The sequence below is a fragment of the Sus scrofa genome, chromosome 9, assembly GCF_000003025.6.
Source record: "Sus scrofa isolate TJ Tabasco breed Duroc chromosome 9, Sscrofa11.1, whole genome shotgun sequence".
In the NCBI taxonomy this organism is placed as follows: domain Eukaryota; kingdom Metazoa; phylum Chordata; class Mammalia; order Artiodactyla; family Suidae; genus Sus; species Sus scrofa.
Genome location: NC_010451.4, coordinates 97,037,114 through 97,524,700, shown reverse-complemented (window position 1 = coordinate 97,524,700; position 487,587 = coordinate 97,037,114). Strand labels below are relative to the sequence as shown.

Sequence of the window (487,587 nt, the reverse complement as noted above, 5' to 3'; positions counted from 1 at the left end):
CTTCGTTCTTTACAACCCAGGAAAATCTTGCTGCAATAACCTGGAAGTATCTTTCCAAATCTAACCATTGGGGAATATAGCACCTCATCTCCCAGACTCTGTAGAAGGGTAGGAGCCTAACTTCCATGGGCACCAATGATGCAGATGGCCTAAAAACAAAGAAAAATATTTGCAAACTCAGGAATAACTCAGAGTGCTAGACATAACACAGGGATCGACCCCTGCTCCTGAACTCCCTCAGCCCCTTTTCATTAGCTCACCCCATAGCTTGAAAACTTCTGGCCCCATGTTTCCATGTAGTTGATATCAGACTGAGTTCTGGTCTCTCTCTTCTGTTAGCCTTAAATAAATTCTTCTTATGTACTTTTTGTTTTAACAACATCCTTGAGAATGATAGCTCCTCAGATCCCTCTGACCCTGGGGTCCTGCAGAGGGGGTAGGCCATCTCTTCTAAGTAAGACCCAACATTTCTCCCAGGCAGAGAAGAGGCTGCAAGGCAACAGGTGTCCTTCTCAAAAGGTGCCTCTTCCCCCCATCCTGGCTCCTAGGCTGATGGCTATGATTAAATTCTAGCATCATCTAATGAGAGACCTGGTGCGCCTGACAAGGGAGGAAAGGAGTTATACACCGAAGAAGGTATAAGCAGTAGCCAAAGGACTACTCCTGGGATTAGGTTTTTAGGGTGCTTGATCAAAGGGGCCAGAATTAAAAACTGAACAAGAGCACTCTTGTTCCATTTTCTTGGAACATTTGATTTTCTACCATGGTAAGGACCCCCAGAAAATGGAACATTCACTGCTAAGAGTGGTTCCTAGAAGCCAAGGATAAGACGGCTCACACTGAGCAAAGTGCAAATGCTTTTGTTGCCTGCCAGACTGTAGAGGAAGGAGAAAAAGACTCGGGAATGTGGGCCTGGAGGAAGTAACATTATATGTGACCAGAAGACCCATGGGAGGATCATGCTTCATGGAGGGCCTGGGGACTCCAGCATTCAGCAGAGTAGTCAGGAATGCACTGGGAGGGGGGTCCCGCCATCCATAAGAGGTTCAGTGTCAGCTCATGTCAGAGTGGTAAAGCAGTCATTAGGAGAAGTGCTCACAGAGCTGGTCTCATCAGCATCCATGAGGATGACAAGTCCTGGAATAACTGAGTCTAGGTGGCAGTGCTTAACTGCCAGAAACAAGGGACCCATAGGATTGGAGTAGTAGCCAAAGGGGACTTGACCTTCAGGGGGTTCTAGAGATTGTTGATAGAACATGACATCACCACACACAAAACAGACAGGTAGCCAATGAATGTGCTGTTTAACAGCTACAATCCAAAGCAGGCAGAATGGAAGACCAAGAAGCTGAAGGCTACCGTCTCAAAAAAATCTCACGACTCTTTGCTCAGATCTCGAAACTAAAACCATCCTGAGATCCAGAATTTGTTGACTGAAGAGATGACCTTGTATCCCAGAGGAAGAAGTCTGTAACACCACACAGCAAGTGTGTACTATACTGATTCCCAGAGCCCTTCCCCAAAGAGACTCGCAGCCTCTTTGGGGAAAGGGAAACCCCCAGAGGACTATTTGACACAGAGTCTGAGTTGACATTTATACGCATGCGATTATATCCTGGGGAAAGGGAAACACCCAGAGGACTATTCGACACAGAGTCTGAGTTGACATTGATACTCAGAGGCTCAGTATATCATCATGGCCCCCTAGTTATGGTGGGGATTACAGGAGTCATGAAATAAATGGAATCCTGCTAAAGTCTGATTCAGAGTGGATGCACTGCATTGACAGACATACATGATGGTCCTTTTTTGGAGGTTGGAGTATTCCCCAGGCTGAGTCCTTGAGTTTATTGGAAAGGCCACATAGAAGACTCCGAAATTATTTCCTCCCCCCTCCTCCCAGCCAAGATAGTAAATCACAGCATCCCTGAGGACCAGGAAGAGAGAGTAGAAATCAGCACCACTATTAGATATCTAAAGGATTCAGGAGTGTGGCCCTAACATTCACTATTCTTGCCTTCTGAGAAAATGAATGGATTGCAGAGAATGACCATAGACTACTATAAGCTCAGGCCTATAAAGGTTCTGGTCCTAGTTGCTATGCCGTATGTGGTATTTGTTGCTAAAGCATGGTATACAGACATGGGTTTTGCGAATGCACTTAAAAAAAATCATGATGAGAAAAGATCAGGAAAAATTTGCCCTTATGCGAAATGGACAGCAATGTTTACCTACAGTTTACCCCCAGGATTATATTAACTCTCCCATTCCTCTGTCAAAAGATACTCAGAAGAAATCTAGATCATCCGACATGTCACAGATTGTCACATTATTATGTTGATGACATAGTATTGATGCTAATTCAGGCATTTTGAAAAACTGGTGGCTAGTACATTGGAGGCCTTGCTAAGACGCACATCAGAGAACTGCTATTTCAGTCAAGTTTATAGGGGTCCTGTGGTTAGGAACATTTGTGATATCCCCTGAAGGTAAGGGACAAATCAATTTGTCTTACAATTCCTGTAATAGAAAAGAAACCACCATACCTGGTAGAAATTCTGGGGTTCTGGCTGGAACACAGTGTACACATAGAAATGCTATTATAACCCTTAAGTCCAATGATAAGGAAGTCTTTGAATAAGTCCCAGAGTAGAATAGGGTTCTGAGTTGGTTCAGGGTATGGTAAAAATGCTCCTACTACATGGTCCATATAATCTGTCAGGTTCTCCATTGTTGGAAATGTCAGTGGTAGGAAAAGATGAAACCTAAGTTTATGGCAAAGCTTAGTGGGAGAATGCTAATGCATGCTCCTGGGATTGTGGAATAAGGCCATGCCACCTGGAGGGGAAAATTATACCTCATTACAAAATCATCTGCTAGCATGATACCTGACCAATGGGCACCAAGTGACTATGTATCTAGAACTCCCCATAATGAGTTGAGTTCTCTTAGAGTCACAATGTCATAAGGTAGAAGGTTGAGCAGCTGTCCATCATAAGTTAAACATGACAGCAGAGGGCACAGCCAAGCTGTATAAGCACGTGGCCCAGACCCAGTGTCATTCACAATCATTGTACCTCATGCTCCTCGGCAGGTAAATTCCTTATGACCAGCTGAAGAAAGAAGAAAAGTCCCAAGCTTGATTTATGGATAGATAAGCTCAGTATCAGGCTGCAAACTGAAACTGGGTCACAGTGGAGAGCATCATTGCTTGCTAATAGTGAAGAGAGAAAATCTTTCCAATGGGTAGAGGTGCAAATGGAGAATCTGGTCATCAACTTTTTGTGGAAGGAGAGGTGACCTGAGGGAACAACACATATTTATTTTTGGACATTTGCTAATGACCTAGTAGACTGGTCAGGGGCATGGAAGGAAAAGACTGGAAAATCAAAGACAAGAAGTTCTGTGAATGCTGTGGATGGATACATCAGAGTTACAGTGTGTGATTACAATTGTGAATCACATGTTAATCCCTAACAGGAAGCATCTACCAAAGAAGAGGCACTGAACAAATAGTAAATGAAATGATTTGGCCAGTTGACATTAGCCACCTAATGTGTTACTCTGATACTCTAGTGTTTTTCCACTAAATCATATAGTCATTAGACTTAGAATATAGTCATTAGACTTAGAATAATATTATTTGAAAATACTGTGGTTATCTACAACAAATCCATATTCCTTGAAATAACTGATTCCTTATTTTGTCTTCATGATTGCCCTGCATAAATCCTGCATTTTCTTTGCTCAAAAGAAGAATTAAAAATGCAACTTGAGAAAACTGATAATGCTGAAAAGTATGAAAAGTAAAAGTGATAATGGTGAAAATTTTTCCAAATTATGAATTTGTCTTGGCTATTTTCTCACATATTTAATAGTGAATATTTTTTAGAAAATCTTAATTAACCTATTCTACCATGGGAACTCTTCTTTGATTACTACGTACCTTCTGGAGATGAGGTTGCATATTTTCCATCTTTAAGATTTCATTTACAATTTTAATTTGCCTTTGGTTGGTTAACAATAACTCACTTTCAGGGTTATTTTCACTTCCAGTTCTAAACTTCAGATTATTTCTGGGGCACTAGCTAATCAGCATTTCACACTGAATTTCTTGATACCTTTTTTTTTTCTTTCTCAGATTACTCATCAATGCAAGTATTCTTATCACTGAGGTGGTGATTTTGAGATTATTAGGTGAGAAAAATTTTATCTGAGAATAATTTTCTCCTCCTCTCTATATTTCACTAATTCAACACTTTTATTGTGAAATAATTTTATTATGTAATATGTATTTTATTTAAGAATGATCACTTTATATTATATTCATTGACAAAAATATTTAATTACAAGAAATGTTCTATTAGAATTTGTAAGAAAAAAAATCCATCTGTCTAAGATTTGACTGAAGACTAGAATCAGAAAGGCAAACTTCCATAAGGCCAGGAAAGTTTTGGAGATTTTTCCCCTCTCCTATTCTCTAAAATACAGAAGATTTTACAGTCTTTTACTGTTACACCAACATCATTCTGGCCTCCAAGTCCTTACTCACCTTCTTTCTTTCCAAACCACAGTTTCTGATAAGTGATCCCCTCACTTCTAACCCTCCTCCTTATAAAGTCTAAGAGGGACATAGGGAGTTCCCTCATGGCTCAGCAGGTTAAGGATCTGGTGTTGTCACTGTTGTGTCTTGGGTCCCTGCGGCAGTGCGGGCTCCATGTCTGGCCAGGAACTTCCACCTGCCGTGGGCATGGCCAAAAAAAAAAGGAAAAAAGAAAAAAGAAAAAGAAAAGAGGCATGTAGTTCTCTGTTCTCTTGGTGTTTCTCCTGACTTTTATTCTACCTGGTTTATGTCCTTTTACCTTCCAGATAAAAGTAAAATGTATGTGTGTGTTGGAGATGGAGGGTGAGTGAGAAGTAAGCAGGTGATCAAGAGGGCCTTAAATATTTCATTTAGCTTAGCCATACTTTAGCCAAGCTTCTTTCTGCCTCTAGGCCCCATGACCTCCCTTTCCTTAGAGCTTACTTTATTTTAAATCTTAACTTCTTAATATAATTTGGATATATCAAAAAACTACATATTTAATGGATAAGAGTCAATGAGTCTGCACATGTGGAAATGCGGAAACCATCATCACAATCAAGGTAATAAACATTTTCATCACTTCCAAAAGTTTCCTCATGTCCCCCCCCCCCTTTTAGTGTTAAGTACATGTAACATGAGCTTTACATTTTGAAGTCCGCAATTCAGCATTGTCAACCCTAGGCACTCCATGCAACAGATCTCTAGAATTAATCATCTTGCTTAACTGAAACTTTATACCAATGGAAAACCAACTTGCTGTGCAAGTAGGGGAGCTCGACAAGAAACATTTGCAATGGTTCAACTGTGAGTGAGAATTAGAAAGCTAAAAGGATGAGGTTTTTTGAGGACTTGAATTTGAGAGAAAGAGTCAAAGAGAAGATGGTGTCAAGGACAGTGTCCAGTTTCTTGGTGTGCTTGGAAAGGAGGAAACACTGCAAACTTTCAAGAAGGGACCTGTTATGGTCAGATACAAATTTTAGATAGGCCACAGGTGGCAGTGTAGGGAATGCATTTGAAGGGGAAGAGGTAGCAAGGCCATATCAAAGGGGATAGGTTGGTGGGATGAACTGGGGGTTTGGGATTGGCATATGCAAACTGAGATATATGGACTGGTTGGCCAACGGGGACCTGCTGTATAGCACAGGAAACTCTACTCAATATTCTGTGATAACCTACATGGGAAAAGAATATGAAAGAGAATGGATGTGTGTACACATATAACTGAATCACTTTGTTGTGCAGCAGAAATTACCACACCCTTGTAAATCCACTACACTTCAGTATAACTTTATAAAATGGGGGGAAAAAAGAGGCTACTATGGAAATCCAAGTAAGAGTTCACAAGGTTTGAATGTAGCATATCTAAATTAAATATTCTAGGCAGCTATAATTCTTTTAGTCTGTAAGTATAACTACTATTAAAAGGAAGTAATCCAGTAGTGTAAAACTTTCTTTTAAATGTGTACAGCCAACTGCTGAATAGCATTGAGAACTATGTCTAGATACTCATGTTGCAACAGAAGAAAGGGTGGGGGAAAAACTGTAATTGCAATGTATATATGTAAGGATAACCTGACCCCCTTGCTGTACAGTGGGAAAATAAAATAAAAAAAAAATAAAAAAAAATAAATGTGTACAGCCAGTTTGAGTTGTCCCTTTTAAGGGAATATTGGAGCAATTCTAAAGCTCTAATCAATTGACAATTATAATTTCTGGGATTTCACAGATAGAACAGAAAATTAAATTCTCCAGCTCAATAGAATCAAGTTGGCCCTCGCATTATAAACTTTTTTCATTTGAAAGCAGAAATGTCATTTGAACTTCACGAAGTCAGCTTGAGCTTGGTAAGTTACTACACAATGAATGCAGGAAAATTGGTCAATTTTGCTAAAAATCAGATATTGTCTATGTTTCAGCTATCTTTTTTCAAACTTTTAGATGAAATTCTGTATATTCTGCAGAAAATGGCCATACCTCATTTTTTAAGATTCTTTGATGTATAGAGACTGAAATATGTCTAGAAATATATTATTTGTAAATCGTTCAATTGATAAATTGATAGAATGAGATACTGTCCTTCTGGAATCTGAACACTTATTTTATAGAAATATAATTATTACCAAAATCAGAATTTATGGCAGTTTATGCAATCTGATCTTGATACCTTATAAGCCTCTCTTTTCAGCTCTTCTTTATTGTTGTAAACTATGGTTGGGAAATACAGTTTCTTAGTATTTTTAAAATAAGCAAATGTGTTTCTACAACCCTTATTTACCGTATTCCCTTAGCCTTAACTCTTATTCTCTTGGTTCAGCTGGTAAATTCTAGTCCCCTTCCAAGACTGCACTCATAGTCCCCTATAATTTCCCTGATTTACGCAGGAAGAAGTAGTTACTCCATCCTTTTGTTTAGTTTCTTACATATTTCCCCCCCCCCAGTCCGACTGTCTTTAACTTTCTTCCCCCCCAGTCTGACTGTCTTTAACTTTCCCTCCTTAACAAGGACACATTCTATGTTCTGGCAATTTAAAATCAACTTATCCTGAGACCTGAATTCCCTTGCACATCTACCTTTTTGTCTAATTCATCTAGTAAACCTAATCTAATTAAAATGTACTGTGTCTGTTCTCTGCTCTTAAAAATAAACCAAGTGGAAGCTGGGAAAATCTATATGACAAGGAATATAAATGCTATTACGTGTTGTCACTAAGCTCAAAAGGACCCTCACTGTGGCCCTTCCTGTCTACTTGCTTTCCCACTCATTTCCAGGACTTTTTTTTTTTTCTTTTTTCTTTTAAGGGCCACACCTGAGGCACATGGAAGTTCCCAGGCTAGGGATTGAATCGGAGCTGCAGCTGACGGCCTACACCCCAGCCACGGCAACACCAGATCTGAGCTGCATCTGTGACCTATACCACAGTTCACGGGAACACCGGGTACTTAACCCACTGAGTGGGGCCAGGGAACCTGTGGCCTCATGGATACTAGTCAGGTTTGTTACTATTCAGCCACAACAGGAACTCCTGAAGGACAATTTTAAACCCCCTTTACTCTTCAAATATCTAACTTCTATCAATTTCCTCTTCACTCTAAGCAGATGACCTCATAATTTATCTCACTGAGAAAAACAAAGCCATCAGAAGGAAACTCTCTTAACCTCTTCATATTAAAATTAGCATCTGTGTACTTCTGTTCTAATGATCTCCTTTTCTTTTCTTGTTTCATTAGGGTAGTAGTTTTAAACCTTGGCTAACATTGATAGCATCTAGGAAGTTTTCAAAAAAATACTGGGCTGGGCTCAAAAACCAGAGATGATGATTTAAATAGTCTGGGTTGTAGTTTGGGTATCTGTACTTTCGAAAGCTCTGCAGATGATTCGAATGTGGTTGTGTAGTCAGGGCTGGGAACCAACCCTTAGAGTTTTTTTTCTCCTCTTAAAGAGGTGTTGAACAAGTATTTAGATTCCTTCTTCTCATATCATAAACTAAAATCTATTTGTTCCTTCTCAATATGTAGGAGTGCAGAGAATCACTCTCAAATTTGTTTTTCGCATTATCTTTGCAATTCATTCAGTCCTCTCTCTCACCTTAAAAACCACACCAAACCAATCACTGAATAAACCCACAAACCAAACAACCAACAAAAACTTTAGATTTCTCCGTCCTACCTGTGATGATCAGTTTTATGTATCAGCTTGGCTAGGCTGTGGCACCCAGGTACTCGAACATGACTTGAGGCTTGTTGTGAAGACATTTTCTAGAGGGAACACTTCTAAACAGCTGACTTTAAGTAAGGATATTATCCTCAATAATCTGGGTGGGTGTGGCTGATCTCATCAGCCAAAAGTCCTAAACACCTTTTAAAACCTTAGGTTCCATAGTGAAGAAATTCCACCAGTGAACTGCACTGTTAGCCTCTGTTAGAGAGGACATATTTATGTGCATATTATGTCTCACTGTAGTTTAAACTGGAATTACCCTGAGAACAATGAGGTTGAGTATCTATTTATATTTATCAGGCATTTGGATTTCCTCTCATCTCTTAAAAGAATTTTGCCTGCATTTGCAATGTGGTGAAATGGATTAAGGAACCGGCATTGCAGCAGCTGTGGCATAGGTGGCAGATGCAGCTCAGATTCCTCCCTGGCTCAAGAACTTTCATTTGGCATAGATGCAGCCAAAAAAGAAAAAGAAAAAAAAAAAAAGAAAGATTTTTTTCTGTATTTTTATTATATTGCTTTTCTTTTCCTTTTGATGTGTGTTATTTACGAACTTTTGATGATAGTCTTTTTTATGTATCAAATATATCTTCTTATTCCTTGCATTTCTTGTCAATTCCTTTATGGTATCTGAAGAACAGAGCTTTTTTTTTTTTTTTTTTTTTTTTACTAGTTGGATTTATCAAATTTCCTTTTTGGTTAGTATGTCTTGTTTAAGAAATTTTTTCTTCCCTCAAGTTCATGAAGTTATTTTCCTATATCATCCTTTAGATGTTTCATAAATTTGTCCTTCACATTTAGGTCTTTATATTTTATGGAATTCATCTTTGCAAATTGTGAGAGATAGCTCCATGACTTTTTTCAAGTGGCTACCTGATTGATCCATGCTTAGAAAATTCACACTTTTTGACAGATCAGCTTTATTTTCTCTGTTAGGTATAAAGTGTCCATTCCCGTGTGAGTCTGCTGGTCTCACTATTGTGTTGCATTGTTCACTTCATCTATCCTGCTCTTTTAACTTCTGTACATTTGTAATACATCTTCATATCTGTTAGAAATTATTCTTATATCTTGTTCTTTCTTTTCAAATATGCTTTTTCTTTGCCATTTGCATTTCAACATAAATTTTATAATCAGCTTACCAAATCACACACATTTAAAATTTTAATGCATTGAATCATTGGACTTGTGATTTGAGAAGTATTGAATATCACTACAATATTCAATTAAATACAACAAACATTGTACTTAGTTTTATTTAATATCTCAATACATTTTTACTTTCTTTGTGTAGGTCTTGAACATCTTTGTCAGTTTACTTCTAGGCATTTGATACTTTTGATGCTGGTAAAAATTATGTCTTGAAAAATTTGTTTTTTAACTATTTCTGGTTCACCCAAGAGAAGGAATTTATTTCTGTGTAGTTTTTTTACTTAGTAAATGACAAATTTTTGATTGTTTTGGATTCCCTACACATAAAGACATATATCCTACAAATAATTAGTTTTTTCCTCTCTTTCTACTTTTTATTCCTTTATTTTGTTTTATTTTATTTTATTTCTCTTGCCTTGACACATGGCTAGACACTCTAGTAAAGGTATTGAATAGAATGGTTGTAATTCTTTTACCAGCAAGGTTTTTTTGATAGATAACATTCATTATATTTAAAAAGTACACTTCCATTCCAAGTGTGCTATAAAGTTTTTGTTAGAAATAGATGTTGGGGAGTTCCCTGCATGGCTCAGCAGTTAACCAACCTGACTACTATCCGTGAAGATGAGGGTTCGATCCCTGGACTTGTTCAGTGGGTTAAGGATCCAGCGTTGCCTTGAGCGGTGGTTTTTGGATCCCACATTGCTGTGTCTGGGGTATAGGGCGGCAGCTGTAGCTTTGATTCAACCCCTAGCCTGAGAACTTCATATGCCACAGGTGCAGCCTTAAAAAGAAAAGAAAAAAAAAAGTAAGTGTTGGCTTTTTACCAAATGTTTTCCACCATCTTATGATTTTTATAATTTAATATATTAATGCAATAGATTTCATGAATTCACTTTCCAATATTGAAATAATCTTATGTAACTATGATAATGCAACATGGTTATGAGTCTACCACATTTATACATTGTTAGATTGCATTTGTGAAGTTCTGGCTTTTGATATTGGTGCCTATGTTAACTTCTCATACCTGATAATGGTAACTTGATCTTACTTCTCTTTTGATTGCCACATCTTGTTAATATTACTGATCTTGTCAAAGAATCAGATTGATGAGTATCATTTTTTTACTAAATAATTAATGGACACATTCCTTAATTTTTACAAGCAATGAAACAACATATTACATACAATTTAAAAATAAATAACATTTCAAAAATAATTTTTTATTTGGAGAGGGTTGAACAGAGAGAAAAAAATGTCAACATTTTTCAATAATCATTCTATTGTTACTTTTAATAGAGAACTATTTTGGCTCAATTTCCTACAAAATCTTTATACTGTAGATGTGAGGCATATTCAGCTCTTAAGTGCTAGATAATAAATAGTCAAAAACCCATTAATCATTTATCTAATTATAACCTTTTAGATCTGGAATTATTTTCATAAAGTGTCCCAGGAATGTTTTTAAAATTTTACCATAGAGAGTTCCCTGGTGGCACAGTGGATTAAGGATCTGGCATTGTCACTTCAGTGACTCAGGTTGCTGCTGTGGTGCAGGTTCAATCCCTGGCCCCAGAAATTCCACATGCTGCTCTGGGTGTATGGAAAAAACAGTTTACCATAAACATATTAGATATTACCCTTAATCTTAGCAAAATGTTAAGAAAGGATAGCATATTAAAGTTGATCAATCAGCATCAATGCATTCCTAAATTTAATTATTTTATAGAGATAAATAAGAAGAAAAATAAAAGCAAAAATTCAAGTTAAGTAGATTTCCTATACTGTTTTAAGGTTAAAGAAATGATGTATTATATCCTTGCCATAAAAAGTTATCAAATAAAATAAGATATACGTAAAGCCACTCAAAGAGGTACCCACTGGCCAAAAAAAGGTAAATTAGAAGATTAATAAGAGAAAAACTTGAATGAATTAAAACATATAAAATGTGTTAAAATTCAACATTTTGATCTGGATGGTAGTTATAAGAGTGTCTGACACAATAATTTTTTTCAGCTATGCATTTGTTTAATTCTGTTTTCTGTATCCATGTTGTTTTTTAAACTTTGTGAGTGAATGTATTCATGACATAATTTTCAGAGAAAATGTTTCAGAAAGTTCTATTTCTAGGTTAAGTACCAAGTTGATAGACACAAAAAGTCAAAGTTTGACATTTTCAATATTTATTAGTAAGGCTGAGGCCACAGCCTTTATACAGCACAATTTGCATAAGTTATTGAGATACATATTGTATACAATCACAAAACCAAGACATTTTTACATGGAGTAAAACTCGAGACAGGTTTACAAGCATTTTTTAAATACAATTTTGATGTATACAACCTTTAGCCCAACAATTTGTATTTGTTCATTAGATTTTTCCATATAGATTTGGGTAGAACAGGAAAAAAAAAGAACACATTAGCAAATCACCAACACAGCATGCAACATATAGTTAGAAACAAGACATATTTCCAAGTACTCTATCTTTTCATTTTGAAATCAATTTTATTAGGTTTTTATTTTTTCAAAGAAATGTATTTCCTTTAATATCAGATGTGTTTTTGTAGGATATCAACACACATTAATTGGTAGTGGGAGCACCTGAGCACATCACCAACAAATATACAGACACAGTCAAACAAGAATCATATTCACATGCTGAATGCCACAGGAAATTAATATTTCAACTTTGTCTAGGTTACCAAATGTATAGTTATGTACAGGGTAACGAATTAAGAAAATGCTCTCAGCCTACCTATCAGATAAGGAATCATTTGGTTAAATGGTTTTGATTTAAAGGGTATCTTTAATAATAACGACATGGAACATAGAGAACACATCAATGTGTCGTAGTCAATGAGAATATCCGTTTCACTCATTCATTCTTGTATTACATCAAAGGCAAGTTATTATTAAAGAGACAGCTCATAATTATTCACTGAGCTTTCTTTTACTTCCATTTCAGTCTCAAAAAGAGGGAAAGTCACTCTGTCACACAAAGAGTTATAAACACATATATAGCTGTAGTCGGCTGCTTTTGGAATATTAGACATTGTAGCAATGAAAATAAGTTTTTAAAAATATTGTTAGTTATGATTTAAATAAAGTAAAAAAATACTATAAACATCTTTATGATATCTTAATGAAATGAAACATTGATCAAATAATTTCTAATAAATTGGGCACAATATAATAAGTATATTATTTCATTTTACTTCACATTACCACCAACCTATTTCACTACTTCTATCACCACGATCATCACAACCGTTCCTATAATAAGAATCAGTATCAGCTGGTTACCAGCTATAATAGTCCCACAGTATGACTATTTTAATGTGTGTGAGTCACAAAATTAAATCCACTGATATGCTGAAAATACGTATTTATTAGTGTGATTAATTACAGTATGGGCAACATTAAGGAGCAAAAAAAAAATCACTCCCCTTAGTCTTAGATACTCTTAAACTGAAATCATAAATAAAGAGTTCAGAGTCACCAAAATCTCCTTAACCTTATGTAAAAACAGGGAAACACCAACTTCTTTCTCCTAGTGTTATCTATGTATCTATTATCTACAGACATAGATAATCTGTAATGACCATTCTAGAGATCCCTGTCTTTTGCAAAAATTCAGTCTGTGCTTTTGCTTCTATACTGAAATTTTCTTGAGGACAGAAATTTAAACCAGGAAACAACTCCACTGTCCGATGACTCAGTAAAATTGTGGGAAAAATTAAGATGCTTTTCAAGGTATAAGTGCTGTAATTGGACTAATCACGTGTTATTGAGAGATTACAAACTTTATCTCTATTAGAATAAAAAAAAGCTAATTTCGATTAAATAAGTAAAATAAAAAGTGGAAAATCATGTGCTGTGATATATACAAAAAAGTAAAAAATACCAAGAGCCCTATTTGCAATTAAAAAAAAAATAGTTTTGTTGTAAGAAGGGTAATCAACATCAGTCAGAAGAAATGCATTCTGATAAGGATCAGTGTTGCATAGAATAATTCCAGTACAACCTAGGTGTTTGGTCAGCTGCACACTTGACACACTTGGCAGGATCTTATGCTCTCTGAAAGGGGATGCTGGTGCACAAGAAGAAGCCCTGTCATTAACTCTCTTGACTAGCCTGGCCCCATCACCAGTTCTAGGAATAGAGAGGCACCTATAATGGAAAGAGGCCTACTCTCTCAGGTCAAATAGCTACCAAGGTATGATCTTTGTGTTGGTGGCACCTCCTTTTGTGTATTCTAAAAGAAATTGCGACTGGAATGAAGTCAGCTAACTGGTCACAAACCTCTCATGTACACCTCCGGATGTAAGTGGCTGCCTAAGAGGAACCATGGTGAGCCAGAGTCTCCTTTTAAGCACAAACAGCAGAGCTTGTTTATGTCAGAAGAAGTTCTTCCTGAACCCTCTTCTTCCCCAATTAAGAGTGATGATTAAAAGCTTCCTAAAGTGCTAAATTCTGCTGGAAATATCTATGGCAACCATCAGCAGATCTGGTTGTCTCTAAAAATAAAATCCTAGCAATATTAAATACGTAGTGATCCCTTCACCACATGCTCATTTAACAGCAATATCAATGATAAATGATGCTACGTCGTTGGGGAGAGAGGATTCAAAAATAGAGGGAAGAAAGTATCTGCTACCTTTCTTAGAGCAGAAAGGAGGGTGTTTGTATTCCTTTATGAATATAATAAAGATATAGAACCTGGGATTTATTAGAAATTATTTTTAATGTCTTAGATTTGATAAATTCCTCTCAGATTTAAAGTAGGTTTTGCTTTAAAAATGAGAAAATTCAATATCTGACCAATATGTTTGGATAATTTCCTCAATCCTATGAAAACCTAACCTTTGAATAAAGAAGGAGCTTTTAAACTCAGAATCCTCTGAGAAGCAATTTATTTAATTTATTTTCGGTAGGATATAGGAATAGGCTAAGATTGGGATAATTTATTTAATTTATGATAACCCAATTTGGAAGTAATTTTCATTGAATTTTTTTAGCTTTTTCAGGTTAAATGAATGTTTATATATTAAAGAAAAAAAATAGTTCGGAGCTAATATACTTCTTTTATCCATGTTGGGGCTTGCCATTTGTTGGGAAGAGGCTGTTTCACATATAAAATTTAGGAACTTAAAAACTGCGTAATACTTATTCCAAACACGTATAAAACTACATTTGGAAATGTGCTTTCAAAGTCTCTCACAGATCACTGAGTTTGATCATTCTAACATCCCACTAGGAAGGCTAGAAATATGTAAGTATTTTTTCCTACAAATAAGAAAACTGAGGGAATTTGAGTTTAAGTGACATGTGCAAGGTGACATAGTTAGTCATTGGCAGAACCAAGACTGGAAGCCAGGCTTTTATTCCCAGCTGAATGCATCTACCTGTAATTCCATGTTACTTCCTTTGTTTATGTTGTTGGTTGAGGGGGAAGAGGATGCTTCATTTTCATGACTCAGGCATTGGTCCTTTTATTCTATATTATCAAAACAGCTCAAAGTATATTTTTGCCTCAATATATTGTTGACTGTCACATATTTTCCCAACATTGATGAATCTGATCACTGTGATATTGTCACTAAAGTAGGAAAATAGAACTTGAATTTGGAGTCAGGGTTTTCATCTTATGATCAGTTACTATATTAAAGAAAAAAAATTGTAGAAGAGCAGGAAACAATAACAATTTAATTAATCAATGTCATAGATTAATATGATTTGTTTGCCAGAGGAAGAACTTTCCCTCTGGCAATATATCGTTCAAGAGAAAGAAAATAATGCGGAATAATACATTTATTCGCAATTCCACAAAGCACAAGTTATCATGCTTCCTAGAACATACCAATTTAACCTATGTCCTTTGGTATGTAGATTGAAAATGTCTTGGCTTAAGGGTAAATTATGGAGATTTTGAGGTTTTCAACCAAGATTCCAATATTTTGTGGGGCAATAATCTTTTTTTATTAGCCAGTCATGGCTTGATTTCTAGAGAAATGTAATTCCACTTCTACTTTGTATTATCTTCACTATACATTATTTCGAATTATACAAATGTGCTTTTACAACATGAATTCCAAAATTGGTGTTGTTCACCCTTAGAACATTTAGACATAGAGAAAACCTGTACAATAGGGTCTAAATGCTATAATTTCTGCATCTCTGGTTCCCTTTTCCCTATAAACACAACCTCCTTACTTCTAGCCTTAGCAATGTATTGTAATTGGATCCTATATCAGAATCTCAAAAAAGTTAGTTGTCTGAGAAGATAAGATGAAGAAGAGACACTTTTGTACTTTGGAAAACAGACCTGTTACATCAGTTCTTTCCTTTCGGCCAAGAACTTCTGCATAAAGGATTACTTTTGTCTGCACGAGAAACCATATTAATCTTTGAACCTCGGCCTTTGGTTGGCTATAGCTCAACTCTACCCAAAAATGTTTGCATTAGGTAATCACGATTTCTCTGTCTGTTTTTCTTAACAGCCACAAGAAATCCAAGGTTTCAGAACTCCTTTTTCATTTTGCCTACAATATATGAACTTTTTCATTTGAATTGTTCTGTGTTCCACAACAATACATTTACAAGGCTTTGAGTATTGTTTTTGCTTTTTGTTCCCCCTCTCATGGTTACCCATGAAAACATAGCTTAGAACAACAGTATCCAAGTACAGTCTTGATTTCAGATTATTTAAAGCACTTTCTATACCCTGAGTAGATACATTTCTTCAATGGGTTTGAGTAGGACTGACCAAAAGTTTGTGCCAGTTGACTATTCTTTTTCTGAGATCCACTTTGTCAAGCCAGATACAGGCTTCGCCAATCAAGGTCTTTTTCATAAACTTCCCTCCATTGGAAAAAAGTAAAATCTAGAAAAAATAGCCAAAATTATATACATGTATATATTCATGTGTGTGTGTGCATGTGTGTGTGTTTCAAACTCTTTTTATGGACATTTGCTCATCAAAGAAATAACACAAACAAGAAAGGGTAAGAGTGAGAGGAAGTAGCAGGCATACTCCTAAGAACTAAGAACTAAGATATCCTCAACAGGTTTGCATAATATTAATTAATTCACATCAACATTTCCCAAAGGCAAAGACAGGAGAATTCTAGATAAGACATGTATACCCAGCTAATTCTAAGTAGATTTATACTTAAACTGATGGAAAGTTTCACAAAGAACTTTGCTATGTATGTGTCTTACTGATTTATGAAATATTAACTCAAATACAGAATTGGGTAATGAGTAAATAAGAGTTTACAAGGCAGATAGAACATAACAGTGATTTTAAATAGCATTTAACCTACTGGTGATTTTACTACTGTATGCACTTCCAACGTTTGGTTTCTTGTTATATGTAGAACTTACATTAGTTGAAATTTCATTGGATTTGACTCAAGCAATGTTTTTCTTTTAGGAATTAGTTGAGAGAAAGGTAGAGAATATGAGGTGGGGCTTCTATTAATCCTTGGAAATTTTTCTCTCTTTCTTTTCAGAATCTCCTTCAAATAATTCGTCTTTGTTCCTGGCTAAAATTTACTTTTATTTTTCTCACTTCAAAATCTAACTAATCTCTTCTAGCCTCATGTTTTGGTATTTCAAATTGTATATTTAATTTTGATCCTGCCTTCTTATCAAATTGATCACATTTCGGACAAAGTTGTAATCCCTCTCTCTCTCCATCCCTACTCAATCTCTGTTTTCTGACACACTTGTTCACACAGACTTCACAGCACCCTGTAATTTTTTTATTGCCTTCAACTCTAATGTCAGTTAATCCTCTCAATGCTGTTTCTGATTTGCAGTATCTCTTATATTGGTTTCTAGTCCAGGCCTTTATTCAAGTGCCAGTTCCATAGTCTTCTCTTTCCACATTTTTTCATCTCTTCTCTCCCTCCTCATTTTTCCTCTCTCATTTCCTGTCTCTATATTTACTATGAGAGATAGATATGTTATGAGAGATAGATATACTATGTACAAGCTTTGTGCTAGGTTGCAGAACAAAAAGCAATGAAAATAAAGCCTTGCCCTAGAGAAGCTGAAAGTGCGGGAAGCAGGAACAAGTAAAGATATAAACTGTTGTATAAGACTGGGATTAATGGCCTAATAGGATAAGCAAAACATAATGGGAATAAGGTGTGATGAATTACACCCACGGTCATCGTAAAGAGCTGAGTTTAATTGAAAGATGTGGATATTGTGATAGATGAAGAGAGGAGAAGAGAGTATTGAAGGGAAGGAAAATATGAACAAAGAATCAGAGGTTTAAACTGATTTGAAGATTCTGGTGTGGCTGGAGTAAAGAGTAAGTGGAAAAGTATACAGAGAGATGTGAGTAAATCAATACAATTCAAACTTACCTTCGGGGACTCTGAATGGGTTGGAATAATGGTGAATGATTAGAGGGTTTCACTATAACACCTCACCAGTATTTTGAAAAGAAACTCCTGATGACAGTGTGATAAAATGAATTAAAAGGTTAAGAGGCATTCCTGTTGTGGCTCGGCAGTAAAGAATCCTACTAGTATTCATGAGGATGCAGGTTCAATCCCTGTCCTCACTCAGTGAAGAATCCCATATTGCTGTGGCTGTGTAGGTTAGCAACTGCAGATCTGATTAGACCCCTAGCCTGGGAACTTCCACATGCCATGGGTGTGGGCCTAAAAAGAAAAAAGAAAAGAAGAAAATAAAAGGGTAAGATATTGACGGCAAGGAGGCCAGGTATACCACTGAAATGACTGCATCACAAAGATGAGGACCCAAAGAGGAGTATTAGCACTGAGTATGGAAAAAAAAAATCCATGTAAAAGAAAATAAGCAGGCAGAATAGAGGGGACTCAGTAGCCACTTGGATGGGGTGAGTGGGCTGTGGAATTTTAACAGGTCCCTGGGAAGATATCTTTTCAAAATTAACTTGTGAAATGTCACAGAGTATATGATTGGAATGTAAATACTGAGTAACTAAATGGGAAATAAATACAGTATAAACGAAAATTTTAAAATAGGAACTGTATGAGCTACCTGAAGAGAGTGTCCAGCAGGACTTAGGCTGAATCTGAAAGTTTCATTGAATGAAGGCTCTCGATCATGTCTACATACTCTTGTTTTTTTCTTGATCACCTTTTTTTGGGTAGAGATGTTCATCACATATATTTTCACATATAAATCTGAAAGTAAGAATTCAGCTTGTTCAGTGTTGATTAATAATACAATTTTCTCTTGAAAGAATTAGATGTAGAGCCCTCTTCTACCTTTTATAATAAGCCAGGAGACCATGAACAATTCATTTCAGACAACATTGACTAATTAAAATACACATCAATTTTCTTAGCAAGTTAAATATTTTCTTGTTTATAACAAATACATTGCTCTACGTGTGTGTTGAAAAATCTAATTTTTAACTAGTAAAATATCAACTTGTCCTATATAAATTCATTATTTCATATTTTTTCAGATATATATTTAGTATTCAGTTCCAGATTTAGCTAGCATTCTCTAGAATATTTAGAACACACTCCTAAGGAGTTCCTAGATATATTATATTTGTAATTATCATAAAATTAGATACCTGGCAGGTGGTCAGGAGATTTAAATTTATAGGTGATATTTCTGCATTGGAGTATTTCAACTATTAGTTGTTCACCATCTGTCTTCATTTCTTTCTTCAATGCAATCTTGATTTCTCCCATTACCTGAGTTTTAACTGGAACAATATAATAAAAAGTTAAGGAATATGTACTGCCACTTTTAAGTGGTTAATTACATAATTAATTCATGAATTCAATTATTGTTTATCAAGTGTTAAAAATCTTATTGCATCCTGAAGATACACAAGTGAATAAAATACAGTCCAACTCATTAAGGAGTGAAAGGTCTCATGGGGAGATCAATAAATTATATACTTACAATGAGATATGTGAAATACAATGATAAGATAGTAACAATAGAGGTATGGAGGAAATGCAAATAGATAAGCATTACTCAACTGTAGATTTTTAGGCCAAAAGAGGTAAGAGATGAGAGATTATAGGAGACTATAGGAAGACAGTCATACATTAAAATAATAGAATTTTAATATATAGGAAATACTAAGTCAAGGGAGATATAAGAAGTTGTTTGCCAACAACTGGTCATTGCCCACTAGGCTTGCTTGAAAACACTTGTGAACACAACTAAATGTCCTCATATATATATCTACTTCTATTCTATTTTCTTTGTAAAAGAGGTAGCCAATAAGAATACAGAGCAATAAAATTGCACAAGGGAAAATATGAGTGATTTAAATGAATTCCATGTATTTTTTCCTAGTGTTTATCTTGGATCTTTATGTTACTGAAGAAGCTATTGATACCAGATCAAATTCTCTACTGATTTACTCTTTTCTCTATTGAGAAAAGATATTTTTTCATTCACCAAAAATTATTTAATTTCACATCCGACTCTGATAAGCACTCTATTAGGAATAATGGATACAATGTTAAGTGTATGCATACCTATTGGTTTTATGGGTTTTCTGTTTATGGAGAAGAAATACATCAATGAAATAGTTTCATCACTAAATGTATAATTAGAAAGAGAGTAAAGATTCTGGAGTATAAGAGCGTGGTTACAAGAAAGCCTAGGAAAGGGCTGCTTGAGCTGAAACCAGAAGGATAAAAAAAACTAACTTGGTGAAATAAATGGAGAAGAACATTCTCAAGAAAGGGAAAAGCGTGTTCACAAAAAAGACTGAGGAACTAAATAAATATCTATGTGATTATAACATACTGCTAATTGGCACAAGGTTAAAAAATTGTCTTTTGCCTTTAGAACAATGGGAATCTATTGGAGGTCTTTAACATGGATATAGATAATTTGTTCTCAAATGTTTTGGTCTCAAGATTTCTTTATATTCTTAAAAAAATGTTGGCCCTCAAAGAACATTACGCTTATCAATATTAGTGATTTAAATTTTCTAATTGAAAAGTAAAATTAGATATTTAAAATACTTATTGATTGATTCAGTTAAAAAGTTAATAATATACCTATAAGTATTTTAATAAAAAATAACCATATTTTCCAAAACAAAAAAAATAGTGGGGATGCTACTTGATATTTTTTCAAATTTCATGAAAGCTTGGCTTCATGGACGACACCTGGATTCTCATACTGTTTCTGCATTAAATCCAGTTCAAGATGTTTAGTTGAAATGTATGAGAGTCTCACACAGATGTATATAGGTAGAAAATAAAGGAGAATTTTATTATCCTTTTCAGATAGTTTTAGACAGTCTTTGATACTACATTAAAACTTGTGGGAGATTTTTGTTTTTGTTTTTGTTTTTTAGGGCTGCACCTGCAGCATATGAAAGTTGCTATGCTAGAGGTTGAATCAGAGCTGTAGCTGCTGGCCTACACCCAGCCACAGCAATGCAGGATCTCAGCCACATCTGCGACCTACACTGCAGCTCTCGACAATGCCTGATCTTTAACCCACTGAGTGGGCCAGGGACTGTACCCACATCCTTGTGGATACGAGTCAGGTTCTCAGCCCTCTTAGCCACAATGGGAACTCTGAGAAAAGTGGGAGTTTCTTTAAGATTAGTGGAAATGGAGAATCTGAAACCATATCAGTGAACTTTTTGTAGTTACTTTAAAATAAAATAGTCCATCTTGCACCTTGAATGGACCATTTAATTCTAGCTGAAATGGTAGTATCATATATTGTTTATTTTAGAAAATACTGGTTTACTGAGTTTTATAGGTCTTCGAAATGTTGACACAATTCATGCATCTTATATGCACATTCATATTTATCACTACTATCAAAAAAGTCTAAATATTAAAATGCTGTCCAACTCAGGGATATACGTTTTCTAAAATTTTATTTTTACTTGGAAGCTGAATTTTATCACTGACAACAACTGTCTATTGTTTTCTTAAAGTGACAAGCTCACTTTAATTTTTGAGAAAATAGCTGAATATATTAACCCACTGTGTCCATGGGTTCTGCATCCATGGAGTCAACCAATCAAGGATCAAACATATTTAAGAAACTTTTTTTCCAGACAATTCCAAAAAGCAAAACTTGAATTTGCCACATGCAGGCATGTATTTATAGCATTAACATTGTATTGGGTATTATAAGTAATGTAGAGGTGATTTAAAGTACATGGGAGGATGTGCATAGGTTGTATGTAAATAATACATCATTTTAAATAAGGGATTTTAGTATAAGCAGATTTTAGTATTTATGGAGGAGGTAGGAAGATCTTGGCACCAATTTCCCATGGACACCAAGGGATAACTCTACCCAAGTCTTAATAAGAGAGTTCGTTTATCAGTTATCTATCAAGTAAAAATAATATCTCTTGTAAAAAAAGGCTAGCTCAGTTTGCAACTCAAAAAAATTGCACAAGTAAGTCCTCAAGTCAACCTTCATACTTTGGTATGACAGAAGTGCTTAATGTGCGTCCTCCCACATAAAAACTAGAAAGATATGTACTTAAGGCTCTAGGTTTAAAAGAAGAATTTTAACTTTTTTTTTCCTTTGTCTTTTTGGGGCCACACTCATGACAAAAGGAGGTTCCCAGGCTAGGGGTCATATCAGAGCTATATCTGATGGCCTACATAACAGCCACAGCAACTCAGGATCCGAGCTGTGTCTGTGACCTACACCACAGCTCACGGCAATGCTAAATCCTTAACCCACTGAGTGAGGCCTGGGATTGAACCTGTGTCCTCATGGATACTATGGTCAGGTTTGTTAATCACTGAGCCACGATGGGAACTCCAACAAAATTTTTTCAAAATACAATTGATTTAAACTTCCAACTCCAAAAGCTAGAAGAACAACAAAGCAGTAAAAAAAAGTACCAAGAATAAATAACAAAGATACACACTAAAATTGATGAGCAAAAAAGAATTAGATAAAATCAATAAATCAAAATTCTGATACTTAAAATAACGTCAAAAAATAGAAAAGTCAGTAATGAATTCAGTCAATGACATGTGTCCTTAATATTATTATTTAGAAATGGCATGTGGCCTTTTAACTATGACACTACTCTCGAAGATTTGGTATAAACATTTCAGTACATGAATATACTCTAATACTAATCAGCTCATATTCTGCTTACGTATTCTTGACAGAAACTACAAATATGATCTAACATATTTCTTTGGACTTGTGAGTGCTCATCCAGTTTTAGTTACTGAATCATTTTAAATAAGTATAAACCAGCCCATTCAAATCAATGTATTATTTTAAAGAATTTGACAGCAAGAACTTGACAGCGAAGATTCCTCACTATAAAAATGAGAAAACAGGACAGATCTTAGAACCTCCTTTAATACCTAGAGAAACTAGGGAAAAAAGTAAAATTTAAGAAAGCCAGTAGTAACCAACCAAATAGTCTCCTGAGAGTAATTTATAGGAATGGGAGGCAGATTCTGGGAGGGCTCATCTTAGGAGCATTTTCAACCACACACACATTACAAAATCTTGCCAAGAAAGGAAAAGAAAGATGAGTTGCCAAAGTCCTGAGAATAATCACCAAATGCTCATCACAGAGAAGTGGATGATCAACAATGGTAGGCAGCTCCAGGAACTCAAACTAAACCCTCGAGGATGGCAGCTTTGACTCAGTACTAGGAAGATCTGAGGGTTTCCAGTGAGAACAGGAAAATCAAACCAGTGATTCCCATTTCCTGGAGCTCCAAGGTGGGAGGTGTCAAGATCCAAAGCCGAGAGATTTTTTTTCATTGGTATAAGACATACTTGGGCTTGGTTTAGTGGATGCTGGAAAAAAAAATTAGTCAAAACTCACAAGAGAGAGCAAAACCTAGTCAACTGGGGCAATAAATCTACCTACAAATCAGCTCTGTTTCTTTCCTCCAAAGCTATAGGAAATCAGATAGAACTACTACTGCTCCATATCTCAAATTGTAACTGGGATGGAGGGGAAAAAAACAGGATTCTAAGAGTTAAAGTAAAGGAAAACACTCCCACTCTTTGGAGCCAACAGGAGTTGTGGACAGACTTGATCACACTAAAGAGTGTGAGGAAATGAAATTGCAAGACAAATTTTTCTGGGAAAAATTCGCTTTTATAGGTCATGGTCCTCTTTTACAGGATCTAAAACTTCAGCTTGCCAAGCCTATAAAATTTGTTGTTGATTTCCATTTTCTCACTTGGGAAGAAAGGTGAAATTAAAAAACATGCTAACTAAAGTTCTCAAGGCATCTCATTGCCTGTTTTTTTTTTTTTTTTTTTTTTCTTGGAAAGTTAAATTCACATGCTTCACAGTAGGATACTTGTGACATTCTTCTTAAGTGTTTCCTATTCAAAGATTGTTCCAGTTTGTTCTCTATGTTTCTATGAAAGGAAGACAGGATGATGCCTACTGAGGTGGTTTCAAAGGCCCTTGCATTAATTGTGAGTTGTCACCTATCAATCATGCTTGTCCTTTCATAGTTTCAGAACACCTTTATCATTTGAAACAGATGCATTTGGAGTTCCCATTATGGCTCAGTGGGTTATGAACTGACTAGTATTCATAAGCATGCGGGTTTGATTCCTGGCCTCGCTCAGTGGGTTAAGGATCCAGCATTACCACAAGCTGCGGAGTAGGTCCCAGATGTGGCAAATGCAGCTCCAATCTGGCATTGCTGTGGCTGCAGTGTAGGCCGGCATCTGCAGCTCTGATTCAACCCCTAGCCTGGGAACTTCCATATGCTAAAAAGAAAAAGAAAAGAAAGAAAGAAACAGCTACATTTATGGTGGCAAAACCCTCTATAAGCATTGTCTCCACAGGGTGGGAGGAGGAGGGGTGGGTGGGAAGGTAGGAAACTCTAAAGAAAACAATACACATATAGAGAACAGGCGAGGATGTTTTGTAATTTTGTTTGGAATAGAGAGTAAATAGGCAGTAAAAAATAAATTGCTTTGACCAGCCTCCACATCTTTTAGGGTACTGAAGTTTATGATTAGTTGCATTAAAAGAATAAAAATTAAGTCTATTCTTGAGAAGATATTACTCCTACAACATGACACTTAGCTACAATTAAGAATAGAAAGAAGATGGAGTTCCCACAGTGACCCAGTGGGTTAAGAATCCAAATGCAGTGGCTCCAGTCTCTGAAGAGGCGCAGGTTCAATCCCTGGCCCGGCACAGTGGGTTAAACGCTATGAAGCTTGGATTCAATCACTGGCCCGGGAACTTCCATATGCTGCAAGTGTGGCCATTAAAAAAAAATAATAATAAAATAAGGGGAAGAGTTGAGGGATGTAGGGGGCATAGTTCAAAAATGTGATGAAAAAGTAATAGGTGAGGTGAAAATAAGGATTATAGAGCTAAAACACAATCCCATTAAAAACTGTTAATGAATTAGAAACTTCCTGTGAATAAATTTAAATAAGACAGAAATCAGTATCACTGACCTAGAAATCAATATCATTGACTTAGAGGAAAGAAAGTCATAGGATGGTTCAGAGAATAAGGAAGGTATAGAACAATGATAGATGATAGATGAGAGAATAGAAAATAATTCTATGGAAAATATAAAGGTATTTCTCAGAAATAGTAGAAGGGTGAATCTGTGGATCAAAACATCAGCATATATTTCTGCCTCTTTCTTTTCTTTTCTTTTTTTAGGGCCACACCCACGGCGTGTGGAGTTTCCCAGGCTAGGGGTCTAATGGGAGCTGTAGCTGCCAGCCTATACCACAGCCACAGCAACACGATCCAAGCTACATCTGTGACCTACACCACAGCTCATGGCAACACCAGATCCTTAACCCACTGAGCCAGGCCAGGGATTGAACCTGCAACCTCATGGTTCCTAGTCAGATTCACTTCCGCTGTGCCACAATGGGAACTCCAGCCTTTATTTCTGGAAATGAGTTGATACACTGAAAGTATCTCACTTAAGCTACTTCAAGGATATAGAAAACATTGTTCAAAAATCCGGGGGGAAATGTAACTCTCCTGAAAGAGTACTTTGGTGTAGAAAAGAAACAGAGAGCCTTCCTGAATTATTTAAAAGACTATGTCACTTTTAAGTAGAGTTTTGTCCGGATAGATGCCCAAGAGTGGGATTGCGGGGTTACTTAAAAGAGACATATGCACCCGTATGTTCATTGCAGCACTATTCACAATAGCCGGGACATGGAAACAACCCAAATGTCCATCGACAGATGATTGGATTCGGAAGATGTGGTATATATACACAATGGAATACTACTCAGCCATAAAAAAGAATGACATAATGCCATTTGCAGCAACATGGATGGAACAAGAGAATCTCATACTGAGTGAAATGAGCCAGAAAGACAAAGACAAATACCATATGATATCACTTATAACTGGAATCTAATATCCAGCACAAATGAACATCTCCTCAGAAAAGAAAATCATGGACTTGGAGAAGAGACTTGTGGTTGCCTGATGGGAGGGGGAGGAAGTGGGAGGGATCGGGAGTTTGGGCTTATCAGACACAACTTAGAATAGATTTATAAGGAGATCCTGCTGAATAGCATTGAGAACTATGTCTAGATACTCATGTTGCAACAGAAGAAAGGGTGGGGGAAAAACTGTAATTGTAATGTATACATGTAAGGATAACCTGACCCCCTTGCTGTACAGTGGGGAAAAAAAAAAAAAGACTATGTCAAAGATACAGAGGCCGTAATAATGAGTAAACAAAAGGAAAAGAAAGGAGAGAGAGAGAAGGAAGGAGGGAGGGAGGAAAGAATGAAGGGAAATTTTGAAGATGAAATCTAGGTAACCAATAAAATAAGGGAAGAGGAAAGTAGAAGAAAGTAGAAGAGTGCTGATTTCCTTTAAGTGGAAAGTTACCAAAAAATTTAAAATTGAAATATAGCATTAAAAACATAATTAATCTCAATATTTTCAATTTTGTTTCTTAAACTTAGATCTTTTACAAACTATAGCTAAAATATTTCTTAAAATTATTTATTGAAATATTTGCATGGGGCATTCCCATCATGGCTCAGCAGTTAACAAACCCAACTAGTATCCATGTGGATGCAGGTTCAAACTCTGGCATCACTCATTGGGTTAAGGATCTGGCATTGCCATGAGCTGAGGGTAGGTCACAGACATGGCTCGGATCCCATGTTGCTGTGGCTGTAGTGTAGGCTGGCATCTGCAGCTCCGATTTGACCCCTAGCCTGGGAATTTCCATATGCCATGAGTTGGCCCTAAAAAGACAAAAAAAAAACCAAACAAACAAAAAAAAAAAAAAAACAAAAAAAAAGAAATGAATATTTACATGACTAAAATACTTATTTATATTAAGCTATTTCTTTGTTTTCACCGTGTTTATATTAAAAAACAATACAATCTTTTTTGACAAAGAACATGAATAATTTAATTCCATTTTTACAAAATTGTGAGTCCCTCTATCTATTTAGCTAGCTGAAGAGCTCCAACTAAGTGTAATTGTAAAATTAGCTTATTTTTATATTCCATGGCTTTCTTTTTTCCTGGTATTTTATTCTCCTTTGAGATATATAATGTTCTTTCCACATTTCTGTGTTCCTAAAAAAGTAGTTTACATAAATTTTATCTTTGAAAAAAATGCATATCATATTTGCACATACATATTTATATACGTATCCATGCCTACATCTCCAATAATTTAGGTATTAGAGAGGTATATTTTAAGAAAGCATTGCAATTAATAAAACATGATTATTATTTCATAATAAGAAATAAGGCTGATATAAGACCCATTTTATAGATGAGAAAACAGTGGCTTGTGTGTTTTATGTAACTTGGCAAATTGTTAACTGTCCTAAGCAGATCTTCTGATTTTAAGTGCAGGGCTCTATTCTGTCACAAACACCTTATCTTTTCTAATGAATAAGATTTTTAAAACCCTGACCCATTTGTGGGAATATTCATTTTAAAATATTTTAAAAATATTATCAGGGGGAAAAAACTGTAACTGCAATGTATATATTATCAGAACAAAAGGATTTTCAAAGGTTATCTTGTTCTTTCATTTTGACCATACACAGAACTTTAGAAGCAGAAAAGGCAGAGTTAGCAATTATTTTTGGTGTTTAAACAATAGCTAGAACTTAACTCTCTACATTTGCTCATTATATCAATTGTGCAGGTTATTTATATTAAATAAAAAGACAGCAACACATACTTCCTGCAACAGTCATAATCATATGGAATTCTATATGGAATTTACTTAAACATAGGATGTAATTTAAAAGAAGTGAGTAATGAAAAAATGGTCAACATTGCTAATTACTAGAGAAATCCAAATCAAAACTACAATGAGGTACCATCTCACACCAGTCAGAAGGGCCATCATTAAAAAGTCTACAAATAACAAGTGCTGGAGAGGGTGTGAAGGAAAAGGAACCCACCTACACCGGAAACCAGTATAGAAGCTCCTCGGAAAACTAAGGGTAGAATTACCATATGATCCAGCAGTCCCAGTCCTGGGCACATATCTGGACAAAATGACAATTCACTTGTATGTTCATAGCAGCAGTATTCACAATAGCCAAGACATGGAAATAACCTAGATGTCCATCAACAGATGAATGGATAAAGAAGATGTAGTACACATATGCAATGGAATATAACTACAGGTTTGCATCTGCCATAAAAAAGAATGAAATAATGCCATTTGCAGCAACATGGATGAAACAAGAGATTACCTAAGTGAAGTAAGTCATAAAGAGAAAGAAAATACTGTATGATATCACTTATATGTGGAATCTAAAATATGGCAAAAATGAACCCATCTACAAAAGAGAAACAGACTCACGGACATAGAGAACAGACTTGTGGTTGCCAAGGGAGAGGGGAATGAGGGAGGGATGGACTGGGAAGGTGGGGTTAGAAGATGTAACCCATGATACATGGAGGGGATAAACAACAAGGTCTTACTGTATCGCACAGAGACCTATATGCAACGTCCTATGATAAACTGTAATGGAAAATAATATTTTTAAAAGGAGTATGTATATATGTATAACTGAATCACTTTTCTCTATAGCAGAAACCAATACATTGTAAATCAAGTATACTTTAATAAAAAATAAAAGTGACTACTGATTAAGAAAAATTTTTTAATTTACATTATTGGTACTTTTAACACTTAACTGGATGGAGTGCAAATTGAGGTTTACTTTTTCCCAGAATGATAAGAATTATGTTGCAACCTGGGCAGATTTTGTCAATCCAAGATCATTTCTGGCAAAAATTTAGAGGCAATGTTTAATAAACTGGAAGTAAATAAAATGTGGAAAAGTAAAGAAAACGATACTTTATAAAAGAAAAGTAAGGGAAAAACAGAGTGAATAAAATACTCAACAATTAGATTTCTTTGAGTTTGCAAGTTTTCATTAATAAATGCTATGTATTGGAGTTCCCCTCGTGGCTTAGTGGTTAGTGAACCTGACTAGGATCCAGGAGGATGGTCAGGATTCGATCCTGACCTCTCTCAGTGGGTTAAGGATCCAGTGTTGTGGTGAGCTATGGTTTAGGCTGCTGATGTGGCTCGGATCCTGCATTGCTGTGGCTGTGGCGTAGGCCTGTGGCTACAGTTCTAATTGGACCCCTAGCTTGGGAACCTCCATATGCCGGGGGTGTGGCCCTAAAAGACAAAAAGACTAAAATCAATCAATCAATAAAAAATAAATAAATAAATAAATGCTATGTATCAATGCTGCAGGTCACTGATGATAGCTAATACAGTCTGAACCAAGTGTTAGGTAAGATGCATATTTAGCTCTAACAGTCTATCACCTTGTAATTTGTTACCTAGCGCTGATCATTTATTTTACATCTAAGGAAAGTATAATACGGAATTAAGATAGATTTTGAAAACCAGGAATTCTGGCTTCTAGTCCTATTAGATGACAGGCCAGTCAAGAAATATCTGCTTTGTATTTACTCATATTGTGAGTAAATACAAAGATTACTTATAGATTATTTACAATATCTACTTATAGATTATTTACAATATCTTTCAGTGTTATGGAATAAAAAATTTTAGACATTTTCTGATGTTATCTAAATACTATTTAGTCCTGGTCCTCTACTAAACATGCTCTGTTCTAAATAATTTTGTCTGTTTACTCAGTGATTCTAAACCTACTCATTACTCAAAGTCTTAATATCCTAATAGCAATCAATAGCCAAAGTAGTGATGTATAGTCCCTTATGTATGATTGATACATGATGAGTGATTTTCCTTCACTTCAGTTATTTCTATTCTATCAGTGCAAGTCTAAGCGATAATCTTCTAAAAGATACCAGCATAACAATAGGTAAATTGTTAGCACAATGCTTGAAATGGTAAATATTCAATAAGCAATTTCTTATTTTTCAACATTTTATACATGGAAGATCAGTTCTAGAAGTAAGTGACAGTTCACACCTATCAAGCGTATCTATACCATTAGGTCAACTGATCAATTTACTCAGAATTAACAAAACAAAACAAAATAAAATGTCTTGACATATTCACATAAGGTGATTACCTTAAAAAAAAAAAAGAGGTATTTTTTCTACTTCACTGAGCCTGTTAGAGAGAGGAAGAAAGCTAACTATAATTTGTTCTATTCAACAGTATTTCTCTATAATTTCCCACCAAGTATATCAACCCTACCCTAGAGCCTATAAAAATTTTTACCTTCCATGCTGAAATTATATTTCTCTCTTCCAAAAGTTCAAAGTGGTACTTACTGATTTGATGGTGGTACTCAATAATTATCTAAAATTGGGACTTCCCTTTTCTTTACCTCATGTCCTTGAGTAGCAGGAAAAGCTACTAGAGATTTAATAAGTCTGGTAATTTTATTTGTATTGAATTTCATCTCCTGGTATATTGCTGTTTTCTAGAATTTGTATTGAAGCCATTGGTATGTTTTAAACTTAATTCTCAGAAACATGTTTTCTGGACAAATATTCTTTTCTTTTTTTGACTAAAAAAAATTTTTTTTGTCTTTTTGCTTTTTTCTAGGGCTGCTCCTGCAGCATATGGAGGTTCCCAGGCTAGGAGTCTAATCAGAGCTGTAGCCACCAGCCTATGCCAGAGCCACAGCAACGCAGAATCCGAGCCATGTCTGCAACCTACACCACAACTCATGGCAATGCCAGATCCTGAACCCACTGAGCAAGTCCAGGGATTGAACCCATAACCTTATGGTTCCTAGTCAGATTTGTTAACCACTTAGCCATGACGGGAACTCCTGGACAAATATTCTTTATAGAACACTTTATATGTAGAACTAAATAGAATGAGTGAACTATAGTTTTAAAGAATTTATCCTAGTAACTTAATTTTTGAAAGAGAGAAGCAAAATTAGAACTAATTTCTTCACTCTATACTCTATTAAACTCTATTCCAAGTACCCTCACTACAAGATCTCATGAAGCCGACTCTTGATAACTCAGCTTGTCCATACAATGAAAATGACACCATGCAGCTAGCTCCATTATCTGACTCTTCCTGCCTTTGTATATAATAGATGACTTTAAATGCTTGGATCCAACACTTTTTACTAAAACATACCATTAACAAAATTTTAGAGAATTCCAAATAAAGGATTTATAAAATTCTTTGTGATTATATATAAATAATTTCTTTATAGTTTATTTCATTTGTTTTTTTCCAAAAAATCCTCATCCCAAATATCTTTCAAGAAATATGATTCTCCACTCTCTAAGTTTAAGTATATAGTCATCTGTAACCAAGTGAATAAATAGTATTATACTATTATAAACAATACAAATTAAATAAATTGTAAAATAACACATGTAAACTCCAGTCTTATTATCTCATTTTTCCCCCAAACTATTTGAAATAGAGGTATTACTAATTTCACTTTAAAGAAAGGAGATTGTAAAGTTTAGATTGATTAATTTGCCAAAAGTCACATAGCTTAATTAGATATTTCCACCAAGTTATCCCAAGGTTATTGCAGAATTCTACTTATCTATTATGTGACAGTAATTATGTGCCATATTCATGGGTATGTGTGTGAGCGTGCATATAATGGGAGAAGGAACCTTGGGACATTTTGAGAGGTGTGAACTCAGGATCTGTGGGGAAGTTTGTTGGAAAGACCAGGTACAGATAGTGAAAAGATGCTTACCCATTTCCTTTTCAAGTTATTAATTTGTGATCATATACTTCTTGAATTGTACTATGGAGAGAATTACAATTTACTTGAATGATATCAACAACATATTCAATTTATTAAGCAACTCTCCTGTTCTAGGCACTTTATGTATACAGACGACTACAGCCTTTAAGGTATAAAAGTGTATCTCATTTACCCTTGTGTTTTTAGCCCATAGAAAAGACACCTAGAATGTATAAGATGTTTAATGAATGAACCTGTAAAATTTCTCTCATTTTTACAGCAAAATTCCAAAGTAGGTATCGTTTCAATCTAGCTCTGTAATGCCATTTGCAGCAACATGATAGACCTAAAGATTATCATACTGAGGACAGCGAGAACATGACAAATATCATATGATATCACTTACATGTGAAATCTAAAAAAAAAAAAATGATAGAAATGAACCTATATACAAAACCAAAATAGACCCACAGTCACAGAAAACACATTTATGGTTCCAAAGACAAAAGTTGGGGGAGGGATAAATTAGGAGTTTGGGATTAACATACACACACCACTATGTATAAAACAGTTAACAAACAAGGACCTACTGTATAGCACAGGGAATTACACTCAGTATTTTATAATAACCCATAGGGAAAATAATCTGAAAAAAATACAGATGTATATGTATGCATAACTAAATCACTTTGCTGTTCACCTGAAACTAACACACCATTGTAAATCAACTATACTTGAATTAAAAATAACAAAAGTACCTCGGCTGGAGGGGTACGTGTGGAGGGAAGTAATTTATCAGGCTTGACTTAAAATCCCATGCTCATCCCACTAAACTAAGCTGAAGCCATAGATTTGGAGATATTTTGGAATATTTTTCAAACCTATGGTTTCACCTCAAAGCAATGCTTTTTGTCAATATATTAACTGTATTCTCTGTTTATGTGTATATGCCTCAAAGCCGCAGAGTGACATTCTAGTACATGCTCATGTACCAGGGTTGATGGGGGCTGAAAGAGGAGGCATTTGGTTATGTTTTCATTAAAAATAATTTTCCAACGGAGAAGAGTTCTTTAAGCTTTCATTAAGGCCTTTATTTGAAATAACCCAGATTCAAGCAGATATTTTATACAGTAAGGCAGACATTTGGGCCTAATATGATTTAAGAGTTTTGTGAAAGTAGGACAGGCCCGCACATTCTCTTTTTGTTCTTGTATATAAGGAAAGCCTTTCTTTCTGAGACAAAGCCAGAGAACATCATTTGAGAAGGAAAAAATAGATTTTTCTGATTGATCTTCAATGTTTTTGTCATTTTTTTTTTGTCCTTTGGTACATGCTTCTTAACATTCATTTTGCTCTGACTGAAAATAACCAGCGCTCTTTCAAATATAACTTTTAATTAAAGCCTCTCATCCATTATCTTGCATGAGACCAAGAAAACAACAAAAACCAAAAACCAAAACAAACCCAAACTCCAAAACCCACAAAAACAAAAAAAACTCACTATGAGAGAATAAAAGCTGAAAACTTAAAAGAACGTTACATGGTAAATATTTGCAGTTATGAAATACCTCTAAAAAGTGTCAGAAAGCAAATCCAAAAAAAAGAATGAAATAGGAGGGCAGTAGCATTCTTTCCCAGAGGAACATCAAGTTTAAGAAGAGAAGGCTAGCTTTCTGAGTTCACAAGGCCTTGATAAGACCTCCCATCTACACATCTTATGACCTTTGATCTAAGACCAGGAAGGTTACCTACCCAGGAGAAGCAGTGGGTCCGCATATATTCTCTATTTACAGAGAAACACTAGCATCCTTATGTAACGATTTTAGAAAATAACATCAGATAATAGTATAATATTAGGGAAACTCCTAGTTTGATCTTATGAGAAAAAAATTATTTGTACGAGGGAAGCTGCCAATCCACTGTGGAGTAAGCCCCAGCTACTCACAGAGCGGGTGGTGATCAGGCAATCAGGTAACCTCTGAATAAACCTGAGAAAACCACTTGAATGAGGGTGAAATCAATTACGAGAGTCAAATGTTTCCATTGGCCCACCAGGTTATTCATGTCAATCGCTCACCCACATATTAACCAAGACCAATGCTATGTTAAATGTTAGTAGCAGACATCTTTATCAAGCCTTGTCTTAAACAGCATGTGCCAAAACTTCACCTACAAGTGAAATAATTTTTTAAATATAATCTTTACAAAATTAAGAAAGGTCCCTTTCCTAATTTGCTAGGAGTTATCTTCAAAAATAGGTGTTTAACATAACAAATGATTTTTCTTCATTCAGAGCTTCATTTATTATAATATTAGTGAATGTATAAAAATTATGTATCTATCAATTTGTCAAAAATAGAATTTTCCAATTCTACACTATTATAAACAAAGCTGAAATAGTCTCTCTTTTTTTTTTTTTTCTTTTTTCGGCTGCACCTGCACCATACAGAAGTTCCCAGGCCAGGGGTTAAATCGGAGCTGAATTAGACCTATGCCACAGCCACAGCAACCCACTGAGTGAGGCTAGGGATCGAACCTTCATCCTCACATACAACATTGGGTTCTTAACCTGCTGAGCCACAATGGGAACTCCTTAAACAAACTTTTTTTATGCAACTTTTACCAAGAATACAAGAATTTAGCTAGGACATAGAATATTTAGGATATTTTGGAATCTTTTTTTCTAGTATGGGAGTTATTAGGAAAAAACTAAACAGCAGAAAAAGGGAAAGAAAGAAGTTGTACACATACCCGTGTGTGTGTGTGTGGGGGGTTGCTGCTTAATCGAACCTTCATGGTATTTCCATATTAACTTGGAAACAATCACAATCTCTATAATAATTTTTACAACGTGCTCTATATTCCTATTCATTCATGTCTTCTTGGTGAATTTCAATAGAGTTTTGTAATGTTTTCATAAAAGCGTGAGTATTTGTTAGATTTATTTCCTGGAATCTTAGATTTTATCCACTACTGTAAAAAGGTTCTCTTTTTTTAATCCTGTTTTTGAAGTGGTCATTATAGATGACATAAGAAGGCCATTAATTTCTTCCTTGATTTTTCTACTTTTGTCTTAACTCTGATACTATTTACGTAGCTTTGAGTAATAATTTTATGATGTGTATATTTCCATCTCTTTTTTTAACTTTGTGAGATTTTACTTTAAGTATATTTTCTGCAAATAGCATGTAGCTAGATGTGTTTAATCTACTTTCATGAAACACCTTTATCAGGTGATTATAATTCATCAAAAGAAAAGTGGTTTGTAATTAATTCTACTTTCTGTTTAATTCCCCTTTTTAAGTGCAATTTTTTCTATTCTCCTTCTGCCCCCTTAAGAAATGCTTTCATCTGTAAGTAACAGGAAAACTTAGAATGATTAAACAAATAGGGATTTATTTTTCTAATATAACAAGAAATCCAGAGGTAGCATAGGTTTGCCATTTCAGTAAAGAGATTAGAAGGTAAAGTGGAGAAGGAGGACCTTGCTAGAGTCAGCTGTTGTATTAGAACCTAGCTAGAGTCAGCTGATGGGGACCATGCAAATGTTTTATGCTGGAGAGTGACAAAGCCAGATTAGACAATGCTACAAAAGATGATTTTGAAGATGATGATGGAGGTTAAGAGAACAGTTAGGAGACTAGGAAGTTTTCTGAGTGAGACACAGTGAAAACCTAAAACTGGGCAGTCACTGGGATGGAAAAGAGAAAGACATTTAAAAAATACTTAATAGGGAAATCTTCAAGAGTTAGGCAATTGCCCAAGTGTGAAAAAGAGAGCAATTGGAGGAATAATTCAACCAACCTAAAAATATAAAATATAGGAGGAGGAAGAGTTTATAGGTTAAGAGCTATTGTCTTCCATTCTAACCTCTAGCAAAACAAAACAAAAGTAAAATCTGAAATATCTGATAAGGCTGCACTTAAATTTTAATTTTTCTTCAAAGTTTTACATTGAAATTCGCAAGGAATTATTCTTGATGAATTGAAAAAATTGAATTTAAGTAACATAATATTGTGTATTCCATAATATACCTTAATATTATCAGGTATGCCATGATAATTGTTCAACCTAGATTGAATTCCAGACAATATTCTGGCAGGAAAAATAGCCTTTCATTAATTACTGAAGATATTGTTTTTAGAAGCAGGTTATTAAATAACTCATTCCATACCCTCTCACACCATTCTCTTAATTTTTTTTTTTTGGTCTTTATAGGGCTGCACCCATGGCACATGGAAGTTCCCAGGCTAGGGGCTGAATCAGAACTGTAGCCACTGGTTTATGCCACAGCCACAGCAACGCCTGATCCAAGCCCAATCTGCAACTTACACCACAGCTCATGGCAACGCTAGATCCTTAACTCACTGAGCGAGGCCAGGGATCCAACCCACATCCTCAGGAATACTAGTCGGGTTCATTACTGCTGAGCCACAATGGGAACGCCATCTCTTAACTTCTAATACAATTATTTTCAGGAATTTTTTTGTAAAATATCTTATTTTTAATATATCTACATACTTCACTAAGGAAAAAATTTATGAACAACGAAATGATTAATTAAACTTAGTGACATGAGCATTTAATCCAAACACTAGAAAAATCTCCATCTGATATTGCTAATCCATATTCCTAAAGTCACAAGAAAAGCACATTGTGAAATCAGATCCTATTTCAGAGTTCTAAAACATCCAAAATGTAAATTGGCTGAGAAATATCACAGCAGCCTTGAAATCAAACTGAGTTGCACAACTTGACCTAAATTTTGACCCAGTCAATTCGTCATTAACTAAAAGCAAATGAACTCAAACTATCAAACTATCAAAAGTAATGAACTCTGAATAAAATACTATCGGGGGTCCTGTTCTTGTTTCTTGAAATATATGAAATAATTATAAACCACTTTTGCATCAATTAAAACAGTTAGAAGCCAAACTGAGCATGCCCCCTACCTGACCCAAAACAGAACCATAGAATGTGAAAGAGACTCATGTTTCAGTACTAAAGGCTGCTTATTGATGTAAAGTGCTCAACCAATAATCCTGTTTCCCTGCTTTAGTGAAATATTAGTAAATGAATAAAAAAGATTAAAAGGGGCAAAATAATAACTCAGGTAACTCATTTTTGGAGCTGCAGAATATTTTAACAAATTCAATTTCTTCTGGTACCTTAACATTCCCAGAGAACCTTCTAAAATGTGTATATCAATAGTTAGTCCCTTTCAAATGCAGGAGTATAGTTTCTTTGATTAAATCTGCATTTAATACCCTATGGTAGCATTCCAAATTTTTTATCTCTTTGCATAATTCTTAATTTTATAAAATAAGATAATATTGATCCCATTCCCTCACTGTCTTCAGGATACAGCCTAGAAGTTTTTATTTTTTCAAAACTGAATCCCTCATCTGCACTTGTTTGTCCTTTCCTCCTTCACTCACAGTGCCCTGCACACATACTCACACATTCATCATTGTATGTGCAAGGATCTGATTCGTCAAGCTTTCCACATTTGGAAGAAGAGATCAATGTCGCTAGAGATATAGACAAAGTTCAGAGAGCAAATTTTGTGTTCTCTCTCATTCAAACTCCATTTTACTCTTTTAATTTTACTCTTTTAAAATGTGCTCTGAAGTGCATACCAGATGGCTTTTTAAAGCACAGCCAACTTCCCTTTTTAAAATTCTGTGAAACATAGGTTTTCATTTTATCATTTTCCCCACAGTTCCCTTTACCACTTTTACACTAACCTCTGTTAACATTTGCAGTTTCTTTATTTTAAATCACAGTTGTGTTTAACTACAGATCACTTACAGTGACCATAACTGTATCATTTTATCTCTAAGATGCTAGCAGTCAATGCTATTTCCATTTTGATCCCTAATGATTTTTAGAACAAAGGTATCCATTCCTTTTTGTCTTTCTAGAGAGATCTCAGAGCTCTCTATTCCCTTTTCTCCTACTGCTTCTTCTGCCTGCATTCCAGTCTTTATCCTTTCTCACTCAGAGGAGTGCATTGCCTCCTAACTGCTCCCCTGACTGTAGATGTGATTTCTCTCTCTCTCTCTCTTTCTATTTTCGGCCACATGCCTGGCATATGGAAGTTCCCTGACCAGAGATCAAACCTGAGCCATATCTAAGCCTTCGCCACATCTGTGGTAACACTGGATCCTTAACCCACTGTGCCAGGCTGGGGATAGAACTGGTAACAACACAGAGACAAGTCGAATCATTAAACCACTGTGCTACAATAGGAATGTGTGCAGATGTGATCTCTTATAATCAATCCTATTCATAGCATCATAATCTGATCATGGAATTTTCCTTTGCTTCCAATTGCCTGTCTCCTGCATAGAGTCTAAATTCCTCCTGACAGCATCTGACACTTCGTAAATTATCTGAACTGTGATTACCTTTCAAGTCCTGTCTCCCTCCAGCACAGAAGCCTGCAACAATCACACAGAAGTGGCCAAAGGTTCACCAATAATACATATTCTCACATTCCTACAGCGTTGAACATCAAGTTTCCCTTATTAAAAACCTTATCAGCCCTCCTCCGGTTAGACCACTTGTTACTTTTATTTCAATAACTATCTAAAAAGTATTCCCTGCCAGGAAGGCTTTCCTTATCCAACGTAAAGCAGAATGACTTAATATTTTAACATATATTCACCTCTATCATAACTCTTATCCACTGTACATGAACATAGCTGTCTGCCCAGGGCTCTGGCTCTTTCTAAAGGAGACTCAGCATTAGCCATCTGCTGTAGATCCATCCAGGCTTTGTGAAAAAAGCAGCACAACTAAGAAAATGCAGAGACACTATACTTTTCAGTAGATTATGTAGTTTTCAACTGAAGCGATGTCATCTCTCCGAGTTCAGTTTTGGGTAGTAAACACCTTAAAAATTGTCCATCAACATAAACAATTAACATCACTTTTTAAGACATTTTAGGTATGGCAGGTATATTCAAAGAGTCTTAAATTTCAAGACTCTAAATATTTTTGTGTAAATATTAACTTTAATTTCATAGGTCTATTACTAGGCTTGATTTATCCTTTAGTCTCTCTGAGTCTTAATGTCCTGATTCAAAAAAAATTTATAGTGTACTTTGTACAAGTCTGTGCTAGACAATGAGAATATAATAAACTTATATGAGAATATAATAAACATTATGTTCTCTATTTTAGAGGGTTATTGTAAGAATTGGAGCCACCAAATTTTTAGAGATCCCAGCAGAGTATTTACCAAGTTAAGTTTCAGTTGTAATGTTGTCATTGATATTGCTCTTAAGGAAGATGTGTTGGGTTTTTTGAGAGGATGAGTCAAGTAGAATAGACATATGTATGTATACATATACATATATACATATATATTTATTTATTCAATAGAACAATGTCATAATAAAATGTGTAAGGTAAAGCCCTGTTATTGCTCCTTAGTATTTCATACACTAATGTCCGAGGTCCGGGCTTTAGAGGGCAATGTAAATTACAGAAACCACAATGGTGTGTTATTTAGTGGCTAAGAAACCATCTGCTTTGGATGAGATGATAACAGTCTAAAACTGCATTTGCTTGGTCCAGGATGATACTCAAATGCAAAGGATGACTTAAGTAGATAGCAAAGCATTTTTTTAAATAAAAGACTTCAACAGGCAAATGCTTCTTTCCTACAATTGTGTTGTTGCAAAGCAAATAATAGAATATACTGTTTTTTTAGAGACTAATGGTCAAATACTTAATAAAGAAGCAGTGTACACTTTCCTCAGAGTATATTATCTCATGTCTGTGTTTACTTATCTGTAAAATTGGTTACTTCAGAAATGTCACTTGATTGAGTAAAGGCTTCGTTTGTGAAATGTGCTAGTCTTTTCCACTTTCTTACTTAATTTGTTTTTCCTATAGAAACTTACGGAAATTTCCAAATGGCTTTCTGGATAAAATAAGTAGAAATGTTTCAACTAGAAAAAAGTAACTCATAATCTAAATGGTTGAAAAATGAATTATTTTTGATGAATTTTTCTTTCATTTTCCAAAATTCTGAAAATTGTTTCTTGCTGGGCATTTAGAACATTCATTTCAATTTTAGAGTGAAATGAAAAAAAAATGTTAAAATTACTTGGGAGTTTGAATTCTATAACTTTCTTTTCCTCAGAGATTTTGTATTTTCTTTTCATTAGTTCAAGTTAGTTTTCTTAAAAGTGAAAAAGCTCTTGCTGAATAGCACAAGTGCTATCAGAGTATCTTTTTTTTTTTTTTTTTTGTCTTTTCTAGGGCCGCACCAGCGGCATACTGAGGTTCCTAGGCTAGGGGTCTAATCGGAGCTGTAGCCGCCTGCCTACACCACAGCCGCAGCAATGCCAGATCCGAGCAGAATCTGCGAACTACACCACAGCTCACGGCAACGCTGAATCCTTAACCCACTGAGCAAGGCCAGGGATCGAACCCGCAACCTCATGGTTCCCAGTCGGATTCGTTAACCACTGAGCCACAGCGGGCACTCCGAGAATATCCTTACTAAGTATGAGAAAGAGAGCACTTAGCTGCAATCACTATTACTGAAAAGTTTTAAGAGAATGGATATTAATCATCATTTCAGGAAGCAGAAATTATTTCTTTACTGAAAACAATGCCACTTTTTTCATGTACTGTTAATACTGTTTCATCACTAGCCTTAGTTTTTTTAATTTCCTCAAATATCAAAAGGCTGAATCATTTTACATAATTTTATGGCTTTTTTTTTAAAAAAGTCAATCCTCCCACTACCCAATTCTTCATGTCTCCTAACTCTTAATAAAATTGCCAAGAAAGATCTATCGACTATTTTTTAATCTGTTTCTTTGGTTCTTATGTTCATTCAAAATAATTTTGTGTGGCCTTTATAATTTACTAGTATTTAAATTTTGGTAGATAAAAACTTAGCCTTCCTCTTCCTTGAAATATAGTTACATTACAATCTTAAACTAATATTTGACATTTACATTAATGTGACTAATATTGTTCATTTCTGAATACCATTAGGTATTACATGGAATTCTTAAAGTTTTTTTTTCTGATTTTTCTTCAATTGATTACTTTGTTTTAAAATTTCTTTAGCTTTCTAAGTACCTATTCCTAATTGTCCCCAAATTTCCAGGAGTATTACAACCCCTCTAAATATGATTTTTCACTTGGTCAGTTACATCACAACTTCTGTCAATTTCTCTTCTCCCCTCTGGCACTAAGATCTCACTCATTGCCCCCTTGCAGCTGGAGAACTCTCCATATTTGATCAGATCTTTCTGTTTATTCTCCCTGCCTGCTGCACAGCTACTGTCTTTAGAGTCTCCTCATGTCATCATTGGTGTCTCCACTCTTATCTACTCTTTTTGTCTCTTGGTTCCCAAGTTGTTTGGGAGTCAGTGTGTGTTTGAGTGCTGTTTATTCTCTATGCTAGTGGAACTTGCAGACTGGTAGCATGGAGACCTAAAAGTTATCACAGCATTGTAAATCAACTATACTTCAATAAAATTTTAATAAATGAAAAAATGGTAGAGGCGAATAATAATAATGATAGCTAAATTTATTAAATTTTACGGTGTGCCTACCACAACTTCAAGTGCTACACATAAAAAAAGATTTTCCTTGTTTTTTTAAGGCTGCATAGTATTCCATTTGTGTATATACTACATTTTGTCTATTCATTCATCTGCCAATGAACACTTGGATTGCTTCTATCTTGTGGCTGTTGCAAATAATACTGCTATAAACATGGATGTATGAAATTAGTACTTTTAATTACAACAGTAAATGGCTTATATTCCATTTAAAAAAATAATTAAAGGAGAGGAAAAATAATATAGTAGAAGACTTGTTTCCGGAACTGGCAGATTCTTGGTTAATCAAAAAGGTCATTTAAAGTGAAAATAGGAAAATAATTACATATATTACATAATTATAAAATGTAAATATATGATGTCATATGTAAAATATGATATATGTATATTTAAAAAATAAAAGTTGTTGAGACCTAGATTTCCCAAAATAATTTTATTTAGCCCTTACACTTAATGGATAGTTTGCAAATAGAAGTTTAGTTTATACTCTCCTACTTGGAATTTCAAGGGCATTACCCATTACCTCCTTTTCTTTTAAGTATCTATTACTGCTGTTGAGATACCATATGGATCCTTATCCTTCCTCCTTGTCATGTATTTTAATGAGTTAATTATTTCCAGAAATATTTGGAATCTTCTTTATACTAGCTACTTTGAGTATAGTAACTTCATGGAAATTTTTAATATCTGATAGAACAAGATTTATATTTTTTTATAAGCTACATAGTACCTATAATGTAATTGATATTAATCTTAGTTAACTGGCCATAATTATCAACCATGTTGATTATTTTTCTTTCCAATCATTGCAGATAGTTTTATAAATGTAAAATATTTTTTTCATGAAATAGCACTGTAACCATTAATATTAAAAATGTTGGAAAGTACAATGGTTAAGAGGCAGGCAATATTAGTGTATATATCTGTAGATTTTAACCTACACTGTTTAATTAGTTGCCATATGACTCTGGTTTCACTGCTCTGGGTCTCTGTTTCCATAACTTTAAAGTGGAAACCATTATTCTATCCCCTACTGTTTTATGAAAATGAACGATGTAAAGGCACTTAGAACAAAGTAAATTATTTATCTGTAATATTTATATGTCTTTTTCATTAATTTTCTAATCTATGCTAATAGAATATTCTTGACTTATATTCACTCAGTATCCCTTGCTATTTTTAATGTCCTTATATCGATTCAAAAGCCTTTCTCTCATAAATAAATCAGAGCACCAAATACCAATATAAGCATTTCAGGAACTTTGAGGCAAAGAGGACATTTTCAAAAAATATTAAAAACTGCCATTAGATATAGTAATCTCTGAAAGTCCAAAATATTCTGGGCTTAAATTTAGCAATTTCTAATTCTTTCATGTGTGCTAAGGCTAAGAAATATTCAAGATATACTCCAGAAACCGAATTAATTTAAATCATCTTTAGTGATCAATTAATAACCTCCAGCAATGAATCTGGCTCAGAGTAAAGACACAGGATTATTTTTTTATTTCAGTAATAGACTATTTTTAGGGTAAGCTTTCAATTTTAAATTTTCAGTGAGTAATTTAGGACTAGAAATCAGTAGCAATGACTTTTTTTTGGCTTTACCTGTGTCATGCAGACATTCTGGGGGGAGGGACTGAACCTGTGCCACAGGACTAACCCAAACTATAACAGTGACAACACTGGATCATTAACATGCTGCACCATCAGGGAACTCCAATAACACTGAATTTTAAACTGAGGCCATTTAGGAAAGTATAATAAGGTCTAGGGAAGCCATCCTTCATAGAGAGGAGGCATTACTATACAAGAGGTCACATCAGAATTACTCCGGGAAGAAGAGCAGTTTGAAATACTGTAACAGATATGTGTGTCATCTTTTCAAAACAAACTGGAAACTATAGGGCCCTAAAAACATCTTTTCTGATGGCATGCCAAAAGCAGAAAAAGAAATCATTTTTAGAAAACATACGTTCAAAATGAGAAAAATTAGGCCAGGAGTAATCACTTATATGATTTAAGTGATGATTGGGACAATGATAACTAGCATTTATTGACTATGTGCCAGTCACAGTGCGAAGCACCTTACACTCATTATTTCCATCAATCCTTGCAACACAGTGATAAGGCAGGTACTATTATTATTCTTACTTTTGTAGATTAGGGACCAGAGATATAGAAAATTTGAGAGAACTTCTCTAATATCATACATATAATAACTGATGTGTCCAAACTGGAGTAGAAAAATATACCATGTCCACAGGTAAGAAAAGATAGGAAAAGATGACAATTCTCTCAAAATTGCATTAGGTTTTCATAGAATTTCAACAAATATTCATATAGAACTTCCTCTGCTTCTCAACAAAGAGAGATTTTGAGTTTCTTTTAAAATATTAAAAAAAGTAAATGGGTAAAAAGAGGCTAAAAAACCGAAAATAAAATGAGAATAGCTGGGAGTTCCCATTGTGGCTCAGTGGTAATGAACCTGACTAGAATCCATGAAAACATGCATTTGATCCGTGGCCCCATTCAGTGGGTTAAGGATCCAGCATTGCTGTGTGCTCTGGTGCAGTTTGTAGATGTGGCTTGGATCTGGCATTGCTGTGACTGTGGTGTAGGCTGGCAGCTGCAGCTCCATTTCAACCCCTAGCCTGGGAATTTCTATATGCCACAGATGAGGCCCTAAAAAGAAAAAATGAGAATAGCTGAATGATAGTGGCACTGATAGATACAAATAAACCAAAATGTCAATGTGAAATATTCCATAAAGCCCATTACCAGACATGAGTATTCTTGAAAATTTTGAGTATGATTTATATGGTATTTCATATTAGTGAGGAAAGGAAAGTTTATTCAACAAATGTTTCCAGAAAATTTTCTTAACTATTAACTCATCACATGGAATAAACACATATTATTTAAATAATTAAATATTACCTTTTACACTACAAAAGAACTAGAGGAAAATAGAAATCATTATGTATCTGATATCCTCTGTGTGGGTAAAGAATATCGAAACAAATGATTAAAGAAGAAATGATACATAAAATTATTTATAAATTTGACCTTACATAAATTTGTATTTAAGTTTAGGGAAAAAATTCACCGATTTAAATGGCCATTCGTTCACATATTATGTTATTCACACCTATGGAGTGAAGAATCGCCCTCTGTACTGTTCATTCTTTTCAATAGCCTCAATAACTCCTAATGCCTGTCGATGCAGCATTGTGTTAGTAAAGAGTGTGGGCTTTAGTATCAGACAAAACTGGGTTTATGTCTTGAATTGGCCCATAATGGCACTAAAGTCCTCTGACTTTCAATCTGCTTATACAAACTTGGAGCACAGAAAAAATTCTATTACATGTTACTGAAATTTTTCTTATTTTGGTGATTGGAGCTTGAAAGAAATAATGCTCCCTTCTGTTCTGGGTTCCTGCTAAGTGCTCCGCACATGTTACTACATCATGACTCTGAATTTAGATCCAACTCAAGACCTTATATCATGAACTCTAGATTCACAGGCTAACTGGATAATATGCATTGTTTCTACTTGGATATCCCGTATCACCTGTAATCCCAAATAGTCTTTAAAAGGGGATTTGAATAAAATAAAGAAGTATATTCTTATTCTTCCATAGAGGGATGGATGGAATATTATTAAGTGTTGATACCATCTAATTCCTCACTAACATGTAACAGCTTCCCATTTTCATAGAAGCACTGAATTCTCATATCTGACCTAACTGTACAAATTTCCTATTTCTCTACTCTCTCCTTGCACCCTTTGCTCTAGGTGCACTGAATTACCTTTCCCCTACCTACCTCTAGTCCTTTCTTCCATTTATATCTTTCCTCTTATTCCTCAGTCTGGAATTTGCCTCTCCCACTGCCACATGTTTAGAGTTTGTCCATTTTTCTAAATAGTCAAAACCCATAATCTCTTTCACAAAACCATGCTCTCTGACTCCTACAGATTTAGCAATGCTTTCCAATACTGATATCCCAAAGCACATAATTTACTTTCTCACTTATGGATCTTTATCATAACTCTTCCTTGCATTACTGTTATTAAAGGTAATAAAATATTTAATAATAGGTATGGCACAGTCTCCAACCAATGCCATTGTTCAGCAACTGGACACACTGGTTGAGCATACACAACTACTGATTGATAAGGAGATAGGATCGTACAAGATCATAAGCTCCCTCAGATCAGCATAGTATTGAATCGATCTCTGTAACATCCAAATTTTTAATACAATATCTTGCACGTAATAGACAAAATCATATTGATCACTAATCAACTTTTAGAACAAGACAGTGTATGTATCGGTCAAATTAGGGCAACAGGCTCACAAAAACTTATTCATAGATGGAAAACAATTTTATAATATAATGTGCACATGGTTGTTTTTAAGGCCAATATATGTTGGAAAACTAATCAAATGAAACAAAAGAATCCACTAACCACATTGCCTTTGATAATATCCTGTCCTCACATTACACTCTTTTTTAATTTTTTTTTCTTTTTACAGGTGCACCTGTGGCATGGAAGTTTCTGGGCTAGTGGTTGAATTGGAGCTGCAGCTGTGGCCTACACTGCAGCCACGGCAACAATGGATCTGAGCCACATCTGCGACCTACAATGCAGCTTGTGGCAATGCCAGATCCTTAACCCACTGAGCAAGGTCAGAGATGGAACCTGCATTCTTACAGCATCAACAGTGGGTCCTTCAGCCATTGAGCCACAGTGGGAACTCCTACATTTCTTTGTTAATTTTAACAACAAATCTAGAAGTTAAATATGTTGTCAATAAATTTTATCTATTGTTAGATTAATAAAACAGAACTTAAATGCAGATACTTTTTAATTTAAAATTCCCATTGTGGCTCAGTAGTAACAAACACTAGCATCCATGAGGATGCAGGTTTGATCCCTTGCCTCTTGCAGTGGGTTAAGGATGAGGAATTGCTATGCACTATAGTGTAGGTCACAGACACGGCTTGGATCTGGCATTGTTGGGGCTGTAGTGTAGGCCACAGACACGGTTTGGATCTGGCATTGCTGGGGCTGTAGTGTAGTCTGGCAGCTAAAGCTCAGATTGGACCCCTCACCTGGGAACTTCCATATGCTTCAGGTGCGGCCCAAAAAAAAAAAAAAAAAAAAAAAAAAAAAAAAAAGAAAGAAAAAATAAACTCCCTGAAAGATCATTCTTAGCTTTGGTAAAATGAAAAGACTTAGGAGAGTACCGAAAGAATAAAAGGAGAATGATATATAGAAGACACACAAATAGGCACTACATATTTGATTTGAAAGTTCCTTGTTTAAATAGAAACAACGTTTAAGTTTAAATAGAAACAAAGTCTGAAGAAATGGGAAGGTCATGAATTTTTCCTCAGAAACAAGAGTGTAACTATTATTTGAGTTGTGGGACTCTTGTCAGGATTGTGTCACATTCGGAATTGCATCCCCAGAGCTTATCCCAGTGCTATGGACAGCAGGTGTTCAGCAGGTTTTTGCTGAGAGACTCACTAGATGCCCTCACAACAATCAATATGCTGTCCCAGTTGGGTTTTCCAGAATGCTTCTATATTTTTGTCTCTAGAGACTAACTGGGCAGTGAAATGAGGAAATTAAATATTTTACATAGTGTACTTAGATCTTCCAGTCAACAACAACAAAATCCTAGAGCGATACCTATCATTTCCCATTTAAAAAGAGAAAGTACTTGGAGAAAATAATTTAAAAAACCTTTTGTGTGTGTGTGTTTATCGAAACAAGATAACAGGATAGAGGACTATCCTGGAAATATGTTTCATTTGGATATGTGGATTCTTTTGTTTCATTTGATTAGTTTTCCAGGAAATATGTTTCACAGACTTTGCAAAATATGTACATTTACCTAACAAGGACTCATTCTAATCACTGTTAGAGCTATGTATGGAATACACACCTATATAAAATAGACCTGAGATGCCAATTAAAATAAAATTTTTGTGGTCATTACAAATTTCTATTATTTCTACACAAATTATTATGCTTTTTCTTAAAAAAAAAAACACTTCCAGTAAGATATTAAATCAAAGCTGTTTTCTGCCCTAAACCCCTCCTTTACCACATCCTTAGGTTGATACCTTTAAGTGATGTGCTTTCACACACTCAGTTATCTGAAAACATATACAAGTAGAGCTTAGCATAGTTCCACACTAGTACACGTTTATTTGTTCTGGCCCATTGAAAATGGAAATTGAGTGATTAAATTCAGGCTCTCAAAGATACTTAAGAAAATAAATTATTTATTAGGGCTATTTGTTCTTTAAATGCATGCAGCCATACAAAGTTGTGATCCTAATTCCTTCAGCTAAAGCTTGTGATCAGCTGGTTTGGAAGAGTAAATGGATCAAGTCGGTCACTATATGTAATGTATGTGGATGCCCACCAGCAAAGGGTAACACTATGAAATAGACCTAATAAAAAAAATGTGGGAAAGGATAAGATCATCTATCTGAGGGTATGAGAAGTTTTAAGGTAAACTGGGAAAACACTTGTCAGTACAAATGGAAAGTCTAATCGATTTGATCTATATCTTTAAATGAAGTGGTCTTGTATAGCTCTCCCAAGAAGTGCATATTTTATCTTGACTGATATCACATCTCTGGATGGGATCCAAATGGTCTCTCTTATATTCATTTATAATTTAATAGTAGCTATGATTTAAAGAACGTTTATCACATGCCACCCACAGTGCTTATTCACACTTTACATTGTGAACTTACTTAAACTACAGAAGTGCAACCATTCATTAGTGAAGAGAGGTCGCAAGACTATTACCTATTTTCCACTATGACTTAGGTAAGAATTCCAGAAACTTTGATTGATCTTACACTCTGACCCACTAAATAAATCTCACACTAAAATTAAAATTTATGAGTCACTGCTGTAGAAAAGACAAAACATTATTAGAGGAAGCGAACAAGTGGAAAATAGATTTTTTTTTTAAAATCAGAAATCAGAATAAGTAGACTTGCTCAGTAGGTGGAATAAAGACATAGCTATTTAGCATTAGAAAAATCTTAATAATGTGCTCAACATAAAATTTCAATTCCACAAAACATTACTTTTTGTATTCCCTACACCGTAATTTCGAAGAAAGAATAAAAACTTTACGAAAACAAAGTGTCTTAAAATCTATGATATACTTCTGATTTAAAGTGTGCCATCCTAGGGCATATAGTTGTAGATCAATTTTGCTTAGAGTGGACCAAGGTGACCACTAAAACAAAGTGCTCAAATGAATAATATGAAAGGCTCAAGATGAAGTGGAACTTTGCCAAATCTATAATTTCAAGTCAACTGTACTAACCTACAGACAGATGCTATTTTTCGATGCCATGGAGAAGAATTAAAAGGAGGGAGATTCTGGTCAGGAAACTATATGTCATGTTTAAACACAAACTGAAAGAACTATTTTGTCTTTTTCGTTTTCCTATGAGTTGGCTGTTTATGTTGACTGACAACAAAAGGAAGTGAAAGCAATCCTCAGGGTCACTCAAGACAGAGGAAATTTACATCATACATATACCTCAAGCCACACAGAGTTAAGCCCATGTTTCTATGGGGACAAAAAAAAAATCTTGCATTTTAAATTGGTGTCTTCTTATCTGCTTAGAATAAATTCCTGTCTATTCAATAATTTTCCCCAATTTCTGTCTCTATAATCTTCTCAATTTAAAACTGTAAAGTATCAACATTTATTGCAGTTTTCCATATTATATCCCTTACATATCTCTTATAGAACTACACCTAACTTCACATAGATACGCTAATGGTAAATTTGCTTACGGTCAAAATGTCATTAAGTAACTGAGTCAAAAATGATTTGTCCAAAATATTGCTGCCAAAAGGGCACAGCTCACATTATATAACATGTTCCCTACTGTTTCCATCCTCCACCTCCACTCCTCTGCTCAATAACTAACCTGAGATTAACTGTTGAATGAATGGGTCTATTCACTAAAATGTAAACATATTGACTCGCAAGTGTAAATAAAATATAAAGTAGCCTACACTTGACTTCTTGGAAAACAAGTATGTTTTGTGTGGGACTGATAAGAAAGAAGAAAGCTGTATAAGGATAAATGACATATTCCTTGACAGCTGTTAATACCTATTCTAAAATAATTTTATTTATTAACTTTAAAAGAGAAAGATTAAGTTAAGGAGCTAAAACTTTTGAGGAAAACTGCACAAGAATTACTTCTCTGTATACCTGAATTCTAGAATCAAATAACAATCAATGACCAATATTTTTACATAAGATTATATTGTCCAGTCATTCATTTAACAAACATTCGTGAAGCAACTTTATGGGCAAGCTTCTGCTAAGTGCTAGGACACCAAAAGTAATAAACCACAGCTCTGGTGTGAGGGTTGTTCAGCCTCATCAAAGAGTCAGGCATAGGCATAGGTAAATTTTATGTCAAAGAAGAGTGATAACACAATATGCAAATTATAGTATAAACAGGCACAGATTTTGTGAGTGGTAAGAGTACAGGAGGAGGAGGAGCAGAAAAAAACAGGGAAGAGGATGACCAGAGGTCAGGGCATATGTAGTTTGATGTATCTATGGAATCTCAAGGCGAAACACTGTGCCAGCCCTCTGCTTATGTGCCCGCAGATGCATCTTCAGTCTTTCTCCACCTTCCTCTCAGAAAGCCGCTCCCTAGTCTATTTTCCAGGTTTCCCTGGTAGTTGGCTTCCACCTGATTTGATCAGGCACTGGCAAAAACACTGGACAATGGGAAGGAGGGAGAAATCGGGGTATTTCTCCCCATCTTTGTCTGTCTCAGGATATAGTTCAAGCTTTTTTTGTGTCTCTTCCTTGTCCCCGATCCTAGAAGACAGGCTTATCTTGGTCTCAGCTCTCACTGGCCTCCAGCCTTTAGGGACAGTAGCTTCTTTCTGCTACCTCCTTTTTGGGTTTCTCAGCTCTTTCATGAGTATATAATAATTTCCAGCTATAAAAATCCTCTATTTTAAATATGCACATTTAAAAATTTTTAAATTTTAACTTTTTTTTTCTTTTTGTCACACCTGCAACATGTGGAAGTTCCTAGGTCAGAGATTGAACCTGCACCACAGCAGCAACCCAAGCCACTGCAGTGACAATGCTGGATTCTTAACCTCCTATACCACAAGAGAACTCCAAATTCAAATTTTTAAATTAAGGTATTTTTGATTTATAATAGTGTGTTAGTGTGAGGTGTTCAGCACAGTGTTTCAGTTATACAAAATATGCATATTTTTAATATGGTTTCTATTTTCTTGGTTAGATACAAGTGACTGGCAGACATCTGAGTCTAAATTCCAGGCAGCTTGAATGGTAGATTTGAGACAAATTAACATAGAAACAAGAATTGATGAGTTAATGAAGAGAGAAGGCAGGTAAAAGCAAAGGTGGATTGAGGATGGAACCCTAGGAACATGGCAATAAGTAGAGGAAACACAGTCTTTGAATGAGTTCAAAGAAAAAATTTTCGTGGAACCAGAAATATGTGATAACTATATAAGTCCACTAGGAACCTTAAGCATCACTTAGACCCAGCATTTGTCAGATGAGGTTTCTGAAGAAAGAAAGATCAGGCCAACAGTCAAGATTTGAAAGATTTCAAGATTTGAAAGCCAAATCTGGGGTACCTATTTTCCCATCAAATGTCCTTGTGATACCCTGCCATTAGGCATCTCTTTTAACACCACGGGATTTGCCATCAGGTTCCTGGATTCAGGTCACTTGCTCTTTCCTTGTATGATGTGTTTCTTTTCATATAAAACCAAGTACTTTTATTGATAAGTGTAAGAATTAAATGAGATAATATATGAAAAGTACTCAGAATAGAGTTAAGTACTCAGAATAGTTAAAATTATTGAGAAGTTGGTGTAAGTCATGATGAATACCACTGCTATCAGATCTTATTACAATATTATGAAAGATAAGCTAGTCATCCTGCAACTTAGAGATACTGATTAAGTTAGACGAAGATAGGATTTTTTTTTTTGCGTTTTGTAATACTATGATTTGTTTAATAAAACAAAGTTTAATTTCAAATTAAGTTTTCACTTTAGAGGTTAAAGTAATTTTTTCTATAAAATAATTTTTGCAGCATTAGTTTCTTAGCTCCACATTTTTAAGGCTTTCCATTGACTTAAATGAGGTTTCACGAATTTCTATTTCTACAGAATTTTAAACATTTTTTTTTTAATTTAGGAAGATTTCTTTTTTCTCCCTGAGAAAGACTTTTTATAACCCTCATTCTTCTTTTCCTTTAAAAATTTTAGTACCCCTAAAGTACTTAAATGTTAAGTATGGAAAATTGTTAAATGAGGTGACAAAGTCATTCTAATTTAATAGATAATATGGATAATGGTAACTTCCTCGTGCTTTTGATATTAGTACTTAGAAATTGACGTTTATGTTAAAAGAAAAACAAAGCAAACAGTATAGCATATATATTCAACCAAAATACAGTTTTATAAATTTTAACTTACCTTCCGTGTCTGCAAGTCCTGCTCCTACTCCTGGCTGTTTTATAGGCTCTTGCCCATTCTGCCCCATTTTTCCTCTGTTTAAACAAAAAATAAAGGTTTATATATTCAATTATGATCAAAAATGCAGAAGAGGAGTCCAAATTTGTAAAAATAGAATGACATTATATATTCAGACCTGCAACAAATAACTTACATGGCAAATATTAAATATAACAAATTGCTCCATTTATGTACAGTGTTAATTTTAAAGTGGAAACTTGTTCATTATTTCTGTTCAGTCCAAACAGAGTACCTCAAGACCCAGTGTTCTGTTCCCAGATTCATTTATCAAAGACCAGACTATCATGGAATTTTCAAATTTTGTTTTAGAATTGGGGGCTTATTATATTATTATTATTTATTAATTAATTTTGTTGGCTGCACTTATAGCTTGTGAAGTTCCTGGACCAGGAATTAAACCTGCACTGAAGCGACAACCCCTGCCAGATCTGTGCCACAGGAGAACACTTCTTTTTTTTTTTCTTTTTTGCCATTTTTAGCTCAAGAAGGAGAGTTTTTTTTTTTTTTTAAATAGCTTTACACGTTGTTATGTTGAATTTTATAGACCCTTTAGTGAGAAGGGAAATTTTGACTTGAATAACTTATAAAAATTATATTGTAATAACAGATTTTTATTTCACTCAGTGACTTTCAGATCCTTCCTGTATTTTCAGCTCTGTGTAGCATATTGGCTTTTGAACCCATATGGCTTGGTCTCTGCTTCTGGCTTTGTTACTTTATGCTATGCATCATCTAAGGCAAATCTACTTAATCTGGTGAAGACTACTCTTTTGTAATTTAAGGATAATAACATGAGCTACGTTTGGTGATGAGAGAATCACACAGAAATGTACAAAAGTGATTAGCACAGTGCCTGAAACATCATCGTAGTGAATAAATACAAAGTGTAAATACGTATTAGGGGCATTTCTAATACCCCTAATAGATATGCACACAATGCCTTTAGAATTCAGTCAAAGGCTGCAAACTATTTTTAGTTTCAGGCTTAAGCTTCTTGCAAGTCACAATCAATGAAGAACTCATGACACTTTGAGCATTGTGGGTTCAAAATATTGATAATATAACAGCCAAAAGACTACAGGCCACTTCTTATTTCTTTAGGAAAAAGCTACATGGCATACAAAAGATTTTGAAGTAGCTTTTGTATGTAGTTATAAAAAATGTTCAAAGAAGAGGGAATAAAAAAGCTTAAGTGTTAAAAAAGGTACTTAAATAAAAGAATGTTTTGATACTGTACTTTCTAAACAATAATTTAACATAACAGGATTTACTAATAATTCATTCTTTCACAAAAATATTTGGTTTGCTGAACCTGCTAAAAATGTAGCCATACTTATTTTCTAAGAAATATCTTATTTGAAAACTGCTCTAAAGATCCTCTTATCATGCTACTAAAATCCTTCTGCACATAATGAAAGAGAAACTGATGCAAGTTCAAAAATTATTTTCTCTCAAAAGCTGTCACATTGTTCCAATGTGACAATTCTAGGTCAAGTTTTAAATACAAAATTTTATTAAATGATTATGTGAAGGATAAAGTGTATATAAATTGGTAGAAATTATATATATATATACACACATATATAATCTACATCTGAATATTTACAAAAACGTCTCATTTAAACAATGCACAAAACTTCAGTTTTTAAATTGCTTCAATAATATTCAAGACAAATAGTTGATAAATTAAAAAAATTAACTTTGCTCTGTTTGTTAAAATTAGACAGGGAGAAAGCTCAATAGCTTAGTAGTAGCCTCGCCTTCAGCAGTACACTATACTAGCAGAGCAAGACAAAACACATCTTGTTACTGAGCCAAAAGCAAGGATCATTTCAGTAGTGCTATTTGAGTGGATGAGAGTACTGAAAAATTATTATCCTATACTATGCCAAAACTTAACAGAAATAATTATAATTATTAATAATTGCAATACAAATTTTTTGGATAATTTTTTATTTAATCTTGAGGGCCAGATTTCATATTTTAATGGTGATATTCAGCTGCAATATTTTCTTCTAATAAAAGCTGACTTTTAACATTTTGGTACTTAACCAAAATATGTATTAGGGGCATTTCTAAGATCATACAGTAAACTTGTGAAGCTAAATGAAGTGCAAAGGAAATGTAACAGTGGGTCGTGAGAAGAATGCACTTTTCCTGAATTCCCAATAGAAAATCTTCAACTCATAACATTTTGAATGCACAGGGCATAATTTACATTTGTTCAACTATCACCAAATAATTATTGAACACTTACGCTAACCCAAGCAATAATTATGTTTGACATAAAGAGATATGTAAAAGAACTACCAAATACCGCTTCTTACATATATCCTATAATGCTCTAGAAAAGAGAATTTCCTTTGTGGTTATATGGCAAAATAATAGCTTCCTAGGCAGTTTTGAGAGCTTTTGATTTTTAAGAGAAACAGGAAAAAACAAAATTGAAACATGGTTTGTATATTAAAAAAAAAAATCATTTCCACTTCAGACACTTGAATACTGAAGAAATAATGTAGTTTACACTCTAGAAGTTATAACTTTATCATCATTGCTAAATTATATATTTTGAAAGGTACAGATAAATTGGAAGCATTTTAAGTGATGTGAGCTGCAAAACTTTACAAATTTATATGATAGTCACAGGCTGGAGAGAGGAATGTAATGGATTTGCTGAAATTCAGTTAAATTGGATCATCAGAGGCTATGGATGAATGAGATGAGACTCCTTGTAGAATTAATTGCCAATAAAAAAGAACTGATTAAATACAAATAACTCTATTGAATCCACAGTTCAGTTTTCAAAAAAAAAAAAAAGATGGAATGATAATCCAATAATTAGTCAATTTAAGTAGGAAAAATATAACCTGAAAATCACCAATACATTTTTCACTGTAAAACTCTATTTTACCTATTATTTTGCTTTTATAAACTTGAACCATTATCTAAATATTAGAACTATTCTAGGGATTAAAAAAAAAGATGTATCAAAAATCTTAACAGTAAAATAAAGAGAAATAGAAGTTTCACTCTCAGAGAAAGTTTCACTCTACAGAGAAAAGGACAAAGACCTTTTAATAAGGGTCAAGATCAGCCATCTGCAAAGTCATTCTGCAAAGGGCCAGACAGTGTATGATTTGAATGGTCTCTAATGTGATTATTCAAGTCTGCCCATAAAACACAGAAAACACTAGGCAAAACATAAGCAAACCAATATGGCTGAGGTCCAATAAAATTTAATTTGTGGATATTGAAATTTCCTATAATTATCATGTGTCATGAAATGCTATATTCTTCTAGGGTTTGCGGGAAACACTTAAAAATGCAAAGGCCATTTTTAGTTCTTCACAGACCTTACAAAGCCAAGTAGAAGGTTGGATTTACCCTGGCCCACATCCTGGAGCTGGGTGGCCAGTGGTGTTTTTAAAAACTCAGAACACTGGTTATTGGAGAAAGCTGTGATGTTTAGATTTTGATATTGGAACATACATAACCTACATATTTATCTCGGATGCTACTAAAGTTTGCCAGAATATGACTAAACCCATTCTAACACATTCTAAACACAATCTGCTTTAGTTTTGAATTTTATTTGCAATATGATTTTCTAAAGGCTTAACATATTATAAATCAATTTTATCAACTTCCATAAGTATCTACTCCAGGACCCATGAACTGCTTGTTATCTGTTCTAGAAAATATGGAATCACTTCAAAATCTTCCATTTAATTGTAGGGGGATTGATAGTTGAAAAGCCTACATGAGTAGCCCAATGTGTTATCTATTTCAAATAGTATATATGAATTATTTAAATATGTTTAAATATCTGCTAATTCAAAGTAAATTAATTGATGCATTATGTGATTAAAGCATCCATGTACTACTCTCAGTGAATTTGATTCAGGCATGGCTAAGTTATTATTTTAGCAGTTTTAATACTGATCGCACTGATTGAGTAGTCCTGGTAGTGACCAGCATTTACCCTTCATTTCACTAAATTAATCCAAACTTTCATGAACAGTCTATATTTTATGTAGGCATACACAGTTGAAGTGCTTCAGGGACCGCTGACTCAGACTTCGATAATTATCTAGTAATTTCCTGTTCAGTGTTAAGAAAAGCTTAGTCATGATGCTGTTAACTTTGTAGCGGGGGAGAAAAAAAAAAAAAAAAAAAAGAACCACTTACATCCGTGGAATGGGAAATACATTAGTCTCCCCTGCAGTGCTGCTGCTTCCTTCACTGTCCACGCTATACCCACTGCCAAAGCTGCTGCCCGAGGAGCCAGTGGACACGGAGCTTTCTGCAGGCCGGTGATTGGTGGGCTTGGCTGCATGGTTTGGGAAGAGTCAACACCACAATCAATCAATGAACCTTCCATTATTTCCAAATGCATACTTGTATGTCTGCTTTATTTACATGTATAAAGAACAGCTCTAGCAAGAACTCCACGTTTCTTAACCTGCCTTTCATTTTCTCTTCCTTAACCCAGAAACGCTCAGCGGCAACACTAAAGCACTTGATTGCTTTTGTTGGACATAAAAGCAAAAAACAAACAAACAAAAAAACCACTTCTAGGGATTAAACCATCAACTTTTTACATTGAGTTAAATAGTATAATTATTATTTGTGGTTTATCTGTCCAGCATTGCAATAATGATATGGTAAACAAACAAGAATTGTAGTGAATTCATGGAGAAAGGACTTTAGGAAGACTTGGGAAATAGAAATGCCAGACTATGTGCATATTGCTTAATTATTTTCCATATTAGTAACCAATAATTTATTTTGTCTCCTGAGAAGTGAAGATGCAAAGCACAACAGATATTTTCAGAAAATGATAGAAAATTCTAGACTTGTTTGTAGGTGGCTCTACCAATTTCCCCCAGCAGCTATATAAAATTGGAAGGTATTTGTTTCCCCTTAAGCATTTCCTAGTTTATGACTAGGACTTGTTTTAAATATTCCATGAGTTTGAGTTATGAATTCGTGTTATAAATTATATGGTAGGAGTATGGTAATCTTGTTATTGGAGGTCTCCATTAGAGAAGACTGGGGAGGAAATTTTATGCAAAAGGAATGAAGAAAAGGCAAGGGTCTCCTTTTGTTGGGGGGGAACTTTTCTAGGCAAATTTTTGAAATTATTGTTTGTTTCTGCCATGTGTCAGAGCTTGAGCATGAGCTTTGATCATAAAGATCTGATTCTGAATCTCAACTCTTGCTGAAGTAACTCCAGAAGTCTCAGTTTCCTCATTTGAAAATAATCACATCAGTAATGCCTCCCTCATAAGATTGTGATTATGAGGAATAAGATAAAACAGGAACCCAGTAGCTCACGCTTGTCTAGTGATTTTATTTGCCGCACCCCACACCCCCAACCTCTTCCCGAGGGTTTTATTGTCAGTGTCTCTTCCCCAGTGTCTCTGAGCATTCCTCCTCCCTGACAGTGCATTTGCCTTGATTCTTTTCTAATTTTAGATGTATTCTGGGCTGCAAAACTACTCTCTCCTCCATAAACACATCTCTTCAATAAGGAGTTTCTTAGGGTGTTGGATAGATCCTCACTAGTGAGTAAAGAGTTGATAACCATTTAATAACCCTCAATTATCAACATTTTTCTTAAGGAAATATATAAGAATACAATGGCTCAATCTCCTGGAGTTTTAGCCAATATACCCAATTGAAGTGAAAAATATGGATAGTGGGAGGGAAATCATTTGGGGGGCAGGAAACTCTCCGTCAGGTTAGCCAGGATCAAGACTTGGAAATATTTAGCTTTTTCTCAACTCTTCCCTTCCATTTCAGAACTGGCAGTTTCTCTAAAGCTGCTGGAAATGTTCATAATATCTATCCAGTGATGATAGGATTCCCTCCCCAGAATAGGGAAGTAAGGAAGAAATGTTTGATAATTAATCAGTTATATATAAGGTGTCTATAAATTGGGAATAGCTAGTTAGAAAAAGGCATGAATCATGTTAAATAGCCAGACACCATAAATTACAAGTAATTAATAGGAATAGATTTCCAGAAATAGAGTAAAAGTCAAATATTTAATATTTTCTAGGACTTATACAGAAGAGACCCAGATGATATCTTGAGGTTAAAGACCTGTTAAAAGGATAAGTTAAAAAATGTAAAGGTAATATGACATAAAATTATGAATATGTATTAAGTAGCTTAAACTATATAACCACCCATACAATGAGTCAGAGTCAAACTGTATAAACAACTACATAATAAATCAACTGATTATAAGCAAATAAAAACTGTCATACTTTTTGATGGTCATTATATAATCCAACCAACTATATTGTTAATAGTTTTAGTATATATAAAATTGAATTCTATCAACTGGAAAATCTCAATATACTATTTTCAAAGATAAAGCTTGAGACATTAGTTCTAAAATTAATTTATCTAAACTAATTTAAAACATTTTTATCCCAGAGCAATATCACAATATATCAAAGTAGCTACATTATAGAAATGTCTTATTTCAAAATATCCAGTCCCTTATTTTGCAAACTTTGATTTTTTACCTGATGCAATTTCTAGTTCTACTCCTCTTCTAGGAAATTTGAAAAATGTGAACAGAATGTAAAGCAATATGATAACAGAAAAGTAACAAAGCTAGATAAGGAAAGAGTTTTTTTGTATTTTGTCTAGGTGAACAGAAATCTCATTTGGCAAGCCTGAGCAAGTGTCAGTATTTTAAATGCAAACAAATAGTACTTTATAAGAAATATTAAAAGAAAGAAAACTAAATAGAGGGAACATATGCATATTTTGGAGTAGGTCTAAGTTTACCTTAACATCCTTGCAAAACAAAGTGACATGTAAGGTTGAGTCTAAAGATATTTTGTGTGGCTAGGTGAATAACTCAAATGAATCTAGATGTTTGTCATTATCTTAATAAAACATCTGGCACACGACTGAATTGTTTATTCTTAACGTGGTATTAGGGCAGAGATAGCCTGATATTTGGTTAGTTTCTGAAAATGAATTCAATTAAAATGCAAAAAAGACCTTCCCTCTAGAGGGCTATATCTACATGGCATAAGATCCCGAAATGAAAAATACAAAGATGAAGAGGTTTTGATAGGCTGATTCTAAGAATTCAAATATTTTAATATTTCTTTTTTTTCAAATACTTGAAACAACATGCATATTTATAAATTTCCTTTCATCAAATCAGCCTTCACATAAAAAACCAATTCTATTAAACTGAACTAAACCTGTATTTGTGAAAACTTTTTAACAAATAGTGCTTTTAGAACATTATTAGAGACTAGATTGCACATAATTTCAAGACATCTCATGATTTCAGTCAAATTCTTCAGTTTGCTTCTCAAAGTCCTTTAATGTCTGCTCCTTTCCACACGTACCTTCCATAATTTTCCTTTGTATAAACGTCACTGAAGCCCATTCAGACCATTCCCTCTGGATCCCTGTGGCTTGGCTGTTTTTCCCCTGAGCTCTAGCCAAGCCCATTCTTTCCAATTTTGTTATACCCTCCTCCGACTCTGTCACTTTCTCATATTATACTCATCTGGAAAGGCTTAGTTTAGATAGTACCTGCTTCATATATTTTCCTCGTCTTCACAACCAGAAGTGGATTCTCCTACATCTATACTCTCATTACATATTATTTTTATATCTTTTATGGAAATTGCTATTTTTGTCCTTTAATTGTAATTGTTATATTCATGTGGTTGTAGGAAGTAGAACCTGTGTTTGCTCTATGGTAGCCTTCTCAAAAGCTTAATCCTGGAACTACACTGAAGCATTATTAAATGAATTGATAGTAAAAGTGATAATAATGATAATTTATAATATATTAATAATTCTTTCATTTAACCAAACAACTTAAAATGGCTGAGTGATTTAGTAGGTTTTTCACTATTTTATCCAGTTCTGTGTTTTATGCAAATCATAAATATCTCACCCAAAACACCACAGTATAGGATTATTTTACCTAATGTTCTTTGTCAATAAAACTATGGGTAATTCATTTTTTAGTAGGTTTTAAAATCAGAGATTCAACTTAAAACTGTATAGAAAAATGTGATCACTCAGCCAGATGTTTTGTTATCCCAATTCCCCTCAAACAGGTTTGATTGGAAGAAATACTTAATGATAATACAAGAAATATGGAAGAACAAAGTGAAATTAAAAACATTTATGATAGACCAAAAATATTACATATATATTTAATTTAAAGTGACAACATAATATGTATGGTTACTTTCCATGGTAGCCACTAGAGGGTGCTAATACAGATACCAGTACTTGGTCACTGCATCTCTTTGTGTTCAGACAGGAAGTGAGCTCTGATTTATATTTCAGTATAAAGTCTCTCTATATTCCTGTAGAAAATAACATTTTAAAACATTAAAACTAATATGACATATAATCTTATGATTTCAAAATTAACAATTTAAAAATATTCTACCTCTGCTTTATTCTCCCAATTCTTTAAAATCAGAATTTTAGAAATCATGAATTATGCACTTGTGTATTACATATGAAAATATTTATTTTACATTGGAATTTAAATTTAATATTGAAAAACACTTTTGGAGCTATTTTATTAATGAGTTACATTTGGGGACCTACTTTCTTTTTGAATTTTTATTTGTACCGTCCAGTACCAACTAAAAAAAAAATAATAATGTATCACATAAATATATGATGGAATAATTCATTCCTATAAAGAGGGTCCCTCTACACTAGAAGAATAAATGCTAGAGTTTTGAATCATTTTGTGACTCAATTATTGAGGAGGACATTTCAGGTAAATGAATTTTATCTTCTGTGAGGCAACTCAATCTGTTTTAAATTATTCTTTGACCTCTTCATTTTCTGCGGCTGCTAGATGGTTAGACATCATTTTGTTTTATTACTCCACTGTGGCTAACCTTAATTAAACCTGGTAGTGTCTCTTTGGCTGCACATCTGTCTTCAATTAGTTTGCTCTGTTGGTTTTTCCCCTCTTCTATACATAACATACTTAAAAATGCAGAACTATCACCTTACTTACCACATGATGGCAGCACTATGCTCAAAATCTCATCAGAACTGCGAGGATTTGTAATTGTGCAATCATGTTAAGAGCTGGTAAAGATGCTAAAGATAACCTATTCCAGAACCATGTTTTGCCTATAGAAAAACTAAGCCCTGGTAAGATTAAGTGACTTGTTCGAGGTTACACACTAACTAATGAAAGAGAATCAAAACTAAGAAGCACTAATCCTCTTTTCTGTTCTATTGAACTGTCTCAAATGAATATTGAGAGGTCTCTGTCTACTTTAGAATTCAATGCTTGGAATGGAGGAAGCCTCACTGCCCATGGAATTCTACCATTGGTTTTATATCCCTGATCTAGCTCAAAGCCATTTTCAAATATTTCAGGAATAATTTATTAGGTAGGGAGCCTGCAATTTTCCAACATACTTGGCTGATGCAGTATTAATATTGTCTTCATAGACATAAATGAATAGAATTTTAGGATCAACTGTTTGGAATTAAGAGAAATCAATCAATAATTCTGAGTTTATTCCAATAGTATAATTGTAGAATTGAAATAAATACCTGGCTATTTCAGAACTTAGGTATTTATAGCATGCGCTTTTTGTTCTTTAGTTGGCTTTAACTTTAATTTAGCTGGTATTTAATTTAGCGACCTTTTCTACTTTCTCTCCTCTGCCTTTCACTCTATGTGCCAATGTATCTGATATTATTGCTGTTGTTTTTGTTGTTATTTTTACTAAAGAGATTTCTGCAGTTTTATCTCACTTGTTGATTGGATTTGAATGTAGACCTGAAAATGTCATATTTTAATTTCCACTGTTACATTAGTGGTAGGCTTTCTCTTAAATTATGTCCAATAACATTTTTATGTTTTTTATTACATGGTATTAATTTAAGAAGAGATATTTCTTCTTAGGTGGACTTTTAGACTTTTAATATTTTTTTTTCTGAATTTGTCTCAGTATATTCATTATCCAATTTAGAAAAAAATTAAAAAATGAGTCACTAGAAATATGTCATAGATGTCTTCAATACATCTATTTACAGGAGTGTTCATACGTCCCTAATTTATAAGTTTTCACAAATAAAAGTATTGAAAATAGATAACTCTGACTTCTAAATCAGTCATTTGAAAACTTTGGGAGGGGCAGTGGAAAGAAGGATGTCACTGATATATTACTTAAATGACAAATTATTGGTGATTATATTAACTTTCAGGGTCACTGAGGATGAAATTAACACTGGATTTGCTCACTCAGCAAATATATATAACAGGAAGTTATAAAAAACCATGAGAAATGGAATATCGTGCTGTCCTTTTTCCTTATAAAATGCAAAATGTTCCCTTAAGATATTCCATATTATTCATGTAGTAGCTTCTTTCAGAGATGGAGATGAAGCTGTGATGCTAATATTTTCTATGTCCCAGGAAAGACAGTGAAGCTTTGAATCACACCCTTCCTTCTCTATCCACACTGACCTTATGAATGATTTTTTTAAAAGATATTTTACTGATTAATTTAATCTGTTTTTGTCTAATGCTGTCACTATTATGCAGGTGTTTCACATACTCACTAATCATTCATTCTAGCTTTAGAGATAATAAGATCAATGGTCACTTTAAGGAGCAAGAATAATGGTATATAACCTTCAGTACAATAGGTATTTAGAAATGAGAGTAAAGTTAGTTTAATAACATGGTAGAGAGGATTTTTTTTCTTACATAAATATAATATGTGATGGCTCAGTGTACCGTATTGTCCTTGCATTTATGCTGTAATATTGCTTTTTAAGTGTATCTCCCTTTCTCTAAAGATGTTTTTGGTTCAGGACTTGTTTTGGAAGTAGTCACTTAAACACAGTTTAAGTGGAAACCATAATTTCATTGTAAATAATGGAAAAAAGTTTGAGACATTATCCTAAGTTAAAGAAAGTAAATTCATTTTCTACTTAATAAATTTAGGTTATAATTCCAGCTATATCCAGATGCATAGAATGAAAAAAGAATTTTTCAAGCAGCAAGTTTTTGTTTTGTGTTAAAAAATGCAAATGCAGTTTAATTAATTAATTAATTAAGTGGTGCTGGGAAAACTGGACAGCTACATGTAAAGGAATGAAATTAGAACATTCTCTAACACCATGCACAAAACGAACTCAAAATGGATTAAAAATTAAAGGCCAGATACTATAAAACTCTTTAGAGGAAAAATAGGCAGAACACCCCTTGACATAAATTGCAGCAATGTCTTTTTTGAGTCACCTCCTAGGATAATGAAAATAAAAACGAAAATAGACAAATGGGACCTAATTAAACTTAAAAGCTATTTCACGAAAAGGAAACCATAAACAAAATGAAAAGACAACTCACAGAATAGGAGAAAATCTTTGCAAATGAAGCAACTAACAAGGGATTACTCTCCAAAATATACAGAAAACTCAATGACAAAAAAACAACCCAATCGAAAAATGGGCCGAATACCTAAGTAGACATTTCTCAAAAGAAGACATACAGATGGTCAGTAGGCATATGAAAAGATGCTCAAGATCACTAATTATTAGAGAAATGCAAATCAAAACTACAGTGAGGTACCACTTCACACCAGCCAGAATGGCCATCATTAATAAGTCCACAAATAACAAATGCTGGAGAGGGTATGGAAAAAGGGAACCCTCCAACAGTGTTCGTGGGAATGTAAATTGGTTCAACCACTATGGAAAACAGTAAGAAGGTACCTCAGATAACTAAATATAGAACTACCATATGATCTAGCAATACCACTCCTAGACATATATCCAGGTGAAATGATAATTCAAAAAGACACATGCACCCATATGTTCATAACAGCACTATTCACAATAGCCCAGACATGGAAACAACCTAAATGTCCATCAACAAATGAATGGATTAAGGAGATGTGGTAGATATACACAATGGAATACTACTCAGCCATATAAAGTGAAATAATCACATTTGCGGCAACATGGTTGGACCTAGAGATTACCATATTAGGTGAAGCAATTAAGACAGAGAAAGACAAATTCCACATATATCATCGCATATGTGGAATCTAATTAAAAATGACACAAATGAACTTACAAATTTCAGTAACAAACTTATGATTACCAAGGGGGAAAAGTGGGTGGGGAAAAGAGATAAATTACAAGTTTGGAATTAACACATACACACTACTATATAAAATAGATAACCAACAAGGACCTACTGTATAGCACAGGGAACTCTACTCAATATTCTGTAATAAGCTATATGGAAAAAGAATCTGAGAAAGAATGGACATATGTATATGTATAACTGAATCATTTTGTTATATACCTGAAACTAACAGAACATTATAAATAAAACTATACTCCAACAAAATTTAAAAAATACACATAATCTGATACATAGAAAAAAAGAATTTATCAAGCAGCAGGCTTTGGTTTTGTGATAAAAATGCTAACACAATTAAGATATTTATCTTTAAATAACATAAATAAAATCTTTATCTTTAAAAGATTGATATAAGGAGAATCATATTTTTTGGAGGAAAAATTCATAATCAACATCAATTTTTTAAGGGGAATCCTTAATTTTTCAATATTTATTTCATTCTCCTTTGAACAAATATTTTCTCACTTGCTGTTTGCTTGCAAAACAGGCAGGATTGTTTGAGTGGAAAGTAATTACACAAAGAGTCAGTTTTGAAAAATGTTCTTACATAATCCTGAACTGATAACCTACTTTATGAATACTTATATAACTAGGATGTTGTTCTTTAAATGGAATCCAAATAGTTTGATTTATATAAAAATGCTGCCCAAAGGAAATACATTTCCAATGTAAACAAATACAAATTAAAAATAGCATACGGATTTATATGGCTAATGCTGCAACAAACACTGAGTATTATCTTTCATATCATTCAAATGTAGTCAATAGCCATAAAGTAAAGAGGAGTTTGCATAATTATTTGATAAACACATATTCAGTCCCATGGAAACTAACTTCTCGAGCTTATTTCATTAATATTTCTATCTTATCCAAATCATAATCAATACTTTCCAAATAATGTTCAAATATTTTCTCTTCTCTTACAGTTGGTTTTAACCTGGTGGATTGTAAATATTCTGAGAGAGAATCAGACCAGAATGAATAAAATATAATTAATTCTATTTTTAGGTATTTCTGAACATGTTGATATTTGGTTGCATATAAACTTAAGTCAATGACTAACTGCAATTTTTCAATTTCAGTTGAAGGCAGACAAAACTCATGCTTCTGTCATTCTTCATTATTTTTTCCACATATCCCCCTTTTTTTTTTCTTTTTTAGGGCCACACCTGCAGCATATGGAGGTTCCCAGGCTAGGGGTCGCATCACCAGCCATAGCAATGCAGGATCTGAGCCACGTCTGTGACCTACACCACAACCTATGGCACTGCTGGATCCTTAACCCACTAAGAAAGACCAGGTACTGAACCTTCATCTTCATGGATGCTAGTCAGATTTGTTAACAGCTGAGCCACAGCGGGAGCTCCCCACATATTTTTTTTTTCCCTTTTCTTTTTAGGACCACACCTGAGGCATATGGAAATTCCAGGCTAGGGGTCGAATGGGCTGCTGGCCACAGCCACAGCAATGCCAGATCCAAGAGCCTCATCTGCGACCTACACTGTAGCTTGTGGCAATACCAGATCCTTAACCCACTAAGCAGGGCCAGGGATTGAACCCGCATCCTCATGGATATTAGTCAGGTTCATTATTGCTGAGCCATAAGGGTAACTCCTCTTCCCACATATCTTTAACTGGTTACTCAGTAAATATTACTTGGATGAGAGGTTCATGGGAACAATGATTTTTGTCTATTGTGTTCACTGCAGTATTATAGACACTTTGAAGAGTTTCTAGAACATAACAATCACTCAAAAAAGCAAACAATAAGTATATAAATGTGACTAAATGATGAGCAACTAATATGGGTAATTCAGATAATACTTTCTATAAGCAATAAATATTTTCAGAATTCCATTTTCAGCTTTAATTATTTAAAAATATAATTAATTATACACTTAAAAATTAAGGCTCAAGGATTAGGTAAGCGGTAAGAAACTTTTCATTAATTTTGAATCAAAGTGATGATCTCCGGTGTTTCTATTGTTGTTTATGCCAACCACTGATTTGCCATGTATAGGACCAGTAATATAGATAAAAGAAGTAAAAGAAACAATTTATAAATAGTTGTTTCTCCAATATATTTTATCATCAAAAAAGGACACAAATGCATTCTATCTTTATAATACTCCCTCCCACCTTAGGCTAGGAATAGCTTGATTAAAATTGATAGTCAACTTTCCAGTCAAACTTGAGAGTCAATAATGAGAAATGAATAAGGACATATAATTGTAATTTAATCTATATCATGCCAATAAAATATTTAAAATAAGAATATAAAATGAAAAATTGTCATTTTTCAGTCCTAAATTATACATTAACATTAGATGAGAAAGGAAAGGAGTTCTGAAATGCAATATAAGAGATATCAGGCATAGAAAATTTAGAGGCAAATATAATTATATCTTGGAATAAAGCTCTCATTATCCAGGGTCCTTGGCCTTTGGAAAAAATATGATTGTGCCTAAGTATAGATCAGTGGCTCTTAAATATTTTGGTCTGAAGATCTTTTTAATATGCTTAAAAATTATTGAATTCCTCATATAAATAACTTTGTTTTATGTCAGTTACAGCTATCAATATTTGCCATATTCAAAAAAAGGAAAATTTAACATAAACAGTTGACAAATACGTATTCCTTTAGCCATCAAAGCAATGATGTTATGACACCTCATGGAAAGGCAGGAAAAGTTCACTGCATACTTAAGAATGAGAATGAAAAAGAAAAATAACATCTTAATATTCTTAAGAATTATTCAGCCTTGCAGAGCCCTAAAAGGGTCTCTGGGACCCCCAGGGATCAATGGACACACGTTGAAAATTACTGTTCTAGATCTACAGTGACGCAAATGAAGTACTAACTGTGAAAAGGAGGAAAAAAAATTAGCACCAGATTTTTTTTTTTTGACAATCACCTTAAGCCAGTATGACAGTCATTCTATGGCGCCTTTTATTTTTTTATGCAAAAACCCCAAGTTATTTTAATACCTTACTTGAAAAGATTGACTAATACTGGTGTGATCATCCTTTTAATTTCTTTAATCTTCTGCAGAACGTGTTTCACCTAGAACTTTACAACTCTAGAAATATAAGGTATGAGTTAAATTTATCTATCATAAAAATTTGCCTTGTTTTATTTTTGCTTAAAAAAGCCTACTTTATATTACACAGAACCCAGACTAAATAATGAAATTTGGCAGGCATAAAATAATGCAAATTCTTCTTCAAAATGGGTTTTTTCAACATAAAGTCTTTTCAATTTTCTTGTAGGTTAATAGTTGGTAGAGCCAAAATGGTTATTTACTTTAAGAAATGTTAGTAGCAATGCCTTACAACAAACCAAAACTATATAAGTCTACATAGAAATTTGAATTGTGTAGAATAAAAAAAGTTCATTTGCTATCTTTCTATATAGAGATTCCAATCTCATTCACGTAGAGTCAGATAAAAATATATGACCTATATGTATAACTGACTGACTTTTCTGCACACCAGAAACTAACATTGTAAATTAACTATACTTCAATAAAGACCTTTTAAATAAAAATAAGAGCTCTGAAAAAAATATAATGTGACTCATAGCACTTAAAATAAAAGTAGATTTTGCTTGTGTGTGTATGTGTGTGTGTGTGTGTGTTTAATAATGATCATACCCAGGGCATGTGAAAGTTCCAGGGCCAGGGATTGAATCCAAACTGAAGCTGCAGCAATGCTGGATTCTTTAACCCATTGCACTGGATGAGGATAGAAACATCTCTGCAGCAAACTGAGCTGCTGCAGTCAGGTTCTTAGCTCCACTGCACCACAGTGGGAACTCCTCTGTGTTCTTATAAGGACAAGTGTAACAGAAATTTTATTTCATTGGCTTTCTTATGTTTAAAAATAGAGACTTATCCTCCTGATTTACATCAAGTGTTTTCTTCTTAAAAATTTATCTGTTCTTAAAAAAATAAAAAGTCTATTCTTCTTTGATTTATAATACTATTTTGATTAGTTTCTGTTCAAGTCATCAATTAGTTTTTATCTTTCAGTATTTTAAAACACACTGAGGTATAAAGCTATGGTTATATTTACATTGTTCCTATATATGCATCTAAAAAAATAACCCAATTAAAATATTTCTGATATGTTTTCATTTAAAATGAAAAAGTGTTTTTCTGTTTGGCACCTCAATGATTAAAATATACATTTACACACTCTACAAAGTGATAAAATATAAAAGGCTATTTTTCACAGTCAGGCTCATTACACATAAAGATTCTTTTCATCCTATCCCATCCCCATATGTTCCCCTCCCCCACACAGAGTTTATCTTGCACAACAGAGAATGGATGGGACACCATGATTTTACATAATGTAACACGTTTGGATGAAATGTAGTTAAAAATCAAGTAATTCCTGAATAGCTGTCAGGATTTAGGCAATACTGCTAAGTAGCTCACAGTTCCTTTGGCATCCCCCCACCTCTCCTCAGGCAGCATCCCCCCGCTCCCGCCCCGCCCCCCGGTTCCAGGATTCCTCCTACCCAGGTGATAATCCTCCCAGCTCCAAGCTCAGATTGTACCCTCTGTCCCTGGTCCCGCACTGTATCCTCATCAGCCTTCTCATGTGCCATGCTTTTCATTTCTTTCCTCCATCAGCATTTACTTGCCTGTCACATTTCCTCAGGGTCCTGCTCTCTGCTGGCAATTTGGTAAATTAACTTTCTGAAAATACAGTTGCTCAAACCCAAAGAAAAATAATTTGCATTTTAAAAAGTTTCACTTTGTTAAAGACATGTCATAAATAGCATTTAAGGGATGTGGCATGGTAAAAATTTGGGCTTTCTCTTCTCAGATCACATATTAATAGTCCCACTCAATCATAGGTGCACAGTTAAATCATATGACTAAGGTAGACCAATACCCAAGCCAAGTTTCCTACTGAGATGGGCCAGTTGCTATTTATGTCAGATGAAATGAACATGTAAGCTGCCAGAATGAACCAGAAATACTTTATGTGGATGGTTTGGTATCCCCGTGGCTTCTACTAAAAAAGAACAAAAGTACCCAGTGATGGTGGATCAGTGAATTCACCTTTGAGAATGAAGTTCCCATAAAAATAGACTGTGTCACAGGGTCAGAGCTATCTATTTACTGTCTGTGAATGTGTACAGGAAGCAGAGGTGTTTCTGGCAATGAATGTTGAATGACTACAGAAAGATTTGAAAAGGCATAGTCAACCATTCTAAGAAAAACCAAGACATTAGAAGAGCATTTTGATTTTTACAGACAACAAGGAAAGAAAACCCTTGCCATCAGAGAAAAAGGCATAAAATTTTGAAAGCTGAAATCCAATTTGATTCTCTTAGATTTTTGTTGGAAAGTCACTGTGTTCACATTATTATAATTTCAGTTTTCTTTTTAATTTAAACTATCCAAAATTTAATGTTTTAGGATTTTCCTCCCCCACTTTTTTTTTTTTTTTTTTTTTTTGCACACACACACTGGAATGAGGGATGTAAAATCCGTTTTTATTAACCTCCTGCATACATTACCCAAGACTTCAACTCCAGATGAACTCATTCTGATTTCTCCTTTACTGCTCTTGGGAACTCTCTCCTTTCCAGAAACAGAGAATGCTAAACTCCTTCTGCCCCAAAGTGACCCATTTACTTCCAGTTAGAAGAGAATGGGATTATTCTGATCTGCTTCCGCCTTTGTAACCAACAGTTCCCTCCACTCCCAGCGCCCCCGCCCCACCTTCCCAACCCAGCCACCCACTACCACTTGCTCAAGAGAGCAGCTTACACAGAGAGATGCTTTAGTAAGAGTTCACCTCGGCAACATGGACATCAAAATCTTCTTTGACAGGTGTGGGCTGCATATGAGCCTTATTGAAAATGGAGTTTCCAGCAGTGGTCTATGGGAGTAGCTTCAGGCTTTTCTCCTACAATTCGGCCACAATATGGGGCCCTCGATCATAGTTTGCTCACGAACCTTGGTCACCGATTCATCTTCTCAGCTAACTCTCCAAGCTGTCCCAACAGATCTTATTACCCACAATGGAGGGATATTTCTGCCCATCCTGTAAGAGTGTTTCTAAACTTCAAACTCACCTAAAGTCTTAGCATCAAACAAAAATAGCTCAGGCATTTCAAAATGCCCCTAAAATGTAAATCTTCAATATCAACTAAATTAATTTTCAAGGTTTTAAGAATAGATGAATTTGTTTCAATTTTGGTATGGTCTTTAAAAACAATCTATTTTTAAAGTTCTCTTCCCTGGCTGTGTTGCCTTCTAAAATGGGCAGGCTTGTTTTCAACCAAACTAAATGGCTAGGAAAACAACATTTCCAGGAATTTCTAGATAGAAGCAGAGAGTTTAGTTATCAGGATGATCTGGCACAATCTGTCTAATCCTTCCCTTCAGGTTTCCTAGCATTCAACTAAACCCCGGAGGGAGAGGAAAAGTTCCTTCTGGCTCACTCCATAATTCTTGCTTGACCCATATTTTATGCTATTGCAAGCAGAAATCTGCTGAGACGCTCACAAAGAAATATACAAAAAGCTCTTTAGGGACAGCTTCCTCCCCCTTGATAGAAATGACTACAGATGTACACATAGGCTCCTCTGCAGAGCCTGCCCACTGCCACACTGGGCTTGTGCAGTGAGAAGGTTTTGCTTCCTTGGTTTGTGGCAGCTTAATTATCAACCTTCAGAAAAGAGGATGAAGTAGGTAAGGCATGTCTAAATTGTACCCCACCATCATTTCTAGCAACCTCTACTCATTTATAAGGACTTGCATGTAAATAGCAAATAAACAAATGACGATTGTTTTTCTGAAATCTGGAGGGTTTGATTTCAAAGGAGCCAATGTTTTTAAAAAGCAAAGGCTCAGGCACAGTAAGACAAGGGTTATACTATCGATTCTAACAATTTCTAGTATGTGTCCTTAATCAGCCTGCTAGTCCTCTAACCCTGATAGCTCACTCAGAAAATGGAATATCTGCAATGAATTCCTCATGCATTAGGTGTGATAAAATGAGAAAATGGGTGATGAAACACTTTTCACAATGTGAAGAACTATTCTAAATGTATGAGCATATCCACTAGAGTAGTATTCAAAGAAAAGCATATCCACTAGAGTAGTATTCAAAGAAAGGGAATTAAAAAACATTTTGCTGCAAATTTTAAGACCCACACCTAGAAAAAAACTCAAAGTATCATATAGTAATACTTACACCATGATAATTAAAAAATGGAGTGAAATAGGGGAGCATTTGACTGCTGTGACATTTGCAATTATGGAACATTTAAAGTAAGAAAATGAATAACATTAAGAAATCAACTGAACTTATTTGATGGATGAAAAGGTGAGAGGCAGAATACCAAGTATCCTTGGAAAGTACTAGTAAGGCTAACTAGAAAAGGGTACCTGTGCTTTGGTGACAATCTATATACTGGGCTGAGTCAATACATATTCCAAATTATCTTCATATTGAAGTTGTTTCCTTAATTACCTGTTTGTTTCAGAAATATCACAGTGGTATGCCCTCGGTACAGCCACATACATCTTCCATTGCTCCTAAATATCTCATTAGTTGGGGCAAGAACACATTAAATTTTTAAACTTTCTGAGAATAGAGAGATATGCAACAGAAAAGCACAAGGCTTAATTTTAGTTGTGTGGAAAGTACAGAATCATAAAATCAAGTGTTTTAAGGCTGAGAGGGACTTCAGGGGGCAAATACTGCTATCTCACTTTTTAAACCTTTCCTTGATAAATGTTTCTGAATTAGAACAAAATGATTTTATAACCACTCTGGTTTGATACCTTTCTCTGGCAAGGAGTGGCACACTTTCTTGGGGAAAACTCTACAAATGTTGAGGTCAGGTCATAGGGACAGATAGTAACTTGCTTTCCTTTCTGAACAAAGCTACAGAAGCAAGTCTTGTCCAGAGCAAGGCTTGTAGGATTCATCTTCCTCTATCCAGGAACCTGAGAAGATTGTGAAATATACTAGATGTGAGAGAAAGGGAGAATGGAAGCATCGCCTGGCGTAGCCCAAACCCCATTATTTATTCACATGTTTATGCAAGCTCTGGTGCTTTCATCTGGTAATGATTTCCCACCTATCTCATGATGTTTCCAACACTAAACTCTGTCCTGCAACCCAATGTTCTATCATTACAGCTCTCCCTAGCAATGAAGCAGTAACTCTACATTCTCTATTGCAAGGAATCAAATGAGAAAGCAAAAACTGACACACTCATTTTAAGCTGCGTCATATAACAATGGCTCAGAACCCGGTAGTTTATGAATGAAATAAAGATACTTTATTTATTACACAGGCACTTTGATATTCACATGCCCAACACATCTGATACACTTGACAACTACGGAAACATGAGTGGAAAATGTGTTTGTAGGATCAAGAGAGAACTTTCACCATGTAAAGGTGAATGAGTGCATTAACAATTTTTTTCCTTTACTTTCCTCTAAGAATTTCCAAAATCCACTGAATTTTTAAAAAGTTACACTTGAAGTAATATTCGACAAAAAACTGATCTACATTCCAACTGGTATGCTAACTTGATTGTGAGCAGTTTAAACTTTTATCACAATGCAACATATTTATAGTCATGCTTGAACAGATTAGGTTAGTAGCATGCATTCCATTCTGCAATATGAATACTGTTAATCTATTTCCCAACAAAAGTCAAAAGATGCCCAGTGCATAGAAAAATACAAATCACTGTAGTCGATAGATTATGAGACCGATCTTGGGACTTACATGGTGATGATGAAATCCTGAAATGCCATGCTCACAAAAGCACATTAAAAAGTGGATAAACATACTTTATCAGACAATCTGAAAATTAAAGGATGAGGACTTTAAATTGGGGGGAATGTTCTTGCTGTGTGCTTTCAATAGTGCCTTTCTGCTCACCTCCTTCTGGCTTGACTGGTCCATCGGACATCACCTTCCTGAGGGCTAGCTGGCTTTGGTCTTGGTTGCCATTGGCTGGTGGAGGCAGATTATCAGACTGAGTTCTTTGAATAGGGAGGACTCCTGCTATGCTGTGTCTGTGCTGCTTCCTGGCATGATTAGACTGACCGCTTTTATGTGCTGCTGTGGCAGTGTGGGTGAAATGGAAACCCAGAGTATGTATCCTCAGATGGAATCAGCTTGAATGTTATTCATGCAAACAGAAGTGATCTTTTGCTCTACTGAAAGAAGTTGTGTTTTCAAATGCCAAAATGACACCACATGCACAGCACTAAAGGGGGTTAAAACTGGCTGTTTCTTTGGAATGAATGACTTTGGGAGATGGGGAGAAAATTCATATATCTCCATCGTTTGATTAATGCTTCTTGGGAGGAAGAGTGCCCCTACAATTTTAGTTTCTGTACTTACTAAGTTCTTAGCTAATTCTATAAATTGAAATTACAGCAATTAAGATGGGTGAATGGTTATATTTTAATTGCTATCTTAACTCTTAAAGGACTTCCAATGGCTCTAAAACAAAATAACCCTATAAATTCTCTGGTATCATACACAAAATATGATCCAACAGAATGGACCCATCTGTGCTCCTTAATGAGGTTACATTGTCTTATCACATATGCTTTGACATGTATTACTACTATGTGCTTTTTTTAGGACATCATAAACATGATTTTCTTCACAGATTTTTTTTTCAAACTAGAAAGTTTCTTCATCATTTCACATGCATAATATATTAAAATTTTTAAGCTTGAAATGGTCTTTCCATTTCCCCTAAGTTCTAGAACTTGACTGTTTATCATAGTACTCTTCTGCCAAAAATTTCTGAGAGTTTTCAGAGGCGAAATCTTATCACTAATCTGCTCTACATGCTTGTGTGTCTGCTTTTTTTTTCTTTTCTTTCTTTCTTTTTTTTTTTTTTTTTTTGGTGTAATGCCTGGAAAATTGGCAGCCACTTGTGCTTACAATTCCTGTATTCTAAAGGATATTTAAGTGCACACAAAAAGGACACACAACATTGCTTTGCCTGCAAACATCACAGACACAGCTACCAAATACTATGAGCCAGGTTGGATGGATGGTAGAGACAAAGGAGAAACAGCCAGTTTTATATTGGTCTATGTAAAGTAAAAAAAAAAAAAAGAAAAAAAAAAGAAAAAATCTAAATAAGAAAGAGCATATTTATGTACTGATACTGTTCTTACACAGACAAAAGGACAGAGAAGAGGGTGAGCAGAGTATGCCAAAAATAAAGCAAATGGGGAAGGACAGCAGGAAAGAAAGGCAACAGATGAACATTAAGCTGCCATGCTGAGGAATTTATTTGCGTCTTTTACTTGGTTGAAGGCGGAGTTGTTGCACAGCGGCTTCCGCAGCGGCTATAGCAGCCCCCGCATCTTCCAGGTGGGTCTGAGTGACGCTGGTTTTGCTTTGACTGCGAGATGGTCCGTGAGAGCGGAGATGGCCTTCGGATGAGGATTTCGAGCTTCCGGGACTACTATGGGATTTCTCAATGGTGGGAACCTGCATGTCTGGTCACAAAAGGGTAAAATGTGAGTTAAAGTTGCTCTGGTATTCCGGAGGCTTGGTCTTACATAATTTGAAACTAAAATTTATGTTAATGCTCTTTCTTTTCTGGCTCATTTATGCAACTGCTTACCATACGGCAATGTGATTAAACATTTGGGAGACAATTTTGGGGAGGAAAGGGAAGAGGATGATAATATTGAGAAGAAGGATACATTCTAAGGAGCCTCATGTGAATAAATATACTATAGTTTCACCAAGCAATTCTGCAAATTCTAGTAGGGACCAGGTAAGAAACAAGAGGCTCCTACCGCTGCAGGAGGAGTTTTTATTATCATCTCAGGTGATTTTAGAGAATGTATATATAAGATCACACATTTACCATGGTAGGGATAGAGAGAGAGGCCTTTATACCAAAGATATTCCAGAATGTTCATCAGGGCAGGGTTGACCTGGCTAAGTTGAACCTGTAATTGATTTATAAAACTCATAAGTAATCTACAGCACTTATTGTAGTCAGTGATTTATCATATCCACTCAGTGGCCTACTGGCTCAATTTTTCATCTCCTAGAACACTTGCATTTCTGATCCAAATTGCAAAGAACCACTTTTTAATTTGATGTACTTCCTAAGAAGAGGCGAAAAGGAAGCAATACTCAGGTCCAATCTAAAAATTTATATTTGATACTTATTTATAGCTCAGTATATCCTGGAAAGACACTACTGCATGGTTATCTCGTACAGGCAGTAACTCAGTTTATGATGAAGATTAATGTAGTGTGGTACGATAATTGGTTAATGAACCTCTCAAAGGAAAAGCTCATTTAAGAGGGAATGCTGTGCATATTGCCAAACTCAATGTATGACATGGCAATTAAAATAACAACAATAATTAAAAAATCATAGAACTAGTTCAAATCCAATATTTAGAAATGGTTTAAGTAATTTTCAGCGTACTACTTGTTTTGATGATATGGGGAAAATGTTTTTGATACAAATAAAAAGCAGGATGCAAAACTGTGTATGTCCATATGTTGTTACTTGTACAATTTATGAGTAAGAACATACCTATGGAAACAATAGGGGTTGAAGCAATCAGAGGAAATATGCATAATTGGTAATGATGATGATGCCTAATCAATGAAATATTGAGGATTTTTATGTTTTCTTTATGAAGTATCCCAATGCATTTTATAAAAACATATTATCATTTTGAGAGCTGAAAAGGACCCACTAGCTCACATAACCCAACCTCTTCCATTTTACCGGTTGACAAACAGAGAGCCAGAGATAGAGATCACAATGTCATGAAGTAATTACATAACCACTAGTCTTTGCATGATACTGTACTACATATTTCTCAAGAGAATTCAACCTTTCAAAAGATATTCAATATATAGGCATTCATATTCAAGAATATATTTAGTGAACCAAGAGACATGTTTTCTACTTGAAATGTCTCCTACCCTTGGATGGGTCAGGGAAGATACCATGGCTTCTGCTTTTGATGACAGATGGCTTTGGGGACTGCTGGCTGCTTTGACTGGAATGGGACTTGCCATGATCAATGCTTTCAGTCTGTTCTTTGAGAGGATACCACCTAGGAGTGTTATCGAGGTGAGAGGTGCTAGATAGATCAATCAATACCTGAAAAAAAAGGTGTAATAAGTCAAATAAATTTAAGGATTAAGCTATAATTCATTCATTACCTTTTTCTATGATCTGAACTTTATTCAAGAACATAAGTCAAAAGATACAGTATAACCTTTCAGATAATAAGGCTGTCTTCCTCATTTTTCTTTACCCATGATATTGGGGAACACGTCTTGTGCATACTAAATGCTTTATAAATGTTTAGGCTGAACTATATAACATCTCTGACTATTTAAGTTATTTGGAGATGATGCAAAAAGGTAGAATCACAAGTCAATTTCTTTGTGAAATACAGCTTTCTTTTGTTAAATGGACACATTCTTCTTACACTTGGGTAGCAATGTTTTTGATTATTTGTTACAAGAAGGACAAAATGAAAAAGGATTACTAACTTATTCCCTCTATTTTAAAACATACTTTAATTCACATTTGAAACAGGGTTATGACCAGCAATTTATTATAACAAATCAGTGTCATGGTTTAATTGGCAGCACTTTTACTCTCTTAGTAGTACATAAATAATAGGGAATTTTAACAGTAGCTGGCATCTTAAATTTGATCAGATTAAAAAAAAATGAAAACCAGCATAATGGAAATATGCTTTAGGTTTTTGTGGACAATTAATATATAAGGAGTTTAATAATTCAGTTTTTTAAAATAGAACATTAAGTCATAAATAATAGTACCTTCTAGAGTAGTCTTGTCTAAGACCAAGATTAGTCCAAGATGCTATACCACATGGAGCCTGCAGGTGAAGGTGTCACCTTGATTGTCACCTAGTTTTCTACTGTTTCTATCACAAGGACATCAGATTTTCTAGGTGTTACACATTTTTGGAGAATATTTATTTTTAGTATTAATTCAATACTTCTGCTCTAAGCAAAATATGTATTTTGGGAATATGATAGATGAAAAAAAACCCCACAGGCTCCAACCATCCTGCTAGACTTCATAATTAGGTTAGATTCCTTGCAGTTTTATAAAAATTATTTTTATTGTTTTCTCCTACTTCTAGTTTTGCTTCTTAAAATATTTTGAGATTTTTCATGGGACATTTAAATAAGAATGTAAAATGTCTCATCACATCATTCATGCATGCAGGGAGCAATAGCAATTAAATAACCTGAAAATGCATTTGAAAAAAATCCAGCTCATTTTATAATACATTTATCTCAGATGATTAACATAAGAATTTGGATTCACAGAATGATTATATAACTTTCCATCAAAACAATTAATATTTCATCTTGCAAACTAACTATAAAGTACATCAAGTAGTAAAGTGAAAACTATTTTTTGAGTTGTTATGCATCTATTCAAAGAGTCAATTGGGAAATAAGTTATATCCACCAAATAAATTTATTCAGAAATGGTTATTTTACAAACTTAAGAAATAGGTTTTGCATCAAGCTTTAAGTGGTAGTTTATAATGAAGCAAAAAAGAAAAGGAAATCATAGGCTCACCTCACCAAGAAAGTCATTGGAAGAAAATCTATCATAATCCCAGACTGTCACCTCCAGTGTTTTCTTCTTGAGCTACAGTTCAGATAAAAATGTCATTAACCTCATTTTTCTTCATAAATTTTCATTACAATCATATAATAGACTCATTTATTTTTATTCTTGAATCTTTCCATGTAATGTAAAAATACTTTAAATTTTACCTAAAATTATAGATGAATAATGTATAAACTGTCAACTGTTTTGTAGATAACCCAACTATTTTGTAAAAAAAGAGGTGACTTTTAGTTATTTCATGTTATTTGACCTCTGCCCATTTTAAAAAATAGAAAGAAGAATCTATATATACTCTAGATATACACAATTAGTAAGTTACAAAAATGAATAGGTTATTTATATAAAGTATTTGGATTATAATTTTTTGTTTCAATCACTTGCCAAAAAATATTAGCAGCATCATCTTATTTCTGTAGGTGAATTTAACTTATTTAAACTACAAGAACTGAGATTATAATTTACATCCAATTTTGACCTGATGGTCAAATTAGAAATCTTCTAGAGGATAAATGAGAATCTCATTCTGAAAGACAAGATATTTGAAAGTTGTTTTTATGGCTGTCTTCTTCCTATTCTATTTGTGTTATTTTTATTCTTTTCTCTCTGAATTCATCCTTATAAGCCATAAGTTATTTTCCGGTCTTTATGCAAAGTTATGACATGAAGATTTTCAGAAACACATTGATACAATTTTGCCTAGAGTTATTTACTTGTGTTGATAATCCTTTACACCAGTCTTTATGCATTCTTCTGTACAACTTAGTTCCACAATGCCAGATCCTTAGAAAGCTTAATTTAGAGAAGAGATGATCCCTAAAATATTGCCTGGTAGGGTAATTCATTTCAGTGCATATGAATCTTTTTTTCTTTGTATCATTTATTAAAGTCATAATATAGCCAGTTAGAAAATATTTTTTCTCAAAATATGAGAGTGAAGCCCAGACTACTGAAATGTTTATTTCTAAAATAATCAAAGAAAAGTGTTGCACTAGTCTTATTTCATTCAGTTATTTTATTTACTTTAGCTGTGTTGTCAAAATGTGCCCATTTTCTTTCACCATATCTTTGAACAGCACCCACTTCCCTTTACTGGTTACATTTCTTGAATCTATTTACTTATTTTTTTTGTTTGTAGGGCAAAATTGATATGGATCACAATCTTTCCATAATTCTGTCACCACTACTTTTATATTAGCCTAAATCTCTCATATAGAAAATAATCATTGCATACCTGTTCCATGGAGATACTTTTATAAATTACTGTTTGATTCCACTCAGGATTAAGACTTTTCTGAACATATTTAGTCCTTCTCTTGTATTCGGCACTGAATTGGAAGAAAAGAAAGAGTTACCTTGATTGTTCACCTTGACTAATGACTTCATAGTCAGCCTGAGGACATACAGACTTTTAAAGATATTTTGTTGTGAATCACTGTGTAATCATCTCATCATCCTCATGTCTTAAACATTATTTTAAGCTAAACGCACAATGGCAATTTAAAAATATCTTGGATGCTTTTTGTGTTATTTGCTCTATTTTTTTTTAAGAAAAGCTTTTAGGTGTTCTGACTATACTCTTTCCTGAATGTGTGAGATAATATCTTCTTTTCCCATAAATAATAATTTGGTATTTAACTTTCCAATACATTTACAATTGTGTCAGCCAAGCCAAGTGGTCTTTCAGTTCATTTGTCTTCTGTAAAAACCTGTAATAACTGTATTAAATGAGGAAAGGCTGCACAATGGCTGGCTGGTGCTATTGCTAAAATTCCAAGATCATTTGTTACCCTATATTTAGAGTATATTCTGACATCCTTAGTAGAGTAGAATATTTAATCTAGTTATGAAATAATCTTAATTAAACAAGCATTTTGGCTTATGGCATTCATGTTACAAATGATGAAATAAATCAAAATTCTCCTTATATATTATAACTTGAGGTATGTGAGTTTATCCTTGACTTTTCCATTTCCTCCCTGATTACCAGTTAGGAGCTTATATATCCTACATATTTAAGCATATCTTATTTTCAAAACTTATTCTAATTAAGTTTGACAGAACACCTATAGCTGGCATCAACTAACTGATGGGGTTGGAATTACTGCTATCTGCTATTAGCCAACAGTACCCACGTGGACCAGGCTTTTCTCTACCCTCACTGGCTTTTCCTGAATTTTTTGCCTAGAAAACAGATCCACTTGTCTGGGGTCCTTTCATGTGCCTGGAGTTCAAAAGTTGCCTTTCCCTAGAGGAACTAGACCCTGACCCTGGATCTGTGGTTCGATTTCCATCTATGGGCAGACAAACTCTTGCTACATTCCTGGTTTCAAGCATTGCCAAATTCTGGAATACCTACTAGTGTTCCTCAGGCACTAACTTATTTGTTCATTATAGATAAAACTTCTGAGAATCAAGTTCTACCCACTTTTAGAGATGGGTCTATAGCCTAAGTATATTTCTTCTCCCTCTGACTTTATTCTTTTTCTTATTAGCCATTTTCAAGGGCAATGGTTTCCAACATTGACTGTATCTTAGGATCCCTTTGGTATCTGAGTTCCAAGGGTGGGAGGTGAGGCAACCAGCACAACACCAACATCTCCCTGCCATTCATCCCTAAGGATAGACTTTCTTACAGGTCTGCGGTGAGGCTTAAGCATCAGAATTTTTAAAATGACCTGAGTAAATCTAATGTGTTGCTAAGATTGAGAACCACTGAGCTCTTAAGACCTCACATTGCAGCCACTGCAAACTGAATCCAATTTAAGAAATAAAGCGGAACTGTTCTCATTTCTAACCCACCTATTTAAATGGATAAAAATAAGAGCAGGATTTGATAATTTTGTTGCTCAGAATAAAGAGGAATTAATTCTGGAGAAATGTATGGGTGATTATTCAAAGACACAGGGACTTCCATAGACTGTGGACTAAAGTTTGTATCTGTACATATACTTTTTAGATAAATTTGTCTGTCTAGTGAAATTTATGTACTCAAGTACCTATAAAATTCCACTTCAACTTAATTCCATTGCCATGCTAGAGAAATTCTCCCACATGTAAATAAGGAATTTATTTAAGAATATACAGTGCAATATTGTTTCTATATAAGTACTTTTTGGCCACTTCATGCTGCAGCTTGATGTGGGAGTTCCCAGACCAGGGATAAAACCCAGGCAGCAGCTGTGACAGGGAGTGCAATATTGTTTCTAACGGTATGCAATAACATAAGAAAAAAATATATTATGATATAGTCACTCAATGAAATTTAAGCAGCAGTTAAAATGAATGGTATTCACGTTCATATATTAAGACAGATAAGTCTTTAAAAAAATCTTGGGCAAATCATTTGCAGAAGGAAAACTATAGCAAGTTATCATGATATAAAGGTAAAATCACATGAAATAATACTGAAAATTACTTATGCCTACGCTAACACACACACATATATATGTGACATATATATTAATATCATAAGACAGGTTGAGAATTATAGATGTTAAACTAATATTTAGTAGTTATTTCAGGCAGACAGAAGAATGGTTTCTCAGGGCTCCAGGGGTACCTATAATATATATATTTATTGAAAGAATCTGAAGCCAATATAGCAAAGTGTTAAGACTTCGTAAAATTGGATAACAAGACCATGGGTATTTATTACAGTATTTTCTAAAATTTTCAGTAATTTTGAAATATTTTATAATTGAAAATTAAAAATTATTTTGGCAAATTATGTCTCTTTATATTTTATGCTTTTTTTTTTTAATGATGACAGAAGAACAAATATGACCAATTCTAACTTCATAGCAAACTTTGGTTGTTCTTTGGAATTTATGGCTCTTCCTGTTGTAGGTACACTGAGAAAAAAAAATGCATTGTTGTATGAGTTTTAAAGTTTCTATTTGTTTTGGCCTTCATTATCAAGGTTGTGGATCATGGGAAAAATATTTTATGGATAAGATCTATAATACAGTGAACATTGGTAAAATTGTTATTTTTTCAAATTCTGAAAAAATGAATGCATAAAAATTTGTGAATAAGACTGAAGATGGAAATTAATGTCAAATGCAAATTCATGTACTTTTACTAAAATTTCAGATATGACAATATATCTAAATGCATAAATATATAAAATGTCCAGAACTATTGAAATGTCTTCAAAAGGATGCATTAGTCACATCTTTTCTCAATTTATAAATATTAATAATTTTTACAATATTTCACATGCATCTTTTAGACATTTTTTTTCACATATATTTAAGCAGAATTATTGAATACCAACCACTCTGTACCTGGAACTATGTTCTATCAAAATGTACAACTACAAAAGTCTTAATTGTACTAACATATTACTATATATATTTGATATTTGCATGAGAAGCACTTTATAAAGTAAGCATATTAAAATAATAACAGCGAACATTTACTAAATGCTTACTTTTTCCCAGGCAGAGTTCTAAATTCTTTTCACGCGTTAAATTATTTAATGCTCACTGCAACTCTGAGACAGGGATTATTTATTATTCTATTTTATAGCTGATAAAAACTGAAGCTCAGAGGAATTAAGGCATGTTGGCAAGCCTTCATAGTTATTAATTCATAGGGCCAGGTTTCAAACACAGGAAAACTGATTCCTTGCTCTTAAACATGTGCTATGTGAACTCAACTGATTAGGCCCATCATAAAATGTGACTAATCCAATTTTCTTAACTTCCTTAGCTGAAGTGTCTAGTTTGTCTTATTTTACAATCAAAGTTGTACGCTTCAATTAAAGTATATATTTAACATATATAACAAATTATTCATAGCATGTTATATATACATAGCATGTTATAGCATCAAAAATTGACAGCTTTAGAATTGCTCAGGGAAATACTTAGGGGTATATCCTAAGAGAGTATTGTGGAACAACTAACTATAATCATTATCAATACTTACTTTTGCCCAGATACACTCAGATATAACCCAAATTGGCTGGGAAAAAATTGAGATGTTTGCTTCACTATTAATAAGTTTGATTTCTCTAATTCTCTCAAGACTCAAGGTATATATGCTTTGCCTTTAGGGTAAACCAAGGTAAACACCTCTTACTCCTGATCCTGCCTCCACCAGCCCTGGTTGACCTGGGGAAGTGGCAATGAAATCCTTTACTATCTTTTCACACTTGAATTTTCTGACATGCAGAGATGGCCACACAAAGCTCTTCCTTCAATAACCCTTGTTGTATAGCTGCCATGTACTGACCATTTTGAGTATGATCCCAAGGGGCTGTGTTCCCACTTTATACAATTGAAAACTCTACAATTCTCCTTACCATATGAAAATCTGTGTATTTACAAGTTGAAGATGGCCAGGTAAGCAGAGGGATTCTTGACATGAGTAGAAATTCAGGTTGAGAAAAAGTGGAGCTTGGGGTTCCCCTGAGGCTCAGCAGCTTAAGGATCCAACATTGTCACTGCAGCTGTGTGGTTGCTGCTGTGGTGCACAAAGGACTCCTGGCCTGGGAAATTCCACATGCTCTGGGCGTGGCGAAAAACCCCATGGAGCTCATTTTCCTTTCCCTTCATTGTCCGGTAAACATACTATATTCCCTCATGGGAAAACTACAAAAATGACACTATTTTAGAACAATTAAACCATATCTAAAAATCAAAGTTTTTTTTGTTTCTTTGGTTGGTTGTTTTTTTGGGGCTAGTCCCACAGCATGTGGAAGTTCACAGGCCAGGGATCAAATCAACACCACAGCAATGGCAATGCCAGATACTGAACCTACTGTACCGCAAGAGAACTCCAGGGAAGTTTTTTAATAAGGGAAAATAAAAAGTCAGTTAATCAAGAGGGGATTTTTTTTTATACTATAAAGAAAACTTTATTTCCTTGACATTTTGGCTGATTTTGTTTTTCTTTCATTTTTTATTATGGGACAGTCATTTTCCCGTAAGTAGATGTGATTTTAAGGCTAGCAGAAAAAGATACTTAAAATTCAATTATTCTATCTTAAACCAGTGTGTGTGGGGGGGGACACTGTTCTGAGTTTCTCTTTAATTAAAAAAAATTTGAGAAAGAAGAATGGAATATGATGCTTATTTGTATTGAACTTCCATAGAATTATCTAAAACACTGAAGGTCTTCATTTCTTTTATTTGGTTTTTCTATACTGGAAAAAATATGTATGTATTTTGTATTGAAAAAATATGTAATGAGTCCAATAAAGATTTTTTTTTCCTAAAAACTTCTCTGAGTGTGTTTCCTTTAATTTAGAAAAAAGCACAGTATATATCCCATTTCATAAGCACGGTTTCTCTGTGTGTAGTAATGTGTTTATGGCCTGTCACTTGCTTGTCTTCTGTGCTCCCTGAGATCTGAGACCATGGCTGTGTTTTCAACTCTAACCCAGCACAGTGTCTGCAGCAGTCTGTGTTAATAAATGTTGATTGAATGGATCCCTCAAACATGCCTGTACTTCTTTTTTTTCCCTTTAAAATCTAGTGAAGTAAAACAAATTTTGGACTTCAAATTGTAAATACATACAACACCAGCATCTGCTTTACATTCTTTCTGAAGAAAATAGTTTGAGATGCTAACAGGAATATTTACAGAAAGTCCAACTAGGAATTGGACTTCCAGGTATCATGATAGTGAATTTCAGCTTCAATCATAGCAATATCTCGTTAGTGGGGGAAAAAAAAAAATCTGTACTTTGCCCAATAGTGTTAAGGAGAGAAAACCAGAATGAAATCCTTCAGATATGCTCATTTCCATTTCTTAATTATCTGGGGACAAGTATTGAGTTCATGGACTCTTCAGCCTATTTCCTTGTCTTTCTTTAAACTCATCTAAGCTGACATTTGGGCTGTCAGAGCGTATGAGTGTCTTGATCAAAGGGTGGGAAGAGTAAATGAAAGGAGACCAGAAAACTGGACCAATGAAATTCTTATTAGTTAACAGGACTTTTTTTTTTTTTTTTAGTTTTAAGCTTGAAGGATGTATTACACTTATTAATGATAAAAAGTTGGCAGATTTTCTATATAGTATTGTTAAATAATTTGGTATAAGTCAGATAAGTCAGTAGCCCAAGCATTCTTTAGCTCTTTTTTTTTTCTTTTTTGTGTAGATAACTGATCATTGGCTACATGAAGTTTCTAGTAATTACAGCAACTTCCATTTACTGAGACCTTATTATATGTCAGGCACCATGCTTATCATTTTTAGTACATTTCTTTCAGAAAAACCCTGGGAAGAGCTTTTATTATTCCAGTGTAGCATAAGAGAAAACAGTTTTAAAGAAACCTCATAATTTATACGTGGCAGGGCTGAAATTCAAACCGAAGTGTATTCATTTACTGGCCTCCTCAGCCTAACTTACAATGTCAGGACCTTATCAGTATAGCTGCTTTTTACATTGACAGTTCTTGAAAAGATGATGAAAGATATGATGAGAAAGTCACTTTTAGATCTTCTAAATTGTAATCCAATACATCCCAGGCCATTTCAACTATTATTGACATTTATAAAACATGTTCTCTTCTAAGTTAAATATAGACAGACAGTCATTGTCATTCTGACAATTCCCCCCTAGTTTTCTGGATCAAAGACAGGAATGTTCTAAATAGAGTTATTGATGTCTGTTCTAAAATGTGTCACTATCTCTTTGAAACAAAACTCATTTCACGTATCAGTCGGGAAGATCTCAATGGTGTCCTGAGATTAGGAGGCCAGTCATAACAAGCAACCTTTCTCAGTATTAGATTTTACTGGTGGCCATAATTATGCGGCTACAAGGAAACAAAAAGTTTCAGGGCACCAAAGTTGTAGTGACTAATTCTCTTCTTTGAAATGTTTAAATATTTAAGCCTTTAAAAATCAGAAACTGCCTCTTTTGGGCAACAGCTTATCAGGCTTAGTAAAGATGTCAGATTTTAATGTCACAGACAAAAACTAATTCTGTACCATTAATATTCTAGGTGGGATTAAGATTCCCATCACCCTATTGCTACAGATGGTACAAGATTCACCTCTCCAACTAAATAACACGTTTACTTTATATGATAGTGAGATGTGCAAAAAAAATGCTTTTGGGCTGTGTATTAAGAAATATCCTTAGGTGACAATGTAATGATGTGACATGATGCTTCAGCAGAAAACAGTTTCCCATTACTGGCAACCAAAGGAGGTTGCTTGTGTGCTACTGTTAATATTCTTTGTGGTACAGAAGGTATAAAGGCATGGAAATATTTCTATATCAGGTCCAAGGGAGGGTAAAAGACCAGACAATGATCATCTTTAAGATGAGATCTATACCTAGTACTGGGCCTCCAGGAGATCAGTTAATTTCTTTTGAAAAATGACTCTAACATTTTTGTTTGTCTTGGAAGACTCAGAAGAACATATGTCACAATTATTGTTGGAGAAGCTAAATGAATTTTAGCGGACAAAGTATAAATGAACACTAGCTATATCTAATTTCAGATTGATATTTCCTTATTTGTACTTTCCTGTGTCATTACTATTTTTTACTTTTGTGTGCTCCATTTCACCTATCTGCTAAACATGTTTAGTAATGTGGTCAGAACAATTTGCTGATAGCCTAATTCAATAGATACCAACATGTTGAAAAATAAAAATTGTAGCCCAAGTTGATTGCAGGTGAATGTACACAAAAGGCAAAAAAAATAAAGCTCTAGACATTTCAGCAAAGTGTCACACTGAAAGAGAAGCAACTCTACCTTGCATTCTGGACAACCATCACTTGACTGCATTGATCCCAAGAGTGAGAAGGAAGGATACAGCAGGAAAGTAGCAAAGACAGGAAGGAAAAAAAAAAAAAAGTTAGGAACAAAAATAAGGAGGAAAATGTGAATAATAGAGGACCTATACCATAACATATAAACAACATGAGGCAGAAAATAACCTTTGAACTAAAGTGAAAATAATACCTCACAAGTGTAATAAATCCCAAGTCCGTGACTTCTGTAGTAATTAGGAGTAATTTAATGAAAGTGTTAGAAATGAATAGGAATAGCAAATTTGGCTTTTAGGCCAAATCTCACCCAGAAGGCATGTTTTGTTTGACAAATTGTCTGAGCATAGCTTTAGGTGGGGAACTCACTCTTCATTTCACTATAGTTCCCACCCTTCTTTCTCTGTTACCTATTCCAGAGTAGAGTGACACATTCACGCTCCCTGCCTGACCTTTCCAGTTATTCAAGTTCACCATAGTCTAACTGAAATATATACGGTAATAAATAAAAGACAGTCACTTTCCTATAATGTAAATACCCCAGGATATAAGACGTAAGTTCCCCAGGACAGAAGAGAAGATAGGAAATAAAAGACAGTGCTTTATTCTCATTCATTAATTAGCAAATGCTGATTAGAGATTTAGCCTGGCAGTGATTTCCTTTTGTCTCATAATACTGTCATTAAATGACACTCAAGGTCTAATGACCCAAATCAAAGGCAGAATGAAGTTATCAGTTTGTTGTTATATTCACATTAAAAAAAAAAAAAAGAGTTCCTGTTGTGGCACAGCGGTTTGAGAACCCAATGTAGTCTTTGTGGGGATGTCAGTTCGATCCCTGCCATCAGTGGATTCAGGATCTAGTGTTGCTGCAAGCTGCAACGTAGGTCACAGATATGGCTTGGATCCAGGGTGTGGGCTGTCAGGTGCAGCTCTAGTTCCACCCCCGGCCCAGGAACTTCCATTGCCATAGGAATTAGAAAAAAAAAGAAGAAGAAAAAAAGTGGGAGGAGGGATAAATTAGGAGTTTACGATTAGCAGAAACAAACTACTATATATAAAATAGAAAAACAAAAAGGACCTACTGCAGAGCACAGGGAATTGTACTCAATATCTTGTAATAAACTATAATGGAAAAGAATATGAAAAGGAACATATGTGTGTATATGTATATAAATGAATCACTCTGCTGTATGCCAGAAACGAACACAACATTGCAATTCAACTATACTTGAAAGAAAGTAGCCCAATTACAGTTATAACATAAAGGCATAAACTAAACTAAAAACTCCCCTTTCTTCTTCTATATGGCTAGTTGGTAATCTCTATAAATTAAATCCAACGAAATAAAACTAGAGCAACAATACAAGCAATTCTAAGTTTCTAAATAAAATTACTGGGTAGGATGAAATTAAATATACTGAATTTGATACAGCACTTGGCAATTTTCAAATTATTTTCTGAGTACTATCTAATTTGATTCTCCTGACAAACTAAAAATTATGGCCCTACCTACCTTGGTTCTCTCAATATTGACAAGGAAACTGAATCTCAAAGAATTGATGATTTGCTCTTGGTGATATAATTAGTAAACAGCATTCAAATGTAATGTATACCTCTAAATTAGATCCTGTTCAACCTGCTTTCTATGACCTCAGTATTTTAAATTATGCTGAGGTTTGTTTTATGGCCCAGAAGTTTATCTTGATGGATGTTTCATGTGTACTTGAAAAGTAAAAGTATTCTGCTAGTAATGGATAGAATATTCTATAAATATCAATTAGGTCATCAAACTGACTAAGAAAATATTATGAGGCAACTGAGGAAATTAAAGAATTATTTAAAAATTTATAATTATTATGGTTATGTATAGTATTGTGATTAAAGTGTTATTTTTAAAGAAATATATACAAAAATATTTGCAGAAAAAAATTACAAGAGCTGAGATCTACTTTAAAATAATCTGGATGGAGGGAGTGTATAAAGGTAAAAATCAAACATGATGGCTAGGAAGGAATAATTATTGAAGTTAAGTAATGGGTACATGATGGATCATTATACTATTTATTTTCTTTATGCTTCCAACATTTGAAAATGTCCAAGTAAAAAGTTATATTCAAATGTCACTCATCAAGTTAAATGAAAATGGAGCAAAAATAAAACCAGGGTTTTCAAATTACCAGCACCAAATTCTTTTTATTATAATTCCAATTGTTGATTACTTATGGTTCCGTCATACTAATTTGGCTAGTAGAAATTGTTCAGATAATGGATAATCAGCTGTTGGGTCCAAATTACAGTTTTGAAGCCAACTTGAATACTAATTTATATGCCAGACCATAGCAATTTGCATTTATTATGTGAAAATTAAACATCTCTAAAGAGCACTTGCTTTATATGAATAGTTTATATATCACACAAGAGATTCGAAGAGATATTTTTCATCTATCTACCAAAGTGGACACTTCAAATATTACTCTTTTCCTTATTTAAAATTTCAAAACACTGATTTGGAAACATGCATATAAACAATAATATAGCAAGTCACCTAATAAACACTTAAGGTATGAATAATAAACCTGTCCTATAAAATAAAAGAGTAACCAATGAGTCCTTGAGCATTGGTTTCACAAATGTATTTGGGAAAGTAAACTAATTCTTTAAATCTGCCACAAATAACTTACATGATTTCACAGTCTATCTGAGTGGTTTTTGGAATTAAAATACTGACCTGCTGTCATCCAGGCAAGTTTTGTTATGATTTTAGGTCTCAAAACCTGTTAAGGCTTAACTACAAATTTTTAATTCCACCGATATTATCCAATAGTCAGAAACAAATAAATATGACATGTGGATAAAAATAAGGAAAAGATACTAAAACTCTTTGAAATTAGAGACCATAAGACATTATGAATATTTTTTAAACCATGGGACCACATGTACAATACTTAGAAAACACTGCTTCTTTACTTACCCTCGCCCTGGAAGAAGGTACACTTTAACAAAGGGATCTGAATAGCCATTGTTGTCTCGAGGGACAAGGTTTCTTGCTTGCAGAATATGTATTATGAGATTTCCCAGATCATAGTTGATTTGAAGCTTAAAGGGATCAGAAAATATTCCATGAACATTATTGATTGTGGTTTTAAAAACCATAAAATACATTATCATTCAACATGTTCCCAATATATTTTAAAAATTCTAAGAATCATCAACCATCACTTCCATTTTATTTGAGGCTGAACAGACCAGCTGATGTCTAATTTAATTGGGAGCTCCCAGACTTATGTTAATTACTAGTAAATATGCTGTTCATTCTTTCCATGGTGAAAGTTCTGACCTGTCTAAAATTCATTTAGAAAGAAAATCATACAGTGAATACTATTTGCATTTTTTAAACAAAATTTCCACTTTTAGGAAACTAGGAAATGTTAATTTTCATAAATACAATTGCCAGAATTTTGAAAATAAACTGATAAATTTTTTAGAAAATATATTTTGCATTTCATTAAATAATTAGCAGTGAGTGGATTTTTTAAGATGTCAGTGCTAAATTGTAAGACTGTTTAAGAATGTGTAGATTTTCTCTCTTCCTATATTACATTAGCTAATACTAAACTTATACCTTTTCTTTCCCTGCCTGCTTTCCTAATAGAGTGAAAGATTTAAGATAATGGAATATTGCTCTTTTTAATTTTTTTTTTTTTTTTTGTATTTTGCCATTTCTTGGGCCGCTCCCGCGGCATACGGAGGTTCCCAGGCTAGGGGTCAAATCGGAGCTGTAGCCACCGGCCTACGCCAGAGCCACAGCAACGCGGAATCCCAGCCGCGTCTGCAACCTTTGCCACAGGTCACGGCAATGCCGGGTCGTTAACCCACTGAGCAAGGGCAGGGATCGAGCCGCAACCTCATGGTTCCTAGTCGGATTCGTTAACCACTGCACCACGACGGGAACCCCTCTTTTTAATTTTAAAAGCTGAAGAGAAGAGACATAGCTGTTGTAAAACTGAACAGTAAGACATGATTCAGGAGTTCCCTTCGCGGCACAGTGGTTAATGAATCTGACTAGGAACCATGAAGTTGCAGGTTTGATCCCTGTCCCTGCTCAGTGGGTTAAGGATTTGGCATTGTTGTGAGCTGTGGTGTAGGTCACAGATGTGGCTCAGATCTGGCGTTTCTGTGGCTCTGGTGTAGGCCAGCAGCAACAGCTCCGATTGGACCCCTAGCTCAGGAACCTCCATATGCTGCGAGTGCGGCTTTGGAAAAGACAAAAAAAAAAAAAAAAAAAAAAAAAAAAAGACTTAGATTCAAATTAATATTTGAGAAGCCTGCATGATGCAAAACAATTAACTAATTTTCTCATTCAAAAGTAAAAGATTCTTTTGGCATCAGTTATTTTTTAATTCAATGAATTTTATTATATTTAGTTGTATAAACATCATCACCACAACTTAATTATAGAACATTTACATCCCAAATCCCCATTCCATCCCTTCTTCCTAAGCCTGTCTCCTTTGATAACCATAAGTTTTTCAAAGTATGTGAGTCTGTTTCAGGGCCACACTTGCGGCATATGGAGGTTTCCAGGCTACAGGTCAAATTGGAGCTGTAGCCGCCGGCCTACGCCACAGCCACAGGATCACGGGATTCGAGTTGAGTCTATGAAGTACACCATAGCTCATGGCAATGCTGGATCCTTAACCCACTGAGCAAGGCCACGGATTGAACCCACAACCTCATGGTTGCTAGTCAGATTCATTTCCACTGCACCACAATGGGTACTTCTGTAACCATTTTTTAGATTCCACATATAAATGATAGTATGTGATATTTGTGTCTGTCTGACTTTACTTAGCATGATAATTTTCAGGTCCATCCATGTTGCTGCAAATCCCTTATTTCATTCTTTACTATGGTGGAGTAATATTCCATTGTATATATGTACCACAACTTCCTTATCCACTCCTCTGTTGATGGACATTTAGGTACTTCCATGTCTTGGCTATTGTATATAGTGTTGCAGTGAACATTGGGATACATATCTTTTCAAGTCATGGTTTTCCTTGGATAGATGCCCAGGAGTGGGATTGTTGGATCATATGATAGTTCTATTTGTAGTTTTTTGAGGAATTTCCATACTGTTTTCCATAGGGGTTGCACCAATTTACATTCCCATCAACAGTATAAGAGGGTTCCTTTTTCAACATACCCTCTCCAGCATTTATTATTTATAGACATTTTGATGATGGCCATTCTGGCTAGTCTCAGATATAGTAGTTTTGATTTGCATTTCTCTAATTATTAGTGAGGTCGAACATCTTTTCATGTTTTTTTTGGCCATTTGTATGTTTTCTTTTGGAGAACTGTCTGTTGACATCTTCTGCTCATTTTTTGATGGGGTTGTTTTATTGATATTGATCTACAGGAGGTATTTATATATTTTGGAGATTAATCCCTTATCACTCACTTCATTTTCAAATATTTTATCCCATTCTGTGGGTTGTCTTTTCTTTTTGTTAAGGGTTTCCTTTGCTATGCAAAAGCTTTTAATTGGGTTCCACTTGTTTATTTTTGTTTTTATTGTTATTACTCTAGCAGGCAGATCTGAATTTTTACAATATTTCTGTGGTTTATGTCAGAAAGTGTTTAGCCTATGTTTTCCTCTAAGAGTCTTATGGTATCTGGACTTATATTTAGGTATTTAAATGGACTGTCTTTCATACATTGTATATTCTTGCCTCCTTTGTCATAGATAGTTGACCATAGGTGCATGGCTTCAATTCTGGGCTTTCTATCATTTTCCATTGATCTATATTTCTGTTTTTGTGCTAATACCATACTGTTTTGATGACTTAACTTTGTAGTAGAGTCTGAAGTCAGGGAGCCTAAATCCTCCAGCTCCATTTTTCTTTCTCAGGATAGCTTTGGCTTTTCTGGGTCTTTTGTGTTATCAAACAAAATATTTTATTCTTGTTCTGGGTCTTTTGTGTTACCAAACAAACTTTAAAATATTTTATTCTTGTTCTTTTTCCAAAAGAAAACATACAAATGGCCAAAAAACACATGAAAATATGTTCAACCTCACTAATAATTAGAGAAATGCAAATCAAAACTACTACATCTGAGACTAGCCAAAATGGCCATCATCAAAATGTCTATAAATAATAAATGCTGGAGAGGGTATGTTGAAAAAGGAACCCACTTATACTATTGGTAATTTGATAGGGATTGCACTGAATCTGTAGATTGCCTTGGAGAGAGAGTATAGTTATTTTGACAATATCATCATTTCAAATAATATAATTCTGTTTGATGCTATTTCTGCTTATAACAGAAAGGAAAGGATCTGTATTTTCTTTTTCTTTCTTTTTTTATTTTTATTTTTGTCTTTTTAGGGCCAAAACTGAGGCATACGGAGGTTCACAGGCCAGGGGTCTAATCTGAGCTGTTGCTGCCGGCCTACGCCAGAGCCACAGCAACGCCAGATCCGAGCAGCGTCTGTGACCTACACCACAGCTTGTGGCAATGCCAGATCCTTAACCCACTGAGCGAGGCCAGGAATCAAACTGGCAACCTCATGGTTCCTGGTCGGATTCGTTAACCACTGCGCCACTACAGGAACTCCGGGATCTGTATTTTCAAAAAGTAAATCCATAAATAAAAAATGGACATATTTTTTATAATCATACAAAACAGATATGCTATGTTTAATGCTGAAAATGGGATAAATGGAATAATTTAGATGAATCAGTCTTCATTTAAAATTTAATAATTAAAATAATTTCCTAATTTCAGTATTATTTTAATCTGGTTATGTTCTATGGCAGAAAAGGAATCTTTGATCTCTTTTCTTGGTACAGAAAGGCCCAGAGTCTCTCTGACTATCATGAAAGCAATATGAAACACGAAACAAAGGTCCATGAAGGAAGAGGAGAGAAGTGGGAGTTTCAGAACTGCAGTAAATGTGCTATAATGGAGTATCAAAATATAGGAATTATCTGCAATTAATTTCACTGAGGTTTATAACAGCTTCCAAATCTTTTTTCTTTTTTCTTTTCTTTTTCTTTTCTTTTCTTTCTTTCTTTCCTTCCTTTCTTTTTCTTTCTTTCTTTCTCTTTCCTTCCTTCCTTCCCTCTCTTTCTTTCCTTCCTTCCTCTTTCCTTCCTTCCTTCTCTCTCTCTTTCCTTCCTTCCTTCTTTACTTCCTTCCTTCCTTCCTTCCTTCCTTCCTTCCTTCTCTCTCTCTTTTTTTGTTATTTTTACCACCTCATGACATAATGGAGCTCCTGGGCCAGGGATCAGACCCAAACCACAGTTGTGATATATGCTACAACTGCAACAATGTCGCATTCTTAACCCACTCTGCCAGGATGGGGACTGAACCTGCATCCCAGTGCTGCCAATCCTGGTGCACCACAGCAGGAACTTCCAGCTTCCAAATCTTTAAGGAGAAATTCTTTCCCCTTTTCTCCTTTCTCTGCCAATCTAAAAACCCACTTTTAACTGATGAGGCAGCAAAATGATTTCTTATTGTAATTTACGGGGGACTCTAAGAGAGTGCTTTCCAAATTTACTTTGTAAATCTGGTGCCTTAGAGCACACTTAGAGTTGCTCAGAGTTTACATCTGAGAGAGAATGGGATGCCCCTAGTAACCCTCAAGCAGAGCTATTTGGTGCTGGTAATTCATTGTCTGGGAGTCTATGTAAGGTTTCACTTGGAACAAGGTTTTGCTAAAAGACAAAAGATGAAAGATTTAAAAAAATTGAAATCACTGTTATAAGAAAATATCCAAAAAGAAAAGATCCCAAGAGTTATGAAGGAGTATTGCTAGAGTCAGTTTCCACTGTAGAATTAAACTCAAGGGAAAGGAAAATAAAATAAGAATAAATAACAACAAAAAGCCAAAAAGAAACAGTAAATATTGGTCTATGAGCAAGAAGTTTAAAAAAAAATGAAAAAGAGAGAAAGAAAGCAATATTATGAATCAAAACATCTAGTATTTTCTTTATTGCATGTGAAATGAAGAAAGATCAGGTCTGGCTCTCTAGAAGTGGGAAATAGCAGAGAGATAGCAAGGTGGAGAGCATACAGATGACCAGGCTCCATCTTGCACTCTTTATCTATTTCTACCCTCCCACTGCACATCTGCTTTAATCAGTGTGTGCCTACGTAATTCTTAACTGATTTCTGTGCCTCTGTGTCCTCCCTGTTATAATATTTTCTATAGGCCATTACCCTATGAATTTTTATTACATATTCCTTTCAATTAGCCTCACTCTCATTCCAAAATATTGACTGATCACTTTATTATGTTGTGGCTCACATCCCTCGGCTCTTGTTCAAGGTTCTTTTAATTTAGTCTCAGCTTATCTCTACAGAAACATTTCCCGGCAGCAAAGGGATCTGTTCTTTTCATTACTCTCTGGCAGCAGAATTTTCCCTTGCACCATTTATTCTTCCAGGAAAACACTTCCCCCTTTTCCTATGCATATCCTCAAATTAGTTCAAATCTTTTACCCTGTGTGAAGTCTTTCATGAAAATTTCCTCTAGCATGTACTGTGATGCAACTAAGACTCACTGTTCTCTTTGCCTTAGCTGAAATGTACTATCTTCAAAAAGTTACTATTTTATGCTGTGTTAATTCTTTCCATATGACATCTCTTACCTACCTTAAATTACTTTTTGGTATCATCTAAAATACAGCTTAGAAAAGCATTTTTTATTCAATCCCATACATGACACAATATATAAACACAAACATACAGAACTGAAACAGATAATGATTTACACTATTTTTCCTCTACTTTCCTGGTCAAAATCCTCTGCATTGATTTTATAAACTATAGATTGGTTATGACCACCAGTATGAGTCAGATTGCTCTAGAACTATTCAGTGATTATTTAACAACTGTTGATCAGAAGAAGAAAAGAGAATAGCCGGAGAGTCATGAAACCTTAAAGAAGGAAGCTTCAAATTTCCAGGAGAATCAGTCAAGTTTGAAACATATTCAACAAATCTCAAGTAACAGAGGCATAAAACATTGAAAGTGTTCAAGTATCAGCAAGATTTCAAAATACATAATTCCACAGATAAGATTCGATTTTATAAACATGTATTTGTATTAAAAATACTACTCTATAAAATTTTATTTTTCCTTTATATATCTGTATGTATTATGAAATAGGAAATGTTCCAAAAATGGTTACAATTTCAATAGACCAGTGGGGGGGGGAAGAGCCATAAAACTTTGTATAATAAAAATCTTTTAAAAACTTCCATACCTGAATTTCCCCCGTAATTGGATGAGAGACAACCTTTGCTGCATCAGTAGGCTGCAATATTAAAATATATATTAGATTAATGGATAAAGCTTTCATAGAATTTACCATTTCAACTTCTTTCTGAATTAATTTCTGTTTGGTCAGAGCACACTGTCTGGGTAACACATTTTATCCGTTTGGCTGCTTCAGATTATAGTATCTACTTACGCCTCTCAATACACATCTAATTTTATAGCTGCATAAATCTCTTTTTCATTTTGTGAAGCCTGTTTTGAAGCTATAATTTTGTACCTTCAGTAATGTATGTTCAACTACTTAAGAAGAGGAAGACTTTTGATTCAAAGTACTCAATTTAAATATTAAACAGATTTTAAACACCTATAAGAGAATGAAAAAGATATTGTTTTTTATATAATTTGCCACTGAGCCCACAAGTTATGAAAGTGCATCTTTGCATTCCTTTGTTAGGTGCTCAGCTCCACCCCGCTTCCTTCTAGAGTAAAGCACCCAGGCAATCACTCCCTAGTATTAAAAGTCCAACCCATTCTAGATAAGTTCTCATTTCCTTAATAAGTTCCTTATGTCAATAAAGCCTTAAAAATAGTGAAGAATGTGATCTGATTCATTCTACTGAGTAAATGACTGACTGCTGATTTGTTACATTTCAAGAGAATGTATACAAATTTCTATAAAAGGATGATGTGCCTACCCCAGAATTACAATAGCACTTCAGGCAATGAGGCATCAATATAGGAAAATGTTTGCTAAAATGGTAATAAGCTTGCTACCCTACAAATAAGGGCCTGTCTCCATATGTGTACATAATATTGGCCTTACTTTAATAATGAATCAGAAAAGGAAAAAAATTCATATGTATTTAGGTATATATACTTGTTCTGCTACCTTTTTTTTTATAAATGTATGCTAGAAATGAGAGCAACCAAAGAACACAGCTATAGCCTAGGTTTTGTTCTATGAAATAAGAAAGAAAATAATGTAATCACTGGTAAAGTATGGGTAGGGGCTACATTTTCTAAACCATAGATTCTATTTTTCTTTTTTTTTGGGGGGGGGCCTTTTTAGGTCCTAGGCTAGGGGTTGAATTGGAGCTGCAGCTGCCATCCTACACCACAGCCACAGCATGCCAGATCTGAGCCATGTCTGTGACCTATACCACAGCTCATGGCAATGCCAGATCCTTAACCCAACCCAGCGAGTGAGACCAGAAATTGAACTCGTGTCCTCATGGATACTTGTTGGATTCATTTCTGCTGAGCCACAATAGGAACTCCTAAGCCATAGATTCTTTATTAGTTAAGCTAATTTATAAGAATGGCCAATCATTAATATTGAAACTATGCTTTGGCTACAAAGGATAGGCTGCTACTTACTGAACAATGGTATTTACTTAATGATTACTTTACTGTTTAAATTTTAAGAAAAGAAAACTCAATCTATAAGAATAAGGACCACACAAGTTCCTCAAATTATTTACATCTCAGTTCAAGATGGGGATTTCCTAAAACCAGATATCCTTGCATCTCAATGAGGAAGACTGAGGAATATCTAGAGATTAAAAATTAAAAAATAAGGCCCCACCAAAGAAACCCAGAGTAATGATTGATAATATATTTTGTTTTTATTTTCCTTTTGACAGTTTTAGTACATCTGACATATGATGATGCAAACATAACCAGATGCAACACAGAGAATAAACCTCTGGACCATTTTTAATTGTTTGGGGTGCGTATTTTATTATTGGACAGTGGACAAACCACCAGCTCCAGGGTGGACAAAACACCAGTTACAGTTTATGATTAGAGACAAGTATTTCTTTTCAGTGATGTCATACCTTTGCAAGGCTGTTTTTTGATCATGTGGTGATAAAAAAATATACTTCAAAAAAATCAGTGAGGTCAGTGTAGAACAGGAAGTGAGAGTGCCAGGGTCCAAACCAATTCCACAGTTTGAGTAGCTGTGCAGTGCCCATCAGGAGCATATACTCTACTGATATGTAATTTTAGTTATTAACAATGAAATATATATTATTTTTATCTCATTTGATATATATTATTTTTGTCCAATGGTTACTAGGATGTTAGGACATGAATACTAGTTAAATTGTTTGGACTCAACCGCAATAGAAATCAAATTGTTTGAGTTATTTCTTTGAGCATGACAGCATCATGAAAAAATTACTGAGATGTTATGTGCCATGATCAGAAAAGTTTGGGAAAGCAAGGACCTATTTAATTACAAACTTACATTTAAGTTTAATTACATATTTAAAACTAATAAGCACTTTCATTGACCTATTTATTTATACCATGACTTAGAAGAAATTATTCAGATTTTAGAGATATAATACATTTTGAAATTTCAGAAATAAAACAGCTTGAAGCAGTAAAATAAAAATTTTGAGGACAAAAATTTATACTGAATTAGTAAGCTAATACTTTTTAGTATCTTACATTAACTCAAAAGCAATCACTTTAGAGTGTTATTAATAGATTAATAATTACTTATGAATAATTATTTAAATGTTTATTTGATGGTTTTCTAATATCTAAATTGTAATTATGCTATGATTTAAATATTTTAGTCTTAATACATTCCATTACACTAATATTTTATAATTTAACATAGTTAGTCTCACACCTAACAAAAGGATGTTAAAACTACAATTTTCTAAATTAACTGAAGAACATATGCTATATTTGGACACATTATATTACCTGACTCAGGAACATTTAAGCTTCAAACCATCACTCTGTATTTCTCTAATCTTTCAATATAAATTTTTTAACACTGTAGGTTTTAGAGAATAAGTAAAAGTAAGTACTGTCTTTTGTGCATACTAGATGTTGATGGGTCAAGAAATATCATTAAATTTATTTATTTATTCAGCAAAAGCATTCTGAGAAAATCAATACCAGCTAAATGTTGACAATAATCCTCTACTCCCAAAAGATGAATAGGTAATAGTCCCCTTCTTTAGAGTGTTAGCATCTAATGATTATAGATTTCTCTCTATATATATTATCTAACCAGATTTGATTACTGTTACTACTATTAATAATAGTTAAAATGTAATCTCTATACCATTACTATCCAGTAGAATATAATGTGAGCCACATAGGTTATTTAAAATATTTTAGTAGTCACATTAAAAATATAAAAATAAACTGATGAAATTGATTTTACTGGCATATTTTTAAAATTAAATTTACTAGAATATTACTATTTCACCATGAAATCAAGATAAAAATTATAATGAGCTATTTTACATTTTTTCATACTAAGTCTTTGAAATTTGCTGTGTAATCACATATACAGCATATCTCAATTAGCACCAGCCACTAGCCACATTTCAAGTGCTCAACTGTCACATAGGCCACATTGTTGGCATAGAAAAAAATGACCACATCTCATAAAACATGTCAATATCATATCCTCAGTGTTGGTCTTATACTCTTTTTCATCTTCTAATCATCCCCCCTCCGAAAAAAATCATTACCATAATATATTACAAAAAAATCAAATTTTGTACCCCTTATAATATTACAGAGACTCAAAGATGCCACTGATGGTTTAACTGACATTTATTTATTCTGCCACTCTTCTATGCAAGCCACTCTTAAGCGCTTAAGGGAGCTATAAAGTAAATAAGGAATGGTTCTTGATTCTTAATGAGCTTGCAGCCCATTTGGGAGGATAAAAATAAGTGAACAAGTAACTATAATCAAGAAACAAATTGTCTTAAGAGATACATAAAGCATCTGGCACTTTGGAGGGAGGGAAGGAGGAAGGAAGGGTAACTTCTGATTTGAAGGATTAGAATATGGAAAGACTTGGTTGAGGAAGGCTTCTGTTATTCTTATTTCATTTTTGCTTTCCTCCTTTTCCATTGCCCTAAAATTTCCTCATTTCTGTGTACTTTTTACTTAAGTTACAAGATATAATGTAATGTATATCTTCTGTTTCCAAAAAAAAAAAAAACCCACAAAGATACATCTGATGCAAAGGGGCTTAGATGTTTGCAACAAAAAAGAAAAAGAACATGAAGCATCAGACAGATTTTTCAAGTTCACTGAAATAACAAGTGCTAAAATCTTTTGAGATGTATATATACATCACTTTGCTACATCTTGATCAGTTACATACACAGAAATGTAAAAATGTTTTGTTTGTTTGTTTGTTTGTTTCAAGAGATCATTAGGAAAGGAGAAATCACTTGAAAAACATCTTAGGAGATGATACTGTATTTCTTATCTCCTAGTCTGAATAAGGAGCTAGAAAATAAGTAATTGGAGGTCGCTTTGGACACTTCTCACCTTGCTGCTGCTGTGTTTCTTTTTGCTCACTGAGGGTGAGCCTGGCTGCCCAGGGCTGGGAACAGAACTGGATCCTGCTGATGTAGGACCTGAATGAACGTGAGATCCTTTTTCAACGACTGACGAAAGAACCAGTGGTGATTGCTGTAGTGAGACCTTCTGAAGCTCTGCTGCCAACTGCTTGGGATCAACCCCTGGGGATTTTGCTTTATCCACTACAACAAAATGAAACAGCTTCACATATTCTCAGTTTCATAGGTAATTAATATCATGGAACTTATTTGAGCTCTAGATGACAAAGTCAAAATGTTGCTTATAAAACAAGCTAAGTTAAAAAAAAATACATGCAACTGTATCTTTATGTATCTATTTCTAAAGAAGTCTTGAAAGTTCTGAGAAGAATGAAAGACTTCAGATGACAGGATTGTTTTTAATTAAAAATTTTGCTTGTTTATTTTTAATGGCTGCACATGTGGCATATTGAAGGTCCCAGGACACATCCTTTAACCCACTGTGCTGGCCTGAGATCCACCCTTGCCTCCACAATGACCCCAGCCACTCCAATCAGATTCTTAACCCATTGTGCCACAGTGGGAACTCTGACAAAGGAAATTTGAAGTTCCTATTTTATCTTCATAAAATGTTTTTTAAATATTTTATATTGAGAAATGTATATATGATAAAATTTTTGATTTTATTCACTGAAATTTAATTTGTATGATTGGCTGTTTTTCTTTCCTGAGATCTTACATATCTATTTTGCTAAATGGGAAAATTTCAAAGAATATATTTACATTTACAGATTATGAAAATTTCTCCAGGCCTTGCTCTGTTCTGTTTGGTACAGTAACTCAGACTCTTAGAAATGCTCAGTATAGCATAGGAAATGCTCAACAAATATTTGTTGAACAAAGGAATAGTGATATTTTTAATCTTATAAGAGATCTAAATTTATAGGCAATATTTGCTATCTAAGAAAGAGTTAAATCTAATTCATCATGTACTTATGGAATCATATGTTAATTTTATTATAAATGGCAATCTGTAATATATCTATGAGTAAGTGTTCCAAAATCTATTTATGCTAAAATGAATGCAGCATTACCTAAAAATGATATAGAACCATAAATAAATGGCTCAATGGATTACTTTCATACAATGAATTTATTTTTAAAGAATTAAAAATGTGAACTTAGCAAGAATCTCACATGAACTTCTTTAATGGGTCTAACATGTTAATATGTGTTTCCCTAGAATACGAAAAATGTAGCTACAATGCTTTTGATTTTCTTTATGATGACATAAATATATTTCCATAAATTGACTTATGCCTATATCCATGTTTATGTCCTTATCTTCATCTATAGCAACATCTGCCTCTACAATTACTTCTCCATCACTCCCCACAGTTGGAAGCAGACTGCTTTCACCTACCAGCTTTCGGTGGTTCATGAAGTTCTAGGTGCTGGGGATTTTCAGAATCTGATAGCATATTGAGGTCCCTAAAAATTAAAACAAAAAAAAATTAAGAAAGCAATTGAGGAAATCTGAGACAAAAGGCCCCTTTCCCCCAACTGCACTGAATATTTTTTTTTTCAGTAGGTAAATGAGAAGTGGTTAATGATATAAAGCAATTTCAAAGCATGCTCACCCCTCTAACCAAATATATATTTGCAATGCTGTTAAAAGTCAGCTGATAAAAATGATTATTTAAGGTGAAATCTTTATGGATTAAATGTAAGTTCATTCTGAAATACTTTACACATCCATGAAATCTGAATGGCTTTAGGTTTTCATTTAAATGGTTCATATTTCAGTAAAAGCATGAAAGGGGATATAATCAGAAACAAAAGTAGGTGAATTCTTTCTATGCTTTAGACATTGATTCTGAACACAAGAAATCTATAAACCTTGTATTCACTTTATTTTCTAATTACAGAAAATCTTGCTAACTGGCAAAGGTTCCACCTTAACAATTTTAAATTAAAAGAGCCATGAATAGCCAAAAAATGGAAACAAAAAGATGGGGAAAAACTCACAGTCTTACACATATTTCTGCTTCCCCACTTTGCTGACTAATGATACTCTGGACTTCTTCATACGTTTTAGAAGTTAAAGGAATTCCATTCCATTCCAATACTTGCATGCCTAAAACGACAAATTCAAGTATGAAATTAAAAAAACATGTTATGGCTCATCTGGATTCATATGGCATAGAAGACACTGCTTTGCATTTAAAAGCCAACTCAGCACACCATTTCAGAGAACATCAGTTCAAAGTTCTCTGGAACATTAATACCCAAAGCATACATAGTTTGATTTCATAAACTTACCAGAAACATATAAAATGTATCTAATACAACATGCAAAATGCTGTTTTGGAAAATCTATTAAATATTATCAAACACATGCATTGTGTTCACACTACTATAAAGAAAACACTGCTTCAACCAATATCGTGTGGGGAAAAAAATAACTGCAACCACCATTATAATTATTCCATGGGCAAAAAGCAACTAGAAGAGGGTAAACTTCCATTCTATTATGGAATACAAGTGGTAGAAAATAGTCATTAGGATTTTATTGTAAAGCTCTTTTTAAGAAATTGTTAGAGTTTCAACTGTGCTTAGGTAAAACTGTTCTGATAAAAATAAATTTCCATGGTGTGTCTTTTTCTTCACTGCCTTCATGATATTCCTGAGGAGAAGCAGCAGAAATGTTCTATAGAGGGCAGTGTCATGGGTATGTGTGTGGCCTGGGCAGTAGTATGCTCTGTGATCAGGAGAATCCCGTGTTTGGTTTGATGCTTTGCTGCTGCCATCTTGAAATTCTTAATGCTTTTGAACAAAGAGCCCTCTGTGTTCATTTTGCACTGGGTCCCATAAATTATGTTGCTGGACAGGTAATAGGGCATTTTATGTTTTCTCTCTTCCTAGAAAGATAATTTTCATTCAAAAAAAGTAGTAACATAATTAGTATTTCAGCATTTTACATTTAGTTTCTTTGGTCCATTGTACACGAGATGTCAAATAATTTAAGGTGCATATTTGGCACAAATCCCATGGTCTTAATACGTGGCTATGTGAACTAGATATACATTGGATGAAACCACTCAAAGTTATAATGCCCAGATATTTGTGAATCTACCAGCTTTACCTGAGGGGAAAAAAAAATCTGAATGTGATGACTAAGTTATAATTTAAATAAAAAGAAATACTTGTTGAACAATTAGGTTTTCAATGAGCTTCACAGATGCCTATGTGAAATTCCCTACTGCCCACTGTTGGCTTTCATGGGAAATTCTAAATACGGCATGACTGAGTCTTTAAAAGCTTTAGTGATTTTGATACACATTAGAAAGCATATTACCACTTGCAAATAAGTAAGGGAAATTCTTTTACTACTGTGAAATGGCAAAATAAGTCCATAAAGATACCCACAATAACACAAACAAGAATGACTTTTCTATAACTTACTCCAAGAAAACTTTATCTTCAGATGGGCCTTAGGTTTATTTCAACAATCCCAGGCTGTTGTACACATAAAATGAGAAAATTACATAAAAGACAGTGATAATGCCACTAAAGAAAAATTTAGCACTCAAGGAGGAAAAGCACACTGAAAAGCATACGGAAAGCACGTGTTTATTTATTTATTTTGTCACAGGAAGGAGCGCATTTATGAATAGATGATTTTGAATTGAAACAAATTAATGGCGCTATAATCCAGAAATTGCATTGTCACTTTTCTGCAGAATTTTTGATGAAAAAAAAAAAATCTGCACCATTCTCATGCTTCTGTTCAATTTGCCTGTTTATTTTTCATCATCTTAAAATAAAGAGGCAAATTTCTGAAATATAATTATCCAGTGAGATGAAAAATGCTTCTAATCATAAAAAGAAAGTTTTAAAAATCAAAAATAAAACTGATAAAAAATATAACTAGGGTTTTACCTAGATATTTAGCTGAGATCATAATTATGTGATTTGCTGTGTTCCAAGATACACCAGCTGAACTTCTTTCCCCCTTATTCATTTTCCCACTAACATCTGTGCAGTACTGAAGTTAGAAAGATTTTGCCAACTCTTTTATCCTTTTATTTATTTCAATGGTGAGTATTAGATACTATAGGGCATGTGGCTACTTGAACATCATCATTTAATAACAACTCCCCCTTCCACTGCCTCTCCAACTTCCTACAAGTCCCACAAGAACCATACTCAAGTAACCAAGTGAATATATAAATCACTCCTTATTAATTCATAAGATGCTTTTAGTTGTTGTGAGAATTAAGTGTGATTAAGTAGGTTTTTTTCAAATACGATATTTTTGAAAAAACATTAACTACAAAATCCTATAAACTGGAGTTCCCATCGTGGCTTAGTGGTAATGAACCCAACTAGTATCCATGAGGATGTGGGTTTGATCCCTAGCTTTGCTCAGTGGTTTAAGGATCCGGCGTTGCCATGAGCTGTGGTGTAGGTCACAGATGCGGCTTGGATCCTGTGTTGCTGTGCTTATGGCGTGGGTCACAGACACATCCTGCATTGCTGTGGCTGTGGTGTAAGCCGGCAGTTGTAGCTCTGATTTGACTCCTAGCCTGGGAACTTCCATATTCTGCAGGTGCGGTCCTAAAATCTAAATAAATAAATATCCTATAAACTATTTTGAAATGCAAGCAAATATCATTAGATCATACTATGGAGGAGTTCACTAAAGCAGTATTTTATCAATTTAGTTGATATGAATATAAGTATATTCAATCTTAAGGAAATTTTTACTCTGATATATTTTTTTTTATTTAGAAATAATTCCTGGAAGAGAGTGAACACATGAGCGGTGTTATCTATTGTTTGACATTCTGAGCAAAAATATTTTCTTTATATTTAAATTTTATCAATGTAGATGTTAACCAATGGTTCAAGTTTGAGATTGTACAAATGATACCTCAACTGTATCCCTAGAAAATGCCTATTTTAATAACTTCTAACAGAAAAACTAAGATAATCTTAACTTTTTGAATGTGCAGCAGTAATAATAAGAGTTAATGGCTCAAAATCTTGCACTTAATAGGTTATTAAAAACCAAAAAAGGAGTTCCCACTGTGGTGAAGCGGAAAGGAACCTGACTAGGCTCCATGAGGATGCTGGTTCGATTCCTGGCCTCGCTCAGTGGGTTAAGGATCCAGCATTGCTGTGAACTGTGGTGTAGGTCACAGATGTGGTTTGGATCTGGCATATCTGTGGCTGTAGCGTAGGCCAGCAGCTATAGCTCCAATTTGACCCCTAGCCTGGGAACTTCCATATGCTGCGGGTACAGCCCTAAAAAAGCAAACAAAACGAAACAAAACCCAAAAAAGACAATAATTGGGTAATTTTTTTTATTAAAAAAATCAATCACCAGAGTTCCCATCGTGGCACAGCAGAAGTGAATCTGACTAGGAACCATGAGGTTTCGGGTTAGATCCCTGGCCTTGCTCAGTGGGTTAAGGCATTGCCATGAGCTGTGGTGTAGGTCCTAGTCACAGCTTGGATCCCATGGTGCTCTGGCTCTAGTGTAGGTCGGCGACTACAGCTCTGATTAGACCCCTAGCCTGGGAAACTCCATGTGCCATGGGTGTGGCCCCAGAAAAGACAAAAAGACAAAAAAAAAAAAAAAATCAGTCACAAATAAAACCTTCTCAGATAGATGTTTTTATAACTTCTGGGATTGCTTAATTTTGTATGTTCCCCAAACTGGCAAAATTTATTCTTATCTTTATAATACACAATTTCATGTAAGTTATTTCTTCGTCTATATTTAATATGTACTATTATTTCAAAAATGTCTTCTGGATTAAAATTATTGCATTAACAATCAAAATATTATATGTATATCCAAACATATATCATACAAAAGCTCATGACTTTTATTTATTTACTCCACAAATATTTATATGGCAGCCACTACCCAATTCATTACCTTTGTGATGATCACCACTTTGTGTCTACTATTTTATGCTCTTATAAACATTAATAAAAATCTATACTAGAAAAATACAAATATCTTGGCAGTTAGTAAAACAAAGATGATTAATAGAAAAGGAAATTCAAAAGTGTTTTAAGTATTTAAAGAAAAGCCCAGACTCATTAGAGATTAGGAAGTGCAAATTAAAGCAATAATGATGGAATATTTAACTCTTGCCCTACTGAAAAAGGTTTGAAAGCCAGAAAATAGAGTGTATTGACCAGAATATGACATTAGGGGACCTTAACTTCAAGTAGATTATCCTTGCTAGGAGGTTGTTATGTCAGGATGAAAAACAACTCCTTGTTGACAATTTATAAACATGTAGTTATTTTATGGGAATGCAGATAAATGCAGCCACTCTGGAGGGCAATGTGGCAGATTGTTCTAAAATTGAGCACATGTACACCCTGTCACCCAGAAATTTTCTTGAGTTCTATTTGTGGGGAGGTAGTAGCATCAGGAAAATCAGACAGCGAGAAGAGACTAAATACTCATGATGGAAATACTTAACAGAGTTTTAGGAGAGAGACCACATCAGGTGTTGACGCCAAAGGGTGGATCAACCTTAAAATCATTTGCCAAGTTAAATAAAGCAGAAAGAGGATCTGAGCTATTGCGCAATGAAATTTATGTCCATTAAAATGATATTCACACTGATATTATATCTTTTACAAATAAACAACAGACATTACATAAATCATAATGGTTGCACATGGAGGGAAGAATAGAATAGGAAGAGAAAATGAGAAAAAAGAAAATGAATGTGTTAATAAATGAATGAATAAATAGAGCAAAAACCATACACACACACACACACACACACACACACACGCACTCATGGAGACCTTACATGAACTGGCTGGGCTGGGGTGCTATGAAATGAGAATCTGATACAACTGGAGTAAAAAACAAAAAAACAAACAAAAAAAACAATCAAACAATTAAAAATATGTATATAATAAATTATTTGTAATTTATTATCCTATACCTTTCCTCCATTGATATTATTAACTATGACTATACATTTAACTTCCAAAATTTGGACATCTGTTCTCAAGAGTCCTCCATTAACTAGCAGCAGCAGGAAAAACTCAGGTGACCTGGTCATCTACCCTGACTTTCTAAAAGCGAACAAACCCTGCAAGACAGGTGCCAGATTTGTCCATATCAGTTATACTAATTATTCATTCATTTTCCAGTTAGATAGTGTTAATATAAATGAAATGCATAGATAGATGGATTTTATTTCTCAAAACTGCATTTTAAAATATTTTGCAATTTTAGCCTATTTTTTCCTTTAACAAAAAAGGAAGAAAGAAAAGAAAGAAGGGTGGAAGAAAGGGAAAAAAAGGAAAGAAAGAATGGAGGAAGGTAAAGGTTACTTTAAAAACAAAACAAAACAAAAAATGCAGTATTTGAATGGTAACCTGCTTACTTACAGGTCAAAGCTCCATTTTGATAAGATGTTCAAAACCCATAAAAATTTTCTCAAGGAAACTCATCTACAAGTATAAAATTGTAAGGTTGAAAAGTATCTTGTTGAAGAATGAATGTCATAATAATACTGCCATTTTTATCATCATTATTACTGCTATTATTTTTGTTTTGTAATCTGTAGCTCAAACAAAACTTAAAATAGAGCCTCAGTACACAAACTTTATAAAAATTGAGCTACTTCCACTGAGGCAGACTTCATCTGCCTGCTTTCCCCCTTATCAAATTCCAGTTCCCACTCCATAAGCCCCTTAGACAACTGTAGGGAACCCTAAACTTCCCTGATATATGTGAATAAATTAAGAGTTTAAAATGACCTCACAACTCGAGTAAGGACATATGAACAATTTCCATTAATGAGGACACTGTCTCTAGAGATATACTGGAAGGAGGATAGTCTGAATTTTATTTTACTGAAAATGGGATCTGAATTGCTAAAAAAGACCATCATAAAATATATATAGTTTACTGATTTTACCCAATAATTATTTTTTTATTATTATTTATTTTTAGGGGTGCACTTGCAGTAATGGAAGTTCCTGGGCCAGGGGTCTAATTGGAGCCGCAGCTTCAGGCCTATGTCACAGCTGTAGCAATGCTAGATCCAAGCCAACTCACATCCTCACATACACTATTTGGGTTCTTAATCCACTGAGGCACAGTGGGAACTCTTAACCAATAATTCTAATAGTTCTTTCATGAATGAGAAATGGAAAGGTTGGGGTGGGGGAAAGAGAGAGAGGGAGAGGGAAAGAGATATTTAGTATTAGAAAATTAAAATCTGTCCATTTCTCAATAAAGAGTATATGTACCACAGAAATGTCTTTTATGAACCAAAGCACTGCTGATACTTGACTGTTGATACTTCCTCTTCTTCATAATCAAAGTGTATTCACATTTAGTTTGGTTGTTTACTGGCTGATGTGACTTCCAGCAAGTTGGTTAATTCACCATCTGTGTCTTGGTCAAGCGAGAATCTCCTTGAAGACGACTGTTTTAGTTTATTTCCACTCTATGATATGGAGGATACTCAGACTGTGACAGAATGAAAAACCAAACAACTGCTTATCTGCAATTTATGAAAATGAAATTTTTAAGCTATAGGAGGATATGAGGGAATTAACAAGTATTTTAGAATCTTGAAATTTCCACATTATTTTAAATTATTTTCCTCTCCTACAGATCTTCTTTCCGTATATAAAGTCCTAAAACTTTCAAACACAGGAATCATGCCATCTGATTTTTCTCTTTTGCCTCCCTCACATTTCCCTCCTCTGCTCTCAGTAGCAGTTGTTCAGGTCTTTCTGGCTGGGCTTGGCTTCCCAGGGCTCCCATGGCATTACCCTACCTAGTGCATCCTCTCCAGGCACTGCTCCATTTGTTCCCAGATTGGACAGCTCAGGAGTTGGAATACCTCATCTGCTCTTTGAATCTAAATTTGGCTTAAATTTATTTGCTCAGCAGACAAATTACCTAGTGCTAAAACCGTTTAAACCTTTAAAGTTGCTTTCACTCTAAAACACCAAACTTCATTAAAATATACATTTTAAAAGTATGTGATATGTCACCACTTCCTCTCTTCAAAAGATAAAAGAATTCAATAGAATCGTAAATGCAAATTTTATAGATGCATATTCTTTCAAATTTCAGTAGTATTAAACATTCATATATAGGAGGTTTGGGGTAATCTTCTACTTTTTGGCTTGTGTTTTGTACTGAGCAGACACAAACCTAAGATAAATGGAAAAAATGTCAAATTATACGCTGTGGTAATATGCTCTATTTCCATCCTTGGGCAGGACTATAGACAACAGTTCCGTAGAGAAATGTTATATGGCTTGGATATACTTTTAAATAGCTCAAAGTTAGAGAAATTAAATTCTATATTTGAAATCATCACTAATTTGGGTTGTGATCTTGAGCAGTTCACTTTCCATGCTGCTTCTGTCACTTACACTTTTATAAAGAACAAGCAATTTAAATCAGCAAAGAATAGTAAACTGGTGCATCCACTATGGAAAACAGCATGGGGATTCCTCAAAAAATTAAGCACAGAGGTACTGTATGATCTAGCAATTCCACTTCCAGGTATTTAAAAATATTAATTCAAAAAGATATATGTACCCCTATGTTCACTGCAGCATTATTTATGAGAGCCAAGATATGGAAACATCCTGTTTCCATCAATGAATGAAGAGATAAAGAAGGTGCAGTGTGTATATATCTATATCTACAATAGAAGAGTGTTAAGCCATTGAAGACCCGCCATTTGCAACAATATGAATGGACACTGAGGGTATGATGCTAAGGGAAACAGAAAGAGAATGATAATTACTATATGGTTTCACTCATATGTGCAAGTAAAAAAAAGAACAAGCAAAATAAAACCACAGAAGAAACAAAACACACTCATAGATACTGAACACAGATTAGTGGTTATCACAAAGGAAGGGGGTTGGGTGGCAGGTGGGTGAAAAGGGTGGAGGGAGTCAACCGTGTGGTGATGGACAGTAACTAGACTTGTGGCAGTGATCACACTGCAGTGTACAAAGATGCTGAACTATCATATTATGCACCTGAAACATTTTAAAAATCAGCAAAGTATGGCTGGCAACTATAAATTCTCACATGAAATTAATTTACATATTATAAAATTATCACAACATTTTGAATCTAAAATCTTAGGAAATATCAAAGACTTCTGTTGAACTGTCTAAGCTTACCCACACTTTTTTTTTTCTAGGTCTGAATATACTGAAAGTATTTAGAATTAAGGACTTCTACATATACAGGTGTAAAGAAGATTTAGCTCCATTCGTAAAAAAAAATTTGTAAAGAAAAGAGATTATCACATATTTTGAAGCATTAATAGTCAATAATAAAAAAGTCATTGAAGGAATATTACATGAATGAAATGTCTTATAAAAAGCATATCATAACTATTTCAGAGACTCATTTTGGAAGAGGCAGGGTCTTTGTAGATATGCTAGTTGTGATTCTTTGTGAAAGATATTAGAGAAGAGAAACATGAGGTGGCTTGGCTCTGAACATCACGCAGTTAGTTAATGGTAATTCAGAAATACAAACTCCATTTAAATGTCTCTCAGGCCAATGTTAGCATCAGTAAATAGGATAACTCATTCAACTTATGCCAACTAAACCTACATTGTAGCCCATCTGAATATAAACAATATTTAAACACATAAAACCCAGCACAAAGAACACATATATTAACGGCACTTTAATTATTACAATAAAGATAATTTAGAAACTGTATTATCTATAGGACAATATTACTTGAGGATTTGAGCCTGTAAAAATCAAAGATCTTACTGAACAAAGAGAAAGTTGTGGGATATATAATTTTATGGGAGTAAACAATGACCATTAGGAATGAAAAAAAGCTGATTTTCTCATCTCTTTTCTCCACTCCACTCCCAGAAAAGAAACCAGTATCACACTTCTATAGGCCCACTGATGGGAAATTTTGCTGAGCACTGCTGGAAGGGAAAATAATGTAGGAAGCATTCCTTGCTCAATGTCACTAATCATCGGGGTGACACAAATAAAAAGCACACTGAGATGGCATCTCACACCATAACATAAGTTCTCATCATTAGAAATATTATAACATGGTCAATTTCTGTGATAAAAATATTTTTATATTTTGTTTATCTTGAGCCAAAGACACTATATAATTATTACGAATGAAATCTATATGATAATGAATGAAATGATTATATAATGAAATCTAAATGAGTAAACTTTTAATACCTACATCTTCCATTATTTGAAGAAGCAAAGGATATCAATAAAAGAGAAGCCATTTCAAACAATAAAATATCAATAGCCACTTAATCACCCTGAGTGAATCCTAAAAAAAAAATGGTTTATGTGTTAGGTTATTTCACAAGAAGTGCCAATATTCTTTTATTTAATCACAAAGAAGAATTACTAAATAATATATTTTGGCTTGATAGATGTTCAGTACATAACAAATGTCATTTGATGGTGGAATTCTATTCAAAAAGTTTTCAATCGCTTTTAGTAAACAATGTAATTTCTCTGTTATAAAGTGTATATAACATACTGTAATAATTTTTTCCATTAATTAACTGGAATTGTCTAAGAAGACAATAGTTTAACAGCAATATCTGCTGTGTGATAGAGAATAAAACTCAACTATTTTTTTCTCCAGTTCTCTAAAATTCACAAATAAAATTTCCCCCAATTCAAAATTAAACACAATTGCAACCACAAAATTTATGACCATTTATTCTACATGAATTATGAAAAACTTTCATATGTATATAATCTGAATATTTCAAGTCTTTTAGGTAAAAGGGAATAAAATTAGACCTATTTCACTTGTATTACTGGCACCAATATGGACACTTTTTTTTTTTACAAAGTTATTTTCACCACTTTTTCATTTTATCTTTACAATAATTCAGTAAAACAGGTAGGGTAAATGTAACTACTACTATTTTTATGGATCTGAAATCTAAGTTTTAGAAATCATTCTCAGTGGCTGTTCAAAAAGCCAGGTCTCCAGATTCCTCATCTAAGTTTAAGAATATTGGTATTCTAAGTTTCATCTCTAAAACACAAACAATATAGAATTATAAAATTCTGTCTATTTTTGTAGCTAACATCTGAGATAGATCTGTATAATCAATATAAAAAATTCACCTAATTATGATAAAACCAACCACATCAAGTCCACAAATATTTAGTGAGTGTGTGCCAAAGGGAGGACTAGATTCTGGGTCACAGCCATCCATCAGTTACAACTTCTGCCATGATTTCTCCTACAAAAAAGTAGGCATATCATGGACAGATGCTCACAGAAGGTAAATCAGACTGTGACTCCAATCTTTAGCTATGCAATGGGAGTGGGGCTAGGTGAAGATGAGTTTGAACAGGATGGCATTAAGTTATAAAAGGCCCGGTAGGTCATGGTGAATTCAAGATTAATTCATTAGATAATATATAATGAGAGGGAAGGTTTACTATAATCGGTCATTTTAATATTATTCTGCAGGTTGAAGGTTAATATCAACTCTTTCCCATCTTCTCTTGTACATACTTCTATTGTTACACTCACCACGCTGTATTTTAATTATTTATTTATTTATTTTCTTTTTTTAGGGCCGCAGATGCAGCCCATGGAGGTTCCCAGGCCATGGGTCAAATCGTAGCTGCAGCTGCCAGCCTACGCCACAGCCACAGCAACACCAGATCCAAGGCGTGTCTGCAACATACACCATAGCTCACGGCAATGGTGGTTCCTTAACCCACTGAGCAAGGCCAGGGATCAAACCCTCATCCTCATGGATACTAGTTGGGTTCATTTCCACTGAGCCACAATGGAACTCCAACACATTATATTTTAAATTATTCACAGGTGTAACTGTCTCTATGGCTGGCAGTCCTGTGAATTTCTATATCCATAGTACATATGTTTGTTGAATGAATGAATGAAGGCAGAGAACTGGAAACCAGGAGATTAAGAAGATAGGAATTCAAAAAGCAACTGATCAAAAAGACAACTTACAGAATGGGAGAAAATAGTTTCAAATGATGCAACGGACAACAGACAAGGGCTTAATCTCTAGAATATATAAGCAATTTATACAACTCAACAGCAAAAAATCCAATCAATCAATGGAAAAACAGGCAAAAGACCTGAATAGGCTGTTCTCCAAGGAAGATATACAGATGGCCAGAAAACACATGAAAAAATGCTCAACATCGCTGATTATAAGAGAAATGCAAATCAAAACAACCATGATACCACCTCACACCAGTCAGAATGGCCATCATTAATAAGTCCGCAAATAACAAGTGCTGGAGGGGGTGTGGGGAAAAGGGAACCCTCCTGCACTGTTGGTGGGAATGAAAACTGGTAGAGCCACTATGGAGAACAGTTTGGAGAGACCTTAGAAATCTATACATAGAACTTCCATATGACCCTGCAATCCCACTCTTGGGCATATATCCAGACAAAACTCTAATTAAAAGAGACACATGCACCCACATGTTCACTGCAGCACGATTCACAATAGCCAGGACATGGAAACAACCCAAAGGTCCATCGACAGATGATTGGATTCAGAAGAGGTGGTATATATACACAATGGAATACTACTCAGCCACAAAAAAGAATGACATAATGCCATTTGCAGCAACATGGATGGAACTAGAGACTCTCATACTGAGTGAAATGAGCCAGAAAGACAAAGACAAATACCATATGATACCACTTATAACTGGAATCTAATATCCAGCACAAATGAACATCTCCTCAGAAAAGAAAATCATGGACTTAGAGAATAGACTTGTGGCTGCCGGACGGGAGAGGGAGGGAGTGGGAGAGATCGGGAGCTTACGGTTATCAGATACAACTTGGAATAGATTTACAAGGAGATTCTGCTGAGTAGCATTGAAAACTATGTCTAGATACTCATATTGCAACAGAACAAAGGGTGGGGGAAAATAATGTATACATGTAAGAATAACTTGATCCCCATGCTGTACAGAGGGGAAAAAAAATAGGAAAAAAACAAAACAAAACAAAAAAAACCAAAAAAACAAAAAGCAATTGTGCATTTTTACACTTAACATGATTTTTAGAAAATACTATCATGAGGAAAAAATGGGACTGCTGAGAGTCAGTTATTCACATCAATGTAATATTTACATCCATTGTTTCACAATTCAATAATGCAAACTGTCTAAGCACTATAAAATATTGAAATTTTATTCATTTTTGTGCCTCCCAAATACTTAAGATGATACTAACAAGACACATAATTTTTCTATATAAAGAGGTATGACAGAGTGATTTTTCATCATAAAAAGTAAAAATGGTAGCTCTTGGTGAGATGCAAATTGCAAATGATAGGTATAAAAGATATTTATAGTTCAGTGTGTTAAGAACCCAACGTAGTGTCTGTGAGGATGTGGGTTTAACCCCTGAATTCCCTCAGTGGGTTAAGGATCCAGCATTGCTGCAAGCCATGGCTTAGGTCATAGATGTGGCTCAGATCCAGTGTTGCTGTGGCTGTGGCATAAGACTCCCTAGGCTGGAAACCTCCATGTGCTGCAGGTGCAGCTGGAAAAAAATAGGTTTGTTATATCATGAAGGGAATTTCAGTTTTTTTAAAAAATGGTGGGGTGCCTTTTGTTTTGTTCTACTAAATTTGAATACTACATATGGGAACAAATGAATAAACATATTGAGGCCATGTTCATTGAGCTGAAACTTAATATGCACGTTGTATTAGTATTTATAGACACATGATATAACATCATTTATCTCCATATACCCTATTCCCACTTTGATCTGAGCAGCCACATCTCAGGCCTGAATTATTTCTAGAGCTGCCTAACTGCTCTCCTTCTTTTGACCTTTTTACTTCTTCAAACTGTTCCCCTTAGAGCCATCAGAATGATGATTTTATTTAAATATCATTCAGCTTGTGTCAGCTCTGGTGACCTCTCATCTCACCTAAACAGAAGCTGAATGCTGTAAAGTGACCTACAAGATTCTACCTCTGTTAAATTTTTTACTCTGTTGCCTCCATAACTTCTCTGACTGAAAGTCCTGCTCTCCTCTCTCTTACACGCTCACTCAGATCCAGACACGCTGGTCTCCTAGCACACATCAGACAGGGTCTTGCTCTGGCCTTACCCCTTTTCATTCTTCTTCCTCTAATACCAATAACTCCTGGCTCATTCCTTCTTCTTGGGGGCTTTACTCAATTTTTGCCTTCCTGGTGAGGTCTTCCCTAACTATCCCATCTAAAATTACAACCCCGCCCCTTTATATGGCATATCTACCCTCCTTGTTACATTTTTCCCCTTAGCACTTATTACCACTTATTTTGTGATATTTATAAATAGGCTTATTACTTCCTATTAAAATGTATGGTCCATTTTTTTTTTCATTTATATCCCGCAGGACCAAGAGGGATTACCCTATAGAGCATGTATTAATATATTGATGTATATACACACTACACTACACTACAAACACACACACACACACACATATACATGCTAGCAATCAGAAAACTCAAGCACAATATCTGACAGAGATGGGGATCTACAGCAAAGGAAAAGAAAAGCAGCATAAAAGAAAATAAAAGCAATTTTATTTTCTTCTACCACTCTCAGTGTAACTTAGAATATCTACATGACAAAACTTTGGTCTGAATTTGTTGAAGGCTGATGTGAAAATCTGCATTCCCACAGAATATTCTGCTTCAGCACTCATCACTATATCTGGAATACAGTAGTAATTCATCGCTATAAATAAATAAAATATGAACTACTTAAAAACTAATGAATGAAATAGATAAAAGCCTAAAAAGATCTATTTCAGTTCCTGGAAAGTTCTTTGCCCTCAGAAGCTTACAATCTGTTCTTAGAAATTACCTGAAAGCTACTTGGAATTCTTTGGGATAGAAGGAGGCCTGTCCGTAAGCCCTGCTTAGTGCTGGTTTTAACAGAAGCATGCAGAATCAACCAGTGTATTCTGCACTTCTCTATTTCTCTTATTGAAACTAGAAGAACATACACATTGCCAAAAAAAAAGTCGTTAAATAAATAAATGGGTTTTATTTCCTTAAAGAAACCTTTCTCCTAGTTCTTCAGATTTATTTTATATTTTTCTTCATTCAAACCCTGGTCATACTTTTCTTCTGCAATGAATATCCTCTGTCCACTGTTTTTTTAGGCTGTAGGCACCTTGAAACCAGTGCAGAATTATGTCATTCCACATTATTCTAGCACATACCTGCAGTTACTGAATGTGTTCTCATCTATTTGCATACTTCAATATTTCCAATATTCCTAATATTCTCAGCTCTACTCCTTCACAACCTTCTCTCTGAACTCCCTTCTTATCACCTCAATCAATGTTGTCTATGTATTACAACTGCATACCCATACTACTACACACAATTCTGCAGAAAGTAGCTCAGTGTTCTCCCCCAGTAAGAAACAACATCTCATGCAGGGATGCATTCAAGTATTGCAAGGCCTAATGCTTTTGCAATCTTATGAAAAAAAGAGAAAATTATGGATACAAAATTAATACAAGTGAACGTTTGTTAAAAGGGCAAAAGAAATCACAACAAATCACAAATGTTAAAAAGATGACAAATGCCACAAACATCATACATGTTTCTAACTTCCTGGAGCCTTGTAAGGGGCATGTACAAGTGAGGAAGGAGTCCTGAGACTCAGGTGTCATGATTTATCCATTCGGCTCAAATTCCTTATTTCGTCCCATGTAATTATTCTCACATTCTTAACTCTGTTGCTTGCAATTCTATCTTAAGTAACATATCCAACTCCTCTGGCACACATTTTGCTTCCTCTATTTTATTTTTTATTTTTTCAGGGCTGCACCTGAGGCATGTAGAAGTTCCCAGGCTAGGGTCGCATGGGAGCTGAAACTGCAGTCCTATGCCACAGCTTCAGCGACATGGGATCCGAGCCATGTCTGTGACCTACACTGCAACTCACAGCAATGCCAGATTCTTTAACTCACTGAGCGAAGTCAGAGATCGAACCCACATCCTCATGGATACTAGTTGGGTTCTTAACCCACTGAGCCACAATGGGAACTCTTGCTTCCTCTTTTTAAACCTTTGACTATGTGATTCTTTTCAGGCTTCAATCTCTCTCCCACATCTCTTCCACAGAAAAAGCATCTCATAAGTATGCTTTATAGAAGGGTCTTATGGAAGAGACTTTACACTGAATGCTAAAGACTCAGAGAGTTTCTGTGATTTGTGAATAGTCACACAAAAGTAGTTAATGAGAAAGAATTGTCTACACACTGGGAACCAGAGACCTAACATCTAACACCTACACCACAATTCTGTCCATTAACAAGATATGCTTTCAGTGACTAACAGACCATGAAAATTACATAAACAGATATTCACTGTATGTATGTCCATAGACTTTAATCAGGTGAGATTAACATATTGCTGAAAAGAAGAAAAACTAAGATGTCTTAATGTTTTTAAAAAATATTAGCCAAAACTATGTTTTTAAACTTAGGAGGGGATTTATTACATAAGGCTTGGCTTAATCACTTTGGACATTAAATTAAAAAAATTATTCAGGCCTGATACCTAAAATGATATTCCATGACAGCAAATAACTAGCAGATTAAGACTTCCTTACAGGAAGCCTAAACTTGGTAGGATTAACTGTCATCTATGAAAATAATTTGGTCTATCCTTAACAAAATAGCTTCTATAGCTAGTCTAGTTCTTTACAGCTGACTAAGCATGAAAAATACATCAGCTCATTTCATACTCACAGTTAACCCCATGAGATAGATCTTGCAAATTCTTAATTGAAATCTCAACTTGTGCAGATGCGATAAAAGGAGACTCAGAGAACATAAACAACTTGCCTAAAGTCATGAAGATGGCTTCTGACTTCAAGTCTATGCTTTTTCCATTAGAAGTATTCTAAATCCCTGCAGTTCAGAGCTGAGATGTGACTGTGGTCAATTATCTACACATGTACAGATAGAGGGGCCACGGAGTTCAAGCTTAAATAGCTAACACTTTCTCACCATGAAAGATCTCCAAATTAAGTGTCATACTTTCACCACTGTGCAATACACTATGCTGAACACTATAATAAATATTTCTGATATATTTCTAAATCTGATAAACAATTTTGCAGCCACTATTATCATTCCAATTTCCCAACTGAGAATACCAAGGTACTAAAAATTAAACTACTTATCCAGGCAGTAAGTACCATAGCTCAGTCTAAATCCTGATGTATTTGACTCTGAAAAACATTCTTTACAGATTAAAGGTGTTAAAGCACTGGCTGTTGGAAGATTTGGTATAGTTATTAAAGAAAGCTCAGCCTCTTTATTTCCAAAACAACCACTCCAAGTTCATACAAAAACAAAATGTAGCCTATTATGACATAATGATTAGACAAACCCAAAAATTCACGAACAGAAACAATTGTTTACCATAAAGCAGTATCATTCGAACATACATATATATTTCAAGGTATACCACTCTTGTTGATAACGGCAATCAAAGTAGGATATGGAGTATTATACATACTAAAAAAAGTGTAAAACGGCAATTATTTCGTTTTTCTGATGGCCCCATCAGAAATATTAAGACTCAAACATCTCCTCTGATGAATTTTAAAATAAATTGATAAAAAAGAGAAATAGCTTTCTTTGTCCTTGCAATACAGCTAATCATTAAGGTCCAGACAAGGTGTACAATATCACTGCATCTTAAAAATAATACACTACAACCTACCAATCCAGGTACACACAATTTACATTTTTTTCTTCCCAGAAGACAGGTTCCTAAATATTTATAAGAAAATCTTTGTATCAGCAGGAAATGTGACCGGGTGCCATGTGTACCTGATATACTCTCCAGTAGGAATTTTGGGAAATCTCATGCTAATGACCAATCCGTACCTGGTAATCTCCCTGGAACAAGAACAAGGAAGCTCACTCATCTGTGTGGTGTGTTTCTTGGTCTCCAACCTTGATGACTGCCATGCCATCTGTAACATATGCCAAAAGAGCATAAGCAGAAATAGAGACTTGTTTGCCTAGGAACATTCTCCTTTAAGTAACACAGGAGCGTGTTCTCTAGTAATGCTATTGGAATTAGTTCTTCTACCACAGACTTCCTCATAACAGAGAATCCAGAGGCCAACTTCTAAAATCAAAACTACCACACCAAAAACAGCTAACCTCACCTCCACTTCAATCACTGGTTCTCAATCATAAATCTAACAGCATTTTCTTGCCAGAAATGCTGTCAGTTCATCTTTAGGAAGAGCTAGCTAGCAGGATTAATATCCCCTATAATGAAAAAACTAGAAATTAAGATTTTGGAAATACCCATGAATTAGAATTTATGCCACAGAATAGCTTATGGATGAACTAAGAGAAACTCATTTCCTAGGAAAAGCTAATTTTCCGTATAGCTCTGGTTAAATCCACAAGCAAACATTGGATATCACTGGTTTCAGCTTTTGCTCTCCTAGTCTCTGTCCTAATGATCATGAAGAAGTTTCTTAAAACTACATTCAGATATTAACCCTATACACGTTAGTTCTAAACGACTTTCCCAAAATTCTCCAAAAATTTGATTTTATTTTCAATAATAAAGATACAAGTTATCTTCAAAATACTTTAATTAATTTTCAGTTGGAAAACCTATCATCAATATAAACAAATAATTGTTTTGGGTTCAATGGCTAAAAGGGGTTTAGTTCTTACAGACTCACTGTTCTCTTTGGAAAAACTTATTATTATTGTTATTATTGTCTTTAGGGCCACACCTGTGGCATATGGAGGTTCCTAGGCTAGGGGTCCAATCAGAACTGTAGCAGCGGGCCTATGCCACAGCCACAACTCTGGATCCGAGCTGCGTCTGCAACCTACACCACAGCTTGTGGCAATGCTGGATCCTTAACCCACTGAGCAAGGCCAGGGATCCAACCCGCATCCTCATGGATGCTAGGTGGGTTTGTTAACCACTGAGCCATGACAGAAACTCCCGGAAGTTTGTTGAAATTTGAAAATCATCATGCAGATAATGTATTTCACAATTATAATCTTATGATACAAAATACCAGAGGAAAAATAACAAGTTGAGGAATAAGTTCAAGAAATCCAGTGGTAAGCTTAGAAGCAATGATGTGCACATAAAGGATCAGATTTGGCCAATTGTATTTCTCAAACTTTTACTTTATTTACATTTATTTACATACTATTTAAGAGTAGTTTATTTTCTATTCTTTCTTTTCTGTAGCTATAATATTTTGATAAGTTGATATAAAATGACACAAACTTGTTAAGTTTAATAATTGCTATGTAAGTTTTTTTAATGTCCTAACTTACTTTTTATATTGATTCAGAATATAATGATTAAAGCAGAACAAAGATCTAGCACTACAACAAATAGATAAGACTCAATTTAAAAATATACATATTTTTCCAAGTTAATCTATACTTTCAATATAATCATGATGAAATTTTAACAGAGATTTTCCTTAAAATTGACAAGTTGGTTCTAGAATGTCTATACAAGATCAAAGGTCAAGAATTGTCCCAACAAGTTTTTGAAGAACAGCAATCCAGTAGATTACCTACCATATGTCAGGACTTAAAAATAAAGATATAATTAAAACAATGTGTCATTTATGTAGGGATAGATAAACAGACTAGTAGATTCAACAAAGATCTTATGAAAGATCCACACATGTATAAAAAGAAAATCAATATATGACAGATGGGGCAGTGTAGATCAGTGGGAGTAATGAACAGTGCACAGGCAAGTGATTATCCATACTGATAGGGGAAAGATACTAAAAGTTCTACTCTGACCACAGATAGATTAAACAATTCTATACCTATAAGGATATTACATAAAGAGTACTACTTTACAATTTTTAGAAGAAAATATAGGCTAATATTTTAAATTTTCAGGGAAGGAGAATGTCCTAAACAATACAGAACATTTGTAAAACTTAATAGAACCAAAATAAGCTATGTTAAAATTTCAACTTTTGAAAAAAAAAAAAGATGCTAAATAAAGCTAAATTCTGGGAGAAGTGGTGTAAGGTATTTACAGCCTACATACTTGACAAATGATTATATCCAGAATATATAAAGATTCTCTAAAATTCAATTTAAAATACACAAACAATCCAATTAAAGGATAAGCAAAAGAACAGGCAAGTCACAGATGAGAAAAACCCAAGAACTAACAAGATTAATGAAATATTATCATATTTAACATTATTGAAAAGTAAGGCAAACAAAGAAAACAGTGGGATATCATGTCATACTATATTTGAAAAAGAAAATGTAGAGAAAGAGGAACAAGGTTATAAAGGAACATGAACATTAATTTACTACTGATGAATGTAAAAATTGTATGATACTTTGGACAGAAATTTGGGAAAATCAACTATTGTTGAAGAAACCACACACTTTGCTACATTATTTAACAAGATAGTCATTATAGCACAGAAATTTAACTTGTATTATAGAGGAATAGAGGAAACTCATGCACAAGGAGACTACTCCAAAAAATTCATTATAGCATTCTTTGAAACAGTAAAAACAACTCATAAATAACCTAAATAAAAAATAAACCTCAAAAGACAAGGTTTAAACTGTAGTAGAAAAATGCAATAATAGAATTCTGCCCTACAGTTAAAATAAATAATGGGAACTACATGTACCACTTTAGACAAATCTCATAAACTCTGGGATTAAATAAAGTGGCAAAAATACACGTACAGTAAGATATAATTTATGTAAAATTTCATAAACAAGCAATATGAATTTTTATATAGTTTGTGAATACATACATAAAACTATAAAGAAAAGTAAGTAAAAACATAACCTCAAATTAAGTCTGGTGGTTTAATCTGGGCTAGTAAGAGGTTTGGGAGAGGAGAGGTAACTAGGAAGCTTTAACTGATTAATAGGTGCCTGTCTTTCCTAAAATAAATAAAACAAATAAGCAAAAATGTGAAGACTCAAAATAGCACAGTGAGTACATGGCCGCTGGCCTTATTATTCTCAACATTTTTCCTCCCACCACTCAAATGTTTGTAATGAAGCTTACAGGTCAGTGCCCATTTAAGTGATAAATTGCACATATCAAACCATGAGCGCTGAGAAGCATCCCTGTTCCCCTGCTCCATTCCCAACGGGGGAGGCAGAACAGGAGATGTGGGTTGTGAACTGGGCATCCCAACAGATGAGAAACTTTATAATGCAAATCTTTGAAGGCAATTTTCTGGATTGTGGAGGGGGCTCAGACGAAGGAAAAATCACTTTCACTTTCTTTTAAAAAAATTACAGTTAATTTACAATGTGTCAATTTCTGCTGTACAGCAAAATGAGTCATACATTTATATATACATTCATTACATTCATGTATACATATACATATACACACACATTCTTTTTCTGATATTATCTGTTATTAACCATTATTGATTACACTTACTTAAGTGTTCCTCTTTTGAGAGTTATTCAAGTTGTTTACAGGTTATCATTATTATAAAGAATTTGTAATGGATGTCTTTGTATACACTGTTTTGGGAAAAAAATCACATTCACTTCCAAGGAATTAGTAGACATCAAACCCTGACTTTCTGTGGTTACCATGTAACAGAGAAATTCAACCACTGAGTTACTCCAGTAAAATTTTCAGACTGAGAACAAACCCCACTCACTGTTTTAAGTGCAAATGAATCAGATGTATCAGGCAGCAAACACTCCCATGCAGTACCTGTTATTCTGAGTTCAGATTTTAGCTTCTAATTTAAAACTCAATCGTTTTGTGCCCTTTACCCCTTCTCAACTACAGAGCCAATACAATGATTGGGAGATTCTGGGTTGGAGAAGACTCCACAGAGAAAAATCCCCTCTCTTACGTCACTACACAGGGAGAGAGTGCTGCATTTTCCAGATTGGAGAGGTTCCTCTTGGATCACAAAAAATTCAATCCCCAACCCGGACCCCAGAGATCTGAATTTAAATTCAAACAAAGAAAATCTAAGAGAAAATAAAGGGTAAATTTATATAAATTGATGAGCACAAAAGCTCAGAGTTGTAAGAACATGTCTGCAGGGGGGAAAATTTCTATTTTGCATCTTTTCCAAAGAGAGAATCAAAAATCATATTACCGAATATCACTGCTGCTTTAGGTGTACATTTTCCCCCTTACAAACCGTAGAGTATGACTACATGTAATATTTTATTTGCTTCACACAACACTGTATGGAGTAATATCTTTTGAAAAAAAATTTTTTGAGGACCGCACCTGCTGCATATGGAAGTTCCCAGGCTAGGGGTCGAATTGGAGCTGTAGGTTCCAGGCTATGCCACAGCCACTGCAATGTGGGAACCAAGCCGTGTCTGTGTCCTACACCACAGCTCACAGCAACGCTGGATCGTTTACCCACTGAGCGAGGCCAGGGATTGAACCTGCATCCTCATGGATTCTAGTCGGGTTTGTTATTGCTGAGATACAACAGGACTCCAGGACAAATATTTTAATAAGTACCAACTTTTGTAACTAAAAAGGAGCTCTTTTGTTTTTCTGGCTGTGCCTGAGGCATGCGGAAGTTCTCTGGCCAGGGATCGGATCTGTGCCACAGCAGTGACCCAAGCTGCTGCAGTGACAACACCAGATCCTTTCAAGAACTGCCATAAGGGAATTCTTAAAAATTAATTCTTTTGATCATTCATTTTTAAAGATGTTGCTTGAATGTTGTTTTATTTGGCACTTGTGTTGAGTGCTGAGTACTCAGAAGAAAGAAAACTCAGAGTTAAGGGACATGAGAGATACAGACACAAATTGTACGGAACACAAAGAACAGGAACTGGTCTTTATAGGAGATATTGACAACTGTATTACTGACTCCCCAAATTTGGAGATGGTTAGAACCCTGAGCTGAGAAGAATATGTAAAGAGTTATTTTGAAAGAGAGTGTTACTTTTAAAACATGCTCTGAGTTCGAAACTTCTTAAAAGTATTATGACATGGAAGTAAAATAGCCTAGAGAAAAGAAAGTTTATTACAGAGGAAGCATCTAGTTTTTTTGAGGCTATTAAGACATTAATTATATGGAACTTTGTATTGATATTTAATAAATAAGATTTATAGCATCTAAGGATAGAGTTTTTGCGTGTTTTTTTTTTTTTTTTTTTTTTGCTGTGCCCAGTGCATGTGAAGTTCCTGGGCCAGGGATCAAACCCATACCACAAGAATAACCACAGCCACAGCAATGACAACACCAGGTCCTTAACCCACCAAGCCACCAGGGAACTCCTAATGATAGCAATTTAAAAGGGAATTGGCAAGTTAAATATATATTCAAAATCCATATATTTGAGTGTACTTTTAGATGCTCAAATCAGTTCAAACAAAAATAACAACATTAAAGACCAAAATGAGAAAATTTTATACACTATTTCAAACCCTCATATTGCTCAGGATTTCACAGCTCTGATACTGTTGGTCTAAAACTGTTAACATTTTAATCTTGAAGCAAATAGCAAGAACTGGCACTCAAGAAACTTCATTAGATTTGTAATTTAATCCCCCAGATTTTTTGTCTTCTTTTTCTCAACAGAACAAAGACTGCCCTTAGGCATTAAAAAGAAGATTAATAGGTAGTAAAAGATCATCTTCTGTCCAGTACCTGTTTAAGAATGTTTACTAAATATCCCTGCCAAATGAATTTTAAGATTTTGAAAGATGAAAACCCTCAAGAACCTGATTGCCAGAGTTCTTTCACAAAACTATTAGAGAATGTTGTAAAACTGAAAGATTGATTCAGGAAATTTTAGTTAATATAACTCTCTCTAAATGCATTTTTTATTTTAGTGATGACACACAAGCTAATATTAGGAGAGTTTTAAAGTTAATTTATTGAATACAGCCTAATGATTTTTCAATGAAAATTACAGCTATTTCTCAGTATTCTGAAACATAAAACTCTCTCACATTATTTAACAAGGTAAATGACCTTGTTCAGAAAGATTTTTCAAAAAGATGTTCAATCAAAATCTTCCAATAAATAAGCAGAGTAGTGATTCAGGAAGTATACTGGTGACATTTTTTTCTCCTCCATTTAATGATAGCTATGTAAGTGAGTACTTTCAGAATACCACTTGGCTTATGAGCATCAAAAGACCTACATCATTGACAAATACGCTTTAAATGCATAAGTTTTGAGAATAAAACTGGAGGAAATTAGAAAATTCTCTTGCTCTCCCCAAAATCAACACAGAGTTCATGTCTTTGAGTACAATAAAAGTGTTAACATGTCAGACCATGAGTCTGAAAAGGTTATTGTAGGAAAAATGACCAAATTTAGAAAAAATACTAGACACAGTCAAACTGTTAATGAACAATCACGCTGTAATGTGGAGTGGTAAAAAGCACAATCTAAGAATTCTATTGTCAATCGTCATTCATGTTTTAAATCAGCTAGAAGATAATTTTGAACCATAAAGGCTCAGTCTGTATACCTTTACATTTAGAAATGCACAAAGATAATACCTACAAGAGAGCAAATCAATTCCTATGCCTACCTGGAATTCACAGCACAAATGATGAAATTAAATAATATAAACACAAATATACTTTATCTACTTATCTATCTATTTATATATATATGTATAATTTTTCCTTAGGAGAGAATTAACTTCAAACTGTGGGAGGTTAACTTTATTCCCTTCAATAAACAAATTCTTAATAACCCACATTCATGAATATAATTTTTAAAATTAAAAAAGCCACCACACTCCAGGGATTAAGCAACTGGTATTATTCTAGTGTACTTCACATCTCAGGCATAAAAATCAGAGTTGTGTTTCAATCAATCCAGTGCTTTGAAACTTTCTGATCATCTATTACAGCTTGAGGCTGTGTTCCCTAAGCATATCATGTATGAATGAAACACATAACTATAGACAAAAACCCATACACACACACACACACACACACACACACACACACACAATAAAACCAGAAAATATACTGTTATATACTGGTCTGAACAAAATGAGTCCTTGTGGATATTCATTTGGACTGATAACTTTCCAGTCAGTTCTTTGGACATAAAAAAGAATGAACATTTATCATTCTAGCCTGGTGGCATAGAACATAGCTATAGCCTTATGGATAGGAGAAACTAAATGATTATGTAAAAATTACTCCTTAGAATATCTAATGTTTCAAAAACAGGATCTAAATATTGACAATCAAGATAGCATCATGAATCTGAGATAAATATTACCACGAGTTTGATTAAAGGTTCATACTGTAAGAGAAAATCAAGCAAAGCTAGAAATCATAAATAACAAACTATGGGTTATACAAAAACTGGACTAATCAGAGGATCTGTACACATAGAAGAGCCTGGATTGACACCTTGGCAAATCTTTGGGAGAATCAGTGAGTAATGCTATTAATAAAAGTAAAATCTTAAGTTACATGCACATAGTTTTAAATGATTTCCCATTTAAACCAAGTAAACAAACTGTAAAACTATTAGTTCAAAAAAGGTGAGGATATTAGTGGCATTCTCTGAATTTATAAAATCACAAATATAACTTTAGATTCATTTGATTCATTTCAATTTTCTTTTGTCAGTTTGTATTATATCTCTTTTTAAATTTAAAAAAATTTCTTTAGGGCTGCTTCTGCAGCAAATGGAAGTTCCCAGGCTAGGTGTTGAATTAGAGCTACAGCTGCCCGCCACAGCCACAGCAGTACCAGATCCCAGCTGCATCTATGACCTATGCTGCAACTTGTGGCAATGCCAATCTTTCACCAACTGAACCAAGTGAGCAAGGCCAAGGATTGAATCCACATCCTCACAGAGCTATGTCGGGTTTTTAACCCACTGAGCCACAACAGGTATGTGAACTTAAAAATGGCCATGAAAGCTACCAAATGCAAAAAGCATCACTTCACCACAGAGTGCTTCACTGGAAGTCATCCGGATTTGTAGCATTTACCAATTATCATGGTGTAAAGACAAAGAAGTGTATGAACTTTTATCTTTAAATTTTCAAGTATCTTTATCAAACTATATCACATACAGGAACCACTAAATTTTATCTTTAAATAAAAATAGAATATTCATTTCTGTCTGAAGTACACTATCTGAAAACAAGCATATCACTCCCATCCTTACATATGGGGCTCACTTTCCTTATCTTAACTAGACTGCAGTACCAAAAGAGTACATTAGGCATGAGAGGATTAGAAAATCATTTATGTAGAAAATTCATATAGACCCAGTGTTCACTTATTATTGTTAAATCTTGATACATATAGTCTTCTTCATTTAGCTATATGGCTAGCTCTCCCAATTTTCACTATTATCTGACTACCATTATAATATTTTAATAATACACTTTCAGTTATCTATTTGGTGATTTCCATTCTGAAAATCAACAAGCAAATCAATGAACAAAAAAGGGCCTGTTTTATAGCATTTGCCTATTTTTACATTGTAAATACTGTCACCACGGCCAATTCAAACTATCAAAGTGATGGTACTGAACGTGAACTTGGGACAAGATGTACAAAGCATCTCTAGGTGAACTGGTCAAGCTGATTCCAGCAAACATGGTGATGAACAAATATTGCCTTAAGATGTGTTTATTCTAATAGTCTATCAAAATATTCAGAGATTTTTTTTGGTAGATTCAAATATATTTAAGACAATGGCAGTGAGTAATTTTAACATAAGTTTAAAACAATAAGAGGCAACATTTTATTATGAAATGACAGAAAAACTCTTTCTAAATAAACATTTAATTTAGGATAAAAAATGAAAGGATAGGTTGAGGCTGCTTTGTGATAAAATTATTTGTGATAAACAGTATGACTGAAAACTTACAAACTATATCTATGTTAGGTTTTGGAAAACTCAAATGACCACATCATCTAATTAACAGGTGAAAATTATCACTGTGTATCTTAAGCTATAACATTTTACTGAAACATAATTTTATGGCCCACTAGATACATCTGTAATGTTCATTATTTTAAAATGCTTAGATGTAATGAGGTGAACAGAATAATACCTAGCAAAGGAGTTGGAAATTTTTTTCCTATATAGTTAAAGAGTATATATTTTAGGATTTGCAGACCATACATTTCCATTGGGAATGCAGTGCTGCTATTATAGTGTTCAATATGTAAATTAATAATCTTGGCTGTGTTCCAATAGCACAATGTTTACAAAAACAAGCTGCAGCAGGTGGATTTGACCCATGGATCATCTGCAGTGTGCTGACCTGACGTTAGCATGTACTGAATCATCTGATGTTTCTCTGGCTCTGATTGCAATATAACCTTTCTTGGTGTTTATGAAATACTGATCCTTTTAATCAAAGTGTTTTTTAAATATAACATTGCCCTATTCATTGAAAAAATCTTGACTAATTACGGTTTCTTAAACAAGGTATTCCCATAGCAAACCAACTGCCAAAAGGACAATGCAATTGAAAATAAAATGAATATAGTTGTGGGCAAAATTTTTTTTATACTTCTATACCAAAAAGTCATAATTAACCATAAGAAGAGATTTCCCTAGACAGTAAAAGAAGAGAAAAATTTCATATTAAGGTATACGTAATATGAGCACATTCATTTTAATTGATTCTGAAATCCTTATTCTTACCTTCCGCAAGTTTCCCTGTCTGTTCGGCACTTCCCCCAGGTAGAATCTTGGCGATATAGGCTCCAATTTCTCCACTGTGTCCAGGGATTTCTTTACCACCCACAATTCTAATTCCTAATCCATTACCTGCATTGAAAAATTAGCAAATTATTAAGAGTAATTTACGAAAGGACAAGTTATCACAAGTTATAAGGTGCACAAAAAATGGGTTCTGGTATCTAGAAGTTAAATACAGCATGAATATTGGAATTGGATGCTGATAATAAAAGAACAATATTCTGGTTTCAATAATAGTTAATATAAAAGAGAACTTTCTGAGATCTTGGTAGAATCTATAATGATTAACAAATTATTTTTTATTTCAGCCATATTCATGAATGTATTAAGGCCTTATTCATCTATTTATGTTGACAAAATATTTGTCCATTTTGATCAGATATTTTGTAAAAATTTTATATGAGGACATACCCAGTATAAGAAATTCCAGAGAATACAACTCATTTGTGGAACTGAGGAGTATTTAACTTACAAAAAGGTAGTAATGGTTATAAATTGAGAAGACATAATCCAAACATAAAAATTATTGCAACTGATAAAGTGAAACATGAATGCAACTTAAGAATTATTGTTCACTTTTCAGCTGTAACTCATCAACTATTTTTTTTGTATATTAACATGGTACTTACAACAGTTACAATAAAAGCATTCTTAATTGATAAACAACTGAGTAAACAGTTCCTTATTCCACAAAACAGATTTTTTTTGTAATTAGCCACATGGAAATTAGATGGAGAATGATTATTATGAGAAATTTAATTGAGATGCACAACTAAAGACTGAGCACACTTCACCAAAATGGACCGGAAACCTTGAAAAAGATACCCTACTCCAGAAGAAAAAGAGGAGGCCACATCAAGAGGTAGGAGGGGCAATTTCACCATATAAACAACCCCATACTTCCTGGGTGGGAAGCTCCACAGACTGGAAACTAACTGGTTCACAGACACTCACCTACAGGAGGGAGAGTTCTGAGCCACACATCAAACTCTCACGTGTGGGGATCTGCCACAGGGAGAAAGAGCCCCGGAGCATCTGGCATTGAAGGCCACTGGGGCTTGTGCATAAGAGCTCCATGGGACTGGGGGAAACGGAGACCCCATTCTTAAAAGGCGCACACAGACTTTCACGTGCACTGGGTACCAGGGCAAAGCAAAGTCTCCAAGGGAATCTGGGTCAAACCTGGCTGCAGTTCTTGGAGGACATCCTGGGAAAACAGGGGTGAATGTGGCTTGTTGTGAGGGAAGGACATTGGAAGCAAAGCTCTAGGGAATATTCAGCAGCCGTGCCTTTCTCTGAAGGTGGCCATTTTGGGAAAATCTGGCCCCACCCGTCAGCCAGCCACTGAGAAACCCCAGGGCAAACGACAACCCAGGTGGGATCACAGCCCCACCCCTCAGGAAACAGGCTACCTAAAGACCCCTCAGGCATACAGCTGCCTCTAATCCCATCCAGAGACTTAGCCCCACCCACCACAGGGATTAGAATCGTCTCCTCCTACCAGGGGGCAGGCATTAGCCCCTCCCATCAGGAAGCCTACACCAAGCCCCCATACTGACCTCAGCCACAGGGGGGCAGACATCAGAAGTAAGAGAGGCTACAACTCTATTACCTGTAAGAAGGTCATCACACCAAAAACCTATAAAAATAAAAAGACAGAGAACTATAACTCAGATGAGGGAGAAAGAAAAAACCCCAGAAAAACAGTTAAGCCATGAGGAGATTCTCAGCCTCCAGGAAAAAGACTTTAGACTATTGATGCTGAAGAAGATGCAAGACATTGGAAATAAACTGGAGGCAAAGATGGATAATCAACAGGAAACACTGAGCAAAGAAATATAAGATATAAAACTTAAACAAGAAGAGATGCAAAATACAATAACTGAAATAAAAATTAACTAGAAGCAGCTAACAGCAGAATACAGGAGGCAGAAGAACGAATAAGCGAGGTGGAGGACAGATTAGTGGAAATTACGGATGCAGAACAGAAAAGAGAAAAAAGATTGAAAACAAATGAAGAGAGTCTCAGAGAACTCTGGGACAACGTGAAACGCACCAACATCTGTATTACAGGGGTGCCAGAAGGAGAAGAGAGAGAGAAGGAGACAAAAAATATTCCAAGAGATAATAGCTGAAAACTTCCCTAACATGGGGAAGGAATCACTCACTCAAATCCAGGAAGCACAACGAGTACCATACAAAATAAACCCAAGGAGGAACACCCCGAGACACATACTAGTCAAACTGACCAAAATTAAAGACAAACAGAAAATCTTGAAAGCAGCTAGGGAAAAGAAACAAATAACATACATGGGTACCCCAATAAGGCTACTGGCAGATTTTTCAGCAGAAACTCTGCAGGCCAGAAGGGAGTGGCATGATATACTCAACATGATGAAAGGAAAAAACCTCCAACCAAGATTACTCTACCCAGCAAGGCTCTTGTTCAGATTTGAAGGAGAAATCAAAACTTTCACAGATAAGCAAAAGCTGAGAGAATTCAGCAACACTAAACCAGCCTTACAACAAATACTAAAGGAACTTCTCTAGGCAGAAAAGAACAAGAGAAAAAGGAAAGGAAAAAAAGCAGCAAAAACAAATCCAAAGTAATTGATAAAAATGGCAATAAGAACATACATATCAATAATTACCTTAAATGTGAATGGACTAAACGCCCCAACCAAAAGACATAGACTGGCTGAATGGATACAAAAACAAGACACATATATATGCTGTCTTCAAGAGACCCACTTCACTTCTAGGGATACATACAAATTGAAAGTGAGAGGTTGGAAGAAAATATTCCATGCAAACAGGGAAAAAAAGAAAGCTGGAGTAGCAATACTCATATCAGATAAAATAGACTTTAAAATGAAGAATATTTTCAGGGACAAAGAAGGACATTACATAATGATCAAAGGATCAATCCAAGAAGAAGATATAATAATTTTAAATATCTACGCACCCAACACAGGTTCACCACAATATATAAGGCAACTGCTAACAACCTTAAAAGGAGAAATCGACAATAACACAATCATAGTGGAGGACTTTAACACCCCACTTACAGCAATGGACAGATCAACCAGACAGAAAATCAATAAGGAAACACAGGCCCTGAATGAAGCATTAAACCAGATGGACTTCATAGATATTTATAGGACATTTCATCTGAAAGCAACAGAATACACATTCTTCTCAAGTGCACATGGAACATTCTCTCAGATTGACCATATCCTGGGCTACAAATCCAACCTCGGTAACTTTAAAAAAATTGAAATCATATCAAGCATCTTTTCCAACCACAATGCTATACGTCTGGAAATCAACAACAAGAAAAAAAACTGCAAAAAACAAAAACACGTGGAGACTCAACAATATGCTACTAAACAACCAATGGATCACTGAAGAAATCAAAGAGGAAATTAAAAAATACCTAGCAGCAAATGACAACGAAGATACAACACTCCAAAACCTATGGGATGCAGCAAAAGCCGTTCTAAGAGGAAAGTTTAGAGCAATACAAGCCCACCTCAGGAAACAAGAAAAAGTCCAAATAAACAAGCTAACTTTACATCTAAAGCAGCTCGAGAGAGAAGAATAGACAAGACCTAAAGTTAGTAGAAGGGAAGAAATCATAAAGATCAGAGCAGAAATCAATGAAATAGAAACAAGGAAAACCATAGAAAAGATCAATGAAACGAAAAGCTGGTTTTTTGAAAAGATTAACAAAATTGATAAACCCCTAGCCAGACTTATTGAGAAAAAAAAGAGAGAGGACTCAAATCAATAAAATTAGAAATGAAAAAGGAGAAGTAACAACGGACACCACAGAAATACAAAGGATCATAAGAGACTACCATATGCAACTATATGCCAATAAAATAGAAAACCTAGAAGAAATGGACAAATTCTTAAAAAAGTACAATTTTCCAAGACTAAACCAAGATGAAATAGAAAAGATGAATGGACGCATCATAAGAACTGAAATTGAAACTGTGATTAAAAAAAACTTCCAACAAACAAAAGTCCAGGACCAGATGGCTTCACAGGTGAATTCTATCAAACATTTAGAGAAAAGCTAACACCTCTCCTTCTGAAACTTTTTCAAAAAATTGCAGAAGGGATACTCCCAAACTCATTCTATGAGGCCTCCGTCACCCTGGTACCAAAACCAGACAAAGACTCCACAAAAAAAGAAAACCACAGGCCAATATCACTGATGAACATCGATGCAAAAATCCTCAACAAAATACTAGCAAACCGCATCCAACAATACATTAAAAGGATTGTACATCATGATCAAGTGGGATGTATCCCAGGGATGCAAGTGTTCTTCAATATCTGCAAATCCATCAGTGTGATACACCACATTAACAAACTGAAGAATCAAAACCATATGATCCTCTCAATAGACGCGGAAAAAGCCTTTGACAAAATCCAACACCCATTTCTGATAAAAACCCTTCAGAAAGTGGGCATAACAGGAACCTCAACATGATAAAGGCCATATAGGACAAACCCACAGCGAACATCATTCTCAATGGTGAAAAGCTGAAAGAATTCCTGCTGAGATCAGGAACAATATAAGGATGTCCGCTCTCACCACTACTCTTCAACATAGTTCTGGAAGTCCTAGCCACAGCAATCAGAGAAGTAAAATAAATAAAAGGAATCCAAATTGGAAAGGAAGAAGTAAAACTATCGCTATTTGCAGATGACATGATACTATACCTAGAGAATCCTAAAGACTCTACCAGAAAACTGTTAGAGCTTATCCATGAATTTGGCAAAGTTGCAGGATACAAAATCAATACACAGAAATCAATAGCGTTTCTATATACTAACAATGAAAAAGCAGAAGAGGAAATTAGGGAAGCAATCCCGTTTACCATCGCATCCAAAAGAATAAAATACCTAGGAGTAAACCTACCTAAAGAAACAAAAGACCTGTACTCTGAAAACTACAAGCCACTGATGAAAGAAATCAAAGATGACACAAATAAATGGAAAGATATACCATGCTCATGGATTGGAAGAGCTAATATTATCAAAATGACTCTACTACTCAAGGCAATCTACAGATTCAATGCAATCGCTATCAAATTACCAAGGACATTTTTCATAGAACTTGAACAAAATATTTTAAAGTTTATTTGGAAGCACAAAAGACCCAGAATAGCCAAAGACATCCTGAAAAAGAAAAATGGAGCTGGAGGAATCAGGCTCCCAGACTTCAGACTCTACTACAAAGAAACAGTCGTCAAAACTGCATGGTTCTGGCACAAAGACAGACATATAGATCAGTGGAACAGGATAGAAAGCCCAGAATTAAACCCATGCACTTACAGCCAACTCATCTATAACAAAGGAAGCAAGACTATACAATGGAGGAAGGACAGCTTGTTCAATAAGTGGTGCTGGGAAAACTGGACAGCCACATGAAAAAGAATGAAATTAGAACACTCCCTAACACCATACACAAAAATAAACTCCAAATGTATTAAAGACCTAGATATAAGACCAGATACTATCAAACTCCTAGAGGAAAACATAGGCCAAACACTCTCTGACATAAACAACAGCAACATCTTCTCAGATCTACCTCTCAGAGTATTGACAATAAAAAGAAAAATAAGCAAATGGGACCTAATCAAACTTCAAAGTTTCCGCACAGCAAAGGAAACCCTAAACAACACAAAATGACAACCCACAGAATGGGAGAAAATCTTTGCAAGTGAATCGACTGACAAGGGATTAATCTCCAAAATTTATAAACAACTTCTGCAGCTCCATACCAAAAAAAACAAACAACCCCATCCAAAAATGGGCAGAAGATCTAAACAGACAATTCTCCAAAGAAGACATACAGATGGCCGAGAAACACATGAAAAGATGTTCAGTGTCACTCATTATTAGAGAAATACAAATCAAAACCACTCTGAGGTACCACCTTACACCAGCCAGAATGGCCATCATCCAAAAGTCTACAAACAATAAGTGCTGGAGAGGGGGTGGAGAAAATCCCACTGTTGGTGGGATTGTAAATTGGTGCAACCACTGTGGAAAGCAGTATGGAGATTCCTCGGAAAACTAACCATAGAACTACCATTTGATCCAGCAATCCCACTCCTGGGCATCTATCCAGAGAAAACCACGACTCGCAAAGACACATGTACTCCAATGTTCATTGCAGCACTATTTACAATAGCCAAGACATGGAAACAACCTAAATGTCTATCGACAGAAGAGTGGATCCAGAAGATGTGGTACATATACACAATGGAATATTACTCAGCCATCAAAAGAACGAATTAACAGCATTTTTAGCAACACGGATGGACCTAGAAATTATCATGCTAAGTGAAGTCAGCCATACAATGAGACACCAACATCAAATGCTTTCACTGACATGTGGAATCTGAAAAAAGCACAGACGGAACTTCTTTGCAGAACACATGCTGACTCACAGACACTGAAAAACTTATGGTCTCTGGAGGAGGCAGTTTGGGGGGTGGGGGGATGTGCTTGGGCTGTGGGATGGAAATCCTGTGAAATCAGATCGTTATGATCATTATACAACTACAGATGTGATAAATTCATTTGAGTAATAAAAAAAATGAAAAAAAGAAATTTAATTGAGACAAATAAACTGCTGATATTTTAAGTTTATCTTTTTTAAAAATAAACTAAAAATTAGAAAGTGTATATGGCATAAGATATATTTTTGTTACAAATGTCAAGCAGAAGAAAGAATTCTCCTCCATTACTGAAGACACAATTAATTACCTCTTTAAATTAAAATTCATTCCATTCAGTAACTAAAGTACTATTTTCAACGCTTTCAAAAATCTCCAAATTTTAAAAGCCATCTTTCTTCCAAATCTTGTTCCCTTCCCTGTTAACTCTTCAAAAACAATTCCTGTAGTTAGCATCAACACAGGTCAAACATTTAAGAAGCAGGAGTACTGAATTATGGAACTCTTCTTCATTTATCTACTAGGGATATATTTTGTTAAAATATTTCTTATATCCAGGTGATGTGATACTTCCAAATGAATTTCCTCTCTCCTTTTCTTTCTCGCTCCCTCTCTTTTTTCATCCTTCTTTCCTTGTTTTTCACTACTCCAACCCCATGCTCATTCTCCAGCCCTGCTTTCAATGTCAGAACAAGTGTTCTGAAGATTTAGTCTCAAAACAAAAACAAAATCAATACAAATTAACTGTATGCTTCTACAAGGTGTTGTTAAGGGTTTGAGTTAAATAAGATACTATCTTTCTCTGGCCCCATTTGTGGAGCTGTTCTGTAATAAGTTTTTTGGTTCAGTGTTACTATTTTTAGTAGAGATTAATATATGATATAAATTGACTATAACTGTATGAATACAGAATATTATTTAGTATATGACTTAGTCTCAACCAAGTCTGGATAGACACAGTTGATTTCTTAGACATTAGCCTTTAAAGATTTACCAGGACTGATTCTACAGTAAGACATCAGATACAGGATAGAAGATGAAGAAAAGTTATTAGCCCCCTTCCTTCATTCAATTAGTTTAGCCTATTTTTTTTTTTTTTTTTTTTTTTTAGTATACCAAGGTCACTTACAACATGAGGATATAAAAATTGCTGGTCATTTTTAAAGGGTTATTCCATAGAATTTATCTGTAAAAAAATAAAAACAGATTCTTAATCTAAGATTTTTTTTTCACGTTCCATGGTTGAATCACTTACAAGCTGTAATTTATCACTTATTAAAGACTCCATAAACCCCACACAGATATTAAATTTCTAATATGGTGAGTATAGCCATATCAATTTTAAAACATGGTCAGTATGAGTTCCCAAACGATGATTCATGCTAATTTTTTAAAGGCATAGTTGTTTAAGACTATGCTTCATATCAAAATGTATTATAATTTATGCTAGACTATAGCAGAGTACAGTAGGGCACAGTAAGGTACTTGCGGAATTGGTCCTCTTTCTTTTTTTATAATAATTTTTATTTTTTTCATTATAGCTGGTTTACAGTGTTCTGTCAATTTTCTACTGTACAGCAACGTGACCTAGTCACACATACATGCATATATTCTTTTTTCTCACATTCTCGTGCTCCATAATAAGTGACCAGCATTATATAATAAATGGTGCAGCCATATGTTTAGAATCTACAGACAATTACACCCTGTAAAGGTATAACTAAAAACTTTTCATACCTTGTAAAGCTAAAAACTAGTTGTAGAACTTCAAAATCTATTAATTAGCCTAAGTGACTATTTTTATAACTTTGATCATAATTTCATTCTGTAGATGACATTATCTTGAGGGTTAAATAGTTGGGTCCTTACTGTCATTTGATTTTTGGTGACCATATACATTCTAAAACCCTGTAGCATAGGATCTGTGACATGAAATTACAATTACATCCATCTTAATAAAGTAGCATGACATAATAACTATCTAATTTTATAAAATACATTTTCATGCTAGTTAATTCAACACTTTCTAAACATACTTTATAAATTCCAGTGTCTTCAGTAAAATGGTAGTAATATATAGCCATGGAAATATTTTGAGAAATGATATTTACATACAGTTGACTCTTGAGCAACCTGGTGGTTGGGATGCTGACCCCCTATACAGTTGAAAATCCACATATAATTATAATCAGCCTTCCATAAAAACTATTCCTCTGTATTTGTGGTTCTATACCCCTGGATTCAACCAACTATAGATGGTATAATATTGTGTAGTATTTACTACTGAAAAATAACTGCATATAAGTGGATCCATGCAGTTCAAACCCATGCTGTTCAAGGTCAACTGAATATACAAACCATTTCAGGCATATAGTAAATTTTCAAAAATTGCTTTCTCTAAGTGATGCTACTGTGGTTGCTGCTGTTTTCACGTATACAATAAAGTAGCATAGAAATATTAAAAATTTATAGCAGAACAGGATGGTAGAAAATAAAAAGGCACAGAAAGCATAATATTTTTGTTTATTTTACAGTACGTGCTTGTACCCTAATTTGTATGTCAAAAGTATAAATTTAATTTACACAATTTCTAAGAAATTAAATCTGGGCATTTTGATTTAATGTTTCTATAGTTATACTTTGATATTTTACATACTAAATACAGATAAAAATTAACAAAGATGCTCCTATAAAAATAAAACAACACAGCTCAAATCTAAAAAGCAAAATGCCAATAAAGAATTTGATAAACTCAAGAGCAACATTAATCTTTAACTGCTTAAATCTAAATGGTTGTTGAAAAATGATATATAATTATATGGAAATTCCTGGGCCAGGGATTAAACCTGAACCACAGCAGCGACTCAAGCTGCTTTGGTGACAATGCTGGATCTTTACCCTGCTGCGTCACAGGAGAATTCCATATCATCATTTTTAACTTTTACACATTTTTTAGAACATAATCAGCTTATTTTCACCTCTGCTTCTATTTCACCTAGAAACATTGCTAAAACACTTCCTCAGCTGTCTGAAGAATGCACTAGTCTTGCTACTGAGTTCACAGTATGACGGAGTAGGGAAGCCAATAGTTACTATAAAGAACATCTGAGCTTTAGTAAAAAAGACTGTCAAAAGTGATAGCAATTTTACAACAAGTGCGCATAAATGTGGTTAAGGAAGTCTTATTGGGAAAACTAAATTTCAGAAGTCCATTTAGATACATAGGAAATATTTATAAAAAAGAAGTTCAATGATAAAAGTAACAAAATCATTAAGAAAAAGTATTATCTTAAAAACCTTTGGATGAAACTTAGGATTTAAATGCATTGGGGTTTTCAAGTCTGTATGTATTTTATAAATATGGTAAATACGCTATCACATAGTCACTTCTAAAGTTCTGGTCCAAGATGGCAACATAGGCTCCTAAATGCATCTTGTCTCATAGACACATCAAATCTACAGCTACACAGGGAACAATTCCCTCTTAAAGAAATCCAGAAACTAGATAAGTAACCCCTGCACATGGGGTGACTGAGAAAATACCCACATCAAAAAACAGGTTGTGGCAAACCCTCAACTTACCGAGAGCTTCTAAAATAAAGAAGGCAGCTTGGACAGTCACAAAGATTTGAGAGAGCAATCAAAAGTTTGGGCTAGGTGGAACAATTATGTTCATCTCCTACATGTGTCCACTCTCTCAAGATTGGGAGAGGTGGCTATTTTATCTAATGTATGGAAACCAATACAGAGAGTCAAGGAAAACAAAAAAGCAGAGAAAAGTGTTCCAAGCAAAGGAACAAGGTAAAACTCTAAAAATAGACCTTAATGAAATGGAATTAAGTTTTTTACTTAACTTACAAAAAGTTTAAAATAATGATCTTAAAAGATGCTTACTAAAATTAGGAGAATGATGTATATACAAAGTGAAAATTTAAACAAACAGAAAAATACAAGAAAGTATCAAACAGGAATTACAGTGACAAACAGTAACTGAACTGCAAAGTCCACTGATTGATTCAAGAGCAGACTAGAAAAGTGAAAGACGTTATCACTGAACTTCACAGGGCAGTAGAATCCATTCAAACACAGGAGTAAAAAGAATGGAAAAGAAAGATCAAGGGACTTAAAGGGTACCATCAAAATGAAAAGGCAACCTTTGGGAGAAAATATTTGCAAGTAATATTTCTGATAAGGTATTGATACAAAAATATATATCAATATATTATAATATATATTATATATATAGAACTCAAACCATTAACAAAAAGTAAATAATCTGATTGAAAAAATGGGCAGGGGAAATACATAGATATTTTCCCAAAGAAGACATACCACTGGCTAATAAGTTCATAAAAAGGTGCCGAAAATTGCTAACCATCAGGGAAATACAAATAAAAACCATAATGAGATGTGACTATACATCTCTTAGAATAGCTTTTACCAAAGACAAGAAATAACAAGTGTTGGCAGGAATGTGGAGAAAGGGAAGACTTGTGCAGTCTCGGTGGGGATGTAAATTGGTATAGCCACTAGGGAAAACAATATGATGGTTTCTCAAAAAAATTAAAAATAGAACTGCCAAAATGATCCATTTATCCTGCTTCTGTATATATATCTGCAGGAAATGAAAACAGTTATTGAAGATATATCTGTACCCCCATGTTCATTGCATCATTACTCACAATAGCCAAGAAATGCAAGCAATATAAGGATCCACTGATGGATGTTTGGATAAAGATGTGGTACATCTATACAATAGAATATTGTTCAGTCATGAGAAAGAAGGAAATTCTGCCATTTGAGACAAAATGCATGGACCTTGAGGGTGTTATGCTCAGTGAAATAAGACAGACAGAGAAAGACAATACTTAAAATGAAACACATAGAAAGAGAGAGTGAAAAAGAGGTTAGGGGTAAGAAAATAGGGAGACACTGGTAAAAGGGTAAAAATTTTTAGCTGTAAGGTGGAAAAGATCTGAGGATCTAACATAAAACATGGTGATTATAACAGCTAATGGTGTATTTTATTGTACAATTGAAATTTGCTAAGAGAGTAGAACTTACATATTCTCAAACCATAAATCAAGTCACCACAGTGTACACTTTAAATATCTTACAATTTTATAACTACTTTATACCAAATTAAAGTGAAATTAAAAAAATAAAAAAATAAGCTATGCACAAAATAAATGAGCAAACTAAGGAAAAATCTCCACATTTGCATGTAAATTTGCAGTTTAAATCTACTTTAATTTTATATGTTTATTAACATGTTACATTAAAAGCACTGATACTTTGAAGCAGTACAAAGAAGGTTTTGATTTCCCTTATTAAAATAACATGAAAATATTATGATGTTAGAATATTAAGTATGGATAAAATCAAAATACTTGTTTCATTTCAACACTATCATATGCTACACCTAAGATCAAGGAGAAACAAAATTTATATCAGTGATCATATTGTCTTATGGGTAGTAGTCTTTAAATCAATGGAGTTGATTATTCATGACAAAGTTATTACAGAGAGAAGATATATTGCATAGTTTAGTTGTATCACTAGTTGGGCTGAAGAAGAAGAAAGACTCTATATACATATTAATGCTAATTAGGTACTAAGGATAATGGAAAAGTCCCCAAAGTATAGGACAATTAAATCTATTTTTTTAGTTCATGTTAATTATACTCCTGAGTAAGGCTGTGAAAGTTTATTTTTATACTCTTTCACATACTAAATTCTATGTTATAAACTAACCATGTAAATATTTAGGAAAATAAACCAAATTATATTAAAAAGCCATAGTGATTTCCTTTTTGTGTCTTATCAAATGCTACCTAAAGAATATTTCACTATTTGTCCTTTAGCTTTACTTGCTTTTGTTCATTCTAAGAAAAACATTTCTAAAAACCCAACAAAGCATATCAATTTTCTTATTAGCAATCCATACTTGATTGTCTTCAGAAACATCAAAATGGCAACATCACTTTCATGCCAAATATAACCCAAGTCTAAGCCTGGGCATGCAAATCACAAACTCAGCTATTTCCATTAGCTTGTTCTAAGCCAGCCAATTTCTGTATAACAACCTTTTTCCTAGTTTTAAATGTATATCCTTTACATACATGAAGAATTCAAATAGGGCATTGTATCTCTCATTTCCATGAACAAAAGATCACCACTTGTCTTTTCTAATGTAACTTGAATAATATTAAGATAAAAATGTTGCATGGGATTCAAAGCATGTATAAAATGCTACTCATACTTACACCATACTGGATGAAATGGGTCCAAGTTGGCCTGCCATAGGACTGAAATGGCCAATGGCATGGGAAATAAAGAAGCTAAATCATGGAGATATATATATATATATATATATATATACATATATATATATATATACATATTTTTTTTTTTTTCCTTTTTGGCTTTTTGCTATTTTTCTTGGGCCGCTCCTGTGGCATATGGAGGTTCCCAGACTAGGGGTCGAATCAGAGCTGTAGCTGCTGGCCTACACCAGAGCCACAGCAACGCGGGATCCTAGCCATGTCTGCGACCTACACCACAGCTCAGGGCAATACCGGATCCTTAACCCACTGAGCAAGGCCAAAAATCGAACCCACAACTTCGTGGTTTCTTGTAGGATTTGTTAACCACTGAGCCACCACAGGAACTCCAATCATGGATATGTATTAAAAGACACTGGTATTCTGGATTTATTGAGCAACATCTTTCAAACTGCAGATGATGTCTGTGCTGATAAAGTGCTTTAATGAAAAATGCATAGAATTTCCTCTTTCTGAAACACTTCTGAAATAATTCTCACCAAGAAAAGTTCTCTAGACTGCCACATCATAAATGCATATTCAGTGGGGGACTTTAACACTTACATCAATGGACAGATCATTCAGGACAAAAAATCAACAAGGAATCACAGGCATTAAATGACACCCTAGACCAGACAGACTTCACTGATATTTATAGAACATTTCATCCCAAAGCAGCAGAATATATATTCTTCTCAAGTGCACATGAAACATTCTCTAGGACAGATCACGTCCTGGGCCACAGATCAAGACTTGATAATTTTTTTTAATTGAAATTATCTCAAGCATTTTCTCTGACCACAATCTTATGAGACTATAAATCAATTATAAGAAAAAAACAAAACAAAACACAGTGGAGTTCCCATTGTGGCTCAGCAGAGACAAAACTGACTAGCAGCCATGAGGACACAGGTTTGATCCCTGGCCTTGCTCAGTGGGTTAAGGATCTGGTGTTGCTGTGAGCTGTGTGGTGTAGGTCACAGATATGGCTCACATTGCCATGATTGTGGTATAGGCCACCCTCTACAGCTCTGAATCAACCCCTAGCCTGGGAATCTCCATATGCCTGGGTGCGGCCCTAAAAAGACAAAAGCAAAAAAAGAAGAAAGAAAGAAAGAAGAAAACAGCAAAAAACACAAACTCCTGGAAGCTAAACAATATGCTAATAACCACCAACGGATCACTGAAGAACTCAAAGAGGAAATTAAAAGATACTTAGAGATATGACAAATGACAATAAAGATATGACAATTCAAAACCTAAGGAACACAGCAGAAGTAGTTCTGAGAGGCAAGTTTACAGCAAAACAGTCTTATCTCAGGAAACAAGAAAAAGCTCATATAAAAAACCTAACCTTATGCCTAAAACATCTAGAGAAGGAGGAACAAACAGACAAAACCCAGTATTAGTAAAAGGAAAGGAATCATAAATATTAGAGCAGAAATTAATGACATAGAGACAAAGAAAATAATAGAGAAGATCAATGAAACAAAAAGTTGGTTCTCTGAAAAGATGAACAAAATTGATTAACCTTTAGCCACATTCATCAAGAAAAAAAAAGGGAGAGGCAATAAAATTAGAAATGAAAAAGGAGAAGTTACAACTAACACCACAGAAATAAAAAGGATCATAAGAGACTACTATTAGCAACTATATGCCAATAAAATGGACAACCTGGAAAAAATGGACAGATTCTTACAAAGGTACAACCTACCAAGACTGAACCAGGAAGAAATAGAAAATATGAACAGACCAATCATAAGTACTGAAATTGAAAACTTGATTAAAAAAACTTCCAAAAAACAAAAGTTTAGGACCTGATGGCTTCATAGGTGAATTCTAACAAACTTTCAGAGAAGAGTTAACACTTATTCTTCTGAAACTCTTCCAAAAAATTGCAGAGGAAGGAACACTTCCTCTGTGACGAAGTGAAGCCACTGTCACCCTAACACCAAAACCAGACAAGGATACCACAAAAAAAGAATATTACAGGCCAATATCACTGATGAACATAGATGCATAAATCCTCAACAAAATATTAGCAGACTGAATACAAGTACATATTAAAGGATCATACACCATGATCAAGTGGGATTTATCCCAGGGATGCAAGGATTCTTCAATATCTGCAAAACAATCAGTGTGATACACCACATCAACAAAATGAAAAATGAAAACCATATTATAATCCCAATAGAGCCAAAGAGCTTTTAACAAAATTCAATACCCATTTCTGATAAAAAAAAAAAAAACTCTCCAGAGAGTGGGCAGAGAGGGGACCTATTTCAACATAATAAAAGCCATATATGACAAACCCACAGCTGACATCATTCTCAATGGTGAAAAGCTGAAAACATTTCCACTAAGATCTGGAACAAGGTAAGGATGTCCACTTTCACTACTGTTATTCACATAGTTTCGGAAGTCCTAGACCCAGCAAACAGAGAAGGAAAAGAAATAAAAGGAATCCAAATTGGAGAAGAAGTAAAACTATCACTGTCTGCAGATGACATGATACTACACCAAGAAAATCCTAAAGACCCTATGAGAAAATTGTTAGAGCTCATCAATGAATTTGGTAAAGTTGCAGGACACAAAATTAATACACAGAAATAGATTTGCATTTCTATATACTATCAGTGAAAGATCAGAAAGAGAAATTAGGGAAACTATCCCATTTACCTCACATCAAAAAGAATAAAATACCTAGGAATAAACCAACCTAAAAAGACAAAAGGCCCATACTCTGAAAACTACAAGATGCTGATGAAAGAAATCAAACAAGACACAAACAGATGGAAGACAGATCATGCTCTTGGATTGGAAGAATCAAAATTGTCAAAATGACTGTACTACTCAAGACAATCTACAGATTCACTGCAATCCCTATCAAATTACCACAGACATTCTCCACAGAACTGAACAAAATATTTTAAAATTTGTATGAAATCGCAAAAGACCCTGAATAGCCAAAGCAATTCTGAGAAAGAAAAAATGGAGCTGGAGGAATCAGGCTCCTTGACTTCAGGCTATACTACAAAACCACAGACATCAAACAGTATGGTACTGGCACAAAAACAGACATATAGAGCAATGGAATAGGATAGAAACCCCAGAAATAAATCCAAGCACCTACAGTCAACTAACCTATGAAAAAGGAGGCAAAACATACAGTAGAGGAAAAATAATCTTTTTCAGTAAGTGGTCCTGGGAAAACTGGAAAGATACATATAAAAGAATGAAATTAGCACATTATCTAATACCATACACAAAAATAAATTCAAAATGAATTAAAGAGGTAAATTAAAGGCCATATACTATAAAATTCCTAGAGGAAAACATAGGCAGAATGTTCTTTGACATAAATCACAGCAACATCTTGTTTGATCCACCTCCTAGAGTAATGACAATAAAGACAAAAGTAAACCAGTGGGACCTTATTTAACTCAAAATCTTCAGCACAGCAAAAGAAACCATTAAAAAAAAAAAAGACAATCCACAGAATGGAAGAAAATCTTTGCAAACGATATAAGTGACCAGGGCCTAATCTCTAAAATATACAAACAACTCATACAACTAACTCAACAACAAAAAAACACAAACAACCCAAATGAAAAATGGGCAGAAAACCCATATAGACATCTATCCAAAGAAGACATATGGATGGCCAATAGGAACATGAAAAAATGTTCAACATCACTGATTATTACAGAAACGCAAATCAAAATTACAATGTGGTACCACCTCCCACTGGTCAGAATGGCCATCATTAACAAGTCAATAATTAGCAAATGCTGGAGAAGATGTGGAGAAAAAGGAACACTTCTTCACTGTTAGTGGTAACATAAATTGGTACAACCATTATGGAAAACAGTAATGGAGGTTTCTCAAAAAACTAAATATAGAACTACCATGTTATCCAGGAATCCCACTCCTGGGCATATATCCAGACAAAACTATCAACAAAACAAAAAAGTAACCAACAAAATGGGAGAAAATATTTGCAAACCCCATATCTAAATAAGGGGTTAAAATACAAAATATATAGAGAACTTATACAACTAAGTAACAAAAAAACCCAATCTGATTAAAACATAGGTAGAGGATCTGAATAGACATTTTTCCATAGAAGACATATAAATGGTCAAAAGGTACATGAAAAGGTGCTAAGAGTCACCAATCATCAGGGACATGTAGATTAAAACCACAGTGAGCTGTGACATTACACTGTTAGAATGGCTATCACTAAAAAAAACAGAAATAATAAGTTGGCTAGAATGTGGAGAAAAGGGAACCCTTTGCACCGTTGGTGGGAATGTAAATCAGAGCAGCCATTATGGAAAGCAGTATGGAGGTTCCTCAAAAAATTAAAAAATTAAATATGATCAAGAGATTCCACTTCTGGGCATTTAGCTGAAGAAAATGAAAACAAAAACTCAGAGAGATATTTGCAACCCCATGTTCACTTCAGCATTATTTACAATATTCAAGATATGGAAGCAACTATGTCATGTTCACTGATAGTTGAATAAACAATATGCGTTATATATACAATGGAATATTATTCAGCCATAAAAAGGATATTTTGCCATTTGTGACAACATGGATGGACACTGAGAGTATTATGCTAAATGAAATAAGTCAAACAGAAAGTCAAATACTGCATGGCATCACCCATATGTGGAATCTAAAGAAATCCCCAGAAAACCAAGAAAGGAAGGAAGGGAAAAAGGGAGGAGGGAGAGAGGAAGGGAAGGAAAAAAATACCAAAACAACCAAACAAATAAAGCTCAAGAATAGAGAGAACAAATTGCTGGTTTCCAGAGGCAGGGTGGGGTGGGGGTAGTATGTGAAATGAGTGAAGGGGTTAAAAAGTACAAACTTCCAGTTACATAATAAATGTCATAGAGATGCAATGTACATACAGCATGACTATATATATTAATAATACAATACTGTATGTTTGAAAGTTGCTGAGAGAGTAAATCTTCAAAGTTTTCATCCTAAGAAAAAGTTTCCTAACTATGTATGGTAATGGAGGTTAAGTAGAATTACTGTGACAGTTATTCCCCAATATAAAGAAATATGGAATCATTATGTTGTATACCTGAAATGAATGTTATATGTCAACTATATCTAAATATTTTATTCCATTTAACAGAACTTAGGGTCCAAAGTGAAATGATTCTTTAATACGAAAGTGGATGCTATAAATTAGAAAATAGGGTCTGTTTATAACATACCCTGACTTGGGTTTTGTTACTGATCTCACCGATGGCAGGCCAGGACAGGGAGTAGGGTCATTCCTTTTATTTGTGTTAAAGAAAAGTGTTGTATCGGGAGACACTTTATGTAAGCCTAAGTCAATGGAAATATAACAGTTTACATTAGTGTAATTTCCTAATAATTTTCCAAATGATTTTCCAAATAAATGTTAGTTTTACTTAAATAAAGGTAGGAAAATAAATACTATTCTAATTCAAAATAGAGTATTAAGTGTTCCTTTTGTAGTTCTGAACATATTGTGTGGACATAGACAATGGACCCCCAGTGAGTCATCTGTATAAACCATACCCTTTGGGGGCAGGTGGTACCTATGACTTGTTTCTAACCAAGAGGACCTGACAAAGGTGATGTGACAGTCACTACCATGATTATTTTATATAGGACTCCATCTCAGCAGACTTGAACCAGTCTTCTGCTGGCCTTGGAGAAGTAAACTGTGAAGTGTGAGAGGGCCTGAGAGAGGCCACATGACGAGGAACTGAGGAGGGGCCTCTAGAGGCCAAGAGTGGCCCTCCGCTGACAGCCAGGCAGAAAATGCCGAACGTTGTGCTACAACTTGGAGGAACTGAATTCTGCCAATCCACTCATGACCTTGGACATAGATTCCCAAGTTCCAGAACAAAACAGAGCCTGGTCAACACAAAGATGGCAGCTTTGTGAATTTCTGACCAGGGGAGCCAGTTAAGCCATGCCTAGATCTTGCCTCATGAGAACTGTGAGTACTAAATGTATGTTGTTTGAAGCCATTAAATTTGTGACAACTTATGCATCAATAGAAAATTATTATGAAGATGAAAGTTGTATTCTGAGTTTTCTATGCATAAAATATACAGGGACATTATCTTTTTTTTTTTTAATTTTTAATTTTTTTGGCCACACCCAAGGGATATGGAAGTTCCCAGGCCAGGGATCGAATCTGAACTGCAGCCGTGACTAAACCAGCTGTGGCAATGCCAGATTCTTAACCCACTGTGCCTAGTTGGGGATCAAACCTTTGTCATCACAGACACAACTGCAGCTCCTTAACCCTCTGCGCCATAAGAGGAACGCCTATGGGTATGTTATCTTGGTAGCAAAACCTTTGGAACATTTTGTGTTTATAGCAGTCACCACAGTGATTGAGCAGTGATAGAGGGGAGAACAAGTGGAAAAATAGGCCCTGAATAGATAAACATTTGCCCTTCATAAGCAAAGAGTAAGAACTCTGTGTATCAGTTCTGTAGCCCTGGAATTTGGCTATCATGTGTGTAGCAAGTACATGGCATCTAGGCAGCACTAAATATATAACTGAATGAAAAATGAATGGATAAGAATTGAAATGCCAAATTTTCCCCAAGTGGGGCTAATGCATCAGTGATAAGTTAAAAATCATAGATTTGTATCATATTCTGTTTTTAGAAAATGTCTTTAAAGTTACATGAACTCAAAGTTCCCATTGTGATGCAGTGTAAACGAGCCTGACTAGTATCCAGGAAGTCGTGAGTAAGATCCTTGGCCTTGCTCCGTGGGTTAAGGATCTGGCGTTGCCATAAGCTGTGGTATAGGCCAGCAGCTACGGCTCCAATTTGACCCCTAGCCTGGGAATTTCCATATTTTTTAGGGCTGCAAGTGAAGCCCTAAAAAAAAATTACATGAATTCACTGGTTCTCAAACTAAAAAGAATAAAACCACACCCGATGTATTTCACATGAGTAAAATAAGGTTTTGTGAGCTTATATGCTCAAGGCAACACCTAATATATAGGAAAGCTTAGAGCAGAGACCATACTCTTAGTTCAAATGAATGACTTAGCAATGATTGTTTATGGAATCAGGGTTGTATACAAGGTTTGGAATCAGAAAGATCTGGTTTGGGAGCAGCATATATAGCATTTTCCTTTCTCATTCAGTTTCAGAGGGGAGTGTGATGAGAGAGATTACAATCAGGAGAAATGACCAAGATATAAAAACTGCTGGGGAGGCAGCATCTCTCAGTGAGTACTGAAGAGAGGAAATATTTCTGGCTTAGGCAGCCCACAGCTCAGACTGTACAATTTCCCCTGTAGCTGTACCTGCTTAGTTGAGAAAAATTATACTCCTTTTGTCAATATAATTTCCACTTTCCTACTGATGCATACATTTCTATGGCTTATTTTTGATGAGGAAACTGTATTACTGATTTTATCATTTTTGTATCGTAGTATTTGTCTTACAAAGATGAATGATACATATACTTGTTACTTGTTAAGTTGTTAAATGAATAAGTAATTAGAGTAATACTTACATATCTTAGTATACAAATCTATAAAGAACAAAGTACATTCAAGCCTGGTAACATAATGCTATTATTATTATTACCACTATTTTGGGGAATAGTTGAGAAATTTGGAGAGAAAAGTTCTGAATTTGCTGAGTCACTTTAGGGATATAAATAAAATCCAGGTGTCCGGATTATTTTTACACCACAGGCTAAATCTGTTCTCATCAAAATCAATTGGCTTTTGGTGAAGGAGGTATTCAACACAGTTCAACAGCTTCTATCTTTCACAATATATCAGATTATATTTTTCATTAAAGAGTTATTTAATGCAATTATTTTGGTTCTATTCATTACTCTAGTAAAAAATTATGACTGCTGTCTGGAATGGAGAAGAAATGTTATATGTTGTTGGGTGACCAGGCTAAGAATATTTAAACATTCCCTGAAACCATGCTTTAACCAAAAAGTTAGTTTTTTAAATCTAGTTTTCTACTACATCAGATTTACTGAACTTTTAACTATCATATGGTATGTTTCAAAATATATGATTTTGAATGGGTGAATTCTATTTGGTATCTGTACCTCATACCAATATTACTGTATATTTAATACTATTTTAAACCTCTTCAGTATCATCTTTAGGGACAGAAGGAAAAAGAAAGCAATATTTTTAGAGTTTCGCCTGTGTGTCTTACAATATATATATACATTTTGTATTTTAAAAATTGTCTCTATAACTTTTCATCTTAGGTACTAGCCATACCATTTCAAGACAAGTAGCTGAGACTAAGGAAGGTTAGGAACTTGCCTGGGTTAGCAGGCAAGAAAAATCTAAGATTAGAGCCCACTTTTTTCTTGAGTACCACATTCTTGTTCTTTCTATATACCTTCGCTCATCACTAATTGTCAAGAAAATATTCTAGAAGATCAGTATAAATCCTTCCTCTTTTAATTGAATCTCATTTGTTTTTATTCATTTTTCCATGGCCAATTCATACACATTTTACATTTGTACCCTTATATTCAACATTCACATTACCGATTTGCTTCCCTCTTATGGGTTAAACATCTAGAATCTCTTTACCTTCTCCTCACAGAATCAATTTTTAGTTCCTTTAATTTTATTTTATTAAGAGTGCAGAGAAAAATGTGTTAATCTCTTTCTAGTTAGAAGCAATGTCTACAATGTCACTTCCTTCGCAGGAACAGACTTGTGCAAACAATATTTATCTTGACAGATGTCAGAAGAAATGATGATATGAATGAGCAACCAGTCCCGACAGTAAATACTTCCTTTGTCACTGAGGAAATGAACTCAAGCTTTCACGAAAATTTACCAGAAAGAAACTGATTTTAGAAGAAACTCAAGTATTATTTTATTTCTATAGTTTTATATTTCATTCACCCTAAAAATAATTTGAGAGGCTTACAATGAGGAATGGTATCATATATAACTTGGACTGCTAATAAGAAGGAAAGAGGAAAAGCCATCCTGAATGGGGAGAGAGAAATTTCAGGGTCAAGGGTCAGTTGATAGAATTTATTCAGTCTTCCAGTTAGAATAGAACACGCACATTCTCAAAGTAACAGCTACACTTTCTCTTGGTCTTCCACAAGAAACAGAGAGATGAAATGATTGTTTGAACATTCCAAGACTTGGCCTTAAAAAAAGTTTTCTTAGGAAGTGTTCACATGAACAATACTGGAGGCATGCTAAGAACATGTTAACTGGAATTTATCTCAACTGCATGAGATAGAGTTTGCTCCACTTTTGTCTCAGTTCCTCTTTATTTGATATACCACAAGTGAGCACAGCAATGTAGTCTCAAATAAAGGTGATCAATTTTAAAAAATTGTTGTATACTGTTTCATTACGGTTAATCTTTCAGAATTCAGCTTTGAAGCAAGTAAGACAAAAGCATTTTTAAAAAGCCCTCACAAAGAAAACTTCATTGATTTCATTGATGCCCATAAAACCTATCAAATTAAATTCAGATTCTTGATTTGTCTGTTCCACCATGATCTGGTCCTAACTTTGGTGCCTTTTATGTACTCTGTGTTCTAACAAAACAAAACAAAACAAAACAAAAAAACTATAAATAAATGACACTAATCTGCTCTTCTGTCATTGTCTAAATGTCTAAATCTGCTCTTCTGTCATTCTGTCTAAAGTCACTGAAAAGAAATAAACACTAATTACGGTCTAAGTTCTAAGATTAATACTCAATATTATATGCTGTCTCATTATCTGGTCAAATTAGTAGAGCCTTAAATGGTCAAACCGTAAGATCCCCTCCTCATTCTGATGGATATAAGGACCTCTGGATAAACCATCCTTGTTATAAGGGGGATCAGGTACAATTTCTGCTTATCCCTAAGCAGCTGGGTTTCAGTTTCCTGCCAGTCTATGAAATTGTTCAACCAAGCCAATCACAACTTCCTGCAGGAACCAGGGGGCACTCCACCCTTTTAATACTAAAATAGCTGCCTTCTACAGCTCCTGGTTGTTTACTCTGTCCCAGAGTATAACTCTCATGTGGCCCTGCATGGTGTATGGTGTCCTGCTCCTTAAACTGCGAAGAGAAGTGCCTAATAAACTCCGGTCTATCGTACTTATCCGGTGTCACGTGTGGTAGGTTTGGCCATTGCCATAACCCTGGGATGGAAACTTCCCTCTTCACCAGCCAGGGGATAAGAGGCAGTTCAGCTGTTAAACATAGCACAAAAACAGCAACCTGATAATCAAATAAATAATACTTAATGTGAAGAAAATTTGACTTCTGAATCATGGAGTTCTCTTGTGACACAGTGGGTTAAGATCCATCAGTGTCACTGCAATGGCATGGGTGTGGGTTTTATCTCTGGTCTAGGAACATCCATATCCCATGGGCACAGCCAAAAATACAAACAAAACAAAATAAAATTCTGACTTCTGAAGTAAGTTAAAAATGTATTTTTCCCTAAAATCGTATAATTTTAAATAAATTGGACAAGATCTAAGAAACCTCCAAAATACCCCCTTTTTTTACTCAATAATTTTAGTGCTGGAAATATATTTTAAGGAAATAATAAACATCATGGCAGTAGTTTTTCACTGTGGTATTGTCTATAATGCCGAAAAAGGGAAGAAGCACAAGCGTACAGCAGTTGAGGAATGGCTGTCGTAGATGATTAAATTTCTATATGACATAATAAAAACTATTATTTAAACTTATGTTTTTGAAGAACAGTTGATGTAACAGGAAAATGTCTTCTCTAGGCAATTTATGCTCTATTAAAATATTTCTATAAATTGCAATGTACTCAACTTTCACAGGGTGTGTACATGGGTATGAATAAGATAAGAAGGAAAGAGAATATAAATTGTCATATTACAATGGCTTCTATTTTCATCTTTGTATTTTTCACTACTACCACAATTTACTGGGAATCAAACAACCAATCTAGTTATCCAGGAAGCTAGTTAGCTATTTATACACATACAAGCCTACCTACACACACTTACACACACACTTATTTTATGTACACATACAAAGAAGAGACTTGAAAATGATACATGCATTTAGTCCTTAAGCTACTGGCAGCTAAAAGCTAGATGGGAGGTTTGTTTTTTAGATCTGTAAAATATGAAAGATAAATGAAAATCGTCATGCGTTCTTTATACCCTAGGGATAAAATCCTTTGAGCAAACGGGGATATGCAGTATAAGAATTGTACATGTTCATACATGTATGCATGGATTATGACACATTTTAATTTTCAATAGACAGTTTCATGTAGTCATTGTTTCCTATGTATTAGCTCCACTTCAAGTATCCTGCAAATTCTTGGAAGCAGAGTTCTTACTACAGGCTTTTACTATATCTGCCTCTTATCTAGGTTAAGGGTGAATCTATATTCAATATGAACCACTTACTTGTTTATACTGTGAAAGTGAAAGACATGCCTTTGTTTATTGTAACTCTACTTTCTGTAACCTTATATTCTTTGAAAAAAAACTCAGGTAAATTTAACAGTTAACAAAGTTGGCTAAATTTTTTCAGTATTTTTACTCAATACAGAACATACTCCATGGAACATGAGAGTATTTTTTAAACTAATCTCCTGATCATAGTATGATATCTTTGAGAAATACTAGATAAGATATTTAGAACTAGTCCTACCATCTAGGAGTTTCCTAGAGTCTGAATATAGATATCTACCTAAATAACCTCTTTGGAAGTTTGTGGACTCTCAGTGTAAATACATAAGTGAGAAAAAGAAGAGAGTGGTATTAGTATTTAGTAGGAATTGTTATACATTATTTCAGAATCAAACAGAAACTATGCAAGGGCAAAGTAAACAAGAGAATTATTTTAATATCTTAGGTACCTAACATTTAAGATTTTTGTTTTATTTATTTGTATATTGGGATAACATTTTGACTTACCAACTTAAGGCCATTATCAAGAATGCAATCCTTTCCATCAAAAACATTTACTAAAATATAATCCAGAGTGAATATTAGGGTTTGCTAAGTATCTATGTATGTAAACTTCCTCTCCTCCTCCAAATATGAAAACATAATTCTTTCATTATCTTCTCATATTGCTAGCTTGAAACCTCCATTAAGAGAACAAACTGGGAAGTCATATCATCTGTTGTTTGCTTTTAAAGCTGTTCTTGGAGTTCCCATTGTGGCTTAGTGGGTTAAGAACCTAACTAATATCCACAATGATTTGGGTTCGATCCCTGGCCTTGCTCAGTGGGTTAAGGATCCTGTGTTGCTGCAAGTTAGATTCGTAGGTCACAGATACAGCTTGGATCCTGTAATGCTGTGGCTATGGTGTAGGCCTGGAGCTGAAACGCCAATTTGACTCCTAGCGTGGGAACTTCCATATGCCACAGGAGCAGCTCTAAAAAGCAAAAGCAAATAAGTAAATAAATAAATAAAAATCTGTTTTTAAATATTTCTGCTCAGCTAAAATTTGAGGCCAAAAGCTCTTTTCGGTGAGTTTTAAAAAAGGAGAAGAGAGGAAGCAGTTCTAGGGCTAAGGGAGAGTCCCTGCACTTCTGTCACAACTAGCCAATAAAATTCCTTAGGAGCAAAGTAAAGGTAAATGCTCTCACTATTCTCTTCAGCATTATACAACAAGTTTTAATAACTGCAATAAAGAAAAAAATTAAATTACACTTATCCCCATTGGAACGGAAGAAGTAAAACTGTCTTTGTAGGGGAGGTAACATAATCTTGCATGTAGAAAATCTTAAGGATTCCAGAAAAAACTATTAGAACTAAAAACATTAGCAAGATTATCAGCTAAAAAGTCTACATATAAAAGCCAAATGTATTTCTATAAATGGCAGTGAATAAGTGGTTCCAAAAAATGACCTTAGATTTCTGCATCATACCATACACAAACCCCAGCACAAAACAGGTCATTGACCCGAATGTTTAAAGCTTTTGGTGTAAAACACAGGAAAAAATCTTTCTGACCTTGAGATAGTACTTAATACACTATCAAGAGCAGTATGGTCCACAAACAAAATATCAATGCACTGAATTCCATGAAAATGTAAAACTTCTTATTTAAAGCATACCTTTAAGAAAATAAAAATTTAAGACACAGTCTAGAAGGAAATAAATGTATGTCAGATATCTTATAAAAGATTTATATCCAAAATACATAAGGAACTCTTACAACTCAGTAAGAAGACAAACAAGCCACATAAATAATCAGCTAAGGATATGAATAAATACTTTACCAAAGAATGCTTTACTTATAACCACCTGAAAATATGCTCACTCTCATAAATCATTAGGAAAATGCAAGTTAAAACAAAAGGGAGACAACATCCACACCCATCCCAAAAGACAGACATTACCAAGTGTTGGTAATGACATGGAGAAGGTGGAACCCTCAGACATTGCCGGAAAGAATACAATGCGCTCACCTTGGAAAAACTATTTGGCGGTTTCTTAAATAGTTAAAAAAAAGAGACCTACCATGGAACTCAGCAATTCCACTACCAGGAAGGCATTCAAAAATATCATATGTCCAAACTAAATCTTGCATGCAAATATTAAGAAAAAACAGGAAAAATCCAATGGATAAATGAATATAGCCTATCCAAACAATGGAATACCTCCTACCCATAAAGAAAGCAAACTTCTGATATGTGCCACAAAATAAGTAAACTTCAAAAATATTCCTAATGAAAGGAGCCAGACTCCAAAACTGCATACAGCATGATTTAATTTATATGAAATACCCAGAAAAGTTAAACTTAAGGAGACTGAGCTTAAATTTCCCACCTGTGGCTGGGAGAGGAGTGCTGAAAGTGGCTATTGATAGCAAGCTCAAGGGAACTTTTGGTAATGACTGAAATGTTCTAAAACAAGACTGAGGTGATGGTCACACAACTCTGTAAATTTATGGAGTCATGGATTTCTACACTTATAAAGTGCATGTTTATGACATGTGAGTTATATCTTAATAAAGTTGTTAAAATAATGGTTTAAAAAGGGCAACGCACATTTGGTAGTACAACCAACTCAGATCCAATGAGATCTGTTACAGTAGCCTCCTGTTTCTAAAAGATCATAAAGATGGTGGATTAATGAGGAATAGAAAATGAGCTGCTATTTCCATAAAAGACACTGCTCTCTTTTGAACCAAAACATGTTTAATGTCCTTCACTATTACACTTACTAATTAGTCTTTCTAGCCTTGCAGATGTAGCCGGTCCATTATAGAACTATGCATAGGCAAATATCTTTTTTAAAATCAGAAGAATTTCTTCGGCTTGTTTCAAACAGCTGTGTTTCTGGAGCCATAAGATGGAGTTCTAAATAAGAAAGAGACTCATTTCTTCAGCATTGCATTTTATTCTTTTTCTGATAGTTTCTTTTTTAGAGAAGAGGATATAACATTTGTCAAGTGTATGGTAAGTGTAAGATTTTGTGCTAGGTTTACTTGCAATTATGTGAGATACAGAGAAATGGTCTTATTTTATGGATGAAGAAACTCATTCTCAAAATTTAAGTAGGTGAGAGAGCAGAACTCCAACTCATGCCTTTCTGATTCCAAAACTCATGACCTGTTCTCTCCATTTCGCTGCCTTGTGCTTGCTTGGATAGAGACTTTCAAAAGTCTCTATTTGTTGAGCAGCACCTATATCTTTGAAGTTTACAGTTAAAAGCTAAAGGATCTATTTTCTAAAAATAGTTATTCCTAAAATTTTATTGTCAAAATTATTCACATTTCAGATTCTCTTACTCAAGTATGAGTAAGTCATAGATCAAGGTCTTTGTTGGATTCCTGCTAGTAACCCAGCAACCAACAAAATGTAAATCAAGCCATGGGTGTTCTATGAATAAGTATTAATGAATAAAAAATGACAAATGTATTCAATATGAGTTTAAAAAGGAATTACAAAATTTACTTGTATTATATAAGTTTTTTGTAGGGAGAAAAGCAGCTTTTCAAATTTTTTTTAACTTTATGGATCCTTAGAGAAGTAATTCTTAAAAGACTTTGGTTTCAAGATGCCATTTGTATTTTTTAATATTAGTAGGGTCCTCAAAGAGTTTTTGTTTATCGGGGTTACATTTATGTATATCTTCTGTATTATACACTGTTTTACATTATTGCAAATATGCTTGATATTGAGTTAAGCAGAAGACAGCTGAATTCTCTTATCTGCTCTGTACACAGTCTCTTGTGGTGTCACACATCGTGTAATTTATGAAAAAAACTCCACTGTATATTCACAGGAAAATGAGGGTGCAAAAAGCAAATGCCACTACAGTATTATTATGAAAATAATTTTGACTTAGAAAACCACCTGAAAGAATCTTGGGAACTATGAGGATTCTCAGCTTTCAGAACTTCACAGTAGAGAGAATTTTTAAAAAATCTGCTTTCTTTTCCTATCCCTTATTTTGAAATTACTTTTGATACCAATAAGTAAAAACATACTTTTTTGGGAGTTCCTGTTGTGGCTCAGTGGTAATGCACCCGACTAGTAATCATGAGGATGTGGGTTTGATCCCTGGTCTCGCTCAGTGCGTTAAGTATCTGGAGTTGCCATGAGCTGTGGCGCAGGTTGCAGATGTGGCTGGGATCCTATGTTGCTGTTGCTGTGGCGTGGGCTAGCAGCTGTAGCTCAGATTCAACCCCTAGCCTAGGAACTTCAATATGCCGTAGGTGTGGCCCCTCTCCTGCCCTGCAAAAGAATATACTTTTTCCTTTTCTTTGAGAGGTGCTTGTTTCATATAATTCTTATAAAATATTTTATGCTAGAGCCAGTAAGAATGGGTTAATAAAAGATATATTTTATTTCTATTTTTAATGGGTTTATATAATTGAAATGAAAATTCACTAACCACTATTTCCCCCACTGTTTGGGAAAGCAGAATTATAACAGTTTATTCTTCTCAGCTTCTTTGATCATACCCTTATCTTGTTTTACAAAGGCAATTAAATTATTAACTTAGATAGCTTTTTCAGTATTGATGAAGCTATTGGACACTGCTGTTTTTCCCTACACATGAGAAATAACCAAGAATTTAATTATTTCTTATTATGGACAATTTCATACATACAAAAAGTAGTGATAAGACTATAATAAAACCCAGTATGGCTAATCTTCCAGCTCCAAAATTTAATCAAATCATGGTCAATTTTGTTTCATCTGTTTCTCCACCACTCTCCACACAGCTAATTTTGAAGCAAATTCCACACGAGACAGTAGCATCTGGAAAAATACCAGCACACATCTCTAAAAATTATACTCCACTTTTATTGAACATATTAACATAAAAATGGCACTGCTAGCTAAAAATAACAGTAAAACCTTAGTATCATCAAATATGTCGTCACTCAAATTCGGCTTCTGCTGGACCAGCAAATTACACAGAGGTTAGCTAGGGTGCACTTGCCTGCTACTAATGTGAAACTTCTAGATACTATTTGCCAAAACCTGCCATTTCTGGCTCTAGTCTTGCAAATACTATTTAAATGTATTTAAATACCTCTGAGGTACTTAAGACTTATTTGAAGACAATACAAATTGTTTCAAAACATTGAATTTAAAATGAGGTCAAGTTACCTAAGGACACATGGAAAATATATTCAGCATTAATCAATGTAGGGTAAATATAATGAGGAAAATATTTTTATTATTATTTTAGGCAACTATCTAAATAATAAGGACCATGCAAAGACATAATATAATACACTATTAGCAAATTTATCGTTCAAAACCATAATCCTATTTTCTTATTTTGCAAAATCTATATACAGAGGAAATTGAATTTAGTTTTTGGACTAGATTATTTACAAGAACAAATCATAGTTCTTATTTCTGTTATGCTTATATTTTAAAACTTTTATCTTAATTGTAGTAAAAGAAAACACGATAATAAGTTTCAAAAGAAAAATAAGGTTGAAAAGTAATTACTTTGACATAGTATTAATAATAATGCAGCTAGAAAATAAGACATACTCATGTAGATAGAGTCTTCATGATTTAGTAAAAATGCTTTGAAGATTTTTGTTGTACTCTGAAAAAAAGTAATTTTGGCATTGCTGGAAAGTATTATGTTGTTTTGCTTTATGAGCTGGAGGGAACTGGAATAGTTTGTAGCAAGTAATTATTTTTATAAAAAGTGCCCCTGGATTTTAAGGCTCACCCCTGGAATGTTCATCAGTACTTAAAGTACAGTCTGCGTGCAATAAAACCATGATAGGCTTATTTATCTGTCTCTGGCAGAAGAAAAATTACCCAATTTTAAAAGGAAAACAAAAACATTAGATTCCAAATCAATTCATTCTCTATGAAAATAAAGAGAGGAAAATTGCTCAAAGCAAAACCAGTTTCACATCTACATATGCTAAGGTCTAAAATGTGCAAGGAGCAACAGCAGATACACTGAAGAAATACCTCTTTTTGTTCTTTATTATTTCAGCCCTTAAAAAAAAAAAAACCCTCCAGCACATATGCCAAGTTAGATATGCCATCTATACATATAACCATCTCTACACAGATCCACATATATTTATGAATATTTTCTGTTGATGGATGGTATCTATGAAACACAAAGAATATACTTGAATGAGAATACAGGTAATATTCATTATTAAAAATTATTAATTTTGACAAAATTTACACTTTATCTCACAGATTTAAATAAGAGAATTTTTGATTTGCAAACTAAATGCAATATGAGCTCTGGATTAGGTCCTGGATCAGAAATAAAAAAAAAATTAGGGACTGGTAGGAAAACTCAAGATTTGGATAAAGCTTATAGATACTCTAAAACTCTCATATTAATGTTGATTTCTTCTTTTGGTCATTTTTGTTATCATCAGTTAACAGTAGTGCAACTGGGTAAAGGGTGAGCAAAAGAACTTGACTACTCTTTTGTGGAGTCCAAAAGTATTTCAAAATAAAAAGTTTAAAAATTCTGTCATAAGTTTGGTTTACAGATGAACACTATCAGAATAATTGATAGTGTTCAAATTGTCAAAGTATAGGAGAATTTATACCTCAGAAAAATTCAAGATAATTTTTTACTTTTTGTAAAAGAATGTCTTATAGCCCAAGACTATGTTACTCAATAGCGAAATCATCATGGTGTATTGTAATGACATGCACATTTAAACAAATGAAATTAATAAAATGAGCTAAATATATATCCTTTAGTAATGTGTCACATTAATGGTCATGTCATTACTGTCTTTTATATTCAAATGTATAGCCTGCTTAATTTTGAAATTTTCCAATACACAATTTTTGACATAAAAAGTGATGTTTTCTAAAATTTAATGAGTTATCTCAACTAAAATTCAAATACATATCTTAACCCAACATTAAAGTAAAGAGAACTAGATTATTTGATTTCCTTTACCTGAAACTGTGTGATCCTTGGAGTCTCTTGTTATTTTTATCCTGGCATGAGGAAAGATGTACTGCACAGTTTTCCCATTCATCTGTATAATCTAAGACATACATGTGATAAGGTGAAAAAGCAATGTTAAAGGCACTTAAAGGGCAATATACAGAATTCACTTGTCTTTTTTTTTCTCAAAGCACATTGATTCAATTAATGAAAATATATTAGGTTTTCAATTGATGACAATTTAAGCATCTTATTCCACATAATGATATTATTGGTTTCTGAGTTTATTACGGTCTTCACCTTCATAACCAATTTCTCTTGTAAACTGCTTTGTTGTCTTTGGAAAATCAATGAGCACATGATTGGTGTCTGTTACTATGGTAGTACACAGTCAGTAGTTATGATAGTGGATAGAGAATGTGCCTGGAAAATTGACATCTGCTAACTTTATTTTGGACAGCCTAGAAATAGAAAGCCACTTTTAATTTCCAGCAATCAAGTGGCTGTAAGGGAGAAAGGCTGGAGAAATCCTCATACACCATCTGTATCACTATACCAGGAATGGATGTTTAAGCTACTTTGATTTCATTTTGGAACTGTGCTTTTGCTGAGCACATCACCAGAAGTTTCAATGGACACCTAATGCTGAGATTAATTTTCTATAAATAAATTCTCTGCTTAGTGTAATATTTTCTGAAGCCTTCTTTGTATGCAAAAGTTTATCTCATTTATTTCTGATGTTCCTTTGGGTAGGAGAAACAACATTCAAAGCTTTTGTTGCAAGTCTGTGATTTCAATTCTCATTACAGAGGCATGAACATGAGAATACTATAGATGTGCATTATCGCTGTGTCCACAGGGCAAAATGAGATATCTGAAACAAAAGTAAATTGGAAAATGCACACAAATGCCTTATATTTTATGGAATTTGGCTTCCAAAGAGATTTATGAAATAGTGAAAGACAGAAAGAATAAGATATTTATATACCTATATTAACAGAATTTTATTAGTATGGAATCTTGTACCTATCACCTTGGTAAAGAAACACTCAATACTACACATTTCAGAATATGTTTAAGAACTGTTAGGGACTACTAAGCCAATAAATTAAGAATTTATAACTAAATGTATTTACATTTGTGAAGAAAGATTCCTTGGAATACACATGTGGTTTTACTGTGCCTTTGAAAATCCATCTGTAAAATTGCTAGAACTCCAGAAATTAAAAGGAAAACATAGACTGAAAAAATGCAAACCTCAATTATAGCCTTTAGCTTTTATTCTCTTCAGGAAAGGATAAGCTTCATGAGATCTCTGATGAACAGAAAACACTTCCCAAACAGCAGTACAATGCTGTCAAGTTCAAGAGTATTATATGAATTCTACAAAGTAAAACTAAAATATTGTTTGCAAGATTATAAAAATATATGGTCAGTATTATAAGTCAATCTAGATAATTCACACTAATGCTAACTTTGTAAACCACTGAAGACCTTGTTTATAGTCATAACAAAAAAGTGCATTTTCCTCTTCACTCCTGTCTCTTCTCTTTCTCCCTCTCCTCTGGTCTCTTTCTTTCCACTCCCTTCATCTTTTCTCTTTCTTCTACTTGCCTTCTTCCTCTCCTCATCTCCCTCCTCCCTCCCCTAATATGCATTTAAATATTTTTATCTTTTACCAAAAATTAAATCCCATGCATTGAAATTTTTAAAACTATTAGGTATAACTGAATGTTGCTTTGTTACTGCAGATAGTTCATTAAAATTGCGGTTAGTATTTCGTTTTATTTCAAGTATCTTCTAATTTCATGTATTATCCAACAATGATTTTAAAAAGTCACTTGGCCAAAAATAAACAGAGAAAACATAGGTTTACCTTTTGTTATTCTAATTTTCCAGACTAGTGAGAAGTGGGTATAATCTCACAGTACTCCTACTGCATGTTCTAGAAGAGTAATCAGGCTTCCTAAATTTGTCATCTGAGTTTTATCACCTAGTCACTATTGCCTTTTACCCTGTTTTTGAGATGATGTTAATAGAAGGGGTGTTAAAATTTTTCATTTCCATGAAATACTGCTTTCAAAGCACCTCGGGTTTCAGAGACTGTCTACAACCAGCTTCATGAATTCACTTATTAAAACATTGAATTGTCCTAATTTTCATCAATGTGACCAAGAGTCTCTGTTAAAGTAGTATCTATCTCCCATGTTTGAACTAGCTGGATATTGGATTTTTTCTAACCATTGCAGGTGAAAGTTGAAAGAGGTCTCTAGAAGATGAGGTGTTAGGTTAAGTGTTACTTCTGCAAAATAAGAGTAGGAGCAAGGTCAGAGGGCAGGACTGACGTCAAGTAGTGCCTCATACCCTTCCTCAAGAACCAGGCTTCTGATGTTACAGACTTTTGACGATCCTGCATCGACAGAACTATACCTATATGCCACCCAGGAAAAAAGCTTCTTCTTCTTTTCTACACACAAACATATCAAAAGAAATAATTTTCATGAACTGCTCCTTCATACCTATGAAATAACCACTCTTGTGTTATCATATCTTTTATTTATACAGACATAATTCTTTCTCTCACTTAAATAACTTGTATGCTAGATGCAGTGGACAGAGTGCCCTTCTAGAGTTCCAAACACTGTATTAGGCACTGAATAGATATCCTGGTGCATGGAATGGAGAGCATTTACTCTCTGGAAACCCAAAGACCAAGACACAATGAATGGTGCCCTACTAGAGCACAAAGGAATTACACCCGCCATAGATTGGTGGGGAGGTGGAAATGGTGGTATCAGAAAAATCTTCCTGAAAGATGAGGCATGCACATGAGGACCTGAATGATGGATAGGGTTAGCCAAGAGAAGAGGAAGAATGCTCAGGAAGAGGAAACAAGACATTCGAAAGCTCAGAAAAAAGAAAAAGAGTGGCTCTTTCAGAGAAGCTCAATGTATCAATAGAGTGATTGCATGGGAATTGCAGAAGGTGTAAGGCATTAGTGCAGAGTGAAGGCTATGTGTACTAGAAGAGAAATGCTGACCTTTATAACAATCCTGTTAAGGGTATTTGTCCTATGTATAGAGGGAGTGACTGAAGAAAAATTTTTTTAAAAAGTCAGATGATCTGTTCAATTCACAAAGCAGGGTTTAATATCTCAATACAGCAGAGGTTAAACATCAGTATTTAACCTCCTTCCTTTGAAAGGAAACAAATATGATTTTGCAAATTTGGCTGATTTTTATAGTTAATATGATAAATAAATTTTTTCAGAGATACTATTTTATTTCTCTAATGTATGTTTTACACTAAATATTTTAAAAAGGAGGAGTTCCTGGAGTTCCCGTTGTGGCTCAGTGGTTAACGAATCCGACTAGGAACCATGAGGTTTCGGGTTTGATCCCTGGCCTTGCTCAGTGGGTTAAGGATCCCGTGTTAATGTCAGCTGTGGTGTAGACTGCAGACGCGGCTCGGATCCCGCATTGCTGTGACTCTGGTGTAGGCTGGTGGCTACAGCTCTGATTAGACCCCTAGTCTGGGAACCTCCATATGCCATGGGAGTGGCCCAAGAAATGGCAAAAAAGACAAAAAAAAAAGCAGGAGTTCCTGTCGTGGCTCAGTGGTTAACAAATCCGACTAGGAACCATGAGGTTTCGGGTTTGATCCCTGGCCTTGCTCAGTGAGTTAAGGATCCGGCGTTGCTGTGAGCTGTGGTGTGGGTTGCAGACGTGGCTCAGATCCCACTTGCTGTGGCTCTGGTGTGGGCCGGCGTCTACAGCTCTGATTAGACCCCTAGCCTGGGAACCTCCATATGCCGCAGGAACAGTCCTAGAAATGGCAAAAAGACCAAAAAAAAAAAAAATATATATATATATATATATATATATTAGAAAGCAGATAAATTAGTGCTTGCATGAGTTAATTTGGTTTTACAACTTCTGCTTTCAGAGCATTTTATAAACATAAATTCTTGCTATGCATAAGTTTTCAAATAAAAGCAGCTGGGCTTACTGGTGCCAAAGGCTTGATACTACCTTTTCATGATTAAATACGCAAAGAAGAGACTAAATCAAGAATCATTATGTATTTTGCTATTTTGCTATTCTTTCTAGACCAAAATATAGTTTTGATGAGTTCAGGAAATATTTTTTGGGGGTGGACACAGATTATTTAAAAATACATTCTGTGGGATATTAGTTATATAAATTATTTGGTCAAGACTCTTCTGATTGGATACTCAGAAGTGTTAGGGAATACCTGCATAGAAATTATTTTTAGCTCTTTAGTTTATATGTTTCATTTTATTAGGATTTCTTTATAGGATTTGTCTTTTCATTAGCTTAATTTAGGTTTGTTGGAAACACTAAACTTTAGAGAAACAAACAAGTGGGGTAAGATATAACAAGTAAGACATTACAGAGAGATTCCTATAATAAAAATACTCAAGGAAGTTATTTTCAATTGACAAATTTATTATTTTGTAATTGCATATGAAGTAAGTTTAAATTTTAAACAAGAATGATTTTAATTCTTTAATTTTCTTACTTCCTAGTGAGATCTATTTGATGAGATTGAAATACATGTACAGTTTTAACAATGATAAGCTAAGATGTGTTTACAGAGGTAAACAAAACCATTAAGTCAGAAACTTATTAAATACATCAAAAATTAAAGAGAATATTTATACATGAGAAGAAGTGAGCATTTCCTACAAAATATGACAGCATCTACAAAAACAAAATTCTGAGAAAACTTTCAGAACAATTTTGAAAAACTTTGAAAAAAGGACATTCTCTCAGCTAGAAGTTTGTCAATGAAAACTGAAATTGCTTAGAAGAAATCAAATCTAAGATCACAGATATTATCTTTTAAACAGTACTTTATATGCAAAAGTCTTATTGTCTTTTATGCCTTAATGTGACAAACACTGAATTATATTAAATTCAAACGGTTCTTCTTTCAAAACACAGTTGCTGTCTGTATCAGTGAGTCATTAATCAGACAGGATAACTTAGAATACAAGTCAACTATCTCTTTTATGGGTATTTTAAGGATCATAATGAATACGCATCCACCAGATACCTAATCAGTTAAGGCAATTGATTTAATGCCACTTGGCTTATCAGAGGCACCTCCTTCAGGTTATTCAACTGTTAATCTCCTAAGAAGCTATCCAAATTCAATTCAAACATCACCTCTTTTGTTCTAAAGTGAATAAACTGATCATGAATTATGGTACCATATTTGTGTAATAGTGAATAGGACTTCTAAGTTTCAGTTTTTCATCTACAAATAGATATCAATTAATGAAATCTACTTTATGAGAGTTGTTCTGAAGGTAAAATCCAGAAATGAGTGTAAAACAAATTAACTCTTTCATGTAATAGACTCTAAAACATGTTTCCTTCTCCCCTAAGGGGCGCCTTCCCTCTCTCCAGCAGATCTGGACCTGGTTTGGACATCCTCTTATTTACTATTTCTTAACGCCTGAATATAATGTTGTTGGAAAGCCCCAATTACCCAAATCTATTTCACCCAATATTCTGTAAGCTATTTAGGAGCTTCATGTATCATTTTTATATGGCAGTGTCATATATGTTGTACCAAATTATGTGTTAATGGAAAAAAATCGCCTAAGTTGCCTGGTAGAATGCAATCAATTAATCATGGCTGATGAAGGTAAGTTACTTAATACTTAAAAATACTGAAAAAAAATCATTTGTGAACTTGTGATTGACAAGATTCACATGCATTTCAGGGGATAACTAAGACCATCCTAGGGTGAATTTAGTCTTTCTTTAAAATATAAATCTAAAAGATTGTTTAATATAGCACTTACTTGCTCTTGATGTTGACTGAGTGGTCGAGAGTGGACCAATCTTTCTGGCAGTTTTCGATCCAGACCGTGCCCATTTTCCAAACGAGACTCCCTGGGCTTGTCAAACCAATCTGTTTCTTCACGACGCAGGTGATAGGCTTTGGAGACCAAGGAAATATCAAACATTGCAACTCCAACTAATACAGATAACAGAGGGCAGCAGATGTTCTGAAGTACCAACATGCTCCAGGCTTATTAAGCATTCATGCGTTTCAAACACAATTCCCAATGGGATGAGAAAAACCATTTCCAATATCATGTTAAAAATTTTGTAGCATGGAATAAGCTAGAAGAAAACAATGCACCACCTATTCAACTCTTCAGAGCAAAACAAAACAAACTTTAAATTTAAATCAGGTGAAAAAGAAATTTAGATAGTGATTAAATAAATAAATGAACAAGTGAAAATTTCTCAAAGGTCATTCTACTCAAACTCAGACCATTAGTTCCACCTCCTCACACTTAACCACCAAAATCTAAGGAAGGTGTATTCCTTGAATAGAGAAGATTCTATCATTTTACCACTATCATATCAACCCAGTACTAATACAGGCTGCTAGCTTTGGACAACAAGGGAGCACTTTTTTGAAAACATGACATTCACAAATAAAGATAAACATTATTTCTACGAGGACCCCAGGGATTATTGCTAGGAACATGTGTGCCATACTCATCTGGTAGCCTAATATTAAAAATATATCAGACTTTTTCATTAAAAGTTAAATAATTATTTTCCGTGCGATTCCAAATTTAAGAATTTGAATAGTTGTTTTCTGTACTTATAATGTGACAAAACTTGATATCTTAAAATACTTTTGGGAAAACAACCATATTTGAGTACCTAATTATTATTTAAGGTTTTTCATCCCATTCAGTTCTCAGTATTTCTAAGGTCTTTTAAAGTTTTTATTTAGTGATGCCAAATCTATTTACCTAGTATACAGAATTTGACTTTATTCCTTGTAAAAGGATCCCTATGTAACAGCCTCTGGAAATACACTGCTGCTTCCTAAATGGCTGACAGAGTACCTCTTCTCATCCTGAAAGATCTGTTGATGGTGCTATCAACCTACGCTTTCTTGAAGCTCCAGCTTCTACAATGCCATACTATTGAGTTTTCTGCTCTCACTGCAGTTCCTTTTTTCTGCCTCTATCACTGACCTTTCTTCCGCTAGTTCTTCTTGGGCAATTCCTATTATTGTGTTGCTGGCAAGGTGGCAAACTCACAGAATATGGACTGCTACTCACCTCTAACACTTCCCGTGATCTTGGGCAAAGCCACTGATTCACACAGCACTTTCCCCCAATAAACAAAAGAATTATAGGTGATGTGTTATAATTTAGTCAGTCACAGATTTGAGGAAATACAACAGTACATACCTGGTTTGTGGGTCATATGTACTTGTCTCATTTCCCCTATTAGACTCTAAGCTGCTTGAGGGTAAGGCTCATATCTTCCTTTGTTTTTTTTTTTCCTCCCTCAATACTAAAAACAATGCCTTATAAATGCCATAATATTCATTAAGTATTTTGGAAATGCATGAAACACAGAAAAATTAGTCATCAACTAAAGTTAAGTATCCTAAGTATAATAAGCACATTTTAAAATAAATATGAATTTGGCCCTTGAACCTCATTAATAGTTGTGCAATCTTTTCTCACAATCTACTCAATATTTATTACATTTTTTCATAGTTTTGACACCAAGTGACTAAATTTGTGAAAGAAATATTTAATATAAATTTATAACTAAACAGAAAACAAATCTAGTATTTAATCACCAGGTTCTAAAACTTCTTAGATTATCACCAAACACACTAACATCATTTTATTTTAATTTTTATGTATATTTATTACATATTTCTCATGAAAAGAAAAAAACAGTCTACACTAATTTTAATAAGTAACTATATTATATAATGTAGCAAATGATCTCACTTGAATAAATAACTCTACTAATTGCATGCAAAATAACAATCCTTTAAAACATTTCCTTGGTTGTGTCTGTACAAAGCAGAACCTCAACCTGATACAAAATTTGTCAATGTATTTCCACTCTGATGACATATTTTGATTGTGTTATGTCTCATAATAACTCTACATGTAACTAAGTTAGGATAACTACCATGCTTTTGCATAAGAACTTATTGATCAACCAAGAACAACCAGATTAAATGAATCTGCTTTTATACTGGATTCTGTCTTCATAATTTACATCAAGTTGGACATAAATGCTAACGTTTATAACTGAAATTGCTTGCCATGGTAGATATGAACTTTAAAAAATGTATTTAAATAATTTGCTGGAAGTTAACATACCTGTTTTTAAGCTACTAATATTATTCTGAATTCCTAAGGGTAAAATAAAAGTGAGCTATTTTGGGGTCTAGTATTATTGATTTTATTCACTGTAACAGTTATATGAATAACTTAATTCTATTTAGTATAAAATACTCATTGGAATAGTTTTTAAAAGACTGGATAATACTGATACTTTTTTTCATGGAGTATATTTTGAAAGAACGTATTCAACAATATATTTATGGTTGTAGAAATAAATAAAACTTGACTGTTTCTAGCTATTTTTGTCTGATCTGCTCCGGATGAAAGCCTTCTTGCTCTGTATGTAACCAAGAATATATATCAAGTTGCAGACTTCAAGCTGATGGTCATAAATATTAAGCAACACAAATTACGCCTACTTAGATTTTACAAGTGAGATATTTCAAAATTAACTAGTCATATAGAATACATCTGGAAAACATCTTGTCTATAACCTAGAGTTTAACTGAATTCAGAGAAGGCACACAATAAATTTGAAATCAGTTAAATTTGCTTTGTGTACATGATACTAAATAGACTGTTTGAAGGTAATACTTTTCAAAGTTATTTTAGTATCATTCAAACACACATATAGTTATATTTGGTAATTTTTTATTTTAAATATCCCTAATATTCCATGAGTTTATTCATGTCATGGTTATGTGACTGGAAAAAATATTTCTACTTTTCCCCTTATTTATCCAAAGAATCCAAGATTTCAAAAGAAAGGCAGGAGTTCCTGTTGTGGCTCAGTGGTTAACGAATCCGACTAGGAACCATAAGGTTTCGGGTTTGATCCCTGGCCTTGCTCAGTGGGTTAAGGATCCAGTGTTGCCGTGAGCTGTGGCGTAGCTTGCAGAGGTGGCTTGGATCCTATGTTGGTGTGGCTCTGGCGTAGGCCAGTGGCTACAGCTCCGGTTCAACCCCTAGCCTGGGAACCTCCATATGCCAAGGAAACCGCCCAAGAAATGGCAAAAAGACAAAAAAAAAAAAAAAAAAAAGGGCAGACTACAGTTCACCAGAAGTAATATGTCTATGTGACAGAAACACAAAGAAAATCCATGATATTTACAAACATACATTAAAGATAATCACTATAATCCATGCAAAATATTACATATGTAATTCAATCTGTCATAGTTTTTCTTTGTCTAATTCCAATCAATGTGATTTTTATGACTAAATTTCTTGTCTGCTTAATTTAAAAACACATTTTAGTTAAATTTAATTTGTTTAAATTTCACTTTGTTTACTTCTCTAATATCATCTTTATACACTTCATAATTTTGAATGTTGGATGATGTCTCAATCAAATTAGTTCAAATAATTTGCCAGAGATTAACATGCCCTTATTTCAAGTTCATGATATTTCTAATTACTTACCAAATTGCTTCGGTAAGTATTTTTTGGTGTTTTGATACTTTATCAAAACAATTTTTTCATAGTCTTTGATGGCTATGAGTATGCATCATCCAAACATATAAATGAGAAAACATTTGGTTATTTTTACATGATTTTATGTAAATACGTGCTACATGCTGGAGTATCAAGAAACATCCCTATGTGTGGAACCATGTTGGGAAAACACCTGTGATGAATAAATGAATTTGTCAAATTCTCTCAGGATACATGTTCATCATGCACATATAGCTTTTAGATGATCAGTTATGCCACTGACCTGTCAGTTTTTATTTTATTTTGCTATTTTATAGACATTATTATTGAAGAACTTTTTATTCTTCTGTAGTGAGATATATATACATATATATATATATATATATACCGTGTAAAATGTAGATTGTGAAAAAAGAAAAAAATAGTTTCCATATAATATAACTTCTGTTTAACTATGTAAATTGATTCACACAATTGGCTAAATAAAAAGTACACAAGTAAAGTGTTTTATTTAATTGACTAATTATCAATAAAAATGGTCAATCCAATAGCCTGTAGAAAATAAAACACATCAGAAAGTGACTAGCCTAGTGGAATTTAACTAGAAATAGCAGTTTCTCCTCCTTCAGGATCCAGTGATTACTTGAGTTCTGTTCAAACCTACATTTGAACTTCTAGAATCAATAGAGAAACTAAAGAAAGAAAATCCTTTTCATACTATTTTTCCTATTTTCCTCCAAGTCCTTGAGGAAAACGTTAGATTTAAAGGAAGAGATGTTCATGTTAATTTAGTGTTTTGTAATTTCCAAAGTCATGAAGTAATAATGCTTTTATTTGATGATAAATATTTTATTCTCAGAACTCAAACCACACCTACATTCAAACACAACTACAGAGGGGAAAAAAAGAACCAAGAGTCCACAGTGTTCCTGGCATGGGCAAGACTTCACATCTCTGTACCTTTCCAACCTCATCTTCAAATTTAGACTTGGTCTAGGTCATTTTCTAAAATCCTTATGGTTCTATATGATTAAGCAAAAACACCCAAAAAACAAAAAAACCACAAACCAGTTCTTATTTAAGTAGGTACTTGTTCAATACAAAAAACTAGCAAAACAACTGAGGGCAAAAATCTCCAACCAACCAACCAACCAACCAATCAAACAAAAAATCTGGTTTAACGCAAAAAGCAAAACCATGGAAAAGACCAAGGACAAAAGGCTCAGCTCAAATGGTTAAACTCACAAAGTAGTGTACAAATTTCCAGTTTTAAAATCTGCTGCATACATACTTATTATCATATGGATAATTCGGTTATTTATTAATAATATTAATACTGTTATGTACTTTTAAATAGTTATTTATTGTCAATATCATATTTAGTACTAAGTTTTCTAGTATGTAAAGCAAAATGTACAAAGTTGTCAGTTATGGCATTTATAACAAGAAAGAGATAAAATACAAACCTTTTATTTCTGTAGAATTATAAAAGTCTACATTATACTAACATTAGGGACTTACCTAAACGTTCTCAAAAAGAGTATATTCTCTGAGTTAATGAACACTGATCTCACAAAATGACATAATTTTTATTACAGAGTCTGTCAGAATAGCTCTAAACAGCTCTAACCCTTACTCATCTCGTAAACTGAAAGAAACTGACTAATAACTTGAAAAATGCATTTTAGAAAATAAAAGAAACATACAATGAAAAACTTTCCAATTATGGATTTAAAGGATGACCATATTTTATTGACACAATTATTTGATAATGGTTTGGGAAAAGTGGACACCAAACAAATCAAGCAAACAATCAAGAAACAACAATAAAAGAATAAACTAAAAAGAAATAAAGATGAGCATGCTACATACATAAGATAAAGTTTCCATTTATAAGAAATGAAATTGAAGGAAACATGCAAAAGACGCACCAAGAAAAGTAGAATACGTCGTCGTAGAAGGGAAATTAAACATGCAGAAAAATAAGAGTTTGACTTTGGAGAGTAACAAGGTAGTCTGAGGCCCAGTTTACCTTCACTGTCTGACATGGCATGTTGGAAGTCATCCATGATGAATGCTATGTCGCGATCATACCCTCGAGTCCGTGATTCTTCTCTCATGTGCTGTTGAACTTCAGGCAATGAGTGACTTGACCCAAACTGATCCCTGGTGTCTGCAGATATTGGTGGCAGGGGTCCAGCGGCAGCCCTGGCCATTCCCATTGGCTGGCCAACAGGGCTGAGTGGACTTTCTTCCTCAGAATTCTGGGCCACAATTGGTATTCTTCCTCTGCTCTGGCTAATTGGCAAACTAGTAGGCTTAGTTCTGCCAGAGGGTGATGCATGACTAAAGGAAACATCTAGAGCTTCAGCCTCTTGAGCTTTCAGTCTTAGAGAAGAGCTGGAAGAATCTCTTTTAAGTGATAAATCAAGCCCATAGACCGAGGAAGGTCTGGAGGAAGGTCTGGACCTGCTGCCACTGCTGTATGGCTTATCTGCTTCATCCTGCAGAGCTGACCTTATGGTATTTCCTAAGGTGCCTAGTCCCGTGCCAAGAGAAGATCCCATAAATTTTTGTTGGTCTGTAATATTTTTTCGGAGGCCAAAAGTGATATCATCTTGAAGAAGCCTTGCCCTGGAAGAAATGCCACCAATGGATGAAGTGCTAGAAGTCATATAGCTTGAATAATCAGGTTCAAGATCTCTACTTTCTTGAATAGGTGAAAATTTTGACATTTTAGGGTCAATGAGTGATTTCTTATGCTTTGACTGCTTTTGATAAAGTATGGCTGCTGGCAGTTGTTTCGCTGCTTGCTTTTCAAGTGTGAGTCTACTGATGCTATACTTTTCAGATTTTGGAAAATGTCTATAGCCAGTATCAGCATGGTAATAATGTGAAAGACCAGCAAGGTGATCCAAGCTTTCTGCCCCTCTACGGAATTCTTGTTTAATCTGCTGTTTTAGAAGCTTTAACTCATAAGGATCCTCCATGGGGTCTTCTTCTGCTTTCACATAACTATGCAATCTGGAGGAAGTCTGCAAAGGTGCTAGGAAATCTGTCACTTCTTGAGACCTTCGTGTCTCAGTGGTTCGAAGGAGGCGGTCTGTTTTTGACAGATCTTTCTCATGAAGGCTAAATGCAGTGCTTAATGCCCCTGTTCCCTTGGTAATCTCCCCAATGTCATCAATTAAGACATAATTTCGTGAAGTATGGTGGTCAATATCTGCATAGAAAGAATCTGCAGATATGCTTGATATTGGACTGCTTGCCATGCTACTTCTTTCCTCCAATCCTATTCTCAAGTCTAAGCTGTTGTACTTACTACCAAGATGGGAAACAGCATAGGTATTATCAGTAGAAACAGGTGCTATCATCAGGGGTTGGTTGCGAATCACCTCATAGTTTGAAGTTATCTTGGGCTCCAAATATAATGCTGTCTGCCGTGGCTTTTGCTGTATCACCATCATCTGTGATGGTAACTGATAAGAAGGCTGTGGGGTTGGTGTAGGCTGAGCTTGAGGTGTGAAGGACATCGTGGCCACGGCTTGGAATGTCGGCTGAGTCTGATAAGGTGAAACTTGCTGATGATACAGAGTCTGTTGCTGGAAATGGGACTGCTGGGTGTATGGAGTAGGTGCTTGTGTAGGAAGAGCAGGAGAAGAATACTGGTATTGAGTATATGGACTGGTGGGAGGCACCAGCTGAGACTCAGTTTGGGTTTGAGGTGGTATAAATTGGCTGAACTCAGGCTGGGGAGCAGTTCGTGGTCGCTCTATGCCATGCTGACTTTCTATTCGGGTTGGTCTGGCACTGCTGACCTCACTGTCAGACATGTAGTCACGATCCTCAGCTACCCCTTGGAGGTAGGCTCTCTCTCTCTTTTCTCTCTCCTTTAACAATGCCTCTTTCCTCCTGTTAATCCCCATTTCCAGGTACCGTAACTTGGCGTCGATCTCCTTTTCTTCCTCATCAAGTTCCGCCTGTTTCTTTCTAAGCTTTGCAGATTCCCTTTCCACAAGGTCAAGCTCTCTGTCTATATCCTGGAGAATCTTGGCTCGTGCCATCGTGTTGGTTCTGCAGATCCTTCTCCTGGAAACCGTGCCCACTGTGCTGTATGTGGACTGAGTCCCTGTGGACACCTCCTCAGGAGGTGGGTTTGGCAGAGTTCTCTTCACTTTTTTCTGAGTGCCAGAAGGTGTCATGGTTTGAGAACCTTTTGCCTATAATGAAGTAAACAAAATACGGTACTTTATTATCAACAGGAAAAAAATAAAAGATCAAAAACTTCCTAATGGGCATTTGAGGAAAAGTGATCCCATATATGATTTAGCACTGGCAGAATAAAATTCAAATTTCGCATATAATGGAAAGTATTAGTCACAAATGTAGTTAACTGAAAAATAATTTTTCCCTTCTTAGTAAATTCGTTATTTGTTATAACATTAGAAGTGAGTTTTTTGAAATCAAGCAGAGTGCATTTGCTAGGCAGGCTAATATTTTAAAAATATTAAGAGAACTCTAAAAACTCATTTTCCATCCTATTTAATATACATAATATTACCGAAGGTGTTCCTAAAATATTTATGTTAACTACCTAAGATTTAAGTTATATTTGTTGAAGATGCTCAAAGTTCAATTGTTTGTGTCTATCTTCCCATTCCTACTTTCACCCCCTGACGTGCTGTCATTCCTATTCCAATCACTGATTGTTTTAAAATGAAATCTTCTCATTCCCTACTGATTTTTTCCCCAAAAAAGAGTTATCTGAACTAATTTTATATTTACTTTTTAAAAATATTTTTATTTATTTTCATTCATCATTATTATTTTTTAGTAAATTTAGCTTGTTAATGATTTAGTAACTTCTACATGAGACAAAAGGAAGTGACTACAAACAGTTCAAAAACTTACTGAAATCTTTAAAAAACAATCAGATAAGTGTATCAGTGACAGATATTTTCAATTTTCTCTGGTTAATTTGTCATACTTGCATTCTAAGAATCACTGGTCTTGAGAATCATACAATTTTAGAATATCAGGAGATTATTTAGTATTTAGTAGCATATTTACAAGTAGACTTCAGGTCTCCCAAGTTCTAGATGCATATTCTTTACAAAATGCTCTTTTCTTTTTCTTACTAATAATCCAAATACTTTAATTCTCCTCTCTTTCCTAATCACTAGATACTGAGAACCAAAAAAAAAAAAAGCAAGCAAATACTACATGAGAATTACGTCTAATTAATTACATCATATTTTCAATGTTTTCAAGACCCTATAATTTCATATATTTTTTTTACTATTTCCAAATTTATGGTGGTTTTTTTTTAATGCTTCCTGTGTTTTTTTTTTTCAGCTCCATTTATCTACCCTAATTTTTAATAGAAACCATAATCAGAAGTAATATCCTTAAGATCAATTGTGGTTTATGTATATTTCTGAAGCTTAAAATATTTGAATGCAAATTCACAATGAAAAAATATTGGGAGCCTATAAAATATGGTAGAGTGATTTTGAAATTGCAGCTTATCCTTCCCTATAAAGAAATCTCAAGGAATGGAGGAAATGGAACCCAAAAGCAGTTGTCTGGCATGTAATTAATTCTTTTCTCTCAATTCTTTTCTTTTTTTTTTTTTTTTTTTGCTTTTTAGGGCTGTACCCACACCATATGGAAGTTCCCAGGCTAGGGGTTGAATCAGAGCTGCAGCTGCCAGCCTACACCACAGCCACAGCAACGCCAGATCCATAACCCACTGAGCAAGGCTGGGCGTCAAACTTGTGTCTTTATGGATGCTAGTCAGATTCATTAATTGCTGAACCATGATGGGAACTCCATTTCTCTCTCACTTCTTTTCATTTTGTTTAATATTCACAATCAAGTCATAGAATTGTTATAAAGAGCAAACGAGATCTTTGTGTAAAATATTTGGTACAAACTGTAGGTACCAATTAAATATTATTTCCTTGCAAAATTCTCATATTTCTATAAAAAAATTAGTAGTTTGGTAAATTCACATCTCAAGTACTTAAAAAACCTTTTTTTTACAAAAAAATATGAACGCACATGTTATGCTCTTTAATCTCAACTGACTATAATAAAACAATAAAATTAATATTGAAATCTTTTAATTATTTAATGATTTACCAAAATACTAACATGTCTATATGTTCTACTTTTAAAAGGCTTTTTCACAATAACTTTTCAGTTCTCTGAATATAATGGAATTCAATAAGAAGTTGAAATTAATGACTTTATTTTCCTTGATTTGCATTTGGTAGATTTGGTATATGCATAAGAATTTTCAAATTTAAAATGTTCATCTGTCCTATGTGATTGTGGTTGTGAAATGGTTTGAAAGAGAGTATTAAACTGTATTACTCTGAAAGTATAATAGCACTGCATAATATGAAGACATTTCAAAGTAAGAATTCTCCTTCCCAGTGAAGGAGGTTAAAAATACCCATCAATTAATGCAACAGTCAAACCTGATCCTGGCAGAGATAGCACACAGAACAGAGAAGGTAGCAGTAGAATGGGGGGAAAAGAATGAAATTTCTGGGGACACACATATTTTGAAAATTAATGTTTAAAGATATTGAAGGCATCTACTAAATGGGTTCACATATTGATTGAATGGAAGAATAAAGAAATGAAAGAGTAAAGTAAGAACCTATTGTGACTATTTTAAAATTCTGAATCAGGAGTTCCCGTCGTGGTGCAGTGGTTAACGAATCCGACTAGGAACCAAGAGGTTGTGGGTTCAATCCCTGCCCTTGCTCAGTGGGTTAAGGATCCGGCGTTGCCGTGAGCTGTGGTGTAGGTCACAGACGCGGCTGGGATCCCGAGTTGCTGTGGCTCTGGTGTAGGCTGGTGACTACAGCTCCGCTTCTACCCCTAGCCTGGGAACCTCCATATGCCGCAGAAGCGGCCCTAGAAAAGACAAAAAAAAAGACCAAAAAATAAATAAATAAATAAATAAAATAAAATAAAATTCTGAATCAAAGTGAATTCCCAGAATTCACTGCATGGCATAATGAGAGTATATATGAAGTCAAAGAAAAATAAAACTATGAGGAACTGCAAAAAGGACTAGTGCATTAAGAGTAACTGTTATAATGAAGTGACCTAGAAATTGACATTAGTTCTTACTGCTTATTGATCATACATGTATGCAATTTCTCTTAATTTAACTTTATGTTTAATAGTTTATATTTCTCACTCAAGAGAGTGGACTTAGTCAAACTCATTTTTTTTTTAATAAAATCCTAGGTTAAAGAAACATTCCAGGCATTAGGGATTTCTAGTTATCTGCCAGGGTTGCAAATATTTAATGACTTGTGTTAATTAATATTTTGTGTGCCATGGCTAAGAGTTATGGAAACAAGACACAAAGTTGGCCCAGCTTTACTTATTAAGTTAGCCTAACTGATCACTCATTCTTCACAAATCCAAAAAGCTTTGCTGTTCTTTACTTGGAAAAAAAAGTTGAAGACTTCTCAAGGTCTTAGCCATATCCCTCCCAAATGACAGGAAGTGTAACACTGAAAACTTAGTCTCTCAGGAAAGATTTAGTCTTAATCCTGGCTCTGCCTTTACCAGCTGTGAGATCTTTATCAAGTTGTTTCCACTTCCCGGTTTAGTATTTAATTCTATCTAATCAATATAATGTAAACCAAGAGTACAGAGCCCCAGAGAATCAGTGGAAAACAACAGGATTGCTTAGAAAAAAATCAAGAGCCATACAAAAGAAAGTTTTTCATGACTAAGGGTGATGTAGTTGGAGACTATGATTAAAGATGACAACAATTTAGAAAAATCTTGGGTTATTTTTGTCCTTTTTATTTTTTTAGGGCCGCAGCCCTGGCATATGGAAGTTCCCAGGCTAGGGGTTGAATTGGAGCTACAGCTGCTGGCCTACACCACAGCCACAGCCACAAAATCTGAGCTGCATCTGCAACCTACACTACAACTTACGGCAACACTGGATCTTTAACCCACCAAGCAAGGCCAGGGAGCAAACCAGCGTCCTCACAGATACTAGTCAGATTTGTTACTGCTGAGCCACAATGGGAACCCCAGAAAAATCTTAGTTTTTTAGTAAGATTTTCCTTCGGTTTTCCTTGATGACTATCTTGGTAAAAGTTATTTTTAGACAAACCTGGTGCCCTTAATCTTAAAGACAATTGTACTGAATAACTTTCAAGTATTTTAAAATAGCTGTGGAAATAGCAAAGCAAGGGGAAGGAGCAGAAAGTTCTAAGAATAGAATGGAGGTTGAAAAAGACTGGAAGAATAAATATAGCTAATTTCAACTGCAATACCTATAAGGTAATTGTGACAACAAACCAACAAGCTCCAGCCTAAGTTTTACTGCCCAAAGTTATTTTAAACAACACTTTTCTTGGGGGAGTCCATTTACATCATGCACATTATATGGCAAAGGAAGTAAATTTTTCCTTGTTCTGGGGTATCAGGGTTATTAATAAAAATAACAAGAGCTAAAGTATATGGAGATACAATCCTGAGGACTTTAAATAATGTGTGTGTATTATCTCATTGTCAAAATAATCAAAGCTCAATCTAAGGATGAGAAAAGTCAAACAAGCAAAAATAGATGCTAGACAAAAATAATTCATTGATGGCTATACATAATACATATAATAAAATTCCATTTATTAATTTATTCTAGTAGCTTGCTAAGTATAATTCTGAAATGCATTTTTCTAGATAATAAAGGCACTGAACTAAGAGATAAACTTGAATCTTATTCTCAAAGAACTGATGAATCAGGAATATTTTGAGGATTTTGTATTAAGAAACTACTTCAGGAGTTCCCATCATGGCTCAGGGGTTAACAAATCTGACTAGGGACCATGGGGTTGTGGGTTCAGTCCCTGGCCTTGCTCAGTGGGTTAAGGATCTGGCGTTGCCGTGAGCTGTGGTGTAGGTTGCGGACGCAGCTTGGATCCTGTGGCTCTGGCATAGGCCGGCAGCTGCAGCTCTCATTAGACTCCTAGCCTGGGAACCTCCATATGATGTGGGTGTGGCCCTAGAAAAGACAGAAAAAGACAAAAAAAAAGAAGAAACCACTTCAGTCTTCCGCTAAATAGCTTTCATTGTCAATATCAGAGATGCTCTTCTCAACCATTGTATCTCTAGAGAGACTCTGGAATATGTTTTTCACTTTGTAAATATAGAAATCCATACCTGCTGTTGGAAATCAATATTTATCATGAAAATATCTTTGATTTTTAAATTTGCTCTTTCAATTAAGTGGGAACGATTTTTATGAAGACCCTTCATTTTTACATAATGTGAAATGTGGATTCACATCCAAACAGTATAACTCCCCATAGATTTAAAGATAAATAAGAAACTTTTGATATAGATAAATATCATATAATTTTCTAGAGAAAATATAACTCTTAAAAGGTTTTTGATGCAAAAAGTCAGAAGGTTAATTAAAGGAGAATATAAACAGGAAATACTGGGACCCAGCATTAAGAAGGATTTACTTTCTTCTTGGGAAAGGAAGCCTGAATCTTGAAGAAAGGATGAGATGTGTTACATATATATGTAATGGAATATTACTCAGCCATAAAAGATAATTAAATAATGCCATATGCAGCAACATGGATGGACCTAGAGATTACCACACTAAGTAAAGTCAGAGAAAGGCAAATATCATATGAGATCACTAATATGTGGAATTGAATAAAAAGAATACAAAGAACTTAGACTCAAGGATTTTGAAACCAAACTTTTGGTTACCAAAAGTGAAATGCGGTGGGGCAGAGATAAATTAGGGGGTTGAGGTTGACATACACATTGCTATATATAAAATAGGTAGCGGGAGCTATTGTACAGCACAAGGAAATCTACTCAATACTGTGCAATAACATATGGGAAAAGGAATGGATATACACATGTGTATAACTGATTTACTTTGCTGTACACTTTGTAAGTCAACTATACTCCAACAAAATTAGTTTTAAAAAGGAAAACGATGTTTTATATATAAATAAGGGATGGGACTTAAACAGGAAAGTACTTTCTATGTGGAGGAAACTGTATAAAATGCATAATACTGAGAAACACCAAGGATTACCTGGTTTCACTTCAGCCTGGTGATGCATTAATACCTGTGAGATGGAAATACATACAGAGAGGAGTTCTATGCAAACAGAAAGAGGAACAGTGGAGAAGCAAATAATATATACATACATACAAATACATATTACATCTATGTATATAATATACATGCATATATTATATATAAAGCCCTTGAAAGCTGTATCTATATTAAAATCTCCACTCATCCATTTTTTTTTTCTTCTTTCTTTCTCAGATGGAAAGGGCAACCCCGGTTATCACATACTGGTTAAAGTAACTCCAATACCAGGACAAACTATCAAACTATGAAAATGCAGTCACTGGTGATGTCTTGCAATGTGGTATTCAGGGTAGCAAGCACTGTGGTTTTGCTAACAAAAAAAGCTGTGACAGCCCAATTTAATTTCCTTCAGTGATAATGTGGCAGTCCACATAGATAACATAGAAACAGTAGATACAATCTCACAGGGCTTCGGCAAAGCATTTTACATTGTTCCCATGACATTGTCACCAACACAGTTATGGACATAACAATGGAAAATGGTAATATAGCTGTTCCCGTTGTGGCTCAGCAGAAACGAATCTGACTAGTATCCATGAGAACACAGGCTCGATCCCTGGCCTTGCTCAATGGGTTAAGGGTCCAGTGTTGCCATGAGCTGTGGTGTAGGTCACAGATGTGGCTCAGATCCTGTGTTGCTGTGGCTGTGGTGTAGGCTGGTAGCTGTACCTCTGATCTGACCCTAGCCTGGAAAGTTCCATATGCCACAGGTGTGGCCCTAAAAAGCAAAAAAAAAGAAAGAAAGAAAAAGAAAGAAGGAAGAAAAAAAGGAAGGAAGGAAGGAAGGAAGGAAGAAAGAAAGAAAGGAAAAAAGAAAGAAAGAAAGGAAAAAAGAAAGAAAGAAAGAAAAAGAAAGAAAGAAAGAAAAAATGGTCACACAATTTGTCAGAGATCTGCATGCAAACCATGGCTATTCATGGTCCAGCACCAGTGTAAGCACTTAATTCATGTTTCTGAATCTTGGCACTAATGACATGTTTATCCAGATGATTCTATGCTCAAGGTGGGAGGGCTGTTTTGTGCATTGTAGGATGTCTAGTCGCAAGTCTGGGCCATACACACTAGACACCATCAACACATCTTGCCCCAGTCTTGTCAATCAAAAAATGCTGCTGTGCAATGCCAAATACGTCAAGGGAGAGATGCAGGCAAAATATTCACTGGTGAAAAACCACTAATGTAAGAGGACATAAGAGATGATGTTTTAAGAAAGATCACTGATCTACGGTTATTTAGTTTATCTACCGATGAAGAAAATGCTAGTGTGTGTATGTCACAGTGCCTTAGTCTAAACGGAAAAGGCAGGGACTTGGATGACACTTTGAAAAAGAGAGCTCTTAGAATAAAGGGTGCAAGAAAAAGAGATATTCTAGGCTATGATAATAATAGGAGCAAATTAATAAGGAGAGGAGCATATTAGATAATTTTGCTTTGTTATACATTTGTTTTATGATCCTAAAATTAATCCTTTCGTTAGATAGGATAATTCTTATATATTAGAGTAACATGAACTAATATTCAGAAGATATTCAACCAAGTTTTTAAAAACACAGTTTTACTAGAGAATAGGGAGAAAAAAAAATAGGTGCCCATAACTATAAGAATGTCTATGCAGTGTAGAAAATGAATCTTTCTGGCCTAACCCACCAAAATCTTATGAAATTTTCCACAGCTGCAATAACTAAGGAAAAATCAGAGGGTAAGCAACTGCTAGTCTGATTGAAAAAATATGTAAATACTAGATCTTTGTGAAAAGTTGCTTGTTACTCTGAGTTCAAAAGAAGGATTAATGATGGAATTAAAAAGGGATTACAAACTTAAGAGGAAAGGACAATTATTTAGTTTGAGAAATTAAATACCAGGATAAATAAGGGAGATCAACTGGATAGTTTACTTCAATTTTAAAATTGAGAAATCCCTGCCAACTTAAAAATTAGTTTAAGATAGAAAGAATCAAGGCAGTAACAATGAAACACCAATCTGATAGCTCCATGAAAAAAAAAAATTGAGGGGAGCAGAGCAAGATGGCGGAGGAGTAAGAGGTCATGCTCACCTTCTTCCACAAACACATCAAAAAAACACATCTACATGTAAAACAGCTCACACAGAACATCAACCGAATGCTGGCAGAAGAAATTAAACCTCCAAAAAGGGAAAGAAACTCTTGACATAACTGGGTAGAGAAGAAAAAAAGAGAGAGAAGAGGAATCAGGACGGGACTAGCATTCCCGAGAGGGAGCTGTGAAGGAGAAAAGGAACACACATCCTGGGAAGCCACCTAACTGTCAGAAAAATCAGACAATCAGAGGGACCTTAAAGTTGCCAAGAAAAGCACAGCAGCTGGACTGAGAACAGCAAAGCAGAGTAAGAGGTGCACATATCATCTGAACCACCGTCCACTGAGATGCTCGGGTGGGGGCTGGGCACTGAGACTTAGGCTCCAGAGGTCAGTCCCGGGGAGAGCACTAGGGCTGGCTGCGTAGGGACAGCCTGAGGGACTAAGGAGCAGTGCACCACAGGTGGGGGAGCAGTATGCTATGGGCTGAGGAGGGGAACACCATGGCAGAGGGAACCGGGGAGAAGGCCCAGACCCGCAGGAGAGGCAAGGTGTCATTGCTGGGGAGGAGGAGGTGGATGGCCATGGGAAACTCCCTGCACCAGAATGTGCACATGCTCAGAGGCAGGGTGGCTCTGGTCAGGCTATGGGCGGCGAAAAGCCTCTTGCTCATTTGTGGGAGACTGGGCGCTTCTTGTGCAGGCTACTGGTGGCCAGGCACCTCTTGTGTGGGCTAAGGGCATTAGGGGGCTATGTGTGACGTGGTGCCTCTTACACGATCTACAGGTGGCAGAAATAGACTGTAGCGGTCCTCTAAGAGGCCAGAGGGAGGAGTAGCTTGCCACCACTGGGGGCCTATGAGTGGGCTCCCCTGATACCCCACTCACCTCAGGGGCTGGGAACAAAGAAAAAAAGGGGGCACTGCAACCAAGCACCATACACTGTTGCTCTCATTCCCCTGGGAACACACCTAGCCTGCCAGTGCCATTGCCAAATGCTCTGGGCAGCGCCCAGACACCTGGTCACTGTCCCTCCCCAAGACCCTACAACTAGGAGCAGCTGGTGCAGCACCTCCTACATGGGCTAAGTGGGACAGGGAGTTTCTTGCATGGTCTGCATGTAGTAGGGGCAAACCACCACAATTATCCTGGATTCCAGAGGTGGGCATAGCCCACTGCCATTGGGGATACCATCGGTCGCATCAGATACAATCAGTTGCACTTCTGTATACCAACAATGAAATATTAGAGAAGGAATACAAAAATACAATACCTTTTAAAATTGCACCCCAAAAAATCTAATACCTGGGAGTACACCTGACCAAGGAGGTAAAGGACTTATATGCTAAGAACTAGAAAACATTAATCAAGGAAATTAAAGAAGATGTAAAGAAATGGAAAGATATTACATGGCCGTGGGCTGGAAAAATTAATATTATAAAAATGGCCATACTGCCCAAAGCGATCTACAGATTCAGTGCAATGCCTATCAGATTACCCATGACATTTTTCACAGAACTACAACAAACAATCCAAAAATTTATATGGAATCACAAAAGACCCAGAATTGCCAAAGCAATTCTGAGGGACAAAAACCAAGCAGGAGGCATAACTCTCCCAGACTTCAGGCAATAGTACAAAGCCACAGTAATCAAGACAGTGTGGTACTGGTACCAAAACAGACATACAGACCAATGGAACAGAATAAAGAACCCAGAAATAAACCCAGATACCTCTGGCCAATTAATCTTTGACAAAGGAGACAAGAACATAAAATAGGAAAAAGACAGTCTTTTCCACCAAGTATTGCTGGGAAACCTGGACAGATGCATGCAAATCAATGAAACTAGAACACACCTTCACACCATGTGCAAAAATAAACTCAAAATGGCTGAAAGACTTAAATATAAGACAAGACACCATCAAACTCCTGGAAAAGAACATAGGCAAAACATTCTCTGACATCAACCTTACAAATGTTTTCTCAGGTCAGTCTCCCAAATCAACAGAAATAAAAACAAAAATAAACAAATGGGACATCATCAAACTGACAAGCTTTTGCACTGCAAAGGAAACCAAAAAGAAAAAAAAAAGACAACCTACAGAATGGGAGAAAATACTTTCAAATGACGCAACTGACAAGGGCTTAATCTCTAAAATATACAAGCAACTTATACAAATCAACAGCAAAAAAGCCAACAACCCAATTGAAAAATGGGCAAAAGACCTGAGTAGACATTTCTCCAAGGAAGGTATAGAGATAGCCAACAAGCACGTGGAAAAATGTTCCAACATCACTGATAATTAGAGAAATCCAAATCAAAACTACCATGAGATGCCACCTCGCATCAGTCAGAATAGCCATCATTAATAAGTCCACAAATAATAAATGCTGGAGGGGGTGTGGCAAAAAGGGAACCCTCCTGCACTGTTGGTGGGAATGTAAGCTGGTACAACCACTATGGAAAACAGTATGGAGGTAGCTTAGAAAACTATATATAGAACTACCATATGACCCAGCAATACTACTTTTGGGCATATATCCAGACAAAATTTTCCTTGAAAAAGACACATGCACTGGCATGTTCGTTGCAGCTCTATTCACAATAGCCAAGACAGAAACAACCCAAATGTCCACTGACAGATGATTGGATTAGGAAGACGTGGTATATATACGCAATGAAATACAACTCAACCATAAAAAGAACAAAATAATGCCATTTGCAGCAACATGGATGAAACTAGAGACTTTCATTCTAAGTGAAGTAAGTCAGAAAGAGAAAGACCAAATACCATATGATGTCACTTATATCTGGAATCTAATAGATGGCACAAATGAACCTTTCCACAGAAAAGAAATTCATGGACTTGAGAACAGACTTGTGGTTGCCAAGGGGGAGGGCCAGGAAGTGGGATGGATGGGGTGCTTGGGGTTATCAGATGCAGACGATTGCCTTTGGAATGGATTAGCAGTGGGATCCTGCTGTGTAGCACTGGGAATTATGTCTGGTCACTTATGATGGAGCATGATAATGTGAGAAAAAAGAATGTATACATGTATGTGTAACTGGGTCCCCATGCTGTACAGTAGAAAATTGACAGAACACTGTAAACCAGCTATAATGGAAAAAATAAAAATCATTATATAGAAAAAAAAATTGAGAAGGTTTTCATTGTTTCCTATACTGACTGCTGAGACTATGAGTAAGATATGATCTCTGTCCTTTAAATGTGCAGAATATACAGAACTAGAGGAAAATAAATGGCTGTTGGGGTCACTTTTCCCACCTTATTGGAAGTCTCCTCATCAAGGGGCTGCTTTACTTTAAATATGAGAGTAAGTCTTCTTGGTAAGAATACTCTTCCTACCTACTATATGCTTTGACATCATACTCTGTCCCTGGCCATTCATTCTTCTTGGAGTATAAACACTATGTGTCTATAAAGATCTATGCCTCAAGCATTAGGCAGGTAGATGAAATATCTAGGATACTTTTCCCTTCAAACAAGATAGCTCTTTAAAATATAGGAACATAGGTTAGCATATTCCTTTTACTTAAGGAAAGTCAGGGTGGAGGAGGAGGAAGCTGTAAGGTAAACATAAGACTGCAAATTGGACCATATGATTTGACACATCCTTCCTTGTACATTGACTGGAAGCATAGTTTTATTGTCTGAAATGTCAGTGAAAATGTTAATTCACGTTAAGGGGTCTCTCTACCCCAATACCTATAGTTTCTATTTTTGAGACAAAATAGCAGTTGAATATGAAAATATTGAGCATTCTATCACATGCATTGTATTATTGATAATGTGTTCCCCAAAGAGACCTATTATTTACCACCATCCCACCCCGACCCCTACACAGAGTTTTACCCTACACAGAGGTAAAACTTCAAAATGCTGAATGCAAGGGCTCAGTGATTTCTATTGCTTTAAGATTCACCAAAAAAAAAAAAAAAAAAAAAGTAACAGAGGAGTGACCTGTGAAAAATGAACATTTAAATGATACCACCCATAGAAAAATACTTTAAAAACTGATAAAACATTTAGAATCCACTAGACATTGCAACTGGGCACAGCGCCTGGCACATACTAAATAAAACCATCAAATTTCTTCAATTAGAGTACAGTGGGGAGTTCCCGTCGTGGCGCAGTGGTTAACGAATCCGACTAGGAACCATGAGGTTGAGGGTTCGGTCCCTGCCCTTGCTCAGTGGGTTAACGATCTGGCGTTGCCGTGAGCTGTGGTGTAGGTTGCAGACGCGGCTCGGATCCCGCGTTGCTGTGGCTCTGGCGTAGGCCGGTGGCTACAGCTCCGATTCAACCCCTAGCCTGGGAACCTCCATATGCCGCGGGAGCGGCCCAAGAAATAGCAACAACAACAAAAGACAAAAAAAAAAAAAAAAAAAAAAAGAGTACAGTGGGATAATCTGATAACTATTTCCATGATTCAGAACTCTAAGTAAGCAGAATGATCACTGCTGAGAATATCACTGAATCACTGAAAAATATAAATACCTTTATCAATAACGGCTTGAATCTCTATTGCCATGGGAGACAATTGACCAACTGTGAATGTAAATGAAATTGTTTTTTAAAAAGTAGTTTTTAATTGTTGTAATATTCTAGTAGCAAGAAAAAAGTGAGAAACTCAATCCCAAGACCTTATTAATAAGAGAGCAAAAACAAGTAACAAAACATATTTAAAAGTCAGACACAAGTTATTTCTCAAAGTGTAGTGGCAGAGACAAAAACGTTCTCCAATTAATAATATGAAAGTAGCACTCAATATTTCATCAGACATTTTAAAGCTATTCCTTAATGTGCCTCTTGTCCCAGTTTATTTGTTTTCTTGCTGAAAGTCATTGCTCTTGGGCTGGGCAGCCAAGCAGAAAACTAGTTTCTACCTCACTGGACAGAAGCATTAGAGATGTCAGTCTGTGAAACACTTATTGCCTTCTATTTTCTTCCATGCCCCAAACAGATTCATTTCTCTTCTACTAAAATCTGTATAAATTATTTTAGAAAGCCCTCTTAGAAGTTTTTAAGGTGACTGCTTTTTATACATGTATTTCTCTCCCTCCTACTCTCCCTCTCTTCCATTCATGCATCTTTGTCACTTCTAAATTTTACATTTTCATGACAAAAATAAATTCCTATGTGAGAATACAGATGCATTTCTTTCTTTCCCCCCCCCTTCTTTTTACGGCCACACCTGTGGCATATGGAAGTTCCTGGGCTAGGTGTTGAATCAGAGCTGCAGCTGCAGGCCTATACCACAGCTAGAGCAACACCAAATACTTAACTCACTGAGCAAGGCCAGGGATTGAATATGCATCCTCATGGACACTATGCCAGGTTCTTAACCCACTGATCCACAATGCGAACTTCTAGACATATTTCTTAATTATTTGGTTGCTCTTCATCCAACATTAAGTTTTCTTGGGTCATTTTCCTAGGAGAAAAGGAAATGCTTAAAGGTACTGATGACCTCATTTTTCTCTTCCTTTTAATCTCTCAATGTCCAGTTATTATTAAGTTTAAAATCATTCTTTTTGTAGTTACTACTTCAAAAATTTCTTGGGGCAGCAAAACATATTTTGCTTATATGCTCTTAGCTAAGCAGAAAGAAGGCTTGATAACCAGTGAGCATAAAGAGAAACAAAGTAATTTAAAAGCACTGACTAACCTAAAGGCTATGAAAATACAATAGCTTAAGAGTTAAAATCAGATCAGATCACTAGAAAATAAACACATACCCCTATTTTCTTACTTCTATACCATTTAACTTTTACATGGTGCTGATGGACTAGGATACAAAATTCTATGAAGAACCAGCTAACACTGATTCCTTCTTCAAGGGCAAAATCATTTTCAGTCTTCATATGCTACCACGAGATAATGAGTACATCCTTTACTAGAAAATGTGTTAAATGGTTTATGTGAGCATTCTGAAATAGAATAATTAAGTTCATCAAAATTTCCAAGAATTAACCTGAAAACTCATCCTAAAACATAAATGTAAATCAAAAAAGTAAAATATATTCTCCTCCCTTTTTTTGCAGCAGTTATTTTTTATACTCCAGCATAATGAATATTACAATACTGTCTGCCTGTGAATTACTGCATTTTGAGAACAAATTATTGATCCGTAAAGAGGGATTGTAGTGATTTCAATGCCTCTATATTGGTATGGAAAATACCTCCTCATTTGAATTACTCATTGACAATCTCTCATCAGACCAAAATTACCTTTACTTCAAATGCTGTAAAATGTAAATCTCTAATTATGCTACATTTCTGTACATGGCATATTAGAATTATGATTGATTACTATGTAATATGCTTTCCACAGCTTCAGATCATTAGCAAGTTGAGGAATGATTCAATAACTACCTATCTCAAGTTGTAATCAATATAATGACCGTTTTAATAGTGGCACAGCCTTTACTCAATTATCTTGAGATAATAAAGATATTTTATATTTAGACTCTTGAAATGCCTAACCGTAAAATCACAGGGATCTCTATTACTGTTTTCTGTTTCTCATTGTTGACGGTCCCCCAGCCTAGAACACAACCTTGGAACATGACATTAAAACAGTTCAGAGTTGGGAGTACCTGTCGTGGTGCAGTAGTTAACGAATCCGACTGGGAACCATGAGGTTGCGGGTTCGATCCCTGCCCTTGCTCAGTGGGTTAAGGATCTGGCATTGCTGTGAGCTGTGGGGTGGGTTGCAGATGCGGTTCGGATCCCGTGTTGCTGTGGCTATGGTGTAGGCCAGCGGCTTCAGCTCTGATTTGGCCCCTAGCCTGGGAACCTCCATATGCCCCAGGAGTGGCCCAAGAAAAGGCAAAAAAACAAACAAAAACAAAAACAAAAAAAAAAGACAAAAAAAATAGTTCAGAGTTGCTTTTATCTATATATGTTTGTGGTAAATAAAAATAGTTCTTCATAAACCTAAATCACATAAATAACTTCCCCCTCCAAATTAAATTACACAATTCCTTTGGCAAGTAGGATCATGGTCATTCTCCCATATAAACTACAGACCCATTTGGTTCTTTAGAAGGCAATAGTATTAAGAATTAATATTTTAATAATTGATATTAAGAATTGATTTGCAATCAAATCAAGTGGCAAGAAATATTTTATTCAGTCTTATAAGGTGATAAAGCTCATGTATGGACTTATATAAATAGGACAATATTTTTACTCAATAGTATTTTTAAGAGATTAACTTTTTAACTCTCAATTCTATAAGCTCAATTACATGATAGTGGTGTACTTGGATGGGTGACTAGATGATTTTTCAAGTGTACAATTAATGAAACCTGAGCTTATTGATTCTCTTGCATTTGAGTGAATATTTATAGGCATCAGCTCCTGCCATAATTGGAAGACCTGGCTGAAAGAACAGCAAGGAAGCTTCTTCTAAACACAATATTAGAAACATTTACATCATTTTAATACCTATGACATACTGAAGGGATTCATGCACATTTACTCATGTCAAAAGGAAAATTAATGTTGTGATGTTGAGTCTTTCAGGAAGTATCATAAAAATCTCCATAATTAGCGTTAATTACTACTTGAGGACATGATTTCAGTTTGACCTTCTAAGAAGTAAATGACTTAGCCACAAAAGTAACTTCTATGTCTGGAGACTGAGCACTGTGATTAGGGCTGAGTTTTACCAGAAAAAACAATAGAGATTTGCCTTGTTACTGTCATGTTAAACTATACTACCTAATAATTTAGTTCAACCTATTAAGAATTACTTATTCATGTAGTTAAATTGGTTTAACAATATATATAGTATATATATATTTTTCTCATTTACTTAAGAAGGAAGGAGGAGAGAAAATGATGCGTGCAATCACTTTTAGCTTCAAATTTTCTGTTGTTATTGTTTATTCCCTCAGGAGGGCTATTTACTATTTTTCACAAAGTTAAACTTTAATTTTCCATCTCACAATTTTTTTCAACCAAAAGAAGCAATTACAGTTCTATAATTTAGATTAATGATTTTTATATTGTGTTCAATCACCACTTTTTTCAACTGTGGTGAATCTACAGCTTTTTTTTTTTCAACTGTTGTGAATCTACAGCAAATTGTTTTTAAGGTGAAAATAAATACATCAAAATTCCCTTTGTTGTTTACAGCTTTAGACTAAGCTTTCTCTAACATTTACGACTCAATTTACCTCACCAAGCTTTTCCTAGTGCCTTCCTAATTCAAACTCTACACATAATTAAAGATACAGAAGAGTACCAAAAATACAATCCCATTAAATAGAAGAATTTCATTTGATACAAATGGAATTAATGTTGGGTGGGCATGGAGGTGCAAAGAACATTGACCTGAACTTCACATTTCTCATCTTTAAAATATGGAATAAAATAAAACATAAAACCTACAGAAAATAAACAGTTTGAACCTCTACCAAGTAATCATAAGTGAAAATATTTATATTAGTTATATAAGGCTATAAAGGTATTAACTAGTATATGTATAGATGTATACATAGGTATATATGCCTATTACACATGTATATTTTGATGTTGAATATAAGGGTAAGAAAATCTCAAGCAACTAATGGAATATATATTGATAACACTATATACATTATACCTCAAAATTTTTCTGATTTTTTATATTAATCATTTTATTTGTATATTATTTTAATTCATTAATAGCACACGTGGCAGTTAAGAAAATTCTAAAGTATTAATTTAAAAAAACAAGCAAATATACAAAAGTGCATTGTGTTGGGAGTGGATGTATTTGGGAGAATATATAGGTAGCTTTACGTAGAGGCAGTTATAAACAGCACAAGTGTTTAAAACAGAAGATGTACTAAATTAAGAATATTGTGATCAAATACTTAGGAAGCTGATCACTGTTAAATGATGCTCTAAATATGTTTAATGATGTTTTTAAACTGGGTCAGTAATAATCAATGCTTTATTAATTCAGAAGTCCCTTGTGTTAAACTAGCATGTCCGAATATTTAAGGTCACAGTTCAGCAAAATTCTTTCACTGAACATTAGGAACATATGTCTGTTTCTTATAATTATGTTCACTTATATATTTTGAAATGTAGATATCTACTATAAAAAATGTATATTATGTATGACTGAGTCACTCTGTATACAACAAAATTGGCACAACATTGTAAGTCAGCTATACTTTAATTTTAAAAAAGTGCAAAAAAGTAAATGTCCAGAAAAAATAAAACAAGTAACCTGATATTTTCCCCTTCAGTCTGAAAAGGTTTGTTTTGAAATTAATCCTTAGGTGTTGATTGCAGTGAAATAGCAAGGGTTAACTACTGAACACCAAACTGATGAGATCAATTTTAAAACTTCCTGGCTTCCACTGACATTTGTCAACAAGTATGCACTCATTTTGATTATTAGCAGATTCTAATAATTAATTACTATAAAAAATTATTTTACTGCCATTATTTTGAAAAACACTTTAATAGATTATTTCCTATTTTATAATAACAATAATATATAATAATAATGAATGGTTTTAATCATAAAGAAGAAATATAAGAAAAATATACTAGTGATGAAGAGGATGAGAGCTAGAGAAAAAAATGAGGCTTCCATTATTTACAAAGCCAATCTCTTTTTTGTTGTTGCTTTTTTTTGGTTTCTTTCTGTTTTGTTTTTTGTTTTTGCTTTATCTAGGGCTGCTCCCACGGCATGTGGAGGTTCCCAGGCTAGGGGTCGAATTGGAGCTGTAGCCACCGGCCTACGCCAGAGCCACAGCAACGCAGGATCCAAGCCGCATCTTCAACCTAAGCCACAGCTCATGGCAACACCAGATCCTTTAACCCACTGAGCAAGGCCAGGGATCGAACCTGCAACCTCATGGTTCCTAGTCAGATTCGTTAACCACTGCGCCATGACGGGAACTCCTTACAAAGCCAATCTTTGATAATATGAATACTTTTCTTTCAAATATTATAAAACACCTTATTTCCTCAGTTTTAACAGACTTTAATGTTGCTTTCCAGAGAAAGTAATGAAAAATAACTCCTAATAAACATTGTTCTTCAAATCACATTTGGCCATCATAGTCATTATTTCTTAAATCTGTACATATCGACAGAAATAAAATTGACAGAAATAAAATTCTCAGTTTAGGTAATGGAAATTACTCTCAGAAATAGACATTAAAGGATTCCAAAAATCTTAAAAATAGCATCAAAACAGCAATCAGTGAAGCAAAACATATTCTTGTAAAAATCAGCTCATGAATACCATCTGCTTTGCAATAGGATCCTGGCTTAAACTCTGGAAAAAAAGTATTTTAATAAGGAGTTTGTCTATTACTAAAAGAGCTCTAAAATTGTTCAGGTCTAGGGGTAGGACAAAACAGCTTAAACATTTGGCAGCTTATACATTTTTAAGACCAGATAGAGGTGGTAACATTTTAAATATAACTTATTTTAATCCAAAAAGTGGCACGTATCATTTCTGACAAAACATGTGCTATTTATGAACTATGTCTTTTTTGATAGAAAAATCATGAAAAAAACTTCTTAAGATAGAAAAATCTTACAATGATAAATCTAGTTCCAGATTCTTTGAGTTTACCCTGCTATTTCGCCCAATGGATATCACTTTCTCCCTTTATTTGGTAGAGAACATCCTACATTAACCTTTCTTTTTATTTATTTATTGTCTTTTTGCTATTTCTTGGGCCGCTCCGGCGGCATATGGAGGTTCCCAGGCTAGGGGTTGAATCGGAGCTGTAGCCACCCGCCTAAGCCAGAGCCACAGCAACGCGGGATCTGAGCCCTGCCTGCAACCTACACCACAGCTCAATGCAACGCAGGATCGTTAACCCACTGAGCAAGGGCAGGGACCAAACGCGCAACCTCATGGTTCCTGTTCAGATTCGTTAACCACTGCGCCATGAAGGGAACTCCAGTTTTATTTATTTATGTTGTCTTTTTTTTTTTTTTTTGTCTTTTTGCTATTTATTGGGCCGCTCCTGAGGCATATGGAGGTTCCCAGGCTAGGGGTCGAATCGGAGCTGTAGCCGCCGGCCTAAGCCAGAGCCACAGCAACGCAGGATCCCAGCTGCGTCTGCAACCTACACCACAGCTCAAGGCAACGCCGGATCGCTAACCCACTGAGCAAGGGCAGGGACCGAACCCGCAACCTCATGGTTCCTAGTCGGATTCGTTAACCACTGCGCCACGATGGGAACTCCAGTTTTATTTATTTATTTTGTCTTTTTGCTTTAACCTTTCTTTTTAAAGTTACTGATTATATGGGGGTATGATATAAACAGTCTCATTGTGTAAAAGAAAAAGAAAGGGCATAAGGAACACATTTTGGTGCTCTGATTTATGAAAATTTCATAGATGTGAGGCTAGAGATAAGTCACAGACTTACATACAAATGCTGGATTGAAATAAATTTGGGAAAATGTATTGTCATCCATTCAGCAAAACAAACAAACAAAAAAGGACACGGAGGGGAAAGCAGAGGAAAAACTGTAACCCTGAACTACACAAGAAGTGTCTTGGCAGAATAAGATTTTCTTTGTTTTTACTTTTTGCTTTAGATGGGAGTGAGGAATTGGTGAATCCCTTCAAATCAAAAGCAGTCTGATGGATAAAGAGGTCTGTTCACTCACGAATTCATTAATTTATTGTTACAAAGAATCTCCTGTGAACCAGGCATTGTTCTGAGTACTGGGGATATAGCAGTGAACCTAAGAAACAAAAATCCTCACCCATATATGCTGGTGGGAGAAGAAAGATGATACATGAAACTGTAAAGGAGCAGACATAGTATTTTGATTCTGATATGTGATATGGAGAAAAATCAAGAAGGGCATAAGGATAGTGTTAGAAAGGCAGGTGGTTTTTAATTGGTCAGTCCAGGAAGGCTTCATGACCTGAAAGATAAATTTAAAATAGCTATAGAGAGCAGGAATCTGAAGTTCCTAGAGAAGCACAATTATATATTGCAGAGACTATGAAAGGCCCATAGTTACCAGGAGATTTGAGAATTCTTTTACAAACCCATAAAGCAAAGCTCTTTGATGCCCATCAACAAATTTCTGCTGAGGAAATACAGAAACTGCTAAACGCAGTTAATCTTAAGGAAAGGGAATCAACATTACTGGATATCTACAATTGCCAGACTTAGGGATCGGAAGGCTGTGTTACTCTCATTCAATCCTTATAGATGATTTGATCATTCTATACCAGTGTCCACCCTTTTTAAATTATTTGGCTCCCATAAACATTTTAATTGAAGAACTCCACTGACAAAAGTTAGAAAAAAATCAGTGTGTGCATATTACCTTTCATTAGAAAGCTTAATCTTCCTGTGCTTTTTCTAAATCATGATGAAAATACATTATTACCAAGTGCTATCTAAGAAGCAAGTGTAACCCCACGGGAAGGAATTAATTCCGAATTTGTTTTAGTTGTATCTCTTGGGAATTTTTCTAGGGAACAAACTGCAAGACTCAAGGAAAAAGGTGGTAATTTTTCTCCAATTTTACTCAGAGTTAAAAATTTATATTTGTAAAAGGAAGTAGGCTGCAAGATAAAAGTGTTTGGTTATATAAAGTTGTCAAAAATAGAATTTAGCTTTGGGGCTGTGTCTTTGATACCAGGGTGATCAGGTCTGGAAAGAGATACAGCTCACCTCTTACAGACATAGGATGATATTACATAACATAATAAAAAGATCTCAGATAACTCCCTGCTCCAGCTTTGCCTACTGTAGAATTTTATAATTTTACGTTAATTAGTGTTAATTTAGTCAATTAAATGTATAAGATAGTTTAGCTGTAAGCATGAACACAAAGTGCCAGGGAAACACTAACCAGAGAATATTCCTGCTTTGGAATTTCTATTCCATGATGGAAAAACTACATCAGAGTGAAAGGATCTCATGCCACATAATTCAGTTCCTATAGAATGGGACTGGAATACATTTAAATCTCTGATGTTCCAAATTGCAGAATTAAGACAAATGTTTGGAAACTCCAGGAAAAGAAATTTTACCCATATGGAAGAATTTTATAATAATGAAAGCTCTCCAAAAAGCTTGTGAGATAGTTACTAAGAAAAAATAACAGTATGGAAAGAGGATCAAAAACAAATAAACAAACCAAAAAACTATCCTCATTTGCCCATGAACAAACAAAAAGGTCAGTATAGTGCTTTAATGTGTGTTATAGGTTGAACTGTATTTTCATCTCCTCCCCCTAGAAAAGGTTTGTTGAAGCACTGATCCTTAGTAACTTGGAATGTGAAACTACTTAGACATAGGCTCTTACAGAGGTAATAGAGTTATAATGGGTCTTGAATGTTAGACCTAATCAACAGGACTGGTGACAACACATTTCTGAGGTTTAAGCTACTTAGTTTGTGGTACTTTATTACATGAACCCTAGCAAACAAATACAATACATGGGCAAGAAGAAGAAAATGATCCTAGTGGTAGGAGGTCAAGCAGGAACTCTGCCTCTCTAGCTCATCCTGTTTGTTTATAGAGTTTACCACAGTGTCTGGAAAAGAGCAATGAATGGAGGAATGAGATAATGAGTGAAAGCAAGCAGGAATAAGTTAAACAATGAGTGAGCCTAACTGATAGAACTTTAAGTTGGAATTTTCAAGGGAACAGAAGAAACGACATGATAAAAAGACAGACATTGACCATAGCACTGAACTAGCAAGAAAAACTGGAAAATGTCCAAAAAAGACTAATAAAGAATAATGTAAAGTGCTGTTTAACATTCCACCTCTGGCCAGGTTCTTGGTTTGTAAAGAACCATGGTAAAGGCACTTGCCTACTCTGGGCTTTGTTCCTCATCTGTAAGGTGGCTGGATTGTCTAATAGCTCAATACCATTTAACTTGTGTTCGACATTACAAATCTGCATAAAAATAAAATCAAACTGATGCTATAGGCAAATGAGGTATGGTTATCAACAGGACTTGCTAGGCTATGCCTAGACGGTGCTCATAACAAGATAAGCGGCTGAAGTATTTCAATATGTGTATTAACCCATCGCTCCTATTCTTATAATCCTTCCTTTAATACATTTATTCAATAAATGGTGAAGGCCCACTTCATGCCAAGTTGTTCAAGGCTCTTGGGACGATAGCAGCAAATAAAGCAAAATTCCTGCTCTTACAGAAGGTATGTGCTACTGAAGAAGGAAGATGACATCCAACTAAACACATAATGTACGGATGATTAATATATACAAATTAAAAGGGTACAGGGATTCATGGTGATAGATTTATTTAGAGAATGAGGTAAGGAGAGATTCTCTGTGGAGGAGAAATTTAAGCAGAGACCTATACCCAGGAGTGAGCCAGGTAAAGATCTGGGGAGAGAGAGGTTCCAACAGGGGTCCTGGGTGGGATGAGGCAGGCAAAGCCAAAGAACAGAAAGGTCAGGGGCTGGAGCAGAGTGAGAAGGAGGGGTAAATGTGGGGGCTGACCTATGAGGTTGTGAGACAGGCAGAGACAAGATCACATGCATGGGTCCTTGTTAAGAAATTTCTAACATGTTCTGATAAATGTGATGAGAATCTACTGGGGAGTATGTGACATAATCTGATGTACATTTTAGAAAATCACCCTGGGTGCAGTTCAGAGAATAGACTGCAAGGAAGGCAAGAGTGGCGAGGCCCAGGGGCAAGGGCTCAGTGTAAATAGAAAATGAGGATGGCTTGGTCTAGACTTCCCATAGCCAAGGGAAGTAAACTGAAACTTGAACTCAGCAAATCAGATCCCCTGGGAACTCTTCCTTACTTACCTTTACAGTTTCATTTACAGTAAACCTCTTTCTCCTCCTCTTTGCTTTATGACTCTTCATCTACCTGAAACTTTGCATATTCTCTTCCCTGTTTAAAATAACCTCCGTCTTTTTCTCTTCATGGCCCAACAGAGATCTCATCTTCCTGTTGCAGAACCTCCTCTTTGAAAAATTTCCCGGTACTTCCAGGAAGAGGATAACTTCCTACAGAATCTCATATGGTGTAAGACTGATCTTTCATGATGAATTATGAATGTAGCTATGTTCTCTCAATGTGGAATGGATAGCGTAATTTTTTTCAATCTTACTGGTTTGAGAAAATTAACAAAATGGAAAGTACTGAGCTAAACAAACATGTCGCTGTGAAAATCACTTAGATTCTTTTCAGTATAACTAATACTTAGTAATTCATGCTTATAATTAAGAAATTGCTTTTGGCTTAAAACAATGTTTAGAAATTTGCCAAAAAGTAAATTATAAAATTCACATCTTAAAGTATCTAAAGTGCAAAAAACATGGACTGTATATAAAGTGGTCTATCTTGTATGTATAATAAAATAGTATTTTTGAGTTTGTATACAATTAGCCCACATTAAAATATGCATTGAGGGTGACGAATTAGAAAAAGGAACTATGGAATTGTGTTTCAAAGCTCAATACACCTAGGATTTCTCAGGCTCAGAGTATTAGTTGGTAATTGTATTGAACTTCTTTTATGATTTTATAGTTGACTGGTATTACTGATACAATCAATGATATAACATACAACCCATTGTATCTTTTACTTTGAATTCTAAATCCCAAGTGAACACTGTAAGGAAAATATTTTGACCTTTTGGATCTCTTCTATACCTGAGTTCATCTCAGTTAAGGGTACAGGGCCATATGCTAAATAAATGATCAATATACCAAATGGAAAAGCTGTCCTTTCTAATGACAGAAGCCTGACTATAACTTTAAAATATTGTTAAAAAAACATATTTTCAAAGTTTTCCAAGTAATTCTTTAGGTAAACTCATAGGCCACAGTGGTAAAAATAAATGCCTATATATTATAACTGGGTTAAAATACTTCTTACCGTATAATTAATTCTAGAAACAAAGTGATACTTAAAAAAAAAAAAATCTGTCAGCTGAATGAATTCTCAATGTACCAGTGGTTCTCTGACTGAACAGTTATGACCTCTGTCCCCAACATGAAGACAATTATTCACTGTTTGAGAAGGTACTTAATAATAAAATGTCCCTGTGAAACTAGAAAACTTAGACAAGAAATTTTAATTTATTAATGTGACTATTAATATGTCTATATAGCTAAAAATAGACTTACAGTTACATATAATGGCGTATTTTCCCGCCCACAGCTAATATCTAGCATTTAGGTTAGTGGCAATATAGCAATATCTCAGATAAACCTCTTTAGAAGCCTCAGGGTTTGAAGATCTGAGTTTAGAAATAAGGGCATTAGAGGAATTATTTTTTTTTTTAGTTTTATTTAAGTATAGCTAATTTACAAGGTTGTGATAATTTCTGCTGTACAACAAAGTAACCCAGTCATACATATACACATATCCGTTCTCTCTCAAATTCTTTTCCCCACAGATTAGCACAGAATACTGGGTAGAGTTCTCTGTGCTATACAGCAGGTCCCCATTGGCCAATTGTTCCATATATCTCAGTGTGCATATGCCTAGGGGAACTTTTAATTTGAACATAAATATTATTTTGAATAGAACTATCATACTTATCAATAACCTTCTAAAGAGTTACATATTAGGTTTTTTAAAGTAGGATACACCTGTTTTTATAGGAGATTATTAACATTTCTTATTCTTAGTTGCAGAGACCTTAACATACCTATATATCTATATCTATATATATGCTTTCTCTTTGAGGCATATTTTAAAATAATTAAACTCTAATATTTGAAGAAACATAAACATTAATTTTTCTCCTGTATAGGTTTACCTGAGGTCAGATCAAGAAAATTACCAGAAACAAAATAAGCATGGATGAACAATGAAGATTAAATTACACTTTCTGCACTAGAAATGCTCTCCTTTGGTCAGCAAAGGTTAGCATTCTGGCTGAAAGAAGAACAGACTTACTAAGTGATCTCCAAGGATCCTCCCACTAAAGATTTCTAGTATCCATGGGTTTAAATTTTTGGTCATTCTGTGCCTTATCTATTTATGTTCAATGCTTATTCCATCATATTTGAATAGAATATTAATTATACTCGCTGAAATCAGCCTATAATTGACACTTGAGGGACTTAAAAATTAACAAAATTGACAAAACTTTCAATCTCATTAAATCATAAAGAAAAAACCCTTTCTCATTTTGTCTCACATAATATGGGTTTGGGTTTTTGGGGTTTTTTTTTTTTTTTTTGTATTTTTACCTGGATGTATACTTCTCTATCACCCTCCCACCCCTTCAATTTCTAATTAAGTAGTCTTCACTGAAATTGAGAATTAGGTACTAGGAGGCTTATTGCCTCCCGATGTCTGCAAACACATGATTAACATTAACGCATCCATTGTCTTCTAACTGAAAAGAAGCACTCTTACCGTGAAGCCCTCGGTATACTGAAAAGGAGCCCTGGAACTTTCGTCTGCTGTTGGACTCAGAGGCTTGGGGTCAGACATAGACCGCTGCATCATCTTGGCTGCCTTAGGACTTGCTGGGGGAACTTTAGCCATATCTGGATGCAGTACTTTCTGTGGACTTATATCATCAGGGAGGGGTTTCTCATAAGGTACAAAGGCTGATTCTAAGGCTTTGCCTGGTGAAAGTGGTGAGATGGGTGAATAAAGGACTTTTGGAGATTTGGGTGGGGAAGGAGCCAGCTGTAATGTGGAATCTGCCCGGAGGTGAGTTGAGTAACCAATCTCTAAAGGTGTTGGGCGTTTCTTGTCTTTGGATGGAGATGTGGCGCTCAGATATTGAGGACTTTGTGTGTCTGAGTCTGCTTCTGTTTGACATCCTAAACTGCCCCCTTTGTAAGTCTTTTCAGGAGCTGAAATGTGTTTAATTATTTCTACCTTGGCATCCATGCGAGCCCGTATTGAAGGTGTTCTGATGGTTCCGACTGGTTCAGTTTGCACAGATATCTCTGCCACTGTTTGAACTGCTATACTGGAGACTTTGGAAAGGGGTTTGGTCTTGTCAGCCTCTGTGGTGCTGTCACTGTATTTCCCTACACGAGCTTTCCTCCTTGATCTAGTGGGCATATCCCATTCATCCTGATCTTCATCATCTGTTTGCACGCTTGTATCAACGCTCTTTTTAGTTCTCCTTCTCCTACTCACGTAACTCCGATCCGCCGCATCTTCATCATCTGTTTGGACACCACTGTCCACTATCTTTTTAAAGCAGCGGGGGTCATCTGCCAGATTTTCCCCCATTTCATCATACTGTCCACGAACTTTAGCTCCAGAACTTCTCTTTTTGGATGGTTTCTCCTCTTTCACAACAACGTCCGTCAGAGGTATTTCTGATACGGTACTCAGGATGCCGGGAGGGGCAATGTACTGAGTAACCCCGTCGGACTGAACGGTATACCATCCTTGGCTTTGGGGTATTTCAATTGCCACCACGGCAGAGGCTGTGGTGGTTGTATCTTCTGTTGCCCAAAACTGACCGCCTTCTGGGGCTGCATATTGACCTTCCAAAATGGCCTGCTCTGTAGTGGTTTGTGGAGAGGCAGTTCCAGAAGGGTCATAGTTATACTGGTAGATCTGGCGGATTTTTTGCTCCTCCAGCTGCTGGTGAAGCTGTTGCTGCAGCTGTTGGATCTGTTCCAGCTGCAACTGTTGCTGAGCTAATGTCTCCTGCCTCATCATGAACTGAGCCTGCCGCTCTTCTTCTTGTTGATACAGAAGGTGCTGCTTCATGGACTGCAGCTCTTCCAGCTTTTTTTGAACCATGATCTTTTCCTGTTCTCGGAACCTCTGGATTTCCTGCCGTTCCCACTCCAATTCCTCAGCAAAACGCTGTTGTTTAATTTTCTCCAGTTCTAAGAGCTCACGCTCCAAGTCTAGTTGCTGTTGTTGTTTATCTTCTTCAGGGACAATTAAAAGTGCACTCTCCTCTCCCACTACTTCAGAAAATACTTCAGATGCTGTGGTTAAACTGGGAACTGAGTCCATTGTCTCTGCTGTAAGAGTTTCCATAGTGATGGTTTGCAAACTGGCACTGATATCAATACCAGTCACTGCAATGTCTGTTTCAGATGCACCTGTTGTTAGGAAATATGATCTAGGCATTGGCTGGCTCTGGTGCAGGGAAGACAATGAAGTTATTGAGTCAGTTGTGTGCACCCCAGGCAAATCCCTCAAGGTGGTGCTGAAAATGGAGCCAGGTTGTGTGGTAATAGCAAATGTGGAGGGAATTGGAGTTGCTACTGAAGAATAGACAACACCATTAGATGACCTCAAAACACTCCCCACACCATACTGGGATCCTGGTGGTGGAGTCATTCTTGCTGTGGAATACTGTGGGGTGCTAATCCCAACTCCCGAAATGACTTGTCTTGTTTCTGGATATGGACCTGTAGTCTTGCTTGAATAATCCATTACCTCACCTGAAATACAGGGTAGAGTTATAGTCCAGTTCCCAGAATGAATGATGCTTTTTGCGTCTGAAAGCCCTTTCAGTCTTGACGAACATAATGAATGGGACTGCATGCAAATCCACAGGATAACCTACTTAGATGCAGAATCAAAGCGATGTTGAACATGCAGGCACATGCAGGCAACTTTGGGTAGAATAAATAATAATAAAAAAAAGAAACAAAAGCGCACATGTACTCCAAAATCTTTTGCCAAAACATCCAAAGAAAGATAAAAAGTAACAAAATCGGAAAAGGGACCACAATGTCATCCTGAAATGAGATGAGGAACACCATAATGATACTTGAAGGAAAGGTCTGCCGCTACATCATACTGACCTGTAGTAATTCTCCCTGAAGTTAGATCTACGGCTGCATCAGTTCCTCCAGAATAATCAAAAGCATTTTTACTTTTATAGAAAAAATGTCCAGCTTCTGCTAAATTAGTGTCAGACATAGAAGGCTTCATTCCCCCAATCCCTCTATAACCATATGGCCCTGATCGATCATATTGATAGTGATCATCCCTATAACCAAACCGATCCTCTGGAAGAGTTGTTGCTGGCTGCTGTGCAGTGCAGCTCCTGCCAAAAGGTAACTTATAAACCACATCACAGCACACAGCTCTTCTTCCTGCTGTCAGATCAACAGGTTTTTCATCATCTTCTATTACTTTGGTCACCACATTTGAAGTAGATTCATCCATTGTTACGACAGTTCTATGAGACTTTGTGGTACTGAGATCCACTACTTCCCCATCAGTGATCCCTTGGAATGTGGTGCTGTCAGTCCATCCATTTGTGACACCAACAGGAGGTGCAGTAATGGGTTTTGTAAGGGCTGATGTCATTGCGTGTGCTGAAGTGCTTAAAGATAAATTTATGGGTGCTTCTTCCCTAACTGCAGGAAAGGTCTGGCCACTTGGTCCCCTGTATGGGGGCTCAGCATGCTTTGATGTAGTAAGCTGGAGTGGTGCTGCTGGCGCATGGTCTATAGCCACCAGGCTTTCTGTGCCCATGGTGTAACTTGCACTAGCTGTGCACGTGACAACAGTCACTGTCTCGGTGACCAGAGATATTGGAGTCACTCCTGATGAGGCTGCACTGAGATTTATAATAGACGGTTGGACAGCACTAATCTGTCTCCCATAAATTTCACTGGTCATGGTTTGCCTTTTCACATCCATGGCAGAAGCAGAAAGGTCCATACATTTTTCAGTTACTTGAACTTCTACTTTGGGGACTGTACGCAAATCAATGGCATCACCAACAAGTTGCAACTTAACATTTTCTTTATGCTGATGTTTCTCTAAATGCAGGTGATCCAGAGCAAGTGGCTCTGAAGGAATTGATATAGAGACGCTGCTGAGACCAACACTAGGGACTGTACTTCTAGCCACTGAAACCTCAGCCTTGGAAACTTCAGTTGTGAGAAACTGTGTTGGGGTTGCTTGAAATGAAGAGAGGGTTGTGACAGGGAGAGCAGAAAATGTCTCCAAAGCTCCTGAGAAATACAGGCTTTGTTGTGAAGAACTTGAAATTTCTGCAGCTGTCATAGGAGGAACTACAGAAAATACGGGTTCAATGGAAATCAGATCTTTGGGGGGTGATCCCATAGGCCAACTGGTAATAGCTTGACTAGCTGAAGAATCTGTTGGAGTCCCAGGTTCGGATGGCAAGGTGATAACCACATAGGTTTCCATGAGGGATTTGGAAAACCTAGGTGAAGACTTGTTCGAGTGAGGGGAAAGTGGGGAGGTTGGGGAAGGCAATTTATAATCTGTTGAAGTCACTAAATTTAATGTCATATTTGAAGTTAAAGGTAGACCTGTTGGTTTAGGGTGTATATCTGTTGGTTTCTGTGTAGTTACTAGAGGTTGAGGAACTGCTGGTTTTGGGGCAACGGGAGGTTTGCTTGGTTCAGGTCTATGTGTGAATACAAGTCCAGATGGAATTGATGATGGTTTAGGAGGAACAGGAGGAGGTGAAGTGGTACATATTTTTGTTACAGGTGACCCATTACTTCTTGGAACAGCTGTGGTCTCTACCATAGTAACAGAACCAACTAGAGGTGTAGCTATAGTAGCTGCAGTCTCGGGAGCTGTAACCATTAACTTTTTTTTAGGATGAATAGATGGTTTAGGTGAAGTTGGTGGAGGAAGAGGTGGGGGAGGAGGAGGGGGTGGAGGGGGAGGAGGTGGTGGGGGGGAGGGGGAGGGGGAGGAGGTTGGGCTGATGTGTCCAAAGAAGAACTTCGAAGGAACGGACGCATTTTAGTTGGAAGAGAGGAAACAGAAGGAGTGCCAGATAGTAGCTGAGAGGCAGGTTTTGCCTGACCAAAAGCCTCTTCAGATAAAAAGCACGTCATTGAAACGTGCTCCTTTATTGGAAGGACTATTACAGAAGAAGATGTCTGATCAAACACAGTTTCAGATAAGCTAATTTTTGTTAGTTCAGCCTCAGACTCCTTCCTTGTATCTCTGTAAGCTTCCAAAACTTCCAAAATAACTCCATTCCCTGTTTCCTTCTTGGCTTTCCTCACTAGGTCTTTTTCAGATATGGATAAGTCAGTGGAACCAGTGTCAGCAATTAATCCCTCAGGTTTAGTTCCTACAGATTCTATGAGAGAAGGTTCCGCATCAGATAAGGAAATCACAATATGATCAGCACTAGTTCTACCGTCAGGGATGGCAGTCCGATCTAAAGATAGACTTACTTCTTCTGGATAGTCTATAACGCTGCCTGGGAAATATGTTGATGAAGAAATTTCCTCAGAGTCTTCAAACTTAGTTCCAATGTCCACTGGCTCAGTATAAACTGTGGTAATGCCATCCAGGGTAGTGACGGGTGACGAGCTATCTGTGGTGCAAACTGAAGAGACAGATGATGTGAGAGAGGGTGTGTCAGAGGGTGGGACAGATGTAGCACTTTCTGAAGGCTCAGAGTAGGTCAAAATCAGTGATTCATGAGCAATTATCTCTTGAATTTCTCTTGCATAATCAGTTACATATTCATCCTCAATTTCTTCCGCTGAAAAATGCTGGGTTATTTTAACATCTGGGATAGAGAGTGTTGTGCTGCTGGTCGAATCTGTAAGAGATGCTCCTGAGAGAACACTTGAGGTCAAAGATGCGTCAGGCACCCTGTCAAAGTCCACAGTGGACTCTGCAACATCATCCCTGATGGGAGGCTGGGTGGGACTAGAGCCAGGTGTCAACTGCATCTGTTGCCTTTTCATGAGTTCTTCATAGGCAGCATCAGCATCTAATAATTTTTTTTCTTCACTAGTAGAAGTTACCATACTACCCAAATCCACAATCTCATGACTTTCCGGGATGATAAAAGAGCTTGAAACAATGTCTTCTTGAGGCAAAACAGAATGTAAGCTCTCTAACTCATAAAACTCTTTCTGGAGGTCTGTGATTTTCTGCATAGGATCTTCATAAATCTGTTCTGGAAGTCTTATTTTTTGCTCTCTCCCTCTCTGCTGCAAAAATCCATTTTCTTCTTCTTGCCTTATTAGGAGACTACCATCCACTGAACCATTGTACGTGTCCTCCACTAACGATTCATAAATATAATCCTCTATTAACATCCCACCATACAAAGGCTCTTTTTCAAACAGTTCATCTCGTTCATTTGCAGCTGGAAAAGCTTTATATTTCTGGGGTTTATGCATCATTTCTTCATACATCTCTTCAGCACTTTTTAATGCCTTTTGGCCACCTTCTTTCTGCATAATAGACTGTTCATCTGTCGGGGAGTATAAAGACACAGCTGTGGGCAATTTGTAAACTTTTTGCACTTCTATTATTTTTTCTGGGCTTATTTCAAAACCTTCTGGGTCTGACTCTATGCTAGGTGAATACTCAGAACAAGAAGATCGATGTAGCTCCTCCATTTCTGCAGCCTGACGTAATTCTTCAGTTGGAGAGGCATCTTCGATGGGAGAGAGATTACTAGGGGGCGTCTTTGGTCTTTCCCTCCTTCTCTGAGCCCGAAGTTCATCTTTGTCTTTCTTTGACTTCTTACTAGAACTCTTTCTTTGTTGCTGTTCTAATTCCCGTTGCTTTTCTTGCTCCTTCAATAATTCTTCTTCCTCTCTCAATTCTTCTTCCTCTGAAGAATCTTCAATCGTGGGTAACAGAGGGCCATGTGATCTGTGCCGAGCTTTGCGTTGCTGTTTGCTCTCCCCTTTTCTGTGACTCGGGCTACTGTCGCTGTCCTCATCAAGTGATGAAACTGAAGTAGGGGATGTGCCAGGAGTAAAGCTGGAAGCATGAAGACTAGAAGATCCTTCTCCCCTTGACCTGTCTTCTGGAGAGTCTGTCAGGCTTTCCATTTCTAATTCTGGCTCTTCATCAAAATACAGGGCTGTTTTTTTCTGTGATGACTCTGCAGAATATTTATCTGCTATGGTGCTACTGAGTTCAATTGTCTTGAATCGGCGGAGTCCTCCTCCTCCGGCAACTACAAGCTCTTCACCCTCTTGACTTTTAGTTTCTCTGTATTTGAGCTCAGGACTTTCATCAAAAGTCTCATCATCTTCATCATGCCATGAATGGCGTCTCCCTGGATCATCATCAAAGCTTGCACTACTTTTTCGAGTCAGTCGCCGGTGTTTCCCTGCTGCTCCCTTCCCCTTCCCTTTGGCTTCTTCCTTCTTCTGGCTCTCAAGACTACTAGTGAGCTCTTTGAGCTGGTTCCTAATGAACTCATCATCTTCAGAACCCGAAGCATCTTCATCAGCACTCATTTCTATGATTTGCTTTCGAATAAAATCCTCCTCTTCACCTGATCCTTGACTATCTTCCTGTTTATAATCATCACTGCTTGATGAACCGACACTAGTTCTCCGTTTTCTTTGTGGAACAGGTGAGTTTTCACTTTCACTACTGTCTTCAATGGAATCATAAGGTTGTCTTCTTGTGGCCAACTCATCCACGAATTCAGGCTTTTCTTCAATGTCCTTTCCAGGAGGAACATCTTGTTGGATCTCTTTTTTAAAAGTGTCTTTTTCTTCCGGACTCTCTTTGAGCTTCTCCTCTGAAACTGCAGATTCCAGTGTTTCAGCCAAACTCGGAGTTTTCTGTTGGTCTTTAGGCTGCTCAGGAGAAGCCTCGGGGGACTGTGTTTTCTTTTCTGACTTTTCTTCAACAAGTGTACTTGCCTGAGCTTCCAAAATGGATAGGACGGTGCTTTCTAACTTCGCCAGATCGGAGGGGCTGGAAGGGCTGCTTTCTTGTGAAAAGGAGTCCTTTTTGAGTCCCTTGAGCAAATCCTTTTCATCACTGGGAATAAGACTTGGAATTTCCCCAAGTGAACTTGATATCCCATCAGAAGAATATCCTGTGTCACTCAGACCTTGGGGGCTTTTCGGCTGCTGAGAACTTGAAGTGTCTGATTTGTCATCTTCCTTTTCCTAGCAGGGAGGAAAAGATACAGGAAAACTTAAATGTTAAACTAATAACATGGTCCCTCCATTACTCTCAAATAACTATCACAAATCGAGGAACAACTGTAGGAATGTTTCAACTATATCACAGTATTTAAAAAAATATTTGAATGGGCACAAAAATAAAAAAAAGTTGATGCATACTGATCAAGGTTAGTTTTAATTTAAGTTTAATTAAATATCAATTCTCAATGATAGCTTATTTTATTTCATTAATGTTCTATCCTTCAATATTTCAATACAATCTGCCTTCAAATATGTAACTATCTTTCTCAGTGCATTTACATTGGGAAAGCGATCAAACGGTTGAAGAAAAATGTTAGTAAGTTTCCATTAACATAGTTAATGCTTTTGGTTTATGAGGATTGTCAAAGAAAGAATCAGAGGGCGGGCTTTCCACTTGGCTTCAAGTTGCATGGAATATTGAAAAATTTACTTAACAGAAATAAGCAGGTAACATGACCGTGATGATATTCATCTTACCTGCCATGAAGAATTATTTTTGAGAGATATTCAATCAAGGCTTTGCTTTTTAAAAACACTTTGAAGGATGTAAACACTATATACATACAAAACCTTTCTTCCTTCTTTTCTGCTTTCATTCCTTTCCTTTCTTCCTTTATTCTGTCTTCCTCTTCCCCCCAACCTTCTCCCATTTCTCCTTCTTCTTTTAGCTATGAAGTATTCGTATATAAAAGTTGTTCATTTGATACTCATTTACATTCTTTTTCATCTCAGGGTATCTTCTTCATTATGCATAACTAAAGATGTATCTTGAACATATTATAGGGTAAAATACCTTTGCTAAATTTTTAACATGACAAATCCAAAACACAGTCTAATACATTCTTCACAATGTTAATGTAACAAGCAATGGCTATTCTTTGGTTTGCTGAGAATTGACTTCCCTGGCCTATTTCAGATGTCTTTCCAGAAAAGAATTACTTATCTGTAGGGGTGAGACTAGTTGGGCTGACAAGCCCCCAGCTAACTAGTTCATTTCTCTTAAGAGCTACACACGGAAGAGGTAATCACAGATGAAGCAGTGTTCTCACAGAATCTTTCTGAATGGTCACAGTGGAGGGATATTTTCATCTCTTTACATCCCACACAATATCAGAGCACATTTTTTAGTTGAGTATGCTTTCTATCTCTTTCCTTGTCTGCTTTCCCACTCCTCACTAAATCACAGAAAACATTATAACCACAGGGGAGGGGTATCTAAGCAACTTGTGGAAAAAAAAAAAGGTCAAGAAAATGATCTTTCATAATCAAATTTTGATGCTGTAATTTGTACTCTTTAAGTCTTCACATATTATAAAACATAACAATATAGTAAAACTATACATATAAGGAGGAAATGCAACTAGTTATATATAATTTTACACAATGGATTCTGAAGGTTCTGCTGACATTTTACAAAAACAGGATTAGGATCAGACATAGAAAACATAACCAAGAAATGAAAATACATTAAACAGAGACTCAGATGCATAAATATCAAAATCCCTACCCTACAGTTCTCCCTTACGTACCCTTCTCGATGTAGTCATGCTTTCCTTCTTTCCTCCTCTTTTCTACCCACTTCTCCCTCCTGCCACTTCCGTTCTAGTCTCTTTCACCCACACTCCTTACAGGATTCAATCATCACTTACCTATAATGATGCAGTGATGATTTTTCACTGAAAATGACCTGCTCCCCATATCATAAGGTGGCAAAACTCTGCACAGATTTTCCTCTACAGGTCTGTGGGTCTAAGTCATCAGTTTGGAGTGGTTAATAAGGAAATCAAGTTAGGTGACCAAAGGATATTTGGCTGAACTATTCAGAAGAAACGACTGGTCATGTACTTACTGCACAATGATATATTGAAAAAATTCATAATATCAATTTTTCTCATACTAACTAGCATAGGTATAAACTCTCTTTACAGAGGTGAGTGACCTTCTGCGTTTTCATTACTGTTAGCTTATTAACTACCAGATCACACACCAACTAGCTCTTCTGTCTCTTTAAGGTACCTACACATTCCTCATTTCCCTTGCTGCTGCTAATATTTTTAAGTTGTTCATCAGAACAGAGATGAACATACTGAGGTGCTTATCTGTCCACTCATTTATCCTTTCCATGGCTATCACTCTCCTTTATGAGAGACCTGGGAGAAAGTACTAATGCAAATTGTACCCATGCAGGTTGGTTAACTGGTCTACTATAGATTTCATACCACAAACCTTTGCTTTATGAATAACTTTTTTTAAAGAAGGAATAATTTGATCAAATATGTATGAAAGAGTAGCTTGAACTAAGAAGAATATAAAATGCAATGTATAAGTTGGGTCTGTTTTTCTCTAATTATTAAAACTTCCAATGGATAACTGAAGTACTGTAACTCTAGAGGAATATGATCAAAGGAACTGTGTAAGGAATGTTTATTTTCTATCAAATGTCTAACTTCCTAGGACTAAAAGATTGGGAATTTTCTCTCAGTTGCTTCAAAAAATGTGTGGTTGTATGCTTTTTGAGAAGACTATTAAGCTATATAGTAACATAGTAAGATTTAATAAAACGGATAGTTTCCAATGGCTCTTTCTAAATTAAATGCATAGATTACAGATACAACACTTCTATACATTTGTTTAAATATCAATGAATTTTCTTATTTATGCATTATTTTCTAAATTTCAATAGATAGGAATTGGAGCTCCCGTCATGGCTCAGTGGTTAACGAATCTGACTAGGAACCATGAGGTTGCGGGTTTGATCCCTGGCCTCACTCAGTGGGTTAAGGATCCAGCGTTGTCATGAGCTGGGTGTAGGTCGCAGATGCAGCTCGGATCCCGCATTGCTATGGCTGTGGCGTAGGCCGGCGGCTACAGCTCCGATTAGACCCCTAGCCTGGGAACCTCCATGTACCACAGGAGTGGCCCTGAAAAGACCAAAAAAAAAAAAAAAAAGGAATTGGAATTGATTATCCACTTAATTTTTCACATGTAATACAAATTCAATTTAGAATGACCTCTAAAATTATTACCTAAGAATAAAATTCCAGGTACAGATCCTTCACATGAGAATTTTGTTTGTCATCTTAGATAGAGGCAGTGACTACAAAGAGCCATAATTTAAGCGTGCTTTTTTAAAAAAAATTAACAATGTTATATTTCAATTCCCCGAGGAACACATTTTTTCTGTATTTTTCTAAGTACACTTAGCATTAGTCAGCATTACATTGAGACTATACATACTGTACTTTTCTCCACATACAGAATCATGGTACCTGAGCCTTTTAAGTCTGTGTATAGGAAACTATTCAAAATTTTCAGATAACTTAAGATTCATATTTTTTTACTAACTAACCAAAAGCAGAGAGCACAGAATTCTTTTCCTTCCAATATTCCAATGCCATTTATTGACCGGGAGACTGGTCAGAGAGGCAGTGATGAATTCAGACCCACATGAACCCTTCCCACGGTGTCCTACCTTGAGGCCTCGTCTAACACTAAGACACTTCTGTACTGCCGAACTTGGTTCTACTTCTTTTACAGATGCTAAAACTTTAAACTTCCATGTCGAAGGTAAATGGAAGGTTTTTTTTTTTTTTTTAATATGATTGGGGTTATGAATTGAATTCTTGGTGAAATATAAGACTATACAAAGAAAGGACACAATATTAAATTTCTGCTTAATGTTCCCCATGTCATTCATTTATTTTAATGCGCCAAAGTAAAACAACGGATGAATATTCTTTAATCATTTATACAACATGTGGGTCAAAATGGATTGCTAGTCTGAGTGTTCCAAACACTCTAAATAAGATTAAATCCATAAATTCACTGGGCCCAGAGAGAAAAATTAGATACTCCCATGTACATGGGGATCCTTTTTACTGCAGAAAACCTCATCATTTTCTGTCCTGTGATTATGCTGTGCTTTATAGACCATGGCTATATATAACCTGTATACTAACCCCTGGGTGATCAAATAAAAGTTAATGTAATGCTAAAAGGATGTTCAAATTTTGTTTTTTATCAAGAGACCTATACCATTTTGATGTAATATATCGAATTAGACAAGCAGTAGTCTGTTTACGTATTTAAGTAAAAAGAGAGAATTCTGTAGCCACATGCAATTTTAAAATATTGAACTAAAAAAGTAAAGAAGAATGTACCTTTCAAAGTAATTATTATATTTCAGGATAAACTTTTAATTCCACCTAAATCATTCTGAAAGACAGGAATGAGCGGAGGGACAAAATGACATGGCATAAAAAGAAAAGTAAACAATATACTCTAACAATAGGAATGACACAAATGACAAATAAATGAATCAATAACATAAATATATAAACACAGTTAAAAATTACACAAAGTGTTCGGGATTATAATGGTTGCTTCTAAGGGGGATGAATAATTATAGTAATGAAAGGGCAGTGTGGCAAAAGTGTCATGGGGAAAAAGCATTGTGTGTAGTTTTGATGAGCCCAGCCTTTAGAAGCAGAATGGACTACAATCTTAGCTTTACCGCTTCCCGGTCCTGTGATCTTGGGTACAATAAATGCAGTTCCCCCTTTTTACAGCAGATATAATATTTACCTCATCAAGAATTGTGTAGATTAAAGGTAATGAACTTATTAACACAGTGCCCAAAACACAGTAAGAGATAAATCGAGTATTATTCTGACTTCAAACAAAAACTAATTTAACACTAATCAGTCTAGAGAGTTGAGCAGCAGAAGCGAGAGCCACTAGGGATAAGAGGGGCTCAGGTGGGAGGTCCAGGTGGGATTTTCTGAAAGGATACAGCACTAGCGCACAGAGAACTGAGCGCAGGATCAGAAGGCAGACAGCACAAGCTCCTTTGCGAATTCACAAAGTCACACTTGGCTGGTTTTCTACTTCTCACTCATGGAGAATACTAGGTTGCTTAAAAGCTATAGTGGAACCATACAGAGGGCTGAGAAAGACAACTAGCTATTTAGAAGTTAGTATCTGTCACGGGGTGCAAAAACCTGGTCTGGCATGCAAAATGATCTAATGGACTGCAAGAAGAAAATATTTATGATTCTTATTGTATTTTTAAACCAAAAATAGAAATTACATTTTACTAATGTTCATTAAATGGATTGACACCAGTATTCATTCACTTCTTATGTCAGTTGGCCAGATGTTCTATGAAGAATCCTGGGAGAAAATTGGGAGTTATACTATAAAGATTCCTAGCAAGGTGGTCACTTTAGTTGCTCACTTTTATATTGAAGCTTACTGTTGAGTTGTGGCTTTCATTACCTAGTTTCGACCAAATCAAGATTCCTGTAATAGGTAAGTGGTAGACAAAATATTCTTGCAAAAAAAAAAAAAAAAAATCATGTGTTAAAGATAATACTAATAATGCAATAAACATAAAAACACATTAATAAAGAAGCTGATACTTTTCATATTGTTCTAAGTGTTTCATCAGCAACATTGCAAGTTAAAAGCAATGATGATGAAGTTAAACTAGATCTCACACAAAGCAGGCCAAAAATGTTTGACATTACCAGGAAATGTAATATATTTGTTATCTGTATTTACATATGTTATTGCTAATAACAAAACTTGTCTAAACACATAATGTGCTTAGGCCATTTATAGCAAGTGACATTATGACGGGATCATAAACTACTATAATATTTATTAGAAAATAAATATTCCAGTACTTTACAAACTTTCAATAAATTGAAATAACACTTAAAATCTTCTTTTGACCTGTCTTACTTAACAGTAAAAGCCAAAAAACATCACACAGCATTTGGGAAAACTTGATTTTTCTGCCAGGGCAATGATATGGTAACAAATCAAACTGCATTTCTTTGTCAGCAAATATTGTTAGAAGGAACAAAGAAATAACTCTGGAAAGTTTTGGGGAAAATAATTAGAACAAAGTGAGTAGCAAAAGCTTTGGTAGTAATAAAATCAAAGTGCAGACATTTCTAAATGCTCAGTTTATAATATCCACTATTTCTCTTTCAATAATAAAATACCTAAAGGATTACTAGTGTGTGCTGCTAAGTGGCTCAATATTGAAAGATTTGTTTAAAAAGGTATATACATTTTTTTCAATGAAGGAAACTGTATATCGAATCCTGAACAGTGACTCTTTTGACTGAAATTGGTTTTTAAAAAGGATAAGATGACAGAGACAGCAGTGCAAGTGAAATTCAATTACTGCCTCAGTTACAAGTAAGCCTGTTTTGAGCAGAGTGCCTCAGGATTTCACAGATATGATACTCCTTGTATATTAACAAGAACTTTATATTTTGAAGAATGTTTTTAATATTTTATACTAAGAGAATAACTATGAATTTATTTTAACCACAGAAGGTTGCTGATTATCTCATGGGAAATTAATTTTTAAAAAGTTGTACACTGTGATTTAATTCTTAAAAAAAGTGGAAGAACCCCTAAGTTGTTGAATTTTTTGGTGAAGGCTATTAGTAATATACCACTTAGATATATTCAGGAAGAAAATAAACTTTGATTATCAGCAATATACTACCTAGCAAGTATTTGGAGAAAACAAAAACAAAAAAGCACTAGCTATCTCTTCAAGAGAATGATGATGTAGAAACAATCCTTTGAGGATACAGAATTGGAAATCATCATGTGATTATGCTCCATAAAATGGCATATCATTTTAAACAGATGCCACATCTGCCTTTTCAAACAAACTTTATACAGAATATTTTAATCTGTTTTTAAATCTCTTAGATGAAGAATTCCAATGGGTTTCAAAGCCATTTGTTAAAAAAAATACATTAAAAAAACACCACATTTTGTGCTAGTTAGCAAGAACAAATGATTGGTACTAAGTTAGATTAACTTTTATTTGTGGAATTTTCACAAGTTAAAGAAAACTGTTTTCAATTCCAAACTTAGCAAACAGGTTAAAAAAATTTGGCAAGTATAGTCTTCGATACTCTTCTTTCATTTCTGGTATATTCTGTGCATTTTCTTTTTCTGTTATGGAGAGTCATTAAAACTAAACACCAAGCTACCAAAACAAACAACATAAAAGTTGAATTTCAAAGACCTTTATCAAAGAATTTTAGAACAAGATTTTCAAATACTGAAGCACAATCAATGCTCTCTCTAAAATACTATTATTAATCATATTTTACCGAGATCAAAGGTATTTATATTTAATTAGGTGATTTTAGTTGTTTCACTGACTTTTATGTTTTTCTGAATGTTTTATATTGCAAATACTATGTTAATAATAATGCACACATTTACTTTAGAAATAAATAAGTATATACATATTGAGATTGTTAAATAAAAGAAAAATTAGTGGTAAAAGGAAATGATAAAAAATGATAATTTTGCAGAATAAAATAAAAAGTGCAATACCAAAATATGCAGATACTTCTTGTTTAGATTATATTTAACAAACAAGAGAAAATCATTAGAAATATCTGAGTGATAAGAGTTCCGTGTTCTGAACCCTGAAAAATAATTATAACTATATACTGGAGAAGGGAAAAAGAGAAGGCGTAATGACTAGTGATTGGATTATTCGAATCACTGATAAAAGGTCACAAAGGCCATTAGGAGGATACTGTTCTTAGGAATCCAAGCTAACACACAGGAGTGTGATAGGGAAAACCCAGCAGGGAAAGAAGAAACCTGAGATTTCTCAGAAGGTGCCCTTATCAGAAACAGAAAGTCAGAAGCAGGTACTGCTTCTATAGAGAGAAGGAAACAAAGTCTGAAGCAGAAACTGCTTCAATAGAGAGCAGCAGGTAGGATTCGAACACTGAATTCCAGTTTACAGGGAGGCTCTGAAGTGGAATGATATACTCAGTACTTGAAAATGCAGGTCTAAGATGCAAGAGGGGCAAAAGGTGTACAAGTAGATCTGGGTATTATTCACAGGGTTCCCCTAAGAGGAAAGAAGACAAAGTTCAAGGAAAAACCTCATCGTACGGAGATTGGAAAAAACAAAGTAGTAACAAGTAGGTCCAAGTAGACCTCATAAGGGGTGATCAGAAAGATGAAAAGAGAACAAAAAGGAATAGGTCATGAAAGCCAGGGACCGTTTCAGAAAGGCACAAACGGTAAAGGGCATCAAGTTCTGCAAAGTGGTTCGCTCAGAGCAACTGGGGGTGGGGTGGGGCAGGTAGGGAGATCCAGCCACCAGAATGGAGAATATACAGGTACCTGCTTTCTCTGACTCTAATAAACTCATATAACAAAGGAAGACCAGGATTTATTTAATGAGTGATGCATCACATACCAGAGGTGGGTTAGTAACCATGTGTTAAAACTATAAACAAAAAAACAGCTGAACTAGGGTTGGGGTGGACTATGCTCTAATTAGAGTTCCAACATTAAGTTTTAATACCAATAAATCATTTCATTGTCCTGCCAGTCATTGCTGTTATCTGTGAATTAAAATTACTCAACCAGGTACAATATAAGATCTCTTGCAGCTCCAAAAATTGTTCAGAGTTCCTCTAAAAATATTATTGCCTGTGCAAATATAGGTTAAGATGAGGTATTCTTAAAAGTTCCCACTAAAGAATGAGAAAAGAATAAATATTATTCCAGATTATGCTTGGATTGTAAATAACCCTTCAATCTTAAACACACTGAATAAAACTCTAAACAAAGTCTATTACATTGATTTCATGCTAAATAATAAATTAAACTTAAAAATTATTTCTCATGAATATTTCTCTTGAATTTTAGCCATACATTTTTTTAATCACAATTATTTAATCATTTTATGGTTGACCACACCTTAAAAGTCTTTCAGGTCAGAAGAAACTTGGTGAGTCTTGCTTAATGAAGTGTCTAAGTAAAGAGAAATTTTAGGACAAATATTATTGCCTGTTGGGGGGTAGTGATTTTATGCTCATGGTGGAAAGAAAAAGCAAACACTTAAAACAAGAAACACTTCATCACTCCATAGATTTCCATGAATTATTTGATAGGCATAAAAGCTAGAAAAATAAATTTTATATCTATGCTTGATTTAAATTAGATTAAGCTGTCAGAAAGTCAAAGTTCCTCATTTTAGCAAGCAACTGTTATACTTACCTGAAAATGCCATTAGTTGAAGGCTTTCACTTAGACAATTACCATTAGTACTCGGTGTACTTAGGTAGACATTAGTAAATTACATGTGTAAGACTGTGCAAAGTTAGGAAAAAAACATAACTTACTGTTTTTTCCTTCCCAGGTTCCACCGTATCAGGCTTTGCTGCCTGTGGCTGTTGTTTCATCTTTTGAGTTGTCATCCCACCATCTTCCTTTGGCAAACTTGGAGGCTTGCTAGATGGTAAATCTTCCATCTTGGGCTGTGGTTGTATCTTTTCTTGCACTGCCTCTGGCACCACTTGGCCTTCAGGTTTTTCTTCAGCAATCTGTACTCGAGTTTTAAGTAAGTCATATTTCTGCTCCTCCTCAAGAGGTGATGTTTTTGTTCCTGGGGGTAACTTTTTGTCTTCGGGAGCTGGCTTTTTGTCTTTCATGGTTGGCTTTTTTTCTTCGAGAGGTGGCTTTTTTTCTTCTGAGAGTGGCTTTTTGTCTTCAGGGGGTGTCTTTTTTTCTTGTGGGGCTAAAGTTTTGTCTTTCTCTGGTTTACTCTCTCCTTGGATTTGATCCATGACTTCCTTAGGGGGAATTTTTTCAACTGAAGGTGTTTCTTTTACTTTTTCTGTAATGATTTTTTCAACGTCAGGTTTTTCTTCTTCTTTCTTTTTCACTTTTACTTGGGCAGGCACTGCTGTTGTCTGAGATGGTTGTTCTGAAGGGACAGGCATAGGAGAGGCTTTTGGTCCTGTCTGGGTAGGTGGCATTTTACCCATATCTCCAAGCTGTCCAGATATTGCTCTCTGGGTTTGGCAATTTAAACAAAGCCATTCTTGAATCTGTAAATAAAGCAGAAATTAAAAAATTATATTATGTGTGTTTTGGTGCTTTTACCAAGATTAACACTTGGCAATTTCTAGCTGCTTTTTGTGTATGCGGAAGATGGGTAACTGTTTCCTGGATCAATGAAATGATGACTTTTAAAGAAATTAAAAAAAGACTGTTTGAAATCTAAAAATAGGAGGAATCTTTAGAGACTGGCAATTAACTTGCCTCATCATACCAAAAGCAAAAAAATGCAAAAGTTAAACCCAGGGTAATATCTAATTTTTTGATTTAAAAAATCTGCATTTGTTCTAGGTAAAACTATTTTTAAGCCTGGTGTCTTCAAAATGAGTGTTTTCATCATATATTTACTCAAAAGCTATTAAATTTCATAGTAATCTTTTAACAACCAATTAATCATAAGTTTTTTTTTTAGGATTTAGCCTATCATCACTTGTCTCTTGCCTTTGGTCAAATGTAATTCTATCCACCAGAGTAGAACTTTACAAGACACACGCAGAGTTTTCAAGAATCACTTGTGCATAATTCTCCATGTAATTTAAGATTAAAAAATAATTTTATTCTTAATAATATTCATATTTCTCATGCAACTGTACAAGAAGCATTCACAAGTTCAATTTGTTTGATATCTTTTCCCCTAGAGTTTTCTCAATTGCTAATTAAAACAGTTCATTATATCTCTGTCCCTAAGTAATCTCTGGGCCACCTGCACCAAATCACTTGAGGCAGTGCTTAGATAAGCAAATTCTAGGGACTACACCACAACAATTTTAGTGGGATCGTGGGATAGGACAAGAAGGATGTCTTTTTAATAAACTGCTGGTTAATTCTTTTCCAAATTAAAGACTGAGAAGTATTCTCTGATAACACATATAAATGATCTCACGAGAGTCCAATTATGTCAGACCAATTATATTGTAGAATTCCCCCCCTTATTGATAAATGTTGTGCTTTTTCTTATGTAATTCCTAGTATAATGTAAGAAATAAAGGCTATTCATGAAGGTTCTAATTGTTACCATTTAATGAGAACCTGTTCTCTAAAGTGCACGGCTGGAGAGTCATGCAAATAATATTTTGTTCATATGTTGTACTGTTGTCTGAGAAGTTCAATTTCAAGTTGCTATTCATATTGGATCACTCTTTCTAGCTGCATGGCTTTAATTATTTGGACACAAAGATCACTTATTGTTCTAAAATATCAGAAATCTAAGATTCATTTATTTCAGCTTTCAATTTTCTTTAAAGACACAAAAATTTTGTTTAATAATAATGACTGTTTTGCAATCTGTAAACTGTTATAACCCTTACGTGATGATTTAAGAGTGAAGACTGAAATCAGTTATTTAACTTCAGTAAAATGCTGTCTATAAAAGATCAGTATGTGTTATGGGTTCACTTGCTTTTTTGTCTTGTGATCATTCAATACCAATTCCCTCTTAACTTCATGTCTAAGTAGCAATAAAGTGTTTTGTGGGTTCCCTATATACTAACTTTAGAAAAAGTCTTTTTTTTGGAAGAATGATTTTAAAATTTTTTTAAATGATTTTTTCCCATTATAGTTGGTTTACAGTGTTCTGTCAATTTTCTACTCCACAGCAAAGTGACCCAGTCACACATACATATATACATTCTTTCCCTCACATTAGCCTCCATCATGCTCCATTATAAGTGACTAGAATGACTTTTTAAATTAAAATATAGCTGATTTACAGTGTTTTGCCAATTTCTGCTATACAGCATAGAGACCCAGTCACAGAGATTTTTTACACACACACACACACACACACACACACACACACGCACGAACGCACACACATTCTTTTTCTCATACTATATTCCATCATGTTCTATCCCAAGAGATTGGATAGAGACTGACATTTTAGAAAATAAAAACAGACACAAATAGCTGTGTCACTGTGTTGTTTTGTCACATGGATTCTGAAAATCAAATGCAGGTGTGTGCTAAGCATTCCAGTCAGGGCATATTCTAAGGTAAATAAGTTAGGGAGTTTTTTTGTTTGTTTGTTTGTTTTTGTTTTTGTTTTTTTTTTGTCTTTTTTGTCTTTTTGTTGTTGTTGTTGTTGTTGTTGTTATTGTTGCTATTTCTTGGGCCGCTCCCGCGGCATATGGAGATTCCCAGGCTAGGGGTTGAATCGGAGCTGTAGCCACCGGCCTACGCCAGAGCCACAGCAACGCAGGATCCGAGTGGTGTCTGCAACCTACACCACAGCTCACGGCAACGCCGGATCGTTAACCCACTGAGCAAGGGCAGGGATCGAACCCGCAACCTCATGGTTCCTAGTCGGATTCGTTAACCACTGCGCCACGACGGGAACTCCAAGTTAGGGAGTTTTTAAGATACCAGAAGTACAGGTTTCATCCTACTCGAAATTCCTGTCAATTATAAAAGTATGATCACTTTATCTGAGTTTTGGGGACAGACTGTTCTTACAAAGTTGTTATCTTTTTCTACTTAGGGCGTATGATACTACAATGGTTTCATAGCTCTTGTTAGAAGGAAAATGTGTTAAGAAAATAAACATAGTGACTACATTAAGGTAGTATAGTCATTATTTTCAAACATTTGAAAATCAGGTAAGAGGATAATAAAAGGTATAATCTATTAAACCTATTATGTCGTGGACACACTTCATTTTCCTGATTTAAAATAATGTTTAACGGAGTTCCCATCATGGCTCAGTGGTTAACGAATCCGACTAGGAACCATGAGGTTGCGTGTTTGATCCCTGGCCTTGCTCAGTGGGTTAAGGATCCGGTGTTGCCATAAGCTGTGGTGTAGGTTGCAGACACAGCTTGGATCCCGTGTTGCTGTGGTTCTGGCGTAGGCCGGTGGCTGCAGCTCCGATTGGACCACTAGCCGGGGAACCTCCATATGCCGCGGGGGCAGCCCAAGAAAATGGCAAAAAGACAAAAATAAATAAATAAATAAATAAAATAATGTTTGATAAACCTCCAAGAAGTGATGAACCATTCACTACTAAAATCCACAAGGCAAAGAGAAGGTAATAGCATCAATATGAGAGAAAAAAGATCTTATCTTGAGAGCCTAATTCGCTAGTTTACATTCATATTTTGCTTAAATTTTCATCCTGATTCAGTTAAACATAACATCTCTAATCATTGCTATTCTGTAATTATTTTTAATATGCTGTTGCTATACTTGGTCTCTTGGTTACCTGACTTATTTGCTTTTTGAATAAGATTATAAAGCCAAGCCTAATTTTTTTTTACTTAACAATTTGTCACCAAAATTAACTTGGTAACTGCTGTCACTCTTATGTCAAATAATTATAAGATCATTCACTTAAGCACCTATTCTTACAGATCTAGTCTATTTATATCTATGGAGTACATATACCCTGAGGAAATTACATGTGCAAGGCTTATTCAGTTAGGAACTCATATTCAATAGAAGAAAGAAGATGTGGATCAAAATAAGTGTTGTATACAACTAAAAAAAATGAAGGAAAATTGAAAGAATACTATAGATTTAACAGGATCATCTGATGAATCCATTTAGAATATAAGAAACTTGATAAATTTTAAGTCATGCAGAAGCATTTTTTTATCAACTAGAAATGCTGAGTTAGTAGTTTCATGTGTGTATCTCTTTTTGCAGCTCTAGAATCAAAATTAGAACGTCAACAAATTCAGCAAGCAGAGGAAGTTATAAAATCATTAAGGAATTAAAAGGGGAAAAAATCACAACGGCATCAAAACTTTTATATTTCTTTAAATATGTAAACTTAAATTTTGTTTACTAAAAGAGAGAATAGAAAGAGGCAGAGACTAGGCTGAAACGTGAAGTAGAAATGAGAGGAGTTCCCGTCATGGCTCAGTGGTTAATGAATAAGACTAGGAACATGAGGGTGCAGGTTAGATCCCTGGCCTCACTTGGTGGGTTAAGGATCCGACATTGCTGTGAGCTGTTGCCGTGAGCTGCCATGTAGCCCACATTGCTGTGGCTGTGGTGTAGGCCGGCAGCTACAGCTCAGATTAGACTCCTAGCCTGGGAACCTCCATATGCTGTGGGTGCAGCCCTAGAAAGGACAAAAAAAAAAAAAAAGTAGAAATGAGAAAAGTAAAAATGATCAGGTTTTGAAAAAGTAAAAATGAATTTTCAAGAAAGTTCACTGAAGACAATACAGGTCATCATCTTTATCATATCATCATTAACTACACAAAAAATTACTAGAATATTTGCTTCACACACACAAAAAAACAACTTGGGAAACACTCTATAGCCATATAAGAAGATGTAAAAAAACCTGTGGTTCACAATTTTTTTGGCAATCTTTATTAAAAAGAATCCAAAAGATTTCTGTATCACTGTGTTCAGGAACCTAATTAAGAAGTATTATATTTTCAGGTCCAAAAATTTTATCTACACACCTGGTTCCTTAATAACATTATTAGACATAACATTATTAAACACTCATAATGTTTCTAGTTCAGAGAATTAAGCAAGATTTCTTAAATTATATTAAAATTCAGTCCATAATAGATCACTGCCATATATGACTTTTACTAGCTAAAAAGATTTTACCAGACATAGAATTAACTCTTTCATAACAGCAAGAGTTGTGAAATACCTGACTATTCATATTTTGCCTTAAGGCTAAATTCAAATGAGTTATGGTTTTATCTTTGAAATATTCCCTTATAAAGACAGTGAGATGATCAGAAAATGAATATATACTATATAAACATACAGAAGACACTTCTATTATATTACTGAGCTTATTACATAGTAAAATAAAAAAATACAGATCTTATGGAGACTTTTCAAAAACATACTAGTCATTTTTATGAATGCTCTTAGACCATTTCCACTTATTTCTCCATGTTTTTAAAATATATTTTATTTTCAGTACAGTATAAATGGTATAAACATAATACAAGTTTATATTTCATTTATATTATTATTAAATGGTTAAATAAATTCAGAAGACTCTATACTATGAGACCAATCACAATTTTTAGTGCTTTAATGTTAATATACAGGATATCAAAATTCATCTCTTGACAGAACACTGTAAATCAATTGCAATGGAAAAAATAAAAGTCATGAAAAAATTCATCTCTAACTAGGAACAATTCTGATAAACAAATACTATATAAAGAAATAACTCAACATCGATCATAACATACCAGAGTATACTCAATTGTCGGCTAGTACACATTAATAAAATACATTTACTTTAACAACAAATCATCAGGGCTTCAAAGCAACATTCTAAAAATCCATTAATCTTAAGAAGAGAGTAGGAAATAAAGGCAGTAAAAACTCCCCCAAAAAGGGATGCTGCTGTGCTACTCAGCATTTTTCTGTCAATAGCAATTTACTTTATGTAACATTTCAGCTGTAACTATAGCAACAATACCATTAAGGAAAATCTCAAGAAGTTTGGGCCTGTCTATTCATTTTTCTAAGTATCTTTTCTGAAACATGAAAATAAGACCTGCAGAGGCTGAAAGTCTGCCATTAGACTTAAAAAGGTAGGGAAGTTATGGTCACAAAACCTATAGGAGTATTCATATTTGTAGCTAAGAAATCTTAATAGCATCTTAACATGAACTCTCATTAAAAGATCAACTGGGCTGATTTGGAAGCTCATATAGTTTCCACCAGTAGAAGTATTTAAGTAGAAACTGGGTGGTCCTTACTTAAAATTCTGTAAGAGAAAATCAAACAATCAAGAGGATTGCTACTGTAATACCATTGAATTTTCTGTCTCCTTTGAAGCTTTTGAATCAATAATAATAATCTGATACATATTTATTTGCTTATTATTTAGAATGTTATTTTTTTTTAAGCTGAGAAATAATTAAGCTAATAATCTGCTTAGAAGTCACTATTTTACTTAACTGAAAGATCCAAAAATTCGGGAGCACTGTTACCTGCAACTTGTCACTTCTATCTATGTCCCCTACAGTTTCAGTATTAGGGTGTTCTATTTATCTAAAGCCCACACACTCTTCAACTCAACATTCTGAAAATCAGATTTTTTGCTTATTAAATTTCTAAATTAATTTTCTTTTTCACTTGTAAGAGGGAAAAGTATTGATTCCAGAGTAGACATAGTTTTTCAGATTACACTATACATTGTTCAGACTCCATAATCGGGATACAAAAAACCTGTGATCATGTATGAGGCTGTACTTTACAAGTGTGAGCAATAATGTGTTTGTGATACTTCTATCTGCCCCCCTAAAAAATGAGTGGGATTATTTTTCTTCCTTTTACAATCACTGGAACAAAAATGGAATGATGGGCTTTTCCTTATTTATTACATATGTAGATAGAAGAATTCTATCAGAATGCTAATAATCATATGAAAACTAAGAAAAAAACCAAGCAGGCAATTTAAACATCAATTTCCAATGGAACTGCTGAATGTGAAGGGTAGAAAATCAACAATGAAACCTACTAGAATACTGGATACTATTAGGAACCTGTACTGGGATTATTATTCTTAAGTCTAAATTGATCAATGATTCCATCCCTATTCATCACTTCTTTTAGGTGTATGCTTATTTCTTTAAGATGCTCAAACCCCTATGGGCCCTCACGATATCTCTGTTTCACTCATTTGATATAAGTTCTATATAATGTACATTTCTGTATAATGTGAAACTATATTAACAAGCATTTCCATGTAACATAACAACTAAAATCATGTATATTATATCAGGGATTAAAGTTATTTTTGGATTGTTATTATATATGGTTGACTGACATTTTTGGGTGTCCATTTTTCTTTGAATAAATATGGATAATTTTTCTAGTCACTTTCTCATCACAATTAATAATTATTTTCCTAAAATAAGAAAGTAATTTCTGAGTGCTTGATATTTTAAATATTATTATGTGGATAATACACACATGCATCAATTAAAATACCTTGGGATAATAACATTAACCCCATTTTGACAGAACTTACTAAGGAAAGTCAGGGGCTGAGTTACCTTTTAAAAATATAGGTATATGAAAATATATTATATTTACGTAAATATATATATTTAGTTGCTTGGATGAGAACTAAATAGGATTAATTTCCCTACAATGTCTCCCTTCCTCCCCACCTTCCTTCCTTCCCTTCTTTCCTTCCTCTCTCTCTTTCTATGTGGATAAAGGGTAGCAAGAAGAGAATGAGATCGCTAAAACTATTGACTAAGAAATCTATTTCATTTGGGTTCAATCAGAAGCATTAGGATAACTGATCACATACCAGTGCGTATAAAGAACACCTCCAAGGACACAGCTGATTTCTCACTGCTGGCCAATGATGGACTAAACTTAAAGGTAATCATACATACTTACTATGTTGACTTTAGCTAACTTGACTCTAGCAAAAATGGAAGTTTCAAAGCTAAGACATCTCTGTGGATTCATGGCATTTCTATTTGATTAATTTTAGGCTGGTAGTTATTTACATAAATCTAGCATAAAAATAACCAAAAGTTTAATAAGATTAATCATTTATGGTATGTTAATATCAACTTCAAGTTTTTATATAATCTAGTCTCATCCCTTTGCTTTTAGAAATTGTTTTATTATTTCCTATTACAAGAGGTATGTATTTATTTTGCATATATGAATAATTACATCAAAAGGAAAAAATACCTTTTAAGTCTAACTTAGTTACCAGCTAGCACTTCAGGCAATGAGTGATGGAATTTGCAAACAGGACTTATTTTGAGGATTTCAAAGCACTCTGTCACAGAAAAAAATTACATATGTTAAAATTACATAGTTATATGCATTTGGAAGACAGATTATTTAAAGTATAACTAGGAGTTCCCATTGTGGCTCAGCAAAGATGAATCCGACTAGAATCCATGAGGATGAGAATTAGATCCCTGGCCTTGCTCAGTGAGTCAGGGATCTGGCTTTCCCATGAGTTGTGGATAGTTCACAGACATGGCTCAGATCCTGTGGCCAGCAGCTGTAGCTCTGATTTGACCCCTAGCCTGGAAACTTCCATTTGTCTGTGGTGCAGCCCTAAAAAAAAAAAAAAAAAAAAAAGAGAGAGAGAGAGAGAGTTCCCGTCCTGGCACAGTGGAAATGAATCCAGCTAGGAACCATGAGGTTGAGGGTTCAATCCCTGACCTCACTCAGTGGGTTAAGGATCCGGTGTTGCTGTGAGCTGTGGTGTAGGCTGCAGACACGGATCAGATCTGGTGTTCCTGTGGCTCTGGTATAGGATGGCAGCAATAGCTCCCATTGACCCCTAGCCTGGAAGCCTCCATATGCCACAGGTGTGGCCCTAAAAAGACAAAAGACAAAGAAAAAAAAAAGCATAACTATAGCTGAATGAAATTTATCAAACATTTTACAGGAAAAAAAAATTACAAATCCCAATTTTAAATTTAAGCATCACTGTAAAAATAATTAATATTCAAAGACAGAATAATTTCACAGACTAGGGAGCCTGAAATGTCTAGGAAGGGGGTTTGCACCACTGCACTAGAGAATGAACTGATGAATCCAAGGTGACTGGGGAGACCGACTGGGTGTTAAGCTGTCCTACATTGCAGTAGAACATGGTGCAGTACTGGACTTCTTTTTTCAAGAAAGAATCAAGGTTAATTCTGCAAGGTGTAAACTTATTGAGGCTGAACTTTTTTTCCCAGAATTCCCATCCTTAAATAATTTCCCATGAGAGTTTGGCACTGGAGACGTGTTGTGTGAGATGTGGAGGGTGGAAGTGAGGCAGCAGTCACACCGCTCTTTGCAGGCTCAGAAAGTTGGGGTAGAAACATCAGGTTCTGTGGTAGTTCAGCCATGTTTTTACTTTATTGTTTGGCTTGAGGCAGCAGGTGGGCAGGCGGCTGCTCTACTTTCCTCTGGATTCTCCTTCAGCTTCTTCAACAGTTTTTAGGCTGGTGGCAATGAGAAGTGACTTCATGGATTCCAGCTTGACCTTGCTCTCTCTCTAAATTCATCTTCCTTACCTCTGCTTGACCTTTGGACTGAAGCTCCAGTAGACTCTCAGCATCATTTTCCCAGTTCCCACAGTTGTGTAAGGTCAAATATTTCATTATACACATTCCATACTTCCTAATACAGTTCTGCTTTTCTATTAGAGTCAAAGTGATATAGTCAAGCTGAGTTATTGAAGGTGTGATGAATTTTTTATCTTTAGTGGTGGTGTGTGTTCAAAGTAATTCTGGTATTTTCAAAGTAATTCCGGTAGACTATTATTGATTTTAAGTTGCATGGCAACTTGACTGTAATATAAGAGAAACAGGACTGTCTTGGTCTGCCAGTGTGACATGCATCAGTGGGTTATTTGAAGCGGTTTTGTTTTAAAAATATTATGGTGAAATATTAAAATTAGTCATCAAAACAATTTGTGACATATATATACAAGGAAACATTTTACAAGATTGAATATCCATGCATACACTATTCATTTAGGAGTGAACATTGTATCATTAGAGAAAACCAGGTGGTCTCTGCACCACCATTCTAGTCTCTACTCACAACTACTAATTTAATTGTGTTGTTAGCCCTTTGTTTTTGTTATGGTTTTAACACTATACATATACTTTTAATACATTGTTTGCTTTTGTACATTTTTAAACTAAATATAAGTTGTTTTGTGCTATCCTTTTTTCCTCTTTATTCTTTTCAGTGAACATTACCTAGGTACAAAAATCCTCTGTGAAATAAGTGTGGAGCATAAATAATAACTTTATAGTGAATACTTGTGACCCATCAACTGAATTAAAGGAAGGGAACATTATCATTATATTTGAAACTTCTTTCAAACTCACTCCTTTATCTTCTCCTTGGAATTAACTACTAACCTCTTTCATGTCTACAATTATGACATTTTGGCGTATATTTTTTACCCTACGTGTTTAGTATATAATTTGCTACTGAATATTATGAAAGATAGTCACTATATTTCCCTTCTGTTTTGATTCTCTCTGATTTTAGAGTTATAATCCTAGAGGGTCATTATCTATATTTATACCTCTCTATCTCTCTCTTTCAAACTCAAAGTATTTCTTCAAACCCAAGCCATGGTAGATTATCAGGAATTGATGGTAATGATAAATATTATGTGTAAGATCACTGTTAGATGTAGATATTTTGACAAACTATAGACTGCATGACTTTTCTCAACTCACTTAACTTCACTTTTTAAAACAGCAAGCATTGCTGGGAAACCTGGACAGCTGCATGCAAAGCAATGAAACTAGAACACACCCTCACACTATGCACAAAAATCAACTCCAAATGGCTGAAAGACTTAAATATACGACAGGACACCATCAAACTCCTAGAAGAAAACATAGGCAAAACACTCTCTGACATCAACATCATGAATATTTTCTCAGGTCAGTCTCCCAAAGCAATAGAAATTAGAGCAAAAATAAACCCATGGGACCTCATCAAACTGAAAAGCTTTTGCACAGCAAAGGAAACCCAAAAGAAAACAAAAAGACAACTTACAGAATGGGAGAAAATAGTTTCAAATGATGCAACTGACAAGGGCTTAATCTCCAGAATATACAAGCAACTTATACAACCCAACAGCAAAAAAGCCAATCAATCAATGGAAAAATGGGCAAAAGACCTGAATAGACATTTCTCCAAAGAAGATATACAGATGGCCAACAAACACATGAAAAAATGCTCAACATCGCTGATTATAAGAGAAATGCAAATCAAAACTACCATGAGATACCACCTCACACCAGTCAGAATGGCCATCATTAATAAATCCACAAATAACAAGTGCTGGAGGGGCTGTGGAGAAAAGGGAACCCTCCTGCACTGCTGGTGGGAATGTAAACTGGTACAGCCACTATGGAGAACAGTTTGGAGATACCTTAGAAATCTATACATAGAACTTCCATATGACCCCGCAATCCCACCCTTGGGCATCTATCCGGACAAAGCTCTACTTAAAAGAGACACATGCACCCGCATGTTCATTGCAGCCCTATTCACAATAGCCAGGACATGGAAACAACCCAAATGTCCATCGACAGAGGATTGGATTCAGAAGAGGTGGTATATATACACAATAGAATACTACTCAGCCATAAAAAAGAATGACATAATGCCATTTGCAGCAACATGGATGGAACTAGAGAATCTCATACTGAGTGAAATGAGCCAGAAAGACAAAGACAAATACCATATGATATCACTTATAACTGGAATCTAATATCCAGCACAAATGAACATCTCCTCAGAAAAGAAAATCATGGACTTGGAAAACATTAGAAACCCAACACCTCTGAGTCAAACTCAGGTTAGGAACCCACTGTATACTCCACTGGACCAGTTTAGTTAAAAAAAAACTTGGTGACAGCCTCACAATCTGAGTTGTCACAGATAACTTGCTTATTATGAGGCTAATTTTTAAGAGATAATATGATTATTCAAACAAAAAATAAAGTTTATAAAAATATGAGTAATCTATTTTGACATAGTTTTTTTCCTCTACATTCAATAACTAATCATTACAGAGGGATCTCAGTGAGACTTGTAAGTAGTGTTATTAAATTCATTCCTAAGGTATTTATCACATTTCCCATGGTACATATGTTATCCTAAGTGCTAAATGTATGATTTTTGCTCTTAGAAGAACCAAAGTAATTATACGAGAACGAACAAAAACACAAGAAATACATATTCATATATATTACATGTAAATAATATACACTAAAATATAGTATAATATAAATACATATATATAACTCCTCATTCACTCAAATGAAATGATTAAGGCAAGAATGATAAAATTAGGATTTGGAAGGAAGCAAGCAAATTGGCCAAACTCAAAGAAACCTAAATCAAGTAAAATTTATTTGATTTTACTGTGATTTGGCTGTGAAGGGCAAAAAGACTAAGTCCAGAAAAAGCAGATTAAAACTTCAAGGGAGGGATGGACACACAGACACACACACAGACACAGACACACAGACACAGACACACAGACACACACACACACACACACAATGAGCATTCTTCTTAGGCTGGGATGTTACATAAAAGTAGAAAGCTACATGGATAATGTAAATGATATATAATTCATAAGTGGGAGATAATTATCTATTATAGAGCCTAGGCTGAAATTAGCAGGGATAAAGAAAAAAATCAAATTCAGGTACACCTTCAGAAGAACTTAGTATGGTTGATGTCAGAATGTTTTGCCTACATTGTCTTCTAGGAGTTTGATGGCGTCTTGTCTTGCATTTAAGTCTTTAAGATATTTTGAATTTATTTTTTGTGCATGATATGAGGCTGTATTCCAGTTTCACTGATTTACATGTGGCTGTCCAGTTTTCCCAGCACCACTTACTGAAAAGACTGTCTTTTTCCCATTTTATAGTCTTGCCTCCTTTGTCAAAGATTAATTGACTATAGGTGTCTGGGTTTATTTCTGGACTCTCTATTCTGTTCCCTTGTTCTGTAGGTCTGTTTTGGTACTAGTGCCATACTGTCGTGATTACTATGGCTTTGTAATATTGCTTGAAGTCTGGAAGAGTTATGCCTCCACTTGGTTTTTTTTCCTCAGGATTACTTTGGCAATTCTGGGTCTTTTGTGGTACCATATAAATTTTGGGATTGTTTGTTCTAGTTCTGTGAAAAACATCAGGGGTAATTTGTTAGAGATTGCATTGAATCTGTAGATTGCTGTGGGTGGTATGGCCATTTTTACAATATTTAATTCTTCCAACCCAGGAGCATGAAATATCTTTTCATTCTTTGAATCCTCTTTAATTTCCTTGATTAATGTTCTATAGTTCTCCGCATGGAAGTCTTTTACCTCCTTGGTCAGGTTTATTCCCAGGTATTTTATTTTTTTGGATACAATTTTAAAAGGTATTGTATTTTTGTATTCCTTTTCTAATATTTCATTGTTAGTATACAGAAATGCAACTGATTTCTAAAGGTTAATCTTGTATCCTGCTACTTTGCTGGATTTGTTGATCAGTTTGAGTAGTTTTTATGTGGATTACTTAGGGTTTTCTATATATAGCATCATGTCATCTACATAGAGTGACAACTGTACCTCTTCTCTTCCAATTTGGATACCTCTTATTTCTTTTGTTTGTCTGATTGCTGTGGCTAGTACTTTCAATACTATGTTTTCTTAGGTCAGTCTACCAAGGCAACAAAAATAAAAGAAAAAATAAACCAATGGGACCTAATCAAACTGACAAGCTTTTGCACAGCAAAGGAAACCATTAAAAAAAAAAAAAAAACCCAAAAGACAGTCTACAGAATGGGAGAAAATAGTTTCAAATGATGCAACTGACAAGGGCTTAATCTCTAAAATATACAAACAATTTTATACAACTCAACAGCAAAAAAGCCAACAACCCAATGGAAAATGGGCAAAAGACCTATATCTTCCAAAGAAGATATACAGATGGCAAATAGGCACATGGAAAAATGTTCAATATCACTAATTATTAGATAAATGTAAATCAAAACTACTATGAGCTACCACCTTACATCTGTCAGAATGGCCATCATTAATAAGTCAACAAAAAACAAATGCTGGAGAAGGTGTGGAGAAAATGGTAACTTCCTACACTCTTGGTGGGAATGTAAATTGGGGCAACCACTATGGAAAACAGTAATGAGTTACCTCAGAAAACTAAATGTAGAACTACCATATGACCCAGGAATCCCACTCTTGGGCATATATCTGGACAAAACTTTCATTGAAAAAAATAGATGCACTGCTATGTTTACTGCAGCACTATTCACAATTGCTAAGACATGGAAACACCCTAAATGTCCATCGATAGATGAGTGGTTTAGGAAGATGTGGTATATATACACAATGGAATACTACTCAGCCATAAAAAAGAACAAAACAATGCCATTTGCAGCAACTTGGATGGAACTAGAGACTCTCATACTAAGTGAAATAAGTCAGAAAGAGAAAGACAAATACCACATGATATTATATGTGGAATCTAATATATGGCACAAATGAACATTTCCATAGAAAAGAAACTCATGGATTTGGAGAACAGACTTGGGGGGAGGAAAGGGAGTGGAATGGATTGGGAAACTGGGGTTAACAGATACAAACTCTTGCATTTGGAGTGGATAAGCAATGAGATCCTGCTGTATAACACAGAGAACTATATCTAGTCACTTATGATGGAATATGATGGAGGATAATGTAAGAAAAAGAATGTATATATATGTGTGACTGGGTCACTTTGCTGTACAGTAGAAATTGACAGAACACTGTAAACCAACTATAATGGAAAAAATAAAAATCATTGAAAAAAAAGAAAGACTTAGTGCATATTCTGCATTTTTAAAAACTAGTCATTAAACTGTTCTTTTTCCTGCAGCCATTTATAAATTTTAGGATTGAAATCTTATATAGGGAACCTGAAATCCATTTGTATTTTTTCTTTTTTTTAGTGCCACATGCCCAGCATATGGACATTCCCAGGCTAGGGGTCAAATCAGAGCTGTAGCTGCCAGCCTACATCACAGCCACAGCAATCCAGGATTCCAGTCACATCTATGACCTACATACACCACAGCTTAGGGCAACAGTGGATCCCTGACCCACTGAGAGAGGCCAGGGATCAAAACTGCAACCTTATGGATACTAATCAGATTCATTTCTGCTGCACCACAATGGGAGCTCCCCATTTGTATTTTTTAAAATATACATACATGGACAACATATATATACATATTTTTAATAGGAAAATTTCATGGAAAATTTTTGAACAGTTTGAAACAATTATTGATTCTTAAATTCAATATCCTGATTTCATTAAATATTTTTAAAAATGTATTTTTTTTTTTTTTTTGCTATTTCTTGGGCTGCTCCCACCGCATATGGAGATTCCCAGGCTAGGGGTCTAATCGGAGCCGTAGCCATCAGCCTAGGCCAGAACCACAGCAGCGTGGGATCTGAGCCGCATCTGCAACCTACACGACAGTTCACGGCAACGCCGGATTGTTAACCCACTGAGCAAGGGCAGGGACCGAACCCGCAACCTCATGGTTCCTAGTCGGATTCGTTAACCACTGCGCCATGACGGGAACTCCAAGAATGTATGTTTTAATGATGATGCAACAATCAATTGTGTGGGTTTATTTTAATTTATTCAATGATCCTTCTATTAGAGGAATACTGTAAACATGTCAATGTAAACATAATCAGAATATCAATGTAAGTCACCAAAGAATAGCTTAAAGTAGTTTGTTTAATTTCATAAATAAAATACTATTCACTGGCTTCACTATCTGGTACTCAACTGTGTGCCAATAATGTGTATTACACATTCAGGGTATTCATAATACAGTCTTTTGCTTAGCATTACACTGCTGCCAGCAAATAAGCAGATACAGCCTATCTAAGCCTGAAATCTCATTAGTTACTATTTGGAATCTAGGGAAAAACAGACATTTCAAGTAGGTTTAATTTCACATGTGTGGCTTGTCTCTGGTCCTGAAGCCAGAAAGGATGGAATATGGTGATGAGGGATTGAGATTGGGAGACTAGACAACATGGAAAGTCAATCTGCAAAGATATCATTAAATATTAGGTTCAAAACCATTAGCGTTATCCTGTTTTTTACTAGTATATGCTGAATCGTAGAAGAGATAAATAACAGAAAGTAAACATCAGCTTCTAAATAAGCCATATTTTAAAGAAAGTGCATAATTGATTTTTTTGTTTTGTTTTGTTTTACTGCTAAAGAACAAGAGATACTAAAGGATCCTACCAGATCCCACACCCCAGCCTCACAACCAGCACCAGCTAGAAAGACCAATGAAGTAATCTGAGGACTTAGCCCAGTCTGTATATCTTTTTTAGCCACCTGAAGGAGCTCAAGACACCCGAATCAATCTAGACTCATCTAAGACTCTCATTCTCTCCATCTCCTCAAATCTGCTCAGTGTTTCTCAGACAGTGAGATTGATACCTGGTCTGAGCAGGGATGAAGGAGAGGGCCTGAGAAAGAAAAAGGGGAGAGTCTGGCCAGAAACACATGGAATGCTTGGTTTTCACACTTGCTGGTATTCATATCACTGTCAGGATAGATGCTGGAGTGGTGTGGCCAGGAACACATGGTGTTATAAATCCCTCAGAACATACCAGAGGCAGAAGTGCTACAGAGGAAGTTAGCAGGGAGCCTCACAGCCTAAGCTCAGCTAAGTCAAATGAATACTTTTGAGTCACAATGTGGCATGACTGAATATGTCATCTTAGAAAGACTCTGATAAAGAAATATATCCTTATAACAGAAACACACACACACTGCTTTCTGAGTCTTTAAGTATGCACAGTGCCTGGCTGAAAAACAGAACTATAAGACAAAGTTCTCACTTTTAACAGAAAGCTGATTTCCATTTAGTATGTAACTTTCTCCCTAGGCTACTTGTATTTATTTGCAGTGGACAAGTGTACCCTGGAGGAGTACGAGTGCAATGAAGAGGTTACAAGCTTGCACAGATGACTAGGGTGGGAACAGAAGAAACTGAATGAGAGAATTGACATTGTTAAGAAAAGTATTCTAATTTGCAAGTACCCTGATGATGTAAAAATGGAAGACAAACAGGTTTTGGGAGCCAGTGAATATATTTATCCTTGTAAAAATCCTAGGACAGAGTTTCTATAATTGTGTTTGTTATACAGATGACACTGAAGCATAGAAACTAAAAAATAATTTTCTGCTTAATGTATAAAGCTAGCATATGGCATTTCTCAGAGATGAGGCCATAGAAGCAGTCTTAGATTTTAAACAATTTAGAGGATATTTAATCAGTTAGAGGTAGGATTTCCCAGGGATGATGTGGAAAAGAAGAAAACAGAAGGCAGATTCTTGGAGAAGAGCTCCATTTAGACAAGAAGAGAACCCAGCAAATCATACCAAACAGGATTATTCAACAAAGTGGGAAGAAATCAGCAATATTTAGTAAACACAAGTGAAGAAAGATGAGAGCTTCAAGGAAGTGACAGGTAATACTGCCAAGTATTGCGCTGAAGTTAAATAACAGAGATCTCAAAAAGGTTGGCAGACATACCTTTTTAAAAAATTTATTTAATTGGGGTATAGTTGATTTACAATGTTATATTAGCTTCAGGTTTACAACAAAGTGAATCAGTTATACATATTCTCTTAAAATAACTGAAACAAGTTCCCTCTCTCTCTCTCTTTCTATACACATATATATACATATATAATTGTTTGCTTTTTCTCTCATCTTTGTAATAATTACTTTGATTTTTCTTAAGTATGCTGCATAACTATGAACAAGTATTAAATATGTAATTTCTATTTGAAAAAAGTGAGTTATGATAACAGAATACATTATTTCATCTTTTTAATTTTTTTGTCTTTTTTTAAGGCCATGCCCATGGCATATGGAGGTTCCCAACCTAGGGGTCAAATCTGAGCTGTAGCCGCTGGCCTACACCACAGCCACAGTAATGCCAGATCTGAGCTGCGTCTGCAATCTACATCACAGCTAATGGCAATGACAGATCCTTAACCCAGTGAGCAAGGCCAGGGATCAACTTGCATCCTTATGGATACTAGTCAGAATCGTTTCCACTGAGCCACGACAGGAACTCCACATTATTTCATCTTTACACGATGATGAATTTAAAAACATAAATAAAAATCCTAGAATTACAGTCAAGCTACATATGAGATTATTTCTTTGAACGACATTGGAAATTTATTTGTGGGTATCATTTTTTCCTTACAGAATATTAAATAATTAGACTTTATGTGAACTATTTACTATAGAATAAGGCTCAATACTTTTTTCCTTTCTTCTTCCCCAGTCTTTAAATGGAAAAATTGGTAAAAAAGTAAACATGAGAATGTTCCATATGCTTTGTATATTAATGCACACATTGAAACTGCTGTAATCATCTTTATTCCTGGAGAAGCTAGTGGGCTATTATCATACTATATAATTCATTCAATTAATTTATCATCCCACATATTTTCACCAGATACTGTATTGGGCTTTGTTAACAGAGATTAAACACACAGTTGCTTATTACAAGGAGCCCAAGGTCTAGCATGGAAGAAAGAAATCATAACTAGTCTTACTACCCTTCCAATAAAAGTCAGCACAAAGTGTTCTGGAATCATTTTCATGAAGACGCAACTCGTGTAGAATAAAGACAAGAGTCAGGGAAGGCTTTTCAGAAGAAATGACAACTGGGAAGAACCATAAAGAACTAGTGCTAGCGAGACAAAGAAGAGCATGCTGGGCTGAGGAGCAAGTTTGACAGTGAATTTTTTATGACCAAAAAGAAATGTGCATGGAAAAGGAGTGTGACTGAAACAATAGATTCTCAATAAATGGAAGTTTGCTTACCTATACCTTGACAAATTATCTTATACCCATATTATGTATATCCTAAAATAGTCCCTTTACTTTGAGGACCAAGCTAAAAAATTGTTTTGAACTTCAGGTATTAAAGCTTTATTGATTTTTTAAAAAGGAAAGCAAAACATATATTTGATATTTTTCTTTAAATGTATACTATATAATTACTAAAGTGGAGTGGCTATTTATCATTGAGACCTATATTCATAAAAGAAATACTAAGCAATACATAGCTTCTCATATATTAAGGCATACAACAACTTTTTGCTTGTATTTTAGTAATATTTTTTTTTTCTTGCTTTTTAGGGCCACACCCATGTCATAGAGAAGTTCCCAGGCTAGGGGTCAAATCGGAGCTGCAGCTGCCTACATCACAGCTCACAGCAACGCCCAATCACCCACTCACTGAGCAAGGCATTTATAGTCATACATAGAAGATGCTAAATAAACATTTTTAATGAAATAATGAAATTTATTTTATTATATAGGAGACTTTTAAAATCTAATATTTCTATATATCCATTTTCTTCCTGCAAAACTGAGACAACTACATTCAAACCTATGTTATTTAATTTCCTGACTTAGTCTGGAAAATAGTGAGATAAAAGTTTCTTGATAATTTATAAGCCATCTATAAACTTAAGGTGTCTTAAAATTACTTTTACTGTTATTTTTAAAGCTCTTAAATGGAGTTATACATAATTATCCTTGATTCATATCAGGCTCAGGGAATCTTCTGACATTTTCAAGAAATATTATTTTTAATCATAATGTAATTTTATACTCACTTCATACTGTCAGGTTTTAAGCAATCCTAAAACTACTCTTTGATTTTTAAGTTGAGCCTACATATGTAATGTAATTAGAATTTAGTGTAGTTTTTAAAACTACCTTTCTATAACAACCAAATCAAAAGCATAGGATTTTATCTTTGCAAATGACGCAACCAACAGGGGTTTATCTCCAAAATATACAAACATCTCATATAGCTTTGTACCAAAACAAACAAACAACCTAATTAAAAAATAGGCAGAAGATATAAATAGACATTTCTCCAAAGAAGACAGGCAGATGGCCAAAAAAACACATGAAAAAATGCTCAACATCACTAATTGTTACAGAAATGCAACTCATAATTATGAGATATTGCCTCACATGGGTCAGAATGACCATTGTCAAAAGGTCTGTTAGGAAAAAATGCTGGAGAGGGTGTGGAGCTTTTCTCCACACTCTCCTACACTGCTGGTGGGAATGTTGCCTGGTGCAGCCACTGTGGAGAGCAGTGTGGAGGTTCCTTAAAAAAAATAAATATGGGACAACCATATGATCCAGCAATCCCATTCCTGGGTATATACCTAGAGAAAACCATAAGTCAAAAGGATAGATGCACCCCAATGTTCACTGAAGCACTTATTCACAATAGCCAAGACACAGAAGCAACCTAAATGTCCCTCAACAGAGGACTGGATAAAGAAGATGTGGTACTTCTGTGCTACGGAGTATTACACAGCCACATGAAAGAATAATGCCATTTGCAGGAAGATCGATGCACCTAGAGATTATCCAAAGTGAAGTAAGTCAGACAGAGAAAGGCAAATATCATGAGATCACTCATACATGGAATCTAATAAAAAGTGAAACAGAAGAACTTAATCGCAAAACAGAAACAGACTCAAAGACTTCAAAACCAAACTTATGGATACCAAAGGGGACACACTGTGGGGAGGGATGGATTGAGAGGTTGGGATTGGCATATACGCACTTCTATGTACAAATCAGTGGGTAACAAGGATCTACTTCCCTATGGCATAGGGAAATCTATTAAAGACTCCATGATACCCTATGTGGGGAAAGAATCTGAAAAAAGAATTGATATCAATGTATATACCTAAAACCAAAATGAAATCAACTATACTCCAATAAAATAAATTTTAAAAATTTCCCATTAAAAAATGCTTTCTGAAATTTCAAAACGAAGCCAAAACAAAACAAACAAACAAAAAAAACACCCAAACGAGCCATTGGAAAGACCCAGATTTTAATTCTGATTCTTTGACTAACTGGCTGGATGACCTTAGACAGACTCCTTGCTTAGAGTGGTATTAGCATTTCTGCAATATGCAGATGAAGATACTGAAGATTGGACTCCTCTCAAGATAATAGAAATGCTTGTGTCTCCCACCTTTAAAACCAGCCAATCAATATCTAAGAAAACATTTCAATAAAAGATTTTCTTTTTGCTTACAGTCAAGCTTCTTAAAAAAAAATCTATAGGATTTTAAATAAAGACATCTCTATATATTCCCTCTGGTTTTACTGAATTAAATATATTTCATATCAGTAATATTCTACATCATATTTAACTTATTAAAATACATCTTATTCTGTTCAATTCTATTTGATTTCTTAGAAATGAGGGAAAAGGAATGCTACCTATGGTAACATTTTGCTAAATAATATATAACATGGCCTTAGCATAAATATTATAGACATAATTAAAAACTAAATTTTCATACATTATGCCAAATTTTAAAATATATGTGTTTATATCAACATACATATATATTATATAATTATTTAAAACAACTATAGTAAGTAAAATGTAATATCTCATTCCAGGTATGGATGAGCTCTTGGACAAAAGAGCAAAATGAAGGAAACAGTATTATAAAGATACAATCTATCCTTATTTCAGAAGAATAATTTTTTCCAAATGCATTTGAGTGATATGTTCTTTTAGTTTCTGCATAAAAGTCAAGGTAATCTTACCATATTAGTTGTAAAGACAACTAAAGATGTTATCATCCTAGGCTGAATAGAACTACTTTAAAAGGTGAATCTATTTGGAAAATAAAATTAGAAAAACTGCCACCTTGATATTAAGTAGATTTTAGTTTCATTTGGCATTCTGTCAGGATTTGGGTATATGAAAAAAGTTCTTTCATAATAATCTCTCAACATTTACAATCATGACATATAATTATGACTATAACATATATAAAACATTTAGTTTTGTGAGAAATTAATCTCAATATTAACACCATATCAGGCCATATTAAAGAGTGATTTTCTAATGTGAAAATTTTCTAAGAGTTACTTAATTTTATGGTGCCCTTTTCAAGTATTAAGATTCCAAAAAATATATTTGTTTTATTCATTTAGTCTTTTTCTCATTAATGATTATTAGAGTGAACTATTATAAAATAGAGTTTAATTCTCTTACGGTAAAAATCAAAATGTTCATTCTCTTTAATTTATTCCAAATGTGGGAACTATGTGTGTTGGAGAAATCATCAGACAGGTGTTCATTAAAAAAGAAAGGAAAATAGGGAGTTCCCTTAGTGGCACAGTGGTTAACCAATCCAACTGGGAACCATGAGGTTGCAGGTTCGATCCCTGGCTTTGCTCAGTGGGTTAAGGATCCGGCGTTGCTGTAAGCTGTGGTGTAGGTCGCAGATGCAGCTTGGATCCCGCGTTGCTGTGGCTCTGGTGTAGGCCGGTGGCTACAGCTCCAATTTGACCCCTAGCCTGGGAACCTCCATATGCCACAGGAGTGGCCCTAGAAAAGCCAAAAAAAAAAAAGAGAAAGGAAAATAGGAGAGTTCCCTGCGTGGCTCAGGGACCCGGTGATGTCATGCTGTGGTTTGGGTTGGTGCTGTGATGCAAGTTCTAGCCCTGGCCCAGGAACTTCTGCATGCTGTGGGTACGGACAAATACATACAACATGCATACATATATACATACCACAAACACGTACACATATATAAATAAACGAACAGGTTCCTCTTAAAAAAAAAAAAAAAGGAAAATGAAATCAGTGTTGTGGCCAAGGGCTTAGGCATGGAGATCTTGAGCTTAACTCCAGAAGAAATACTGTCACTATTTTAACATCATTCACCACGTGATAAGGCCCCTCCTATGATCTTAAATCTGATTGATCTTTTTGTTTTGTTTTGTTTTGTTTTGTTTTTCACAGCCTGCCACCAAAGTTCCTTCTTATTTAGCCACTTTTAGCCCTTGTTCTCTAATTGGACATAACATAGTATTTCAGATCCTTCACCTCTGAGAAAACTTTCAGTAAAGTCTATGCATGTATCTTGTTACTGTTCAAGCTGTTCTGGGATTCTAATAATTGGAATAGGTATTATTTTAAATGATAAATTTAATTCTATTTTAATTTAAACATTATCCCCGAGTGGAAAATGTGTATCAAATTGAAATATTCTTAGAATGTTGTATAAAATAAAGTCTGAAGCTGAAAATACTTTCTATTGATAAGGTTGAAGGAATATTACAATAATTTACCGTTTCCACCTAACCATTCCTAAACCTGGAGCTTCCCTCTGTTCATGACCACTGACGGAAACTATCCAATTAATGATGCTATGAGACTAGAAACAGATCCTCACTGAGAGGAGGTACTAATCCATTAGATAATCGTATGTCCTAAAATGTCCTCAATAAAGGCTGATGCTGCAGTGACAAAAATTCAATTTACGAAAAGCAATTATAGTTGTATTGATAACAACTGCTTGGAAGTAGAGCAGGCAAGATAATAGTGTCTAGGTACACGGCTTTTTGATGTTCCATTTCAGTGCTAGAGCGTATTTAAGAGGATCAGGAAAATGAAGAAAGCAAACATCCTTCAGACTTCCATGATACTTATTTTGACCAAGCTTTAGAAAAATATGACCTGAGGCTAATTCAGAATTATGCTGTGACAAGCCCCTGGAGTGTAGTTATTCCATGCAGCTCATTATTTGGGGAGCCATGTGTTTTAATATTTAGCCAAACTGGTGTTTGTCTAATATCATCTTGTGAATGCAATTAGCTAGACAAGGGCATAGGTTCAATAGGCAGGACTGTGTGTCTCTTTGGACTTGATTTCTGCAATGTCTACTATCAGTAATTTATAAAACATTTTAAGAAAATATTTTATAAAAACTGTCTAAGTATGAGGCAATAAACCAGTAAGAATACAAAGATAAACATATTACTAAGTACTAAAAATATTACATACCAAATGGGGACAGAAATAAAAATGTCCTTTATTTTAAGAAGGGATAAAAGAAGTTAATGTATTCTGCTTATTAAAAACATCTCATAATATACCCAATACAGTTACTTAAAAATCATTTAGCATTTGAACCATGTGCTAAAAATTAGAGATGGTATTGCCAGTGTTTATCTATTCTCAAGTATACTTTCTACATTTTTGTATGTGTTAGTGAAGAGTATTCATTTTATGTTACCTTTGAAAGAGAAATGGTATAAAATACTTAGTCAATGTCTTATTTCTTAAATAGTTTTTAATATCATGATTACTAATACATGGTAATTCAAGGCAAGTCATTTCAAAGAGATTATATTTTTATTGTAATTACTAATAAAGTCACAAATGGGATCATTACTACACTGAAGAAGGATGAGGGAGGAAAAAACCTAAGAACCCCAAAACTGAAAGAGTCACTGGAATCAGAGAAAAAGATTATAGGTTGTTTTTGTTTTTAAACTTGTTATCAAATTTCATCATAACTTACCAAGACAGCTATATGGACCCTCTGCAAATGGCCACATTCGTATATGATTTGTAACAGATTTCTTCCCAAATAGATTTTTTTTATTTTTTTTTTTATTTTTTTTTTATTTTCCCACTGTACAGCAAGGGGGTCAGGTTATCCTTACATGTATACATTGCAATTACAGTTTTTTCCCCCACCCTTTCTTCTGTTGCAACATGAGTATCTAGACATAGTTCTCAATGCTATTCAGCAGGATCTCCTTGTAAATCTATTCTAGGTTGTGTCTGATAAGCCCAAGCTCCCGATCCCTCCCACTTCCTCCCCAAATAGATTTTTAAATATACACATAAATTAGAAACACGCTCTGTCATAGTCAACAGCTATGGCCGTTTTTTTTTTTTTTTTTTTTGGTCTTTCTGCCATTTTTTGGGCCGGTCTCACGGCATATGGAGGTTCTGAGGCTAGGGGTCAATCAGAGCTGTAGCCGCTGGCCTACACCAGCACCACAGCAATGCGGAATCCGAGCCACATCTGTAACCTACACCACAGCTCAGGGCAATGCCAAATCCTTAACCCACTGAACAAGGCCAGGGACGGAATCTGCAACCTCATGGTTCCTACTCAGATTCATTAACCACTGAGCCACGATGGGAACTCCCTGATATGGCATTTTTAAAATAAGTTTTAATATGCTGTCTCTAAAATAACATGCCAGTATTTTATCTCTTAAAGACTGCATTATATTTGAGTCAGGAGAGCTTCACTGGCACATAGAAGAATGATTCTTTTAACTCTTTCCTAATTCAATTATTCATACAACTCCTATTTTAGTTTATCTGCCTTTCACATTTTACTCTTAATATTGAAATGTATATCTAAACTGTTAACATTAAAATGTAGGTAGTGTTCTTTAAACAAATGTACAACATAAGATGCTGAATGAAATCTATTCATACAAATATATAATTATTTCAGTAACAAAATTTAAAGTACATTTAATTTAAAGTTCAGTCTTCTGGTGTAAAATGGGGTCAGGTTGGTGAAAAACTATGTTACTTTTCAAACTTAAAACTTGAATAAACCTCTATAAACAAATAATGTAAAGATTAATATGGAGGATATTCTCCCAAATTATTGCAGATTCATTTTTGATCACTCAAGAATTTTATTATCTCTAGAAATGTTCATTTATTCCATTAAATGAACCTGTGATGTTTCATAGAAGCAAATGAAAATTTGCAAGGGCAGAGAAAAACTTCAACAGCAAAAGTAGTCTCACTTTTATTGTATTAACATGCCCCCCAAAAAACAGAAAGGGGTATCCCATTTTATTTAAATTAAACATATTTCACAATTGATGACTCACTGTAGATAGTAAACACATTAAATATATATAATTTGTGACCCAGGTGAAAGTATCAATCAACTTCAATAGATGAAAATCTGAGGATAACAAAATTTTAACTTAGAATTAACAAACAGAATTAGAGCAAAGTGGCCAATAGTCTAGGATAGATTGTGCATAAAGTAAACCTTCATTTTTCTACATACTAGTTCTCTGACTTATGGAAAAATAGTCAACTTTCTCAGTTTATTAATCTCTGAAGTAGAAGTAACATTACCTCTAAGATGAGTCATTGCGCAGTTATTTGAGGTAATGCATGCAGTGTTTTTCAAAACAACTGGCAATAACATGCCAGACACACAGTGTGAGTGTAGAAGAAAAAAAAAAAAAACACAGTAAAAATTTAGAGATGAAATATTTGCTTGATATTAAGTCTATTATAATAAACCATGTATAAATATTTGAATAATTGTACTCATTGAACATAAATCTGACTAACCTGGTAATACTTTAGCATTAAATACTAGCCTAATAAATTTATTTATTTATTTATTTATTTATTTATTTATTATTTTTTTGCTTTTTAGTGCATATGGAGATTCCCAGGCTAGGGGTCTAATTGGAGCTACAGCTCCTGGCCTATGCCACAGCTACAACAACGTGGGATCCAAGCTGCGTCTGTGACCTACACCACAGATCACAGCAACACCAGCAGATCTTTAACCCACTGAGGGAGTCCAGGGATCGAACCTGCAACCTCATGGTTCCTATTCAGATTTGTTTCTGCTGTGCCATGACAGGAACTCCCCACACTATACTTTTAAATAGCGTTAAAGTGTGCCAGAATATGCTAGAATCTCAAAGGAAAAAAATCCTAAGTCATAGAAGGTTGCAGAAATATGTATGGTATCTAGTAACTTTATATCTATGAGATCCAACCAACAATCAGCATTGTTTTAGAGGTTTACAGGTCTTATATGTTTAAAAATGAAATTAAAAATGGAATAAGGAGTTCCCATTGTGGTGCGGTGGAAACGAGTCCAACTCAGAACCATGAGGTTGCGGGTTTGATCTCTGGCCTTGCTCAGTGAGTTAAGGATCTGGCATTGCAATGAGTTGTGGTGTAGGTTGCAGATGCGGCTCGGATCTGGTGTTGCTGCGGCTCTGGCATAGGTGGAGGGAACAGCTCCAATAAGACCCCTAGCCTGGGAACCTCCATATGCCTCGGGTGTGGCCCTAAAAAAGGACAAAAGACAAAAGAAAAAAAGGGGAAAAAAAGGAATAATATTAACCTGCCTGTTCCTCGCAGGGGCCTTATTTCTTCCCACTCACAGACACAGCTGTTCTTAGCTATGAAAAGTAAGCATTAAAGGGGGGAAATAAAGTTAAGATGAGGGCAAAATCATTCACATGTATGTGCTAATGGTAGCTAGCACCACAAATAGTTTAAAAAAAATCTTGGAATTAGCACATTATCAATTACCCAAAATTTAAACTGAATAGATAATATAACTCTAAGCAAAACAAATGGATACACATATTATTTATTCACTTTTTCTCTTTATTATTAAATAATTTATACCACATTTAGGTTATTCTGGCCTCTAACTCCTCCCTTGTTGTTTCTCAGAAGTTTGAAGATAGTTTTTAATTAGTAATAATTTTGACAGAAGATGACTAAAAAAACAGCATAAATGTCTATTATATTTTCAAGGCAGTAAATAAGAATTATTGAAAATGTGGAAGAAAGATGAAAAAAATCCCCCAAACTTATAGTTTGTTATATTTCATTCCAACCGACTCTCTAGCTTTATTACAATATATTTTTCTTTCTTATTCCAATCATCTTTTCTATTTTAATACAGTTGACATCATACACTACTCATTTACTCTATCTATCAATCATTTATGCAGGAGGAGTTATATATTCATTTGGTACATAAACCATTTTTCCTACTACTTCTACTTAACCTTATAGTGTGAGCACACTTAATGCTATTTATTAATATCTTTGCTTACATCATTAAAAATAGCAATATAGTGTTCAAGTATGTGAATAAAAATAATTTAACCATTTTTCAATTATTACATACTTAAAACGTTTTCAGTTTTCTCTAAGGAAGTTATTAAACGCTTCTTGGGTCATCACAAATCCATGTGTAACACTGGGTTAGATAAGTCAGAGTTTTCTTATTAGAGCATTTACTTCCCAAAGGGCTCAATTTTAAAATTACATATAGATCCTCCTAAATGAAAAAATAAAAACCGGGATTACTCTTAGCTGCTATCTGGTGAAGGAGCTGTTTTTCAATTCTTTGTAGAAAGGCAAAAACTTCTAGGGCAAAAAGTCATCCAGTGAAATACAGAAAAAAAAACACTTGGATTTCTTGATCAATTAACCTCTAGTCAAGAAAAGTTTTACCATTTTTCTTTAAAGGCGGAAAAATACTATATTAAAATCAAATCTATTTCAAAATATCTTAGGGAACTTAAAATTATGTGCTATGGTATTTCTAGCTCGTTAAGAAGATATAATGTATTCAAATGATAGCATAGCATTCTCAATAAGAGAAGAAAAAGCCAATGATTTTTAACGGATATTTATGTTTTACATATGACTTTTTCCGAAGCTGATCTTAAATCCACTAATACCACAAGTTAAAGTGAAATATTTATAAAATCATCAGATACATAGTCTCTGTAGATAGAATGCTGTTATTTTTGAAATATCTTTCCTTATGGAATTTCCCCCTTTCCTTTATTTCCATCAGATGGTTTATCATGTATTGAGTGCCATGGGGAAGAGAAGGACATGGTTAGAAGAACTGGTTACCTAGTCTCTGGATTGGTGTTTTCCCTAAACCTCAACTCATTAAAGAAAACATGTTGGTATGTCTGTAGCATCATATGGGGAATACTTCAGCTAGGAAAACAATAAAATTTAATAGTAGAGACTTTCTTTGTATCTCCTAATCCCTAACTCTCAATCCATCCCTCCTCCACCCCACCTTCCTCCTTGGCAACCACAAGGTCTGTTCTTTGTCTGTGAGTCTGTTTTGTTTCACAAATGAGTTCATTTGTGTCATATTTTAGATTTCACATATACGTGATATTATGTATATGTCTTTCTCTTTCTGACTCACTTCACTTAGTATGATAATTTCTAGGTCCATCCATATTGCTGCAAATGGCATTAATTCATTCTTTTTTATGGCAGATGCAAATCTATAGATATAGGATGGATAAACAACAAGGTCCCACTCTATAGCACAGGGAACTATAATCAATGTCCTGTGATTAAAAATATATGAATGATTTTTCTATACAGCAGAAATTAACAACAACATTGTAAATCAACTAAACAGCAAAAAATTAAGGAGTTCCCGTTGTGGTGCAGTGGACACGAATCTGACTAGGAAACATGAGGTTGCGGGTTCGATCCATGGCCTTGCTCAGCGGGTTAAGGATCCGGCGTTGCTGTGAGCTGCGGTGTAGGTCTCAGACACATCTCAGATCTGGCATTGCTGTGGCTGTGATGTAGGCAGGCAACTGTAGTTCCAATTCAACCACTAGCCTGGGAACCCCCATATGCTGCAGGTGTGGTCCTAAAAAGGAAAAAAAATAATAATAATAATAATTAAAAAAATAATTTCTTTGTGACTATAAAAATATATCTTAGCCTCAGGTGAAAAGAAAGATAAAAGAAAGCTTATGAAAAATAATAAAAGGAGAGGGGGAGCGGGACACTAAGTTATACCTTCTAGGAAAACACCTAAACAGGTAAGCATGAAGAAATCCTTCCCCAGAGAAGCTGTGGGAGTTGAGGACAAGATTTAAAGAGTTGATGGATTCTTTGTGTGGGAATATAGACCACTGAGTGTCTGTCAGAGTTTAATACAACTCAGCATCACATCAAAGCAGCAGATACATTTCTGTGACTCCTTTATGGCTTCCTAAACTAATGAATTCATGAAAACGATTAAAGAAATGGCTCACTAAAATGTGTGGACTTGATAGATTTTTCAATATTTACCTTATAGACACATGACAATTATCATACAAGTAATTAGTCACTTTTCCTCTGCCCTGATTCATTATACATAGTGAGAGCTATCTTAGGGGGATTCCAAATAGATTCTGATCACATTTTCACCAATTTAATGCATGGGGCTCAAAGCAGAATTTGAATTTTGTTACAGACAAATAAATGAGTGTAACTTTGTTATGTTCACACCTGAGAATTTAGCTGTCATTCATAACTATTACAAGTAAAAAAAGACTTTGACCTCTATCACGTCTTTAAGAAGGACTTTGCTTAATTATGAACTGTTTACATGATTTGTGTTACTACTGATTAAATATGCTATCTCCCCAAAGATACCTAAATGTGATTATGCTGAGAAATATAATTAAGCATTTATATAATTAATATTATCACACAAACTAACAAAAATTATTTTAAAGGCACATTATGGTAAGATAGGCAAATAAAATCAACTCTAAAGATAACTATCCTATAGCAGGAGTGGCCCTAGAAAAGGCAAAAAGACAGAAATAAATAAATAAATATTTATGAACAATAATGATATTCATAAAAAGTAATCATGAACAATAATGTTCCAAGAATCTTACTATCCAGTGGGGATAAGATTTAAGTTAGAAGTGGACTTTTCCTCCAGAGCTGTATTTCTCTGTATCTTTATATGTCTGTATCTATCTATCTATCTATCTATCTATCTATCCATCTATCTATTTTATCACCATAACATTAAAATGCTATACTTTTATATGTTAACTGCATATACATTTATAATATAAACTTTATTCCCTCACACCTTTTAAAGTGTGTCATGGAACACTTAAGAGTGCCAATTTAAAATTTAATACTATGGGAGTTCCTGTTGTGGCTCAGCGGTAACAAACCCAATGAGGATCCATGAGGTTGCAGGTTCAATCCCTGACCTCCCCCAGTGGGTTAAGGATCAGGCATTGCCATGAGCTGTGGTACAGATCACAGATATGGCTTGGATCCCAAGTTGCTATGGCTGTGGCAGACGCTGGCTGCTACAGCTCTGATTTGACCCTTAGCCTGGGAACTTTCATATGCTGTGGGTGCAGCCCTTAAAAAAACCCTAAAAGACAAAATAATTTAACATCACGAATTAGCTGTAACAATTTATTTATATCTTACACAAATATTTTATGATATAGATTATTAGAGCCTTAATGTCCCTTGCTATTCTTATCCTCACAACATCTTTGATAAACATAAAGAATGAAAAGTATATATTTGTTATTTGGGAAATTTATATTCATGGCAATGAACTGATTTTCTTCTAAGAGCCTGACTGGATGGCATAATGATAGAAGTCATTTTCATTTTGATAAATTACTGACTAGCCATCTACTCATATGTTTTGTGGCTACCATTCCTTCTTACTGGCTATAAGCAACCTTGTAAATCAAAGTCCCTGATCATAACTATATCATTAAGTTGTTATAACTTAATATTTTTCAATTAATTTTTTTTTTCTTGTTAGGGCTGCACAAGCAGCATATGTAAGTTCCTGGGTAGGGGTAGAATTGGAGCTGCAGCTGCTGGCCTATGCCACAGCCACAGCAATATGGGATCCCAGCTGCATCTGCAACCTACACCACAGCTCACAGCTATAAGGGATCCTTAATCCACTGAGCAAGGCCAGGGATTGAACTGCATCCTCATGGATACTAGCAGGGTTCATTTCCACTGAGCCACAGTGGGAATGTCCAATGAAATTTTTATTGACACTGTTTAAAGAGACTTTTCAAAGATATGCATTAGGACAAGAGATATATGTATACCGTAAACACTGAAAGATCATACAGTGATTTTAAAAGCTTTCTTTGTAGAATATCTTAGCCTTAAACACTGCTCATTGTCAAAACATACTATCAGTGAACTGTAGTGCACCATTATCAAGATACATGTGACAACTACTAGGGTCCCTTTACGGGGGGAATGGCACATAAAGCAAACGTAAAACTGTTCTCATATCAGCACCTGCTTAGTTTCATAGCGAAATCATTTCAGATCTCTATCCTATATATTTTTATTGGTATGTTAAACAATTTTATAGCATTAATATGTGGGCTTTGAAACTGTATCTCCATGAAAACATATTACTGGCTCAAGAGACAGGAATGTCATATTCAGGAACTCAGGTATCTTCTCCTACCTACAAAAGAAAATAAATCATCTTCTTGGTTTTATTTGCCTAAATGCTTAACATTCATAAACTGAATGACCATGAAGCTCAGTCCCCTACCATCAAAGTTATACATCTTACTATCTGTAGCCTTCTTTCCACGGATGGCTACAAAGAGAGACGCAGTCTTATCCTCCTGTTTCCATCCAAGGTCACAGAGGCTCAGACCTGGAGGGGGAAGGATATGAATGGATACTCTTTGTATGCTAGCTGTTCTCCACAAGTAATATCAAAAGAGTAACGAGTTAAGAAACTAGCCAAAAGGTCTTCAAAAAGTTTAGTGTGTTGTAATAATGGAATAGCCTATCTACCTAGTATTTTAAAGTCACCATACTAGATTGATAAGCTTAAACACCTTATAAAACTTACATAAAAATGATGCCTTACTTTTGGTGGATTTATAAAGAATTCCAATATCTGTATCAGTGACATTCTTATATTCACCTGTAGCATTTGGAAGTTCCCGGACTAGGGGTAGAAATGGAGCTGCAGCTGTGGGCCTATGTCACAGCTACACCACAGTCACAGCTACACCACAGTCATAGCAATGCCAGATCTGAGCTGCATCTGCAACCTATGCCACAGCTTGTGACAATGCCAGATCCTTAACCCACTGAGCAAGGGCAGGGATCGAACCTGCATCCTCACAGAGACAATGCTGGGTCCTTAACCCTCTGAGCCACAACAGGAATTTCCTACTGCCACTCTTTTAGAGTACATTCACAAAGGACTTATTTTAGAAATTATTTAAAATTTTTCTGAAGTAGGACAGGAATCATCTAGTAATCAATGTGTTGTGGGGCGTACTTAAACGATGAAATATACCCAACATTAATGATACATCTGGCAATCAAGATATGTGCTTAATATTGATTCCATAAATGTAAATTCACTGAAGGCTGCATTTGATCTTACCATGTAAGGTGAAGCTATCTACATAATATTTAAAAATATAATTTTCTCCCTCCACTAAATTGTATCCTTAGAATAAAATATGTTCCATGTGACTATCTCAATAGAGAACTGCCTACATTTGGTTAAATTTCTTCATGTATCTTACTCAAAAACCAAATTTACATAAAGGTATACAGTAAATACAATACATTTCTATAGAATCTAAAATAGTAAAAGATCTACCACTGTCCACTATAAAGACTTTCTTAATTACAGGATCTTTAATTGCTCTGGGTCCACTACACAGTTACCAATCTGAGGCTATAAGCTGAATTCTTTTGTTTCATGACAAGAACAGATCAGGAATGACAAATGACTTTGCTGTTTTTTATAGAGCTCTGAATTTCAATTTTATTTTACAACATATTAGTAGTTTGATTTGGAGTAATTATTTTACCATCTCTTTTGTCATAAGGAAAAATGGTAGAATAATTAACTTAAGCAGTAAAATAAGACCTCAAAACTAATTAAACTTGATAATAGGCTATGTCTTTCTTGTTTTAGTGAGAAAAAAATTACTAATAAGGAAAAAAGGGCAATAAGATTTAGGAAAGCTAGTTAGTTGATGCAATAATAACTCTCTAATTTGTGAGGTGGAGGCTGAAGCAAGGACATTCAAATTACTGAAAAAGATTTAATGTTAACATTTTTAAATGAGAGGCAGTTTTGTCTTATTGCATCGTTAATTTGAAAAATAGTCTTAGATTCAATATAAAATACAAATAGAAAAACTCTCAAAGTACAGCAATCTATTCCTAAATATCATTAACCATTCAATAATTATGCATTAATCAACTAGTAATACAACAGTGAATAAAAGACAGTTTCTACCCACAGAGGGCTTACAGTGTCACCAGGGAGATAGTTGGTAAACACATACTGACAAAATTAATAATTAATTAAAATTGTGAATAGTGTTAGTAAGCATGTCTCTGTGTTTTCAAAGAGGAAATTCAACTCAGACGTTGAGGAAGAAGTCTTCCCTATGGAAGTGACGTATGAGGTCAAAACAAGAAAATAAAAAGGGTAAGGTGGTTAAACTGGGAGATCAGAGTTTGTCGAGAAAAGTGATAATGTGTGGGAGGTTGAGGTCCTAGGGCACAGGCCTTGTGAAGATTTTAAACATAAATCAAAAGCAGTTAAGAGGCCACCAGAGTGTTTAGCTAGGGAGTGACTTGATCAGATCTATTTTCTTCTTCTTTTTTTTATTATGATAGTTGATTTACAATGTTTCCTTAAGTTCAGTTCAAAATATCAGTTTATGTGAGAAATGGATTGGAGAAAGAGAAAAAGGGATAAAAGCCCAGATTGTAACAACTCAGATAAGAAATGGACGGTTAGGTTTTGGGAGTGGAAGAAAGGATGGGAAAAGTAAGGTGATTTCAGAAAGTGAGAAAGTACAAATGATAGACCTTAGTGTTTGGGTGAAGGTGCGAAGTGAGGAAAGAAAGAACTGTAAAGATTATTCCCTAATTATTGGTTCAAATTTTTTAGTGGACTGTTATGTCATTTACTAAGATTGTAAAATCAAGGAGAAAAAGATTTGAATGCCCGATACTTTAAAGGCAGTCTTTAAGTGATGATGATGATATATTGGGTGTATGGGTCTGAAGCTCAAAAAAAGACATATGACAGAGATACACATTCAGAAGTTACAGTGAATAAATGTTTTAAACTATGGAAACTGATAGACTCTAAGTCAAAGGATACAGAAAGAGACGACATGTGGAGCTATGGTCAAGCCCTGAAGCTACATGCCTACGTACCTACATAGTCTGGAAGCTAGGCTGAAGACAAACATCATCTGATGTCCAAAATCAGAGGCTGAGGAGCGGATAAAGGCACAGGTGGAATAGAGGAAGATTGTAACATGGAAATGGAGAAAAGAGAGTGAAGGAAGAGCAGGTTGACGGCACAAACTGGGTAGCCATAGCATCCCCTGGATTGAAACTCATTAAAGACTTTATAGCAAGAAACAACAATTTTGGTAAAGTGGCATAAGAAAGTGCTGGATTTGAGAATGTCACAAAGTGACTGGGATATGGAGAAATGCAGCCATGAGATAGAAATAACTCTTCAAAGAAGGTGGAAATAAATCACTGCATGGAGGATATACAATGTCAAGGGAGAAGCAATATAACATACTTTTCAAAGCCGTAAAATCTGGAAATGGCCTGAGTTTGTACATTGTCCCTGAAACTTCCCAGTCGTGTGGTCTTAAATAAGTTATTTAATCTTTCTTTAATTCTTTCATCTTAAAATTGGCAACAATAAAAGCTTCATCAGGTTTTTTGTGAAAAAAAAAATGACATATGTGGAGTACTTAGACCCATCCCTGATACATAGTAAAAATGATTGTTACTGATTTGTTCAACATGTAAAAATCTTCAGTATGTGCATATGTTGACTGAGAGAATTTGATATAAGAGAAAAATAGTTAAATTTCTTTATCATCATCATCAAGGGAGAAATTATAGATGATTCTAAATACCTTATTTTTGCCTAAGAGTAGATTATATATTTTTTTACAATGAGCATTTTATCACTTTTACAATAAAAATACTAAATGATATTTTATTTTATTTTATTATTTTTGTTTTGTTTTGTTTTGTTTTTTTGCCATTTATTGGGCCACTCTAGCGGCATATGGAGTTCCCAGGCTAGGGGTCTAATCGGAGCTGTAGCCGCAGGCCTACTCCAGAGCCACAGCAACGCGGGATCCGAGCCGTGTCTGCAGCCTACACCACAGCTCACAGCAACGCCAGATCTTTAACCCACTGAGCAAGGCCAGGGATCAAACCTGCAACCTCATGGTTCCTAGTCGGATTCGTTAACCACTGTGCCACGACAGGAACTCCTAAATGATATTTTATAGAAAATGCATACATAATGTCATGAAAATTGTTCATAATATGGTAGGAAAAGAGCAAGAACAATGACAAAAAAAAAACTAATATTATAATGATTTTATTTTGCTGAGAATCATATACATAAGCAGAAAAAACACTGAAATATTTGCCAAAATAGTAATAGTAGTTAATTTTGAGTGGTAGGGTTATACAGTATTTGACATTATTTTCTGTGCTTTCATGTATTTTAAAATTTTTATACAATTAGCATAAATGATATTTTTATTTAAAAAATGCTATTTAAAAAATATTAAAGGCATTCCCATGTGGCTCAGCGGGTTAAGAACCCAACTAGTATCCATGAGGATGCGGGCTCGAATCCTGGACTCCCTGAGTAGGTTAGGTATCTGGCATTGCAGCAAGCTGTGGTGTAGATCACAGATGTGGCTCAGATCTGGCCTGGCTGTGGCACAGGAAGGCAGGCGCAACTCTGATTTGAACCCTCGCCTGACAAAACCTCCATATGATGTGGGTGCAGCCCTAGAGAAAAAAAAAAAAAAAAGACATTTTTTTCCTTATCACCTGAAAGTCTATAAATTAGGGCTTGATCAGAACCCAAAGCTACTTAGTTGATATCCAAGTACTAAACTCATCAATCTTGGGCTACTGAGTCAGCACCAGCCTTTTCTTTCCAAAGCCCTGAGGTTTAAGCAAAAATTTTGTTATCTACTTACTGCTGTCCAAGCAATCTTCATAAAAGGCAAACCTGGCCAGGGCAAAATCTTACAGTGACGCTCCCTCCTTATATAAAAGAGCCCACTGGCAAGCCCTGCTACATGCACTCAAAAGTGGATGGTTACCTGAATGTACTCTCTCACATGATTCGATGTTTCTATATGATTTATTTGCTCAGTGGCCATTCTTTCCTACATAGCCAAGTTGTACCTCTCCTTCAAAGCACTATTTGGAAAGATACTTCTCTCAAGCATAACATAGTGATTTTCTCTTTGTACAGGTCTTATCTAGACTCTCAGCCACTTATCTAGATAAACACTTGGGAAACAAGGATGAGTACATGAACACACACAATTTCTATGTCTGTGCATCCAGCTTAATATATTTTGCTAAGTGAGTTTAATTAATTTGAAGCAAATCAATATTTAGTGGACCTAAAGATTCTAAAGCTATTCTGCAAATTTTATCAGTTTTAAACTTTGAAGAGAACTGTTAAAAAAAAAAACAGCAGTCCTATATTTTTGTCATTTATGTCCATGGAAAAAAGCTAGAATTAGTTTCACATCAAAAAATTTAGACAAGAAAGACTATACTGGAGAATATAACTTAGAGTCATAAACCAAACCTTTCTGGGTCATTACTGAACTTCAATGGATAATTCTACACAAGCATCAATGAGAAATCTTATCACCAAGGCTGAAGACTCAACCAGAGAATAAGAGTGCCCCAGCTGCTGTGAAAAGAAGGTAAACAGTAAAGTAAAGAAGTAAACAGAACAGCAACCATCTCTTAGGAAAAGCACTTATAGGCTACCTCAAAAGAGTACAAAGTTGAATGCTGTTGGACAGGCTTCAGACTGAATCCAAAGCCTTTCACTGGTGTCACCTCTGCTACATCAGCTAATTTTCTCAGTAACCCAAGAGTAATAATAACCATTATACTCATTCTATATATTTGAGAAAAAAATGGAAAAATACATTCCTTGGCCCTTCCTTTCATGGTTACCATTCTTTAAAATTTGAAAAATTCTTTTAGCAAGCCTGGCTGTAACCCATACTAACTAATCAGTAATGATCACTACAACTATAAAATGATAAAAGAGATTCTTCCTCCTCCTTCCCACAAATCTATAAATTACTTACAAAAAGGTAGAGCTGTATCAAGAAAAAATTTCATGGTACAAACATACACCACAAACAAGTTTATAAAGATCACACATATAAATAAGTAAGCCAGATGCCATATGAGGCACATGTTTAAGATTTCTCCCCAATTCAGGTGAAACAGGTCAAGAGACCTGGCAGGAAACTGTTGAGGGCAAATGAAAAACCATTTTAAACACATTTTAATTCGTCACTTAGACTGTAAATGCACACGGAGTCATAAGTTTATGTATATTTTCGTCTCCAAAGAGAAAATTTCACCATAACCAAAAGAGATACTACATATTAAAGCACAATGTGATAAATGGAACAATTAATACAGGACAAAACAAAAAAATAAAATAGTGAAAGTGGAGGGGAAAGAAAAAGCAAGCAATAAATTCAAGTTGAGTGGAGTCAAAGGGGTTAAGCATAAATCATTTGCCAGAGCTTTCTAGAAGTTAAGACAGAGAAAAGAGATTAGCTTGTTAAAGTACTAGGGGGAAAAGAGCAAAAAATCAGCTGAAATTTATGACATACTGTAATCACATTTAGTGTGAATAATTCACGTTTTAAGCTATTCAGTAACGACAAAAAATTCCTTTTTGCCTATGAGTAAATTAAGGCTCAAAGAATTTGAGTAATTTGCTCAAATGATCATATTCTTAGCACATAGAGTTCTCCAGAGAAACAACCAATGAGAATGAGAGCCCAAAGAATGTGTGTGTGTGTGTGTGAGAGAGAGAGAGAGAGAGAGAGAGAAAGAGAGAGAGAGATTGAGAAAGAGAGAAGGGAGGAGAGGGAGAGGCAAGAATGAGAAGAAGGAGAGAGGTAGAGAGGGAGAGACAGGGAAAGAGAGGGAGAGACAGGGAAAGAGGGAGAGACAGGGAAAGAGGGAGAGAGGGAAAGAGGAGAGGGAGAGGGAAGCTGGCAGAGGGAGACATTGATTTATCTTAAGGAACTGGCTCACACTGTAATGAGGGCTGGTAGGCCTGAAATTTGCAGGGCAGGCCAGCAGGCTGGAGACCTAGGGAACAACTAATGTAGCTTGAGTACAAAGTAAGTCTAAATCAGACAGACGTCTCTCTTCTTGGGAGACATGAGTTGTCTTCTCTGACTGGATGAGGTCTACCTACATTATACAAGTAGGCTGGTTTCCTCTACTGTTATTAATGTTGACCTAAAAAGACTGTCACAGTAACATCCACACTGGTGCTTGATCAAATATCCTGGTACTGTGGCTGTGGTCAAGCTGATATATAAAATTAACTGTCACATGGGGCGTTAATATGATTTTGGAGCCCATGGAACTTCCAGTGTTCCGTGACATAAAATGTACTTTTTACTAATTTTCCACAAGTACATGTTTCAAGACATTCACCAAATAATGAGGCAGGATTGAATAGGTTGATTTCTCAGAGGGGTGATACATTTACTTATATAGAAAGATCTCTATTTCCCCATCTATCTTTCTGTCTGCCTGTCTGTCTATCTATGTATGTATGTATGTATCTATCTTTAGTGGAAGAGACAGTAGAGCAAACTTGGTAAGAACAAAGGTACTGGACTCAGATAGATCTTGACTTCAAATTCCAGGCCCCACTATGTTCCATGTGAACTTAAGCAATTTGTTAACTTCTCTAAACATCAGTTTCTTCATCTGTAAAAGAGAACATGATACCTAATTCACAGAATTGTTGCATGAGGAAGTGTGGTAATCATTATAAACCTCTTAATATAGACCCAGAACAATAAATACTAGTCATTTTTCTCAATAATAGAAATTTTGATTTGATGATGATAATGATTATTATCAGTGGAATAGAAGAAGGTTTTACCTCTGTCACAAAAGAAAATAACCTCTGAAATAGGCAAACACACACTTTCCTTGACTTTTTATTATAGTTGTAAAATAAAACAATCAATCAAATAATGATACTTAAGCATGAGGAAAATAAGGAAAACCAAAGCAAACAAAAGGATCAAACAAAACAGTATTGAAGAGATGTCAGTGGGTTACTGTCAATCCATTTATTTTTTACCTGCCTCCAGCATAATAAAAACAAGATTTTAAAGTTATTACTTTTTTATAAAGCCAAACATTTTCAACTAAATAATACTACTTTATTTTGATATTATGTCTTTTCTACATTTTTGATATTAATAATATCCATATCTTTTCAAAATAATGATAGGAGAATTTAGTAAGGTTTTTTTCTTTTTCTTTTTTCTTTCTATGACTTTCAGGATCAAAATAAAAATCTGACAAATTTACTTAAGGTGCTATTTTCTAATTTTGATATTTTGTTGAATTCTAAAAGTCTGGAAACCATGGTTATAATGTCTGTCAGTGGAGTTTCAGCTAAGGAGATTCTGAGATGCGTGATTACATGAACAGAAATAATCAGAATCCCAGATATTCCTGCTGTGTAAAATAATACAGCTTATTGAAAAGAATATCTATAAAGGTTAGAGTGAAAAAATAGTCAGTAGCATATACAGAAAACCTGCATGACTAGTTCACACTGTGTTGCATAACTAAGCACATTAGCAGGTGTGTCTGATTAAAAAAAAAAATCAAGTCTGTACTAAGGATTTTCCCTCATTCTCAAATTGAAAAAGAATGCTGGGAACTGAATCAGATATCTTCTACTGAGTTTCACATCTCCTGATACTTAGTAACTTAGAAAACAATCATTTGTATTTCTCATGATCCTGAGTGTTGTCTGGAGACCCTCATGTGGCTTCCACTCAGACTGGGGGATAGACTAGGCTGGGCAGAACAAGATGTGGCTTTATGCACATGCCTGATCCATGGTGCCAACTAATAGCTGAGACCCTCTCTCTCCACATTGTCTTTCAGGCTGGTCTGTCACCATTGCCTCAGGTCAGCATTCCAAAGAGGCCCCAGTGTACACATGCTTATCAAGCCTCAGTTTGCATTGTCATCATGTATGGTGATGAACAATTCACCAGAGAAGGTTCCTGGGCCAAGTGAATGCATAAAGACTTTGATTCTGAGTAGTATGACTCATAGGAGCATGTTACTTCAATACTCTACTGTGGGGACTCTACACCCAAGTCCCCAAATTTATCCCAATCATTCTGTACAGCGTCTTTGAAAACGCTATGAACTATATACTTTCTAAGCTCTTTTTGTCTTGGCAAACATAATACTTGATGTTAACTGTAAAAAAAATGCAGATGATAAGGGCCTTTATTTAATGTAATTAACAAAGCTCTTCTAAAGGATTTAATTAAGATAACAACATCAACAAGGAGTTCGGGATGGAAAAGAGTTATAGCTTTATAAATGAGTTTTTTACCAAATTTTAAATGGGATAATACTCACACTGGACTACAAAATTTAAGAGGTATTGATGAATCAATAATGGATAGAAATTCAAAACCTTAACATATAGAATGCAGTACTCAGACTTATGTATTTTAAATATAATAGTAAAACTAAAAGTAGCTATAAAAATTGAACCAATTGAACACATGTCACATAACTTTGTAAGGTTAATAGATATTTTTAAGGCTTACTTCACAAATTTTTTGAAAAAAGATTTGCTTTTATGGATTTAAGAATTATGGCTATATTAGAAGGAAAAGTAGTATAGGAACAATTAAAATATTTTACAGTTCCTCTTCCTGTAGTGCTGTTACATAAATTATGCTGCACAGCAAAACAACAATTTATTTTTCCACTGGATCCTAGAAATACAATAAGACATAATTTATTTATTTATTTTTCCTTTTAGGGCCATACCTATGGCATACAGAAGTTCCCAGGCTAGGGTTCCAATCAGGGCTGCAGCTGCCAGCCTATGCCACAGCCACAGCAACACCAGAACCCAGCTGCATCTTGACATACTTGTGGAAACACTGGATCCTTAACCACTGAGCGAGGCCAGGGATCCAACACACATCCTCAGAGAGATAATGCCAGGTTCTTAACCCACTGAGCCACCATAGGAATTCCAAATAAGATATAATTTAAACAAGGTATTTGATTCTGCTTCCTGAGCATACCTGTCCTTTTCATTTCAGTGAAGTATCCCTAAGAATAGTACCATACAGTTTAATCTCAGTGTGGAGAATGAGAAAGTAAATGAATCTTATTTTAAAGATGGATGTTTCTACCAGTTACAAACAGCTCCTATAATACTCATAAGAATATACAGCCTGCTTTTCTTCCCCCTTTATTTTTATTACACAGTCTTTTCACGTCTTGGTTCAACCATCAGCTCTTCATTGATCACCACTACTGAAAATTGCAATTCTCCCTCATTCCTTAGCCTTCATAAGTCCCATTATGCTGGTCTGCTTTTAATTCTGTCCTTACCAGTTGCCACATTCTAACAAGTTATGTTTTCCATATTTATTATATTAATTTATTTGCTGTCTGCCTACTACCCTAGAATGTTAACTTTACAAGGACAGGTAAATGTTTCTAATTTGTTTGCAGATGTATCTCGAGATCCATAATCATATTTCATCAAAATATAGGGCCTCAATAATATTTGTTGAGATAATTATGTTGCTTCAAATGAGATATGTGTCACTTCCTTAGGAACCTAAGATTTCTCCAGAAGAAAAACAGTCAAGGCCTGTGAGTGGGAAATTCTCAAAGGAAAGAATTTAAGTATAACCTCACTGCAAAACAAACATCCAGGAAAAATCACTTGGAAAAATTAAAACACACAGGGTAATGTAGTTGGCAATTAGTTAGGGAGATGGCAAGTGAATACACTGCTGAAAACTAGTTAAATTGGTATAATAATTATTGACTGTTTTGTTAATGTAGAGAGCAACAGAGAATAAATAAATAGTCATCATTAAACAAGTAGTCATCATTGAGGAACTGAAATTTGAGCAAGTATCTGAATATATTTTGTGTAGTAAAAACAAGGGGGAGAGAAAAGCAGACTATAAAATATGTAATTTTGATATGAAAATTGGATAAATAATGAAAAATGGATGGGATTTCCTCTTTCCTAACTGTGAAAAAATAGAAACTTAAATTTTCTAACAGATTACCCATGCACATTAGATCATAAAGAATACTATGTAACAAGTAAAAGATACAATGATGACATACTCATTTACTATTATCAGGCAGAAAAGAAAGAATAAGACAAGAAAATATACGCTATCAAAAAATAACTATGGCTAGAGGTCACTTACAATAGAATTTAAAAGTGTGGGTCTCTGGGTTCAGATTGCCTAGGTCTGAATCTCTTTTCTATCACTTACCAAACATGAAATAACAGCAAGTAACTTAACTCTGTATTACCTCTATAGTCTTACACTACACATCTGTAAAATGGGGGCATAACAGTACCTATTTCAGAGAGTTACAGTTAGAAGTATGTGACAGTGTCTATGTAAAACATATAGCAGAGTGTCTGAGTCACTGAGATGATCACTACATGATGGCTGCTCTTGCTGCTGTTGTTACAGGCTTTATTTGGACATATAGGATCATGTGCCTGTGTATGAATAAACAATATGGAATGAGATGCAATAATAACTGTAATTATTATTAAGAGATAGGCTTGCTTGTCATTTTAATGCTTTAATTCCTTTTTAAAAGCCTACCTGTAATATCTGTTATTTATGTAATAAATATGCGTGCAAATATATTTGTATACATACACATACAAACTCACACAACCTAAGAATACAAAAAAAAATACAACAAAATCATGCTTACTCCATGATTCCCCTGTCCTCTCTGCTTGTTAAAAATGAAGATTATATAGAAGTAATCTGTCCTCAAATAATTGAATTATTTTTTAAACCTCTTAAAGGCCTAAACAACCACTTTCAAGGTCAAAGCTGTCACGTGAATACAGAATGACCCTGTTTGTTAGAAATCAGCTTATATGAAACAATAAAGGTTCTAAACGCTTAGTTGACTACACACTTTTGGAGCAGGAGTCTTACCTTTTTGAGTGTTTCCTATTTATAAAGCACTTCATATGTTTTATAATCTACGTAAGCCTAGAAGACTATATTATCCCCATCTGATAAGGAACTTCATTAACTCTCAAGGTTTTTACATAAGTAAACAGAGGGACTGAGGACAACTGAGGTTGATCTGACAGCAAAGTTCATGGCCTTTCTACTATCAATACCAAAATTTAGAGTTTGCTACTACGAATACCTGAAAAGGCTAAGAATCCATAGTCAAGAGAAGGGAAAGCAATGCTTTGCAGGGGGAGGTAGAAAAAGAATAATTTACATAGAAATGTGTAAACTGTCTCAGCACTGTCAAAAATTAACTCCAAAAATTTCAACAAATACATCTAAATATATCCATTATCACATTAGTACACATAAAGGAAAATCCCTAGTTAAAACTGAGATTACCAGAATACACACATGGACACACACACGTATTCTTATCATTTCAATTATATACATATACATATATGTCCAGATAAGGTGCGAACGCAAAAGAAAATGGCATAATGGTAAAAGGATGGAAAAAGTCTATATCAGGCAAATATCAAATACACAAATGCTTATGAAGCTATAGCAATACAGACCTTAACAACAATCTCATTGTGTACAAAGTTAGGCATTATATACCAATGCAAGAGAAAGTTTACTGTGAAGAAATGACAATTTTAAATTTACATGCAACTAACAGCAGACACAAAACAGATACAGCAAACCTTTAAAATTTTAAGGCACATGAAAAGATAATCAATATCGTGAATTATTAGAGAAATGCAAATCCAAACAACAATGAAATATCACTTCACATCTGTTAGAATGTCTATTATCAAAGAGTTTGCAAGTAACAATTGTTGGCAAGGAAGTGGAGCAAAGGGAACACTTGTACACTGTTCATGAGAATGTAAATTGGCACAGCCATGATGGAAAAAAATATGTAGTCAGATCCTGCTGTGTAGCACTGGGAACTATATCTAGTCATTTACGATGGAGCACGATAATGTGAGAAAAAAGAATCTATCCATGTATATACAACTGGGTCGCCATGCTGTTCGTAGAAAAGTGACAGAACACTGTAAACTAGCTATAATGAAAAAAAAAAAAACAACACACACACACACACATGTATATAAATAAAAGAAAAAGATATGCAGACTCTCAAAAAAAAAAAAAAGTCCTGGAGTTCCCGTCGTGGCGCAGTGGTTAACGAATCCGACTAGGAACCATGAGGTTGCGGCTCGATCCCTGCCCTTGCCCAGTGGGTTAACGATCCGGCGTTGCCGTGAGCTGTGGTGTAGGTTGCAGAGGCGGCTCGGATCCCGCGTTGCTGTGGCTCTGGCTTAGGCTGGTGGCTACAGCTCCGATTCGACCCCTAGCCTGGGAACCTCCATATGCCGTGGGAGCGGCGCAAGAAATACCAAAAAAAAAAAAAAAAAAGTCCTTAAAAGAGAACTAACCTATGATCCAGCAATTCCATTCCTGGGTATATATCTGAAGAAAAACAAAACCACTAATTCAAAAAGATACATGAACCACAATGCTCAGAACAGCACTATTTACAATAGTCAAGATACAGAAGCAACACAAGTGTCCATGAACACTAAAGAACATCAACACTAAAGAAGATGTGATACACACACACACACACACACTGGAATAAAATAATTAAATTCTGCCATTTCCAGCAACATGGGTGGACCTAGAGAATAGTGCGCTTAGTGAAATAAGCCAAACACTGTATGACATCTCTTCTAGATGGAATCTGAAAAATAAAACAAGTAAAAGTATATAGCAAAAGAGAAACTCATAGATATAAAAAACAAACTAGTGGTCAAAAGTCAGGAGTGGGAAGAAGGGAGGGTGAGATAGGGGTATGGGATTAAGAGATACAAACCACCATGAAAAAATAGATAAGCAACAACGATATATTGTACAGCATAAGAAATTATTACAGCTATTGTATTATAATGCCTTTCAATGGAGACTAATCTATAAAAATACTGAATCACTATGCTATACACCTGAAACTAATATAATATTGGAAGCCAACTATACTTCAATAAACAAAGAGAAAAGATGGGGAAATTCACAATCATGAAATAGAAACTTTAATTTCTTAGTTATTGATTGCTCAAGCTGAAAAAAAGTAAAACTGAAAAGTGTGATTTAATGATCTTATGTATCATGTCATACACAAAAGGAAGAAAGTTAATATTCTTAAAAGTAGAATGGATCATTTATAAACAGTGGCTAGATATCAAGATATAAGTCAAATATCAATAGCAATAAATCAACATTATAAAATGATGTTATCTAACCATAATACAATAAAATTGAAAATTAATAAAACACATTATATAAGTCCACATACAAAGAGTTTAGAATACACATCAACACATACAGGATGTTTCAGAGATAACATTCACATCAAGATATATGTGGTTCTTTCAGCATAGAATTTCTAAACTTTTGCTACATGTTGCTATTTTTTATATACGTTAGGGAGGGAAGAAATAAAGATCTAATTGTTTAAAAGAAGGTAAGAAAAATGGCCCCCCAAAAGTATATATGCAGTGATTAAATGTAGAATACTGCCTTAGAAAGTAATTTGCCACTGGAAGGATTCAATTAAAACCTAGATGGCTACTGACCTGTTATATAAAAGAGGTTCCTACATTTAGTAAGAAAAAGTATTTAGCTATCACTTTAAATTCTTCAGATTTTTTTAGGTGGGGGCAGGCTGCAGTTTCCTGAGATATTTATATAAAGGCTAAGCAAAAATTCATCTCTCTACTAATTTCTATAACTAGAAATATCCCATACAGAAAAATCAACTTTATCTTAATTCATTTTAACTTATCTTAAAATAGCCTTTTAGTGTCTACTGTAAAGGAGTAAAATTTTAAAATTTCTAAATATAGTGTCCACTGCTTCCATTTCAACTCCATACGTAGCTCCCAGACTAGCAAGTAATGGATCAACTACAGACCTAGAATATTATACAATATCTTAACATTTTCAGAGATAAATAATTCTGCTAGCACCAAATGAACTCATTGGCACAATGTTAAATACCAAGATAGGAAGTAAGAATTTGAACAAATCATTTTGGTGCTGTGAAATTAACACTGGAGAAGGACAACAGCCTGAAGTCAGTGTGTTTTCTCTGATTTGTGAGGTTATTTAGCTCACCTGTGACAAAGATTTCCAATTTCTATTTAATTATGAATTCTATAAACTTTAGATAAATGGTTTAAGTGTAATAGAAAAGAGATAATAGTTTGCTTTTCAAAGAGCATTTTTCATTTTCTGACCTGAAAGCACATAATAAAACCCTTATCCAATTTTATACTACTTTGAGAGGTGAATTAAAACATTTGATAATGTAAAAGAATATAAAGCTTATGTCAAATTGAATAGCTCCTCAATAAAAGTAACTACTTGGAGCTGAAATAATACAAATTCAAAATAAATACTAATTTCTAAGGTAAAAATTAGGACTACACTAAAAATTTATGTAAGGGTTTCTTTACTCTAGGAAAAGAAAAATAGTATTGGGTTATACAATGCTTATATATGGATTACCTAAGCATGATGTTTAAAAGCACTTTTTAAATACTAGAATCACAGTCTTAAGATTACAATATAAGAATCATTTACTAAATATTATCTAGTAACAAATTAAAATATTTTTCAAAAGTACATTAATTTGTAGCATAAGTTCTAAACACAATTGATTGATTGATTGATTTTCACATTTAATAGATTCTACTTTTCACTATTGAACAAGTAAGTTATCTGGTCTCTCTGTGCCTCTGCCAGCTGTGGATAAAGCCTGTACCTGCTTCACAGGGAGATTATGAGGGTCAAAGTAGTAATTGCCACACAGTATTTGTGTTTTAATTATATATATTCTAATCCGCATGCCCTTAAATATCAGTGCTCCCTAGGATTCCATTTTTGGGCCATTTGAAGAAGTATATCCTTTCTTACAGTTGACTAACAGCTCGAGTTTCAAATAAACATTTATACCTTTCTACTTGACATCCATATTTGAGTATTCTTCAGGCATCTCAACTCAGCATGCTTGAAACTAAATTCATTATCTTAAACTACATCCCCACAACAAAACCCGTTCAGTCCTCATGTATCTCAAAATTCAAACAGTGAATAGCAGCAGCATCTATGCCAGCTGGTTGACATGCAATTCTAGAAAAATGGAAATTATCTTTTACTTAGCACCAATACTATTTTTGCTATCCAACATGACAATTCTGCCTCCTAAATGCTGATTTACTTGTACCCCCATCATCATCTTTCCTAGCTCTCACTCCTAAGCTCTTGAAATGACCTTCTAACTTGTTTCTCTCCCTCCAGTCTTGCACTTACTTTTTGCATGGTACCTTAGTGATATTTCCAATGCACTAATATCATCATGCCATTCCCTGCCCAGAATACATGAACATGCCTCCTCCACATAAAGCCCAAACCCCCAAATATTTGGCCCAAGAAATATTTCAATACTTTCCCCTACATCTTATCTAACCTAATTTCTCACTACCATCTCTCAATTTAGTTTTGGTGCTTGAGATTCACACAAACACATTCTTTTTTGCTTGTTTGTTTGGTCTTTTTGTCTTTTTAGGGTGTCACCTGTGGCATATGGAGGTTCCAGGCTAGGAGTCTAATCGGAGCTGTAGCCGCTGGCCTATGCCAGAGCCACAGCAATGCCAGATCCGAGCCACGTCTGCAACCTACACCACAGCTCACGGCAATGCTGGACCCTTAACCCACTGAGCAAGGCCAGGGATCGAACCCGCAACTTCATGGTTCCTCGTAAGATTCGTTTCCACTGCACCATGACGAGAACTCCACACAAACACTTTCTATACTTCAAACACATCATATTCTCTTTCCAATTTCAGCCCAACATACTCTTTTCTTCTGGCTTATTTCCTACTGTCTATGTATCTGGGAGCCTTAGCATATACATGGCCTTCTGTGAAATTATATCTGCCTCTCGTCTTACTTCCACATAGTGAACTGTGATTCCTTTTGATCAGTGATATTGAACACTGTTCTTACAAAACTATGCAGTGATGGTTTACTTTTCTTGCTTTTATCAGGAGAGAATAAGGAATTTGTTCTATAGGTCTGATTTCTCAGACAGTACCTAGAATATTCTGGCTACTTGAAATGTTAAATAAAGAATCAGAGGAGTAAAAAAATGTAAAAATCGACATGTCCATTATTTGAATACTTTAAACTGAAAAACAAATCCTATCACTTTCTAAACCTACAACAAAATTTAAAGCATTGTTTTCCAGCTACATCTCAGTGTATTTGACTACACTGTAGTTTCTCTCTAATTTTTTATCAGTAGTAACTTCCCCCAATAGCCTAATTTGCTCTCTCACTTTTAATGTTTATCTTTTCTTTTATTTATCTTGTCTTTTTGTCTTCCAAACTCACCAACTAAAATTTATCCAATTTAAAAAGAAATATCTTTAACCTTAAAAATTAACTAGATAAATGCTTTAAACTCAGCCGTGTACTAGGCAAATTTTTTATTTTTCTAAAAATCTAGAGTTATCATGTTCTTGTTTCTATATGACTATTGTTTATATAAAATGTTTTGTTGTTGATCTGTTTGCATAACCTGGTATTTGTTAGATACTTGTTGGCTAAATTCTATAGTGGGAATATACATATCCTACTAAGAGCATAAACACCAGATTAGATAATATTTTTATTCTCTACTAATCTTATTACGTATTTATATTTTGAGGAAATTACTAACATAGAGTCAAGACAAAAAAAAAATCAGAATGTAAAAGTGTAACACTTTAATATTAAAGTTGAAAAAATAGAGTCCAAGAGAATTTAAGAAATATCTTTGGAATTTAGTTTTAAACTATCGACCCACCTCTTCTAAACTTGACTTTTTTTTTTTTTTTTTTTTTTTTTTTTTGTCTTTTTGTCTTTTCTAGGGCCAAACCGGCAGCATAGGGAGGTTCCTAGGCTAAGGGTCGAATTGGAGCGGTAGCCGTTGGCCTACCCCACAGCCACAGCAACGAGGGATCCAAGCCACATCTGTGACCTACACCCCAGCTCATGACAACATTGGATCCCCAACCCACTGAGCGAGGCCAGGGATCGAACCTGCAACCTCATGGTTCCTAGTCGGATTCATTTCTGCTGTGCCACCACAGGAACTCCCTTAAACGTGACTTCTTAAAACCCAAACATGAGTACATTTTCATCTCACTTTAAACCTGATAAAAACCCAGACAGCCAACAAATCAACAGTGGTTGATCTGTACTTGATCCCGAGGTTAGAGACAGCATTGCCACTTATAATGAGAATTCATTAATGCACTCATTCAACAAAACTGAGCATCTCTTGAGTGAGAGACTCTGGCAGACATTGAGAAACAGAGAGAAGTATATCAAAATTACTACCTTCAAAAACTCACACTTAACAAACCATGGTTCACAATTTCAAAGGATCCAAAGTGCCCTGGCAGGAAACTCAAACAAGCAAAGCAAACCAGATACAGGAAAAACCACTATATAAGCATAATGATAAGTTTAATGGATATTTTTAGGGTCATAATAGGAAGAGGCATGGGCTTTCATGAACTGTAGAATATGGGTCCTTTAAAAGGAGGAAAGTCATTACTGAGAACTTACCATTTTAACCCGAGGAATTAGACCGGAGCTGAAATCAGAAGCCCAGATTTTCACATAAACTCTTTGTGGTTCAAACATTCAAAATTATAACCACTCTAAAAATAAAACAAAACACTGTGGGGACCAGTATAGTACAATTCAAGGAGAAAAAAAAAAAGAAAAAGAAAAGAAACAGTAGACCACTGGATCCTACCTCTAGGTTAAACTGGTTTTAGATAATAGCAAAAATCTATTTAGTTATGGATATTTTCTTCTAACGTTGAGTTTTCTACAAGATCATACTGGAGTTGAGCCAAGGCAGAAAAGGAAAGTCACCTCGTCCACACTGCCCCACCAAAGAAAGGCCCATGAGTTTTAAATTAACTATGAATTCAGTGCTCAGCCCTCATCCTATGGCTCCCTCCTCTTACTTCTGTAGCTTACTGGTCAGCCCTCTTATACCTTCATCTTCAGTCTGCATATATTTTCCAGAGAGGAAATACAAATCAGCATGAATATGCCATTTATAATGAGAATAAAAATTAGTCACGTGAAATATTCTATGACAATAACAGAATACATTTTCTGAAGCAGTCTGATAGAAACTGAGAACTCAGTACAAACAAATAATCTGTTTTGCTTCCCCAATTTGGCAAAATATATGTAAATAAGGTATTCTAGAATTTAACAGACAATTCTCCTTGGTACACTATAGTATATTATCAAATGATGCCTCATGAAATCAATATGCTGTCTTATATACTCTGATCCTGGAGCAAATTTTAGAATCTCTTTTACCTTCTTCCTTGATAGTAATAATACTAACGTTCACTTATTGCCTTGTCTCAAAAGTTCCCATACCATCTAACATATTATTTCTCATATACATATACTACCTATGTGTGTGTGTGTGTTATATTAAAATATGAATGCAATGGAGTTAAAGAAATTTAGTACGTGTCTACATTGCTTATCACTCACATCCCTGGATGTTTCTGTTGCTTAATAGTCTCTTAGTAGTTGTAAATCACCCCAAGATGTGAAATTCAATAGAATTTGGTGAGAGATAACTGGCTTGATACTTTTATGTAATCTCAGATTCCTAAGATTAAGAGACTGTCACTTCATTAGACACTTAAAGGTGAGCTAGAGACATAAAGAAAATGCAACAGAAAAAGTCTTAAAATTTTCAGGAGAAGAGGTGTGAATACTCTCACACAGACCTAAAACGAACACTTACCAAAGATTTTAATTCGCTCTTTAATGAAAAATGTAATTAACAGCTATCAAACTGATTCAAAAAAGAACTCCAAGTATTATATATTTACAGTCAGATAAGAATACTGAAATGAATTTACAAATGGATACAAAACTGGTGATCATTATCTATAGTGAGATAATCAACTGACAGAAAAATTGGATTTGAGTAGCATCTGTGACCTTCGCTATAGCTTGGGGCAAGGCTGGATCCTTAACTCACTGAGTGAGACCAGGGTCAAACCCACATCGTCACGGATGCTCTGCTGTGTTCTTAACCTGCTAAGTCACAATGGGAATTCCTGGTTTCATAGTGAACAATCAAATACTTATTGAACATTGATTCTGGGTCCAGCTTTATGCTTGGCACCGTGAAGAAAAGTATTAGTATTAAAAAGTCTCTTCCCTTAAGATGTTTACTATCTTCCTAGGAAGGCAAGAGACACGCATGAGATAACAAGATAAGTCAGCAGAGGAACAAATGCCAGAATGAGTGATATAAATGAAAGGTCAAGCCAGGTCTAGTCTGTTGTTATACTACAACAAACTAGTCAACAAGGTCTAGATATCTTTAATTAAATATTTAGCCTGATCTACTGTCAAATTCAACAGAAATACTTATCAGTTGTCAGGAATTTAAAAGAATGATTAATTATGTATTTACATATGCATTGAGCAGGAAATATGGGATGATAAAAATAAATTCCTTTCAAGAACTAAGTGCCCATCGAGAGATGAAAGGATAAAGATGTGGTACACACACACACACACACACACATGAATACTACTCAACCACAAAAAAGAAGGAAATTTCACCATTTACAACAACATGGATGGACTTGGAGGGTATTATGGTAAGTGAAATAAATCAGAAAGACAAATATTGTATGTCATTTATATGTAGAATTTTAAAAATACAACAAACTAGTCAATGTAACAAAACAAAAAACAGACTCACAGATGAAGAGAACAAATTAGTAGTTACCAGTAGGGAGAGGGAAGGGGGAGGGTAGGGAATTAAGCAGACCATTATATATAAAATAAACAACACGGATATGTTGTACATTGCAGGGAATATAGCCAATGTTCCATAGTAACTATAAATGGAGTATAACCTTTAAAAATTATGAATAACTATATTGAATACCTGCAAATTACATAATATTGTATATCAACTATACTTCAATTAAAAAAAAAGAAGTTTGAAGTATGGTCACCAGCTGAGGTTTAACTTTAAAATTAGTACATAATGGATCAATGGATAGAATCTCTTTTGTGACTCTCTTAGAGCAAAATTTCCTGAAAGTAACATAAAAAGAATGTGTGAGTCATAAGGGAGTGGAAGGGAAAGGCTGTTCAACACTGGAAATAGAAAAAAGAGAAGAGCGAAAAAATTAACAGCACTCATCTAAGCACCAACTCGGGGGTGGCGGTCTTGATCCATAGACTTGTTTCCCCAAGGCAAGACTGCACTATTTGTCAAGGTTGATGGAACAGGCTACCTCTTCCTAAATGAACTAGAAAGCCCAATTATGCAACTAACATCTTTGTCCTAATCTCCTGCTTAAAAGAGTAAACACTGGATTTGCCTTAGAGCTTTTCTGATAGTCCCCAAGAATGAGAGATAAATGCCAGAACAAGGACGTGAGTTTCCTGCCCCTTTTCAGTCGTGTTTCTCAGAGTAACTACCATGTGCCAGACACTATCCTACATGTTTTACTTGAATTAACTCTTTTAATCATCACAGTAATCCAGATGCTATCTTCATTTCCCAAATGAGGAAACTGAGACACAGAGGGGTAATGGCAATTGTCTGAAATCACATAGTCAGTAAGCCAGTGAGAGAGGATTCATATCCAGGCAATCTGACTCCTAAATCTTTGATCTTTCTTTAACACCACACTGCACTGCTTCTCCCAGGATCTTACTGACATTATAATTTCTGTGAGCTTGGTGAGCATAATTCTGTGTCTCTAAATCAGGTACCAGTTATAGACCCAGTGAAGATTAAATTTCTGGGCTTTCAAAGCTAGATTTAGATTGATTTAAAAAAATTCACATTTTGGGGTAGGCAGTCATCCTCTTCTGTGAGGAACTTATCTCAACATGAGTTTCTTTTTACATTCCTCTGCATGTCTACTTTCCAAAGGCCCATATATTCTCATTTATTTCCATAAAATATACAGAAAACAGGACACTTCATATCTCTGAAATCAGACTCTAATTTAAAAATAAAAGAATTAGTAGCAAAATACTGAATTTTATAAATAAGATACTGCTTCCTGAAATAAACAGATGGTAGAGGCAATAATCTCTAACAAAGTATCATTTGAATTTGCTATTGTGAAGAACAGGCTAAATTAAAAAATAACATGTTACCCATAAATGCACTATTATGAAGGAACTAAATGATGGCTTATCATTATCTTTCCATTTCCTCAGCAATGAAATATACCACAATATTCTACCACATTATGAATGAGTTCCTTTATTTAAAGTGTGTTTTCTTCCCACAACAATATAGGTTCTTAGCAAAAAAAAATCCCAGAATATCATTCTTTTATTTGATCCTAAAGAACATATGCCTTTTTACATGGCCAAAAGCCAAGGTTAAAAAACCTTTCTTTCCTTCACATAATTGTTCATCACAGACTCTTTTTATTTTTTGAAATGTCACACATTCTTATGCCTATTTCCTTTATAAAAAAAAAAAATGCAGAAAGTTGGCTGGAGCCAAGCACAAGCTCCGCATTTGTTTTCATGAATGTGCCTGGGTAGAAAATCAAATATCGGTAGGCAGGCTATGCTCTTTCCAGCAGCTCCCTGAGCACCTCATGTAGAAAGGACATGGCACGAGGCTGGACACCCACCATCCGAGGCCCAACAACAGATGGACTGACTAAGAAGCAGCCTGGCTGCCAAAATCTGGAAATGTCAAAATAAAATAAAACACATAGGTTGAGAAAAAAAGGGGAAACATTATGTGTGAAAATGGGAACCTGAAATTAGAATCAATGTTAAAAGAAGTGAGATTAAAAATGTGTTTTCTTTCAATTGCTCAAAGAAGAACTTAATTCATGTGTAAATGTTTTAACAGAAAGGATGAAGAGGGCTGAAAAAAAATTTTTTTTTTGATCGTTTTAAATGATGGTCATAACTTTTTCTTTTTTTTTAGGAAGCTTATGTTAAGAACCAAATACAGACATCTGGAGCACTGAAGAATGCATCTTTTGATGTTGGCTTCAAAGGGAAGTTATTCTTTGGACAATTGGTAGAGTTGGGAGAGAGAAGAAATGTAGAACTGAAAAGATGTTTGAGAAATAGGTCTGTTTTGGATAGCCCCGAATGACAGGTTCATGAAGTCATCCTTAAACAAGAGAGAATCGCTGCAGTATTTTGAGGAGAAAAATGTAAAGCATGACATTAAGAAAGTAAACATTGGAGTTCCCGTCGTGGCGCAGTGGTTAACGAATCCGACTAGGAACCATGAGGTTGCGGGTTCGGTCCCTGCCCTTGCTCAGTGGGTTAACAATCCGGCGTTGCCGTGAGTTGTGGTGTAGGTTGCAGACGCGGCTCGGATCCTGCGTTGCTGTGGCTCTGGCGTAGGCCGGTGGCTACAGCTCCGATTCGACCCCTAGCCTGGGAACCTCCATATGCCGCGGGAGCGGCCCAAGAAATAGCAACAACAACAACAACAACAAAAAAAAAAAAAAAAAAAAAAAAAGAAAAAAAAAGAAAGTAAACATTGGAGTTCCCATTGTGGCGAAGCGGAAGCGAATCCAACTAGGAACCATGAGGTTGCAGGTTCGATGCCTGGCCTCACTCAGTGAGTTAAGGACCTGGCATTGCTGTGAGCTGTGGTGTAGGTCGCAGACGCAGCTCAGATCCTGCATTGCTGTGGCTGTGGCGTAGGCTGGCAACTGTAACACCAATTTGACCTCTAGCCTGGGAACCTCCATATGCCATAGGTATGGCTCTAAAAAGCAAATAAATAAATAAATAAGGCAAAAATAAATAAATAAAACACTGCAATTCTCACTTAAAATAAAAAAGATGTGAATATTAAGAAAATGGTTCTGAGTCTTAATGAGGGTAGACTTGTCACAGGCTTCAAGTCCCCTTCAAAGAGACTAAATCCCAAAGCTTCTGACCATGTCTCATTGTAATGCCCCTTTCCCCACCTTGATCAGCCTGGGCTGCTCACTCCCTGAAAGAGAAGGAATGTCACCCATTCCTCACCAGCCGCCATATAACCTGTTCCCCACACAAATAAGGTATCCTTCCCAAGACCAATCAGAAGATCAAACTGGGTCTCCACTCGGATTGCACTGTGGGATATAAAGATTATTGCAAGTGAGTAAGGCCCTCTTTTTAACTGGTATGCACGTTAGTCCTATCTCCCTCTCTATAAATGTACTTTTCTTTAATAAATTTGTAAAATGATCACAATTCCAATGCTGTGTTACTGTGAGACAGGGACCAAGGAAACTGTGATGATATCAAACTGAAATGAGAAGAATGAAGGCTGGGTAGCAGCCTCGTTGAAAAGTATGCTAGGTAGTGGGAGGCTAGCAGGAACTGAATCAGCTTTCCTTGCAAGCTGTGGGAAGAATTAAACCAGCACTCACAGGACAAAGAGCAGAGCCAAGAGCAATTCAAGGGCTTTTCCTATTGGCTTAAACTATGTGAGGAACAAGCAGTGCTCATATGAGGTTGGCTTAATATGGGTAAAGGGGGAAACAGGCTCTTCTTCCCTTTACAAGGAAACTCTGGCTTCTAAGAAGGTCTAAAGGAGACCAAGAAAGATGAAAATTTGAAGACTCAGAAAAAAAATAGATCTCTAACAAGAATTTATAAAAACTCAGAAAAATAATTAGAAAACAAGTAATTTTAATACAATATTAAAAATACTTTTTATGAAGTATGAGGGGGAGATTTAGAAATGAAAATATCTTCTATTACGTTGTAGAGAGGGGTGAGGAAAGAGAGAATTAAAGATATATTAACAATACAGCCATAGATTTAAAGTTTATTTTGATGTTAGAAAAGAACATGTATAAATATCAAGCAAAACTTTGAGAACTTTACCAGAATGCAGAATAGGACAAAAAAGCAAAATGAAGTGGGCAATGAAAGGCATAGAAAGAACTGTAAGAACTCCAGAGAATAAAACCAGTATAAACGTAAAGGAGGAAAAATCACAGACACATATATCAATATCTTTCCAGAGCAGAAATAGGACAACTGAATGGGCCCACTGAATTCTGAGAAAAATCAATGCAAAGTGGTGTACCTAGATTTCTTATTTTTAAATTATTATTATAGCATCATTTTCTTGAGAAGTTAATAAAACATATATTACATTTACAGAGCACAAAATCAGATTATTCGTTTGTATCACTAACTACAAAAAAAAAAAGCCTACATATTTCAGAGAAAAGAGACATTAAAAGACAAACCATAGGAGTTCCCACCATGGCACAGTGGGTTAAGAATCGGACTGCAGTGGCTTGGGTTGCTGTGAAGGGAACCCCGGGTTAGGCTCAATCCCTAGCTTGGTACAGGTTAAAGGATCTGGCATTGCTGTAGATGCAGAGTAAGTTACAACAATCCCCGACGGGGGAACTTCCGAGTGTCCATAAATTTGAAAACAAAGGAGTTCCCTTCATGGTTCAGCAGTTAATGAACCTGACTAGTATTCATGAAGATGCGGGTTTGATCTCTGGCCTTGCTCAGTGGGCTAAGCATACTGCATTGTCATGAGCTGTGGTGTAGGTCGCAAATGCAGCTTGGATCTGTGTTGCTGTGGACAGGGTGTGGGCCTGCAGCTGCATCTCCAATTAGGCCCCTCTACTGGGAACTTCCATATGACGCAGGTGCAGCCCCAAAAAGACAAAAAAAAAAAAAAAAAAAAAAAATTAAAAACAAAAATGAAAGAAAGAAACAAGCAAACTGTAAATAACTCAGTTCTAATTCCTATATGATGTCAGTAAACTACATTATGCAATATATAAGGACTTATGATGCAATATTAACTAAGATTTTCAAGGAGAAGAATACTTGACAACAATATTTCAAATAGCTAAGAAATACATCCAAATGAAGAACTCTGAAATGGATAAAGTATATTACAAATCAATTGAATTTACTTTCCTTTACAAGAATACTTCCTAGTGAAATGGCTCAAAATACAAAAAATTGTTTATAGCAGTATTATTTATGAAAAAACTAAACTGGAAGCAAGTGTAGTGTCTACTATAAACTTCCATAAAGTTTATGCACCAAAACATTTACAAAGTATTTTTAGTGCCACAGAAAATGTTTACCACCTGTTCTGAGAAATGAAATAATACAAGATATAAAGTTATAAACATTTATACAGATAAACCTGTATAGAATATCAGGAAAAAAATGAGAGGAATAAAGAAAATAAGTAATGTTAAGACTAGTTTCATAATCAGGGAAACAGTTATGAAATACTGTCTAATTTTCATTAGTTTTGTTAAATAATTTTACGTATTTTGCCAAATTTTCTATAATTTTCTATTGTAATCAGAAAAATACAGGTATAAAAATGTTACATTACGTATTCTGTTGAAAGAGTTTGTGTATTTTGGTATTTGAGCTGTAATACATGTGACAGGATTATTTAGTTTTAGAAGGTGCCTGATATGGGGTATATTAAAATCATTATAAACCCCATTTTTAGTAGGGGGTCTACAAATCATCCTGAAAATAAATACATACTAAATATTAATAGATATCCTAGCAATAATACTAATTTTCCTTTCCTTTCAGAGAGGAGTTATACTGTAGTTCAAGTTTTGTGTTTTATTGCTTGTTTTGAGTATTATACAAATGTCTTTGAAACTCAGTTTGGAAGCCTACACATGAAGAGATAATTGGAGTATACTTAGTGGAATATTTTACATTTTAAACATTAATTCTTTAGAATTCTGTTAAAATACCTATTTGAGGGAAACTCCTTCTTTAAAATTTGAGTTAGGCAGAAAATACACCTTTGGAAGAGGAAATAAAAGGAGGTGGAATGAAAGAAAAATGTTGGCACACAGTAAGGTAGGTGAGAGTCCCTGTTTACTCATATTTTACAACACCTAATATGGAATATAGTTTCAATAAATATTCCTGAAATCAATGTATTTATATATGAATGAATGAATGAATGAGTAAATGAATGCATGAATGAAAATGTCAATGTAAATTGTGTGAATTGCTCAAAAATCTTAAAGAACTTTTAGTTCCCTCAACATACATGTTTCTGCTTTGCTTGTAAATAGCACAGCTATTTTCACTTAAGTAGACCGAATGAATTTTATATCTTTAAGGGTGGAGTAAGGCAAGAAGAAGAGCTGAAATAAAGAACTAAGTCCTGTTGTAATTTTAAGCCTATTTAGGGAACACTATGTAAAATCTAACATTATAATCTAATATATTGCATTTAATCTATTGCAATGAGTGGTCTTCCAATCCTGAATGTTTAATGAGATGATGAGATTGTAAGAGAAAAACAAAATAATGTAAAGCTACACATGGAATACCATTGGTTGGCACATTTTTAATAGTCAGATTTGTTTTGCCAGAAGAATTCAAACAATGGGCAAGTAAGTGTTTCCCTATTAGTTTGAGGTTAACAAAAAGGACCACATAAAACCTTGATAAATTATAGGGGTACACAAAACTCTCATGTAGGAGAACCATGTTTCATTTTTACTATGAAACATAATTTCTATGCACAAGGCATTATGTGGCCCTTGTTAGTCTATCTCTATGCAGCAGTGTGTTGTTTGTTTACATATATCACGAATCACTATTTCTATACAATATGTCATGGCTAGAGAATCATTCAGATTGGGGAGGTGGAAGTATCAGTAAAAAACACTTAAATACTAGAAAGATGCAATATTTTAATTCAAAAGAGGCAGAAAAAGGAAGCACTTGAGAATGACTCTTAAAGCATTTCAAAGTCACTATCAGCTAAAATGCTTAGATGAGTCTCTCTCGAAGTAAAAGAGAAAGAATCTAAAAGAGGAAACAGAATATAACAGTCTTGGTTTCAAGTCTTTTTAGTCAGATGAAATAGAACTTTTAAATTAGATCATTTAAACTAACCCAGATAATGTTTCCTATTTAATTATTCACAACCTGGAAAGCATTACAAAGCCCTTCACACAAAAATTATTAAATAAATGGTACACACCAAAAGACGACCTTTAATTACTCAGAATCAGTTTGATTCCTAAGTGCTTATATGATTGATTTATTTGAAAGCAGTAAGCATTTTAAAATACCCATATTTTGTGTGCTGCTGCATTGTTACATCCCATCTTTCACAAAAGTACAGAATTTGCTAAGAATGGATAGGGCTTGTTAAAAATGTCATGTTGACCATGACACTGAGAAGAGCTAACAGCGCCGGAAATCACTGGCCAGAGAGTCCCAGATCTAAATTAATTTTACCTTTTACTGGCAATGTGATCTTGGACAAGTTATGTAAAGTTTATGACCCTCAGTTTCTTAATCTATATAACAGAGATAAAAACAGTTGCTTCTTAAATCAGTATTAAGAAGGAAATGAGCAAACATACTGGAAAAACCATTCCCACAATAATAGAACATGGAGTCAATAGATACTTCTTCCCTCTTTTTTTCCTTCCCCACTTTCCTCTCTCTTCCTCTCCTCCTCTCTTCTATATGCATTTCCTGATATTACTACCTGACCATAGAAATAGAAACACATGTTGGCACATTTGAAACAAGATCAGCATGCATTAAAACAAGATAAAATAATATTACTATTAAGTATAAGGTACCTTAATTTTTAGGGCGCTTCATTTTAAGTGCTTTGACAAATTTTATTTAACTTTCCTTAAAACATTACTATATAAAAGGTAAAATTATTATCTTTATCATAAAATAAGAAAAGTAAAATATTTATAAAGGTCTCTGAAAGACTGCTAGGGTTTGCTGAGTGTATGGAATGGAGATGTTATACTTACCTGTAACCATGCTGGCAAGATAAAATTATATAAACTACAATTTAAAAATTTTGTATACAACATAATTAATTAACAACATATATGCAATAATTTGGTTTAAAAAGCAAAGTGACTTCTGTAAGGATAGCTGGAAAATAATGGCAATGTTATAAAAGATAGCACAAATCTTATTCTTTAGGACCAACTAAGAGTCTTTACTGGAAGCCCATAGAATTGTTTTAAGAATCACCATCAATGTTGTTGGAAAATCCTGTTCCATAAATATGTAAAAGACACATAGCAGGTAAATAATAAATATTTGTTGAATGACTAAAACAGATAATTCATCTTTTACATATTTTTATTTTAAGATTCCTTATTTTCTTTCAAAATAGAAATGTTCATCTTCTAGACTGATAGGAAAAAAACAGCTCTAGCTGCAGGTTTTTGTTTGTTTGTTTTAACGCCTGCACAGAACAAATTCTTTAAATTGGAAAAGGTTATAGTATATTTATTTAACTTATGTAAGAAACACACAATAGCTACTAAGTGCCTCTGGCATGAATGAACTCTTTGAAAATCCTGAATATACAGCTATACATCTTCCAACTTATTCGTAAGATAAAGGTGTTTTTAAGAAAGGTATTTTTTACTGTTCTCTAAGAACTTTTATGACGAATGTTGAAAACAAAAAGCTAACCTAAGATCTTCAGCCTTATACATGTCCCTTACACTGCATCCTACACATATGACCTTATTTTTACAATTTTGGTTTGAAGTAAATACCACATATAAAATACAAAATCACACTTTTCAAAAACTGTTACCACTAACTATTTGACCTGCAAAATTTACTGTGATAAAGCATTTCAATTTTTAAACATGAATTATTGATGGCATATAAAGAGCTAATCTTAGTATATATAGCCAAGTGAATTTATGATTTCCAAACTTTTTCATGTATTGATTTGCAGACTTTAATATAAAAATTATAGCTGTGAGAGCAAAATACAAAACGTTACTACTATTAAAAGTAAAATATTATAGGGCTATTTAATATGACTCTGACATGACAATCCAGAAACAATTTGAAATGAATACCCAGGAGAGGTTGTTAAGACACATTTAGGGAGTTCCTGCTGTGGCTCAGCAAGTTAAGAACCCAACTATTTCTGTGACAACAAGAGTTCAATCCCTGGCCTTCTTCAGTGGGTTAAGGATCAGGTATTGCCACAAGCTATGGTATAGGTCGCAAATGAGGCCCAGATCCCGTGCTGCTGTGACTGCAGCTCCAATCTTACCCCTAGCCAGGAAACTTCCATATGCCACATGTGCGCTTGCAAAAAGAAAAAGGAAAAATAACCAAAAAACACAATTTACAATTCAGTAATATATCCTATTGGTTTGCTCCATTCATCCACATACCATCCCATCTAAAACTTTTTCACATAGCCATTTAGATGGCATTCTGACTGGGAACTAAAAATACCATATAATAAAGCCTATCTTTGAATTTGAAACTGATACTACATCAAAGTAGTATTATTAGTTCCTAAGTGCTTCAACATAAAAGATTGTGCCCTTGAGTAACAAGATAAATGATTAAAGTTTAGGTAACAATGTCTTCATTTGGGGAAGAAAAAGAAGCATCTCCGTGCCACGATTAAGGAAAGCTTAATACAGTTTGGGAACAAGCTTTAACAGGGCAGTCAGAAAGTCAGTGAGCATGCCTTATGCCAGAGAAGTACAGGTGGGAGAGCTAAATTAGTAACTCTCTAACTTATTCATGCCACTGATAGACAATTGTGCCTAGGAAATATTATGGTTTATCAGTCTTGAAATTTCAATAAGCATTCCCAGAAACTTCATTTTCTGCAATGTTTATCAAACTACGGAAATAGAAAAGCTGCCTATATGGAGTGACTCCTGCAAGTTGACTCATCTTAACCATTCTGTCATTCAATGATCATTTATTGCTCACTGGATGTGGGCCAATCACCAAGTGAGGTGTTAATGATAAAGACTCAGATAAGAAAAGGCTCTGCTCAGCTTTAAGAGCCTCAAAATTGATGAAGTGAGACTGACATTTAAAACTCTAATACAATTTGATAAGCCCAACAGCTGGGAATCTGTACAGGGATCTGTGTATGAAGTAGACAGCTACAAATAATTAATCTTGTCTGAATATGAAAAAAGCTCTACAGAGGATGTACCTTTGATCTGAAACTTGAAAAAACACTAGGATTTCATCAAAGCAAGAGGAAAAAAGCAATGTCACGCATATAAAATGGCATGAGCAAAGGCAGGGCAAGTGAGACCACCTGGAATGAACTCTTAGCAATCTTCTAAAAACAACTCTAAATCAGTCTTTTACCCTTGATTTATTTGACCTCTATCTTGGCCCTTTTGCACAATTTACACTGCAGAACACCAAAACAGAAAGAATTCTGCTGCAGGGCTGGAATTCGAGTGAGGTAAGTGACTGAGGAATACACTTTGGAGTAAATTTAAAGGGGCATGGAAAAGCCCAGTATGCATGGAATATTTTTAAAAATAAAAATTAATGCAAAAATATCCATGATGAATAAAACATAAAAACATGAAAGACAGGTGGTTGTTGCATGTTTTACGACCTTGTATTGCTGTACAATGGGAAGGATCCTTCAAATCAGCCCAAGGGTTCTGGGTCTGCCACAGGCCCCTCTGGTCTCCCTCAGGCCCCACAAAGGCTGGGTTTATGAAGACTGACAATGGTGTGCAAACCAACTGGGCAGTGCCAAGCTTTATGTATAAACTTTTTTTCCAGAGCTTTTATTTGTTTTCCATGTGGTTCAAAAAAAATGGAAGATATTTAAATATGGGCTTATAGGGGCACAGTTTTATTTTTCCCTCAGGGCCGTGTCAACTAAAAAAATATGCACAACCTAAAAATTGAGAACTAAGTTTTATCTGGTGGACAAAACTGAGGACTTAAGCCCCAGAGGCAGCATCTCAAGCAACCCCGAGAAAACTACTCTGAGGAGGTGAGGGGGGAGCTAGGATATATAGCAGTTTAGCCACAAAGGGCAGGTAGTAGGAACAAAAGATTGCTATTAAAAATAGAAAATGAGTAATCTCAAATTAAGGAATTAGTGCTTTTCCATGTATGGGAAGATGCAAGAACCTGGGCTCACTGAAATAATTCTTTTGATATGCACCTCAGTTATCTGGGGCCAGTATCCTGTGTTTTCCAATTCTGAGTTCCCTCAGGGTGCACCACGGGAGTGGCGGCAATCTGATGGCTGCTAGATGGCAGGTATTCTTTGTTTCCTTCCTGAGGTCCCTCAGGGTTTACCAGCTCACTCTAGGAGGTGCCTGCAATCTCTGATGACTATGATATCCTTTGTTTACTGATATTGGCAGGAATATTTCATTTCTTACCCCCATATGGTTCCAGAAGACACTGCCCTGCAGGAATCCATTCCCAGCCCTGCTCTGACTTGCTAGAGCATCTTGAAGGGGTTACGCAGCTCCTCTGAGCTGTAGTGTTCATGACTTACTCATAAATCAGAGATAATGGCTACTGCTCCAACAATAGAATTATTGTGAGGAAAATATCTTGAAAAGGCTTTGCAAATTTAATTTCTGATCACCTGAAATTCAGACACATGCCATATGCATGTTCCAAATAGCTATTTCATCTGATACTCTTAGAAATAGGCAACTGTAATCTTCTCTCTGCAGCCCAGAGTTCTGAGCATGATAACTGTGCTTTACCACCAGACTAAAAGGATCTAAGGGCCTTTTACTTAAGAATCTCTAAGCAGTTACATCAAATATCTTGGAACTTTGAAAGTTCAGGGCAAAAACTACTATTTTAAATTTTGTTCCAGGTATTTTCCGTTGAAAGTTTCTAACAACCTGGATGCCACGTGGGCAACATGTCACAGCCACATTGATAATGTACCACATTACAAGGAGACAGGAAATGGTAAAATTAAGACAAAGTCTTTGAACAACTGCAAAGGCATTCTGAACAGTCATCAGAATAAGATCCTAAATGCATTTTTAATGTCTTTTTTAAGAATCACCTAAAAATTACATAAAGAATTAAAAGCTTTAACAAGAAATGAGGCTTCGAGGCAACCCCTCCCCCTCCCCCCCTCCCTCCTCTCTCTCAAGGTCTCTCAAAGGAGATAAATTCAAAAGGCTTCTGGCAGGGATAAAAATGACCAAATCATTATCGCCCCTTCCGTTATAACTGTTAGAGCTGTAAGTCCCTGCTGAGCAACCTACTCCTTCTTTCCCTCTACTAAGAAAGGTATTTGGCCTACTCCTCACCCTGCCCCTATAGGAGGAATACAACACCCCTGAAACCAGTAAATTTATCTTAAGTCCTCTCCTGTCTCCTTTGTCCCTGGGCTATATAATCAGACACAGTTACAATCATAAGGAAGTTGTCCTGCTGCTCTAGTTTATAAGTTTACTGCTTATCCAAATAAACTTATCTTTCTTTTCACCCTGCTCTGAGTCTGGACATTCTTTTTCCAGCCCCTGCAAGAACCACAACATCTCTCTTGTTCTCTTTTCTCTTCCCTCTCTCTCTTTCACATGTGCATGTGCACACGTGCACAGACACACACACACACACACACCCAAGCCCTTATTTCAGATCCGCTAGAGAAAGTGAATCCCCTCAAACAAAGATAATCGCTAACATTAATGTGGCTTAATATCACATTTTATATAATCTTTTCAATAATTCCCCTTCCTTTACTTATACCCTTTACAGGGCTACTCTTGATATGTCACTCTTCTTTCCTATACTCCCAGGCTTGTTCTTACTGGATTAGCTACTTTCTTCAATTCAGCAGCAGGGATTAATATGTGTATGTTAATAGGATGGGGTTTTTAACCTTGATTCTTCTTAGTACTAAAACTGTGGTGTCATCTTAGATATGATGAGCTAAGTTTTCACTTCTTCACTCAAGTCCCTCACATCCTCTTGTCTATCAGCCACTCACTCCTATTCCTCTTTCTACCTGGCTTCTATTTTTACCACACAGCTCTAACTAGTGTCTTAAGAGGCTTCCTGAGTGTCTCAATCAAATTCATTATCCTTTGAGTACTGGACATTTCCCCATTACTCCTTCTTCAAATTCTCTTTTTCTTCTCTTTCTATTGAAAAAGCACAAGGCTCTCCCCACTTTCTTTTCAGCTTAGCTAATCTTTCACTCTCTATGGGCTCTTCTTTCTATTTTTAACATTAGTGTTTTCCAAGATTTTACTCATTACCTTTTTCCTCTCTATCTTGAGCTCAGACCTTTCCTGAACTCTGGAAACAAATCCCTTTTTATTTGATAGAAACCTCTGCAGGTCTACCAGTAAGTTTTGATTACCATGCCCTCATGAAAACTCTTTTTCATTCACAGTGCCAATCACTCAGGCATAAAACAGTGGCATCTACTTTAACTACTTTTTTTTTTTTTTTCTGTTTTAGGCTCTACTTCCAATAATCTAGAATCAAATCACAAAGTCTTAACATCTGTAATACTCCAAATGCCTGGAAAGCACCTGAATGACAATGAAGCACAGGGTGAAAGCCAATCAGAAAGATCTGGTTAAGAATACCATCAACTTCCCTCTAGGTATTTGACTTTAGCATCATTACTTACTCATCCAAATTCCTTGGAGAAATAGTATCATATTTATCTTTTTTTCCCCCTTGTTTTTAGTGATTAGTACATAGCCTTATTCAAGTTTCTCAGTTAAGTAAGTTTAATCTGAATATTTGTAAATTGAAAATGAGTCCAAGAGAGTTTAGAAAAAGGTCAAAAGTATATCTTACTAGCACTTGTTCCATTCCATGATAGAAAATAAGAAAACACTTAAAATAATTTTTCATATTTTTTCCCCAAGAGCCAAGGATTCTTTTTCTCCAAAATAGTCTTGCGGGGGGGGGAAGAACATATAACTTTTCCATAATGGTGCAAACTACCACTCATCACCTTATTTAAGCACTGCTTTTCCCTTACCAAGTTTCTGACATATGACATATATGTCTAATCTTTATATATGTGCTGTACTGAAATTATTGTTTAGAGCAAACCATATTAGTGACTTAATTACATAAACGTGCTACTGTGCTTAAGCATCCACATTTATGTTTTATTTCTAGTTATTATGTGATAAGAATTTAAAGCCTCTCACTGAGGTTTCAGTCTCCAATTGCTGATTCCATATGCATTACAGAGAAATATACTGAATGTTATAGCACAAGTGACACCACAATAAAATCCTTATCTACCTTATACTCTTGGTTAGAGTCTTACTGTGTATAAGTACATGTTTCATATATCTGAGGATAATGTTCTAATTGGTTTCTTGATCAGTTACATTGACCAGTTACAATAAAAAATATTTTTCAGGAGTTCTCAGATGGTAAGGAAACCGACCAGAATCCACAAGGATTCAGGTTTGATCCCTGGCCTCATTCAGTAGGTTAAGAATCCAGTATTGCTGTAAACTCTGATGCAAGTCGCAGACATGGCTCAGATCCCATGTGGCTGTGGCTGTGGCTGTGGCACAGGCTGGCAGCTGTAACTACAATTCAACCCCTGGCCTGGGAACTTCCATATGCTGTGGGTGTGGATCTAAAAAACGAAAAAAAAAAAAAAATTCAAATTAAGGAGGCATGCCTCTTCCTTCATAATTTACACATTTTTAAATGCTGCAATGTTAAGATGTTCTAGCATAAGACTCTGTAATGTTCTGAGTTGATTTTGTTGCAGGCCCATAATGCACCAGGATTCAGACATACCAGCCTTATTACCTTTGCTTTTGGTCTTGTTTTGTTCCTGTAAATCAATTCTAATAACCTGTTTTTTTTTTTTTGTACTTGCAAAACATCCAGAAAGAAAAATGATTCCAGAATTGGAAAAGAGGTGAAATCAATTACTGCATGTTCTTTCAGAGTACTGCTGAGGTACATCTTTGACTTTCTATTGACTAGGGTCTTTTATAATTTTGTAGGGCTAGAGGTTTTCTTGTAGAAAAGGGCTATCAATTCAAATGATCCTTGTGTGAGAATAATGCAAATGATTCACATCTACAATAATGTAAATAAATGTTGTCCAGGAGAGATGTAATCGGTTTTAGTGAGATAAAAATGACAACTCAAAACATTACAATATATTGCTTTGTAGGGCATCATCCAGTTTTACATCTATCAGAAATATTTCAGCATTCTTGACAGATTATATAAACTCTATCCTCCAAAATCTCCTTTGAACTCAATTTTGACATTTTGCCAGTTACCTCACTAATGGATTTTAAAAAATCTTTGGTGTTTATTTTATATTACATGAGAGCCATGGTTTTAAGCTTTTGAAAATTATAATTTAGGATCCCCAAACTTATAGTTTTAATAACATACAAATCACGATGTGAGTTAACATCTATTTTCCCCTTGATATGTGACAAGCTTATTTTGGGTTTGGTTTCCCATTCAGCTAATTTTCGCAGTAACTCTATGAGGCTAGCATTATTAACTTGATTTAGAGAGGAGAGAACTGAAGCATAAGGAGCATAACCTGTTAAAGGTTGTATCTATTTGAAGCCAGAATATATTTATTTGACAATATATTTAAAGTATATTGCCTTTATAACTATGTATTTTTTCAAAATCCATACCTTCTTGCCCAACATGGTTTTTTTTTTTTTTGGGGGGGGGTGGAAACTGAGGTTCAGTTCTGGTTTCTTTCCTTCTAACACTCACTGCCAACTACTGTTGTAACCCACTGCTTTCAAAGCAATGTCTAATGTCCAATCTAAGAGATGGCCCTCCAATCTTATAAAATATATGGTGACTCTCAAACTTTACTATGCACCAGAACTGCCTGGAAAAATTGATAAAATATATGTCACTGAATCCTCCCCACCACCAAAGTTTCTGACTCAGCAGGGGTGGTGGGGAAAGAGAATTCACAATTCTAAAAAGTTCCCACACGATGCTGACACTGCCTGTCTGGAGGCCACATTTTGAAAACCCATGTAAAGCTCCTAGCAGGATGACTGCTAATTAATCTGGGTTAGACAATCATCTATTTCTTGATCATGACACTTGTGTTGTTCACCTGCTCTTGCTGGATGAGTTTAACCTCGCCTCTGCCTCCTTCCATTACCACAGAAGCATCTGTCCTCACATACCATATGGTCACAACAATATATGTCGATAATATAAAATAAGTTTTTGGGGTGTGACCTCAGCACAGCAACTTTCTCCTCAAGGCACCAGTACACAGCCTTATTTGTCAGGGCTGCCTTAATATGAATATAGGACAGTTAACATTTTGGTGGGCGGTGACAGAGTGCGATGTACTCTGAGATACCAAATCCCCCTTGTCATTATGTCTGCAAAGTACTACCTTGAAACAGTTGCTAATTACATTGCTCCTACTGTCATTATATTTAATTGCTTCTATTCTATCCCCTACTGCTTCCTAGCTCCGAGGCTGCTTCTTCATGGCCAAATAACTTTATGGGCACTGCGTCCTTCTTCAAAGTTACTTCCTGGTCTGGCACTGATGATTTATGGGGTCAGTGGAATATTGGTTAAACAGTGGTAAGAAATGAAGAGTCAAAGATTTGACATTCAACTCTCTGGTGCTGAAGAAAAATAAACAGAAAAAAAGGAGAAACAGCAAAGTGAAGAAATATAGCTTATTATTTATTGAAAAGCCAAACCTTTTTTGACAGTTTAGCAAGCCCATCTGTGATGAAACTAGAGAAGGTTGCTATGCTACATGAAGCCTAATGTACATTATTGACAGCAGCCTGGCTTGCAAATACGCTTTTAAAACAGCTTTCTTCCGTATCAATTTCTTATTAGAAGATTTTTCAAAAGCTGCTCGGCCTATTACCACATCATAAGACCAAATTATACGATGCTATAAGTGTTAATACATTTCGAAAGAAGCTGGTTTGAAAAGTTTGATAGATTCTTACTGAAATAATAGCTTTCTATTAGAGCTTGTAAGCTAGAGAACCAAACTTAATGGACATCAGCAAGTGCGCTCCACTTGGTTTTGATGGCTAGCAAGAAGAACTAGCAATGGCTTTGGTCAGGAATAGACCAAAGAGAAAGAAGTAGTTACTTTAAAAATCATATCTGTAACTCATAAATAGGATGAGTTTTAACTTCTATAAACAGGATGTCAACTCTGACTTGTTTTATGACAAAGGAAAAAAAAGCATATCCTGGGGCCCCAGTTTCCTCTGACTTCTTTCATGATACTCCCTCAAAAGGAACCATCCAGAAAAATCTAAAGTGAGTGGCAGCTACTGAAATGATGCTATATTTTCATTTCTCTTTAAAAACTACCTAATAACTCCCCATTATAAATATTTTTTAATCCACCAACTGCCTTACGATAATAACTGTTTTTTTTGAAACTACTGAGGGATAAAATGCCAAATAATGTTGGTTCTCTACAATTTGCTGGAATGTGGGTTAAATTTTGAGTAAACTTCCTGTATTAGCTGAAGTGAATAGGTGTGGGGAGGGGAATTTATAATAGCTTCATTGATGTAATTCACATATCAAAAATCCATCCACTTAAAATACACAATTAGAGGGTTTTCAGTATATACACAAACATGTACAATTATCACCACTATCAGTTTCCAAATATTTTCATCATTTCTAAAAAAAGGAACTCTATACCTTTTAGTTATCACCCCACATTTTATCTTTTTACCACCCTATCCCCAGCCCTAAGAAGCCCTCCTCTCAGCATTCCTCCTCTACATTCTAAACTTTTTGTTTCATTTTTAATTGCTTATTTTAAAAGTTTTCCTAATCTCTCCTGGCTTTTATTTATTTATTTATTTATTTATTTATTTATTTTAGTCTTTTTAGCTTTTCTAGGGCCGCTCCCGTGGCATATGGAGGTTCCCAGGCTAGGGGTCCAATCGGAGCTGTAGCCACCGGCCTACACCAGAGCCACAGCAATGCAGGATCCAAGCCACGTCTGTGACCTACACCACAGCTCATGGCAATGCCGGATCCTTAACCCACTGAGCAAGGGCAGGGACCGAACCCGCAACCTCATGGTTCCCATTTGTCAACCGCTGTGCCACGACAGGAACTCCTCTCCTAGCTTTTAAATATTAGATCTTTTTAAAAGTTTTCCTTTGAGTTGTGCGCTCCTGTCCCCAGAGCTCTTTAGTGTCACTGTACTCTCTACAAATGCACAGCATGAAACAACTCATTTGTTTTTATAAATAAATTTGAACTTAATTATAAAATAATTACTAATCTACTTTCTGTCTCTACAGATTTCATTATGCTGGATTTCACATAAATCATGTAGTCTTTAGTAACTGGTTTCATTTAGCAGAAAATTTTCAAGGTTCAACCACATTTGAGCCTGTATAAGTACTTTATTCATTTTTATGGCTTCCATTGCCATTTTTCATTGACAAAATATATCACATTATGTTTACCCACTTACCCAATAATGGACATTCGGGGTATTTCTACCTTTTGGATATTACAAATAGTGCTGCTATAAACATTTGCGTACAAATTCTTGTGTGAACATATGTTTTCAGATCCTGTCAATATATACATAGGAGTGGAACTGCTGGGTCAGATGAAACTCTATGTTCAGTGAACTACCAGACTGTTTTCCTAATTGGCTGCACTGTTTGGTTTGCACCAGCAGTATATTTGAGATTGGTCTGATTTCTCCACATCCTTAACCACAATTTGTTATTTTCTGATGGATTCTAGTTACCTAAGAAGTAATATCTCATTGTGATTTTGGTTTGCATTTCCTTGATAACTGAAAATGTCAAGCATGTGTTTACTGTCCATTTGTACACTGTCTTTGAAGAAATGCCTATTTTTAAATTTGATTTATTGGAGTATAGTTGATTTACACTGTTGGATTAGTTTCAGATGCAGAGCAAAGTGAATCAGTCATACATATAAAAATATTGATTCTATTTTTCCCATACAGTTTATTACATATGACTGAGTAGATTTTCTTGTGCTATACAGAAGGTTCTTGTTAATCATTTATTTTATACAGTAGTGTGTATATGCCATTCCCATCCTCACAATTCTTCCCTCCCCACAACAGTTTCACCTATGTAACCATAAGGTTGGTTTTGAAACCAGTGAGTTTGCTTCTATTTTTTTAAATAAGTTCTTTTGTATCATTTTTATTGGATTCTACATATAAGTGATATCATATATTTGTCTTTGTCTGACTTACTTCACTCAGTATGATAATCTCTACGTCCATCCATACTGCTGCAAGTGGCATTTATTTCATTCTTTTTTATGGGCAAATAATATTCCATTGTATATTGGAGTTCCCATTGTGGCTCAGTGGTTAACAAATCTGACTAGGAACCATGAGGTTGCAGGTTTGATCCCTGGCCTCACTCAGTGGGTTAAGGATTTGGCATTGCCGTGAGCTGTGGTGTAGGTCACAGACACAGCTTGGATCCTGCGTTGATGTAGCTCTGATGTAGGCCAGCAGCTACTGCTCCGGTTGAACCCCTAGTCTGGGAACCTCCATATGCCAGGGAAGCAGCCCTAGAAAAAGCAAAAAAGACAAAAATAAATATATATACATATATATTCCACTGTATATATGTATCACATCTTCTTTATCCATTCCTGTTGATGGACATCTAGGTTGCATCCATGTCTTGGCTATTGTAAATAGTGCTGCAATGAACATTGGTGCATGTGTATTTTTTAATTAGAGTGATAAATGTCTATTTAGATCTTTGGCCCATTTTTTAAGTAGGTTATTTATCTCATTTCTGAGTTTTAAGAGTTCTTTATATATTCCGGATATGCGTCCTTATTAGATACATGTGTTGCAAATAATTTATCCCTTTCTGTAGATTTTTTTCACCTTCTTCGTAGTGTGAATTGAATCATACAAGGTTTTTTTTAAATTTTTATAAAATCTTAATTATTACATATTTTTTCTTTTGTTGTTTGTGCTTTTGACTTTCTGGAGATTTGCCCTTATGTTTTCTTCGAAGATTTAAATAGTTTTAGCTGGTACATTACATTTAGGCCTTTGAGCCATTTTGAGCTAATTTTTGTATTTAGTGTAAAGGGTCCAATTTCACCTCTGAGTATACACTTGTCCAAATACCATTTGCTGAAAAGACTATTCTTTTCCTATTGAATTGTCTTTTCACCCTTGTCAAATGTCAGTTGACCAAAAACACATGGGTTTCTTTCTGGATTCAACTGTATTCTGTTTATTTATATATCCTATTCTGTACTATACTGTTTTGATTATTGTTACTTTGTATTAAGCTTTGATATCAGCAAGTGCGAATCCTCATATTTGGTTGTTCTTTTTTTCAAGATTATTTTGTCCATCCTGGGTTCCTTTGAAATTCCATATGAATTTTAGGACTACCTCATCCACTTATACAAAAAAGCCAACTGAAATTGTGTTAGGGATTGCAATGAATCAGTAGATCATTTCACAGAGTATTGCCATCTTAACAATATTAAATATTCCAACCCATTAATATTAACATGAAATGTTCCACTTATTTAGGTCTTTTTTTTTTTTTTTTTCTTTTAGGGCCGCAACTGTGAGATATGGCAGTTCCAAGGCCAGGGGTCAAACTGGAGCTACAGCTGCCTGCCTAGGCCACAGCAATGCTGGGTCCAAGCCGTGTCTGTGACCTACACCACAGCTGATGGCAATGCCAGATTCTTAACCCACTGAACGAAGCCAGGGATCAAACCTGCATCCTAGTGGATACTGGTCAAGTTCGTTAAACCAGTGAGCCACAATGGGAATTCCTATTTCTTTTTTTTTTTTTTTTTTTTTTTTTTGTCTTTTGGTCTTTTGTTGTTGTTGTTGTTGCTATTTCTTGGGCCGCTCCCGCGGCATATGGAGGTTCCCAGGCTAGGGGTTGAATCGGAGCTGTAGCCACCGGCCTACGCTAGAGGCACAGCAACGCAGGATCCGAGCCGCGTCTGCAACCACAGCTCACGGCAACGCCGGATCATTAACCCACTGAGCAAGGGCAGGGACCGAACCCGAAACCTCATGGTTCCTAGTCGGATTCGTTAACCACTGCGCCACGACGGGAACTCCGGGAATTCCTATTTAGATCTTCTTTACTATTTTTCAACATTGTTTTGTTTGCGGGGCATAAGTTTGACATTTCTTTTTTTAAATGTATTCCTAAGTATTTTTTTCTTTTTGATACTGTTATAAACAGAATTGTTTTGATTTCCTATTTGGATTGTTCATTGCAAGAATATAGAAATACAACTGATTTTTGTATATTGATCCTGAAACCTTGCTGAAATCATTTATTCATTATAAGTTTTTAGTAGATTCCTCAGAATTTTTTATAATACAAGATCATGTTGTTTGAGAAGACAGGTTATACTTTCCCATTTCTTAGCAAGGCTTATAACTCCTTGTTAGAAACCAGACAGTTTAGAGAACACATGATAGTGTATCTGAGCAAACCCCCTGCCAGCATTCCCAAGGCAGTGCTCCCTGCAGGGCAGCATCTGAGATGTCACCAAGCAGGCAGGAAGGGTAGGGGAATAGACTTCACTAAATATAGTTGCTAGTCATTAAGCAAGTAAATAATACATCTTGGAGGGATTTTACTCAGATTTGCTACAATTTATTCTCTAAACAATCTCTTTGATGGTCTCTTCCCTTAGATCACATTCAGCTGTTAAATTCTATTAATCGCCAGGTGATTCTTCTTTTGCTATCAACAATATCCCAGGGCATCAACCATTTTCACAGTCTAAGTCCTTTCAAGGAACAATTCCCAAGGTCAGGTCTGAAATTTGTTTGGATTTTAGGAAGTCTCTTTCCCTATTTCTCTCCTGCACACTCCCAGGTCTTCTCGGCTTGCCTTTGTCCCAGGATCTGGGGTGAGGGCGAGGTGGGCCCTAGTATTCTCAGGAATGGCTGCCCAAGGCACAGGATCTGCACCAGGAAGGGAGGCAGGTATTAAAAAAGGAGATACCACCTCTTGGCCATCACAGACCAGAACTTAGCTTCAGTAACAGGTAGCTAGAGGCAGGATGAGAAGGGCTGAGGTCACTTCAAGAAAAATAGCCCTCAGACTGGGAAACTCAGAGGAAACTGTGTTCCCAGTAATACTAGAACCTTGTGGAACTGCCCTCTCATTGAGGAAGAGAGAGAAGGAAGAGGTTCTTGGTTCAAGTACCAAAAACTTAATTCTCACTGGGATTTAGCAGATTTCTTAAAACGTTTCTTCATTTGCTGGATGTCTACAGAACCATTTCCAAAGACTTTAATTGGATGTTTGTTTTTAATAATTTTCATCAGTTTCACTGAGTAGCAGATCCTCAGAGAACTTATCCTTTTTCTTTTCTTTTTTTTTTTTTTTTATTAAGCAAGTACTAGAATTGCAAGCAGTAACATTACATGGGAGAAAATAAGCATACCTGCAGGAGAATTTACTTTCACCTTAGGCCATCAAGAAAAGCTTATGAGAGCCTAAGACGTGATAGTTAGCATTTAACATTGTGGGTAGATATGTGTATATGTGTGTATGTGTATTCTGAATTGCTGGATTAGGTTGTACCATGGGGATGAGCTCTTGGTAGAATATACACAAACAAATTTGCAGTACACCAAAAATGAGGTAATTATAAGATGGATTATAACATGATAGTTTTCCTATCAATTATTTTCAACATTTTTTAAAGGCTCTACAACACTAACAACCTTCTCTATCTTTAAGAAATATAACTAATTCTGGGGTTTTCTCTATATTAAATCAGTAAGACTATGCAGAAATGCATGCACCTTTAACACAAGTAAACTACTAGCCAACTTTGTGATTTACTGACTCGTAAATTATTAAGCCAAAATTTTATTCTTTAAGAGATCATTAATTAACCTTACCCCTGAAATATAAACTGTACTGTTAATGTAATTTCCATTAAGGGAGTGATAAATGTCTATTTAGATCTTTGGCCCATTTTTTTAAGTAGGTTATTTATCTTACAAACAAAAAACCATTTGTTTTCTTCTACGTTTCTAGTGTATATATTGACACAAAATTCTGCAATGCCACATTACACACCTAGTATATAGAATATTATTCTCATCCTTTGTGAGTGCTCATTTTTCCTGCCTAGTTAAATTTCTTTAAAAAGTTCATATTTTATTTTACAAGACAATTGTGGGTGGTTTTTAGACTGAGAATACTATTTAATCAGGAAATTTAATGTCAGAATTAAATGTCAGAGCTTTTAATGACAAACACAATGGTTATTTTTTCCTTTAAAAATTGTAACTGCTGCTTTGATCACTATTGCTTTTTAAAAATATATTAAAACCATAAATATCCTGACTTCCAGTGACCTCAAAACATAAAAGAAAAAAAAAATAACGTGTTTCCTTCAAAAACCTGAAATGACTTAGGTAGTTAGGAAGCCAAAACAAATTTTATTCAAAAGAAATGAAGATTCAGAAACATCAAATAAGTATACATGCGACGTGGACCTGCAGTTGCTCCCTTCAAAGTAATGTAAGAGACACCTGCTGCTCCACTTCCTGCCAATATTCTGCAGGCTGGAAAGTCTACATTTGAAAATGGACTTATATTTTCCAAGCAGCAAAGCCTATTTTTTTAGTTCTGTGTCCTAAAAACTTTCCCATGTTATGTTTCAGTTCAACTTTCAATTATTTGCTGTAACAGGAAAAGAACATACAGTTGATAAAATCCAAAATTAACAACCAAATGATCAACTTCTACAATTAAAATTTTTAAAATATCTAGTAACATCATCATTTTATTTTAGTACATTTCCTTAGAAAATATTAGCCTATAAGGCCATTTTAGAAGAGTAAGCCAAGGTCATGGGGCAGCCAAGGTCATGAAGTTCCAACAAAGTATTAAATCAAGTGTCTATCATTCATGAATGTTATGACGATATCAAATTCCAGTTTTTGATAACAGTTTTAACTTTAATTTCTAAAATTTCATTTTTTAATGATATAGTAATATTATTGGACTTGATCTACATTTACCAATACATACCATTAATCGAATCAGAAAGTGTTTCTGAATATTAACCTATGAGTACAAGCTAGGGCTTTCAAAGGCCTGTTTGGTTTAATAGGGACAGAAAAGACTAAAAGAGGAATAAAATCTTCGGCTTGAACTCAAACTTTTAATTACTAAGGTCAAATGTATTTTACAGCATAAACATTGATAAAGTCTACAGTGCTACAGATGAACTTGAACTGAAATAGATGTTGTTTAAAAATGCCTATTTGGGAGTTCCCATTACGGCTCAGCAGGTTAAGAACCCAACTAGTATCCATGAGGATGGGGGTTTGATCCCTGGCCTCGCTCAGAGGGTTAAGGATCCAGCGTTGCCCCAAGCTGCGCTGCAGGTCGCAGACACAGCTCAGATCTGGTGTTGCTGTGGCTGTGGTGTAGGCTGGTAGCTGCAGCTCTGATTTGACCCCTTGCTGGGAACTTCCATATGCTGCAGTGTGGCCATAAAAAAAAATAAATAAAAATAAAAACACTTTTTTTTTTTTCATTAAAAAACTTGCATTTGTTATTGAAGTATAGTTGATTTACACTGTTGTGTGAGTTTCAGGTGTACAATAAAGTGACTGAGTTATACATATACATATATCCATTCTGTTTCAGACTCTGTTCCCATACAGGTTATTATAGAGAAGTAAGTAGAATTCCCTGTGCTACACAGTAGGTCCTTATTGATATTTGTTTTATTTTTGAAGTATGAGTACTAGCTCGTGTATTTTTAAGCTTCTTTCAATTCTTGCAAATGATAAACAGCAGGTGAATAATATTTTTAATTACATATTCTTGATAATAAAAATTGTGTAATAAATTCTTGATAAAAATTCTGTAATAAATTGTGTAATAATAAAAATTTAAGGTACACAATGTAACCTTTTGCTATATGTATACACTGTGAAATGATTAATACCATCAAACTAATTAAGAGAGTCGTCATCTCAGGTCTTTTTTTTTTTCATGATGATTACACCTGCAATCTAAGATCTTAGCAATTTTCCAGTCTAAAATGTAGTGTTATTACTATTATTATTTTTTATGGAAGGCATATGGAAGTTCCTAGGCCAGGAACTGAATCCAAGCCACAGCTGCGACCTACACCACAGCTGTGGCAACACCAGATCCTTTAACCCACTGTGGCTGGGTTGTAGATCAAACTGGTGCATCCAGAGTGTCTGGAGCCACCACAGTCAGATTCTTAACCTACTGCATCACAGTGGGAACTCCTAAAACACATTATTATTAACTACAGTCACCATGCCAGGAACAATGTCAAGGAGATTTTCCCCTCTGTGTTTTCTACTAGGAGTTTTATGATTTTAGTTATTACATTTAAGTCTTTAATACTTTTTGAGTTGATTTTTGTGTATGGTGTTATAGAAGAATCCAATTACATTCTTTTGCATGTAGCTAGTTTTCCCACCATCATTTATTTAAGAGACTATTCTTTCTCCATTGCATATTCTTAATGCTTTTGTCAAAAATTAGTATGCATTGGTTTATTTCTAGGCCGTTTTGTCACGAGACATGTTTCCACAATATTTTCTTAACCTCTTTGCTGAAAACTTCATCTTGTCCTGCTTTACTTTACCCCATCGTCCTGCTTGAAAAACAGTCACAGTGATGGTAAATGATTTAAGCTTAAGAACAAAGACCTTAATGCATAAGCTATTTATAGGGTCAGCTGAATGATGACATAAGGTGTTGGTCTAGGCATACTGGACCTGTGCAGACTGGCACGCCGTTTGCACAAGCATGATATGTCCACAAAAGAATACGAGAAAGAGGAACCTCATGGCAGAATATGCATTAGCAAAGAGAACCAGGGTGCAAACCTAGGCACACAGGGTTGCCGCAAATAGGCATGCTGTTTGTGGAAGCACAGTGAAGATTTTCTGAAATGCTCTGCATAGATAGCTAACTCAAATGCTAATGACTGTTAAATGTCTAAAGGTCAGAGCAAAAGCTTAACCATCTACCAGATAAGTGACTTTTAAAATAATAAAAGAACTTATAAAATAATAAAAAAAATCCCTATATCCTCCACCTATAGCCCCCTCCTCACTTGACGTAATCCTCTAGAGCACAATAAAAGCAGTGTGGTTTCTTGAGGCGGTGCTCTTGGTCCTTGAGACCTTGAGTCCCCAGGTTCCCACCTTTACTTAAGATAAATGTCTCTGTGTCTTGTTTTACATTAACATTTTCCCTTAAGTTTCACAGCACCTGTTCTTCAGCCCCATCCTGCTGAGCTGGTCTCGGCACTATTTTGTTCCATTTGTCTATGTGTCTATGTGTCTGTTTTTATACTAGTACCATATTCTTTTGATTATTATAGCTTTGTAATACAGTTTGAAGTCAGGACATATGATGCTTCTAGCTTTCTTCTTGCTCAAGATCAATTTAGCTCTTTGGGGTCTTTTTGGTGTCATACAAATTTCAGGATTTTTTTCTATTTCTGTGAAACATGTCATTAGAATTTTTATAGATTGCACTTGCATCTGTAGACTGCTTTGGGTAGAATGGACATTTTAACAATACTGATTTCTCTAATCCATGATAAAGGATATGTTTCTATTTAATTGTATCTTTGATTTCGTTCATCAGTGTTTTGTAGTTTTCAGTTTTAGTGTCAAGATCTTTCATCTCCTCGGTTTAATTTATTCCTAAGTATTTTATTATTTTTGTTGTTACTAGAAATGAGATTGCTTTCTTAATGTCTTTTTTGCATAGTTCATTGCTGGTTTATGGGAAATGTGACTGATGTGAATCACATTTGTATCTCTGTATTGATAATATATATTGTGTGTTTCTCCAAGACTATAAGCTAAAGATGAGTATAACTTGAATAACTTAAATGAGCTCTTAAAATAAATCTGTATCCCTTCCCTCTCAAAATATGAGAAGTAGAAATTAATTTTGCAGATTTATAGAATTAAATAATCTAATCAAATCTAATAATCATATTCACTTCATAAACACAGAACTAGACCAGAGTAGGTAAATAACATATTTAAGATGACAGGGTACCTAAAACAGAACAGAACACAGAACTAGGAACAAATGCCTCTCTATGTCACCCTTTGTCTTTTCAAATTAGTCATTTCTTTAAAGCAGGTAAACTCAGCTCTTTTAACATTTTAGCTGGATGATTGTTATAGGAACTAGCCTGTGCACTGTAAGATGTTTAGCAGTAACCCTGGCCTCTACACATTAGATTCAGTATCATCCCTTTCCCAGTTGTGACAATCAAAAATGTCTCCAAACACTCAAACATCCCCTGGGGGGCAAATTCTACCCCAACTGACAACTTCTGTTCTGCTCTAAAATTAATGAAGCTGAAGTTCTAAAGAAAGCCTTAAGACAGTCCTAACAGTCAAGGAAATTTAAAATGTGTGTGTGTGTGTGTGTGTGAATTTGACTGTACTCTCCATTTTCTAATACAGATACATATATGTTCTCTACTATATATACTTACCTGTTGCTTTGGATTTTATAAATAAGTTAAAAAATGCTAATTTTAAAAATAAGAAATAGAATCTTTCAAGGAATGATAACAATTCCAGTTGTCCAAAACCTTTTCAAGAAGAAGGATCTGAAAGCATTTCATAAACACTATTATCTAAATAACTTTCAAAATTCCTGAATTAGATTCTTCTGTGCTTCTAGAACTTAATATTAAATTTGTCCCAATTTGAAATATAAATCATAGGCTATGAGTGGATACCCATATTTTCTAAATTCTTATTTCAATCTTACTAATTCTGACTTAAAAAATTTCCTTTTCTGAAGGGAATAAAATTTTGTTTATATCCAAAGCCTCAAACATAAATGTGTGGTTCTAATGTAGGTCTCTGATTCCATGGCTGAGACACCAATTTTTTTTTTTTTTGTCTTTTCTACGATCACACCTGTGGCACATGGAGGCTCCCAGGCTAGGGGTCCAATTAGAGCTGTTACCGCCGGCCACAGCCACAGCCACAGTCACAGCCACAGCCACAACCACAGCAATGAGGGATCCGAGCCTTGTCTGCAACCCACACCACAGCTCACAGCAATGACGGATCCCCAACCCACTGAGCAAGGCCAGGGATGAACCCGCACCCCCATGGTTCCTAGTCGAATTCATTAACCACTGAGCCATGATGGGAACTTCACCAATTTTTAAATATGAGCACTTTGTCTGTCTTTGGCATTTCTTCTACTCTCTGCTTTAACTTGTTGACAATTATGGAACAGTAAGAGATTACCTGTGTTTTGCCCAAAAGCAATTATTTCAAAAATGAGAGGAAAAATCAATATGAGACAGCAAACCTATACAAGGGGCATTAAAGGAATAAAAATAGATAGTTATTTTAAGCTGTTCCAGTGAGGTATAGTATCCTAAACTGTGCTTTCTTATCTGGGGAGCTACGCAAACCTAACTATGAATATAAGGCGAAAGCAAAAACAGGAAACAGCTCAAACTCTAAATACCAAATATAGAAAAGCAGGACAAAAAAAAAAAGGCTTTCTATTACACAAATCACATTGGTTACTTTTTTTGCCAGATAACACAGTCCTCTCTTTGGAAAGAATGAAAATGAGTAATGTGTCTTTATGTGACCATACTTTCAACATCAAAGAGATTATAAGAAAATTGCTTATTATCTACCTACAAATGCATGTATATTGACATGTGTAGGTATAACATTTGTTAATATCAGAAAACATGCATGATTAAGTTTCCAAAGGATCATTATATATAGTTCTTAAGTCAAATATAACACATTATTAGGTAAGATATTAAAAATGAGCTGCTTTATCTCTCATAAATGTTTGCTCTTACAAAAAATGTCCAGTGAATATTTGCTTATTTTGAACGTGGTGAAAATATTTTACACTATCATAGTCAATTTGTCTTACATATTGAATTCAAAAATCCATTTTCCTCAGTTTTCATATTAATGACAATAAAGAGATAGCTACAAAGAATCCATAACACATAAACAGCCGCTATCTTGCACTTTTTAGCACAAATACTAGCAATTACCATTTACTAAGGATTTACTATTTTCCAGGTTATATGTTAAATGCTTAAACATGATTTTACCTAATTCACAAAGATTCTCTGAAGAAATATTTCATTCCATATAAGAGAAAATGAGAATTAGAGAACTTAAGTAACTTTCTCATTGTCCTGTACGAATAACTGGCTGTTCCATGATATTAACCCAAGTTTGACTTCCATCCACCTCCTCAAACAACACGCATGCACGTGCACACACACACACACACACTTCAAGGAACCCACCTGCAAAAGAAATGTTGTAAGATCTAAGTTGAATTCTTTCAAATAATCACAGGAATAGAAGCAATGTATTTTGTGTGAAGACTAGACCCAATAATCAAACTTTGTTCCAGAGCTCAGGATCCAATTCTTTTTCCATAGAGTTCTTCCCCACTAACCCAGCACGCATTAATGCCTTCCTTTTCTGAACTTTGATAGTTTTTATGATCTAAACTACATATTTTTGGCACTGAATTGCATAATGCCTTATTATTTTTATACCTTAGATGCATCTGTCTTGGATTCCACCGTTATTTCAAATTTAAATTTCAGATTGCTACAGGATTACAGCAATGTGATAGCTATTGTTGTTACACCACTATATCTATGTTATCTGTCTATAGGTCTTATAAAAGGGCACTGCACATAGCTTGTTTTTCACTAAAAATGTTGCTGGCTTCCTTGAGTTGTTCATCCACAGTGCAGACAGTGCCTAAAAGGGCACATCAGTGTGGATGCTCTAGAATAATTTACCTTATTACCTAGAAGAGGAAGAGGAAACCACTGTTGAATTAGATCCTTTTAAAAACTATCTTCTTCAGTGAAACAAAATCAGCTACTTCCTATGTTATGGGGTTTTGATCTGTACCCCAGATCAGCCAGAAACCAAACCATTCCCAGAGATATGAGACAGTTAAAATATTTTCTTCTCCAACCCCTCCCCCCATGTCCCACTAGTACGGCAAGCAATTTGGCAAATTTAGTTGAAAGCAGAGCTGTATTCCCCAAAGAAGAAAGATAAGTAGCCAAATGGCACAATATCCTTAGAGGTATAATTATGAGCTTGTGAAACATTCTGAGAGTCTTACTGTCTCCTTTATTTATGATAGCTTTTACATACTCCACACCCTCCATTTCCAACCCACTCATGGTTGAAAAAGCACAGTATTGCAAAATTTCACACACTCCGTTCTGCTTTTTCAAATGACAGATGAAAAAAAATTCAAAATGACTATAATTCACTTATTTGACCATCTAACAGGTGCTTCACTTATATCTGAATGATAACACATTTATTACCTTAAACTTTTACATAGTTGGGAAAGTTAAGTATTCTTTAAATGGAAGCTCTTAGAACAGGTGGCTTAGTCATGGTTGACTGTCCTCCCAAATGACAATAATGTATACTTTTGTATTTTGATGAAGCTGACCTAGCCACCTGCTGCTGATTTCTCACTATGTTTATTTCTCTTACAATCTTCAGGTTCACCTCTTAAAGAAAAGGAAGAAAATTAGAAACTTTCAGTTTGCTCTGTCACTCTCTAATATTTTGACAGAATCTGGCAGTAATGACAAGCACGATGAAATGTTTGAGAGATAAATCCACTGACCTCACAGAACATGATACAAAGGTACTTTATGGTTTGATAATATAATACAAGAAGTGTTATATCTTATATAATAAAATAAGATGAAGTCTCCTCAGTATATTGCTAAGAGATGATACAAAAATTCTGGTCCCTGTTCTCCCTCATATTTCCTCCAAATCAAATATTATTTGTTCATAACAATTTTCCCTTGATAACCCACATATAAAACTCTTTTGCAAAGCTCAGGCCTCAGTCCTTGTTCTTGGTCTATAACAGAGAATTATAATTGTTAGAATTATGTGATAGTTGAGGGCTTGAGTTCTGGAATAAGACAATCTCCACTTAATATACACTTCCCAGGATCACTATTTAACTTGCTGATACTTAAAACTGAACTCATCTGTAAAGTGGGGATAAATAGAATAGAAAAATAAGAGCGTATTTTTAAAGAGTAAATATTTTTAAACTACTTACAACACTGCTTAGCATTTAGAAAATGTATGCCATTGTTATTATTAATGGTACTATTAATCTGTTCACTATCATTTTTGTCTTCAAACACCACAGTTTACTTTCATTCCTTCACCTTAGCTATCATTTACATCCTGTTGACTCCCAAATTGAAACTTCTTACCTAGAAAACTCTAAGGGAGTGATTTAAATAAGGCTCTCAGAAAAATATTAGCAAATCCAATCCAATGAAGTACTTAAAGAATTATACACACAACTAAGTAGGATTTAGACCAGGTATGCAAGTCTGATTCACCATTCAAAATCAATGAAGGTACTCTTATCACTTCAACAGGCAAAAGAAGAAAAATCATATGATCATAGGAATAGATACAGAGAAAATAAAACCTAATACCAATTTATGATTAAAAACTCTCAGCACACTAAGAATAGAGGAAACTTCCTCAACTTGATAAAGAACATCTACCAAAAACCTACAACTAACATCATACTTAATGGTGGAAAACCCTATGCTTCCCCCTAAAATCAAGAAGAGCAAGGATATCACCTCTGACCACTTCTTGGCAATATCATACTGGAACTCTTAGCTGATACAAGACTTACCTAAGACTAAAAAGGGAAATAAAAGGTATAGTGATTGAGAGGGAAGAAATAAAACTAATTTTAAAAAAAAATGGTTAAAGGATTGTTTCTGTAGAAAATCCCAAAGAATCAACTAAAAAAAACTACTGGAACTAAAGTGATTATAGCAAGGTTACAGGATATAAGGCTCATATGCAAAAGTTAATTGCTTTCCTACATACTAGCCATGAATTTTTAGAATGTGAAATTGAAAACACCATTCCATTTACATTAGCAATCCAACAAAATATATACAAGTTATAAATCTCACAAAATAGATATGATCTATATGATGAAAAATATAAAACTCTGATGAAAGAAATAAAAAAGATCTAAATAAACATAGACATATTTCTAACTCATGAATAGAAAGATGAATCAGTGTTGATATTAATCTACTCAATTTGATCTATATTTTCAATACAACCTCAATCAAAATCCTGAACATTTACTTCGTGACTATTAACAAAATGATTCTAAAGTTTATATGGAAAGGAAAATGACCTAAAAGAGCCAACAGACTATTTAAGGAAAACAGAGTTGGAGAACTGCCAGGGCAAAACATTAAGACTTCCTATAAAGCTATAGTAATCAAGAAAGTTTGATATTGCTGAAAGAACAGACAAAGAGATAAATGGAACAGAATGGCAAGCACAGAAACAGACCCTCACAAATATTGACAACTGATTTTTGACAGAGGAGCCAAGGCAACTCAATGGGGAAAGGATAGTTTTTTCAACAACTTGTGCTAAAATAGATGAAAAACCAAATGTAAAAAAAAATGAATCTAGATTCTAATCTTACACCTTTCATAAAAAATAACTCAAATTGGATCAAAGACTTAAAAGATAAAATGCAAATGATAAAACTAATAGAAAATAACACAGGAGAAAATTAGGTGGTCTTGGGTTTGGAGGTGATGTTTTAGATACAACATCTAGATTAAGATGTATGAAAGAAAAATAATGTATCAGTATTGGCTTATCAATTGTAACCAATGTACCACACTAAATAAAGATACAAATAGGAGAAATGAAGGGCAGGGGGAGGTAGGTAAAGGGAGACAGGGCAAATGAGAATTCTCTATACTTTCTGATATATATATATATAAGCTGCTCTAAAAATAAGATCTATTAATTTAAAAACCAAAACAACAAAATCCAAAACAATAACAATACCCAGTGTTGGTGAGGATGTATGTAAAGCAAGAGGAACTCTCGTTCATTGCAGGTGGGAATGCAAAATGGTACAGACACTTCGGAAGAGAGTTTGATGCTTTCTTAGAAAACTAAATATACTCTTACTATACAATCCAGCAACTGCACTCCTTGGAATTTATGCAAAGGAGCTGAAAACTTATGTCTACACAAAAACATGTACACAGATATTTAGAGCTACTTTATTCATAATTGCCCAAATTTGGAAACAAACAAGATGTCCTTCAGCAGATGAATGGATAAATAAACAGTGATAAGCTGGACAATGGAGTGCTATTACACAGTGCTAAAGAGAAGTGAGCCAGCAAACCATGAAAAGACATGAAGGAACCTTAAATGTATATTACTCAGTGTAAGAGGTCAAGCTGAAAAGGCTATAATTATATGCTTCCAACTGTATGACATTCTGGAAAAGACAAAACTATGGACACAGTAAAAATATCAATGGTTGCCTGGAGGTTAGGGTAGGAGGGATAAACAGGTGGAGCTCAGAGGATTTTTAAGGCAGTGAAAATTCTCTTTATGATACCATAATATTGGATACATGTCATTATACCTTTGTTCAAACCCACAGAATACACAATACCAAGAATGAACTGTAATGCAAACTAAGAGCTTTGAGTAACAATTATGTGTTAATGTAGATTTGATTGTAACAAATGTACCACTCTGGTGAGGGATACTGAAAATGGGGGAGGCTGTGCAAGAGTAGAGGCAGAGGGTAAATGAGAAATCTGTACCTTCTCCTAAACTGTGCTGTGAACCTTTATAAAATGCTCTATAAAAAGAAAGTCTTAATGAAAACAACAAAAAATAAACAAAAAGACAAAGCTGCTGGAGTTAGAAACTTTGGAATCCAATACTATCTCCATGACTTTCTAGCAACTTTTTTTGAGTTCGAATATTAACTCCTCTAAGACTACAGTTGGGTCTGTAAAAAGAGAATAATGATAGTCTTAGCGTAATATTGAGATTTAAGTGATATTACGCACACCACACATGGTTTTATTCCAAACTCATATTTGTAAAATATGAACAAATCACTATGAACCCAAATGAAAGTAAGATCATTTCACTGCTTTGACCACTGCTCTGTCTCCTATGCTTCTGTCTTGTTGAGTGTTAGATAGCCTTTAGCCCAGGTGCGCTAGCTACAAACAGGTATAGTCTTGACTCCTCCCTCCCAACCTGACTCCATATAGATAACTGGTCACCACATCTTTTCAATTGTGCCATATAATTATGTTTATAATCAAACCCTCCTCTCAAATATACATTTCTGTACTAATTATCTCTTGTATAATCTATTATATCTTCCTCAAAATTGGAATATCTGTCTTCAGTTTAACCTTAGCACTTTCTATTAATTCTCTATGGTGCTAGTTTTTTAAAGACAAACAATGTCCTAAAGTAATTTTTAAGTTGGATTCATATTGTTATCCAGAAAAAAGTTCTGGATGGCATTTCCCCCAGTAAATATAGAGGACCCTTTATGATCTGGTCATACTACCTCCTCTTTGACCTTTTCTGCCAGAATCACAAATTGATATTTAATATACAGTCATCTTAGCCTTCTGAAAGTTTTTTATACATTCCCTACTCTTTTTTCTTTTTTTGTCTTTTGTCTTTTTCAGGCCCGCACCCATGGCATATGGATGTTCCCAGGCTAGGGGTATAAATGGAGCTACAGCTGTTGGCCTATGCCAGAGTCACAGCAATGCCAGATCCGAGCCACGTCTGCTACCTACACCACAGTTCACGGCAACACAGGATCCTTAACCCACTGAGTGAGGCCTGGGATCGAACCTGCAACCTCTTGGGTTCCAAGTTGGATTCATTTCCACTGCGCCGTGACAGGAACTCCACATTCCCTAGTCTTTCATGCCATTTCCTCTTTCTAAGGCACATTTCATCTACTTTTTCACCTGGATATTTTTTCTTATTCTTTTAGATTCAGATTAATCATTTCCCATCTCACCCTACTCTGACAAATAATATGCCTTTTCTACTACACCACTCCTGTAAAACATTATCCTCCTAGAAAGGTTTGTTTCCCTGTTTTGCAAACTTGATACAAGCATCTTGGTACCAAGGGTTATACTGAGCTCAAACTTATATCCTAAGAACTACCAAGTCATTAGGACATAAAATGTGTTTATTAAATAAATATTTGTGAAGGCTGATATATAAGAATGGAGAAAAGAATGGATAGGGGGAAGCCTGGAAGTAAAGACGGTGGTAAGAAATTACGGAAGGAAGAAGGACTACAGGAAAAATTAGAGCAGATATTATTTTGGGAAGATCATTTAACTACAGAGAAAATAAAATATTTGGTGAGTTTCACAGAAAATGAGGAATTGAGCTGTGTTTTGAAGTCATCTGAATTTATTAGAGTTATCATAGTCTTGGAATTTCTTCAAAATCCATCCAATCGTTTTGAGTTTTCAGTAACTCTGTTTCTTTTAACCTATTAAGTATTCCCTAAACTGAGTACTATTGTAATACTTTATTTCATTGAATCTAAGATGGCATCTCTTAAAGATTACAATACTTTACGCACCCCAGAGAAAGACGTGTCAAGTACACACTAAGAAATTATATATCTCCACTTAAGAAATGCTAAAATATGAAAAATATGCATTGTAGAATCTATGAAATATAGGCAGATGTAAAGTGAACACAATTCTCACTGATGATTCAGGAACTTTTAGCCATTGCTTCTAACCCTGGAGGTCTGCAATCAGTTAGAGAACCATAGGATAATCTTAATTTTGGCTCTAAAATTTTCTAGCTACTGCCAAGAGGGAAACATGATATTTTATATGATTCAGAAGGTCTATAAAATATTCATGAGTTCAGTTATAACAAATTATTCCAAGCTACTAAGACAAAAGAAAATGTCTTAAGAGGTAATAATCAATTCCTAGTAGCTCTCCTCCTATCCAAAAAGGAGTGGTGCAAAGCAAAGTCCTGGAAATGCTCATATGCGACACAGCTCACCTTAATACTGCAAATTCAAATCAAGCTCCTAGAGATAATAGTTTTTTCCACTATGTTTTCCTTCTCAAGGATTGGCATAAGATACATACATGTGCAGGTATACTTATAATCTTTCATGAGTATTTTTCTTCAATATCATAGCTTTGAAATATTTAATAAATTAGATATTATTTTAAAAGAAACTTTTAAAATGTTAGATGTAAGTAAGGTAGGAATTAAGGAATAAATTCCAGCATTAAACCAGACACAAAAAAAATCAAGTGGCTCAACAGAAATTCTCCCTTGTGGCCAAGAAGCGACATCAAGGTCAAAATTTGCATAATAGCTCATCCATATAAAATCAAAGATCAGTTGGCTCAAAACTGAGTACAATTCTAATACAAATAATTGGCAAAGCCAGTGTACACTAAGGTAGAAGCACTGCCAATGAGGAGGAACTTCATGTTGAGAATTTAAATTTGTTGAATCAGATGACCAGCTTCACAGGTACATACATCACCTCAAATGTAATTTAAATGTTCCAACCATAGCACAGTAAATTGGCAAATCTAAAAATTCTTAATTATTTCCATCTGCACTTCCACATTTGATTTTTAAAATGCAGTATTTTGCATATTTTTTATTTTCAGAAAGAGTTAAATCAGAATTGTCCTCATTCTAAACTAAATCCTCTCACACCTAAAAATCTTCTGAAGGGTTTCAGTATTTACTGCACTGTCATCATAACACAACTATAGGGAAGAGCACGCTTTTCCCAGTAAAAATCTTGACTTTTTTGGAATACCATTTCCATCCAATATCACAAATAATCCTAAAATACATTCAAACCCAAGAGAGTGCCACAAAGACTGTGGAATAAATGGCACATCTTCCTACCCACTGGGCATCAGGGATTGTGGAGAAGAAAGTGCCTAGAGAAGGATTTTAGAGTGAAATCTGAAATGGTCTGTGACATTCTGTCACAATTACTTACTGATTTTTGTTGAGGAGACTCAGGACAGCCCTAGTGAAAAAAATAAAAAATGATAACCTTTTATTCTGGGGGAACTAAAGGAGCCTTCCGAAGAATCTATTTTAATCTGAAAACATGAGCATTAAATTATTTAGCTGATCTGTTTCCCCCAACATTGTATTTCCACTGCATATGTGGTCCTCTTAAGATTGTCTCAATCAGTTAGACACTGTTTGGGTTTGTTTCTGAAAGGCGGGGCATTTGCAAAGCTGTCAAATTCAATTATTTGCAAGGATGAAGGGTGAAAATGCTGTCAGTAGGTATAAAAGCTTTTAGAAATTTGTGAATTTTCTGGTAAACAAGAAAAGTTGTTAATATTTAAAAGAAATTTATGGAGGTTAAGGGCTCTCTAAAATATTTCATTTTACTCTTAGATTTTCATGCTACATAATAGGAAAAATTATTGGGTAAAGGCAGAAAGATAATTCCAAGTAAATAAACTATTTCTTTAAAATTCATATTCTAGCCAAATATACAAATGCTACTATACTTTTAGAAATTTAGTCACCAAAATGCTTCAGTCATGTGTGAGAACACATGTAGCTCCTCTTGCGTAGGTTTGTGATTTTCATACATACAGATATTTTAACACAATAGTTTTTAGGTATTGAATTTGGAAAGTGTGTTTTCTTGATTTAAGCAATTTAACGGTACTTGTCAAAGTATGGGGTTTCTGAATCAGAATTACTGAGAGTATTTATTAAAAAGGCAAGCCAGGAATTCCCGTCATGGCTCAGTGGCTAACGAACCCAATTAGGAACCATGAGGTTGTGGGTTCGATCCTTGGCCTTGCTCAGCGGGTTAAGGATCTGGCGTTTCCATGAGCTGTGGCGTAGGTCGCAGATGTGGCTCAGATCTGGCGTTGCTGTGGCTCTGGCATAGGCCAGTAGCTACAGCTCTGATTCAACCCCTAGCCTGGGAACCTCCATATGCCGCAGGAGCGGCCCAAAAAATCCAAAAAAAAAAAAAAAAGGCAAGCCAATCAAAAAAATGGGCATAAGACCTAAATAGACATTTCTCCAATGAAGACAGAAATGGCCAACAGGCAGGTAAAAAGATGCTCAACATTGCTAATTATTAGAGAAATGCAAATCAGAACTACGATGAGGTATCACCAAACACCAGTCAGAATGACCATCATCAGTCTGCAGGTAGTAAATGCTAGAGAGGGTGTGGAGAAAAGGGAACCCCCTTACACTGTTCATGGGGATGTAAACTGGTATAACCACTATGGAAAACGGTATGGAGGGTCCTCAGAAAACTAAATATAGAATTACCATACAATCCAGCAATCCCACTCGTGGGCATATATCCAGACAAAAATATAATTCAGAAAGATTCTTGTACCCCTATGTTCATTGCAGCACTATACATGACAACAGCCATGACATGGAAGCAACCTAAGAGTCCAACAAGAGTTAAACAGATAAAGAAGATGTGATATATATATATACAGTAGAATATCACTTGACCTTAAGAACAAATGAAATAATGCCATGTACAGTAACATGGATGGACCTACATACTATCATACTGAGTGAAGTAAGCCAGACAAAGACAAATATTATATGATATTACTTATATATGGAATCTAAGAAAATAATACGAATGAACTTATTTACAAAGCAGAAACATACAGACATAGAAAACAAACTAATGGTTACCAAAGGGGAAAGGGTGGGAGGGATAAATTAGTATGAAATTAAGAGGTACACACCACTATATATAAAATAAATAACCAGGATTTACAGGGAACTACATTTAACATCATGCAATAACCCATAATGGAAAAGAATTAGAAAATATATACATGAATCACTTTGCTGTATACCTGAAATTAACACAATATTGCATATCAACCCTCCTTAATAAAAAGAAAATACCAAAAAATGCAGGTTTTTTGAGCCTTATACCTCAGATTGAATCTCAGAATCATTTTGGAGTGAGTACTCGATATTCACAATTTTGTTAATCTTGCATTTCTGCAATCTTACCCTGAGATCTTTATAAACGATAAACTCTGAGAGCTACTGTATTGAAACAAATATGATATATGATCCAAGAAGGGCTCACTCCACATTTCACCACAAATAAAGGATCTGTTACTTCTATACTTAAGGATGGAAAAATGAAATCAGGACTTCTCAAATCTCGGGTTTAAATTAAGTTGTGCTCAAACATTTTTAGAAAAAAATACATATTTTTATAGAGAATTGTGTTCATTCAATTATTAAGTAATTCAAATTAGTCAATAATTATCTACACTGAATGAGGATGACGTGTACCAATCCTTACAGAGCTGTTTAATCCTGAGTGGTCAGAAATAATCATAAACCCAGTGATACTTTGAGACTTAACCAGAGAAAATACTTAATCTCCCACCCACGTCTTTACATATATTCTGAGGTTGTTCTCAGTAGCCTTACATATCATTTTAATCTCCAAACTTTACAAAGTCAAGCTAGTTGGAGGTAAAGCCTTTAGAACTACAGAGATTAATACTGGAAGGAAGCTCAGGGATCACTATTCCAGTCACTTCATCTTACAAAGTTGAGCACAGATGTTAATATAAGGATAAGTAAAAAGCCAGAATTCTTGATGTGAAGTTCCTTACTCTTTACTACTCATGTTATGTTAAGACCATATAATCTCCTTATACTGTTATCTTATAATTTTCTTAGATAATAAAATTTCTCTTTCAACAGCTTTTAATTGCTTTTTGGGGCTACTAAAAGCATGTGTTCCAAATTATGTATCCCATAAATTGAATATAGTACAAAGATGTTATGCACACCAACACTTTACCAAGGTTTCTACCATTAAGCCATACAACTATTCCAAAATGTTCATTCTTCAGTCATTACAGTGTTTTTAAATAATTTTTCTTGGGGTTCCCCCACCTGCATAACTATCAATAAACATCCTCTACTTGAAAGACAAAATTAGATTTTGTCCAAATCTGACAATTTGCATATTTTATGATTTCATATAACTAAACTCAGAGTATGATATATAAATCTATGAAGCAGTAAAGACTTGGAGGGTTGTATATCCACTCTGAAAATTATCTTACACTGAAAAGAATACAGTGTGTTACTCCAAATCTCTTAAATAAAATATCATTAGGTAATTTGATTTATTTTTTTTTTCTTTCAGTGCTGCACCCACAGCATATGGAAATTCCTGGGCTAGGGTGCGAATCGGAGCTAAAGCTGCAGGCCTAGGCCACAGCTCCAGCAATGAGGGATCTGAGCCACAAGTGTGACTTACACCACAGCTCGTGGCAACGCTGGATCCTGGACCCAGTGAGTGAGGCCAGGGATCAAATCCATATCCTCAAGGATACTAGTCAGATTTGTTTCCACTGAGCCACAAAGCCTCATTTTTTTTTTTTTTCTGTCTTTTTAAGACTGTACCTGTGGCATATGAAAGTTCTTGGGCCAGGGGTCGAATTGGAGCTGCAGCCAAGGCCTTTGCCACAGCCACTGCAACACTGATCCAAGCCGCATCTGTGACCTATGGCGTAGCTGTGGCAATGCTGGATCCTTAACCCACCGAGCAAGGGCAGGGACTGAATCTACATCCTCAGGGATACTAGTCAGGTTCTTAACCCACTGAGCCACAATGGGAACGCCAGGTAATCTGATTTCATAATAAAATAAGAGACCACAAAACTGGATCCTGAACCTATTTCCATTTCCAAATCGGATAGGACAAAATGAGCTCGTGTCTTGGGGAAATGGCAAGAGAGCAGTTTGGGGCTTCTGAGGCTTAACTAGTGGAGTTCTCTTTAAAGAAGAGAATAGTGGGGCTTGGTAAAAGTCTTCATATACATTTAAGGTTCAGGTCTATTGCTCATGGCTTTGGGATTAAGAATTCTGGATGAAGCTGTAATAATACAAACTTGAGTTTATTATTTGGAAGAACATTCTCACATTCAGAGTTGTTTGAAATCAGAACAGTCGGCCTTATCCTCTTCTGAGGATTTAGACATCTATTACGGAGTTATCTGTTTTTTGTTTGTCATTTGCCTCAAGTAACCTCCAAGGAATTGGCAATCTCCGCAATGCAAACTCAAAGTACAGCATATTCTGAACCACTGTCATGGTACTCAGATCTGACAATTTCTCAAAAATTACTACATCCTTTCCAAGACAAAAAACATGACAGAGTCTGAGGCACTTCGCTTATAGACAGTCTGTCATCAGCATAGCTTTAAACCATAGATAAAACTAAAACTTTATTATTTGTTGTGTGGTTTACATTCTGCAGGGCAAGTGTGATATTCAAAAATATATGAATAGGGATCAATTTATGTATATGTATATAACATACATATATATAAGGCTAAAATTTATCAAACACTATGTATCAGGTGCTATTCTAAGAACATTATATGAATTAATTCATTTAATCCTCCCAATTACTCCATTAACATTTCCTACTTTTACATAAAGAAATTGAGAAACGGCAGGAATTATGTTATATGCCTCAATTTGTATCATCAGTGAGTGATGGAGTCAAAATTCGAACCTGGCAATCTGACTCTAGTGTCTGCCCTTTTAACAACTCTGCAATATCATCACATCCATGTAGGCAGCCTGGATATTATATGATAGGAATAAATGAAATCTTAGCATTTATAAAAGAAACATTATCAAACATGAGCAATGACAATACTCATTTCAGCAAACCATTCCTACCTTAAGAAATAGCAGTCATCTCTAAAAGGAAGTAGACTGCAAATGACCTCAGGTTAGAGAGGACTAAAAATCACTTTTTATTTTCTTATAAGCACAATTATCAGTAGTTTTATAAGCTATCATTTCTTTAAAATTATGAAAACATGATTCTATGTATATGTGAATATATATATAGTAGGATATAAATATATAGTACAGGTCATAGATACAATTTTAAAATCAAAAAGAATCAACCAATAAAGGAATGGTTTGGTTAACAAACATTGACTGGTATTGAAGTCTGGTTTTAAAATGTAGAAATCTATAGATCACAAAAATAAAAATCATGAGAAATTTTCATTCTAGCATAAAAAGAGTAGCTATCAATTGATATTTTTTTAAATATAAAAAGGAGAGTAGGCCTAAAATACAGTCCTGACAGAAATATATCTAACCAACCTCCTATGAATTTGTGATCAGCAATTTGCCAGAAGAGATGGAACTGTGATAAGTACTAAATCATGGGATTCCTTAACCCTGATAGTTAGGAAATGAAGAGCAGTGCCATCTGATAAGTGTATCAAGATGGAAATCTTGATCAGATAAAGAGAAGTCAATATAGGACACAGCAATCAAGTTTCCCCAATTAAATGGAAAGTAGAAATGGCAGTAGAATGGTAAGAGATACAGAAAGTCAGGTAATACCATAAAATGAATGAAGGAATTTTAAGTTATCTAGAAATGTGCTCAGTCTGAATAGGAGGTGAGGGGAGGATAAGAATATAATATTAGTATTATTCTCTTGGCCCTGGGATAATCTAAAAAGAAATAAAAGTGATCTAGTGATTTCTACGGCTTCTAGAAAATTGCAATAGATACCCTTTTTCTGTGACTGAAATTGTCTTCACTATGGAAAGAAAAGAACTACAAGGAAATAAGACATCTGAATAAACTGGCTTACTAAAGTTATTTTTTAACTAGTACAACCCAATGCTTCTACACTGTAAAGATAGCAGGTAAATGAATGTCACCTTAAAAATCCAAACCTAGATGGGATAGTCTGATAGCTTTCCTTGGCGAAAGGGTCAGTCCACTTTTAAGCCCCCTTCCCTCCCCTCCCCCACATCTCCAACAGGACAGACACAACTGGAGGCCCAATCCTGAAGAAGTCTCCCTCATGTTTGCAGGGATAAAATCAGGATACTGCTCCTGCTTGGCTCTGGCTGGTGCCAAGGCTGCTGTTTGTGACTGTGCTCCAAGTAATTGCCAGTTGCTCTGCCAGAAATGTCACCTGACCTGCTGCTCATTACTGCTTGCTCTCTGCTACAGCTTCCATCCGATAAGGGCTGGAAACATGCCCCAACTGCAGCTCACAGCCTGCCCCTCTGCTTCCAGCCACTGCTCAGTCCTTCCCCGGTTTGATGACATTACCATTCTACCCTGCACCACAACATTCTGTCTTTTCTGATATCAGCAGGCAACTCACCACATCCTCTAAGTTCAACTTTCTTAAAGGGCACCTTTGGGGCATGAGGTGCATGGAGCCGTACTATTCTTGCAATTTTATTCACACAACTATTCTCCTATGTGTGTAAAAGTCACCTGTGTCAGGAGGGTGAGTGCAGGCAAGTTGTGGACAGAGTCAAGAAGGCTGGATTGAGTCTTATTTGCTCCTTCAGTCAAGGTTGCTGAGTCCAGCTCCACAATGATGCTATCGTCACAAGTATTTTTTTTCATGGGTGGCAGAGTATATCCTGATAATATGCTTTCTGATACTGCTGTCAACCATAAATTGCTATTCCGCAGTTTATTAGATACATGAGAACATGTCTAAAATTCAACTTTGCAAAGTTTTATTTCCCCAAAGCTTTTTCTGCTTTATTGATTTGGGGGTTAAATGAGACTATAAATTATTAAACAAAATGAAAATAAGTATAGGAGTGGTGTATTAATTTCTACTGATGTATAAAATATTACCAGAAATTTAATGGCTTAAAATAATACAAATGGATAATAATCTCTGGAGGTCAGAAGTCAAGAAATGCTTTAACTGGGTGCTCTGCTCAGAATCCTCACGAAGTTGAAATCTAAGTATTGGCTCATTGTGTAACTCATTTAGATCTTGGAGACCTCTTCCAAGCCCATTCCGCTTGCTGGCAGGACTGAGTTCCTTTGCAGTTAAGAGGACTGAGGTGTTCAGCTACTACTGGTCTCTAGCCATAGTCTCTGCCACGTGACCCTCTCCAAAACAGAGGTGTTTGCCTCTTTAAGCCAATCTGTGAACAGCATCTGTTCTTGTTTCTTGTCTCTTTTAAAGGTTTACCTTATTGGGTCAAGATAATCTCTATTTTGATTAGTTCAAAGTCAACTGATTAAGGAACTGCAAAATACCTTTTCACATGTAGCATAATACAATCAAGGGAATGCTAACCCATCTTATTCACTGGTCCAGTCTGCACTCAAGGGGACAAGATTATAAATGGCATGTGCACAAGGAGATGGAGATTTTATGGACCATCTAAATATTCTTCTACCATAGATGAACTGACAATCTATACTAATCACATATGCTAACCATATATGTAACTTCCAGGGCTGTTCGTCCCTTTCTTTCTTTCTTTCTTTCTTTCTTTTTCTTTCTTTCTTTCTATTTTTTTTTTTTTTTAGAATAGGTACACTTATTTCCTTGCTGAAAATCATATCCTATCTGCCTTTGCAGTTAAGCTGTGAATTATCTCACTCCACATGTCCCATCAACTAGAAAGTCACAGGCCATTAGCTTTAATGCTAAGACTAATCCTGAGTCAACTCAGGATTCACTCTCTAATCATTTGGGTTGACTCTGGCTTTTAGGGTACTTTGAATATAAACAAAATGACTTAATCCAATCCTACTCCTGAGAACCTGAGGCATCAAGGTCATTTATTTGGAATTTTTAATTTGATAGTGAAAAGAAGGTAGAGGACTTTTCCATGACCTTACTCAGCTTATCAGAATCTATACAACGTGTGGTGACTAAGAGCCAAAGAGCATATGGTTTGTAGTTAGCAAAGCAATGTGTACCAGGTTTTAAGAGGTATGTCTTTGGATATGCCAAATACAGATTTGCTTTCCGTAGTCCATCACAGGCCCTCTGGAACACCAACAACTGTATCTGCAATTGGATCTGATTCTAAAGTTCTCATAGGACTGGGGCCATTAGAGAATTATGGGGAACTAAAACTCCTGCTAAAAAAAAATACTTGCCTTCACCAATATGCTGTGTCATGGATGAAATAAAAATACTGTGAAATATAAAAGTCAGGGTCTCTCTGAATAAAAGGCAAATTGAATCTAAGCCCATATTACAGGAACAAGGAATAGTCATTTGACACTGAGCAAATATTCTGGGTTGAAGTAAAAAAAAAAATAAAAAATTAGAGTTTATTTATGTTTCTTTCAGTTTCTTTCATGACAGGATCTCTAAATTGGGTATAAATAACCACTGTGTGCTAAGCCTAATCCTCATTTAAATAAAAGCAAAAACAGCTTCACCAATACCTAGTGGAAGGCAGAACACCCCACTAGTCCTGCCCATCAATAGCAGACATTCACTGAGCGATGTAGGGGGAGGGGGAGGTTCATCTGATTTAATATCACATTGCACAGTATCAACTCTCTTAGATCCAACTTCATTTCTCTTGGTTCTAACCAGGGCTGGCATCGTGTTTTCTGTTGTTTAAGCTCAAAACTTCGTATTCTTCTTGACCTCTCATATCACCTCTGTTCACTGTAACCAATCCTGATGATAGTTTTACCATAATATTCACCATAAAAAAATCCATTAATTTTCATTTTACTCTTGTCAAGAACCATGGACCACAATCCTGTATTGTTGCATTAGCTTTCTAACATGAAATTAGATTTCTTCCCTAAAATTACTTTTCTTACTTTTCTTTCCAAATGGTCACATATACAACTGCCAGATTAACACTCCCAAATACCTAGTAGAATGTTTTCTGCATATTGGAGTGCCATTTGTTAGATTTTCTTCTATTTTATATGCATTTTGTAATTTAAACCTGGCAACAACCTAGTTGAATTTTTTTTTTAATCTGCATTTTGCATTGGAAGACCCTTAATAAAAGAAATATCAAGGAACTTTACTAAGGTAGAGTTAGGTACCTCACTTCAAAGCTACTTCTTTTAATCACTTACTGCATTGCCTCCCTATGTAAATTAACAACCCAGACCTATGACCATTACCCATGCTAAGTTCAAATGTTCAACATAGAACTCAAATCTGCTTTTTTCAACGCCTGAATATAAATAGAGCATCCCCCACCACTGACTCTTCCTGTTATTTGGAATGCCATCTCTCCCCACCTATTCAAATGTGATTTATCTTTCAAGCTGATCTCAAGTTCAGCCCTTTCCACAACGTCTCAGACCACCCAGAGTATTGTGATGTCCTCTCCTTTAAATTTCTTGAATATGTATCTCATTTTTGTGCTTCTAAAACATCTTCTTTTAAGGGGCACAGGTCACTTATTGGATTGTACTTCATGACATTTAACTTATTCAGAGAACATAAATTATTTAGGGATATGGACTTTGCCTTACGCTCTCTTTTGCCTTCACAGAATTCAGAGTAATATCTCACATTAGGAGTAATACCCGCCGTACAGATAGCCGGCCCTCATTCAGTGAAAACTCACTAAGGAGTTGCCATGGGCAAGCTCCTACAAGGTGTAAGGAAGGTACACAAAGGTGAATGTTCATGAGTTCTGAAAGTCTCCTCACTATAAAGCAATTTCTAGTCAAATTATGAGATAAGCAAATATAATTGTAGATTTACACACACAATAACCACAGCAAAAAAGACACTGGCATAGAGAGACTTAAGGAATACTTAGTCAAATCATAATATTTGGAGTGATTAAGTGCCCTATCATGGAAAGAGAAAGAAGAAATATGAGTAGGGAAGCACAGGTTATATACTTTAGGAGGAGTAACTAGATTAATCTGACCAAAATATAACACAGGAAATGAAATGGTGGATATTAACAAAACAACAGATGGAACAAAGCAGGGAGGACATCATGAATGGCGGGCTATGAATTCTGTATTCTCTTTGAAATGCAGCACAGTTTCAAGGCCCAGTTCATAACAATCACAGCACAATGCCATGCAGAGCTGCTGTTATGATTAGAGAAGAAAGTGTTTGTAAAACACCAAGTGTCGAGCCCACAAAATCACAGACATTCACCAGAGGATACCTTGTTTTTTTTCATTGATCAGAGTTCTGCTCTATACAGAAAAATCTGCCATAACAACACAGGATAGGGACAAAAGAAGAAAAAGGGAGCAAATTTTCAGTTAATATGTCCCTGAAATGAGGGAGAAGATCTGAGGCCACTAAAATTCATTAAATTACTTGTAGGAGCAGTAAGGAAGCATAAGTTAGGGAACCCCTCCTACACTGTTGGTGGGAATGTAAATTGGTATAACTATGGAGAACAGTTTGGAGGTACCTCAGAAAAATGAAAATAGAACTACCAGCAATCCTACTCCCAGGCATATATCCAGACAAAATTACAATTCAATAAGATACATGAGCCCGTATGTTCACTGCAGCACTATTTATAATAGTTACATGGAAACAACCTAAATGTCCATCTACAGATGAATGAATTAGGAAGATGTGGTACATATACACAATGGAATACTACACAGCCATAAAAAAGAATGAAATAATGCCATTTCCAGCAACATGGATGCAAGAAAGATTCTCATACTAAGTGAAATATGGCAGAAAGAGAAAGACAAATACCATATGATATCACTTGTATGTTGAATCTAAAATATGGCACAAATGAACCTATCTGCAGAACAGAAACAGACTCATAGACAAGGAGAACAGACTTGTGGTTGCCAAGGGGAGAGGGAGGAGATGGGATAGACTGGGACTCTGGAGTTAGTAGATGATAACTATTTACATTTAGAATGGATAAGCAATGAGATCCTACTCTATAGTACAGGAAACTATATCCAGTTCCCTGGATATATTCCCTGGATATAAGAAAGGGAATGTGTGTGTATACACACACACATACATGTTTATATGTATGTATGTATGACTGGGTCACTCTGCTGTATAGCAGAAATTGGTACAACATTGTAAATCAACTACACTTTAATTAAAAAAGAAAGAAAAGCATAAGTTAATATGTCTTTCCTTGAACGCCATGAACATTTATGCTCCCTCAGAGAAGTGTTAAAAGGAAAAATTTTTTAAATTATTAATTCTAAGTAGTCCTTCCTTTTAAATACACCCATTTTTTTTCCCCTAAGGTGAATAAGAAACTTATGAAGAAGGGAGACAGATTCTTTGGAAACACAGACCACAATGCCTTGCCTTCCCAGCATCTCAGACATTTCATTTTCTTCATTGGAATCATTTTGCTTAAATTATATCTGGCTAATCATCTTGACAAATGCTTGGCTCCAAGAAAGAAACTAAGTGGAAATTAACCATTTTGAGCCATTTGGTCTTCCAATTTCCAAAGCACACAATCAAGCATTTGAAAACTTGTTGACTGCTCTCCCCTTCCTGGCTGAAAAGGCTTCCTCTAGCCACAATCAACTCACTACTTGCTCTCTTTTGTATTCTACCCAATTCTTATAAATTCTCTTCCACACAATTCTCTTGCTATAGTTACTCTCCTGCTATATTCCTGTGGTTTTTTTTTTCCTCTAAATAATTAATAGAGTAAAAACTTCCCCCCAAATCCCAATATTTAATTAAACATAGAATTTGTGGACTTCTTCTACACTTTATTTTTTACTCAAAAGAGAACAAAGAAGCAAGGCTATTAATCCTTAAGTTCTTTTACTGTTGAAGTCTTTTTCCATTTGGTTCAAGGGTTCTTAAAGAACAATCTTTCTGCAATTCAGCTGAAAATAAGCAAAAATGATGACTATGTCCTAGACTTGTAAAACTTCAAAAAGAGAATTAACTTCTCTCCTGTCCTATGAAATAACATTTTATTTTAAACTACATTTTATTATGAAAGTATAGTATATTATTAAATATGAATATAAAATAAAGACAAAGAAATCAATTTAGCCAAGGTTAAATAACACTTGTAATTAAATCTATCATACAACAAAGAAAAAAATAAAAGTAGGAAAGTTTTCATTTGCCTTTCCGGTGCCCCAGATAAATGAACAAATACATAAAAATCAGAACATTAGTAGTTACAGGTGAATTTTATTGAAAACAGGTCATAGTTATGACAAAATCTGCTCATGAGAACTAGCCCTAATGATGGTGGTAAAGGGTAAATTTAATATTCTCCTGTGGTTGTTCTGCCATCATATCCTCAGTAGGCCACAATGGAGATTCTGTTTCCTTAAATGTATCCTGCCTGTTGCAGTCATGTTTCTTGGGCAGAGCTAATCCAGAGGGTGTTGTTTTAGTGCTTGCTTATATTTTCTTTCAAAGATCTTTGTCCTTGTGAACAAATATAATGTTCTTACAGCTTTTCTTCTATGAAAAATTGTTGCTAACCCAATGACGTCTAGTTCTAGAGATCAAAGAATAAATTTTTAGCACTTCTAAAACCCTTGAAGAGTCACTAATCAAACCTTGTTAACACTAGCCTCATTTGCCAAATTTGAGTGATTTTTTTATGACACTGATAGTATTACATTCTAGCCCTCTTGCCTACCTTTTATCTACTATGTCTACCATATAATTTTCTCCATTTTTAATGTCACTTTGTTTCTCCAACTCATAATAAAATTTTAAATACTTGCTCACTGAACAAATCACTATACACTTGTATGTACACGTATGCATGCACACAGGTCTAAAATACAAGCTGAAGAAAGGCTCAGGACCAAAGACACTAGGCCTTTTGTCCATTTGTATTTTTACATTCCATTTTATTTTTATTTCCAAAATAAATTTAGAATAATCTTTATACTCTTCTTTTTAAGCATATCAATATCTGTACCTTTAATTATGTTAGGTTTCTAGGGGATTTACATGACTGCAATATTTGTTGAACTGGTTGCACATGGATTATGTTTTATAAATAACTAAATGTATGTCTCTGCTTCTGTTATACAACATGTGTTCTGTTAAAATGCCACATGAAACTCAGCTCTGAGGCATGTTTGCTGAGGCAGAAGGAAAATGGAAATAACCTGGACCTTAGACATGAAATCTGGGTTGGATCACTGCTTTTCACATATGAGATAAATGAGTGTTCTGCACCTCAGTTTTCCAGTTTGTGAAATAATAATGCCATTACCCACTTCACTGAGTTGATCTAAGGATTAATGAGATTACTCATGAAAAGACACTGACTAGTTCTCCAAGTTCAAGGGCTTCTTTCTCTTGGCTTCTCACGCTTAATTTTACTCAGACATTAGAAACTTTCTCTGAAGTGTTTATCCATTTATAGCAGTTCAAGTGACTGCTTGAGATATTCTTCAAAATAAATTTCAAAGCAGGGAGTAAATTTTTTTTTCCTACTCAACAGTTTTTTTGTTTTAATTTTTCTTGTGTGTGTCCATAGGCACATCTTTTGAGCTAGCTGTTGAACTAGAGAGAAAGAAGAGAGTAGCAAGAGGGTTCTTTGTTGTTGTTGTTTGTTTGTTTAATCTGAGTCCTTTGGCTGAAGCCTGAACAAATGCTCTCACTGGAGGGCCCTTCCTCCATGTCAGTTGAACGTGGACTCCCCTCTGTTCAGCCACCAACTTGCTTTGTGTTGGTCAGTGAAGACCCATACCTTTCCTTGTTTGACATGTTCTGTTATGTGGTGTTTTCTGAGTAAGATGCACCATCTTTGTACCTTCCCTTCTGCTCTGAGGCAATTCAGCAGGAAATTGGTCTATCACATTTCGATTAAAGATTCACACAACGAATCCCTCCTGTGCAAAGAAAGGTCAAAGAAAGCAATATGCAAGATTTATAAGGAACCTTCTGGGATACATCTTACAGACTTTGTGTGCATATGTGAAACCAAGGAGTATTCCCCCTTTATGTTTTAATGAAATACTTTCTGTTTACTTTTGCTAAGTTTTTTTTTAATGGGTAACATAAGGTAATATTTTACAGAAAGGTTATATAAAAGCCACTAAGGATTCTCCTTGCAGCAGTGTTGGCTAATACCTAACTCCAAATCTTTCAATTAAAACTGAAATTCAGCCAAATTTCCAGATGCTATCCATATTCAACCCAAGTAAGAATTTCTTCCTAAAACTAGGCCCTTTGAGATGAAGAAAATGGCCTGACATCCAAGTGTTATAGGTAACAAGTTAACAAGAAAGGAAAGATATTAAAGAGAAACTACAGTTTATCAAACTATCACAGTTGGATCACAGTTAAAGGGTAAGTAAACAAAATCAGTTTTTTTCTAAATGAAATATGTATTCTTTAAGAATTACAAGTTTATGTAATTGCAATGTATACATATAAGGATAACCTGACCCCCTTGCTGTACAGTGGGAAAATAAAAAAAAAAAAAAAAAAAAAAAAAAAATTACAAGTTTAAGGGAGTTCCCATTGTGGCTAAGCAGGTTACAAACCCAACTAGTATCCACGAGGATGTCAGTTTGATTCCTGGCCTCACTCAGTAGAAGAAGGATCTGGCATTGCGGTAGGCTGTGGTGTAGGTTGCAGACACGGCTTGGATCCTGTGTTGCTGTGGCTGTGACATAGGCCAGCAGCTGCAGCTCTGATTCTACCCCTAGCCCGGGAACTTCCATATGCAGCAGGCATGGCCCTAAAAAGCAAAAAAAAAAAAAAAAAAAGTTTAAAATCAGTATCAACTTTGTATTTACCAATACACATATTTTTTTTAATCACATAGCATGAGTTTGGATTGTAAAACTGCCACTTACAATTTATTCAACTTAAGTTACTTAACTTCTCGGTTTTAGTTATTTTATTTAAAACAGGAATATTAAATATCTATTTTATAGAATTGTTACACAAATTAAGATAATGCTTGTAAACTGCCCAATGCAGTGACTGTGACATAGTAAACTTTTAGTGAATATATAAATATGCATGGTCATCATCACCTCTATCATTTCTTATATCCTTAGCTATTCAATAAGTACTGTGAAAATTCCAAAATATACATGTGTGTGTGTGTACACAGAATGAAGACAGGAGACAACCACAGGAGTGAAAAGATACCCAAAGGAAAAGGGATGGAGAAGGAGACCTTCAAGCCCTGTGGTGGGTTTAATATATGTACACCAATTTGTCCATATTCCCTCCTCCCCAGTCCCTGCCCAAGAAGTTCAGCTTAATTCCCATCCCATTAAATGTGGGCTGGATTTAGTGATTCATTCTTAAAAATAGGATACAGCAGAGGAAACAGGAAGTCACTTTTCAGATTAGGCTATAAAAACAGCATGGCCTCTACCTTGGTTGTTCTTTCTGTGGTTCTCTCCTTGCTCACCCCTTTTAGGGAAAGCCATATGGGCAGCAGCCCTATAGAGGATCCTGCAAGGTGAGGAACTAAAGTCTCCTGCTAGCAGTAACAAAAGTGAGCCTGGAACTTCCAGCTTCAGTTAACTTTCAGACTACAGCCAAGGCCAATACCTTGAATGCATCTTATTAAAGATACTGGGAAAGAATTACCTCACTCTTGCATTCCTGCTCCTTAGAAACTTATGTGAAATAAATAAGTGGACGTGACTATAAGCTTTAAATTTTACAGCAAGTTAATACACAGAAATAGATAATATATATTCTAAACAATGACAGAAAATAATCCAAAGAAAGGCTGACAGAATTATACCGGAAAACTAATATTCAAGAATTGTCCTAGCCTCAGCCATTTCCCCATGGAGCACAGCTTCCTGGCTCCTAAGAATCATTCAACCCCAGCTTCTCTATTGAACTCTAATAACATTTGTCATCATCCTACCCATTTCTTGGATTATTCAATTGTACAAAGGCAAGCATCACTATTGTTAATATCTAAGTTTTAATCTGATTTTATATGAAACTTCATAAACCACTTTAAAATAATTCTAAAATGTGATAACAGTTACATCTTTTTGTTTGCAGTATTATTTTCTCTCCATAAAAGACAGTATATTTTTTGCACCTGAAACCATATATCAGCTTCAGGAAAAGAAGATTTGATAACTGTTTCAAAGTGGGTCACTTCCAGTAATAAAACAAATGGCACATTTCCCAGACTGAAATAATTATTTTAATCTCAATCAATTGCTCTCTTTCCTTCTCTCATTCCCCTCTGTCTTCTTCTCTTCAGAGAGTTATATGGCACAAAAAAGTTTCCTAATTGAATAACAATCAAGTGCTATCACTACTTAATACATCAGGAATTGCTCTATCGCTATACAAAAAGATACTTTCCATGAGAGAAAGAACAAAAGTTAGAGCTAAATATTTTTTCTCTACTTAAATTAATTTTCAAAGAATTACATGAAAGCTATAACGGTTGCTTGGTCATATTATTGGAAAAGGATTGAGTAAAAAAAAAACAAACACTTTAAAAGATTATTCACAATAATTATACATACTTGGATCTAGAATACAATCCTGCCATTGGTTGCTTAAGACCTATCTGGAATGTAAAGGGAGAGCTATTAAAAACTGCTTTTTCATACGAAGAATTATCCATTTATGATTCAAACAAGTAATTTTATTCATTTTTTATTCTAATTCTGTCAATTTTTGTTGATTAAAATAACAGTTTAAGATGCAATCTGAGGGAAGTTCTCACCGTGGCGCAGTAGGTAAATGATTCTGCATTGTCTCTGTGGAAACGCAGGTTCAATCCCTGGCCCAGTGCAGTGTATTAAGGATCTGGTGCTGCTGCAGCTGTGACATAAGTTGCAGCTGCAGCCTGGATTTGATCCCTGCTCAGAACTTCCATATGCCATGGGTGCAGCTAAGAAAAAAAAATTCAAATTGAGGAGAACGTTGTCCAAAAGAAAAAAAATCAACAAGTTACCATGCATCTCTGGATTTATATAATAAGTACATTCTAAAAGTACTGTTGGAGATTTCCTGCCGTGGCTCAGCAGAAATGACTCTGACTAGTATTCATGAGGACGCCAGTTTGATCCCTGGCTTCGCTCAATGGATTAAGGATCTGGTACTGCTGTTAGCTCTGGTATAGATTCCAGACATGGCTCAGATATGGTGTTTCTGGGCTGTGGCGCAGGCCAGCAGTTGCAGCTCTGATTCGACCCCTAGCCTGGGAACTTTCATATGCTGCACCTGCAGCCCTAAAATAAAATAAAATAAAATAAAATAAAAATAAAAGTTCTGTTGCAATAGTTTCACGGTTATGGTTTCTATCAAAAGAGCTTATTAAGAAAAATGTATGATAGAGACTCTCATAGGAAGTGAAGTCAGAAAGACAAATACCATATGATACACTTATATCTGGAATCTGATATACAGCACAAATGAACTTTTCCACAGAATAGAAAATCATGGACCTGGAGAACAGGCTTGTGGTTGCCAAGAGGGAGGGGAAGGGAGTGGGATGGACTGGGAATTTGGGGTTAATGGATGCAAACTATTGCCTTTGGAATGGATAAGCAATGAGATCCTGCTGTACAGTACTGGGAACTGTATCCAGTCACTTAGGATGGAGCATGATAACGTGAGAAAAAAGAATGTATACATGTATGTGTGACTGGGTCACCTTGCTGTATAGCAGAAAATTGACAGAATACTGTAAACCAGTTATAATGGAAAAAATAAAAATCATTACTAAAAAAGAAAAAAGAAAAAAAATGAGAAAATTCAAATCCATGAAAGGATTTCAATTACAGAAAGCACTTAAAAACTTTAAGAAGAATATATATTTCACAACCTAAGCTTACGTACCTAAAAAATAAAGACTTCATAAAACTTCTGAAGTCTAAAATGTTAGATGAAGGGTCTTCCTTGATTTTTTAAATAATATTATCCAACACTTCTAGTGTTCCTTTTTCTTTTTTTCACATCTAACATAGCCCTCTGGACTCTATTTTTACTGTACTCCTCACCAAAAACTTTATATTTGTTCCTATGCATATCTTCAATTACAGGTAAGAAACTGAAAAAAAAAAAGTATTAAGAAACGAGATGAAGAGTATAGTCTCTGTTTTGATAGCATTTCTGGGATCCTGGCCATATTAATTCCTTCTCCAGGGACTCATTTTCTTCAGCTACCAAATTAAGCTTTGTGCCAGTCCTTGTTCACTACATTTTATAAATGTCAAATCTGATAACAAAATCGTACATATTTCCTGATCTGTGCAAATTTTCTGGTATTTCTCCCTTTCTGTACCTTTTCCCACATATTGTTGCCTCAAATTCAAATTCCTTTAAACTAATGAGAAGGGTCTGTCTACCTAGCCATTCCCTGTTCTCCCTGATAAGGACACCATCATTCTTCATCATTCAGACTTAGAAATTTGTTATTCCTGAGTCTTTCCTTCTCTTTATCTTCCACATCAAATCAGCTGCAAAATTCAATTGAGTTTTTCATTTCGATCTCTTTGCAATCCATTATCTTCCCAATTCCATTTCCACCATACTATTTCTGATTTTTGTTGCTATACATCTTAGACAACTACTAACGTTCCAGATTAGTTTCCCTAACTACAGAGTCCCCACCATCCAGTGACAGGCTGGAAATACCATTGGGATGCAAAGATAATGCCATTCTAACCTCTGAGCCCTATGGTATGTGGGACAATATTTTATAATTAAAAATAGTACCAGTTAGCTCAAACTTTTGAATATCTCATAAATTGATTAAAATCACATGTATACTAAAATTATACTTAAACTAAGAGTCATCACAAAATGCTATGAAGCAAGTATTTCCCTGCCCTGAGCCATGGCTCATTCCAATAAGAATTTATGAGAATATTTCATGTATCAAATATTATGATAGATATTAGTTAAATAGAGAATACTATTTTTCTACATTCAAGAATTCACTCTCTTGAAGAGAGGAGACAGAAATGTAAACAGAAATAAATCACAAAATAAATAGAACAGAGGTCCACATTGGAAGAGAAATATACTTTATGCCCTGCATTTATTTATTCTATTTAATGATTTTTATTTTTTTTTCCATTACAGCTAGTTTACAGTGTTCTGTCAATTTTTCTACTATACAGCAAAGTGACCCAGTCACACATACATATATACATTCTTTTTCTCACATTATCCTCCATCATGCTTCATCATAAGTGACTAGATATAGTTCCCAAGGCTCTACAGCAGGATCTCATTGCTTATTCATTCAAAGGCAATAGAATTTGCATCTATCAACCCCAGATTCCCAGTCCATCCCACTCCTTTTCCTCCATTCAACTACCAAGCAAGAACATTTTTAATGCAAACAAAGTAGCTCCCCTGTATTTTATCTTGTTAGAATTTAGTGAAACATTAATTCTAAAATACCCAAGAAGCACACAGTAATGCTGGGATGCAACTACAGATACTGTGCTATTATAATTTTGAAAGCTGAAAGTTTCATTTTTAAATATAGTCTTTAAAAATAATAATAAAAATGACATTGAAATCATGATCATGAAATCAAACTACATGTTGAGATATAAAGAAATTCATTAGTAATCAAAACAAATCCCATTTAGATATTTGATTTTTATTTAGTTTTTTCTTTTTAGGGAAGCACCTGCGGCATGTGGAAGTTCCTGGGCTAGGGATCGAATCAAAACTCCAGTTGCCACCTATGCCACAGCTGCTACAATGGCAGATCCGAGCTGCATCTGCAACCTATGCTGCAGCTTGTGGCAATGCTGGAAGTTCAACCCACCGGGAGCGAGGCCAGGGATTGAACCCACATCCTCACAGCCACTATGTCAGGTTCTTAACCCACTGAGCCATAAGAACTCCCTAGATACTTGTTTTTAAACCTTCCACTATTCAATTTCAATACAATCCTGGAGGCATTAGAAACTGAAAATTAATTCAGAATACTATTAAATACAAATGAAACACATTATAATTCTGGATAAATGACCTTCAGTATGTCTAGGTTATCTTTTTATAATTGCCAGAAAACTGGATAGAATTTCAAGACAATTCATTAGTAAAATAAATTTCCTATTATAAAAATGTAATATATCTACAAATATGTAAATACATTCATTAACTTTTATTTTACAGTTCATTCAGGAGAGACAGAGAGATCTAATAGGTATCTCAAGACCTAGAGTTGTTAACATTCTCAGAGTGCTTCATAGGTAAAGCAGATCTTGTGTATACACAAAATTTAGTGCATATGAATCATATGTGGAAAGAAGTTTTGTTAACCAAGGAGTGATTATATACCTATCAGACAAATTCCTATTGAACTTTAATGAGATGAAACTACCTCTGATAGAAACCTTCTAAGAATAGGGCTCAATCACGCCCAATTATGTCCACATATGCTGAGATAAGCTGGGTGGACCTAGAATGATGGTCAAAAAACAGAACACAGTATCCACCAATCTGAGCCACACAAGCAATTAAAAAAAATCTTTTCTTTGTGTCTTTTTAGGGCTGTACATGCGGCATATAGAGGTTCCCATGCTAGGGGTCGAATTGGAGCTGTAGCCACTGGCCTACACCACAGCCACAGTAATCCGGGATCTGAGCCATTGTGTGACCTACACCACAGCTCAGGCAATGCCGGATCCTAATCCACTGAGTGAGGCCAGGGATCGAACCTGCATCCTCATGGATACTAGTTAGATTTGTTTCTGCTGCGCCACACAGGAACTCCAAAATATATATACATATTTTAATGAACATTAAAAAAAATTATTATAGTTGATTTACAATGTTCTGTCAATTTCTGCTGTACAGCAAAGTGCAGCAAAGTTTTATATACCCAGTTTTATATATATTCTTTTTTCATATTAAAAGAGCCTCTTTCAAGGGGAAACCTGGTGGAGCAATGACTTAACAATACACTTAAGTGCTTAATGGTATAGGCCAATGTGAGGAAATGAGATGAACTGTCACTAGATATTTGAAAACTATAAGACAACTAAGAAAAGGGATACTTCAAAAACAAAAAGCAGCACCCGTTTGGGGAAAAAGAGTGTTCTCTGTCAATCTAAGAACTGTCTGGAACACACATCCTTCCAATTTGACATCTGCCACTTGCGTATTCTCAGGAAAAAGATAGGGGACATGTACAACTAAAGAAAGAATAATTCTTTCATGTTTTATAGCCTTAACTACAACCAAATATCTAGTGTGTTACTCTAATAAGATGGTAATCACGGAATGTTTCCCAAAGGAATGAAAGAAAAACATCTAAGCGCTCCCTGGCGGAAAGACAAAATCAATCCAATAAACAATTGAACAGGTTACATCTGAAACGGCTCATTGATCATATCATCAAGTTGATATTTTGATAACATTAGAGACCCTTACCAAAATTATAGATATTTAATGAATATAACTTACCTAGAAAAGAGTTTTTATAAAAATCAATGTGTCATTCATTTTTCCATTGCAACTAAAAACTTCAAAATGGCAAGTAAAAATTGAAAGATATTGAAACCGTGCACAAGCTTCTAAGTCTTTGTATTTTGAAATAAAAAGGCTTTTCCTTTAGCCTCCCAATCCTCCGCCTTGGTCTCAAACGGCCTACTCAAGAGTTAATGATTAGTAAATACTGTTAAACCTAAAAACTAGTTAAAACAGTCTTCATTATGTTATGCCTTGCCTTGGGTCACTAACTTATTACTAATGTTTGCTTTCTAGTTAGAGTTACATTGCACCTAGTGTCCAGCTTTTCTCAAATGATCTCTTCTATACTTAACTGTTTTCTTTTACTAATGGTTACTTAGTAGTTAGAATTATATTGCACCTAGTGTTTTCTTTTACATTTGAAACACTCTCTAATACCCCTTGGCTGTAAGCAATCTTCTTTCCAGAGAGAAGGTCAAAGAATGATAACCCCAAAGACAATCAGAAACCATCACCAAACGACTGATGCTGGACTTGACAACTCTGAAATTATCTATATAGGGAGAAAAATATAGACACCTTAATCAATAACCCTGTCTTCTAAGCTAAACCTATAAAATCCCTTTCTCTCCCTTCTTAAGGCAGGACACAATTTTGAGGTGTTAGCCTGCTGTGGCCTTCTCTGCATGGAAAAGCAATAAAGCTGGTCATTCTGCTTCACCCAAAACTCTGTCTCCAAGACTCAACTGGTGCCCATGTACAGAGGCCACGTTTCAGCTGCAATATCACCAAGTATGAGTGTTAAGTAATATCAAGAGCCTTTTTGAAATAAAAGCCAGAGTTTTAATGGCTACACTTCTAGCTCTGTGTCTGCTATTAACTTGATGGATTTGGGAAAGGAGTCAGTGAGGCTCCAACACTGTTGGTCCATTTTTGAGCCTCAATAATAACAGATCTCCCTTCATTTCTAACAGGGACTACCTAGTCGAGCTGATTGTTCCACCCAAAGTTGAGCCCTAAACAACATTCCATCCATTTTTTTAACTATAAAATGACAGTAGACAACATAATAAGTAAGAAAATCCAGGGTTTCTAAAACATGACAAAAGGTGTTTCTATAAGAATAAATTAAATGATACCAAAGAATGGCAGAATCTAAGCAGTGCATTACTTTGAAATAATCATTAGATTTTAATGCATTGTTAAACCCTGCACAACAAAATAATAAGTCACCATGATTTTCTCTCTGTAACACCAAGTTGAAATCTGGGATATGACAAGAGAGTAATGGAAAATCATTCTAATATATATGTATGTATATGTATAGGCATATATAAACTTTTGACTAAATTAGGGAAATTTTAACAAGTATTAGTATTAACACAAAAAAAGCCTAATTTATGTCCTGTAAATAAACACATGTAATATATCCAAGGGATTTCTTATGACATGTCTTTTCTAGTTTTTAAGGAGACAAGAGTTAGCAGTAAAAGAGAGGTAGGAAAAGTTGATTAAAAATTTTTGAATAGGCATTCCCATCGTGGCTCAGTGGTTAATGAATCTGACTAGGAACCATGAGGTTACGGGTTCGATCCCTGGCCTTGCTCAGTGGGTTAAGGATCTGGTGTTGCTGTGAGCTGTGGAGTAGGTTGCAGACGCGGCTCGGATCCCACGTTGCTGTGGCTGTGGCACAGGCCGGTGGCTACAGCTCCGATTCCACCCCTAGCCTGGGAACCTCCATATGCCGCAGAAGCGGTCCTAGAAATGGCAAAAAGACACACACACACACACACAAAAAAAAAAAATTTGAATAGAAAAACTTTTTTTTAAAACTTTCAGATATAATTTGGAATGTATCAATTACAGCTTTGCTATAAATATTAGAACGTGTATAAGACCTGAATTTTGAAATTATTATCCAGTATGAGACTGTATGACTCTTCAAAACCACTTCTAGTTTCTCAGATTTTTGTAAAATTCATAATTTTTGTAAGTTTCCTACACAAATTCACACTGAAATATCTATAGATCATTATATCACCACAATTTTTCCCTGCCATGCAGGTGACTTACCTAAGGAATCCTTCAAAAAGTAAATGGTTGAGAAATTTACTCTTTAGAAACTTCATTTAGAATATTTGTTTCCGGAGTTCCCGTCCTGGCGCAGTGGTTAACGAATCCGACTAGAAACCATGAGGTTGCGGGTTCGATCCCTGCCCTTGCTCAGTGGGTTAACAATCCGGCGTTGCCGTGAGCTGTGGTGTAGGTTGCAGACGCGGCGCGGATCCCGCGTTGCTGTGGCTCTGGCGTAGGCTGGTGGCTACAGCTCCGATTCAACCCCTAGCCTGGGAACCTCCATATGCCGCGGGAGCGGCCAAAGAAATAGCAACAGCAAAAGACAAAAGACAAAAAAAAAAAAAAAAAAAAAAAAAAAAAAGAATATTTGTTTCCTATTCAATGTTATTTTCCTTGGTCAAAAATAAAACAAAAAAACTAAATTAAAAAAAAGCCCTCTAATTCTAATTCTCAATTCATCAATGAATAATAACTGGGGAACATGTAAATTTCTTATGGTTAAAGAGTTACTTAATAATCAGCTCTTGAATCTATGAACTCAATATGTTGCAGAGTGGACAAAAAAGGAAAAAAAAAAAGTACAATGTGGAGGCTGGAACCAGGTTCTATCAGAGTCCGTGCCAACTTTTAAAAATAAAAACAACTAATTAACTACAGAGAAAAACGTTTAAGGAAATAGGTGCTTTTTGGTTTTTTTAACCAAAAAAGGCAACCAAGTCTAGATAGTTTCAATCAGATGAGAAACACTTATTTGTTAGCACCAGGAAGGAAGTTAGCCTCTTCTTTTTTGTTCTAATGTGAGTAGATTTCAGTTCACATGGAATCACACCTCAATCAAACTCTCCCACAAATAGATTACTATTTTTCAAATGAAGTCAACATCTAACAAAAAGATTTATCTGAAGGAGATGGTAACAAAAAAGAAACTCATGAGATCCATCAGGGAGATATGTTTGAGGTGCAAGAGGTAAGTTTAAAAATGCAAGAATTTACAAGACTTAATGGGAGCGATGCAAATTATATTGATGGAAAAGAAGGACAGAGCAGTAAAAGGTCAAGACAGGTAATTGCATTTAAAGGAGTCGGTGCAGAGCCATTCCCAGCACTGGGAGTACAGGAAAAGCTCTGCCCTGCCCTCTGAGGTCTTGAGTCTCTCGCATGCCTCCTAATAATGGCTACTAAGAAAAATAAATCTTTAATTTTTCAAATATGACCAGATAAATAGAAACTGGACCTGTCATCATTATCCTATCATCAGCAAACATACATTATTAAAACATCAAAATGATGACATTCAGCTAAGAGATTTGCTAGATACAAAAAGCACTCAAGTCTCACTTTCAAGGAGTTATCTGCAAATAGAATTTTAGGTTGGTAGCTCTGAGCTAACTCTTCTTTATTTCCAAAATAGCCCATGTTGATCTTTACTACCCTATTTTTTAACAGAAAGTGTGAAGATGCTTGTTTTACGACACATAAACATAGACTTTTTCTTTCAGTTTGTGTAAAATTACACTACCTGGCCAAATAATTGCCATTCAAAAGATACTCTATATATTATTAGCATTGATTGTTACTTAATAGAACTTGGCATTTATAAATTAGTACCAGCAAAGTAAAAGATAAAATCCCATGAGTACAGCGGACTTAAAACCCATGAATGTTGTTAAATCATATATAGGTGATGTTCAGCAAAAGCAAGTTATTTCAGGATTATCATCAGAATTCTCTAAACCCAAGCCAAAGAGCAGAGTTAATATATTGATATAAACCAAATTACATGCCAAGTATTATTTTGCATCATCACTCAACACAGACTGCTGCTAATGTAGCCATATATCTATACAGCGTGTGAACTGAAGTTTGGCACTTGCCATCAGCCTCTACATGGAGTAAAACATGAGTCACTGCAGCTGCAGACCTATATAGCACCCCCTGTGCAGAGCTCAGGGTGGAGACCAGAAGTGAGGCATTCTGTGCTCTGGGAAAACTGGAAGAACAAGTCTCCAGATAGTTTTATATTTTTAGAAGATTTTATGAGCCCAATTCTTGCATCTCCTCATATCAAGAAAAACACCAAAATCCTTCAGTGATAACTGTTGTCTATGACTAGCAGCAACCTTCACGAGACCAGCAGCAAACTTCTGTAAAATGTGTGCATGGCTGCGCATATATCCCCTACACCTTAAGACTTATATCTTGATATTTTGCCTTTCCTCTTTGGGGCAGTAGTTCATGGACAAAACAAAAGATGTCAGGGTCAGCTGCAAGAACTGTCACTCCCAAGGGTGGGCCAGTGAGCCCTGAGGGAACTCAGGAAAGAAACAAAGAAGACAGGCCCAGAGCTGAAGTGTATGCCAAAGTAGTGATTCCAGTAAACCCAGACCTTTATATCTTCCCATAGAATCCGTGGCCCTAAAAGGACAAAATAACCCAGACACACACACACACACACACACAAAGAAACTGGTTTTCTGTAAATCTTCCATAAATCTGGTTATCTGTAAATCTTTTGTTCCTACCACCTTCCCTTTGTTGCAAAACTCATACATCCTAGCTTCCCCCCTCACCTCCTCGGTATGGTTTCTCAGAGCTACCTGAGATGCTGTCTTCTGGGTTTAGGTCCTAATTTCACCCCAAATAAAACTTAACTCTCAACTTTCTGGTTTTATTTTTTTTTAGTCAACAATAGGAAATTAGCAATGTCATTAGCGGACATGATAAAAACTGATTTCCATATTAATGAAGCAACATCACAGAATACCAACAAAAGCTACAGCAATACATTCATCAAAATCATTAACTAACCACTCAACCAGCACTAACTTAAAACCAACATAAAAACTGCATAATGGCCCATAAAAATAAGCCAGAAATTATTTGAATTCTTATTTCTAAACCAGGTCAACTGAAATAAAAATAGGAGCAGTGATGAATAATCAGCTCCCATCTACCCTTCCTGATATTTAGAAGGCAGAAACAACTCTGATAGAACCACTGATGAAGATAAAGAAAGAAAAAAACCCAAAAACTTCTTTTAGCACTTCTCTTCAATTTCCAGTTTTCAAATTTTTCTAAATGTGGTTTACTTTGAAGGTAAAATAACTAGCTAGTCTCTGGAAACCTTACACATGTTTATACATATTTTTTGTTAGTAACTGCAGCTGTTTCTCTACAGGTATATAACATCCTGCTTAGTATATACTTAGGCTAAATAAAATTATATGATTAAGGAATGATTTAATATTATGTTTACATTCAATGAATAAAGCAATGTTTTATTTTTCCTCAAAATATATTGATATACAGATGAACTCAAAATTGTCAATCATAAAAGCTGAGTTAAAAACCTATTTTCCTAAGTAATTTGAATGATTTCCTAATGTCATGAGTTCTACGTTCTAAATTCATCATTCTTGTATTTATACCAGTTGTACTTTTAATAAAGATAAAATAAATGCTAGTTAACATATTTTTTTAACTATTTATTTATTTATTTTTGTCTTTCTGCCCCTCTAGGGCCACTTCTGCAACACATGGAGGCTCCCGGGCTATGGGTCAAATCAGAGCTGTAGCTGCCGGCCTACATCAGAGCCACAGCAACGAGGGTCCAAGTCGTGTCTGCAACCCACACCACAGCTCACTGCATCCGGATCCCCAACCTCTGAGCAAGGCCAGGGATCGAAGCCACAACCCCATCGTTCCTAGTTGGATTCATCAACCACTGCGCCATGACGGGAACTCCTAACATAATGCTTTCCTGGATGGCCTTATAAACATACCTGATTTAAAATGTCATGTTATTTCCATTATGATGATTTCTGCTTCCAGGATTTAAAGGAATTGTTATAGGCTTCAAGTCCCCTTCAAGATTAAATCCAAAAGCCTCTGGCCATGTCTCATCCTAATGCCCCTTTCCCCACCATGACCAGCCTGGGCTGCTCACTCCCTGCTAGAGAAGGAATGTGGCCCATTGCTTACCAGCCACCATATAACCTGTTCCCTGTGCAGATAAGGTATCCCACCCACGACAATTAGAAGATCAAACTGGATCTCCACTCAGGTCGCCTTGTGAGGTATAAAGATTATTGCAGATGGAGTTGGGTCCTTTTTTAACTTGTGCACACGAGTTATCTCTCTCCCTGTCTGAAAATGTACTTTCACTTTAATAAATTTGTAAAATGTTCACCATTCCAATGCTTTGTTACAGTGAGACAGGGATGGAGGAAACTATGAGGTATCAGACAAAAATTTGACAAAAGAGAAGAGCGATAAATTTCCAACATTTTGCAATGTTATATTCTTCTATTTAAACTAACCCCCCCCCCCACACACACACACTCTGGAATACACACATACTTTGAAAAATATTTAGATTAACTTAGATTTACCATTTACCTTATGGTATTGTGACTGTCTTACAGGTCATTTAGAGCTATAAAGGGGTTAGTGTCTAGATGTCGGAACCAGTTACAGTTAATACATTAATTTTTAATTTAACTTATTATTTCCTAAAACCTATGTTAAATATGTAGTACATTAGCAAGTACACCAAAAAGAACAAAATAGAATACCCAAAAACAATTTCAAAAAGGTTGACGTGTTTTATGTATGATAAAGGATTTTCACAAATTGATGAGAAAAAAAATGTTACTAAGAACGAACACTGATGCAATCAACTCTCGGAAAAAAATCACTATGAAAACTTCATTTTATATTCTGTATACAAATAAAATCTCAGATAATTAATGTGGTCAATGCTAAAAATGTTAAACTCAACAAATCTTTATTGAGAAATTGTTTATCTTAGACTAGAAGCAACTTATACAGCAATAGTATGTTTATGATAATGTGGAGTATGCTACAAATAAATAATATGAAATAACTATAATGCCTAAAATTTTTAATGTAGAAAATAGGTGTATATTTTAAAAGCAACATACAAAATCGAATATAAGCTCAGCTTTACTATATCACATGTATAGAAACTGAGCAATTCAATTATCTGTAATGTGAAATATTAGCTTTTTTGTATTTTTGAAGAGAAACCTGCAAAAGGAATAAAATATTATGAGGTCTTCTATATCACAGAGCACACACAAAATTAACCTAGACAATCTGTTTTCCCTAGCTCTTTGTTAACCTGTACTTCTGCTGGCTCTCTGATTATTCCCAAGTTGACAGAGAAGCATTCCATATTTTCATGGATAAATTATAATCACTTTTTTAACAGGTGGATCCCACCAATTTAGGCAGATGGAAAATCAGTCCATCTGTTTCTTATTAGTAAATAGGTTAAAGAAAATTGTGAAAAGAGAAAGTATATGCTCTGAGTCTACATGTAGAGGAGATAAATTCAGTTCTTTTACGCAGTTCCAGTGATGATCCCACCTCCTGAAAAGTACTTCCAGCAATTAAAATGGATTCTTTAAATTCCACCATTAGTGATGTATTTCTTTGATTACAAATCTCTTCCCTTTAAAGAAGAAAGGATATTCAGAAGCAAGGAGCATATTTAACTTTCATCAGTCATTTGTAAGAAATACAAATTGGGTGAATATAATTTTCAAAACTCTTCCTGAAAAAAAGTTGTGAAGAGAAGTAGGGCAGGGTTAACATGAGAGCCTCCTCTGTGCCCCAAACAGAAGTCAGTGCATCTGGTTAAGGTGAGAGATAAAGGCTGGAAGAAGAGGTATGAATAATGAAGACTGTCTCTTCCAAAGTTTCAGCTTTGTGAATTACAAATGCTGAAAAACAGGACACTAAACTGTCTTTCCGTGACAGTTCATGCATGAAGATGTTCTTAATTTTTAGTAGATACTAGAATGAATTTTATAGGCTTTGCTTCACATACACTTAGGAATCTGAGGTTAGGATGAAAATTTCCTAGAAAACTAGAATAGCTATATATTAATATTATAAAATAGTTGTTTTAATGTTCCAGGGTAGAGAAAATCTTTGAAGTCCTATAGCAGAAGGTTGTCCAAATACAAATGAAATAATCCATTAACATTCACATTTACCTTCATCATACATCCTTTTTATTTTTGCCATGCTCGCTGCATATGGAATTTCCCTAGCCAGGAACTTGCACCATATCAGTGACCCAAGCCACTTCACTGAAAATGCTGGACCCTTAACCCGCTGCTCCATAAGGGAACTCTCTATATTACTGTTAATTGGGATTCCAACTTAAAAGCACAAGGTCTCACTCTGCCTCATTCTGTCTCATTTTAAAGTTAAGGCATGTTGGTACTCAACCAATATTAAGTAAGAGTTAAAGGCCACATTCTATTGCTTTCCAGAATTAAACTGTATATTTTCAAAAGATCCCATAAATGCTGTTACGTTGTTACCTATGCCAAGAAATACTTCTGTTAATTTCAGTGTAACCACTGAGCTATCTTTGTTTTCATTCTTATTTTCCAGCATATTATTTCACACGCAGACGTCAAAAACAAGTGAGGAGTTCCCATCGTGGCTCAGTGGTTAACGAATCTTCTAGGAACCATGAGGTTGCAGGTTCAATCCCTGGCCTTGCTCAGTTGGTTAAGGACCCGGTGTTGCCATGAGCTGTGGTGTAGGTCGCAGAAGCAGCACAGATCCCATGTTGCTGTGGCTCTGGCATAGGTCAGCTGCTACAGCTTCGATTAGACCCCTACCCTGGGAACCTTCATATGCCGTGGAAGCGGCCCAAGAAAAGACAAAAAATAAATAAATAAAAAATAAAAACAAGTAAGATTTTTAAGAGATTTACTCACATATTCCTCTTAATCAATTCTTCACATACTAGCACATCTCCAGGTAGCACTAGGAATAAGGTTTGGACTGGTTTTAAACCTGTGATTGTATTCCACGTGGGTTGACAACACACAGAGATTTGTCTATTTACCTATCAAAACCACAGATATAAAGCACACTAAGAGGGTATTTGAGAAACCGAAGTCGACATTCCACATTGAAATGGATTCATTATAATTTCTTTATAACACTGGGGAAGTAAAATCATATCTAGAATAACTTGGCTCACGAAAAGAAAGAAAATCAATCTGTTGGCCTTGCAAGCATATCTCAAGTTGGTTCAAAGAGCCTAAAAACATACACTAATAACGTGAAGTTCACGCATTCCTCAGTTCCACTTTACATGAGCCAAGTGGCTACGTGACTCTTCTGATAGTCCTGCAATACATTCAGAAATGTGATCCATTTTAGGAGAGAAGCAACATGTATTTCATTGTTTTAGTTTACTTCTCATACAACTAGTAGGTAAGATTTATCTACTGTTTACCACATGTCAAACATTGTGCTAAGATCATTAATTGTTTTCTGTCACTTTAGGAAGTACCACCAAGTTAAATTTTATAGGTGAGGACATGGGGGTACCTGAAGTTTAAATATGTGGTCCAAGATCACATAACTAGTAAAACCCACCAGGTTTTAAGACCAGGCAGTCAGCCACCTGAGCCCACATGCTTTTAATACACTTCAAAGTCAGCTAAATGGTGCAATATGCTCAGTCTCCTTATAGTGATGATTTTGTATTTAGATTCCATAGTGCCAAGAGCACCAGTATTTGGTAAATACTTGTTGGATAAACTGCTACTAACAGGTGTGTTATCATTTTTTGCAGATTATTATTTAAAGAATTCAGTTTTCTTAAAAAAAAAAAAGTACAAATTAAAACTACAATGAGGTACCATACCACACCCATCAGAATGACCATCATTAGTAATTCTACAAATAACAAATGCTGGAGAGGGTGTGGAGAAAAGGGAACCCTCCTACACTGTTGGAGGGAATGTAAATTGGTACAACCATTATATATTCCAGCAATCCCACTTCTGGGTATATATCCAGACAAAACTTTCATTGAAAAAGATATATGCACCCCTATGTTCATTGCAGCACTATTCACAATAGCCAAAACATAGAAACAACCTAAATGTCCAATGACAGATGAATGGATTAGGAAGATGTGGTACATATACACAATAGAATACTACTCAGCCATAAAAAAGAACAAAATAGGAGTTCCCGTCGTGGCGCAGTGGTTGACGAATCCGACTAGGAACCATGAGGTTGCGGGTTCGATCCCTGCCTTTGCTCAATGGGTTAACGATCCAGCATTGCCGTGAGCTATGGTGTAGTTTGCAGACACGGCTTGGATCCTGCGTTGCTGTGGCTCTGGTGTAGGCTGGTGGCTACAGCTCCGATTCAACCCCTAGCCTGGGAACCTCCATATGCCGTGGGGGAGCGGCCCAAGAGATGGCAAAAAGACAAAAAAAAAAATAGAACAAAATAATGCCATTTGCAATAACATGGATGCAACTAGAGACTCAAAACTCAGTGAAGTCAGAAAGAGAAAGACAATTACTATACAATAACACTTGTATCTGGAATCTAATATATGGCACAAATGAACCTATCTATACAAAAGAAACAAACTCATGGACATTGAGAATAGACTTGTGGTTGCCAAGAGGGAGGGGGAGGGACTGGAAGTTTGGGGTTAGTAGTAGATGCAAACTATTGCACTTGGAATGGATAAGCAATGAGATCCTAGCAAAGGGAACTATCTAATCACTTATGATGGAACATGATGAAGAATAACGTGAAAAAAGAATGTATATAAATGTATAGCTGGGTCACTCTGCTGTACATCAGAAATTGACAGAACATTGTAAATCAACTATAATAAAAAATGTGAAAAAAAGACAAAAAGAGAGCATATTTTCTCAATCAAATGGAGAACACATTTGTAAAACATTTTAGTCTAAGTTTCTTTTCCATTACATGATAATATAAATAAAAAATAAAGAGGTAATTTTGTGTATTTTTGCAGCACCATGGCCCAAATTTCAATCAAGTGGTATTAATACTATAATGAATTTTGATTTCAATGTATTTGTCAAATGTGACTTAATAGACAAAACATTCAGATGGTAAACAATATAATCTAAAATAGTAATGGTATAACTGGTATCCAGACACACTAAATCTGATCATTGCTACCTGAACACTAGTGATTTCTCTACAGATCAAGGATGGTGGAAAAAAACTATTTCTCAAGATAGAGGCCTACATTAGCATCGGACTAAGAACCCATTTTCTTATGACTATTCAGAGAACAACGATCATAAATACAAAATTATTCTGACTATATTTTGGAATATTTTTTTATCCTAGTACAACTTGGTCAAAAGGAAATTTGACAATACAGAGACAGATTTTCAAATACTTGGATCCAATAATTCTGCTTACAAAAATTTAACCTTAGGAAATTAGCAGAAATATTTAATGGCTATATGTTCAAAAATATTCATCAAAATCTTATTTATAACAGTAATAATTTATCAAAGATAGAACTTTCCAGCATATATATGTGTATATATATATATATATATACACATATATATATATATATATTTCCAGATATATGGGAGAAATTTAACAAAGTACATGTATCCAGAAAATACATTATTAAATAATGGTTACAATTATATTCCTAAAGAAAATTCTATAGCCTAGAGAAATTGCTTATATATAGCTCTTATATATAAAAAATATAATTTATAAATAGGTTTTAATAACGGCTGATCCTTATCTTTTTTATAATTTTATATTTTTGAAAAATATTCTACTTTTACTATGAAGTTTTGTGGCAATGATAAAAAATTCAGTGTTACTAAAAATGAAATCTGATAAACATGTAAAGAACAGAATGAGATATATCAAAGACTGATGTCTAAAAAATCATCTATTAATCTAGAATAATATACTTGCCTAAATGTAGTTCTAAGGTAATTTGTGGCTGCAGTAGACTTACTAAGGTCATGACAACGTCATCAACAGATTTGCTTATATTCTAGGACATTTTATGCTTAATTGCATTACACATTGCTGAACTGCTTTAATATTGTATTCCAAATGCTTATGCCAAATACCATACCAAAATATAATTCGTAAAATGTTATAGGATTAGTTTACATTAATCGAAATGTGATTTCATTACCTAGCTCCTTTTAAATGTACACAATGAACAACTTCTAAATTTTCTATAATGACTGATTGCTTCTCAGGGCATCACTTTGCTTCATTCTCCAATTTATTTGGAAAATGTATAGTGGTAAAATGCCAAATGATACTTTTTCATGAATCACAAAACTCTGTCTGGCATTTTCAAGGAATATCCCAACAAAAGCAGAAGTTCAGGAGATGAAATGCTGAGGAAAGAAGGCAGGGTTAAAGAAAGGCTTTACCAACACCAGACAAGAAGTCTTGAGGGCTTCGCAGCCATTTAGAAAACTGTTCATGTGCAGCTTGAGGACTGGCTGTGCCAAGAAAGAAAACAAACAGCTCCAACAAGTTCTTTTTTTTAAGTCCCTTGAAACCCCAGTAAATTACCAGGAGAAACGATCCTTTTCTCTGTTAATACCATATCTTATTCATGCCATTGTTCAGTTCTTGATGTTTCCAGGTCTATGTCAGCAGAGGAGTATATTCGAGTGCTGGTGGGTTAATTCCACCAGCATATTTCCTAAGTAATCACATCATACGCCCTTCACAGATTCAACATTTTCCTCCCCCACCAAATTTAGAGCTGGCCGTGACTCCTACCTCTCTCTTACCCTCAGCTTTCACTGGTCAGTACATTCTGCAGCTCCTGCCTCTTAAATACCTCTGTCTCTCTTTCTTATTTCTATCACCAGTGACACTGACTGGGTGGGGATATTCTTACTTAACAAAGAGAAGGTCTGTCCCCTTCCTCCAAAGATCTCTCCCTGCCTTATCTGAATCTCCTAAGATATATTCTCCATGATGCTAACAAGACAAGCTTTTGAAAAGGCAAAAGTGACCATTGTTAGGGGATACATGGGAGCTCATTGTTACAATGCCTCTTTATGCTGACCCTTGAGATTGAGCACCTTGTTCAAGTGACATCCTGTTTTCACCTCTGGTGCCTACTTTCCCAAGACCATGAGACCCTACCCCTCTCACCATGGGACACCACACACCTCCAGCTTTCTCAGGATTACTGGATCACCCAACCATGAGATACCTCCAACTTTCTCATGACCACCAGAGTCCAGCTGCAGAAGAAACATAAATTAAACTCCCCCCTGCTTCAAGGAATCCAATTTCCCATCCACAGGGGTATAAGAAGGCCCCCGCAAGAAGGGCAGGGGGCAGAGGGGCTGGCTCTTCTCAAGGGTCAGTCACCCTCTCCCTTTCTCTGCTAATAAATTTTCTCTTTGCCTGAACACCCAGCTCATTCTCTTTTTCTCCACGCTCGCCTTACAATCAAAAAAACTCCTTGCGAAAAATCCTTCAGTATCATCCAATTTCTTCAGGATAAAAGTCAAAATTCATATTATGGTTTATAAGTCCCTTCCACAGAACTGCATTACACACTAGAAGATCAAGCATAGGTGAGAAAATGAGTCAAGTTCAGCCTTGAGTAAGTTGTCTAACATTCTACAACCAAAGTCTGGCAAGGATATACTCTCATTTCAGTATATGTATTAAGTTTTATGTTCTATCAAAAGGCTAGTACAGAGACAGAATACTAACTCAGGTAGTCAGTGTAGGAACATAGGCTCCTCCAATACATTCTTTTGATATGGATATTGATTAACATTTGAGGCTTAAGGGCTCCAGGGAGTAACACCTCCACAGGACTTCTTTTATTATAGGAAATGTGCATTCCCCACAGACTTTGTTTACTATAGGAAATGCAAATCTCTAGCCCACTCCTCAACTGATAAAAAAGGAATGAGAGGAATGGTGACTTAATCTAAGGAAAGAAAAGGACAAAGAAACCATAAAACTTACACAGAACATTTCCACCCCTACAACCCTTATTGGACAAGGACTGATATAGGTAATTAAACAAGGCCAATGGGAGAAAACCAGATCTTTCTGGACCTCACACTGGTGCCCCTCCCTACCTTTAATAGATAAAAATCCCTATAATACAATAAAGAAGGGGGGCTCTTCTCCCACCTCCCCGCAGCCCCGGGAGCTATTTGCTTTTCTTTAATAAAGACTTTGCTTGCTTGCTGTGTGTTTTCAATGAGTTCATTCTTAGACTGAACCTGGATTCCGGTATCATCTTTCCAGTATCAGTATTATGTTTATTTTGGATTACACATTCCTGGTGGGGCGGTTTAGAAGTGCTAAAGACTTTGAATTGTCTGAATTCCACTCTGTCATTTTTGAGGCAATTTTTTCCATCTCACTAACTCTCTCTCTCCACTTCCACATCCTGGTAACCCTTCTCCAGTCTTTCTAAAATGTTTTCATATCCTAGAACATACTGTGCTCTCTTATGCCCCTAAAGCTTTGGACTTTTTTTCACCTAGGTGAAATGGTGGCTTTTCTCTTTTCTAGGAGAAACACCTATTAACTCATTAAACCCATTTCAGCTGTCACCTTTCCAGAAATGCTCCCTTGGCCCAGGCTTCAAACCACAGATAAGTAACAGGTAGGTAACATTCCACCCTCATTTTCTGCCATACAATTGTTTTGACCACAACACTCAGTGTTTGCTAAACCTCTACTCAGAATTTAATATATTCCTCCACTTACTTGAAAGAAGGATCTGACATTGTTCACTTCAGCACCCAAGGCAATCACCACTGGCAGGAGCAGGTAGAAAGACAGGCAGGAAGGGAACTTTGGTATTAATAGTCTGAGGTCACTGAGGCAAAACCTGGTGTGCCATGGTCCCACAGCATATCACTCACCTACCCTGGCTTGCCCCAGGCCCCTTTGCCTTTTGAATCTCAGTTGTTAAGACCACAGAGAATAGAGACATCACTCTAAATTGAGTAGTCTTTTCAGTCCATGAATATGCAGTAGTTTACGCACATGTAAAATATGCAACCAACGTTCCCAAATTAACACAGAAAAGAAGTCAACAATTTTAATCCTCACTCATAAAACCATAGATACTAGTTACACAAACTTAATGTGATTTATTGGTTGATGTATGAAGACACAAAGATTTTAACATATATAGAGCTAGAAATCCAGAAAGCAAAAAAGTAAATAAAAGGTGATATTGATTTGTCCCTCCAAAACAACATATATTTAAATCCCCTCAAACAATTCATCCATTAAGAAGTTACTAGCATGACTGCATTCCACAAAATTTTCAACCAACAATAAGTATTCTGCATTCACACAAAATATCATCAGCTTCAAATGAGGAGTTCTGAATCATCTGTGTGAACTAAACATGCTATTTAAACTCTGTGAATCTCAGCTTCCTCATTATTAAAGGAACTCACCTTTCATTAAGGTCCTTTTCCAGATCTAAAAGCTCATAATTTAATTACTGCACAGAGCCCAGTGATGGGTACAAAGGAAAGACGCATTTCCAGAGGAACCAAGAGAAATTACAAATTGACTATTATTTTCATTTTTAAGACCAAAATATTCTTAAAGCTATTTTTAAAATTAACATATTTTCTGATGAACTTGGAATTGGAACATTTAGTTATACTTTCAGTGAAATTTCCTTTTTTTCCAAGGAAATAAATAGTAGCTGCATTAACCCTATGCTAGATGCAAAATATTATACCCTCCTATCACTGTCACCCTTTTTTCACAGGAGTATTGGTGGGGATGGAGACAGATTTTAGTTTCTGAGAAACAAATTTATGTACACAGTACTTTTTTGTACCAGTTAGAGACACAATCTATGTATAATATAACTCCTTTGCCTAAATCATGTTTTGATGAGCAATGAAATACACTGATTCAAACAATTCATTTTTAGTTTCCCAGAGAATAGATTTTTTTTTTTAGGGGCCGCACCCACAGCCTATGGATGTTCCCAGGCTAGCAGTCAAATCAGAGCTGCTGTTGCCAGACTACGCCACACCACAGGAACACCAGATCCAAGACACACCACAGCTCACGGCAACACCCGATTGTTAAATCACCAAGTAAGGCCAGGGATCAAAACCTGTGTCCTCATGGATGCTAGGCAGATTCATTTCCACTGAGCTACGACAGGAACTCCAGAAAATGGATTTTTTAAAAAAACACAGAACTTTGCTTCTGAAAAGAGTTCAAGTATATGTATGTATACATGCAGTCCTCACCACTAAGTAATATCATATAGAATAAAGATATTGAAAAAAGGATAGAAAATGTTCATCTCTTTGATGCTGATTCATGTCTGAAAGTTAGAAAAAAACATGTCAAGTGAATATCTGAATGGAAAACAACATTCCTTTCAAAGTATCAAAGGGCTGATGAGACAAAAATAACAACGGAAAATAGAATTCTCTCTTGCCAACAGAAGAAAATGGACTTTTTTCCCCCTAGTACTTTGCCACTTTTTTAAAGGCTTAAGAGGAATAAAACTCTGATTTTGAGATTTACTGAATAAGAATGTTGTAATCTCACAAGTAAGGACTAGAATGATTGCAAGAGCTAAAACCTCTAATCAGTTGCCAATTTGTATGAGTTTTGCTAAATAGCCTTAGGAAGAAATTGCTCCAAAATTTCTTCTCTTCATTTTTTTCCTCACTCACTGACACAGATTTTTGTATTTGCTTGTAACAAATATCCGACTGATTTTGCATTTTGAAAAACACAAGGCCAGAGCTTGAAAGAAAAAAGGTTTTTTTCAATAATGTAAGAAGGCCATTCAATTGTACCATCAATTCCTTTAAAATATTTTACTAGGAAGATTTTAATCACATGCTGTATTCAAACAAGTTCAGTGAAGAAAACAACTTCAAAAAAAATTTTCTTAATTGATAGAAGTTTCTATGTGCTATAATCAAAAATCGCTCTGGAGTTACCACTTGGATTGTAATAACATGGAATTAATACAGAGGTGCCCCTTTCAAGTTTCTATTTCTTGCTTATTTGTTAAAAACGTGCCTGTTTCCTACCTAAATTTAATATGAGACTGAATATTACCTTTGGATGGGATAGAAAAACAATGCATTCATTAGCAATTTTTTAACCTAGAAAACTCTGATGCAATACGTGGAAAGCACTAAGTTGAGAATAACTTAGGACACCCCCGAGTTGGCTGCTGCACCTATGACATGATTTGAGTCATCATGGGGGCCTCCTGAACAAAACGTCCTCTACACTCTCTGCTATTAGAATCCTGAAAGCCTTTCAGTCTTGAGAGTCTCAACTAAACCTAAACCCACGGTAAGATAAAGCACCAGAGCCATTATCCCGAATTCACATACGGCTTAGAGTTGACAACCACTTGAGAGCAAAGACTCAGAGTTGGGCAAAAACAGACAATAGCAAAGAGGACATAGGGAAGCCCAGAAAAAGGGAGGGGGAGACACATCGAACATAGAATTTATCTATTTTATCACAGCCTGGGACCAACCCACAAGTTTATCGCCAAATCTACTGACAGCATTCAAAGTGAACTCAGGTCATGGTCTCAGGCTAATGTTCTGGATGCTCAAATCCAATCAGATGTGGATCTGCACTCCACTTCTGTAATCTGTCATTTCAGTAATGCTATATGAATGGAATCATACAGCAAGCAACTTTGGGGAATCTTTTTTTCACTCAGCATAGTTCTCTGGAGATGCATTCAGAGTGCTATGTGTATCAACAGTTTGGGGTTTTGGTGTTGTTTTCTGAGTATTCCATGGTATGAATATGTTTAGCCATTTACCCATTAAGGGACATCTGGGTTGTTTCCAGTTTTGGGCTATTATTTTTAAAAAGATGCTATAAACATTTGTGTAAGATATTTGTATGAACATAAGTCTTCATTTTTCTGTACCAAGGGCCCAAGAGGGCAATCGTTGGGTTATACAGCAGTTATGTGTTTAGTTTTTTAAGAAACTGTCTAACTTGATCCAGATGGTACAATTTCTTTTTATATATTGAATTCTTTTTGCTAACATATTTTTTACCTTTTTTTTTTCTTTTTTGTTTTTCGCTTTTTAGGGCCGTACCAATGCCATATGGAGGTTCCCAGGCTAGAGGCTGAATCAGAGCTATAGCTGCCAGCCTATGCCACATTCACAGCAACACCAGATCCAAGCTGCATCTGCAACCTACACCACAGCTCATGGCAACACCGTATCCCCAACCCACTGAGCGAGGCCAGGGATTGAACCTGTATCTTCTGGATACTAGCTGGATTCATTTTCACTGCTCCATGATGGGAACTACATCAATATGTTTTTTAAGGATTATAGATAGTATCTACATTGATGAGGTAAATTGATCTGCAATTTTATTTTCTTGTACTGTCTTCATTTTGCTTTGATATCAGAGTAATATTTCACAAAATGAATTGGCAAGCACTCCCTCCTTTTCTATTTTCTGGAAAAGAAAATTGTGTAAAATTGGTATCATATCCTCTTCAAGTGCTCCAGAGAAACCATCTGGACTTGGAAATTCCCTTTTTGGAAGTTTTAAAATTATAAAATTCAATTTCCTTAATAGTTACACAGCTCTTCAAATTATCTATCTTACATGAAATGAGTTACGGTAGTTTGTGTTTTCCAAGTAATTAATCTGTTCTGTCAGTGTTGTCAAATTTATGTATGTGAAGTTGTTGGCAGCATTCCATATCACCTTTTTTTTGATGTTTGTGGGATTTGTATTCATAGCCTCTGTTTCACTACTTTTATTAGCAATCTACGTCTTCTCTATTTTCTTTGTCAACCTTAATAAAGGTTTGTCAAATTTTGATAAACTTTTCAAAGAAATGAGTTTCATTTTCTCTATTTTCTATGTTCAATTTCATTGATTTCTATTCTTTTTTAATTTCTTTCCCTCTTGTTTTGGGTTTATTTGCTCTGTTATTCTAGGTTCCTGAGGAAGGAGCTTAGGTTAATGATTTAATTTGAGATCCACTTCTACTTTTTTTTTTTTTAAATGTACTCATTCAGTGCTATAAATTTCCTTCTCAGATAAGTTCCATAAATGTCGATATGTTATATTTTCATATTCATTCAGTTCTAGATATGTTTTAATTTCCCTTAAGGCTTCCAATTTGATGTATGCATTATTCATATGGGTACTGTTTACTTTCGGAGTGTTTGGAGATTTTTCTGTTACCTTTTTGTTACTAATTGGTAGTCTGTTTTCACATGGTTGGAAAACATTCACCATACAATTTAATTCCTTTAAATGTGTTAAGGTTTGTTTTATGACCCATGATATGGCATGTCTTAGAATGTTTCCTTGCCGCTTGAAAAGAATGTAGATTCTTTTGTTATTGAAGGGAAGCTATCAGATTCTGGCTATAAAATCTCCAAATAAATCTGCTCTTCATAAACAATGCACACCCAGTCATTAAATCTGAGGGGCTCTATATCACTTCCATCAGAGATACATTTGTTTAACAAAAATAAATGGTACTAAATATATCTTAAACTTCCTAACTCATCATCTCAGACTTTATATAGGAGATCAAACTATGATTCACACTTGACAAGTTTTCACGTGCTTTCCTATTATTTCCTAGTAACTAACGTGATCCTTACACTATCCCTCTGGAATGTTTGCTGGGTATGATTGACATTTTCACTTCTTGCGATGATTAAACTAATGCAAATAATGCAAAACCTACACTGTCAACCCCAGGTTAACATTCTGCAGTGCAGGAATTTAGAGGCTGTCTTGAGTGTATACAGAAGAGTGGTTGGATCTGAACTCTGGCTCTGACAATTACTAGTTGAGTGAACTGTACAAATTAGTTAACAAGCCTTTAACTCAGTTTCCTCATCTTTAAAATGGGAATAATGATACTATTCACCTCAAAGAGTTAAGTAAAAAGATTTAATTTATGCAATGAGCTCAGAGGTCAGTGCCTGGCACAGGCGAAACGTTATGTGTGTCAGCTATGACCACATATCGCTTATGATGGAAAAAAAAAGGCAAGATTGTCAATAAAATTCAGCATGTCATAGCATCTAATATGACTTATATTGTCACTACTTTATTTTTTTATTTTTTATTTATTTATTTTTTGTCTTTTGTCCTTGTAGGGCCACACCCACGGCATATGGAGGTTCCCAGTCTAGGGTTCTAATCAGAGCTGTTGCTGCCAGCCTATGCCAGAGCCACGGCAACGCCAGATCCGAGGCATGTCCGTGACCTACACCACAGCTCACGGGAACGCCGGATCCTTAACCCACTGAGCAAGGCCAGGGATCAAACCTGCAACCTCATGGTTCCTCTGTGCCTTGATGGGAACTCCATATTGTCACTATTCTAAAGGTAATCAAAGTAAACCAGCAAGGTAGATAAAAGTAAATAAACTAGAAAGGTAAATTCAAAAGTCTGATTAGTTTTGATATACAAAAATATTTCTTTTTCTTAGACTTAAGTGCTTACCCCTGTGGTTTTCTCGCCATCATGTTTTGTAAAATGTGTCCCAGAATACACACAGCTAAGTGGACTTGGGTCTAAATAACATTTCGTATTTCTGCACGGCAATCCCCTAAAACTGCTTTAGAAAATTGTGAAACAGAGCAGTTTGTCCTTGGAAAAAAAATATGTTCAGATTTCAATAAACACAAAAGTTCAAGAGCACGATCGTCTTTTGACAACTGGTCTGGCATAATAGGAAAAGTTGAACATATGCTCCATAAGATGTGGAAAAGATTCTTCCTTGTTCAGCAAATAAAAATTATCCTCAAGACTCCAACTATTTAATGTTTAACGAATATGTTTTCTCAGTATTTTTAATAAATGACACTTAGATTAATATTATTTGCTGATAAAATCTAAATATGAAAAAGATAAATATTAAAAAGAGCTTTTGTAGAATCCCTCATATTTCCACATTGTTATTAAAGAAATAAATGAAGGTATTTCTTTGTATAAATAAACACAAATCACAGAAGTTAGCTTTATTCAGCTAAGCAACATGTCTCTCCATACAGTACTCTAGCCATTCTTCCTCTTTCTTGTACTATTGTCACTAAATCCATAAGTTGGTAGAGATAATACTGAAAGTATCAATATACTAAAGTCATTTTGAGGAATTTTGTTAGAAAGCATACTATCTTTTTCAAGTTATTCATATAACACACTAGACTATGATCTACTACACTTAGTATATTAAATAATATTACTTGTTCATTTTGCTTACTTGTTTTATTTATATATACAAATACGTGATATTTAGAATATATGAATTTCTTATATATAACATAACCTTTATACCAACTGAATTATTCTTCAGTTGCTCAACTGAAGCTTATATTACATATGTGAAATTCAAGTATTATAACTATTGAGACTAGCCTAAAACAATAAAACAACACATATGCATACATATACTTAACTTTCACTCACCAAATTGTATAATGATTTTGAATCCTTTTTATTATAAGTACAAAATATTTGGGGAATTTTTTCTAAGATAATAAAATATTTTTCCATTTGCAAGAACATCAACAAAGAGTTCATTTTAAGCATTTATCTCTAATTATTTTTTACGATCTTTAACTTTATTAAAGAGTAAAAATAGATTTTTCCAGTTACTAAAATTATTTCATGTCATATGTCTTTATTTCTTGGTTATTTACTTTATTGTCAGTGATTTACCTAACTGGTAATTCTACTTAGTTGGATATTCAGTGTAAGGGAAAAATAAAGAACAAAACTGAATAGAATATGATTAATAGAAAATAAACTAAGTATCTCCACCCAACGAACTGGCTTAATTTTGCTAAAATAACTTTTCTTGGGCAGATTCTCTTTAGCTAATACTAAGGATGGAAAATTCTACCCTTTCCCAATGTAACAGGAAGTGGGAGAGGTGGTATAAAATGGGAGAAGAGCTATAGAAGAATCTGACAACTGGACTCTGAAGACTAGACTGTCTCCCATGACCACTGACATGTTGTGAGTGTTCCCCTTGCACTATACCTAACCCTAACTACCTTGAGATAGTTTTCTCACGCCCCATGCCTTTCTAACGCTAACTTTAGCTCATTATTTGCCAGAGCAAAGCCTGCTACAAGGATAATTATACAGATGCTTTACCATAACTACAAGAAAAAAAAATACTACAAAAAGAAAATTTCCATTGCTCTGTAGGATTCAAGGAGAACTAGAAAAACAATGTCCTTTTTCATATGGATGTCTATAAAGTAGGGCCATATGCGGTCAGCACAGCTAATTAAAGGAACACAGGCAGGTCATTAAATAAGTATCACAGTTTGAACTCAATTAAGATAATCTTGAGATAAAGGTAGGACCTTCTTGTTTCCAGCCACCTACACTCTTTAGATTTCCACTCTGAAGAAGCAAGGAGTACAATAACAGAAGATAAGATTAAATGTTGGACTAGTTGATCTAAGTCCCTTCTATTTCTCAATGTTATGATTTATGATTAAGATTACTTAATAACAATGGTGTTTCACTGTTCAACAATGGACAACTGATTTAACTCTGCAGTGTTAATAAGAAATAGTAAATATCTGGAAATATTTTTAAAGAGTGTCTAGATAATTGAGACATTCACTCTTCTTCAACAATACAACTAAAATCAACACTATCATGTTGGTTAAAAAGTTCTCTTGCCAAAAAAAAAAAAAAAAAACAAAACAAAACAAAAAAAAAACCTCAGTTTTTAAGGAATCCTTCCATCTATTTCCTGTGGCAAGGAGGCTAAAGGGTATTTGACCAGGGTTTACAAACTAGATATCCAGAACAGGTTCTTGAAGTTCAATGAAGCTGAGCCCAGAAGGTGAGGGATGAGGACACTGGGGTTGAATTCAGGTTACTGACACCACATTGTCAAAGACAGTACAGCTGTGGTTTTAAAAAGCCCTAGGCTAATTTTCCAGCCCTTTGTGAACACCCAGATTTCACTTCAGTTTATTTCAACAACAGGAACAGAGTCTGTTCTTTAAAAGAGCAGTCTACTCTTGTTCTTCCTGGGATCAAAAAAAAAAGAGTATTAAGGCTCTTCCCCTACAGAGCTTATATTCTGGTAGGGGAGAGGTTACTATACAGAAGGATGTAAGAATGTCACCAAAGCAGAATTTAGAAGACAAAAATGTCAGTCATGTGTGGACAGAGATACATGGTGAGGTCATGAGGAAGCTATACTTAGACTTTAATGCTAGACCCAGAAGTTATTTGAGAACCTCTCCCTCTCTTCTTCTCCACAAGTAAAGCACACACATACAATATAATTTCATATTTAACATTCTATCCCAACTTAAGTAATACACCATATTTTAAAGAGTATCATGATTTTTGCATGGTTGTGTGGCCAAGAAAGGTAAACAGTAGGAAGAAGATGCGCTTTTTCCTGTTTAATGTAACTGTTAGTATCTGACACAATTAATGGCCTCCTAAATAGTGCTAAAAAAGATCATAATGTTGTGGCTCAGCAGGTTAAGAACCTGACTAGTATCCATAAGGATGCAGGTTTGATCCCTGGTCTTGCTCTGAGGTTAAGGATCTGGCACTGTCACAAGCGGTAGCATAGATGGTAGATGTAGATCAGATCTGGTGTCGCTGTGGCTGTGGCTGTGGCTGCAGCTGCAGCTCTGATTCGACCCCTAGTCAGGAACTTCCATGTGCTGCAGGTGCAACCATAAAAAGAAAAAAGAAAATCATAAAGCTGCACGGAAAACTTCAAGCAAAATTCCCATCTGGGCTCTAAATCTTTGTTTTTATTCAGAACCATGACTGTTCTGTTTCTGAGCTGAATGGCATCTCTGTTCTAGACTTGCACAGACTTCTGCTAAGAAGGGAGTGTAAGAGATGTGAGGGTACCTCAGAGATTAAATGTGCATATGGGGTCAAGGAAGAACTGAAAGCTTCTCAAGGGTGCATGTTATAGAATTAGATATATTTCCGCAGTATATACGAAAGAGCCAGTCTTAAAAATGCAACCAAGTCAATGGTGAGGGCTCAGAAGAGAAAAGCTGGCATCTGTGTTTGGTCCAGATGTCACTTCCAAAAAGCAACCTGGAAATCATCCGTCTCATGTCCACATTAATCTCACAGCTTATTTTGTTACCACACAAGATTCTCAGCATTAGTTTTTCTTATTAAAAGATTATAAATTTACCCTCCCATTTACAATGATATATATTCATTAGGCCCATATTTGGGAGTCATAACATTCAAGAATTTGCTTTAGAGTTAAGAATTAATTTTCTAAGAAACCCATGGACTTGGAGAATAGACTTGTGCTTGCCAAGGGGGAAGGGCCAGGAGTGAGATGGACTGGAAATTTGGGGTTAATAGATGCAAATTATTTCATTTGCAAAAGATAAGCAGTGAGATCCTGCTGTATAGCTTTGGGAACTCTATCTAGTCACTTAGGATGGATCATGATGAAGGATAATGTAAGAAAAAACATATATGTGTGTGTGACTGGGTCACTTTGCTGTACAGTAGAAATTGACAGAACACTATAAACACAGAACACTATAAACCAACTATAATGGAAACAATGAAAATCAGTATAAAAAAAAAAAGAATTAATTTTCTTTTAAAAATTGCATCAGATAAATATACCAAAGCCACATTCTACACTGCTTAGCACTCAAGAGAAAAAGATTAGATTTAAATAACAGTATGTTAATATTTATAGGCTAGACTATCTAAAATCTACACATGAAGTTCACACAGGACTGAAATATAACTTTAGGAACTAAAGAATATTAGAATATGGACCAATAGGCTCTTTTTTTAAGGTCTCAGGAAAAAAAAAAGCAACTGTAATCACCATACCAGAATATCTAGTCTGTAAAACCACAAATGACATTGTTCATTCTTAATACTTTGAACTTTCAAATGTGAGTAAGATAGTAAAAGAAAATATCTAGGTATACTAAGGCTCAACCAATTTCAGCTATAAACTAAAGCCAAAAAAGTAGTAGTAATAAATAAATAAATCTATGTGTGCTAGATATTACTTGATGTGTCTCTGGGTTATCAAGCTATTAAACTATGATGGGTTGTAGATTTTTTTTTTTTTTTTTTTTGTGGTCTTTTTGCCTTTTCTAGGGATGCTCCTGTGGCACATGGAGATTCCCAGGCTAGGGGGTCTAATCGGAGCTGTAGCTGCCAGCCTACACCAGAGCCACAGCAACATGAGATCCGAGCCGTGTCTGCGACGTACACCACAGCTCACGGCAACGCCGGATCCTTAACCCACTGAGCAAGGCCAGGGATTGAGCCCACAACCTCGTGGTTCCTACTCGGATTCGTTAACCACTGAGCCACGATGGGAACTCCGTGGTTATAGATTCTAAAATGTTCTTAGGATCAGACTTGTCAACCACTGGAATTATTTACATATCTTATGACCTTGAACAAATAAGAGGCATGTATTTATTTATATGATTGAAAAATTATAATTTGTACAAAAATTTATTAATATTTCAAACTCCATCCATTCACCCACTCAATGTAAATTACATGAATGATCTGGCTCAATTAAATACTGTATTTTATTTGAATAGTCAGTTTCCTATCTTGTAAACAACTTTCCTCTGCCCCTTTGGCCCACCCTGAAAACACAACTAGAGCACTCAGTTAAGGAAATAATAAAGATAGGGACTTTGGAGTTGGAAAGATTTGGATTTGAATTCTACTTCTGCCAATTTGTAATAGCACGTAAGGTAATTAAAAAACTCTCACCTTCAGCTATTTCAACTGTAGAAATGAAATAGCAATATTCATCTTACTCATAATGATCATTTTAATTATGCCTCCTAAGGAATTATAAAGTAAGCACACAATCAATATACACTAAATACATTTCTTACTGAAAATTATATAGATTTGTTACTTACGAAACTCAGGAATTTTTTCTCTTAGCTAAAATATTAGTTTTGCTCTCATAAGTAAAAAAAAAAAAATCCTTATGTTTCAGCTCGCTTTGGTTTGACAGGTTTGGTTTCACATAAAGTACGTCCACTGACAAATCTTTCCTCAACTTAATGGTTTACTTACTTGATGGTTATTCTTGTCATTAAGAAATTCTAGTGATGTTAGTTAACACACATAAAGTAATAAGCTGTTCGTGAGTGTTATGTAAATTCAACTAATATTCTACTAAATTTCCTTTAGATCTCTCTGAATCACAAGACAGAACATATTTGTATATAAATATAACTTAAAATTGAAAACGATTATCAATACAGACAAAGGCTACTAACTGGCACATTGTTGATGGATGTTAGTTAACTAATATATGCGGAATGAAGGATAATTTGAATGATACATATTTTACTTTTGGCACAAGAAACTGTGACATTTCAATGCAGCAATGGCTGAAGTCTGTTGCTTCTAAGAATAAATCTTCTAAAATTAACTTTACCAATCACGAGGCAATCCTACCTCACACTCCAAAAAATTCTGAATTTGTTTATTTAGGGATCATTCTCCCCAGAACTATCCTAAGTCTAACATTTCTTAGCAGACATCTAAGTACTTCAGTAACAAAAGCTTAAGCTCAAACCCACATTTTCTGTGTGTGAGAAGAAAATGTCACTAGCTTTTGTGACTCAGAGCTAAAAGAACAATATGACTTTAATCAAGCCAACAAATGACCTGAAACAGTTCTAAGAACTGCATTCAGTACTTTAAGAACTGGAGGGGAAGTTCTGTTAGAACTAAAATATTGCTATGTGTCATGTAAGTCCAGCTTCAAGGTAGTCCATTATGATTTTTCTAATCACACAGAGTAATTACTAACATCTGATTATGCACAGTATGGCAGCTTCTATATTCCATCTAAGTGACAAGTGTGGTGTTTCTTGCAGAAGAAAAGATTTTTTATTTCAGCAAACCTCAGACATTTACTAATTTGCATACCAAAAGGTAATTTTCTATTTTCTTAAACATACTAAATGCCTTATAAATATAATCATATAGCATTGATGAATTGAATGTCTATTAAAATATACCTTTCCAAGGAATCTGAAAACTTCATTATATTGAATATTTTTAAAGGTAATGATGAGAAATAGTAACTGGCTATCCTTAGAAAAATGTATCAATATGGCCTTTCTGAACGATACAGATTTTAACACATGGTTATTCTTTTTTTACCATTGTCACAAAAGAAATTGTTGACTGAGAAGTTGTACTAACTATAATCTATTCCAATCAATTTTAATAATATACAAGAATTAAGATGAAATTTTAGAGAGATTGTTAGATTGTCTATAAGGTTATCATCACAAAAATACCTTTTTAAAAGGGGAGACTTTAAAATAATGAAGCAAGAGGAAAATATACCATTGGTCAAAGACAGAAGTTAAGGGTAAATTCAACCTGGAAATCAACTGTTTATCACAAAGAAAATGTATAAATTATATACATTCAGAAAACATGCATACAATAAGCCAGACTATATAGCAGTTAAGATGAATGAACTACAGATACATGTATCCTCATGGATTAAAGTTCAAAACAATACTTTATATTGCTTATGAACACACACATATATATATGTATTTCTTTATTTTCTTAAACATACTAAATGCCTTATAAATAGGTAAATACATATATACACCTAAAGCAAATAAGGCTACATATTGAGATGTGACAAGACTGAATGGGGTGTTCATTATGGTATTTTTTTTGTATTTGAAATACTATGTAATTTGAAAATTATGTTTAAAATTATTGGTTTCAAAGACAATGACAGAATTAGCGTAAGCAAACAGTGTAATGTGGCGTATCTAAGTTGTTGAGTATCTACCTGAGCAGCACAAGTTACAAGAGTTTTGAGAATCACAAGCCTGCCCAAAATAAGTTCTCAATGTACTGGACACATGGAACAAGTGATATTTGCATTCATGCTTTCATGAGCGTTCCAGAAACTACACATGGTGAAATAAAGCATTACACTAATTCACAATTGCCACAAATATAGAAGGGAAAGAAATAATCCTTTGCACATTAGAAATGATAGAAAATAACTTTAGTGTAACTTCCGCTACTCTAGTTAATAATCCCGCCTCTACGTTTACTCACAAAAGAAGGCTATCAGAAAACATTAGACTACAGAGGTAACTATAGGGTAAAATCTCAATTCACATTCACTTACTTATCTAAGAAAATTATTTACAAATACTAGTCCCTTATGATCTGAAGAGTGCCATCTTAACGATGCTTTTTTCTGGCTCTCTCCACTCAATGTCACAGTCCAGAATTTTCTAAACATCAGAGCCTTTTCACAGGCCATCCCTTCAGCTTGAATTGCCCTACATGCCCCTACCCCACTCCCTCGACCCTTTTCAACTTACTGGTCTCAGCTATATGATCCAATCTCTAAAAAGGCCTTCAAGGAACTACCTTGTTTCAGTAGCATTCATTTATTTACTCATATTCCTCGCTCAAGGATTGGAACTGTCATATAAGAAGGTGTTTGCCTACTTTATTCACTAGAGTTGGAAGCTGATGCAGTGTCTGGCATATTATGAGGACCCAGTCTAGATCTAGAGGCTGATTATAGTGGAATAATATTTTTAACCAACCTCACAAGTAATTACAAATCCCTGTATGACAGGAACTTCTGTTGTTACTACATTTTTTCTTAAGACTTATAGAACTAGAAATACCTTAATGAGTGGGGTAAAGTACTTAGAGCAATGTCCAGAATATAAGAAACACCCTATAAAAATGTGAGCAGAAAGACCTTCAAACATCATCTATTATTCCCTCTAGAATCTACTCATATATTTTAAGGAAAAAAAAAATTATACACACAAGTTATTAGATATTCCAGTATTTATACGACATTCAATTATGAGTCCAACAATTGTCTTAATACATATGTATTTAACAAAGAAAAGTTAAGACTGGAAATGTTTCAAAATCAGAATCTCAATTAAATCCAAGTCAGTTTCCAACTTTGCCAAACCACAATAAATACTTCATTTTGATGTTCTTTGCTATTTATCAAATTGTCTTAGGAAAAAAAAAGATGATCTGAAAATTTCAAAATAATATTAACTATGCTGTCATATAAAAGTCAAGAAAGACTAAATCACAAAATATTAAGTAACACCAAATGTAAGAAATCCTTCCTCACCATCATCATTCACTGTAGTCACAAAAGTTTATTGTATTAAGCTAAAGCTTTGAGGGCCTTCCCAAAGAGAAATCTCATTTTCTCCAAATAAGGATATATACTTACACCTAGTAAAAATAAAATGACAATCTCAAGAACATCAATGTACTTATGTACTGATGGATGACAGAATTATCTAAGGGACTGTGCCCTTTGAGCCAAGATTTTTTTTTTTTTTTATGTTGGAAATCATTTACTTTATTAAGTGGCACATTTAGCGCCTCTTACTCTCAAAGCCTTTTGTTCACTCAAACACATTTTAAGAAAATACAGTAACAGTACAAGAAAGCTGAAAAAGAAAACTATTTTAAATTTCAATTTATCTAGACATGTCTTAAGTTAACATGAGTTTTAAGAAGATAAAAGGAAGATAAGAAATAATAGGAATTAGTGTTTGATCATATTGTATATGTGCCATAGAAATGTGTGTGTATATTTGGTGACACAGGTAAATTCAAAAGGTTGATTTGGTCTTATACCTGACTGTGTTTTAAAGGAAATTATCATCTTCAGGAGGAATAGGCAAAAGAAAAAAATTCCTTCAGCAATTTTAATAATATACACATGTAGACCACTTCATCTTCATTTTCTTTTACATGATGCTGTGAACCAGATCCTTCACTAAGATATAAATATTGCAACAGCTCCATCTAATTTTGCCTATATATAGCTTTCCTTTATAGTCATAACGCAATTAATGAGGCACCCAAACAAAATTATACCATGGGGCTGAAAAATGTTATCTCCTGGCTACAGAAGCTACTTAACCCTCAAAATTCATCTTTACATAAGCAATCCAAAGATGCCAACTTTATATTTAAAATACATTCTTTTTTTTCTGAATTCAGAATTGGATATTCTGAATTTTTCAAGATAATAATGAAAAATCTCATGACTTCTAGATTATTTACCTCTTAAAATTTTATTAAACAGACTGTTATTATTTTAATTCCAAGAAAAGAAGTGACAAAACTAATGGCACAAGTCAAAACATAGACCTGGACAAAGGCTTCTAAGTCTTGGGCTTTTCATGCAGTGTTCTCAATAATAGGAAAAATTTTGAGAGGTCCTCAATAAATATCTGTCAGGTGAATGAATGAATGAATGAACAAATGAACTGTCAAGAAAGAGAATTCAAGATTGGTCTTCAATAGCTTCTACTATAGCATAAATCTTAGTGTAAAACATCACATTTATACATCAATTTTCCACTCGAGTAGAAGTTTAAGTTAAACACGAAGTAGCAAGTATAGAATAGGTTCTGTGGTATGATGCAGACAAGATTAAAGTCCTTATGTTTAATGAATCCATGGTCTAGAACTATGTGAAAGCAAAAGATCAGTTACAAAAATTGTATTGATGCTTACAGAATGCACCAGACCCTTAGCCCGACAATTACATTTCTGCACGTTTTTTATCAGAATACCTTCTATTTTCACAGCCTTGGCCATAAACACACACACACACACACACACACACACACACACACACACACACAGTCCAGTTACCATGGTCAATATAACTTCAGAAAATACAAATATGGGTTCAGTACCCTGCATATTAGCCATCAAATTACTTAATGTTAGAGAACCTCAGTCTTCCTAACCACCAATCTCATAGGAATATTTTAAGTGTGGAATGAGGTGTATAAATTAGAAATAAAAAGTAAAATATCAAGAAGCTTTAAGACCCATGTGTCCCAAATGTGTGTTCAGGCACCTAGAGACCTCACATGGGCACTAAGAATACTTTAAATTATCAAGAGAATCACAGCAACGTTCATCTGATACCACATGAACTTCTCGCTATTATGTTCTTTCAAACTAATTTTTTTTTTTTCTTGATAGGGCCACACCTGTGGCATATGAAAGTTTCCAGGCTAGGGGTCGAATCGGAGCTATAGCTGCCAGCCTATACCACAGCCACAGCAATGCAGGATCCAAGCCATACCTGCAGCCTACACCACAGTTCACAGCAACACCAGATCCTTAACCCACTGAGCGAGGCCAGGGATCAAACCTACTTCTTAATGGGTACTAGTCAGGTTTGTTACTGCTGAGCCACAATGGGAACTCCTCAAACTAATTTCTTAACAAAAGAAATGGTTAGGCACTTTGTTTGGCCTGAGAGTCCTGTGAAAAAATTACAGAGAACTAAGGGTGCCATGAACCAAGACACTTTTTGAATTCTGTTTGCACTAATAAATGATTTCCTGTCACCTTCCCTTCTCGCTGGTTTGACAAAGTCCTACAGACAAGTTTCTTTGTCTTTCCTAAACCCCAGAAGCCAAGATGAACCCTTTCTTACAAATTCTATTAAAACTGAATGAGTAGGGTCCTTGTTTGAAGTAAACAATCTAATTCAAACAAAGACGCAGAAAAAAGATTTTTTTGGCAGGGTGGAAGAAGAATATGTTTCAGTTGTCAAAATCAGCAGGAAGCTAGACAAACAGTTTGGAAATGTAAAACATGGAGATGAGGCAATAGAAACCAGAGTCAAAGTCAAGATGGCAGGAGTTCACCATTGTGGCTCAAAAACCCAACTGGTATCCATGAGGATGAGGGTTCAATCCCTAGCCCTGCTCAGTAGGTTAAGAATCTGGTGTTGCTGCAAGCTGCAGTGTAGATCGAATGTGCAGCATGGATCTGGTGTTGCTGCAAGCTGTGGTGTAGGTCGCATGTTCAATTTGGATCTGGTGTTGCTGTGGCTGTGGCATAGACTGGCAGCTGCAGCTCCAATTCCACCCCTAGCTTAGGAACTTGTATAGGCCTTACCTGAGACCCTTAAAAAAAAGTCAAGATGCAGAAGCAGCCAGGAAGGGATGAGGTGGTGGCATTGCTGCCACCACAACTCTGCTCACTGCAGTGGCTGACCTCCACCACGGAGGCCAAGTGTGAATTCTACACTGCCAAGTCTTGGCATCCCTCAGATGCCCGGTCCCTTGAAAGAGTCTCCACAGAAGGAACATCTCCCCTTGCACAACTGAAGTATGAACCAAGGCTGTATCTCCTATCAAAATTAGCCAACCTACTTTACTTTGAACTGTAAGGATGCTCAGATCATGGAAAACCAAAATAGCACAGCAAATGTCCATCACAAAAATATGGCCCACCTTCAAAAACAGCTCAAGTTCCACTCTGACAAAAAGAATACTTTGATTTGCTCATTAAACCCATTTCCCTATATTTTAATGACTTTTTTGTACTTCACTATAATAATTACTACTAACTTTCATTAGCCATTTTATAGGTTTTTCTATTTTACTGGATTATAAGTTTTCTGAGGGCACATGCTATATCATTCCTCTTTTCTAAAATCTTTCAAAGCATTTAAAATTTCAATTGAATTCTATATGAAACAGTAAACAAAGCAAGTAGAAAAGGAAAATAAAGGTACATTTTATTTCTCATTATTATTTAACAGACTATAAGAAGTTTAACTAGGTCAGCATTTCCAAAAGTATGGCTCAAATAAAATAAAAAGTCCCTAAACATATTCAAGAAGATAAGTTTGATCCAAGTGTTAACATCGCTTTATTGGGATTGTCACATTCAAAATTCTAAGTGTTCTCTATAGTAAAGAAAAATATTTAATTTTGTTTAATCAAGATGATCTAAATCAAACACATGTGCTTAATAACAGTGTGATTTATTATTTTACCCAGCTTTTCAGAATCACTTAAAAATCATCTGTTAGCCTGAGGATTTTGACCGGCCTCTCTCATACTTGAAGAGCTAAGCAAGTTGAGTAGATATACCTAAACACTTTGAAGGCATGCATTAAACACAGACTTATTCCATTGTATATGGGAAAAAAAAAGCCAATATATATACACATTTATTTAAGCGATCAGAGAGATCTTTTTCTTTCTACTAATCCTCACATATTATATACATGTATGTAGTCATGTGTGGGGGCAGTACTGAGAAATTCTGTATATAACAATGATAAAAGAACAATCTAGGAGTTCCCATTGTGACTTAGTGGGTTAGGAATCCGACATAGTCTCCATGAGGATACAGGTTCAAGCCTGGGCCTCATTCAATGGGCAGAGGGTTAAGGATCCAGCGTTGCCACAAGCTGTGGCATAGATCACAGCTGTGGCTTGAATCTGGTGTTGCTGTGGCTATGGAGCAGGCCTGCAGCAGCAACTCCAATCCAACCCCTAGCCTGGGAACATCCACATGCCACAGGTGCAGCCGTAAAAAGGAAAAAAAAAGGACCATCTAATATCAACTGTAGACTGGGTTTATTTCTTTCAATCTAAGTCAGTGTTACAGTTTTCTTTGGGAACTTTATCTCATCCTAAGACAATATCACCTGATATAGTTACAATATCCAATAGTTATAACAAAAGTTATCAAGGATTGTTTCACAGGTCAAATTTTTAGTCACTACTCTCTTTGGAAGTACCTTTCTTTTTCATATATCCATATACACACACACAATATATATATGTGTATGATTTATATTTAATATATATGTGTATATAATTTATATTTATTTCTAATCTTTTTCTTATATATTTATTTCCTGTATGTAACATACATTTATAGCACTGAAATCAACTATATTTCTTACCAAAAGTCAACCCACTTAATATAAAAGAAATAATACAAGCAATATTTACAAGAAATTTACTATCTTAGATGCAACTGAATGTGGACATTTGCCAGAATTACTAAAGAAGCTGTATTACCATCGGCCAGGCACCTATGCATCTATGACTTACACTGTCAGTGACCAATGTAACAAGGAGGAAAACACATCTAGACATCACACTTTCACATCACTATTGTCACGCCTGGATGAATTTCATTTACCACCTGCTGGAATTAAGTGTTGGGAAGAACAAAGTTTAATATTCAGTCAAGATCAACATGAACCCATTTCACCTGGGCCTATCCTTCTGTCATTTGTCAAATACACAAAGTACAATAATGTTTCCCTTATTTAAGCCTTAACTGAGATTTAACTGAATTAAATTACAAAGTAATCCTAAAAAAATATGTTAAAAAGTCAATCTTTGGTGACCTTTAAAATTAATAACTTAGCTTTTATTTGGATTTTTCAGATATATAGATATAACCAGTTAGAATTCATTAGAAAACACTCCTTAGAAAATAAACACAACCCAAAAATAAACAAAGCTACCTGTAAGACATAAATAGATAGATAGATAGATAGATACATAGTTTTGTTTTTTTTTTTGTTTTTTTGTTTTGTTTTGTTTTTGTTTTTGTTTTTTTAGGGCTGTAGCCAGGGCATATGGGAATTCCCAGGCTAGGGGTCAAGTCAATCTGAGCTGCAGCAGTCAGCCTACATCACAGCCATAGCAACATGGGATCCAAACTGCATATATGACCTACACCACAGCTCACCGCAACACCAGATTCTGAAGCCACTGAGCAAGGCCAGGGCTTGAACCCATGTCCTCGTGGATACTAGTCAGATTCTTAACCTGCTGAGCCACAACAGGAACTCCCATAAGATATATATTACATGAATAATATATACAAAGAAAGAATTCTAAAGTTTCAAATTAGAATAGCTTTCAGATATTCTATGGCAAATTAAAAGTAATATAATTTATGTAAAGTAAAATAGTTTATGTGTGTATGTAGGTGTGCATACTTGGGAGTTAGAGAAAAAAACTCATCTCTGAAACATCACTGACTTGAAAAAGGAAGAAGTGAAAATAACTATTAGTAGGCAACGTGAAGGGATGAATTTTCTTTTCCTTTGTTCTGATCTGTATTTTAGAATCTAAGTATTTGGTCATTTTTCATATTACACATGTCAACTATTATCCCAGACTACAGCATCTATCAATGTACATATCCTTCTACTCTCCTATCTACCTATTGTTCTGTCATAATTAAGACATTTATCAAAGAAAATGAAATACCTCCTTATGAAAAGTTCAACTTGAAACTATCATTTTGAAAGTTCAATTTCCCAATGCTTGTGCTGTCAAAAATTAAATACCATCTTATATCCAAATTTTCTTTTAAAAATATTATCCAAATTTGATGTAAAATATTTTATGAATACTTAATACAAGTATACAATTCTGAAACACTGTACTCATCCTTAGTTTTTTAATCATTAAAGGCAGAAAGGGATAAATGTTCCATATTTTAATGAGTTATTTTTATTTGAAAAATATATTTTTCCTCCTCGATTTTTTACATAGGGAAGATTAATATATATGACCACTGTATTAACCAACCTATTTCATTAACTACTACCAGAATCAGGGTTATGTCTGCAAAATGCACTGGACCTAGAAATGTCAGTGGCTATTTGAAATGGCTCTAGCTATAACTAATATAACTACTTTGAAATTTTGGACATAGTGCTCTCCAGACCTCTTTCTTTCACTTTGTTGTGCCTGTAAATAATAATCACAGCCCTAGGTACCTGCTGCAACTCTCGAACTCACATATCCACATACACACCCAGACCATAACCTTGTACCTCACCAACTAGACTCAACAGGGGTCTGCAATTCTAGCAGATTTTAAACCCAGTTTTAATTCTGTAACCGTTCCCTCTATTCTTCTGCTTAATTGTCAGCTTTCCCATAATTACACTTTTTTCTTAAAAAGTATCTGCCTGGGAGTGTGAAAGAGTTAGTGGAGTGGTCTATCTCCCACTCTCCTTTGCTACCTTCCAACTACTGTTTGTTTGTTTGTTTGGTCTTTTTAGGGCCACACCCATGGCATATAGAAATTCCCAGGACAGGGGTCAAAAAGGAGCTGCAGCTGCCGTCCTATACCACAGTAACATGGGATCCAAGCCGCATCTGTGACCCACACCACAGCTCAAGGCAACGCTGGAATCTTAACCCACCGAGTGAGGTGAGGGATCTAACCTGCATCCTCATGGACACTAGTTGGGTTCCTCACCACAGAGCCATGACAAGAACTTCCTATGGTTCTCTTTTGAAAGCTCTATTATCTAGTTATCTTGCCAATGGGTGAATCTCATTTCAATAGGCCTTCAACAACTTCTCAAGAGCTTCATCCCTAACTTTCAGCTCCCTTTCCTATGTATCTCCTGTGATCTTGATAATAGCACAGCTGATCTTTCCAGCTGCCTGGCTTCATAGTGAATAAATGTATTAGTTCAAATGACTGTTCTATGATGATTTCCTGGCCTAATGCTATATAGACTGACTCAATTCCATATCCTTCTAAAAGATAAATACAAATTTTAAAGAAAAAAAGAATATAAATATGCCATCCTAATTCATCTATTTCTACCTAAGAATGGTCTTTCCAGCCTTATAAATTATTACGATAAAAGCATAATTGTATTTTACCTAATTTTATATCATAAACATATAATTTCTACAAATCAAACTCGGTTATTATGTCAATGGTTTCGTAATCTTCAATCATTTTCAAAAGGCTAATCTGTAGATATATTCAGATTTCCAAATTTGGAGCCAGACTGGCTTAAAATCCTAATTCTCCAACTTACACTGCAGTGGGAACTTAGTCACTTTTTTGTGCTGGGTATCCACAACTACAGAATAAGAACGATAATGCATCCTTATGTGGTTTTTTAAATTTGGTGCTTGGAACCTGGTACCCAAGTTGATGTGTAATAAGTATTAGATTATATAAGTTACAATGTGCCATGTTTTCTTTATACAACCATATCTACTGATGGAAATGTAGATCTTTATTGTTTTGTGGGTTTGTTTTCCTATTAAAGAAAATGATGCAATAAGCGTAGGGTTTTCCTTCTGTTAAATCATTTGTATGGTAAAACTCTCAGGAATATTAACTATATCCAAGGATATAGACGTTCTTTGGCTCTGAATATGCCTCTTTTTTTTAAAAGATTTTAACAATTTATAATATAGCTATTAGGAGATCAATTTTATCATCATAGTGTTGGTATTTAATCATTTTTCCTTAATAATCTTTCTTCCCCTGTCTTTGCAAAATATCTTCTCTTTTCCTAATTGCTCAATATGTTATGTTTTGCCTCCTCTCCTCCTACCCCAGAAAAATTAGGCCCTTCCCAGCTCTCAGGCCTCTCTGTCTGCTTTTCTGTGTTCTTCTATATTATCATCTAACAGTACAATTCTGACATCATTTCTATTCTGATAATATCCAGTACAAAATGGTCATCCTGAAATATCCTCTGAGATCCTGAATTAAGCAACCTAACTACCCTCTGAACACCAATGTTCCAGTAATTGAACATTACTTCAATTTTACAACCGCTGACCTGATATCAAAGAATGAAAACCATGGAGTCATGTTAACCTTCCAGGTCCACACCTCTAGCTAATTGCTAAACCCTGTCAAGTTCATCTCTTCTAGAGAGATGAACTTATACTCTAGAGGGAATCTTATACTCTAACATCTAATAGAATCTGGTTCATTTAAAAACTTAATGATAAGATTACAAGATAAGGTCAAGCATTAAACTGTAAATTCATAAACAGCTCTCATTATTATCCTAAATAAAGAGAATAACATATTCCTATTTTTATGTGGAAGGCTATAAAGGAAAGATGGCACCATAAAGATCAGTTTCGGTACTGCTCTAACCCACTCTCTTTCCTGCCACAGGACTTGACATAAATTAATTCTGCTTTACATTCATGCATCAGTGAAGTACCCATGTACATTTAAGTATGCAGGTTCTGAGACAAAAATGAATTAAATAGGTGTGCTCTCCTTTCCAAAATGTTCTTGCTATAATAAGCTCAATTACTCAGTTGCTCTGCTAGGCAGAATTCTAAGATGGATTTCCCACCCTTAAGATTTCTGCCCTTTGCTATACACACCTTATTTAACACTCCCCCACCCCTGCAACTGCCTTTAGTATAGGTGGAAATTGTAAATTGGACAGGACATCGCTCCATGATTAAGTTACTCATCAGTTGACCTTTGAGTAAATCTGAAGAGATGATATACATTCAGGCTCAATTCAGTCAGGTGAGGCTTTGGAAGAGCCTGCGTCCTTCATATCAGAAATTTAAAGTGTGAGATGTATTCCACATGAGGGAAATTCTTTGTTATTGGCTTTGAAGGTGGGGGATCTCCAAGACAAGGAAGGCTACCAACCTGTGAGAATTAACTGTGGCGGGGCTGACAGCCGACAAGGAAACAGAGACCTCTGTTCTACAGTCACAAAGAACTGAGTTCAGTTGACAGCCAACAAGGGAACAGAGACATTAGTCCTACAACCACAAAAAAGTGAATCCCGCTAACAACTTGACTAAACTTGAAGACAGGTTCTTTGGAAAAGCCCCCACATAGGAACACAGCCCCAACATCTTGATTTTAGTCTTCTAAGATCTGATCTGAGAATGCAACCATGCCATACCAAACTTCTGAGCTACCAAAAACGGAGCTAATAAATGAGTACTCTTTGAAGCTGTAAATTTGTTGCAACATGTTACGAAACAATAGAAAACTAATACCCACACAGGAAAAAATAAATCAGTCTTTACTTCACTACTTGAATTTAGAGTAACGTCAGTTTTAAAATGGACTCTACATTAAGTTTTTCAAAAATGTTATATAATTTTAAAAAATAGAGAACATCATTTTTATAACTACAAATGACGTGATTGTTTATTTTTGCGTTAAATAATATTTTATCTGTCAAAAAGTATATTTACTTTCCTGATGGTGACAGTATTTTAACTGGGAAATATATGCTCATTTTTTAAGAACTAAGATAAATCATTATAACAATTCTGGCTACTGGGCTTCATTTAGCAAAAAGTCATGATAATATAAAGCCTTCATTTAATTCAAATAAATACAAAAATGTGAATTCATTTAAATGTCAGGAAAGAAAATAAATCTCAGCCCATAGATGACATGAATTCAGCCATTTTAGTCATAATTTTCAGTGAGCATTTCTCATATCAACATATTCTTATTGGTAATCACTTATCAGTAATTTTCTAAGGCTTTCCAAATACAGTCATTTTAAGAAAATCCATGATATAACTTCTCCCAATGGAAAGCTTTTTAGAATCTTAGAGATAGATACTTTGCTTCTTTTCATATGTAAAGGATGCATCACATCAATATGCCACAATCACAGAGAAAAGCTCATTAAACAAATAAAAACAGAAGCATTGTTGACATAGCAGATAAAAGAACACATCAATACATGTGTTTTCTTTTAGTCAGGGCCCATTGCTTTTTACCACATTATATAAAATAACCTGAAATCATCTTTCAAGCTTGGATTAAAGGCCCACACTTGCTATTTAACATAAAAACCCATTTCATTAAGCAGCTTAACTCTTCTTAGAAGTCAAACTTCACTTAGAAAGGATTCATTTTTATCGTATTTGTTCAGCAAAAGGTGCACCTTTGATACCACAAGCCTTCTAGATCTGCCAACTGTGGAGAGCAAGACGACTGTTTATTGAGTGTCATGAACTGCTCTCAAAGTTTAACAGGTTTCCACTTTTCTATTCCTCACAACAGCCCCAGAGGTAGGTCCTCTTATCATCATTCCCACTCTACAGGTAAAGAACCCAAGCCACTGAGAGGTGGCATAGGGGACATCTCGACAACCCTGCCATGCTGCTCTCAATGGCCCACCAAACACATTGTCTCTTTCCTTAAGGCTTAGTTTCATTCATTCATCCGTCAGCCATAGAAGATAACAATATCCCTTACATAATCAATTTTGTAATGAGACTTTAGATGGAGAAAGTTTTTAAAAATATGAGATGTGTGTGTGTCTTCTTTTCATCTTTTGAAATGAGGCATACTGGGAAAGTGACAGTTAAAAATACTTGGAGCTACCCAGCTAGGAGGTTGGCCACATCTTAGCATTCTGAATCAATACTCCAGTATACTTTATTCAGATACTACATCTGTAATAACCATATGGGACAAATTAACTCATTGCATAAACATTTGGTGAGAGTCCACCGTACGCCAAGCACCTGGCACTCATGGAACTTGCATTCTAGTGATGCGGAGTGATAATTTTTTTAGAAAATGTAATAAATTAGTAAATGAACCATTACATTATAAGGTAGCAAGTGCTATGGACAAAAGAAAAAAGAGAGCAGGGTAGAGAAAACTTTGCAGTATGGGAGGTAGAAGGCAGGTGAGAGTATTAAATAGAGTGGTCTAGGTTGGCCTCACTGAGGTAATATTTAAAGAATTTATAATAGAAAGTTATTAATTTTTCATGTTAAAAAAGCTCATCTTCTTTCTAGTACTTCACTACTTTAAGACCATATGTAAAGATATACACACACACACACATCATATACATATATGAGCATATAAATATAGTATGTATGCATATAAATATAGTATAGTATGTATAGTATGTAATTTAGGAGGGCTTCAAAAAAACTTTGCAGCCAATACAAAACTAATTAAGTTTCAAACTATTTCTAACTACAATTATAATGCTATTAACCCAAAGCATGCCTTTTATTTTACATGCCATTTCCCTAAATTCCATTTTTCCTTCACTGAATAAACATGTATTGACTACCTACCGGGTGCAGGCATCGTGATAGTACTGATTGTGCTCCCGGAGTCACATCCCATGGAAAGACAGGAATAAACAGACAAGTGTAAAACACATAAGAGGGCTAACAGGAGCATTAGAACATGAAGTAGAGGGTCAAGAGGAAATGGTATTTGACATGAATCTCAAAGAATGGACAGGAGATAAAGACATGGAGAAGTGGAGGATATTGGGGAGCATGAAATTTCTGAGGCACACAGAGGATTGAAAGTATAGACTTTGCTCATGGCATTGAAAACAGTCCCACATGAAAAAGGCTAGAGGGTTCAGTAGAAGATATTAAACAAAGAAACTGCAAAAATATTCAGAAACTTGTAGAAGAATGAAATGTGACAAACTGAGCTTCCCCAAATAAAGTAATCCAGGTTTCCTGCATTAGTAGAGACGATAAATAAGGACTCAAACTCACAGTGAGAATAAGAAGATAAGAGAATGAAGATAAACTTTGGCAGGTAGAGGTGACAACAGGTGAAAGCTATGGCTTCTGGAAGACTGAAAGAGAAATCTGGAATGACTCTCAGGATTTACGATGACTTTCAGCCTGACAGGGAACCCATGAAGAGGAACAGGAGGTAAAAAGGACCATTCCAACATGGGGCATGTTGAACATGAAATGTGTATAGTACACTTTAATGGAAAATTTCCCTAGACGGTGTCAATCTGTCTCCGGAGGCAAAAGAAAGAATTCTAGGAATAAGAAAATGAAGGTACTAATTAAAATGTATTTAGTGTTTAAAACACTATTTCTTGAGTAATGTGTGTTATTCAGAACACTAGTTCTGCCAAACAGGTAAAAAGAGTACATGGTAAAATAATTTTTTTATACTTGGTTAAACAAAGTCCTTTATTTAAAAGTTTCTCAGAGAAGTAATATATGCAATTCCTATCTTTAAAAGGGATTACATATGAAGCATTTGCAAATTTTCTTGAGGGATAGGTTTTTAGTGTAGCATCTTGTGGGACTCACATAAAAGGCATTTTTGAACCTGCCCTAGATTATTCAGAAAGGTGTATTATCAGACTGTGTTGGATCCATCATTTAGTGTATGTCTTTATATTACCTTACAATGCCAGAGAAAACTGGCTCTAGGTGGTTTAGAATCCTCAGAAGTGGTAAGCAAGGCTTTTAAATAGGGGATGATTCTTTTTATAAAAGAAATAATCTTTTGTTTTGCATGGCTCAGTTGACACCATTCACTTCTAGCTGCTTAAGTCTTTTAGGTCTATTAGAGAAGGGTTTTGTATACTTAGATAATACTTACCTAATTGCTTCTGTATGAATGTGAGGTTTTGCTTTACTTTTTTTAATGGAGAGTAGTTATTTTTCCAGTAGTTACTCATGTATTGCAGTATGTTGATGAATTAGACAGGAATGGAAGAATCAATGCATGACATATAATAGATGTCAAAAGTCCAGAGTTTCAACAAGGCTAAGTAAATAGCAAAAGAAATTAACAGGCATTCTTGCATACCATTTACTCAGTGAAATGAGTATTCTGAAATGAAATTGAAATGAAAAGGTATATTGTTTACTGAGTGCTTTAATTAGCTTTCCTTTGTAAGTGTGGCTCAGGTATAGATGTTCTATTTTTAGCAAGTGAAGAAAAACTGCTTTTAATGGTTCTCTGAGATGATGACAGCAGTGACAATGTGTGGCATGTTGAAAAAAATCATTCTACTCAGAGTTATGGAATAGTGAGATAAGCTGGGTGAAAAACGTGTAATTGTTGCCATGACATACTTAAAAGGTAATCTAAGTGAATACAAATCTAATTTAAGGATTTTAATTAAGATAACCTCACAACTGTCATTTACCTAGGATCTTTATCAGTAGTTAAAAACAGCCGCTCATAGACTTAAAAAAACAAACTAACAATGCTTTAAATGAAAAGCCCAACTTTCCTTAATTTCCCAACTTGGTAAATAAAAATGACATGTCTTCCCACACTGGATTCTCTCATGACTTTTTTTTTTTTTTTTTTTTTTTTTGCCTTTTTGCAATTTCTTGAGCTGGTCCCGTAGCATATGGAGGTTCCCAGGCTAGGGGTCGAATCAGAGCTGTAGCCTCCAGCCTACGCCAGAGCCACAGCAACTCGGGATCAGAGCCGTGTCTTCCACCTACACCACAGCTCATGGCAACGCCAGATCCTTAACCCACTGAGGAAGGCCAGGGATCGAACCTGCAACCTCATGGTTCCTAGTCGAATTCATTAACCACTGCGCCACAACAGGAACTCATTCTCATGATATTTTTAAAAATATAAAAGAGAAGCAAAAAATATTTAAATCCAAGTTTAGAAATTCCAGACATGGACACATGAGGTTATTTTTAGTCCAATGGTTAATTCCATGTGTAAGGCATATTTTGATTTCTCCTGATTATATTTCCCCTTGACACTATACCTTTTTAAAATTGGTAGGTGTGAATCAGAGTTCTATATGTTAATATGCAACACAGCACATGTTATCTCCCAAAATTAAATCTTGTGGTATTTTAAGTCCTAATTTCTTCCCAGGAATATTTCCATTTTTAGATCTAAAACATATAAATATACATACATGTATACATATATATACACATGCCATAAAATTTTCTAATATTAAGAAATACTAAAAATTATTTCAATTATTTCTATGAGTATCTATTATTCTTTTTTCTCCTAAAGTAAGCTAGATCTACAAAAAGTTGCATAAAATTACTATGTAAATTACATCATCATTAGTATAGACTGTGATATTTAGACCAGAAACATTATTTTGCCATCTGATTAGGTCGATTTTTATAATACAATGAAAGAATAATATGAGAGTCATGCCCACGAATCTGTGTAGTGGAAATGCTGTTGAATTTATTTTCAAATCAGATTAATATTTAGTAATATGAGGGGTTATGTGACCAATACATAATAAAGCATGAAAATATTAATACATATTAAATTATGAGTACGTATTTTCCGCTGAAGCAATGCTTGCTTGAATATAAAGTTAAGTTGTTGTTTTTCACAAATTTTTCTGTTTCTTTGGTTAACAAAGTTTAAAGAAAGTTTTCAAAGAAGACACAGAAAACAAACTTAATTAAAAGAGTATTTTTATTTAGTACTGCAGCAACCACTATCTGGCCCCAACCTTAACCACATCATTTCAGTTCCCTCAGCCTAATTTTCCTCATCTTTAAAGAAAGAAGTTTGACAAGTACTTTTTTTCATAAAGGTTTCAGGGAGCTGGATCAGAGCCAGGCCAGGAATAAGAGAGGGTGCCAAATGGGCAGCTTCCGGTCCTTAGTCAAGTAGATAAAGTTGGCCTCAACGAGGATAAAGTTGATTTTAACCAGGCACTCTTCCACTTGTACCAGTTTTCTACCCTTGGTCCTATATTTAACATCATTTGAAGGAGGAGTTCAAAATATTTTACGCTTTAAAACCACTGGATTATTAATACCTCTTGGGAAAGACAATCTTCAAGAGTGTCTCTTGAACTTATACATCTTAAGGGTTTGCCTAGCTACTCTTAACCTTGGCCATTCCTTGGATTTCTGTGTGTAGTGAGCAACCTCAGGGATGAGGTAATGTCTCTCTCTCTATGACAAAGAGAAGACTACCTTACTAACTGCTTTAAAAGAGTTAGATTTCAGAATTCCCGCTGTGGCGCAGCGGAAATGAATCCAACTAGTATTCACGAGGTTGCCGGTTTGATCCCTGACCTCCCTCAGTGGGTTAAGAGTCTGGCGTTGCCATGAACTGTGGTGTAGGTCACAGACAAGGCTTGGATTCTGCATCGCTGTGGTTGTGGCGTAGACCAGCAGCTACAGCTTCAATGTGACCCCTGGCCTGGGAACCTCCATATGCTGCAGGTGAAGCCCTAAAAAGCAAAACAACAAACAAACAAAGAAATAAATAAAAACAAAAAGCAGATTTCACAAGCTCAGTGCTCCTCACCTTTGACTCAGACCTGTGGGTACAGCGTCAGCCTAGGACTAAGTTACGTGATCCCCATAAGCATGGGGGGCAAAAGGAACTGAAGCAAATATGCTGACACTCATGCTGCCTCCTATGATGTGAATAATGAAATTCTTTGTCTCTGACCCAGGAGTCTCAAATCTATCTTGGCATCTCTGAAACAGTAACAAGTTAATTTATTAGTTTACAAGTAGAATAAGGTAAAGTCAAATCCTGGGCAGGACAATACCCTATTCTTAAACGCTTTGCTAAGATTTTCATGAATATTTGATATCTTTAAAAACTAGACCAATCAAAATAGTAAGGTACTGACACTCCAATCTAGATACATAACTAACAGTGCTGGTCAAAAAGAATCTAGAAAAGTAAACTGTGCCTTAATGGAAATTTGTTACATGAAAAAAGTGGCACTAAAAATGACTAAAAATGATAAATTAATATTAGCAAGGAGACAAGTGGCTATTTGGAATCTGTAAAGTTAGATTCTTCACCTCAAACCATACCAAAAAAAAGGAAAAATACAGATAAATAAGTGATCGGAAGTGAAAAATAAAACTACAGATGTTTAGGAGTAAATGTGGAAGGCTATTTTTATAATAAAAATGTGAAAAGGCCTTTTTTAGCAAAATAAGCAATCAAGAAAAAATTAAAAGATTTGATTACATAGTTTTTTTAAAAAACCTCATGCACAGAAGAAAAGTTCAAAAGGAAGGCAAAAACAAGTGATCAACAGAGAAATCATTCAAGATATGATGACAAAGAATTCTCTAAAATATTTTGAGAAAGATAAGGACATTATACATGAAAATATAGCCAAAGGGTATAAGTGGACAACTTAAAAAAAAAAAAAAAAAAAAACAGGAGACTTACACGTGGTTTATACGCTCACGATGTTGATAAATATATGTTTACTCTGAAAAAAAGGTAGAAGAATATTATATAACAATACAATTTCTACTCTTGCAATGGATAATTATGAATGACTAGCCAGTATAGGAAACCAGATAGACTAAGAGTTTGTTGCTAGGACTTTATAATTCCTACCTTTTTAAATAAACTAATGTGGAAATTCTGTTAAACATCATTTGTGTTCACCTTCCCACCCATTTCAAGGAACTTATCTAACATATCAAAATAAGATGGAAAAATATATGTGCAGATGTTTTACTGTCATCTTATTTGTACAGGAACAGGAACTAGAAACATCTTCAATCTGTCAGTTTTCATGAGAAGAATGAACATCAGTATTAAAATACTGCAGGGCTATTCCCCTCAGAATGAGATTAAGTCAATGAGCGTTCCACTTGAAAGAATGTCCAAGGTATGATGTTTTGTGGGGAAAAAAAAGAATTCAATGAAAATAAGTATGGTTAAGAATGCATATTAATTTCAAAATAAATACATCAGAAAGAGAAAGATAAATACCATATGATATCACTCATATCTAGAATCTAATATACGGCACAAATGAACCTTTCCACAGAAAAGAAAATCATGGACTTTGAGAAGGAACTTGTGGTTGCCAAGGGGAAGAAGGAGGGAGTGGGTTGGATTGGGAGCGTGGGGTTAACAGGTGAAAACTATTGTCTTTGGAATGGGTTAGCAATGAGATTCTGCTGTGTAGCACTAGGAACTATGGTCACTTATGAGGGAGCATGATAATGTGAGAAAAAAGAATGTATACATATATGTGTAAATGGGTCACCATGCTGTACAGTAGAAAAAAAAATAATGTATTGGGGAAATTTTAAAAAATGGAAAAAAAATTAAAAAAATAAAAAATATAGCTAGCTCACAAATTTTTAAAAAACCTCAAATTCTTTATATTTTACTATTTCCATAACCATTATAAAAACAAACAAAAAACCCATGTCTGAATAGATATTAAATCACTAACATGAAGTGCAAGGGGAAGGGGAAGCTATTCACTTTTTTTTCAGACACTACAGTGGCTCTGTGGACTGCTATGAGGAATACTGCTCCTTTAGTAAAAGTTTTTGGAATAGAGATTTTAAAAGCAAACGAATGGCCACCAGGAGAAGAAAGGAAGAAAACAGTGGACCAGATGATATATTCAAATTCTAACATTCTGTATCGCTCAGTCTTCTGGAAGCAAATGACCCCAAAACAAATGATTTTCACCCAAAGCCACAGGGAGAATATGAACCACACCCAAGGCTTTTGAAAAGAAATGACAGAGGAAACATCTGGAACCAGAGCAGTCAGTAGAGAAGATATCCTGAGCTAAAGGTTGGTATGGCTACAGTACACTAATAAATAGGTTAGATATCTCTTCTGATGATCAGCGGGACCTAGAACATTGATCCTCAGGCCAGGCCAGGCAAGGCCAGGCCAGGCATCAGTAGTTTATCTCCTGATGATGAGAGAACTCCCTGCTTCGTGGACCGTGCTAACAGAACCAGCTATCCTATGTAACATGAGGAAATTAAGCTCTGGAAGAGATAATCAGAGTGCAACAAATATGATCATACTCATGCTTTTCTTGTATAAAGAGAAAGAAATATATTCTACACATCCATAGTCCACCAAGCATACATATGCCACTGCAAAATGACATGTGAAAAGGCAGTCATCACAGCAATAGTTAAGGAAGAAAAGCCTTACACAACAGTAATCAACATAAAGTTATCAGTGAGATATTTTACATTATTCCTATTAAGTTTCTGAAACCCAATGTGCCTTTAGCACTTTTAGTAGTCTTAAAGTGAGCTAGCCATGGGGCTCATTAGCCACATGCATCTAGTGGCTATCTTATCAGACAATGCCTAGTCAATGGCTTGTCATCCCTAGACAGTCGCATGTACTCAAAGGTGGTCGAAATAAAAATGGATAAAACTGCCATGGAGAACCAGTTTAAGATCTATGTAACCTATGGCCAACATCCCCACTCCCAGGAATGTAACAAAGGAGGCTATACGAAAATGCTGGTAGAAGTAAAGATTACCAGTCACTGCTTTCACCAATGGGACAGCATCATCTTCATGGAGTAGTCTCTGCATGCCTTGGCAGGAATATAACAGTATTTCTTACAGCTGGAGCAACCACGTTTTATGCCCTCGCACTTGTTATATATGAAAGCAGGGATATCATTTCATCATTCAGCCATATGCCTTCAACTAAATAAATGTTGACCAGCTGGTAGGCTTATCTGGAAAGAAACCTGGAAGGATGATGCTGGCATCCATGCTTAGCGGAAGCTCTCAATATACACATGCTTCAAAGTTCAAGCATATAACCCAGCCACCAGTGTTTTGCAGGCCCCAAATGTTATCTGGTTTGGATGCACATGTTAGCAAATTCATTGATATTAAATTTCTAGTAATTACCAACTGACACAACTTAGACGTAAGAGAGCACAGAAGAAATGACATTCGTGATCCAGTTCCCTAGGTTACTTAAACATAGTCCAGGAGACAGAGCACTAGCTCAGACGCTGAATTATACCTTGTGGCCTGGTAGCTGTACCTCACTGATACTCATTCTCTTGATCTCTAAAGTAGCTGTAAAACCAACTCCCGGGGTTGTTGTGAGAAAAACACCTGGCACAATGCCTTTCACACAGGCCTCGTTAAATACCAGTGTACTATTCCCCACAATGTCTGCACAATGTTCTGTCTAGATCAAAATGAGAATTATCCATTTACATTGAATATCTAAATAAAAGTGGTGAAAAATAAATAAATAAATACATGAATAAAAGTTCTGGTAATCAAAGAAATACTAAACAAGGGCACAATATTATGAGCACATTCAGACTTCCAAATAAACCAATTTCATTTTAAATGATACTGTTCAAATTTGGAAAGGCCACATTAAGAAAGGAATCACACATACCAGTGGCAATGTCAACCACTACCACACATCCAAAGAGAATGTGCTATTTCAGGGTCCTGTTCCTCGACTTAGCAATCTTAGTACTAGTAAGCTTTCCTTGGGAAAAAGTTAAAAATACACATATTTATATCCAAAAATGTTCATCTTATTTCAAATTAGAAAATGAAAACAATCTAAACCCCTAGTATCAGGAGCATTGGTCTCAAAAAACACACAACCATAGAACTGAATAATATGTAGTCATTTTATATATTTAAGAAATGTTTAATTGCATGTGAAAATGATACTAAATCATGTTAATAGTGGGACATAGAACTACCATATAGAGTTGAACATTAAACATGTAAAAATGCATAGAAAGAAGTTCCTGTTGTGGCTCAGAGGATTAAGAATTCGACTATTATCCATGAGGATGCAGGTTCCATCCTGGCCTTACTCAGTGGATTAAGGATGGAGCATTGCCACGAGCTGTCCAATTCTACCCCTAACCTGGGAACTTCCATATGCCATGGGTGCAGCCTCTTAAAAAAAAAAAAAAAAAAAAGCATAGAAAGGAACACAAATGAAGAAACTGCTTTTCTGTTTAAATTTATTTAAACAAAGTATCTCTATTTTCAATCCACATTTGGAGTTTTTGTTCAACGAAATAGCACTTAATAAAAAGGAACATCAAATTTCTCCTGAAGATTAGTAAGTAAAAATTTTGTTTCCACAAACTTATCAATTTTCTCATGTCAGTCAAAAAGTGCCATCAGGTGTCCCTCTTTGCTTAACATACCAGAAATTTTTACACAGAATATAGATCTCCAACACAGAATTCTTTAAAAACTGATTATTTGCAAAATTCTTTTCTCCTTATTGACTTCTGATTGTTCTTTCAGTCTTTAATTGCTCATATGTATATATGTATATGCACTTAAATGCTTTTTAGCCATAGAAATATTTTAAAGTATTAAGTTACAGTCTTTAAATTTAAGATATTATGTGTTTGCCAAACTAAAAAAGGCAGCACATTGCCACCAGGCCTTCCTGGAATATGGGAGAGAGAGTGCAAAAGCCACCTTGGTAATGATCTGAAGGAAGCTCAGTTACACTACTGGGTCTTAAATGGCTCAAAAGGCACATTTGTTGCCTGGTGACAAATATATGCTAGTATTTCAACATCATTTAGGCCATGCATAATTATCTTACCAAGGGAGCAAAATTATGACTCTAGGACTTCCTGAAGCACAAGGAAACATAATTTACGTTATATTTTCATAGTAAAAAGTTACTTTTGAAAAGGGTGGTACAAACACAATAAATACTCACTATGGGTATCTCTGACTCCTTTTGTCGTTTAAAATGAACCAAAATGATTAAAATTCACTAGGTAAATTGATTACCGATTGGAGCTGTTTTTCTCAGCATACTTCCAAATCCTATAAGGCTAGCTCTTTTAGAAAGCCTCACTGCCACTTCTAAGACTCCTTCAAAGACAAAATATTTCCTGATGTGGCAGAAATTGGCAGTTTGAAAATATCGTTCCTTGCTATCAGAGGTTAACAGATTATAGTTCCATTTATACAAATTGGGCATAAAACAGTTAAACTACAAAGCTTAGGCTGAAGTCTGGTGACACCCTAGGGCACAGCAGGCAGCCTTGGCACTCTTCAGGTGCTATGGGAGAGGCTGAGTAGGAAATATAGGAAACAACCTTGGAGACAGGTGTGTTTGATTCATGGGTTGGGAGAAAGGAATACCGTTGGTAGCACCTAAACCATGACAACTTGAACCAGCTCTTCTCACCATCCGAAGAAAACAAAAATGGGGGAGGGCAGAGAGGAACCAGCAGGGAAAGACATCCTGCCTCACAGTGACTACAGTAGTAGAAGCAGAGGCTTATGACAGAATTCTATGAGTTTTTTTGTTTTTTGGTTTTTTTCCTTTTTTTTTCTTTTTACAGCTGTACCTGCGACATACGGAAATTTACAGGCTTGGGGTCAAATCTGAGCTTCAGCTGCAGGCCTACAGCACAGCCACAGCTATGCTGGATCCGAGCTGCACCTGTGGCCTATGCTGCAGCTTACGGCAAAGCCAGATCCTTAACCCACTGAGTGAGACCAGGGATTGAACCTGTAACCTCATAGAGATAATGTTGGGCTCTTAACCTGCTGAGCCACAATAGGAACTCCTACATGTGCTTTTTTAGAAAAATAAATGGAAATACATAGTTGAATTCTTTCTTGAGGAACACCACTTCTTCGCATTACAGGCAGAAAGTCTCAGTATTTTCAGAATGTGCTCTCTCAAACTGGAATAAAAATACAGTGCCAGCCCAGCAGAAAATCACAAGAAAAATATCACAAGCAGAACAAAGAAACCACAGAAATAAAACAAGGGTCAGGGAGGAGATACTTTCTAATCACTGAAAATGAAGAGAGATCAGTAAGTAGCACGAATGCTGGGATAACACCATGGGCTAAGCACATATACCATAATGATAATTTCCTGGATATATATGTACATGTACATTAGCACATATGCAAACACAAGGTGCCTTTTTCTTAACTAATCCCTTCTGTCAGTCCTCTAATGTCTTCTAAGTAAAAGAGTAGAACTACTAAAACATGGATTAATTTAACTAACCTTCATTCACTCCCTTGATGCCAGGTCAGCCAATGGACCTTACCTATAGACCAAGGAAATTAAGACCAGCTAAAAACTTCAGGTGGATTAACAGAGTCAGGTTGAGCCAAGAACATGATTCAATTGCTTTTGTTACATCAAATTTTGTTCTCCTTCCAGATTCTAAGAAATGGCCACAGGGAAAAATAACCTGAACAATGAGAGATCAACTAAATTCCACTAATCCCATATTTAAAATAGGACTTCAGCAATACTTGCTGAAAAGACTGTCTTTTTTCCATTTTCTGTTCTTGCCTCCTTTGTCAAAGATTAATTGGTCATAGGTGTCTGGGTTTATTTCTGGGTTATCTATTCTGTGCCAGTGGTCTGTATGTCTGTTTTGGTATCAGTACCACACTGCCTTGATTACTGTGGCTTTGTAATATTGCCTGAAGTCTGGGAGAGTTATGCCTCCTGCTTGGTTTTCGTTCCTCCAAAAAATCAAATAACTGAAAATAAATCTGACCAAGGAGGTGAAAGACTTATATGCTGAGAACTATAAAACATTAATTAAGGAAATTAAAGAAGATCCAAAGAAATGGAAAGACAATCCATACTCATGGGTCGGAAAAATTAATATTGTAGAAATGGCCATGCTACCCAAAGCAATCTATAGATTCGATAAAATCCCTATCAAATTACCCACGACATTTCTCAGAGAACTAGAACAAGCAATCCAAAAATTTATATGGAACCACAGAAGACCCAGAATTGCCAAAGCAATTTTGAGGAAGCTTTTGCACAGCAAAGGAAACCAAAAAGAAAACAAAAAGACAATTTACAGAATGGGAGAAAACACTTTTAAATGATGCAACTGACAAGGGCTTAATCTCTAAAATATACAAACTTATACAACCCAACAGCAAAAAAGCCAACAACCCAATGGAAAAAATGGGCAAAAGACCTGAATAGACATTTTTCCAAAGAAGATATACAGATGGCTAACAAGCACATGAAAAAATGCTTAACATCACTGATTATCAAGAGAAATGCAAATCAAAACTACCACGAGACGAGACGCCACCTCACACAAGTCGGAACAGCCATCATTAATAAGTCCACAAAAAACAAATCCTGGAGGGGGTGTGGAGAAAAAGGAACCCTCTTTGGAGGGAATGTAAGCTGGTACAACCACTAAGGAGATCAGTATGGAGACACCTTAGAAAACTATACATAGAACTCCCATATGACCCAGCAATCCCACTCTGGGACAAAACTCTCCTCGAAAAAGACACATGCATCCACATGTTCACTGCAGCACTATTCACAATAGCCAAGACATGAAAACAACCCAAATGTCCATCGACAGATAATTGGATTAGGAAGATGTGGTATATATACGCAATGGAATACTACTCAGTCATAAAAAAGAACAAAATAATGCCATTTGCAGCAACATGGATGGAACTAGAGATTCTCATACTGAGTGAAGTAAGTCAGAAAGAGAAAGACAAATACCATATGATATCATTTATATCTGGAATCTAATATATAGCAGAAACGAACCTTTCCACAGAAAAGAAAATCACAGACTTGGAGAATAGACTTGTGGTTGCCAAGGGGGAGGGAGTGGGATGGATGGGGAACTTGGGGTTACTAGATGCAGACTATTGCCATTGGAATGGATAGGCAATGAAGTCCTGCTCTATAGCACTGGGTACTATGTCTGGTCACTTGTGATGGAGCATGATAATGTTGAGAAAAAAGAATCTATACATGTTTGTGTAACTGGGTCACCATGCTGTACAGTAGAAAGTTGACAGAACAATGTAAACCAGCTATAATGAAAAAAGTTAAAAAATGAAAAATAAATAAAATAGGACTTCACCTAAAACATTTTAAAACTGAAAACCATTTATATTTTCAAACTATTGAAATTCCACACATGTCCTAAATTATCCTCTTCTTGATTCAAGAAATCTCCTTTTCAAATGACCACTTCTGAAATAGGATTTACCAACACACAGAAAATCAAAGATTATCCTGAAAGGTTTATTGCCTCTGAACCAAAGGACTCTCATTTTACACCTCCAAACACTGACAGAATTCTATTAATCCCACCCACACACACACACACACACACACACATTAGAGCTTCCCTCTTTTTTAGTGTGCATAAAATACACTTTAAATGCAAACATTATAGTTTTCTTTCAGTGGTGTAGTTAGTTTTATAACTATTTAAATTAACTGCATGGTGTTGATACCATAAGGCTCCTCATTAAAGGGTACAATTTTTTAAATCTATGGTTGTCCTGGGAAAACCAAAATTTCCCTCCTCATAAGTACACAATAAAAATATCTCTTCTAAACATGTGGAAGACGTTTAAGGTTGCCTTTTTCATTTTTGCTTTTGCATTGAAACCCAAATACTAGATAATTACTGTTGTTACCACTCTTGAAGTGTTGAGAGAAATCAAATTGTATCCACCTTTAGGATGGATGTGGTTAACATTATTCATCAAGTTAAAGAGGATAAAAATCAGCTTAAGCCTAAAGCAAAGGGACAACAATGGAATAGATTTCCAAAATAAAAAAAAAAAATTTAAATATTCTTTTAAAAAATTTAGCTCAAAAACAATATCAAGAATCCCTAAAGCATCTTCTGTTTAGTTGCTAAAAATCTGTTCAATTTTTTTTCCATTCCAGTGAATTATAAAATCAAAGAGAGTGGAATAAAATAAGCCTTAAGTATTCTTGATTTGTATAAAAACAATGAACAATTATTTAATCTCAATCTCAAAATGTTTACTAAAACACCAGTGTTACTTATCTAAACAGCAGAAATAACTCAGCCCTTCAGCCTCCCAAGATCCAGATATCCTAATAGGTTTAACATACAACTAATGCTTATAGATTCATTCTTCTACTGTAACTATATAAGGTAGAAATTCACTATCTGATTTTGGTCACTTACATTCTGGAAAATGTGTTCTTGTCATTCTATGGGAAAAAAAATCCTTGGCATGAGTCACTGAAATCTATATAACTTCTTTCTATCCATGGTTCTAAATAAAGTGCTCTATTTGTGCCAGATAACAGCTCAAACAGAATTATAAAAAGTCTAGACACTATATATTTGAACCAATATTTTCTAGTAGACAATCTTATTAACTTACACAAGCTCTTAACAACTTTTGTAAAATAACAGATGTCATGTTGTCTATGGATTGCACCCAATCAACCTTTCTTGTATTAAAGACACTGGAAGGATTAGAGACTGAAAACAGTAAATTACAACTCATATTTGGTGTTTTTAGGTGAAAACTACATAGTCCTCCAAAGCTATAGATTGTTAACTTATAAAGGATTGGGACAATTTTTATTTTACATTGCCAGCTTATTTCCCCTTCTTACTTCTGGTATGCTAAGCCAGAAAAGTATCAATTATGTGAACTTTTAATAAGAAAGTACACCTGTAATAAGTAATTGAAACTACTTCAAGGAAACCAACATCAATTTTTCTTTACGAGAAATGTATTTTTTTGCCCAGAAACTTGGTTCTCAAAAATATTTCAGAATAAACACGACACACTTTCTACAAGTGATACAAATATTGCTTACCTCAGTCAAGTGTGGTGTAGGGTTAAATCCACAAAGGTTACACACTTGTTTCTTGCATTCAGTGCACGTACTGAAGTTAGGAGGATCCTTTGAACCCATGTTGAGTTTAGTTTTGCAGAGAGGACAGGCTGATTCTGGTATGGGGGTGTCCTCCATTTTTGGGGAGGGACCAGCCTTTTGAGGCTCAACTGTTGAAGGTTTGCTATCTTTAGTGGGTAGAGGCTTCTTTTCTGTTTCTGTTCTTTTTACTATTGAAACCTGTTCAGCTTTGGGCTCTAATTTTTCAGCTTTTGTCTCCTTTTTCACAGATGTCACCTTTGCAGGTGCTGGTGGTACTGGACCTGTGGGCTTGGGTGGCCCCTGTGAAGTAGGTGGCTGTGAAGGAGGAGGGGCTTGTTTTGTTGGGGCTGCCAAGCCACCCTGTGAATGAGATCCAGGCTGACCAGCCGTGGAGATGAGATTGGATGCTTGGCTGAAGATGGATGCCCCAAACCCAAAGAGTTTCCCAGTCACGGTTTCTTGAGGAGTTGTGGGCTGTGACTTAGGGGCATCGGTAATACTTCCCAGACTCAGACTAAAACGTCTCGACTGCTCCTGAGGCTTTGGGGGCTGTGGGGATGGGGGGGCAGTTTGGCCAGTGGGAGGGCGTGGACCCTGGGGTGTCGGTGACCCTTTTGGCATCAGCTTGGCATCTGGCTTAGGACTCGTTTTGGTTTGTGCTTTCTTGGGTTCGTCTCTCTTTTGAACTGGATCAACTTGTTTTTGACCTTTGCTCTCTGAACTGGGCCCAGGATGTTCAATAATTTTCGAATCTGATGCAGGTCGAGGTATGACTTTAGCATCTGATGAGGTGACTTTTTCTCCTGTTGGTGGAAAAGTTTTTGAGGGTTTGGCAGAGTCTGGTTTTGGAGGAGGAGCTGTTTTCCCTTGATCCTGTGATGGTACTTGGGAGCTTGGAATATCAGGTTTGGGTGCTGCTGATGACAAAGATACAACATCTGGGGCTGGCTTTACCATTTTGGGCTGCTTTGGTTTTTCATCAGCCACAGAGACCTTGGCCGGTTCAGATGGGACAGAAGGCTCTTTGGGGGTTGCTGGCTTGGGTTGGGACTCTGCCGCAAGAGGCTGCTGGGCTGTGACTGGGAGGGGACCGTGAAGGGTTGCTTGTTTCACTAGCGGTGGGGGCTTTTTAGACTCAGGTGCCTTAGAGACATCCTGTTTGGGTGTAGTATCCTTCTTTGGAGAAGTTGGCTGTGACAGTAAAGATGGTTTGCTTCTTGCTGAGGTGAGAACAGGGGAAGCCTTCGGTTTCGGCTGGGGTGATGACGGAATTGGAGCCAGGTCACCTCCTAGTGCTCTTTGCATCTGACAGTTTAGACAGAGCCACTCTTTTATCTAGAAATAATATAAAACAATGGTCAGTGAAATAGTAACAATGTAAAGACAGAAACCTTTTTAAAAATGCATGGTCTGTTCTGAAATTATGTCTCTCATCATGCAAAACATAAAATATAAATAATGGAATTCAGAGACTTAAGCACTCTATATTTTAAGAAAAATAAAAATAAACATAGAACTCTATTTTTCCTCTAATGTTCATTTTGTTTACTTTGCCTTTGACTTAAAGTTTGACTACTCCTAGAAACAGAAAACCATCTATGATAAAAGAAAATAAATTATAACACATTAGATTCCAAGATCAGTTATATTAGATATTTTCTCTAATGACAGTTTATAGTTTTTAGTTATATAGCCCAGAGCATGCTTGTCAATTAATAAAACACATTGCTAATTTCTTAAATTAGCAGAAGCATTACTTCCACATTCAAGGTGACATAATCAAATGTGAGAAAATAAGAACTGTTAACTGTGGTGAGTTAGAAAATTCCCTATTAAGAAAAGAAAGAAAAAAAAATGGCATCCCCTCAAAGTATCATAGATATCATGATCTAATGGAAAAAACAGTTTTTTTATAATTTTTATGAATATACTGGGAAGAGCAATATAAGTAAGCAATACAATTGCTTGACTGGTGAGACATGTATGTATGTGAGATACATGCCATATATTTATATACATATATATGTGTATATGATGTATAGCATAAGTGTTCCTGCACTTTTCATATCATATTCATTGTTAAAAGGCAGTGTTGTACTTGGTCTTACCACATTTTAGAAGATAATTTTAAGGTACCTCTGTTTAACATTTACCTTTTTTTTATTCCAAAATAATACATGCTGATTACACAAAATTTTAAGTATCACCAAAGTAATTTAGAAGGGTAAATTCTACAAGATATAGATCTTTAACTCCCAAAGTAAACAGTGTTACCAGTTTAGCACTGAAGTTCTTTGTTTACAATTCTACACAATGAAAACTAAATATAAGGAGCATAAGTGGGAGTTCCCATAGTGGCGCAGTGGTTAACAAATCTGACTAGGAACCATGAAGTTACGGGTTCGATCCCTGCCCTTGCTCAGTGGGTTAAGGATCCGGCGTTGCCGTGAGCTGTGGTGTAGGTTGCAGACGCGGCTTGAATCCCACGTTGCTGTGGCTCTGGTGTAGGCTGGCAGCTACAGCTCCAATTAGACCCCTAGCCTGGGAACCTCCCATATGCTGCAGGAGCTGCCCAAGAAATGGCAAAAAGACAAAAAAAAAAAAAAAAAAAAAAAAAAAAAGGAGCATAAGTGCCGGAAAAGTTTTCCACAGTACAAAAGTATGACATATTAGCCTGGCAAACAACATACTTGCTATCTGAAACGATTCTCTTTTGAAAAGAAACTGAACTAATCATTCCTAAACTTTTAAAAACTTCTTTTTCGCTTGACAGTTTACACTGTCAAACTTTAAAAATAAACTATACTGTATCATTTTCTTAATCATTAAAATGGCTTTAAAATTAACAAGCACATTGAAATTATTTAAACTTAGGTAACATTATAACAGGGCTTATTTTGAAATCTCATATGAAAGTAAATATTTGTTTGGAGAAAGCTGATGGAGATTTTCAATTCCAAGTAACAAGTTATACATCTGCTTAAAAATCTAAATGAAAAAGTAAAATTAGGAGTTCTCATTGTAGCTCAGCAGGTTAAGAACCTGACACAGGGTCCATGAGGATACAGGCTTGATCCCTGGCCTCACTCAGTAGGTTAAGGATCCAGTCTTGCCTCAAGCTGTGGCATAGGACACAGATGCAGCTTGGATCTGGCATGGCTGTGGCTTAGACCTGCAGCTGCAGCTCCAATTTGACTCCTAGCCAGGGAACTTCCATATGCTGTAGGTGTGGCCTTAAAAACAAACAAACAAAAAAAGCAAACTTAAAACATTTGTGGAGTTCCCATCATGGCTCAGTGGATAACGAATCTGACTAGGAACCATGACGTTTGTGGGTACAATCCCTGGCCTCGCTCAGTGGGTTAAGGAGCCAGCAGTGCCATGAGCTGTGGTGTAGGTTGCAGACACGGCTTGGATCTGGCCTTGTTGTGGCTGTGACATAGACCTGCGGCTACAGCACTGATTAGACCCCTAGCCTGGCAATCTCCATATGCCACAGGTGCAGCCCTAGAAAAATATAAAAAAACAAACATAACAAAACAACAACAACAACAAAAAACCAACAATTGTTACATATAGGTGGGAGATACTTGGATGTTTATTACCTTTGTTTTCAATCTGAATGTTAAGTATTTATGTATTTGCTATACTTTTATCTTTACCTTTCTCTATGTTTGAGGCATTTCACAAAACAAACAACCTTTTAAACATATAAATATTTAAACCCCAAAACATAATCAAGCAATTGGTTACTTATGCAAATACCATGACTAAAGGTGAACTTGAATTTAAGGGAACTCACTCCATGTTGTCCCTTCTTCCGGGGAGGAACTCTCTCTATAAACATGCATCTACTAACTCAACCAGCTCCCCCACTGCCAATATCAATTTTGCTGCTCTACTATTTATATTTTCTCATTTTTTTCCACAGTCTTAAATGACACCATATAGCCAGATATGATAAAAAAAGAAACATAAAATTTAAAGCATAATTCCTTACCTATATTTTATCACTGATTTTTTTTTCTATGAACTATCATATTAGACCTGTATCACCATGAATCACTTTAAATGACAAACCTCTAGGGCTAGTTAACTGTCCTTATATTAACTGCTCTCATTCTTTTTGACAAGTGTCATAGCCAAAGCCAATGCAAATTTTATTCACCTGTTTCTTTCTTTATTCAAATATTTATTGAGCAACTTCTACTTAGTATGTACCACTAAACAAAAGAGACAAAAAACCTTGTCCTTATGGAGATGACATTTTGCTTCCAAATGTCAGAGAGGAAACAGGTTAAGGCATACTGTAATTTCAAGATTATCATAGATATATAAAAAGTATGTGATGATATTGCGATGAGTCTTTTTTTCCTTTCTTCCAGCAAGTTCCCCCTCAAATTTCCAACCCCCAATTTTTTTGGTTGTATTTGGTTTCATCAGTAAAATGTGACATCACTTTGCAATGTGAACAATGGTGCTTCTTGCATGGCTAGCCAGCAGGCTCTCACTCTACCGTTGGACCACTGAAAACTTAGAGCACGACCATGGCACATCTACTGTGATTGACATCAACACACATTCTATACTGTTCTCATTCCAAAATCAATTTTTTTTCATAGTTTATCAATGTAGGGAGTTCCCTCTGTGGCAGAGCAGAAACGAATCCGACTAGAATCCATGAGGATGTGGGTTCAAACCCTGGCCTCGCTCAGTGGGTCGGGGATCCAGAGTTGCTGTGAGCTGTGGTGTAGGTCACAGACACAACTCAGATCCCGCCATTGCTGTGGCCGTGCTGTAGGCCAGCAGTTGCAGCTCCGATTCGACCCCTAGCCTAGGAACTTCCATATGCCATGGGTGCAGCCCTAAAAAGCCAAAAAAAAAAAAAAAAGGTTTATCAATGTATATGACTATGTCTCCAAAGAAGCAGACAAGGGAGAGTTAGGTAAAGAGATGTGGAAAACACAGGTCACTGCTTCTTCCCCAGGACACAATTCTGCTTTTCTCTTACTACACCCTGTTTCTGAACAGATGCCACTGGACCATCTTTTATCCTTCTAATGACCACATTTTCTTCATTTTGCTAAACAGCACATAAGACATTTGATCCCTCAATGTTCTTCCTCTCTGAGAGAACACAGGTGAAAATCACTGCAGCTTTCACAATATGAAAAGCTTTTTATCCTCTTAGGATTTTTTGTTTTAGAAACAGCCTTTTTTTTTTTTTTTAATTTATTTAATTCTACTGGCAAAATGTGTTGAAAATAGAAGTGAGTTTGGTGTCAGAACTTAATCTACTACTGAACACAGCCGTGTTCCCAATTCCCTGATTCGGCCGAAAAACAAAAACAACCAAAGCTTCCTATACATTGAGAAAACAAAAAAGTCCACATCCGGCCCTGTCATTAACATCATGAACCATCCTTCACTTCTTTGCAAAGTAGCAAGGGAGAGTAAAGAGCAGTAAGAGCACCTCTGCCCTCTCAGTCATGTGAGTTAGAAACCCTGTTATATTTGTACTGCATTCTCAATTATTCCTCAAGTGTGTCTGTCTGTGCTGCTTGTGAAAGGAAATTTCCCATTGGTTCGTTCTCATTTTCAAACCCACTGTTCCTGATCTGGCCTTTGTCATTTCTCAAATACCTTACATCTCCACCAAATATAACCTATTTAAAACAAACCACCACAGAAGGGGTTGACTCTAACTCTTCCATTCAAAGCTCAATGCCTCTCTAATAACTGTGAAATAAAGGTAAATTTATTTTGCCAGAAATTAAAAATAAATGCCTTTGTTAGTGTTCCTGTGACAGCACTTGCATAACTCTATCTCCAGGGCCATATTTCCCAAAAGACTGTAAAAAACAAATGATACAAACTTCCTGGTATAGTCCAATCCTTTAGTCATTATAGATGTCCACAAATATTTTTTAGTTGGTCTGAATTAAAGAAATTAATTTAAAGTGTTTATGCTCTTCAAGCTACACCATTTCTGTGCTTATTCTGTTCATCCCCACTGTTTACCTAGCCTGAATGGCAGGCTTGTGCCTTCACTTTCTAGTCACATGCCATTCTCTCTTCCCTGTCCTTCTGGCCATGGACCATCTATCCTCATTTTGATTCAAAACTGAAGAAACTCCCAATAACTACCATACCTGTTAACCATACATATTTAGCACTTGGAGACAACCACTGTCTTGTTTCACTTCTAAAATTAAATGTTTATCTATAACTCTGAGCCAAGATGAACCTCAGTTTACTACCATCATTGCCTCAGACACCTGCAACCAGTTCCATATGGTGCCCATATCTGTAATACTGCTGGTTTCCCTAGTTCTGCATGATTGGGTCTTCATTCCACTATAGCCATGAATGAGATCTTAGATTTTAATTCTTAACACTTCTTCCCTATGCTACAGAAATCAGACAATACCCAAGGCCAAATCTAATTCCAAAGAAGTGCACCAATGCTTCATAAATGACTTCCCAGGTCCCCCGACACAAGTGGTACCCACTTCCTAATACTGACACCCAACCAAACACATCCATTTGATAAATAATTGGAGAAATGGAAGAAACAATACCAGGGAAGCCCACAACTGTACTAATATGTCCCAGAAGGACTCTGACCTCCAATATACAAGCACTAAAATGAAACAATCTATGTTAGATAAATACGTCATGTCTTAACTACTCCTAAATTCTAGATTTTACATAACAAGTAAGGAAAAAAATAGGCATCTTTTGCTTTCCCCACCTACAGGCTTACTTCGAGAAAGTAAATAAATGGAATTCGAGATCTGGAGACACAATTGTTTAGTGAGCTACTCTAATTCAATTAGCTCCAGGGAACGGAACAAAAGAAAGGCATAAAATTGTTCATTCAGTCTGGTGACTTAATATGCTACATAAATGGAGGTAGAAAGCCAACCAGGATTTCTGCTCATTTTGAGGTCACTGTGTTATCTTAACACAGACCTACTTATACTTATTAACACATCTATTTAATCCAATCCTCTTGGTTCCCTTTTACTGAACCTTTGTTATGTACCAGGGCTGAGTCATGAGAAATACCGTAATACAACTTCACTAACTAAGGCTTTTGCTAGATAATCATAAATGTCTTATTAAATGTTTCAAGGGGTACCACTTGAAAGTTTAATTGTGAATTTCACAGGGTCAATTAATGATGCCACTTTCAAAAAAGTATCAAAACTACTGATTACTGAAAAATTAGATTCTTAAGAGTCTTCATTTAATAATAATTTAAGACATTAACTCAATACATCTAAGCAATAAGGTGAGCTGATAAATGTTGGGGTTCCAAAATTAAAGCATATTCTTGCTTGGAACTATTATTAATCTATTTGACCTCAAAAGAGAATGGAAGCTTCTCATCAAAGTAAAAACAGTCCAGAAGGCATAATGACTAACAGCCACCCTTCAATGTGCTCCAAACTGGACATTTTAAACCCCAAATCTACATAAGATTAATAATGGAATATCTGCTTAACAACATAGCATCACACTAGGAATAACGGAATATCTAAAGAACAAACACAATATAGGGATTTATACTTGCCAGTTTTCATACCACTCACATTAGTTCATGAACACAATTTCTTCAGTCATACATTCATCCTGCCCTTAAACTAAAAAATCTGTTATTTTCATACTTCTTGATGTATCACAACTAAACTCTTCTACAAACCAAGGCATCTAAATGTACCATTTACTCCATCAAGGCAGTATTCTCTTTCTTTCTTGAGTTATGATTTGGTACTTCTCTTCCATTTACCTATATGCTTCCTGTCCTTTATAGTCCACGATAACCTTCCTCCTTTACCACTTAGTATTACAGTATCCACTAAGGTCTGCCCCTTCTCAACTATTACTACTATAATTTGAACTACAGTATTTAGACTGAAACAGACATTGCTTTAAATTTTTTTTTCCAATTACTTCTCCTCTCCTCATAAAAACTCTTAAAGAAATCAAGCACTTCTTATGAGTACCCTTATTTTAACTATTACTTAACAATGAATTATTCTAAACTTTTTTCCTATTTCTCATCAAATTTTCTTCCAATATTTATTGAACATATTATCTACATATTATTTCATCACTCTTACTGTTTTGAATGACACAGAAAATGTAATTAAACAACATATATTAGACAATAATGTATAATATTATAAAGAGAAACCCAAGCTAAAGTTTGATTCACAGATTATACTTTCTGCTATTCCAGTGATGCCCAAATCACGTGACCTCCTCCTCGGAGGCAGCTACTCGCTGACAGCAGTTTGGCTGCAGATGGCTCACTGCAGTCGACATCTTTAGCTATGCATATTAAAGCACAATTTATTTTGGTTAAAAACTAGACATTAGCATTCCTCAGAACTGTGATGACATGCTCAGCAACTTGGTGAAACAGTTGTATTTAAGATGATCCAATTCAGAATTTGAATGGATAACTTTCTAAAACTGTGGATTACACTTTCTGCTGCATAATTCAGAAGCCGTTAACAAACCTTGCGAAACGTAACCTAAACATGCATTTTTTTCTTCATGAAGCATAAAACTGTTCACCAAAGGCTAGCAATAACATTTATAACTCCTCACAAAATAAGATCAAATCATAAAAGCAAACTTTGTCAGTGCAATCCAAAACAAGGAAATCAACCCTTTTACCAAAATATAATTACGAATAATTACAGCACACAGGCATGAAAATACATGTCTTTTTTTTTTTTTTTTTTTTTTTGGTCTTTTTAGGGCTGCACATGTGGCATACGAATTTCCCAGGCTAGGGGTCAAATCTGAGCTGCAGCTTCTGGCCTACACCACAGCAACAGCAACACCAGATCCAAGCCACATGTGTGACCTATAGCACAGCTCATGGCAATGCCGGATCCTTAACCCACTGAGTGAGGCCAGGAATCAAACCCGCATCCGCATGGATACTAGTCGGATTCACTCCCGCTGAGCATAGCAGAAACTCCCTGAGTTCTATTCTTAACAGTGAGCAAAGTTATCAACTTCATCATCTATATTTTCAAAATCTATCAGAGTGACTGGCTCAGAGTAGGAGCCCACAGCTTTCTAAAGAACAAAAAAAGAACTCAGCAATATAAGACTCTGGTTTGAGCAAAGGTGAGTAGAAAGGGATAAATCAGTCCTCTTGGATCTCAATTTTTTTACACTAAATTTCAAAAATAAACTCTGCCAAGAAGGTTATTTTTTTATAAAATAAGGTTGATTTAGAATGTTATGTTGATTTCAGGTGTATAGCAAAGTGATTCATTCATATGTACATATATCTTGAGATTCTTTACCATTGAAGGGTATTACAATATGTTGAATATAGTTCCCTGTGCTATACAGTAGGTCTTTGTTTTTTATCTATTTTATATATAGTAGTGTGTATCTGTTATTCCCAAACTCCTAATTTATCCCTCTCACCTCCTTTCCCCTTTGGTAACTGTAAGTTTGTTTTCTATGTCTGTGAGTTTCAAGAAGGTTAATTTCTTTTTAACTTTAAGAATATATAAAATCCTCCCTCCCTCTCTCTCCCCCCTTTCTCTCTCTGTAACCCAGAAATTTAGGAAATGATCTATTTAAAAACAATGTGATCCCCTATTTAAAAAGATGCTATGAGTGTCAGTGGGAATTTCCATATGCTGCAGGTGCAGCCCTAAAGAGACAGAAAAAAAAAAAAAAAAGCTAAATTTTGGGTCTGCAGATCTAGCTTCTTATATGGGCCCCATTGCTAAATAATTGTGTCCTTGCAAGTCACTTAAATTCTTAACCTAGTTTCTCAGTGCCAGAGTTAACAATGATGGCACTATTAGAATTTTATAAAGATTAATAATAATAATGTTTTAGTTTCAGTTTCAAAGCCCTTCCACTTACATTGCCAATGTGGTTTTTTACTTTATTTATGACAAGTCTCATATCATAAATAAGGAAAGTAAATACACGGAAAAAAATGCCCGGCCCAAATAACAGTAAGAGTAAAGTAAGAAAAAGTTAAGAAACAACATGCATAGTGAAGTTGCTGCTTCCTTATCAAAGTTAACTAGAACTACTTTTAAGTGAATTCATAGAAATATTGACAAGAGTACACATGTATGAAGGGTAGAGGTAGGACTACAACTCAGATCTCTGGATGCCTGACCAATGCTTTGGATACCGGCATTACTTCAGTGAAAATAACTATAAACTTCAACTAGATTTTTCACATCTTTGCCTTCACTGTAGTACTTCTGAAAGCTGTGTAAGAGCCTAATTTTCTAAACTAATTAAGATATGGAACATGGGAGAGTGTTAAGTATGTGATTTGTTATATTTCTCCAGGCATGTGAACAATAAGCAAGTTAACCCATCACTATATTAAGTTTACTGATCCAATAAATGATTCTGTTAGTTGTGGGTATCTGCTTTCACAGTAGAACGTCTGTTCTTACTAAGGTATACAGATCATCATTCTAGTTGCAATAATATGTAGTAACAGGCTTAGGCGATCTTATAAAAGCTGGATACACAGAAAAACACCTGAACCATTAGCCACTTAAAAGCTGAAAGTGAAAAAAGACTTCGGGGAGCTCCTGCTGTGGCACAGAGGCTCAAGAATCCCAGTGCATTGGCTCGGGTTGCTGTGGAAGTGTAAGTTTGATCTCCAACCTGGCACAGTGGGTTAAAGGATCCAAAGTTGCTGCAAGTGCAGCATAGGTCGCAGCCTTGACTCATATTCAATAACTAGCCTGGAAACTTTCAAAAAACTCTGGTTCTAATGATTAAACTTATGGGTAGAGCATGATGAATATATATCTATTCTATAGGAGGAACATTCAGGTCATGAAGAAAGTGCTGCAAACTGGACCTCCTTGAAATGAGAGCTAAACAAACATGGCACTTGTGAACATATTTAAGTAATGTGGATTTTCAAAGGATTGTTTCTATTCTAAATTCATGAGGAAATTATTTTAAATAAAGAAATTGGTTATAGTTAGGGTATTTTTGTTTTAAATACTATTTAAGATACCATATATATTTTTAGAGAATAGAAAGAAAAAAACCCACAATTTCCTTTACCATCTAAAACACTTAGGTTTAAAATCAAGGGACTTTATTCCTCTTTATTGGATTCATATAAAAGTGCTGTCAATTGAAGTACACACGGCTGTGACAAGCAAGGGTCAAATGAAAAAACTGACCAAATTTGGTGTCACAGGCATAAGCTACTTCAAATTATCATAGTCATTTAGAACCAAAAATTCTTGGCATTTCACCAAAGAAATGGTAGAATGCCAAGGCTAAAGAAGAAAATCAAGAATCTGTCACCCATTCTTTCACATCATGCATTGTTTAACCAATCATATCATGAATGAGGATTCTTTAAATTACTCAAGAGTTCATTACAAGATGAATTTACAAGGTCAAAAAAATAGTACAAAAAGATATGGTATTAAAAGTTAAAAGCCTTTCTTTCTGCCATCAAGTGTTACTCTTCAGAATCGGTGTTAACTTTTGCTTTGATTTTTTATGGTTGCCATGATAATATCAAATAATAATTTTATTTATAAATTTAAAAAATCATGTAGTTTCTCCTTCTATAAAAGCTGCATTTTTTCAAAGTACAACCTAATCACTTATTTTAGGGCTGTCTTAAGCAATATCTAAGAAATAAAATTTCATGTATTATTATAAATTTTAAATAACACAAATTTGTGCATTTCATTTGTATACCATCTAATATCATCTCACATTCCATCACTGTTATGCAATTATGTTTTTGAAAAAAAAAATGATTTAAGGTCTTTCTAGTTTTCTTCCTTTCTGGGGTAGAATCAGTTATTCCATACCATTCTTTTAATTTTCCATTTTAACTCTTACAGTGATTGTAATGTGTATATATATACACACACACACATACACACATCTACATACACATTTGTACCTGTACACATAGATGTACAGATGGCTAGAAGACAAGGATTTTTATGGACTCTTTTTAAGTGTGAAAAAATTCTTAAGTTTCCCTCACACTGTCTCTTGTTCTCTTGCCTAGACACAGAATTCATCTTATCACCATCTATAGAAATTTAAAGAAATTGATCCCTATCTGCTGCCGGATTTCTTGTCTTTTTGTAGATGACAACGCTTTTCTCTGTGGAAGTCTTTCAGGTTTTCTCCTTATCCTTGGAAATCTGATTATGTACCTACCAGACCTTTTAGTCATCTTGCTTGGCCACTGGTGGATCTGTATAATCTGAAGACCTCCAGCTTTCTTTAGCTCAGAGAAATATTCTAGAGCTTGCCTCCATAGTCTTGATCCTTGACCCTTTCGTTCTGGAAATCTTAGAGCTCTTAGATATCACTTCTGTGATTTTTAATACTTCTCTTAAAGCCCCAAAACTCCCAGAGTCCTAAGGGAGCCCAGGACTTCAGATACCACCTCACCAAAATGTTTTCAACTCTATGGGCAAGAGTTTAGTAAGGGGGCGGAAGGTCTCGGAATTCTATACATTCCTGGGTATACTCCCACTCGTTCCTTTCTCACTCCTCCACACTTGGAGCTTAAGTTAGAACTATACACAAAATTAGGCACTTAGTCCAGATCCCTAAGTCATCCACCAACAACCAGATCCTAAATCCCCCAATGAGAGGGGTTGAGGGGACCCCCACCACCACATCACCATCTCTCCTGTGGTCCAGGCTATAATCTTCTCCTACTTCATTTTTCTCCATAGCACTTATCTGTCACACTGTATGTTTTATTTATTTGCCACTCTTACTAGAATACACATTCCATGAGAGAAGAATTTCTATTTTGTTCACTCTTACATCGAGGACAGTCTATCACAGTGCCTGAAACACAGGAGGTGCTCAGCTAAATAACTGAATAATTTGTTCTATAAGCTAGGAAAACTCTGGGTCTTTTCCAGATCATCAACTGGGCCTATTTCTACAAGCAATCAGCCCACTGAAATTTGAGGGTAGCAATTATAGATAAAATACCCTCTTTTCTCAGAAAGAAAAAGAATTTTTATAAATTCTTTATATTTCCTAAATAGACTCTCTTCTCAGGTGTTTTGTTTCATTTTGTTTTTCACTTGTTCATCTATGTCCTTCACGTGGTATTATTACTAAAATGTCAAGTTAGTCTCTCAACCCACTCATTTATAGTGACTGTCTCTATTATTTAGAATGGATAATCAAGAGAGGTTGTTCTGTATGGGCAGTTCTGCTTCCCCAGTGGTCTCCCTTCAATGAGTAGAAACAGGAAGGCAGAGAGACTGTTCAAAGTAAGGAAGGTTTTACTAAGAGGGTATCAGATTTAGGGCATTTGACTCCTGGCTGAGCAGCATCATATTGGTTTGTTTTCTCCTTTGTATCACTCTCTTGTAGGAGATGAGCATTATTTCTTATTCTCTTTTGAAAGCCCTAGTTTTCTCATGAGGGTCCTTCCTCAAGTATTTCATTCCTTTATTTGGAGAATTCTTTGGCTTTAGCCTGGCATGAAGAAAAATAAAGCCTCTCCCTACCTGCTCTTTTACTGGAGATTAGAAGAATCCATTTCTATTTGATCCTATTGTAGTTCTTTATCACATAATCACTACCCACAGCCCACTATTGTTTTCTGTATTCCTTTTTTCTTTTTCTTTTTCTTTTTTTATTTTTTCCTGCTTTTTAGAGCTGCACTTGCAGCACATGGAAGCTCCCAGGCTGGGGTCGAATCCGAGCTGCAGCTGCTGGCCTACACCATAGCCACAGCAACATGGGATCCGAGCCACATCTTCAACCTACACCACAGCTTGTGGCAATGCCGGGCCCTTAACTCACTGAGCAAGGCCAGGGATCAAACCCACATCCTCCTGGTTACTACTCATGTTCTTAACCCAATGAGTAATAACAGGAACTCCCATTTTCTGTAATTCTTTTTTTTTTTTTTTTTTTTTGCTTTTTAAGGCTGTATCCATGGCATATGGAGGTTCCCAGGCCAGGGGTCACATCGGACCTACAGCTGCCAGTCTACACAGTCACAGCAATGCAGGATCTGAGCCGAGTCCGTGACCTGCACCACAGTTCTCGGCAACACCAGATCCTTAACCCAGTGAGCAAGGCCAGGGATCAAACCCACAACCTCATGGTTCCTAGAAGGATTCATTTCCCCTGTGCCACAATGGGAACTGCTACTTTCTGTAATTCTTGATGCCTAGCTTAGAGCTTCACTGAGGCTCCCTCAGGAATCCACCTAATAGTGGTTTCCTCAGCTCATTCTGTTACCTCCTTCTCATGTTCTTTCTCTCTTCTAGAAATACTTCAACCTGCCAATTTTTGTTATTGATGGCTTTCCTATTTCCTAGAACTACTTTATTTTTTATGAGTATTTTTAATTTTTTTATTGTTGTTTGTATTAGTTCATTTATTTTTAAATTTACCAATTTATTTTTAATTCATTTACACATTATTTTAGTTTTTAATTTTTTAAGTATATAACTACTATACTTTTGATCTTTTAAAAGTGGGAACTTTAGAGACACTTGTGCTCAGTCCTTTTTATGACGAACTATGTCATGGTCTTTGCTTAGAACTTGGGGTGACAAAACACTTTTGTACTAAAATAGCAAGCAACTAAAAAGAGCACCACTCCTTTTCTAAAAGTTATTTCTGCTGCTGCATCCCCAGGAGTATCTTAGTGCTTTCTGCCTCCACTGCTTCCAGCCTCCTGACATCTGGCATAGCTCTACTCTTTTCTCAACACATTTTTCTCCCTCAGTTTCACTTACTGAAAGCAGGAAGCAGATCCACCTATAAGACGTGGCTAGTTAAGTCATTTTACCAAACCTGAAAATTTTCATTTTTAGTTTTGTTTTGCTTTTTTAGGTATTTTAATAAAACATGGAAGTTGAAGTATGTTTGTTTTTCAGTTTTTGTTTTTTAGCTACTGAGAGATGGTCATATTTTTGTTAAATAAAGTATCTAGTTCATCGTGATCAAATAATATGACCAAAAAAAAAAAAAAACCAAAAAAAAAAAAAACACCCCACCTAAATCCACTTTCATCACTACCATTTGGTTCATTACCAACATTCTAAAAAATGACAAGTCATTTCATATACTATGAAATTTCCTAAGAGCCAGGAAAATTATCAGACATGAGAAACCAAGAATTTAAATCACTTCCTAGATCTATCTAGCCCCAGGCAACTCACCAAAAGAGATAAAGTAAATCATCAACAATAACAAAAACAAGAAACATTTTTGTGTTTATAAAGCGAATATTCGGTTTCTGTTTCAGAAAGCAAACCCAAAGAGTGGAGTTGTACTGTTGAGACTAATTCCATTAATGGACTAGCTACAAACTCCTCACGGCGTCAAAAGTCTAGGCTTGGGGCCAATGGATTTTTAAGGTTTATTTGGAACAGCCCACATCTTGAAAGCTACCAGAAAGGATCATTAATTTAAACACCATCCTCTTCACACAGATGTCTAGATATGAACGTGTATGGGGTGTGTGTGTGTGTCAGGTTGGCCAGGACACACACATACACAGTGTATGTAAAGCCAGTAAATTTAGTTAGGAAAGTACAAGTCCCCTTTCCTGAAGCTTGTGTCTGAGTGTCATCACCTCTCCAGTCCTTCTTCCTCAGACATGGTAGTCATTTAAGAGCCAAGATGTTTACAACAAAGTCATAATTCTGCACTGGCAACAAAAAATATTAGAGAAAGTCACCTGGTCTTTTCAAGGAGGGATATAAGAGACCAGGATTTTAATTTACCCAATAGATTATCAAAGTAATAATATAGAAAATTACTTGCATATAAACTCAAGTTTGAAAATGAATTCATGTAAATTAAAGTACTATATATAATGTCCAGCCTCTGTGTCTGTTCTATATTGAAAACTCTTTACTCAATCTGAATGTCTGAAGACAATTTGACCCAGAGTGGTTCATCCTCTTTAGAAGATGCACAGAAGTTTACCTTTCTTTTTTTGTTTGTTTGCTTTTGCTTTTTAGGGCTGTACCTGCAGCTATGGAGGTTCCTAGGCTAGAGATCGAATCAGAGCTACAGGTGCCGGCCTACACCATAGCCACAGCAATGCCAGATCCTAGCCACATCTTCAACCTACACCACACCTCATGGCAACACCAGATATCTAACCCACTGAATGAGGTCAGAGATTGAATCTGCATCCTCATGGATACTGGTTGGGTTCATTACTGCTGGGACACAATAGGAACTCCAAGAGAAGGAAAAGTTTACATTTTCACAGATACATAAACAGTTTAGAAGTGGTAACAGTTCTCAAAATTTCATCGATCTTATCTCTTGATACAAAAGCTCTCAACCTCTATCCAGAGATCTAACTTCCCAATCTGACCTCCTAGTAATTCAGGAGTTTCAGGAACTGGCCACTTGGTGGACAGGATTAGGGAAGGTGCCTTCCTATAGTTCAGAGTAAGAACTTGGATCACATTTCTCTTTATGGGGAAAAAAAAAAAACATTAAAGTGACATGTTACTATGAATACTGTAGATCAAATGCTATGTCAAATAAATAGATCAAATTACTATTTCAGAATCCTTAATTCATGATATTTTATCTACATAGATACACAATGGAATACTACTCAGTCATAAAAAAGAATACAATAATGGCATTTGCAGCAACATGGATGGAACTAGGGACTCTCATACTGAGTGAAGTTAAGTCAGAAAAAGAAAGAATATAAGGTACAAATGAGCTTTCCGCAGAAAAGAAAATCATGGACTTGGAGAATAGACTTGTGGTTGTCAAGGGGCAGGGGGAAGGAGTGGGGTGGTTGGGGAACTTGGGGTTAATAGATACAAATTACTGCCTTTGGAATGGATTAGCAATGAGATCCTGCTGTGTAGCACTGGGAACTATAGTCACTTATGATGGAGCATGATAATGTGTGAAAATAGAATGTGTACATGCATGTGTAACTGGGTCACCATGCTGCACAGTAGAAAAAAAATTGTATTGGGGAAATAACTATTAAAAAATAATAATAAAAAATAAAAGTAAAAAAAAAAGAAAAAAGAACCTGAGAGTAAACTTTAAAAATCAACTCTGTTTAAAATACTGAGATTATCCATGGTGCATTTCATTGCAACTTCAAAAAGCACTTCATATACTGAAAAATACCTTCTCATATAAATGGTCAGTTAATCCTCCTAGCAACCCAATGTGTTTAGCAGAGAACATGTTATTGCCATTGTTCAAATGTTATCATTATTAACAGAAAGTGTAAATAACTCACCCAAGTTCATCTCGTCAATAATGAGCATGCTCTCTTTTTTTTAGCCAGTAAGACCCTCTACCTGTCCCTACATTCCCAACTCCTGTCATGTGTGTCCAAGTTATTATTATCCTCAAATACTTCTGTTTCCATGGTATCCCCACAGTGATGGTCTCTTCCTCTGATGTTATAGCACTTCATCTCCTTACCTTGAGTAAGTGGATTTGGAATCAGAAGATTTAGTTTACATTCTACTTGGTTATTTACTATCAAGATGAGCCTAAAAAATAAACTAACCATAGTAACCACCTGAACACCAGTTTTCTCATTAGTATAATAGTTAGAAAAGAACAGAATATATGCCCATAGAATTACTGGGAAATTTAATTTTGATGAAACAAATAGGAAAGAACTATGTGAACTGTAAAGCCCTATACAAAGTTACTTTTTTATAGATTTATGTTTTCCTTTCTTATCTACAACTTTTACTTTCCCTTCTTTCTGGTTGAAGGAAGACTTGATTCTACCCACTATTTGTTAGCACTTCACAACTAGGCTTTTTATACACATTTGTAAAAATGAATGAAGGACTGAATGTATGGCTATATTAATCAAGGTAAGTTTCATAAAGCAGAATTCTCACTGCTACCGACTAAATGTAGAAGCCAAATCTGACTTCAGCTTCTCTCCAATCTCCTTTCCCATTTCTTCCCCACCACTTCAGCTAACCTAAGTTTATTTCCTGATTTCCTAAATGCACCCTGCCTTATTCTGACTCTAGGTCTTAGACCAATCATTACCGCCTTCCATGACCTTTATCTGCTGAAATAATCTCTATCTTATATACCCAGCACAAATTCCATTTTCTCCATGAAGCTTTCCTTAATCTCAGCCACTGGAAATGGTACTTCCTACTGTAAAGTCCACAATGTTTGCTCATGTCTCTCACAGCTTTTATTATTTGACCACATATTATATTTCCTTGTGCATGCATTCTCTACCCTAGTACATTTGGATCATGTTAAGATTGGCATTATGTGTTACTTATCTTTATATCCTACCAAACATGTAGTTAAATGTCTTCTATATTACAGGTACTCAAATAATGTATGTGGCTTAATGGTCCAACTACATGTTTCTGCCTTTTAAACTGCCACAAAAACAGGAAAAAACATTTTATGAAATGATCACCTACTGTTTGAAGTCATTATTAATGCACATATTATTACCATATCAAAATGGTATATTATGGGCAAAAACACATCAAAAACTTCTATTTATACAATGGGATACTACTCAGCTATAAAAAAGAATAAAATTTTGCCATTTTCAGCAAACTGGGTGGACCCGAAGTGCATTATGCTAAGTGAAATAAGTCAGACAAAGACAAATACTGCATGATATCACTTTTACCTGGAATATTAAAAAAAAAAAATACAACAAACTACTGACTGTAACAAAGAAAACATAGACACACAAATACAGCAATCAAACTAGCGGCTATCAGTGGGGAGAAGAAGGGGGAGGAGCAGCATGGGAGTAAGGGATTAAGAGCAATAGACTATTACGTATAAATAAGGTACATGGATACACTGTACAACATGGGAATAGAGCAAATACTTTACAATAACTATAAAAAGAGTATAGCCTCTAAGAATGTGAATCACTATACTGTACACTCATAAAATAGAATATACATCAACTATAAGTCAATAAAATGTTTTAAAATAAAAAAAATCTAAAAAACAAAGTTTTAGATTAAAAAACTACAAATATGTAAACAATTTATAATCATATTTCTTCCATTTTCTCCATAACTTAATGTTCTTATTAACTGCAATTTTATCATTAAAATATGTCTTATTTAAAAAGTTAAAGTATTCAATATGACTTCTGGTAAAAAGAGTAAAGGGTACTTTAGCAAAATAAGCAAGGTTGACCCATTTTTAATGTACATCATTTTCATCTTTCATCACAGAAAGTAATCAAACTAATGTAACATCTACCAATAATCATCCCTGTTGCTATTATCAGCTCAGAGATGCCATTTATAACAAGGGTAGAGAAGTCTCCTCTTTCACAGATATTTAAATCACATAATCCTGCACTGCCTGCTGCTTTCATTCCTTCCTGGGCTGTTCGCAGACATAATGCACACACAGCCCACTAACAGCTGTTCTCCAGATGGACTCAGGTTTCTGTGCCTTCTCATCGGGTAGGGGCTACTGCACCTCCTTTAAAATTATATTCTTTTAGACACCAAGCCTTTTAATGCTCACTTAATTTCTCTTATTATACCATTTTCACTGTATTATTCCCCAACTCCAGAGAATTTCTGAATTCTTCTGCTGTTTTACAGTTTTTGTCCCTTCCCCCTGAACATCCCCAAATCTCCACCTATTAAAATGCTATTTTATTCAAGGCCATCTAGTGCTGAGTTAACATTAACTGACTTGCTGAGAATGACTTTTGTATCCTGAATCAGAGTACACAACCTTGAACTCATTGGTGTGACGACTGGCCCTTTCATGATTTGGTCTGTCAGGAAGGCTTACCCAAAGACTTCGAGTTATAAAAAGACTTGGAGTTATAAACTGTGATCTTTCTGAGATGACATCCATTGATGCTGAACCTGCTCTAATGCCTTCTTCGTTTTATGAACCGACTTATGCTGTTACGAATGACTCTCAACTAATGAGGGAAGCATGTTTTCACAAGCAATAGCAAAAACCACCGGCAGGAGATGGTGATGTGCAGTTTGAGAGAATGTATTCCAATTTATATTCAAATTGTATTTAGAATATGAAAACGTTGTCCACTTTTTTTCCCCAGAATAAAAAGGGTCCCATTCGAGAATATCATTATTAAGAGTACCATGGTAGGAGGAGCATGAATTGAAAAGTTAATGTAATATCGTTGTGTAATACATAAAAGTGTGGATTTTACACAAAGACGGCAATGAGTAAGTGCTTAGCAACCTTCAATCAATTCATATTTGTTTTATAGGTCAAATTAATCAGAAATTATGGTAATGTTTTGGAGAAATATTATAATTAGAGAAAATGTTGACATTTTCTAATTTACATTTGACAGAGAAGAAAAAGACGAGTAGGAAGGAAGGCGAGAAAGAGAAAACAACTAGAGAAAAACACTGCCGTCCTGTCATATCAGTGATAAACTAAGCACCATTTGTAGAAGATGATGACACAGTTTAAGAGCGTGAACACAGTGAATAAATGCACTTACCTCAGTTAAATGAGGATTGGGATTAAAACCACAGAGGCTACAAACAGTGGTTTGACACTCAGTGCATGTGTTAAAATTGGCCTTTTCTGGAACATGCAACAGAAGTTCAGTGGTATTGCAAAGAGGACAGATGGTTTTAGGGAGGCCTTGTACTGGAGTCCGCCCTACAGATGGAAAAGTTGGTGGCTGAAGAGGTTTTCCAGTTCCTGTTTGGCTTACTGGTTTTTCAGGTTGCTGAGCAGAGGGCTTTGCAGTGCCAGGCTGTTGAGAAGGGGGTTTTGCTGAGCCAGGCTGTTGAGAAGGGGGTTTTTCTGGGCCAGGCTGTTGAGGAGGAGGCTTTGTAGAGCCAGGCTGTTGAGGAGGGGGCTTTGCTGGGCCAGGCTGTGGAGAAGCAGGCTTTGCTGGGCCAGGCTGCTGAGGAGGGGGTTTTGCTGGGCCAGGCTGTTGAGGAGGCGGCTTTGTAGAGCCAGGCTGTTGAGGAGGGGGCTTTGCTGGGCGTGGCTGTTGAGGAGGAGGCTTTGTTGGGCCAGGTTGAGTCTTTGCAGGCCCAGGTGGCTGAGCTGGAGACTGTGGTCCAGGTTGATGAGCTGGGGATTTCAGCGTCCCTGGCTGTTGGGCAGTGGGCTTTGCTAACCCTGGCTGCTGAACTGGAGTCTTTGCAGGCCCAGGAGGCTGAGCTGGAGACTTTGGCCCAGGCTGCTGAGCTGCAGGCTTCGTTGTCCCTGGTGGCTGGGCTGGGGGCTTTGCTGTCCCTGGCTGTTGAGCTAGGGTCTTTGCTGGCCCTGGCTGCTGAGCTGAGGGCTTTCCAGGGCCAGGCTGTGGTGTGGAAAGTTTTTCAGATCCAGGCTGCTGGGCTGGAGGTTTTCCAGGACTTACTTGCTGAATAGGTGGCTTGGATGGGCTTTGCAGTGAGGGTTTAACTGATTCTCCTCTTGCTGTGTCTGTTTGTTTAGTCTGAGGCCTGGCTGCATCTCTTTGAAGTGGCAGTTTTGCCTGGTCTGTCTGAGGAACCTGGGTAAGCCCCTGAGTTGGCCTTCCTGCTTCTGGAGGTTGTGATTTCATTTTTTCTGGCTGCTGAGAAGCTGCAGATTTGGGAGAACCATCCTGCTGAAGCGGGGCCCTCACAGGTCCTTGCTGCTTAGGAACTGGCTTGGGTGACTGTTGTTGTAATGGAGGCTTTGTGATTCCTTCAGGTTTTCCTGGTTCCTTCTGAGCTACTTTTTGTTTCTTGGCAGCTTCTTCCTGGGAGGCATCAGGGTCTGATATCAAATCAAAAGGATTGAATTTATTTACAACAGAGGAGACAGCACTTAAAGGGTTAACCTCTGAGAGGAAGCCAGGCATCATACTAGACTTGTGCTCTTCCTTAAAATCAGTTCTGGATTTCGATTCTTTCAAGCTAATAGTGGAAGGACTCCTTCCGGGCAATTTCTGCTCTGACCTCAGTGTGTCTGTAGTTCTGCTTTTACTGAGACCAGGCTGAACTGGACGCCCAGGGTCCGGTGGTTTTCCTGGTTGCTTTGGAGGATGACTACTATCCAACTCTTGTTTCCTAGAAAAAGGAAACAAAAAGAAGTGAAAATAATGGAAATTAACCCAAATCGAAATAATATTCAGAAGCTGTTACTTTCTTACATCTTCAAAATTATGAATGTATAAATATAATTAAAATCTATTTTTGCAGCATCCTATAAGTGGCCACAAAATTTTTAATCTTTGTTGCTTTCTTTATATGGGTACAGATAGATTTTCAACACAGAGTTGAAAATAGGGGGGAAAACGCAATACCTGTTACTGTAAGTAATGACATGTTAAGATATGTAGTTAGAAAGTATAATAAAAAATAATTTACATTTACACTTAACAGAATCTTTCATAATTAAAGCCAATTTAAATATATTAACTCAACAAATCAATGAAAAGCCATGTCCTAGTACATTCATGCTCACAGAATGTATCCTTTTCGACCAAAAGTTATGGTCAAAGAATGTTAGTTTCCCAAATACTTGAATTTTAAGAAGTGAAAATATTCCTTTTAAAATGAGCTTGCTGCAACTGTGTTTTGGTTTTGTTTTTGCTTTTTGCTTAATACTAGAATTTATATTAGCTACATAAGACACACAACATGACATCAGGAAATACAGGATGCCTTTTATAGTACTTGGAGAAAGTTAATAATCTATTCAATTATACACTACTCTGTGCAAAAAAAAAAAGGGGGGGAATATCCATCAAATATTGTCCTTATTAAACTTTATATAAAATTATGTAAGAATTTCTACTTTAATTAGAAAATCTTGTGAAGCAATTCTATCTTCCCTGTGGAAGAACTGGGTTATATCATTCAATTATTTTTCCAATAGCATTCTTAATCTGAGATCTCTCAATACAACAAGAAGATGCTCAAAGCATCTTGAGATACAGTCTGATACACAAATAGCAACAAGCTGATTGTGACCCTGTTTTTGAAAAGTACTGTTTCTTTCTTTGGATGAAGAAAATACATAATTACCTCTACTTAATGTTTCCTGCATTTACTATGACCACTGGTAGAGTATTAGATATTATTTTTGACAATGACTTAGAAATGTAACAAGTAATTAATTTGCAAATTACTTTTAACTCACAAATACACAAGATGAATTATTAAAGCTAGTTTTGGAAACTTGATCAATTTTAAATGACTATGATTAAATAGTTAAAATACTCATTTTTCATATACACTTTTAGTTAAAAATCAAGTATATTAATTTTTAATTATGCTATTCTTTACTGATAAAGTTGCAACTAAAATGAACATGCTATGTTAAAATTTTGGGGTAAATCAAATTATAAGTATTTGATATATGTAATGTCAATTTTAGAAAGGGTTTCTTTTTAATTAAAAGAAAAAAGATAAACAGGATTCAGTAGCACTTAAAATATGAGATGATAACAATAAAGTTCTATACATTTTAATTTGTTTTGTCAAAATTTATCTACTAATGGACCAAACTATACCTTTATTTCAGGTCATCTGGTACTTAACGTGAATTAAGTTTCTGAAATTCCCTTAATGACAAAGAAATGTAATTTTCTAATAAAAGAGGAATAAGCAGAATTCTTAGTTCTGGGAATTTCCTCCAGGAAAAAAAGTTATAAAAACTTTAGTTACCACTATGTCTCTGAAGACTGAATTTAAATTAGGAACTAAAACTATTACCCTGGTTGATTCCAACAGTTCTAAGATATTTCTTTAAAACACACAGCTACATATTTCCATTTGGGGAAAATAATTTTGAATGTTTCTTTACAGCCCTCTCCATGTGCTTCCTTCTATATGAAAGACAGAGGAGCCATAACAAATAAAATAGATGATCTTCACATTATTCTAGAAATGTCCCATACTCAATTAATAAATTTTACCACCCCCATAAGGGGCACATGCTTAAGAACTATGTTATAAAAGGGACTACCCTACCAGTAGTTATTTAGGCATTTTATTGAAGAAATCTATATTTAAACAGAGTACCCCCAAAAACTATTCTTAACTAAATTGTATGGTCTTAAAATACTATTAAATGTAATCCCTGGTTTTGTGATAATATATCACTCAAACCAACATATGTACAAATAAAAAAATAAACATATCGAAATACCAAGTATGTGTGACAACAATAAACATCGAAAGTTAAGCAAGCCACTTGCATCAGAAATTATAACTGCATGTACTTTATAAGTATTAAGTTGTATTACAGAAGCCCCCTTGTGAAAATATATATTGGCTCTAAAGACTATAAATGAAATCTCATTTTAGGTGCCATAATTATGTAAATAAACCTAAGACATGGAGATTTGGGAGGAAGAAAAAGAAAAGACAATCACTAAGAGAGGATATTGACTTAATACCAAAAATTTAAAAGTATCTTAGCTAACTCTGGTCTTTTGATGAATTTTTGTTTCGTATTAACAGTTGTTCTGTTAAAAAGAATGACTAAAATGCAATCTGTGTCTTGTGTACTAGACTGTGAACTCCTAAGGAGAGAACGTGTTTTACTCTCTTTGCATTACTAGAACCAAACCTGGTAACTAGCAGATAAGTATTAATATTTGATGAAACAATGAAGAAACAATTGAACAATAACAGTGAGTGAACAAATGAATGAACATATCGGGTTTTTGTCTCACTCTAGATTAATGTTTCTTGAATTCTTTTCACTTTAAATTCTTTTACAGGTCTTCTGAGATATAAATGGAAACATTCTATATTCATTTTAGAACCCAGACTTGGCTTGCTGCTCTAGGAAGACAAACAGTTGTGGAGGTGTCTACCTAGTGGGGGAGGCCTAAAGGCATGCTAAAGAAAATAACCAATTCAATAGAATTCTTATGAAATAGTCTACTAATCAGAAGTGTTTTTAAGTAAAGCTCTTCTCATATGAAATATCAGTGATTCTAAATAGGATGAGTAGACGAAATTATAAATTTGGATTTCCCTGGGTCGACAATGAATTAAAAATACATGAGCATTTCATTTGTAAGGTGTAACTTCTAGCCTGTAATTACCCATGTTTTATACAACCTCTCTTTTCATTTTTTCTTATCATTCTCAGATTAGAATTTTTCTTTCACAGGTTAACAGAAAAATTCAGCTACAAATGAGATAAACATGAATAACTCTAAGAATACAAAAGCAGTTGGAATATTAAGATATATTTTAAATGTAACACAACAAGCAATGACACTTGACAGTGTTTAGTCATAAAATTTTATAATACTAGAGATATAAGCAACTCTAGGAATGTCTATTCATTACTATATTGTAGAGGATACTAGGACTTAGGCTAAAAGATTAATTTAAGGTTATAAAACTAGTTTAGTTACAGGAATCTTATGTCCTAACTCCTGGGTGTGGTGAGGGCAGGATTTCCACGAGATGGCACTGACTTCCATGTAAAAGAATACAGATATATCAAAATAACTCATAACAATGAATAATTCAATATACATCTTGTCTGCAGCCATCATGGCCAGTGCCATTCACTGTTGATATTAATATTACTATTCTTTATACCTATAGGGTACCTTCAAATTAAAATCTGATCAAAAATGTCCCTGTCCATTTTTAATTGATCTTTACAATGGCTCTACAAGATAGGTGAGGTAAGTGTCACCTGCCTTCTTTAGATGCAAAGGAAACTTAGGCACATATAACTAAGAAGCATATATAATTTTCCATGAGTCAGTCAAAATTAATAGAATAAGGTCCCTGGGCTCTCAACCTTTATTTCATTAAAAAAAATCAAATCCCACTATGACTAATTCACAGAACTTAACCTCTTAAAACTTGAAATAATTTGGATATGCTTTTAGAAATTTACTTAAATTAGTATATTTCTAAAAACCTAAATGATAAACCAAGTATTTATTTGGTTATCACATATAGGGATAATTAATTCTTCCAAAATGATTTACCTTATAGAAATCTTCAGTAAAATATAAACAGATTATAAAAATCAAACATATATTGATTATATATTTTGGACTAAGCTTTCAAAAATTACTATGTAGGCCACAGATAACCTACTGATAAGAACTCAACCATAACGAAATTACCGATGGAGAACTTTAAAAGTATGCTAATATAAATACTGCATAAAACACTGTATTTTCATAGGCTGAAATGCCAATTTTTAGCCATCCTCTGAACAGGAGTAAGGAATTTAAAAATCAAAGCTTGCACATTTCTTGGTATTGGTAGCCAGCATGCTAAACCTGTTGCTTGTGTCTCTTAGGAAAAACTGTAGAAGAGCTGGCATACATTTCTAAAAGGTTAATAAAAGTACTGTACATCATTATTAGCCTATAAAAATTTGGCATATGAACATTCAAAATTTTTTCTAAGTCGGGCTTTAATCAGTAAACAAAAATAGTACATATCATAAACTCTGTTCTTAAGGGAATGGATAAGAAAGGCTTATTAAATCCCTCACTAAAAGGATATTTCCCAAAAAGAAAACAATATATTCAATATAAAAAGCTAGTTTTTACTAGTAGTATGGGTTTCCCTTCAAGAAAATATGGTTTTCACCTGATGGATTTTATCTATTTAAGATTTTATGTGAAAAATATTGTTACTATCCACAAAACATTTTATATTTATCCTATACTAAATACACTATAGATACCTGATAAATTATATGCATGTGCTTACATTAGATTCTAAGTTAAAGTGTTTTTATTTTATGAAGTACACACTAAGAGTCTATGGCTATATCCAGATCTTTCATATTTCCAATATCTCTAATGAAAATTGTAGGTTATCATAAAGCAGGAATGGTTTCAGCACCATGGACAGAAAACTAATCTGTAAGGGAGGGTGCAAAGTTAGTTTGTTTACAATAATAAAGGCAGGGCAGGCACAATGATTACACCCTCTTAGTACTCTAATTAGAAAACAACTAATTTATTAGGATAGAGGAGAATGGAGAGCTAGAGAGGGAAATGAATACATTAATATTACAGATTAGCTCTTAATTGCCTGTGCAAGTTGCTCGTCGCTATGTCTTTAAAAGTATGCATTGGAAACTAATTTTAAGATAATACAAATTCTCATGTTCTTCTATAAACTGTAAGACATTTTTCCATATAAAAGAGCAGCGGTTTAAAAAAATAGCATATGCTAATTCATAAATACATGTATAGCACCTGCACTGCTACGACCAAACCATCTGGTTAAAGCCACTATACATTGTAGGGTTCCTCGCTGAATATAAAAGGTGTATTCATTCTAGGTCTTCTACCTAAGCAGATCCTGTTCTCCTCTGGGGGTAGGGAGTGAAGGAAAGACAAATCATCTCCAGAGGAATTAAAGCTATTATTACAGAAATATTTAGGCATCATTCACAGAGAAAAAGACCTCAAAATGACTGAGGAGGTTTAAAGAGAGACAGGTAAACACTCAAGCTCTATTCATTCCCTAACACGTCCGTTTTGTACTAATGGAAGACTTCCAGATTAGTAAAACACTGGAGGGCGTCTCTCCACTCCACCCTAGAGGGAAAAGGTTCCAAAAGGCCAAAAATCACAACCTAAAATCACAGTTCCAAGAATGCAACCCTTGACTATCCCACCAGAAACTCTATAATGCATCATTTTTATTCTGCCTAACAGAGGTTTATGATCTCTTTATCGGCACCTCATTAGGGAGAATAAAATGAATAGAGGCGACATATATGTACTGCTGTGCTGGCACATATGTGCACGAAAAGCTGTACATATATGCCTGGACATATATATCATGCTGTGCGTGCCTGTGCATGGAAGGCGGCTCCGCAGCGGCAGGGGGAACGCTTCCCTTGGGCAGCCCCTGCGCCCTTGACATGACAGCGGCGATCTGTCTCCTCTCCTCTTCGCTCAGCTGGCTCAGATCCGCCTCCATGCCGGCCGGGATCACCGTTTGCAAGGGGCTCCCCGCCCCGCCAGCCCCTCCTCCGGCGGCCGCCGCCGCCGCCGCCGCCGCCAACCCTTCCGGTAGCCCTTCCCCTTCCAAGCTCGCCTCGTTGCCCATGGCTTAGGGAAACTCGGGGCCGCCGCGCTCCCTCCTTGCACTGCGTCCCCGCCGGGAAGCCGGCGGCCCGAGGAGCTACCGGAGCTGGGGTCCGCCGCGGGGCGTGCAGGCGGCGGAGTCCCTGGGCTCGGGACCCGGCAGAGCTGCCCAAAACGCCAGGCGGGGATTAGTCCCGTTTGCAGGTGATGCCTGAAACCATTGCCTCCTCCATGTTGGACCACGCCAGGAAACCTTTGCAGAAGACAACTCCCGACGCCGCCTCAGCGCCCCGAGCCGGGGAGAAGCAGATCAGAGCGGTGCCAACTGGGCGCCGTCCGTCCCTCCCACCGCGCCCCGCCTCCTCGCCCGCGCCCTCGCAGTGCGCATGCCCTTATCGAAACAGGTGATGCCCGCGCCCGCGCCCATCCCGCTCTGCGTCGCTCCGTATCTTTCCTCACTCACAGCACCGATTTAAAGGAGCCCAGCGAAAGCACAGCTAAAAATCCGAACGAAACAGCCGACGTTTCTTTCAGGCATATTTCAGGATGCCTCAACCTGAGTTTTAGCCGACTGCATTCAAGGGGACCGAGAAGAGGTTGGAGGGGAAGTATCTGTTCCCATCTTTGACTCCTGGGATTTGTAGTTTCTTTTCTTTTTTTTTTTAAGGAGGGGCTTTGAAAGATCCTAGGAGTGGGTTCAGGTAACTGGAGATTAATTGGAGATGCCTTTGGGACACATTTCCCAAAAGGAGCTAAAACTAGCCTTTTCATTTAGAACTCTCCAGGAATAATTATTTTAGAATCGTAGATGCACTGTCAGTAAACAGTTGGGTTTTTAAACCACAGAGAAGTAAAGGATTTGGGGAAAATTGTGCATCGGATATTGTAGTAAGATCCAGATTGTAGAATATTGAAATGTTACAGTAGTGTGAAATTTTGAAAAGTGCCCTTAGACCCTTTTTTGTATATCTGGGCTCAGAAGGCTAATTTTTATAGTCACACATCTGGCTAGCATCAGAGGTATAACTAATATGCACTGTTTCTATGCCCTACCCACACCCAACATACACTCTTTTCTTGCTACTACGTTTCTTAGAAGGGAATGTTTTAGTTCAGCACTGGATCCAGAGCCTCAATTTTCTACTTACCTTTCCTAACAGTGAACTGAATGTTCCAATTCTTGAAGTTAAAACCAAAAGCTAACAACTGAAAACAAACCAAAAAAAAGTTAAAAGCAAAAGCTAACAACAATAGATATGAGTAAGTTGATTTAGAAAGTTTCCAAATTTTTGTAATAATCACTGTAAGACTTTATTATATCAAAACTAAATAAAAGCACAGCTGCAATAACTTGTACTAAATGTACTGCTTTTAAGGATGGCTAGTCATCAAATGAACTGGTTGAGTTCCTAAAATACTTTACAAAAACTTTGATTCTCTCATAACATACTGAGTTGTGACTTCTAAAGTCAAAGCTACAGAAAGGCATTCATTTGAGTAAGAGAATGCTCACCCTTCAAACAAATCAAGCTGAGACAACATGACGTTCTAGTGGCTACATTTGAGGGCAAGTACACTACTGTCATACTCCTAGAAATGAGTTTGCAAAAAAAAAAAGCGAGAGAGAAATAATTAGGTAAACAACCCTGAATTATAATACCTTCTTTAACCAAATGAGTAACTATTCAGGGCCCAAGCTGCCCTCAGAATCAGTAACACCTAGATGGAAGTGAAGAAGGAGATGATTCACATGCTGGCTATTTTTGCATAATATGCTCAACTTTTGTGAAAATGAAATACATGGATGTATTGATTCGCAAAGCACAAGCTTAAAAAAAATGATAGGATAAATACCACTTCAAACTGTAGCCTTGGAATAATGATTAAATGGAGAAAATATATAATTAACTTCATATTCTTTTCAATTGTGGATGGAAAGGAGCCTGTGAAGTCAAAAGAAATAACAAGTGATAATCAGTATGCAAAGTAATGTGGATAAGCTAAATAAAAAGTAATAATTTTAAGATGGCAATATTATAGCCCACTGTGCAAACATGTGCATTTATTTACTTTCTCCTTCTTTCCTTTCTCCCAGGAGCAAATATTATCAGAATACACAAAATCTGGATGTACGGTAGGAAGAGTAAAGGAACTGTGAAAACAAGAAATATGATGGTAATACTCAGAAATTTGGGGTTGTTGATTTTAAACGATTTTGCCATTGGGACCTGTATAAACTGTTGAGTTTCAAACAACATTTGGGTTTTTTTTCAATCCTTTATTTGGGCTTATGTCAGTTATACTTAGGAGGTGTTTCTGATTTAAAGAGAAATGCTAGGGCAGAGTCCAGGTACATTTCTTTTGTGTGAATTATCAGAATCCTAAGGATATATAAGATGAGAAGTTATAGCCTATGGATGACTTTATGGAGTTTCTCTTTATTTACACAGAAAACTATCACAATTACTTTCATTCTGCAAATTAACTTATAGTGCTATATTCAAAATCTTTATTGCTTCCTGTTCATAATATAGTTACTCTAATTATCATTTATTTGAATTTCAATTTAATTTAACAAGGTGATAGTTCAGCTCCAATTCACTCAGCCTAATGGGTGGGTCGTGAAATGAATCAGTTTCTGAAAACCTCCTCTATTATATACCATTATGTCTTTCTAAAATAACTTCTCAACTCAGAAAACCAGATCTTTTAAAATCTTGTCTCAATCTCCCAGGTGGTTTCTATTTTAGTAGATTATAACCAGTCTGAATGTTATACATAACATAACTAGATGATTTCTTGGAATGGTGTGGCCCAGTCTCCCCAAGTCCTTACAGATACCATTCAAAGAGGATGAAATTAAATAGACCATCTTGTATGCAGTCACCTATGCAATACTTGAATAAATTAAAGGCTGAAAAATTTGAAGTTAGAATAGTCTTCATCAAATATAGAAAAATGTGTAGCCTCATCTACTTTTTAAAAGCCACAGTTAAATAATATCCATAATTTTAGTTTAATTAAAAATAATAGCATATGCTTATTAAACTCTATTCATCAAGCAGTAATCTGAATATTGGATTATTTATTAAATGTCCATTGTGTCCATATTAAGACCTTTATAATAATACTATTGAGTTTTTGTAAAACAGGCCTTTTTATAAGCTAAATTTGAGAGTATAAATTGATTCAGACTTTCTGGAAAATAACTTGGCAACACTTATTAAGAGCCTTAAAAATATTCATAATCTGTGATATTCATTTGGAAACCAGTCCTAAAGAAATCATTTGAAGTAGAAAAATGATTTTGTGAAAAAATATTCACTATGCTATTATTTATAATAGTAATAAAAGTCATTACTGCCTCAATCTAGAAGGATAGAGACGTAAAATCTTGTACAACTAGATGATAGCATTTTATAAAGATATTTATTTAAAATAATGCTTCAAAAGCGTTCATAATAACATGGGAAAATTTCATAAAGTATAAATGGGGTAAGTTTTCATAAAGTTAGATATAGAATATTTTAAAAAAATGAAACCACTAAATTGCATAGGAAAAAAAGCAGCAGGAAACAAGCCAATGAATGAAACCCATATATACTTAATGGCAAGACCATAGTAATCTTAATTTTTCTTTAGAATTTTCTATATTTTCCAAAGTGAATTTACAGCTTTTTATGGTGTAAGAATACCAGTAATTGTATTACTAACCGTTGTTTAAAAATAACACAACCTGTTAAGCTAGGGAATCAAAATGTGAACATCTTTTTCTAACAAATGCCTCTGAAGAAGCTGAAAAAAAAATAATGTGGTCAGTATTATCAAACAGTAATTTAATGTGATATGGTGAGTAATAAAACAAACAGTTCTTATACTTTCTGTAATTAAAAGTCCATGCCTTCCTAGTATATGTGTGGAGGTATATATATTCATGTTTTTATAAATATAAAGAATATATTTTTATATAGACACATATTTTTTAATGTTCCCTCTCTAAGAGAAGGTAAGAGAAGATTGTGTTTAGTGGAGGAGGAATCCGCAATGGCTCGGGGTCCAGCCTCATTTTTGCTATGGTTGAGCTGCTTCTCAATTGCTGCTCTCAGCCATTTTTGTGAGCTCTGCTTTAAAATGAGATTTGCAGTGAGAGTGAAGGAAATTCAAGTGAGATTACAGTTGATTATGAGCTTGCTTCTCAGTTTTGAGAGAAAAAGCATGAGAAGTCTTTTAGAGAAAAGTTTGATAAATTTATTTTTGAATTCTGACACCTGGACTCCCAGGCAGTTTTCTTCCCTTTATAAAAGAGAAAGCTGCTTGTATTTAAAATATGTTCCTATGGGAGTTCCCGTCATGGCTCAGTGATTAACGAACCTGACTAGTATCAATGAGGACACAGGTTCTATCCCCGACCTCACTCAATGGGTTAAGGATCCCAGGTTGCTGTGGCTGTGGTGTAGGCCGCAGCTGTATTTCCTATTCGACCCCTCACCTGGGAACTTCCATATGCCGTGGGTGCCGCCCCCAAAAGACAAATATATATATATGTATATATGTTCCTATAGACATAGACTGTGTAAAATATTAAGAATAAAATTAGTTTCTATGTCACTTCCCAGTATTACTTTGTAAATTGAAAATTATTAATAAGTAATGTAGTTATAAAAGATTATTCAGCATTATTATTCACTCGTTTTATAAAGAGGCTTTAGACTTCAGAACCTTCTCTTTGGAAAAACCCAGATATGTATGCATGTCTTATACTTCATGATTTTTTGGGTGGCAATGTCTGACTTTAAATCCTAACTCTGCTATCTTATTACACCTATTTGGGGTTGGTAAGCCATTGACTTTTTCAGAACTTGAGTCTCCTCAACTGTGAAAGTAGAGAAGATAATATACTACCTCTCAGGGTTCTTGTAATAATGAAATGAGAAAAAGATAGGAATGCACCAGAAGCATTTGAGCATAGCTGTGACAGATTGTTACAATGCTGGTCCTCAATGAATCTCACCTCCTTGTATCATGATCCTTTCCAGTGGGACTGGTATACTTCCCATCAGAGGTAGAGTCTTTTTCCCTACCTCTTGACTGGAAATGAACCCCTGCCTTATTTTTAGCAAAAGAATGTGGTGGGAGTGGCATGTCATTTCCCAGGCTAGCCTTCCAGTCTGGCTCTCGTCATACCTGGATACCTCCATGCTCAGAATAAGCCCCGAAGGAGAGGAGCCTAGGTGTCCTAGTCTCCAGCCATCCCAGCTGAGGTCTGATGAGTCCCCTGGGTCACCCTGGCTCAGCTGAGCTATCTGCCAGCTGCAGTCACCTCGGTGAACCAATGAGACAAGCAGAACTGCCCAGTGAACCCCAACATCATGAGACAAAATGATAATAGTTACTATAATAATTATTATCTTAAGTCACCAAGTTGGGTTCATTATCACTTAACTGATGGTCCAGTTTTTAGACATTATGATTACAAATAATCTTTCACCGTTCCCTTTTCATTCTTTTACTTCTAGTGACTCTTTCCGCATTTACTGTCAAGATGGACTTGAGCTATTCAAAAATTGAGAACTTTGTCTAGATACTCATGTTGCAACAGAACAAAGGGTGGGGAAAAAAATGTAATTGTAATGTATACATGTAAGGATAACTTGATCCCCTTGCTGTACAGTGGGAAAATAAAAAAAAAAAAAAAGAAAGAAAAAAAAAATGCCCAAATACCACCCCTCTACACTATCAATGGGAAAGAGCGCAGCTATGCTGAATACATATGTCCTTGTGTTGTGAAAGGCTCAAAGAAGATAATACACGACAAGATGATTTTTGAACTCTGTAACGCTACCCAAAATAAAGTTATATAAAAGATCGAAAACTTACTGATGAGAATTCTTCTGAGGGAGACCAATGTACTTATTTGAGAAACTGCTGGGAGAAGAGGGAGACACTCTTAAAGCCCCACTCAAGACAGTGGCTGGATTACAGATGTGTAGATTCCTCGGTGAAACACATGGGATCAGAGGTTCCCATTATATAAATGTACCTTTACCATACATCTGGAAGACCTGTTAGTATTCACATTAACTTCTAAAGGAATCAGGATCCCATCAACTAGAAAATACCCCATTTTACCTAGCCTGGTGATGGATTGGAGCTCAGACATTTTGGAAGTGAAACTGGGACTTTATATTGGAATTGCTATGCAGAATAAAGAGAGAGCAATTTGAATTGAGTAGCATGGATTAGAGGACAAAAGCAGAGGAACATTTCAGGGCAGGAGGGGACTAGATGCCACTTATTTTGTAGAAAGGGGCAATGGAAATACTCTCTTAACCCTCTGGTGGCAATGCAGCCCAGGAGCCCTGCAGAACCTGCTTGTCAGTGAGACTTCAGGGCGGTTTCTGGGGATTGAGCAATGTTCACCCCAGTTTTGTCTCTCTCATGCAAAATCCAGGAAAGTCCACATTTCTAAGGCATGTGTCCATGGATTCTTTGAGAGGTGAGGGGTGGCACAAAAAGAGATGCAGAACTTTATATTCAAGGTTATATACATTAAAAATATAGGCAATATACAAAGCTTATTGCATAATTGTTTCAAATGTATATATAGTGGTAAAGAATTTGATAATTTCTTTTAAGACTTTTGTATTTAGAAATGCCTTCCAATTAGTGGGATATGATGTATAAAATAGGTGAATCCGTTCAATAAACATGCTAGGGTTATTTTTTCAGTTATAACTACTAGACTAAATATAATAAAAATAAGGGAGTTGATGATTTTTATTATATGCAAAATTAAGGTAATTGTTCATCATTGATTTGAATATATTTGCAAAACCTGAATAATGTACCCCTACCAAAGCCTTGTGAAATATGACCTCTGCATATTGCTAAACTATCTAAAACTTCTAAATATAACATTACTATCTTTAATATATATATGTATGCATATATATATACATATATCCACACACACATATATACGATATTATAGCCATACACAGGAGCTGAAGAACAAAGGACCTCTGACCTCTGTGTTTCAGTTATTATTATATATACTGAAGTACAGTGTTTATTATGGTTTTTAGGAAACACCATGACTTTCCCATGTGCTTATTCCATATTAATGGGAGAAAACTTTGGGAAGTTTTATACTTGTCTGTCAGCAACCAGAAAAAGAATAGATGAATTACAATAGGAATATGAAAAGTGCAATTGGAAAAAATTGCAGATGACTCTCACAGCAGTGGTTTACAGTCTTGGGAGGACCTCACATAGACATTTTGAGAACGATCCATAGCTAGGCCTCATCTCAGACAAATCAGAATCCTGAGGAAGGGGGTGGCATTCGTATTTTTTAGAGCTCCCCGGATGATTTTAATATACAGGTTGAGTTGAGAACTAATGTTCTGAAAGGATAGTAGATTTTATGTCAGAATTACAAGACTGAAGACAAGAAAGTGGCATTTTGGAACCAGTGTTGACTTTTCTTTGAAGCTGTAGCCAAAGGCATGAACAACATGGTTTCCATCATTGGAAATGATTTTTGAGGAAAAAGGTAAGACAGATTTACTCTGTTCAAAATGGTAGTGTATCTGCATTTGAAATATGGTGTACAGTTCTGGCCACTACATTTTGAAAACTGTAGTAGAGTTAGGCACAGCAAATGAAAGAAAAAGCATGATCAGTCACTTCAATCTAGAAGTTTGAAGGGAGGAATCTGGAAAGATTGGAGCCTCTTATTGAATAATATTAATTTGAAATATTCACCAAAATCTGGTAAACTAAAACTATGGGGCTTTTGGGATAAGGGAAAAGACATTTTTTAAGGAAAAAAAATAGGATATAGTATGTTTATGGATTTTTTCTTTTTACATCCCAAATTAGGACAAAGGATGTTAACTCTTCACCAATATCACTTTTCTCTCTTTTGGAGCAAGTAGCTAGGCCAGGGTGACAACTTCTCTTGCAATTACATGTGATCTTGTGACCCAGCTCCTACTTCTAAGCCTGGCCCCAAACGAAGTCTGCTATTTACACTTCTGTGGCTGATAGGGATAGAAAAAAACAGGTCCACTCCAGTGGGTCCAGGGGTTGAAGACGACAGAGCCATTGGGTGGGTTCCATCAGGAGGGTTTCCAGAATGACCAAGTGTGGAATTCTACCCTCCCTACTGAGACCATATTCCTTGGACAGTTTTATAAATGAGGGAGTGAATCTATACATTATATTTTAACCATAGTATATTTTGGGGTTTTTGTCTTTTTGTTAAAGTAGCATTATCTTAACAAGTCCAAGGTAGCAAGAGATAATTCTATACAAGAGAAACTAATACTAATAAAATACATCCCCTCCTTAAACATTCCACATTAGTGATCCTGGTCACATTTATCTTTTGAAATAGCAGGACAGGTAAGTCTGGATGCCTCACTGACCCCTGAAAATGGCATGCTCACCTCTTCTCCATCCAGGTTTTGCTCTTCCTTAATCTGGCAAGATTGTCCCCTCACCTCTTCATCTACACATTTTTCAAGGCCAACCTCAAGGCACATTTACCATGATAAGACCCTATGGCATTCTGAAGCCACTACTATTCTTAATTATTATTTGATGTTTATTTACATATGTTATTGCTTTACTGGGTTAACTGTTTTAGGACCCAGTTCTTAGGATGATGCAACATTTTTATTTTTCTTGCAGTCCTGTCAGTATCTACTGCACATAATGACTGCTCAAACCAACAGATGTTAAATTCATTACTTACTGAGGAGTCTTCAGGTTAAAAACATGAATAATGCAAAAAAAATCATTATGTTATTTTGCAGAGGACATCTATAAGGGAGAGGTAAGGAAATGCTTCATTGATATTAAGGAATGTTCTGTAATGATATAATTTTAACTCATAAATAGTATATTTAGTATATTACCAAGGCACTCTGTATTTTATCTATTTTTATCTCATTTAATCCTTCTGGCAGTATTGTCATTTAACTACTGTTTTGTACATTTTATAAATGAAAAAATAGATATTCAAGAAATTTATTTAAATTTCTTAAGGTTACATAACCAAGTAAATAACAAGAGAGAATTCAAACCTAACTCAACTTGAATCTTATAGCTACAACTTCCCATATCTATATTAAAATACCTTCCATTTCTAATTGAAAAAGACAATCACTGCTAAAGAATCCATATGAGGTAGTAGTTTTTTGGCCAGTTTAGGAACTTGGTTAATACATTAAGTATATTAGAGGTACATACTTTAACATGCTACCCAAAAAGTATAACAATAATTGCAAAATGACTCATCATGCTCTGTCTCTTCTTCCCATGTAGCCAGAGAGAAGGAAAAAAATATATATTGAAAAAATAATACATTTCTCATCATGATTTTATATGGTAATTTAATTTAAAGTTTATTCCTATCATGTTTTATTAGCATTTAGGGCTATTTTTGCCTCAAACCATAGGGCAAGAATTTTATTGTTCACCATTTCAGGAGCAATTTGAGGAATGTTTAATTTCATTTCAGCCAAGCTCTAGATTTGCCAGGTTAATTATTGATGAACAAGCAGAGAGTGGGAAGGATTTTATACAGTTCTGCCTGAGGCTTCCCATGTCTTCCCCCCATTTGACTTAGTACCAATATTAAAAAAGAAAAAAATCAGTGCCCCTTTTGGCAGATGGTCCATAATACGCCTGTAATAATAACTTCATGTTTTCTAATGGCCTTCACTGCAGGGATCTCAAACTTTTGAAACCTGATAGCCATACAATTCTGCAATAACCATCACAGATCTGTTGTACAAATGATTAAACTGCAGAAATGAATCAATGAACCAGTCTCCAGCTTAATTCTTGAGTCATTTACACTTGCCACTAGAGAAGTTTAGTTTTTCATTCACTTTATTCTCATCATTCATTTCATAACACCAAAGACATACCAATCACAAATTCAAAATTTGACCTCTTCAAAGAAAAAAATAATTGTATCAATCTAATACGTGATACTCCAAGACAGATAATCATGGTCTTTTGATTGATTTCTTTGCAATTCTTGGCAAGAAATGGTGGCTATTTTTAATCATTGATAGTGAAATACTCAAATAGAGGCCATTGGAGTGATTTTCCACAAGGAAATTCTCCTTATCAAGAGAACTACTGTGCTTATAGTTTCTTTCTAATCATCTTCTAGGTATCATTCCATTCTCCAATGCATCCTGAAAAAAGATGAACTATTTGACACCAGAAACAGGACTGGAAGGGGAATCACTTCTTCCTTTAAATTACCTAACTTATACAGGAAAATATAAGTCTCACATTTTATTTCCAAGATTAAAATGGCCTGTCAGTACCTCTAAAGCAAGGCAAAAGCAAACGAAAGTCTTATCTGGAGAAAGTTACGTTCACCCTAGACCTCTAAAAATTTCTGCTCTTTCTGGGAGAGAGGAATTCAGATGCTGAGATTTTAAGGTTGTTTCAGGGGAACTGGTAAAATGTAGCTCAAGATTGGAGTAGCTTATGAGAAGAATGGGAAAGGAAATGAAAAAGAGTGCAATTAAACAAACAAAAAGACTGAACAGTAAGAGATGCCCAACTGATCCCTGAGTGAGAGAATGTAAAAATTATCTGTGATCTTTCTGGGCCAAGTGTGGTCCTTGGACTTTCCACATCAATGCCATCTATGTGCTTGTGGAAAAATAGACTCTGGAGCCTGACTCCAGGTTTACTGAATCAGAACCTGCATTTTAACAGAATTCCCAGGTGATTGGGATGTACATTAAAATTTGAAATAATGAATGAAATTAATGAAGCATAAGCTATATCAGGGAAAGGCAAAGGACTGCTGGCAATGTAGATGCTGTGTATTTTGATTTTACAGACCATGTAGTTTCTAACTTAAGCACCTATAAAGATGGTGCTTCATCATAATTTCAAATCCCGTGGCATACCCAAAGTAAATCAGGGAAAGGAAGTGATATTATACAACTTCCATTTTATTTCCCTTGATGCTTTGGCTTAGAATGTGGGCATTTAGGCAGAGCATCATTTGATTATTGTGGAAGTGTAGCTGGAATTTAGTGTCTTGAATCTGGAACCAGTAATCATTCCGCTGAACATAATATAAGAGTCTTTTCCAGGGGTGATGAGCAAGGCTAAATATGAAAAAGAATTCAACTTCCTAGGAAACTGTTGCAGTCGGCTAGCTCTTCCTCCATGGTGACTGCAGGAGACAGAAAAGCCATGTTCAAAAAGGCAGACATATCAGAGAAGGGTCAACAGGACTTGATGGGATATGCTACTCAGTCATTGGGAGAAATACAGTTTTGTAACTCATTTTACAGAAAGAGCTTGACCAAAAGTACAACCTTACTCAGCCTCGTGAGGAGGAACTTTGCTTGCTATGTGACACATGAAACCACTTTATTTCTACCTGGGCCAACTCGCCACACCTGTTCAAGTCTGATTAAAAATATAGTGTGCCATGTATACCATGATCCACTCTAAATACCAGAAACTGAAATCTTCAGCCTTGCTAAAGGCACATCTTGATGTTTGGACCTATATTCCGTTGCTCTTTTTTTTTTTTTTTTTTTTTTAATTGGGAGGTTTCCCATTTAAAAGTTCAGATTTCTTGCTTCTATAAAATATAGAAACTGACAGCACTGAGCCCATTCCTACTTTGCAACAACCAACTGTAGTGGGTGGAATTTCTCCTTTAGACCTGCTGCTACCTAACTTCTTGGTGGATATTCCCTGCCTGCCTCCTATAGACATCTTGTATTTGACCACTCTATAGTCTCTGCTTCTAACCAAGATAGGACACAATCTTTCTACCAATTAGAGATAATGAGCTAGGGCTTATGAAATTCCTCATTGATTTTAGACCCGTCAATTGAACTACAGTTTTAAAAGACAAGGGATGAGACCTGTATTACCTGATAGACCCCAGCCACATTTTGAACCTTTGCATCTCCGTTCATTCCTTTTGTTGGTTTGTCTTTGAACACAGTGGTTTGTGTGCCTGAATTATAAGTAGTGACGGTTGAACTTCCTCTGTACCTGCCCATGTCAGACTTGCAAACAACGATCATGAGGGTAGAATAACAGTGATGGCATCGAGAAAGAAAAAGTTCATCCTCCTAATGTAGTGTCTGGAGGTTTGTTTTGTTTTGTTTTGTAATGAATCTCTTCCTTTAGTCACCAAGAACATTTCCCTCCCAAAATAATAAATGTCACATAGGAACTCTCTGTCTGTGTAACTTCTTACTTCTAAAAATGTGTTTGAGGTAAAAAATTAACACTTGCTGCCTTCTTTTATGAACTCTTGTCTTTAGAGTTCATAAATTTTCCAGGACTTACTAACTTTTAGAAGAAGTTAGCAATATTTTAAATCCCTTCTAGATAATTTGAAAGATTAACATGCCATATATCTGGCCATAAATTTGACATTAGAATAAAATTCTATTTAACCTTTAAGGCCTGCAATACATTTTTAACTTGTTTTGGAAAAAAAAAAATTGGCACAAGTCAGAAATAAGTGACTCACTTGAGACACTTTCCTTTCCTGAAGGTTGTTAAATTATGTACTCCAAAATCTCTATGGCAGATATGCCCTTCCTCATTTATTTCCCCCTTGTCTCCTAAATGAACTTTTCCCCATCCAAGGTGTCTTATATTATCTCCTTTCTTTGCTCTTGCTCAGACACGCCCTAGTCTTCTGTTCTCACCCCATCCCAATCTATCCAAATCCTACCCAAACTTCATAGACCTTCTCAAATGCGTATCTTCCATGAAACCATCCTTGCCTACTCTATTACTTTCTGAATCAATCCTGTGGTATATATCATGTGCCACACTGAAATGTCATTCATCTTATTAAGGAAATATGTTTAATTTATGTTTATGAATGAAATGGACTCTACCCCATTTTTTATCCACTAAATTGCTTTCCATAAGAAAGACTCTTTAGGAGTTCCCGTTGAGGCACAGGGGAAACAAATCCAACTAGGAACCATGAGGTTGTGGGTTTGACACCTGGCCTCGCTGAGTGGGTTAAGGATCTGGCATTGCTGTGAGCTGTGGTGTAGGTCACAGATGTGGTTCAGAACCTACCTTGCTGTGGCTGTGGCATAGGCCTGCAGCTGTAGCTCCTATTGGTCCAACTGGACCCCTAGCCTGGGAACCTCCATGAGGCATGGGTGTGGCCCTAAAAAGCAAAAAAAAAAAAAAAAAGAAAAGACTCTAGATACCCATTGACAGCCTAGGTCTGAGATCTAATAGCTTAAATCCAAGATCCTACACCATCAAATTTTCTCTCCATGGAAAATTTTTCTAACCCAGCAGAAAACATACTTCTATTCCTAGTATTTTTTTAATTCTCTGTTGATCTCATTTTTCCCTCTAGCATTAGGCCATTTCTGTTCCTCTTTGTAGCTGAACTGATGACCTAATCAAGTATTCATGAATTTAAATGTCCAGCCCATATGATACCTAATAGTTGTATCAAACTTAATATGTTCAAAATAAATACCGATCTCTATCCATGATGCAAAACACTACTCCTGCCATGTTGCACAACTCATGTAACAATAACTCCATGTTCCTAGTGTTAAGTTCATATTTCTTGGCATCATTTTTGACACTCTTTTTTTTCTCTTGCATACAACATACAACCCAGTGGCATATTCTGTTGTCTCCAACCTCAGAATTTACCTGGGACCCAAACACTTGTCACCTGCCACACTGCTACTATGATTTTTCAATCATTTCCTACTTGGATTATTCCAAGAACCTCCTATCTGCTCTGCCAGGTTCCATCCTTGTCCAACTTAAATCTATTCTCTACACACATGGTTAGAATGCTGCTCTCTCAGATCATGTCACTTCCTAACTCAGACTCATCCAGTGACCTGCCATCTTAAAAAAAAAAAAAAAAAAAAAAAGCCAAAAAATTGCAAGGGCTTACAAAGCCCTATGTGATCTTGTCCCAACACTTTTTCCTCCCAGTGCCCTTCCTTTAACTCACATCCTTCCAGCCACATTGGCCAACTTGTTTTCAAACATAAAAACCATACTTGTGCCTCAGGGCTTTGCGCTTACCATTCCCTCTGCTTGGTACATTCTTCCTTCCTACATAACTTCCTTTCCCCATTTTGGCCTTAGGTACTAAATACATGCTAAGTTCTTATGTTTTCTCTAGTTCTCAAGTTTCCTTGAGCTTTACACTCATCTCTCTGATGTACAATGCATAATTATGTTTCTCAGGCAGTATAGATCCAGCATTCCCTATATCTTATATCCAATCAGACTTACTTATTCTGTTATGCTAACTACCTCACCTTCTTGCCCAAGGCAGATATGTAACAGTTTTCTTAGAATCTTCCTTCATCTGGTATAAGCACAACTCAGCATTTCAATAATAATAATTACGGGATATGTCAGCCTTTTCCTTCCCTTTCTAAGAAATTCTAGCAAGATAATTTTTGAGAATGAAATTTTTTTGGTTTTTTTTGTCTTTTTCTCTACTCTTTCACACCAAGTAGGAGAGTAAATATGTGTGTGTGGGGGGGTGTTGGCACAGGAATTTTTTTTTAGCATTCAAGTAGAAGCTGACTACTTCAAAGGGGCAGAATGGGAGAGAGAGAGGAAAAAAAAAAAAAAAAAAACACTAAGACATTGGAACAGGTAGTTGTATTCAGTACATGGTTCTCCCAGGAAGGCTCTTTTGTAGGCATACTGGTGTTTCAAATTTCCAAAGAACCACAGTCTTCTATTAAGACCTGGGAGCTAGAGTCCCCAGACTCAAAGGAATGCAGAGTAGAATAATGACACTCTAATGACACCCAGGGGATTGATGACCACTGTCCTCCCTTGTTGCCGCAGATCTCAAAGATCTTCAAAGGTAGCAAACAAATGGAGCCCTGAATGTCCCACCAGCTCAGCAGGATGGAGGCTCTATAAGCTTCAAATTCATTAAAGAAAATAAATACTTATGATATTTTGGCATTTGTAGACTGAGATTTATATTATTTAATCAATTATTTCTCTCTCTGTCTCTCTAAGAAACAAAGCCACTGGTATGACTAACATTTCAGATAAGAATTTTTCTGAACACAAAAAATTAAAAAAATATATCGCTCTGAAGCTCTAGGACTGCAACTTTTCATCATATGTTTTAACCTTGGGAGAGTTCAGTTTCTTTTTGCTTCTCTCATTTCTCCTTTATTAAATAACATCCAATAAGTAAAGTTATCCCTGACACAATACAGACTCATGCACAAAAAAACAGCATCAACTTATTTAGGATCACAATCTTCCCAAGAAACTAAGATCTCAGAAAAGCAATGAGGTAGGAGCAATGAAGAAAAGGAGTTGGCAACATTGCAGACGTGATTGATAAGGGGAGGAAAGGATGAGCTCAAGCAAATGAGTCTTGACACAAGCATATTAATGCAACCATTTTGACTAAGGGGCATTTTTAAAGCAGCCTAAATCAGAAAACTATAACTACTTTTATTACCCAGACTTATGAGAATATATCCTCTACCCTTATCCCTCACTGCCTCCCACTCCTATGGATAGAGTACAAAGCAGAATTTGATTGTGAAGAAGAGACACAGTGGAGGAAAGGCACTAACAAGCTACATAACCCCTATTTAACTAAGATTCCTATGTTCAGCGTACTCACTTATCTCTAAAGACCATCAGTCATTCTTAAGCAAGGTACATATTTTTCTGGGAAGTCTTCTTTTTATATAAAATAATCTACTTTACAGATTCTTTAGCTTTTCTCAAAACTGCTTTTACTCATGTCAATTTATAAACAGAATTGAATGTTTACTATCGGCATTTACTTTTTTTATATGAAGCTCTGTTAGATGCATCTCAATTTTTAGGTTTCCTGACTATACTGACTTGGCATGATCAGGAATAAAAATAGGAACCTGGAGGGTTGTAAAAAGAGCTATATGTGCCTTTTGAAGAGTGCTGGTCAGTTATTTTACAGACTACCTTCAATTTTAGTTTGACATTTTCTTGTGGGTAGATTTGGGTTATGTATTTTTGGCAAGAACACCACAGAAATGATGTGGCTTTCTCATTGCACTTTTGTCCTGAGATCCAGACTTCATAGAACATTCCCAACAAATACCTTCTCATTTTAGTGGCTGAAGACTTTGCTTGGTTTTCTTGCTTAACTAGTCTATGCCTCATTTTTTTTCTGTGAAATCTGGATACTAATTATGTCTTCCTCATACAGTTGTTGTGATGATTAAAGAAGGCTATATTTGTAAATATGTAGGATGTTACAGGGTAAACTTTCAATAAACAGTAACTGTTATTAATATTCATTAATAAAATACAAATAGTTAACATGTATTATACATTTACTGTGCTTTTATTATTTAATCTATTTAAACCATTGAACAACTCCATCAAATAGAAATTCACCATTAGAGTACCACATAATGATGTGGGCAAGATTTATCAATAGATGCTAGAATTAGTGGATAAAAGATTGAAGAGAAACAGGATATTTGCATAGCCTCATTGTATCTCCCCTATGATACTTGTTAATTACATAGAAGACAAATAGTAATTTACAGTGGAGAAACCCAGCAGATACCACTGTAACTAAATGATCAAGGTTACCATCGCATAATCTATCAACATCATGTACTGCCTAATATGGGGCAGTGAGAAGAGCAGTCATTTGAAGCATTCTATTCAAAAGGGGTACTCTCAGTCTTACAGTGAGAAAACATTAGACATCTATCCATATTGACTGACACTCTGCAAAATATCTGGTCAATGCCCTTCAAAAGTATTAAGGTCATAAAGGACAATGAAAGATTGAAAAGTTGTTACAGACTGGAGCAAATTCAGGAAACATGAAAACTAAAAGCAGTGTGGGATCCTAGATGGATGTTGGACCAGAAAATGAACAATAGTGGAAAAACTGGCAAAATTTGTATGAAATCTGTCATTTAGTTAATAGTATTATATCAATGTTAATTGCTTAGATTTGATACACATAATGGTTTTGTTAGATATAAACATTTGAAGCTGAGTGAAAAGCATATAAGAACTCTCTGTTACCATTTGGACTTATTTGTAAGTCTAAATTTTTTTTCAAAATAAAGATTGAAAAAATCCTGCAGATACCACCATGATGAAGCACGAAATATAAGGATGAAGTATGAAACATAAGGATGAAGTACGAAGGTATGAAGATGAGGAAATGAAGTATGGTGAGTTCACATGACATTTTAATCCAGTCATTTGGACTACAAAGTCTATATGTTTAAACTATTTTACACTACAGTAAAAATAGATATACCCTGATATATAATTATAACTTGGGAAGATTTAAAAACCCACCTAGGGGCTAACCCACTGGTAGAAATTGTTCTTTATTATTTTTTCTCATTATGTTAGCACTGCATCTTAGTATAAGAGGCCTTGGCTCAAAGATACCTAATTATGTAAAATTGCAGCCTCTACCTCTAATCTTAGAACCCCCACTCTCTCTCCCACTTTTCTTTTTCCTCTTAAATCTCTAACATACAAACACACATTAATTTCATGTCTCTTCATATGAACTCAATGAGGGCAAGGATTTTTATCTACTTTATCTCCTTGGCATAATAAGCAATCAATTTCTTATTTTAAATAAATGTATGAAAGAAGAGTTCCTCATCCTCATAGGGAAACAAGGATTCTAAATGGGGTAGCCAGGGAAGACTTCACTAAGAAGATGATATTTAGGCAAAGATCTGAATGAGAGGACAAAACAAGCCATGCAAAAAACAACTGGAGAAAGAGAATCTGGGTCAGGAAAAGCGAAAGAAAAAAACCCTGTGTCAGCAGGCTACCTTCCAGAGCAGCAAGAAGGCTAGTGTTATGTCAGACAGAGCAAGTAGTGGGGGGAGTGAGAAATGCAGTGAGAAAGAAAGATAATGGGTGGCTGCACATACACAGGAGCTGGTGGGTTGTAAAGACTTCCCTCTGGATGAGATGGAAATCTAGTGGAGGGTTGTGAGCAAAAGAGTGACATTTATTTGACTTAAATTTGTACAAGGTCACATTGCCTGGGGTGGATAGATTCTGGTAAGTAAAAATGGAACTAAGGAGATTAGAGTTACTCCAAAAACCTAGGCAATATATTGTGGTGTACGAGCCAGTCTGGAAGAAGAAGTGGTAAGAGGTGGTGCCCGTGGTGTCATGTACAGTTTCCACGTATAGTCAGTGTTCAAAAGTCATCTTCTGCAACAGCCCTTTCCCTTGTCCCAGAGGAAAAGTCTGACTTTCAAGGCAGTTCTAGAATCTTACTACTGAAAATGCAGTATTCAGAATATGTCTTCTGCTGATTCCTTTCTAAGCAATTAAGTCTCTTTCCCTAGGACTTCAATCCAGAGAAACCACCTCTACTGTCTCCCCCCACCCCCCTCCACACCTTCCATCTAAATCTCCTGCGTATGCTAAAGACTTAACCCAGAAGTTACTGTTGTGGCTCAGTGGGTTACCATACTAATAGTATCCATGTGAATGCAGGTTTGATTCCTGCTTTGCTCAGTGGGTTAAGGATCAGGCATTGCCACAAGCAGCAGCACAGGTTGCAGATGTGACTTATATCCATCATTGCTGTGGCTGTGGAGTAGGCCATCAGCTGCATGTCCAATTCAACCCCTAGCCTGAGAACTTCCACATGCTGCAGGTGTGGCTCTTAAAAAAAAAAGACCTAACCTAGATCCCTACTTTCATAGGAAAAAAAAATCATGTTTTAAAAATCCTTAAAACAATTTTATTGCCATATCCAGAAACTCTACTTAAAGAAACAACCTCTATTTTACTCCCTGACAGTCCTTGTGTGACTACCATTGCAGTAGTTGTGCAGTAGAAGGTATAAAAGAATAACAACATCAGAAAAGATTAAAACTTTTTTTCATTGTAAAACCTTTTTTCAACAAAATTCTGTGTACACCCACTTCACTTCTCCTGCCCACACGATCACAAGAGTGTTCTTTCTTTTTCAGGACCACACCTATGGTACATGGACATTCCCAGGCTACGGGTTGAATCAGAGCTGCAGCTGCCGGCCTACTCCACAGGTATAGCCACATGAGATCCAAGCTGTGTCTGCAACCTACACCATAGCTCATGGCAATATGGCAATGCCAAATCCTTAACCCATTGGGTGAGGCCAGGGATCAAACCTGAGTCCTCATGGATACTAGTCGGGTTTGTTTCCACTGAGCCAGGATGGGAACTCCAAGAGTGTTCTTTTATTACTTTTGATTGGATGTTATAATACCCCATAGCCTATAAATCATGAGTTATGGATCCAATCATTTGTGTTTACAGGTGAATAAGCAGGGGTATGCAGTCCCAGTGGGGACAAGGGATTTGAGTACAGAGCCAAAACTCATAGAAGATCGTGCTCACAATGTTCACCAAGTTATTCAGAGACACGGGCATCACAGGGATGAAAGGAACAGGAAAGTACATAAAATCCTTCCTTCCTGGAGCTTACACTCTTAGAGGTGAGAACTGTTACTCACAAATAGATGTAGAACTAATAAGAACCTTATCAATCGTGTCAAAGGCCAGAAAGGAAACAAATAGGAAAAAGAGAAGAAACTAGAGGAAGCAGTACTTGATGGTGTAATAATGGAAGAGCCCTCTAAAGAGGTGACATTTGAGCTTAAACCGAAAGTTTGAATATGTGACAACTAGAGGGAAAGGCATTTGATGAAGAAAAAAATATCTAGGTCTAAAGATAAGAAAATAACAAAGATTTTGATTGGATTAAGGAATAGAAAAATTAGGATCTTGGGATTAACATACACTCACTACTATAAATAATATAGATAACCAACAAAGACCTACTGTATAGCCAAGGGAAATATAGTTAATATTTTGAAGTACTCTATAAGAGAAATGAATCTGAAAAAGTGTGTGTGTGTGTGTGTGTGTGTGTGTGTCTGCGTAAAACTGAATCATTTTGCTCTCTGAAACTAACACCACATTATAAATCCATTATACTTCAATTAAAAAAAAAAAAGGGAGGGTGGGCGAAGAAAAATGGGCTTGCTGGTATGAGTAGAAAGGAGGCCACAAGAGATAGTCTGAGATAAGGTATTGAGACGTAGGTAGAAGTCTGATCATACAAGGCAAAAAAAAAGTTGTATGGGCAGACATTAAAAGCTATTAACTATAAGAGTGATATAGTTTGATTTTCATTTTTAAAAGATCATTCTGGAAGCTGTGTAGAGAACAATTTCAAAGGAATCATGAGTAGAAGTGTTTTTATTTTGTCATCTTTTCTTCTCCAATTACTTGTAATATTGTCCAGAGAATAAGCTGCAATGACCTTGTGGTGAAAACAAAATTACTTAGGATCTCATAGGCAAGCAAGAGAAAGGAATCTAAAATGAGCCAAGTGGCAATAGATTAAAGATATCAGTATGAATGCATGTTAGCTTAATATATGGATACAGAGAGATACATATAGAATTATTTATAGTTTATATGCGTAAGTAGAATATGCACATATTTCATTTCTCTTTCAGAAGAAAAAGCTTAAAACGGCAACATTCCAGGGCAATTAACACACCTAGCACTCAGTTATTATACCATTCTCCAATAAAAAGAACCAGGGATCCTTGGAAAAATGACTGAGTCTAGGGCCGAGACAGGGAGCATACTAGGTAAGTCCAGAACATTTTAAAGTAAAAAAAAAGACTAAAAAAGGAAGGAAGGAAGCCCAGAGTAATGGAATGTGTCAAAAGGACACAGGAACCAACTGAAAGAGCTCCCTATTGTCATAGGTGGAATAACTTGAAAACAAAATTAAGTAGCACTGGAGTATAAACCAAAGTATAAAGTAAAAACCCATGTCTCCATACTGATTGATATAAATGACTGAAAAACTGAATAAATAAGTGGGGAAGAAGAGACAAATCTCTCATGTGGAAGATTTCCAAACAATTTATGTACGTATTTTCCCTCATGGTGGTGGAGCATAACTCCACCCCTTATGTTTGGAGTGCACAAAGTAACTTCCTTCCCAAGAGTAAGGTATAGAAAGGGGATAAAATACGTTAACAGTGGAGAAACCTGACAAATTGCATCTCAGCTACCTGTTCAAGGTCAGTGTTAATAATGGTCAGTAATATCGAGCACATGTACCCTTGATATCATGTGATGAAAATGGTATTTTATCTCGATAGCCTTCCTCCCTGAAACCTCAGTCTAATGATGAGAAAAATACTGGGCACATCCCAATTGAGGGTCAATGCTAACAAAATAGAGGCCTCTTAAAATTCTCAAAGTCATCAAAAACAAGGAAAATCGGAGAAACTGTCACAGGCAATAGGAGCATAAGGAAGCTTAATGATTAATGTAATTTAGTATCCTGGATGGAATCTTGGAACAGAAATAGGGAATTAAATAAAAACTAAGAAAATATGAGTAGATACAGGCTTTGGTTAATAATAATGTATCAATATTTGTTCTTTAATTGTGACCAATGTACCACACTAATATGAGGTTAAGAATAGGGGAAAGTGGATATGATGTATATAGGAGCTCTTTGTACAACTTTTCTGTAAATTTAAAGCTATTTTAAAATTAAGATATTTATTTTAAAAATTAAACTAACAAAGTATATTGTATACCAGATGAGCTGGTTTTGCCAACTAGACACAACCTAAGGAACTTCAAAAAGGTTAGAACAGCCTAATAGGTGGAAAGTGCTGGTTAAACAAAGACTTCACCATCTATAAGGTTTGGCTCCAGGAGCCCATCACAACACCTGTCCTTATTTTCTTATGAGTATTTTATTGGGTCACTGAAAATTTTAACATTTGCCCAATTGACTAGCAGTAACATAGACTGTCCATAATGAATTTGATTTTTTAAAAAACTCAGCACATGTCCACTTGAGTTTAATAGCTCTCCATCATTAGTCTTTGTACATGTCAGAGAACAGGAATCAGCAACCCATGGCTCAGCTCCTGGTCTAAACCCTGGGTTTTATACAACCAGTGAGCTAAGAATAGTTTCTTTATTTTTGAATGGCTGAAACCAAATGAAAATGGTGGATATTATGACTTGAAGAATTACATAAAATATAAGTTTCAACGTCCATAAATAATGTTCTATTGGAACGCAGCCTCCACAGTAGTTTGGATAGAGTTGAGTAATTGCGAGAGACCCTATGGCCAGCAAAGCCTATAATATTTAATATCTGGCCCTCTACCGGAAAAGTTCACGCGTCCTTACTCAGAAAAAGAGCACAAAGTCCTACCATGTAGTATAGGAACCTATATCCAATCTCTTGGTATAGAATATGATGGAAGATAATATGAGAAAAAGAATGCATGTATACGTATGACCGGGTCATTTTGCTGGAGAGCAGAAATTGGCACATTATTAAACCAAGTACAATTTAAAACATTTTTTAAATAAAATAATTAAACAACAAAAAACAGGATCATCTTCATTTTCATACTTTATGGGAAAGGATTGCTCTCTCCAGAATTCTCCACCAGCTGTATTCCGCCCCCTCCCCCGCCCCCCGCACCTCCCAAGTGTGGGGTTACTTTCTATTTGCTCAGACAGACATCACACTGGAAGATTTTGTGAGCTCAGCTCATCAACATGATGCTCCGAAATAGTGTCAAGTTTTAAGGGACAAATGCAACACTCTCCTAATTTACTATGCTTATAAAATGCTTCAAAATCACTTCAATGGACTTTAAAACTGAGGACATTCTCTTTATTGCTATTTAACAACCTGCCTGGAAAGTTTGCTGTGTACTCTGTTGTTTCAGATCAGAAGGCAAATGGAAACAGATCTGAGCCCAGTGAATGCGTGACTTTGCTCACTGTGTTTCCTCACACTTACCACGATGCTTGGCACATAGTGAGTAAACTCTCAGTAAGTACAGGAGGGATCTTTGAACATGGGAAGCAGAAATTCCAAATCCAGATGGTTCTACATTTGCCACTTAATAACTGTATCATTATTTGGCAATTTTTTAAATCCTACCTTGGCTCAAGCAATATAATACGTCTTTTAAAAAAACAACAACAAAACTTTTTTGGCCTATTCCACAGCAAACAGAAGTTACCAGGCCAGGGATTGAATGGGAGCCACAGCAGTAATCATGGCCACATCAATGACAATGCCAAATCCTTAACCCAGTGAACCACCAGGGAACTCCTAATGCATCCAATTTGATTCAGTTCTTTTACCTGTTAAATAGGTACAATTTTAGTGATTAATCTAGATGTCAAGAAAATCAGGAAGCAGAACACATGTAAAACAAATAGTGTCCAGAGCATATGAAGTGATGAAAAAATAATAGTTGCATAAAGTTTCAACCAAGGGAGAGGTGAATTGTTCTAGAAATTAATATTTTCTCTCCCATTTCTGTTTCCAAGTTTAAGACAGAGAAACGCTGTGTGTGAGACAGGGTAAAAATCCCAGATTATTTTCCAGACTGCCTTTACCTGGTGAGAGAGCCCTGGGATGACGTGCCCCTCTAACCCTATGGGATTCCAAAATTGGAGCCCACGGAACAGAGAGATAGACAGCCATATGAACTGTGGGGCCCTGGAGTAGAAAGCGAAAAGGATAAAGGGTATGGTGAAGGAAGGTTCTTACACCATTAGATCCTGGGGCCCATAATTTTGAGACCTCAAGGCAATAGGTTTCTGGGGAAGGAAAGAAGGTGCGGTAGATCAGGGATGCTCCTTGGGAATCCTACCTTCTCAAGGAGGTTCTGCAACAATAGTCTTGTCTTTGCAAGGAGAATCAGAAATAATGAATATTTTTCTGGGTCTATCTATGCTTGATAGTCTTGCTTAAAGGCCATTTAGAACACAAACATAGGATGGCAGGACCCTTACTCTTCCCAGCTCTTGACTTCCTTCACAAAAATACAGGGATCAGATTTCACAACACAGGAGAAAGTCAACATCCTCTGCATGAGAATGAAACCGAGAAAGAAATAACGATGCAGGATGTTAGTGGTCTTATTTCTTAATATAAATCAATCCATGATTTAGTAATTTTAACTTTGACAGGGAAATTAGCCTGCCTTTTATAAAGGCTATGGAGGAATGACTGCAAGATATTCTGCTTCACTGAACTTTACTTGGGACAACTCTTTTGCTCTGAGCTATCTTTCTAGAAGATTGCTAAATTTCAAACTCATTTTATGAAGCATATTTTCAAATTAAGGGTTGTGAGACTTAGACCTTTTCCCTTGAGAAATGAGAGACTTACCTTCTTTGGTCAAGAGACCAAAGAATACTTCCCCGGGAGAGCTTAGAAGCTACCCTGATGGGAGAAAATAATCCTTTGAGAGATTTAGAACTCCTATGGCTTCTTTAACTTGAAAATTCTCTGAGAATTTAAATGTTAAAGCAAAGATGATTAGATACTACAACTGAACACTGCCCTCATATTTTTTTCCTTATAGGAAAGTATTTTAACTATTTTTTGATGTAAACTCAAAGCCAGTTCTAATAAGTCAACAGGAGAGGAAGGGGATATTCATATGGGTACAATCTGAGGAATATTATCCAAAGCATGTTCTCTTATAGCTGAACTTTATGTACCAGCAGTTCACTTTTTGATATCATTTTAATGCAGCTGTTACTTTTTGTGTCTGATTTGCTACTGATAAAATGTCTAAATCTTGACTGAGCTGAGAGGCATGCTTATATGTAGCAGTTATTAATATATTTATTAACCCACTTATAAGTGTAAAAGCAAGTTCCATGTAAGGGAAGAAAAATAGCAGGAATAGAAGAAAATGCAAGGGAAATCTGGAGAAGGAGAAATGAATGCTCAGCATTTGTGAAGAGCATGGGGATCCAGGGAGTGGTAGAATAAACTGGAATTCTGGAGAGGAAAGTCAGTGAAACCATCACAGTAATTCTGATAACACACCAGGATATCCCCTACCATCTCATTTAGAGAATTTGAATCAACATGGTCTTAGAGTTTTAGGAAATTGTTAACTAAACTAGCTTAGCTGTTTATTCTTTTCACATGGCATTGAAAGTGTTTTTTACCTTCCTTTTGCCCAGCTATTATGCAAAATTCATAAAGTATCCTTGAATAGACATTAAGTAAAAAAAAAGACAGTTTCTTTAATTAATTTAACTTTTATTTTATGTTAGAATAGAAAACAATGATTTACAATGTTGTGTTAGTTTCAAGTGTAGAACAATGATTCAGTCTTACCTTTACACACACACACACACATCCAAACACACACACACACATACACACATCCCTGAATAATAAAAGTAACCTTAAAAAAGAAAAACAGAACTGGAGGAATCGGGTTTTAAGGCTTCAGATTATACCACAAAGCTATGCTCATCAAAACAGTATGTACTGGCACAAAAACAGAAATATAGATCAGTGGAATAGGAGAGAAAGCTCAGAAATAAACCCATGCACCTATGGTAAATTAATCTACAATAAAGGAAGCAAGAGTATACAATGGAGAAAAGTCTTTTCAATAAGTTATGCTAGGAAAACTGAACAGCTACATATAAAAGATATCAGGTTTTGGAGGCTGAATTCATCTGTTAGATTTAAAAATGTAGGCCAATTGCTTCATGGCCCATATATTAGAATACCTTGCTAAAAATAAGAGACGTATCAAGGATTGTGCTAGAAGTGAAGGATAAAATATAATCTTATTTATTTCTGAAGTTAAATACTAACAAAATTTAAAAAATAAATTATACGGCTTTCAACTTCTACATGAAAACTTTTCTAAAGACTGGTTAATAATTAAATTAGTGATTCAAACTAAAATTTTGTAGTTATTTTTCATTACTAACTGAACAATTAAGAAAGCTTTCTATTTGAATATGTATTAATGGAAATTTCACATTAGAAATAAATTGTCCTTGGTTTGTAAAAAACATGTGATAACATAAAGAGGCTTTGTTAAACTTTGAGGGAGTCTATGTGAGTGACTGTACTTCCCACTACTTCCTACATTTAGAGCATGCAAAACCATTAGCACAACCTAAAAAGCCTTTTGTGATGTTAACAGCATTTTTCTAGACCTAAGATTTAGTTACTAAGTCTCTTTGCACTAGGTGTGTGGGATTACCAATCTTGCCTTTTTAAAGGCTTTCTATTTAGATGAAATGTTTTAACAAACAAAAAGAATATCAATTCCCATTGTTCTACATGTTCAAAACTGCTTTATTTTTCTTAGTGAAACTATTTTTAAAAAAAGATTGGATGAATAATTATTCTTTTCATGGTGTGCATTCAGTACAAGCAGGTAAAAACTGTGATACATTGGTCTAGCTTATCTCCCTATACTCTCCTTGGAAAAAAATGAATGCATCATCTCTCAATACTACATATGGGTGGTGAAATAAGTACTCCTTTAATATAAACTGTTTGTTTTATCCAGGTAAAATTTCTTTAGAATATAATGATATATAAGATGAACTTAGACTATATGACCTCTTCCAGCTAGTAAGAAAATATGCTCAATAAATAGATAATGCTATATAATTATAAAATTCAAACATATCACATTCAATGAATAAAAAATATAGCACAATTAACTTTTTAAATGTGTGTTTTCTAAAAGCATAGAGTTATTTAAACTTGGCTGTGTCAGTAATATTCACTATTCTTTCTCTCAAGTGTATAGTAGAAAGGTATTTAAGCTAGACTGAAAATGAACAAGGATATTATCATATAATATGCCTGTTTATTTCTGGGTTGTAAGATATTAGGTATACTTTTCAGAACTTTTGCAAATAATATCAGTGTGAGAAATCCGATTTTCTTCATGGACTTGGAGAATAGACTTGTGGTTGCCAAGGGGGAGGGGGAGGGAGCCGGATGGATTGGGAATTTGGGGTTAATAGAAGCAGACTATTGCCTTTGGAACAGATAAGCAATGAGATCCTGCTGTGTAGCACTGGGAACTATATCTAGTCACTTATGATGAAGCATGATAATGTGTGAAAAAATAATCTATACATGTATGTGTAACCGGGTCACCATGCTGTACAGTAGAAAGCAGAGAGAAGACTGTAAACCAGCTATAACAAAAAAAAATAAAAAACATTATGTATACAAAAAAAAATCTGATTTTCTGATTGTTAATAGTCACATTTCAAATCATTTTGAATGAAGATCTAGATTAACTGACCACATTTTATCTAGTGGATTTTGGAAACTGCTGCGTAATTTGTATCTTGTCTCCCTTGCCTAGAGTTTAGGGGAGTTTTCAATATTTTTATGTCATACATTGATTTACAAGTAGAAAAAACAATAATTAAAAGAAGAAACGAATTTATATACAAATAGACTCGCAGACATAGAAAACAAACTCTATATATAGAATAGATAACCAATAAGGACCTACCTGTAGCAAAGGGAACTATATTCAGTATTTTATAATAATGTATAAGGGAAATGAATCTGAAAAAATAGATATATATATGTATAACTAAATCAATTGCTCTACACTTGAAACTTATTCAACACTGTAAATCAACTATACTTCAGTAAAAAAAATAAAACATTCCTTCAAAGAATCAAATCAAATAAAATAGATAAACAACAGGGACCTACTTATAGCACAGAGAACTATATTCAATATCTTTTAATAACCTGTAATGGAAAAGAATCTGAAAACCATATATATATGTATGTATATATCAAACTGAATCACTTTGCTGTACACCCAAAATTAGCTCAAAATGGTAAACTAACTATAGTTCAATTTTCAAAGAGAAAGAAATAAAAATCAAAATAGAAGGGAAAATAATTTTATGTGGCCATAAGACCCTGTGCCTTCTATGAGGAAACTGTTCCAGTCTGTGCTCAGGTCCATTCCTTAAATGTCTAGAGGCACATTATTCTGCTGGGAATCACAGCATAAAGTGGGGAAATTAGTAGCAATGGAGAGGCGGTATAACCTTGGGTTTCAACACCAAGTTTCCAAAATCCAGCTCTGCTCTGTAGCCTGTGTAATGTGCTGAGTAGCAGTAATAGTTAACCTACCTAGGGCACTTGGAATGGGACGCTTTCTATTCTAACCACGATGTCATTTAAACTTCACTAGAGACTTCATTTATGGATTAGGAAATTGAGGTTACTTTGCATCTCCATGTCTACTTTAGCAGTGGTGCTGAGATTTTTTTCTGGATTCCATCTCCAGAACCTATGCTCTTAACCACAAACTTATACCCCTTTAAACCTCAGTTTATACACCACCCCTTAATGGCAAGGAGAAGTAAACTGTATGCTGTGCCTACTATCATAATATGATAAATTCAAGTATGGCTAAATGAATTTCAAAAACCTTTCACGGAATGTATTTTAGGTAGGTGCTGACAGTTGCTAAGCTGGAGACAGAGTAGCTATAGTGTCTGGAATCACAAAATGTAGTTTTAGAGATTACCTGTTTTTATTCAATTCAGATTTCCAAATCAGACAAATCAGGCCTCATCTTGAAAGGGAAGATACTTCTCAGGACCATTGGCTCTGTTGTATTAAGTAAACTGATTTTGAAATATCAACTCCATTTGGCAACGCAAAGAGTTTTGACTTTTGAAGACGACTTAAGGAATATTTCGTGTGCAATAAAGGATTCAAAAAATATTTATCCAAATGAGAAAGTTCAGGAATCGGTTTTAGGTGCAGATTGGTACTGACGATAATGTTCTAGCACAGAATTTACTTGGTTGATGGCCTGGTAATGCACCTGTGGTATTGAAACCATAGTGTCTCAACTCATATGTAATATTTCTTGTTATTTAAATGTCAGATATCACAGGCTTCCACACTAGAGGACAGCTTGGTGAAATGCAGTGGTGCTAGAATTATGCTTTAGACACAGTTTCCACACTTTGGGTAAGTCACTAACCTGTGCTGAGCCTCTGCATTAACAGCTATACAGTGTTTTCTTTAAAGAAAGACGCTGTTAGCACCTTGAAATTCCAGGAACTGCACAAGGCAGTCTTGATCTGTGTCCTTAATGTGTGTAGAGAAACTGACAATCTCATGTATTGAGGCGCTTACACTCTTGTAGTGGATGCATATTGTAAGGGGAGGTTGGGGAAGGAAGAAGTAACAATGAACCAGAGCTCTGTGGACATCTACATCTAAAAACAATGACTGGATGTGACACGTTATATTATTAAGTCAGTAGATATCATTTGGTTGTCCAACGTCCAGAGCTGAATAATACCTGAACTGAATGATCTCTAAATCTTTGATGAAAATCTTGGCAACAGTGTTTCAGTGATGTGCAGTTTAGCAAACTCTTCAGTTTCCTCATTACTTTCACAAACAATTCTTTGTAAAACTGTGCCTACTCATTTTAAGTTTTCTTTGCATATGTGTAATTTCCATAAAGAGTGGCAATATCTAGGCACTGATTTTAAGAAAATATTGTATTAGTCAAAGTGAAAATATAGCTTTTCAGAATTCGTTAATCTGCCTGGCTTTCAGGAGCTGCTTTGAGAGATGACTGAGACTGTCATAACTTAAATGGCGAATGAGATTCAGATACACTACATAAAATTTCCTCAAACTTGCTTAAAAGTATTACTTGTTAATCAAATAGTATTTCACCCATGCTTTTTACTACTTTGTCACGTTTTAGTAAGTTTTTTTTTTTTTTTTTTTTGTCTTTTTGCCATTTCTTGGGCCGCTCCCGCAGCATATGGAGGTTCCCAGGCTAGGGGTCTAATCGGAGCTGTAGCCGCCGGCCTACGCCAGAGCCACAGCAATGCGGGATCCCAGCCGCATCTGCGACCTACACCACAGCTCACAGCAACGCCGGGTCCTTAACCCACTGAGCGAGGCCAGGGATTGAACCCTCAACCTCATGGTTCCTAGTCGGATTCATTAACCACTGCACCACGACGGGAACTCCAGTAAGAATTTCTGAAATAATTCATGGGAAGGAAAACAAAGAGATAAAGATTTTCTAAAGAAAATCCAAATAAAATACTTTAGCAATTAAAAACTATATGCCTTAAAAAGATTCTGTGCTTTTAAAAAGTCACATATATACCTTCACATACGGATAATTAGGAAAATTACTCACCTGCAAGAAATCATTTCCTTCTAATCAGTTTCCAGATTGTTACCCTTTATGTTAACAGCTCTCCCCTACATTTATGCTACTGCTCTTTTGAAGGGGGGAACCAGAAGTTTGTTGAATTAGGCCACCACAACAGTCTTTAGTAATCAGAAGCATATTCTACATTAACATAAACGTTTGCTTTTAATTTATGGATGTATAAGGCTTTCAAGTAAAATGCACAGCTTTGTCCACAAACAAAACCAAGAGGCTGAATTTTAAAGATATGGTATCTAATGTAACTAGAGCACTAAACTAGTTTTCTCAGGTGTGTTTATCTACTAATAATAGAACATCCACATACCTTGAATAATTTACTATTAAATCTTTCATCTGCTCAACCAACCATAAAATTACTTCTTTCCTTACTATCAAATGACAACATTGATTTATAGTGACATATGAGTTCAACTGAGGAGATAAATACTCCTAGGAATAAAGATACTTTGACCTGCATTGGCAAAATAAAACTTTGAATTAAAAATTAAAAACTCTTTATTTTTACCTTATGTGCTTTCCATTGTGTACCCTTATTTGGATAGTAGAAGTGTCCTATACATAACTATGTTTCAAGCTTTTATAGAAAAATAATTTGGGGACAAAGGACAGATAGAGCTGTATGCAAACATAAATTTTAGACATTATTCTTTATCTTTCATTTTTAGTAATATTTATAGAAAATAATTTATGTTATCTTGGCAGATAGCTCAGATCCAGGGCTAGTTTCATGAGCATGCAACCTATGCCATCACAGAGGGCTCTGTGTTTAGAAGGACACTGTGCAGTGGCTTAATTGATTGTTGTCAGCATCTTGAGAAGCTTTTAATATTTGAACAAGGGGCATCACATTTTTATATTGTACTGGACCGTGCAAGTTATGTAGCTGGTACTGATCAGATGTTGCACTGTGATTATAATATTGCCTGTATTAGTAAAAGGATTATAATCAATTTAAACATTGTGAAAAAGCACCTATTGGGGGTTTGTCTGTCCCCTTATTTGGAGAACTGCCTACTTACAACTGGGTGCTATAAAACACAGTACTGCATTTGTGACCCCGATCAAAGCTAATTTTTCCTGCCTTTCATTTTCACTAGATTCAACTGTTTCAGCTCTTCCTGGGATTACATGTGATAGCCGAGAAACAGTCTAATTAATTCTCTTTGAGCTTAACCAAACCCATGCAGATTTCAGTTAAATTCAACCAAATGAGATTTAACCAATATGCACATTGTTAAACAGGAATTTGATTAAAATAAATCATGAAAACTCAATTAAACAATATAATGCAATATTGAGAACAATGAGATAGAGTTATGAATACTGTCAGAAAAGACACAATGTGTCACTTTTTTTTTTTTAATAACCTGTGAGATGATATGTTGGGCAACATTTTTGCATTGCTGAATTTTTAAATACGTTTTAATGTGAATAGACTTTGGAAGACATATTTTCAAACTGTTAATAAAGATGGTTATGGGAGATGGATATACATAATATACGTTATATATATTGTATGTATTATATATATAAAAAATAGGGTTGGCTATAGGAAAATTTCTTTCTATAAGGCAAGTTTTTGCTTTATTTAAATAGCTTTATCCAAAATGTTTCTTTTTTAATTAGAGAAAACTTAAGAATGATAATTCCTAACAAAATAAGTGTTTACATTATTATGACATCCCTTGTTGAAGAAATTCATCCACTTTGGAGAATATTTGGTCATTTTCTAATATTTTCATAAATATTTTAAATTGGAGTTTCTGTCATGGCACAGCAGAAATGAATCTGACTAGGAACCATGAGGTTACGGGTTCAATCCCTGGCCTCGCTCAGTGGGTTAAGGATCTGGCGTTGCCATGAGCTGTGGTGTACTTCACAGATGGGGCTCGGATCTGGCATTACCGTGGCTCTGGTGTAGGCTGGCAGCAAAAGCTCCAATTCAGCCCCTAGCCTGGGAACTTCCATGTGCCATGGGTGCTGCCCCAAAAAGTCAAAAGACCAAAAAAAAATTTTTTTAATTGTGATCTAGTAGAATCAGTGAACTATTTCAATCATCTGTACAAATGTTACCCTCTAGACCATTTTTATTATTCAGTTATTTCACATTTATAAAAATTAATTCATATGTTGCAAATTATTAAATATACAGACTCTAAGAGTCAAATATTCATCACAACCAGTAAAAATCTGTTAAGTAACCCCATGCAGTGATTAAATATAAAAACTTAGTCCTTGTCCTCAAAATACAGTTTAGGGGATCAGAGCAATAGCAAGAAGGATATCGAATTTTAGTTCATATTTTAAAATAGATGAATAACCTACTGGAAACTGTTACAAGTTAGATGGTAGAGCCAACTGCCTGTTTTTATCTCTTCCTGGCCCTAAATGAGACTTTCTTTTAAGAGTATCATTTACATGACTGACCGACTGACTAGGAAGCAAAGTAAAGAAAGAATTCTGTGTTGGGGCTAAATTTTGAGAAATTATTTTGTTACTTTCCAAATGGTGAGTCTAAACATAATGAATACTGCCACTCTAAATAATCTCGTTGGAATAAATTATATTTACCTAAGCAATTACTGTTACTCATATTTGCATGCACATTTTCTAGGCTTTTAACATTTTGATACATTTGTCCATGAAACAGTCAACTGCTAAAATTTTTAGAGTATTCTCATTATCATATGCAGACCTTCTTTGCAATGACTTCCAAAAAAACCCATACCGTGTTGAAAATTACAATTATCATCATTTGCCAAACTCAAGTATATATCATGAGTTATCATTTGTGTAGAGTAAACCCTTTAGAGTCATTTAGAGTTAACTGTGCTCAGAAATGATCTGATAATGTGTTATTCCAGAAAGTTATGATTTCAGCTGCCCTATATAATTTCCATTCTTTGTGACTGCCCTTTAAAATAATTTCATGAAACTGAAGAATAATTAATATAAACTTTTGCAAATAAGATAAAAATTGTTCAAGTCTTTTCTAAATGGTCTGCATAGAAAATGATATTGAAGGTTTGATGCTCATGCTAGAAAACACAGGAAACCTCTTATGACAAGAACAAATTTTGCTAATGTGACCAATAAAAAAAGTTGAGTCCTACCAACATTTCTCAGACTTTTATGAAAATGGAAAACTAAAATAAATTCAAAGGTGTCAATTTCCACTTTCTTTTTTTTTTTTTTTTTTTTTTTTTTGGTCTTCTTAGGGCTACACCAACTGCATATGGAAGTTCCTAGGCCAAGGGTCGAATCAGAGCTACAGCTGCCGGCCTCTGCCACAGCAACATGGGATCTGAGCCGCATCTGTGACCACAGCTCATGGCACTGCCGGATCCCCAACCCACTGGGCGAGGTCAGGGATCAAACCTGCATCCTCATGGTTATTAGTCGGGTTCATTACAGCTGAGCCATGATGGGAACTCCTGATTTCCACTTTTTATATCAATCATTATATATTAGAATAAATTGGTAATCCCACAAGGATTTTTGCACAAGCACATATGAACACATAAACAACACACATCACAATAAAATATAAAATGGAGCAATAGTAAAAGATTGATTTATACAATTAAACTTGATCCTTATTTTCAAATCTAAGGACAATTTTCAAATCTCTCTCTCTCAATAAGCTTTGTTATGAGGTGAACTTGTTCCCCCACAAGAAAGCTGTATGTTCAAGTCCCAATCCCTAGTACCTGAGAAGGTGAGTTTGTTTGGACATACGCTCCAAAAGGTAAGCTGATAAAATGGGAGGTAATTAAGGTATAGGGAGGTCATATGCCTGGGTCATATGACTGATGTCCTCTATGAAAAGGTTAGGATCCAGACACACACAGAAGGAAGACCAAAGGGAGATATGAGAAGACAGCAACCAACAGGTCAAGGAAAGAAGGCCTTAGGAGAAACCAACGTTGCCAAGACCTTCCTTTCAGACTTCTAGCCTCCAAAATTTTGAGAAAATAAATTTCTACTGCTTAAACCACCAATTCTATAGTACTGTTTCAGTAATTTTAGTTTCAACATAATACATAGTTATGTATGTATGTACAAGTTTCAACAGTGCTGATGAAAACTACAATGTTTTGAATATATTTTGATGCCAGTTATACTCAGGAGTAAAAACAGATTCTTAAAACAAGGTAGAATGCTTAATAATTATACTTAATTGAAGTATGGTGTATTGTGTATTGAATATAAGAATAATTCGATGCAATTATCCTCCACCTTGATGAGCCTTCGGCATAGTCACCCAACCAGCACATTACCACAATTACACCTTTAGTGTGACAAACGCTTCCTTCAAAGAGGAATTCTGAAGGCCAGTTACCAAGGTGTCAGTATTAAAAGTTAAAAGTGAAGCCTTAAATATTTTAAAGTTTGTAAAAGAATAGGATGGCAACCATTTGGGAAATGTTGCCTATTGAATTTAGTATGCACATATTTGTTGAAAATTTGGGACAGTGGTGAATGAATTGAATATCCCAAAGACTTGCCATGGCAGAGGGATAATTGTAGAATTCTTTTTTCCCTCTAGTCCATAGCCTCTGGCAATTTCTTTTTTTAAATTAAAAAAAATTATGGTTGATTTACAATGTTGTGTCAATTTTGGCTGTATAGCAAAGTGACTCAGTCATACATAATATCAATTCTTTTGCTCATATTATCTTCCATCGTGTTCTACCCCAAGAGATTGGGTTTAGTTTCCTGTGCTGTGCAGTAGGACCTTGTTGTTTATCCATTTTAAATGTAATAGTTTGGATCTCCTAATCACAAACTTCCCATTCTCTGTTTTTAATTGAGCACTTTATATGATTAAAATTTCTCACCTCTCTTAGCGCTTTTTTTTATACTTAAGATTTTATTAGTGGCTGTACTAGAGTTTGCAGTATACATTTACAGCTAATTTAAGTCTATTTTCAAATAAATTTATACCACTTCATAGTTAGTTAAGGAACCTTATTTCAAGGTTTTTCTTCACATCTCTTATTGTTGTCATATGTTTCAATTAAACATAAGCTATAATCACAAAAATATAATTGCTATTATTAATTTGAGCAGTCATCTGATAGAACATTTATGAATGAGAAACTTTTAGAATTTTCTTTTTAATTGTGAATTTTAATTGTAGAATTATAACTATTATGGGCTATAACTTGATGAATATTATATTTATGAAGACTTAAGACATAAGTACCAGATGTGTAAATATACGTTTCTCAAAAAATTCACATCACTTGCAATGAAAGAGAAGAGAGATCCTCTGTGATTATATCCTTCTTAAATACACATGGCACAAGTTTTGGAATCATCTTTCCAGCCATGACCATATTTCTATTCTCATCTATTATTATGTCTAACAATTACACTACTCCTGAGACATACAAAGTTTTTGGGTTTCATTTTTATGCAGTTTTTCTCAAATCTCAGAGCTAACCTCTTAGCAGGCCAGGAAAAATTCCTGATTCTTTCTCATAGTTAAAAATCAAATAACCCTGAATTATTTAAATGGGTGGTTTAACCATCCTAGGCTTTTCTGTAAAGGTCTATCAAGATTTTTCATTGTCCTTGGTCGAGAACCCTCATGTAATAAATCTTTTTTTTTATAATGCATTATTTCTTTTACATAAAATCAAAGCCTCTAAAACAACCTGTGCTATTTTACCAAAAAGACATTCCTTTTATAGTCTTTCATAAAATTTACTTTGTCAGTTATATAAGCCATTACAGTCTTACTGAGTTAGAGAATTTAGACTTAATAGAGCTATATCATTATTTCAGCTTTATGGCTGAAGTTGTGTTAAGCAGCCTTTCTGCAATTATGTGCGCTAAGGGAACTCAACTACAGTCTGTCCTCCCCATTTGCTTCCCACAGGTGTGTGGTAATAAACACAAATGTTAGGAAAAAACATTTCTGTCTAGGAATGGGAAGCAAAGGTTTGAAAATTGTTAATCAATCACATTTTACCAATGGCCTTAAATAGCCACCAAATTTCCAGAGTTAAGTGAGCCAGAGGTCTAAACATCACTTCCATTAAATTCTGTCTTTTGGCTGGGTGATATATTATGAAATACACCAGTAGTGGACCAAAGAAGGAGAAGATTGTAAATATTCAGCCGAATAAGTACAGACAGAAAACATTTCTTATTGGGAGGTACTTCCATGAAATAAGAGAGAGAAAATAAGAAGGGAAAATAGCAGAGGAGAAAAGGTATGTGGCCATGGAGTTGTACAGCTCAGAACTCTGAGAACCTGCTGCAAGGAAGCTACCCATTCACATGACAGCCTCCAGTGGCCACATCCTCACTTTCATCACTTTAAGCTGCCCAGGCCACGCAGCCACCAGACAGCACCTGGCCATTGACTGGCGAAGCACCAACATCTGCCCGTACCCAGGACTCCTCTAATAGGCAGCCAGTGCCCAAAGACTCTTGAGTGGCCTGACCAAGGTGTCCTCAGGCTACACTGTAGCTGGAACTCTTCCCTCCACCCCTCCCCAACCCTTCTTCCCTCCCCTTCTCCTGTCATGAGTATCCAGAATCAGTCATCTGAGACCCATTCATTTGAGGAGTCTCCACATCTCCCTCTTCTCCTTCCCCTCTTCATCCTTTTCAAGCTTCTCCCCCATAAATCACCTGCCTGTCTAGTCCCAACTTGGGATCTGCTCTTCGAGGCCCCAAGCTGACACAGAAAGTAAGTGCAAGGAAAAAAAAAAAAATCCTATTTTCCTTTAAGAAAAATAATTATCTACTTAACTATTTTGACATCTTGCCACTTAAATGTAGTGACACAAATCTATAATTTGAAGAAATGTTAGACTTGAATGACAGAATAAAGAACAAAAATTTTTTTTGGTGTTTCTTCCTTCGAATCCTCCCTCTCCTTCCTTTCCTTCAGTTTTTAATGTATTTTTTTATTTATTTTTATTTTTTTATTTTATTTTTTGTCTTTTTGCTGTTTCTTGGGCAGCTCCCGCGGCATATGGAGGTTCCCAGGCTAGGGGTCAAATCGGAGCTATAGCCTCCGGCCTATGCCACAGCCACAGCAACGCGGGATCCGAGCCACGTCTGCGACCTACACCACAGCTCACGGCAACGCCGGATCATTAACCCACTGAGCAAGGTCAGGGACTGAACCCGCAACCTCATGGTTCCTAGTCGGATTCATTAACCACTGCGCCACAACGGGAACTCCCTTTCAGTTTTTTAAATAAAAAGTGAAGCTTGGCAATGAATTTCATTCAAAAATTTTGTTCTGTTTATTGTAGATTTAAAAACTCATGAACAATTTTTTTAGTGTTCTTTGTAATGTCACTCATGGTGATAATTTTGGTAGACTGTAAGTGGGACACACAAGGATTGCTACTGCCAATGTTATTTAATGAAACCCATCACAGTTGGGTAATGACTAACATGAATGCATTCTTAAAGACATTTGTAGGAGGATTCAACTAACAACTTTCTATTGGCATGACAGTACACAGAAACACAAAGCTACTCAGGCAATGTTATTATTTATCAGTGCGCTATGCTACAGTATTATTGCAATTACAACATGGAAATGAAGAAAGTAGGTGACTTATGGACTACAGCCAGACCATCACAAAGATAAAAATAAAAACGTAAAAAGAATTATATGTAAGAATAAAAACATGGACAATAGAACAAGAGTACTGACTTAGTATAGATATAATTGTCTCCTAACTGAAAAGAAAAAAAGGGGCATGAAGACAAGTCCTCGGTAAAGCTTTGAGATTGTTTTTATTTTGTTCTTTTGTTTTACTACAAAATGGTGTTTGAACGTGAAAAATAAACATTCTATTTGTTCACTTTAATTTCAAAGTCAAGAATTCTATAATTCTAATCTACATTTCCATTCAAATCTCCAACTATTGTTCAATAGTGGCTCAGTTGTGACTAATCCATTTGCTATTCCTCGAAACCCATTTTTGTTTCCTGTCCCTAGGCTTTGTTTATACCATATGCTCTACCTAGAGCCCTGGCAGATCTAGTCAAATCCACCCACCTTTCATGTCCAGAGCAATCTAACTTTCTGATGATCATAGATGAAAGGCTCAGGGTTCATAGTTACATGATCGCTTTTGTTTTAGAAATCTGTGTCTTCCTAAATTTACACCTTTTTAGACGTGGCTAAGTTCCTTTAATAATCACTGTCTCTTTCCTAACCACAGCTTCTCAACTATTATGTTATCTCCATTCTTGGATTTACTTTTGACATAGAGTAGTACCTACTTGAGCACATCTTTAAGAAAAGGCCAGCATATGGTAGGTATAATGTCAGCATTCTTAGACATCTAAAAATATACTTATTTTCCTTTGTGTATTAATGATAACTTGCTTAGGTAATAAATTCTAGATTCTTTCCTCTCCTTTTTCAGGGATTTGAAAATAAATTCATTTTCTCCTCATATTCACTGTTAAAGATGAGATGTCTGAAGTCCACCTTTTTTTTTTTTTATGCTTTTAAAAAAACCTGTAGACAGTTTTCTAAATCCCTGGGGCTGTAACTCTTTTCCAGGGTCTGTATAAGTGCTAATCTTTCCCTGGTTATGTTGCTCAGTCCATAAAACCCCTTTCATATGAACAAATTATGCTTTTCTTTGAGTGAAGAAAAGTTTCTTTTCTTACTTGATTTTTCCTACTCCTACCTTTTAATCCATTTCCATCTGTAACTCTTTAGGAAGGTTTGGAATGGCTTTAATTCTCTTTAGGAAGATCCGGGGCATTTTTTGACTCTCTCTTTCAGATTATTTATTTGGTCTAGAGTCATTTAAATTCAAATATTGAGCCATTTAAGGGATGTTTTTCAGCTTTTGAATCTATTTTTAATATTCTTCAAACTTTTTGTTCTTCTCAGTTGGCTTCCTTTTTTGGAAGCCTGATCTTGTTTTCAGAATCAGCATCCTCTATAATCCCTCTGAGGACACTAATCACAATTTCTTTCCTTTGTTCCCTAAATTATCTGTTCTCGTTCATGTCATTTGTTCTGATTGTCCATATTCAGTCTTCTATTTCATGCTGTTAATTTCCTTAAATTGTGCTGATCCTTGGGTTCCCATACATACTATTAGGTAGCCAGCAAAGGTTTGCCCTGCCATTGTGCAGTCGCTCTCACAAAAGCATCGCTCTCAGTGTGAGGGCTGAAAAAACTCACATGTTACTTCCAGACTTTGCTCTTTCTCTGTATCACTAACCCTCCCAAATGTTCCTTGGACATTTCCCAGGATGGTCCTAACCCTTTCCTCTGTGACTCTATAAGTACAGGGCTGATGAATTCATCTGTACATGCTTTTTCTTTCTAAAGCTATATGCAAAAAACCTTTTAAACTACTTGATTAAACTCCCATAATGTCCTTCTCTCTTCATTTTAAAGTCCTCAGAGTATAAGTACTTATAGGTTTCCTCTCGTTTATTTTTTTATTTTTTGGTCTTTTTGCCTTTTTGGGGGCAGCTCCCGTGGCATATGGAGGTTCCCAGGCTAGGGGTCTAATCGGAGCTGTAGCCGCCAGCCTACGCCAGAGCCACAGCAACACGGGATCCGAGCCACATCTGCAACTTACACCACAGCTCACGGCAACGCCGGATCCTTAACCCACTGAGCAAGGGCAGGGACCGAACCCGCAACCTTGTGGTTCCTAGTCGAACTTGTTAACAACTGTGCCACGATGGGCACTCCTCCTCTCCTTATTTTCTTTACTCCTCCCCAATGCCTTGTTGACCAACCTGCACCCATTCTCCTGAACTATATTCTGTTTCTGATAACTAAGCCGATTTCCTCTCCCTTCAAACATCCAATTTCACCAGTGCTATTATTCAATTCCGACCACTTACCAATCTTCGCTATCTGCTCTGTCTTTCTGTTGCTCACTGTGAGGATGGCCTCAGATATCTCTGCCAATAGTTTAAGCCCTGGGAGGAGACCTCTCGATCTAAGTGTAGTTAAATAGCATGCTTATCTAGAGAACCCATTTTCCCTGAACTTGGGGCTTCCTACTGAAATGGCCATTTCTTTGGCAAGAGAGGAACACATACTCATTAACCTCCTATCTCTCAAATAATGTTTTCTCTATGTCTATCCACTACCTCTTTTTCCATAGCTTCTCCTTACATGAGGTGTGGAGGAGAAGGGAAAGGAAATGAGAGGAGGCGGGAGGCCTTTTTGACTCTGGTAATAGAGACAATAATTTGCCAGTATTAAAACACTGATTTTGTTTTGTGCTAAAAACATGTTCCCTTGCAGGCTTCCAAATGCAAGTCCTAATCAGAACATGCATTATTTAAAAAGGAACAGACAGGGACTGCCTAGAACAAAAAGGTCATCGGTGAGCTTTGATTCCTGAGGCTGGATTTCTTTACATTTTTAGTTTGGCAATGGTTATCAATGCCAAAAATACTTAGAGAGAACCGAATCTCTAAATTACTTTACTATTAAAAATATTATATTCAAGCCTAGAGAATTCAGATTATGAATTTTATTCCATATTGCTGAAAGATTACTATTACTCATGTGGTGGCTAATCCAGGAGCCCCATTTTCTAGGACACTAACAGGATATGACACAAAGCAAATAAAAAGCCCAAATCTACTTCCTTCCCTCTTGAGAGGCTCTCAGGAAGAGACTAATGTAGGAAAAACGAAGAATTATAGACTGGGCTTTACAAGTTGAGATAAAATTTACCAGAAGAAAACCTAGACACATGTAACTAATGGTGTGCTTCTCTGGGACTTTTCTCCCAAAGAGGCACACCATTAGTTACATGTGTCTAGGTTTTCTTCTGGTAAATTTTCTGCAGACAACCCTTCCCCACTGACTCCCACTCTTTGTATATTTCCAACTTTAGTAATAGTAATATGGCATGGGAGAAGTGGTAATACGGCCATTTTTTAAAAGGCAAATGTAATCATGGCAAGGCAGTACTCTTGGTTCCTTTGTGATATGTGAAAGGAAATTAGAAGTTCCCCCTGTCCATGTGGGAGGATAAGGAAATTCTGTAAGGACTAGAGGATAAGTAGAGGCCTTCATGGACTACAAACAAAGAAGGTGGTTTATTCAAGGTCATTTTGGAAGGAGGCGAATAGGTAGGACTATAGCTTTCAACATCTGATGTCAGCATATTGACATTTGAGATTGCTCCTACTCTCACTGTGGCAGAGAATTCAGGAGACTAAGAAGACTTCTGTATTAATTCAATGACCTCCTTCAATGCCCCTTTCATCACGTGGTTACATAGGTGCTATGATACATGGATACATGCACTGACATCATCTAGAGAGGGGCATGAGACAGCTAAGGCACTGAGCACACACCTGAGGCATCCAAGCAGGGGGTGAAGTCCCTGAAAACACTATTTAAATGATTACATTTGTACCTATTCATTCATACCTTTACTGAGAAACTCTTATATGCTTAGTAAATATATTAGAAATAGAATGAGGAAAAGAGAAAAAAGTCCCTGTTCTCACAGAGTTCTGGTTCTGCTGAAATTATTGGATCACACTAACTTCTCCACGTTTGGACCAAACATATTTTCCCCGAGAACTGTAGCATTTTTTCCAGCGTATGGTCTTTAGCAGTCTCCTGGCCCTCTTTGCACCTTTCTAACACTCTGTAGGTCATGAGGATGAACTAGGGCCTCATATATGAGCTGACACAAGGATCAGGTTGTCAAGTCCAACCAACACAAAAGTCAGATATCCACTGTCATGCTTTACTAATGATGTCAAGAATACAAGAAGTAGAGGTCCCATTGTGGCTCAATGGTTGCCGAATCTGACTAGGAACCATGGGGTTGCAGGTTTGATCCCTGGCCTTGCTCAGTGGTTTGAGGATCCTGTGTTGCTGTGAGCTGTGGTGTAGGTCACAGACGCGGCTCAGATCCCACGTTGCTGTGGCTCTGGCATAGACCGGTGGCTATAGCTCTGATTCGACTGCTAGCCTGGGAACCTCCACATGCTGCAGGAGCAGCCCTAGAAAAGGCAAAAAAACAAAAACAAAAACAAAAACAAAAAACAAAAACAAAACAAAACAAAAAAAAACAAAAACAAAAACAAAACCCACAAAACAAAAAAGAATACAAGAAGTGAGGAGTAGAGGAATAAGGGAGAAGTCTGGACACACCAAGGCTCAGGTCCCTTTTTCACACAGCAGTCATGCTGTGTGACCCAGAATAATACCTGAGGTCTGTCAAAAAAAGTTCATGAGGCTACCTCTCACAAAAAGGAGAATCATAGATTATCAAATATCTGCATTTTACACCAGCTGTTTGTATCACTTACATGACAGTTTGTAGTCATATTTCCTAAATCCGTAGATTCTAGATTTGTTTACTCTAAGCAATCCTAAGCCAGGGAAAACCTGCTAAAAGGGTTCAATAGGTCAAAGTCTACTCCTGGCAAATATTGGTATGTTTTCTAGCAGGTATATTAGTAGTATGTTTACACAGAAGATTAGACTAGGCACCTGCTTGCTTTCTTTCCCGGAAGCAGCCTTGCCTCCACTTCTAAAGGACAGAAAGTGATCCCTGGCAATATATTTAACTCCATTCTTCCCTATATACCAAACAATCTTGGAGGAAATTGGCCACAACCTCAGACTCATGTAGTTGCCCGCTTTTCTCTGCCATGTTCACGTCCATAGTGTCAGGACATTGTGACATGGTTGAACTGAAGGGTTGGTCTCTGACCCTGTGTTCCTTCAGCTAAATGCAGACAGCTCTACAGCACCCAACCAGAGGTGTAGACGAGGCAAGGATGAGGAGGGTCAAGAACTTTGGCCTCTGACATCCTTGCTCTTCCACACTCTCTCCTTTTATTCCCAATAACCCAACAGAATGTAAATGACTGATTTTTCTTTTCCTCTCTTCATCCTTTTTTTTTTTTTTTTTTTTTTTTTTTCCCTTTAGGGCTGCACCTGTGGCACACGGAGGCTCCCAGGCTAGGAGTCAAATTGGAATCAGAGCTACAACTACCAGCCTACACCACAGCTCACAGCAATGCCGGATCCTTAACCCACTGAGCAAGGCCAGGGATCGAACTCACAACCTCATGGTTCCTAGTTGGATTCGTTTCCACTGCGCCGTGATGGGAATTCCCCCCTCTTCATCCTTTAGGTAAAATTTGATGCTCTAGAATATTCTTGGTGCATTAAAACAGAGTAGATGGATTTATTTATTTATTTATTGCTTTTTAGCAAGAGCTCATGGCAACGCTGGATCCTTGACCTACTGAGCAATGCCTGGGATTGAACCTGCATCCTCATGGATACTAGTCAGGCTCATTACCACCAAGCTACAATGGGAAACTCCCAGTACACAGATGTATTGATTTTTAAAATTATAAGACAAACCATGGTTTTCTTACCTTCTTGAAGGGTCAAGAAAGTCAGTCCTGTGATTAAAATTTAACTCAAAGACTTTTTGTTTTACGGAAAGAGATTTATTTTCCATATGTATCAAGTAGTCTGGGAAGAGATTTCAGCTGAGGCTTGTTCAGCAAGTCAATGAGGTAAGGACCCGTACCTTGGGACCCTGTAACCTTGTCTCTTTTCCCTCTCCTCATAGCCAGTGGATAAATGGTTCAGCTCCAGACAACATACCTGTACTCAAGGTGGAAAGAATGATAAAAAGGGAAGTGCCAATCCTATTTTCCCACTGCCACTTTCCCATTCACATTTCCCCTTTTCCCAGGTTACAGAGTGGGACACTGTTTCTAACTCATAAATAGGAAATGTGTTATACGGTAAAGACAGGCTAGAAAAGTGAGTATTTTGCTCTGAACAAAATAATATTTTTGATTAGTAAACGAAGAAATTTCATATTTCTTTTAAAATTCACTGTCTGTCACAGACCTAAATACTTCTACTATACACACATGTACACATATGCACACATACTAACACAATCTTTCGTCATAGTGAAGTAATATCTTTGCATTTAGATCATTTCAATTTATTTAAATACTGCTATACTGCTTTGTATAAGTCATATGGGTTATCCTTCTGAATGAATTTTTCTGTCAAATTGTATATAATCTTACTCTCATAGCATTTTTTTTGCAGGTTGAGATCTCCCAAAAGCAGATGCCGAGAAAGCTTTGAATATGCAGGTTGTTTGTTAGGGATGTTTGGGATCAACATCTGTAGAAGAGAGGGAAGGGAAGCAGGACTAGGCAGCTATAGCATCAGCTGACCCTTCAGGGAGGGAGATTTGGTACTGGAATGGTCCTCCAAAGCTGTATTGAGTTTAGTGAAGATGACTGGCCCTTTGAACATCCATATCCATAAATCATTGAAATAGGAATTAGCCAGTCTCAGAGGGGCTGACATCTGAAGGATGCTGATGACACCCACAATAGGAAAGGCAACAAGTCTCCTGTGGCTGCGTGGAAGGGAATCTGAGTGGTGCATATCCAGTTAAGAAAAGTACTTGCTACAGGAGTTCCCTTCATGGCTCAGTAGTTAATGAACCTGACTAAGATCCATGAGGATGCAGGTTTGATCTTGAGCCTCGCTCAGTGTGTTAAGGATCTGGCCTTGCTGTAAGCTGTGGTGTAGGTCCCATAGGTCCCAGACGTGGCTGGGATCTGGTGTTGCTCTGGCTGTAGTGTAGGCTGGCAGCTATAGCTCTGATTCAACCCCTAGCCTGGGAACTTTCATATGCCATGGGTGTGGCCCTAAAAGCCAAAAAAAAAAAAAAAGTGCTTGCCACAAATAAGGATTGTAATACCCTAGCTATTGTTGCTTGACATATTTTATTATAAATTTACTACTTTATTCAAGCTGGACACCCATAGTTTTCAACCTTATAAATATATATGTGTGTGTGTATATATACATGGAGAGAGAGAAAGAGATGTATACAGACATAAACATGTATATATATATATATATATATACACACACACATATGTAGTGAATTTTCTCACAGGGAAAAAATTCAATTACTTGCAATAGCAATTACACAGCTAAGAGTTAAGTAGCTAGAGCTGAGGTTTATCTTTTGTTATAAAAAAAAAACATGGATAGATCTGCAAACTATACATCACTGTGAAACGTTTTATTATCTTTTTCTCATAGACAAAGGAACTAAGGTTATTACTGAAAATTGCTTTTTAATTATGGAAAACATTCCTCTTTGAGATTAAAATATCTTTTGTAGTTTATTTGACCTATAACACCTGGAAGCACTGTTAAATATATATGAAAAAGCCTTATTACTGTCAAATTTTATACAGACATTCACTATTTTTGTTATTCCGGGAGAGTTAAATGACAACATTTTAGTGACTATTTAATCTACCTCATTATTATTATTATTATTTTGCTTTTCAGGGCTGTGCTTGCGGCATATGGAAGTTCCCAGGCTCATGGCTGAGTCTGAGCTGCAGCAGTCAGCCTATACCCCAGCCACAGCAATGCAGGATCCAAGCCACATCTGCCACCTACATTGCTCATGGCAATGCTGGATCCTTAACTCACTGAGCGAGGCTAGGGATAGAACCTGCATTTTCATGGATACTTGTCAGATTCGTTACCACTGAGCCAGAATGGGAACTCCCTCTACCTCATTATTTTTATACATGAGGAAAACCATTCAAAAAAGGCCCAGAATCCTTATGGTCTATTAGATTTTGTAGTCATCATATTGAAGTGCTAACGCTGAGCCCAACTCACCAAATTCTGAGCTCGTGCGTTTTCCTTTATCTTTATCACATTTTAAAGAGGCTTTCTCAATGTTATCAAGCAGCTGGTAACTTAAAACGCAAAAAGAAGGAAAATATATCCATGATGTCCTCATTGAAAACTCAAAGGTGATAAATTATTTCTATCATGTCACTGTAGTAGGAGAGATGTTATGTATGGGCTGTTTACAAAATCGAGAGTGGAAAACAGAGCTGAAGAATAAAAATGTGTCAATATTTCCCTGGTGCCACACATCAGGAGAATGCATTCTTATTCTAGAATAAAGGGTCTCAGTTTTTAAGCAGCCATATTCTAGGAATGGAGAAAAGCAATTCATTAGGCTGTATTGTCCAAAGACAGCTTATTAACTTTGTTCTAAGTCCTTGTTTATCATGTACTTTTTCTCACCTTAAATTTGCATTATTTCTTGATAATATGCCCCACAAGAAGAGGGTGCTCTATGCAGATATAGTACTTGGGCCAGGTATATAATGTGAAATGATGACACAACCTCTATAAATAATTTTACCAAAGGTGCGCTTAATAATGAGTCTGAAACATTTTGTGGGACACAGAATTTTAGGAAAATGAGCCTGAACTAAATATGGAATTTCAGACCTCATGTAACTTCATGAAATAGCTACTTATATTGATATTTCATGTTTTGTGACTTTCTCACTTATGCCCTCAATAAACATTAGCTAAATATGTGTGAATTATAACCTTATATCCTTTAAGAATAAAGAAATATGTAAATTAAAGTCCTTATCAACAATATAAAATTTCTCAGTACATTAAAAATATTAATCAAGTTTTTAAAATATGCTTTTGAAACACAACCTACTATATTGAAAATTCTCTTGACTTACCTGGTAAACTATAAAAAAGATTTTCCTTTCTTATGATTAGAACCCCTAAAGCCTAGAAAAGGTATTATAACATTTAATAGTCTTTTTTTTTTTTTTTTTGTCTTTTTGCTATTTCCTGGGCCGCTCTTGCGGCATATGGAGATTCCCCGGCTAGGGGTCCAGTTGGAGCAATAGCCACCGGCCTATGCCAGAGCCACAGCAATGTGGGATCTGAGCCGCATCTGCAACCTACACCACAGCTCATGGCAACATCGGATCATTAACCCACTGAGCAAGGGCAGGGACCGAACCCTCAACCTCGTGGTTCCTAGTAGGATTTGTTAACCACTGCACCACGACGGGAACTCCTAATAGTCTATTTTATTGCTCAAGGTTCATTGCATGTGTATCCTAGAGAAGGAAGGATTCTAGTCAAGCATGCTTTTTCAGAATATAGATACCAAAGAGGGTAGATATATTAATAGGTTTAAGTAAATAAAATATTACCAAATATACACATTAAAATGATCCCTAAAATCATTATACTATTGAAATATAAGGACTTAAAATTCATTATAATAGACGACCTTGAGTTCTTTAAATTCTGAAGCTCTTACTCTACCTATATATTCAAAAGTTCAACACTGTGTTTTAAATAGGTGGTCTATTAATCTATATTAAAACACATGGTCATAAAATGTTATCAGTAATTCAAAGAATAATCCTGATTTTTTTACACTTAATAATGTCCAAGGAATTAGTTTAGAATAAATTATTTTTATATTCATGTTATCTTCTACATAGAGTGGCTTGCTGGGTCATAACTCACTGGCACTGTCAAAAAATTGATAACCGGAAAGAAGAGCTTTTTTTTATGAAGCAGATATGATTCTTGGTTGATAGGAATATAATATTACTTATTCCTTTAGGGGACTTTAGGTATGTACTAATAGACTTTTATTTCACTTTTAAAAGACTCAATACTAATCTGCATAGTTTTCATGCCAACTTCTTTTAGACAGCTCTTCATGCATGGATGTCGCAAGACATGTTTCTACAATATTTTCTTAGCCTCTTTGCTTCTATTTTCTATGCTGAAAACTCCGTCTTGTCCTGCCTTACTTTATCCCATATTCCTGCTTGAAAAACAGTCACAGTGCTGGTAAATGACTTAAGCTTAAGAACAAAGACCTAAAGGCATAAGTTATTCAATACAGTCAGCTGAATGTGTTGGTCTAGGCACTCAGGACCTGTGTAGATTGGCACACTGTTTGCACAGCATGATATATCCTCTAAATAATAAGAGGAAGATGAGCCTTATGGCCCCAAGGGGTTTATGAGGGGTCATTAGCAGGATATGCATTAGCAAGGAGAACCAAGGTGCAAACCTAAGCATGCAGCCGGGTTGCTGCAGATAGGCACAACATCAGCAGAAGCACAATGGTGATTCTCTAGAATGCTATGCCCAGATAGCTGACACCAAGCTTCCTCAATGCTAATGATTGTTAAATGCCTAAAGGTCAGAATAAAAGCTTAATCAGCTACTGGCTATGTGACTTTTAAAATAATTAAAAAAAACCTCTATCTTGCACCTACAACTGCTTCCTCACTTGACGTAATCCTAAAGAGCACAATAAAAGCAGCGTGGTTTCTTGAGGCGGCGCTCTTGGTCCCTGAGATCTTGAGTCCCCAGTTCCCACCTTTAATTAAGATAAATGTCTCTGTATCTTGTTTTAATGTTAACTTTTTTCCTTAAGTTTCACAGCACCCATTTTTCAGCCCTAACCTGCTGAGCTGGTCTCAGCACATGGAAAAGCAAATTCATGTTTCATTACTCTAAGCTGAGCAATATGAAAACACTGTTGTTCTTAATGAAAACTTTACTGATCCAATTTGATATTTTGATTAAGAACAAAGGTCAAGATGGTGATTATTCTGCTTTGGGGAAAGAGTCATTGAAATACTTGAAAACAAAGTCAAAATTCTTCATTTAATATGAAAAGATTACAAGTAAGAACAGAAAAAGACAATCAAATATTTGAGGGTTCAAGTTGGATATTGGCATTAAAACATATATATATTTTATTTATATTTAATTAAATAAAAATTAGGGTATATTTAATTTAATAAATATATATATAAAATATAAGCTATTGCTTCTGAGGATTTCTGCATGGACCAAGGTAGACTGAGAGGGGAGGAATTTCTGAACCCTTATGAGTTGTGGTCCCTCTGTAGAGTGACATCAAGGGGCCCCCTTTTGTACTACATGCTAATATTTAGAGGGGCAGCAGTGGAAATAGCTAAAGAACACTTATAAATTACATCTAAAAACTAATGACAAAAAGTTCTTATTTCTTTTCAAAAAGCATAATAATTTCTAAATTAAGGAAAAGCCTATAAAGTTCTCATTTGTTAATTTAAGGAAGCTTAAAATACTGAACTATGCTTGATGCTGTATGACAAATGTTTCTGAAGAAGAAATCAATTGTGGTACAAATAAATAATAAACATAGATTACATGACTGGGAAGCTTCATTTCAAAATCATCTCTGAGAAAGAAATTGCTTTATATTTAAGTCTCTATACAGCCTCTCATTGTAGGAGAATTCTTCCCATTTCTTCAAAGTACTGTTTGAGAATGATACATTACCCTTCAACGACCTTAACTGATGTATTTTGAATGCTTATTGAGGACATCTGGTGGATTAAGTGAAAATGTGATAGAGAGGTTTATCATAGATCCAGTAATTTTAAGAGGTACGGTCTCATATTGCAAATGATGGATTGTCACTATTAAAAAAAATCCTTTTCAAAGTCCTTTCTAAAGCCATGCATTAAGTGGTATAATCTGGATGTATCAATATATACCAGCAGGAAAAAAATTGTGCTTTTTGTTATTATTATTCTTTTTTTAATAGTTATTTCCCCAATACAATTTTTTTCTACTGTACAGCATGGTAACCCAGTTACACATACATGTACACATTCCATTTTTTCACATTATCATGCTCCATCATAAGTGACTAGACATAGTTCCCAGTGCTGCACAGCAGGATCTCATTGCTAATCCATTCCAAAGGCAATCTATTAACACCAAGCTCCCAAACGCCCCCACTCCCTCTGCCTCCCCCTTGGCAACCAAAAGTCTATTCTCCAAGTCCATGATTTTCTTTTCTGTTGAAAGATTCATTTGTGCCTTATATTAGATTCTAGATATAAGTGATATATGGTATTTTTCTCTCTCTTTCTGAATTAATTTACTCAGTGTGAGAGTCACTAGTTCCATCCGTGTTGCTGCAAAGGGCATTATTTCATTCTTTTTTATGGCTGAGTAGTATTCCATTGTGTGAAAAAAATGTTAACAACAAACCCCAAACTATTATAAAGTTATGTGAATCAGTAATTGGGTTGGGATAAAATTTCCAGTGATTAGCATCCTTAACCTGCTGAGCCACAATGGGAACTCTAAACATTTTTCTTAATTTTAAATTTCAGTTATACTTTTTCTTGATATAAAAGCTCTCCACTATACAGCCATATTTTCTGTGAAAAATTGTCTTTTATAAATGATAGACTACCTTTTAAAGGTTTAGGCAAATTGCTCCATTCTTGAGTGCAAAAATTAATTTCTATCCAAAAAATAGATTAAGGAGATGTTTATTTAAAACAGTATTTTTAAAGCTTAGAGTTATAATAGGCACATTTTAAAACAACTATAATTTTTAAAAAATAGTGCAGAGAGTTCTGTATACCCTTCAACCACGTTCATGTAATAGCATTGTAAAGAAAGGGTAATAAAATTTTATCATAATATAACTTGCATCTTTAAGACATTCAAATCCCCAGAAACAAGTCCTTTTTTGATTATCTTAGGTCATAACATCTTGGTGGACTTCTACTAAAAATACAATCAATTTAAGATATGTGTAATTTTAAAGGTACTAATTACAAATGAGATATATAACTCCACACTATTTGTTAATTTAAAAAAAATCAGATATTCAGAACTAGAGATATGTTATCTCTTCTAAGCCATTTCTTAGGAAAAGTAACTCTTGGCATGGAGAATTTCTGGGAATGATATTAGAGAGCACTTAGCTGGCAGAAATTCTGAATTTTCTCACAGATAAATTTGAGCCTAAAGAAACTATTTTCCTAGTTCCCTCTCTTTAATCAGGGGCTGGGTCCATAGACTTAAAAATATTTCATAGGGAGTTCCCGTCATGGCTCAGTGGTTAACGAATCCGACTAGGAACCATGAGGTTGCAGGTTTGATCCCTGGCCTTTCTCAGTGGGTTAAGGACCCGGCGTTGCTGTGAGCTGTGGTGTAGGTCGCAGATGTGGCTCAGATCCTGCATTGCTGTGGTTCTGGCATAGGCCAGCAGCTACAGCTCCAATTAGACCCCTAACTTGGGAACCTCTATGTGCCACGGGAGCGGCCCTAGAAAAGTCAAAAAGACAGAAAGATGAAAAAAAAAATTTCACAGAATATAAGGTGTTCTGATAATCACTGAGGAGACACTGGCTTATATTATTTCATCACAAATGTAGGAGGACAGTGAAGAAAACATCACTTTTCTTCCACCTGTTTCCAAATAGTGGCTTCTTAAAAAGGTAGACTACTAAGCCCCATCTCAGACCAGAAACTAGAGGGAGATATGTAATTTTAAAAGTTCCTGGAGTTATCCTTGTGCATTCTGAGGTATGAACTACATCAATCCAAAGAGTGACATAGTGACCTAATTTATGTGGGAGTCCTTAATAATAGATAAACCTATGCTGATCCCTGTGGAGAGGTTTATGAAATAGGTCATTGTCAAGCAAGACATCTATATAGATATGCTCCTTTTCAATTTATTTTAGAGTGAGTCATTTAAAAATGAAAGATGTATTTTAGCATCCTGTTAAGATAATGGTGGCCCCATATATTCCAAATGCTGTTTTGTTTTGTTTTAAAAGCTTCATACAGACAGTACAGATTTGGATAGCAATTAAAATGACCCTAGTTTACAATGCCAGCACAAATAGGAGACATAGGAGTCTCTACACATAAGCCTACCTATAATAGAAAAAAATAAACAAAGGAGACCCTAAGGAGGGCAGCAGAGATGGTTCTAGAGTTTGGAGAGTGGGGAGGTGATTAGGCAAAAGAAAGTGTAGCAGGTTATCACAACAGTGTAACACAGATAACATCAATTAGGCTTCACTCCCAGAAGGAAAAGAAATACCGATAAAATCAATTATAAGACCTGGTAGATGGTACCCTGGATACCGAGGATCTGAGGGAAGTGTCTTGGAAAGTGCCCAAGATATGATATGGCAGTTTCAGGGAGGCATCACGCTTCCTGGAGAGAAAGTGACATCTTCGAAGACACCATATTTCTTGGAAATTTATTAGTGAAGGGACAAAAAGAGGCTAAAAGTTATCAAACAAATAATACAAAAAATCATAAGAGGAAAAAACATAACAAAATGCACTATCTATTATGAAGAAAGTGCCCTAAACTGTAACAATAGAAGGAAGAAGAAAATGAACCTGGGAACTAAATAAATCACATAGCTTTTCCCAATCACTCACCCATAGGATCACCAAATACTATTTGTACAGGCTACTGTAACACAATCCAAACTAAGAGGAACAACTTCGATACCATCCATTCAAAGTTGCTATTAAAATATACATATATATAATGTCTACTTTGTATGTTACATAATTTAATATTTTATCTATATTATTTATGATACTATATTATATATAATTTAATATAATTATGCTATATATGGTTCATTTATTTCATTAGATGAAAACACACATACACACACACAACTCATATGACCTATAATGCATAGAATCTAGAATAAACAGCCAAGATCATGATGAAGAACAAAGTCAGGGAGTTATATTATTCGACATCAAGATGTATACATAATGTAATAAGTCTGGGGAGAAACAGATCAATGGAAAAGTTAGTGTTCAGAAAGGTTTGTACACATATGCGGTCTCATAACTTATATAATGTTACCACTGCAAATAATTGAGGAAAAGATGGTCTTTTCACTAAAAGCAATGAAATTAATCAGATATTTGAATGGAAACAAAAAATGAACCTTGACTCCTACCTTACAATATAGCAAAAAAGAAAAGAGAATCATATAGCGTCACATGTGAAGGGTAAAGCCATGAAGGATTTAAATGAAAAAATAGAGACTATCTGCATGACTATAAGGTAAAGAAAGATGTGTCAAAGAGGAGACAGAAAGTACTAACATAAAAAGACGTAAATATTAAGAAATTCTGTTCATCAGAGACACTGTCAAGAGAGTGAAAACATTCAAAATACGTTTACTTGGCAAAGGTGCATGTCCAGATTCAGAGAATTCCTACAGTTGTTTTTGCTTTGGTGCAGTGGTTTAAGAATCCAACTGCAGCAGCTTGGGTTGCTGCAGAGGCACAGGTTTGATCTCCAGCTCAGCTCAGTGGGTTAAAGCACCTGGCACTGCTACAGCTGTGGTATAGGCCAGATTCAATTTCTGGCCTTAGGGAACTTCCATATGCTTCAGGTGTGTTCATATAAACAAATAAACAAGAAGTAAGAAACAGTTCAATACAGTTAAAAGACATGAACACTTCACAAAAGATAGTATCTGATTGGTCAATAAGCCCATGTAGTAGTCATTAGGAACTTAAAGCCTACATTGTGATACCATTAAGCATTTAATACAATGGCTGAAATAGGACAGAAATACTTATATGAATGGTAATAGAAGCATTGTTTATAATTGTAAAAAATGTTTTTAAAAATGAACTGTTTTTCAGGAGGAGAAAAGCTACTTTGTTCATCAAATAGATTATTACAGGTGAGATAAATGAACCAGGTCTACATGTATTGATATATACACATAGTAATATTTGGTGTGGTGGTAGGAACTAAGTTGCAAAATATTATATACCACTTGAAATCATTTATCTATTTTATGATTACACTTAAGTAATAGAGTACAAAAATACATATAAGAATAAAAATCTTTGAGGAATGGACAGAGGGAAATTAATGGGAGAGGAAACTATGTGCATCTAGATCTTATTTCTATAAAAGGAATGAAAGAAGAAAACTATAAATAAAACATTTCAAATATTAATAACTGTCAAATTTTAGAGGTTGTTACATCAATTCATTGTTTATATTGTTCTACGTACTCATAATTTATGCTGTTTTATGTATTTTAATTTTTCACAATGGTTAATTGGAAAACCAAGAAATAATTGACAGAAAAAAATAGCAAAAAGGACTGTTAACTTTAAGAAATATTTTAAATTTGTCTCTTAGTTAACTGTGAAATAGATTTTACTGAAACTGATGAAGTAAATTAGAGTGAAAAATATAGTTATCTATGGTGAAGAGTCACACACAGAGTAAGTGCCCAAGATAAGATATTTTAAGAGCCAATATTCTGGTAAGAATGAAATACTAGCTGGAAAGGAACTGTATGTTCTGGATAGGACAGAGAGACACCACAAGGAGACAACCCCCCAAATATTACGTCAACATTCATCATATGAACAGGATGATTGAAAATGGCCAGATTCCTGAGACTATTCTAGAAATGTTCACATTAAGACAAAATCCGGTATGATCATTTTTGAAATTTCACTATTTTAGGATTTTCCACTGTGGCTCAGCAGAAACAAACTCAATTAGTATCCATGAGGATGTGGAATTGATCTCTGACCCTGCTCAGTGGTTTAAGGATCCTGTGTTGCTGTGAGCTGTGGTGTGGGTAATAGATGAGGCTCAGATCCCTTGTTTCTGTGGCTGTGATGTAGACTCTGATTCCACTGGGAACTTCCATAAGCCGTACTTTGCGGTCCTAAAAAAAAAAACTACTATTTTAAAGTTTAAATCTAAATGGCATTTTAAGAAAAAATTAAATTTCTAGTCCTCAGTACTCCTGCTTTACAATTGTTTGTGATGATATGTCCGTTGAATCATATGAAAAAAAAATACATGTATTGTAAGCACATGTGGTGACACTGGAGTTCTGCTATCATCTCTTTTATAAGGCAATCATTTCTCTTTGAGATATTCCCCCACTCTGAAATTATCTTTGAAAACAGGCAACGTTTTCAGTTCATATTGACTGAACATCTGAACTCCCCAGGGAATATTTATTTATGGCAGAAATATTTTTTAAAATATTGAGATATAATAGGTGTAGACAATTGTGTAAGTTTAAGGTGTACTAAGCGTTGATTTGATACGTTCCTATATTACAATATGATTACCATCCCAGTGTGAGTTAACGCCGTGATTATGCCACGTGATTATCATTTCTGTTTTTGTAGTGAAAATATTTACGATTTAGTCTTTCAGCAACTTTCAAGTATAATACAGAATTGCCAACTATAGTCACATGCTGTATATTAGATGTCCAGGATTTATTCATCTTCTAACTGCAAGTCAGTGCCTTTGACCAACATCTCCCAGACTCTCCCAGCCACCAGCCCCTAATAACCACCATTCTACTCTCCATCTCTAGGAGTTTGGCTTTTGCAGTCTATATATAAATGATATTATGCAGTATTTGTCATCCTCTGTCTGGGTTATTTCACTTAGCATATGCCTTCAAGTTCCATTCAAATTGTCATGAATGGCAGGATCTCCTTTTTTGTGGCTGAGTAATATTCCATTGACTATATCACATCTTCATTATCCATTAATCCACTGATGAACACCTAGACTGTTTTCATACTTTGACTATTGTGAATAATGCTGCACTTAAAATGGGAATGCAGATCTCTCTCCCATATCCTGTTTTCATTTTATTTGAAATACTACCCCGAAACAGTATTGCTGAATCATATGATAGACCAGACCAGTTGTGGTTGTGAGTTCAAGGTATCATTATCTTTTGACACTCACTAGATTTTCTTAATGTATAGACAACTTTTAGGGATTGACCAAGAACTGACTCAATCATATTACTGAGTTTATGTCTTCAGTTACTGACTGAACCTCATGCTCTTGGCTTTCCCATTCTCATAGTACTAGTCCAAATAAATAAGAAATAAAAAACAACGAACAGATGTTTTTTAATTTAGGAAGGTTATGATACTACTTCATATAATGTGACACCATCCAATCTCCAGGACGTGCTCAAATGTCTGCTCTTGGGGAAGTGTTCACATCTACCTGAGTTCTCCCCCGTGTGTGGTCCTCTATACTGTGGAGCAATTATTGATGTGTTTCTATTTTTTCCACCAGATCTAACAATTTAAGGTAAAGAAATGTGTCTTAATCATTGCTATATCATCTGGCACATGGTAGATACCCAGTAAATATTTCCTGAGAGAATGAATAATCCAGTTTAGGAAGTGGTATTATTTTGTTATTATCTTTTTATAAAATTGATGTGTCCTGCATTGCAGAGAAGGATCTATTAGCATAAATAAGGATGCTGAATTATTATTTTTTTAAATTAAAAACAATGCAATTTCCCTCTACTCCCTCCCTACTACTAGGAATCTGGATTTTTTTTTTCCTTGGGGTAAACACTTATAACATCTACTGGATGTTATAACCAGTACTGGAACAGCACTGGTTAAATGCGGCCAAGTGTCTCCACATGTTTATCTTCTCTTCATCCTGAGGCACTCACCAAAATTATGATCAAGGAATTTTTTTCCATTTTTTTTTTTACAGTGGTAAAATGCACATAACATAAAACTTAGTATCTTAATCATTCTAAGTTAACAGTTCAGTAGCATTAAATACATCACATTGCTGCATAACAAACACCAACATACACCTCCAGAACTCCTTTCATCTCACAACCCTGAAACTGTGAACCTATATATATATATATAAAATTTATTATTTAGGGCCAAAAGTATAGCATATGGAAGTTCCCAGGCTAGGGGTCAAATTGTAGCTAGAGCTGCTGGCCTAGGCCTCAGCCACAGCCACAGCCACAGCCAGAGCAATGTAAGATCTGAGTTGCGTCTGCGACCTACGCTACAGCTCATGGCAATGCTGGATCCTTAACCATTGAGAGAGGCCAGGGATCAAACACATGTCCTCATGGATACCAGTCATATTCGTTTGCACTGAGCCACAATGGGAACTCATCTATACCCATTAAAAAATAACTCCACAGGACGTCCTCCCCAACCCCTAGGAACTACCATTCTACTTAAAAAAACAAAACAAAACCAAAAAAAATTCCTGGGAGTTCCCTGCATGACTCAGCAGTCATGAACTGGACTAGAATCTATGAGGATGTGGGTTCAATCCCTGGCCTCCATCAGTGGGTTAATGACCTGGCATTGCCGTGAACTGTGGTGTAGGTCGCAGATGTGGACTGGATCTGGCGTTGCTTGGCTGTGGTGTAGACTGGCAGCTGTAGCTCTAATTCCACTGCTATCCTGGGAACTTTCATGTGCAGCAGGTGCAACCATAAAAAAGAAAAAAATCTCTTTTCCCCTTACACTAGAGGAATATTAGCATTTAAAAAGAAGGAGGTATCCAATTTGCTTTATTTTCCTTACATTCATCCTTACACAGTTTTAGGGGTTAAACAATTTTGCAAAAAATGTTACTAAAAAGCAGCTCCTCTTACCCTGCACTATTTTATTCTCCAAGAAGCAGTCACTTCCGATCATTTGCTGTTTCTTTCTGTCTTCTTATTCCTATTATTCAATCAGATACCAAGATTTTTGTCTTTTATTTTTCAGTCTTAAGCATTGTGGATTTATTTTTTACAATGGAACATGACAATGAGATCACTTTCATTATGTCCCCCACATCCACTACACACTTGCATGTACTGAATATACTCAATAACATGTGCCCACTGCAAATGTGCAACCATTGCATAATTGTCCCAATATAACATAATTTTAGCTATACCAGTGTTTAGCATTTATATTATGATAATAACTGCTTTTCTTTGATAAGCTGTAGTTTCTTTCAAATAATTTTTTATTTGGGTCTATATTTCATTTGGTAATTTCCTAAAATATTAAGCAACTTTATCTGCCTTTTCATAATCATGAGCTGTACTTTAAAATAGTAAGTGGAAGCTTTGTATGCATGGACAGACTTATCAAATATGGCTTAATTATAGAATATGACAGGGTTATTTCAGGGGGTGTACCACTAATATCAATATCTTTGAATGTTTTCTGTTATATATTCTGGCGAATAATTCTCACTGCTCTTTTTTAGAGGGTATACACCTCGTTTCCAAGACTCTAAGATCCAAAAAATGGACAGAGCTAGGAATCTAATCACCAGAGGAAAGCTGTTCAATCTTGTTAATCACCAGGGAAAAGAAAATTAAAATTACAATGTGATATGACCCCACACATATCAGATAATAGCATGTGTTGGTAAAGATGAGAAACAACTGAAACTCTCATGAGTGCTGACGGGAGTATGAATTTGTACAGCTACATAGAGAACAGTTCAGCAGTATTCACTAAAGCAGAATAAATTCATACCCTATGATATAGCATTCCCACTCCTTAGCATACATCCAACACAAAGGCATATATATGGTCATATATATTTCAGTTAATATTAAATATGCATGAATGTTACAAATCTAATGTTCAGCAAAAGAAACTAGGACAGGAAAAATTATATACTAATTCCTTTTATGTAAAGTACAAAAATGGAAAAAGCTAATCTGTGTTAGAAGTCAGAATAATGGCTCCTCTCAAGAGAGGAAAAGGAACTGGGCAAAAGGACAGGGGTGGTGCTTCGGAGGAGCCAGTCATGTTTTGAACATTTGCCTTGTTTTTCAGTGTGAGTTACTTCAATGTGTTTGGTGACCAAAAGAAGTCCTCACTCTCCCAGGCAAAGACTGGATTGTCCGATAGCAGTGGTCACACGGAGCCACCAGATGGGGTTTGAAACTCTTTGAAGTGACCTTAAACTCACCTCAGTGAAAGTGATTTTATAATCAATGATGGCCCCTCCCTTCTGACAGTCAGGAATGAATTTTTGCAATAAGCACATCTCTGATCGATGATGACTTATCAATAAAAAAAACCTCAGCTGGGTGAATACTACAGTTAATGTTAAACTCTGCCAACTGTCAATGCCAGAACTCCACTTCCTCCACAATTTTATATATAAGAATATCACCTACTCTGCTCAGAGACACTGCATCTGACTAGTACAATTTTTTACTTATTTAATTTTATTTTTTTTTGTTTGTCTTTTTAGGGCTGTACCTGCGGCATATGGAGGCTCCCAGGCTAGGGGTCCAGTTGGAGCTGTAGCTGCTGGCCTATTCCACAGCCACAGCAATGCCGGATCCTTTACCCACTGAGCAAAGCCGGGGATTGAACCCACGTCCTCATGGATGTTAGTTGGGTTTGTTAACCACTAAGCCATGACGGGAACTCCCATGACTAGTGTAATTTTTTGTAAAAACAAATTCAACAATCTTTTTAATTTAGATTTTGAGTGGTAGTCCTGTCATCCTTTGATTATAGATGGTGATCATTGATTCCACTACATACTTCAGACAGGTGTATCTTTTCTGTAAGTGTACAATAAGATGCTTTTTACAATTCAAAAGAACATCTACTTCTGACCAAATTGAACAAATGAGGACCAGCTTTACTCTATCACCTTAAAAAACCAAAAAGCAGACAAAATACATATCACTAGGTTGCAAGACATTGGACATTGTTCATTGAAGGACAGAAAGCCTTTAGGAGATGGAAACAAACAGATCCCTAGGATTGCCCTCACTTACTGTCTTGAGAGAGTTGCCAGAACAAGGGAAAGGGAAGAAAAACCCAGATGGATACTGATGGCCTCTCTGATTTGTGGAGGCAGAGCTAATTTTCTCCCTTGTTTTAAAGCACCCAGGAAATTCTAAGAATATGATCCAAGAACCACCTTTCCAGCTGTTCTGTAAGCAGTCATGTTGTGTTTAGGCATCCCCCAATTTGTTCTTGGCAAGTCCCTTCAGTTTCTCTTCAGCAGTAATGGGAATACTACTACTATGAGGATATTTAAGAGCCAATAAATTAATAGATATAAAACACACAGACTATAGCCCTGTGAATAACATTTTTGTCAGTGCAAGCTCTTACTATTAGTACTCTGTAATCTCATGCTTGAACAGAACTAGGGTCACTTTGCTGTACACCTAAAATTAACTCAACATCCTAAGTCAACTATACTTCAATAAAATTTTTCAAAAATGGAAAATAAAAGAATCCAGGGCTAGCCACGGGGCATTAGATTCCTGTCATAATCCACTATGGAAAGCTTTGAGATAACTGGATTGACATCAGGGGGTATGGATGTATAATTTGGGGCATTTCCATTTTAGTGGTGATATGACATGGTAACTTGCTAAATATCTTCTGTACAGATTGTCTATGATCTACTCTCCTAATCTTGGAAATAATACCAGTGACATACTACGTGTAAACCTTTTTAAGTATGATGTTTAAAATAATATTTATTTTTTCTTGAAATGGAACATGTCATCAATATTCTGGCACTATTTAGAAGACAAATTACTTGCTGTTGTTTGGAAGAAAAACATTTTTAAAAAAAATTATAAGGAATGCCAGTTCTTTTCCTGCTCTCTTGCCTTGCCAAAGGATTGAGCAAAATGATGTGGAAATAACTTAGCTGAATTACACAGCCATATTGAAACAGGCTTCTTCCTGGAAACATTGGAAACTTTGGAACTTCCTTCTGAAAACTTGCTGGACAGAATGAATTCGTTGGCAGAGAAAGGCCAAATATATTTATTTGGGCATCTAAGTGAATTACAAAGGTTTTGCTGATTAATTTAATTTCTAAATGTAAGTGGAGCTGAATGCTTTTGATGTGAAATCTTTATCATTACATTTCTCAGGAATCATAAGAGTACTTGCTAATCTTAAGAACAGAACAAAGCATGGAGCCAAGATAGACTTTAATGCTCGTCTCCTCCCAGAGGACAGCCAGATGTCTATTTAATGCTTTAACCTGGCACCGCTACCACTTATCAATTGTTAAGATTTTCAGTTTTGGGCTGGATAGTAATTCCGTACTTCAACATAAGGGCTTCTCTTTTATGATTACGCTCACATATAATCTTCAGCATTCCTCATATTTAAAGGTTACCAAAAGATTCTCTTGAAATTATTTTTGTCAAGGTCTTTGAATTTTAAAGAGATTACTGCAACAATCACAGGAAAAGTTTAAAATGTACCTACATATTCATAGTTTTACAGATAAAAATTATCTTTTAAACAAATTTGTTTTAAATGTAAATTTTTTTTTCTAGAGTTATTGCCATGTCCTGGACAGAGACCCATTGTAATTATTTTAATAAATTCAATTAATTAAAAAAATCCTGAAGACCAGACACAACCCCCAAAGTACTCATCCTAAAACATAGTAAGTCTATTTAAATAAAATGCTGGTGTTTGGTTTAATATAGATGTTTGCAGACACATTTGTATTTTGGGCCTCAGAGGGAAACAGTAAAGTCATTGAGAATAAGGGATGGTTAGAGAAGCAAAGCCAAAGATGTCAGAAAAAGAGGAATTGTTTCATTTATACTAATTGGATAGAGGTCCCTCTGTGTAATGGAGTAATAGGTATTTATTTTCATTTCTTTTCTATTCACCTCTTCTTCTAACGGTATAACGGGCTTCTGCCTCAATCATGCTAATTAAATTTTTGTCACATAGTCATTGATGGCTGCCCTGTTGCTAAATTAAATACCTTTTGTTTATAATCTGTCTCAGCATTGTCTGCGCTATGTGTAATCTACTTCTCTGGATGACATCTTTGGAACACAGGACCATATACTGCCTTGACAAATTCCATTTTATTATTCCTTCTAATTCATTGACAAGTCTTTGTCTCTTTCTAGATCCTTTTCTACATCCCTATAGACCATACATTTTTGTCTCAGAAGTTCCTTAATTCTAAGAGTACTTAAAAGAGTGAATTCTGATCTGCAGCTCCAGCTCTATTCTAGACATTTTAAACACTGTATATTCAAATCCATTCCCATTTCTATTGAAAAAAGTATTCTATTAATTTCCCTACCACTTCTATCATCCATCCCTGAAAGTACATACTTGCCTAACTCATCATTCTCATTCTCCTTAATATGTATTTAATCACAAAGTCCTGTACATTTTATATAAAACTACCTCTCACGTCTATCTCACCCTCTTCATTCCCATAAGACTGATCTGTATCTGGATAATTTTCTACAACCAAAATGTTAAGCATCTTCCTAGCTAGATTCCTAATGCTAGTCTCCCCTGCAACCAGTCTTTGTTAAGAAGATAATTCTCCATAAGTGTTTCCGCATTTCTGCACAGTCTAGGCTTTCCAAGCAGAGTATTGACAGCCTGGGTAAAAGCATGACTGAACAGTAAACAAGTTTTGGAAATGAAAGACAATGAATCACTCTGGAAAGACTTAAGGCATAACTCCCAAAATTGTCTGCTTACATTGCAGGGTGAAAGTCAGAGATGCCTTTTTCCCTCCTTTAAAAGCTTTTGCTTCCTTCAGGGGCAGTAGCAGTGCTCTTCCCTGGAGAGGATTTGTTACATTGTAGCTGTGGAGAGTAAAGTCTCTCTCCTGCTCTCTCTGCTTCCTCTCTCTTTCTCCCTCACTCTTTTGCTCCCTCTCTCCCTTCCTCCCTTCCTCATCCAAACATTCTCTCAGCCCCATCGTACAGAAGGCCCAAGGCTCAGATTTTTGAGGTGATGCAAACCGCACTGTAGGCACCAGTGACTTTAGACTCTCCTTGCACTGTGCATGGGGAATTGGGGTGTGGCACTGCTGAGATGCTCTGTGAATAAATGGTCTGCCTCCTGATCAATAGATCTCATGCTTCCTGTTAGGACTGATTAAACAAACTTACCATCTTGAACAATCTTACAAAATGGATATTTCTTAAACACTGATTTTAGCCAATGATTTCTTTGCATAAAATATTTGGAGGATAAACTTTGATTTTTTGCTACTGGGTTTTCAAAATGCTCGTTGCTCCTGAATATGATCCTATGCTTTATTTAGTCCTCTCTGTTTCACAAATGAATCACATTTATTGCTGATTATGGACAATGTGGAACTCTATTTATTTATTTATTTTAATGACTTATTCACAGTGTGGAAGTTCCCAGGCCAGGGGATGAATCTGAGCCATAGCTACAGCAATGCTGGATCCTTTAATGCACTGTAGCAGGCTGGGGATTGAACCCACACTTCTGCAGTGACCCAAGCTGATGCAGTTGTATTCTTAATCCACTGCAACATGATGAGAACTCCTGGAACTTTCTCTTTAATAAGTTGTGTTGTAATGATATGATGGCCTAAAAAAGAATGTTAAGCTCATTCAGTGGAATTTTCATTTCGGTTATTGTTTTTTGTTTGTTTGTTTGTTTGTATAGTAGAATGCCAGGATCCAGGAAGCAGGCTTAGTGTCGGGGCAACCATGAGTCAGAGGCCACATAAGCAATAACATAATTCATCAATCCCAGAGAGATGGACCAGATGGGATCTTCAGAGGTCAAGGGAGTATTTAGCACTCAGAGATCCCAAAGCCACTGACAGAGAAAGGAACGACCAAATAGGTAACACCAGGCATCTTCCAGCCTCAATGACCCTACCTGGCAAAATTATAGTTCTCTTTCCAGGAGGACCAGTAAGAACCTGGAATTGGAAGGCTTATTCCTGAGCATTACCAATAGCTGCCTGGCTAGTAGTGATGAACTCAGGGTAGAGGAGCAACCAATGTTACAACATGCTTCAGAAGCCTCCTTATCTCACCTGTTCAAACCCCTTAACCCCCACTTTAATGCCTATATCTTGTCTGTGCTTGTGAGGTATCCTCCCTTGGTACTGTTTGAATTACAGCTGATGCTGTGTTACTACCTGGTGGCAGATGCGACCTGCCAGACTTATGTCACAAGGCGACAGCTAACATACCCACCCTCTGAGTTCTCAACTCTGTGCCTCCCCAAGATTTAGGGAAATACTGCAACCTCAGCTTGGAATCCTCTTGCAAATGTTTTCTTGAACAGGGGATCTGTTTTGCTGCCTAGAACCTTTTCTCCTTTTAGGCAACTTGTCTTGATCTTAAATCATATGTTTAATACAAGATGGATTAGTGTACATCTAGGTCTCAGCCCTTCCCACTCACCCATCTCCTTATTTAAGCAAGTTGATCGAGTCCAGAGAGGCCAGCAGAAGCATTTTTCTGACAGTGAAAGAGCAGTGGATACAGAGGGCATTAAGTACAGATCACGGAATGTTAGGATGAGACCTTAGAAGTCGAGTCCATTGCTTTACGTACTTTTGCAGACAAGGAATATTCATCTCTCAGATTTTTACGGTCACTCAGCAAGTAAGTGGCTAAATTGTGACCAAAATCCAGGTCCTCTAAATCTTTTTCTAGTGTTGAAATATGCTTAGTCCTCATACTATTTTTGTTCATGTAACTGGATTGGCTCCTCTCGGATAAAATGAGGCAAAAAGAACATTTTTCTAAGAGGGTAAATTTCATGTTAAGTATTGATACCACATACACATAAGAATGGGTGTATAATCCTTGTTAAGATTAAGAATGGGTGTATAATACTTGTGTGTATGTTCAGGTCATTGTTTGGTTAAGGTTTTTTCGTGGCGAAAGAAGACAAGACTTTATTCTCCTGAGAAGCAGTGAACAGCGGTGTCCACTTGAGGGCTGTTCAATCCCTGAGACACTCATGACTGTCCTGCTAATGCACTGGGGGACCTACTGTTGCTAAGAGCAGCTATTTACTTTTTATTTCTAACATTTCCAATCGATTTATCTTATACTTTCCACTTAGTTGAAACTGTCAGGTTGCTAGTGAATTTAATAGACTTATAATAACTACTGTCAGAAATTTCAACTTCCTGTGCTTTAGGAAGAACTTCCTTAAAATCTGATATCTAGGCCTCCAAGAGTTACCACATTCACTCAAAGAATACATTGTATATTCTCTACCTTCTTACTTCTGTGGCTTAGGACTTTGTCATTGCTTATTCCTATATTTTTTAAAAAAATTTTTCCTCTCTCTGTCATGCTTTTAAAATTATCCTTTTCATATTTATCCAGCATATTTAGATGTACTACACCAGAAGTTTATCTCCAAACATCTATGAAAAGGAAAAAGAAAAAGAAGTCTTAATTTTTTGTTTTGTTTTCTGAACATGGTAGTTCCTACCAGTGATTAGGTGAGAACTTTATGCAAAACAGAGCTTTCACAGCATAATGCATATTCAAAAGAGATAGAATTGGAAGACATAAGTGAAACTGGATTGAAAATCCTTGAAATAAGTAAAGTAGCAGAAAGAAATGACACAAAGCAAAACCAACAGTATGAGGGCAAAGGAGGGCTGGAGTTAGGCTGAAACATTCTCTCCAGGTCAGGATTTGTATACAAAATGACTAGACTTTGTATAAAAAAGACCAAAAAGGGAGAGAGCCAAGAATCTGGGCATCATTGTGGCCAATGTATCTAAAAATATTTGCACTATACTGGAAAAAAATTAATAAATAGAAATCCCAACTAAATAGAGTTGGGAGACCAGAAGGGGGAGATGTTATGCCATGTGACAGTAGTAGATCCCAACAGAAAGAAGACATGGTTCTTCTTTATAGGCAAGGTCCCAGCTAATGAAAAGACATCTGTGAGAAAGAGAAAGAAGTTCTCTGTTAGAGACTGAATAGACTCTGTTTACTAAAGCCTTCGCAACTTCCTTTCCCTGCTCTAGAAGTGTTCTTTCCTTGCTGTGCAATCATACCAGTGCAGACCCTGGATTTCCATTTTCTGCTGATCCTGAATATGTTCAACCTTGCTGGAGAAATATCTGGCAGTCTATTTATTTCAGGTCAAGATTTTGGTGGCCCATTCTGGGACCAAAGTAGAGTCCCTATCACTCCAAAGCTGGTGAGCAAGCAAACAACTGCACTGCTTTTCTTGCTGACCCTGAATTACATCTGAAGGTATGTCTTTCTCCTGGATCTGAGCTTACACCTTCTCTGTGTTCGAATCTCTCCAGGTTTTATTTGGAATCTATTTAAAGATTTCCTCTGTCTAGTTAAGGCCTTCTCCTGTATATGAGTACTCATATGGGTACTTTGGTCTGACCCCAAGATCAGACTGTTTAAGCCAAAACTCGCTGAAAACATGTTTTGCTTTGGGGGAAGGGCTGCTTAAAAGGAAACAGCACTGATTCAGCCTCCTTCCTTTCTGCTCTATCCACACCTTCTCCAAATCCTGTTTCTTTGGAAGGGGCTTGTCTCTGGAAACTGGCAGCCTGGTTCCTCTGGGATCAAGCCATTTCCTTTGAACCGGCTGGTATTTAGTCTTGCAAGGTGTTTGAATTGAGTTGTGTGTACTTTAAGCTATTTAAAAGTTGTACTTTACTCTAGAGGAAAAACTTTTAGGAAATGGGAACCCAGTTCTCTTAAGTATTTTGAGATTGACTCCCACAGGGACTCTGGCTGATTTTGTGTTTAAAAACTGTAGTTCTTCCCCATCCACATTTCTAACTAAATAGAAGCATAATTAAGTGACCAGTTCCAATATCAATAGCCATTATGGGAAACTTTTGAAATTTCCATACTTAATTTCCTTAATTAGTCGACAAATATCAAAAATTTCCACAGCTGGATGGAATGGTTATTTAAATTGGTATTTTGACCTTCACAGCATTATCAGGAGTCTAAAATTGCCTCTTTGCAAAATAAGATTTTAAGATTAACTGAGGCAAACAAACAATTAGAGAAACATAAAAATGACTCCCAAAGCCTCAGATTCTTCCTTGGCTCCTTGTTTCAGGCTCTGTCTACAATGTCATCTCCCCTCTTTCCCTTGACTCCTCATGGCTGGACTTTACCTCCTACACTATCTTCCTCCTTCCTTTCTACACTATCCACACCTTCTCCAGACTCTCAAATACCCCATTCTAACTCTCTTGCCAAATATCCCCTTTGTTCTGAAATTCTTCCCACTCCTTTTTCCCTCTGAACTTGTCAGAAACTGTCCCTTTAAAATTATCTTCTGAAATGGAATATTACTTAGCCATTAAAAAGAATGAAATAATGCCATTTGCAGCAACATGGATGGACCTAGAGATTATTGTACTAAGTGAATTACATCAGAAAGAGACAAATATGTAATATCACGTGGAATCTAAAAAAGCCATACAAATGCTTATTTACAAAACAGAAATAGACTCACAAATATAAAAAACAGACTAATGCTTACCAAAAGAGAAAGGTGGGGAGGGAGGGATAAAGTAGGAATTTGGGATTAACAGATACACACTCCTATATATAAAACAGATAAACAACAAGGATTTACTATATAGTGTAGGGAACTCAGTATTTTGTAGTAACTTATAATGGAAAAGAATATGAAAAACAATGCATATCTGAATCACTTTGCTATACACCAGAAACAAACAGAACATTTTATATCAAATATACTTCAAAAAATTTTAAATTAAGCCTTCTGAGTATCTAGAGACTAACCCTTAATTTCTTGTACTCCCTGGACTAAAACTGAACTACGAGCCATGCTCAAAGAAGTTTCGAAAGTAAATGAAGACTCTTACAGTTGCTAAGAAATTTAATACAGATGTTCAAATTTAATAATCTAGTTCCTCTGACTTACATTAGTAAATTCATATGCTTGTTGGTAAAGACCAGGCCAGCATTGGATGAAAACCATTAATTGGGAAAGTCCTGAAAGATCTCTAGAATTAACCAGGAGACCAGCTCACTAACTTATGTGATCAAGACTTCATCCAGCAAGTCTTAGGGCTTTTCCAAAGTCTGCTGACTTTGGAAAATTCAGGCTTGCACATAAAAATCTGACAAACCTGTTCATCAATATGACTTCAGATTGTTTCTAAAGAAAATTCTGTTCTTCCTTCAGATGTTGATTCCACCTGAGTAGGTTTTGTTTTTTGTTGTTGTTGTTGTTTTTTGCCTTTTCTAGGGCCATTCCTGCGGCATATGGAGGGTCCCAGGCCAGGGGTCTAATCGGAGCGGTAGCTGCCAGCCTATAGCAGAGCCACAGCAACGCCAGATCCAAGCCACATATGCGACCCACACCACAGCTCACAGCAATGCCAGATCCTTAACCCACTGAGCAAGGCCAGGGATCAAACCCGCAACCTAATGGTTCCTAGTCAGATACGTTAACCACTGCGCCACAATGGGAACTCCATCTGGGTAGTTTTTAACTCTGTTTTTAAGTAGACCAAAAGAGGATATTTCCCTTCTAGTAAAAAAGACCAGAATAGAATGGTAAACTGTTCACTCCAGACCTAGTTAATTTGGCAAACCATCTCTCTCACATTCTAGAGGGGTTGCTCCAGGAGAGACAGAAACAAAACCCCAAACCTCCTAGTTTCTGATCTTATTGCAAAGATCCAGGACATTGGGAAAGAGATTGTTACAAATTTAAGTGCTATCAGCACATTAAACCACCAAATAGCCCAATATCCTCTCAATTCTAAATGACAGGCTCTGAGGAACTGCAGGGGTTCTTCTCAACTCTCCCTATTAATCAGCTTGGAGAAACAGTTTCCAGATAGGGGGTGAATCTCTTCTACTTCTATTTAATATTGGCATTGTATTCTTGGGTCTCAATCCTGCTAGGATAAAACAGCCCCTGCCTTGGAGTACTAAAATAGTTCAAACAGTGGGGTTCTCTAATGAACCTCAGGAGACTTCTGTCTCGGAACACATGCCCTTTTGTTCAGGCCCTTTGAGGGTTACTCATCCTTTTCTCCTTAGTTCTTCTGTCCTTATCCATTTATTAGGCTGAGACTTCTCAGAGCAGTATCATGTCAGAATTTCTTTATTCCAAAAGAGGAAAATAATTCCAGAAATTCATAGTAGCATAAAAAAGTAACTCACCAGGTGAATTAAATGACCCCCTGACATCTTTTATGTGTTTTGTCTCTGATGGTACTACAGCAGATTCTGAAAATGCTGATAATTTGCCCCTATTCAATCAACTACCACATTCTTTATGGGCCAAATCTCCAAATGATGCTGGTAATATTTACAGTACACTGCACATTAAATTTAACAAAAATCCCTCAAAACCTCTTCCTGGAATTATTCAATACCTTATGAATAAAGAAGCTCTTCAAGGCATAAAACCCATTATTTGATAAAAACAAGAAGTTCTAGTTCAAGCCAAATAACAACCCAGTCCTACAAGAGACTCTAAAATTCACACTCCTCACCACTGTACAGGTATTAAACCATAGGTCTACTGACAAAATAATAGCCTTTAGGAATCAGTATTGGTGGGAAACACTAATTAGGTCACAGAAAGTGACTACCTCACTTGTACCACTTACTTAAGTACAACTCAGTGAAGCCTGTTCATACTGATCCAAGACATTTTAAACTGCCTAATGGACAATTTGAGGTCTGACCAATGGATTTCATAAAACTTCTTTCATCTAATGGTTATAAATGTTTTAGTCATGGTCTCTGTTGTCCTCACAATGGACTGAAGCTTTCTCTTGCAAATAGGCTACTAACTCTTCTGTGGATAAAAGCCTGTTAGAAAAGATTATGTTCACATGCAGAACTTCTTTCAGACTTTATAGCAGTCAAGGAACCCATTAAACTGGCCAGGTTCTTTGACAAATCTATGCCGTTTGGCTGCTTTATAGTATTTTCACTGTACTTACCATCGTCGATCCTCTGATTTAATTGAATAGACTAATGGCATTTTTAAGACTCAATCGGTAAACTTTGCAGAGGCCCTCCAAATACCCTGAACATTGCTATAGGTTCTTTTAAATCTCAGATCGATCCACCCCTTTTCAAACTCATAAACTCTCACACTTTGAGTTAATCACTATACACCCAATGCACTTGGCTTGTGTTTCTTTTGATTCAGTAGTGATAAAAAGAGAGATACTTCAATATTGCAAAGGCCTAATTGCTCCTATTAAAAATAACCATGATTTGGTAGAGCAGTATTTTCACCACGTGTCCTAGGTAAATAAAGACTTAAGCATCACAACTTATAACCTGGAGGTTTTTTCTATAGGGAAAGATACCTTCAGAACTCTCTTCAGTCTTGCTGGAAATACCCTTATAATGTACTGTTAACCAAAACTTGTGATGCCAAACTCCAAGGGATAGACTCTTGGATTCACATGACATACCTAAAGAAATTGCTAAATCCTGACTGGACGTGCAACCTTATCTGGTGACCTGAAAGTAAAGATTTCCTGGAAACAAATCAGACAATATTTGATGAGACAGCCTGTTGAAGGTTGCAAAACAATTACATTTATTTTCTCATAATTCTAGAAGCCATAATTCCAAGATCACGGTGTCAGCAGCTTTGGTTTCTCAAGAGGGCTCTTGCTTTGGCTTGCAGTTGGCTGTCTGGTTGTGTCCTCACATGGTCTTTCATCTATGCATGTATATCCCTGGGGTTTCTTTTTGTGTTCAAATTTCCTCTTATAAGGACACTCATCTGATTGGATTAGAGTCTCCCCAAACAGCCTCATTTTAATTAATCACCTCTTTAATGTACCTAACTCCCAAAATAATATGTTCTGAGGAAGTAGAGATTAGAACTTCAAACATACTAATTTAAGGAGACATAATTCGGTCCATAGCACAGGGCCTCTTACCTATTATCAGAAATAATGTATTGTATATTAAAAAGGTGCATTTCATTGGAAGGAACAAAATAATTATACGGTACTAATGTTTGATTTATATTATAACCATATATTCAGAATATGACATGATTCCTCTGTACAGCATGATACAAAGATCATATCTCAAATGACTACTCCATTCTAGAGAATGGTTGTGATATTTTGATTTATATTTTCTTAGTTTCATGGGCAAGGTTGACTTATGAAATATTGTAGTTTCTCAAGATGCTTTAGTTGGAGCTCCACCTGCCTGAAAGGAAAACGTTCAACTGAAAGATATTCTAAACTTACTTCTGCTTTGAATTGCGCTGAAAGAAATAACCATGGAACTGAATTTTTAGCCAATCTGCTATCAGTTTGAAGTTTTCTTAATCCATTTTGATAGCTCCGATGGTCAGGTTCTACCATTTCCAGATTCTACTGGAAAATATTATTGTGTATCTGATTTCAAAACTTTTGATAGGCAACTATAAAGTATCAGTCCCCTTTCATTTCAGTCCCCTTTACAAAAATCTTTTTATTGGCTAAATTTGTTTTGTATTGTATTTCAATTCAGTCCCCTTTAGAAAAAATCTTTATTTGTATTGGCTAAATTGGCTAATCTACACTTGTATTTTTATGGTTCAGTTATATGTTTTAGTTAACAATGAGTCAATGGTCTTCTGAATGCCACTTTTGAAACCAGCTGTGCTAACAAGACTGTATTTAACCACTAATGTAGATTTGACATGACAATGTTTATAAATCTACTGTGTATTACAGTAGAAAGATAAAATACAGCAAATCGTTAAAATAAGGACATGCATTGCAACTGATAGCTGTCTCACAGCAGTGAATTTACCGAGGCCAAGTTCCAGTCTAGAAGTGTAAACCCTAAGTGTCCTCCTTTGTAAATATAACTCTGGATGCACTTTTTCTTAGATCAGGACTCACACATGTGTTCACAGACACCTCAGAACCAGGAAGCCTAGATGGAACCTCAACCAGGATTTCTTACATCCTGCTAGTCCTGCATATTCCCATTATATAATCAGTTTCACTGCTAGAGCCCTCAAGGGGTCTCACTGGGACCAATTGCAAATCACCAATCTATTATCAATAAATAATAGTGATAAGCTGATATAAACTGCCTCAAAACTCCCAAGACTCATGATTATAAGGCAAAACAATTACCCAGTAGGATTTATGTTTTGACCAGGCATCAGTGCCTGGCACATTCTTATTTCAGTGAAACAACTCAGGCTAATTTCAATCCTGCTAGAATTAACCATCACAACTCAGCTGTCATTAATATCATCTTCTAATATCTCAATCTAATGGTCATCCGTCTACTACATCATCTTGATAATATTGTGGCATATGAGTTATAGTGAGAAATTCAATTGACAAAAAACCACTATACTTAACAATAATTTAGGTACTAGTACATATAAAATTTTAAAAATTCTCTTTTTACCCTATGATGCTCATTTCCTATAGTTTGGTTGTCATCTCACTCCCTATAAAGATATAGAATCTTTCCATGATAGCAGTTCATCACCAATAGAGCACAGTCTATAGTGGTTTAAACTTGTTAGTTGTTCTACTGTTGGAAGATCTATTTTCTATCCTTCTCACCCATAGCTGCTTGGCAATTGCTATCTTCAAACTACGTTGTCTGAAATATTTACAACACTGCTCTAATAACACAACTCTAATAACACTTAGCAAATTTTCTAAGATATCTACTCCTTGTATGTCTCCCTTTCTAATGCTTTTTTTTTTTTCAACATGGAATATATTTATTTCTACCCTTCAACCAATGTCCAGCATACAAAAATCATTTCACCTGGGACATATGCCTGTTTATTATCAGGTTACAAAGGTATATTTATAAAATATTTTAAACCTTAATAAAACTGAACTACAGTCTTCATCATGTAGTCTCATTTTTACTATTTTAATATTCAGTTTCTTAATATCTGCATTTCCTCCTGTTCCGATCTGTGTTATTTACCAGTCTCTAAAGTAGTAAAGGTGGTAACAAAAGCCAGGCAATCTAACTGGCCAGGCCTAAGGTATGTGACTGCCCCTCTACCGTCATACTTAAAGTACAGGAATTGGTTCTCCACTATTTGCAAAGATATTCTTCATTATCAAAAAAAGGGGAAAAAAAGACCATGCTGGACAGCAAAAGCCATAGTTAGCGTGGCTCCCTATATATAGTAAAATTATAGTAGAAAGGATGTAGGAGTAGGAAATGAGACATGTTCACAGCAGGAAGCTGCTCAAATAAGTAAGTGTGGCATTTTTTAATCTTTAATCTTCTAAGTATGAGCCTGAAACAGTAATTTTCTAGGTTTGATTTAATCTTCCTCTGAATTCATTTCCAAAGGAATAAGGTCTTTTAAGATTATTACCCAAGAAATCAAAACTCCTAATAAAAATTAAACTTTTTTGTTAAACTGAAAGAATCACCTAAGTGCAAATCATGCCCTGAATCATAGGTATCACCTTGTGCTCAGCTATCATGAATTCCTTACCTAGTAAAGGCAGTAGCATGCAAGCTTAAAGGAAAGAGATTCTAGGGCGGGGACGGAAGTGTGGGGGTGTTGCCAGGAAGAAAATGGAATGTCTTATTTCATTATCCAAAATGCATTTTCATTTTCTCTTACCAACTTTTCTCATGACTCACGAAGGATCTGACATGAATTTAAACATCTTAAATCTATTATAATACGGTCGGTAATGAGTCTTATTGTCTAAGAAGATGTATACTTGAATACAGTTGCTAGGGCTTACAACAAGGGGAGGAAGCAACAAAAAAAGCCCAGGTTTTAAAGCAAGGTTTACCATTCATTGAAAGCATGTAAACAAAGACCCTTGAATAAGTCAGGTTTGAATTGCACAGGTCCACTTATACAAAGATTTGTTTCAATATATATGTGCTGTAGTACTATATATCTATGATTGCTTGAATCCCCAGATGAGAAAGCACAATTCAAAGGTCTAATTGTAAATCACACACGCTCTGTGGAGGGTCAGTGCTCCTAAATCTTGCCTTGTTCAACGGTCAACTGTATATATAGTAACTATATTAATATGGGAGCTCTATTAATGTTTTTATAATACTGACTTTATAAATACAGGATGATAAATCTAACTTAATTTGAAATTAGTATTTCCAAATAGTCCCTGGCTAGTCATGAGATTAAAGATGCTTGAATTTAACAGTTTAGTAGACTTTAGAGAGGCTTGAATACATACTTAGTATATTTGTACCATAATTTGCAAAAATTATCTATAAAAATATCAATTCAATGAGTTTCTTTTTCATTTCCTAGAAAAGATTTCTTCAATCAAGTTGAAAAATGGAAAGAGATTGTGGTTCGTGCTACCTCAAATCCTTTGGCCTTTTAAGGAGGGCAGATATTTTACAGTAAATTTTTAAAACAACTATAAATCTCTTCATTATCCCTTTAATAATTCAAAATATTATCGTCATATTATTTAAAATAGTCAACCAAATATGTAAGTTCATGTGTGATTTTAAAATATATGTGGGCTTACATGTATGTACATATGACACATATGCATATAAGAATTTGTATGTATAATCTCATAAAATTTGTAGATATAACTACTAAATTGAAATAATAGTTCTTACATCATTTCTTCTTAAATTTTCAATATTATACTCTGTTGTATTATAAAACAATAAAATATTTAATATTACAACTTAAAGAAAGATGACACTAGTAGTATTATGATCAATGCATTGTCTCTACTCTTGACAGGAAATTGAAATATAACTAAATATTATAATGCATTCTATCTTTGCCTCGTAATTGCTCATGCATTCATCATAAACATCCTCTGAAGGAGAATGAAGAGATGGAAACTCAAACAAGATAGAATAAAAATAGCTAATATAAAAAACCAATTAATATATTTCCCCATTTAAAACTTTTATCCTGTTAATTTTGTGAATATGAATATGAGACCATTTTAAAATACATTTATTGTGATACCTTTTTTTTCTTTTTTAGGCCCGCACCCACGGCATATGGAGATTCCCAGGCTAGGGGTCTAATTGGAGCTACAGCCGCTGGTCTACGCCACAGCCACAGCAACACCAGATCCAAGCTGAGTCTCTGACCTACACTACAGCTCACGACAACGCTGGATCCTTACCCACTGAGTGAGGCCAGGGATCGAACCCGCAACCTCATGGTTCCTAGACGTGTTTGTTTCCACTGAGTCATGACAGAAACTCCTATTGTAATACTTTTTAAATAACTTATAATTTTATTGATATTGACAACCCTTCCTGTTCATTTATATTCATACTTATTATCATTATCAGACAGTATTTACTAGAATGTATAACTCACAAGATGATAAAAAATATTTTTTCACACATAAATGGGGAAAATATCCAGGTCTAACTAATTTTCTCTATTTTCTTTCCTTGAGCTTTTTATTTTGCCCCTTCACCTGGAATGCCCTAACTTCCCTGTCGCGGGCTAAATTTTTTCTCCAAAAATCTATATATTGAAGTTCTAACTCCAGTAACTCAGAATGTAACTATATTGGAGGTTAAGGTCATTAAAGAGGTAATTTACTCAAAATGAGGCCATTAGGGTGGAGCCTGGTATCCACTCTCTTGTGGATACCAAATATGCCTTGTATTGTAATAAGGAAGAGGAAGAGACGTCAGCAATATATACTCAATATATACTCACCCAGAGGATAGGCTATGTGAAGACCCAGCAAGAAGTCACCCCTCTGCAAACCAAGGACAGAGGTCTGGGAAACCAAACCTGATAACATCTTCATCTTGTACTTTTAGCCTACAGAACTCTGAGAAAATAAATTCATTGTTTAAGCTGCCCAGTCTGTGTATTTTGTTATGACTGTCCCAGCAAAATCAAATGCTCATTCCCTGCCATTTCAATGTTTCTAAGTTCTATCAATCCAGCAGGAGCCTGTGAAAGTCTACCTGTTTCACATCTTTTTTTTTAATAATGATTTTTATTTTTTCCATTATAGCTGGTTTAGAGTGTTCTCTCAATTTTCTACTGCACAGCAAGGTGACTCAGTCACACATACATATATACATTCTTTTTTCTCACATTATCATACTCCATCACAAGTGACCATAGTTCCCACAATTTATTTATTCCTTTCCTCCCATGACCAATGGCATTAATCACCCCATATTCTTTTTTTTTTTTTTTTGGTCTTTTTAGGGCCACGCCCATGTCATATGGAAGTTCCCAGATGAGAGGTGGAAATTGGAGCTGCAGCTGCTGGTCTATACCACAGCCACAGCAACACAAGACCCAAGTGGTGTCTGCAACTTACACTGCAGCTCACAGCAGTGCTCAATCCTCAACCCATTCAGTGAGGCCAAGGATTGAACCTGCAACCTCATGGATACAAGTTGGGTCCATTACTGCTGAGCCACAATGGGAACTCACTCAACTCCATATTCTTAATTCACAAGGTACCTTGTCACTTTAATTTCTACTGACAATCATATGTCTTTGAAAGCATGTCCATCTAGGAATATATCAAAATGTTTAAAATATTTTCTTGATCCATCAAATCATGTTGAACGAACAAATGGGGAAGTATGTGATGGAGCATAAATGCGCACTGGTAGCAAAGGAAGAGTTTCTTGAGATAAAATACATAATAATCGTTTTGAAAGTGCAAAACGATTTCAAGATAAATACCAGCATACTTGTTGCTGCTTAATGGCTTCGATTTTAGTTGATTTACTTTCACCTCAGAAGATGAAGGTAAGGCTGGGAATTTGAAGGGAGTTTTGAAGAAATACTCAAGAGAACATTAAAGAAAATGAATAGCAGATAATTGAAAGGATTGTTAAGGAAAAATGTTAAAAAGTTTAAAGCATGTGTTGCTGAGAGGAATGGTCAAGTACCATTCCTGAATGACTTCTGTAAACTAGTTTATAAAATTAGCAATTTGTTTTATAGAAAACATTAGCACCTTACTCCTTAGTAGAAAAAATTAGAATGTTATATAGTCCATGTAAGGGGTATGGCAAGCCAGATGTTCAGAATCTGGAATCTTGTCTTCAAGAAGAGCTAGGAAAAAAACAAAAATCATTATTTAAAAAAAAAAAAAAAAAAAAAAAAAAAAAGAGCCAGGCCCATATGATTTGCTACAGTTAAGGGCTTGAGCTGCTTAAAGGGCCCTGGGTGTTTACTGACTGGAGGAAGCGAAAAGGCACACAGTTCATGGGAATGATGGAAGGTGGAAAAACGCATAATTTTTTAAAGAATCCTCTCTGTTGTAGATTATATAAAAAGAGTAATCTCATCTTAGAATTTCGCTTTATTCCAGCAGCATCTGAATATGAGGAATAAATAATTTAATAAGAGAAGCTGAAAGAAAAGACAATATTTATATCACCCTTGAAGTTTAATTGTATAATTATCTCTTGACTTTTCTCATAGGGTGGGAAGTAACTGTCTTTAGAGAAATAAAGCAAATAAGCAAATGACAAATGAGGCCTGCAGAACTCCACTTACAAAAAGGATTTAAATAGTGCCCTCTGCCGCCTCCCCCTGTCTTTGATGGCTGAGGTCAGTGTAAGTATTGTGGCAAAGTGGTGAGGCATGATCAGATGTAAGGGGTGTCAGAGGGTGGGTGCCACAGAATATTGCCGAGTATTCACTTTAAGAAAAACAAATTCTTTTGTTGTTGTCGTTGTTGTCTTTTTGGGCCGCACCGGCGGCATATGGAGGTTCCCAGGCTAGGAGTTAAATCAGAGCTGAAGCCACCGGCCTATGCCACAGCCACAGCAATCTGGGATCTGAGCCACATCTGCAACCTACACCACAACTCACTGCAACACCAGATTCTTAACCCACTGATTGAGGCCAGGGATCGAACCCATGACTTCATCAATACTAGTCGGGTACATTAATCACTGAACCATGACGGGAGCTCTGAGAAAAACAAATTCTGATTTTAAAACTGCTGCCCCGGAGTTCCTGTCATGGCTCAGTGGTTAACAAATCCAAGAACCATGAGGTTGCAGGTTCCATCCCTGGCCTTGCTAAATGGGCTGAGGATTCAGCATTGCAGTGAGCTGTGGTGTAGGTCATAGACATGGCTCAGATCTGGCACTGCTGTGACTGTGGGCGTAGGCCAGCAGCTATAGCTCCAATTAGACCCCTAGAATGGGAACCTCCATATGCTGAGGGTGCGGCCCTAAAAAGCAAAACAAAAATAATGATAATAATAATAATAAAATACCATGATCCATTAAACTAAAAAGGTGGGAAA

At 35.5% G+C, this 487,587-nt stretch overlaps 1 protein-coding gene across 1 annotated transcript; it reads right to left on the bottom strand.

The window, feature by feature from the left end:
- PCLO (piccolo presynaptic cytomatrix protein) lies at window positions 11,620-410,198 on the bottom strand. The gene is given in 26 exon segments (XM_021063484.1): window positions 11,620-16,343; window positions 18,500-18,645; window positions 19,047-19,181; window positions 51,746-51,819; window positions 55,994-56,135; window positions 74,330-74,524; window positions 75,987-76,167; window positions 77,638-77,709; window positions 78,923-79,016; window positions 86,412-86,438; window positions 89,400-89,524; window positions 95,709-95,759; window positions 100,043-100,257; window positions 101,477-101,544; window positions 102,082-102,190; window positions 128,807-128,932; window positions 160,084-160,174; window positions 165,911-166,047; window positions 171,699-173,886; window positions 199,288-201,302; window positions 201,669-203,537; window positions 203,540-206,750; window positions 215,984-216,691; window positions 381,731-383,125; window positions 402,309-403,860; window positions 409,601-410,198. Coding segments are annotated over 26 exon segments (15,324 nt in total). The 5' UTR covers window positions 409,858-410,198; the 3' UTR covers window positions 11,620-16,202.